Source organism: Phaenicophaeus curvirostris, chromosome 3 (genome assembly GCF_032191515.1).
Source record: "Phaenicophaeus curvirostris isolate KB17595 chromosome 3, BPBGC_Pcur_1.0, whole genome shotgun sequence".
In the NCBI taxonomy this organism is placed as follows: Eukaryota; Metazoa; Chordata; class Aves; order Cuculiformes; family Cuculidae; genus Phaenicophaeus; species Phaenicophaeus curvirostris.
In genome coordinates, this window is record NC_091394.1 from 21,218,557 (window position 1) to 21,795,272 (window position 576,716).

Here is a 576,716-nt window from a genome sequence, read left to right on the forward strand (position 1 = left end):
CAAACGAGCACCCAGTTGTGCTTTCCATCATGAGCTGTTGGCTTCTTTTATGTTACTTGGGCTGGTCGATGACACAAAATATTTTGATCTGTCCCTGTGATTACCAGAGAAAAACCAGCAACAGTACTGAAAGCAATGTAATGGATTGTTTCGATGACTTTCAAAATGCAGCAAAACCAGCAGCAGCAGTCGGCGAGGACTGGTGGTGGGGACAGCAAGTTCTGCAGCCAAGTGCTAGATTGAGGCAGACAGGGAAAACACATCCAGAGCAGGGAACTGAAGCTGGTGAAGGGGCTGGAGAACAAACCTTAGAAGAGGCGGCTGAGGGAACCGGGGTTGTTTAGCCTGGAGAAAAGGAGGCTGAGGGGAGACCTTATCACTGTCTATAACTACCTGAAGAGCAATTGTAGTGAGGTGAGTGTTGGTCTCTTCTCTCAAGCAACAAGAGGAAATGCCCTCAAGTTGTGCCAGGGGAGGTTCAGATTAGATATCAGGGAAAACTTCTTCACCAGAAGGGTTATCAAGCACTGGCACAGGCTGCTCAGGAAGGAGATTGAGTCCCCATTCCTGGAGGAATTTCAAGGATAATAGCCGAGGTGCTCTGAGATCTGGTTTAGTAGTGGCCTGGTACGGTTAGACTTGATGATGTCAAAGGTCTTTTCCAACCAAATGATTCCATGATTCTTTTTAAAGGCACCTCTGTGAAAAACTTCTGTCCTCTCTTTTTCATAGAATCACAGAATCTTAGAATAGTTTGGGTTGGAAGCGACGTTAAAGATCATCTAGTTCGACCTCCCCTGCCAGGGGCAGGAACACGTCGCACTAGATCAGGCTGCCCTGATCCTCCTCCTTCGAGTGGCAGGAGCCTCTGACACCTCGGGGGCAGCAGGGGCTCTTCCCGAGCACGACCCCTCGGGGAGGCAGCAGAGCCGCTGTGACCTCGCACCGAGGGAGGAGCGGGCTGGAGCCCGGGGCACTTTAAGCGCTTGGATCGGTCCCCGCCGCCCCCGGGGGACAGACAGACGGACTGGATGCTTTTAGGACCGTTCCAGCTGGGCCTCGGCGCAGCGGCGAGCTGGCAGCTGGTCTGCCCCGCAGCAGCTGCGAGCAAGGGCGAGAGTCAGTCGGAAGCTGTTAAAAAATGTAGAATCGTAGAATAGTTTGGGTTGGAAGGGACGTTAAAGATCATCTAGTTCCAACCCCCCTGCCATGGGCAGGGACACCTGCCACTAGATCAGGCTGCCTAAGGCCCCATCCAACCTGGCCTTGAACACCTCCAGGGATGGAGCATCCACAGCTTCCCTGGGAAACCTGTTCCAGTGCCTCACCACCCTCATTGGGAAAAAATTCTTCCTTATATCAAGCCTAATTCTGCCACTCTCCAGTTTATCCCCATTGCCCCTCGTCCTATCACCACAAGCCTTTATGAATAGTCTCTCTCCAGCTTTCCTGTAGCCCCTTTCACAGAATCACAGAATAACCAGGTTGGAAGAGACCCACCGGATCACCGAGTCCAACCGTTCCTACCAAACACTAAACCATATCCCTCAGCACCTCGTCCACCCGTGCCTTAAACACCTCCAGGGAAGGTGACTCAACCACCTCCCTGGGCAGCCTGTTCCAGTGCCCAATGACCCTTTCTGTAAAGAATTTTTTCCTAACGTCTAGCCTAAACCTCCCCTGGCGGTGCTTGAGGCCATTCCCTCTTGTCCTGTCCCCTGTCACTTGGGAGAAGAGGCCAGCACCCTCCTCTCTACAACGTCCTTTCAGGTAGTTGTAGAGAGCAATGAGGTCACCCCTCAGCCTCCTCTTCTCCAGGCTAAACAACCCCAGCTCTCTCAGCCGCTCCTCATAAGGCCTGTTCTCCAGCCCTTTCACCAGCTTTGTTGCTCTTCTCTGGACTCTCTCCAGAGCCTCAACATCCTTCTTGTGGTGAGGGGCCCAGAACTGAACACAGTATTCGAGGAGCGGTCTCACCAGTGCCGAGTACAGAGGGAGGATAACCTCCCTGGACCTGCTGGTCACGCCGTTTCTGATACAAGCCAAGATGCCATTGGCCTTCTTGGCCACCTGGGCACACTGCTGGCTCATATTCAGTCGGCTGTCAACCAACACCCCCAGGTCCCTCTCCTCCAGGCAGCTTTCTAGACAGACTTCTCCCAGTCTGTAGCACTGCATAGGGTTGTTGTGCCCCAAGTGAAGGACCCGGCATTTGGCCTTGTTAAACCTCATGCCATTGGACTCTGCCCAGCGGTCCAGCCTGTTCAGATCCCTTTGCAGAGCCTCCCGACCCTCCAGCAGATCGACACTTCCACCCAGCTTAGTGTCGTCCGCAAACTTGCTAAGGGTGCATTCGATGCCTTCATCCAGGTCATTGATGAAGACATTGAACAGGGCTGGACCCAGCACTGAGCCCTGGGGAACCCCACTTGTCACTGGCCTCCAGCTGGATTTCACACCATTTACCACCACTCTCTGGGCCCGGCCATCCAACCAGTTTTCCACCCAGGAGAGTGTGCGCCTGTCCAGCCCAGAGGCTGACAGTTTCTCAAGCAGAATGCTGTGGGAAACTGTGTCAAAGGCTCTGCTGAAGTCCAGGAAGACCACATCCACAGCCTTTCCCTCATCCAGTAGCCGGGTCACTTTGTCATAGAAGGCGATCAGGTTAGTCTGGCAAGACCTGCCTTTTGTGAACCCATGTTGACTGGGCCTGATCACCCGGTTCTCTTGCATGTGCTTCATGATAGCACTCAAGATCACCTGTTCCATGACTTTCAGGTACTGGAAGGTCGCTGTAAAACCTCCTCGAAGCTTTCCCTTCTCCAGGCTGAACAAGCCCAACTCTCTCAGCCTGTCCTCATACGGGAAGGTGCTCCACCCCTCTAATCATCTTCGCAGCCCTCCTCTGGACCCATTCCAAGAGCTCCATATCCTTCTTACGCTGAGGATTCCAGAACTGGACACAGTGCTCCGGATGGGCTCTCACAAGAGAGGAACAGAGGGGCAGAATCACCTCCCTCGACCTGCTGGCCACGCTGCTTTTGATGCAGCCCAGGATACGGTTGGCCTTCTGGGCAATTGCCCAGAAGGCCAACCGTATCCTGGGCTGCATCAAAAGAAGCGTGTGTGTATATATATATAAAAAATATATTTTTATATATATAATATTTATATATATAATATTTTTATATATATATAAAGTAAATAGATATAATAATAAAATATAAAATAATTTATAATAAATATAATATAATAAATGCAATATAATGAAGATACTATAATAAATATATATTTACAATACACCCCCACCCCCCCAGTGCTCCGGGGACCCCCGCGCCCCCCCCGGGCAGTCCCGCCGCAGCCAATGGGGAGCGCGCGCGGCGGCAGCGCTGACGTCACGCGGCCGCGCCCCCTGCCGGCCGGTGCCGGGAGCAGCCGGAGAGTCCCGAGCTCCCCGCCCCCCCGAGCCCTTGTTCCTCGGGCGGGGACTCGCCTCCTTTCCCGACTCCCCCTCCCTTTTCCACCCCTCCTCATCCTCCTCCCAGCTAAAATGGAGGGCGGCCGCGGGCACCGCGGAGGGTAGCGTAGCTGCTGCTTCTCCACGCAAAATAAGAGGGGAAAAAAAGAAGAAAAAAAAAAAAGGGAAAAAAAAAGGGGGTGGGGTGGGGGAAGGATAAGGAGAAAAAAAAAAAGGCGGAAAAAAAAAGGAAAAACCCAGGCTGGAAACGCTCTTTCTTTCTCCGCCCACCGGCTGCGCGGACCGCTGGCCCTCCCCATGCCGTCGTCGTCGTCGTCGCCCTCCTCCTCCTTCTCCTCCTCCTCCTCCTCCTCCCGCGATTGTCTGCGCCGGGGCTGCCGCCCGCCCTGCCTCCCTGCCTCCCCGCATGCACACGCCGCCTCCTAGGCGGCCGCGGGGGGTGGGCGCTCCCGGCGCTGCCGTCCCGCGCCCCGGTGGATGCCCGCGCGCTCGGCCGCCCAGCGCCGCCGCTCCCGCTCGGGGTGAAGCCGGGCGCCGCGGGGGGGCGGCGGGGCAGCTCGCCCGCAGCGGCCGCCGCCCGCAGCAGCCATGAGCGGCGCCGCCACCGCCGCCAGCGCGGCCGGCAGCGGCGCGGGGGAGGCGGCCGAGGAGGCGGCCAAGGACTCGGCGGACATCGCGGCGTTTTTCCGAGCCGGTGAGCGCGGCCCCGGCCCGGTGGGGAGGGAGGGAGGGAGAGAAGCGGCGGTCTTCGGTCCCGCGGCTGCCTGCTTTGTCGGGCGGCCCCGGGGGGCGATCGCCGCCGCGGGGAAGGAGCCTCGAGGGCAGAAGCGGGGCCTGAAAATGGTGGGGGGTGGGGGGTGGGCTGCGTGCCGCCCCGCGCCGGTGACAGGTGCGACGGTGCCCGCGATGCCGCCGCGTTACCGGCACCGAGCGGCACCGCCTGGTGCTTGGGCGGCCCCGGGCCCGCCGGGACGCGTGCGGAGGAGCCGGAGGGGCGGGGGCCGCGGGGTGCGCTGAGGGAGACCCCCCCCCCCGGGGATGGGGGGTGACACCGCTGTGTGCGGGGTGCGCTGTGGGTGCCCCCCGGGGATGGGGGGTGACACCGCTGTGTGCGGGGTGCGCTGTGGGTGCCCCCCGGGGATGGGGGGTGACACCGCTGTGTGCGGGGTGCGCTGTGGGTGCCCCCCGGGGATGGGGGGTGACACCGCTGTAAAAGACAACGCGTCTCCCGTCCTGGGGAGGCGGCAGCCTCGGAAGCGGGTGTTTATAGCTGGCGGGGGGGCACAAAACCGCAAGCCCACGCTAAAGGGGTGTCGGCGCCTCGGTCCGCGGGGCCCGGGCAGCAGCGGCTCCCGGGCTGGGAAGCCTGTTTGGGTGCGGAGGGAGCCTGTTGACAGGCTGCCGGGATGAAAAGATGGAGGCCGCCTTCTCCCTCGGTGTTTACCCTCGGCACGCAACCGGGCGGGGAGGGCAGCTGCCCTCCGCCACCGAGACGTCGCCCCCCCCGGGGGATGGCGGTGAGGATGGATGGAGAGGAGGAGGGAGGCAGGGCTGCCCGCGCCGCACGAATCGGCGGGGCCGGAGCCGTGCCGGGAGCCTGGGCGGCGGCGGCGGCCGAGCCTCCCTCCGGTGCCGGCCGCCCTCCCCCGAGCGGCGGCGGCGGCTCCTCCCTTCCCTCCGTCCTGCACCCCCCCCCCCGGGTACCCCCGGGCATCGCCCCCGGGCGGGGCGCTTCGCTCCCTTTGGATGCCTAAAAAGGAGCAGCGAGCGAGGAAAATGCAGACTCACCGCTGGAAAAAATGAGGGGGATTGCCGATTTCGCGTGTGAGAAATAATCGTGATGTCAGGAGTAATAATAAAAGCTGCGTTAATTGGGTTTTTAAGGGGAGTCCGTGAGGGAAGTGGGAAAAGGCGTAATCGGTGCTGCTCAGTGGGTGCTTGCTGTTGGATGTGTTTGATTTAATGAGGCTGAAGGAGGAGGTGTGATTTGCAGCAAGCATCCCCCAGGCAGGGCTCGGAGCTGCGTTTGCTTGGACAGACGGTCCGAACAGGGGCTGTGGCCCCTCGGAAGGGCCTGATGCGCCCTTGGCAAGCGGTTCTACAAATACGAAACTCCTTGTCGAGTCAAGACGCTGGCCTTGGTGGGTTTTGTTGTGGAAGAAGGACGGAGCTTTACCATTCTCGGGAAGGAATCCTGTTGAAAGCAAAATGACGGATTAACAGCGGTAGACTTACAGTTTGTCTGGTGTAGTAACAAATGGGTACGCATGTAGTAATCTTGTAGTTTTGGAAGACCCTGCCAGCTGTATTAATAATCAGCTTCCACATTTATGTGTGGGAAGAGGGATGACACAGAGTTGATAAGCTCGTAAGTGGTGCAGTGATGACTTCTGATACTGATAACTTCTGATAACAGGGAAGTTGCAGTGAGCTTAGTCTTGCAGCAACTGAAAATCTTAAAGCAGCAGAAGAACGTGTCAAATGCTTATCGAAAAACTCTTAGGGTGTATTTAACAACTGGCATTCTCATTTCTGTATTTACATGTGGAGGTTATATGGCTCAGCCTGGGCTGTGACATACGCTGGAAAATGTTCTGGCATCTCTGATGTGTGTTTGGTATTGGGAAGAGCACTTCAAACTCCGCCTCTGTACGTGATCCACTCTTTTATAAGGAAAGGTTCTATTAAGAGATCTCTGGTGCTTCCCTTTGTTTGAACAGGAGGTGCTTTTTTTTTTGCAGTGAAACACAATGGACACAGCGATCAATGAACAAGCGAAAAACTTCATTTGGTGTAGTAGGTGGGAGCAGACAAAATACTTTTCTCATTACTGTATTTACAATGAGAAATGCTTCCTTTTTCCTGTCACTTGCAGCGAATGTCAGCAAAGCTGTAGCTGTTACTTAAAGGAGAAAATGAATAAAAAGTTACAGTGTTTTCCAGGAGGAAAGCAACAACAACAATAAAAAAACCCTCCTGAACAATCAGTTCTAATATTAGGCTTGTTAAATTGGTCAGTTGAGCTGCCAGTGGGGATATTGGCTTTCCTCCTATCCTTTTGTAAGACAAATTCTGAAGTAGAACTCAAGTAGTGTAAAGAATGGACTTCCGTTACTTGGAAGGTGTTTTGTTAGGGTATTGAACAGCAGCTAAGTTCAAATCACTTGAAATGTGTGTTTCCAGTTTTCACTTTGGTTATGTAAATGTAAACTCTGAGTTGTTGTGGGAATAAGTTGCAACTGAAGTGTGAAGAAAGAAGCAGAATTAGAAGTGAGGTAGTAGTATGAAAACATAAAGATGGCGTGTCCTGAATTTAAATGAAGAATCTCTTTATCAGAATTAGAAGAAATTGAGGCAGCTTACTTTTCCTTATCTAGTTGGTATCTAAATCTCATTATTTAAAGTTGAAAAGACAAGAACACCTTGTTAGATCTGTTGCCTTCTTTGTCACAGGATTAAGAGTAAAACTACTAAGAAGCAGAATTGAGAGCGCCAAGCAAAGTGATTACATTTTTGATGGAGAAAACACAGCAGTTGTGGGAAAAGCCTTTCTGTCCTGTATATAATTTGGAGATTAGAGATGATTGTAAACTTACAGAGGGGATATGTTTTGAGCTGGAGGTGTATAGACAAGCATCTTCCCCCCCCCCCGCCCCCAACCTTACCAAAAAGTGCACTCATGTGACTTGAAAGGACTTAGAAAATCTCTTAGAATTATGGAAATTACTATCTGAAAACCCAGCAGCACGGGGAGGTAGTGGCTGTGTGGAGGGGTGTTCATACGTGTGTTGGGTATACGGGATCTGTTCTGTATGAAAAGGTATAAAGATAAAACTTTTCCAAATGTATTCTGTGTGTTCTGAAGGACTGAAAATGTCTAATATGAACAAAGTTGAATTAGAGGGACTATCATCAAGTCATGGCTTACAGGGCAGTAACCATATAGAGTTTTGGTTTGCTTGTTGTTCTCTTTGGTTGCTTAAATCTTAATCTTTGCAGCTTTAAGTACTCAGTACTTTGGGAAAGGGACTGTCAGCTGGCATCTTCAGGATGCGAGGATCAGGGCTGTCCGAGTTTAAATCATGATTTATAACAGTGTCGTGCAAACTAAAGAATTTTTGCTCTTTGAAGTTAATGAGTTTTGATTTTGAGCATAACGAATGAAATCTGAGTAAAAGAGATATTGATTCTACAGTTTGTAATTAAACTTGCCATTCTGGGTTGATGGGGAAATATACAAATACCAAAGGATGTAGGGAAAGCACTTGAGCCAGCTCCTGGCTAGGCAATATAGCAAGTGCATTTATAGATGACTCTGGTAAGTCTTAGTGGAAAAACCCCCACAAGTTATCAACTGAGTAACTCGTGACAGTTTTGTGGCAAAAGTGGATGTAGTTATTTTCTGTAAGATAGATTTGGTATGAATGGCTTCTGGAAACTTTGCAGTAGCTTCATTCATGTATGGACAAAGAATACATTTTTCGAAGACGATGAGGAAATTTGTGTTGTCACCACCTGTTAAAGAGACTACTTGCCACATTTCCAGAAGGAGCACAGTTTACATACTGGGCAAGGGGCAGGCGCCCTTTGGAGAGACAGAAATGTTTGAAAAACAGAGGGAAAACAAGAGGCCCTGGAAATTTGTCGCTAGGCTGAATAACTAGCCAAGCTTTGCCAGGTCAAATATAAATATAACTGCTAACCGTACTTCATTGCTCAATCTGGAAAACCTAAAAGGTGGAGGGTTTTCTGTCTGAAAATGAATGTATGGGAGTAGCAGCAGTCCTTTCTCGGGAACAGAAACAAGTCTTTAAGGTGAATGTGGGTCTGAAGGAGAAGAGTGTCCTGAAGTAGAGTTCAATGTGTTGCTTCTCCTGAGGTGAAGTCAGAGAACAGGCTGGTAGCCAGAATAGCTCTGGATAGCACCTGATTCTAACACTGTGTGCTTACACTCTCTGGTTTGTGTATGTACCTTAAGGTGAGCTTAATGATAAGAGAATTTAAAACTTTGTTTTGATTTATATGGAGGTACCAAAATGTCTATGTGACTATTTTAGGAAAATGAGATGTTGAACTCTATTGTGATTATAGGCATGTAATGAAGACTTCCACAAGTACTAGTGACTGGAGGCTTGGATCAGCCTGGGTTCAACCAAGTCTGGCTTGACCTAGTAGCCTAGACTGATAATTGAATGAGTAGCTGAGACCAAATAGGGAGTGCTAATGGGTATCATGAAAGCATGCTTTTTTGTTTTTCTTAAATAATTGTCATGTGGTTTGGTTCGTTTTTTTAAGCATGACTCAACTAATAATATTGTAAAAATTAAACCCAGAAGATTTATTCAGAAATTTGTTACTTCAAGTTTATACGGAGAACCTATGTTTTACTTTCTCCTGATCATATTGTTTTATATACTGTTGCCTTGCTGGCTTTATGTTAGTGTCCTGTGGTAGTGGTTGGGAAAGTTGACATCCTGCAACAGACACCATTAAAACTGCTACTGTAACAGAGAAAGTCTCCTGGAAAGAGGAGACGAGAAGAGAAAGGGAGTGGAATGTTTATATGGAAAAGAAAAAGCAACCATAATACTAAAAGGCAGATTTTTTTTTTCATGAATACTACTAATAAAAAACATGGCATCTTTTAGAATATAGGCAAAATAGATTTCATATTAGACATCAAATGTGAAAGACAAGCCCAGTTTTCAGCTTATTTTCAGGGAGCAGAACCTACAATGTGTAAAGCTGAGATAGTGTTCTAAGAAGGTTCATTCTTCTCTTGCTGATACACAGTACCTCACTTTGCCAGAAGGTAGTCAGAGCTGTGGTTGTGTGGCGTACTTGGCATAGCAGTTGGAGTAGCTACAGAGTAACGATAATTATCTAACGGAAATAATCTAACAGTGAAGCCAAAAGTGAAGTGTTGGCAGGCAACACTGGTGGTACCCAACATGGTATCGGTGTGCTGTCCTCTGCAAGTATTGATTCTTGGCTGTGTGGCTGTCAGGAGCTGAGGTGGTTTTGGGGGTTGTAAGGAGTGGTGAGCATACAGAGACTGTAAAATAGGAAACAAGTTGCTGTTCTTTCATTCTGCTTAGAATGGCAACAACACTTTCAACGTTTGTATTTAAAAATAAAAAAAAAATTAAAATGTCGTGTCTGCTTTTCAGGAATCTGTTACTTTGTCCTCTGAGTTCCTGTAGTCAGTGAGAAGGGTTGCAGCAGCATTGCTGTCATTTGTAGCAGTTGACCTAGGCTGAAAAAGAAGTGAGTCCTTTTTTGGAATTTTGAATCTGGTTCCAACAACATTCATTTTAATAAGATGATTGGAGGATATGTGTTTTGAAAAACAGTATAGAGAAATATCACAACTTGATGGTTGCTGATGTGTGTGATGGAGAACAAAAATAACTGCAGAAACAATGAAGTTATGTTGGAGGAGTTACTCTGGGAATAGTGTTGGATTGACACTGACTGGAAGAATGAAGACAAGGACATAGTGCTTCAGTGTGAAATGCAGCAGCTGTTGTGCAACTTGACTTAGTGTGTTACAGCCAGACTTCTCTGGGGATAGCAAAGGATAGAGAAACTTATTGGTTAGAGTGTGTTTGAAATAGTTGGAAGCAGAAATAATGAGTATTTCTAAGAGGGGACAGGGAAATACTTGTAACATCTGTGATAGCTGGCAGTTGATAAACTGAATGCACGCTTGGAGTGGAAGGTAAATGGGAGTTAGAGAAAAGCCAGACGCATTCTTGAGAGGAGTATGTTTGAGATGACATGAAGTACTGCAATGCTCAGAAAGGAGCTGATAAAAGTAGGAAGAGACTTGGTGCAGTTGAGGCTTTCATAGTGCGGAGCTTGGTCACTGTGTAGACAGGGTGGGTAGTAAACCTTTCTTGAAGTGGTTTCTTTCTGGTGAAACGTGTCCCATAGCAACACATCAGAAACAGGCATGAAATTTCAACCTGAAATACCACATGGCTTCCAAAAGCTTTTCCATGTAAAATGACAATGTAGGTGAATAAAATCCAAACAAAGACTGGAAAGACTTTCCCTACCTTAATATAAAGAGAAAATATTAATGTTGCTCTAAACAAACAAATAAATTATAGTGTCAACAAGTGGGCCTGTTTAGATGCAGTCTGTTAGGTTAGTGGTTAGGGTGAGACTGCACTGTGATTTTGGTCTGCAGCTTGAAGTAGGAGGTGAGATCACTGAAACAGCTGTGGTCAGCAAAAATGTTAAAATAGGAAAGATACATTGAAACTTTGGAAATGCACTGGTGGTTGAAAGTTGGTAATGATTTTAAAGGGAACAAAGAAAACTAATTTTTCTGTTTGTTGTTGGTGAGAGCCAAGTCTAATCTTAAAAAAACCCAACAATATTCCTGGGTAAAATATAAAAGAAAATGAAGGTCATAGCAGGCTATTTTAAGTCTAGTGACTAAGATGGTTGCATCTACTTGCTTAATTTGGAGGTGGATCTGTGTTTCACTTCAAATTTTCCTTGGTGCAGCACAATCAAAAAGTAGACTACTGGTGGAGTAATACCGATGATCTGCAAAGCTGAGTCATTTTCCTTCAGGAAGGATACTGCTGTTTTGAGAAAACAGATCACTTACCCAAGTAGTGAGGAGGAGGAATTGAAATGACAAGGAACAACTCAAGTGCTTTTAGCAGTAGACACTACAGTACATTAACGCATCCGATTTTTAGCCTCTAGAGTAGGTTGTTACATTTATATACAAAAGAGGAGGGTCATAAATGTCTTGTGTCCGCAAAATTTCGCTAAACAGTCTGAGTGGCAATACTCTGCTTTAGAGATACAAAGCCCTTTCCAGTGGCTTCTTTGCCAAACAAATGCCCTAACTTATCTGTTGATCCCAGACTCTTGTGGTTGCACAGAGGACGTGGAGGCAGCCAAATTGTCTTTGTGTATTTGCTTAAAAAATAACATTGTTTTCCAAGGTTTTTGAGTTCAGTCTTCTCAAATCAGTTAGTCAAGTTTATTTCATCTCCTGTGTCACTGTTACTGCTATGGAAGAATGGCACTAGCACTGGTTAATAAAAAAAGCACTGCACATATGTAACAGGTTTTCCTACTGAGCTGCGCTGAACTGAACTGTGCATCTTGCTGATACTGTAAATGAGATGTTTTGTAACCTGGCCCTTAAGAACTGAAATCAGTTTTGTGATTATGGTGGGTTTTTTGTTTGGTTGGTGTTTTTTTTTTCTTAAGAGGAAAAAAGAACTTTTATAGGAAGATGAGAAAATTTCTTAATTTTTTGTCACTTGGGGCCTATCATGATAAGGAAGCAAGATGTAAATGATCGCTAGGAAGAAAGGTGTAGGCTTACAGCACTCAAAATATGCTAGTAGTTTACTTTGCCTGCTATGTTTTATAGGATGGTATTTCAACAGAGCATTCAGATAATTCCTACACATCTGTATTAGAGTCAAGTTAACGTTACCAGCTTGTGTAACAGAGTCAGAACATGAGACTGAGATTCAGGAAGGTTTGTTTTACCAGTGTGCTTGGGTGTGCATGTAAGTAATGTCAAACTGAATATTCCATGTGGCTTAGAAAACTGAGTTTGCATGATTAATCTTTTTAACAAAAAGCTGGAGAAAGTATTCTGAGTGGCGGGTGTGGAATGGGGCTTTGTGAGTAATACTGATGCATTCTAGCCATCTGTGAAACTACCAGGGCTTAATTACTCATGTTTCCTTGTAGTCTTAGTGCGTGTATGAGCAGTAATCGTTATTCGTGAGGTGTCTGCAGACTGTATAAACATCCAGTAGTGATTTTTGTGGTTAGCTTTACGTAACCGTTAAGCAATTAAAGGCTGAGGGTCTGGGGTCATAGAGAAGTGAGATTTCACAAGTGTTAAAAATGAACAGGGAAATACACTGCAGCCAGTAGGGCTCAAAAGGACATGTGAAATACCTGTTTGTTTTTATGTAGTACGTACCTCACTTCTTGCACAAAATAGTGAATTGAAATTTGAAATCTATAGATGTTATACCAAATTCATGCATTTTTGTGTATCAGTGAAGCCTGCAGCCTTATGAGGTACTTTGTCAAGGCATTTGGTCAAAAGCTTTTCACTAAGCTTTGTAATGGTCACTGTAGCTGGTAAAGAATTTGAGGCCATCAAACAATGAGAAATGTTATTGCTTGCATTTCCTGAAGAAAGAAAAGTCTCAAGGCTGAAGTCTTGGGGACTGCTTGTTTTCAGAACGCAAACAGATGTTAAACACGGGGATGAGATGAAGTGGTGTTTCTTAAAACTCGGCCGAGATAATAAGGGGAGGATGCATCAAGAGCAGCAGGAGAATACATCAAGAACATTCCAGGAAGTGAGTTAGAATAAATGGAGTGTTTAAATACTTAGTATTACTTGGCTAACCTCTTATGCTACATGCTGGACTTTGCTATACCCATTGTGTAGACTTGGCTGTACACTATTGGATATACTTTTCTACTGGCATTAAGGGAGTAAGTCCTTGACTTTCCAAATGTTTATTGTGCCACTAGCTTTTGGACATGTTGGGTTATACAGGATTGAGTACAAGGATGATATAATTTTCTGAGATCGTAAAAATGCTCTGCCCTCTTCTAAAAAGTTTAGTCTAAGGTTGAAATGTCTTGGCCTTTGTATTTCTTCTGGAATTAGGGGATTAGAGGATATCTGAAGCTGAAGGTGCAGAAAAAAGGTAGACAGTTGTCAACAAATCAAGGTAAATTGAAATACAAATTGACCAGATTGTCTCATTCTACACAAAAGCTGGTTGTACATAGTGTGGTGAAGATCAGATGCAAGATGTCAAACTCCATCTTTAGAGGCCTCTTTCTGTCTGTTACCGTAGGGAAATAAAATAGGATATGATTTTTCTGCCAAAGAAACTGAACAGCTATGATTTATTTATTTTTTTTAAATTAAAGCTTTAATCTCTAAGCTTTTATCCTTGTCTTCATTTATTTGCTTTATTGATGCTAGTTAGCAAGTCCATTTTGTTTCCATATTGTACATCAGGCTGATCCTAGAAGAATGAAAACGGGAGTTAACTGCAGTAGCTTGTGCTCTTGCTTTGCTTCCCTTGAAGTCACACTTTGTGTGCCTCAAGTACTTGTCCTCTGCAGTTAAGAACAGTTCTTAGACTTGAATTTACTGTGGCTTGCAGAGTTCATAGAGGAAATCAGTACTGTGCTTTGCTTAACTGACAGGATTATGTGAGCCTAGCTTCTGTCAGGACAACAAAGGCAAGCCAAATTAAAATTTTTTAGGGCAGTGGCACCTTTTCAAGTGGAAAAATGAGGTCAGCCATAATGGCTTATCTGGTAACTTGTTGATTTGCTTGGTAAAGCTTTATATCAAATAAATAAATAAATAAATATTAAGAGCTTCTCCAGACCTAGGAAGTCTGTCTTTGGAAGGAAAACAAGGCTACTCACTTGTCTGTTTGTCTATTGAATTATCAGAGCAGCAGAGCGCAGTCAAGCCTGCTTAAAATAAAGTGATAAAATATGGGTTGGCTAGTGATGATGATCCCTGCAGAAGGTAGCCATGACATGCCGTTACCTGTCAGTGCAGAAAGCACAGTATCTTTTGTAGTGCAATGCAAGGACTGGAGTCAGATTTGCCTATCTTTAACTCGGAATGAGGATACTGCTCAGCCAACAATAACCACTTGGCGTGTGTGTGTGTTAACTTTTTTTAAGCTTGGAATCAGATGCATCCTTCCCTAGCCAAAGGGAAACATTTGAGAAGCTGTGACGCATTTACACAGATGAAGGAAGGAAATGTCCAAAAGAGTCAAAAGCTAAAAATAGGTCAGTTTACTGAGTTGAACTCTGGGTGGGAACTGAAGAACTAAATATAAATCTAAATTTGAACCTTTGTAACTTGCATAACCAAATAGTGTAACCCTTTCTGTTTTTTTTTTTTTTTCTTTTTGTGTTAAACTTTATAGTGGACAGCTTCAGGTGAAGACTTGTGTCAAGCCTTCCGAGGTAGCTTTCCGGTGCCTTAAATAGGCAGCACTGAGAAGTGTGACGGTATCTTGATGATTATTGGTATAGCACAGCTTAAATCCCTGCAGAAATAGATTGTGGGTTGGTTTGTTTGTTTTGAAGAGCTTCCCTGTTGAAATGATATCTCTTGACTCTACTGAACAGAAGTTTTAAGCCAGTAACTATTGGAACCAGTATCTGTGAGGTTAAAAAAAGATGAGTATTTTTTTTCCCCTCAGCTTCTTCAAGAAGCAATACATTTATTATTATTGCTCTGCCTGGCCTGTATGTAAAAAGGGGTGAAAAACTTAACATTTAAGAACTGATGTTTAGTTGTCTGAAAAGGTTTGCCTTCTGCCCTGCCACAACCCCCGGAATGGAAGCTATCAGCCTTCCATTGTAGTAAGGAGAAAATAAACTTGTTGGAATATTTGAAATCTGTGTAATGAAAAAAAAATGGAAAAACTCTTTATATGCAAGAGTGTTCTAAATTACAGTCATTAGACGATGATGTTAGTGCCCTGAAAATCAAGGTAAACATATTTTCTTTCTTTCTCCCTGGAGCAGCACTGCATATTTTTGGGGGAGCTGGGAGCAAGCCACACAGTGCTGCTAACTGAAAACTGGCCTTTATAAGCTCAGTGAAGTGGGACAACTGCAAGTGAATCCCTGTGGTTTAGTGTTTGCCAGCCACCAGTGAAGAGCAGTTCTTTCATGATACTGCACCCGTTTCTAAGCTTTGCATCAGAGAGATGCAAATATAGTTAATGCTTTGACTTTGTCAGAAGAAGCGAATGTTACTGTTAAAATTTACAAATACACTAAATGTAATAAGAAATTATGGGTAAAAATGGTAGCATTGATTAGATTAACTTCAAGCAGAAACTGCTCCACCTGCAACAATGGTGGGTTAGATTTTATGTTTAATACCTTCCATTTTCTTACTAGGTTGCTGTAGAATCTTTGCTTGGTAGCTATATAAATAGTTGTGCTCTTGTTTGCTTTTTGCTTTTGTTTGGTTTTCCAGAGGAGGCTGGGAATGTTTTTGCAAAGTTGTTTTGAACAAATTTGGTGTCTTTGATTACTAAAATAGTTTGTTCCCAGCAGCAATTTATCTGTTAAAGTTATGAACAGTTCGTAGCAAAATGACCTGACTACCTACAGTCATGGATATGGGCCGATTTAAACTTTGTATTTATGGATATTGTTATATAGTGAAGTGTGAGAACTTCTATTTTTAAAAATCTCATATTTCTAAAATATGGACAAATCCACTTAAAAAGCATGTTGCCGTACTCACTGTATACATCCATTGTTAGAAAGTTAAAGCTGTAAAAACCTTTTAGGAGACTAATTGGTTAGCTGGGCATCTACTTAAACTGTGATGTTTCTGCTTGTAGGCAAGTTCATGATCAGGAATCAGAGCAGGACGTGACCGCAGTTGATGTCTACTGAGGCAACAGAGTGGGTTCAAAGAGCAAACGGGTGCTGCTCCACATGTTGTAGATGGCCTCTAGGCAGTAAAAAGGAAGTGGCAGAGACCTGCCTTTTACTGTGGGAAGGTAAAGAATGGATATACCTTGCTACTAAGGCTGAGCACTTAATGAGCAACCTTTACATGATCTGGGATGCCTGAGCTCAGTTCCCTTCTGTGCATATGCTGCAGCTCTTGCATGCCTTGTTGTAACAGAGAATAAGAGGAAGGTTTTTTTGTGATGTTGAGCAGCCAATGTAGTATCTTAGGCTTTAATCTGTTTCTTTGTGCAGTGTTTTCAGTACTTGGGGAAGGAATCTCACTCCCATTTGACTCCTTTGCTAATACTTTCTGTTCTGGCTCCTATTCTAGCTACAAAGCTTCAGAGGTGGGAAATAAAACTGGCTGGTTTGGGTTCTCCAAGTTTAACGAGAGTTGCCTAACCACAGGAGAGATTAAGCGTTAAAGGAGGGATATACATCTTTTTCCAGAGTGGCTTTTTACTGTATTAATTGCTGCTCTCACTTGTGCGATCCCTTCTTTTGTTCCTTTCCCTCAATAAATAGGACAGAGGTCCAACAGACAATAAGCTTAATCACTAGGCCCCAGTGTTCATCTCCACAGGAGGTCCATTATGTGTACGGAGAGAAGCAGAGGTCCTATGGAAAAGCACTACATAGTTTGAGTGTTACAGCATGTGTGCTATGCTGACAAATAAGAGTTGCACAGGCAGACTTAATGCTGCATTACTTAGGTTTTCAGTGCTTTTTGTGGCTGCTTCAATCAAGCCTGGTCCTAGCTCAATTAAGTCATTGTTTAGCATTTATGTAAAGTTTTCATTAAATGCCTTAGTGGATGACAGTAGATGACATCGGTTTTACCAGACTGTATTGGATTACTGTGTTGCATCAGAGTTATTTTGGGAGTAGAAATGCATTAATTCACTATATAATATTAAGAAAGATAGATGCATAAGCAGCTTCATTACATAGCTGAGTTGAGGAAAACATATCTTCAAATGCAAATTGAGTACTTTATGGGAGACTTTTTTTTTTCTTCTTTAACAAAAAGACCGAGTACACATTACTGTTAAATTTCTTAGGGTTTGATTTATGTCACTTGAGCATCATGTTAAGTTTTGCTGTGGTAGTAAAAACTAAATGAAGCAAGATGTCAAATATCAAGGAGGAAAAAGGAATCAAAGGCTAAATTATCATTTCATAATCTTATATATAATTAAGATCAAAAAGACAAAGTGTGTTCGGAGGAGAGAAGCTTTCCACAGCATAATAGGCTAGGTTTCCTGTCCAAAACCTCCAGCAGAAGAGTAGATGACAGTGAAGGACTTAATTGGAAATACAATTGATAAGTGACATAATTTACTATTCAATTTTTTTTGCCAGCTATGTGGACTTTATTAAACATGGAAGTGGTAAAATTGCTGTTTTAATAACAAGCTTTCTGAACTGAACTGTCTTGTAACCTCTGAGGAAGTAGCTAGATAGAGATGAAGGGATGCTTCTTTTCAGAATAGGAGAGAATTATGTTGCTGTCTAAAAGCCACACTCCTCCTTTTTGTGGAATAGAAATTGGCTGAATATGTGAAATAGCTGTTTCCATAGCAAGCTGAATTTCTTAAAATAATGAAATGGATTCCGTATTGAAAAATGACTTGCAAGATAACTAATTGTTAGAGACAAACCAATCCCATATCTTCATAGTGGATTCAGGCGTCAAAGTTGACAAACATCCGGAAATATTAGACTTTTATATAAAACTTCAGTATTCACTGGTTTCCAGGTCCTCTAGTTGGAGATTGGTTATCTTAGCTTTTGAACAGCACACAGCATTAAGGGCCATATTACCATCCATGTTAAAACTAAGAAAGGATTAATTCTATTCAAGTGGCACGTTTCTCATCCAAGCACCCATTCCTGTTGAAGAAAATCTGAAAATAAGGCCAGAATCTGAGTCAGAATTTGTGTTTCTGTTGTGCTGTTGATGTTGCGGGAAAGAGAGGGAGAAGAGAGAAAAACAGTTGCTTATGCTGAGGACCAGTTGAGCAATTTCTAAGCAGTGAGGAAAGACTTCAGTGTGAATTTTTGAGCATGTGGTAGGTGAAGTAGATCTCTGGAGAATAAGCTCTGCTGTCCTTATCTTGGTTCTGCCCCAATATATTCAAGTTTGGCACCGATGTGTGAGGTAGTCTTTGAGAAGGCGGCAATACTTGGTGTAGGGGCAGTCAGGAACATATCTAAGATGGTGAAGGGTGGAAGAGAAAATAGAAGAAGGTAACTCACAGAATTCAGGGTTTGGGTCAGTTTGCCTATAGAAATATTGGAAATTGCTGCACTACCTACCTACTGCAAAAGCTGCTGTCTCTTTTGTGGATAAGATCTTAAAGCAATAGCAAAACAGATGTAATAGTTCTTCTGGTATACACGTGTAGATTAATAGATGCAAGGACAGCTGAATTTTCACAGGCTGTTTGGCAGAAAATGTACTGTTTCCCTGAAGCAACTACTAATCTCAAGGCCAAAAGGAAGGTTTTCTTGTTTGAAAGCAGAGCAGAAGAAGGGCAAGCCTATGCAGAAGAATGGGAGGGAGGTAATGGGCATCTGATACTGAAGATATAGGATTGCAAGTGCAGGGAGGTCATGAAGAGAACTGACCCATGAAAGGAACAGGGAGGTGGGTTGCCTTTTTATGTACTCTGCTGCTCAGATGTTTGCTTTACAGTGATAATATGATCAGATGGGAGAGACAAGCTGTTAATAGGCCCTGGCCTAGATAGGTCTAATGTTTCTTTATTCCCTGAAGAGCAAGAAACAGGAAAGGAACTTGCATAGAATTCCTTAATTTTGTACTGTAAGTTACAATCTTGATAATGTAACTCAAGAAAACGTTGCTGTTAACCTGGTTTTACTTCAAAATTACCTTTTCCCCATATCACTCTTCCTCAATTTCCTGCCACTTTCAGTAGAAATGAGTCGTTTGGGCTTCTGTGTAAAAAGCAGCTCAGTTGTATCAGGAGGTCACCCGCGCAGTCTTAGCTCCAGAAGGACCCCAGCCCATTAACAGGTTTGTTAGTCCTCTTATTCTAGCCTCTGATCTAGGAGGAGTACTACAGAAGATGTGTAAGGAGCTGTGCTGATCTCAAGAGATCTGTTGAGTCTTATCTCTAGGTAATCATCTTGTTGTGCTCAGATGAGGTTACTAATCACATCTTCTAATTAGTCAATGTCATAGCTGTACAAAAATAAAACTATTTGGAAGTGTTGATGGTTATTTTGCTGGCAGTCATCTCTGCTTAAGGAGGTTGACCAACACCTCCTGCATCAGCAAATGTATGCTCTTGAATAAAAAGGATCCGTGACTAATTTTAGGCTGACTCCTTCCTAGGGTATTTTTCTTCTTTGCAGTCAAAAGTTGTAATTGGGGAAATAGTGAGAGATGTGAAGCATAAATTGCCTTGAATTGAACCTATAAAGAGGCAGCTAAATTGCTTTCATTGTTGCCTTCTAGTAAAGTATGTTGAAGGAAAGGCTGACATTATTGATGCAAAGACAGATTTCCAAAGAGGGCAGTTAGTATAGCTGAAAAACTGAAGCAGAGTTAAGAAAAAAAGATCTAACTTGATTTTACTGCCTGGACTAACAGTAATTTCAAAGTTAACATATTCTGAGATGTTGCTTTGACAGCAATCTTGGATCTAATCCTGCAGTATGTAATTAGAATTGTCAGTCCCTGTGATATTTAAAATGCTTATAACTGACTTCGATTTAGCACAGAAAGTGAGTGTGGTCGAGCTATTTTTTCAAATAACATATACTTCAATAGTTGCTATCTGTGCATTTTATCTGGTGTTAACACAATGCAAGTGCCTAAAATTAGGGCTGTATTGCTGTAAGAAAGTAGCAAACCACAACCCGTGTATTTTGCTTATTGCCTTTAATTTAACTGTGGTGTTACTATTGGATGTCCTGCTTTTGTGGCTTATTTGGTCAGAGTTCTGAGTGCCTTGAAAGTATTTTGATCCATGTCTTGAAGATAAAATAAAAAAAACAGTACTGTGGTATTTCAGGCTGGTGGAGGAAATAGTCAGTTAGCCAAATGTATGAAATCACTAATTGGCTGATAGCTTAACAATGGTTCTTAATTAAAAGCATAAATTTTATAAAGGTAGCTATGTATTAATGAGGTAATTTTATGTTTTACTTTAAAATTTGCCTTGCTGAAGGGAGGCTTTGTGATGGCATTCTATGAAGGTAGGGGTGGAAAAAATGGTTTGTGGGATGGATAGACAGGTAGAAAAAGGATTGCGTTTATGTACAGCTGAAGAAAATAGACTTAAAAATGCTGTAACAGGAAAGCCATACTGATAAGAAGAAACAAAAGTCTGAGGGTAGTAATCCATAGCACATACAATGTACAGTTCTCCACAGGATCATAAAAGTCCTTAAGAGCCTAGCTTAAATATAAAATGTCAAAATAAATACTGCTGCCCCCCCTTGTGCTGCCAGTGATTTTCTCTGTGAATGTGTTATGGTCTGACTTATAATTTGTAGCTGTTTCTAAGGCTAGACATGGCATTTCAAGTTTTGCTGTCTGATAATAATGCACTCTCCCCACCCCCGACTCTTTGGATATCTGTGGTTGTTTACTTATTGTCCTGCTTCTTAGAGCTGGTTTGAAAGATTTTCCTGATGCCGTGGCTGTACACTGGACTTTGCTGTGCTTAGTACAGGGTCTGAGTGATGTTGAAGAACAAGAGCTGAATGTAGGCTATCCAACTTGTATTCCTGAGGAGAAAGAGGTCGTATGTGTGTTCTTTAAAATATTTTTAGTTACTACATCTCTGCCTTTCCCTTAAGCTTTCAGAGACATGTCTGAATATAGCCTCAATTAAATTCCTGTCCTTTAATGAAGGAAGTCCTTTGCTTAATGTGCAGCTGATAGGCTTGGAACATTAGGGCATCAGTCAGGATCCAAAATTAATTGCCACTTGGGACAGACAGTACCTCATGGGCATTAGGAAGAACATTATCTCTTTCAAAAGCCTTTTGAAATGGTTAGCTTTGAAAATTAGTTGCATCGTTATTACCTTAAAGAAAGCATTGTGAGTATTGAATCTTGCTTCTTGTTTTCGCTTTGTAAGAAGAGCACATCAATATTTGCCTATGGAAGGTGGCACAAGCTGGAAGAGGAGAGCTGTAACTTCCTTACTTACTGCCTTCTTGTGCTCTCATTCCCCTCCACCAACTCCCAAATGTAGGAGGAAAAAGCCCAAAGCTGGTGCAAAGGGAAGAGGGCATCTTGTTCCAAAACCAGTGACTAATGCATCAGTCAGTGGTAGAACAATATTGCTTTAAAGTGGCTACAGCCCTGTTCTTTCCTTTGTATTGAATTCCTTCCTGTTTAAGATCATTGTCTCTAAAATACACTTATATCAGCTTGAATGGTAGGAACTTTGTGCTTATTGCTGTGTTATTTGTATTAATTGGTTGGTGCAGCTGTTTCAAGTAGCAAAAGAAAAAGAGATAAGCAGACATTGGCTGTGGGATAGAAAGTCTATTTGCTACCAGAGCTCTTAAAGCATACCAGAAGGCAGAACTAGGGAGCTGAAGGTCATCTTGCCTTTGGGAGCTCAACAGGGGAGGAAGATGCAGCAGTGGGGCAAAACTGAGCTAGATGAGGGGATCCAAACACAGCTGTCAGCTAAATAGCCCAGATGAATCTCAAGTAGGTAACTGATAGGTCTTAAGGAACTCCCTTACTTGGCCCTTTCTGGCCCTTCATGTTGTATCAGTTAATATAGAAGATTAGGCACCATATTCTCAATTAAAGGAAACACCTACTTTTAAGTAATGCTTAAGCTAATATCCAGGCATTTCTGTGACTTGAACTTCAGAAGTAAAATTGGAGGTAGCTATGCTACATGTTCTCTCTGACTAATTTCTGTGAATTGTATTGGGCTGGTTATGAGCAAGCAGAGAAGGGAGAGCACTGCATTTTTTTTCAGTAATTGTATAATTAAATTCATTGATGGTAGGCCAAGAATACTGATCACAAGGGTTGGTGCCGAATCAGAAGGAATACTTTAAATGGTGCTCTGTTGAACACAGACATAATTGCCCTCTCTTTCCCCTTCTTGGCTTATTGGGTGGCTGAATTGCTCATTTCATACGTGACTCTGAGTGTGACTGGAGCTGTGAATCAGTGTTTGTTGGAGTTCTGCATCTGGCTTATGTTCTGACTTCCCTTTTATGAGCTGGAGAGGCTGTCTCTGTTATTACTAACTACGTAGTGAAAATCCTCTTAAACTTTCCTTGTTATGAGTGGGTGAAAATGTTTGGCAAACACATGATTCAATAATTGCTTATTTGCCTCACTGCTGCTTTTCAAAAGCTTCACCGTCCTTTTCTGTATTTGCACAGATAATCAATGTCTGTCCCCAAATGATAATTAACAGGGATGGATAACTTAAGGGCCTTCCTTTACAAAGTCATCCTGTGACCGTGCCTCTCTGAAATAGCTCTTGCTTATTTTGTTTCTGACTTGTCAGCAGCAGCAAGGCTTGCGTTGAAATTGCAATAGCTTATATTAGGAAAACTTGATGATTATTTTAGTTAAAGATTCCCTGGTTTGCCATGCTGCTGAAATGCCCAGAGCTCTGGGCGTGACAAAGACAATAAGTAAACTGAATGAAGGCTGTTAAAAGGGAAATAAACACTTGTCTCAGTGTGAGGAAAAACACTGTGTGTGACTTGACCTCGTACTTTTTCATAAAGAAGAGACTGGCTTTTTAATGGCTCTGTCCAAGATGTCGTAGAATCATAGAACAGTTTAGCTTGGAAGGGACCTTAATGATCATCCAGTTCCAACCTCTTTGCCATAGGCAGGGACACCTTTCACTAGATCAGGTTCCTCAAAGCCTCATCCAACCTGGCCTCCATTTTGTTCTGTTCTTGCTGGCTGAAGCTGAAAATTAACATGAGTGAAAAATGCTGTCATGATTACAGTTTTCCCTTGGGAACTATTTCAGTTGTGGCTTTCTCATAAGACAGATTGTGGCTTCTTTTCTGTTTCTGTGGCATGAAAATTCAGATTTGTGTAGCCTGGTTCTAAAGTTAGGAACATTCCAGATGCCAGTCTTGTAAGATACGACAAACAGCTCCCAGGTGTCTGCAATTTGAGGAAGTCCTTAGCTGAATCAGATTGTCCTCTTCATGTGACCCTTTGCCAAAAAAAATTGCAGTAGTACACGCACAAACTGTTTATGCAGTATGGTGAAGAGAAGACAAAGCAATCTAATGTACAAGATTTGTTTGGTTTAGGTTTCTGTAGTGGAAAGGCAGGCTTTCAAAACTGTTCTACTTTGTTTGCTATTCGGATCAGTAACATCTTATTCTGCTGGAGAACTGCAAGATAGACTTGAGCTGTTCACACTGTTCCAAACCAGTGGGGTTCACTGCCACTGGGTGGCTTGTTTAATTCCAGCACTTGGCTTCATCATCCACTGAAAAGCTACTTCTGATACTATAATTTACGCCACTGAAAACCCGCTTTTGCTACCACAATTTACATTAGCTGGATCATAATACAGTTAAAGCTTCGAACTACGTTGTTCCGTAGATTGGATGAGCCATGGATGCAGTACCTGTACCTGCCCAAATACTGAAGTACGTACACATTGTTTGGTTCTCAGTGATATGATCTAATGGCAAGAAAGCTTCTTCAGCATACAGAAGATGGGTAAAAAAGGTGACTCTACACTGCATTCTGTAGCCTGGGTCTACATGTGATCTATCTGGGTATGTAGAGCCTTCTAATGACAGCTCTTCCCATTAGAAATTTAGTTCAGATCAAAGTGTGCATTTGAAGTGCATCTTGGTTTTCCCATTTTGCAGTTCTTTGCTCTCTGTTTTGGAGCATCTTAGGTGCACAAATACGATTCCTTTCAGATGCAATTGAATTGGAAGACATGCTCTAGTTACAAATAGATGTTAAGTGCGCAGAACCAGACAACAGCCAGTCCAAAGTAAAACTTCCTGTAAAACTTCCTTCAAAGTATGTAGTTTGGCTGTTGAAGCCTCTGTACCAAGGTTTTGTGGTATCGCCCCTCGTCTGTTATGTTGAGTAACAAGCTAATGTAGACTCAACTGAACAGGACCAGTGGTTAAGTTCTAAGGCAGAAGATGCTCTAAGGAGGTAATAAAGACCTTGTATTGACAGTTGCTTTATGAATTGGATGATCACTCTGAAAAAGGGGATCATGCTTTAGAGCAAGGGCCATTAACTTTTCTGAATATCAAAATAGTCCTGGCCCTTGCAAGGACATGGAGAGCTGAAGGAAGGGAAGAGATGGCTGCTCAAGTTAGAGGTGTGAGGTGAGGGGCTTGGTGCTGCATGTGTCACACTAGCTGTGTTAGTTATGTGTGCTTTTGTGGCAAGGCCCTGAGGCTACCTGTCAGCACCACTCTAATGCACGTCCAAGTTTGTCTGGGACCTGTGCTTCATCTTTAGAAAAGCACAAGTTGGTCACTAATGCTCTAGAGAGGGACAGAAGTTCAAGGTTCCTCTTTACCTCGCGTGACTGGATGGAAAGTGTTTTCTTGTTGATGTGCCAGCACTCCTGCTTGTCTTTGCTGTTGGTGGCTCCTGGAGCAGGAGCATGTTGGGATAACTCCAGAAGAGAAGTAACATTGGAAGCTGTAGACAACGTTGAACATTTAGAAGAAAAATTCTGGTGTGGAGCTGTTGTACTTAATGAGGATGTGCTGAAGGGCTTAGTGAAGGTCACTGCTGGCAGTAAAGATTTGTTGAGATCCTGGCTCTTTAAGGGCTGTTGCCAACATAAAAAAGCTTCTAAGACCTCAATTCTTTTGGCTGCTGAGTGTATTTGCATTGCCCAGGAGGGGTGGCAGGAGAGTAGGGTGAAAATTTGAATTTTTCCAAGACCTACTGTGAGTCAGTTCATTTGCTTTTGCAGACTTGCCTGGAGAAACAGTAAGCTCTGGCAGATGAGTGAAACACCTTATTTTTTAATCTCGTGAGTTGTAAATTGGCATTATCACATGAAATTAGAAAACCTTTTTTACAAGTTAATTTAATCTTGAAGGCTTGAAATAGTGACTCTAAACCAGCCCTTCAGTCCCTCAAAGCTCTAAGTTTCACGTTTAGTACTGGTATAATAAGACAGCATTAAATTCATAAAATCATCAGTGTATTTGGCACCATCAGTAAGATTGTGTGCCCAGTCAGGACATAGACATTCTTGGCAATACATTTTTATCGTTCAAATTCATGTGTAGTATGTGTTCTTGTGTTGTGTTTAGTGCCTTAATAGTGGCAATATTTGCTGGAGGATGATGCAAACCTTGGTCCTCCAGCAATTCTTTTAGTCCCTGTACATTGATGCATCAACAACCAGCCAGCCACCGTCTGTTCACTATTGGACTTTAACCCTGACCTGTCAACTCAAAGCAGATCTGGTTGTACAGCTTCATTTCTTGAGAGAGATGCTAAAGTAATGAAGTGACTTAGTGGGTATTTGGTAAATACTTGTATTAATACACTTAACTTGAATTTTGGATGAGTGAGTATCACTAAATAGTGTTTGTTATAGAACGTTTATTATGTTTAAGATGACAGTATTAACAATGATTTTGTGGAATGAAAATTACATACCTTTTTCATCCCAGAATCAGAAGTGTCAAGGAACATATATGAAGTGAGGAAGGAAATCTTGTTTTAGGAGAGAATTCAATTTAACTTTGCTTTCCTTGGTTGCATTTACAGCTTGAGCAGTTGCTTGCAAACCTGTTGGCAGAACTCAACCTGGACTTCCCATGCATTGTCTTAACAGCACAGTTAGAGTTTGAGATGATGGGGAGTTTTGGGCATGTCTTTAAATTTTCCTTTCTCAGGGAAAGGAAAAGCTTGTGACTGTAAGTCAGTCTGTGACCGCTCAGGGCAAGTGCTTGTGTGGATAAAAATGCCTGGATCTCCTCCAGAAGGGAACAGACTCTCGCCCAGTCTGTTACTGCACATCTTTGATCAGAGAAAGTGAAATAGTATTTCTAAAGCCTGCTTAGATATCAGAGAAACCTTTGGCCTGAAAAGGGTACATCAGTCTGCAGTGTATTGTGGCTTCCTTGTGTGACTCCTGGTGTCCTAATCTTTGTTGCATTTTTCTCTGATGGATACTCCTGAGGAGTTGTAGCCATTTGCATGACTCTGTTAACAGACCATTTGTAAGATCAAAATTGTCAGGCATGATTGAAAATGCTCCCCACAGAGTCAGAATTGCTATATTTGGAGTTGTCTAGGAAGAAAAGAGAAGGAGTATTTTCTTCTTTCCTAATACAGCCTCTTTTTCCACACTGCCACTCCATTGAGGGCAGAAGTCTTATGGTGACAGAGCTGCAGAATTCTGCAGACATGTATGTTGGTATGAAGCAAGAGATCTTTGTCGAGGTCTTACTCAAGTATACAGAGCTCTGGTGGGAATGGCAGCCCAGCTAGGCTGTATTTGGCTTCTTCTCTAGTGTGAGTTCTGATACGAATTGCCAAGAATTGTGTTGTCTGTTTCAGAAGCATCCCTTATTTGGATTGTTTATTTGACTAACAAGCTTGTATGGATAGGAGAGACCACACGTTGCTTTCATGTTATAAATACTTCATGGAGAGGAGCAGTTGTTCCTCTGACTTTAATGCTGTAGCACAATCATGTTTCCCAGGTAATAGAAAAATAACTAAAGCAGTCTTTTGTTCGACATTTATTTTAGGTGATAAATTGTGGTCATGAGTTAGTCACAGAATACTACTTATTTTGTGTTATGGTGTTGGGCTGGTACCACAATAGCTGCTGTTAACTATGAAACTTGTTATAAGCAGCTGAAATTGCTGTCTGTAGTTTTTTGGAAATGTTTTCAGCTATAAGAACATGAAGTACAGTTATCCCTACAGGTCAAACTAAATATGCATCTGTCCTATTACCTTACCTCTGCTGGTGACCAAACTGAATGCCCAGGAAAGATCCCACAAGGATAGGATAAACCTCTATGGTTCTTCTCCATTGTGTTGCCCCAGCATGTAGCTGCGTCTTCCAAATCAGAATTCTGTATTTTCAGTGACCTGCAGAGTTTTGCTTTTCTGCTAACTTGTTCAGTGGGCCTTTGGGCTTGTTCACAGTTTTACATCTTGGAAATACAGTGGCAGACAATTTCATAGCTTAAACTATGCGTAGTGTGAGGGAATACTTCCTCAAGTTGTTTCCAACCTGCTACCTCTGGTTTGTTCTGCAGCTCTATCTCCTGTGTTGGAAGAGTTTGCAAAAAAGTTAATTTACCCTGTCCAAGCCACTCGTGATTTTATAAACCTTTTGCATGTTCCTCAGCTTTTCTATGCTGAAGACTCATACTCTAATTAGCAACGTTTTGTACAGTAGGATTGATTTTGTTTATCCCTGTTGCTCTTTGTTGAACTTTCTCTAGTTTTTCTATCTTATTTGGGGAGGTGGAACTAGATTGTGTTGAAAATGTGAGCACATAGCAACTTTGCACTTTGCCACTAATTCTGAACATTTAATCTTTCCGATTTGTTTTGTTTTGGTCTTGGTTTTTTATAGTTTTCTCCCTGTGTGCGTGCTTTTGTTTTTATCTGTGTTGACCATATCCTTGAAGATAAGGTGACCAAAATACTTAGTTAACTTGTAATTTAAGCTGAGTCTAATACCACATCAGAGCCAATATAGTTCAGGCATTAGGTGCTGAGTTGAACAACAATCCCATACAAGAAAGGTTTAGTATTTAAAAGCCAGTTGTCATGGAAGTAAGTTGACAGTGATTGTGACCTTGGATTGCCTGATAATGGGCAACAAGGCTCGGGTCTAATACAATCTTGCTATTAGTTTTTGATCTTTAAAAGTAAGGTGGCTTTTTTCTAGTCTCTTAAAATTCTGTCTTTTATAGTTGTTAACTCCAGTTTGAAGTAACTGACCTTGGGAAACTTTTGGAACTTGAGTATGAGTTTTTATTTGCAAAGGTATAGTGTGGCTTTTCATCCCTTTTGCGTAGTAGCTGTAACAGAATGCCTTGGTTAATGTGTCATTTAAGGGTATGCATGCTGTTGCATCTGTTGCTTGTTTTTTTAGCAGGACAATGATGCTGTTGGTGCATATAGTGTTAAGCGGCTGTAAGGTGTTATTTCATTGTAAAATAAACTTACTAGTTCATTGTGAAGGAAAATAAAGACAAAACCTTACATACAAAACCAGCTGCTGCTGTCTAACTTAGTTTGGACTAAAACTATTGTAATTTCTTCTTTGTGTTTGGACACAGAGTGAGGTGAAACCCTTGTGCCTGGTGGTACATGCATATACATGCATATACATATACATGCATATACATACCCTACCATTAATAATGACACTCAAATGGTTCTTGGAAGTGAGCTTGATATTTGAGTTCCGATATTGGTGCTCCATTTGGAAATTGTTTCCAGAAAGATTTACTGTGAAATCTTGCTGTGTATACTCACGGTACTGCAGGAAGTAGTTTGATTGTTGAAACTGAATGGAGTACTGACACACTTACACATATAAAACACATGGGTGAAAGTATAAGTAGTTGGTCCAATGAAGGATGCACTTTCAACTTGCAAGATTTTTTCCATTTTATTGTATTGTTTTCCCATTGAGAGAACTCCTTAGAGATCAAATACCAAACCTGCTTTAGGGAAATGTTTTCTCTTTGGGTGAAGTGCATGAAGCCAGTGGCCATGAGTGAGTGGGAGTGTACTTCATGCATATGTGATGATGCAGAGGAGAGCAACGCTAGCCACAGGAGGCTTGGAGGGGAGTCGTCATAAGGCTGTGCTGGCCATTCTGTGGTAGCTAAATCCAGTTATAAGAGAGCTTATGATCTGCTTGTTGGAAAAACAAAGAGCTGATGTTGCGTATGAATTCCACTTGCTCATAGTGGTTTATGTTACATTGATGTAAAAATAATTTCTTTCAAAAGTTTAATATACTAGAACACTTATTATACAACATTAGGACTTATATCACTTATTATTCACTTTTGGACAGATAATAATTCTTTTACAACAGTTGTATTAACCGGTTCTTATATGAGGAACTCAATATTTACAACAATAAGTAATGATAGATTATCATTATTCATCATTTTATAATGATTATAATAGTTTATAATAATGTAATTTCTAATTATTTCAATACATGTAATGGATTTATAATGATAAATTTTGGTCTTAAGTGCCCTTAAAATACAAGATGTTATAATAGAGCAGCAAAGGCACCTGTAATTTTCTACACTGCTCAAATTACTGTATCCTCTAGGCACTGTAACCTGTATTCAATTTACTTTTGAGAAATGAATTGTGAAGCCTAGCAATCAATTAAAATACCGATTAATTGAGTTTTAATAATCTGTAGTCTGTTTTTCTTACATAGAGGAGAAACCAAGAAATCTCTTACAAATTCTCATCTAAATCCATTTTTTTTAATCTACACCACCTGTATTTGGTGATAAAATGACAGTGCTTGATTAGCTGAAATTACATTAAATTCAAAGTGAAGTTGCTGCCTTTTTTTTAGTCAAGTACATTCACTAGCTTTGGAAAATGTTGTGTCTTTTAACTGTACAATACAAAGCAAATGAGTAAAATACACTTGTAAACTAGGGGCAATTTGTATTTAAAATTTCAGTTTGGGGGGTTGGTGGGGATAGGGATGTTCCTTTTTCACAGGAAATTACATGGACAGCATATATGGAATTACAGAATTGTAATGTTGTAAAAGAGTTTATAATGTATGCATAAAAGTACTGCATTATTTCATACTTACAAGTATCCTGGATGTAAGACACTGTGCCTTATGATTTATGAAGAAGATGCTAACAACTAACTGTTTCTACTTTTAAATACTTGTTCCCAAAGAACTTTGGAAAAAACCCATTATGTTCCTTCATCACACTGTGGTCCTTTTAAAATAAGCTTAATACTAATGGTGCTTTCTTGTTGCAGAGGAGTGTTTTTGTGTTAAGCTTGAGTGTGAATGAATGTAATTACACACAGGAAAGTGCCATCTCTTTGGACCGTGGAAACTGGAAAACCTATTGGACGCACAAATGTGAGTTGAGACATAGTCTAGATTAGTTCTAGATAGTCTAGGGCTTAATTCTCTTGAGGTTGCATTTCTTAAGAAATACTTGGTGCTGTTATTAGTTGGATTTCTGTGTTCCTCCTAATATTAGGATCCTAGAAAAATTTATGCCCCTGATAAAATGTGTATATACACAGAGAGAAGATTTTCATGTTAGGATGTACTTATATCCTGAATTTAACATAGATGAAGTAGCATTAGTTACCACAGTTATAAAGGTGTCTATTCTATCTATTTATTGAGACTTCTTTAAAGTGTTTGTTTCAATCTCCTAATATCTATAGCTGGGTTGGAATTAGCAAGGGTAAACTAAGTATTACTTTATTTCATATCTCCTTTGCTGAAGTTTTTATAAGAGGGGTTTAGCTAATTAAATATGCCAAATAGCTCAAAATAGTGCAAGTAGAGAAATGCTCAGTTAGAATAAATGGTACTAAGCATTCTGATTAAATGCTTTCAAAGTGAAGAGAGTGGTTTCCAAATCTTCCAGCATGAAAGTGCTTTTTAAGCAGTACAGCAATTGCTCGTATGAGTCATAGTTGTACATAAATTATCTGGGTTGAGGGGAGGGGATTTTTGGTTGGTTTTTTTTACCTTCAGATTTGCTGTATTACTGGGGTGGTGGTGGTATGTGATTTCTTTTACATTTTTTTGTTTTTTAAAATTTATAATAAGAGAGCCACAAGAAATTCCTCCTTAGTGGATGATGAGTCTTGTAAACCGCTCAGGAACATAAGGATGGATAAGAACTTCTGGTGGGTTGACCCTGGCTGAATGCCAGATGCCCACTGAACTGTCAGTTCTCCTGCTGAGTTGGACAAGGGGAAAAAAGATATAATGAAGGGCTTGTGTGTCAAGGTAAGGACAGGGAGAGATCACTCACAAATTACCATCACAGTCAAAACAGGCTCTACTTGGGCAAATTAGTTTAATTATTACCAACCAAATCAGGGTAGGATAATGAGAAATAAAACCTAATCTTAAAACACTTTCCCCTTACCCCTCCCTTCCTCCTAGACTCAACTTCACTCCCTATTTCCTCTACCTTTTCCCCCCAGAGCAGGTGGATGGGGTATGGGGGTTATGGTCAGGTCATCACACGTTGTTTCTGTTGCTCTATCCTCCTCATACTCTTCTGCTCTAGCACAGCATCCCTGCCACAGGAGACAGTTCTCCATGAGCTTCTCCAATGTGAGTCCTTCCCATGGGCTACAGTTTTTCACAAACCCCCTTCCAGGGGATGAGGTCCTTCAGGAACAGGCTGCTCCAGCATGGGTCCACCACGGGATCACAAGTCCTACCAGTAAACCTGCTCCAGTGTGGGCTCCTGTTCCCACGGGTGCACAGGTCCTTCCAGGAGCCTGCTCCAGTGTGGGCTTTCCACAGAGTCACAGGCTCCTTCAGGCCTCCGCTTGTTCCAGTGTGGGGTCTTCCACAGACTGCAGCTGGATACATGCTCCACCATTAACCTCCATGGGCTGCAGGGGTGCAGCCTGCCTCACCATGGTCTTCACCACAGGCTGCAGGGGAATCTCTGCTCCGGTGCCTGGAGGACTTCATCACCCTCCTTCTTCACTGACCTTGGTGTCTGCAGAGTTGTTTCTCTCACAGTTTCTCACTCCTTTCTTCTGACTGTTGCTGCATAGTTGTTTTATCCCCTTCATAAATATCACAGAGGTCCTACCACTATCACCAGTTGGCTCAGCCTTGACCAGTGGTTAGTCTGCCTTGGAACCATCTGGCATTGGTTCTGTTGGACATAGGGGAAACTTGTAGCAGCTTCTGGCAGGAGCCACACGTGTAGCAGCTTGCTATGCAAATGCAGTGCAACTTAATATATGTGTTGTTCAACAGAAACTTATTTTGGATGTTTTTTCACCAACTGATCTACAGATTAATCTTTATCTTCATAACATGCTGACGTCATCTCCGTCAGATTTGAGTTGTTTGTTGAACTTTCTAGCTGCCCCTAACTACTTTATGAAAATATAAGCTGTTTGTTTAAATTAAATTTCAAATACCTAAGGAAAGTAGTCATTTATTGACATAGTTGGGTATTCTTGAGGCAGTAGGCAGTCCTGTAATGATGTATTGGCTAGTTCTAACTGTTGAAATCAAGTCGAGTAACTAAAAGCTTGTTATTGATCAAGTACAATGTATGTAGACCAATTTGAATGCTATTTAATTAGAATAATGTCTGTACTGTCATTAAAGCACTGTCTATTAAAGGCAGGTGTCTTAAACGTGTGCCACCTCTCATGGCATGCATCTCTTCATGGCTGGGAGGAAAGAGCAGGCCTGTTGTCTTGCCCAAGCCTAGGAAAGTGGGAGTATAGCAGAGCTCTCAGAACAAGTCCAGAGGTTGAATGGTTTAGTGAAGTGAACTAAATGCTCCATTTTTAAATGTAGTCAGCCTTAAAATTGAGATCTAGGAAAAAAATGCATGTTTAAATGGTAGATCCCCGAAGAGGAGGGGAGCAAAACCTACTGGCATGAAGGCAGAGAACCACAGAGTTGAAATGCCAACATGCTCAGTTATGTAACAGACTTTTCACTTGTAATTTGCATGGGCATACCAAAAGCTTGCAGAAGATAAGCTTGGATAAGGACTTCTGTTTGTTTTTACCAACAAGTTATGGCCTAAAGATTCTTTGAATCAAGAAGTAGTGCTATTTTTTAATGTTAAAATGTTTTATGTTACAATGCAAGACCCCTTAAATTTGGTTTATAGATTTTTGGGTTTACATTAATCAAATTATATAAAGCCAGTTTTGCTACTATTTTTTTTATTAAACCTGTTGTAGTTTACATGTTCTGACGTAAGTTCACAGTACCTTTGTCACATTTTTAAAAAGAAAGGTTTTCTTTTGTGTCCTGGAATTATGAACTTGCCTTTTTTTGTCTTCCCAGATGTGAAAAACTAGGACATCCTTAGTACTTGTCCTTGATCTACTGCTTAGGGTGTTAGCAGTGGATGTAATAGTTGATTGTATTAATTGCACAGTGACTTAGTGTAGCCTGTCTGGCAACAGCCAGCACACAAATAACATTGCTGAGTGGGTAAGTTCTCATTTAATGGGAGAGTGACTTAATCCCCTCTCCCCACTGGCTTTAGGGCTTGGGTTTGTAGCAAAAATAGTTTTCTAGAGCTTTTGTACTAGGAAGAAGTACTGTTCTTACTAAGAGCTCAAACTGAAAAAGTAAATGTTTTGTAACGAGGTTTTAAAAGCTCTTGATAAGTTTAATGTTTTAAACATTGCAAGTTGTTTCTGGTACAAATAAGATAATTTTATCTTTATATACAACAATAAATGCCTGAAGATACAAAACACATAAGTGATTTTGAAGCTCACAAGAGAAATTGTATTAGTAAAAAAAAAAAAAAATTGCTTTCTAATTATTTCTTCTTGTTCAAGGGTCTGTATGTTGGCTTGGCTTAACTAAAATTTGTATTTTACTAAGAAGCTTATGTGTACTTAAATAAAACCGAACTGTCCATAGCTAAGAACGTCCGTAAATGGAATATAAATAAGTATGTGTTTCGATTACTTTTCTGAAGATTCAGTTTTAAGACAGACTGTATGAAAAATTGGAAGTGATGTAAAACACCCAACTAGGTGTTCTGGATTGCAGACGAGAATAATCGTCAGTGATTCCGTATATAGTAGTGAAAGCACCAAAACCCAGCAACTGGTGTGTAACCACTGTGTGATTTGACTGCCAAGCAGTCTAAGAGTTAATTTTCAGTACCCGCTATTTCATTGGAGTGTTTAGGATACATCTGAGCTTGAGTCAATAAAGACAAAAATGCTACAGGATAAATGCAGGTAAGAATGGTACGAGCTTTGGCTAAGGGACTGCTACAGCTGACTGAAGTAGCAGTGTTTTCAAGTTGAAAGGGAAAAACTGAATACGGACAAGAACAGAGAGAAGTAGAAGTAAGCCTTTTCCGGACTTGATGTTAAAGTATAAAGGGGACATGTTCGAAAAGGGATTGTATCTGAATTGAATCAGACTTGCTCTGTTCGCCAAGACTCTTTGGGGTTGAACAAAACTAGTTAAGAATTTTTGTTCATTATTGTTACAGAGTTTGCTGTTCTTTAGGGGCACTTGAAAGGTGGGGGGAAACCCAGGATACACTTAGAAGATACTGCAGTATGCTTTCCTCTTTAAATGGCAGATAGATTTAAAACAAATTGAAGGTTAAGTAGTTCACTAGGAATACCAGTTTATCATGTTCTTCAGAAAATGTCATGGTTGGAAGTTTTAGTTAAGATTCAAAATACTTACTGAAAACTCACTTAAAGCATAGAATGAGGGCTTATCTGCATCACTGAAAAATGTGGAAATTTGGAATGTCTTACCTTTTTTTTTCTTAATGTTAACAGTATGGACATTAAAGTTTTAAATCAGATTTGTGAGTGCTTGAATCCATGACTGAAAAAAATATTACGTGTAGAATTTCTGTAAAAGCTAATCAGTATTTTTATTTTTCTCCCCTAGGCGAATATAATGCAAGATTCTGCAAATTACTTTAATAGTTATGTATATATATTTATTTATTTTCCAGATTGTCTAGTGGTAAACTTTATGAAGACGTTTTTGCTTAGCTTAGGCTTAATTACATGAAGTTGACTGAATTTCTCTCCCTCCCATTTTTTCCTCCTTAGCATGTGCAATTGCTGCCTGAATATGGTATTAGTAGCTGCCGTAGAACAGTGCACTAACAGCCACTAAATGGTTAACATTGTTTTGAAAATGTTATTGAAATGGAACAGCAATTTCCTTAAGGTGAATTGTAATAACTGCACAGTTCACTTATTCTTTTGTTTGGTTTTAGTTTTCTTTTTCATGGGTATGGGGCAGAGATGCTTAGAAATTTCATTTCAGATAGACTTATTTCAAAGCCTAATTTTAAAAGATGAAATAAGTTAGGGGGGGACTGAGTGAGAGGCAAGATACCTGTGAAGTGGTAGAGGAGGTTGTTTAGTAGAAGGGAATTATGTTGTCCAGAAAACAGATTATGAAAAAGTGGTGAGCTTTGAAACTTGACTCACTGAAATACTTGAATTAACAAAGGCCTGTAGAAAACACTTAACTTGTTAAGCTTGGACGGGTGAATGGAGTGTCGTATTTTATGGTTGGGCCATGTCTTTATTTAAGAAAAGTAATAAACCTGAGAACAAACTAGATATACTGAGGTGCTTAGGAATATCTGTATCAACTAAGATGAAAGATGATTATGCATGATTTTAAGCATCAGAAATGAAAAGAAGCACATATACATATGTTGGGGTGTGTTTTGTTTTCTTTAATGGGAAGCATAACAGCTGAGTTATGAGTGTGAGAAGTTGTGGGTGCTTGCAGACATAATGATGAACTTAGGTTTATGACTTGTTTTCCTCAGAGTAGTAATCAAATACGTGCGGAAGGGATTTGCTTGAAGATTGTCTTAGCTTGTGGGACAGGATTTGCTTTGGGTGCGAAATGATGTGAAAGAATAGAGCACCCTGGAGGTGTTCAAGGTCAGGTTGGATGGGGTCTTGGGCAGCCTGATCTAGTGGGATATGTCCCAGCCCATCGCAGCGGGGTTGGAACCAGGTGATTTTTAAGGTCCCTTCTAACCCAAACTATTCTATAATTCTATGATTTAATATGAATCTAGCAATGTGAATTACCAGCTCAAATGTTGATTAACATAGATATCTTAGACTTTAAAATGGATTTTGAAAATAAATATATTTTTCTTTATAAATGGTGCGAAAAAAATGTTTCTTGTGGCAGCAGAGAAAAGTGTTGGAAAGGGATTTTACTGTAAACATGAAGCTGAACTTTTAGTAGAATCTGGATAGAATGTTTTTTGCTTTCAAAAGAAGATTAGGGTTAATCTCAACTAGCTGAAGTTGCTTGGGAAATAGTCTTTATTCAGTTTCAAATAGTTGGTAGGATGCATCATGGCAAAATTCAATATTCCTAAACACAGGAATAAAAAGAGACCAGATTGTAATCAAAAGTGGTTCACACAAATGAGATGTGTGAAAGGTGTACGAAGACATAAAAATTAATCAAATGTGCTCTGAAACAGCTTGGAAGCAGGTTCAGTTCTGTCTGGGAGATGGTTTAAAGCAGGATTGCTGCTTAACCACCTTAAAAACTTAGGGTCTTCTTTCAAATGTGGAATAAAAATAGTATTGGTGTGATTGTATCTGCATGCACATGGATATAAATTGAAAGGAACTGACAGAGTACAAATAGAGCTACCCTTGCAATGAAAGTTGTCTTAAATTCTTGCTAGCTGAAAGTGTAATGTAAAGGAAAAAAAAAAGTTGAACAACTTTGATTGCACAACCAAGACAACTAAAGCTCTATTTTTATTACAAAGTTTGGAGTATTGCATCATTCTGTAGTATATAATTTTCTGTCCCACCACAGGAAAACACTATTTAAAGAGTGCAGAACACCTGATTATAGTGGCTTTTTTGTTTTGTGGTATGGTTTGGGTTTTTTATTTGTGTGGATTTTTTTATCTTTTTATTTTTTGTTTTTAGTTAATATGCATATGCAAACATGAGTTAGGGTCAGGGCTATTAAGTATGTTGAAGTAACATGAAATTGAAACTGATTACCGCTTATGAATTTTAGTATGTTAAATATCATTTTTAGCAGCTCCAGACAACATAGAGGAAAAGGAGTCAAAGTTGTGTGAAAGCACTTTGGATGCTCTGAACAAAGAATAAGAAACACATGGAAAGGATTTTTATTGCCATTAGGAATTAGTACGTAAGATTTTATAGGTAAGATGGTGGCATTTTAATGAGTACTTTAATTAAAAAAAAATAAGTCCTGACCTTTCTCAAGCTGAGCCATATGGGCTTCATGATGCTGGAGTGTGGAAGGCCTGTCATTGACTTGCTAAACATTGGCAGGTTTTTTGGCAGCTGTTGGAAGGGGAAGGTAATAAGTAGAAATGTGTAGTGGTCTTTGCTAGTTCATAGCCAGAGAAGAATAAGAATATATGTATATTAAAAGAAAATGGTATAATTGCAGTTCACTAATAATTTCTCTGAGTTGCTCAGTCATGGCCACTTATTGTAGTATTAGCTATGAAATGGAAGTGCTGGGTATGTCAGAGTTGTCAGACTACTCAAGTTGAGCTGAGACAGTCATCTGGCATTTTATGAACTGCAGAAAGCAGGTGACGAGATGCTTCAAAGCGGTTACTAGTGCTCATAGGGATATTTTGATCACTTTTGCTTCTGCTTTGTAATTCAGTGGCTCAGATAAAATTAAGTTTTGAACCAGTACAATCCCCAGTTAAACACAGTTTCCAAGCCATGCCAGCTCTTTTCCATCAAACATCACTTGAGGGGGAGCATAACTGTGTTGCCAGGCATTCCTGTGGTTCTGTTCTTTTTCTTGTGATCAGCCATGGGTTCGATGCTTGGTGGTATTTTCTTCCACTTCAGAGTTTAGTAATTTCTAGGAAATGCAGAAGCTGCTCGGTGGTTCAGAAGGCTATAGGTTGGATGCTGTTGAGCTAGCAAAAACATGAGGAGGGGAAAAATGGGAGAGGAAGCGTGTTAAATTTTGAAATGAACATATAGATGTAAACATGAATGCATTTTGTGCAGCTCATAGGTATAAGGTATAAGGTATGTCCAGTCTGCCTATCATGTAATTTACTTGGGTTTTCAATTTGTAGCTTAAACATGCAGTTTTGTGGCAGACTGACCAGGAAAATATTGATGAGGTTGTGTCAGTTCAAATCACCTGTCCTGTTTTGTCAGGACTTAAAGTGTAATTTTGAGATTGTGCTGGAGCAGGGCAATAGTTTGCCTATGTACATGCATGACCTGCACTTTTGGAAGTGCTTCATGTTAATGTTACTCTTCAGAAATACACTTCGTATGCAGGCATGGCCAGTGCTGTAGAGGTGTTTTGGCCAAGTGTGGAAGAGTGGAGAGATGTCTCCAGATCCTCACAATTTTAAGAAGAAATGAAGCCTTGCAGGCTTTTAAACAAATTATTGGAACATTTGAAATTTTAACTTGCTTGAATTAATGATGAGTTCTTACTATTTAATGAGCTCTTCCTTATCTCTTTGGTTAAATATAAAATAAGGGAGGGGAGTTTAGGCATAGATAATTGTCTGTTCAGCACATGGAGGAATGAAAATGTAGACTTGACAAGAGGGTGTTAGACAAATTGTTTAAGAAATTGTTCTCAACTGAAAAGCAGAGGCCAGAATTTATCTTGGTGGGTACAACTTAATGCTTTTTTCCCTCATCTTATATAGAAATGCGTAACACTTGATAAAAATGACTGCATGAGTTTGCTTCATACAGGGGAAGTGAGTCTTGCTAAGGATGTTTTTTGGAGCCATTTTGCATATTAATAACAATGAGAGTTTTGTCTCCTGAATTCATTCAAGTTGGATTTGGTTGTGGCTTTTGGAATTTTTGCTAAGGGCTCCCATTGACCCAATAGAAGCTGCACAGACATCAGGCTTGTGAATTGAGGATACAAATGGAAGAATTTAATTTGACTATCAGTATCTACGTGTTAAGATGAACAGTGGAAAGGAAGAAGGTAGTTCACAGAATAACAGAGTAACCTGAGCTGGAAAGGACTCACAAGGACCATTGAGTCCGATTCCTGTCCCTGCATAGGACAGCCCCAAAATTTACACCATGCATTTGTGCACCTTGTCCAAACGCTTCTTGAATATTGTCAGGCTTGGTGGGATGACTACTTCCTTGGGGAGCCTGTTCTAGTGTTCCACTACCCTCTGAGTGAAGAAACCTTTTTTCTTAATATCAAACCTAAAGCTTCCCTGGCACATCTTCATGCCATTCCCTCAGGTCCTATCATTGGTCACCAGAGAGAAGAGATTAGTGCCTGCTCCTCCTCCTTCCCTCATGAGGAAGTAGTGAACTGCAATGAGGTCCCCCTTCAGTCTTCTCCAAGCTGAACAGACCAAGTGCCTTTAGCTGCTCCTCATACGACTTCCCCTCTAGACCTTTAACCAACTTAGTGGTGTTCCTCTGGACACTCACCAGTAGCTTGATATCCTTTTTATAGTGCTATGCCCAAAACTGCACACAGTACTCAAGGTGGGGCTGCACCAGTGCAGAGTACAGCAGATTGGAACAACATTTGCCAGATTCCAGTCAACTGGTACCTCTCCTTCTTCCCAAAAGCAGTGAAAAATCATTGAGAGAGGTCTCGCTATGACATCAGCCAGCTCTTTAAGTACCGTTGGATAAATTTCATCAGGCCCCACTGACTTACAGGGATCCAGCTGGAGCAGCAAATCCCGCACAAGGTTGGGGTTGATAGGGAGTCTATCATTTGCACAGTCTTGGTCCTCTAGCCCAGGGCTCTGGGCTATCGTTTTGGTTTAGACTATGGATTCCCTGTCACTTGTCACACAGTCTTTTACCCACTCCTTACTTCTGTTACTTACTGTTACTGTTGTGTCAACAGTAGCCTGAAGATTGTTGGCTGTAGCTGCTAGAGCTTTCCTAGTAAACCTGCTCGTGATTCAAAGCTGCTTGTTTTAATAGTACAAGTCGCTGGTATGTGTGATAAGTTGCATTCTATGGAGGCACTAATGAGTGCTTTCCAAGGGGATTTTGTATGACTAGAAGGGTTATTGTCTTGTGGGTTGTTGTTAAGCATGTGCTAATTGCACTATGGTACAGACTGGCTGCTGGGAGTACTGATGGTGAGCCCATGTTCTATCTGATAGAAAACACACTGGAGCTTTAGATGTTAAATAACCATAGCTAGTGGTTTCACAGGAAGAAAGGAGTGTGTGGGTTGTATAATGAATTATATGGTCAACTCAAAGTACCTTCCTTTGCTATATTGCCTTAGATGGTCAAATGCTTGAACAATTAAATGGCATTAGGTAGCCAGTGTTGCAAAATGATATTCAGTACATGTCATCCTTAATTTATTTCACCTGCATTGTCCTGTGGTAGTAGTCTAGTAATGAGACAAAAATATATGCCACAGTGACGCTCTGGAAGGGCTTGGCAGAGGATGGAGCGACCCCTGTAAATCAAGATTTGGGTGGGAGTAGTACAATGCTTACGCAATGCAGATGGCATTTTGCATCTAGCAACATTTTATTCGCTCTTGTTTATAAAACTTCTCAGCAACCACAGGCTTAGGGAGTATTGTGGGTCTTTGAAACCAGTTGGGATCCAACAGGGTTGAGGTTGAGTTCATACTAATTAGCAGAGTTTGTTCCTGTGCAGGTGGTGTCTTCAACTCAAGCTGCTTAGTTTAAGAGCACAGGGTTCACACCAAAGTTTGGCCTTGAATGAAATCTGTTGTGGTCTGTAAGCCTTCATTAGATAGATGTTTCATAACTTGAAAGGGCTAATATTTCCGGATCTAAGTTGACCGTTGAAATAACAGCACCATCTCCTCGATCATGCATATATTTAATCCATTATGGACCAGAGCTTGATCATGCTGGTTCAGAGCTGGTTCTCTTATCTATGACACAGTTCACTTGCAGTCCCCAATATACAGTGATATTTGTATATAGTGATACGAATTACTATCATTTTGAAGCTGCCAGTTGGTACAAAAACTGTTAGTGCAAGAGGAAATAAGGAAGCTGTCCTCCTTTGTCTTTACGATTGTTTGCTGTTATCAGAACCTATGAAGGTCTCCTAGAGGGTACTAAAGAGACCTTTGACCAAGTGACAAGCTGCAAAGCATTCTGTAGGTAGAAACTGCATGTTCTTTGGGAGGCAAAAGCCAGAAGATACTCGGTGGTTTAGTTTGTGGAAAGAAGTTTAGATCTTGTGTCTTTTATCTTAAAATCACTGTGTTTTGGAATGTGAAGTTTCAGTGCAAATCACAAGTTACTTGGATAAAATGTTAAATCTTACTGGCTGAGTGGACTTGAGGCGCATGACTTGCCATGGAAGTGTTGTTACATCAAACCTTGTGTTGCATGCTAGATGAAGGCACATAGGGATGCATCAGATCTGAGTTAACGGCAAACAGCATGTTAGAACTGCACAAAATGCTTTCCTAAATCCAAAGAGAAGGCTGTATTTAGCAGCAACAGGTCTACTGAATTTTATTAGATAATAGAAATATACCCTAGGCATTGGGGGGAGGGGAAAGCTATACATTTCTTAGCTACGAGTTCTCCATCTAAGATCCATATGTCAATGATAAGCACAGTCCAGGAACAGCTGTTAGTGTTCTGGCTGCAGATAGGATCTCTTGTCTCTTAATCCATTGTATATTTCAACCTGGAAAGTAGCTGAACTCTTTAATAGCTAGAAGGGCAGTATCTGGAGTGAAAATATGCCTTAGCTGTTTAGAAGCGCCAGTGCAGTGCTGGTACATGGGGAAATAATTTGCAGTGGTTCAGTGACAATTGGCGTATCAGTTTTTCTCATCTTGCAGTTGAAATTGTAACAAGGCAGAAAAACTGCTAGCAAGAGGGTAAAATTATTTATGTTTTTAGCATTAATTCTTGTTAAAGGGTAACAGGTCCTTCAAGGGGGGTAAAGGATCTAATTTCTTGATTTTGAAGGCGTGCAGAAAATAGATGTGTAGTCTTACTGATGCAGATGGTTTCATTACTTGGAATTGATTTTGATGGACTAGCAGCCTCTCTTGTTTGAGTGGGACTAAAGATTTGGCAGTGTGATCAAGAGAGAACTTTTTTACTTCTGGGCTTTGAGACGCCTTGCTCTATTAAATGGCTTGAATTACAGAGAAATGTAGGAAGAAGTTAGCCATGGATCTGTTCTTCCTTGCTAGGATAAGGTACCATTTTATCACACTTATAGGTATTTGGAACATACTACCAAGTTATTTGCTTGGTTAATTTGGTGAGTATCCTTCTTCCGGGCATGCTTACTTGAAGGAATTGCCACCACTCTTCATTTCAATGCCTTATTTTCCTTATTTCTGTTTTAACAGGGGAACTTTCATTTTTTTGGCTGAAGATATTTGATGTAGGAGAGTCCCCTTTATCCCCTGCTGTTTGGGTTTGTTTTAAGCTTTCTGGATTTATTCTTATAATTGGTTCAGGATAGTGATTTTAACTGGGACAAATTAGCCTTTTGTTGCATTGTACTGGCCAGATTCCTGAAGATCTTAAAAAGAAAGATTTTGTTTAAATAGATACACTTGCAAGGACCACGTGCGACTTGTTGAATTTCAGTGTAGGGTCCTCTTGTTCCCTCTAGTATGAGGAAAAAACAGCAGAAATAAGCACAAGGTAAGTTTTATATTTCTGTTAAGAAAACCTCAAACCCAACACCGTTATCAGTTGAATTTCTGGCATTACATTATGTTCCTAGAATGCACTACTGAAATGGAAATTTATGAATAAAATTAAGACCAGAGCTATAATTTATTGTAATAGAGGGGAAATCAGAATGTGTTATGCAAAGGGTATTTTTAGAATCAGTTGATCCTAAAAGCTGACAGCTTTTTCTACATCAGGGTTATTTTAGTCAAAAAAAGGAAGTAGTGTGTTTTGTTAGTAAAACAAACTTGGTATGTAACTCAGATTATTGCTCTTAGTGCAACAGAAGAAAGTACTCCTAAAATTCCTCCTTTCCCCCAATAGGGTGGTCTTCTCACAGACTTAATATTAAGTCGTAGTCTGAGAGATTTTTAGATTTGGTGTAAATGAGAACTTACTATGAAATGTTTTTACCCGGCCTTTCTGAAATAAAGTATTCGGGTCAAGTAGGATAATGCAAGTCTAACATCAATATTAGCATTCTTGGTACCTTGGAAGTACAGGAAAAATGAAGAAACACAATGATGCTTGCAAAATAGTGAAAATCACTCGTTTGTGAGCCTAGGACTAGCTAAAAATGTGGCAAAACCAAACCAAAAGCAAAACCACTTAGAGCAGCCACCACTTCACAATTTGACTCTTTCTGCCATCACTCGATACACTGCCAAGCAGCAAGAGTGCTGTGAAGAGCTGACTCAACAATTGCCATCTGTTCTCAACCCAACACCTTCAGTTTGGATGTGCCTCCTTCATGCTTGACCTCTTCTGCCTCTATCCTCCTGTACTTCCTCTCCCCTGCCTCACACCTCCACTGTTTCCATAGCATTCTTCCCTTGCCTGGATGGAGTCCAGGATCTGGACTGGATGGAGTTCCTTAGATGCCGCTAATTGTTTTCGTGGTGATGAACAGAAGTGCAGCAACTGGACGTGGCTGCACTGGTTGCAGGGGTGAACTGCCATCCAGTGCTGCATTATTCTCCCATCTCTTACTCCTGGCTCTCTTTCTGTGCTGGGGAAGGTTAATCTCTGCTGTGGCTTTCCTCTGTTTGTCAAACCATTCAGCAATTGATGGCCTCATTGCAGCAAATGAGATTAGATGCATAGGTAAAAGGACTGGAAGTATCTGCTAATTTTATACCGATTTGAGAGCTATAAAGAAACAAAAAAACCCGTTTGGCCCAAGATTTTATACTTTTCTTCTTCTTCCTGTTAGTCTGGAAAGAATATTACTTAAACTTCATTGCTCTAAGATTCTTAAAAGGTGTTGAAAAATACCATTCTAATTTCTCAGTAGTTCCAGATTTTAATTGTGCTGTCCTGAAGTTGAATGCTGCTCAGTTCCAGTGGGCCTCTTGTAGACAGGGTTTCTGATAAGTTTCCTTCAGGCTCTCATACCGTTCCATAGAGCTGTTTTTTCTATGCTTGCAGGGGAAAAAAAAAATAGAATTTTTACAATTATTGTTTGCTACCCGAGGAATAAATGGATTAATTACAAGTTGTTTTCTACTGGCTAGTAATTATTGCACCTTACACTAGTAATGTATAGTACCGAAAATTAAGCTATAAATCTTGTAAGTAGAATAATTTAAAATTATTTGCCAGGATGAGCTGCAACTACATTATATGCACTGTTTTTCTGCATATTGTTAAGTATTTATCCTAGCTGAAGTCACCTGCAGGGAAAATAATCCCAAAAGCCTCCTTTTGTGACACCAGTAGGAAAGCTGTTGGCAGGATTTGGTTAGCGTAGGAGATGAGAGTGGGGCCTCCACTAAACCAGCTCTTATAATTTAGGGTGGCAAGAAGTCTGAAAGCTGATTTGGCACTCAGCATAAAGAGCCTGCTGAGAAAGAGGATAAAAAGGATCTTCACCTTAGGCTGTAATTCAGTTTGCAGTTTGGAAACAGTGCCAGATTGAGCTTCCTGGATGCTCACACTGGTTCCTGTGCATACTGCATTGAACAAAACTGAGTCAGTATTAAGACCTTCCTTTTCCCCAGTTTTTTCAGCAGATTACTGTTTGACTGGATCAGTTCCCTGCTGTTTTTCATCATGCAGCTGCACAAATACTTCTGTTGGCACAACACTAGGAGCAGTTGTAGGGCAGGAATGAGCAGCTGGGGGCATGGGCTCTTTAGATCAGCTTAGGAACCCACCAGCCGCCATCAGCATCATCTGTCTGTTTAAGAAGAAAATTCTCATGATGGGACTTGTCTGAAAGCTTTTCTCCCAGCTCTAGGGGGCTATGTGAATAGTCTAGGGTTTTAGCTTGCAGAGGCTTCTAAAATGTCAATATATTTCAGCTGACTCCCATTTTAGGTGGAGGAGTCTGGACATCTGAGAATGCCGTACTGTGCCAGTGATGTTATTGTGCCTTGATAGCAGGGGTTGAAGTGCTCTCTGTGAACATTGCTGCAGCCCTCAAATGAAACTGTCTATGATGTGTAGAGGGTATATATAATTCAGTCTTGATCATCTACTGCAAAATGTCCACTAACTTTCTTAGTTCCTTTGTAGATAGAAGGGAACTTTGGCTTCATTGAGGTGTTCTCCTTTTGCTTATCTAGCTGAAAGCTGAATTGTGTGGACAGCTTAACTTGTCTGAGCACTGATGGGGAATAGAGGCTGTTCAGGACTGGAACGCCATTGAGTGGAGGAACTTGAAGATACCTTATTTCTTCTTGCTGTAGAAGCTCTTGTAACCCATGCTTGTAAGGGTGGGGTCTTCCTGGCTGAGTTTAGCTAAGCATGCTATCCATTACTCTATCAAATTATTCATTCCTTTAAGATTCATTCATGATTGATGTCACCAATAACTTTAGCAGTGACAACTGGCATTCATCTGTTTCAGCACTGTTGGTGTCCAAATGCTGTGTTGCCGTTTTGTTTCTTGAACACTCGTAGGGCATTAGGGTTTTCGCCCTTTTTCTGTTGGCGTATTCTTGCCTTTTGCTGTAACTAATGAGTGGAGATGCATCAAGGGATGAAGTCAGAACAGGCTGGTTTGTCAGTGGGCTAATCATGGAGAAAGTAGCATGAGAGGACAACACCGAGATATGGAAAATAATGTTAGGGCAACTGACGGTTTAGTATTACCAGGTTGAGAGGAAATGATATGTAGCATGGAATTGGAAGCAATGTGGCTACTCAGGTACCCAGTGAAAAGGCATATTGCAAAGAAAAGAGCTGTTTCCAGAAAGTTGCTTGTGATCTTCAAAACTTGAATGGCCTGTTTAATTGCCCGTTGATGGCTGAATTGTTGCATTGCTTTAGCTGATGCTAAGGAACTCCTTGTGACCCAGTAGCTGAAACACTTCTGCTTGCTCTCAAAGGGCATTAACTTTCTGGATGTAGGTTTTAGAAGGAATGTTCCATGTAAATTTTAAGTGGACTCTTGAATGGTATCCCTACAGTGATGCAATATGTATTTTAAGACACTGACTCACTTTTGAAATACTGCCAACATTCTGCAAAAAGGAAGATCTGAGTAATATTATCAGTTAGAAAATATGTCTACAGGGACAGTTAATAGCAGAGAAATTTTTTTCCCTGTAATATGTATCTCCACTAAGTAGAGTGTTGTCTGAGAATGAAGCTTTATCTACCAATATATTTAGCATTCTTAAAGAAGATGAGCAGATTTTTCTAGGTGATTTGGTTGTCTTGCCTTTTTTTTTCCTTAACATTTCAGGTTGTTTTAAAAAATTAGTTCTAGAAGTTGTTACTGAAAAAGTGTGGAAAACATACTTGAGAATTCTCATATATAAGTACGATCTAAGCAGACTGAAGAATTACAGATGAAAACTGATATGAAAACTCTTCCAGCAGGAGAAAAAAACTGCCAGGGAAGGTAGGTGACAGGATCTAACTGCAATACAAAATGCATACAGGACGAGTGGACTCCTCAGTGGTGCTGGAAAGCTGTTTGAGTAGGTATATGAAATGAAAAGCTTGTGTCAGTTAAGCTAAATGCTGAAATTTAGCTCAAATTTTGGATTTCTACCAACCTGAAATGGAAATGAAAGGACAGTTTTACTTATGGTATTTGTTCAGTGTTAAAGGAGAAAGCGTAACTAATGCTATTAACACATGTTGTTTTAGATGTGCATACTGTTTGAGTACTGGCCTTTTGCATTTAACTGAGCATTAACTTTTGCATTTAACTGAGGTGAAGCGGTTTTTAGCTCCCATGTCTCTTTATGTTCTTGAGTATTATGCAGAAAAAGTGCACCGTTTTGGCTTTGTGTCCTATCCATTGAATTATCCATGGACAATTCTTTTGACTGTGAAGTCTCATTTTCAATTCAGGGTGGGAAAGGGGGATGTTGGTCCCGTATGTAGTGAGCCAGAACTGTACTTTAGTTGTTATTAATAAAAAGAAGAGCTGTAACAGCCTTCTTCCCTCTGATCAGCTATTTTCATGTCTTCCTCATTTCATTTTGTTCTGTAAAACTACCTTAAAAATAATTCTAAATTAGTAAGCCTTCTTAGGCTGTAGATCAAAGAAAATGAGACAATAGCTGTTTATAATAATCAGACTGGTTAGACTGAAGATGATGGCTGCTGATGGGTAGGTATGCATTGGTCAAGACAATGAAAATTAGGGGACTGTGGGGGAAGCAAGGGTTTTCTTCTTCTTATTTTCCCTGCCTCTTTATCATACTGCAGTTTATAACCTCTGCAAGGTCCTTGAAATGAGACTAGTCTTCATGGAATTGTTGACATTTTGGCATTGAACTTGAACTCTTATATGGTGGTATGGAAAACTGAAAAATAATAGTCTGTGTGTCAAGGTTTCCTCCTTGCCCACAGATATGTTTGTAGGGAGGCAAATTGAAATCCTGAAATAACATGTGGACTGTGATATTCAACTTCTTCACCAAGATGCTGATTTGGCAATTTTGCCTTTTTATCAGTTTATATCTGTGTATCAGCCTCCTAAATAAAATTCTACAGAATTTTTGTTGTATTTTATATTTGTATTCTTATGTCATGTTAGGTTTGAGCCTATTATTGTGAAGGAAGCTCTGATTATGTTAGAAGAGTGACTCAACTTTCTTCAGCAGGTTAAATGATCTAGGAGCACTGTGAGAACTCGACAGGAGCCACAGGAACAAATAGTGTGAATGCTTTATATTGTCTGATACTAGTGGAAATTTGTCTCTTCTTTTGGGCAAGCTGATGATAATAAGGAAGGCTTCCAAGGAAAAACAGATCGCAACTTAATTGTTTATCTACTCCTTTGGTCACTTAAGTGCCAGTATATGGTTTAGTGGACTAAGCCTTGTTTTGTGCAAGCCCTTTTCCTTCAATGTGGGGACACGAACGAGATGCTCTGGAGTGTCAGAAAGAAATGAAAGCATCGTTCAGCTCGTGTCAGCATGGCTCTTGGTCTGTCTAAAAAGATTTGCTCTCTGCAGGTTTGCTTTACAGTGCATGCATCATTTCACAAATAGGTGCAACTGGCACAACTGCTAAAGGCATAATGTAGGCCAGTAGCTGAGGTGGGCTTAAAGGATAAACTTCCCTCTTGGCTCTTGACGTACTTGATACTGCCAGAATTGTATTTAAGTTATATTACAGGTTGTACTGTGTGATTAATTTGTGAGTGTGGAATGAATATGCATACTTGTCAAGTCCACCCCGTTTCTGGATGACTTAAAGTTCATAGTTCAGAGAAGAGCCTGTGCTTCTAAAAACAGAGAACCATTGTAAAGATTAGGAAATTACAACAGAACATAAAAGTTCAGTATTTGGCTTCATAAAGACATGGGAGAATATTGTAGATTCTAGTAGAATTCCCCTGCTTTAAAAAAAAGAAAAATAAACACCGCCACCAAAACCCAAAACAAAACCAACAGATCTCTACGCTGTGAACATGACATCAACTTGAATGTGGGCTAATGTTTGATAAGGCAGAGTACACCAAAGGCACTTTAGCTTGCAAGTTTTGTAATTTAACTAAAGATATGGTTAAATGCAATAAAAAATTTGCAGATATGTTTGCAGAGAATTTTTGCATGCTTGAAAAGCTTTCCTTGTGAAACTAGGAAAGAATTATGTAGTGCTTTTTAAGTGTACACAGAAATGTTAAGCATTAGTAATATACACTGATCTGACATGAACGTTTGGTGTTATCAATGTTGTGGTTGACATTTCATACTTCAGAATTAGTTTCCCAGTGTTCATATTAAGTATTCTGAATGCTATGTGTTTCAAGACATTAAAGAACTTTCTTATTGTAATTTGTACCTCTGGACCTGAACTGATATTCTCTGAGTAGCAGTTTGACACAAAAATTTGTTTTATCTTCATCTCTGTTACAAAGTATAAATTTTGCCAAGAGGGTTTCTGCAGAGGGTGAGGGAAGAGCGGGTAGCTTGTACATTGTTTTTTGGACTGCGTCTTATGCCCTTGCCACAAGCTAGAGGCTTTTAAGATGTTCCTGTTGGCTAATTATCTCTTCATCTGTTTAAAACAGTGAACAAACAAACCATGCTGATTTTTCTGAAACACCTCCAGAAACAATCTCTTATTGTAATTTAATCTGAAACTTCCAATAAAATAGTTAAAACATTAAACAGAAGAAGTTTTTAAGGCAGGGACATCACTGACAAATTCATTTGCAGTGTTATAAAAAGCACTGCCATTCTGGCTTTGCTTTTCTTGATTCTGCAGCATTACTGTAAAGTGTGGTCTGGTGGCTGATGTTAATTTCCAAAGTTATATGTATTTCATCTCTATGGGACAGAAATTAAGTGCCTTTTTTCTTTCCTACTAAAATCCTTTGTGAAGGTTAAATAATATCTGTATATGTATAGAATCATATATATATGTAATTAACTGACACTTAAACTTCAGAATGCTAGAAACACTAAATGCAAGAAACAAGGTTAGCACTTATAGGATTCTTACAGTTAAGGAACAATTTTTAGATAGGGTCCGATACTGAAGTTCAGATTTGTTTTAACTGGGCAGGATTCATATTTCCAGTTATGTAACTTCTGCAGGAGATGCATTTCAGTGGTAAATTGATTTTTTTCCTTTTAAATAAATGGAACAAATGTTTGTGATTGATTTGATGGGCTGAACTCCTTAATGTGCATCATTGTGGTTTTAATGGAAAGGAAATGAAATGAGGTTAGTATGCAAGTAGATTAGAAGGAAGGCTAGATGGTAGAAAAATTTCTGCTGAAGTAGAAGTTTCCAGATATCTAGAAGGTGGAATTACCTAGCCTGAAAAAACATTTGAGAAGTTCTTTATGCTTTAAAAAAGTACTATTTATTGCAGGCAAATTGTTGTCTGGGGCTGACCCGGTAGTTTGCTGTCAGTTCTCAAGGAATTCAACTAAGGTAGATTTTTAGTCACCTGTCCGATGAACATTAGAATCATAGAATCATAGAATAACCAGGTTGGAAGAGACCCACCGGATCATCGAGTCCAACCATTCCTATCAAACACTAACCCATGCCCCTTAGCACCTCGTCCACCCATGCCTTAAACACCTCCAGGGAAGGTGAATCAACCACCTCCCTGGGCAGCCTGTTCCAGTGCCCAGTGACCCTTTCTGTGAAGAATTTTTTCCTAATGTCCAGCCTGAACCTCCCCTGGCGGAGCTTGAGGCCATTCCCTCTTGTCCTGTCCCCTGTCACTTGGGAGAAGAGGACAGCCCCCTCCTCTCTACAACCTCCTTTCAGGTAGTTATAGAGAGCAGTGAGGTCTCCCCTCAGCCTCCTCTTCTCCAGGCTAAACAACCCCAGCTCTCTCAGCCGTTCCTCATAAGGCCTGTTCTCCAGATAAGGGTGTGGTGATTTGCTGGTTTGTCATTTTTATACTTTTCTTTGGACTTGAAATGGATCTGTTCATCTAATTATATAACTAGAGTGCAGATACCACCAGTTTGATGTGATTACGTCTGTTAAATCGACAGTTTACTGTGTAAAAGCTGCTGCAACGAGGCTATTGCAATAGGCAAGGTGAGGTCCCTTCATTTCCTTTTGGCCAAAGCCTACAGTTGCTGCATTGTAGGGGTTGCCACATGGTGGAAAAGGCTTCCTTTGAAAAACTAAACTGAGAAATTTTAGACTAAAACGATCTCTTGAGCGGGTGGAAAATCTTGAATAATGAAAGGAAGGCTATGTATATTCAGAGCTGCAGTAGTATTACTTCACTGACTTCCAAAAATTCAGATAAAATAAATTATTTTTCATCAGTGATTTGTTGGAAGAGATTTCAGCCTGAAGCCTGTTACCCTGTGTTCTCTGTGATAATCAAACTCGCCAGATATAAACGAACGGAGGTACTTGCTTATCTACAATGAGGAAGGATTTTCCCAATACTGAATATCTGTGTTTGAGAGACCTAAAGTCTTTCCCCCGTGCAGTTTGGTAGAGGGAGTATGGAGCTACTGGAATGAAGTGTACCTACACTGATCATAATCATATTAGCTTCAAGTGCTGTGTTAAGCAGAAGCATAAATGGCATAAACTTTCTGTGATACCTGCCCTGGTTGATGGGAATATAATTAGGAATGGCAGCTTGGGATCCAACTTGGGCTTCTACTGCTGTTTTACTTGTACACACAGTAGAAGCAATTATAATCAGAACCAAAGCGAATGCTCAGTTTAGCACCTGACTTCAGTTGTCTTTATTTAAAGAAGAAAGTAGTTTCACCTATTAGTCAAAATCTGACTTAGAAGCTGTTTAACGTCTCTTCCAGTCAGGGAAGATAGATGTGTTCCTAGAAAGATGACTTCTTGTGGGCTGTAGTTTGCAAGCATAGCATTTTTGATCTGAGCATCCGTTATATTTATTGTATTTCTCAACCTCCCAAGTAGAATGCCTTATTTGTCTAAAAGTTCCCTGCAATTCCCCGAACAGGCTATGATTGTATCTGTTGGATTTTTGGCTTGTTAAACTTAAAGGGCACAAACAACATTTCACGTTCCCTACTGCCCTGCATTTGTCAGTTTTCTTCGTCAGAGTGTTTGAAATTACAGAGAGCTGCTGTTCTCTCTGTTAACCTTTGGCAGAAGATTACTAAAGGGAGGTGGATGCAAATGGCTAAATTGTTGGGTTTGCTTCTACAGGAGTGAATAATCTTATGGTAATTTATGGTGTTTTATTACCACCTTATATATGATAGGTTGACCACCCATGTTTTTGAACTTGGTGATTCTGTGGTTAGCTCAAGATTTAATTGCTGAAAACGTTGCTATGATTTAATGGTTAAACCCCCAATCTTTAGATCTTCTTTGTATGTTTACAATACTAGTGATTCCTCTGTCACTTTTTTTTCGGGAATCATATCACAGGTGTGTGATATTGTTGGCATCTTTTCCTGTTTAACAACTTGCTTGGTATGGTCATTTGGATTTATAGCAGGAAGGTTAATAGTGTGATAAATAGATGGGATTTTCTGAGATGATTCACTTGAAGAGGAAAATAACTCGGAATTTTGGATGCTAATATGCAGTCCTAACAATGACTGTTAATATGTTAATTTAATTTTGTTTACATAAAGTAACTCAAAGTTTGGTTGCAGATAGTTGACTCAGAGACGTTACTCCAGCAGACTTAGGATTGAGTTAGTTCATCATCCTGAAAATAGCAGTATTACTTATCCTATAATTTCCTGTAATTGTTCCCCTTTGTAAGCATAAATTGAGATCTAGATGTTTTTCATTGAGCAAATAAGAACATAAGAGTAAGAAATAAATTTAGGAAATGTATCTCTAGGCACTCAGCAGTAACTGTACAAAGTTGATCTGTAAACTGGGGGTTTTGGAAGATGTTGTGAAAACTAAATGATAACTAGGAATGTCTCAGTGTGCAGTGAAATGGTCATGTTGTACCTTCTTCACCAGGTCCAATGATATACTAAACTTGAGGAGCTATCACGTGAAGCTCATGGTTATCAGGTTATCTTCAGGAAAAATGCCAGGTTCTAATACAAAGGAAGGCAAAACTTTAGCCACAGTTGAGATAAGAAATGAGAATCAAAAGCAACAAGAAGATCTCCTGTTGCTGCATTAACAGCAGAAGAATAAAAATGGAAAAAGCGTGTCTGCTGCTGGGTGGGATGGGTTCTTTACCTATGATGTACTCAGTGCCTTCTTTTCCATCAAGAACTACTAGGTTGTTGTACCTTCAGACAGGATTTGGGGAGGAGAGTAACAACCAGTAGTGGAAGAGGCTCAAGCTGGGGAGCTCCTCAAGTCTTCACCTATGCAGAGTCCGTGAGACCAGATGGCATGCATCTGAGGATGCCGAGAGATCTTCTTGACATTTTAATAGCTCCACTCTGTCATATTTGGAAGGTCATGGAGGTAGGAGGCGTTTCTTAGTGACTGGAGAATGGCAAATGCTCCACTCACCGTCAAGAATGGCAACTACAGGCTGGTCAACTTCACTTTGGCCTATGGAAAGATCATGAACCAAGTCCACTTGGAAGTCAGTTATGGGCATGTGAAGGTGCTGTTGTTGGTTGGGAATAGCCGTCATGGGTATACCAAAAGTGAATCATGTCTGACAAACCCAGTCGCCCTCTGTGATGAAGTCACTTTGTGTGTAAGTATGACAGAGAACAGTGCACATAATATACTTTAATTTCAGCAGAGCTTTTGATGTGTTCTCCCCACAGCAACAACCTTGTGTTCAAGTTGGGACACTTTGATCTAGATAGGTAGGCTGCCTCTTGAGAGAAAAACTGCCTAAGCCTTCAAGCTCAGAGGGTAGTGGTTAATGATTAATTTTGTACCTGTTGCACATGAATTTCCTCTGTTCTGAGCCCTTTGCTGTCTCACATGCTGATTGGCGACCTGGAGGATGAGATGGTGTACCCTCATTAAGTTTGTGAATGTCACCAAACTGGAGAGTATAGTTCATGCGCTTGATGGCAGACTGCCATTCAGAGAGGCTTAGGTTGAAGTTATGCACTGACCTTATGAAATCCAACAAGAACAAATGTGAGGTCCTGCACATGGAATCGACTAACTCCCTGCAATGATGAATTCTGGGGACTGAGTGGTTGATAGCAGTTCTGCATAGAATGCTATGGCCCTCCTGGTGGACTGTAGGCTCCACATAAGCCAGCGATGTGCTCCAGCAGCGAGGCAGAGTAACAATATCCTGGGCTATGTTAACAGGAGAATAGCCAGTAGGCCGAGATAATGAATTTTCACACTGTATTTGGTAACTGGAATATTGTGTGGAGTTTTGGACCAGTTCAAGACAAATGTTGGTAAACCTGAGCAGTTTCAGCTGGTGAGTCACCAACATTGTTGAGTTAGAGCTGTTGCTGTTTAAGAAGGGACTGAGGTAACTGGGCGTGTTCTACCTGGAGACAAAAATGCTTTATGGGACCTAATAGTAGCTTTCTGATACCTGAAAGGAGGAAACTGAGAAAATGAAGTCACCCTCTTTACTCTGTGTCTCGTACAAGGAGCAACAGACAACAGTCATGAACTGAAATGTGGCAGATTTTCACTGTGTAGGTAGTTGAGCCCTGGAAAAGATTTCCCAGAGAGGCTGTCGGATATGGACCTTGGAGGTTTCCAAGGCCCAGCTGGATTAGACCCTGAACAACCTGATCTGACCTCAGAGCTGATCCTGCTTTGGGCAGGAGGTTGTATTAGGAGGCTACCAAAGTTCCTTTCAATCTGAGCCATCCTGTATTTGAAGCCATCATCCAGGCAGCTCCCATTGATTTTATAGAACTTGGTCTCTCAAGATCCTGGTGACCTTGTAGTACTTACCTGAGAATTTGTGATTACTTGTTTCAAGTTACAGACTTCCCTTTACGTAAAGGGTGTAGGGAGATTCTCAATATCCACTAGCATCTTAAGACTTTAAAGTATCTGTAAAGTATGGTTGGTTAAGTATAAGTCTAAAGACAGCAGTAAGGACAACACTAAGTACTGGGTGATGCTGAAATGACTCAAATTCCTGCAGTTGGGTGAGTGAAGAAACTTTTATCAATCAGAAGACTAAGGCAGAATAGTAAACCCACTTCTACGTTGGCATCATAGTCATAGCTCCTGGTGAAAAAAAGCAATCTCGAAAAAGAAATGCAGCGTAATTTAGACAAGAAGCAGGTGGAGAGGAAATCATGGACTGTCTGTTATGTCAGAGTATTATTGTGTAGCAATGAAGAACTGTAGGTGAAGGCATAAATCTGAACAAGCGTCTTGTTACATTAAAAGCAAATGTCTTAACCCCACCCAGTTTACTTGCTTACAAGTCCTTATTATCCTGTGCATCTTACTGTGCAAACCTAAGCTATGAAAGTCTGACATGTAAACATTAGCTCTAAGGGCAGAATACTAAAGCTTCAGTTAGCGGTTGTGGCCAAGGGGTACTAAAAATCCCAAACTTCGGCATTATCACAACTCTGCTCAAATTCAGGTGGCTTTCTGCATGTAGGACTTCCTAGAGAAAATTTTACAAACTGCCTGTATGTTAACTGTGAGAAATGTTCCTATGATGAAGTGTGAGATGTTGTAGTACTATGACTTATAATTGATTTTCAGATATGCCAACAGTGAACTGTTATTTTTGAGCAAGAATGTACTGAGTATTAAATAAGATATAATATTAAAAACGACTTGGAGAATGAGAACTGCATCTATGACTAGTGAAAAGTTTACCCCTTATTCCCACATCCAAATATCTCTCAAAAGAATAACTTAGAAATGTAATTAGGAAAAACAGAGCTGTACTCCATGAATTTAATCATGCAACGATGCTTAAATTAAAAAAATAGATAATGAGTGTGGAGATGAGTTTGGATGACAGGATATGTTAAGTTAGGACAGTGTTGAGTTTGCAACTTTTTTCACTGGTGTGCTTTTGCTTTCTGTAGGTATGCAGGCTGCTAAAACACGGTGTGAGTTTGTGCCTCTCTGGGATGTCTGGGTGGACTGAGGAGTGGAGTGACTGCGGGTGGTGGCCCCTTGAGGTTACAGGCAGGTGCAGCTGGACTCAGTCCTCCCGGTCCCCATGGTGGGAGCACTGGGGCTGTGCTGGGCAGTTGCTGGGGAGAAGTCAACAGTTGCAGGCCCGCTCCAAATGTGCCTGCAGTTGCGAATGAAAGAGATCCCTGTGTAGCCCATATTTAGCTTTCAGTTAGGTAGTGTGTTTAGAGTGTGGGTTTTTTCCATTCTTTGACGGATAATCGCTTCTTTGATAGGTTTGCCCACGTGGTGTTGGCAAAGCCAGTGTGTAGTACTATATGGATACTTACTGGCCTGTCACACTGAGCTGCATTAATATTCGGCAGTAAACCCTGGCATCCTGTTATAAGTTGAATTGCTTACATAGTTGGCATAGTTTTACTGAAGTAATTGCTGATGTATGGAGCAGTGTTTTGTGGTAAAACACTCTTTCAAGTGCCTGAGTCATGTTAGAGGCATGTTGTCTGGAAATAGCTAAAAGAGATTCCTTGTTGGTTTCCTTTGTACTCATTTCCTGAAGAAGAACAGGGGGCTTAGTAATTTTCTTTCTGTGTAGCAGACTGAAATGGAATTGCTGTGGCCCTCAGTTAAGACAGGTCTTGTCCTAGGTCTGTCATGAGAGGTATCAGTGCTACAGATCAACATGCTTGTTGTGACACTGATCAAATGTTTTCCCACTCATATAGTCAGTGACTTGTCGGTGACCCACTTTCTGATACACACATTGAGGAGGTGTCCTGTTACATGGTGAGCAAAGGCAAAATAGTAGAAGAGAATCCTGTCTTTCTTCTTTTGCTTAATAAAAGCTTTTCTTAGTCAGATCACTTTTTTAATCAGCTAATCTGCTTTTAGCTGCTTTGAGAAAATTATGCTGCTTGGTTTGGAAGTCCTGGAAACAAAAGGCAAGGTCCATGAATTACTGGCAAACATGCAGAAATCTGGAAATTCTGTCTTGCTTCTAGTTTTGCTGTAAAAATTGTTAAGCAAGTCTGTGGAAGACCAGTGCAGTCAAGGAAGCTGGAATCTGTCAGCCCAAATGTTTCTGCCAGGCAGAACAGCAGTGAGTAATGTTCCAGATTACAGTGAGAGAGGAAAGACTGTCTTAATCTGAGGTCGTTGTCTTAAATGCCTTCGAGTTGTTTAAGCACCAGAGTGGCAATATCTAATTTAAAGCAAATAAGCATATTGCTTTTTCCTTGGTGTAAACTAGGTAACTCAGGTAATGCAGAGGCCAAATTTGAGTCCAGTTTTTCCTGAAGCATTAAGGCAACAGCCTGTGAATAAGGCTTAAGCTGTGGTTTGATAAGATGTGGCACTTCACCAGAGCTGTGGAGTAGAGACATTGAGTCAGTTGGCCTAGAAGTGCTCCTTTTATGACCTGGATTTCTTGTGCTAGACATGTGTGCCCTGTGTAACGCTGCCAATCAGCCATGAAAAATGGCAGTTAAATTGAAATTTTTATGTAGTTTTTAATATCTCATATTTGTCAATCCAACCTAAATGAGCCAGTTTCTTTTAACTGAGTGTAGTAATCTCTCATGCTCATCACTGACATTAAGAAGTTTAAATCCACAGGTCATGTTATTATTCAAGTATGCTGACTTTTTGATCAGAGGTGGTGAAATAATGGAGCATTAGATATCTTTAAGGTGAAATCAAGCAGAGTAGTATGTTCTTCTCTACTGTAATTTATCTTTGGTTTTATCATCTGGTGCTGTAGACAGGAGTTGTTACCCTACTAATGCTTTGTTCTTAATTAAGTATTTGATATAGAGTTACCTAAATCTTAGGTATGTGTTATATTGAAATGATAAATTTATCAGGCAGTTAATAATAGTTCAAGTTATTTGTTTATATCTACAGAGTAGTAACTAGACAGAATATTGGGGTGTTGTTAGGGTTTTATTTAGTTCTGTTTTGGAAAGGATATTCTAGTGCTTTAGAGACTGGGATATTGCATCAGTTTTAATTCTCTAAGGCAGTGTGTGTGTAGACTTTCATTTAGATAATGGAAATACCTTCAGGAGGATCAGCATTTCAGAAACTGGGATGTGGATGTTAAGGGATAATTGAAGGATCCTGTTTCATGTAAATGTAAGCACAGATTAAATTATTAAGGAAATGATTCTACATTTTGTTGTATATTTACGTAGGATCTCCTTACTAGCAATTTCTCATGTACACTGAAGCTTTTTATGTAACAAATGTTTATTGTTGTACCATGATGACTAGGAAATAGAATTCATAAAAACGGAGGATAGGATTAAGTTTACAGATGATCTGAATAAAAAAGTAAAATAATTGCAAATCCTTGAAGTTGACAGCTCTAAAGGGGGCAATAATAAATGAGAATGGCTGGTGAATGTCCTCCTAGTGTTCAACTTCCATGATTGAAACAGTAGGCTTGTGTAAGATGAGTGGGTAGAGAGAAGGTTGATTTTTGAGTTTGAATTACGTTGTATTGCATATTTCAAGTCTTCCCATTTGAGGCATACTGTATGAGAGTTGTTTAAGTCCAGACGCTCCAGTCGTGAGCTCTGTTACTTAGTTTTCTTGGAATGTCATTGCTTAAAGTACAAACACTAGAAAGTTCAGTTTTCTAAACTGAATTTTAAAATAAGGAATTAGAATCCTTATATATAATTATTTGCTTGTCATAGATAAATATGTAGAAGATTAATAGCTTAGTGTTCCTTCCTATTGTTGAGTTTTACCCCTACAAGATTTCTGGTGCATGACACCAAACTTATATGAAGCTAGGGAGGAGACTGTGTTTTTAAACTGTCCTCCGATCTGGGAACAGTTGCATCTGGGTATTACACAGGATTAAATAGCAATCATTGTCAAAGCCTATTTGGTGGTAAATCCAGGCAGAGCAACTGTTAAGCAAACTGACAGTCAAGCAAGCTGTACAGGCAGAAGATATGCATTGACAAAGATGACTTGGATTCCAAACATGTATTGTACCTCATTTCATCTGACTGCTCAAACAAGAGTAGTTAAAAAATATTTTTACTTGGAAACAGAACTTCGTGGACAAGATAGAAACCTAGCAGTTGTGGAAACTATGTTATGTTCACTGGGGTCTTGAACTCAAATCTGAGTTTTTGAAGCCAGAATTATTTTTTCCTGATAAAGGGATAAGGATTAATTCACTGTTCCCATACATCATTTAGTTAATCTATTCTGTTGGCTGCAGATACATTGAGCCTCTGGTTTATGAACAATGTGTTCTTATAAATGGGATGCAAAGCAAAAAACTGGTGTACTGATACTTCTGAATGGTAAGTTACTTGAATATGTATTGAACTTTGTCTTGTAATGGCATGCTACTGTATAATATTCAAAATTAAATTAAATGTGTAGCTATACACATTTAATAGAATCCTCTTTACTTGTATATTAGTTAATGACCTTGTACGATGGAGAAACAGAAAACATAGCTATGGTGGGTGAAGCTTGACAGTGCTTCTTGACAATGTGTCAAAGCAATTCTGTATTCTTTTAGTCTCCAAATAGATATGGGTAACACTTCATGTTTTAGCATGATGTAAGTGATAATGGCAGCTATGGTATTAAGTGTCAATCAAAATAGTGTGCTTGTAATATTAGTCATCTGCTGAAGGGAGCGTAAATGCAGATACTGAGCTCATTATGGAGAAGGAATGCCTGTGGTGTGTTCAGGGTGAATAGCACTTCCAAGTAAATGAAGATTCTGGAGATAAGGATGTACTCAGATAAGCTAATGGTCTCCTGTGTCAAAATTGCATTGCTCACCTGACAACTATTCATTCAGAGAAATCTTTGAGCCATTAGCAACACAATTGTTTTTTTGCTCTAAACCTGCTATTCTGGAGAGTGAAAATTCAGAGGATGGCATTGTAGCTGACTGGTGTAATGTTAGTAATTCTGGCTCTTGTAATTTGATTTGTCATCACCAGTGGGATTCCCACAAGTGCTCTTGTCTGCTTTAGGTTAGTTTTGTTGTAATGCAGGATTTCTGTGACACTTCCCTTAAATTTCTTCAACTCTGTTTGGAAATAAGAGGGACCATTGAAGATCTTTCCTAGTTTGAGTGTAGCTAGTTTATGACATAGAGTTAACTTTGCTTGGGCTTACACGCTCTCCTTTCAAGACTACTCTGCAAATGAAATTGTTGAACTGCTTTCTATGTAGTTTACAAATTGGTTAATTTAATTTGGGTTTGGGAAGAGAACTTGTAGAGTTTAACTCGGAGGTGAAATACTGATGGTTCCTTACACACTTTGTCTATGTGCTTGTTTAAACAGTAAATTGCATTTCTTTCATCTAAACAGATCTAATTTAAGATAACTTCTTCAGTCATCGATTACTTTGTCAGCCTTAGAAAGTTGTTTTTTCTGAGTTCAGTTGTGCTTCAAATTTTTTGTGTATCCAACAGATTTTCAAGACCATCACTGTGAAAGTATTTTGTCTTGGTTTTGCAAAATAGCGAAGCTTTTTGCTTTTGATAGAACAGTATTAGTAGGAACGATGCTTGTTGATGTCCCAGTGTCTTCATGTTGGTGGTGCACGTACTCGTGTGGATTGAGTGCCCTGATGTTGACAGATAACTGTCAGTCAGCTTTCTCTTGAGGAAATCAAAGATGAGTACTTCACCTTCTGTTGTTTTTAACAATATCCAAAATGTGCAAAATCAATTACAGACATTCAACTTCCACGTATAAGTTTCCATGCACTTGGCTTGAACAAAGAGTTGTTTTCTTTTGCCTTGTATTAGCTCAGTTGTCTGTCCTACTTTAAATTTGTATTTGGAAATCTGCATACTTACCTGCCTTGTGTTTTGGCTTGGTTTGTGAGGTGGGTCTCTTCCTGATAAAGCATAGTAGTTTTAATAGCATTTCCTTTTTGAGATCATGGAGAATTCTTTTTACATTGAAATTTTCCTGTATGTTGTTTTCTTTCCTCCCTAAAATTGAAACTTCCCTAAAATGTTTTTCTTCCAGATGACAAGTCCATTTTAACAGGGAGATCTGTTTCTTCAACTTCTTTTATTTTTAACCAGTTTGGTGATGGACAGCTATACTTGATAAACAAGATTTAATGCATGGTAGCCTCTGTTGAGGCTACTGACGTGGTGGTAGTTAATCAAACTAAGAATCCTCAGCCTACTTTTGATCATTACCGTCTAACTCTGGCTTAAGTAGGCACTTCCTATTCACTGAATTAAGCCCTTGATAATGCAGTTGCATGGAACTTGACAGAACCCATTTCTTGGCTTTTGCTGTGTGCTGCTGCATATGTGTACACATGTATACCCCCGCAATCGTTTAATGAGCTATCAACTGCACAGATGTCTGTACCAGAAAATTAAAATATTTTAGTTTCCTTTTGGTCTTTGATTAAGGCTTAATGTTTAGTAATGTAATATCTCGTTTTTGGAAAACTATTAAGTAACTGCAACTAACTTTCATCTAAATCTTTATGCTTAGTCCACTGGCTGCCCGTGCTTACTTCCTGCCTACCCAAACTGTATGTTACTGCATTAATACATTTGCTAGAAGATGTTGCAGTGTCTGCTATAATTAAGTATTTAATTTGGTTTTGATCAGTTGGTAGGTGCTGATAGACTAACAAATAGCAACACTGGGTTGAACTGGTAAAATGGAAGTAGGCTAGTTAAAATGGAAGACTTGCTCTATGTAGACACTCTTTAGCAATTCTTTCTTGCTGTAATTATAATCTAAGAGTGATTCAGTTTTTTGCATGTTGCAAGGCAAATATCCAGTGGAGGTAGAGGGCTATTGCTCAGAATCATCAGCTATTTCAAACCTTAGTTCAAAAAAACCTGAAATCACAATATACCTGTCACATTTAATTGGAAGTCTTTGTGGGGAATCAAAGTTTTCAATACTTTATCTTTAATGTGTAGTAGTATACTCTAAATTGGAAAGATTAAAAAAAAAAATCTAATAAGGTTAGGGAGCTTATATCCATGGAAATTCGTTGAGCCAAGAACTCGAAGAATGACAGCTCAACAGATCCAGACATAAGAAGTCACTTGAAAAGTGATTTTAATGGCAGTCAATTACCCAAAGAGGTCAAAAGCAGGCCTTGTGTAAGGATGGGATTATCTCACATCTACCAGTGACAGGCTGCTTTGGTAGGCAACTTAACCTTCGGATAGTGGACCTGAGAAGTATTTTGGACTCATTTTTAGTATTTTTTCATACATCCAAATAAATTTTAGCCTTGTTGATTTTGAGTCTTAAATTTACTTTCTTTATATAATGATTAATAACAAAGCTATCAAGAAGGCAACTAGAGATGCTGTGTTACGGTGCTGTGACTTGGATTCTTAGTGTTATATGTATTGTTATTTCAAGAATACATGACAAAGTAAGTCTTGTTATTTCAAGAATAAGTGACAAAGTAAGTCTTGTTAGTTCAAAATTTTGTTCTTTGAGTCTCTGGTACTTCATGTTTGTTTTCTCCACATATGGAGAGGGTAGTACAATTTTTAGTCTGCTTTAAATCAGGGCTGGTTTGGTGCTACTAACAGTATTAGCATTCTGACAGAAATATATCCTGATGTCTTGCTTGCAGTTTGTTCTTTGAAAAGTTATAAGCCATGGAGTTTTTGTCTGGTGCTCAGTTACCAAATTCAGAACTGAGTTGTCATTGGAAATATACTGATCTGAGCTAACTGGGATAAATTTGTATACAATTGAGTCGTATATGTAATAGTCTAAGTCTTGCTTCTGAACCTCGTTAGAACAGAAGTATACTGCGTCAAATCATCTGTTGCAGGAAGGGGTTTCCAGACATTCCAGACTGATGTACTTCTGAGTTCTGTTAAATAACTTCTGAAGAGGACTAGTCTTCTTGATACATATTGTGTTGTGTGAAGAGTAAATGGATAGTAGATAAAATGCTCCATCTTGTAGTTCAAGTAATGTCAATGAACTGACTCACCATTAGTATGAGCAAGGTTGATGAAATGGTAGTGGGGATAAAGTATAACATAAAAACTATGCATAAACGACTTAGGAGATTTGATAGACAGGAATATTCTTCCTACATGATACAGGTCATATACACTCAGTTAGGGAAGCATGAAGGGAGGTTGTTGTGATATATCAGCTATCAAAATGTTTGGGTAAGTCATTTATGGAGAAGTTGCAGTCCAAGTCTTGCAGTCTTCTGCCTGGATGCTCTGTAAAACAGTGTTGTACTCCACACATTTTCCCCTGTGCTGAGTCCAGAATACGCCCATTATCTATCTGTACACTTTCAAATACCCAGATGACTTGTGCTGAAAAAGAACATGACACTACTTCATGTTCAAGCTTTCAACAGCAGCCAGGCTAAAAAGACTTGGTAAACTTCTGACATGACTTGATTTCTCAGATTTTTTTTTTGTTTGTCTTTTAAATAATAGTAGATATTAGAACTTGAAAATTTGAATGGGATGTCAGGGTATTGGAGCTCAAGAGCAAATAAGAATGCTGCCACATGACTTTTCTGTAACAAAAGTGGCTCTATACCAAAAACACTTTAGTAGAGATTGCTTCTCATGTAATAATGTGTAAAAATAAAAATATTTGCCAAACTAAATATATCAGCTGTTGCTATGCGGTACTACTGCTATAAACTTGTGTTTCAACATGATGAGATGGTGTAAGAGGGATTGGGGGGCAGAATAAAATACAAGTGAAAACACCTAAAGAGAAATTTAATTTCACATTTGTTACTGTTCTACCCTGCAGTCTAATATTTCTAATTAAACTTGCTAGGTCATTTAAAAATACACCTTGGGACTGCTAATCGGTTTTGGAGTTTAAAATCTTCAGAGACAACTTGTGTATCTTGAATCGTGTCAGGAGCTGAAGAGGAGAAGGCAGAGGCATTGTTAAAATTTTACTTAGTGCTTTTAAAATGCATTGTAGACATTCGAAGTAAAGCATTCCAATGTAATTTGCTACTTTTTTATGAAACAAAAATGTTATCTCGTATTGTCTCAAAGAGCTTTTCCAGGGAAACATATGCACTTAGAATTTTGTGTAGGGTGAGTCAGTGTTGTAGAAGACCAACAAACTCATTTTAATTGAGCTTAAATTAGGCAGGTTTTGTGAACTACATTAAAATATTATAACTTACAGTGCTTGAATCATTGTCATTATCCTGATTTACAGGTGGTATCACATGGTATCTATACCGTACTACTTAATGCTTTGTAAGTCTGAGCATGTTCTTTAAAGGCATGGATCAGAGGTGTTATAACATGCCCACATGATGAATGCCCACAATTGAAATAAAATAATACATAAAACATTTGGTAGTGGTGGTATTTTGCCAATAGTGTTACAGAGGTGGATGGCTGGATAGTTTGGGCATATAAACTGTTTGTATTGCCCATGCTGTAGAAGGCTGAAGAATGAATAAAGCTGATGGGTAAATACTTGAAGCTTGTGTTACCAGAGAAGTAACAGGCTGCACTTCTTTAATTTTAATGACTGCAGCCCTATTGAGGTCTATAGACTTGATGTTAGATCTTCGAGCATGAGATAGTGGGAACTCACAAGTTTTTGTTAGGCTGGATTTGTTACGCGGGCAAGTAGTTGGAATTGGAAAGTTGCAGTCAAGTTTAAATAGCTTTTGTCTAGTTTGGTCTGTAAAATGAGCAAGGTTTCATGTTGTGTTTTTTTCAGAAATGAAGGAGCACTTGATTAGTACATTTGTGTACACACTTAAATTGTTCTTAAAGAAATTTGATACTTATTTTGTAGGTAACAATTGGTTTGAAGCTAATTTACTCATAACTTGAGAATAGGTGAGCTGGTTAGAAATTCTTCCCTGGTTTTAAGCGCTGAGTTTAGGAGCATGCTTCTGACAAGAGCAATGGAAGTGCACGTGCTGCCTTTATAGTAGTAAGTATCCATTTGCAGAAATGGATGAAAGTGAAGGCAAGATGTTAATCTTGTTTTCAGTACAGTGAAATAGAAGGAGCTGAGTAAGCGGAGTTCATGGAGAACATGCAGCCTTAATTTAGGTTAAATTTTTGTACTTCAGTAGCTGTATTAGAGCCACACTTAATGAGATTCAGGCTGCTTGCCTTTGTCATCTGACGGAAAAAAAGCTGCTAGAGCAAATTTGATAAATGAAGCGTGAAACCTCCCTCTCTTAGACATGACAATCTGCAGAATCCTTTCTGTTGATTCCCAAGTCAAAATCTGGTTGCAAAACAAAACGTGGTAAGACTCTTTTGTTTGTTTCTAAATGAGGAGGATTTTTGGCATCTTAGGGCAGGGAGAGTAAGATTTGCGTGACTTCAGATCGTTTGTATTTCTGCCTCCGTAAGGTTTGGGGGCTGGAGCAGGGATGCAGCGTGTGGCTCTGCTCCTCCGAGCTCAGCAATGGTTCAGCCCTGCACAAAGCTGGTGATGTAATGTGCGCTGCTGCTGCGAGTGCGGCACTCATGTGTGAGCCATGCTTTCATCGGCTTGCATGCAGATCAAGCTGTGCTGCACTGCTTCCCTACCACCAAGCCCGTGTGGGGCTCACTTGTGTCTCAGTAGAGTGATTGCTTGTCGCATTCCTCGCCTTCTATTGTCTTAAACCTGCATTTTTAATGAACACAGCATGTGTGTTAAGAATATGTACGCACCTGCTTAGAGTAATTCAAGCTATGATTTCAAACGTAATCCTTGAGCAAAGGAGATGGGCATTGGACATCTCTTTTGGCATTTCACGGTAATCTTGCTCTCTCTTTCAAAGGCAGGGAGGGAGGGAGGGGAGCAGGTTGCTGTTAGCAACCGCTCGCATATTAGAAGTAAAATACGCTTAATTCCCCTGTAGACTTCTGATCACTTTTTTTTTTTTTTTTAAGAATTGGTTGATTCTAACCAGTAACATGTTAATCAGAAATCACTCTTGTAAAAAGCTAAAAAAGGAGAGCAGGGAGAAGCTCTGATTTAAAACTTCATTTGCCCCCATCTAACAGTCCTGTGTATGAAGCTAAGGGCTGTATAGAACAAGCTGCAGATAATTCTTTCTCTCTGTTGTTTGAATCAGTATGAACTTGACTGTTTTTACGATGCAGGATAAAAAAAAAAATGTCTCCCCTGTCCTCCTTATGTTGATCTTTTGTACGTGCACTGTAATGTAGCAGAGAAGCTTGGATTCATCCTGTATTTCCTGTGTCTCAGGGCTCTTGGAGCTTGAGCTCCTTACAGCTGCAAACTAATAAAATGGGAATTTGAAGGAATAAGTGCTGTGCACAAATCAAGTTACTTGACATACATCTTGTTGCAAACTGCTAGTTTTGCTGTAGAAGGAATGTAAAATGTCATGCAAAAAAGGAAGGGGGGTGGGTGGAAGAGGAAGGAGTATTCAACAAAAAACGGTTGTTTAAGCACTAATGTCTCCAATTATGAGTGTAACCTAGTCTAATTTTCACGTATGGATTTCCACAATGAAGGTGGTGTGAAAATGTGTGTATATATATATTTTTTTTTTTAAAAAAAGGTGGAAAAGAAAATTAAATTAGAAAATAGAAGCAGTAAATGCCTAATCTTGGAGTCTAGGAATGATAGGAAGCCCAAAAGCAATAGTTTGTGCTATAGAAAGGCATTTCTTCTGTAGAATATGAATCTATTTTTTGGTATTTTTGATTGATTTCAGAGCTGATGGAAATAGTCCTTCCTGTTGTTGCACAGGATAAAACTATGCAGGACAATTTTCAGTGTGTTTTAGCTTGCTTATTTTTACTGCCCTTGCCATAGTGTTCATCAATTTCAGTGTGAAAAGAGATTTCTCCAGATGGTGGTTTGGAACAAGAGCCAAAGGACATGATCTAAAATGTTATGTTCCAGCTGTTGCTGCACAGAATTTAGAAGCTACTGCCTTTCACTTGATCTATCTTTTGAGCAGAAAAAGTAGAGATTGCTTACAGACCTTGTTTAAACAACTGCATGTTAAACCAATTTTCTTATAGGAGGCTGGGTACCCTCCCTATAGCCCTGACAGTGTAGACCCCTTAAGCTATGAGTGTCTGTAGCAATAGTCAACAGGGAAAGTATCCAACTGCACTAAGAGAAACGTGCTACTGCTGTATTGGAACACCACTGCAAAAAGGTTTGCCACCTCAGCAGTGCAGTGAATTGGGGTATTGCAGCGCTTAGAGATGGATGAACAGTTCCCACCAAAACAAATGAACTCCCAACAATGTCAGTAGGACAAGAGGTGCAGATTGAGCATCCTGAATGGATAGATAAATTTAAGAACACGGCTCTCCTTACCTCAGTTGAGGGTAACTAGTTGCTGGCTTCCACGTTTCATGGGATCAAAGGGGTAATTCAGGTTGGAAAGTATCTCACTACAAAATACAGATAATACTTAAGGTTCCTGTTGCCCGAGTACGTGGGAACTGCACATTTTTAGCAGAGTGACTTAGGATCTGGAGTTCTTTTCAATTTTTGTTCCTAAGGCATCTCTTCAGCAAGTGTTGTAGTACACACTGGGGTAACTAGTTTCTCAGTGCTTACTCATTCTTAACTGAGGAACAGATGACTATGTAAGCTTCTGAGAACAGGATGGTCACTCAGTCAGTGAATTTGGTCGTGCTTCATACTTGAGTATGTATTATCAGCTACACTTGTCGCCTTTTGTTCTCCCACTTCCCTTCTGTATGACATTGTGCTCCCCCCATAAAGTATAGTCAGGAGAGGTCTGTCTTGATGCCGGGCCGAAATACAGAGCTTATAAAAATGGTAGGAGAGAACCTCTTGCACTTAACAAAAATGATAAAAACTAAAGGTGGCATAAGCATCTATAAACCTTCCAGTAAATCTGATTTTCTTCCTGGGAGGCAGTTTTGGGGGTACCCACTTTGGTGAGGCCCTGGTTGCCTTGTGGTAGCGCTGCATACCAGCTTAGCATTGACGTGGTGCAGTTCTTGGCAGCAGGAAAGGAGAGTGCATAGGATGCAAAACAGTGCAGGAAGAGGAGGGACATTTCCATGAACTGTTGTGATTAAACGGAATGTTTGAAGGTGTAACATTCTCTGAGTGGATCTTGAGCTTTATCAGAGCTGAAGGATTCAAAAACATACTCATATCGTACTCCTGGAATTGCTCTAATTTGAGGACTGGGTTCTTAGTGTTAAGTAAATAGATATTAGGTACACCAAATATTAACGCTTTACTTAAGCGTATGAATATGGCTGTTGGAACAACATTGAAATCGTTCCCCTCCGGTTATATGCCTCTAAGCTGTGTCCTTGTTATAGACACCTGGAAGCTTCAGAATCTGGTCTGACAAGAAGTGAATGAATAAATGATGAATGCCAAAGCTACTAATGTAGCCCAGTGATCTGCAGGTAATTTAAAAAAAAACCCTGCTGATAGTTCCTTATTTTCTACCAAAAAAGAAAGATGTATGGTCTTAAAGATGCTCTGAAAGCCATATTTGACAGTTAGTGTTCCAGAGATGAATTGCCTTTATACCTTTTGAAACTGGTCATCTGCAAGCTCACAAAGCTTCAGGAAAGAGAAAAGAATTGCAGTCTTTGCCATAATTTTCCCGAATTCTCTTGCTTTGTTGCAATGTGAAAGATGGTGTGAGATTGCTGAGCAGCAATGAATATAGGCAACTTCTATAAAAGGAAGCGATAACAGTGCAGTTGGTGAATTGACAGCTCTGATAGCTCTATGAATCCTTTACTTGCATACAAAAGTATGAATTTTAGTTAAGTCTGCCATAAAATTGAAATTGGCACTTACAATACTTGAGTTAAAATCAAGAAAAGCTATCAGTACTCCCATACATGCATTAACTTTAGTTTTAACTTTATCTTTTGCTTCCCTTTGCTAACCCATTAGGTTGTATTTTCACTTAGCGTTGTTCTTTTGCCATTTTCTGCTTTATGTAAGTTCAGTTTTCTTTCTCACCTTTACCTCAGTAGTCTGATTTCACTTGTAAAACCAAGAACTTCTGGTGTTAAGCAATCATTTTTTCCAAGTCTGATCAAAGGGAAGAATCAAATGGTTCTACTGATTTATTAACCTGTACTGGTTTCTATGTAGTAACATCAGTGCAAAGATGTAGAAAGGCTTCACAGTGGCTGCTCGTAAATCTCCTCATATCTTGTTTAAAATTATTTTTCATTGAATAATACCATCTTGAGAAATTTATCCACTATTCTATTATTAAAACCTTTCCATGACAAAATGGAAACCTGCTTTGTGTTCTCTTTCTCTTTTTGGATGCTTGAAAAATATAGGAGGTAGTGTATAAACTACTTGCAACTGAGGTTTATCATATACAGTTGTTAACTGATAAGCAAAGTTGAATAGAATCATAGAACCATTATGGTTGGAAAAGAGCTCTAAGATCATCAAGTCCAGCCATTGACTGAACGCAACCATGCCTGCTAATCCATGTCCCAAAGTTCCATGTCTACACATTTTTTGAATGCTTCCAGGGATGGTTACTCTATTACTTCCCCGGGCAGCCTGTTCCAATGCTTTACCATTCTTTCAGTAGAGAATTTTTTTGTAATATCCACTATCCCAATGTAACTTGAGGCCGTTTCTTCTCATCCTATCACTAGTCAATCGGGAGAAGAGACCAACACCCACCTCACTACAGCCTCCTTTCAGGTGGCTGTAGAGAGCAATAAGGGCCCTCCTCAGGTTTCTTTTCTCCAGGCTGAACAATCCCAGTTCCCTCAGCTGCTCCTCATAAGACCTGTACTCCAGACCCTTCACCAGCCTCACTGCCCTCCTCTGGACACACTCTTTCAGCTCAATGTCTTTCTTGTAGTGAGGTGCCCAAAACCAAACATGATATTCGAGGTGTGACCTCACCAGCATCGAATCTAGAGGCATGAATTACTTCCCTGCTCGTGCTGGCTGCACCATTTTTGATACTAGCCTGGATGCTGTTGACCTTCTTGGCCACCTGCTGGTTTAAGTTCATATGGCTGTTGACCAACATCCCCAGGTCCTTTTCTGCTGGGCACTTGGCCTTGTTAAACTTCATACAATTTACCCTGGCCCATTGATCCAACCTGTTCACATCCCAAATAAATAATAAACCTATGGATTTCCAGGATTTAAAATCAATGTTATCATCTTTTGATATGGGGAAGGAAGAAAAAGGCAAATAATTAAACCTGAATCAGTCTAATCATGCACTAACTTCATTACATTTGAACTTCTTTATTCCTTCTTTTGGTGTTTGTTTTTGTTTTTACTGTTTTTACTTAATTAGCTAGAGGGCGATTTCTCTTGAAATGTGCCTAGGATGGCTTTACAATTAAAGGAAGGATTAACTCAGATTTCAGGGTTATGTAGCTGATATTGGTCATACTATGAAACAGAGGAAATCCTAAAGGCAGCAACATCTTTGATTCTTTTTGCTTCAGTGTTGACTGGCCACAGTTTTGTGCTTCTCTATTCCAGGGTAAAACTTAATCAACACAAAAAGACTAGTGGATGCAAGGATTTGTGCAGAATGAATTGCAGTTCCTGCTGCCTTACTCAGATGCAGAATATTGCTGCTTGGGTAGGAACTGGTCTCTTCACCACCCATTGAAGTTGTTTTATCTCTCATCTCCTAGCAAGTATTTTTTTACACTAATGACAAACTTAAACCAGTCCTTTTATTACCTAGCCCCCGATTGTCTGGACTGTAGCATTAATGCAGCAGTTCTGAATTCCTATCATCTCAGTCTCTATGTGAGACTTTTTCCTTCCTGTAGGACTTAGTGTAGTGCATGGATTTCTGAGCAGGTCCTTTGAAATTAAGCGAATGCTCTTTGGAAAATAACTTGCTGAAAGAGGCTTCTCTGGTATGGAATGAGATTTTTGTCAAAGAAGAGGTAGAGATTAGAAGGCTGGCACTGGATGGATCAGTGTGGCAGATGAGGCACTTGCTTACTGTCAGTGTTACAACACACTGATTCACTTTACTGAAGTCCAAAGAGAACATGAAGCCCTGATGTATTCTGGGTTGAATCTGGCTTCTTTTGTTTGCACCTATACAAAAGTGTTGGGTTTATGTTGCAAGTTGAGAAGCAGTTGTATTCTTAAAGGTGCGAGTTTTCAGGATGAGAGCGTTCCTTGTTGTGGTTTTTTTTCCTAGCCATGTTTCATAAAACTTTTAAGTTGTGTGTGACAGCAATGGTTGAGTGTTCATCAGCCTCTTAGCAAAGAGATGCTGCTCATAGCCTCAATTTCTGAGTCTCCTTCTGTAGAAATTTACATTTCTATAATTTGTTTGTTGCCATGACTGAACTATGCACAACACTTAAGATACCTTCAAAGATTTCTGTGTTCCTGGGGCAGTGATGCATATTTGGGGAAGCTGTTTCCAATGTTGTTTTCTATCACAATTCTGTAACCAAATTGTTAGTTTAAAAGATGTGTTTAAGGCAATTTTAATTTTACTCCCTTTAATTCTGTGGCTGACTAGTTACTGTTAATTACAGCACAATATCATTAACAGAGTTACTTTGTTTCCTGTGTCTGAAAGACCCTTCAGCCTTAGACTAGTACAGCATTTGTCTTGGGTGGTTGAAGTACCAGACAGAGTAACGGTTTTTGTTACTGCTCTACAGGTGACTTGCTTGTTGTATTTCATTGCCCCGGGGAAGTTTCAGCAAGTTGGGTACCCTGGGGAGATCAGAGTGGCAGAGTTATGGGAACTCCGCAGTTGCCTGGCTAAAGTGGCTCCTTTACACTGGGTCACTCTCCTGTCTTCAGGGCAGGTGGGCATGCAGCTCTGCAGCCAGATCTTCACCATGGGATTTGGGAACATTTACAGCCCAAGCAGGAGCGGGCTGTCCTGGCCAGTTGGGTAAAGGGCTCTTAGAACCCCTGTAGGGCTCATTCCTTTGCACAGGAGTGTTGTCCTTTCCATGGGTCTTTCAGCTTGATAAATTAATTTATTGCAACAAAATATCTTAGCTTCTCACACAGCCTGAGAAAAAGGATTAGTACAGACAGTTTGTGAGATTTTGCTGGCTGATAGTGTCTTCTCGTTCTGAAGTTGTGGGGGCAAAGAAGTGGTAGTGTGTTTGTGGGAAAGACTTCTTAAATTTCCAGTATGTTCATCTGTATGAAAACTTTAGGTGATTTTCTTTTGCTTTTTTCTTGTTTGTGTGTTTTAAAGATCTTAATTGTGTGATACAATGCTTCACTAGCTGCTCTGTAATAACAGACTCTTTATTAGAAGCTTGTATTACTGTTAACTTAGGGGATTGCATAATTATAAAAGTTTCATGGGCTTGGGGGCGGGATCTCTTAAATTGAAATGGACTACTTAGTTGTGTGTTACTTAATCTACTAAAGATGCATATTAATTACCATAATTTGAGTTTCCTCCCTCTTGACTGGGAAGAGAGTTTTTATGATGTATGAGACAACAGAAGGGCATATACTACCTATTAAAAATGTAGAACTGTAAAAGGATTATTCCCTTAGTACTTACTGAAAATACCAAGGGTGATTTTCCTGTTTAAGACTAAAATTATGTTTAAAAGATACTGGTGTAGGATTTATTATTTAAAAACATGGAGTTTTTATAAATAAAAATGTCTTAGTAGGTTAACCAAATAGTTAAAGGAACAGCATAATTATGTTCCATATAAGCCTATACTTCATGCTTTTAAAGGAGAAGCGTGTGCCATGGGAATGAAAGCCCATTTGCATGTTGTACTTGCCAATCTGTGCCGTGCAGGCTTGGGTTGTGTTCTTCCATTGAGCTCACTGTGCCAGGCGTGGGTCATCTGCTGGTACCTCTGCCTGCTCCATCGGTGGGGTGGGCTGCGCAGTGGGTGACGGGGTTGCGGGGACTGCGGCGGCAGCGCTGCAGCCAGGCTGCCAGGGAAGGGTGACATCATCTCCAGGAACATGTGATGCAGCCGGCTGGCGCGGAGGTTGCTGAGCTGTGTAGGGAGAGATTGGTGCAGATATTTATGGCATTTCATTTGGGTGCTGTAAATGCCTTGAATTTTTTTTTAAATGAAATCCTTATAATCACACATGTTTTGTGGTGTAGAGGCTTTAAAAAGGGGGACACACACGACCCACCCCAAGCCCTTAAAACCTGCTTATATTGCTGGGTTTTTTTTATTATTATTATTGTTGCATTAGAGATAAAATCAATACTTTCTTGCTATAGTCAACCCTCTTTGCTCCCCAGCATTCTTTTGTCAATTGTAAACCCCACAGTCTTTTCAGTTAAGCCTTAACACTGCAGAGCTGGAATAAAAGTAGGCTGTTTAGAGCAGCAGGAATATGGTAATCCAAGGCAGTGAGCCTTAAGGATATGCAGATCCAGAACACAAGCCAAATGCTAATGTGTTTGCTCTGGTGTTTACCTTGAGCAGCCCCTTAATAGTCAAAGAAATGCTAGCTAAATGTTTCTTGCTTCTTACATACCACAGGCAAAGTAAAATGTGCAGCTACTGCGCATCATCTGAGGTGAAGTAGTTTAAGGGCTTATAAGTCTGAGCAACCAAGTTGTGGTAACATCAGTGTCTTGGGTAATTTAGAGCTAAGATACACAGCAAAGTACAGCACTAGTTTCTGCATGCTTTTTAGGTGAGGAGAAAGTGTTTTCTACCTCTAAATTTACTGTAAAGAAAAGGAATCACCGTGGTTGATATGAAAGCTGAGTATGCTAAATTGCCATTAAATTTATGGGGAGTAGCTCAAAGCGTGCTGAAAAAAATTTAAATTTGGAAGTGTGCCTGTATGCCTTAACAGTCAACTGAAGCACAAATATTTTGAGGTTGGAAAAGGTATTTGCCTTCTTTTTGAATCAGTTATTTAAGCCCAAGGTTTTCTTAAACTCTTGCTGAAAGCTTTAGTCCCTGCTAAATGAAAACTTAAGAGGAAGCAAACTGCAGTCAAGTTCAGTAAAAGGCTGATAACCCATAGCGAGTACTCTGGAGGAAGGAATAATGCAAGAGGTTCCTTTAGAGCCATCTTAGACCACTAAGAGTATAAGCACAAATGTGAAAGAAATAGCTACATGCCTTCACTGCTTTGTTGGTCTAGAGTTTCTGTGTGAATGCAAAATATTGTCCATCATGTGGAACCCCTCCATGCAGCATGGGAGGAACTAGTTTTCCTAGTCTAGCCTTCCTCAGAATGTGAAAGTCCTAGTTTGGTTTATGATGTTCATGGAAAAACAGGCAACTAGCCAATGGCTGGAAGAGGATTTTTTAGCGCTCTTTTGTTTCTAATCTGTGGGTGCTGAGACAGTGTCCCAGTGGGGATGGGCTCTTTATCATGAGTGCTGTGATAGCATGAGGGGTAACGTTTTTAAGGTGAAAGAGGGTAGACTTAAATATTAAGAAGAATTTTTTTACTGTGAGGGTGGTGTGGCACTGGAACAGGTTGCCAATGGAAGTCATGGATGCCCCATCCCTCGAGGTGTTCAAAGCCAGGTTGGATGAGACTTTGAGCAGCCTGATCTGCTGGAGGTGTCTCTGCTCGTGGCTGGGGGATTTGAACTAGGTGATCTTTTAAGATCCCTTCTGACCCAAACTATTCTATGATTGCTGACAGATGTTTGTCTAAATGCATTTTTTTAAAAATCCCCAGTGGTGGATAGTCCATAGTCTTCCACAGAAAATCCCTTCACAATTATTTCCTTGACAAAACTTCCTGCCATCTGAAGTAAACCTCTCACTGCAATTCTAGCCAGCTACCTTTTGCTACCACTATACATTACAAGTGTTGAGGACTGCTGGTGTGTCTACCTCAGTTCATCAGGCTGAACAAAGTAATTTGGTTTAGTAGCTCTTGACATGTAAACACCTGGCCATCTTTGTCCTTTGGGTGTTCTGTTCGGTGTGTCCTGGGTCTGTTGTGAAGGGTAGTGTCCATAAGTACATACTGTAGAGGCACAGAAGGTTCAATATTGCTAGCTGGAATGGAAAACCTGTGCTGTAATTTACGTATATGTATCCTTATATACAAATCTTATGATACTTGCTTACATCAGTATGATAACTTCAGGTTCTAGCTCTGAGGCACACAACTCTTATGTTAAAGGTCAGAGCCTGAGACAAGAGGATAGGAGGCATCTGGGTATTTTTGAGGAGGAAGAGAAATTATAGCCTCCCTGCTGGGCAACAATGACAGCTTCTGCTGCTATCTCTACGAGGATTGTGGCCCTTGTGGACAGAACAACAACAATACATTTAAGAAAAGACTGCCACGTGTACATCAGACCTTGCTCTTTTAGGACTTCCCTAAAGCTATAAATAATTAAGAAATGACCTTTTTTTAATCTTCTAAATAGCTCAAACTGTTGCTTTTAAGGAACATGACTACTGTGTTTTACCAGGCTCTTGGGCTGTCTTACTTAACAGCACTTCTGGACTTGAACAGTGATTGAGAAGTGCTTCCCACTCATGCCAAAAGAGGTTCTTTTTTCAGAAATAAGGTGGTTTTTTTTTTAAAAAAGTACATGAGTCCAAAGAGACTGGGAAGGGTCATAGACAGTTTGTTTAAGTGTGTGTACAAAACCACACAATTTTTGTAAGATTAACAAGATTGTCCCAAAAGGGACCAGTTCTGTATTTTACAGGTCAACGTGGAATATAAGGTCATAAATAAAATGATTCCTAAATCTCCCATATTAGTCAAGGGAAAAGTTTAGAATCTAGCCACAGAAATGCAATGGAAGTAGAGAGGAGGGTCAAGCTGGTTATGTGCTACTTTGCAACATTGACTGTAATCATTCACCTTGGGGACCATTTCAAACACCATGGGTATAAGAAGTTACCCCGACAGAATGTGCTCTCTTGTTACAAAGTTCTGCTCTTGCTCGGCAGCAGAAGAACCATAGTTAATAGCTTTGTCTCCCAGTTGTGCTTACAGAAGTGATGTAAGGAAAATTGCGTGTAAATGCTGCTGGTTTTTTTTGGTGGGTCTTTTTGCCTGGTGTTTTTGGAGTATTTTGGAATTGGGGAGGGGGCTGTTGTTTGTTTTTTTGTTTTTTTTTGTACTGGTAATTGTTCTAAAGTTACCTACTCCTGTTAGCTTGGGATTTGGAATGACTAAAAGCAACAAGATCCAACTGATAGTTTTTACTTACTAGAATTAGCCTTCTTCATCAGTATTCTGTTTTCTACCAAGGCTTGCTAACAGACCATGCAGTTTGTTAGGCTAGTCAAAACAATGACTTGTTCAGTAATATAATTTAAAAAGTTTGGTTTGATTTTTTTGCAGTCTTTTACAGTAAGGTTATCTTAATTCATGTAATCATAACATTCAGAATGTTTTCCAAAGGTACGTGTTATACAGTGCATTCATTTAATGTAGAAGCCGATCTTATCTGAATTTCTGACTAATTACCATGTCTTTGCCTTTTCTCAGGGTTTCGCAAAAATGATGAAATGAAAGCTATGGAAGTATTGCCAATTTTAAAGGAAAAAGTTGCATACCTTTCAGGTACAGTTTTTTTCTTCTCTAGTGGAATGCATAACTGTGTTGTTAGTCAGATGTAAAATGGTATTTTAAATACTATAAATATGATTTAAAAAGTAATGGAAAGCTAGGGTAGCACGTGTTCCTGCTGGGTATCTGAAACAGAACATAAGCATTGTGAAATTATCTGTAATAAAGAAGGTGTTTGTGTTATGTTAATGTGGAACCTACTGCTTATTGTTGTCCCAGTTTTGTCCTGTCCCCCATGCATATCTAGCAGCATTATTTAGAACAACCTGCTGTACTATAGTCATATTTCTTCTCTTATTTTGGGTTCTTCTACTGGAGAGTTTTACGAGGATGGCTTTATTACTGGCCCACATGAAGCACCAGAGAAATATTTCTGTTGCAGAAGGGAAATTTCAGGGCATAGCCATTGAAACACAATATTTTCATGGGGACATGAGTTAGCTTCCAGGTTTAGATATCTCCAGCATACACCTTGAAGCCCAGTACAGGCTAGGGTTTGTGTGGCTAGGGAGCAGCCTTGCTGAAAGGAACATGAGGGTCCTGGTGGATAAAAAGCTGAACATGAGTCAGCAGCGTGCTGCTGCAGCAACACAGGCAAATTTGATCCTGGGCTGCATCCACAGGAGCACTACTAGCAAAGATCAAGACGTGACCATCCTGCTCTACTCAGTGCTTTTCAGGCTGCATCTGGAATACTGTGTTCGGTTCTTGTCCCTGTAGTTAGAAGGACTCAGGCACACGAGACAGGGTCCACGGGAGGACCATGAAGATGATCAAAGGACTGAAGAACCTGCTGTTAGGAAAGACTGAAGGAACAAGGCCTTTAGTCCCTGCGGAAGAGAAGGCTTGGGATACCTCATGACACTATTCCAGTACTTACAGGGCAGCTACAAGGAGGACAGAGGCTCTGTTTTCACGAGGACCCACATGGAGAAGACAAGGGGCAACAAGTAGAAATTACACTGGGAGAGGTTTCATCTCAATATAATAAAGAATTTTTTACAGTGATAACAATCATTCACTGGAGCAACCACCTCAGAGACCTGTTGGAGTCCTCATCACAAAGTTTTCAAGATGCAGTTGGACATGGGGCTAGGTAATCTCATCCAGGCTCCCTTTCCTATGGAAAGTTGGACCAGATAATCTTCCAGGGTCCCTTCCAACCTGTGCTGTTCTGCGATTGTTATGTGGTTCTATGAGAAATTTGAGTCTGAAGTCATCGCCGAAGGAGTTCCTGGGTATTCTGAGACCTGCAGCTCTACCAGGCTTTTGGGATCCTACTGCAGACTTTTTACCTGCATATTGCTCTTGATTCCAGCACCAGTCTATTTTTACAATAGATACCTCCCAAGCCATTCTTGAGATGATGTTTTGATCCAATCAGACATCTCAGTGTTTTAATCAAGTTAAAGCTCTTGGTAACAGATACCTCCCACAGAGGTACTGCTTTTACTCCAGCCGTACTATGATGGGATTAAACTGTATTTATAATAGTTTCTCTTTTTCCTCCAACAAGTATCTCTTCAGTCTGTGTTAAGCTGTAAATCTGTACTGCTTTGTTTCAGTGTTTGCTTTTAATTTATTCCTTTCATTTGTTTTCAGGCGGATATATTTAACAGACCTACTCAACATAATTGTTTTAAATTTGTATGGTCTTAATCACTTTGAAAAAAACTAGTTTAGTAGTTGTTTTCCCTCTGCCACAAATCACGCTAGGTCCATTGTAATTCACTCCTGCTTTCTCCTTGATCATCGTAATCCTGTTTAGCCCCCTTTATTGAGCTGTTAATGATGTGTTTTTATAAATGAGAAAAATGAGTGGATTATTCATAGTTTAGCCCATATGAAGATGTATTTTGATGGAAGAGAATTCTTTCTGCTTGCCTCTCTTATCTGTCGCACCAGCAAGGGTAGTGTGAAAAAAAAAACAAAACAAAAACCAACCGGGTGAATTTAGAACTAAATTTTGTACAACAAACAATGTAGAAATGAGATCTATGTTGTGGATGAGTCATCTGGACTTGTTAAAATCTGTGTGTTCCTTGCATATTGTGGAATATGTAGTGCAGCTGTGGTGGTCAAACTGTAAAAGAACAGTAAAGTTAATGATGGCACTTGGGGTGAGGAGGAGAGATGTAGTCTCTAAGAATTCAACCATGAAAGAGATCTTGAAAACATATATTTTTTTTTGTTAGGGCAGAAGGCAAAGAAGGTACAGAAGAAAAAATACTTCTGTGAAGTATTGTCACGTACATCTTGCTGTGTGTAGGTTGATAACTCCTGAGTCCCAAAGCTCACCAAACTAGCTAAAATTCTGGTATCTGTACATATTTATTCTGGAATAAATTCTGAATTGGAAATATAATGTCCTTCATGAAACCAGTCTGACAGACTGTAATGCTTTATCGTTGTGGTAGTTTGAACTAAATTAGAGTAAGTTTTGTGACTAACTCAGTTACTGTAAGTAACTTCATTTTTCTGAAAGCTAACTGCATGTTTTTGAGACTGTGTTTACCTCTAAAGTGGTAACACAGGGCATTGGTATGAAAAAAGGCCAATGCTTATACTTAAGTAAGGTCATCCTCAAGCTGGCAGAGAAGAGGTCGCACATGGTAGGAGAGGTGAATAGGGCAGATGACTCTAAACTGACCAACAGGGTATTCCATCCCATATATATCATACTCGATATAAAACTGAGAGATCACGAGGGTCTCGCTGTTTTCTGCCATGGCCCAATGTCCATTGAGGACCTTGTTTGTCTGGTTGCTCTTGATTCTCGATCTGTGTGTTCCTGAGTCCAGCTCCCTTCTAGCCATGGACCCATTCCCTCATGTCTGCTCTGCAGCATTTGTGGTGATGTGTAGTCATTGAGTGGTGGGGATGCTATTTCATATATTTGTATATATTTTATTACTTTCTAATTATTTTCATTATTATCATTATAATTTCATTAATGCTCTAGTTCTAGTTTCCAACCTGCAAGTCTTTTTCCTCTCATTTCCCTCTCTCCTTTCCCTGGAGGTCGGGGGTGGGGGGAGAAGGGATTTTGGAGGCTCAACTGCATGGTTTTAGCTGCCAAAATTTGTCCAGGTGGGGTTAAACTGTGACAGTCTTGTGTTGGTGAAAGTAACAGAATAACTTGATGTACAGAATGTAAATGCTTTGGTGTAGCTTCCCTGTGAATCTTCTATTGGTTTTCTAAAATCGCCAACAAAATGGCTCTCAATAAAAAACAGAAAACGAAAATGTATGGAGTCTAATATGCAATTTTTTGGTTCAGTTCTAAACCAAAGTCTGCTGAAGTGCAGATACTCTCGCATATCCACACATGGATACGTCAAGAGAAGCATTTTCTTACAAGGTGCAATTATCTTGATTTCATATGAGAAATAGCACTTCACAACTTGTTCAACTTTTCAAACTTGCCATAAAAGCCCACTGTTTAACTTTACCGAAGTACTTTGAGACTAGGTAGAAAGGCATTTCCTGAAAAAACTGCACTACTCAGCCTGTTGGATTTTAGTTCCATTTGGCGACCATTGACAAGGCTGCTGTTAATGATTTACACTAGGCAGAAGTGATTCATGTTGAGTGACTCATGTGAGTTGGTCAGCTACTCATATGACATATCTTGGTATAAACAAAGAGAATATCTCAATGCTGTGGGGGTTTTATATGAAAGGAAAGGGGTAAAAATGGAAGTCTCGCTGATGATAGTCATAGCTTAATATGTTTTTGTTAAACCAAGACAAACAGAGAGTTGACCTGAATAAAGAGAACATGCTTCGTAATATATCAGTGATAGCTGAGTGATCATAATATTGTGGAGTCTGGGATCCTGCTCAGAGTGCTGACAGTTAGTTCTAAGACAAAGGTTTTAGATTTCAGAAGAGAAAACCTCAGCTTGCTCAGAACTCAGTTAGGGTGGATTGTATGGGAAGTTTCCATAGAGTATAAAGGAGCTAGCAAGTGCTAGGAGTTTTTTGCTCAACTGGAAGCACAAAACCATTTCATTCCCTTTCAAGGCAGGGGAAGTAGGTGGGGCAAGAGACCCCCTGTGAGATTCTGAGTCTGCTCAAAACCAAAAAAGAAGTGTATCAGGGATGGGAAAGTGGACCAGTACCCACTGAGAACTACAAGAGCACTGCCACGGCTTGCAGAGATGCGGTTAGAAAAGCAAAAGCTCAGCTGGAATTGAAATTGACCAGAGGCATCAAAAACTACAAGAAAGGGTTGTTCGTGTACATAAACGGCAAGCAGCATCAGAAGGGAAATATTGGCCTGCTGTTAAACAGAAGTGAGTTAGTCACCAACAATGCTGAAAAGACAGATGTTCTCAAAACTTTCTTCGCCTCTGTCTTTACCCAGCTCTGACCCCACATCTTGGGAACAAAACACCAGCTTGATGCGAAATCAGACCCATCATCAGTGAAGGAAGAGTTCATATGCGAACTATTACAAGAGCTCAGCCGCTGACAACATCCCCCCAAGATCCATAATCTTTGAGAAGTTCTGGATATTGGGAGACTTCCCAGAAGACTGGAAGAAGACTAATGTCACCCCCATCTACAATGAATTCTCCTGGGGGCTGTCACAAGTCAAATAAAGCATGCGATTGGGAAAAGTCAGGACATATTCACCAAAGGCAAATTGTGCTTGACAAACCTAGTTGCCTTCTTTCTATAACAAAGCAACCTCCTTGGTTGATGTGGGGCAAGTGGTGGACACTGTCTACCTGGGTTTCTCAGGATCTTTTGATATGGCTTCCCACAGCCTGCTTTTAGATGAAGGGATGTGTTATGGTCTAGAGCAGTGGTCTTTGTGGTAGATGGGAAACTGGCTGACAGGTTGCACCCATACGGTGGTGGTAAATAGCTCTTTTTTGAACTGGCAAACTGTTGCAAGTGGGGTCCTCCAGGGATCAATAGTAGGCTCAATATCTTCATAAAGGATCAAGTGTACCCTGATGAAGTTTTGTGTCCATACCAAACTGAGTGGGGAAGTGGACACCTTGGAAGAAAGAGCCACACTGCAGGAAGACCTGGATAGGCTGGAAGAGTAGCCTAACAAGAACTTTATGAAATTCAACAAGGACAAGTGTAAGGTCTTGCACTTGGTAAAACATAATCCAGGCATCTATGGAAAGGGACCTGGGGGTCCTGATGGACAAGAAACTCAGTCTGAGCAAACCGTGTGCTGCTGGAGCGAAGAAAGCCAACAGGATGCTGGGTTGCATCAACAAAGGCATCACCGGCAGAGATACCACTCAGCTCTTGTCAGGCCACACCTGCAATATTGTGCTCAGTTTTGGTCTCCACTATGCAAAAAAGATGTAGACAGACTGGAGTGGATCCAAAGAAGAGCCACAAAGATGATCAAAGGGCTGGGAAACCTACCATTATGAGAAAAGGCTGAGAGAACTGGGTTTGTTCAGCCTTGAGAAAAGACGTCTTAGAGGAGACCTTATCACCATGTTCCAGTATATAAAGGGTGGCTGTGAAGAAGATGGAGACTCCCTTTTTATAACGAATCACATGGAAAAGAGAGGAGTAATGGGTGCAGGTTACTCCTGGGCACATTCTGATTAGATGCGAGAGGAGAATTTTTCACAGTGAGAACAATCAGCCATTGGAATCGTCTTCCCAGAGAGGTGGTGAATTCCCCTGCACTGGACAGTTCTAAGATTCAGCTGAACAGGGTGCTGGGTCATCTTGTCCAGGAATGTGCTTTTGCCAAGAAAGGTTGAACCAGATGTTCCTTGAGGTCTCTTCCAATATGGTGTTCTATGATCCTATGAAATACTAGTGTGAGACAGGAAATTCCCACCTGATGCCTCAGACATTGTTGCTTTTAGCATTCCTGTTTGTGTATGACACAGGAGCATTGAGATCAAAGGAAATGAGAATTATTTGTTGGAAAAGGCCTAAAAAAGCTTGCAATATAGCTGATGGAAAACAATTAAATCTTTGGTTCTTTTTTTGCGTAATGTTAACAATTTTGCTATCTGTCTTATGACTGGATAGTGAAATAGCTTTCACTAGAAATCAAGACTGTGTTAATTTCTTCAATACTCATCTATACCTGAAATTTGTCTCCAACATACAAAGCTTTCAGAATATGATTTATCAGAAATTTAAGCATTATACTGTAAGGATAGATTTTCTTTGCGGTGTATTTGGAGCTGGGAGCTAACTGATGTGGCATCCAAAATGACATAAAGAATACAAGTTTCTTTGTTCTGCCATGTTGGAGAATCACGTGATACAGGAGTTACTGTGTGGAAAAGGCCCAGAAGACTGATACAAGGTGACTGTGTGTAACAAGGCATTGATTTAAAATGCTTGGATAAAGATGATTCAGCATATGCTTTTCTCTGTTAGCTGCTGCTTTTGAAAGAAGTTCCACCCTGAGCGATCGAGCACTTCTTCTGAGGGCTTGGAATTAGTGGTGCTTGCTAGCTGAAATCTAAATTTTTTTAAATCTGTAGCTCATGGCAGAGGAGAGCATTAAGGGCTGCAGCAGACTTTCAGCCAGGTTTTGTAGCTTTGGAGCCCAGTGATCACTCTGGAGCTGAGCAGAGGCCTAGGCTGTTGGACTCCCAGTCTTGTCATTTACCCTGCCTTTTTCTTGGGGTTTCTATCTTGTTTTCATCCTTTCACTTGCTATGTAAAAATCCTCAAAGCTCTCTGGCAAGTGACTCAGGATGGTTAAGACCAGACTTTTCTCTCTCCATTAGAAAGAGACAACTCGCTTGTTTTGAATTTCATGTCCTGCTTGAGAGAATAATGGATTGTAAGAATATGAATTTCCTTTTAAGTTTATGTTTCTGGCATTAAAACTCAAAACTGCTTTTTTCCTTTTCTGAGTTTCATTTGGTGCCTCACCGGGAACGTATCCAGTGCAGACGGTCCCTGGAGACCTTGATGGTTAGGCTTAGTGTCTCTAGCAAGCATACACAGACTGTGTTGGGAAGAATAGTGATGAATTTTTGAGTGATTGGTTTTATTCATTTGCTTTTGGCCTTCCTTTCTAAGGGTTTTTTACAATCTTTATTCAGTAACATGGATTTGCAATGAGGAGCTGATTTATAATGAGAAATTTTCGGGACAGAGGATACTGTTTTTCTGTGTTTCCATGAGACAGGAGAAAACAGTCCATACATCTGTGTTGAGAGCATATATCTGTAATTTAGCTTGTACGAATGTGTCTGCTATTATGCAAGTTTTGATGAAGGCAGCCTACTGACTTGAATTTAGTGTTTAGTAATAGTAACATTTTGTTGTCATGAGCAAGAGGCTGGATATAAAATTACATTTTAATATTCAACTGTATTAAGTCTGTGCAATATAACAAGATGAATACTTGTAAGTGGAACCACTCAAAGTCAGATTTTTTGCCTACATAATGAGTGGATTCAGAATTTTCTTCTTTTGCATTGCTAACAGAATTAAAAACTGTAATCTGATGCTTCAGAATCAGCACATCAGAATAAAGTAAAAGTATAAATTAAATGGGCATCCACTCATCTTGGGTGTACCTTTGGTGTAAAATACTATACACCTAAACTCTATGCTAGTAGTAAACTGAATGTTGAGTATGCTCTGAACACTTGTCTACAAAGTAGTACAACTCTGTATTTAGTTTTATCTGTACAATTGCTGATTAAAAATTAAACACATAGCAAACACCATTGCTGGAGATGCCACACAGCCGGTGAAATTTGAATGTAACTGTAATGTGTAAATGGTTATTCTGTATTTTTTTTTTTTTTTTACAGAAACTTACTAATTGTAGGACTTGAGACAAACTGCTTATTGATACTCCCCAAATTCAATTTTAAATTGGTCTCCAGGTGACAATCTTGGCATTTAACTTGAAATCACTTCATTTTTTAAGTGGGTATTCGTGCAAGAGCGTAGGACTTAGGTTTGCTGAAAGCATTACGAAGAGTAGTTTTGCAAACCAGAATGGTGTTATTCTCTGGGCTTTTTTTAATATGATTGCTTTATGTTTGTTTTTTTTATTTTTTCAGGTGGCAGAGATAAGCGTGGAGGTCCCATTCTAACGTTTCCAGCTCGTAGTAATCATGATAGAATACGGCAAGAAGATCTTAGAAGACTAATTTCATACTTAGCATGTATTCCTAGGTAAGTGATCGTCACTTGATAAGCTCTGAAGCTATAAAACAAAATAAATCGATTATGTTACAGTACACCCACAAGCTAGAAGACTGAGCAGGTTAAGAAAATGAGCAAATTCATACCAAGTTCCGTCAGTTACTGTTTTCAGACTGCTTTTTTTTGGAAAAGACCTAAGTAATTACTCTGCCTTGTAAAAGGAAGGCTGTTTGCAGAACTGGTGTGCTTTTAGCTTGAAGTATTTTTTGTCTTGGGAATGGCACTGCCATTCCATGTTGCTGTCACTGTGTTGAAGATTGCAGATAGTACTCAAAGACTTTCAGTACATCAATAATTAGAGACAGGCTGGTCATCATTCACAGTATGTCTTCTGTGGACTGAGGTCAGCACAACACTCCTAACTGTTACTCGGTTTAAATGAGTTATAGTGTCCAGATATAGCACAGGAATAACCAGGAAAGACATATGTAAAATTGATTGTACTGGTATCAGGTAAACCCGTGGAAGGATTTGTGAAAGTATTGATATAATTGCATTATAAAATATTTAAGCTATAAAGTATAATATGTCATTTAAATAAATGGGCAGAAGTAAAATCGAGTGCTTGTGTGCTTGTGTAAATATTTATATAACGAGTTTGTTCTCATAAAATTTTTCCTAGTAGTAACTAAGCTGGGGACAAAATGGATGTGAAGAACCTGTTTTTGAATCCACCTCAGTAGGCAGCAACGTTTGGTGCAGATTGGAACAACTGTGCTCGATAATGTTTGCCTATGACCTCAAGGAGCAGTTGCCATTATAGTTGAAAAAAAAACCCTTGGACAACATCCCTGAATGCAATATCTTCTGTGTTTCTGTAATGTGTTAATTTGTAGGCACTCTTCTTTGCATCTGATGTAATCAGATGTTGATTTCAGATTTCAGATTCACAAAAGGGCTTTCATAAAAATACATCTAGTTAAGAGGGTGTATGGCCTTTCTTAAGAGCAGTTGTTGGTATTTCAATTATTCTGGTCATTATTTAACCTTAAAGTGTGGAAGTGTTAAGAATTCTTTTTTTGTTAACTGGTGGTTTTTGAGGAGAAAGAAGAAGTTGTCTTGAAATTTTTCTCTCTGAAATATTTTGATTTCATATTTGAATGTTTAACATGCATTCTAGCCCCCTGGAGCTTCAAGAGACTGGGGAAGTTAATAGATAAATACACATCAAAAAGCACCCAAGAGATTTTTTTAGAGTTAACGTGGCGAAATGCAGTGGTCCTCTAGCAAAAGACTCACCTTCATATTGATCATGTTTTAAGGACTGCTTATGTAACCCTTGTTAATTAAGATGTCTCAGTTTGTTTTGATAAACTCTTCTAAATGGTGCATTTAATTTTTCTTTTTTTTTTAATCCCACTTTAAAGAACTCCTATTCTAAGGAACCTGTATTGCCATTTCTTTCAGAAGCTCTCCTGCATCAGTCATAACTCATCTTTCTACAGTGTGGCCAATGAGATTGTGTGAAGTATGCCAGTGAAGCTTCCTTGCTTCTTGGACACTGAAAACCTTGCTATCTGAAAACCAGAATTGCATTTACATTAGTCACATCCCTGAAAGTGACTCGTACTGAAACAATGGACATTTGGTCCCTTTTTGTAGTCCATTGGCTATCATGCATTTGTTTTGAAATGTTTTCCCTTTCCATGTTAGCCATGTAACAAATTCTTGAGGAACAAAATCAAAATTGCTGGTGTTGGTGGTAATTGCTGCTTTCGATCAGTGGCAAGCACTAGGTGTACAAAAGGTATTTATGAAATGAAATTAAATCTGCCATTCTCAGAAGAGTTCCCAAAGAATTTGAGAGTAAGGTCTGTTGACTTTTGGACAACAAAATTGAGCTCTGATTTTGTAGAAACAGATTGATGCTGTTTTCTTCACAACTGTGAAATGCTTTCTTATCCATTAACTATCCACAAATCAATCCCGTTACAGAGGGAATTGTCAGTAAAGGGTTCCCCCACACACACTGGCTAACACTCTAACTCTCAGGTAATATGTGACTAGATCTGAGACAGTTTAAAAAAGCTGCAGAAACAGTAGGTAAGAACAATATCTTCTGTCTTTTAGAGGATCCCCATACTCATTAGAAGGGCATGAATATTGTCATCAGTAAAGTGTATGTATGTTTTGAAGAGTCAGTTGTAAATGAGTTACATATTGTTGCTTCAGTAAACGGTAAGTTTAATGTGCATGTAAAGTGAAGGAAAAACAAAATTGGAAGGTGAATACTCGTGAATATAAACAATGAAAATTAAAGAGGATATAAAAACAGATTATTGTATCAGCAACAGGTGTAAAGCTGTCACCCACAAGATGTTTGGCAGAGGGGTGAGAGAAAACCTGAGAGGCTCATGAGATCTACTGTACATGTCAGCTAGTCAACATGAGACTCTAGATGTGAGGGTTAGCTGAGTAGACCATGTACACCAGGCATTGTGGTGCAGTAGAGTGCTGTGTTTGAAGTTGTGATGCTTGCTTGGTAACCTTTTCTTCTTTCTTTTACAGTGAGGAAGTATGTAAACGAGGATTCACTGTCATTGTAGATATGCGTGGGTCAAAATGGGACTCTATAAAGCCTCTGCTGAAGATTTTACAGGAATCCTTTCCCTGTTGTATTCATGTTGCACTGATAATCAAGCCAGACAATTTCTGGCAGAAACAGAGGACTAACTTTGGCAGCTCTAAGTTTGAGTTTGAGGTAATTTTCCCTATGGCATGCAAACTTACATTTATTTCATAGTTTTAAGTATGCTCAGTACTGATCAGCGTCTTGAAAACTCTCAGATATATTATGTTCTAGATGAGTTGAGGGTTACATTAGGCCAGTAGTGCTGTATGGAATGCAGTTTTTTTCCTGTACTTAGGCTAGGTAGTTTTGTGTGTTGTCATTTATATTCTTTTCTGAGTGTGAGAAAGATGGAATTAGGGTTTTACCCCTAATGGTAAAAGTTAGATTTCATCTGCATCTGTGCAGAGGAAAGCAGCCAACTGAATGTTGCAGTTGCCCTCCTGCTGCTTTACAATACACATAATCAAAACTTAATCAAGACAGTATTGAAAGAGTGGTCGCTGTTTTCTCCTTAAGTGTGGCAAGGTAAGAAAGAAATAAAGTATTTCTTTCAATTGGGGAAGTACCTGCCAGACAAGAGTCTAATCAAAACTGATATTTGAAAAGGAGTGTATACGAAAAGTTAGGTCACGTGGACTTCATGAAACATTTTGTCAGCTCTTAAAAAGAGAAAACCAAAAACTTGAAACAAAATTTCAAATTCATTTCAGTAACAGCATTTGTTATTTTTCATTTTTATTTTTTAGACAAATATGGTGTCTCTGGAAGGCCTTACCAAAGTAGTTGATCCTTCTCAGCTAACCCCAGAATTTGATGGCTGTTTGGAGTACAACCATGAAGAATGGATAGAAATCAGAGTTGCCTTTGAGGACTACATTAGCAATGCAACCCATATGCTGTCCAGACTGGAGGAACTGCAAGATATATTGTCAAAAAAGGAAATGCCTCAGGACCTGGAAGGTGCTCGAAACATGATAGAGGAGCATTCACAACTGAAAAAGAAAGTCATTAAGGCCCCTATTGAGGACCTTGATGTGGAAGGACAAAAGCTGCTCCAGCGGATACAGAGCAGTGATAGCTTCCCCAAAAAGAACTCTGGGTCAGGGAATGCAGACTTACAGAACCTTTTACCCAAAGTATCCACCATGCTGGACAGGCTGCACTCAACACGGCAGCATCTGCATCAGATGTGGCATGTGCGGAAATTGAAATTGGACCAATGTTTTCAGCTCAGGCTGTTTGAGCAGGATGCTGAAAAGGTAAGGAATTGGGGAGAAGAGTATAAATTGGTGCTGCCATTGACAGCAATGAAGCTTGATGAATTTGAAAGAAGTACCAAGGATCACTGCAAACAGTAATTTTGTGTTTAGAGTTAATCACTAGCCTTTTAATGAGAAATAAAGAATTTCTTGATTGAGAGTGACTCTTAGTCTTCTGGAGTAAAGGGGATGGGGTAGTAATTCTAAGCTGCAAAGAACACAGGTAGCTCTCAGCAAAGAAAATTTAAAGTGGTAGTGACTTCAAAGCTTTTGCTTTGGTAAGTTTTTGTTTGACAGATGCTTTTGGATGCATCAGTTGAAGATGAATGCTGTATACTTTATAAATGCAGATGACTAAGGACTACATTGGTCTCCTTTTGAGCAACCCTTGGGATTTGAGTGACAGGCAGTTGACAAACTCTTGAAGAGTCTGACATGGGGATCTGCTTCATTGATGCTTGATTTAAAGTCCCAGGCTAAAAACTGGTGTATATCTTTTGACAGTGCATATGTCATTAACAGGGGACTGAGGAGTCTGGGAATGTTTCAGGCTAACCAGTCCCTTCAAATGAGTAAGATCTGTATAGGATGGTTTTGTAATCACTTGTTGTTGACTTGTTACCATGGAACAAATAACTTTAAGGAAAAGTGGGGAGTTTTTCTTCAGGAGAAGTAGTAACTAGACTCTGCAGTCAAATGGTAGGTGTGATCTTTGTCAGATTTCTTAAAATAATTTATGTTGAGAATGCCTGAACTGGGTGAGACCAAAGGTCCGTGTTAAACCAGTGGTCATAAACAGGTACAGCAGTGGTCATAAACAGGTACATGGAGAAGAGTGAAACTCTGCTGGATGAGGGAAAGGCTGTGGATGTGGTCTTCCTGGACTTCAGCAAAGCCTTTGACACAGTTTCTCACAGCATTCTGCTTCAGAAACTGTCAGCCTCTGGCCTGGACAGGCGCACACTCTCCTGGGTGGAAAACTGGTTGGATGGCCAGGCCCAGAGAGTGGTGGGAAATGGTGTGAAATCCAGCTGGAGGCCAGTGACAAGTGGGGTTCCCCAGGGCTCAGTGCTGGGTCCAGCCCTGTTCAATGTCTTCATCAATGATCTGGATGAAGGCATCGAGTGCAGCCTTAGCAAGTTTGCGGACGACACTAAGCTGGGTGGAAGTGTTGATCTGCTGGAGGGTCGGGAGGCTCTGCAAAGGGATCTGGACAGGCTGGACCGTTGGGCAGAGTCCAATGGCATGAGGTTTAACAAGGCCAAATGCCGGGTCCTGCACTTGGGGCACAACAACCCTATGCAGTGCTACAGACTGGGAGAAGTCTGTCTAGAAAGCTGCCTGGAGGAGAGGGACCTGGGCGTGTTGGTTGACAGCCGACTGAATATGAGCCAGCAGTGTGCCCAGGTGGCCAAGAAGGCCAATGGCATCTTGGCTTGTATCAGAAACAGCGTGACCAGCAGGTCCAGGGAGGTTATTCTCCCTCTGTACTCGGCACTGGTGAGACCGCTCCTCGAATACTGTGTTCAGCTCTGGGCCCCTCACCATAAGAAGGATGTTGAGGCTCTGGAGAGAGTCCAGAGAAGAGCAACAAAGCTGGTGAGGGGGCTGGAGAGCAGGCCTTATGAGGAGCAGCTGAGAGAGCTGGGGTTGTTTAGCCTGGAGAAGAGGAGGCTGAGGGGTGACCTCATTGCTCTCTACAACTACCTGAAAGGAGGTTGTAGAGAGGAGGGTGCTGGCCTCTTCTCCCAAGTGACAGGGGACAGGACAAGAGGGAATGGCCTCAAGCTCCGCCAGGGGAGATTTAGGCTGGACATTGGGAAAAAATTTTTCACAGAAAGGGTAATTGGGCACTGGCACAGGCTGCCCAGGGAGGTGGTTGATTCACCTTCCCTGGAGGTGTTTAAGGCACGGGTGGACGAGGTGCTGAGGGATATGGTTTAGTGTTTGATAAGAATGGTTGGACTCGATGATCCGGTGGGTCTCTTCCAACCTGGTTATTCTGTGATTCTGTGATTCTGTGAAACCAGAGCAAACATATAATACCTGCCCTTCCTCTTTTTACCCCTGTTTTCTTCCCCTGTGCTTTCTCTTACTCTGATCATTTCAGCTAATGGACTTTCTCAACACTACTGTTAAGGTTTTCTGCTGTGTTAAAAAAATGAATAATTTTTGAAAGTACCGTTTAAAGTAAAAGTTTACTGAATTGGGTATAACTGAAAATAGTAGGGGCATGTAAAGAATTGAAAAAAAGTCTGGTTAGGTGAATTTTGAGTTACAAAATTGTTTGGAGAATAGCAAGCACTTGGTGTAGTTTCACTTTTTCAGGCCTGGAATGTTTTTTTAGCAACCTTTCAGCCACTTAATTACATCATTAGTTACTCTTTAATACAGCGTGAACAAAATGTATTTTGATGCTCATATGGTATTGAAAGACACTTTCTTCATTTACCTATCTAAAAGCTGCCTACATAACTTGGGCTTTAAGAAATTCCTTGTGAATTGTTTGAGCCTGTGGCATTGATCTCTGTCCTGCCATGTGATTGTGTAAGCTCTTACCTGTGTTTTCTAGGTTCCTGATTCCAAGAAAAAGTCTATACTAAATTAGTGCTCTTTATTTCAAAATTGAGGGCAATGTTAGGCGCCTCAAGATGGGGTTGACAGCAGCTGGCATACCTGGGACTTTATTCTCTCATCAACCAGCAGAAAAAGATTAGAAAGAAGGTTTGTGTAGTATCCCATCTCACTTTTGGATTAAGGCCCTTGTGTTAGTCTACTTGCAGACTTTATTTCACCGCTCGTATCAGATTAGATTTCATAGGTCAGGGCTCCTTTATCAGTAGATGTCTATCTCTGTGATTTGGTTAGGTACAGGAAAGGGCTAGACCTTTGTTGGAAAAATAAATTGGTTTGGATGGGGAGGAATTAACATGTTCATTTTGGAGGACTTGCAAAACTATTTGCACAAGAAATCTGGGCTGGTTCAGGAGAAGAGAAGGCAGAAAAGGGGCAAGGTAGCAGGGAATCTGATTAGAATTGTTTGGTAGGTATCTGATGGCAGTGAGTTAGACTACCCAGAGAAAGCTGCTTATAAGCAGGACCTCTGTCTAGTTTGAATAGTGTTCTAACACATCTTCACTGTAGTCTAGATAAGAAACCAAGAGTATGTGATCAGCTATTTCAGTTGTTATGCTCTTTAACCTTTTCTTTGTTTCTTTACAGTCCTTACCATATTGTGATCTACTTATAATTTGATTTGTCAGGTACACGGGTGGAATAGTGGATTTGATAACATAGCTCTGTTAGCCAGCATATTTTAAAAGATCTTTAAATGAGTACTTATTGTTGATTGCTACCATTTTTTCTGAACAATCTTTTTCAGCTTATCCAGAGAGTAGATGGATCTTTTGAGCTGAGATATAGGAAAGATTTCAAACCATTGGGATCTGTGTGTTAAACTTAGCTTTTTGCTGTGTCGCTTGGTATTTGAACACTTGGTCTTCTGGTGCTGGTGATACTTGTATGCGTCCGTTGATGGTTGTTGTCAGATGAGGTCTTTCCTAAAATTTGTTTGAATATTAAAATAGTCTATATTTTAAAACAAAACAAAACAAAAACCCCAACAAACATATTTAAAAATTATCTTTAAACTTGTCTGGAAGAAGGTAATGTATGTGTCTGTCCTCAAGTATAGTTTTGGAAAATTCTTTAGCAATAGAAAAGTTGTTTTCAAGTCTGCTGTGAAATTAGGTACTAAAAATATTAAACTTGCTGCGAAGTACTTGAAAGCAAGAGTGAATTTATATTTGATTTCCATGAGTTGCCATTTTCATTCTGAACTACTAAGCTGCTGACATAATGCAATACTGATGCTAGAGAACATATCAGCTTGGTAACTCAGGGCTGTGCTCTAAGCCTGTTTGTTTGCTATGACTTCTTTGTAGTAGTGAAGTTTATGATTTTCTGAATATGACTTTACTGTGGCTTGTTGAGATAAACACCTATAGTAAAGATTTAACAGCCTCAGATGTTTGGTCCGAAGTCATATTTCAGCAATGATTTGGTTAAAATTTATGGTAACTTACAATGGAAAGAGTATCAATGTTGATTTTCACGGCCTTATACTCTGTCTTCTATGTTCACAAATTTCATGTATTACTTGTCTGAGATTTCTGCCATGACAAATCAGTGAATTTTTTTTTCCTCTTTTAATATTTTCTTCTAGATGTTTGACTGGATCACACACAACAAAGGTCTATTTCTGAACAGCTACACAGAGATTGGAACCAGTCACCCCCATGCAATGGAGCTTCAGACACAGCACAATCACTTTGCCATGAACTGTATGGTAAGAACAGGCCTCACTTCACGGCACTGACATGTTGTCTGTAAATCATATGCATAAATCATTCCTTCTATTGCAAATAGTGTAAATTTGTATTTGAGCATTGAAATCATAAAACACAAATGAAGAAAGTAAAGGGTAGCTAACTACTGCGGTCAACAGACAAAATTATTTTGACTTATGGCAGTATTCAACACAACCTCAGTGCTTCCTAAATAGTGTCTAAACTTCTAGAACTTGGGATATATGTTTTAATGCTGCTTTGAGTCTTTTAGGAAATTTAAGGGAACCGTGTAATACAGAGGTTAGTGCTATATATGGAAAGAAATAGCTCTCAGGATTTTCTGAATAGATTGCAACTCAAACTAAAAGTTCTGAGTAGCAATGATCAACAGCTGAGCTTGATATAATAATTTTCCTTGTTTTTAAGTGGACACACTTCTCATTTCTGACATAGTAGAATGGAACTAAACCAAATAATTTTTTTGTCAAATATGATCTTCGAATGAGCTATCAGTAGGCTGTAATTAAAATCTGGTATTTTAACAGCTGCTTGGTTTTGGTTTCATAAATTCCTGTTTGGAGGACTGGAGTTGTTTAAATAACTTAGGGAGTTTGGGCCTAAATCCAGTCCCTGGCTGTCAGGTCAATGAAGGAAGAACACTACCACTCTCATTAGAAATTAACATCCTTGGCAGTCCAAAGACGGGAGTTGCATTAAAATGTGGTCAAAACAATCAGCTCTTGCAAGAGGGTGGTTTTGAAGGACAGGACTACTAATAGTGGAAAGAGAGAGTGGCAAAGTAAGCTTAACTAGGTTATGTGTCTTGATGAAATTATGGAGGGACTAGCAAGGTAGCTCTTGTGTATGGTATTGCTAGAGTTGAGGTGATAGACGTGAGTAAAGAAGGCACATTTTCACCTTTTGCAACTCGGCTATGTTTGCAAAACTTAAAAAAAAATCAATATGAACTTTTTAGTAGAGTAAAGCAGATGCTGGAGAGCATTGTAATTAAGTTATGTATCATCATATATGGTTGCAGTTTTGACCATTATATTTGGAAAGATATAGTTTCACTCCATGAGCATGGGGAATTGCTTCTTTATGGAGTACCTCACTGCTGTTGCTCATTGCTCTGCATATGAAGTAGAGCAAAAACAAACTCACAGAAGGAAAGTAGGTGTCATTGGCACTAGATAACTTTTGGAACTTCTTTTGCCTTCCAGACAGTTCTTGGGCTTGTACTCTAAAAGTTTAATTCTTCTTCTGTAAGACTGTCCTGTTGTTAGTCACTGTAGTAATCTTTTCTTCAAATTGGGTGACATTTTTTTTTTTCCTGATTCCATGTTGTTCAACACTAGGAAGCACTTGAATGATGTAGTGTAATCCCTCCTGCTCTGTTTTTGCTGCTAATCTCTGTTTTATTTCTAGTAGTCATATGCATTAATTACAGAGGACTTTTTCTCAGCCTGTACAATGATTTCTGCATGGAGCAGCTTAAATTTGGGGCAAATTAAACAGCTCAAATATTCAAGAGGGGAAAACCAGGCTGCAACTTCCAGTGTGTTTCTGTGGCATAACCCCCAAGAAAAGTGATTCTTTGGCACAGAATAGAAAAATACAAATTTAAAATTATCAGTCCCTCATTTTGATGTATGCAATGTTCAGATTTTTTTTGTTAAATGGCAAAAGCCTCATGTGTGGATTAGGGGCGAAACTGGACTGAGTGTGACATGGAAAATGAGCTGTGCTGATAGGGTTTTGGCAGGCATTATTTTTCTTTAGATTCTAACTGGAAAAATATTGGGCAATCTTAACTCCTACAAGCATATTCAGCTTCTCTCTGACCACTCTTTATGTGCAGTCTGTTCTTAACAAACTACTGTTTGTTCACTGTCTCTGTCAGTAATCGGTGAATGCTCTAACACTAGAGATGGTATTTAACTTTAAACCGATCTACCACCGTCCAAATTTATTCAATTGTATGGGGTAGCGGAAGGAAGAATGGCAACTGTGTATTGGGTATATTATATATAGGAGGTTTGGAAGGTTTTTCATTGTGGCCCTAATTGGACCCTAATAGATCTTTCTTTCCAGGCAGTTTCCTTAGGCTTGCTTTAGGTGGGGAAGGGCAGTTCAAAGCATAAATGCTGCCCAAGCAGCTAAATGCAACCTCGTACACTTGCTCACAGCTTAACCCTGATAATTGATGTTGCAGCTGCTTTTCTCAACACATTGTGGTAGCTGTAGGGCACATGCTCCCTTCACAGCAGGTGCTACCCTCTGTCAATAGCTGGCTGTCCCATCTCCACTTCCTTCCCAAGGAGCAGCTTGGCTTTCTGTGAGGTTCAGCAGGGCAACTTTTGCAGCTGCTTATGCCAAACTTGGGTGATAAAGACAGACAGCCTTGGATGAGAAGCCAAAATTTTAATCTGGTATTCCAGTCGGAAATGAGCCACCTGGATATCAGCCATTGTGAGAGCTACTTAGTTCCCATCATGAACACGAGTTGGTTACATCGAGGGCAAAGAGGAATTGCTGAATATTTGGTTTTTCTCCTTGTAATGTGTTCCTTCCATTTTTAGGATCTAATTTTCAGTATTATAGCATGAAGTCATTGAAAGTTTAAACCAAACATTGTAAAACAAAAAGATAAGGAATTGCAGGAGGAAATGTAACTGTACGTCAGCAGTGTCATTAGCAAACGAGCTGTCTAGGAATCTTGTGTATTCAGTATGTAATAGGCTTCTGTGGTTACATTTCAAGGTAACAGGAATAAGTTCATGGAAGTCTTGAGCTTAATATGCAGTCTGGTTCTCACTGCAATGAAGTTATGCCAGAGAAAAGCTGTGTGAGTGCAGAGATGTGTATTGAAGACAGACATGTATTTGCTTACCATTGCTTAACATGCAGGTTTGTGGCTAAAAAAGAATGCTATTGGGAAAATAGTTTACATGTGCAGCTGTAGGTATGTGACCTTCTATTACTGAAGTCAAGAGGCTATGCACTGATAAATGTCAAGGGCCTGTCTTTACGGGGCAAGTAGATCCTGTATTTCCAAATTGTTATAGCCATAATGATTCTCTCCTCTAAAGATGAGAATGATTTTTTTCAGTACCATTTAAAAGGCCTGCTTTCACCAACAGTAAATTGCTGTTGTCAAGTCCTGAGATTTACTGGAGTTAAGCAATACTCAGTTTCAGCTTGAAGTCCTCTTTGGGTGACTAAACCAATGCTTCACTTCTCAAAACAACATTTTAGTACCTTTTAAGGGAGAAACTTTCAAATAAAGCATCACAGGAGCTGCAGATACAAAAAATGTCTGTCTAGTTTTGAACTGCAAAAACAAAGTACCCGTGATTATACGATTAGTCAGTCTTGCGTGCAAGAGCGGGAAAGACTCGTTCAGTGTCTGTCCACTCTTTTTTGGTCTGCTTCCTACACTTTCTGGAATGCAATGGAAACAAAAGCAGTTATATGAAATATGGATGAGGAGATGGATGATGTTATCTACCTGAATATTTTCTTCTACTCTTCTTGCTAGACTGAAATAAAGCTTACTTGTGCCCCTTACTGTACAGATGAGGGTCAAAATGGTTGGAAAGGGACATAGGCAAAAAGAAGCTTTTCTTGGAGAAAGCTGACTCTGGCTAGTATTAAAGGGCACGTTGTGACTACTTCTTGTCTCAAGACTGGTAGGACCACCGGTAGAAGCTGTGTTTCTTAGCCATAATCCAAAAAATCTTGTATCAACTGCAAACATATTCTGAAGTTGATTAATACTGTTTTTAGAACAGGCTGTTTGCAAATACTAGACCACTTTATCAAGCTAATAGATTGCTCAAGCAGGGCTTTCATTAAAAAAATAAACAAAAAGTTAAGTGGTAAAATCCATCAACTGTCCAACCAATCTAATGTCCTTAACAGAAAAGGTAAAAACTCAAAATGAAGACAGGACAGTAGAGTAGGTAAAATGTGATTCAGTCAGGTTTTTGGTTTTTTTTCTGGCCAGATTGAGAGGATGTTTTTTTGAGTGCATATCCATAAGGGAATCTTTCTTGTTCCAAAGCATTTAATGCTTAGACAGTGTCTGGATGCAACCAACCTGAGGAGGAGAGACTGAAAAGGCAAAATTAGTTCAGGCTATTTCCAGCTTCTAAGGAGCACTCTGAACTCAGGAAGGTGAAATAGAATAGGTTAGATCTGCAGCTCCTAAGAGGGAAGGTGCAAATAAACACATTTTTAAAAAACAATCAGCTGGTGAGGAGTTAATACAGAAACACGTACGTTCATGTCAATGGATCATGAACTAAAGGAACAGGCAGTGGTGTTACGGCAAGGAAGTAAGTCTTATTTCGCTCTTAATACTTATTGAGGGTACTGGACTTAAGATCTGTAAAGAAATGGCTCTCATTCAGTTAGTTCTGTTGGAGAACTCGGTCCAGTTTAGAGTCCCATGCTTAATGTTATAATGGAAACCATCCAGATGAAAATGACGTGGCTGTAAGGAGAGGTTGAAGGCACGGGCATTTACTATGAGAAAGTGAAGATAAGCAAAAACGTAAGAGAGGAAAGAAGGTGATGGTGTTGGACTATAGAGTCTTGCAGGTCCACTATGAAATATGTATGAGAGAGAGATAAACTTGAAGAAAGTTAGAGTGAAATTTTATTCATTCCAGTGTTGATAGCTGTGGTTAAATAGTTACCTGAGAGTATTTTGAGGATCCTTGTAGTTGGATGTTGCTGAATTTTATTTTTTTTTCCAAGGGAAGAGTTCAGGTGATACCTTTATTTGTTCTGTAGCCCTTATCTTTGAAGTTTGGATTCCCAAACTGAGAATTTTGCTGTTGCTGCAAGGGTGAGAATAGGAGAGAGGTTAAAAAACATGAAAATCCTTAAAGCAGGTGTTATTTCATACATTAGTTGTCCACATTGTCTTGGTAGCCATTGGTGTGTGAAGTGGCAGATGATTTGGAAATTCCATCGCTAAAATACTTTAATTACAGATGAATAGTTGAAATTCACTTCTGTATAGAGGTGCTAGTTATGATGCTTATGGGCCATGTCACTAGGGGTGGTAGATTCTAACACTAAATGCTTAATAGTCTTTGCACCGGAGAACTACTGTTTGAAATTTTAGAGCTACACAAACATTTTTTAAATGGCTCTGGGAAAACCAGGAAGTAAAATAGAACCTTCAGGGCATCTGGCAGCTTAATTTTGTATCGAGTATGATAGAAGTGCAGTTAAGCTGGCAGGCTGTCACCTATATTTTCCCGTGTGTACTTGCCTTTCAGGCACACACCAAAGAATGATATAGTACAGTACAGCTTGTGTTTGGCTACTAATCTATGTTGCCTTGCTGAGCAATAGTTTTTATATGTATTCTCCCTTTAGGGAATAATTCTCCAATGAGGACCTTTCCAGATATTGTAAGGTGGTTTTTTTCAGCTTCTGGCTAAAGGGCATTGTGAGAGAATTGTTCTAAGTACGTTTGTGTACTTACTGTACATATTCTAGTGACATAACTGGAATAGCTGCCTTTTTAATTTTGTTACATGAGTTGTGTAACACAGTTAAATAAATGCAGTATCACTTTAGCCTTTCACTTTTTAGACACTTGATACACATTTAGAAGCTGCAGATATTTCATGCAGGTTCATGGGATGTAAATGAGATGCCTGAATAAATCTTAGTTATTAACCTGATAGCTGTTGCTTCTTTAAATAAAACAGGAGTGTAAATCCATGCGATGAATAAGACATCAGTTCCTGGGGAATAAGCAGCAGCTTACGTGGAACAGTGCTTCTCAGCAGTGCAAAAAGAATGCATTTGTTATGTTATAATGCCAGTGGACCTGCCTGTCCTTTTAGAAAACAGAACAAAATCTGTTAACCCTCAAGGACCAGTTAAAGACAGTCCAATTGTAGTGAGTTTTTATTTGAGATTCTTTTCCTGCTAAACTAAATCTGTCATTGCATTCTAAAATAAACGTAAACCTTTAGTAAATATATCAGGTAGCAAGGGATGTAGTAGTGTGGGCCAGGGAAGGTTGAGTATGTTCATAGCACTACAGGGGGTATTCTTCCACACTTCTGAAGCCAGATTGCCATGGGAAAATGAATGCAGCTCAGTTTTCATTTGTTTAACTTCACATTTATTGTGGCTTTTCCTTCATATCTAATTGATGCTCCAGAATTTCCAATATTTCTTATTATGATACAAAACCAGTTCACGTGGCAGTGTAATACAGACTTTATTTTTCTCTCTTTTGAGACATTTTTTTCACACCCCTCTAAAGACCATTTAATGGCCTTCTCGATTAATTTAGCAGTGCTGTATTTATGCTTTATACACTTTAGTAGGCCTAAATGCTCTCCAGTCTTTTAAAATTTGTTGAAAATAGCATTTCTGTTCCTTTCCAGTTGTTTAGCTGTGCTTAAGAGAACATTGGTGTGTGGGATAATCTAAAAAATGAAAAGGTAATATTGGGCAGGAAGGAAAAATAGTCAACATGACACTGCTGTGCTCAGTTTATTAAGTGGACGAGTTGAGATATAGTCTGTGTCAGGTCTAATCCTGCTTGCATACATGTGTACAGTTACAAGTAGTAGAGACACGTGCCAATTACCCCTCGGATGAGTCAGCACAGTGAAACCTTGAGGAACTGTGACATGTACTCCAGCACTGAGCCCTGACCAGTGGCTTCACACCAACAAGTAGTGATTCTACCTCAGATGCTCAGCGTCTGTACAGTGTCGAGTGACCATGTGCCAGCATTCTCCCCTGCCCTCCCTTACTGCCAAGCGTATAGTCAGATTTTGGTACAGGCTTCCTGTCGTATCTCTTAACAGTATTATAGCCATACAGTTTTCTGCCCATTTTGAGATTTGTTGTTCTCTTACTTGGTGATCTGTGGCCTGACTGCTTGTTGCAGTCAGTTCTGCCCCCTCAGCTCACTGAACTCAGTTCCTCAACCCTTGATTGGGGAAGGTTGTGATGCTGCTGCAGCCAGATGCCTAACTGCTCTGTGGCATTTCCTGCGTGCTGGCATTCCAGAAAGCGCTATGTGAACAAAATGTTTTCTTCCCAACTGTTTGTTTTTGACAGTTTGACTGTACGGGTAAATCTCAAGGATGTAGGCAAGAATGAGTGCCGCTAACAGAAGTAGCTAATGGACGCAGAAGTTCGTGCTGCAATTCGTGCAGAAAGCGCCAGCAAATCTGGTCAGAAAAACAACCATGTGCTGGCCAATGGTGATGATACATCTTAGGGCACCATCCCCAGTTACTGTTGGACTGACAGTCCCTGACATCAGAGGCCTCAACCCAGAGGGAGCTCCAGAAGGAGAACACAGCTCTGCAGGTGAGGGGCTGCAGGGCATGCCTGTGGCCTCTTGCCAAGACCAGGACAGCGGGGGATGGTTTCCATGCCCACAGGAGGTGTGTGATTATTAAGGATCTGTGTCACCAAGTAAAGGACCTGCAGGAGGAGGTCAGCAGTCTGCACAGCATCAGACATAACGAGGAAGATATTGACTAGAACTTTTCCAACACCACGCAGCTTTAAGAGCTCAAACTACCAAATGTACTGAATGGAGGATGGTCAGGCAGAGTCTGCACTTGTCTCTTTGGGGAGTGGTGACTCCCATGATGATGAAGGTTGGAAGATAATGCTTCTGGCACTAGGAGAAAGGTTTCTACTCCCCCTGAAGATTTACAGGTTCACTGACCTCATGCCTGATAAGGAGTTAGAAGCTGTCAAATAACACATCCGTGCCGTTTGAGCCACACAGGAGCACCAAAAGGAAGAGGCAAGTGATAGTAATGGGAGACTACCTTCTGCCTGGGACAGAGACCCCCGTCTACCAACCTGACTCATTCTTTATGGAAGTTTGCTATTTTTCATGGACTTGGGATTGGGGTATTGTGGAAAGACTGCTAAAGCTTCTCCATCCTTCACACTATTGTCTCCTGCTGCTCTTCCATGTAAGCACCAGTAATACTAACAGGGGTGACCTGGAGAGTCTCAGTATGACTACACGGCTCCAGAGGCAACAGTTAAGGGCATGGGAGCCCAGGTGATTTTCATCTTAGTCCTGCTGGTGAGATGGATCCTGCAGGTCAGCAGCTGCTTACACAGCTGATGTTGTCAACAGGATTTTTGTTTCTGCAACCATGGGCCCCTCTCTGAGGATCAAAGATTGCTAGTTGACTAAGTGGGGCAAAAGTATCTTTGCCAGCAGGCCCGTCAATCTGATAAGAAGAGCTTTAGGGTAAGAATGATGGGATAGGTAGAAGAGGACAAACCAGTCAAGTGAGAAGTGGTGGACTGGATTGGCAGTAACGTGAACAACAGGGTTGCTGTAATGAACAAAACATGGCAGACCATGGGTTGCTCCAAGTGTACACACACACGTTTAGGACATGCCTACAGGACAGCATTATGTGAAAAGCTCTCATTCCTTTTCTGGGAAGTCACCATGACCAAGTTATTCTCTGAAGTACCTGTATGGCATACTTGTGTTGTACAAGGAGAAGCTGAGAGAGCTGGAATTGGTTACCCTGGATAAAGGGATGTTTAGGAGGGATCTTGCATATATAAAAATAGGAGGTGTACAAAAAACATGTAGACATTTGGACTCGATGACCTTAGGAGTCTTTTCCAACCTTAATGATTCTATGATCTGATGGGAGAGAGTAAAAGAGACAGAATCAGACTTTTCCCCATGATATCCAGTAACAGACCAAGAGGTAACAGGCACAAGTTGAAATACAGGAAATTCTGTTCAAACGTAAGAAACACTAGAACAAGTTGCCCAGAGAGATTGTGGTGTCTCTGTCCTTATAGAGTCTCCTAACTCCACTGGATGTGACTCTGAGCAATATGCTCTTATCGAACCTTCTTTGAGCAGGGGGGTTGAACTGGGTGATCTCTAACCTCAACAACTGAGTGATTCCAGGAACTTCTGGATGTATGAGAGTCAGACCAATTGAACAAAGTGTCAACTCAGCATTTTATACAGGTAGCTCTAGAAGAGCTGTTCATAAACCTTTTGGTGGTGAAGTTGTTCTCTTTTTTTTTTTCCTGCCTTTGCATGAATCAGAAACACTTGATTGCTTCCTTTGAAAAATATTGTTTACTCATGTAGAATCAGAACAGGAATGGGGTTTACATACTTTAGGCCAAAATGCTTAGGTGAACTAAAAGGAAAGAAAATTAGAGTGAATTAAGAGCCATCACTGAGAAATGCCAGTATACTAGAGAATTTTTGTTATCTTTGACCTTATTTGTCTGGTTTTCAGTGCTACCTCTAAGGCAATATAATGGCAGGAAAATCTAAAACCGCTGAACTTAGAACTCAAGAATTCTGTATTTTGTTACTTAAAAAGTAGAGGTACTTTCAGAAGTTGATGTTAAGATCTGTGGAGTGACGTTCCATACATGCGTATCATGGATAGATCAAGTGCTTACTAATTATACTGTGATTTTCTTAAATTGTGTGTGTGTGTGTGAATATCTTGTTGGCTTTAACATCTGTAAACATTCTCATTAAGGCTGTTGCAAAATATAGTTACTTTTCCTTTTCATTGGGTGTTCATGTAATATGTCTTTGCTCCGGTTGACTGTTAACGTTGGCTTGAGAGTCTCTGTTCATTTCAAGCTGAACTTCTCCTTTGCCAAAAATACAGATAGACTGCTACATTATACACCTTAATTCCAAAGTTATGCATTCACAAACACAGCAAATAAAACCAGTCTATTAAGCAGTACTGTATTAAATAAGAATTTTACAGAAGTACATCTCTGTATTGAAGTGGTCTGCCAACTTCCACTAATTTTTCTCTTCTTCTCCACAGAATGTGTATGTGAACATAAACCGCATCATGTCAGTAGCAAATCGCCTGGTCGAATCTGGCCATTATGCTTCACAGCAAATAAAACAGATTGCTAATCAGTTGGAACAAGAATGGAAGGCATTTGCTGCAGCCTTGGATGAACGTAGCACATTACTGGATATGTCCTCCATCTTCCATCAGAAAGCTGAACAGGTTAGTGACTGGCGAGTGTGCCAACAGAAGTTTCTGTGCTGGAATGGTGAGTTGTACTGTTTGCTTTTGATTTAGTCAAGAGTATAAGAGAGTCGACAATCAAGCCAGAGCATTTATTTCTGCTGATTTCAGCTAGTGCTCGAGTGAAAACATGTCTACCTTAGGACAGGCCACTGACCTTATATTCTCCACAAAATGCAAGATAAAACATAGCTAAATTAGATATACGAATGAAAATAAATGCTTAACTATTTGAAGCTTTTATGTTAAAAGGAGGGAAAAAAATAGTATAGTCAGCATCTGTGTAATGCTACATCCACAAATCATCACTTGATCTATTGTCCTCACCACTCCACCCCAGTCAGTCCTTGAGTCTTAAGATTTAACTTATAGCAATCACTTCTAGAAAAATAAATTGAACTGGCCTGGAAGTTGAGAAGTTAATTAGCTGTCTTCTGGATCTGAAATCATGGTGAGAAATGTTTACTTTGTATCCCATAAGAGATTCCTCCTGTATTAAACAAAAATTTTAGCTTTAGGCCTATACCATTTATTTTAATTAAGTCATTAACCGTGGGTAACTGCCAGAGAAGAGGTATATGCAGGGGAAATAGGAATAAATATCCCCAACTTAATAGTCTTGATGGTGAAAGCATGCTTTCTCCTCAAGGGAATTGAGTTCTGAAGGAGTCGCTATGCGTGTGCTATTGAGTCACCCATATTATAGACTGTCTGCTTTGTACACCTCTGGTGAATTTGGAGGGCAGAGATTCTTGGCTGGTTTTGGCTGACTGAAGCTCTGGTGTGCTTTATGGCAGTTGTAGATGCTTTTCTTTCCATTTGCCTTGCTAAATTGGACCCAAGAAAAGGTTTCATGTCTGATACAACTTCAATTTGGACTAAATGAAAGAACCACTTAGGAGTTAATAACTGCAGAAATGGAGAGAGACAACACACTTAAAGAATTTTTTCCCCCAATTTCTACTACACAGATATTCAGCTTCATAAATGTCCAGAAATTAGAAATGTGAATGTGTTAAGATGCAAATACACATTATTTTTCATTATGTTAGTGGTGACATTGTTTTAACTGTCCTTAGACAGACTAAGGTAAAGTATATAAACTAATGTTACCATAGTAAGTACTTTTAGCATATTTTACAGAAAAGCCACATGAGAAGATGAGGAAGGAATTGTTCTCTGGTGCAGAAGTTATTAACCAGCTTAAAGCATTTGATAGACACGGTGTAGTACATTATCAGTATTAATGCTTTTCTAATTGCTTAGGTTATTCAGGTTTGAATTCTACCCCAAGCAACTGCAATAAGGGTCAGTGTTACCTTCTTCACCACTAAAACTAAGTGTAAACTGGAGAAAAGAGAAGAGTGAGAGAATATAGTGCAGCATCTGCTTGGATTAATTTACTTACTCTTTAATTACTCCTTCTGCAGTTTTCATTTTATGATTAACTATGATGGATTGTCACAGCTGCTTTGTAAGATACCTGCCTGTGATATATTAGCTGTTTCATTAGCAGTGAAGAGTGAGTTTGGGCTGAGGGTTTGGAATGAGAGGAATGATCCCTTCAGAGACTGGTAATGCTTGACCTACATAAAAAGATTATTAAAAATAAGCAGCCAAAGAAATAGCACACCCTTCTTGAACGCATGTATTCCCTTGCAAGTGACAGGTAAATATTGCTGCCTACTGTCAGACACAATGAAAACTGCACCCAGCTAATCAATGTTTGCTGACTGGAGTGAGACGTATCTCTGTGGTCCCATACAGAGTTTCTTTTAATGTTCAGTGCTTAATGTTGGAGATTTTTAAAATTGCCCCTTGATGAAATGAGAATTAAATAAGTGTCTTACAATTAAGTACTCTTTTCTCCCAGCTTTCAAACAATCATCATAGAATCATAGAATGTTTTGGGCTGGAAGGGACCTTAAAGTTTATCCAGTTCCAACCCCTCTGCCGTGGGCTGGGACACCTTCCATTAGATCAGATTGCTCAAAGCCTCGTCCAGCCTGCTCTTGAACACCTTCAGAGATGATCTGTGCATTACTTTTTCCTCAAAAGACTATGTGTGCTCCAAGAATTATAATATAGATTATGAGAGAAATGGCTTGATCTCTTAAACCTTGTGAGACTTGAATTTATCATAAATAGAGGACAAATTTAGTTTACAAATGCCACATATGTTTGACTAGTAACAGCTATGAAAATTCGTAGAAAACAGATTCCGTTTTTCTCCTTCCTTTCCTAGCATAACAAGGGTATAAAATTCATGCCCCCTAGCTGTCAAAAATAAGTTGACAGAATTTCAGCTGTGCATACAGCTATGAAGGCAGTTTCTTGTCTGTCAAGACAGCTTAAGCTTCAAAGATAACTTAAATTGTCTGCAAAGATATTCCGTTGCAGTATCCTCAATTTCCCTTGAAAAACTTGACTTGAGCTGCTATGCTGATACAGCTGTGTGCTCAAAGTTCAGTGGTAGCCCTAAGAGACCCTTGCTTAAGTTGTAAATCCCTTACATGCTTGCTGCTGTAGTAGCTTGCCAAATGGATTTAGTGCTTCTCTGCATGTAAAAGTTAGAGCTTTGGGGACTGAGGTGTGAATTTGTTGTGCTCTAACACTGCTTTGCCTCCTTGATGATCTCTTTTCAGCAAAAGACCATTATGCAGTCTCAGTGAACAGTTCACCATTAATTAATTGTGTGTGTGCATGCATGCGCAAAGTAGCTTGCTTTTCTCTGAAAATTTAAAAATGTGAGGTGGTACCTCATGATACCGTGAGTGTCTGCACAGGGAGTTGATGGGTTAGAGCTGAGAGTCTGGACTGGAAAATTGTTGCGTGTTTTTTTTCGTTACGTATGCAAGAACTGTATTGGCTTTCATGCGTCTGGAATAATAGGTGCGTAGATGAAGTAAAGCTTTTCTTAACTAAAAAGATCAAGAAAAGGAGCAAGAGTTAACTTAAAGCATCAGTATTGCCAACAGTCTAATTGCTTCTGAAGGCTACCAGCATACGTCTAAGTCTGCCTTTCTAAGATTGACCTAAAGAGTTCTGTATAACTAAAAGCACAGGTGTAGGCTGACCTGAATATTTGTTTCAATTCTGATATAAACTTTGTTTTGGTTAGTTCAGAGAGAAATAAATTAAACATTTTTCCCTTAAAGATTTTTCAGTGACTGTCACACAGATGCCAGTCCTTTCGTGCATTAACAACTTGAGTGTACTTAGTGACAGAACCTGAAATTAAGCATATTTTTTTTCCCTATTGCAGTATATGAGCAACGTGGACTCATGGTGTAAAGCATGTGGTGAGGTGGAGCTTCCTTCAGAACTGCAAGATTTGGAAGATGCTATCCATCATCATCAAGGGATATATGAGCATATTACCTTGGCTTACTCAGAGGTAACTATCTTGTTTGTTTCCTTAAGTTGCTAACTTGCTGTAGTCTGCTGATCATGAACTGGCATAATTTGTTGCATAGTGCTTTAGTTGGAAACTCAAGTGCCAGGCTCCTTTTTTAGTAATAGTATGCCAGACTTCACTGCTATTGTTCAAAAGTTAAGTTTTAGGTCTTCCTCCTTGCCTTCTGAACGAAATCTAAAAGGCAAGATGGGACCATGTGCAGTACAAACAATCCATGCAGTGTACTAAGTATGTTATAATTTACATTTGCACGTTACTGTCTTTTAATTGCAGTATCATACTATTGTTCAAACATTTACCTGAAGGGAAGCTAGCTGGGTGTTCTTTGGGAGAGTATTCTGTTGGCATGGACTGCTTTAAGTGTGTTTTGAAAATCCATCTCTGAAACTGCCTCCCAAGAAAGGCCCAACTATCAAAGGATGTCACTTGACAAGCCAGAAGCCAGATACTTAGTTCTGCCAACCTCAAAGACAGTTAAATGAGCCAGCATGCCTGTGTAGTCAGTATTCGTAAGATTAGCATATCCTGTGCTGCCACTCTAACACAGCATGCTGCACACACTGAAGTAACAGTATTTCTCTATATTTCTAATAGTTGCATTTGCATCTTAAGATAAAATACTTACTCTTAAGGTGGTCTAGAAAGCAATGACTAAAGTATCTTTTTGGTTTTCCTCCAACTTTGACTTCTCTCATGTACTTTAGTTAGCTGAAGTGAAAAATCAAATGGGTACTGACTTCACTATTAGGTATCAGGTGTCTTCTGTATTTCCTGTTGAGCTTTTTTTGCTTTTTCGAGAGTTCGTATCACAGGGTAAAATTATTTTTGCTGTCAAATTGGGCTAGTGTTATTCTGGATTAAATACACGAATTGCTGTTCTTATGAAAGTTGCGTGAAATTATGTATTTGATTAAATTCTGGTAAAAAATCATCAGTGGACACAGGATAGCTTAGGCCGCAGCTTGCATCTTCTTTCAAAAGGAGAACGTGTGGGATTGGAGTAATGGTTGTGATTTATACATCACTTGAAAGATAAAACTGCTTTCTGATGAACCAGCTCTATTTTGGGCGACTGTATCATAAGTCTGGTCACGTTTCATTTAGCAGTAAAGGAGAATGAGATTAGTGCTGATCATCAGTCCTATTGTTAGTATAACAAAACTGGATTTTTTTATTACCTGCCATCTTGGGGTCTGCATAAACTTCATTACCACGAGTCAGATGTCCATAGTTCATGTGAGTCATTGCTCTTTTATGTATATGATACACACTGAGATCCCCATTCCTGATACATCCCATCTTGCTTTGGCAACTGATCTAATGACAAGTGTCATCCCTCAGTGCTGTTTAATGTCTTCAGCAATGATACAGACAGCAAGATCAAGTGCACCCTCAGCAAGTTTGCAGATGACAGCAAGCTGAGTGGTGCAGTTATCACGCCAGAAGGACAGGATGTCGTCCCTGACAAGCTGGAGAAGTGAGGCTGTGAGAACCTCACGAGGTTCAACAAGGCCAAGTGCAAGGTCCTACACCTGGGTCAGGGCAATCTGTGGTTTCAGTGCACGATGGGGGATGATATTATTGAGAGCAGCCCTGCAGGAAGAAGGACTTGGGAGTGCACATTGATGAGAAGCTCAGTGTGAGCTGGCAGTGTGTGCTTGCAGCCCAGACAACCAACCGTATCCTGGGCTGCGAACGTATGGATATGGAACTGTTGGAATCAGTCCAGAGGAGGGCTACCAAGATGATTAGAGGGCTGGAGCACCTCTGCTATGAAGACAGGCTGAGAAGAGTTGTGGTTGTTCAGCTTGGAGAATCAAAGGCTCTGAGGAAACCTTATAGCAGCCTTCTAGTACTTGAAGGGGGCTACAGGAAAGCTGGGGAGGGACTTTTTACAAGGACATGTAGTGATAGGATGAGGGGAAATAGCTGTAAACTGGAGAGGGACAGATTTAGGCCAGACATTAGGAAGAAATTCTTCATGATGAGAGTGGTGAGACACTGGCACAGGTTGCCCAGGGACATTGTGGATCCCCCTCCCTGAAGGTGTTTAAGGCCAGGTTGGATGGGGCCTTGAGCAGGCTGATCTAGTGGAAGGTGTCCATTCTATGATTCTGTGATTTTAATGACGTACTGAAGCACAGCTTCAGTGATAAAACTTCATGCAAGAGCGGTGGTCTAGGATGCATGTTCCATGAGAGTGCAGCAAGGAATAAGGAGGCCAGGGCTATTTGGATTAATGATTATAAAGCACTGAAGTTAAAATGGTGGGATTTTTTTGTTTTGTTTTGTGTTTTTTGTGGTTTTTTTTTCATCAGTGATGTGACTGAATTAGAACCTGCTGTTAAGTGTAAGTAAGTACTGTGGATTACCATGTTAAATACTGTTTGCTTCCTGGTGATGCATAAGTAATATAAATTAGATAGGTAGATTATAGCATTGCTCTGGCAAATACCTTGAAAATTTATTTAAAATTTCAAAGCTGTACCTTTTGACTTCGGGATAGTTAGACATCTTAACAAAATATTCATTGGTACAGCTGAAAGAAACCCCCAGACATTAGATGCTTTTTGTCTGAATTCATGTCATTACTTTTCTTCATCTGGTAAACCAATAGCTTTGTTTTCAGCAACCAGAATTGCTGCAGAAATAAAAGTTCTATGTGCATGCATAAGTCTTGTTCCTCCTCTGGACAGAAGGTTTTATTTTTCCTTATCTAAATGCGCATTCCTTCCTGAAGATTGATGGAGTTGTCTTTCTGTGTAAAGATGTTACAGAACTATTGCTTATCATTATTAGATGTATGAGTTCATTTCTGTTACAGCACGGAGCTCCTTTCATTTTGTGATGAATGAACAGTGGGGAGAGAGAGGAACACTAGAAATTACAACGCTTTGTCATTCATTTTCGATTACAGTGTCTTGACAACATGACTTGGTTGCAAAGTAGAAGACAGTAATTTTAAAAGAGAAAATGCTTTTAAGACTAGACAGTCTGATTTTACTGAGGGTAATTACTGTACAGTACTAGAAAAGTAACTTACTAGTTTACAGGCATAGATAACTGGTGTGCTTGAAAATCTAATAGCTGTGGTTTAAATGAGGTTGTGTATATAAATGAAGTTTGGTATCTCAGTGAAGTCTTAAGGTAGTTGTGCAGTGGGAAAGAAGAAAACTTTACTGTATTAAGTCCAAGGAGGAAACATGCATGATCATTTGTTTGTAAAGCTAATCAGATCAAGGAGCTGTCATATTTAATTGCTTGCCCCCGTCTCCTCTCACACCCTTTTCATGGATTCTAGATAGATAATTGGAAGGCTTGTAATAGGTAATTGTTTTGGATACAGAAAATAGCCCATATTTACAATAACTACTAAGGACTAAACTATTTTTCTGCCTGACTTGACTTTATAGGAGCTACTTTACCAAGTGAGCTTCATTCTCTGTGTTGATACTTATTCCTAAAATGAAAAAGCTTAAATTGGAAATGAGAAATAAAATCACTTGTAAACTTCTTTCATTCACACCTGTTTGACTACTGAATAGCAAATTTTAAATGTTCCTAGATTTAGTGAAAACTGTTGAAAATTGGTACTGGTGGAAGGGCTTCACAAATTATGTCGTTTTGACATGGTGTTGATTTGATGGCTTTGTACTGTTGTTTACGCTCCAGTCTTGCGGTTTCAAATTATTTTTTTCCTGCCTGTTAGAGGAACTATTAGAAAGTTCTTTACAGATAGCTGAATCTTAAAGATTCTCTCAGTTTCATGCTGAAAGTGACAGAATAGTTAAACAGCAATGAGAAGTGCTTTCAACAGCCTTGGCAAGTGCTAAAAAATAATAGTGACCAGATAAGATAGGATTCTTGCTTTTTGATTGGCATACAAGGTAAATCTGAGTATTTTTGATGTGGTTTGAATCAGAGAAGGCAGCAGTTAGGAATTAGGAATTACTAATGTTTCTTGTTAGCATCAGTAGTTAAACGCATTTTAATTTAATCATGTTTAAGATTGCTATAATAACAGCTTGCCTTTGTATTACCAGTAGCAGCAATAAGTTTTAAAACATGTCAAATCAAAGCATGTCCTAAGTTCATATCTGTTGGTCAAATTAATATTAACCTATAGAATGTAGTCTCCCTGTTCACCATCACAGCAAAATAAGATTTTCCAGGAAGGATAATTCTGGGCAAATGCTTAATTTTAGGTGCTTTGTTGACTAGAGAAAGAGCTGAAGAATTTTTATTCTAAGTTAGAATTTACCCATATTAAGGTAATTTACCTATTAAGTTAATAAAAAATTCCAAAGATGGGCTGTTATTTAGAAGAGTGTTACTTTTGAAATTGTCTTATATAGAGGGAGAATATACACTTATATATATATTTTTTTTTCTCTGTATAACAGCTGCATATAATCATATGTGGAATAAAAAATCTTCATCACTTTCTCCAACTTCTTAAAGACATCTAAAATGGGGAGTGAGGGTGGGAAATTAAATAGTAGTCAAATAAGCTTTTGGCAAGACAAATAATTGTTCTTCCTTTCTGGTGGCCAGGTGAGCCAAGATGGAAAGTCACTGCTTGACAAACTTCAGAGACCTTTGACTCCTGGGAGTTCCGATTCCCTCACCGCTTCTGCCAACTATTCGAAAGCAGTTCATCATGTTCTAGATGTCATCCACGAAGTACTGCACCACCAGCGCCAACTGGAAAATATTTGGCAGCATCGAAAGGTCCGCTTGCACCAGCGGCTTCAGCTATGTGTTTTTCAACAGGATGTTCAACAGGTAGGTTTTACTTCATGTTGTCTAATTGCTTTTATATACCATCAGCTTGTGGTTTGATGGTGGTTGCCTTGGCAGGTGGGTTTTCGTTGCCTAGCCCATGTTCTTACATTCAACAATTGAATAGTTGCATGGGATTGACTGATTCCAAGTTCTGTGTGTTATAGAATCATAGAATTGTAGAATGATTTGGGTTGGAAGGGACCTTAAAGATCATCCAGTTCCAACTTCCCTGCCACAGTCAGGGACACCTTCCATTAGGTCAGGTTGCTCAAAGCCTTACCCAGCCTGGTCTTGAACACCTCTAGGGATAGGTCATTCACTGCTTCTCTGGGCAGCTTGTTCCAGTGCCTCAGCACCCTCACAGTAAAAAATTTTTCCTAATCTAAATCTCCCCTCTTCCTGCTTAAAACTGTTACTCAGAGGATATTAGCTCCTTTATGACTTTCACATTCTAAGTAAAATTCTTGGCTTGAAGTTTGCAAAAGTCTTGTAGGAGTAATATGCAGAAAAATAACAGTGTTATTCTGTAACAAATTTTTAGATTCAAATCCTCAATGATACTTAATTGACTTGATTGGGTTTCTTTAAAATCTGATAGTGTACTGAAGAGGTATAAAAATTACAGATATGATTACTTTCTCACAATGTCACTATTATTGAATTAGTGTTTACTAGCTGCCATATTCTTATTATTCTGATGACATCCAGAAAAGTTAATAATTATGTACAAGTATTAATATCTCTGACATAATTTTAGCTTACAAATGTAAAGCTGTAAAGAATTCCTGTGCTGATAGATTTTTAATAAACAGAAAATATCTGCCTTACGCTGCAACTGGCAAAGACATTAGTGATTTATCCCTTCATAGCTCATCTTCATAAAAAAGTGAAGATCGCCAGTACATGCTGACTATGTTCTTTCATTTCAGTGTAAAGTTGTTCACAAATTGAGAAGTTCAGAGTGGGGTTTTGAGGCAGCCATTCGTATATTCTAGTTAAACTAATCTTGTTTCTTCCAAATTGGTTGCACATTAAGCCAAATTTCTTATACTCGCCTGTTTCAAGAAGATGCTCTTTGTGAGAAATTGGGAGTGAAATAACCTGGTTTCTATCACTTACAGTAGTTGACATAGATACTTAATTCGGGCAGGCAGTGAGGAAGCTAAGCAGCCTTGTTAGCTCAACTTTCTTCTACAGGCAGTGTCTGTCCCTGTAAGTTAAAGAGAACAGTTTAAAAAATACTTGAGCAGTAAATTGAGTGTAAAATTACTAAAACTTTATTGCTTGATTTTCAATGTAAAAAGAGGCATACATTGAAAGGCAGACAGTCATCCAACTTCTTAACAATCAGATGTGACTAAGGATGCAGAAAGGCACGATAAATGTTAGCTGACAAAAAAAAAAGTAAGATGAAGCAGGGTCAATGTTATGAATGGTCAGAAAGGTCATAGAGAACCAAACTGAAAACACTGTTGTGTCACTGTTGTGTAAATCCTGGAGGGCCTTCTTCAAGATTACTATATAAATAGTTGTTAGTCAGGAGAGTTTAGTGCTGGTACTTGCGTGAGTCGTCAGTGAAGGGCACTTGTCAAAATTGGTGAGACACAAGTCTAGAAAAAAATCACCTCTTAAAAGGCTACATATGGAATCTTCTGAAACTGAAATTAACACAGTGGTTTGCTTCTTATAGGGAAAAATGTAGGTCCTCTCAGTGGTGCCTACAAGTGTGCCCAGGTGGCCAAGAAGGCCAATGGCATCTTGGCTTATATCAGAAACGGCGTGGCCAGCAGGTCCAGGGAGGTTATTCTCCCTTTGTACTCAGCACTGGTGAGACCGCTCCTTGAATACTGTGTTCAGTTCTGGGCCCTCACTACAAGAAGGATATTGAGGCTCTGGAGTGAGTCCAGAGAAGAGCAACAAAGCTGGTGAGGGGGCTGGAGAACAAGTCTTACAAGGAGCGGCTGAGGGAACTGGGGTTGTTTAGCCTGGAGAAGAGGAGGCTGAGGGGAGACCTCATTGCTCTCTACAACTACCTGAAAGGAAGTTGTATAGGGGAGGGATCTGTCCTCTTCTCCCAAGTGACAGGTGACAGGACAAGGGGGAATGCCCTCAAGCTCCACCAGGGGTGGTTCAGGCTGGACATCAGAAAACAATTTTTCACCAAAGGGGTCACTGGGCACTGGCACAGGCTGCCCAGGGAGAGGCTGGAGCCACCATCTCCGAAGGTATTTAAAAGATGGGTGGATGAGGTGCTGAGGGGCATGGTTTAGTGTTTGATGGGAATGGTTGCACTCAATGGTCCAGTGGGTCTTTTCCAACCTTGTGGTTCTGTGAAGTGCTGATTGGATCCTGGAACTTTCTCTTCTTGTTTGAAGTCAATTCAAGTAGGGCCTACTTAGGCAGCCGAGGCCAAGTGACCTCCTGAGGTTATTTGCCAGATACATCATTCAAGTTTCAGGCTTGTAGGCCAGGGTGCAGGCAATTTATTTCCTGGAGGAAGGTGTTTGTTAAATGCTACAGAGAATCTTATTGTGCTGTTCCTACTCTTTGCCATTATTATCTTGGGAGTTGTAAGAAGTTTGTAGGAAATTCTTGTTTTCTTCTCTTCCCTAAGTCATGACTCTTGAAGTGGAGGTGTTAGCTCTGAGACTGCTATATTCTTTGAAGTTGGTAAATAACTCTTCATTAGACTCACTAATTGCAGAGTCACCACAAAATTCTTCAGCAAGAAACTAGATTTTCCTTCTCTGTCAGCCCTTGGAACTGGTACATTTAACATCCAATAGTCACAGGTTTGAAAATAACAAAGTAGACAGTTTTACTTATCTTTATAACTTCCAGTATCAAGAATGTGTTACCCATATCACACATGTGGATTGTGAGTATACCAGAAGTTTTCTGTATAAACAAATTGACTCAAGAATGTTAATCCATCTGGGCTTATTATTCGATACAGGCTTTACCTACTGGTTGGAGAAATTTCTTGCTGTTTGTCTCTGGTTTCTCTGTATGCTTTGCAAGGCAAATCTTGCATTAAGATACCAAGATATTCTCTTGAGAACTGGGGGATGCAGCCGTGTTCCTAATCCTTTCCCTTAATATCCAGTAGTAAGCACACATTGGAAGCTTCTGAGATGTTCCATGTGAAAGTATAGCTCTTTATGTTACTTCAACTTAACTTTGCTGATGCTGGTGTATTTTGGGCACTGCCTTGTGAATTACAAAGTGAATTGTGGTTAATGTTCCCTTTCATAATACAACTTTTCATACTTACATTTCAGTGCAGATCATGCTTGTAAGACAATGATAATTTAACATCCATACCAGACAAATTAATCTAATAGCCAAAAGCAATGCCTTAAAGATAAGGGCAAGTACATAATGTATTTCCCTGAAATAATCTCACTTCAGCAGATTGTAGCTCCCTCAGCTTCAAAAATTCATCGGAGGGGGAGGTGGGGAACCTGATCTTGAATAATGTTTATTTTTCCTTATAAAACAAAACCAAAACCACCTCATCAGGTCATCTGATTTCTCCGAGAAATATTAGCTCTTTAATTGAATGATCATTGACAATATTCAGTGCATGAAATGAGTTGGTTTTGAAATATTGGTTACATTTCTGTCCAAGACAATTCCGGTATGGTTTATGTAGAGCTCCAAAGCAACTTTGTAAAATACTTTAGTTTTTGTTTGCAGATTCTCTCAAGCTTCTTAGTCTTTGTTCAAACCTAAATAATTCAATTAAGATTATCTAGCATGATTTAGAAACTAGCATGAAAACCTTCTTTCATTATTGTCAGTAAAGTTAAATGGCTTTCGTTTTCCATGTCAGAGTAAACTAATGTGGTCTTCTTCTGCTGTTTATAGTTAAATTGTGCATAGTGGCAAACAACCAAGTGCCTTGCTAGTCAATCTGTAACTGTCCTTCAGCAGGAGTGTGTCATTTCCTCCTCTTCCCTCTGCTTGCAGAATTTTCTGCTGGATTAATGAAATAAATCGGTTAATGGAAGTGTTAAGTGAGTGATAGAGCTGAGTTGGAGGATGGAGTTGGCTGTCTTGAGCTGGTACTTCAGATTTTATTACTTACACCCTAGAAAACTGATTCTTTTTCTGGAAAAAAACCCACTTTCTTTGGGAAAGTGTTTCTAGTGGAGCTCTCCAAATCAACAAAAGAACAGTGATGCTAGCTGAATACACAAAGAATCACCTGCTAATCTCTTGGAGCATGTAGTAAGGAAATTAGTACATGAAATAGTAAAAATAGTAGATTTATAGGATTATAGCAAATCTGAAAGTTGAAATGTGAAAACCTATGTCTGTCTTAAACTGAATGGAATTCCAAGTTTGACCTGCAATAGCAGAAACGTGCCAGGAGATCTAGTTCCTGGCTAGTTTGTGTGTTAATGCCAAAAAAGAGGGTATTTATTTCAATTAAAAAAAAAGAAATCAGGTCATTGGTGTTCCACTCAATTATTGAAAATAGCCTTTCTAATGTAAAACACACTACTAAGGGTGTAATTTTATGCGTAAGAATTAATGAGTTTACTGAGGGTAAATTGTATGCTGGCTTTTCACTTAAGGAAAGGAGCTAGCTCTGGCAATTCTGGTATGAACCAATAAAGCAGTCTTGCAATAGCGTTGAGTTTTATGCTGCTACACCATGAAAGGTCAAAATTGAATGTAAATATAATGTTTCTGGTAGAGTGATACTGCTGCCACTCATATGGTGAAAGCTTTGTGGCCTGAAAAACTTTGCTGATGGCTTGCAAGCCAGAGATTAGTAAAACATACTTGTAGTAGGATTTTGTTTTGGTTTTGGTGTTTTTTTTCAAAACATGAGTTTATTAGGCCTTACTGACCGTGGGTGTCTTCTCTGTCCATTCTCGACAAATGTGCTTCTGCTTCTTCCTTGTTCTGCCTGCCTCAGAGACTTCATCTGAGCTTTTGCTGTAATAGTCACTTGTTTCAGACTTGATCGATGAAGGGTAGGCCAAAAATGCTTGTTACTTGCTCAGCATCAATGTAATACTAATTGCATAGGGTGATTCCCTTGTGGCTTTTGGAGGCAGTTCCAGTGTAAAATGGTTCTTCTCGGGAGAGAGTATTTCTGCATTTTAACTACCTGAAGATTAGAAATGCAGATTTGCATCTTCCCCTTCTGGATATTATGTCAGCACTAAATATGTGGTGAAGATCAGAAAAGAGAGCATGTGCCAAGTATGTAAAGAGGTGGGGAGTAAGGACTGGATAATAATGTGGGAAAGACTGGTGAAAGTGAACACGTGGAACTGTAAAAGATCTGATTGTTTATTTCGGCAAACTGCATATACAAAACATATTTTTCAGGCAAAGAATTTGTCAACATGAAGCTATCGTTCCATGGTAGGTTGTTCTATCATATATTCAATATTGATGCTAGAAAAATAAACATTTTTCTAGACCCTGTATTGGGCGTAAGGATGGTTCTGCTGAGACTGCCATTATAGCTTCATAAATTAATTGCATCATTAAAGCAACTTACTGTAGTGGAGGATACTACTATTCATCCTTTCAGTGAAAAGTAGTGAGCATCTTAAAGTCCTATGTATTACTGAACTTGGATTCCTTGTGCTTTCAGTATTAGTAGAAGTGTCCTTAGTGGGTTGGTATGATAGTTCCTGTAACTCTCAGCTCTCCCAGGAAGAGGAAGTAAATGCATCAGTTAAGGTTGCTGAATGGCTAATATCAGTGCCAGCTAGTGATATTGTTGTTTGGTTGAAGTAGTATGCAAAAACTTTGACTCTGCTTTTGAACGTTGTGCAATTCCCAGATAAGGAGTGCTTCCTCAGTTTGGTTAAGAATGAAGGTAAGAATGCTGAGCACTAAAAAGACTTGTATCCATACTAATTTCACTTAGAGGCAGCAATGTTTCTCTAGTTGATTGGTTTCTGTCATGATCTGTGTACTGGATTTCTGTGCCAATTCCTTCTCTTGAGAAATTACTGAGCATTATTCGGAGAAAAAAACATCCTCCCTGAGCTGCTTTCTGCTTTTCATCCCATGCTTTCTGGGACAGATTTTGCTGTTGATTTCATTTGTTAGCTTATAACTGTTAATAGTCTCCAGAGCCCAGTCTGATTCTCTCATCCAAAAATGACTCTTTTTAGCTCATTTTATAATGAGAAAAGCAGAGTAGTCTCCTGAAACTAGTCAAAAACATTGGTAATATAAACTGACAGATAACCAAGACCATGTTTGGCTCCTCACTCCACCTTCTCTGATCAATACTTCCCTTTGAAAGAAGCAAATGAAAATGTACCTTGACCTAAACTGCAATAATACTCTTTTGGCAATACTTACTAGGAAAAAACAATATTATGTAAGTTGAAGTACATGCCACAGAGATTTAGTGAAGTGTTAGTGATTTGAGATGGCTGTACTATGTGGTGTTACGGGATTGTTTGTTGTTTTGAAGATGTCCAGAAAGAGAGTTTGCAAACCAAAAGAAAGATTCTAACAGTCAAGATAAATGAAAAAATCACACCAGATGGTTTCATTTTGACTACTAAAGAAAAAAAAGTCTTTCTTTTTAGTTAGTTATGCTAAGTGGGAAATACTGTCAGTATAGGAAAAGGGGAAAGAAACCTCATCCAGTTTCAGGAATCAGAGTAATATACACTAATAGTTAAAGAGAGATGAGGTATAGGTTTCTGGTAGGTGTATTAAAACAAAATACTCAGGTTTAAGAGAAAAAGGAACACTGGAGCTACATCCTTGGTAAGTATTCTAAAATGCTACATAAATACTGTGCAAAACTGGTTAGCTGACTAAGGAAATCGGTTTTATGCAGTTAGTTGTCTTTAATTAGGAACAGCATTCTTGAACCTCTGAGTATCTTCCAAAGAATTAAATGCTGTATGCATGCTAGCTAATGAATGAATTAAGATACAGCTAAGATGTATTGGTCTGGAGACAGACCAGATGTTTTCATTCGTTCACTCATCAGAAACTTGGTATGTGTGCAGTAATCCTTTGTGTTAACTGGCAGGAGCTAATTACATGTACAATGTTTACTGTTTATAAAGCTGTCAGCCCAGTCATTGTGGTAGAAGCTTTAATGTCCTTAAAATGTCTTTTGTTCCTCACTTTTTCAGCTATAAAATTTACAATAAACAATTATATCTATCTTATGTTTTGAGGAGATGCTTCTTTAGAATTGGGGAAAAATTGTTTGTATGCTCTGAATGCAGAGATAGTCATTCATCTCACAATCTCAACTCAATTTGGTTGTATTAGTTAAAAATCTGCTACTAAATTTTTCTTCTGGATTTAATAATATATATCAGGAGAAGTTACTTCTCATCTAGCATGAAACTTCACTGTTATTCACCAGCATTGTTGGGGAATGTGCTGACTCTGTTAGTGTTACATTACAGAAAAACATCAGTTGAAGGCATAAACTGATTACAGAGAGACCCTCACAAGGGGTCCAGCCACTTGGATCAGATTACTATCAAACTGATGAATGTGTAGAAATAAGGCTGGCCTTGGCAGGCTTCGAAATAAACATATAATCTTAAATTGTACTATTTAGCTAGTTTGAGCTAGTTATTGCCTTGAGAAATGTTTATGAGATATAATTTATGTTCTCCAATGGCAATACTGTGTTTTAATAGTGTTCCTTATAAGTTGTACCTTTACAGCTTCTGTTTCTTAAATAGTTCTTTTTGTTGCAACATTCAGTACATCCACTCAGAGTTTCTGTGTATGTCTCTTCTATACTACAGGTGTTGGATTGGATTGAAAACCATGGAGAAGCTTTTCTTAGCAAACATACTGGAGTGGGAAAATCCCTGCATCGGGCTAGAGCTTTGCAGAAACGCCATGAAGACTTTGAAGAGGTTGCACAGGTAAAAACAATCACATGAAAGACTGTACATTTGTCATGGAAACTGATGAAAAAGATCGCCTCTGGCACCGAAGGGCTGGGCAGAGGGAACTTCACTGCAAAATACTCAGTTCCAAGAATAGACTATTTTGGTTTTGTTGCAAGCTTTGATTTCATTTCTCCTTTTCACTCCAGCTTTAGTACAAAAAAGACAAACTTCTGCAGTCCTGCAGAGAGTGGAAGCCTTGAAGCCCAACAAAGCTGCTATTGCTATTATTATTTGTTATTATTATTATTTTCAAAAGCATGCTTTCAAATGTTGAGTTGCAGAAGAATGAAACCTCTTCTTCTAAAGTAACTTAGTTCCATGGGATTCTAGGATTTAAATGTTTGTGCAGCCAGTGAGAGAAGATGGAGATGAATTGAAAGCCCTGCTTCCTGACTTTAAGCTTAGGGAATTCCCAAATCCCCACAACAGTCTGATGTGGAAGGCTGGGCAGGGGGAAGAAACTGTATGATCAGACCTGGCTTTGGGATTTTTTTTTTTTTAAGTACAATTGAGTTTGTATATACCCTTCTTTTCTGAATCACTGGTACCAACACTTTCCATAGGAAGGCAATAGTTTTAGCCTTAAGTGGATCTGATAATAAAACTTCAAAACACAGTTATGTGAAAGAGAGTCAAACTCAAAGAAACAGAGATACTAAGGAATACAGGGAGCTTGACATGACAGAAGTTCGTTTGAGTGTGAAGTGAATAAAACCCATGAGAAGCTGAAGGCTAGAGTCCTCCCCATTAGTAACATGCACTGTCTGTCCAGTCTTAGTCAATGGTAAGTGTAAAGTTCTCTAATATTCATCAAGAAAAATCTCATTAAAGTAGGGTTGATGCAGTGGTCCTTCAGTCAAAACAGAACACGGTATTAGAAAATTCTGCAGTGACGTGCAGGTGCTTAGCAGCAGCAACTACTATGGCAGATGCATTGGAAGTGTGTTTACAGATTGCCTATTTAATGGATGATTAAGCTTTTAATAAAATTTTTTTATACAGAGTCATAGAATCACTGAGATTGGAAAAGACCTCTAAAATCATCAAGTCCAGTTGTCAGCCCAGCACCACCATGCCTACTGAATCATGTCCCGAAGTGCTGTATGTTTTAAACACATCCAGGGATGATGACTCCACTACTTCCCTGAGTAGCCTGTTCCAATGCCAGTAAAGAATTTTTTTCTGATATCCAATCTGAACCTTCCCTTAACACAACCTGAGGCCTCTTCCTCTTGTCCTAGAGCAGTTCAGTGACTTAGGACTTGAAATAGCATCAGAAAGCTTCCTTAATATTGATTTCCTATAAAATTTTCCTTAATAATAAGTTTTTATTTTTATATACATGCATGCTCGATTTTTCCTATGCATGCATAATACTTCATTTTTAGTAAAATATGTAATATTTCCCATGTGGAAATACTTTTCTGGGTCAGATAAGCAAAAAAATCTATATGTAAGACACAATAAAACCTGAATGATCTCATACTTAATACCCTGTTATTTGCGCAAAGCAGAGAAAAATGATTGAGTAACCAAAGAGGATGAAATGTATTGAACACAGATTTGTTGTGGGATGTAAATTGTTAAAAACAGCATCTTGTTAATTCTCATCATACTTTAAAATAGAAGGTTGTAAAGCAAACACTTAGCAAAAACTTCTTAAAGCTTAATGTTACTAGAGTTTAAAATGATCTCTTTAGGGGATGGATGGAATTTCTGGTTTTGGAGGTATTGAAAACTTAGACTGGTCAAAGATCTTAAATATACTTCAGGGGACTATCTTACATTGACAGAAGGATGGACAAAATGATCTAATAAGTAATTTTTTTCATCTCTAGCTCTTGAATGCGTAGTGGCTGCCAAGAGAGGCACGCCCTTTGAGTTGTTTCTCTTACTTGCTCTAAAACTGAATGTAAGCAGGCCCCAGAAAGCATTCCTGTTGTTGGTATTGTAAGGAAGGTTATATTCAAGTGTAAGACAGCAATCTGCAGTCCTTGTGAAAGTAACTTTCAGCCGATTTATTCTCTCCCTACATTTCTGGTTTGTCCAGGTCTTTGTTCTGTTTTGGGTTTTGTTGGGTTTTGGTTTGGTTTTTTGTGTTTTGGTTTTCGTTTGTGTTCTGTTTGGTTTTTTTTAATAGGATCCTAGTCATAGTTAGGATTTTTCAGTCAGCTGTAGTTAGAAGTAGAGACGGAGCAGAATCAAGTGAACTGTCAGTGGCATGGCAATATTTTGTCAAATGAAGGGGCCAGCAGTCATGTTGAAATGTTCCTGATTGAAGGCTAACTCCTGATTTTGAGAGGACCAAAAATAATTATTTCTTCTTCCCTTTTGCTTTCTCCTTCCCTTTTGCTTTCTCCTTCATTCCTTTTGACTTGTGCATGAGGTGCGAGTTCCTCAGCAGCATTCAAATAAGCTGTATGTCAGATAGAAAAGATGCCAGTGGGCTGTGGGCTTATAAATTATTCACTTTAAAATTCGTGTGAAATGAAGGCTTGTTTCTCTTTGTTTGGCACTTTTTGTTACCACTACACAAACACTAGATAATCAAAACTCAGCCTACGAACCATCCTCCCTAAATTCTGATGTACTGACATTTGTGCTACATACATACTTCGACCACTGTTGTAAAATCGTGTTGCTCTTTTCATGTGCAGCCTGCCCCATTCACTTTGTGCTTACTGTTTTTTACTTTCCCCCACCTCCCTATGACCATCTTTGTATGCATGAAACCATTTAGTCAAAGTGACAAGACTCCAAATTTTTACGTAACTGATTCACTTACAGGCACATGGATAATCAGCCTAGAAGCACTGGATGCAGATCGATAGCGTGGTTGTACTTCCCCTTGCATTTTTGTATGAAATGCTAAGTCAGCCTCTCCTGTTTAATCTGTGATCAATATCTACATTTTGACAGTAGTCTATGCTCAGAAATCATGAAAGGTGTATGGCAGTAAGTAATTAGTGGGATATTTTTCCAGAGGTAATTTCTTTTCTCCGTGTGCAGACTGCATCTGAGTAAAGAACTCAAGTCATCTTGGTGCAAGTGACATGCAAGAAAAATTCTTCCAAACCTTTGTTTGAATACACCTGTCATTTCCCTGCTACCATTAGTTCCCACCTTCTTCAAGGTTCTAAAAAAAGGTTTTGTAATTGAGCTGAGCTAGTTCTGAACTTTACCCATGGGTGGCTGTAATCCATCAAGTAAAGGTCCGTGTCTTACAGTATGCTGCGGCCATCACCAGCTGCACAAAGAAAAGGAACTGTATGCTTAAAAATCTACCTTTACCCTACTAGTTGTCTGGGCCTATTTGATGTCTGGAAATGAAGGATGCATTGGAACCATGAATTTGACTTGCTACTTTTTGAATCCAGTTATGCCCTTGGAAGGTATTTCAGATCCTGTGGCAATGAGTTATGTTTAATTGCCCTTTAGATTAAAAGTATTTTTGCTTTTTCATTTCAAGTGTGTTGTCTGGTGCTTAAACATGATCGCATCCCTTGTACTTAATGAGTAATTGATCTTAACTTTCTCTACTTTAATGACTGTATAGCTCTATTAATTTTCCTGCATCCGTGTGTATCTCTTCCATATTTGCCCCTCTGTAGTGCAATAAACTCCATTTTGTATGAAATTCAGTCCATATCTCTACTCACTTCTGTTGCCGTATTTGTTGTTTTACTGTTGGCAGTACTCATTTCTGCACTAGTCTCTTAAACTTAACCTTTGACTTTTCTATGTGTAACTTCATATGCTGTATAAAAATACGGTGTTTGTTTTTTCTGAAAAATATGTAGGGAAGGTTTCTCAACAGGAAGACTAGGAGAGCAATGGGATGGATAAGTTGTTGGGGAAGATGCTGAACACTCCATTACAGCATTTTGGAGAAGAATGCATATTAAAGGCTCTAGTATAGTTGATTGCACCTTTGGGCACAGAGGGATGGACAAGAGGACTTCTTAAAGCTCTTTTAAGTTGATTCTTTTCAACTGGGATTTGGGGAGTGTGTACTAATGGAAAAAATCTGAGAAGATGCTAATCCATTTCAAAACTCTTACGTTTAATTTGTCACTGTGAAGAATCCTTTGGCAATTTAGGAAACTGACATAAGCAGCTTTAAAGGAGAGCTACTGCTCTTTCTGCCTTCTTTTTTCTGACTGGTGGCTGCCCCTTGGGGCCAACCTTTTCAAAATCTTCACCTTACTACTATTTTCCTTCAAGCATTATTTAGAAACAAACAGAGAGTTAGGAAAGGCAATAGATAGTACAACACGCCTATTTGTTGTGATTTTTATTCCAAGGGCAGTTATTGTCTACCAAGATATATATTCATATTATATTTCAGCTCTATTTGGAAGAGATATTTTAGCAGTTAAAGCTTGAGAATTTCAACTCCTTTTGAAGTAGCATCTAGGTTGTAATCATTTCTAAGTACAGGCAATTCACCATCTAGTTTACAGAAAGAGAGCTCTGATGTGCCTGGGCCTGTACTACGTGGAAGATACTTCAGGAATTCATGAACGATGCTTCACATGTGAGATAAAGTTTTCATTAAAATGGGGAACTTCTGTTTCAGCCATCTGTAGCTGGGTGTGGCTCTCTGGGCTGATGTAGTTGTTGTTTGAGGAGTGCCTTAAGGCTTTTCAGCCTTGACTCTTCAACATGTGTGGGTTGCGACCATGGAATTCAGAACACCAAAACACAGATCAGAGTGTGTTCTGGGCCAGCATGGCCTAAGCCAGTGATCTGGAATGCTGAATAATACTCTTCCCACTGAAAAGGGTAGCCTTATATTAGTCTCTGCAGGCTTTCCTAGGGAAACAGGAGAGGAGTTCTCTACCTTTTCACGCAATTAAAATGCTGAAGGTTAAAGAAGGGCTAAGATGCACATGGTCAAAATCAAGGAGGAGCATGGATTGAATTCCTTGCATAAATAGGTTATAGTAAATAAAGGGGGAGCTTCCGCTAAGTATGTGAAAGTTTTCTCTGAGTCATGTAGTTTGCCCTGGGCTTGCTTGGTAGTTTGTTTGAGACCCTGGAGGAGAGCTCTCGTTTCCTTCCCCTTAGCTGAGTTTTAGGGCTGGGCTTGGATTTAACATTTGTGGATATTATAATGTTAATTAGAGGTGTGATACTATATTTATAGTAAAGGGAAGTACATTTGCATAGGCTTAATTTATCTTGGCAAGCAGTGTTTTTACCTGATGTAACTGAGGTTTGGAGAAGGTAGAAGGGCAGAAGGGAAAAGAGAAGGGTGTTTGTTATTCTGTCAAAATGTGGGGTTTTTATAGTCTGGGGTTCAAACTTATCAGGAGTCCTGATATGAGGATGTAATCAAAGCTTCTTTAGCATAGACTTGGCTTGAATTAGTTTTTCTCAGAGATTAACATCCTTCTATGCTTTCTGATGAGTCCATTTTGAGAACTATTTTAAAGCATGAAAGCTCAAGATGAGGCTCAAAAAGAGCACCCAAATTATAGCAAATGTTTGGAATCATGCCTGTTTTGAATTAATGAGAAAGACACAGATGCTGGCTGCAAGGTCTACAAGTTGTTAAACATCTCTTTCTTCTGTGGACCATAGCACTCTGCACACTATAGCACACTCAGCACACCACATACCTCACTTTTTTTAATTGGTTGTTCTGCTTCATCCAAAGTCTCTTATAGAACTGCTGATCAGCGTTTATTAATCCCGTGATGTATTTGGACAATATTTCACTCAGACACTCAGCCGTAGCTGACTTCTAAATCTTCCTCTGTTGCTGCTGGTTCACAAATGATGATCCGTTTGACATGTGAATTTTGGGTACATTGCTCCTGTAAAGATGGAGAGAAATTCTCTCCCGTGCCTCATTACTTTTCACCTTCCTGCTGGATGCACAGATTTGATGTTAAGCACCTCTGCCAACAGCTAGGACTTTCTTACTTCTAATAATACACATTTTAAAAGTCTTCTGGCCATGACTCTGGTGATTTTTATAGTGTTGAAATAGGCCAGATCACAAGTAATTAGACATTTAGACTGATCTTTATTCTAGTTGAAAATATAAAATACTAATTCCAAGGAGTAATGAATAGGCTCTCAAGTCTGGAATAAAGGAGACATTTGAACAGACATAAATAAGGAGCTAAAGAATTCATTTCTTCACAGTTAAATGAAAATGTATCTAGAAATAGAAGAAAATCTTTAGTAAGATTATATTCTCCTATCTTTAAAAAAATGAACAAAGAAAAATATGTTCCAAGGGCCTTTTTGTCCTTTTGTTTTCATTAGTGGGGTGGCTTTAATCTATACTAAGTTTTCTTTCTTTTATTCCTGTGAAACCAACTTTTTTCTTCACAGAACACATACACTAATGCAGATAAGCTCCTAGAAGCAGCCGAACAGCTTGCTCAGACTGGAGAATGTGACCCAGAGGAAATTTATCAAGCTGCCCATCAGCTCGAAGACCGGATACAGGATTTTGTTAGACGTGTGGAGCAACGGAAGATCCTGCTGGACATGTCTGTGTCCTTTCACACTCATGTTAAAGAGGTAAAATTGCTGCTAAGTCATAGTCATTAAAACTAATATTATCCAATGTTACTTTAATTGTTAGAACCTTGCCATAGGAAGCCATAGGAAGTTTGTAATTCACTGCAAACTGAAGGCTGGAGTAGGGTGTTGTTTTCTTTAGGGATTTTTTAATTTATTATTTTATTATGTTCATTTGTTTTTACTTTTACAAGCAGCTTCTACCTTCTTTGCTGTGCAAGTACATACACTTGTTCGATCACAGAGAAGCGGGGAGCGTCAACTCAGAGGACTGACGCGTTAAAAGACGGCATGTTAGCTGGGAAGACACTGCACTTCTGTTGGTTGGGGTTTTTTGTTTGGCTGGGTTTGCTTAATCCAACCAGTTCTCCAGTGCAGTTGACTGAATTGTCGGACACATGGTTAGAGAATCACAGTTCAGGAGACTGAAACGCATGGCTGAAACACAGGGCTGCTTAAGGCAGCTCTCCTGCCCAGAGAGACTGTTTTCTTTTGCTGTTTTAGACATTGCATTTTCACCTTGTATACTGACAGTGTTCACAACTTAAAGAGCTAATCTGATAATGACAGTGGTTTGCCTAATGCTTGCAATTTTTACTCTTCTTCAAAGGTTGAACTGATGCACCAAGAAAAAGAAAATTTAGTCAAGCACACTTTATTTTCAACCAGATCGGTTTTCTGCTGATTCAAAACACAGATCATACGAATTTATAAGATCATGGGAGAGGGTGGAATAAGCTAGAGCAGGAATAAGGATTTCATTAAGGAATTATGGTTAAAGGTAGTGTGGTAAATTTCAACAACTGTCAATTACTTGTTGCCTGTTTAGAGCCAATGTTAAATTTTCTCATTGCTCAAACTAGGTGAAAACATGAAAGACTTCTGCACCGCAGCATGTCAGAGTGTGTGTCTCCCTTCCCTTCCCCCTACATCGAGAAATGTTCTGTTCAGTGGGGAAGTATAGTATTCAAAGCAGCTTCTTCAGCAAAACCTTGTGGAGGATAAGGGTGTGAGATTTTGTATATGAAACATCTGCTTTGCACTTGAAACAAATACACAAGGCAGTTGGTCTTTGAAGGAGGTCGGGATTGAATTACTTTTTAGCTCTAGACATGAGTACATAGCTCCCCCATCAGTTTTCTGTTAGATGCTTCCTTGCTGATACTCTCCCAGGACTCTGCTTGTTTAAACAAAACATAAATGCTGTATTGTAAGCTATTCTTAACGTGCAACTTTTTTGGTTTGCATTTCTCAGGTACATAGTGCTGTGTCCATTACTTGTTGTGAAGCTCAGGAGCAGTTTGCAGTCTCCAGTTACTGTTAGCATAGATTTTCAACGTGTTCATTGTTTTTGTAGATTTCTTCATTACCTGTTCTTCTTAGTACCAATAAGAGCAGCTGGAATGGTATTTAAATGGATACAGTTGGCTTTAGTGATGAACGATGAATACTGTAAAAGGATTTGCAAGGAAAGGACTTTAAAATAGCCTGAATACCGAAAGCAGACTAATCTGTGAGTCACTGTTCAGTAATTCTGGGAGTCTGATCCAGATGTGCTGGAATGTTGCCACTGCTCCCCTCGATAATAATGTTTTATTGAAAAAAACAAAGATATTCTGTATCCTGATTTATTTCTTTGGGAGAAATAAATTTGACTTTGGCAGAAAGGTACTGTGATGTACACATGTTGATTTTTTTGGTTTTGTCATGTGGCTGACCTCTATATCTAATAAAGCAAAGAAAATTTAAAAGAGTACTTATTTATGTAAGCAGGACTATATTTTTATGTATTTGTGTTCTACTTAAAAATATAGATGAGGGAGTGAGGCAGGTAGTTTTTTTACTGTACTGGTCCTTTGGTTAAGGTACAAAGAAATAGCAAGCTCAAAACTGACTTGCACTTTCTGTAGCCCAATCTGTTTTCAGGATCATGTTGTTTGTTATCAAACATGCATGTGGAGTGCTGAAAAGGCATCACAAAGCAGATGGAAGATCAAAATGCCCTAAAAGTGAAAGTCATCCCTGCATTGTTGGCAGGAAAATTGCATTTCTCCTGCAGGATGTGGGGACTTACTGAATAAAGTAGTGCATACCTGTAAGCATGCAATTTTTCTCTGCTATATGTTGGAGTGAAGAAATTAATGTCCATGCTTAGCTGGTAAAGAGAGGAGTTCAAGTAGCAGGATAACATGCTAGTTGTTGAAACAGAGAGATGTTTCAGTTGTTTAAAAAAAACCTCAAAACAAAACACCAACAACTTGTTTTCCCTCCAAATATTCAAGATTAATTTTGTTTCTTGTATCTTTTCTTTGTTTTCCTGGTCTACAAAATAGGCATGAAGAATAAAAACAGTGTGTGACAGTTTGGAAGGAGCCACAGAGCTCAGAAAAGCTGGTGATCTGAGTTATTGGCTGTTTTAAAGCTTGGAAATCTGGCTCTGATATCCATTCAATTCCTCGATTTTTGGAAGTAGGATGTTTTATCGTGTCTTATTCTTTTCCCCAGAAATACTTCATTTTGAATGAATGCCCCTCATCTGGATGAGAGCATTCCAATACTGCTTCAACCCTGTAGCTTTATATAACCTTTGTACTTGACAGAAGTTGCCTGCAACTTTTCCCACCTTCCTTGGGAAACATCAGGCCTGCAGTGTCTGCGCAGTACTGTTACTCTGTCCACACTTAATAAATAAGAAAAGGTTTTGCTTTCAGAAATGGCATGCTTGCCACTAAAGCAGTAGATCAGCTTGGCATATCCTGGAAATACCAGAGTTTTGCTGGACCTGTGCACAAAGCAGCTGTATATTATGTGTGTAACAGCCTATTATAATGTTCATTGGAAATACTGACAGGTTTTAATGTTTCCAGAAGTTTTATAGCTAGGTGGCTACAAGCTGGTAGAGCTTCCTGTGTCTTGCAAACATCAGAAAACAACATGAAAGTTCTCAGATGCTTCAGAGACTAACCTCAGTAGACCACATTTTTCATTGGATAAAAAAAGGATGTATTTAGGGAAGCCAGAAATATGTTGTTATGTAATGGTATCGGCATTACTTGTTTTGCTTAATAGTGATCAAAGAAAATTGGTTGGGTTTTGTATTTTTTAATATATATATTATGATTCCATGCTGTTGTGTTATTGCTAATGGTACATTTGTATGGTTGTGAATATTCATTTTTAGCTCCTATGCAAACAGTGAGGAATTTCACTCTGTAAGTCAGAGTTTTCCGTAAGTGATATACTGAAGTTAGGCCATACATTGGCAAGCTTTAGAAGTCTTCAGGACCATAAATATCCTTCTCAGAATCTGGCGTTGAAAATACTGTGTCCTGGCAGGTTTTCAGCCTGAGAATGGATAAAATGCAACTGGAATGGTTGACCACTGCAAAACAGCAAATCCTTTATGGCTTTTGTACTTTTTGACATTTAATAATATGGAGAGGGGCATGGTAAGAAAAGAATTGTGCAGATAAAAGGTATGTTTCCTAAATAAACAGTTATCATACAAGATTATGTGCAAAACAGAGGAACAAGAGTCATGGTAGTCTTTGCTGTGAAATCTGTCACCAAGTAGAGATGAACAAGATTTTGATGTGAATTTGAATTCTTCCATACGCATACATAGAGAACACACACTCTCTCTGAAAAAAGCTTCCTCAGCATCTATGAGTGGGAAGACTGAAAACCTGGCCAAGTCAGGTGTTTGTAGTAGTGCCGAAGTAGAGCAACAGATATTTTCCTAACTGGAGTGTGGGAACACAGATCAGGGCTTAATATGGAAGAGAATGATCTCTTAAGAGCCTGTTGGCTTTTTTGCATATAACCTTTTGTGTGCATTCTGACAAGTTCATTATAAAATAGCTTGGAGCGCTTTTTATGTGTACACAATATGCCTAATGGTGTTACTAGGTGTCTATTTTTTGTCTTACTCAAACTAAACTTTACACCAGAATAGGCTTAGGTTGAAACAAAGAAAAAGGAAGTGGGATTGGCTAAGATTTCAGATAGAAAACCTCACTGTTTCTGAACAAAAGTAATGAAACAGTGGTCTCTGCAAGCTGTTGAAGAAAGATGGAACTGTTTTGTACGTGCAAGTGCATGGGAAGGCCAAGGAGGCCTTGCTCTGGCCATAATGCTGCTGGTTCATCCTTACCTAACTATGAGGTGTATGTATTTGATTTGAAAAAATTTATTGATAATGGTCACACCCAGTCTCACAACTCACTGCCAGAAATATGCCCTCTTTTGAATTTTCTGTTATGGAAGGGTGTTCATCCACACAGCCTTTCGTCTGTTTCATTTCAGGGTGGTCCCTGAGGTGACCTGCTCTTCTTCTTGCCCGTCACTCTTGAGTATTTGACTCTTTTGTGCTGGTGATCTACAGCTTAAATGTCAATGTCATAAGAAAAGCTGCTCTCTCTTCTGCATGCCCGTCCCAGGCAGCAGGGCAGCTTTTGGATGCCCTCATTGAAGTGTGAAGGCTCTGTCCCTTGGGCTTTTGTGCATCTCTGATATTTTTATCATGTCATTATGGCATAGCAATACTCGGTGTGATGAGTCTGGCAAAATATATGAAGTCCAGTCCTTAGTCAGTACTTTGATATGCCATTCATCTTGAATATGAGAGTTGAGGAGGACAGTTTTCTTGTTCAGTTAAGAAATGGGATGAATGCTAATGGTTGATGTAATTTTAGGAAGGTGTGAGAAACTTGGTTTTGCTTCAAGGATGAATTTATTCCAAATAGGAAATTTATTCCATTGTAATTTTAGGATAGAGGTATTTGAAACTTTTAAAGATAATTAAAATATGCATGATTTAGTATCTTAAATGTCGGTGAAAGACACATTCCAGGGGATTTAACACCTTTTGAGTTTTGTTTTTAAAAAATGCAGGTTTTTTCCACTCTGTGTTCTGAGAGCCAAAGTTTACAGGCAGACACGCATGCATCAGGCCCCTTTTGTGCCCAGATATACTTGTTAGCGAACAGTCTTGCAACATTTGGCTCTGTACAAATAATAGCTCCTTCAGCAACTATGCCTCTGATGATACTCATACTGCAACACTGTTGGTGGGCAGGGGCAGAAAAGGGGAATTGGCAGGTTTTAAATGCAGAAACTGTGCGGCTTTCTTTGTCTTAACCTGCTGAAAAGACTGCTTGTGTATCCAAAAGTCATTATTATAAAAATGAAAAATAAAGTAGGTTCTGAAACAGTGAGAGATATTTTACCTTTATAAAATAACTCTTGTTATTTCCTGCACTATATTATCTACACTCAGGAAGGTATTTACTATAAAATAGTTTTTTTATAATGATATTCAACAAATTAGTTAAGGTCTTATTTAGTTGCAGTCTTTCAGGAGAGTGCAGAGATGGTACTTAAATGGATAGAGGCCCACACTGGAAACACTGAGATTTCCAGGATGTTGCAGACAATTAGAATAATGCCATCTCAATGACTAATGGCACGCTCCCAAGAACTTAGGAAAGAGGTAGCACAGGATGCAGGCTCATTCAAGCAGATGTTTCTTAGTCTGTGTTATATTTAGATCAAGGAAAAAAATCTGCTGGATGAAACATTTCCCTATCAGAGATTCAGAATTTGATTTCCCTTTCCAGTTTTAGTTCTGATAAGACGTGAAGAGCAGATGAAAAGAGAAGAGCCTCCTTCTGTGACTAGATTGAGTTATTTATACAGCTTTTTCACTGTACGTTCGAGCTGGCTTGCTGATGGATATGTTCTTACTAAGGTCACAGGTCTTGATCATTTGTGTAAGGATCTTCATGCTGCTTCTTTTACAGAGATTAGAAAAAAAAAACATGCCTGGAAGTTGATCAAAAGTTCACAATGAGAGAAAGTTGAGTTTGTTTTGTCGTCACCCTCCCACCCAGATTTTTTTTTGTTGCTTTTTTTATGAAATAATGCATGATCTCAGAAAATCATTGCGCTGTAAAATCTCTAGTTCTGCACTGCCGAATGGGTATGGGTAAGCTCCAGTCTCTGTTCATCCCCCACTGTGAACAGTTTGCTTTGCTGTGCAATCTTGTACTGTCTTTGTCCTTAATTTTGTATCCAAAACCAAGGTAATTTACGTAGTTTCCGGTATATCCAGTGCTCATTCTGGTTTTAAAGCTGTATACAAAGCAGCTGGCTATTGCTACCCATTATAAAATAAGCTTCTTCTAGCATATAGCATGATTTTCTATCCAGCTTTAATAATCTGGCAGTTTTGTTCATCTGTTTTGGCTTTATTCTAACATTTGTGTATAAACATGAAGATTATTTTGAGGTGAAGCTCTTTATCAGAAAGTTACTTAGTGGAAAAGTGTAAAAAGCTTATTTGGTAACATAGGAGAGCAGCTTTTGCTTTGGAAGTGTCACAGAGCTGTGTAGTCACTTTAGGAATGGCTTAAGTTCTTCCACTTTCAGTAGCGTATGAATCGCAGCTAGATAAGTAATGCATACTAATTACTGTCCTTCTCTTTCTACACATAAAATGTTTTTTTCTTCCCAAGCAGTGGGTTTGTAGTACATCACCAGCACAACACATAAAAGTTTCATTCTCTTGTCAGGTTCTCTCCACCCAGTTACAGAAGTGATGGAAAAATTTGTGAAGAATTGCAGAGTTGAGGTGTCCCCTGTACAAATGTGAGACAAAGATGTATAGAAAAAAATGAAGTGATTCTTAGACCTGACTTGAGCCACAGTGCAGGTGCTTGTAGGGGAGCCAAGAGGCAAATTTGATCAAGTCCGAGAGACTCAAAATCACTTTAATTACAGTTTGTCTGTAATAAATGTCTCTGAAAATTGGACCTTTTATAGATAGTGCAATAAGTGTGAGGTGGAGCTCTTCCAGCTAGCACCGAATACGTGAGATCTGTAGTCAACAACGAAGTGTTACTCTCAAATGAATGTATTTGCAGAGTCAAAAGCTGCATTGTTTGTATGAACTCACCAGCTCACTTGGAAGATCTCTAACACAGTGTCCTATTATTACAGTTCAGACAAACTTCGTAAGTTAAGAGAGGAATAAAAACATGTCTTTTGTGTGTTGAAGCCTAAGTAAAGTTTTCAGGTTGTATTGTGAGGCTTCTCACTCTTAAGTTTCATTTGTCTCAAAGTGAAATTTGTATTCCTAAGTATGGATTTGGAAAAAAAATAAATTTGGATGCTGCATTGGGTTATGCTGCAATGAATGTTGACGAGTGCTTATGACCCACTTGCTAAGTTTTGTTGATTTGTGCTCCTTTTAATAAGAAAGACTGCTGTGGCTTGAGCTTGTGGTGTTTACGGCCATGGAGTTGCATTCAAATCTGTGACAGGCATTTTCTTTATAAAGCGTATGAGTAGTCAGAATAACACAGTGTGTGTGAATTGGCAGTTCCATTTGAGAGGGGGAGTTAGTAGATTTGTAGAAGATAGTCTAGTTAAATATCATTAATTCTTCCCAGTTGTGAAAATTTAGCCGATGGCTGAGTTTGCTCAAAACCTACATGCTTTTGTAAGGCATGTAAGGCTCTAAGATATAAAAACTAGCATTTGGCTTTAAAATGAAGCTTCAAAGGAACCAATTAATCAAGAATTTTTATTGAATTTTCTATTTTAATGTAGCTCCAGTGGTAGTTAGGAAGCCTTCATGATCAGAACATTATACAAACAACAGCATGAACTGGATATTCTTGTAGAAAATGTTAAGCAAAGAAATAAAGAAAACATACATTTTTCTGTCTTTTGAAATTAAGCCAGTTTTTCTTACTGGTTTTTAACTATGTTAACCTTTTAATTAGGTTCAAAGTTAATAAAGCCTATTTGTATCTCTAAAACATGTTAAGGCAGAGATTAAAATGTAGTCAAAGGACCTTAACACTTTCAAACAGAACAGATTCAGGATAAAAGCCAAACTTTAGTCCATGGTGTTGGAGTTATGGGGTTTGAGATATGATGGAAAAACAAGAGAGGAGGGAGCCGGTTTGAATGGTTCCTCTGAGAGTAGGTGTTTCGTTGTGCTGTTAGTGCTGCTCACAGGGTTGCTGCACGAGTCAGCCATGCTCCCTGTCTTTGGGCAGCGTTTTTATCAGCTGCACAATAGATGGCTGATGGTTTGCTGATGAATAATTTTCACCCAGAGTTTAGAATGCAATGACATTCCTCATGAAATTGTGGAAAAGAATAATACAGTAGGGTTCAAGTGGCCAGTAGTGATACCTAGCTAGCATATGTCTGGGGACTTTTCTATAAGCTGCAAAGGAGGAGCAGTTCTGAACAGGGATACATGCACATGCTAAGGAGGGAGCAGAAACGTTTAATTAGCTGGTGGAATTACTTGTGATGATTTTTTTTTTGTAACGGTGTGCAACTGAGATAAAGAGGGTAAACACCATAGCTGTAGGGATCATGACAAAAAAATAACTTCTCACATCTGATTTCTCTCTGTATTTTGTTTTCTGAAATGCCCTTTTTCCTTTCTTTGGAAGGCCACTGAAAAGCATTATGTTATCTGTGTGCGTGTGTCAGCCTGGCAGTGTAAATTTGATGGTGGCTACAATACATCTCCCTTCCTTCCTTCCTTCCTTCCTCCCTTCTCTCAGGGAGTGTTACCATAGCATTTCCCTCGCAGAGACTGTCTTGCAGAGCCACAGATGGGGTACTCGCTATGAACTCTGTGCTGCTCAGTCGGGTACGCTCAGTACTGTACAAGGAGAATGAGAGAGAAAGGGTGACTTAGCAACAGAGATAAAGCTTTTCTGGTATTTTCAGCAAAAACCTGATTTGAAACAAAGACTCATTTTTATTAAATTGAGGATGGCATTTTTCTATGAAGAGCAACAAATCCTGTTTCTCCTCCCCCACTTCAGTGTGTTTTCTCTTGTCCAGGGAGTTTGATTTGGAATGATCACTGCCTGATCCTGGGGCTTACATTTCTTTTTTTCCCCTCCTCTCCTGTAGCTGTGGACATGGCTTGAAGAGTTACAGAAAGAACTGCTTGATGACGTCTATGCTGAGTCTGTGGAGGCTGTCCAAGATCTGATTAAACGTTTTGGTCAACAACAACAGACAACTCTGCAGGTTACAGTCAATGTCATAAAAGAAGGTGAAGATCTTATACAGCAGCTAAGGTAAAACAAGTTTTTATTTAAATCTCTTGTGGTGTGTGTGTCATACTCTGTGAAGATCTTTCTACTTTGAGGGTAGATGTGATGACTACAAGATACGACCTATAAATAAAACTTGTAAATATTAGGACTACAATGATGTTTCATGCTGTATTGATGGTCTCTAACCCTCTGTTTACAGGAAGTTAAGCCTATAAACACTACCTTCACAAGAAGGATATTTTGTTTACATAAGCTACCTTTGTGGTAGGAGCAGTCATATATCTTTGTAGTGTGACATACAGGGCTCCACAGTGTTTTGTGTTCTGAGCAGCAACCTGTTTATTAAGAGGTACTTGACATTGTTTTGCAGACTGATAAGTAACTTTATTTTAGTAAAAAACATCAGTTTGCAGTTAGCTTCATTTAGTAACAGTCTAAATAAATTTCAGCCTCAGATGCACTGGTACATGTCCACTTTGCTGCAGGAGCTGATGTTATCGTATCTGAATTTGCAGTTTTCATACTAAAGTAAAAGATGAAGTAATTTTTTTATTATTATCTAATTCTTATTTTCTTTTTTTTGTTGCCAAGAAGGTTCAGGAAAGCAAATAGTTATCATATGCCACTTCCTTTTCGCAATATAAGGGATTGTCTCTGTTTTTAAATTTTATCCTTCCTGTAAACATGTCCTTAAATGTTGAATTAGTCAAAAAATGAAAGTAATCCAATTTCCTAATGCTACTTCAAGCACTTAAACGTAATTTGGTCTTCTATTAACAAAGATGTACAGACTTAGCTTTCATGTAATATGACTTGCACTGACCTTATCTGAAACAGTTTTACATTTTGTGATCATGTACAGCATCCAAATCATACGGGTTTTTTTCATTAATACTCTTTTTTTTCTTCATCCCCTCTCCCCCCTTTTCCCTCTCCCTGCTTTGAGTAGGGATTCTGCCATTTCTAGTAACAAGACTCCTCATAACAGCTCCATCAACCACATAGAGACAGTCCTACAGCAGCTGGATGAGGCCCAGTCTCAAATGGAGGAGCTTTTCCAAGAACGCAAGATCAAGCTTGAGCTGTTTCTGCAACTCCGCATATTTGAAAGAGATGCAATAGATGTGAGTGTCTGCTCTTGAAGGTGCACAGCACTTGCTTCTCTTCTCGTCTAGGAACGTTTATACTGAGATGGTTGTGTGTATGCATTGGCATGTGGCTCAGATGACTTTTAGACTTAATTCTTACCTGAACTAAGGCTTTTTTCTTGTTTCTGAAAGTGTCAGGAAAGTGCAAAGCTGAGCTTTTTGATATTAATTCCTGCTCTGATTGTTTCCTAGTGCATCTTTAAGCAAATGTCTTGTATAACATAATGTACTGGTTTACTTTATCTGAATATCAAACTACCTTGACATGACTAGTATGATTACAGTTAAAATGAGTAAGACTTGCAAGATGGTTTAGTACAAACTTTCTAAACTGCTTCTTTGTAGTAACACCCCTCTGTCTTTTCCAATTCAAACGTGTTTTTTTAGCTGACAGCTACAAATGGTGTTTGGAATTATGTTCTAATATTCAGCAATGTTGTATGGCTATCTGTCTGGGGTTTTTTAAATAAGAATTTTTTCCACCTCTGAAAATAATGCAAAAGCAGTTGTAGAGCCACAGCTCTGCAAAACTTCAAAAAGTTTTGAGACTAACCAAATCCGGAGGAGGGTTACAATTTATCAGGTGGAAGATTTCTGTGTGCAGGGACACGCATACAAATGGACATGAAACTTCACATGAAGCTTAGGTTAACAGAATTGCATTATAAAACTTCAGCTAAGTTGACTATATGACATATGTAAAACCACTTGTGCCGTACACAGTGACTAACACTTGAGTTGGTGCCTCAAAAGCTTCAGGGTTATCCATTGGTAAGTGATCCTGTTTGAGTATATATCAAGACTCTTGAAACCAGGAGTTGCAGTCATAATTTTACCCCTTTGATTTTACATAGTAAAATCTCCAGCTGTTGGTTAGGTACAAATGGTGTAATGGCAAAGAGGTAGTCAGCAGAAGAGATAACTTCTCACATGTTTTTTTCTTAAAATCAGAATTAGATATCATTGCTCAAGTCTGATTTAGCTAAACGCAGTGTTAGGAGGAATGCAGGAAGAGACTGACACAGTTCCTTGGTCCATGCCCGTAGAGGAAGTGAGAGTGTGCGCTGTACAGTAATAACAACTCTGATGTACAGGAAGACTGAGAAGGTTCTCTATTCTGCAGTTCACACTGAGGAGGTGAAACTAGTCTGCAAGGAGTTTGCTACATTGATTATGAGAGAGTAGCTGTCTTGAGTATGCAAGGGAAAGATTTGTCTGAATTGCGATTGAATCATTAGTTGGATGGCTGGTATGAGGGACACGGGAGTTATCCCTTTATAGGGTTGTCAGCAATTTTAGTCTCTGCAGAAGTGATTTACAGTGCTCGTTGTTGTCTATATGGTGTTTTCAGAACAATTCTCTGGAGGAAATAGCAGCTGTAGGGGGCAAGGCTCGAAATTTAAAATTTATGAAAATTATTGTAAGAATTATGCTAGAGGCTTGAGTGAAAAACAGAATTAAAGGTGATTGTCTTTGCTGTAGGTTACCTAAACCAGTATTCTACAATAGCAGAAGGGTGTTTGTAGGAGCTGTATTTTGCAGATGTGTTCTAGTCCTTCAGTACAGGATAGATATTAGTAAATCTGTGTACATTGTTTGGGGATGGCCATAGGATTTTGCAGTGAAAAGCCACATATCCTAACCTGACAGCTCTTGCTTTTTCTGAAGCTGACACTTGGCATGCTCTACATTTTGGCATGTAAAATATAAAGCCAAGTACCAGTTACCTTGTTGAAAGAGTTGGTGTATTTTGGTTTTATGGCTTGGAAACAAAAATAGTGCTTTTTTAAGATCACCAAGGAGTCCTCCAGGGAACAAAATGACCCTGGCTGCAGAGCATCTTCAGCAAAACATTGATTGCTTTGCTGTCTCTGTAGCATGTCCTCTCCCTGCTTCCTCAGCGAAACACACTTCTCTTTTCCCTCTCCCTGAAGGCAGACATCTGTTTGGAAACTTCCGGGAAGAAAATGCAAGGACTAGTTTCAGGTCAGTTGTTTGAAAGTAGAAGCTCAGCTGAAGTAACATGATAATGAGGAGGAGCCAGATGCCAGCTAGGAACTTGCAGACCTTGTTTTGACCTCCTCCTTTGTCCTGGATTTTGTGTGATTGGCCCAGTCAATTAAGCCTTGGCTGTAGGGGAAGGTTCATTCAGGGGTGCATCCTTTGAGGACATTTTTTTCTGGAAGGCAAATAGTGTTTCTAGCTTCTTACTACTTGCTAAGTAACACCAGCTAAAATGGGACAAATGGTTACCCTAGCACTTCAGGATCATAAGATACAGCTGTGCTTCTGGGGACAGCAGAGAGCTTTGCTGGAAGGGTTAGTTCTCTTCTTGTCCTTACTCTTCCCTTATCGATCTTCCAATCGATGACAAAATACTCATTTTCTTTTAGTTGCTGTCATTTATCCTGCAGTGTCTTAGAGTCTCCTGTTCTTTTGGAATGGCTGTAACTGCAGCACTGTTTCTGTTTTGCCCCTTGCTCTTGGCATATAAACTCAACCTTTTCTGTCCTCGGTAGACTTTTAAGTGCCATTTGTTGTGAGCTATTCGAAGAACTCTGTTATAAACACCCCATATTAACTAAAGGCAAGAATGAGCAAACTGTACGTGAAGAGTCCCTTGCTAGGGCTATTAGCAGCATAAGGAAGACGTGTATGGATGTAGCCCATGGGAAGGTAGCTCTAGTGGCAAGGAAATGTCTGTGTCTCATCTGCATCTGTGCATTTTTGCTTGTCTGTAATTTAAATGCCTCTAGGCCTGTGTCAGGGCTCCACACAATGCATACCACACACTTTTCAACTCGCAGCTTTATCTTGACTCTATTTTTGGGCCATACTTACAAGATGCCTGTTAAGTCATACAGCTGAAAAGGCAAGGATGCAAAGTGCTAGATCACAGAGAGCTAACTCTTCTCCCTTTCCCATCATCTCTTTCTTTTTCCTCAGCGCATAATATTTTCCAGGTCCTGGTTAGCACTCAGTTGATACAAGGAATGTTAGTTAGACCCTTCTGAGAAGAGACCTGTGGTTCTTTATTTCTTTCCCACTCAGTGTGAAAGAGTCACCATCCCTTCTGCGTTACACCCTGCTTTGTGTTCTGTCAGTGTTACCTTTAAATTTGTTAAAACCTAGGAATGTGAGGCAGCTCAGACTCTGCATTAGGAACTTCCTGAACTCATGCTATGGTAAGTAGATACCCTGTGTTTGTTCTGGGTTGTCCATTTCCTGAGAGTGGTGTTAATTTGTGATTCAGTCACTTTAGACGTCTATTAGTCATTCATCTTTGTCCTGTTTGTTGAATGCTAATGATCTTGACAAAAAATTAAAAACAAAATAGGAGCCTGCTTGCCTTAAGTGTTGCTTGTAAAGCAGAACTTCAGGGGAGGCCCTGAAAAGTGTGGGCAGAGAGTGCTTAATGCATGTTATTTTAGTTTTAACTTTGCTCTCAGTGCATTTCAGATTTGCACAGTGGGTGCAATGGCTGAAAGAAATCACCTTGAGCCACCTAGTTACTGCCGAAAAAATGTAAGGATTACTGCCCTTATTAGGAACCCCAGCTGGAATGTGGGAGTGTTTTGCTGTTGTACAGAGTGTTTCAGACTGCTTTAAACAATGTGCAGGCCGTTATCTTCACTTCAGGGTTGCATAAAACAACATGGAAGAAGTTGTAATTCTTACTGGTTTTCATTGTTCTTTGGAGGCATTATTGCAGAGACCTCTTGGCTGAGTTGACACGTGGTGTTGACCTGTTCAAAATACCAGTTGTTCGTATCAGGTACAGTAAATTGCAGGACAGTCACAAAAGGATGTAGTGACTACTTAAACCATTCAGTTATTATAAAAACACTGACCCTTAGCCACAGCAATCTCCCATTACAAGCTTATGGTGTTTATTACTTTATTTCCACTCAGTTTGGTAGTCAGAGAGGTAAGGTTTTGGGGTCTGTTCTGAAAGGAGATGTTCTGGCTTTGTTTTTGTAACAGTGGCACATATGTGCCATGTTAAATCCTAACCCACTTTTCAAGGTTGTTTAGGAAGACGGTGAAAGATGATGTTTTGATGGTGGAGTTTCACAACCTTCTTGAACGTTCAGATTTTTCAGTTTAACTAAGTCTGACTACAGTTACTTCTTGAGAATCACTTACAAATGTTAACTGAACTGAATGAAATTAAGATGGTAAATCTGATTTGTGAGAACTTCTATAGTGCAGTGCGTGGTTTGAAGGAACAAATGTTAGTTGACCTCTGCTGCTTTTAGTAGTGAATGAACACAGAGTTTTAAAGTTAGGCTGGGAAGAGTAGTCCTGAGGTGCATGAGAGCAGAAAAGGTGGCTAGCTGGTAGTAATCAGTTTCTCAGGCTGGACTGTCAGGAAGACGTGAAATTTGTGAAAACCTTAGATTACTTAGGAGGAGATGAATAGCAGAGAGAAGTGATGAGACATGTTGGGCATGGAGCAAGTAATAGAGAAATAAAAGAAAGAAGGTTGGGAAGGCCTCAAGCTCTGCCAGGGGAGGTTTAGGCTGAACATTAGGAAAAAATTTTTCACAGAAAGGGTCATTGGGCACTGGAACAGGCTGCCCAGGGAGGTGGTTGAGGCACGGGTGGATGAGGCACTGAGGGGCATGCTTTAGTGTTTGATAGAAATGGTTGGACTCGATGATCCAGTGGGTCTCTTCCAACCTGGTGATTCTATGAAATGAAATGAAGGATTTTGTGGAAGAGGAAGTCTCTGTGTGTGGTGAAAGGGACAACCACTCACTATGCGTAGACTGTGTGATGTTTTAAAGCACGTGGAAGAAAGATGAGAGAAGCTTTAAGCAGTGGCTAATAGCCTTGTCCTGTATTTTTCCCTTGTCCATCAGCTTTTCTGGTTTGAGTGTTACCCCTGAAACATGAGTTTCTGCCTGTTTTCACTTGGGTAGAGCTAGCTGATCAGTGTTGGTGATTGCCCTAGTTGTTTGATATTTTTTATTATGGCACTATGAATACCTTGAATACTTAGTGAATCTAGTAACATTTTTGCAGAACACCTTTAAAATGGAAAATAAACTCACTGATGCTACAATTTAAAATATAGTTGCTTGATGTGTCTATTTTTTATGGTACCACGTGAGCAGAATGGAAACAAGCCTTCAAGAAAGACTGTAGCTGACTACAAAAACTTTACACAGATGATTTAACTTTGCTTTCTTCTCAGTGTTCCATGAGGCTTGTTTTCCTGGAATTTCTTTTATAGTTTAACTGTCTCAGTAAATTCACAGCTCTGATTAACCACTTGGCGTAAGTGTAGTGGCGTATTCCTTTTACTGACAACAAATGACTTTAGTTAAATATTTATGCAGTCAGCTAGTTTGTTGCTAATATCCCTTTAATCAGATACTCTTTTTGTTGTGTCTTGCTGCTTAAATAGATGTTATCCTGTCATTTAGCACTATTCACATCAGTTTGTCCTACTCCTGAAATCGTAGAACTTCGGAGCTAAGCCATACTTGGTTCTTGTTATGTACAATTTTGCTTTCCCAATGAACTGCCATAGTTTGTGGCAAAGCCGTGCTGAAAATTCTGAAAAAAATTCATTACCAGCTTGAAGGATTAAGTGTGTCATACAGACTTATTCAGAATAACTGATGTGTCAAACCTGTGTCATAAGAACTTAACCCACTTTGATCAATGATGATTATAAGTGTTATCTGTTAGATTTAAAACTAGTTTTTTTGTCCTAGTTATAAAGAATATTTTACATTTCTGCCAGGTTTTGGTATATGACTTGGAAAACACATTGGTGTGAACAAAGAGGACTTAGTGTTGCAACACATGTGTCAACAAATATAATACTTCCTTAGCTACCTTTCTTTGGAAATGTTATGACTAAGAGTGAAATCCAGAATTAAAGTCTAAATGGAAGTGTAGCTGAATGATTTCAGCAAATTCAACTCTGAAGTTACAGTAATACTGCAATAAAGTAGTATTTTTTGGCTTTGCTCCATTCGCTAAGTACCTTGCCATTTCTGACGAGTAGTGCTTCTCAGTTGTCCGGCAGAAGTCAGAGTTGCTCACAAAGCCTGATGCTTCCTGGTCACAGAAGAGTAGAGCTGTTTTTTTTGTAAAAGGGCATGAGAGTGGCATAAATGAAAGCTAAGATGGCTTTTGATGTATGCATCATTACTAGGTGCAGTCTGAAGAAGTGAAAATATAGTTTTACTTTAAAAGTGGAGATAAAAACATTTTAACTTTATCTGTTTCACAAGTTATATGTCAATGAAGGAGTACCTTAACAAGGCAAGGATCCTCATAGTATTGCAAGCACTGGTTGAAGGAGAGCTGTAGTGGTTCTCAAAGAGATTATTCTGGATTGTTTGCCAAAATTTAAAATTAATGCATACAATAGCCTGTCTAAACCACGGTGAACCTGATAAATGAAGTCAATCAACAATAAACGACACAAGTTCCTGACCTCCGTGCAACACTGGAAATAAGGGTGCGTTGTGCAATGGGTAACTGAACATTGTCTTCCTCCTTTTTCCCTCAGATAATTTCAGATCTTGAGTCTTGGAACGATGAGCTCTCTCAGCAGATGAATGACTTTGACACTGAAGATCTTACAATAGCAGAACAGAGGCTCCAGCACCATGCAGACAAAGCCCTCACCATGAATAACTTGACCTTTGATGTCATCCACCAAGGGCAGGATCTGCTGCAGTATGTCAATGAAGTGCAGGCATCTGGTAAGATGTCTTCTTCATGCTATTCCGGGGAGTGGCTCTTTAAAAATTGTGCAGTTGTTTCTCCATGGGATGCATGCAAATGACAGAGATGGTGGTTGACTGTATACTGGAGACTTGTAGACTTATTTTTTTCCCCTTTATACTCAAATGATTTGATAGTGTTCATAAGAATATACTGTTATTATAGCACATATTTTTTCTGTAAAAGGTGGCAACACCTGAAGATGTTTAGATGGTGAAGAAAGGGATTCAGCTCACGAAGTCAATAAAATCAGAGTAAATAGCAAGGAGTTAATTTTATAGCTAATCGCAACAATGCAATCAAGCTAAACTTTTCAGCTTTCAAGTTACGAAGTCTTCCTTTTTTGTTTCTTATGCTTCACTTGTTTTTAACTGTCTGCCATCACTTAGGAGGTTAAATCTCAGGCTTCTTTTCTTTTTAAAAAGCTATTATTGCATTTTTAAGGAGTGCAGAAAACCTATGCTTGCTTAAGCAAATGCTCCGAGGATTAAGTTGAGCTTTGGGAAGGAACTGGAAAAGTTAGTGTAAGACAGTAGGAGCAGGCTGTTTGTCTCTGGAAGACTTGTCCGTGACTTATAAATGCCTGACTGGTTACAGGTGTTGAGCTGCTTTGTGACAGAGACGTAGACATGGCAACTCGTGTCCAGGACCTGCTGGAGTTCCTCCACGAGAAGCAGCAGGAGCTGGACTTGGCCGCCGAGCAGCACCGCAAACACCTGGAGCAGTGCGTGCAGCTGCGCCACCTGCAGGCCGAGGTCAAGCAGGTACGATGGGTGCTGGGGGGCACCCCCAGAGCTGTTCCACACCTCCTGGGGAGCTCTGTGCCCATAAACAGAGGAGGAAAATTAATTTCTGCTGTGTAAAGCCTTGCATTTGGAGGAAGGAGGGACTCTGAGCATGTAAGAAACTTATATTCCCTGAATGAACGCTGGCCTAATACTTTTTGGTATATTATTTGAGACATCTGTGAATGATGATAACATAATATCAGCAGGGTTTACTTTCCAGGAGAAGGAAAACGAAGTTTTGCTTTTCTTGGCAATAAAGTGGCAAATTTTGAGGTCCTTTATCTGATAAACACATAAAACTTCGGTGAGTTTGAGATATTGTGGGTAAAAACACTGAAGTAGATGCAAGTTTGAAAAAGAAACAAAACACTAGAAAGGTAAGAGGTTTTGATCTTGCTCACACTTTGCAGCATCACAGAAGTCTACTGGACTCTGGTGTATTACTGTGTCCCATAATGGCTCCCAATGCAGCTTACTCTTTTTCTGTTTGTCATGAGCTCTTAAAAAAATTCATCTTCCTGAATGAGAACTCCCAAGTTGTGAAGTAATATGAAAGGGGTGCAGTTAGGATAGAGGAGGTGAATAGAAGGTTCCCAAAGTATTCACAGGCAGCAGTTGGTTACTCTTGTGTGATCTTAAATGAAAGGAATGCAAGGAACTGGTATTGCCTGCTGTCAGTGCAATCTGTGGTGTTAATCAAATATATGACCTTCTAGTTAAACTCTGTGCTCACCCTATTCAAGTACCTTTTATCCCTCTGAGCACTTGTTCATCTCCGTAGATACAAATTACATATTCCTCTTTCTACACAAGTAACGGTTTAGAAAAAGTTGATCAGGATAATTTCTGTACTCACTTGCGTGCTCTCTTGAGGATGAAGGAAATAAGTGAACATTTGCAAAGAAAAGAAGAAATGTGAATGCCAGCTGAGGCAGTCTCATCCCTTTGCGGTACACCAGTAGGTTAGGGTGGGATGAGTTAATAAGAAAAAGAAATAGTTAATTCCCATGATACTGAAACAGTCAATTATGGAACAGAATAAAGGACTTGGGTAATATTTTGAAGACGTGCTATTGCATATTCCCACAATAAAGTGTGTACCTTGCTCTATTAGTTTTGTTTGTATGCAAGTTAAATGTGACAAGAAAGAAACACATGTTTAAAACCTCTGTTTGCAGAACAAATGTTCAGTATTTTGATGGATAGAAACAAATAATGAGCATCATGGATTGCAGAGGAATACCCATCATACACATAGTGTGGGGTTTACAGGTCATTCTGTAAGACGTTTGTAAATCTCCCACCCACTGATAGCTCTGACTGAAAATGAAGCTCAAGTTTAGATTTTTAAGAAAGCAACAACTTCTTAGCAATTCATTGTACAGACAGAAGTGGGAAAAACCACATCACTAATGCAACCATATTGCAGTCTGGGTAAACATAAGACAAAAGATGAGATTGTGATGCAGATTTGAGGGAGTGGATGTTGTGTCAAGATGGCTAGACCTCAGTTGCTCCAAGCTGTTAAAGGTAGGCTAGAGTATACTTTGAATATAGACCACATATGTTTGTTTGTAAGGATTTGTGTTTTAAGAAGTCCTGTTCCTGGTTTCTGCCCATGTTCCATCTGTGGTTATGTTCATCGTGATTCACTTAGCAATAACCTGGCACAGTAGGATTAATGATAGTGTTGTATGTAGATCACTGAATGAAAGTATTTGCTGTTACAAGAGCAAACTGATTTGCTGCTTAATGGGCCAACTGTAATTTGATAGTTAATATATTTATTATCAGTGGTTAAAGGTCTAAAATTGGTTTGTTAGAAGAAGTTAGAGAAGGTGTGCTTAAACTGTTTATTTTTGAATGAACTGAGCCCAAAGGAATTCACCCTAGGATACCTAGAAAACTGCCTGAAATAATGGCAGAGACGTTAGTGTCTATCTTTTCTAAACTTCTGGAGGTTGGATGAGATCCTGGAGGCCCAGAGCTCAACATCTACTTCTGAAACATGGGAAAGGATTAGCTAAGTGAGGATTATAGGTCAGCTAGTTTAACATAATTCCCAGGAAAAATATTGAAACAAGTAGATAATTAAACCTGAACAGTGATGAGGAGGGTAGAAAAGACTAACATAGATTTGTTAATCATAGCTTTCCCCTTGATAAATCCTCTTTCTTCCTGACAATGCAACTGGTTTTCTGGGTAGAGGTGAAAAAGCAGAGGACATAGATTAAAAAAAAAGTAAAGCTTTTACAATAGTTTAGTTCAGTCTGTCTAGTCCTAGCTTACTATGAGAATGTCATGTGAGACTATATTACCAAGAATGATAACTTGCTGGAAAACCATACTCAAAACAAAAAGTTATTAGGAGACTCACTGGATTGGAAAACAGATTGCAAAATTTAAAAAAAAAAATAAATCTGTACAAGTCTGTTTGTATTTGGATACTGGTTCATGTTTTCGGTCAGAAAATCTACATGTTGGAGCAAAGATTATGCTTTTAAATTTCAAGATAAATGCAAAAGAAGCTGGAAAAGGGATTTAACTTCATCAGAAGGCACTGAATTACAGTTCAGAATAATCTTGATGTATGGGAGAATTGCACTGCAAGAACGATATAAATTTTATTAGTGACAAATACAGAGCATGATGTACTGACAGGAATAATCAGCTGAACAAATAGAGCACAGGGTTAATTACTGGCTGGGCAGTGGTCCCATAGAAAAGTTGTACAGATGACAGTGAATAACCTGAATTATGGCCAGATTTACTTAGTATTTGAAAGATTTTGATCAAAATGATGATTATCAACTAAAGAGAGCTTGCCAAAGAGCAGTGAGAAAAATTAGGTGGCTCACTTCACGTGGGAGAGGTTAAAGAGACTGAGGTCAACAAGAGAAGAGCAATCTAGAGGGCAGAGTTATGTAATGTCCTTGAGGGAAAAACAAAGCTGATGCTAAGTGGCAGAAAAATATATATATATATATGGGGTTTTGTCTGTCTTGGGCAGGAAAACCAAAATGAACTGAAATTAGTGAGACATGTGAGTGTTAGACATTAGAAAGAAGATTTATGGTGATAAAAATGTCTGGTGAGAGTGTGGGATGTCCATTCTTGGAGGTTTTGAGAAATGAACAGGCACAGATCTTTAGGGAGGAGCCTTAAGGTTGCATGTTCTTGCTGTTGATAAGGAATGCACTAGGAGGCTTCTCCCGACCTGAGGAGTCTTCTGGTTCCAGGGGACATGCAAAGAAAGCACACCCTGAAAACAAAAAATCTTCAAGCAATTAGAAGACACTCAGTGTTCACATTTTTCTCAACATTAATATCCAAAATTATTTCCTTACTTTTTACCAAGCTGCACATCCTCAATTTACATTCCTCACACTGGCTCTTAGGCTAATATTGCTTATAACTTATTCTCGTTTTCCAGGTGACAGAAATGGCATTCAGAACCACAGCCTTGTTCAGAGTATAAGCTGAAATCACAAGCACGTAGTAGTTAACTGAAAGGTAGCAGTTGTCAGCTAAGTGAAATTATAGTGAATGTCATTCACTGTGTTTATTCAATGCATAATTCACTGTAAACATGTAATTAATAAATTATTTAGTCATCAATTCCAGTACTACATGTGATCTGAAGTGGTTTTGTCCCTAGAAATGATGTTCTCTTGCTGGTTGGAAGTGTAATTGCACGTGTCATGTTCTTCTCTTTTGCTGCAGGTTTTGGGCTGGATCCGAAACGGGGAGTCGATGTTAAATGCTGGGCTTATCACTGCTAGCTCTTTGCAGGAGGCAGAACAGTTACAGAGGGAACATGAGCAGTTTCAACATGCAATAGAGGTAAAAGCACCATTTCAGTGACCATAGCCAAGAAGCCCTGTATTAGAGTTTCTGAGTCTCTGTAAATAGCACTGCAGTAAGGAGATGTATCTCTTCTGCCCTTTTTCATACTGTTAGGTGAATGCTACGGTATTTTGAGTTCAGGGTGTTACTGTACTGATTACATATAGCACACTTCTTTTTAAGAACTTTACTGTTGTTGAAATATTAATCAACATTATGATTATTTGGGAAAACTATTTTCAGAAATAGTCTGTTGTGTAATAGCTCTTCGTGTTTGTCTGCCACTCAGTGGAGTTTAAAGTTTCCCCCTCTTTGTGTTTTAAGGGGATTGGTTTGAGTTTTATTGTTTGTTTTGTTCTATTTTGGTTTGGTTTGTTGAGGGTACTGTATGCACCCTCATTTTGAGAGCTTTGGTAACTGTTAAGTATAAAAATCATGAGATCTCTAGGTGTTTGTCAACTTAAAGAAGAGTTTTTTGGATCGTTTGATATAGTCCAGATTTTAGGCAAGCATATGTTTATGCAAAGAACTACAGTTAAAAATTTCCTTACAATGAATGGAGAGTTGTTGTTTGTATTGTCCTGCATGCCTGCACCTTCATTTGCTCGCTGCTAATGTGCAAAAGACGGTGGTAAAGCTGTGAGGACAATAATGGTAATCAAGCAAAAATAAGATAAAATCATTCCATCTTTTTTCCTCACCATGAAGGAAAAGAAAATCAACCTGAAATTCCTAATTTTAACAAAGTGTTCTGCAATGTAGGTATGCCATGTGTGACTTAAAGCTATGCAGCGTCTGTAGCTTGTAAACTGGTAATCCTTGTTGATTTTATGATAAACTTCTACAGTATTTATTTCCTTTGTGTTTGCCTAAGTGAGTTCATGTAGTGACTAGTGTCAGGCAGTTACTTTTAATTAATGGGTGTTTGTGCATGTGTATAGAAGTGTCATTGACACAGTGGAAATGTGAGCCTTTGAGATCTTCAAGGAAATGAAGTGCTCCACTGAACTCCTGAATTTTCACCTTTTGTCAGAAAACGCATCAAAGTGCCCTGCAGGTTCAGCAGAAGGCAGAGGCAATGCTGCAGGCTAATCACTATGACATGGATATGATCCGGGAATGTGCAGAGAAGGTTGCTTCCCATTGGCAACAACTGATGCTAAAGATGGAGGACCGTCTCAAGCTTGTGAATGCATCTGTTGCCTTCTATAAAACTTCTGAACAGGTACAGAAATGCTATGTGTCAGCCTTGGTTAATTCTTCAGTGTGGCATAAAACAGCATTACCTAAAGAAAAGATTGAGTAGGTTAGCTTGTGTTTACTAATTTGATAACAACTGCAGTTATACAAAAAATGCAAAAAATCCTCTTACCAGCTGCCTTAAAAAAGAAACCATATTTTGCAGGCTTTCAGTGTATAAAATGGTCTTATATGACAAAGCCTTTTTACAAAAGCCTGTAGTAACAGGAGAGAAGTCAGTGGTTTCAAGTTGAAAGAAGGTAGATTTAGATCAGATGTTAGGAGGAAATTTTTTACCATGACAGTGGTGAGACCTTGGAACAGGTTACCCAGGGAAGCTATGGATGCCTCGTCCCTGGAAATACTCAAAGTCAGGTTGGAGAGGGCTTTGAGCAACCTGATCTCTAGTGAAAGATGTTTATAGATTATCTTTAAAGGTCCTTTCCAACCCAAACCATTCTATGATACGTAAGTAGTAGACAAATTGTGCTAACTACTAAGGGACTACAACGTAGCTGATGGGGCTATACTTGCTTCAATTGGCAAACTTCAGAAGAAGGCAGACTACCAAAGTGCAGTGGCTAGTAGTGAAGACTCAAATCTTCATCAGCCTCTTCTGTCACCTCTTCTGTTAATATTCCTCAGATTCTTATTTCTAATTGAGAAGACTCCTGTGAAATATTTTAAGGTACAACTGCTTAGTTGGTTTTCTGGTTGTTTCAAGAAGTTTTGCCTAAACAAGTTACATGGAGGATTTAATGGCAATACTTCAAATGGCTAATTCTGGTCTACGTGTGGGAGTCAGAGAAAAATCAGCTTTATGTGGTCTGCGGAAGAGATGGAGGGGGGTTGACAGGGTTGCTACCTCTGCAATCATTTCTTAAGCTCGTCCTGAACTATGGAGTCACGGAAGTGGAGAAAGATTAGCAAATTTAGGGATAGCCCTCTAAGCAATTCCACAAAAGCAGGCCAATGCTTGCAAGCCTGCAGCCAAAGATTTTTGCCTTCTCTTAAGTTACAGTCAGAATATGTCAGAAGCTAAGGTACTTGAAAGGGGTAGATTGGTTTTCTTTTTTTTTTTTTTTTTGGCTTGAATTTGGAATTTTTGTCTTACTGAATTATATTCGAGTTGGACATCTTCTTCCTGACAGGTATGCAGCGTCTTGGAAAGTCTGGAACAAGAATATAAGCGAGAAGAAGACTGGTGTGGGGGAGCAGACAAACTAGGTCCTAACTCTGAAACAGATCACGTTACTCCCATGATAAGCAAACACCTGGAGCAGAAGGAGGCGTTCCTAAAGGTAGGATTTGCCATTTTTTTTGTGGTCTTCTGTGTCTTGGAAACCATGCGGTCAAATGCTTACTCTTATCACGCTAGTATGTGGAAAGCAACAGTGCCCATTCAAAAGCTACAGGCTTGTCCCAAACTGCCAAGATGTGGGAAATGGCTCGTTAACTGTTTGTGACAGCAATTAGGAGAATACTGCCAAGTGCATAAAACTGCAGCCAGCTTTATAAATATATTTCCTGTTGAACTTCAATAGATGTCGGGTCTCCCACTGTGACTGAAAAGGAATCTGAAATCACTGCTTTGAGTAACCGTCATTCTAAAGAATGCTTAAAGACTGCTGCTTTGGAAGAGAAGTGACAGTTACATAGCACCATTGCTGCCTGTGCTTCAGAGAAGCTCTCAAATGTGCTTGGACTAAAGTAGAGTACTGAAGGAAGAAATTGCTAGACAAGCATCTGAGAGCAGTTGGGTTTGTGTAATATTCTGCAGATAAATGATAAGTTTTCATTCCAACTAATGTCCTAGTGAAGAAGGTTATTGAACATTCTGAGTAAATGTGTAAAGATGCTTGCAAAGCAGTGTAACTTAACCCTGTAACCAAAGGCTTTTTTCCAGCATTACCTTGAAAGTCATTGGAGCATAAAGCTTAATTTTGTTAGTAATGTTTTGTTGTCAGTGCACAGATGAAGACATTCAAAAGCGTGTTAGCATAGCTGTAAGTATATTGTCAAATAGATCTTTCTGCAGCTGGCATGTGAGTTTCCAGCCTTTGTATTAAAACAGTTTGAGAAATGACTTAGTGTCTCTGTTACTTGATCTAACTATGCTACCTTTATCTAATCTTTTAAAATAGCATTTCATGTTCTATTCATTAAAATAAGGCAGCAAACCTACATGTATACCTTGGTATACATTAAGGTGAAGGCAGCTGAGCAGAGTGTTGACAATAAGGCAGCAAGGACTGAAGGTTCTCAAGGCCTTGCCTTAGTATTTTAAGGGCACAGCTTAGTATTTCAGCTCTTTAGTTTCACTTTATCAGAATGTATACTTTTTGTTTAAATTAGTGGTGGATGTTTGGGAATATCCAGGTGATTACATACACATGTGCACTCTCTTTATGCAATAAATAACTTCAAGTGGCACATGGCACATACACAAAACAAAGTTCTCTGTGAGCTCTGAGTCATGCTGAAAGGTCTAAAGCAGGTAATTGTTTCTTGGTATTTTCAGATAAAAAGAAATAGTATTTTGTTTGGGGTTTTTTTTCTGCCCAATAAGTAAGGTTTAACTGTTATTTGTTGGGGAAAATTATTTTAGTTGGTTGGCTTACTTGTAGATGGATTTAATGAGCAATGCTTTATAAAACTGGAAATGGTAGGAAATGTACAAAAGTGAGTTGAGGAAGGATCTTCATCTCTTTCTGGATGTATATGTGTCCCTTTTCAAAGAAAGTAATACCACTGACTCTCTAGGCTTGCACGTTGGCTCGGAGGAATGCTGATGTTTTCCTGAAATACCTGCACAGGAACAGTGTAAACATGCCAGGGATGGTGACGCATATCAAAGCACCTGAACAACAAGTCAAAAGTAAGGGATTTCTTGTTCTTCTCCAAAAATGTGATCGTGTGTTGTGGTGTGTGTGATGGTGGGTGAGTGAAGCCAGCCCAAGTGGAAAGGGTCCTGTTTGGCTTAACAGGAAATAATTAAAATTGCTTGCACGCTTTGAAGGAGCTGCCAGTCATCAAATTGTCTTATACCCGAATAAAGTTGCTTTGAATTTATTTATCTGCTGCTTACACTTAATCTTCTTTATATTTGGACTCAAATGTACTGCTTTTGTTCGGAGAACGAGACAATAAACATCCACATGATAATGTTTGGCCTAAAGCCAAAGGGGGACTGATCACTATAAGCTTACTCTCTGTTAGTATGGTGTGTTCTATAAGTTCCTCGGGAGTGCCAGGGTGATACAAGATAATCACTTGAATAATGCCCTTTGGCCCTTCATGTAGTTATCGGTGTTAAGGAACTTCAAGTACAGGATAACTGACATTGCGTTTAAATTACATGTGTGGATAGGTAGTAGCTGAGGTGGGGCAGGAAAGAACTAGTAATACTCAGGGCTGACTTTTGCTACAATTAATTCAATGTAGTGCAGCTTTCAGTTGTAACCTGCTGTGGAGAATGGAGTAGAGAGAGAAATCTATAGGGTTTTCAGAGAAATAGGAGAGAAATTGGTAGGGTATGAATTAACTGATGGGTGAGGTAGGCAGAACAGAGATCTGAGAGAGATATTCAGAAATAAATACAGCATTTTGCTCATTATAATTGCCAGTTGTATTGTGTGTGATGCATTTTGAAGCTATGACTGAACACTCAGGCCATGCTACAGACTCAAAACCAGAGAAGTCTAGTTATGTACCTGGTATTTGCAGAGGATGGAGGCAAACTTGGAGAAATTGAGCAATAGGACCACAGGAAAAAGTTGCAGCAAGGAAGGTTCTGAATGGATATAAGCAGACCGTATTACAGCCAGAGTAAGAAAGCACCAAGTAGAGCAGGTGGCCCAGAGAGGCAGTGGCATCTCTTCCCTTGGGAGCTGGAGTTTTTAAAACAGATTTGAGCAAGCCCCTGAAAAACTTGGTCAGTTAGTCCTGCTTTAAGAAGGAGATTGGAACAGATGGCCTTCAGAGGCCACTTCCACTCTAAATTCTTTGATGACTCTGTCAGAAAAGGACATGCTTACTGCTTTACTTTACTACAAGGGGAAAATAGTTTTTTGTTAAACTTACCTATGTATCTGACAGTACTCAAATTGAAAATCTCTGTGTTAAATTTTTTTTTTGAGAGATAATAGGGTGTTGCACATACTTCTCACGCTAAGAAAATAATTGGATGGTGGCAGTTGAAACTTGGAGCATGTAGAACTAAGACCAAAAATTGCTTTTCCTCTGTTCCCAAGAGATCAACATTTATAGAACTGTGCAAGACAAAATCTCCGCACAAATGCTGGCAGCATCAATATCTAGAGAAGTATTGCTGATATTTGTCACTTAGCTTTTCTGTTAGTGGTAGACAAAGAAAACGAAACAGAAGCAAGCAGGAAGTCATAGCTATCACACTTACAAGAAGAAAAACATTAAGCTTTTAGACAAGTTTTTAAAACTTCAGTTTTGAAAACTATTTGTGTAGAATCAGTGATTATGAGACAGATAAATATTTTCAGTTAAGGAAAGAGTAGTAAATTCTCTGCTTATATCCTTAATAATTGTATGTCAGAACCATAGTGCTGTGCATATTCTGTGTAAATTTAAAAACCTGGATGAATGATATGTGTTTAAAAAGCAACAAAAGATTGCACACAAAAAAATCCCATGTAAGGGAAAATATCTTTTCTAAACAGAGAAAAAAATTACAGGGTGTTTATTTCATTTTGATTAAATAGAGGTTACATGTGTTCTGCTGGGCTGTTACATACTCATACTCAGGTGTATGCTTTAAACAGTGTGTCAGACTATGATCAGTGTATAGTATATAAATGAACACTTGAAACACTTGAGTCACACTTGAGTTTCTGCAGAACTGCTGCACATTCTTCAAAAACCTCACTCAGTGGCATACTTGATCTTTATTCCCAGCTGCACATTATGATATCTAAAAAAGCAACATCTTAATCTAGGCAAAGTTTAGCTAAGCATTTGCTTCATGGGAAACAGGAATCATAGTGGTACTGCACTTTGAGAGATGTCCCATCCCTTCATACCAGTGTAAATAATTTTCTTGTCCTGCAGTTAAGAATATCCAAATACTGAATTGGACTTGTGCCAAAGCTGAAATTTAGGAAGGAGCTGTGGCCTGAAACTGTACCGTGGCAGGTGGATTCAGCTGATGACAGTTGCTGTAAGGTCAGAAACAGAGCATCTTCATCTTTGCTGTATAGGCTGCAGCAGAACATAGTGCAGGAACTTGTCTAGTAGTGCTCATATATTTTGATAGATTGACAGGGAGTGCACAATGCACAGACACATCTGAAAGCTCTCCAAGCCTGATAGAGCCCAGAGAATAAGCTGGAAGTTTAGGAACCAATCTAGTATCCTAACAAATGTTGAATCAAAGAAAATAACAACAGGAACTATAGTTTAGAAGACTTGGGATAGAGCTGTTCATCCAAACCTGGTATTAAATGTTCATGTTCTGTAACTTCCATTATTTTATAGAATGTTATTTTTCTCTTCCTTGTCAGTCCAAGAAATTAATAGTAATAATACTAATGGTGCCCAGCCAAATGACTCTCACTGGCTAGCCATCTGTATCATATCCTGACAGAACAAATGCTGTTCCAAATTTACCTTGCTTACTCTTTGTCAGAACTGCTTCACTTGTATCACTATCAAGATGTCTCTTTTTATTTTTTGTGTCCAGTTGGGTGTACTGCATTGTATAATTATAGTGTGTGTGTCTGTCCCAATCTGGCATACGTTCTGAGCAAGCATTTTGGAGATGGCATAAGGCAAATATAAAACAGAGAAAGCATATATAAAGAAAGCAAATATATAACAAAGGTGAGACTCACAGCAGATCAGCTCCTGGCTGGCTAAGGGACAGATCTGTTGAGGTGTACTTGAGGGTTGCCTGCCCAGTAGGAAGAAAACCTTGGCCATAGTTACCAGATTCCACCCAAAAGCAAATCCTGAGTGACCTCAGTGCTTTGTGGCAATATGGTGCTTTCAAGCACAAGGATGTTGGCAGCAGTGCAGACAGGTTTTATTATGGAAAATAGCCAGCTGTGGATATGAGTAGAAAAGAAAGTGAATCATTATTGGGAAGAATGAGCCTTATTTGTGGTATCTTCTGCTTCTATTAAACCTCCCCTTGGGTTCTTTGCAGTTTCAACAGAATCACCTGGCAGAGACTTCAGATGTCCCCATTTCTGTGTATTTCAGCTTGCCATCTGGGTTTGCAGTAGCTAGAAAGTCTGGTAGAGCTACTGCTCTGGAAGATGCAGTGGGTAAAGTAGGTGTCAGAAGAAGTTGTGAGAGTTTCTTTCTTTGAAGGACAAAACACCAAACATTAAAGAAGCAGAGCTCAGATAAAATCTTCGGCATATTGTAAGCAGGTCTTTGACATCTAGGAAGGCGTTGTAAGCCAGACACGTGGAATTGCAGGTTAATGGTGGAATTTAGATGTGACTTCTTAATGGCAGGCAGTTTCTGATACTCAGGAATGGAGTAACGGATTGTGGAGTTAATTATTTTGATACAATTTGATTACCTGAAAATTCTCTGAAGTCTTAACTAACACTCATATTTCAACAAGTCAGCTTACTCACTTACACTGCTGTTGTGCTTTTGGTTTGTTTTTTTTTTGAAGAAGAGTTACAAATTTTTTGTGTTTTTTATTACTTGTTTTTCTATATTTTTAATGTCTGCATATGTTGCATTTGTTCTTGTAGTGACCTAGTATGTATTAAATTATTAAAATATTTTATAAAGTCCCATGTATTTAGAAAATGTTTTTATTATGATTGATATGAGATGTTAAGCATGTTGTGATTACTTGTACATGTTCATTCTTTCTGAAGAAACCCCACCAAGAACTATCTTTATCAGACTACATTTTCAATTCTTTTATAAGCAGCAGCAGCCCATGTATGAAAAATATTTGAGAGAAAAAAAGGTGCTGATAGTAAGTTTTAATGGCATCTAATGGTATGTATTGTAAATTCTACAACATAAAGTAATTTATTCTGCTGATTTTAATGTGATATTTCAGAATTTCTTGTCATAATGTCTGTTGGAACTGTTTTAATTTCTTCAGATATCTTGAATGAACTCTTCCAGAGGGAGAACCGTGTGCTGCATTATTGGACCATGCGTAAAAGACGTCTTGATCAATGCCAACAGTATGTGGTATTTGAAAGAAGTGCCAAACAGGTGAGGTTTTTATATAAAAATCCACTTGAGTGTGATTTGGGTTTGACATACACTGACTTGTCCCCTAATAACAAATTTGCCACTGACTTCGATATTTCAAATGGGTGGAAGATCAATGATTAAAATAGAAAGTAAGTGAAATTATTTGGGTTTCCTTTCATACAGAAAAACTAAATCTCTGGAGACAGGGTATGTTTTCTGCTGTAACTTAAAGGTAATGTTTTGCTTCTGCCAGGCTTGATCTGGTACTGGCAAATCACATTTCTGTAAGTTTGTGTTTGACAAATTGTTACACTTGTTAACTTTTAAACACACCCACCTAATTTCATCAGGGCAATAACAGGCAGCAGTATTTTTATGAGATGTTAGGGTGAAAAAATCTAATTAAGTTGATTGGCAGTTCGAGGAAACTAACAAGTTGGATAACTCATTACACAATAATAACAATGACTTTCAAAAGTTTTTGCAATTCTCTCTGTACTCGGTTTCATGATTTCTTGCACGGTAGATCCGCCTCTTTCTATTTTGTTGAATATTTCAGTCTGGAAAGAACTATTAAGTAGCCCACATACAAAAAAAAATCCACTTCACTAATCAAAACACAGGCTACAAATAAGTAGAAAAAACCCTACAAAACTACAAATAAGTAGAAGATTACAAGGCAAAATTAGTAATGGGAATGACATACAATTGTTTTTTACTACCTTTTTTTTTAACTGGATATAGGACAAAGAAAGGAAGCTGTCTGTTCCTGTTCTGCAGAAATGAACACAACGCCCATAGTGTGAAATGTAGTTAGATCAACTAAAGGACTCAAAAAAAAAAAAAAGAAAGGATTTTTTTTATTCCTTTCTGATAGACAGAAAGAAATAAAAATTCTTTCTCCTGAAAGAATTTCTGAAGTCTGTCTTTCATGCTTTTACAAAGAAAGTAATGCAATATAAACCTTTGAGTGAAGTTAAAGATGAATACCTCTTTAAAATGACACCCCTTCCCTGCCCCTCCACCCCACATTTCAGTAACCTTAACTACAACCTCTGCCAAACACATGACCTGCTTGCTTTTGTATAGAGATTACTGACTAACAGTCAGCCACTGGAGATAAAGATCTGTCAGCATTTTCATTGTAAATCCAGTTTTTCAAATTTCAGTCAAACCTATTGGTACTCCAGACTCATTAGCCAGAAAATGGAAATGTTGCTATCTTTGTTTAGATTTTTGTTTGGAAGCTGGAAGAAGCCATGCTTTGTGCTTTCACAACTTGGAGCAGATACCATAGGAGTTTGCAAGGAAAATGGCAGACTTACAAAGCATTACTGAATTAAGGGCTCATCTGGTCACTAAATTGATTTCTTCAGTTCTTTTATGGTGATGTGCATCTCTAACATAAAATCCCGATCCTTACATGAAACGGGAGCTGGTCTAAACCGTAGGAATGAACGTCGAGATGAGCTTTCTGTCATGTTGTGCCTCTAGAAAGCTGCCAAAAAAGTTATGAAAGAGCAACACTTGTTGAGAAGAAGTTGTTTTGCTTATCATTTACTCCAGCATTCTTTAATAAACCCACCAAAAAAAAAGCGGAGGTGGAAAAGTTGAAAGCGGGAAGTATCAAAATAAATGTTGTTTGTAACCTCAGTGACAGCCGTGCTGCTTGTCCATGTAAGTCTTCCCTTGCAAAGATTGACATTAGAATGATAAGGAGCATTCATTGGCTGGAATGCTCCTTTTCTTGATAGTAATCCGAGAGTTATTGGTTTGTTTCCATCAGCAGTGCTTGAAAAGCACAGACCCATCTCATCTACACTAGTATATGGCCAGGTAAATGGCACCCTAGCATTCACAGTCAGTGTTGAATTTTGAAGGCTTTTTACTTACTTTGGCTTTTATACCAAGAGGGAAAAGCAAGTTCTAAGTGGAAGGAAGAGAATCAAAGTTGTTCAGTCACAGCCTAGATGATGGTGGATTTATAATAGAGAAGATGCCTTTTCTGATTCAGTGTAAGGTTATGCTCTTGAAAAATACGTATCTACTATCCACCAAGATAAAACATTTCCTGTTCTAAGTAATGTCAATAGATAAAAGGATAAGCCAAAATTATGAGAGATAAAAGGAAGAATGAGGACCTGCTAGCAATCTGCTACGTTTTCTCTTAAGAGTATTAAATTTTTGTCTAGTGCTGCTAGCAATCTACTATGTTTTCTTTTAGGGTATTGAATTTTTGTGTATGGCTGCATATATTTACTGAAGACACAGAACATATACATACAATTACTAACAAGACAGTTCTAAGCAAGCTGTATTAAAGTCTTTGAGCATCTGATATTGATTCTGTCAGAACCAAGAAGTTTCTAAGTTCATGTGCCTGTAGTATCTTGTATTAAGAATTGCAGAACGACTTGATGATATCAGTCTTCAGTTACATTTTTTTATTTTTACTGTTTCGTAGCAGTTTGAGAGAACTCTTCCCCCCTGTTCCCCTTCATCCCCTAGTCAGAGAGTAGGATTCCTCGCATCCACAGTTATAACTAAAAGGGCAGCAAATATTAATGTTGATAAAACATAGGTAATAACCTGGATCAGCATGGCTTCTAATAGTTGAGAATAAGGTGCCAGGATGTGGAAGGGAGACAATTTTTGTTTGCAGTTCTTTATTCTTATGTTTTACTACCTATACATACATTAATTGATTTATCTGATACGTCTTGCCATTCCTCCTCTGCTGCAGCTTAAATTTCTAGGAGTGCATGTAACTACAGACCATACTTTATGAGGCTGGAACACATGTTAACTAAAGAGTGAAATGATAGTTAAACCTTATATGCTTGGAAAGTTTAGCCTACACGTTGACAGCCTTACGTATATTTTTACTAGTTGTAAAATGCATATTTCTGAGTACAACTGTCCCGTGTTGCAGCAGAAGAGTGATTTTTGCTCAGTTGAGCTGTACACTATCAAAACTGTAGACATAATCGGTTAGAATCTTTTAGTAGTGGACCTCTGTAGTACTGTAATGATGGGCTTCCCTGAAGTTCAGATTCATGTGTCAATTGTTTAATTCTTTAATCATTGCTTCATAGACTAAGAGAATTATTTCAGACTTACAAACTGCTTGATATTGTAGAGGTATTAGATAATTGCACTGAGTGAGATAGAGTAAAGTTTACGTGAAGCCGATCTGTGTTTGTGAAATACTGATTAGAGTGGCCAAAGTATATTGCCTTCTCTCTTTTCCTTCATTATTACTTTGTTTAGGCTCTGGAGTGGATTCATGACAATGGAGAGTTTTATTTATCCACACATACTTCCACTGGCTCAAGTATCCAGCACACTCAAGAGCTATTAAAAGAACATGAAGAATTTCAGATCACAGCAAAGGTAAAATAAAAAATAAAATTATATAAGATTTTAAAAAAACAAACCAAATTCTCTCTTCCCCCCAGAAAAAAACCTCAATGATGTGTCCATTGGGATTTGTTTACTTGCAGTGGCTTTTGCTCTGTATTTCTGCTGGGAACAGAATAAAACAGATGATAATCACTGTTACTGGAATTCCATCAGCCGTATGTGCTGTTGATCTCTTACGACATAATCATAATGAGATAGCTTAAATATGTTTTTTAAAAACCTACAAACCTTGCAGGACCTTTGGTTTCCACTTTTATATCCTCAAGTCTATGGAGTGCTGCGTTTCATTTAATATATGAAATACAACAAGGCATATTATTATTATTCAGCTGTGATTTAATTAGGAGATAATAGGAAAATTAAATCTTTGTTTGTTAGGTTATGCTTTTTATTGAAGTATTCTGTGATTTAGCTGTAACTCTTTGAGCCATGGCAGCATTTTATTATTCTATATCTCTGGAGGCCTTTGGGGAGATGCAGATGTCACTTGTGAAGCTTACCAGTTTTCACCTGTGAAAGACAGGCAACTAGTGCATCACTGAAGTACCTAAGCTTATGTAGCCTTGTCTGTCTATGTGTTTCATTTAACATGTGTTCAAACTATCACCTGTTTTCGCCTCTTGGCCATCCAGTCTTCGTAGAGAAATCATAGAGCCCAAGAAAGTAAGCAAGTTTTCACTTGTCTGAAGGACCACCTGAGAAGAGAGAGAGACTTAGAGATGGAATTGGTTGTGGGACATGTGGGAAAGGAATAAAGAGAGCACAGAAAGAACAGAATACAGAAAGAGCAGAGATCACTTTTGGTTTTCCTTCCTTTTGAGTTTTGCTTCAGCTTTTGTTTTGCTGGATCCCTTCCAGTGTGCAGAGCACCACTGCCCCCCTCGTTTCCTCTGTCAGTCAGCAGATGACGTGGGTGCCCCTTTTGAAAGGATGTTGGCTTGTGCCACTCCCTTGGTGTTTTACTACCTGTTGAGAAGATCTGTTAGCCCTTGCTAACTCCATAGCAAAAATAAATTCTTGGATAAGGGAAATTAAGTGAATTTTAAAAAAGAAAGAATAAACACTGTTGGTTTTCCAACTGACATAGATGAGTCAAGTTTTTGTTGACTGTTTTGCTTAACTCCCTGTTACCAAGGGCCCTGATGGTACACTTCACTTTGCCATGGCATCACAAAGAGAGGGAGAAAGGTGGAGATATAAACTCATCCATCATGGATGATTTATGATTTGTATGAAAGAAAGTGTATGGTCTTAGGGAGCTTGTTAACTGGAAAAGCACTTAGTTATAGATTTGGTGGTGGCTACTTGTTCTTTAAGTTTCCTTCAAACAACTGTGTGACAATAAAACATAATATAAAAAAAAATCTGAAGAATATAGTCTTAATCTGTCAAAGTCTAAATCACGTCACAAGACTTAACCTCCATCTCAACATTTCAGTGATATCTAAAGAAGGTGTAGATAATTTAGACTGTAGCCCAGGTCCAATACCAGTGCTTCAGTGGTAATGAACAAAATATCTTCCCTGGCTTCAAAATCCCTTTGTAATGATGGGAGGAGAATAGCCATGCTCTGAAAAGCTTACCTGGCAGAATTTCATTCTGGGTTAGACATGGAGCACATTTTTGAAAGAGAAATGAACAGCCTGCTTCTAGTCATGTGGTAATAAAACCCAAAGAAACCTACATTCATCTTGTGCTTTTTTTTTTTGATAAAGATATCTGTTTAAAGGAGTTCTGGGAAGAGAGAAAGAAGCTAGCTCCTTCTCCAATCGCACTTAGTAGCAGGTTAAGCAAAATGACCCCCTTCATGACAGGTAGAGCTAGTAACTGTTCGATATTTTCCTGTTTTCATAGCAAACCAAAGAGAGGGTGAAGTTGTTGATACAGCTGGCTGATGGCTTTTGTGAAAAAGGGCATGCTCATGCAACAGAGATTAAAAAATGTGTTACAGCGGTGGATAAGAGGTACAGAGACTTTTCCCTGCGCATGGAGAAATACAGGACCTCTTTAGAGAAAGCTTTGGGTATTTCCTCTGATTCCAATAAATCGGTAAGAGAAATTTGAGTGTGATGACAGGCAAACAAGCTTTGCTTGTATTTGATTTAGCCATTGTTTTCTCTTGTCTCCTTCCTTAATCCATTCTTCCTTTCTTTAATAAAGAGCAAAAGCTTGCAGCTGGATATAATCCCAGCCAGCGTTCCTGGGTCAGAGGTGAAACTGCGTGATGCTGCTCATGAGCTTAATGAAGAAAAACGAAAGTCTGCCCGCAGGAAAGAGTAATACATTTATTTATTTTTAATGACTGAGAATGCATAAATCAATCCTGATAATGAAACTACTGTCATGGCTTGTCTGGCAGCTTTGAAATTGAATAAATGGTGAAAAGAGAGTGATATTGCTCAATAGGAGCTATTGCCTTTTATTTATATGCTTGTTCTCACAGATAATTCTAGGATGTCAGGATTTTAAACTTCTAGAGCTGTGTTGGACTTATTTTAACATGCCTTTTCTTTTCTTTTTAGAAAAAAATATGAAATAAATGTGTGAAGGGAGGAGGGAGGACAACAGTTAAATGACTGTTGCAAGAGAAAAGTATTTGAGAAAAAAATCCATCTCCTTCCTTATTTCTTTTTGCACTGATTAGTAGGGCAGGGGTGTTGACCTTTTTATGATTCCTTCATATGTTGTCTCTCTTCACATTTCAGTTTTCAGATTTTTCTTGCAGCAGTGGAAAAAGAAAAAGCTTATGGGGAGAATGATGTATTCTGGTTATTATGCATTCATTATAATTTAACAGACTGAGATTTGATTATTCTTTCTATTGTCACCTAAGGTTTATTATGGCTGAGCTAATTCAGACTGAAAAGGCTTACGTAAGAGACCTCCGGGAATGCATGGATGTAAGTTTTCTTTTTTTACACTAATCTTTGGGGACAGGATTCAATCCATTGCTTTCTATTTCTTTCTGGTTTTAGCAGCCGGCCATGGTTGGTTTGCAGTCATAGGACCAAATGAAGTATCATTTCTGCTATTAAGAAAAAGCTTAGAATTACATCTGATAACTGCCACTTAGGAATTCATCCTGTACGTTTTGCTTTTGTCATTTGCTCCTTTCCCAATTCATAAACATGTGGAGTTTCTTGTTTTCGAGAGGAAAGAGAAAAAGGAGAAGTTAAGTTTATTTGCTTTGCAAGCAATATAGAAGAGCTTGTGTTAATTCTCTTATTATCTGTATCACGTGTTCTGCTGCTAGCTGACTTTTTGAATAGAAATGCAGAGAGATTCCATGGAAAAGTGCCCAGTAATTGTTGTGCTGAAGCAAGTGATGTTCATTGTTAGCTGTTGCACAAAGCATCTACTTCTAGGTTATAGACATGACCTTGATAAGGAATATCCTGAAGCATTAGAGTTTGTCAAGAACACTATGCCTTTTAAATGATGAAGTCTTACGGACTATGTTAAATTGTCGGTTTTAGAACTTGGATTTTATTGTCAAAATCGCAAGGTATATTTGACACAACAGATACTGTCATAATTGGAGATGATGATGTTGCGTGATATTTGCCTAATTTCTCTCCAGGAATGCATGCTTACAGATACCTGAGTGCTTCTCTTCAGAGTTTATCATGACTTTTCATGGATCTTTTTTGTTCTGGGCAGACATATCTATGGGAAATGACAAGTGGAGTTGAGGAGATCCCACCTGGTATTGTAAACAAAGAACACATTATCTTTGGAAACATGCAGGAAATCTATGAGTTCCACAATAAGTGAGTGACTTATCTTCCATTTCCATATTACTGTTAAATCCAAATGATGACCTGAGGGATTTCCTAATGAAAATGTTATGCATATAAATAATGAATGCTTTTCCATTAAAAAAAATCTAAAGGATTTCTTCTCACACATCTGGCATTGATAAATTGCTTTTTGCAGCCAGGTAGGTACACCATTAGAAACTATCTTTTTCAGTTGTGTAAATTTTTCAGCTTTTAAGGAATTATTTGGATACATTAAACTTTTGCTGTAGGTTTTCCAGTTGTTCTAAAGAGATGGAAATCACTTAAGTTGATAGAATACAGATATAGCACAAACATTGATTTAAGACTGTCATTCCTTCAGAACTCTAATTCCTGATTTCCAAATGTGATTGCTAGTGGGAAAGAGTATGACTTCCTGCTTACCATTGTTACGTTTACTTGAGTAAATGAAACTTGTCCACTACATTAGTTCTAAGTAGAATGGTTCATAGGCAAATCTGTATACAGAAGTCTTGCTCTGAATCCATGCTCTTTGTTAATTCATTGATGTTTAGGATTCTTCTAAGTAATAAAATATACCAAGCATATTCCAGAACCTGATTTTACAGTCCTTTGTGTGCTTTGTTTTAACTTGAGCATCCAAAAAGAAAGTCACCTCCTTTCTCTTGAGATGAAGGCTAAACTTTTCTTGAGAGTGAAACAGTAGGAAACCTTCATCATGGAGAACAACAGCAATTATGAAATTTTTGTGCACTGTTATATGTTAACTGCATGTCTGCTGCATCAATTTCTGATCCTTACATCAGAAGTTGTATTGAATTACATTTTATATTATTCTGTTCTGACACATTTTTATCCCTTCCTGTTATCTTTATTTCTTTAACTCATGCTCTTGGTATTAATTACAGCAAGTTTTCTTAACACCTTTATTGGTACATAGTAGATCAATATCAGCTGTTCTAATGAAAATGTTTCATGTGCCTTGTACTATTTATTTCTTTTCTACCCACAGTATATTCCTGAAGGAGCTGGAAAAATATGAACAGTTACCAGAAGATGTTGGGCACTGCTTTGTTACTTGGGTAATGAAGTCTGACTTATTTTTAGAAATAACAAGGGAGATAGGAAGCACGAAGGGATGGATTCTTATTCTCAAGTCCCTTTTTAATCTGTAACATTTCTAAAAGTACCTCTTCCTTCAAATTTGAGTAAAAATGTATTTATCTTTAACTGGGGGTGGGGAGATGGGATAGGGCACTGCTCTCAGATGCCAGTGCTTAACTGCTTTTGAACTTCATGCAAGTTGCCTAAGCCTGGATTCAGATTTGGTTTGGTATCTTTGTCTTAGATATGGATAATTTGCTTTTGCATACATTGCTATTTTTTTCAGTCTTACTTACCTGATGTATTTTCATATGCTGCCAGTTTGAATGGGAAATAAGTCTTTTGAGAGGGGAAAATATGCTCTCTTATATCAGAGACAGAAATTATGCTCTCTGATAACCTATGTAAATTTGTGTTTTGTTCTGCAGGCAGACAAATTCCAAATGTATGTTACTTACTGTAAAAATAAGCCAGATTCTACCCAGCTGATACTAGAACACGCAGGAGCGTATTTTGATGTGAGTACTTTGTGTCCATCTTAAAAGTATGTCTTGGGATTTGGAATCATGTACTTGCGGTTATGTTGAGTGCCTAAATTCTTAAAAAATTCAAGTTTCCTTGTACTAATGATGCAATTTAGTGTCAGCTTGAGCAAATTGACCCTATATCTCACATGGATACCTTATATTGTTTGGTTGGCCTCATAAAGCTGTCAAATCAAATGTAAAAAGTTACTATTGCAATATCAGAGCAGTTCAGAACTGGAAGCAAGTTCTGTCAGCAACAACTGAGACATGAATCTCCAGCTCTCACAGGCACATTCTGAAGATCTTAGTATCTTGATGTGCTTAGTTTGCATCGTATATAATAAAGATGGAACAGTTAAATTTTTGGAGCACCTTTAAATTGTAATTGTATGTATTGGTAATTCAGTTGACTGCCATTGTGCAGAGCTGCTAAACTGACCACCTTGCTTATTCAGTCACAAGGTTACTTGGTCTATGTGTAATATTTTGCTTAAGAAAACGACAAAAATGTAGCAGCTGTTAGAGGTTTCAGGGAGGAATTTTGGCCACACTGTGTGAGTTTTTGTTGAACAGGTATTTACAGATGATTTGATTGTAGTGCCTCTTTTTATTTCCTTCTCCACTGTGCTGAGCCAAGAGCTGTGTAGTGACACTACAAATTTTTTTAGAATTGTTTGTAGTAGAGGGAAAGACATAATAAAAACAAACAAACAGACAAAAAAATCCCTGAAGTTTTTGGAGTGTCATTGAGGAGGTGGGTAAACGTGGTAGGATAAAGCCTTTCTGTGAAGCCTCTGTTAAGTTTTCAGTGTTTGATGTAGAGCAGGTAAGTTACAGGAAAGCAGGCAGATATGTCCAAAGAATTGTTTTATATTAAAGTAGTATTTACTAAATGTTATTTCAAAGAGCTCTGATAAAACTGTGTTAGAAATATGTTAGGCTACTACCTCCTTTGATCCCTCAGACTTCAAGCAGCGTGTCCAGAGCTCTCCGTCTCCTAATCCACCTAAAGTGGGTTAAAAGTGTGAAGACCTAATTCTGTGCACAGGTAACTTCAAGAGCTTCCATTGTGCAGCACTGGACTGTTCGACAATGTTAAGTGTATCCCATCTTGGGAATTTCTGACATTGTAATCGTGGTTAGAAATCATATAGCTGTGGTGCATAACTTGCTGTTAGAAATTGTATGGTTAAAACTTATCTGATACTATCATAAATGGCAAACACAGGCCTGAAGTTCAACCACGATCAGTACTTGAAATCTGTAATTATAACATCTGATTATCATCTAATTCTGTTTTGCTCCTTTAGCTTTGTGGAGGTCATTCTTTTATTTTGTTTGTAAGTGGCTGTTACCAAGTGCTTGGTGGCCTCTTTCCTTTAGTTAGCAAATGTTACTCCCTGCTCCCTCTTGTGGGGGAAAATGCTTTGTGCGACTTTCAACAAACTAGCAAATGATGCTCAAAAACCCTCACCTCAGCTCCTGTGGTAGTCGTGGCTGCTCCTCAGAACACTGAAGTTTGTTTTCTTTTCTCTCTTGTGAGTAACAGAAGAAATACAGATTTTTCTTTTTCTTTTTTTGTTTTGTTTTGTTTTTATTTTAAAGGCATTGCCACATGTTTGATATGCCTAATCGTTGCTATTTGTATTTAGATTTGTTGAAATGCTTCACAGGTATCCTTGGAGGTAATAAACTTCAGTTTGTATAAAGTAAACAGGCAGATGCATAACATGACCATTTGCTGTGGCTGGATTATCTTGTCATCCTGTGGGTTTTTGTATTTCTCCTTAGTAAAATAGAACTTGTAGTTAAATTATTGCGTGGCCCTCAGATCAATCTGTATCCGAGTGTTGGTGATCACAGTCCTCAAATGTTTGCTTTTTTTCATGTAGGAGATACAACAACGACATGGACTGGCCAATTCTATCTCCTCTTACCTAATCAAACCTGTCCAAAGGATAACAAAATACCAGCTTCTTTTAAAGGTCAGTATTTGTTTGAAATTCTTCATCTGATTCTGCTGTCCTTAAGAAGGCAAAGCTCTTGCTAAAATCAGAAAGGTGTTTTTTCACTCTGCTCTCTAAGACTGTGGAATCCTGGGCAGCCTCAAATATTGCTGCAATGTTTTTTAGGAGACCACTGAAAATGAAAGAAAGTATAAATAAGCACCTTTTTGTCCGAACTCCTGTAAATCAAAACAGATACCTCTCTACTGATATTTACTTAGAAAATACAATTTGCATTTCCAGAATTAAAAAAGTAATTCATGTCCATATGGACAGGCACATTTTTGTAATGGTTTCTGCAATAAATTTTGGTGGGCCATTGGTTATGGCATTGTGTGTTATGTCATTAAGTAATGTAAAATGTATATATTTTTACATATTCATTTATACATGTACAAAAACTAACATATAAAATATCTATAAAATGTATCAATAGATGCATGTGTATATATATATATAGGTACACACAGAGTACCTATAGAGCTGTTGCACAGTTGTTGCTTGTAACGTTGCCTGGAAATGTCATGTAAATAGTAGCTGTTAAAATAAACAAAATTTTTGGAAACCTGTACTTAGAGCATTCACTCAGTGGCCAGACATCTTGTTGACTGGGCAGCAGCATATTTGAACTATGCTGGGTCTCTGTTAGGTGGCATTGCTTGTTTTGTAATAGCTGTAAAGCTCTGTAACTGATCTGTGCCTCCCCTTTTTACTTGAGAACTGCCATGGATGATTGTTTTTAAAATGACTGAAAACCATTGCAGGCTATTTCAGGTCAAGCTGTATGGAAACAAGTCCATGATTTTTAACTGAAACACGTTGTCTGATCTTCCCTTGCAGAAAAGCACAACTTATAACTCACAGAAATATTCTGAGCTGTGCTGTTTCAAAAATTTGGGGATATTGATCCTAACAATTATTTTTCTTAAATCTACATATCCCTTAGCCAGTACATTTTTGAAGTGATGGAATAAATCAGTTTAATCATTTTATGTAGAGCAGATGACTTTCCTGCATAGTAAAATGGATTTATTTAGTGATTGCTGGGTTTTCTTTATTGTTTTATTCTTTTTTTCCTTCCCTATAAGAAGAGAAATGTAAAACATGGAATGATGGAGAGCCCAAAACTTGAATGACAACTGAAACATTTTACAGTTCTAAAAGTCCTGTTTATTTTTCTAGAATTTTAAGTGTGATGTAGTGTTTTGCTGTGATGGTGGTTCTGGCAGTTAAATATGATGATAATAGTAGGAATCACCTGTCTTTCCTGTAAAAAGGGAAAGAGAATTTAACCTGAGGGTATGAATTAAGTGGGGCTTTTGAATAACAGAAGGAAGATAATATGCCCTTTAGATTAAGTAAGCTACATTTTATCTTTATACTGTTAAAAGGGTATGAGGCAATTTGAATATCCGCAATTTGATATCAGTATATATTATACTGATATCTGTGAGATGTTGAAGAGACAGGCAACTGCGTCGTCCTGAGTTCTACTACAATACTTCAGCATATTTCATTCTCTAACTTCTGTTCATTAGTTAATGCTTGTTCGTGTTTGGAAGTTTTGTCTGTAGGATGCTTTTAGCTGTGTGAACACAGAATGGAGTAATTAATGGAATACTTAAAATGAAGCAATGTAAATACTCTTATCAGCAGTAGTACAGAGCAGGTCTTTGTTGCAGTGGAGCAGTGACTGGCATGGGAGGCAAGGGGTCATTTTGTGTGTCCTGCTTCCCTCCACCTTCATGACTTGGCAGCAGTGTTGCTCTGGACCTTGATGTAGTACTGTATCTGATAGCTGTGCATGTGCTTATCAGAAAAAATACTGTCCTTAATGTAAATTTAAAACATTTTTTACTGATCAGATGATCTGTTTTAAATTAGAGATGGTTAACTGAAAGCTTGGGCTGCTCCTTGAAGAACAGATCATACAAAGTATGCTGCCATGTCATTGGCAGAGTAAGAAGTTCAAAAAGATTCTACATGCCAAAAATGACTCCTTGTTTGTTAGAATTATTATTTGGTTGTGTATCATATTAGTGTAAAAATACAAGATAGAGAAGCACTCATGTCTGCTTGTCTTTTGTAGGAGCTGCTCACATGCTGTGAAGAAGGTAAAGGTGAGATTAAGGATGGCCTGGAGGTGATGCTTAGTGTGCCAAAGCGAGCAAATGATGCCATGCACCTCAGCATGCTGGAAGGTAGGTTTCAAACTGGTTTTCCAATTCAGTCATATGCTGTAGATTAACTTTGTTTAATAACTTTCTATACTACTGTGTGTTGAGAAGATCTGAAGAATGTGAACATTTTCTTATCTCTGGGTTTGTATTCTATTTATCTTCTATTTTGAGGTATGTAAAATGCAGACTTATTCAGGAAAATGAATTGTGACGGGCGACTGGCACAGTTCTGTTAATTTCTTAACTATTCTTTCATCCTGATCTGTAGCTCTGCCACTGCAGATTTTAAAAATAGGTAGGCTAACAAAGTTTTCCACTACTTATGTAAAATGTAATTGGGTGAATGGTCAGATACGATAGCTTTGGCTACATTTTCCAACAATATCCTCAGCTTCATTATATGAGGTGCATAAGTGTATTAGAGGTGATTTTGATGAATTATGTATGAAATAATTGTCTCCAAGGAGTTCATCATTTTCACATCTGTTTGCTGTCTGGTCCTTAACAGACTTCTGGTTGAAATGAAATGTATCTTCTGACAGTAAAATGTCAGCGTAAAAAAATTTAGCCTGGGCCTTAGCCAGAACTGCATAATTGTGTTAACGGCACAGTGGAGGTTGGATGCAATTGTGTCTTATGTGCTTAGAACAACTTTCTGCCAAAATCTGTTGTGTAATTTACATGTTATCATGTATGATGGTGTCATCATACATTTAGTAATAAAAGTGCTTTGGCATTTACATTTGTTGAGATAAAAGCAGAACCACCTTACCTTGCAGTTGCTGAATAAAGACTTATAGGTGCTTTCCATCAATATTGTTTTTCCTCCTCTCTGCCTTCTAATATTAAAATGGAGCTTGTCATGGAAATTCCAGTATCACACCAGTTACTGTAAAACACATCTTGGTTTTACACTTGATCCTTGATCACATGAATCCTCAAAATCACCTTTCTTCCCTGATTTTCAACAATAGCGATGTTGGTCAGTTTGCAGGATCACTTCCAAATGGTTTGTTCAGGAGGGGATTTTAGTATAAATGCTGACTGGCTTTGGTGGTAACCTGTTAACACTGGGAATGTAATCCTGGAGAATATCCTAATCTTTTACAGAAGCTGGTTTTCTAACAAATCACACGTGTATTGTTGAGTCATCCCATGTTAGATAAACGCAGTGAATGAGCACATTTCCTCTTTATGTCTCTGGGGGATTTTGAATGAACATCCCTACACAACTTACCTCTGATGCTCTCCATGATGCCCTGTTTATAACAGTGAGAGCTGTTGTTTTCTCTAGGATGGTGCTTTTCTGTTCAGATGGTATTGGCAAGCAGTGTTTAACACACAGCTTAATACCACTTGTAAGAGTATGGTAGACTAATTTCTGTTATCCTGCAACTTTAAAGCTGTGTATTAAACTGGGAAAACACCATACCACTACAGTGGGAGTAAAACCGTTCATCTTTACGTTATGTCACGAGATAAGTAATCTAGCTGCTACTTCTTTATTGTGGGTCAATGCTGAAGTGAGTCAACGGCAGGCTGATCACATGGCAACAGCTACAAGTTGTCATCTTTTTTCATCTCCTATTGGAAAATGTTTACATACTTATTGTATACATGTTAGGGAAGGTGTACCACCAGAAAAGGTGGTATTTGGGAGCTTGCCAATGTCAGAACAACCTCATGAGCTGTCTGTGTCCTCACAAGATACTTACTTTGGACAGTGACAGAAAACTTGAAAGAGAAGTCGTTTTCATCATGGAAGAGGTCACCAGAGGCTGACATAGACAAATCTGGCGTTTGTTGGTAAAATACTACCAGAAGAGTTGATAAACTTCTAGACACTTAAATATCTAAATTTAGACATAGGCTTGAGTTACAGTTACATTTAGTATATAGCAGTGTTGCAACAAAATCTTCTTTTTAGTATTGCTTCCTTGGAATCCCATTTTTTCCAAGGTGGGGGGTGGGGTGAGGGGTAGAGGGGAAAATGGATTGCTTTGTAAACTGAAGCTGTGCTTTTAAATTTCCTCATATTATCAACTTCTCATGGTGAAACTTTCCTCTCCCTGGCTTTTTAGGCTTTGATGAAAATATAGAATCTCAGGGAGAGCTCATCCTTCAAGAATCCTTCCAAGTGTGGGACCCAAAAACTCTAATTCGAAAGGGAAGAGAGAGGCACCTTTTCCTTTTTGAGATGTCTCTGGTTTTCAGTAAAGAAGTAAAGGACTCCAGTGGAAGGAGCAAGTACATTTACAAGAGTAAACTGTTTGTAAGTATAAGAACAAGTGATCACATTTAGAATAGACTGTGACTAAGCTCAGATGATTTGAATGTGCCCAAGGAACTTGAACAACTATTATAGTGCACTGAAAGAAAAGCCTTGGAATGTGTAGCCTGAATCTTACAAGTCTGCTGCTTTGTCATGCTTTTGAGGAGAAAGAGTAGACTAAAAGCAACTACTGAAGGCTACGTGGCAATCTTGGTTTGTCAGGACAAAGGAAAATCAAGATTGAGCTGGACTAATTTTGTCTAAATTGTGTGTGATTGCTGATTCTTTAAGACTTACTTGTATAAAGTAGAAGTACGGAAGGAGTTGACAAGCTGCCTACATCTTGCTTGTTTACTGTCCTGTTGTAGTAATATTCAGCTTAAGGATTCATTTTGGTGGATATTCTACACTTATGCATCTGGAAAGGCAAGAACTCCTTGTCATGGGAAAGTTTGTTCCAGAATATCTGCTGAGACTAGTAGTCTTACAGTAATGGTTTGTAAATGAAATTATAGCTCCTGCAGTCTACTGAAGGGATATAAAGATGGAAATGTTTTTCTTCTCATTTAAAAAAAAATTTAAAAGTATCTGCTCTTGCTTTCCTCATCTGTAGCATGTCTGCTTTACAAAATGTGACCCAGGAATTCATATCCTTACCTTCCTGTCTCATTGGATGATTTGGGTGACAGCACTATTCACACTCAGTAAATTTTGGTAGTCAAGTGAGAAGACAGTCTCCCATGGTTTGTGCTGCACCTGTCAAAGGCAGAATTAGCTTTTCTACCAGAGAGTTTAGAACAAGTACTTGAAATTATTTTACTTCTCAGAGTCATGCTCTAAAAGACATTGTTCTTCTACTGAACCTATTGGGATATATGACTAAGTCTAGATGGTATGAATACTGAGCTTTTTCTCCCTGCTTTAGCTCCTTTTCCTTCTTTACCCTGTTTGACCTTTGTGTCCAAACTGGTAAAGCACGTTGGTTCAAAACCCCCCTTTTTTTTCTGTATCTTACTTTGCATATTCTGCTGCTTCATTTCTGACACTTGCTTTCCTTCCTGATATAAGGTAGCTAGCAGGTAACACAGCTGCAGCTGTTTTGTTGATCACACCTTTGTTTGGTGTTCTCAAGAACTTGAAATACAAAATCCCCTCTGATGTACTGGAGGCTAACATCAGCTGCCAAAGCATTATATGGCAGGGGAGACAGAACTGAAAAATCGGTCCTGTAAGCTTGTCAAGTCAGTTCCTCTGGCAGGAATTTAGTAATAGCCTTGGGTCCTAGCGAAGCTGCTGGAAATCTTGAAGACTCTCATTGTGCCTCGCTTTTAAAAATAAGCATTCTTTTCATCTTCATATTACATTTGGCAAAATATCCTGTAGTGCAGCTAGCAATTCTTATAGTTTGATCTTTAAAAAAGGCATTCATACAGATGTTGAAGGCATTTGTGTTGATTTGAGCTAACGATCTTTTTTACACATTATGCTGTCTCCTGCCTCTATAAGAGTGAAGTCCTTCTCTTTACTTTGGGCATGGTGACCATCATGGTTTCCCCAGCACAGGATACTCAATAGCATGACTTGTATTAGTGAAGAATGTGTTAGTGAACTGCTTTGGCAAGAGATAGAGTCCAAGAGCAAATGCCTCAGGAGGGCTATGGGAACAAGGCAAGCAGCTGTTACTTTGCCAGAATACTCTCCTAGTCACCAGTAACTGGCAGTTCAGGGGCTTCCTCACCTGAATGTGGTTTCTATGCGTTCAGTAACCTGCAACAAATTTATGTGAGCTTGTCCTTGGACCTCATGCAGGCTTTCAGTGTTTAGTGTCTTTTGCCAAGAGTTGTGTTCCTCAACTACATATTGGGCACAGGCCACCCTCCCAGTGTTGGGTTTTGAAGCTGACTCTCTCCCATTACTTCCACATGATAGCTACCACTATTGAGAGCTTTGGTGAACAATATATGTCTGCTTTGCCCCTTCTTACGATACAGACAACCACTGCATTGTCCTTCAGTTCCTTGTAAAATTAGTAATATTGACAAATGTGCCAAAACTTCTACATTTGCTAGGTTTTAAAAAATAAACATTAAAAATTGTGCTATCTTGCCCATTCAGACTTTGTATTGGGCAGTGTGATAGGGTATATTTTCTTTGAATTTCATAATGTAATGTTGGATTAAATATTTTGCAAGCTTTTTAATGCACGCAGGAGTTTTTGGCAAGTTAAGCTTAAAATACACCACAGGATTTTAGGTATTTCAGTGAAGAAGAGTCCATGTTCCAAAGAGACAACAAAGCTGAAAGTATAGATAAGTTGGGTTTAGATTCTTTTAAGGGAAAAAAAATCAAAACCGAACAAAACAAGTTGTTATCCAAGTGAGACAAGAAAAGAATTACCTTTACTCAGGTATTGTATATCAAACATCTCTTGTAATGAACTGTGTATATGCTAGTGATCATGCATAAGAGGGGAAAAATACAGCTTCTAATAATGTAAGAATGCTTAGCAGCTGCCTTTTGGGTTGAAGTTTCTTATAGTTTGAGCTGTATTTCTTAGTTTATAATTTTTTTTGGAGCAGAGCCTATATGAATTGTTTAACTGGATGACAATTCACATGACTGAGATGTTGTTCCAGTTGGAAAGTGAAAACATTTTGGATGATAATTAGCTATTAAGGTCTGACATTAGAACATTCCCAAAGACTGATTGTTAATGTAGTTATCCCACAAAATTCTCTGGGGAAACTGTGTTTCTGAATTATTTCATCTGTTTCAGAGGGAAGGAAGCACACTAGGAAAGGCTCCTTTGGCAGAAGAGAGATCATAGTTTTGGAAGATATCAGGAGAATATTTAAGCATGTCTTATCTGAGAGAAAACATAGAGGTCAATAAGTAGTGACTGTTCCCTGATGGAAATCAACAAGGAGAGAAGCCAACACTTGCTTTTACCAAGCACATTTTTTTTAAGTGTTATAAGACTTATATTGTCAAGTAAAAAATGCAAAATAAGCCATTTATTTTCAAATTGTAACTGCTGTTGTTTATTATATCTTTATAGGGAAAACTGTTTAGCTTGTGGTTTTTCTCTTTTGGAAGAATCCCCACCACTATCACCAGTATAAAGAATTCTCTCTAGCATATCATAGAATCATAGAATAACCAGGTTGGAAGAGACCCACCGGATCATCGAGTCCAACCATTCCTATCAAACACTAAACCATGCCCCTTAGCACCTCGTCCACCCGTGCCTTAAACACCTCCAGGGAAGGTGACTCAACCACCTCTCTGGGTAGCCTGTGCCAGTGCCCAATTACCCTTTCTGTGAAAATTTTTTTCCCAATGTCCAGCCTAAATCTCCCCTGGCGGAGCTTGAGGCCATTCCCTCTTGTCCTGTCCCCTGTCACTTGGGAGAAGAGGCCAGCACCTTCCTCTCTACAACCTCCTTTCAGGTAGTTGTAGAGAGCAATGAGGTCTCCCCTCAGCCTCCTCTTCTCCAGGCTAAACAACCCCAGCTCTCTCAGCCATTTCTCATAAGGCCTGTTCTCCAGCCCTTTCACCAGCTTTGTTGCTCTTCTCTGGACTTACTCCAGAGCCTCAACATCCTTCTTGTGGTGAGGGGCCCAGAACTGAACACAGGATTCGAGGAGCGGTCTCACCAGTGCCGAGTACAGAGGGAGAATAACCTCCCTGGACCTGCTGGCCACGCCATTTCTGATACAAGCCAAGATGCCATTGGCCTTCTTGGCCACCTGGGCCACTGCTGGCTCACGTTTGGTCAGCTGTCAACCAACACGCCCAGGTCCCTCTCCTCCAGGCAGCTTTCTAGCCAGACTTCTCCTAGTCTGTAGCACTGCATAGGGTTGTTGTGCCCCAAGTGCAGGACTTGGCACTTGGCCTTGTTAAACCTCAAATGATTTATGATTTAGCCTTAAGCCACTAAAAATCTCTTTAAATAGCAGAGCTCAGTTGCATAGAATTTTAGCATCCTTTTGTGTCCTCTAAGAAAAAAAATACTATGTTGTCTTGACAAATCTTTCTCAATTCCAGACTTCAGAACTGGGTGTCACAGAACACGTAGAAGGAGATCCCTGCAAGTTTGCTCTGTGGGTTGGAAGGACACCAACTTCAGACAACAAAATTGTTCTCAAGGTAATTTTAGCAGATGTGCTTGTACAGTCTATCCTAAGTCTTGCCGTTGCTGTTCATACTTGTTGGGAAGGCAAGAAGTGATGACTTCGAGAAGGACAGCTGCTGACAGATAATCTTCCTTTGTGTGTAAACGATGTGGTATATTATCTAATTCATGTGGCTTGACAGTAGAGGGGAATCTGTGTGGCCTACTGAACGACTAGTCAAAGTAGCTTTCATGAATCAGAGTAGGAAAAGGTTTGATTCCAAGGACTTCTCTAGCTTGAAGTCTTCACCTGCTAGCTGACCGAGCAATTGATATGCCAGAGACAAATTGTGACATCTGTGTTAGTTCTAAACTTAAATCATTGCTGCTTTTTGGTGACGCTGTTTTTCGTGGCTCACATTTTTATGCAGAAATTGAAACACTTCAGGTGATTTTATATCTTTCTGTGGTCTATAATTAATTCTGAAGGTACTTGCTTTTGGATAAGAGCACATGCAATGCTTGTAAACTCTGTGACTGGGGAAGTTATAGGTGTCAGTAGTGTTTTTTGCCTAGCTAGGAGAATAGCTAAATCCGTTTCTCCTGTCACTGGTATGTAACCTGGGATCTCCTGTTTCAACTGGAGAACTTTTTTGTAATGCCAGAAACAGCTAACAGGTAATTTGACATATTTTGAGGACTGTGTCAACTTTGAAACTTTTCTGTTGTATCTCCTAGCTGTGTTCAGCTTAAAAAAATTTATCTTCCCATTTATAGGTTAATATACCTACTATTAAAGTTGTTCGTGTTTTCACATATATTTTTATTGATCCCTCAATAATGCCACTTAAGAATGGCCACTCAAATTTACACATTGACACTCAAGTTTATATGTTTTCCTAGTGAATCACAGGCTAAGAAGAGCTCACATTAGTTTTCTAATAGCAGTCGATGAGTGCAAGGAAATTACTTTAAAGGTGTTCCTGTTCTCTTCTTTACTTAGAGCACAGGATATTGGAATAATGTATATGGTATATGAAGCTTTTCAACCATTTTGTTGATTTCTTTCTTTGTTTCTGAAGGTTAGAAACTGGCACTTCTTCAGCTCATTAGTATTGCAAGTAAATTCCAGGAAAACCTAAATAAAAGATTTAACAAAACTTTGTGTTTGGCTTCTTTTCCCAATTGTTTTTGTTTGTAAAGGAAAACAAAAGGTTTTTTTTCCTTACAGTTCGTCTGTTCCTGCAACTTTCTCCATCCTTTTAGACTCAGTTATTAAATATTTGAACTATATATATTCGAAGCCAATTCTTTCAAGAGACGGCAATTAAGAGAAGTAGGAAGTTATATATAGTAATTATTTTTAAATTGCAATAATGTTTATATTTAACAGCATTCCTAGTGTTGGGTTAAATTAGATTAAACAATCACATTATGGGTTAGGCACCTGGATATCAAGTCTTTTCCAGGGTATCTCAAAAAATATAGATGATATGTTGCAGGCAGGTATTAAAATACAATCCCTAAATTAGCTTTCTGCTTCCGCCTAAGTTTCAAAAGTGGGAAGAGGAATAATGAAATGTGTTATGGAAGTGTGTTTTGCAGTATAAGTTAATTTTTCTTTCAGTGTTAATAGGTTGTTATATAAAGTTAGAATTGACCTAAAACTTAGCAGGAGTTCAAAATGCTCAAGGTGTTACTACTGAAACTCTCTAAGTAAGTCAGTCTGCCCTGTCTGGCTTGAGATGCATGCAGGGCTTTAGCCTTCAAGTTATGGAATGGTTGGACTCGATGATCCAGTGGGTCTCTTCCAACCTGGTTATTCTATGATTATGAAAGAGGAATCTGAATCTAAAATAAAACACTTTTTAAAATGAACAATATTAATAATGTTGTGGAGCGTGAAGTAGTGTTGGCAATTAAAAATGAAGAAAACTAGCTTGAATTTATTTTCCTCTGTTCAATTTTCCAAAAATTATTCGAAAAATTATTCTTTATGCCTTCCCCTTTGTGTTTATTAACTGACTGTATATGGGAATCTTCTCAACTCTAACAGTCCATTGTGGGGGTTTTATTTCTTTTGCATATCAAAGGCATCCAGTATAGAGAATAAACAGGACTGGATCAAACACATCCGGGAAGTCATACAAGAAAGGACCATTCATCTGAAAGGAGCACTGAAAGAGCCGATCCACATCCCCAAAACTGCACCAACAACAAAACAGAAAGGAAGAAGGTAAGTACTATTTAAAATTATCAGAGATCTCTGAGTACACAACAACAGTCTTTCCTCTGTAGTGTTGAATTTCTAATGACTTTCAGTGAATTGAACAAAAGCAAGAGTTATTTTGGCTAGCCTTAGCTTATAAGTAATTTCCAGTTTCCTGCAGTGCTGAACTTGTTGAGATTTCTGCTCTGAACAGTCCCTGATTTGTGTACATTCACCCATTGCAGAAGAGATTAGGAACTGCAGTACAGAGTAGCTGTACATTTTAGATTTTTGCAATTCTCCATGTGTTAATTTGGTTTTTGGTTTCCTTTCATGGAGCTTAAAATGTGTGACTGAGTGTTCTGCTTGTTCACTTTGGCAAAGGGGCTGTTCAAGGTTCTTGCTGTAGTTCTGGCTGGTTGGTTGTTGCCTTAATTATACCTAATGTAGACCTTGAGCAAACAAATCTGTTCTCTGTGGAACAAAGTATTAAGTGCTGAAATATTTGATTTTTGCATCATTTAGTTTGTCCGGGTGGTGTCCATTGCCACAATGTCTAGGTCCCCCTTCTTTTGAGTTGCAAGTAAGGAACTAACATGTTACAAACGCAGTGCTAATATTGTAATGAAAACTGAATTATTTGCAGAGACGGTGAGGACCTGGACAGTCAGGGCGATGGTAGCAGCCAACCTGATACTATTTCAATTGCCTCACGAACCTCACAGAACACGCTAGACAGCGATAAGGTAAGTTTTCCTATGTGTTGCTCTGTTCTGAAAGCAAATGATCCATGTCTTAGTGTGAGTTACCACCCAAGATTAGTCCTTAGTACCTTCAGAGAGGAGGCAGTTAAAAATAACTGTGTGCAATAGAAATAATGTGATACCATGGAAAAGCAAGAGTGACTGTTTAAATCTAGTATGTCATAAAGGAATGATGTTTGTTTCAAACTGAAACCGTTTTGGTCCCCTTTCTTCTGCAGTTGGTTCAAAAAATTTATCCAGTTTAAAAAGAAAGTTATTTTCCACAAAATGTGATACACATGCACAGAATTTTTCTTGATGTCAGTCTCTGCCTTTCAGAAATCATACCATCTGCTTTTTGTATTAGCTTGAGGTTGGTGGTTGCCACGCGATTGCTTTTGTGAAGGACAAATGCTGTCCAATGTTCATGCATTGGAGAATAAGACTGTTCACAGTCTGCATGAAAGCTGATGGAAATCACCATATTAAACCATATTGCATCGCTGTATTAACCCACAACTATATCATGTGATACTTGTGCTGCTGTTTCTTCCATCTCTTTGTATAGATTCTGGCTGGGTTATCCTGTAAGGATAACTCAACCAGACTTTTTCACGGGTACAAGAAAGATAGGTACTAAGAGAGTAAAAATTCTTATGAAACGTGTGTGTTACTTTGGAATCAAAATAAAATTTCTGGCAAGTGAGAAGTTTTAGGGCCTTGGAGGTAAAGGAAGTAAAGACGGATAATAGAAGTTTGTCAAGCAGAAGAATGAATGAAAACCCAGAAGCTGTACAGCAAATAACATGAAAACTTACTTAGGGTTTTCTGGTCTATTACCTCATCATCATCTAGAAAGCAATTAGTTTTCTGTATTTTGCATGTCACTTTAAGTCTATGGGTTGATTTTTCTATGTAAGGAAGACAAAGACAGAAGAAGGGAAGTAAAAGGTGCTAAGGGTTTCTCTTCTATTTGTCAGAAATAGCCTATGTTTTGACCTTGTGCGCTTGTACTGAAGTTGGTCTGTAGTTTCAGTGGTGGCTTCTTCCAGGGATACCTGTGAGAAAAACGGTTGATTAGAGCAAAAAGAGCATAATCTTTCAGTGATTCTTGTTTTGCTGTTTTATTCTTTGCATTCTTACTTAGCTATTTAGTGATTTACAAAAACTGTGTTGTGTATATACCAGCAACCAGTTCATTTCTTATGGGTTCTTAAAAGTTTAGGTATTCTGTCACATTCACAGAATCACTAGGTTGGAAAAGACCCACAGGATATTCAAGTCCAACCATTCTTATCAACTACTAAACCGTGCCCCTCAGCACCTCATCCACCCGTCTTTTAAATACCTCCAGGGATGGTGACTCAACCACCTCCCTGGGCAGCCTGTTCCAGTGCCCAATTACCCTTTCCATGAAAAATTTTTTTCTGATGTCCAGCCTGAACCTTCCCTGGCGGAGCCTGAGCCCATTTCCTCTTGTCCTGTCCCCTGTCACTTGGGAGAAGAGGCCAACTCCTTCCTCTCCACAACCTCCTTTCAGGTAGTTGTAGAGAGCAGTGAGGTCTCCCTTCAACCTCTTCTGCTCCAGGCTAAACAACCCCAGCTCTCTCAGCCACTCCTCATTAGACTTGCTCTTCAGCCGCTTCACCAGCTTTGTTGCTCTTCTCTGGACTTGCTCCAGAGCCTCAACATCCTTCTTGTAGCGAAGGACCCAGAACTGAACAGTGCCAAGTACAGAGGGAGAATAACCTCCCTGGACCTGCTGGTCACGCCGTTTCTGATACAAGCCAAGATGCCATTGGCCTTCTTGGCCACCTGGGCCACTGCTGGCTCATGTTCAGTCGGCTGTCAACCAACACCCCCAGGTCCCTCTCCTCCAGGCAGCTTTCTAGCCAGACTTCTCCTAGTCTGTAGCACTGCACAGGGTTGTTGTGCCCCAAATGCAGGACTTGGCATTTGGCTTTGTTAAACCTCATGCCGTTGGTCTCAGCCCAGCAGTCCAGCCTGTTCAAAAACAAGACATGCTCTCTCTGATTTCCTTGATTATTGGCTGTGACGTCAAGCTGTATGCACACAGCCTGACTGGATTGTGCTTCAATTCAAATGGAGGTGATGCAATCCATGCCAGCCATGTATTGCCCCTCTTAAGTTGTTTTTGATGTTCTGTTTACTGGAGAATAGCATGAATTGTCTTCTGTTGCCCTTCATGTTAAAATTTCAAGCATTGTGAGATTTGCTGAGAAATCTGGCCAAGTGAAATGCCCTCAGGTTTTTCTTCCAGTCTGACATTAGGAGGAGTTTTGCCAACAACCAGTTTAACAGGAGTTACAAGCTAAAAGGAGGAGGAATGGAGATCTCTTTAAAATATTTTCATGATAAAATAAGTTTTCGATTTGGTTAGTAAGCATAGTGATGTTTTTCAAGTATTTCTGAGTTTTCATGTTAAGGAGATTCACTGGGATTTATTTGTTTTGTATTTTATGTCCAAGGAAGGAATTTACTGTTTGTGTGCTTTTTAAGAAATATGTTAATTAGCAAAGTAGATTTGTTTAATGTTTCTATTATATGTTTTGGTTTCAATTATTAAGGCACAGAAGGCAGAAGACCAATAAAATCTGTAGGATATCTCAATATTGTTGCTGAATCTGAAGTAATCTTGTACTTGGTATGTTGAAAAATCATTAGCTGCAGTCATTTGGGGTTTGAAAAAGACTCTCTTTGTCAGCCTAGTAGCTACAGTATGTCTTACAGGGATGGAGAAAACAGTTTTAGGGATTTTGGGTGTCAATATGGTTAGCCAGATGGAGCAATGGAACTTCTTGGCTGAATTTGGAGCATGTCCCAAAGTGAGCTGGAAGTCCAAATTCAGAAGCATTAAAAATACAAGTAATTTAAAATAGTATTAATGAAGTGATAAAAAATGTTTAGCACTGTATCAGTTATCGTACTATTGTTGAGCATTTTTCTGTTCATGTGTATTGTGATTAAGAAAGACAACAAATACCAAATATGTCATTCTAATCAACAGCCAGGTAAAAACATTTTATTAATTTCTCCAATTGTACATTCAGACAGTTTATTCTTTTAAAATAAATGTGTTGGTTAGAAGTACTAACTTGTTATACAGGGAGAATATCGGGAGCTAAATCCTTTATCCAAAAGTCAATACTTTTTCTCACCTTCTCTGAGATATACTTTGAAAAAGCTCTAAGTCCTTAGCCTTCGTAATAAGTGGTTGAGTATTGTCTAAATGAGCTTCTTTCCTTGCGTCCTGTTTTCTGACATAATTGGAAATGCCTTTAACAACAGAGCATAACTTCATGATTAGCTTTTTTCTCCTCCACCCTGGCTTTTTGGGCTAGAATTATAACTTCTTATTGTTGGCTCCACTGTTGCACAAAGCTTTTCAGTAATGATTGGGATGGTGCAATAGACCGTATGTTTATAAAGCTGACATCCTTCCCAGCTTCATGTCATCTGAAAACTATATTGGAAGGCAGAATGAGAATGCAGCATCATCTTGACAAATGAGAGAAATTAATTGCAAAATACCATCCAATTTAATTGGAAAACATTTGAGCTAATGTGAAGAGGTAGAAATAGTTAACTACTAATGAAAGCAGTGAGAGTATTGAACAGATTTTTCAGAGGATGATCTAGAAGCTACAGAGGTTCACAAGCTGTTTATTATTTTAGGAATGTGATGCAATTATGGGGGCGAGAGTTGGGGCGGGGGGGAGCAGCCCTATATTGGCTTGTAGAAATAGGATGCTGAGCTGCAGGACACAAAGTCCTAATTCTTTACTTAGCACTCATAACGTCTCTATTAGGTTCTACAGCCAGTTTGGAGTACAGAATTTTAGCAAATAAGTGGTCCATCAGAAGAATTCCGGGGGAAAGAAGGAAAAAAAAAAAGACTGATTAGAAACCTACCAAACTTAACTTAAAAAGCAACATCAAGAGTTGGGAAATAAGCCTAAAGAAGAAAAGCAGAAGGAAGAACTTCAGGTCTTCTAGTGTTCTAAAAAAGTTACTACACAGAACATAGCTTCACAAATGTGAACCCGTAGAACAGAGTAATTGTGAAGGCTGGAGAATCTCCAAATCTCCATAACTGCAGATCTTTGCAAACAGTTTGGATAAATGTTAATCAGGATTCACAAAGACGTAGTTGATCATGCTCTTAGAGAAACAAGTGGACTAGGTAACTTAAGATCACTTTCCAGCTTGCTTTTAATATCATGGGTTGTATCTTCATATTGCAAGATATGTTAAATACATCCATAGCACTGACTCGTCCTGAAACATTTCAAGGTAAAATGGAGTCCAGAGTGTAATATAAATTTTTTTCAGAGGGAGTTTTCTGCTTTATCAAATCTTCTCAGTTTTCTGAATGAGTTCCCTTCTCTGTAAATATTTTGCCCTTCACCTTTCACAGCTCACAGCATTCCTTCCACTCACCTTCTGTAGATGTATAGCCAGCATTTTAGGTAGCTAACAAATAAAAGAAATGAGACTTAGCCCATTCAGTCCACTTTTCAACAGTCCCCAGCCTCAGAACTCGATTTGATTCTAACATTGTCTTTTGAACTTGATCCAATGCAGAGGAAATTAAATGAGGACGCTGAAGGAAGCAATATAGATCTGATAGGTCTTTTCATGCTTGTATTAAGTGAGCTGTTAGAAACTTGAAATAATACAAACTACTATTTTAGTAGCTGAGAAGATAAGAGGCTTTTAGAACAAGAGCTGTCATAGGGTGTTTTCCTCAATGCTAGGAATCATGCTATCTGCTGTGGGTGGTCAGTGGAGCGCTATTTTATTTTTAAGAAATTTTCTTTTGTGCCCAGCTGGTAGCACTTTTTACTGCTGTCTATGTGAAGTTGTAGTTCATTCTCATGCTTCTTTGAGCTTGTGTGTAGTACTTTGGAAAACAGAGAAAGGATTGAAGCAGCAGGAGATACCCAAGTTCTTCCAGCTGAGAATGCTAAAGAGAAAAGGCTCCCATCAGTAGAAAAAAATGCTGGTAGAAAAACAGACGTGGCTCTGAGCATACGCTTCTTTTCAGAGTCAGAAACCAAGTTTAGGCAGCTGCCTGGTTGAAGCGAAATACTATTTATTTGAGACAGAACTTCTGTGTGCTTCCCATTTCTTTTCTCCCGCAGTGCACTTGTTTCCATTTTAAAAGGGGATTAAAGGTTTTCATGCTTGAATTAATTAAGAAATCTTATTAGCTGTTCTCTTTCCTCTCCCTGTTCCTTAGTGTAAAATTACCATGGGGCACTAAATTCAATTTGCAGTCCTCAGAGGAGGTTATATGGCCTGATGTAAAGGCCATTTCACGTGACAAAACTAGTCAGAGGTGATCTTCCCAGATACTGGTGGCAGATGCACTCTTGGTGTGGTGTCTGACTTCAGCAAACACAAGCTAAGAGTGCTGCCAGCCAGTGAGTGTGTTACTGTTTTTTTTTTTCTCTCTCCAAGCTGCAGTGATTAAAAGGCCCCAGAGAGATGAACATAGATGGCTAACATTAATTCCAGCAACAGCAAGACACTATGTCCCGTGATAAGCTGTTTAATTAAACCTTGCGCCTTTTTTTAATCTGCTGTTCTATTTCTGTCTGGCTTTTGTTTCTCATCTCATCTCCGTCTCTCCAGTTTCCATGTTTCAGACGTAGCCTCATTTATTTTTATCATGGATGATTAATTCAGTTTACATAAAGGGTTTCTTGAGAAGGATGGATAGAGTATATAAAGCCCTTGTTCAGCCTAAATTTGGATTTAGATGGTTTGTAACTCTTTTCTCTTTAGTGCAAGTCAGCCTCCTGGTTCTGTTGTGCCTCTTGCTCTTCCCTCCAGCTAGCCTCGAGAGCCTCGCCAAAGCTGTCCAACAACAGCTGTTGAGCAATGCTCTTAACCACAGACACTCCTTGCTGTCCAACTGCATTTAATCAGTGCAAAAGACAAAACTGGTTTCAGAAAGTGTGTTATGGAGAGAAAATGAGGAAAAAGAGGAAAGCAGTTTCCTAACCATTACTGTTGCAGGGAGAAAGAAAGGATGGGATGTTATTCCAAAGGATGGGAAAAATTGGTAAATGCTTTTTTGTGCATTCTCCATAATGACATAGATGTGTTTTAGGTAGAGAACATCTCTGGGTTTGGTGGCTTAGGCAGTTGTGGCGAAGTCCTACACTAAGTTGCATCTAACAGCATTAGTGTATATTTGATGACGGTGTGGAACTAACAATTGTGTGCAGGGACTGAATCATACTGAAGTATGATTGAATATTGAATTTCAGTGGAAACCAACTAGGATATCTGATTCCCACACAGTCTGAAAAGCTAAGATTTTTTTGCAGTTTGATAGTTTCTGACATAGCCACTGACAGCCTTTGTTAGCTTTTTTCTTTAGCTTAAAACTATATAAAATATTTAAGAATACTTAAAAACCATAAAATCTGAGATCATGCTCCTTTTTATTAGGGGAATGAGAAGAAAGAACATCTATATTAAAGCCAAAATCATGTGAGCATAGCACTGGTCACAAAGTATATTATAATCTCTATTTGTAGGAAGCGAAGGCTCAGGAAAGCAAGCAGAGCACCAAAGCTATGCTCCTGTAGGTATTTAGGAGAAAATACAAAGACTAGATGCAGTTTCTGGAAAGTGCCAGCTTGTTACTGTCTTGGTGCTTGTACTGTTGGGATATGGAGTCTCCTGAGAAAAATGTGGTCTGTATTGGACACCTTGTGAAGTCATACTTCATCAGTTTTTTTGTTACTCCCCATCAGGCATACAGATGGTTTCAATTGTTTCTGAGTTTGTCTGAAGAAGGCTATAACATAAATCAATACCAGAAAACAAGGGAAAGCTTTTTACTTTTTCCCCTTTGGCATAGTTTTGCATGGACTAAAAACTAATATAATATGGAAAGGAGTGTAAGGGAACAGAAAACTTTTTAGTGAGGGTGGAGGTAGCATGTTTTGAAGATGTACTCCCCCACCCCCCGTAATCTGGGTATTGGGGCTGTCTGGAGAGATGTAGTAGAAGCAATATGATTAATTTTTAGCCTGAATCTATATGGGTGCAACCTGATTTATCTTTCTTAAACATGATATATGAGTGTTTTCTGCCCTGCAAGCCTCTACATTCCCCCAAGAAAACGTTTTCTTCTTTGTATGCACACACGAGCAAGGGTAGCCAGTGGGATTAGGAGGCAGATACCATGGAAAAGCTCTAGTGTTACTGCAGACCATCTGCTAAGAGTTATGTCCTGTTGTTTGTTGCAGGCTTGAGGAAGAGAAGATTGGAGGAAGGGAAGGTTGGAAGTAACCCTTGAGTCTTCCGGGGGTTTTGTTGGTTTTGTCATTTGCTCTAAAATTCTTGCTGGATGACAAATAGTGTTATCCTAGAAAAGTTTATCTCTGGTGCTTCAGTTCCAGGCTTGTAATGAAAAATAATAAATAAGTAACAATGCAGTCTCTTATCTCCTTTTCCTAAGGTCATGGGGTGTCGCTGGCAGCTAGGTAAGGGCCTGAACATAACAGTCAAAAGTAATGTGGCAGGAACTGTGTAGTATGTTGGTGTAGCACATACTTCTAAGTCTGCTGCAGCTGGGATGCTCGCAGGGTGTTTGTCATCTTTTGTCAGTGTAAAGCATTGCAGGATTATCTCGCTGAATTGAAGGAGTTTACTGGCTTGGTCCAAAATTACTGAATTCACATAAGTTGCATGCTAGCTGAGATCCCATGTGAATATTGCACTGAAGCAGCCTGAGCTATGGGAATATCCACACATGAAAAGCTGAAGTAGCCTGAAATGCCATTGCTGTATGAGAAGTGAAGGAATTCCCAGGCTGTTCACTTATGTCAAATGGGTGCTCTGATGCTAAGCAATCTTGGGAACTTTGCAAATTTCTGATAATTTTCATTTCACATCAAAGCAGTTGAAACAATCAAAGAGAGGAAATTTACGCTTAGGCAAAGTAATTCTAATGAACTGTTTTGAAGAGGGGGAGGAAAACCCTGAGCTTGCATGCTTTTAGCTCAGGTTTGTGTGTTTTCATTTGGGGAATCAGCAAAAATGTGAAAGTTGAGAGCCTGTATAGGGTTTATGTCTAATTGTTAAGTATTTGGAACTCTTATGTGAAGAATTTGATGCTGATTTTTATAATTGTGTATGGTGTGTCCTGAGTGATTTTGTGATCTGTGTATGTAAATTGAGAGTGGGGTAGGAGTAAGACAATAAGCTCCCTCTTTCTGCCTTAAATCTGCAAGAAAACAATGCTTGTGAGTGACTGTATTTAATAATACCTGCTTTTTTGTTGCCAGTTCTAACCCATAAAATATATTCTAAGGTGACTGCTTCTTCAGTGTCTGGGGTAAGGAGCAGTCTAGCAAGAAAAACTGCTTAAATCCTCCGCCCAGCACTGTCACAACTGGTGTGCTTTGAACATAAGCAGAGACAAGCAGAGTTAGAAATCTGTTCTAGAACGCCAGACCTGCCTGATTTTTGAAGTGATCTCTTCTTGAAAGTGGAAAGTGGAAAGTCCCAGAAGCTTGCTATCTCATCCAAAATACAAATCTAGCCAGGAATCCTAAATAGGTAACGGTGCGTGACGGATGGTTTGATAACGAGCATTCATCTGGCTTCTCCTTCTTGTTTTTCCCCTCACAGTTGTCTGGTGGGTGCGAGTTGACGGTGGTAATCCATGATTTCACTGCCTGCAACAGTAATGAGCTGACAATCCGCCGTGGGCAGACAGTGGAGGTCCTGGAGAGGCCCCATGACAAGCCTGACTGGTGTCTGGTTCGAACTACAGATCGGTCCCCAGCTGCAGAAGGCCTGGTCCCCTGTGGGTCCCTCTGCATTGCTCACTCGCGCAGTAGTATGGAGATGGAGGGGATTTTTAACCACAAAGGTAAGGAATGATGGTAACAATGTCTCACTGTCAGCAGCGGGAGTTTTGGGTAATGGGGATTACTGTGGAAATGGGCACTTCAGTGTTCTTCTGGTTTCCAGTTTTTAATTAGATAAAACAGAGTTTTTAGCAACCTGTGGCCAGAGTGTCTATTCCAAAATAAGCAGTCAGCAGTTCTTAGTGTTAAGTGAAAATGTGGCTGAAGACTGGGAAGAGCTTTAAGCAAATTATGTCTGGTGAACAGAGTTATGTATCATGTTAGATCAAGCTGCTATGATAGGACTATCTATACCTGTTGTGTGGTGAAAGGGAACAGTGAAAAAAAACCTCCAGCTAGCAACACCGATGGCTCCTGAGAAACCCTGAAGCAAGAAGTTATGACAACGCCAGGCTCAGTGGTGCCCTGGCACGGGAATTGGATATTTGAACTACTATATTTTGCTTAACTGAGTTTTCCAGAGTATCAGTAGCCCATTGATCCCTTTTTCCACTGCAACTCTGAAATCTTAATTTGTTCTTTCAGATGCATACAAGAATGTGCTCCTGAAGGGTGCAACAGAGATCTGATAATGTTTGGAAGTTTTTAAGGTCTCAGTGTGCTCTGTAAAATTCCCAGGCTCACAGAGTAGGTAGTTATTAGAGAAAATACTTCCTTGCTTTATTTGAAACTATTTGAGTTTGCAGCTTGTGAGCAGAAATAAATTTGAATTAAAAAAAAAATCAGAAAAAACATTCATTAGAAGGTGTTTCATCACATGTTGGGGGAAAAAGTGCATTTCAGTAAGTCTGTTATTTCCAGTAACAAGATTAGCAGGAAAACTTGTTTTCCAAAACACAGAATTCTTTTTTTGGAGAGGTTTTCATAAATACGAGAACAAATTTCTCAATTATTCAGTCCATCCCATCTAGTACATTTATGTTTTCCTCCATTGTTTAGACACTATAAATATGCTTGGCTGAAAGAGGGGGGAGAGTTTGTGTTTCTTGCATTAGGAGGATGCACAGCAGGAGCTTCCTGAATGCAGGGTGATTGGGGGGAGGAGGAGAGGTGGGGGAGAGTCTGAAGGATTGAGCTGTATAGCTTGAATACTTTTTATGTCTGGTTGTTTCCTTTAACCATTTGAGTAGAGAAAGTTTGCAGTTGTTCTGATGCTAAAATTGGAAAATGTAAGTTAGGTATCACTGAAACATTTCCTCCTTTGACTAGGGGGTGAAATCATGGAATTGTGAACAGGATGTTTTAGTTTTTTTTACCAACACTCATCAAACTGATAAATCCTATTTCCTTTGGAGCTAAGGGACTTCACCTTTGAATGCAGAGAATTGTATTAGGAGAGGCAGATTGTACTGGACAATCTGTTATATGAAGAACATAGAGCCTGTCAGACTCCTGAGGGAGACACAGAGCTGTTTTTGTCTTTGAGAGGTTACTTCTATTAATCAAACCAGTGGACATAACCTGTATTGGTTTATTTCCATTATTTTCTGGGGGAAAATAGGGCAAAGCATTGTCAAGTTACTGTAACTTATTTTCGACATGTTGCTTCGAAATAAAAAGCATTAATTATGTTAATCATAGATACTTAAGAAGAGAAGGCCATTGCTAGAACGAGCATGCAGAGTTGAATGCAGCCTCAGACATGCCTTCTGTCCCTACCTCAGCCGTAGGCTTCCTGTGGGACGTTCTGGCATGACATCTAGACCTCAGCTGATAAGAAGCAGCTGTGAATTGTCAAATTGTTTATTTCCGCATTATTAGGTATATGGCTTTAGAAGCTGGATGGAATTGATTCATTTGTCAAGTGTCCTGTGCACATGACTCTAAATGAAATCAGAGTGAACTGTCTTGAATGTGCAAACTATTACATAACGTTAAGTAATCTAAAGAGAAAAAAAAAAAGGCAAAAAACCAAACAGCTTTATACTGGGTACCTGAAACTACTGGATACGTTTTAAGTGTGATCTCTAACTCAGCTTTCTGTTTCTTGAGGTTGATAGTGTTCATTTCACAGAAGGATTACAAATATTAAGCAATACTAGTGAAGTGCTTTGATTTTTATTTTTCCCCCTATAGTGAAAAGTAACTCAGACAATCCCACAAAGCAATTATTTGTTCTCAAGTGCTGCATCTGATTAAAGAGCTTTATATAAGACATTGGGGAATATGCTAGTCAGAAGAATGGAAAATCAATTAGATTATATTCTCAGAATTGTTCATTTGGGGCATTGAATGCGGCATGAATTGCCAAAAAAACCCCAAAATGAAACAGAAAACACAACCCTGATAACAAAGAACAAGTGAATGAGTTACATAAGTTAAGGCAGTCCATGTACTTGGATGGACAACTCTTAAATGTTGTATTTCCTAGATTTCTAGTGCTTTATTCTGCAATGTCAGTCTTTTCATTACAGATAAAGGTTTTTTCCCCCCTTTTTTTGACCATAATTCAGTAAAACTTTCAGAGATTTTAATGATTCAACAAAGTAGAATGTCACCCTCAGGAGTTTTTGGGTCTGAAAATGCAGGTGATATTTCAGCCTAAGTGTGAGCATCCGGTCTGAATAATTCTATACAGTTCATGGGCTAAACCATGTAGACACAAATCTGCAATTTGTACATGCCTGGCATTGCAAGCTGTTGTGAGATGCTCATGGAGAGAGAAGTTTTATGTAATTCCAAAGGAAAAAGGGATGTGATCACCATCAGAAGTGTCAGCCATCAAAGGTAATGGTTTTCTCATGTTGTTTTAGTCTCATGTTTTAGTCTCATGTTAGAACACAGCCCCAAAAATTACCCTCATTCCTTGCCTACAAGTGTAGGTGTTACTGTCCTCTAGGAATGTGTATTACTGTAAATATCTAATCATTAACAGTGGGTTAAAAAACTCAAAGTTTTTACAGTATCTTAACTACTATAAAATTTTAATGATTGAAGATAAGAAACATTTGGTACAGAGTATGGTGAAAGCATTATGTAGAAAAAAAGACATTCAATAGGTGGGTAGTCACTGGGGGGGTTGATTTCAGGTTCCAGACCTCTTACTCTGCTGGATATCAAATCTATTTTTGTAAGCTATTTGGGTTGTTTAATCAGTGTGACGTGCAGTTTACAGATGAGTACATTTTAAAAAATCTAAATCCCTTTTGTAATGGGGAAAAAGACAAACAAGTGGGTAGTGAAGAGGTTGAGTAACAGTTGGTGCACTCTACAAAAAATAAATTGCTAGCTTCGGAAGAACATATTTTTCACAAGTAATACATAAGGCAACAATTTATTTTGCAGTGATTCCCCACATGTTATTGGGCATGGGGGAGAAAGAATGTTCCTATTCTTTTATTTGCTGCTTCTCTCTTTTTAAACAAGGGTTTCTTTTCATTTTGTAGCAGATCCTTTCTATATGTGTAGTTTTCTTTCTTTTGTTTGCAGGGCATTTACACAGCCACAGAGCTTTGTGATAATGGCAGGGAACAGGATTCACTATAAAAAAAAAATTGAACTTGGAAGCTTAGAAAAATTGGCAGATGTTTAAAATTGTTTGTGAATATCTTGCCTGTTTAGATCACAATTCACTGTCTTTTTCAACATCCTGAGTACTAAAGTACTAAAGAATTTGTTGCTAGTCCATTATATCTCTCCTGTAAATGCTACTAATTGGAGAGCTACAAGGGCTACAACAAGCCTTTGCTCACAAGGCTTAGATTTACATATTTTCTTTGTAAGTTATGGCATTTTTCAGGACCACATCTTATCTGCCAATTCATCTTGCTATCAGTTTGGTTTAAAACTTGGCCATAGGGATCTTTTTGTTTACCTGAAAGTATGACGTCTGCCACTTTTATACATTCTTATAATGCAGGTATCTGTATGGATTTGTTCAGATCTGAAAGCAAGGTGATGTCTTAGTTACATTCTGACATACCATGCACCAGTGCAATACTCAATTCTGGCTTTTGATTTTACTCTCAGGATACTGTCCTGATTGGTGCTATGAATAGAAAAATGTTATTTCTGCAGTCTTTTTTAGTCTTTTTTCCTAACTGTAATATCTCTCAAAGAATCTACCATAATAAGGAAGATCAAACAGCTGACATTTTCCAAGACAAATGTTGATGAATTTGTTTAAAGAGCTGTGTAGTAAAGCCTTTTCTACACCTGCAAGGTGGCAGAGAGTGATGTAGGACAGATATTGGAGGTGTCAGAGCTATTCTTGAATTGGTATGGGGACTTGCTCTTCAGGAAAAGAAAAACTGCACAGTTGATCTAGCGATATTTCCACAGAAAAGAGATTGTATGTTTGAGGACACAGAAAGGGATAAAACAGTCTTAGATCTGTTACATTAAGCTTGTTGCACAACTGGAAACCTTCTTTTCAGAATATTCATTTTGGGTGAAAGGGGAAAGGGAGAGAGTAAAGGTAACACGTCTCGTATATGATCAAGAGCTTTCAAGTTATGATTGAGAAATGGGAGTGTTTCCATGTTGAGTACAAATAGGAAGAGGAAGCTCTCAGTAGCAGCAGCACAATTTGATCAATTAAAACGGGAATCCAGTTTGAATAATTGAAGATGGACTCCTTGTTTGTAGTGGAAGAAAAGAAGGATGCCTTGGGCAACAGTTTGTTTGCTTGCAAGCAGAGGGAGGCTATAGAAGGGGAGGATTTGCTGTTTTGAGACTGCAAGCAAAGCATGGGCCATTTGTAAGGAAAAAGGATCCCCACCCATGGCTCAGCGCCAAAACACTGCCTGTGAGAATGTCTGACAGCATTTGCAGCTGCAGGAAATGAGTTACAGCCCAGGCCAGCAGGGAAAGTAACCCCTAACAATGAGTAGGTATGATACTTGCTTTGCCTTGCTGCCTGCTGCCTTGAGGCCAGATGGCAAAAGGTGGAGACTGTAGTTTACAGGGCACTGTGCAAAAAGGGATATGCTTCTACTACACAGCAAGACACAATCACATGCAGAAAGTGATATCAAGGAATAGGTTGTAGTAGTACAAGACACTAAATGATAGTCTAAGAATTCTGTTTCTTGATGAATCAATCACCTCCCAAGAAAATTTCCAAATAACAGGCTACCCATCCAGATAATCAGCTGAGAGAAAGCTGTAGGAGAAGCTCACAGGAGGCAAAGCTGAGCAGTCAGTTGGATTTCACACTCCACTCATCTAAATTAGCAAAAAATTATAGATTGTCAGTTCAACTTAATTATCAGGCAGACTTGGCCTTGAACAGAAGTGAAGGCATTTTAATAGCTAAAGTTTAACTTCCCAATTATCAGTGGTTTTGAAAACCTAATAAATAATAAATGTCCTGTAATTAGAAACATTTTGCAAGAAGCAAATATAATAGCTGCAAAGATAGTTTGAATTTAGGTTTTGTATGTGTGTGGTTTTTCAAACTTGTTCTCATGCTTTGGTCCAGATAAATAAAATAGCTGCAGTAAAAATTAAAACAAGAATTCTCTATCATGACTTTCCCACCTTGTGGTTTTAGTTGAGTTTGCAGTTAAATGCATATTTTAAGCATAAGTAAACTTAAATAAAATGTCAGCAATTGACTGTGGTCCATTAGATCATAATCTTTGCATTGAGTTTTATAGCCAAACTATATCAGATGGTCACAGTTAACAGCCAGATTCTAAGTCAGCCTTGAATAAAGTCTATATAAATTGCTTCCTTGGCATTGTGCAGTCCTAAACTCCATAAGGAGATACAATGAATCTCACAATCTGAATTTCTAGGAGGGTTCTCTATAAATCAAGTTTATATGTGCTGTGAATTATCCTAGGGTTTCTGCATAATCTGCATCTAACTCCTGTGCTATTCTTTTTACCATAACCCAGTCCAGGAAGACCTGTCAGATATATCTGGTTTTCCCATGCTGACTCTATTTGTGGGCATAAGTATGTGGTTAATTTGTGTCTGGAATTTTTGAAATTTCGTAATGAAAGCCTTTTGCCCTGCTTGGGAGCTCAGTATTACATCTGAGAAAAGGAATAAATTTATAATATTGGCTTGAATATGTTTTCAGTCCCAGGCAGTTGCCAAATATATGTCTCCTACGTATTGTAGTTGGAAAGGAAATTGGTGTGTAAAAAGTATCTGCTTTGGAACCCTTGTATTTGCACAGCTGATCTTTGGGAGGTAGAAGGTGCATATAAACCAGGCATTCTGATGGCTTTAGATTTCCCAAGAGAGCTGTTATTTTGCTTGCAATTAGCCTTTCTCTGACAGCAGTTTCTTTTTCTCACTGGGGTTTTGAGGCAGAACAGAGTACAAACTAAAATCATATCCTGCATATGTTGTTCATATGTTGCAATAGAAGAAAAACATCCTGGAGTGGCATTTTTTTCTCCTTAATTGTCCCTCTTCAGGTGCAACAGACTGTTGAAAAGGTTGCTTCAGTGTTGGAAATAACTTCTTCAGGGTGTCGGTTAACTGTATTTTGCTTTGGTTTAAGTAAAACTGAGGAGTTGGTGCTCCGAAGAGCACCTGAAAGCAACCACAAAGCATTTTTTTTCATTTTCAATGAGTAAGTAGGTTGGCAGGGTGGTGAGGGATGGGGAGAGTGGGGCTAGGAACACATATATGGACAGTAGAGATCTAGAGACATGGAGTAGTCATAGCTGCATGTTAACTGCCTTGTTCATGATGAGCAACAAGGAGCTATTGGTGTATGTTTTTCTGCAGCTGGGGTGGCTGTTCATTCCAAGGACCGTATGGTGGGTAATTTTTACCTGTTATGTTTTTCCCTCTGTCACAGAACTGTGTAATATTGACAGTATCCAGAAAGTCTTCTGTTCTGTTTCTAACTCTAGTTATATGGCATCTTTGCTTCTATGGATAGTATTCTTAAACTTAGTATTGGGAGGAGTATTTATGTGTTTAGTTGAGGGAAGAAAACAGTTGAGGAGCAGACTAGAACAGATGTTCTTATGCACCTTTCAAGATGTCATCACATTACAATCATGCCATCATCTGTCATTGTTACTGCCTGCAGGTGGACGTAGCAGTATTTAGCCGCACACTGACTTACTCTAATGCTGATTTTGTGAGGAGGCTGCTGAAAGTGTGTCCTATTGTCTTCATTGCACTTTTAGTGCAATCAGATAATCAAATATTAGTCTTCGTTACATGTGCTAAACCAGAAATACCATATTTTTAGTGCAACCCTATCAGAAACTTTTTAACAAATGCCCTTGACATCTTAAATTCTTGGCATTGATTTCAAATCACCGCTTCCTTACACGGTGTCTTGTGACTGTTTTGAGTGCATATTCACTGATATGGGTCTATGTCCAGTTTGGATATGCTTCTGGTTTTTCCTAGCTTTGAGTTGAGTACAAATAGCAAGACATTTTTCTCAATCTGGGACAACTATTGAACTGAAACTAATAATTTTCTAAGATGGATGTTATGAAAATAAAGGATGCTATTCTTAAACCAAACTCTGTAAAGAAGGCCGTTAAGATAAGTGAATAGCACAATAAAACCATTTCATGATCCCAGGAAAAGTATTCATAACACTTTTCAGAAATTTGCAGTACACGTTTTCTAGCATTGGATGTATAATGATTAACTCCTAAAGCAATAGAAGACATTAATACAAAGTAACATGCAGGCATAGTAATAAAGGATGTCTCAGGGAAGCTTGTTATTAAGTTGTCCTTGATGATCAGAATCCTGTAGTAATTTTTCCTGTGATCGTAAACCAGCTGTGTCCAAGATCCTGTATGTTAATAATTTACAATGTAGCAGGAATAAAGTCCCTGTCACAAGAAGCTGTTAAAAATACACCAGGTTTTCAGGACTAGACTGGACAACACCCTATGTAATCCCGTCTGATCTCATACCTGACACATCCTTTTGAGGAGAAGATTGGACTGTGGATTTGTGAGGCCCTTTTCAATCTGGGTTGTGCTGTGATTCTACACTAAAGGTTAGAATTGCCAGTGTGGACTTGTTATGTTCTAAGGGTCTCCTGGAGTCTTGGACTCCCCTTAGTGTCTGTGGAGATAGCAGAAATGCTTAATATTTTGCCCCAAAAATGTATTCATTCCTTGTGCAAAAATGGAAAGGACTCATAAAAAGTATTTCTGCTTATAGAAAGAGCTAGTTATTCTTGTTGCATCATGCCAAGTGTGATCATAGCCTTATTGGACATGTGTTCATTTGTTAATGTAAGCTTTAAAGTATCAGTGATGTGGAGATTGCTCAATACCCTGTTTAGAGAAATCTAGTTGCATGTAAGAACTTGCAAATATACTTGAAGGAAGGAAGGCTGCTAGGGAGGCCACCTGCAACGAAGAACTGCTGAAGCTGAATGGTCACCTGTTGCTTTCTACAGAAAAGCTTAAGGGTCATGGAAGTAAATGGAGTCCTTGGGGTCTAAGTCGAAGCTGTTACTCTTCCCCCTATTAATAAGAGGAGAGGATACTTTCTTAGAACGTTGAATATGAGGAATTTGTAGTGATGAAAAAGATCCTGAAAGAAAATGAGAAACAAAGCAAGGCTCACTAACAAAATATGTATCAAGTGAAAGATTTTTTTAAAAAACATAAAAGACTGAAGACCGAGTGAGTGAGTGAGTGCGTGGATTGAAGTGTGCTTTATGTAGTGCTAAAAAGAAAAGCTTAGTTGGTGAAAATCAAATTGCTAACCACATATCTTAAAGTTTTTATGTTAGTAGCTAATCTTTATAAAGGGTTTATATATCACGGCCTGACTTGGTCGTTAGTCTGTCCTAGTGTGTTTTGTGCTAACTTTTCTCTTTGTCACAGGAATAACAAAGCACATGTACTCTAATTACTGCTTGATTCAGTAGAACAGTTTTAGGTGTGTTTATCCTTTCATTCCAAAGATGTGGCAGGTCTAAATGCAATACCAGAATCTATTTGGAAACTACTCCCCCTGTACTCAGCACCAGTGAGACCACACCTCAAATACTGTGTTCAGTTCTGAGCCTCTCACCACAAGAAGGATGTTGAGGCTCTGGAGCGAGTCCAGAGAAAAGCAACGAAGCTGGTGAAGGGGCTGGAAAACAAGCCTTACAAGGAGCAGCTGAGGGAACTGGGGTTGATGGTTTCATTTTGCTAAAGCGTCTTTTAACAAAGGAAGCTGTGAAAGTGTGTGTTTTCTGTTAAACACTAGTGTTTGAAATCGAGACGTCCTTCAATGGCCATGTGCCTTTTCTGGTTTTACAGAAGCAACAGGATGTTTGGTCATGGCTAGGCTCCCTCTGCCATACCTAGCAATGCTCTGTGGCTTAGCCTGGTCTATTAGATGAATGTACCTTCTGGTAGGCAGTGATGAGGAGACACAAAAGGAGGAGAGTTCTTGATGAAAACCCTTTGTAAGTAACTAAAATGCATTTGTGCAATTTGAACTTAGCAGAAGGGGAATAAGAAAAGAGTTTTGGTTGGTAATACCAACCAGCAGGTAACCCACGCAGGTTGCAGAAGCAATTTTTCCAGTTGGTGATGTATGGAACTTCAGCAACAGTATTTCTATAAGGGAGTATGTGTCCAATTTTAAAAGCATTTACTTTATTTTTAATGACCTAGTTTGGTTACTAGAAGTGTTCATTTTCCTTTTAAGTTACTTAAAAGAAATTTGTTTTAAATCAAGAACATAATTCAGTATTCTGAACACTTCTGATTAACATATTCTTACCTTTTCCTTTTGTCATTGCATGCATTTCCAGTTAAGATAAGTAGCTAAGGATTTATGTTTAAAAGGATCCCATCTCCTGTAGATGCAGTTAAAACCGGTTTGGAAAATTAAACCTTGTTTTGACCAGATTTGTTTTCATGCCACAGACTGGTTCCTTTGTTCTTTGGAGTGGGAAGGGAAGAGGAAGGGTGCTTTAAATATGGTTGAGGAGACTACTTCAGAAAATTCAAATGAAGAAATAAAGAATTATGAAGGCTAACTTGGATAATAATATCAAAAATGAGTGTTTCTTCAGTATGTCTCACTAGGACAGCAAGTATGTCTCCTTTGGAACACTTCTTGTGTTTTCTCCAATGCAGAGATGAAGCATAGCATATTTCTTCTTCCCTCTCACCCCTTGCTAAGTAGTGAATGCATGTGGAACAACATTCCTTGCACTCATCCACAAGATTTTGTTTGAATTATCTGAAGCTGGTTTGTTGTGGTTTTGCTGACAGTGGCTGGGATCCTTCAAGCTGATTTGGCTTGCTGCAGTGGTGACTGTGTGGAGGAGTCAGAATTTTCCCAAAGCTTTTCCAGATAAACAGAAGGCCAGGGACACCGAATGCCTCATCATTTCTTTGAAAGGCTGCTTCTTTCTTGGGAGTGGTATACAGGCTCCAACTGCTTGGCTACTGAACAGAATTAAAAATTCCAGAAAATAATAACCAAATTAATAAGATGGGAGAGAATTTACAAAGTCATATGCTTTTTGATATGCTTACTGTAGGCATGAGCAGGAGCTAGGGCATGTTCTGCAAAGCTGGAGAGAGGAGGGACTTGTTTAGATCCTGGCCTTGATGACTGAAAAGTTGGATAAATTATTAGTTTCCCAATTTTTCTTTAATTAAAGCTTGAATACTTAAGTGTTTTGGTATCAGTTGCTCTTGACAAATGCTTTACTCAAGATGTAGAAGGGAAGGTTATTAATCACGCAGCTGAAAATATCTCTTTACCCTCAGTTAGAAAGTAGTTTTCCCAGCTAATTAGATTGCCTGTATGTTTTATTAGAAATGGTTGGTTGTTTGGTCTTTATTATTTTGTTTTGTTTTAATGGAAACACCCCAGTATATTGAAAGGAGTTCTTGGAAATCTCAAATTAAGGATGTTCACACAATTCATTGCAGATTACAATTTCTGACTGATTCAATTTAAAGTGTCTCTGGCAGCTAGCAGCACTGGTAGCAAAGAACAGGAAACCACGCACTGAATGTAAGTCCAAAGAGCCACTGTTGTAATGATTCCGTTCCTTGCAGACTGGCAATGTTATCTGTGAAACTGAGGAGCAGAGAGGCTATTTTCTGGGAACAGGATGATCTTTGTGCATGGAGCTGAAGCAACCAGATCCTAGTGGTGCAGCTGTGCTCCAAGCAGTTTAACTGTGGACACATTGTACACTGAGGGAAAGGCAAAGTCAGGCTCCTCTCAGAATTTTAATCATAGTGTGGGACCTCACCTTTGAAGAATTGAACCTCAGATTTATTTATTGATGTGTTTTGCTGTTCTACAATTTCTTGGTTGTGTTGAGAGTATTACTAACTTGCCAAAGATAGAATCTGTTTGCAACGTCTACCTGACTTTTCTTTTTTTTTAATGGGAAATGCATATTGTAAATAATTCCTATTGTTTTGTGCAATGTTAACTTAGTTCAGGAATTCTAATAGTTAAGGATTTTTATCTAACTTTGGCTCCTAGGTTTGGGTGGTCTTTGGTCCTGCACAGTTTTGGAAAAGTCTGAATATTTTCTGTCCCACATACAGAAACATGACTCAAAATTGTAAGAACTGTGCACTTCTAAATGATGAAAGCATCTCACAGATAACTTCAAAAATGTTTTTAAAACAGTGACATTTGGATGCTAGCAGAACTGAATAAAGAATTCAGTCTTCTATTTCAGCTGTATTGTATACACTTCTCCACTTTTAAGATGAACGAGTATTTTAATACAAAGAATGTAATCCTGATTTCAAAATATATAAATTGCTTTTGTAAACTCAGTGTTTGGAATATGAGGGGGAAAATTCCTGAGAAGACATATTTAGATTTGCTTGAGAAACAGCACTGGATTTTGAATCTCGCTTTTTAATGCTGTAATCTTTTAAACTTTTTTTCTCATAGAAGGTGAATATTAAGGAAAAAAAGGTTGGCTCTTTGGCTTCTTTTTAAGGCTTTAAATCAACACAAATAGGTGTTTAAAAATGAAATTTCTGCATTTTATTAGCTTCCTTTCTTGTTTTACTTGTTTTCCCCAAGATGGTGCGGAATGTAATGGGGCCTTACTAAGATTAGGTTGGAATGCTCTTTATCCTTGTTTTAATATAAGTTACGTTGTAATTTCAATTACCATGCAAATGTCTTGGAGTATGAGAAATGCAGTCAGTTTAATACCAGTTGTCATCTTAAGAAGGGAATAAGAATGTTGCCATTTTTATGTGCAAGCCTAACAGTACCCACAGACGAAGTAGCACCACAGGCTGTTTAATACAGTGGCGACAGTGTTTGCAGATGCTGCAGGTAGAAGCTGGTACTTGTGAGAAGCTGAAGCTGTAGCAAGGTAAATTCATGTCTGTCAATGGCAGAGACTGATGAGTTGTTACTTCTGTGGTGAGGTGAGGTGTCAAAATGTTAATATCTTGAAATGGTTTCAGCAATCTGTCATTATTCATCAATGAGCCCTGAGATGAGTTGCAAGAAGCTGATGCCCATTCCTTCACTGCAGTAATAGACACGGACATGTAATGCTTCATCTGTGTGTATCACACAAAATATGTGCTGCCTTATCTACACAGGATATACAGTGCTATTCTTGTTGCTTTTTATAGTTCCTTTGTTTACTCATTGGGATGTAGTCTTTCTCACAAAATGCTGTCTTAAAAGTGAGAGGTCAATTTTGCCTGGAATTTTAAAATCTTCATAAAATAGCCTTTGACAAAAATTTCACCTAGACACTGACTTTGTCACATGTTTAAGTAACTGAAAAATGTCTTAAATTGCTGAGGATCTGAACGGTGTTTCATTAGTACTTTGTTTTCAAAAATGAGGCTAGTAACTGTCTATGCAATTACATAAAATGCATAGCTAAGAAAATTAATTTCTTCTTTACACAGGTAAGGTGATAGTCATTTAAGTGCTGCCAAATGGCATGGATCAGTAAATGAGCTTTTTTTTGCTAATTTGATCAAAGCGTGTTGTCGCATTGGGCTGGGGTCTATGTTATTTATACAGCAGATGAAGGGAAGGGGCAGTTCAGTGTTGCTGTGCAATCCAGCCTCTTTCTGCACTGTGCTTGTGCTCTGTGCCCAAGGTTTTGCCTAAGGATATTCTTCACGTAGACGTACTCTTGCCTGAAGAATTAGGATTACCTGACTAGTTCATTATTACAAAAAGTTGCTCGTGAGAGGAACTACAGGAAGAGTTGTTTAGCAGGCAGGGAGAGCTAATGCAGGGTGAGGCTCTGGAATACAGAAAACCTGATGGAGCTAAAGGACAAAGAGATCTTTGTGGTAGGTGCTGAAGTAAGCCATAGAAAGTCATTAATAGGCTGCTTGTTTAAGCTAAAAATTACGTATATTGTTACAGGTCACTATCTCAGATGGAAATTGAGGATTGTGATATATCTTCAGGTGTTTAAATGTAATCTAAGGTCGTAATGGTACTAAATAATGATCCATGCATGTTAAATTAAGATTTTTTTTTTGTGTGATATAGAATTCATCTCCCTTTTAATTCTGCTTTGGTAGGAGAAATTACGGCACTAAGCTTTCTGTCTTGGACTGTAAGAAAGATGTAGCTATTGTTTCAGTATATGCATTGAGGTGTTTTTCAATTAAATTTTTGACTAATACCCACAGTCACTCTGCAGTACATTTACATGGAGTCTACTATGTCCACCCCAGTGCTGCTGTAGCATGACTGCTTTTTGTATCGAAGATAACTGTGTATCCATGATCCTCTCTTCCTAACCATGTACCCTGTGTAATGTGCTTTTAAGTGGTGGTTCATGTGGTCATTCTCTCTCCCCCAGCAGTTTGACTTACCCATCAGATTTGTCTTCTGAGAAGAGAAAGGGCCAACCCAAAACCTAAAAATAATGGTGTTTGATTTGAGTAGGAATGAAAGAACTTTTTGCAATAGCAAACTGCAGATGATGTAGTTCCTAGAGCATTTAAAATATCTTCCTGCATTTATTATTGGTGTTATAAGGTCAGTCTACATGCAGTTAAAAAGCAAAACAAAACATAACTCCAAACCAATTTTATGTATAAATTTTGCTGTGTTTCATTCAGAAGCTCTCTTACATATGGAAATCAGTGTTTCAAAGTTATATTGATAACATCGCCAAGGTTTTCTAAATGCTAGTAAAAGATATGAGAGTTTAACTACAATAAGAATGGCTGGATATTCTTCAGTATGCTTGATGTGCGTGGGAACTGTTTGGGAGTAGAGGAAAAGGATTGTTTTATTTAGGTTTTTTTCTTACTCAACTAGAAACTGGAATCATTTTCAGATGTTCTGCAATTTCATGAAGAGTAAACTAGCCTTAGTGGAAGTCTCACCATAGGTGGCAAACTATAAAGATCACTTATCCTGAATAAAGAGGGTTTTTTCTTCTGCTGCTTCACCCCCTGCTTCTCCTTTGGAATTCAGTGTCATTTGAAAGTTGTCTTGGGTCAGAAGAAAAATGTTCAGGAGTCAAAATTAATGGTTTAAGTGCAGAAGGCTATGAAGGAGAAACTAATTTCAAATTTAGGGTGGCTTTCCTTAGAAACATGAAGAGGAAAACTAATCTCAGATGGAGGGTGAGCACAGCTCTTTAATAGTGCAAGTAGGTTAACTCTTGTGCACCCAGCTTGCATTAGTGATAAGCCTTCTTTAACTCTGGGATCCTGTATGCTATCAGCTCCACATAAAATTCCTATTTGTCCTTATGTTACATGCATTTGTCTGTGCTAATAACATTGGCAACTCTCTCTCTGCATTATTTTCTTCTTTACCAGTGCATGCTTATGTTTTTTATGTATTCTACATAAATTATGTATTTATAAATTACACTATGTATTTTACAGTACTATTTGTTCAGTGTCATTTTAGGACTCTTTTCATGACAATATCATGAAAGCATTTCATTTCTGATTTGGCAGAAAATCCTTGCTTAGATTTCATAGCTATTTATCTATCTAGTGAATTTAGCATTTTGTACTTCCTTTAAAATTAGATGATAATGTAGGTATTCAGGAGAAGAAACCAACCATCCTTTCTTGGTTTGTGAAGTGTTTAGCTAAAAAAAAGAATAAATAAATGATTATTTATGGATGAATGTAGTGTGGCATGCTAGGTGAAGAATGCACAGATAAACCAAAATGTATGTATTTTCAGTTTACTAAACAGGAAGACAGCTTGATGGACTAGAAATTTGTCTTGCCTATATGTGCTTAGAGGTGAAAATATCCGAAATGCAATTTAAATGAAGGCAAGATCTTAAATTAATTTATAAGGAGGTGTGGATTTTCTAGTGTTTGGACTTTTCTCACAAACACGTCTCAAGAAAAGATGAATGTAAGGGCAGAATCTGTTGTTTGGTACATATTTTGCCAAGGAAAATAGAAATTACAGGGTAATTGCTGCATGATTTAACTGACCGGAAAACATTTATCTTTTTTGTATTTATGGCTTTAGCTAAAGCATTAAAAACTAACTATGCACTGTAAAATAAAAAGAAGTATTAAAGGTTGGTTTTGTGCATACCAGTTACTAAAAAGTTTTGTTAGTGGTGCTAGGCCACATCTTTTCTGAAGGCTAAGAGGGAAAATAGCTGGTTTGTTGTAGTTTTTAAGATCATCTTGAGCCTCAATTAGGGTAGTTACGGTAGAGTGTAATCTGCTGCATCTGGCTATTCCCACATGTGAATTTAAAGACTGGAACTGTGCTCAGTGAGTCAGAGGAGAGCATCCCTAGAAGAGAGGAGCTGCTCTGACAGCAGGGAAGGCTAAACCAGACTGAGAAGATAACAGCAACTTCCTCTATCTGATGGCATTACTTGTAATGTTATCTGGGTGAACATCTTCAGGAGAAGCTGTAACAAATCTCTGGGGTGCGGGCAAGTGGATTGGTTGTAAGCTGTGTGTATCAGAACAGCTGACTCCTCACCATGCCAAACAGGATTAAACAGATTGACACTCTGGGATCGCTTCACTCAGTAAATCCTACCTGCTGCAGCGATGGGCAGCCAAGTGGCTGTAAATACTGGATCCTGGATTTAGGTACAAATATGTGCATTAGAGATATAATAGACTGGGAGAGGAGGGATGGTTGATTGTTTGGGGGATGTTTTCAAAGGAGTTTAGTAGGATCCTTTCTTTCCTCCCTCTCTCTCTGCCTCTAATATCCCCTCCCTCTGACCCCAGTGTAAAAATGCGGAGTATGACAGAAGGGATCTGTATGGGAAAGGGAGCAGTTATGGAATGAATCTGTTGTGTAAACTACTGGGATGCTGTACAGTAAGCTCTTTCAGAAAAAGCATGTTAAATGCATGTGCTTGTTTGTTGGGGTTTTTTTTCAGTTGAACCATGGAAATTGGAAACGGTAACTCTTGTTCGGTGAAATGTTACTAATGGTAGTAATTTGTTTTAAAAGCTTAGCAGAAATTTTTTGTAGAATGCTGCTGCTAAACCAAAAAAAATCATAAATTGTTTAATATCCATCACTTCTGTTAAATTACAGTTGAGAAGTAATGTTTTGGGGAATAGAGCTTGAAAAGAAAGGACAGTTGGGAAATAAAGTGGTTTGTGTGGAATTTATTTAGAGACATGATTGATTCTGAAATGTAATATGGAGGAAAGCCATGCTGTTTCAGTCTCAACTGGAGAAACATGTTCATGTTAAACTTAGTTGTTGCTGGATCTTCTCCCCTTCCTCTGTCATTTTAGCAGGAAACAATATTTGGACCGTTGCTGCTAAGCAAGTGTGATTCTCATATGTAACAGTCTGAAATGTCTGCAGGACAAAGCAGTGCTGACCTTCAGTGTCTAGAGCTGATGCAGCTGTAGGGATGCTTCTTTTACAGATGCAAGTTGTTTGCTGCTAGGTTCAAGTGTAACATGCCTGTTGCTGTATGCTTTGTGTGCACACTTAAAATAAGCAGCAAAAGGTAAGTTATAGTCTGTGTTATTTGACAATTTCTAAACTGCTATTACAGATGGACTGAGAGGAGAGGGAGGGTGGTAGAATGGTTGTAAACATGAAATCAAGGATGTAGTTGAAAGTTATCTCATGGGGGATGTCTGAAGATAGGGTCTCATGTCAGTGGGATGATCCTAACTCTCAGTAGTTCCTCTAAAGATAACGGGATGTCATAGTATCAGGCAGAGGGAGTTAATGTTAGCAGGGTATCGTCTCTGATCCCAGCAACAGATCAGAAAGCTGCTTTGTACCCACAGAGCTGCACAACCACTTCCTAAAACAACAATTATTCCAGATTTTGGAAGTACTCAAGTACAGAGTATCTTGGAAGGGGGTAGGGGTGAAAGGAGTCAATTGATAGGCAGAATGCTTTGCAATAAAACATTTACAGCAAGTGCTTACCCAGAGCTGTGACTACCTAGTCAGCTGGAGGTCCGTTAGTCGCCCAGCAAGAGTCTTTTCCCCTTTCTGTTGTTTTGCAGTCTGCTGTCTTTGCTAGAGCTCATTTGATTCATTTTTGAACTCTTGTTGCTGCAGTGGTTAGTCAGGCTCAGATCTATCTGTTTTCTACATGCAAAGATTTTTTAGGAATCGTGTTTTATAAAGTGCAGCATGTAGTCAATCCTGATCAGTGAGATGCTTTCCATTATTACCATAAATTAAGATCATAAACATGTACAAAGTCTTGTTTGGCAAGTGTGCATGATTTCATAAACATTCTTCATTGTTCTCTTTCTGTTTCTTAAAAACAGATGTCTGTGTGTATAGACTATGTAGTAAGGAGGCTCAATAGCCTTTATTAATAGGGGAACAAAGCTTACTTCCGTGCCCCAGTGTAACTATCTGTGCCATCTCTTGAACTGGGAAGAGTAAAAATTGTTTCTTTTTATTTCTGTCCACTGCTAACTTAAAGCTGGGAATCTGGGATTTAGGTGAAATATTCAGAATGTACCTTGATGCATTTTCTTCATAGAAGAAAAAGGTTGGGTTTTATATGCAATTAATAATTATGTACTCCTGCTTAATTAAATTATCTGATTTTTTTTTACCACATTCACAAAATCTGAAGGAAGAAAAATGCATTTAGATTTAGGGAGAAAGAGAATAGGGCTTTGAGTAATGAATTGGCAAGAAACTACTGAAATTAATAAGGAAGTATTGTATTTTTGCCTTTATCTGACATCAGTTTGGGAAAGCAGTGGTAATGGTAAGAAGAAACCAATTCTCATGATAATTCCACCCATCGCCTATACTCAAAAATGTTCTGCAGTTGAGACAAGTATGGATAAATATCAAAGTTGTTTATCTGGATTGAGAGAGTGTTGAGTGGTTTCAGGCTGGAACCGAATATTGGAAATAATATTTTTTTCAGTTACCTTATGAGTTAGAAGAAACAATAGGATGTATGTGTTTCAGTCCCTGAGTGGATCATGTGAGTCTGTATTTCACTTGGGAAATTTGAGAGGCATATCTCATGGATGAAGTCCAGGGAATAAATCTACAAAAATGGAATTTATTGTGAAGTTATCAACCATCTAGGGGCTGATTTGGAGGAAGAAAAGTGATTGTGGAAGTAGAGTGAGTTCTCATTTGGCTTTGAAGAGATTCATTTATTATATGTGCAATAGGTTGCTTTAAAGAATGTGTATGAATCAAACTAGCTTTCCTTTTCCTCTGTCATAACATTTTATGGTGTATGAAGCCTCAGAAATAATTCATCCACAAAACAGGATGCTTTTACTATAGAGTAATTGTTAGCAAATGGTGTCCAAGAGAGGATAAGAGGTCTCTAAGGTCTGGACTCAGAGGATGCAGTGGGAGAGTCCAGTATTACTAATAGGCTGGTGTAATTCTTGGCATAGATCCACCTCTACACTTTGAAAGCCTATTCTTTTAGAATACAGATGGAAGCTGTTAAGTATGTGCTGTGTGTGCTTTTCCATCTCCACCAAGACCATGCAACAAAAATCCTCCTGAAACTGAGCTCATGCAAATAGTTACATACACAAAGGTATGTCTTTCCTGACCTGCATGTCCTCCCTTACTGTTCCTGCAGCATGGCTTTTTCAAATCCTTAGGCTGCAAGGACTTGCAAGATAGTTGGCTGAAAGTGCTAATTCTCAGTTAGTAAAAACTGAACTACATGTCAGATACTGCCAGCTCATTTGCCCTGTGCTTCACATGTGATCCAGCTGCTTCTTTTGTGTCAACACTTGCAACCACACAGGCAACCAGAACAGGGAGTTGATCTAGCAGAAAATGCTATATTCCTCCTTCCTTCCCAAAAATAAAAGTTTTCAGGTGTAGGAGCTTAGGCAAGAGAGATACTGATATCCTTTCACAACTGTCATCTTTTGCTCATGCACTTGAAGATTTAAGGCTCAGCTTTTTTGCTCTGAGTGAGCTGATAAGATCCATGATTGACCGTATGTTCATCTGAACTGCTCTAATTTTTGTCTCTGTAATGCAGATGTATCTTTTCAGTCACTTGAAAATGCCGTAATTTCATTCATGTAGATTTTGGGCAGGTTACCTGCTTTGTGAAATAAGCCAAGACTGAGCAGTAGAGTGGATCAGATGTGTGTATGGAGTTAGCCCCAAGCAGCTTTCTGCCCCAATCCTTGGAAGCTTGCGCCCTCCACCGCAGTACTTTCTGCTCTGACCTTGTATAAGTACTGCATGAAAACAGAGAAATTTAAAATGAGTCTGTCAGCCCCAGCTCCTTCTCAAACCAGTTACTCAGCTCCTAGTTTTAAAGGTTTTTTGGAAGATGTAAAAGGAAAATATATGCTCTTCTGAAGGAAATGTAGTTGGTTTATAGCGCAAACTTCATGTAAAAAAAGACTGTAACTCTATTTCTGTAATAAGGAAAAAGCATTTATATGTAAGCATTTTGATTTTGCTAAGATGACTGTTTTCCTGTATATCACTAGTGAAGCATATTCAAAATTCTAAGTAGTGAAGAACTAGATTTAGCTTCAAAAAGATGATGGAAAAATTAATAGTCAAAACCAAGAAGCCTACCCACAGAGAGATGCCAGAAGGTATATTAATAAAACTTTGAAAAGAAGAATAGAGTTCAGTTTCATACCAATGCCTCTTTACTTGCTTGTCACATCTCTGAGAATACCTGTAACTAAACATCTGATGCGTACAGTTTTGTATCAGGGTCAGAAGTCTATATTGAATCAATGGGCTTAGACTGAGCAAAACAGAATTGCTTCAGCTCCTATTTCACCTTAATTTTCTCTCTTGCTGTTTTACAGCTTTATGCTAAACAAATTACTTCAGTGAGGCAGCAGCGTAAGAATGAGCTATCACCTTACATAATGAAAGTTTCCTCTAGGTGGTCATTGTGGGACTAGTCATGAACAATGTGTTCATAATCTGCCTTTGAACATGGCTCCAAGCAGCTGTAACAATCCATTGAATTTGCTTCTCTAGGCTTGAGCTGGCCCTCCTTTAGTGGAGGTAATGAGAAGAAAGGAATTTAGGTGGTATAAATATATTCTAGCCTGCTTTGAAAAGACATCGGTAATGTTAACAATCCTTTCCGCATAAAGATTTTTTTTCACAGAGAGTAGTAAAATCTGTTTATTAAATCACTTTTGTTTGTCTGTCTGCATTTGAACATGAGATTGGACACCTCCAGTCAACGTTCTTCAATGAGGAAAAAAAACACCTCCACCCAAGTTATCCAATACATGAGGTAGTTTGCCCAAAGAAGAGAGCTTAATAGAGATCAGCTGTCTAGATGTATTGTATGAAATGCTGTGGACTTAAAGAAAGGAGGAAATGTGGTTTCTGTACAAAAAGGAATTAAAGCTAATTAAATTCCATATCTTGTTTCTTCTAGGTAACTTATTTTCCCCCTAAATTCAGGTTTACAGTTGAGTCCTCAAATTTAAAAAGGTGATTTACTATAGCAGTAGTTATTGTGTAGCAGTTCTTATTGATACAGATTCCCTTTGTCTAATTAAAGCAAATAATAAGAATTATATTGCCTTTCAAAGTAAGTTTGTTTGCTCTTTTTCTTTCCTATGGTCCTATCACATCATTTTCCTGTACCCACTTAGGCAATATTAGATGGATGGGAGCTAGAGAATATTTTGAAGGATTGAGATTTAGATGACTGCATGGGCAAGTCTGTTCACTACATCACCTTCCTCCTGAGCCCTTCTTGGGAATAACTGGAGAAAATAAAACCAACAGAGAAATTGCATGACACAATGTAGCTTTTTTTTTAATTTGTGTATGATGTGGGCTCTGTCATGCCAAAGAAAATTCAGCGATGACTCTGTTATTCCCAAAGAGACTGTAATCGAGTTGATGAACATGCCAGTGATGGAATCTGGTTTTAGTATTCAGTGTGTTTTAATTGCACATTGAGATAAAGTGTCACATATTCCATTAATTCATAGTTTGCTTGTTTTAAAATGCACCTATACCGAGGAGTTATCTATCCCATTTTAACTCAGTCTTTATTCAGATTGATGAATTTGTGGAGGAGCGACTTCCTAATCCCTTAGTGTAATTCATCCTGAAAAGGAGTCTCTAGAGGAGTTTGGCATTATGACTCTCAAAAGCTATCTGCTAGTCAACCTTGACTGGAAGCCTGTAAAAAAAAAAAAAAAAGTTACATTTCCAGTGTGACTGACCTTTATTAAAATCATGTGTGCTTTCATTGCATTGCTCGGGTTACATTTCCATCTGAAGACAAAGTTTAAAACCAATTTGGTTTCCAATCATTATCATCTAAGTCTGCTCTTGATAATGTAGTTATTGAGGTGGGATTGAGCTCGAAGGAAGTTGTCTGTCATCACCTACAGTCATCTAGTTATGCAGTGTGGAAGCTGAAAGCAGTGGACTGGCTGCAAGGGCCTGACTCTGCTCATTAATACTCCAGGTAATGTGTGCACTGAAAAGGTCAACATTTTATGACACAAAGCAATGTTACTACAATTAGTTTCTATCACTATCACTTAATTGGATAAGTGTAAACATGTTTTTCATATATAGGAATTTTGGAAGACCTGTTTTTGTCTGTTTTAGCCTTTCCACCTTGCCTCCCAATTCCTTTAACTACTTAATTTATATTTTGAGGGATACAGCAGTATAACATTTGGAAGGAGAAAATGACCAAAGTTTATTATAATAGCCCCAAAGCTAAACTAAATGAGTACTTAAATAATTATATAAGCTTATGGCAGAGTTCCTAACTTGAGATTGATGTGTTTTTACAGCTGTTGCTAAAGCTGTGGCTTCAAACAATTGCTAGTTGTTCTAATGAGCTCTCCTGCTTTGAATCAAGAGGATGGAGGAAAAGAAAAAAAAAAGGACTGTTAAAATTGCCATTGGATTAGTATGTGTATTTAGGTTAACATCTAACTGCAGTAGGTGAAGAAGAGAGAAACAAGTATTTTTTTAGTACAAGTAGTCTAATAACTTGGGTTTTTTAAACAAATGAATGTTGATAAAGCCCTTTTTTTTGTATCATTTGTTCTTGTGACTCAATATTAGCATTGTGCTGTCTCTTTGTATTTATGAACTTTGCTAATACACTTGAAGATATGCTTAGCATATATTATTAGTTTCGACCCTTTGTATTTCAAAGTATGTTTATTGACTCTTGTCATATAATCTCTCAGCCTCCAAATATTCTGTAGTAAAACTTTCTCATATGTTGTAATTTTTTAAGGCATTGGGAAAAGAGACAGGAAAAAATGCATCTACTTTATCTTCTCATTTGTAAATACGTGGTAGAGGTTATACTTGCTCGAATTTTTTCCAGCTTCTGGATGAAATAAAAAAAAATTGGCTCAGCATTTTATGCTGAGTTTGTATATGATTGGGTTTTGTCTTCACAACTGTGAAACTTGTTTTTATCACTCAAATAAGTGTGGTGGAAGCTAATTTCATTCTTATCTGTGTATCTGTTCTCTGTTTAAGAAATGCTGGAAGTTGCCTGCAATAAACTAGCTAATATGTGACCTTTTTGCTGGAGTAGTGGGAAGTGTTTAAAAATCTGCATAGGATAAATTCCTTCCGTTGGGATGCTCAGTGCTGTTGAGTGTTTGCACAGGGAAGAATGGCTTGTGTTGCTTTAATTAACGTCTGAGATGGTGATTCTTCCTAATGGAATTTCTGCAGGCTTGCTTCTCTCCCTCATCTTTCCCCACATCTTTCTCTGCTTTCAGTAGAACGGAGGACTTGCTGAATGCGTCTTCCCCCCTCCTTTGGTTGACTGTTCTGTTATCTATATAGACATTTTTGTTTCATATCTCATCATATCTTCCTCTTCTGGACTGATGCACACAGCATATCAGGTACACTGCTGCGCTGCTTCAGAGCTGTATTTCTAGGGCTGATGTTTATTTTTATCCATTTCCCAGGGAAAAATTGGTTTGCAGCATAAATTAAAGTTTTTGATGATAAAACTCTCAAGCTCAGTAACAGATGAGCAAGAAAGGATTTTGCAGTTGCCCTAATTAAAATCTGAAACTGCTTATCACAGGCTTTGTTAATAGTGGTTCCCATTTGTAGTATGACGTACAGCTCTCCACCAAGAGCAGAGCCACATCTTTGCTGCTAACATCACACAGCATGGCTCTTCAAAAGTAGTTTGCATGCAGCATGCGTGAGAGAAATAGCTTGTCAACAGTCACAAAAACTCTGTCTAGTGTCTTAAGTGCCAGCACTGCCTATGAGGCCCAGGCCCAAAGCTTCTGCCTTCACTCTTTTCCTTCTTTGGCTCAGTCCTTGCTTCTCCCCACCACCTAACTGCTTGATTTTGTCAAAGGCAGGGAGTGCTGTTACATGGAGCAGTTGGAAGAAAGCTAATGCTGCCAACTCCCACTGCTTCGGGAGCTGTGTTGTGCCCTCAACCAGCTTCTTGTGCTGAGACCTTAAACTAATGATTAGCACCAGTAGTGGGGAGCAGGATAGAGTTGAGCAGTTGTGAGCAGCTTTTCTTGCAGCTCGCCCTAGCATGGATGCAACAGCCCTGGGCATGAAACACAGTTGTTCCTGGCATTTACTGCTCCTGTGTGTCCTTGATTCTGGAGGGAGGAGTGGATAGGCCATGCCTTCGTCTGATCATCTACTTTTGGTCATCCTAAAGAGCTATATATTGCTTATGATAGGCATCTGCCAAAATGGCATATAAATAAGACTTCTTAAAATGTACATGGCTGTAGTAAAGCTCCAAAGCACCCACACTTTCAAAAGGGATGATGTAGTTGAGACTTTGTGAAACACCTCAGTGAGAAATTGATCTTAAACACTACTCTACTTAAAGGAAATGGGGAAGTTACATTGCTTCTATGGGAAAATTTGCTTTCTAGTGTAGATGAGCAGTATTTCTCTTATTTTCTTTCTCCGTTTGCACTGAAGAACTTTCACAACTGTGTAATGAAAGAAAAGTATCACCTTCATTATCTTAATTACAAGTTATGTGTCACCCCCTATAAAGGAGTTAATTGTATGTATGTAACTTAAGTCTGTCAGTGAAAATCTTGCCTGTTGTAGCTCTGCAGAGCAAATAATGTTATGTGCTCCTCCATGGTGATGTAAAGTGATGTCGTGTATCATGAGGCACAGGTGAAGTTGAAGAGATAACTAACTTAGGGCCTCGATTGGCCCGAAGAAACTCACCAGAGATTGTGCATAGAAAGGAGAAAATTTTTGCTGAAAATTAGATCATGAACTGTTCATCAGCTCTTACATAAAAGCGCGCAAGCCTCTGCAGTTATTGGTTAGTAGAAATATACCCCCTTCCAGGAGGCGGAAATAATTATATTAAAATGATCAGGGCAATTGATTTGATGTGTAGAGAGGTAAAAGGTCGTGGCTTAGTGCACTGACATAGATTCAGAACTTGACTGACAGACAGTGCTAAATGACATAAATCTGTCTTTGGCTTGTCCTGTCAGGCACATGGATGTAGCTGTCTTGAAATCTGAGCAAACAGGTGGTCAAAAGAGTGGAGTCGAGATCAAGATGTTGCCTCTTAAAATATAAGCTGTGTACAGGGTAGCTGAGATCTAATATATTAAAAGCTTGTGGTTTTCACAAACTGTGATAATAAACTTCAGCAGTGTGAGTAACATTTTAATACTTCCTACTTGTGACATAAAATATATGTCATTCCAGAAATAAGACAGAATAGCAGCTTATTGCGAAGAATAGAATGTCCATTCTCCCCTTCTGTAGTGCAGTGCTGCCTTGCGCTTCTAATATACAGGTTCTTGGGTTGGTGTTTTGCATCCCTGTGGTCTGAATTCCAGGGCGCACAAACAGAACTACTGCAGTTAACCTGGGAAAGTTTTTTCTGGCACAATATCATGCCTTCTTCCCGCTTAAAAAAAAAAAGTGAAAACCAAAACTGTCTAGCGGTTTTAAGTGGAGGTTGTTTTTGGTCCAAGTTTTGTTCGTGTTTAGCTCCTAGATAGCAGTTGATAAGTTTACAGCTGTCTCTGTGTGCAAGCTGTAATACATGTGAAATCATTTAAAAGTTTAAATGTAAAACCTTTTACATCTACAGGGTAGGAAGGCAGGAGAGGATATTAAATAAAAAGAAATAAAATAGTAATAACGTAAGTATATTAAACCCTTCAGGCATATGTCACTAATCTTCGAACTCAAATGAACAGTGTATTCTTTTTGCCATAAATTATTTTATTCATTCCTTTCTCTAGTGCTGTTGCAAATATGTTTGTTGGATGACTTTTCTCCATTTCAGAAAGACCTTTGGAAGTTATGAAGATGACAATGTTTGTCTGGAGAGGATTGGGTTTTTTTATTGTAGACATGCTTGTAGGGCAGCTTAATATCTCATCAAGAGAAGCTGAATAGTTATCTAGCCTCAAGCTAAAAATTCCAGTCAATCTGATACTAACACAACCAGCTTTTGATGACTTGGAAGACTTAATTATTGACATACATTGAAATCCAAGTGCTCTGGACTAGTGTATGTCTCTGTCAAAACTAATACAGATGACTCATTAGTCAGGGAAGATATACTAAGGAGTTGAACTCTTTGTCTATTCATGCACTGAAAAAACTACAAGTTATATTTCAGCATAGTGTGTAACTTGAAATAAAAGGCAGGAAGGATTTGCTGACCAGGAATGAAGAGTGAGTGTGTTTGTTCCATTCCAAACACAAATGTGATTGGAAGATTTTTTTATATGTATTGAGTACTATCTTTCTGCATTTTATTTTTTATTATTTTTAAGAAACTAGTTTCATGAAAATTATTACATTATCTCTGTACCATTATGAAACTAATGCTTCCCAAAGGGCATGGTGGAAATTCCCCATTTGCAGGCTCAAACTGCTTTGTCTTTAAATGGTAACCATTTTTATGGTGGCTTGTTAAACACATCTAATGCCTTTTGGTGTGTATTTCAGTATTGCTTTAAAAAAATATGCAGTGAGGGTAGTCTAAAGAGGATACCCAGCAGGAAAGAAATAAAATTCCTGATCCGTACTAAAGTATCTGAATGGTCTTGAATATGGCAGATTGATAGCCTCTTACTTCAAAAGCAGTTCCCAGACAGAAGCTGTGCATGTTCGTGTCCATGAATGAAATAAACCTCACACTACTTTTTCAGGCTTTCCCCATCCCATCTAATAAAAAATGATGACCGTCTATGGGCTTTTGTCGTTAGATGCTTGTAAAATAGTTTTGTTTCCTTTGATGGCACATTGACTTGGCTTACGTTGGGACATGTGTGTAGGGATATCACTGAACAGTAGCTGTTTCCACTTTATATATTAAACTTGCAAATGCAACAGCATAGATCATGCTATCTGTTTTGAACAAACAAGCGGCTCTTCTCCCCAAACATTTGTTACATATCTGCATTAAATCTTATTGATCAGCTGATTAATTGTCCTATGTTGACTGCTCTGGTCCCTTAAGTCCATGGTCCTTAAACTCTGCAGTGACCGTATGACATGTCAATTGAGTTTACTAGGTTTGGTTTGCTTGGTTTTTCACTCCTTGCCCCATCTCTGTTTCATAGTCTGGAGGTCATAAAATGTTTTTGGTTTTGGATTTTTTTTTTTGCAGCATTTGCAGTTTAGGTGATGCAGAGGCAGCATCAAATATACCCAGTCTGATTCCCTAGGTAAAGCAGTCAGGCTTATTGTAGCCCTTTGCTTTCCTTGTAAACACTAAAACTCTGAAACTGGCAATGTGGAAATAGTTAATATAAAGTAGAGTCTTCCAAGTCATCAACTAGCATAACATGACTGATTTATTTTTTAGGGGGAAAAAAGCAGTTTATTAATCACAGATGTGCATGTTTCTAGTGCTAAGAAAGCTGGGAGTAGAATGAGAATTCCCATTTCCCTTCCAGTTTTAAAAATTTGCCTGTTTGTTGGAGGTAACTTTATCTTCCAGTTTGAGGGGGTCAGAACCCATGCTGCCTGCCCTTTTTCTTTAACTTCAAAAATATATTTATGGACTCTCAGTGAACTCTCTGACCTCACCACCAGAGCAACATATGTGGTTTTTACTTTGAGGGAAATGGGAGTTAAATGCCTTCTTTTCTTACTGTGGCTATGAATTATAAAACAAAGCCCATCCATTAGATTTTTTAAAATACTTTATTGAACTACAAAGCTGTCTATACTTAAGCAAATAGCAACTCTACTAAATTCAACGGTTCGTTGTTGGATTGGTGTTGCTTTGTGTGATAGTTACATGCGTGTTAGGGTTTTGCTCTCCAAGATGGCCATCTGTTGCATTTGTCTTTTTCTAAAGGGAATCTGACCCTCACTAGAAAGTTTACTGTACTTGAAACACAGTTGGGGTTAGCATCCCCCAAATTTATTCCATCTGTTTTGGCTCTAAAGGTCTGTGTTGTTCTTGGTTTAATTTTGAATAATCCTTTTTCCTCTTTGCATGTTTTAGTGATAAAATATTCTTGAGCAACCCTAGAAAAACAATTTACTATGTAGTCATAAAGGAAACAAAGCCAATTTAGTTTAAACAGTCCCAAGCATGGTAATCAATCAAACCAAGTCTGTATCCCTGATTATATAGTATATAGTGATAGGGCAAGGGGAAATTAGACACACCCGTGTGGCTGTTCTCATAGTGAGGTGAAATGTCTTTCTGTGCTCTTGAAAATGCCTGTATGGGATATTGATATCCCATAATGTTTGGATCTGGCAATGCCTCTATATAAATATGGGAACTTGAGCACCTAGGGTTTTTCATGACTTCTTTATTATTGTAACTGGTCTCCTGGGGAAGCGGATGAGAGTAAGAATTAGAGAATTTTAACTCAGTCAGCTGGGATGGGAAAATGGATGGCTAAGAGTCTCACTGGGAAAATACTGGCATGGAATATTTGTAGTCAGTATTAACACTGAGCTATGAGGTTGTAACGATGTTTCTGCAAATTTAAGGAGGGGTGGAAAATCAGGTCTGAACTCTGAAGAGGCTGCTGGGTTGGTATTCCATTCAGGTTAATGGTGGTAAAGTTAAACATCCCCTCCACCCTCCTATCATTTTAATGCCTTTTTAAATAAAATTTGATGTTTAAGCAGATGCTTTTATGGAAATGCATTATTTTCATTAATTTTAAGCTTTTCCTTTTCCTTCAATGCTTTCACGCTTTAAAGACCAAGGTGGAACAGCGCTATCGCTTTGGTGTGCTGCTTACACTTTGTTCACTTTTATGATTCCCTGAAGCCCTAATAGTAGTTCAATAAGTACTTCATGTTAAATTATGCAGAAGAGAAGATGAGAAGCAGTTACATGCTGCATGCCAAATGAAAACTAATGCTGTGTGGGAGGATATGGCTAAAGTACATACTGTGAAACATGTCTGGCTAACATTGTTTTGTCTCTTAGATCCTCTCCACTTGAGCAGAGTGTATGTATTTCTTCCTGCTCTCTTCCCTCCTTCTGCCCACAAACTCTGGTCCAGCTTGGGTTAAGAGGAGGAGTGGCAGAGCGAAAATGCAGACAGACATAAATACTTGTCTCCCACAGTTTCAGGGGCTCTGCATTGTACTATTAAGTTTAACAAGAAATTTGGTAGTCAGTAAGTGCTGATTGTCAGAAGGATGGGTGAGAATTTGAGGAGGTGAACCACAGGTTTTATAAGAAGAAAAATGGATTTATTGACTGCAGGCATGTGTCAGACTTAGGGATAGGCATGTTTATGTAAATCTTATGCAGTCACTTACTGCACCACCATACTGCCTTTTTTTTTTTTTAGAAAAGAGTAATCTTAAAGGAAAAAATGCAACAGATATAAAAATACAAAAAAGCACAGGGTGAACTTCTGTGAAGGCTTAATTGCTTTTTTTAATAAACAAGTGAAATATGCTCTTATTTTATTTGTGTGAAAGGACCTTGTATGAACCATTATTGGGATGAAAAATATATACAAATGAAAGCATAACTTGGCTGAGTGACTATAACATCTCCAGGCTTGTGAGTCTTGACAGCAAAGCATTTAGTTTGTGCTTTAAGAAACTTATTTACAAGAGCACCAGCACTGTTTTCTTTTCTGTGTTCCACTAGCAGAGTGCCAGAAGGTTATTTATTGAAATACCCATCAGCTGCTGTTTGCTATGATTTCTGAAACAAGGTACCTGATTAAAAAACAAAAGATGCATGTTACAATAAAGATAAAGTTGAGTTCGGTGAAAGAGCAGTCAAGCTAACCTCTTGCAGAGGTTTAATATGAGATTGTTTGGATTCCTGTGGAGAGCTTGCAGATGGTTGTGAGTTTTGTTTGGAGTTTTTTTAATTAGCAGACCTCTTTTTTTTTAAAAAAAAAAAAAAGTGAAAAATCTGTCACGTGGATGCTGATGGCTAGTAGGCTTGCTTTTCTTATATCTGTGTATATGAGCTGAGAACCCTTAAGCAGGAATCCAGTGGCCTTGAGGGATACTCAGAAGGCAGCTTGAAAACCATTGTTTTAGGTAATTAATTTCTTCCTTATGTTTCCTGCTTCAACAAGAAAATAGTGTGGTAATTCTGTAGCACTTATACCAAGATTTGGAGACAAAGCTGATGAGTGTAGCTCTGCATCTGCTTTTTGGTAGTACCCATTACTTTGAGCCTTGAAACGAGCTTAATGGCATCATAGGAAATCTCCTTACCTATGTGCAGCACGGCTACAGCTGTGGCTGAAAGATAATTCTGTAGATGAATCCTGATTGTGACTGGCTCACTTTAAAGTTTTATCAACTAGCTTGTTGGACTAAAAGTATGCTTTATAAAATTTGTTTCTCTTCAGCTTTATGGAGGCATGATAAATGTGGTGGTTAATAGCAATTATTAGGTATGCATTTGTACCGTATAAGCTGCAGGAGTTATTAGCATGTATCTAAACAGTCACGTGCCATTTGGGTTTTAGAGAACAGAGAAAAATATTGACAAACAACCTGATAGATCACAATTTTCATTTCCAAGGAAAGAATGCCCGTTTTGGAACAGCTTGAACAGTGAATGAAAAATTAAAAGTCCTAACTTATTATATTCACATTTTGTCTCTTTCTCCATCTCAGTTCAAAGCCATAATTTGCATTTAACATGCTATGAAAACAGAGCAGGCTCACATTCTTGTGTGTAGATCCAAGGCATTTGGGTGTTTACAATGAACTGTAATGCTACATCAGTGTGACTATATTATTGTTCTACAAAATTCAAACTACCTTTGGTCAGATTGGCTGTACATGTCTTAAGGAAAAGCTGCCAGAATAAGTGACCTGAACATCTATGTCAAGCTTCAAGAAGGAACACAGGCAGTGCATTTAATTCCCAGCAGTGGAAACATTCAACAGAAGATTACTTATGTCATCTTTATATAAACTGTCTATCTACAAAAGAGCACACATGGGCAAAAAAACCATATTTGACAACCCAGGAGAGTTTTGTTAATACCCTGGTGTTAGGTTGTATTCATAGGAGTGGTGTTACAAGAATGTGTCCCCCTAGAAAAGTGTGGTTTTAGGAAATTGGATTGGGGGGCAGGGGAAAGCATTGTGCTGCATGACAAAAAAAAAAGAAACGTAGTCTCACAATGGCTAACCAGTGAGCATTTATCACAAGGTTACAGTCCAGTTCAAGTGACAGGAGCCTAGGTGGGAAAGTAGTACACACATTTAGCTATTGCGTGAGAAAAGTGTATCCTTAGTTTGAGTACAGAACTTCAGGCATTACCATGTTGAGCAGTACTGTTCATCCTAAGATTTGAGCAGAAGTATTTTTTTAACATATATGTTCTGTGCCTTTTTAAAAAAACAAAAGTCCTTTTCTGGATTCTTCTTTACCAAGGATAGGAGAGAGCACTAGACAATAAATAATGAAAGTAACTGGAACATTTGTAATAAAATTTGGTGTTTGAAAAATAATTTACTTGTCTCATTAAGGCAATTATTTTTACTCTTCGTGTCCATGCTCTAAGCAATATACATTAAAAATAAAACAAGCATATTCTTCCATAAAGTTAGGTAACATATGGAAAGTATAGTCCACTATCAAATAAGTATCAGCAGTGCTGGGTATGAGTTACAAATGAGATTGTAGATATGCACAGTGAGTTAATGAATGCTTGCTTGTTCTAGGCATATAACTGGTGCTTATGTGTGGGTGGCCACATGCAGCATAAACACTGGTAGTTGTGGTGGTGTTAAAGGTCAGGTTACTTCGAGGTAATCTGGTCAATTCTCCTGTAAATTCAGTCCAATATTGATTGCTTCATAGATCATTTGCTTTGTTTTCTTACCAGAGTTTCAGCTTTAAAATGTTCCCCTCGTTCTTTTTCCAGATTCCCTTTCAGTCTCCAGCAATGACGCCAGTCCTCCTGCTTCAGTAACATCGCTTCAGCCCCACATGATAGGTGCACAGAGCTCCCCTGGCCCCAAGCGTCCTGGCAACACTTTGAGAAAATGGCTTACCAGTCCTGTGAGGCGTCTCAGCAGTGGAAAAGCAGACGGGCATGTCAAAAAACTGGCCCACAAGCATAAGAAGAGTAGAGAGGTTCGTAAAAGTGCTGATGCAGGCTCTCAGAAGGACTCCGATGATAGTGCAGCGACTCCACAAGATGAAACTGTTGAAGAGGTAAGTGTTCAGAGCAGCTTCCTGAGACTTTTTTTTATGTTTTTCCAAGAACTAAATGTTGTCACATTAAGTTCATCACCTCAGTTGACTGTCCAGCAGTTGAACAAAGTGACATGTGCCATATGCTCATTCTTAATGACTGTTGTACTGCACGTAAATACTTTGCCAGGCACAGTTTGTGACCTTCTGCACTGAGAGTGTTAGTAAAGCTAACAGTCTAGTTAGTTGGAAGGAAAAAAAGTTAGAATGTTCTCTAGTTGAAAAAGAGAAATAGGAGAGTAAAATAAAATGTTCTTTGGCTTTGCTCTCTTATCCCACTCAGGGAAGCAGCTTTGTGAGTAAAGGTGTTCTGGGAATCATCAAGTCATTTTGTATTTCTTTTCCTTTTTTGTTGTTGATGGGAAGATATCGGGGGAGCTGCTTAACTGCTGTATTTATACCTTGAGCAAGAGTTACAGCACATAAAAATTTCTGGTCCTTCAAATCAAATGCTAGTTACCATTAGACAAATAATAAATATGGCAGCCTTAATTGGAGGGAAGAAAACTGTGAACTATTCCAGATTTGCCACTGAGGATGCCTTCCACAAACTTGTGCCCACCCTTCCACAAACTTGTGCTCATCCTTCTAAGCCTGGAACTTATCTATGAGCACAGCCTGCCTCCAGTTAAGTACAGTCACATTGTCTGCTCTTGCAAACCTATAGTTCCAGATGAAATGAATGGTATCTTACTGCTTCCAAGGGCAGAGCTGCTTGCATGGTATACACTTCTTACCTTTTACCTGGCTTGAATTTGAGCAGTGATTTTGGTATTTATTGTACAGAAATTGGTCTCAGACACCAAATTAATTAGTACTTCTTTTTTTCTTGCTCTGGACGTATCCTGCTGCAAGCCTGGAACGTCAGTGAAGTTATACAGTAAATGTAGGGAGGGAAGAGACTGGAGACCTGGAAGCATGATGAATTGGGACATGTGGTTTTAGGAAGGAATATTGGTCTCTGTCCTTGAATGTCAGGCTGTGGAAAGAGACCCTTGTTACGCAGTTGTAGCACTGTTTTGGGAGCATCTGTTATTCTGCAGTTCTGCGAGTGAGGGAAAACCTAATAGGAAAAAAAAATAACAATCTGTGCTATCTACTTTTAAAGATAGTTAAATCATCCTGTGAACTCAGTTACATTAAACTGGCTAGTTGAAATCATAGTTCCTTGTATTGGAAGGACTGTCTTTCGATACAGCTATAAAAATCATACAAGCAGTCATCTCTCACTGCTTTAAAGGGGAAGGGGCAGAAAGGATAATAGACAAGTTACTTCATAGAATCATAGAATAACCAGGTTGGAGGAGACCCACCGGATTCTTCAATGTCCTTCAGAAGCCTTGCTATGAGGGTTGGTACATTTTGAGTTTCTAAGTTAGAGTTCTTTACAGAACTGGACTTGGAAAACAAACAAAACACTTTCACAAAACTTTCCTGTAGTAAATTTCAAGCTGAATGTTGTCTTCTCAGTATCTGAATCCATCTGGTTTTACCAAAACCTGAAAACTATCTTCGGCATCTGATTTTTTCTTTCTCTGCTGAGGAGCTGTGCTGTGTTTGTGGGCTCATTTTGACTTGTTGGGAGAGAGGTGAATCTACAGAAGAGACTTATTAAATACAAGCTTGTGATAACAAGCTTTGTGCTCTAGAGAAGGTAACAGAGCTTGATTTTACCAAGGTTTTTTTTGTCGTGATTTTATTTACAGAGAGGTCGGAATGAGGGGCTGAGCAGTGGAACTCTTTCCAAGTCATCCTCTTCAGGCATGCAGAGTTGCGGAGAGGAGGAAGGCGAAGAGGGAGCAGATGCTGTACCGCTTCCTCCTCCAATGGCAATTCAGCAGCACAGTCTTCTCCAGCCCGACTCACAGGATGACAAGGTAGGAGGAGAGAGCAGGGAAAGGCTTCGCATGTTGAAATAACCTCTGTTTGCACAAATCTTCCTTCTGTTTCCAAGCCTCTGAAAAGTACATCATACAGCTTTATGGTAGACAGAAGTAATCACTATGCCACTTTAGACAACATTAAAAGATTTTCCTGTGGAAGCAGTGTGAATTAAATGCTTCTCTATTTTAGAAACACAAGTGCAGAAATTTTTCTACTAGCACTTTAAATATGGAAATGGACCACTTCGTGTGTTTGCAGGCCTGTTCACATCTGTTTGAAGCCACATTTTATAATTGTACCTTTAAGTACTGAGGTTAAAATGCTATGTGCAAATAAAGTTTATCTGGAGAAATTAACAGTTGTACATAAACTTTTTAGATCATAGACTGTTCACAAAGCCTATTTTGGTATTCAGATCAAAATTTCTATGTACATGCCTTAGCAGAAGGAACTCTTCACATCAACTCTCCAAGCTGCTGCTTTTTTTACTTGGGTTTTTCCTTTTTTTTTTTTTTTTTTTTTAATTGCTTAAGAAAAAGGTGTATTAAGAAGTTAGTACCCAAACAAAGGTAATAATCCATCTGGATTTTGCAAACAAAGGTACATTAAAATTGAGGGTAAAAATTTTGCATCAGTAATGAAATTCTGGATGTAGATAGAAATAGCATCAAAGAGACCTTACTTGCATATAATCTATTTTCCTTAAATGTTATGCTGTTCATACATTGCAAGGGTCTATTCCCATTTTCAGCCTGGATCAGACATTTAGGGGACAAGTATCAATCCAGGAAACGGAGGTTTTTAGAATGGGAACAGTCTGGACTTGTGCACCAAATATGCGCTTTACTATTTTTTTCCCGTTTTGCTGCTTAAATCTTATAACCTTTGTAATCCTTGGCATTGAATATTGTTAGTTAATTTTGTGGCTGATTACTCAGTGTTCTCAGTGGTGCAGATGTTATTGATGACTTTGGCTGATCTTACTTATTTCTGGATTTTTTCTTCCTTTCAAAAACATTGCTTTTCAGTGGGGATCTTGCTCCTCCCTGAAGCTATCATTTGTAGGATCAAAATGGCTGGCTCCTGTGCTCTATATGCATTTTAATTCCTGCACTAATTCCTGAATTGAAAAACTGTGATATATGACTTGGGGAGTTAATATATTGAGAAATACTTGTGAAACAAAACAAGCAAAAATAGGCCTGCCTTTAGGCCTGAGACAATGTTTTATTGATAGAAAATAAGAATCTCTTAGAAATAGAATAAAAATAGTGTTGGTGAAAATACATTAACGTTCATGCTGATAAGCTGCCATATTTGCATGTCCCTTCAACAATACAAAAGAAGTTGATATGCCAGTCTTTTTAAAAGTCCTCCAGAGAAGAGACAATTTTGCTTATGTAGTATTCTTTACACCGCAAGAACAGTTATGTGAAGTGGTATGCTTATAAGTTTGTGTCCGCTTGCTTTTGTATTTCTGCTGCAAAATGAGACCCTTACCACAGCAGACAGAAAGGCATTGAGTAGCTTTCAATCCACAGCACGTTTTAATTTCACTTCTTGAGATGTTAACATGCACCCATTGCAGTAAAAACACGTTTGGACAGTTTTTGAAGTTGCTTAAACTGTATTCTAGAGAAGGCTTCTGAGAAGTTAAAATTTGGCAAAGTTGATATTAAAACATAACTTTTCAAAACATATAAATAGTCATTCTTCTGCAATGGGCTGTGTTTGTGCAATATTTGTTTTACTGCATGGTGAGAGGCATGAGCCCCCCTTCATGTGGCAGCCGGGGAGGTTCTGTGTGCCTCCCTGAAGTCCACATACCAAGATATATCACCAATTTCCAGTACCTTAAGCAAGTGCGTTATTGGAACGCAAAAGTGAGAAGCCAGAGCAAAGTTTTACCCAGCAGAAATTAGCTGGCTCTATTGATGGAGTTACTGATTAATAAAAGGCTTGCAAACAAATTCCTCGTTGTCTGCCTTCTGGGCGGGGTCCTTCACATTCCTGCCACACTCAGTGGTTTCTTGGGTTGCTTGGCTCCTCTGGATTCCAAGGAATGTCTCCTCCTTTCCGTGACCTCAGAGGCCTGGCTTTTGTCTGGGTCTCACTGCAAGCATTTCTGCCTCTCCCAGGGCTTCTGGTCCACACTCCATGCTGGAAGCTCGCAGCTCACTGGGTTTCTCCCTCTCTGCCCAGTGGGATCTGGGGGAATCTCACATCTGTGCATGTTCAGTTGTTCCCTCCACCTTCCCCCGTTTTCTGTGCAAGGGGTATATTCTGTTCCCAGAGAACGTCATCAGGAAGGTCAGCAGTCAGATTTCATCTATGCAGCTCCTTTTTCAGATATTATGTGATAAAATCATATGAACTGGAAACCAACTGGTTCTGAATTTATAACAAGTCCTAGTCCATATGCTCCCATAGAGCAATAACTGAGAGAAAGAACCTTGACTGGAGTCTGATTCCAACACTGGCAGCGTTTCTTAAGGCTAAGCTGAGCTCCATATCCAAAGTGAAAACCTGCATACAAGCACAGGTTTGGAAAACCTGCTCAGCAGTCAGATGTCAGGAGCATACATCTGTCTAAAAAACATGCTAGCTGTGGGAATGCTCAGGTTTTTGTGTGCATGCAAGCATCATGTGTTAGACCATTCTGTCACCACTAAGTGACAGAAACATTTTCTCCCATAAGACCTCATCTGCACAACATGCATTCTTCTGTTCAGTAGAATCATTGCACACTTCATGGATTTGCATTTGATGTCAGTTTACAAGTTGTTTGCATTTAATTTTTGGATAAGCAGTATTAATGTTAATATGAAACTAATTATTTTTGCTTTTTGCTTTCTCTTTTTGTAAACTCTGATGCAGCATTATGTTGACTTGTGTTCTGTCTCTGCTTTGGCTCAGTTCCCGTATCTTTCCATTTAAAGTTGTCTGCATTTCCTTTCCTTTCCCAACCCCTACTTTCCTTTCCGAACTACTTAAAATCTGTCTAAATCTGTATATTCTTTTTTTTATATATATTTTTTATGGGGAGCATTGTTACACCTATCCTTGCTTTTAGCAGAATCTCTTGTGTTAAGTCATTATACGTGCCATTTCCTTATCTAATTTGTTGAAAACATTTGCAGATGATATTCACTGTGCTGTTTGTAATACGAAGCAAGGTTCATAGCACACATCGTTTCCACTTTGCAGTTATTTAACAATAAATGCAATATGCAAACAACTCTGTTTGCAAATTACCAAGGCTGAATTTAATGGCCCTCTCCCAGAATCCTTTACTGTGAACATCTTTTACCTTGAGCTGTATCTATAAACTGGCATTTTAGAGCTTATGAGGCCAGAGATCATCTGTGCTTTACACATCCCACAGGGGAAAATGGATGGCACAAGGAATGGTGAGCTCATTTTACCCTATAAATCTGGGCAGTATACCCCAACTGCTTTAGAAAAGCAAATGCCCCCGAGTTACTGGTGTATTTTTTCTTAGCTTAATGATGCTACCTCCTTTATTTCAAGTCTTCTTGGTTCCTGTTACTGTTCTGTCGTTGTTGCTTTGTTTAATGAGCATTAAAATATGTTAATAAACCATTTGTTGTACACTGGACCAGCTCAGGCGATTTTTATAGCTGTTTGTCAGACATTGTGATAATTGGTAAGATGGAAGATATTTCCTTGACTTCTATTGCATGTAGGAACAGGAATTTTGATCCCAGCATTTAACTTCTATTGGGGTTATTTAAATTTCCAGTTCGAGTTGCCCAAGCTGGAAGGCATGATCTTAGTGTTCTACTACACTGACAGTCATTGTTGGGTACCTTTGACAGAGAACTGAAGGAGTTCTTTTGATCCTTAAGCGAGTATCAGGCTAACTCTGGCTTTCTTTTTCCTTTGTGTAATTGCACAGACGTCGTCTCGATTATTGGTACGGCCGACCAGCTCCGAGACACCCAGTGCTGCAGAACTAGTCAGTGCAATTGAAGAGCTCGTCAAAAGTAAAATGGTGAGACAAACTGATAGATGCATGTGATAAATGAAATAAGTAAAAGTGTAAAAGGATCATTTTGCATGTTAGTGCCTCCTTCTTTGCTTTTTTAATGTTTGCTGATGAATGAATCATGAGGAATTTGTGTCAGCTTTTTTAAATGTTTGTGTTTTAAAGTTTCTGTGTTTCTGAAGATGCTCATTGACCAAGAACAGGATGTATGGATAATTCCAGGAAGGCCCTCCTTCATATTCGAAGTCCAGCTTGACCCAGTCCTAGACAAACTGCTCTAGCTGACTGTATTTGAGCAGGGAGATTGGACTATATGGTCTCAAGAGGTCCCTCAGCAATTCTGTGATTTCCTGAAAAATTATAAGTGACACTTTTGCCACACAGACCCTGTTGGCATTAGTAGAAGTGCTGCTATGAAAACTACAGAGAAGTGCGGCATGGCTGCCCTGTGTTACCAGAGGCTGGTATTTCCCAGGCTCATTCTAAATTTTAAGAGCTTTGAATTTGAGAATGAGACATTTTAATTTCTATTTTGTATTTCCTTATTCAGAAAGACTTACACTTCATTTACGTTAGTGCACGAAATAATACTCTAAGAGAGTGCAGTTATTAACTTTTATTTTTACTTCTCTTGCACCAGAAGGTTAAGAAGTAATCTATGGGGAAATTCAGCACAGTCTTTTGTAAATGTTTGATAGTCCATGTGACTTTCAGGCAGCCTAACAATGGATATAACTTCATGATCCATGCATCATAGTCCCTGGTAGAGACGTTCTTATATCAAAATTTTACCCAAGCATCAGCTTCCACTGGTTTTTAGGCCAGTCATATCATTATTGGCTTTTTACTTTTTATAGGGAAAGAACAGCTGAACCCCACCCTGGTGAAGTAAATGTGTCTTGCATTAAAGGCTGTTTCACATGACAAGAAAATGTGACACATAACTATAGCCTGATCCAAGATTATGGGCTTGAATTAAAATAGTCCAACAAATACTTCATAGAAGTTTGTTTGTATTATTTCTCCTATGACTTCTCCGTATTTTATACAAATAGAAGTCTGTGGAGTCCATGCAAGGGAGACAGTGTATCTGGCAGTAGAGACAGGGTCTCTTTGTAAGGATCTGAACTTTCAGTAAGCTCAAAAGCAACATTGACAGTGTAGAAGTCATTATTCTATTCCGTGAACCAGTATTTTGTCCAGTTAGTATGATAAACAATATGTCTGACAAAGAATGCTGCTACTAAAGATGTCCTGTTTGTTATTGAAAGTAACTTGCCTGTGCCTGAACTAAAGTATGACAAATGTAATTTTATCTTTAGCAATAAGCACACATCTGTGTAGCTTCCACCATAGAAATAATTACATCGTGAGCAGAATAGTCTGACTTTTAGCCGTTGCTCAAACCAGCTGTATTCCTTTCTTTTCCTGTGGTGAAATGACTGACATATCTCAAATGTGCTTCTATAAGGTTAGGTTCTCTATTCTGGAAAGCCCAAGTTGTTGGCTGGTTTTCTGGAAGGTTGAGACCTCCTTCACTAAGATGCATTACAATAATTGATCTCCCACAGTCCCTATATACACCTGCATGTAAATGTGTCTTGTGAATAAAAGGGAAATAAATCATTGTTTCTGTCTGTCCTGAACGCCTGCTCAGGCCCTGGAGGACCGTCCAAGTTCCTTGTTGGTGGATCAAGGTGACAGCAGCAGTCCATCCTTCAATCCTTCAGATAACTCCCTTCTCTCCTCCTCATCACCTATAGATGAGATGGAAGAAAGGAAATCCAGCTCCTTAAAAAGACGACAGTAAGACCGCTTTTTCACTCAATTTTTTACAGTGTTTTGAAGAGAGAAACGTAATGTTTAAAGAATGTCCATTTTGAGCTGGCAGCAGAAGCCGTTAATCTGAAAGGGAGAAGATTTGTGTTAGATATCGAGCAGGTAGTCACATTATGCAAAGAAAAAATTTTCTCAAACATTAGCTGCAGTTTGAATTTCCTCAATTTTTTTTTATTTTAGTTATACTTGTATTTGACTTATGTCACGTATCAGTCTCAGGTATTCAGGAAGATGCTCGTTTTCAAATGCACAGAGGGCTCTTTGGCTTAAAAAATAGTGGTCATTCCTCTTGTTCTGTTTCACCACACGCTTAATTTCTTTCTGTGTAGTAAACTGTTACCATGGTGAACAAAAACATGGTTTCAAAACTATTTAAATCTGTGGGTAGATATAAAAGTTCATATACTCAAGAGTCTTCAGGCCAGAGACATAATAGCATTTTATTTTAAACAATAGTTAAATATTTAATTTTAATGACGTATGTAAGAAAACATCTGACTTAAGATAAACAAGAGCAAGCCTGATCCTGTTCCAGAGTCAAAGCAGCATATTGCTTAGAAAGAGTGTTCCTTAAATCTTCCATTTCAGTTCTTACCAGACACGACAGCAAATGTGTAAGAAGTTATATGCTATTAACCATATTTAAGAATCTGTTCCCTTTTTTAATGAAATCTGAGTTCACCATTTTCTTTCCATTGTAGCTATGTTTTACAGGAATTAGTGGAGACAGAACGAGATTACGTACGAGATCTGGGCTATGTAGTTGAGGTATGATATTTTTCATTCTCTTGATTTTTTTCCTTTTTATGTGTTTTTTTCAGATGTGGTATCAAACACCTGTGTAGCTTGAACCTCACTATTTTTTCAAAATAAAGCACAGGAAAATGTGAATGCTTGCATTCTGAGTTTTCCTTCCTGCAGACTTTTAACATACTAGAAATATTGTATCAAATCTCATTCCCTTCATTTTTCCTGTTACAGTGTTCACCTCGTTGTTCTTCTGTTCTTTCTAAGGTCGCTATTTCTGGCTTAATGGTGTCTTAGACTAGATAGTTCTATTTAGCACAACTAAATTTAAAAAAAAAATTGTAGCTCGGCATGTAGACCAACTATCCTGGATTTGAAAGACTTACTTTCTCTCCTACTGCTAGGCTTCTCTTAGACTTCCTAGTATTCCCTTCTCTAAAATGAAATAGCATCACATATCTCCCTACAGTCTTGGCTACCAACAGAATGCGTTTTGGAGAGTAGAAAACAATGAGCGTGATAGTGAATTTCAGCCTAACGAGGTTCAAGTCTTAAACTCTGATTTAAAAGGTGGGAGGGAAGGAAGAAAGAAAGGGAAGAACGACTGGAATTGTGATAGTCTTTTTAAAATATGTTAAAAGTGTATTAGAATGCTATATGAACAGAAGTATTTTTGTAATTTACCAAATAATTCCTGGTAAAAATGCTAGACATCAAAACATATAAACTTTGCAAGCTAAAACCAAATTTGGCTAATTAGATATATAAATATTGGGAAAAAATAGAAGGAATAGAATTGCATGAATATTACAGAAGTTTAAAGCACTGCCAGGTCTAACTATGTGATAGAATTGCACACCGAGATGTGTATATTTACACTGGGAGAGAGAAGATGGGATTATGGGAACGTGTAAAAAGAACTTTATTGCAGCCAGAATGCTTGCTAATAGAATTTATGATCAATTTTTTTGGTATTCAGTTTGCTCATATCACACGCACACTTTGTAGAGTTACTGTGGATGACTGAATTAAGTAACACTGATTAGAGGAGTGCAGAAGCAGAGGAGTGCAGAAGCCAGTTAAGTGGCTCTGACATGTGCTTGGTAACAGCCCAAGCTGGCAAAGTATTGCAGCTGCTTCAGTCAATAAGAAGGGCTGTAAAAGTTTCCTCTATGCTTTAAGCCTGTTCACACAGGCTATATTAGCTAGATTGTGTTCATCTTTATAGCACTGGTCACTGTTTTGTAGCCAGCCATAAGCCAATTTGTGATATTTTGTGTCTGTTCTGTGTTATGCAACAATTTTTTGGTTTGTTTTTGTGTCCCAAGCAAGCTGTTGTCATGGGCAATTTGGAAAGCTTCTGGGAAAAGGGAGATTAAAGGACAGCTCACTTATTTTAAGTTAAAATGTTCACAGTGAATTCCCTTGGACTGTTGCAGGGTTATATGGCGCTTATGAAGGAGGACGGTGTACCTGATGACATGAAAGGCAAAGACAAGATTGTATTTGGAAACATTCACCAGATTTATGACTGGCACAGAGAGTACGTATTAACCTGAAAACCATCTGCTGAACCAATTCTACATAAAAAATACTAGACTGACTTTATGAATTTCTTTTTTTCCTTAAATATTCAGATACCAGGTAGATACAGTTGGTCTTGTGCTCCGAGTTGTAGATACTGTAGATTCAGCTTACGGATATTGGTATGAAGATTTGCTTTAAACAATGATGCTTATATATAGCATGTGCTTCAACAGAGAAGCTATAGTGTGGGTAGTGTTATGTACAGAATTTCGTATGTTGTGTGAGACTTTGTTTTCAAAAATGTTTTCTCTGAGAGTACTATCTAAAGGATTTGCTGGGGCTTAGCATGGCAATATGAGTCCCTCAGGCATTCAGACTAGGAAGGAGAAAAGTTCTAATCAATATATGAAATTGAATAATTTTATTAATTAACACCAGTATTTTTTTTCATCTTGGCATGGATTCAGTGAGTCCTTTTGGAAATCTGTATTGAAGTATTACACTATTAACATTAATATCCAACGCTGCTGATAAGGGACACAAAATGGACCTTGCAGTAAGACCACTTCGTCTTGAGATTACATGTTGCTATAGTGTGTGCCATCACAAAAAAGTACTTATTCTGTTTATGTTCAGCTTCTTTTTAGGAGAGTTAGAGAAGTGCCTTGAAGATCCGGAAAAGCTGGGATCCTTGTTTGTTAAGCATGTAAGTGCAAATGTCTTCATTGGCAAACCCTTATTGCAGCTACCAATAAACATATTCAGTTATTAAGGATTTATCTGTGGTACAGCATGGTTAAAGTACTGTAAAATATTCTTCACTGTAACAGTGGATAGGTAACTTATAAAAGCTTATAAATATACTATAAGTAAATGCTCTGATATTTGTCCCCAGTATGGAGAGGTAATATGATGAGGGCCCCCTTTCTCGGTTCACTTCCAGTTCTCTGTAAGGGAATTGTCTTTCATACAGCACTTGCTTTATAATCCCAGGTATCCGTGCAGTACTATGGAGCACAGGGAATGGTAATAGGAGAGAAACTCATTCTTCTTTCCAATTTCAGTGCATTCTAGCTCTGCATCCTTTCCCTTTTTGAGAATCACAGTAGTGATTGAGATTCCTCTCTCTCTTCACTTGGGGAAGGAGCTGAGAGTGCCAGTAATTTATGATGTTTAATTTCGGTCCAACACAGTATCCTTTATAGTTTTACACAAGTCCGTTTTCCCACCTTTTATTAACTAAAAGGAATGGCCATGTGATACATGTGACTATAACACTTCAGGAGGAAATTGAATGAGCTAGTTACATAGAAGGTAAGTATCAAAATTCAGGACACATCGAACATGCCACCGATCGGTCATTTTGGTGTCTTTTTGTGTAGAAATACAATTTAATATCTATTTGAGGTGAGACCTCAAGATATTCTAAAACACACAAGACAGTGGAAGGGATACTTGCTTGCTGAATACTGTTATTTGCACAAGTGTGCAAAGACCGAAGACAGACTGAATTGAAGCAGATTTGATGGGTTTTAGATTTTTCACTGTAGTCTGTGTTTGAAGTCAATACTAGGATAGCAAAAGAGCACAGAACCAAACAGTAATGGAACAGTAATACTGGAAGCCAGGCCTAATTCCTGGGCTAATGATGAGGAATGAGTTCTTTCGTTTCTGAAGTATTATATTTAAAAAAAACAAAAACAAAACCAAAAAAACCCCAAAAAAAAGCAGGGGAGAAGAGAGAATTTTGACACTGGTAAAGTGGGATACCTGGAGGAAGTAACTCTCCTTGTTTCTGATTGCTGTTTTGCTTTCTACTGGTGTATTTGCAACTGAGTTGTCTTTGAAAGGCACCCTTACCACTCCAGATGGAAAGCCAAGCTGTGACGCTATTAATATACAGTGTACCCTCGCAAAATCCTGACTATCAGCTAGAACATGACAATTCAGTTCCTGCTCTTAATCTGTGTTCCGCGTCCTTTTCAATCTCCATGTTATTTCTTTCTTTTTGGCTTTCCATTCATCTTCACTGGTCAGTACTCCATATATCTTCGAGCAGCAAAGCCTTTAATGGCAAACCAATCCTAGCAAAATGATAAGAAAGATTTTAGAGTAGGTAATAGGCACATATGGTATGTCTGTGTTTCTTAAATAGCAAGATCAGTAATCAAGAATGAATCTTAAATGCTGAAGATGCACTCGCTCTCTTTTTCTTTGTTGCCTTGGTGCTAAAAGCACATGCGCAAAATACAGAATCAGAATTAAAAAATACTAGTACCACCGTTTCCAGGCTGCATCACCTATGTGCACACTCAAACTCTGATAGGACAGCTAATACTAAACAGAAGATTTCAGAGGTTTCTCCTATTCTGTACAGCTAAACAGGAGGAGAGCATTATTTTAACATATTATAATAATAATCAGATTGTCAAATAAAAAATACCGTATTTCAAGGGCTTCATCCATTGCTCTTGCTAAAAGAAAAAGATAACTATTTTCATGCTTAATTTTATTGTAGGACCTGCTGAGCTATCATCTCTAAACACTTGCTGTTCAGGAGTATTTGGAACTGTGGCAATTTTTTGACTTTCTGAAATCATCATGACATTCCCAAATAAACGAGTTTTCAGATCTGTAATCCCTGTATATATAGCTGTTTCTTTCTCTGTAAAGGGCCTTTTTAAGTTCATACTTTTGAATTGCTGTAGTTCTTAAAATAACACTCGCTTTTCAATCTGGCATGTTTTTTTCCTTGATGATTATATATCATTCTGTATCTTTGCTCTTCTAGGAGAGAAGGTTGCACATGTACATAGTTTACTGCCAAAACAAACCAAAGTCTGAGCACATTGTCTCAGAATACATTGATACATTTTTTGAGGTAAGTTCCTGAGGGAGGAAGTGAAGGGTGTGTACAGATCATAAGTATTATCAGATGTGTTGACCGAAACAAGGTGTCGGGGGGAAAGTCAGCACATATTAGTATTTTAAATTACTGTTTCTTGCCATTTCCATTCTGATCTCTCAAGTCTGATACAGACTCTTAGGCATGTATTAATCTTTTGGGGAGAAAACTAAAGTTTAGGTATAAGTTATGACTTAATTAGTAGAGTCTGATCCTTACTTGCCCTAGCCCAGGCAGTTAAAAGTGAGTATTATATTAAGTGGCAATTTTAAATGAGCACTGTTGAAAATAGACTATATACAACCTGTGACTGAAAATTTACATTTCACTATACAATCTTTTCAAAAAAAGATATGGAGGATTCTAGGAGAGGGGAATACCTTGGAAACAAAGCTGATACAGATAAAGGGAAGAACTCCAGCTTTTGCTGGCTGAAGATTGGATTCTGTTCTGATTTTTTCCCAGTTTCTGCTCTGATAGCAATTAATAGTGAGATATCCTGCTGTGTTTCTAACTCAAAACAAAACAAAGTTGTTTGTAACTGAATGAAGAAAAAAATGTTTGTTCTACCACCCTCAGGATCTAAAGCAACGCCTGGGCCACAGACTTCAGCTCACGGACTTGCTAATAAAACCTGTGCAGAGAATTATGAAATACCAGCTGTTACTAAAGGTAAAGTGATGTTGAGATGAATAATTTAATATATCTGTTAATGAATAAGTTATCTTTTTTAAATGTTGCTGGTGCTTTTCCACCCCCCTCCCAAACAGAACCCAGATTTGTAAGCAATTTTGTATAATTATTTTCTAAGCGCATTCAGATAATTATAAAAATTGCAGTAAATAGCTTGGACAGAATTTTGCTTTTTCTTTTAACAGTTGGAGACCAAGTGAACTCAAGTCAGTGACGTGGAAATGTTTAGAATTTGTACCAATGTCATATGAAGGGGAGAGGGATCTCTCAAGTGTTTTCAGATGTGATAGGACTTGTTGGGACTCATCCCAACTTTTCTATCTACATCTGCAACTGTTTTAATATCATATAAATGTTTACTGAAGAGCATCCTTATGTTACACAGAGGTCATTGACTTAAAACATGTTCTTCTATGAGCTAAATCCAAGTAGTGAATAAATCTTAAAGTATAAGAGCAGAAAGCAAGAAGCTTTAGAAACAAAATTTTTCAATGTGTTTCTGCAGTCTGTCATCCTCTGACAGAGGATAGCAAATTCAGGGTTTCTAAGATTTCTCTGTGCTGATTAATGAGAAAAGAAATAATATTATTGTTTTCTTCCTTTTTCAGGACTTCCTCAAATACTCTAAAAAAGCTAATCTTGACACCACGGAACTAGAGGTACTTGAGAAATTTTATCTCAGTGATTTGAACGCTCTTTACTGTGAACTTCTCTTGTTTTGACAGAGTCACTTTCTTTTTCTGATCTTCTTGAGAGTGTGATGATAAGTGTTTACTTTTTGCGTTTCTGTTCTAAAGCAGTCATAACACATTAAATAAAATTTTATGCTGCTAACTCATTCGCAAAATAAAGCTCTGACTTTTTATTTGTCTTGAACAGAGAGCTGTAGAGGTCATGTGTATAGTACCAAAACGGTGTAATGACATGATGAATGTTGGCCGCCTGCAAGGATTTGATGTAAGTTGGTTGGGGTTTTGCTTACAGTTTTTGTTAGGTTCTCTAGAAATTAACCATTAATGTTGTGGAGACTTCTTCCTGGAAAACTTTACTTGTTGTGTAAGTCATGCTAGGTGAGTCCTTCTGCAAAATATAGGAAGCGCTGGTCTTACTACAGTTCTCTTATTGACTAGTGACCTACAGAATATTGAAGTAATTGGTTATCAGCAGCTAAGCAGACCTGACTTAAGTAGCGTAGACACAGGAGGAGTTGCTAAGTAAAGTACTCCAGGCGACTGTGTCCCTTCTTTTTTTGGTAAGTCTTGAAGAGGTGGAAATTGGCTGTTGAAACCATATGCATCAGCCAGATCATAGCCACATAGTCTACTTGCAAAGCCCTTTCTGCTCTGTGACACAGATATGAACTTGAATTCTTCCCCTTCTTGGCACCCTGGAAGACATTGGGAAAATATATGAGTTACTGGTTAAGTTATTAAGAATAAAGAGATGAAAGCCTTAGTGTTACAAGCCTCAATCTGCAGTATGAATTTAAAAGGGTGGAGTGGATTTTTTGGGGTTGTTTTTTTTTTTTCTTGATAATGTTTGGGTTTTGAGAAAGGGCACAAGAATGTCTTACATAGAGGAAGATCAATGAATGTATAGTGGTCAGTGAGACTCAGAAACTGGGACATATAAAAAGGTATTTGGGCATGAGCACCTGCTCAAAAAGTTGATCGGGAAAGATATGAAGAACTGCACTAAATGTGTTTCCATTTGCCTCTGTGTTTAGGGTAAAATTGTAGCCCAGGGTAAGCTCCTGCTCCAGGACACGTTCTTGGTTACAGACCAAGACACAGGACTTCTGCCACGCTGCAAGGAGAGACGGGTCTTCCTGTTCGAGCAGATTGTCATTTTCAGTGAGCTGCTAGATAAAAAGAAAGGTTTCTCCATGCCCGGATTCTTGTTTAAAAACAGTATCAAGGTAACTGTTGTGTATGAGCCTTTGCGTCCCCTGTACAAACTCTGCTAAGGTAACAATTTCTGATTCAGTGTGGAGTCGCTGGTAACATCTAGATGTGCAGTCATAAAGCACCATGGGATGTCAGTCGTTTCCTGAATTGCTCCCTACCAAATTTGTGCTCACTCTGATGATAAATGGAAATCTTTCTATCCCAGTACTCTGATGGTTTTCGTGTGAAGCATACCAAAACAGGTGTTCTTGTACAAAGCTGGACAAGCATTGACAAAGAGTTCAGTTCTTTGGCTCTGTGGTGTGTGTATACCACACTGCAAAATCATTGCAAATAGAGACAGTAGCTCTGGTAAAGAGCTACTATCCCTTCTTTTGAGTTTCAGCTGAAATCAGCTCAAACGTGTAGGTAATGTTTGTAGGTAGTGCCTCCTTCTTAGACATGTGAGCTTTTCCTCAAACAAAAAGCATTTACCCCCACTTCAAGCTTTCCCTAAACCAAAAATTATTGTAATAGGGCCCACTAGCCCTCCTTGTAAAGTGTTTGGGTGGACGCTGCTTCCCTTAAGTCACTTTGGTGCTCTGCCTGCCATCTCAGCATCATGCTTAGCACTGACTGGACAGCCTCTTCCAAGGCATCTGCAGCAGAAGCCTTCAGAGTGTTGGCCAGTGGTAGAGTTCCATAGCAGTCTCAGTATTTCAGTATTTTAAATAACACAAAAGGAGATTGAGGAATGATGAAGAACATTGGGCCATACTGACTAGCTGGAAATGGTTCAGGCACAGTGTGTCAGTAAGCTGTACACTTACCCTTAGTTTAATGTAATCCTTCATTTCATGGTATTATGTTACTGAAATGAAAGAATGAAAGAATGATCATTATTTGAAGATCTGATTCTGAGCTCCTAAATAAGATATTTTAGAGGCATGCTTCTAATAAAATACATGAAGTAAATTGTCTTTTTTTCATGAAGGTGAGTTGCCTTTCCCTGGAGGAAAATGTGGACAGCGATCCATGTAAATTTGCACTAACATCAAGAACGGGCGATGTCACGGAGACCTTTATTTTGCATTCTGCCAGTCCAGGAGTCCGACAGTTGTGGATCCATGAAATTAACCAAATTTTGGAAAACCAGCGCAACTTTTTAAATGGTAAATTATTTCCTCTCACTGAAAGTTCATAATTGAGTGACTTCACTCTCATCTGTTGTTTCTTGGCTTTGAAATGTGTTGCAAGTTTTCTTTTTTCCTGAGATAATATGGAACAGTTGGGAGATATGTACCACATTTCTGCTTCAGAACAGATGCTAGCATTTATCATAAGCGTGGTAGTCTGAATTTACATGGTGTTCTCTTGGTGAAATTTTCCGAATGTTTTGTAGGAGTGAATCAAGATTGGCACTATCTGTTGAAGTGAAGAGCTTGTGTACCCCTTTTAAGCAAATTTAAGCCTTTTAAGGCTAAACCCAAGAGGAATTGTAAGCATCTATTCAGAATATGCTTTGCTTACATTATTTTGGTAGCCATTATTGTCACATCTTACTATGGCAACCACATTCAGATACTGCAGGAGAAAAGTAGAAGGCAGTAGTGTCTGCTGTGATACTTGCAGACACTTGTGTCTTGCTGTATTTTTTTATCCATCAGTTGCTGCCCCAATCTAGGGGTTTTTTTTAAAGAGTTGTAATGGATGGAACGATGAGCTGAGAAGTCTGAGTTGCATGTCCTTTTTCCCAGCTTGGCTGCTGACTGACAATGTGATCCTAAAAGAAAATGTTTCTCCCTGGTTTCAGATTTTTTTCGTCTTTACTAGAAGCGTACATAGCAGGTCATGAAGGTGTTGATGTAGAAAAAGGACTTGAGGTCTATGGCATGAACAACGTTGCGAAGGGAATTTGTCTTATTTGAACAGCACTACCCTTTTGGCAATAAACATGTATCTTTTAAACTCTTCCTGTTCTCTTTCCTGCCGTCCTTTCCCTGATCACGTCCCCTCCTGCTCCCATTGCAGCCTTGACGTCCCCAATCGAGTACCAGAGGAACCACAGCAGTGGTGGAGGCGGCAGCGGGAGCAGCAGTGGTAACAGCAGCGGCCCCAGCAGCTGTAGTGGCATCCCCAGCTCCAGCCGTAGCCGGCCATCCCGGATCCCCCAGCCTGTCAGACACCATTCCCCAGTCCTGGTCTCCTCTGCAGCCTCGGCCCAAGCAGAGGCAGACAAGATGTCAGGTATGTCCATTCACAATCTCTCCCTGCCACACTACAACACCTCCTTAGAAACTGGCCTGAGCCAGACAGACAGACACCCTCCCAATGCAGAACCGGATGGTCCTCAGAGAGAAGCTGAGCAGATTCCCAAGATGAAAGTTATTGAAAGTCCCAGGAAGACAGCAGGAAACATTTCTGGGTCAGCTGATGGAGCCCAGAAAGACTCACGCGGAAGCTCAGAGGACAGTCGATCAAGAAACAGCATAGGATCACTAACGCTTGGGAAGCCAAGGCCAGGAGCCATCTCACCAATCAACTCTCCTCACTCCACGACTTTCCCTTCTCCTTTTGGCAAAGAAACCTTTCCACCCAGCAGCCCCCTGCAGAAGGGCTCCTTTTGGAGCTCCATCCCAGCATCCCCTGCCAGCCGCCCTGGCTCCTTCACTTTCCCTGGGGACAATGACTCCCTCCAGCGGCAGGTCCACCGCCACTCTTCACACAGCAAGGACACAGACCGCATGAGCACATGCTCCTCGACCAGCGAGCAGTCAGTTCACTCCACCCAGAGTAATGGGGTAAGAGCGGAGCACCTCTGTCCTGCAAGCTCTTCTAAAACCTTCCCGTGCTCCCTTTCTGTGCCTTACCATCACTCTCCGTACTAACTTATGGCTCTCCGGCGCTATACTGCTCTGAAATAATCAACTGTTCAAATATCTTCTGCACATTAAAAAAACAAAACTGTCTACCTCTCTGTGTATGTATACATACAAACATGGGTATGTATACAGACATAAAAGCAACTGCTAACATTAGATGCAATTTCTGCCTCTGCTGAAAATATAGATCACTAGGCTGATACTTACTAACTTGCTGTCCTTGCTTTTTTCGTCTCTAATTTGAAGGCACATAATTAACATGCTGAAGCCTGAAGCGTGGCATCCAGAGCACCTCGGGGTATGCATTGCGGCCAGCACTTAAATCTGACTTTGAGATTTTGGCAGAGTGCCATGGGGCTTTTTTCCCTTTCATGCACAAATCCACCACCATTGTCCTGTTGAGTTTTAACGTCGTGGACGCATCTACAGTACGTTTCCTGGGCTGCTTGGTTTTTTGGTTTTTATTAATTTATTTTTCTGCCCCTGTCCTTTCAGCCTTAGTTGATGTACAACATTCTCTTTTTAAATACTGTGTCTGATCAAGGAAGCTTCCTGCAATCCACTCAAATAGACCAACAAAACCTAGCTAAAATAATCCTCCTTCTACTACAATCAAAACAAATAGTGGCTCCACTTGTCTTTTCTGCTTCGTAAGAAGAACTAGTTCAGGGCATCTGGAGATTCAACCATTTAGTATGTACTTGGTATGTTTGCACGGAAAGCTGGGATATCAACAAGATCCACATTCTCTGTAATAACATCTACCAGGAAATTGCAACACAGCAATCACAGGGGCATGTGCAAACATAAAGCAAAAGTTTCAAGGCACTTGCCATGGATGTGGTAGACAGGTTATGGTGCCTTTCTTTTTAAACTTGCATTTGATTTTTCTCTTACTAAGTGTTGTGTTCATGAATGTTTGTTTTTCCACTCTCTCACAAAGAGTATGCAATACCAATTTTGTAAATCACCTAACTTTTCGAACCTTTTTTAAATGCATGCATTCCTTTATAGAACTGTTTAACATATAGAGCTTTCTTGACTTCTAAGTTCTTACACTTACTTTTATAATAGCTTCGGAAGAAAAAATTATGCTTTGCATGTATTATGTTTTTATCCCAATTTTTCTTCAGCTTTTCATTTGATTTAGCTGTGTCTTGTGTTTATCTTCAGTCTATCAAAATGTGATGATAATATAATATCTGGGATAGTTTGAGTATTTTGCAATTACTGCACAGTATGTGAGTCAAAATGATAATACTTTTGCTATGCAGAGAAGACTCGCATAGTATTGATGTCGTTCCATTAAAAAAGAGAGACAAGACGGCACTGAATTTTCAAAACATTTGAATTTTGATACTATCTCAGCACCACTGCTTGTTTTTATCTTACTGTAAAATGTGATATCTGAATGCATGCCTTCTGCTTCACAACTATGGGGTTTTTTAGTTTAGTAATTGAGATGGATCATAATTCTTCATTTCTGACCTCAGTTCTAGGCCATGCTTTAGCAGGATTTCACACTACATTTAACAGGCTAGAGAAAGTTTGTTTTAATTTAACCATTTGTGTATGTATGTTTACATGCATGTATGGTTATGGTTGGTTACTTATGGAAAAGTTACTCCTAAAGACAAGAGAAAAAAATTGTTTTGCTAGTGTTTCAGGAATTTGGGAGGATTTTTTTATATTTTGATTGTAAAGCCTCCTCTAATCCCATAACTGATGTCAGCAATGACCAGCAGAACTTGCAATAGAAAGCATTGATTGTGCAAGAGTAATTACTTCCTTGCGAGGCAAACAGAAAGTGTGTCTTTCTGTGGTGATAATAAATTTTGATATGAACAGACTCACAAGAACATTTACCACTTAGCAGTTAACACACACTTGATTATTTAGCAGATTTTTCTGTCCTCATTAAAAATAAGAAATATTCAGAGTTTAATGTGATCCTTCAAGATTTAACTATTGAAAAGATACATTACATTACAGGAAGGTCAGTCGTCCGGTTCTAAAAGTTCTGCTGCATGCTAGGAAACAGTATGTTCAGGAGTAGTAGTGGGGGTTAAGATTTGGAGCTTAGGTTGGTTTTGTAACTTCAGCCTTCCCTTTGTCTTCCCTTCTAAGTCTAACGGGAGGAGTTGACAAAAGCAGCTTTCTCTGAACAGAGTCGTTTTTCATCTAGCTGAAATGAGCTAGCAAGTTGTGATCCTAATTTGCACAATGACTTAAAGCACAACTGGTTTTTTGGTTCTGCTATTCTCAGTTTGCCTGAATCGTGGAGAGCTAGTACAAAAGACATTGAAGACAGTCCTTTAAGCCAGACAAAATGACTTCTACTGGAAATACAGCATTGGGGTTTAACTTGAATATCCTTTGGCAGAGGTACAATCTGGAATGAGGTCTTTCTCTCCTAGTAGCATTTGCTTTGTCATCCTAATAATAAGGGAAAAGGACAGAATGGACTTGAATCACCCAGCTAGAATAAAATGTACAGACTTACTGGAGACCGAAGTTTTGATGGCTGAATGTGCTATCAATGAGTAATCTGGGACTGTTGCCTTCCAAATGTCTCGGTTTCTCAACCAAAGCACTTCTAGGGAAGCACAGGCACTGAAAGAGGGAATGACTTGTTCAAGGCCATTTGCAGATTGGAAGAGGACATGGTTTTCAGGGCTCCCAGTGTACCATGCTGTCCATTGACCCCTGCTGCATGTCCTCGACAATGACAGTTTTGAGGAAAAAAGTGTCACTATTTTAATCCTGTGTGTTAAGCTTTCCATTTACTGTTAGCACATACATAGTTCTAAGGTGGTTACACTATATAAGCCATAGTAGTTTCCAGTTACAGCTGGGCACTGATTTCATTTTTCAACCCAGCTACTACTAAGCAGTAGTGAGCCCTCACTGGTAGTGAACTGAAACAGTTTGAAGTAAGAATGGAGGTAAAATAGAGGCACGCGCATGTACACATGTAATGCCACATCATTATTAGGCCACTTTTTAAACTTATTTTAAGAAGGAAATAACTTATTTCAGGGAATAGGTTGCATAGTCTGATAATAGATTTCACACTTCCATTTATTAAACCCTGCATGAGAAACGCAGGCAAATGGACAAAATTAGTCTTACTTTTAAAAAATATTTACAGTGGATTTGTGTCCAGGAGAAGGCTTTTTGTTTTCAAAAGTAGCATGACTTTTGATGTACACCTGATTAGCCATAATTAGCTTTCTGCAGATGCTCAGTGAGGAAACAAACATCCACGGATGCTAGCTGAGAATGTATTATAAACAACTAATAACACTCAGCTATCATAGTCACTTACCAGTTAGGAATGAGATTTCCAGCTTTATTCTGATAGTTCAGTGAGCCTGTTTTGCCCAAGAAATGAACAATTTATTATTTCACTAATTTACCTTGTCTGATGTGTTTAAAGGAACAAACTTGATCATACAGATTCAAACAGGAACAAGCCTTGAGATTTTGAGAGACACCGTTGAAAGCCTATTTTGTTCTTTTGTACCTTGTCGTGTTTTGTATGCAGAAGGCTGGTGTCTGAGACCTGACAAATAATGCTAGGAAAGACTACGTGTATTTTTCTTTGTTGGAATTTCCAGTCTTTATGCAGTAAAGTCTTGACCTTCTATGGTTTTGAAACTGCACCTATAAGACCATGAAAAACTGTCATACATGCTGTACTGTAACTTCATTGTCTGCTAAAGATGCGAAGTTCAGTGTCAGGGCTTGAAAGGAAGACCAGTTGAGATCTATGTATAAACTGAGTCTTAGTTAAATGAAGTAACTGTGAGTAAAAGTAATGAGAACAAATTTATGCAGCTGCTCTATGAGAAAGTATTCAAAGATCAAATTAATTTGCACAAGATAAATAGACATAGGCACCTTTAAAAGAGAAATCATAGCTCTTTTCTTTGATTATAGCTTAAGTTATGTGGATTATGCAGGTAATGTAGCAGGCCAAGAACAGTCTGTCTTCTTCATGAACTTTAAACTTGATTCTTTTTTCTCCTCCTTTTTTTGCTTCCAATTGACACTTGCAGAGTGAAAGTAGCAGCAGTAGCAATATCTCCACCATGCTGGTGACACATGATTACACGGCAGTGAAGGAGGATGAGATAAATGTCTACCAAGGAGAGGTCGTGCAGATTCTAGCCAGCAACCAACAGAACATGTTTTTGGTGTTCAGAGCCGCCACTGATCAGTGCCCCGCAGCTGAGGGCTGGATTCCCGGCTATGTCTTGGGGCATACCAGTGCAGTCATCATTGACAACCCTGATGGAACCATCAAGTGAGTGCCTGGGTGTGTGTAAAAGGGGAGGAGGAAGAAAAACTTCCAGTTTACATAAGGCTTTGAAGCTTTTAAACCAAAAGTTGATGTGATCTTTGAGAAATAAATGAATGTCAAGCAGAAATAGTACCTGAGAGGTCCCTTAGCAAACTTCAAAACACAAGCTAGTAAGCAAGAGCCCAAAAGCACATATTCTTTATTAAACAGCTGTAGTAGCAAAATCTTTTAGGAAAAGCTGATGAAAGAATACCTTATCCGAGAGCAGCAGTAGGTACTGGTTTGTTTAATAGAATGAGTTATCAGGCTAGAAACCTTTGTTTAGGAATACAATCAGGGAATGTTTATTGCAAGTGAAACAAGATTTCATAGAATCATAGAATCACTAGGTTGGAAAGGACCCACTGGATCATGGAGTCCAACCATTCCTATCTGCCACTAAACCATGCCCCTCAGCACCTCATCCACCCATCTTTTAAACACCTCCAGGGAAGGTGACTCAACCACCTCCCTGGGCAGCCTGTTCCAGTGCCCAATGACCCTTTCTGTGAAAAATTTTTCCTGATGTCAAGCCGGAACCTCCCCTGGCGGAGCTTGAGCCCATTCCCCCATGTCCTGTCCCCTGTCATTTGAGAGAAGAGGCCAGCACCCTCCTCTCCACAACCTCCTTTCAGGTAGTTGTAGAGAGCAATAAGCTCACCCCTCAGCCTCCTCTTCTCTAGGCTAAACAACCCCAAATCTCTCAGCCACTTCTCGTAAGACTTGTTCTCCAGCCCCTTCACCAGCTCTTCTCTGGACTCACTCCAGAGCCTCAACATCCTTCTTGTGGTGAGGGGCCCAGAACTGAACACAGTGTTCAAGGAGCGGTCTCACCAGTGCCGAGTACAGAGGGAGAATAACCTCCCTGGACCTGCTGGTCACACCGTTTCTGATACAAGTCAAGATGCCATTGGCCTTCTTGGCCACCTGGGCACACTGCTGGCTCATGTTCAGTCGGCTGTCAACCAACACCCCCAGGTCTTTCTCCTCCAGGCAGCTCTCCAGCCAGACTTCTCCTAGTCTGTAGCACTGCACAGGGTTGTTGTGCCCCAAGTGCAGGACCCGGCATTTGGCCTTGTTAAACCTCATGCCGTTGGTCTCAGCCCAGTGGTCCAGCCTGTTCAGGTCCCTTTGTAGCCTTCATACCCTCCACCAGATCGACACTTCCACCCAGCTTAGTGTCATCCACAAACTTGCTAAGGATGCACTCAATGCCTTCATCCAGGTCATTGATAAGGACATTGAACATGGCTGGACCCAGCACTGAGCCCTGGGGAACCCCGCTTGTAACTGGCCTCCAGCTGGATTTCAGGGTTCCTATATCTCTATGTTGAAAATGAAACCTATTGAAAATGAATGGTTGTTCTAGGAAGATTTTTCTCAAAACTGCAATGGGAGACATTATATCAAAGGTCTTAGTGGTAAAGCTTTATGTAAAGCTTCTATAGGCTGTATTCAATACAGATTTCATACTGATCATTGCTCAGTTTGATTGACAGTTTGTAATTTCATATGGAAAGCTCACAGTTCGAGCAATGATTTTAAGAAATAGTGAACTACAGAGTAATCTTAGTAGCTTGCTTACAGATTTAACCAAAGGTAGCATCTCTTATGGAATACTTAATGTATTTCATTTTAGTGTACTTTAATACAATGAAATAACGTTTCTACATGCTTCCCCAATGCCATTTGAAACTAGAGAGTTTAACACGTAACCTGGAGTTGAAAAAATTGATCAAGGTTTAATGGTCTTTATTTAGGAAGTCAACGTCTTGGCACACAGCGCTCCGTTTAAGGAAGAAATCTGAGAAAAAAGATAAAGACGGCAAAAGGGAAGGCAAGCTAGAAAATGGTTACCGCAAATCCCGAGAAGGACTTGCCAACAAGGTTTCTGTAAAGGTATGTGTTAAACAGATGATGGACTTTCCAAAAGGACCTGTGTTTGGATTTCTTTAAAAGTAGCTTTTGTCAAAATTCATATGAAGGAATTGGAGGCAACAGTGGTTTTAATGGACAGGACCTGCCAAATCTCAAAACAGGAAGATATAATCTTTGAGTTTGCAAGTGTGATATAGCATAATGATACTGCACAAAGAACAGAGTGATCCAGAAATGTTTGTATTCAGATGTTTCTTGGATCTTTGTGGATACAGCTAACTTTGAACTATCCCTGTGCTTTGTTTTCTACCATTCTTTAACTTCTTATAATGCTATAACGACATTAATTCTTTAATTTCTCCTTTCCAGCTTCTCAGCCCCAATTACATTTATGATGGTAAGTTGGTTTAATTTTTGAAAGTCTCAATAAATATAATTAGATTAGAACATTATTCGCCTAGACTAAATTTGCATGACATGAATTACATCAGGAACTCAGTGTTTTCTATCAAAATATACATAGACTCTTTTTTGATAAGGGAGATAGTGAAATATGTCATATTAATTTTTTAAGATGCAAGGAACACATTTTTGTTCACAAGTCCAAAACAATATAAAATACAAAGACCATATGACTTGTTGTTCAGAAAGATTGGCAATCTTTGCTGCATTTGCATGGAGAATGTATGGAAGTTGGGCCTTGCTGAATTTGCAGAATAAAAGGATGAGGAGTTGGAGATCACCTGCTTCATTTTTAACCTTGCACCCTAGTGGAATGTTCAGGGCCTCTCGAGTGTAGAGGTTGGTCAGGACAAAGATAGCAACCCTCTGGCGTCAGGGCCAAACTGGGGGTTTTATCTTAAAATACACAATCAAACTTTTAGAGTTTCACCTGTATGCAAAAAGGGAAGCCACTGCAGTGCCTTAGTGGATGAGAGAGGTGTTCGGTGTTCCCTTTTGCAAACCTAGCTGAGCACGTCTCTAAAGACTTTTATCTGTAGGGTTTCCTCAGCTTGCCAGAAAGAGGGTATTTGGTTCACCATGGTAGGCTTCAGGGCTAACCATGGCATAGCAGTAGTGTTGTGTCCAACTCCATGCAGAGAAAAATGCACTAGCTCTGCAGAGCCCCTGCAAGTGGCCTAACCATGAATGGGCTCCAGTAGTAGAAAGATACATCTTGGAAATATTAAGTCCCATGCTCCTTTGTCTAGTAGAAAAGAGAGTGTAAGGAATAGAAAAATAAATTTATTAACTTCAGTTGACCTAATGCCATTAATTTTCTTTTTCCAGTTCCCCCAGAGTTTATAATACCATTGAGTGAGGTAACATGTGAGACAGGAGAGACCATCATGCTTAGGTGTAAAGTCTGTGGTCGCCCCAAGGCTTCAATTACTTGGAAAGGTCCTGATCATAACACACTGAGCAATGACGGTCATCACAGCATTTCATACAGGTACAGTAATTTGTGTAATGTTCAACAGGAACTGCTGAAACTTAGATTTTCTATTTGTACCCCTTGTGTAGGATAGCTTTTCACTTTGAGGTATAAAGAAAGTGTTGCCCTCAGACACAAATATTTCACAGCTGAGATTTTCTGGAAACGTTGTGTAATTTCTATGTATGGTTGGGGTACCCACATGTCACTTTCAGTTGTTTTTTAAAAACAAAAGAAAACTCAGCTGGTATTTCTGATTAGCTATTGCAGAAGCCATTGTGACTCTGTTACACTGACCTAGTGCTTGAACCGGAACAGTATGTTGACTGCTTTCAGATCATGCTACAATATTTTGCTAAGACAAAACTCTTGTTTTCTGCTGACACTGTCTTCATTGGTGAAGCATGGAAATGAACATTGTTGTCTGCTTTTAACTTGGCTATGATAGACCTTAGCAGACTAACTGGTGACTCAAACACCCAGTTAATAGGAGAAAGTGCTGTATTTTGGAGTGTGAAACTGTATGTTAGAAAAGATATGGGTTTTTTTTTAATTCAAATGCATTCTTTTATATACAGAAAATGTTGTTCAAAGAGTAACTTCACTGTGAAGAAATGTCTTATCTATGAATTAGGCTCTCTATTCAGAATGAGTTTTTCTTTAAAAAAACCACCTTATTTCTCATTATTAGATAGAAAAGTACGTCACCTAGAGGTTATGCAGTATAGCCCACCTTACCTTCATGGAATACTTCATACTGTTCTTTTTAACTTCCTGCTGCTGCTATTTTTTTAATGGGAGACAGAGGCACTGTGGCAGCACTGCTGCTGAGTCCAGGACCATTGTTAGAGATGAGTAAGAGTTCGATTCACTAGGCTTAATTCACTATGATCCATTACTGTTACAGAATTATATTCAGTAAATCACATTGGCTGTGGCTGATAGTTTTTTAGAAATAGTAGTATGAAATGTTCTTTGAGCTGGGAGGGGTCATCTTCCAGTGTTCCTAAAATTTGCATTCATTTTTTCCCCTGAAATTAAGTTGTGTGGTGGAGACCGTGACAAATAGTTTTTGACAAATCAGTCAATCAAATGAGTTGCAGTAACTGGGATGAATCCAAAGGAAAGTAATAAGAATGATAGAAAATCTTGAAAACATGCCTTATTGTGAAAGAATAACGCAACGTTAGAGTTGTTTTGAGCCTAGATGTGAAAAGCATGGGGAAGACTTGCCAAGTATTCACATGTACAAGAGACTGCTGCAAATAAAATTATCTGCTGTTCATGTCTGTGGCAGATGGTCAAAAAAGTACTAGAAATTAATCACACAGAGGAAGATTTAAGTAGACATTTAAAGGAAAGCTATGAAACAAAAAGGTTTTGTAAAGCAGTATGCAGAATCTTTCTCTTGTCGTCTCTCATAGCTTATTGCTTTCTCTGCCCTGGAGCTGAGGGAAAACTTAAGTCCTTTTTAGTTTCCTCCTATCATTCCCTCAGATTCTGACGTCTCTAAAGTTGTGGTGAGGTGCATCTTTTGCCTAGAAGGAGGAACCCTCTCTTAGAAGGGATGAATGCACCGGAAGTTCAAATGTTAGATCAGCTTCTGTATGCTGGGAATCATGGATTGAAACTAACCTTACAGAGAGAACAGTGGTTGTCTCAATACATACGTGATGGACACAAAGCTCTCAAATTCTGGTAAACACTTCTGAAATGGTAGGGTTCGAGTTAGTAAAGTTTGTCCAGAGAGAGATAGGGGCTGAAGAATAACAAACATTAACAGTGTCGATATAACTTTGTCTGATTTCCATAGCTTAAAGTCTGTAAGATGAATATAAAGTTAACAGATGCCATTGTGTTTCCCAGTGACTTAGGAGAGGCTTCACTGAAAATCACTGGCGTCACTGCAGAAGACGATGGTATCTATACGTGTATAGCTGCAAACGATATGGGTTCGGTTTCGTCTTCTGCCAGTCTACGAGTTTTAGGTAGGCCTGTCTCTGCATTTTTTAGTCAGCTTCCATTCAAAATGTCTGGTACCCTTAGTACAGTAAAAAGACAACCCCATCTCTTGGGCATCCCTGTGTTAAAGGGGTATTATAACAAACCTTTTCACCAGTGATATATTCTTTGTTTCAGCAGGAGTGGATGCACTTTTAGGATGTAACTAATTAGGAGTTCATACAGACAGTACACATACACAGTACTGCCAAAGGTTTACCTTGTCTGTCAATACTTGTTCAAACATACTATGATAAAGTAATATTTTACCATCATGATAAAATCATGATTATCGTGATAAAGTAATATTTTTTCATCTGCATCCTCGGTTTAGTCTCAATGAACGTTACTGTGCTAACATGCATGATTTCTAAGGTGTACAGATAAGAAAAGAGTAACATTGCTCTGTGTTTTAATGTTCTCCTTTATTTGAATTGTAAAGCCATAGTGTTTAAGAGAACATATAACTATTTCATGTCTGAATCTACACTTAAATTACGTTACAAAGATGAAGAACGCGTGTGTTTTGGAGGCAGACAACAAAGAAAAATATGTCTTTTACTTGATGTGTTTGATGGTATAGCAGTAAGTTTCAGTTTGTGTTTGTACATTCAGTTATTCTTCTCTTAAATGTTCAAGATCCTCCATTTTTAGAAATAGGATCTCGGCGAAGGAAGCTTTCTAGAGGGGAGTAAAAAGCTCTTGATGGACATGAATCAGTGTGAAACTCTGTACTTTAAGGAAGTAGTGTAATGAACATCCTTCCTCACTAACAGAGAAGCCCAAACCTGTGATTTGGCCAGAATCAGAGGCACAGAATTCTTGCAGATTAAACTACTCTTTCACCCAGAGTCCTTGATCCTAATGACCTTGCCCAAAACTAAACATTCACTTTTTCAGTTGAAACTAAACCAAAATTTGGTATGCCTTGGTTACTCTGCAACTAGACTCCAGAAGACAGGCAGCTTGATTTCCCCAGTCCATAAGAGCAAAATGGAACCTCTAAGGCTGTAGCACAAAGTAGGTTTTCAACATGACAACTATAAAGTCTTTCTCAGTCCTTTGGACTTGAAGGACTTGCCATTTCATTGTAGTCAATGCTAGCTCATTATCTTGTGCAAAGAGTAAAGAATACCCTTTATCTCCTGTTACTGTAGTGGTCTTTGTAAACCATCAGTGAAGTACTTGATTACAGAAGTAATTTTCATTCTGAGCAGCAAGAGGATGGGCAATATGAGGCCATGAGTTTCTTTTCAGTACAGATGCACTCAGCTTCAAAAGAGAGATGATAGGAGCCAGACTGAGGCCGGTTTCTTCTTGCAGTCTGTTCCCAAACTGAATATGAGGTCTAAATAATTTTTCTTCTACAACCATCTGAAATAAGACATTGATTATAATGTGAACAACTTAGTTCTGAGGAGGATTGAAGTATATTAAATTTTGGCCGTACTGTCCTTTCCTTTTTTCTTGTAGGTCCTGGAAGTGATGGGATCATGGTAATCTGGAAAGACAGCTTTGATTCTCTCTACAGTGAAGTGGCTGAGCTTGGCAGGTGCGTTCAGTATGCTGATCTCAAAAGCTGTCTATGTCAATATATTAATTTCTCTTTTGACAAATTAAATTCTCCTTGAAAATACTTGTCCTGGCCCCAAAAGGTTTGAATTATGTTGGATTAAATAGAAGTGAGGAAGTGAAAATTTTATCAGCACTAGATGGCGCTGCACAAACAGACTGTGTATAGGCTAAAGTAGTACCATAAATTAAAGGATTTTTTTTTTAAAGCATACCTTATAGTCACTGATGCTTCCTCTGTAGTGAAGTCTTTCTAAGCCTTTTTATTAGTATATGGAAATTGCAGTCAGAAAAAGTCTGAAAATGTGAAAAATAAGTCTTGTAGAATATACCTTTGTCTGACTTCATGATGACCTTTGAAAGCTGGATGCTGCTCTGCAAATGTGATAAAACAAATCCCTCTCGGGAGATAAATAATTTATACTTTCTGTAGAAGATGCATGCACTAACAACTCGTTGTTTATGTCCAGAAACTGCTCCCTTAACGTAGCTTATTAGAGATCTAATTTTAGATCTCTCCTAGAATATCTTTCCTTAGTGCATTTCTTGGCTAATTCCTTCCTTTCAATATTGTGTTCCAGGGGCAGATTTTCTGTCGTTAAGAAGTGTGACCAGAAGGGAACCAAGCGAGCAGTAGCCACTAAGTTTGTGAATAAGAAGTTGATGAAGCGAGACCAGGTTACCCATGAACTTGGAGTCATGCAGAATCTCCAGCATCCCCAGCTCATTGGCCTTCTTGATACCTTTGAGACCTCCACCAGCTACATACTAGTCTTGGAAATGTGTGTGGGCTCTAACGTTATCTGTAAAATGCAATCTCTACATATGACTTTCTGGGGCATTTATAGTGGTTTATGAATAAGTAACTTTAAGATTTCATAGAAGTTTGAAAACACCTAAGTAAAATATTGCAGTTGTCTAATGCTGTTATTAAAATGTTGTTTAATACTCAGAAGGAAACAAGTTGAGATGTTAAACTGATATGTGGATGATTATCTTAGTCTGAGAGTCTAGGAATTACTTTATATCAAGCGATTGCACAAGTAATTTAGGAAGTGTGGTGATCTGGTAACTCGATATCAAATCTCTAATTCTAGTCCTCTGTCTTCTAGGTGCTGCAGGCTACAGTTATTCTTGTTGTCTGTGGCCTATTAGGTTTTTCTCTCAGTTCTGATACATGGATTAATCTAAAATCTAACCCTTATAATTCTAATAGGGCTGACCAGGGTCGCCTTCTAGACTATGTTGTGCGATGGGGAAACCTCACAGAAGGGAAGATCAGACTCTACCTGGGAGAGATTCTGGAAGCTGTGCAGTATCTTCACAACTGCAGAATAGCACATTTGGACCTAAAGGTGAGAAGTGAATGGGATTCCTAGCAATGTGCCCTATTCCAGGCATAACAGCCTCTCTCTTCTGGGAAACCTGCAGCTGGGGACATAGAACTGTGAATTACTTTGAGACGATGGGAAGGGCTCCATTTGCAAATGCTTTAGATCAGTCATATCCAGCAAAGCAGAAACTTTTAATTCCTTGTACTTTCTCCTTAAAGCTTGCTGGTCCCGTGTGGTCCTTTGCACTGGAAATAACTGCTGACAGGAACAGTTTTGTTTTATTTTCATTTATTTATTTGTTTAGTTAGCTGGTTTCTGAGAAACTTGCAGCAGAAATCCATTTCTTCCTCAAGAAGTGTAGAGTTTGTTTTGAAAGAGACTGCTTTTCCTCTGTTCCTGCAAATCTGCTTCTCATCTTTGCACTTTGAGGGCTGTGATATCTATGTGAATGGTACCTATTTAGGCCTCTGTTCTACCCTTTGAATTTTACTTGAGCCATAAGGATTTGACGCATTCTAGTAGGAAAAGATATGCAAGAAGGTCTTAAAGTGAATGTTAATTGAAAATTTATTCTTTACACTTTTTTTCCCACCTATATTTGAATAATAGGGAATTTTAGCATTCACAAGTCATCTTTGTAGGCAAGGTCTCTGTAGCCAAAAGGGGTCGTGGTGAGAGAAAGCAGAAAGAGCCTGCGTCTTCCCTCCACTTACTTCTCTTTTCTAAGACCAACTAGTCTGATCTGTATATCATGTGACCCAACGCTTAATTTTTTTCTAGTGCTAGATGGAGTTCACCAGTACTTTTCCCAGTCTCAGGGTGCATATAGATGAACTAATTAAAAACTAGTTGTAGGTAAGTCAGTTTTACTTTGCTAAGGTCACAGTTACAGCACCAGTAGTTTCAGAAATTATACCATAAAAATAATTCTACTTTCAGCTCACCGACAGTTGGCCAGTTCACTTGAAACCACGAGGATCCAATAGGATCTTCTCCTTCTGTAGTGTCATAACAGTGCTTGACTACCGTCTGTACAGCTGTGTTACAATAAAGAATCACCAAGTAAAGCTGAATTCCATTGAAAGCGTCATGAAAATTGTAACAGAGTCTTCCAGTCTTTAAATGCAAGAGTTTTGTTGTCTCTCTGTCATAAAGCAAATAGGGTGAATAAAGCAACCTCTCTGGAATTGTAATTGCTGTTCTATAACCTTAAGTTGCCAAACACAGGTTCCTGTGAAACTTTGCAGAGCTTTTATTGTGAACATCTGCAGTATTATCTGGCAAAACTATATTTCCTGCAAAAATTATGATGCCAGCACATGAAATGCATTCATTGTCTGCTGTAGTTGGCAAGAAACAGCCTGCCGGTTGGTCTGGAGGAGCCTTGGTAGTACTGCCTAGGAAGTCTGAGAGCTGGCTTTCAACAGAAGTCCTTGTAGCTTGGAACTGTTTATTACATTCTCGGGCTGACAGCACTGACTGGGAAACACTTACATTGGAGCATTACATGTGTATTAGACTGACTTGAAAAAAGACATTTTAACTCTTGCTTTTATGTTTTCTAGCCTGAAAATATTTTGGTGGACCAGAGTTCCACAAAGCCAACGATAAAACTGGCTGACTTTGGAGACGCAGTCCAGCTCAACACCACATATTATATCCACCAGTTACTCGGAAACCCAGAGTTTGCAGCTCCTGAAATTATTCTTGGAAATCCTGTTTCCCTCACTTCAGATGTTTGGAGCATTGGAGTGCTCACATATGTCCTTCTTAGTGGCGTCTCTCCTTTCCTGGATGAAAGTGTAGAGGAAACTTGCCTGAATATTTGCCGCTTAGACTTTAGTTTCCCAGATGACTACTTCAAAGGAGTTAGCCAGAAGGCCAAAGATTTTGTATGCTTCCTACTTCAGGATGACCCAGCTAAGCGTCCCTCGGCTGCACTGGCCCTCCAGGAGCAATGGCTGCAGCTGGGGAATAGCAAAAGTGCTGACAGTATTGACATATCCAGACTGACTTCGTTCATTGAGCGGCGAAAACACCAGAATGATGTTCGACCCATCCGTAGCATTAAAAACTTCTTACAGAGCAGGCTCTTGCCAAGAGTTTGACCTTGCTTGAAGTTCTCTCTCATTCTCTTTCACCTGCCAATCAGACTGGAGACGGACTCCTCCTGCCAATCAATCAGACTGGAGATAGATTCCTCCTGCCAATCAATCAGACTGGAGATAGACTTCTCCTGCCAATCCGCTGTTGACTTGAATTTTGAGGAAAGCAAACCCCGAGACAGCTGCCTGCTAGCAAACGTTTGTGTGTAAACGCATTCCAGGGAGACCCGTGCAAGGTGGCGTGGGGGACTGGCGATGCAGACTTCACTGAGGTGAAGGACGATAGCACTGTACTCTGCAAAAAGCAGTCACAAGCGATACAGTACCAGTATTTTATTCAGGTTTCTGCAAAAAAAAAATAGTTTTTTTAATAAACAATAGTTGAATTTTGCAAGTGAACTTAACTACCGTTTTCAAGGAAGAAATGCCTATGTTCAAAGCACTGGTGTTAAACAAAAATTAAATCATGCCTGGAGAAGACTCACCAAAATGGCTGCCCATTGATATGGCCTCCATTTGTACCATCTGGTTTTCACTTGGTCCTAGAGCTTTCCAGTTGCCTCGCCTGTATGTATCTCACGTAGCAGTGCACTGAGATCAGACTCTGCTTTTAAGTGCATCCAACCTCAAAGTTTTTGCATACAAATAGAATGAATCGTTTTGCTCTGATAAAATGTAGGCCTTACTTGTATATAGACTGTTACCTGCCTTCGGTCTGTAATTTTTTCCCCCTCCCCTTCTCCTTTTTGTCCCCTCCTTCCTAAATGGTGGTAAACCACTGTGTGAGTCTTCAGTTTGGGTCAGTACTCACTGTCCCCTTAAAAAAGGACTTCGGGTTGGTTCCCAGCTTGCCGACCCGACTGTCAAGCAGTATACAGCAGGATGAAATACTGTAAATGCACTCATTTGGGATTTTGTTTTCTTTCATATCATGTGCAATGTTGTGGCTTTAACATTTTATGCAACTATTTATGAGGACCTCTGTTGTAACTGTAATAAATATATAGAAAAAGCACATAGTACGGCGAGCTTTATGATTTTGTTTGTGTGTTTCGGGGTTCTGGGTGGGCAAGGGTGAGTGTGTTGTACCACACTGTAATTATTAGTTTAAGATGAGGGTTAGCATAGAATTTAGTAAAGACTAGTCAGTTTTAAGGATTGAGGTTTTTTTGAAAGAAAGAGAGATTCAAATCCCAAATCTCAAACTGGTTAAGAAATAGGGTGACACTTTTTAAAGTTTGTTATTATATTAAAAATGCCAAAGTCTGACTTCCCCAAAATCAGTCTCAAGACTTGCTACTTTTTAGAACTTTCAGATCTGTGTTTACTTCTTTCCATGAAATGAACAAATGAATTTTGTGCTCTTTGGTGAAGAATACATTCAGAAAGTAGTGGTCAGATGAGGAGAATCTGACGCACAGTGTAATTGTCTTAGTAACTGTTTTTAAGGTTGAAGTAATATTAACGTGAGCTATTTAAAAAGACAGAAATGGTTTTCTGTGCATCACTGAGTTCCTATGGGTGTGTTGTCATCTATGTTTGTGTGAAATGCCATCTTTAAAGAAACCAAGCTGACAGCCCACAGTAGTTAGATATATGGGTCTTAAGCCATAACCTGGCTTGGGTTAGTTTTGAGCTTTGCAGCTTCCACTGTATTCTATTTATTCCTTTTTTGTTGTTTTTTTTTTGTTTTGTTTGGATTTTTTTTTTGTAAAGTTGTACAGAAACTTTTTAAAAGAAAACAACTGACTTTGAAACTGGATGTGTATTCGTACCAACCTCATATCATTATGTTTGTGTATTATTTTCCTTTATTGTTTTAGTTAAATTTTTGCTTTATTTTGCATGTATATTTCTTTGTACAGTGATGCTACATGTTTACACAGTATAACATGATGTAAATATTTTATTTTGCCATCAGTTATTTTGAAAAAAATTAAACATATTTGACACATTTGTCTGATCTCTTGCTTTAAGGAGTCTGCAGGTTTAGGTTTGGTTATATTTTAATTGGGTTCTGTATTTAAAAAAAAAAGGACTTTTTTTTGCCATGAAATTTTTTTAAATTGCAATGATGTATCTTTTTTTCATGCTTTACAAAATAATATTTGCCTTTGCTCTAAGTGTTGAATGCTTTGTAGTGTTGTGAGTGCTTTTATATAAAACGTGTAACTCTTAACTGTGGAAATTCATTATAGTCTTTCTTAGCTAGTAAATTTTGACCAGCAGTTTTCTACCAGATGTTCCCGGTTAAAGACCAAAGGATCATATTTCAGTTAATATTAAACTGGGAAACAGATTTCCCACATCCTTTTACACATTCTAGATTTGTTATGAAGAAAAGTTACTCTCAACTGTGAAGCAGTTACTCTCAACTCTCAACTGGGCTGAGTTACTCTCAACTGGGCTTTGCAACTGAACTCTTTTCACATTCTGTTTTCACGCTGAAAAGTTTTTCATTGTGTACATTCATCTCTCTCCCTTTTCTGCTATTACTAATAGATTTTCAATTCAAAATTAAGTGAAAGGACAGGGAACAATACAGTGTTTATGCTTGTGACTGCATTGTATACATATTTTTTTTCCAGTATTTGTTTCCTCTGTTAACTGTCGATGATGAAACAGTCTCTTTATTCTTCATGGTTTACTACTGAGAGAGACAATTTACAATGAGAGAATATTGAGGAAGGACATACTGCTGAGGATCTGCCACTGGAAGATTTTTCCATGACAGTGAAATAGATGGCAACATGTTCCATAGAAGGGCTTGTATCCTTGAGTTCTTTAAAGTTCTTCTTTCTTGACTGAAGACAAACTAAACTGGAGAGAAGTCACCCAAATGGTATAAAGAGAAATAGCGTACTTGTGGGTGATTTCAGTAGCAGAGATATGTTCTTCCACTCATGTGAACACAAGTGCATGGTTTCTGGCCCTCTCTATGGGCCCAGTTACTTGGGAAGGCTAACGTTTTTTAACCAAGTAGGAGTTTGCGCTGAAATCTGCTGTTCAGTGCAAGAACTTCCAGCTTGAATGATGGACTCCTCGACTTGGATATCTCTTCAAATGATCTGAAGACATGATGTCAGGTAAAGCCCCTTCGTTTTGCTAAACTGTGTAGTCAAGGGGTGCAAATGTCACTTGCGCTCAGTTGGACACAGTTCTTTTTGACTGTCCTGCACACGAGAAACCAGCACCGCAGACAGAAAGTGGAAACCAAAAGCATGCGTGAAAGCAGCTGATCTGAGATTTCTGATATGGGAGCATTGTAGAGTGTAGGGAATGGCCGTCAGTATCATAGCTGAAAGGGGAAAGAATAGCCAGGGAGGTTCAAGAAGAGAATATCTCTAAATGTTTCTTTTTGATAACATACCCCAATCAGTCCTTACTCACAGTTCAGGAAGAAGATAAGAGGTTACCCAACTTCAAAGTCAGCGCATGTGTCAATACTTTTCAAGCAGAATTTGAGAGTGCAGGTCTTCTCCATTGCACATTTAATGAACACAGCTTAACTCGAAAACCACTGTGCGACTGCTAAGCAAGTAGCCTGGCTAGATAATATTTCTGTGATCAAGGGACAAACTTACATTGTCGTACTCATGGACAGAGACATAACACATACCTCTCTGTGCTCATGAGGACTAGGATAGGAGAGCCTGATTTTCTCTTGTGTGAGCATAGAGGTCACTTGACTACAAGCCATCACTTCAGGGAAATGGGGGTCAAGTGGTAGCTGGAGTTACTTGAGGAGAGCAATCTGATATCCTGTTCCCATAGTAATGTCAGAAGAGCCATCACTAAGCCTCCTAATAAACTCCCATCAGCCAATCCATGCCTTCCAATGAAAGAAGCCATTATGAACCATAGTATTAGAGAAGAGCACCAAGTTTCTGGATTTCCCCACCAGTTGTGGGTTACAATCATGAAACATACTAGAAATACATCTGATGTTTCATACATGAAGTCTTTTAAGCCAAATCTAGGAAAGATGATACTTCTGATATTTTCATCGCTAATTGTCAAGAATGGCAATCTCAAAGCTGCTTTTTAAAATCAGTTTTCTTAGCATATACATTTGCCTCTTGACTGCTAGAGGGACTTTTCATCCCTGTTGTTTGAGGAAATGTGTAGATGAGGTACTGGAAACTGCATCAATTGCAGCAGATGAAGCTTTAAATTCCACCATTGTCTCTGTAGGTAATGTACTGTTTCTCATTGCTCCAAATTTCTGAGTTGGAAGGAAAATATCTTTTCTCTAGAGGATGAATCCTTAACACTGAAGCAACACTAATCTCAGCAAACTGAATTTCCAGCCCCTCAAAGACATTGTCCATTGCCATCCTAGTGTGTTCTCTTCTGTCATACTAAATGGTCTTCCTGACAAAATGATGGATTTGAATCTCATGGAAGAGAAGTCCGTTGAGGATTCTTAGTACCTAGTTATTGTTTCAGAATGCCGGTAAACCACCGATATCCAGAACTTTGTGTAGCAATGGGTTAAGCAGTTGAACTCTACTGACATCTTCTTTCTGTCCCTGAAGCTTTGTTTTTGGAAAAGACAATGAGCAGTTTGTCTCCCAAAACGTAGTGTCCCACCTTTGTTTTTACAGTCTCCTACATTTTCATTTGGTCATCTGTTTACCAAGCTATAGGGCACTAGGAAGCCATTTATTATATTAATTGCCTTTCTCTGAGCCGTCCTTAGTTCCAAACTGTGTATATTTTGTGATGGGAGGGAGCAAAGCTCACTCAATATTTGTGGCACAGGTGCATTGTGAGTGAACAGCTGCAGAATGGCACTTCATTCTCCATTCCTTTTCTAAAAATCCTGTGTGCTCACCTTGCTTTGACCTTTTTTGAACCAATACTTGGAATATCAAATCGTGAAATTGTGTTTCCAAGCTGAGCAGCAGTGATCAGTTTAGAGCCCGTGATCATACATGTAAAACTTGGATTTTCCTTTCAGCACATCCCACATGAACATTCATTTTCTCTTGTTGAATTTTCTCAGCCACTTTATTTCCCAGATGAAGCTGGTGTATTGCGTTTGCCTTAGGGAGAAATTGTTCTGATGGAACTGGGCTTGGAGATCTCTTATATTAAACAAATAGAAGCTGACTACTGCTGGTCCTCATTTTATTACTCAGATAGTTAGCCTAGCTTCCCCGAACTTTCTCAACAGTTTTCTTAACAGCTCCTGGAGTTGTGCAACTCATTTCCTCCCTCAGGATCAGAAGAAATTGAAACCTGCCTTGGACTTGATTAAGATGGAATTCTTCACTTTCACATTAAATTTCAAACACTGATTTTACTGAGGCTACACCCCCACTTCATCAAAAGGATTTACTTGGTTCTCAAGCAGGAGACTTCTTTCCACACTGAAATCATGCATCAGGAGTATCTCCAAAGGTTACTTGCAGAAATTTGATGTTAAGGTTTCTGAAGACTCACCTGGCAGTGGTCAGCACCAGGAATTCACCTAGCACATACCGAGATGAGTCTCTGTGAGGGGTTGTTGTCCCAGGGGTTACTCCCAAATACTGAGGAAGAGCTGGCAGCAGCTGCAAGTCTGCGCTGTTGTACCATTGAGAATCTGCCCAGTCACTTCTGGTTGAATAGCGATTTACAACATGTATCCTGACCGTTTTTACACATCTTGCCTGTGTGTTGCTGAAGACCACATGCTCCCTTGAGATGGATGATTCTTCAAGCTCTCGGTCTTTCCCTTGAGTGATGCCAAGACGCACTGAGTATTTGCAGAATTGTGTCATTTAATTTGCCATCTCTCAAGACTAATGGTGAGAAAGTACTTTAATTGGTGATGCAGTGTTCTCCTGTGACTTTAAGGGTTCTGGACTCTGCTTGCCAGGAAAACTCAAAGCTGGGAGCCTGCTAGTCCCAGTTACAGGAGTTAATGCATAAATTGCTTTGTTCTGGTTTTATTGCTGCTGTTGGGAGGTTTAAATGCTAGTGGACAATCCTGGTGGCCTCACACTGAGGAAAAAAATGTCATGATATACTGGGAAGTATTATGGGAAAGCTTTTAGTATGGGGTGTCCTGACGGTAACATGATCACCACAAAAATGTGCCTGAATGTAAAAACTATTTACTGCTCTTGGAGTTTGATGGAGGCCTAAACTTGTTCCTTCCAAAGATCTTCACAAAGCAAAGAAGGATGTAAATAAGGTGATGATTGCTGCTTTTATCCTGGCTATCGATTGTGGATGACAACTGGGAATCTTACCTTTTTTTTCAGACCTATTTGCAAAGAATATGAAAAATGCTGTTGTGCTCCATCCCACAGGCTGGGTGTTGAATGGTTCCCAAGTTTAATGTGGGTCTAGTCTTTAATTTTCTTTATTTGTACTAATTTTTCTAAGTGGACCTGATTTTTCACCTCATGTTTAGCCACCCATTTCCTTTTCAAGACTTCCTTCTGCTTAATAATCTGTTACTTTTAAATTAGAACTATGATGTTGTCTATTCAATGAAGTATGGATATAGTACAAATATTTGATACATGATAAAGTATAAGGTTGCAATAGGACTCAGCATCCCTACGGGGCGGGGGGGTCATCTGCTTGCTGTAAAAGGCTCTATTTTCTCTCATCCCAGTCTCTAGGGAATTTCTAGCTATGAAAATCCTAGCTGAATTCCTGTTACGTTGGTGATGATGAGATGAATGAAGAAATACCTGAGCTTGTAACAGCTTCACCTTTTGACAAACTTTTTTCTTCCATGCGCATGAGACAGATTCAGGTCTAATGTTCCTTCTAATATTTTCTTTGAAATAATTTTCAGGCTTTTTTAAGAGCTTATGATGGGCCAAGAGCTGTGTGTTGTTTCTGCCAGGAGTCTAGAAATTAATGTAATTATTTTCTTTTCCATCTGGCATATTTCTGTGATCAAGGAGTTTCTTCCTAACTCACACAAAACTTCAGCTTTTTCCTTTATTCTGTGAAGATCAAACCTTTCAAGGCAAACTTCATATATGGTGGTTCCCAAAACTAAATGATCTAATGGTGTGACCCTCAAGAAGTACTCTCACTGGCTAGCTGGTAATTTCCTGACAGGTAGTAAGACTGCCAAAGTAAATCCACTACTTTTGCTGAGAGCATTCTTCTCTGCAACTCGGGCAGTAGCAGTAAAAAAAATGTCCCTATCCTTGTGATTTGCAAAGTCATTGTTGGGGAGTTGAATTTGCACAAAGGCACTGCACTGTTTATCAGATTCTACGTATGATGCTTCTCTTGCTGCTCAGTAAAAGTCGGATGATACATGTTTGGTTACTCAATGAATATGTATGGTGTTGCCTGGGTTTGTCTAACAGTGTGGGGCACTCACAGGAGAATAGAGGCCATTCACTTACACACTTTAAAACACGTTCTCCAAATGTTGATTTTTCTCCAACTACCTTACTTCTAACAGATCACCAGATGTGAGGAAATGAAGAACACATCTGTACTGCTAAATTTGGCACATGCAGATAATGTTGTGCTGTAAGAAAGGGTGGCAGCTGCAGTGGAGCGTGTGCATGCGGCCAACACTGCAAAAAGATGTGTGTACGTGGGAAAGTGTATAGATATATTCAAGATATATTGACTGCACATAGAATTCTTTTTTTTTTCCTGAATTCAGGTCTTAAAAACTAATGTTATGCATAAAATGAGACTTGTCCTTCTTTCGCTTTCTCTGCAAGTAGAAATATAGCGGTGGTGAAAAAAGACATAGCTATTATTTATATGCACAAAGAAAGAAAGCCTGGTTTCCTAGGGCTTTGCCTCAGAGTTGAATTATATGATAGTTGTCGGAAAGAAATTAAAGCTTTTCCAAAATCTGAGTTATTCATTATACTCATGACATATCGGCATGACATAGTAAGAGCATGAACTTATTCTGCCTAATATCTTGGAGAAGCTTAGAATGCTACATCCAATTCAAGACAGTCAGCAATTTAAAAAGTACTCAGGGAGGCCAAGACAAATGGAAACTGGGAAGAAATAAGACTACAGAGAGAAACAAATGAAAGATAGCAGAAGAACACAGAAAGGAGATGACTACATGTCTTACTCGGATGCCAATAAGTCAGCCTCCTTAGGAGCAGGCACAGACAAGGCTGCACTTTTACCTGAGCATCTGATGCCTGCCACAGAGTCTGACCATGGGAAGAATGGTGCACATACAGAAATCATGGTGTGGCTGCCTGTGCATATTCTGCTTTTTGGCATGGAAATTTACAACAAATATCTAATTTACTTAATGTGTTTTTCTCCATACTGATGCAATGTGATTTGCTCCCTGTTTGTACTGGCTGTAAGTTGCCTGTTACTAGGTCACGACTAGCTTTAGGAAGCACACTGCAAACAAGCAGTTCAGCCACGAGAAAGACATTGCAGCCAATTTGCAAAATCTTTGGAGCAGAATGGGAGCAATGCTGAAAAGGATGGTAACCCCTGGAGAAAGAGAATTATTGGCTTGGAAATACGTTCAAGTATGCAAAATACTAATCAAGAGTTTTATGCTAAAAACTATTTCCAGCAATTTCTGATAAGCTAATGGGCCTACTGGGGGCAAGATAAAGGCATACTGAGTATAGACAGGATCCCTTCAAGATAATTCACTGTGCGAGTTAAAAGCATTCCCCTGTACTTATCTGATGCTTGTTTTGGAAGATAATATCCCAAAGAGACTGCAGAGATAAAGTTCAGAGAGAGGAAAATCTCTTTATTTGGTATTTAATAAAGATACTATAAGTATCTTTAAGCAAGAATGTTCTGGGATAGTCAGTACATGGCAGATAGGACTATGATTCCTTTTCATCCTCTGAAGGATTTATGGATGGGTTAGGATGCCATTTGTTTTTAAAACTGAACATCTGTTTCTGTTTGCATGCCATGACTTTTCTAGTTGTGCATGGTTAGGTAAGTAATGAAAGTACTTGATTAAAGTTGAATCTTCCTCTTGAGTCTGTAATGTTTGGTTTGACAAATAATCACAAAACATATTTTTCTCTGCTAGTCAGCTTTAAGAATTGAGAGGGGCAACCTTTTACAAGGTCTAAGCACCATCTGTCAGTTTAAAAAAATAAGGAGGAAATAGTGACGCTCTTTTCCATTAGTTGAGCTACGCACTGTTTCTTTACTGAAGTGCTCCACAGAAACTCTTTATCTCCTGTACAAATCTATTCCAAAATAACCTCAGTATTTTTTCCAGCAATCTCACTTTTCTAATCTATAATTTTTATCACACATCAGACCCTGTATTAGCACGCAACAATTGTGATAATCTATTTCTATTAGAAGTGTCTGGTTTTTACTTTTTTACACACACACAAAAAAAAAAAAAGTAGCATTAAAACTGCATGTGCATGCTGTGGAATCTAATAGTGTGAAGGCTGTAACTAAAGTTATAAAGTTTTTTTATCAGAGCCTTGGTATTACTACCCTATGTAATGCAAGGTTTCATTTTCCATGGTTAAGTTTGCTTGATGTCAAACACTGACTTTTTGCGCAAGTCAAGTGGAGAAGTATCAACTTTTACCATGTTACTTGAGCTTCCCTCTCTGTTGTATTATAGAGGTGCAAGAGAAAAGCTTTCCAGTTAGATAAAGGGGTATTAGATGAAGAATACATCTCTGTGTAAATGTTGGAAGTCTTCTGTAACAAAGGAATGTAAGGATGTATTGTCTTAACTATCAAAGGTTGTTGTATTTCTCTTTTATGCTGTGGTGCTGTCATGGGGCATCTGCCACTCAGCCTTATTTCAATTATTTCTTATCATCAGGGTGCTTTTATATTTTTAACATTTCAGAGTTTTTCCAGCCACTGGAAGTAAAAATTATGTTATTCATTTTAGAGAAGTGTTGCACTGAAAGACATTAACTTTAGCAGGGACTGCTGTTCTAGTCTTTCTGCTGGAGGACACAATCCCCAGAGCTCTCATTGCACCACACTGGGGGGATCCGCTGGAGCTCGTGTCCCAAGGTGTCTACTCGTTTCTCTAGGTTGTTCCCTTCTGTGCACACTTATGGCTTTCCTACACCACTCTGAGAGGGACAGAAAAAGGACCCTCTGCTAATTATGGAAGTTTCCCCTCCTGGAATGAAGGGGTGTAGAAACGCTAGTGTCAGGGGGGAAAGAGAAGAGGCACAAATGGCAAACCATGAGAGCTGTCTGGGGACTCGCGCTCTCCTGCTGACTGCCCATCCTTAGTCATGGTGATGGACACTGTATGGGTCAGAGGGATGTACTCGTGACAAGGGCACAGCTTCATGTCCAAAGTACCCTGTCCTAGAAACAAAGTGCTCAGGTGTTGAGAGTGATTTTGTTAGGAAGAACTCATACACATGGAGATCCATCACTTGAACAAGTTACGTATAAAAATCTGTATGTACTAATGCTGTCACATTACAGCGTTTTAAAGCACACTGCATGTCCTGGCCTCCTTTCCCAGCAGCCAAGCAGGCATTATATCCTAAATCTGTCATTGTGATGGACATATCTTGGCTTCCAGTTTCCAGCAGTCATGAAGCTCCTATATAAAAAGCCAAAACTGCTTTATCTGTTTGTGACAGTGTTTGGCTTAGCAAGACTATCACAGCAGTTAGGCAACAGAAGCAGGATGGTAGCAGAGGTCTCTGCTTAGGCTGCACTGTGAAATCTCATCCTTGTTTCTGATGAAGATGGCAGCAGGGTAGGACATAATTCCCTCAGCCACACTTAGGCTGCTTTTTTGATTGTTTTTGTTTTGATTAATTCCATGTTTTGATTAATTCCATGAACAAAACAAATCTCATGTTACATTTGGGGCGACAGGGGAAGCTTTCAAAAATTATAGGTACGTGCATGGAGTCACGGGGTGTTCAGTTTGCAAAACATACAATCATCTGCAGCTTCAACTTCAGCATTTTAGACCTTCTATTGGTTTCGCTACACAAATGTCTCAGCTTCTGTTGAATAACTCATTTGCAGCTGACATTGCCACCTAAAAGTAGTGGCTCATTTCTGGCTGAGCTCCATGTTGGACTTTATGAGAGCTCTCTGTATTTGTTTATTGAGAACAAATGATTTTATTACTGGGCGTAGCTCTTTATGAAGTCTGTGTCCTGGATACATTGCCAGTGGAAGGAAGTAAAGCTGTATGATATTTACCTTACCGTAATGCTGTTGTAATTATGCTGTTTGAGTCACGCTAGTTTATTTTGTGTCCGAGTAATACTTGAAGGTCAGTGGAGGAAGGACTGCTCCTATGTTCACTTGTAAAAAACACATGTAGCAAAGCATAAAGAATCTTCTGCTTGGGTTTTTTTCACTTGTAATACACAAGTGATAGCAGAGGCTATGGTTGTATATCTGACACTTACGTTAGATAATAAAATCCAGCAATGTTATGTTTCAATGACCTACAAAGTGTTTCAGCATTTTCTGGAATAACATACAGGCGATGGAGGAAGAGGCAGGACACCCTCATCTCACGTGACTTTTTGAAATGTATTGAAGGTAAGGTGGTTTTGGGGCATAAGACACCTGGTAGTGGAACAGAGTCCCAGAGCAAGGCTCCTCAATGCCTCAGAGCTGAGGGTCTATATTTAACAGCAGTAATGGTTGTACATTCTGTTCCTCATTGGTTTCCTGCTGTGCCTCCTGCACGTCAGATTCCTTCCCTCACAAAAATGGAAGTTTAGATGATCTCCCTTTCATTTCTCCTCCCAATTTGTCATGCATGTATGCTCTCAGTGCTAAAACACATTTATTAACATATGTAGGAACTCTTTGAGCTTTTCAAACAAAATCTGTGACATAAGGATCCAATTATGTGATTCTATAGTTAATGATCCTTTTAAATGTAAAATTCCCCATAAAAATTTGGTGGCAGCTTGAAGTATCTTCAAACTGTCATGCTACAGAAAGTAGTGTTATTCTAACGTAATGTAAATCCAAATTGTTCAGAGGATACAGTTAAATCTAGAAATAATTTTGAGAAAATAAAAACAGAATCCAAGACACAGTCCTTCTTTCAAACATAGGAGGAAGACTTCTACTTTATTCTTCCAGTGCTACTCAAAATCTACACCTTCCTTGTGTAAAATGGATACAAGAAGCTGAAATGAAGCACTGACTCCTGTAACTTGTAGCAATCATGCTTGGAGCTCAGCCTGCTGGGTACGGCCCAGACCTGTGCTGTGCTGCATGGGCTGATCTGTGCACACCCACAGGTGGCACCTGGGATCTCTGCATGTCTGAAACGTTGAGGGAATGACAATTCTTGCAGGGAAATCCTGTAAACATCCAATGCCACTGAAATAAAATGTGTATGTATATATTTGTGAAGAAGCCATATGGGACCAGCAAAGAAATTTCATTTTTTTTATGTTAACAATGTGGGCTCTTTTTAAAATAAAATGTAGGTGATTTATGTGCCAGAATAGTAGAAATCCTAATGCATGCAAGTCTAAATGGTAAAGTGTAGATCCATAAAAGTTTACAGAAAAAGAAATCACTGAATCCTTTGTGAAGAAGGTGCTGACATCCCTTGCAAGTAGAAGGATTCTGTCTTTAATGTCACTGACTGCAAAGGGAGAGCGCTGCTTATCATCAGAGCAGGGGCTGTATATTCAGCTGAAGAGTCTCCATCACCATGGTATTTTCAGCATCTCTCAATTTTAATAATCAAGCTTTGCTTTACAGATGGAGAAAGCTTCTTATTTTCTTTCCCCTTTTTTAACTGGTGGTAAAAGGACTTGCTGAAGACATGTAAGATGTTGGCAACTGCAGAAAGAATTTAATCCTCTGAATTCCTATCTTGTACCCTAATTAAAAGAAGTAAATGTCATCCTCCCTTCTGTGTTGTGAAATATATAGGCAAGTGTAGCCTATGTTAGCTTAGCAGTAGATAGTCTTGACCAGCTAAATGAAGAAACAAATATATTAATTTCAGCTCTCAGCATGGATGGTGATTCTGTTAGGAGATGGGGGAAAGAAAATGGCAAATAGAACCAGGATGTTTATCTTTGCAGTTCAGCATAAGCAAACTATTAGCTGCACAAAGGGTCTTTCAAAAAGGAACATCTCCTGTTACTGTTTCTTTTAATCTAAAAGTCATTTAGATCAATAAGCTCCATTATGAAATGGGGCACGTACATGCTCAAGCCCTTGTCTTGTCCTGACTTCTCCATCAACACTGTTGCTCCTTTGTGTATAGGCTCCTGCTTTCTCTTTCTGGCCTTGGTTTTTACATCTGTTTCATTTTCCTGTTTGTTGCTAAGTTTCCCTCTGAAGAAAGTTTGTTCTTTTCACTGATGGCACTTCATGTTTTGGGTTGTGGTGACTCCTTCCTCTGAAAAGAATGAGCTCTTTTCTTCCTCTTAGTGATCCTGTTTTGCTGTTTCAGTACAAAATAAGCCATCGCCAATGCCTGTTGCAGTTCTTAGCAGAGGCAGCAGAAGTGGCTCATTCCTCCTCTTTCAGAAGAGAAGCCCAGGGAAGGGGATGCTCTGATCTTCACTTCTGTAGTCTTGGTGAGTCACTCGCAGCATCCAGGTCTAAAATGCTTAGTTTGATTCGCTGCTACACACTTTTGGCAGCAAACTATAAATATTTAGTCACTGGTGCAAAGCCAGGCACAGACACTGGACAGAAAAAAAAAAGAAAAAAAAAAAGAAAAAAAAAAGAAAAAAAAAGAAAAAAAAAAGAAAAAAGAAAGAAAAAAAAAGAAAAAAAAAAGAAGCAAGTGGCTACGAATGCACCTGGTCTTCTTTCTTGTGGTAGTAATGTCTTATGTCCCAAAGGAGAAAAAAGCTGAATTCTGAGTATTTGCATGCTGATTTCTACAGAAAAAGAAGCCATAAAATGGACTCTTATTCTAAGTATGAAGTATGTGATTTACAAAAAACTGTCCAAAAGCAAGGGCCATCACAGATTTTCTAACAGAGGTTTCTTTTCCTGAAGATGCTGATCTCCTCAGGCACTATGAGGGAACTCTGCACTAACAACCTGTTCGATGCTTTCAAAATCATAATCTGTCCAGAAATTAGATTGTATTCATTGGCAGAAATTTGACAACAATAAGGATGATTGCTCCTAAAAGAGTGGTTTTCTCTCAGATGACAGACAAGACGGCAAGGCAAAAAATGACCACATGTAATTGGAGGTTGGGGATATTTGTCCTTATGTAACCTTAGTCTGCTTCCAATAGAAAGGGAGAAAGCCGAAAGGAACAAGTAGGCTCTAGACCTCAGTAACAGAGATGAAATTGCCTCCAGCCCTGGGACAAACTCAGGCAGTCGTCTCATCCCTAAAGCATTTATGCTTAAAGCTTTCAAATAGCTGGATGATGTTGTACAACACCATGTTTGGGTTTCTCAACTGCTGGTGAACACCAAGAACCTTCCTATCATTGGTGAGGTGGGCAAGAAATGCATTAAGCTGTGGTGAAATCAAATGCTGTATTAATTTTCTGCATCTCACAGAACCACAAGGGAATGTCACGGGTAGGAGAGGCTGTCTGATAACACCCACCACAGAAGTGTGTGGGTGGACAAAGGAAATTTCCTTGTCAGCTTGTGAATGTGATAAAAAGTGCAAATAGGCAGGCATGCAAACACTAGCTACTTAGTAAAACACAGCTATTCTTAGTTTGTAGACTATATCAGCCCAGATGGTCACTGCCTCTAGCACACCAACTCTTCATCTTCCATTTTAGGTTTATCTTTCTCTTCTCCTCATAACCTTGCATAAACCCCTTAGTTGTTTCTAATTAAAAAAAGGTGCGGGGGGGTGGGGATGGGGATTTGTCCTGTATTTTTTTGTAACTTAGTCCAGTTCCAAAGCTCAGCTGAGGCTTTCCTGCAAGGAACGGATGCAGAAGGTCCTGGTCTATCTTCATTTCCCTCTTGAAGCCCTTTTTTTGCCCATCACCTGTTCCTTTTGGAGCAAAGACAACATCACTTTCCAAAGCTCCAACAGGATCAGGATCCAAATTCCTAGATCCCTGCCACGCAGAGTATTCAGATGTCCCAGCACTTTTGCCGTGCCCTAAAGGCTCACAAGGCTATGGAAGAAACACAGTCCTCAGGCAAGCATTAATACCCCAGCACAGCAAGTGATATTCAGATATGCTTAGTTGGGAAATAGGTTATATGGATTAAAGAACGTGGAAACTGCAAGAAAAGAGGATGAGTAGGCAGTGTTAAACATCCAGAACTGTTTCTGGCCAGAGCAAACCAACCTACCAGACAAAAATGGAGTAAGAAGAACAATAAAGGAATATGCAATGAAAGGGAATTCAATGCAATGAAGACAGTTAATTTTCACTGCATAATTTAAATTAAATAGCTTGCTTCTTTGCTCTATTTAAAAAAAAAAAACCCACAAAAAAACCCAGTGCCAAGCAAGCAAGTAAAACATTGCACATACCCTCTTTTGTTTCTTTCTTCTCTCCTGTTAATCTTTTTCCATAATTCACCATGCAGATGCACTAGTCCTGTGGCGAGCCCACAGTTTTTTCCTCTCTCAGAACTATTTTGTTCTGCTAATGGAAACAGAACACAATCAAATATATACATAAATACACAGAAATGCATGCATATATATTTACACACACACTCTAAGCATTCACTTGCTGCCTTTGGATGCTCACTGGCACAGAGCATTAATAGCATGAAAGCATTCAAAGGCAGCAAGTGAACACTTAAAAGACAGAAAGTTCTTTATTGTTCCTCTCCTCCTTCCTCCGCAGTGATGAAATAAAAGGGTTTGCAGGCTTGCAGCTGCGAGGCCCAAGCCTTGGAGTGGAGCAGGGAGAGTAGATTTCACCTTCAACTCCTGACGTGCCAACAAACAAAAAGAATAATGTAATGTAAGTAACAGTTATTCCCCCAACCCCACATTTCCGAAGTTCCTTTATTGGTTTTAGCAAATACTCCTGATCCAAGAGTGATAAATGGGAAATAGCATTTTGAAAGTGATATAACAAAAATACTGTAAAAAAAGGGTGTAGAAAAGGAAATTGACGGTTCAATGAAAGGGAAAATGTGAGTCAATAGCCATACAAGTTCTAGCAATTTTTTCTAAAATCCCTCTGCAATGTGGAGCAACAGTCAACAGAAGAGGAATCTCACAGGGCGAATCATAGAATCATAGAATCATAGAATAGTTTGGGTTGGAAGGGACCTTAAAGATCATGTAGTTCCAAACCCCCCGCCATGGGCAGGAACACGTCCCTTGCTTCCATCTCTGAAATAAGAACTTGTGGGTATTGTCAGAGTGTGATACTGGATTTACTGAACTTGTAGGCTGTGATATTGAGATATATTTTCTAAAGGTGCAATTAAGCAGTAAGTAGCATTAGATGTAAAAAAAACACTGGTCTTGTGTAACTTAAAACAATGAGAGAGGAGGGGAAAGGCAAGAACCTCTTGAAGGACCTTTTGCCTACTTTTATTAAAAATCATGTATCTATGAAGTGATTTAATCGTATCTATATAAACTTTGCTTTTACATAGCATAATCTGTATTTAGAGAAGGGATGCTTGTGTGGACCACCTGTTTCCTCTTCACAGTCAGATTGTTTCTACAGAAAGTATACTGATTGCATGATAAGCAATGTTAAATGCTTAGCAATCAAACATGACATTGGAATTGAAAAGAAGAGGCTGTGACTCTGAGGACCACAACTAAGACAGAGACCACATATGGGTGGTACTTCAGAGTCTGAAAATTGTACTACAATATCCAGCACCCAAACGACTTGGGAGAAGTGGAGTGAGGTACCAGTGTGACCTTTATAAATAGCTGAGTTATGCTCAGTGTTTTTTTTTTCTTGTGGCTTGGATATGGAGAAGCATACACAGCCTGTGTGACTTCGAAAACTTTAACGGAAATGAAACAGGAAGCCAGATCCTCTCACAGCTTGTTGAACTGCGAAGACAAGCTGAGTCTGTAGAGACTCATTTGCTATACCCAGCAAAAGAAGCCAGGGGAGAGAAATCAAGCTGGGGGGATACTCTGGGGAGGAGATGCAGAAGCGACTTGACAGAAAGGCAAGTAAGAACAGAGACCAGTTCACTGACCAAGAAAAACGAAGCAGAATTAACCACTCGAAGAGAAGTGTTGGTAAGTTCATAGAGCTGTGGTCTGAATTTTGGCGTCTCACCAGGCTAGTGATCAGCAAGAGGAAGCTCCTGTACTGCAGATCATAGCTGCATGGGCACTACTTTTACCTATGCATTGGACTATACCTGACCTGATGGGAAAATTGTTCCCAACTTGAAAAGCTGCCCAGTTCTGCACATTGGTTTCTTGCTTTTACTTGGTTGGATGCTGTTGCCTTTGTCTCAGCAGACCCTTTTTGCATTCCTTTTGAATTGTTCATGTTCTTTGGACTGTTATAATCCTGCTGCTCCCCCAAAGATGGGAGCAAGAACACAGCACTTGCTTCTGCTGCTGACTTGTGGTTTAAACAGAAACAGTTAAAATGTCTTCATACTTGCTTAGCAAAGCATTCAGTACAAACTTTTTCTGTAATTTCTATGCAATCTCATGCGGGTACAAGTGGACAGAGGTAGTCACAGTCATGCCTGCAGCCTGGAGATGCTGTGACCTGCAGAAAAACCTCGAGGTCCATGTTACAGGCAAGTTAGTAATGCTCCCCTAAAAGAAATAGTTCTAAGTGGTAGAAGCGTGCCATCAGCACAAAGCCTTGTGAGTATCATTGTGTAGCCTGGAGAAAAGGAGGCTGAGGGGAGACCTTATCACTGCCTACAACTACCTGAAAAGAGGTTGTATAGAGGTGGGTGCTGGCCTCTTCTCCCAAGTGACAGGTGATAGGACAAGGCGGGGAACAGCCTTAAGCAGTGCCAGGGGAGCCTTAGACTGGACATCAGGAAAAGGTTTTCACTAAAAGGATCATCAGGCACTAGAACAGGCTGCCCAGGGAGGTGGTTGAGTCACCATCCCTAAAGGTACAGGTAGGTGAAGTACTTAAGGATATGGTTTAGTGGCAGATAGATACAGTTGGACTTGATGATCTCAGAGGTCTTTTCCAGCCTGGTGATTCTATGATTTTATAAACACAGGCAAAATGCCCCGACCAGGAAGTCTGAATGAAGAGAATTAAACTTAGGCTGCTTTCAGTCTCAGCTCCCAGGAGATCTCCCCTTGTCCCCCCAAAAGCTGCTGCCAGCTCAGAGGCTAAACAGGAGGCATTACTTCTGCAGAAAAATGTTGACTGCATACTCCACATAAGGCATTCTCTAGCTCCCAATATTATTTTCCAAGATATTTTGTGGAAGTTCACACTTTCTGAAGCCTTGCAGCAGCATATTTCCCTTTCTGGACGGTCCATAACATAAACTGGCTTCAGCAGCTAACCCTTTCTGCAGTTGACCCTGGCTCAGACCTAGACCTTGCTTCCTCTCCTTAGGATTATCCTAGCTCTTGTTCAGCTAACAGGAAGGGCATCAGCTCACCCCAAACAGTCCAACAGCGAGTGCAGGAGGCCTCTGTGAGCTGTGTTACAGCTCAGTCTCACCAGAGCTGTCTGTGTCCCAGGCCGAGGGGAGGCTTGCAGAGGAAGTCCAGTGTCAGTGACTTGCAAGGAGGAGAGACAGTATTCTCCTGCTGAAGCCCACAAAATGGAAAGAGTTGTAGAGAGCTCTCCATAAGTGGCTCAGGGAAGAGGTCTAGAATGAGCTTAAGGAAGACGAAAAGGCATATGGACAGTGTTAGTCAAAAAGAGGTTTCAAGTAAGTGATCTACATGTGATTGTTTACTCCTGGGCTTATTCCCAGCAAGATCACATGTAGAAGGGCATAGGCTGTTCTCTAGATTGCATAAAAGTGCTGAATAAATGCCCAAAGAAAAGAGGGGAGAGCTCTTGGGATGGACTCACTGATACTGGGATTGATCTGCTGTGTTTGTACTATGAGTGTTTGATTTCTGTTCCCTAGTGAGTCAGCAACCAGATAAACATCACTTTCAGGCCTGTCTGCACGAGAAAATCATCTAGTGCATCCTAAGATATTAACGCAGGTTAGAGAGGGCAGAAAGAGGCAAATTTGGATTTGGCTGGAAGGCTAGACCACCAAGCAGCACTGACACTGGCCTGGCCAAGGTGAGAAGGCAGCTGGAAGGGGAAGCTGAACTATGTGATTGCCACAGGCAAGATGTGGGTGAAAAACAAATCCTAGATACCTCAGAGTCTTCACGGATGGATGTCTCATAAGCTATAACCTAACAGCATCTCTTTCAGTTGTGCCTCCTGAGAGACAGCTACGTTGAACCAGAAGCTGCGTGTCCAGACAGAAAACACCAGCTAGCTGATGCTGCAGAGAGGCACAGAGCTGGCACTTAGAAAACTGCTTTTTCCAAAACGGATTTTTTGATGGAGCAGCACACAGTGCTACCCAGCTGACAGTTTTAGGCCTCTTAAGTCAACTATTTACTTTTGCTATTCTTAGCTGTTTTCTAAGCCTAGATTTTCTTTTACTTGGATAAGTGTGTTTGTGGCTCTCTGCGAGTGCACCAAAGTGAGCACTTGGCACACTGACATTTAACGGGTTTTGTCTGGTTTGTTTCTTGCCCAGATTAGCTGAGAGGGATGGAGAAACAATCTGATATTCATGCCAAACAGTACAGATCTCTTCACCATTTCATGAAAAGTGTTGGTTTTCTATCTCCAACCATTTTAATATGTCATGATCTTTCAGAAGGAAAAAACCCAAAACATATCTAAACAACAGCAAAACAACCAACCCTGAAAGTTGCTCTGTACTGGAGCAAACTGCTTATAAGTCTGTAAAAGATTTAATTCTGCGTCACTTGTTCAGACCATTACAATTCCCTTCTGTTTTTCCTGCAAAGCCCCTAGGAAGAGGGAAGAAAATTGTTCTTTAATGTGTAACCAGAAAAGAAATTATACTGGTGTATGCAAATGCTCTACATACGGCTGGGGCAAATTCCACCTGACAGACTGCTGTAAGGGGAGGTACCTGGCAAAGGTGAATTTCTTTCTGGATGAGTGTAGAATCGTAGAATAGTTCATAGAATAGTAGGATAGTTGGTGTCAGAAGGGACCTTAAAGATCATCTGCTTCCACCTCCCCTGCCATGAGCAGGGACACCTCCCACCAGCCCAGGCTGCCCAAGGCCCCATCCAACCTGGCCTTGAACACCTCCAGGGATGGGGCAGCCACAGCTTCCCTGGGCAACCTGTGCCAGGGCCTCACCACCCTCATGGTGAAGAAATCCTTCCTTATGTCTAGTCTAAATACTCCCCTCTAATTTCTAGCCATTCCCCTAGTTCTATCACTACAAGCCTTTGTGAAAAGTCCCTCCCAGGCTTTCTTGTAGATCCCCTTCAAGTACATCTTGCTAATGTCAAGGAAACAAACATTTAATAATGGGGGGGGGGAACAAACAACAACTTTGAAGTCGCTAAGTTGTGTTTATTTCATGGCTAGGTTTCAGATGGGATGCTGATGACACTGATCTCCGTTAAGGGAAGCGCTGCTATAAAATTTAGAACAACGTAGCGCGAGGCCGAGGCACAAGTTGTGTCTGGCGGGACGGAGCGGCTGCTGGGCAAACGGGGAAGCCCGCTGCCTCCCGCGGCTGCGGGCGCTGAGAGACGGGCGACGGAGCTTCGCCTTCCTCCTCCAACCCCCCCCACGCCGCCGGCACCGCCCCACGGCTCCCCGGGAGCTCCGGGGGCGCCTCCCCGCCCGGCAAAGGCCTCGCCGCCCCCGGGCGGTGCCGGGGAGGCCCGAGGAGGCGGTGAGGGGAGGGGGGAGCTGGGGCCGCGCAGCGCGGCGGACGGGACGGGGGCGGCCGGGGCAGCGGTGAGTTGAGCTGTTGCTTCTTTTTTCTTTCTTTTTTTTTTTTGTAAATTTGATTTTCCACTTGACTCTTTCGGGGCTGAGGGAGCTGGGGTTGTTTAGCCTGGAGAAGAGGAGGCTGAGGGGAGACCTCATTGCTCTCTACAACCACCTGAAAGGAGGTTGTAGAGAGGAGGGAGCTGGCCTCTTCTCCCGAGTGACAGGGGACAGGACAAGAGGGAATGGCCTCAAGCTGCACCAGGGGAGGTTCAGGCTGGACATCAGGAAAAATTTTTCACAGAAAGGGTCATTGGGCACTGGAACAGGCTGCCCAGGGAGGTGGTTGAGTCGCCTTCCCTGGAGGTGTTTAAAAGACGGGTGGACGAGGTGCTGAGGGGCACGGTTTAGTGTTTGATAGGCATGGTTGGGTGGGTCTTTTCCAACCTGGTGATTCTATAATTCTATGAAGTGCCGATACCCCGAAAGCTGCTCCAAAGGTCTCCGCGGCGGGACCGCCTCAGGTGTGCATCCCTCTGCATTCCTCCTGCATCTCCTCGCATCCCCCTTGCATTCCCCTGCATGCCCCCGCATCCCCCTTGCATCCCCCTGCATCCCCCTTGCATTACCCCGCATCCCCTATGCATCCCCTATGCATCCCCTATGCATCCCCCTGCATCCCCCCAGTATCCCCCTGCATCCCCCATGCATCCTCTATGCATCCCCCCGCATCCCCCATGCATCCCCCTTGCGTTACCCCGCATCCCCTATGCATCTCCCCAGCATCCCCCCAGCATCCCCCTTGCATCCCCCCGAGCCGCGATGGGAGGCGAGGCGGTGGGGGCGGCCCCGGCCCGGGACGCCTTCGGGAAGCGGCTGACGGGTCCTCCGGCCGGAATGAGGTGTGTTTGAGATGCGTTTGGCGTTTGTTTGGCAACTGGTGTGTTCTGAGCATGTAGTGATAGGATGAGGGCGATTGGCTTTGAATTGGAGGTGGGGAGATTTAGGCTACACGTTAGGAAGAAATTCTTCTCGATGAGGGTGGTGAAGCACTGGAACAGGTTGCCCAGGGAAGCTGTGGCAGCCCCATCCCTGGAGGTGTTTAAGGCCAGGTTGAATGGAGCTTTGGGCAGCCTGGTCTAATGGGAGGTGTCCCTGCTCATGGCAGGGGGTTTGGAACTGGATGATCTTTAAGGTCCCTTCCAACCCAAACTGTTCTATGAACACTCTGTGTGCCCTGAACATGAAGAATGTCATGGTTTTAGAACAAAGATGCTTGGCATTTTCACGGCAGATGTGCATTTAAGGTTCGGGGGTGTTTTGTTTGTGGGTTTGGGCTTTCTTTGGTTTGTTCATTTATTGTTATTTTGTACTGCGTGGAATCTGAATTTAAATGTTGCAGACTGGCTTCTGCTCCTGTCAGAAGGGTGAGGGTTTAGGAAAAAGAGGATCAGAAATGAGGATGTGATTCAGGAAGACTTGGGAAGATGGAGATTAGAAGCTCAAGGTGATCCAGAAGTGTATGCTTGCAGCTGTATCCTGGGCTGCATCAAAAGAAGCGTGACCAGCAGATCGAGGGAATTCTGCCCCTCTGTTCTCCTCTCCTGAGACCACACCTGGAATACTGTGTTCAATTCTGGAGTTCTCAGCACAGAAAGGACATGGATCTGTTAGAGCAAGTCCAGAGAGGGGCCACAAAGATGGGGCCACCTCCTATATGAGGACAGGCTGAGAGAGTTGGGCTTGTTCAGCTGAGGGAAGGGAAAGCTCTGGGGAGACCTTATAGCAGCCTTCAAGTACTTAAAGGGGGCTACAGGAAAGCTGGGGAGGGGCTCTTTATCAGAGAGGGTGTTGATAGGATGAGGGATAATGGTTTTAAGCTGAAAGAGGGTAGATTTATATTAGATATTGGGAACATTTTTTTCCTGTGAGGATGGGGAGGCAATGGAACAGGTTCTGTAGAGAAGTAGTGGATGCCCCATTCCTGGAGATGTTCAAGGCCAGGTTAGATGAGACTTTGAGCAACCTGATCTAGTGGAAGGTGTACCTGCCCATGGCAGGGGGGTTGGAACCAGGTGATCTTTAAGGTCCCTTCTAACCCAAACCATTCTATGATTCTACAACAAGCCTCCCTTCTGATCTGCTTGCCAGTTGCTCATGTCTCTTAGTGTTTTACATCTCTTAAGCCACTGTCAAGTGGTCTTTTAGACTGCAGATACCATGCCCTACCTGTTTGCTTTCCTGCTGTATGTTTTAGGGTGCCTTTCTGCTTTGATGGTTACTGGTCCAGCTCCCACTTCACGCTGCCTGTCATACTAATTGACTGGTTTGCATTTTGTAGGAGCTGTACAAACTGTATTCAGCTTATACTTTCATTTTCTGCCGTGGAGAAAGAACTAGAATTCTGTGGTATTTAGTACGTGAGTTTTAAGCCAGTGCAGTGCTAACCGTTCTAATGTGAATATATGCAAGGGCAGTTATTCCTGCTTCCATCCTTTGCCCCTCTCCAGTTTCTGCAAGTGATGAAACAAAGAGATAAAGTGCGTGAAACAAGAAGAAATAACCCATTTTGTTTTTAAGGTTCAGAAAACTTCTTGCTGATTACTGAAGTTTGCTCCTTTAAGAATTTTATTTCTTTACTGCTGGACAAATAATTTAATTAGAAATTGCAGGGGACACCATGTAGTAAGAGGAAAAGCTGCTATTCTGCATGTCTCTACAAAATACTACCAGGGTTGTTTAAGCAGCAGGTGAAGGGTGTTAGAATTGATTTTCAAGCACAAAAGCAGCATTAAAATGCTGTTCAACATATTTAATAAAATACTTCTATGGATAAGCATCTGCATTCAGATTTGGACTTAAGAAAAAAAAAAGATTTAATTTTCATAGTTCCGAGTTTATTTTTGCCATTGGGGTATAAGTTTTTTCATTTTGTTTAACTTGTTGGACCAAGTTGCCTGACTAGATGGTGTGGATTTCCCAGTCAGCATCAGGACTTCCTGTCCACCTTGTTTCTTAGATACAAGCTCTCAGGTTAAATCCTCATATCCTATCTGGCAAAGATATAACAACAAACAGAGTTTTTTCAGTAAGATCTGCAGTTGTTCTTAAACTTCATGTCTGAAAATTATTGACCTTGCATGACCCAAGCAAATGAGTTTGAGATTTCAGAAATACCTCTATCCTGTACCTCCTGACTCCATGCAGCTGGACTGTGGGAGTCACAGTGCCAGACTGAACTAGGGGAGATGAATATGGTGAGAATTTAGTTGTTTTGAAAACACGAGGAATTAACCAGTGCTCACAAGTCAAAAGGTTGTAGAATTTCACTGCTTTCATTACACTTGCATAACTAAATTTGTGGATTTCACTAGAATTGCATAAAGTTTATCTTAAAGAGCTTCTTAAGTTCCTCTTGGTTTACACTGTGAATTTTTTGTTGTTGTTTGTTATATTACCACTGAGCCACATTAGTCCTATTCTAATGGTGTGGCGGGTGGGGGTGGTATTAAGGCATCCTGACTTCTAAAGGAGTTATAGGACTCTTTAAAGCCAAATGCTAATCTGGAATCTGAGTTGCTGTCTGACATCCAACCCTGAATCACTTCAGGATTAGTTTTCTGCTCTGAGGGAGTTTGGGAAAGCATGGTGGACACGTGGCATCCTTTCTGCCCTCCTCGGTAGATACAGCTGGTGTGGTGCAGGAAGGTAGTAGTAGCAGGGAACTTTGCCCATCTGCTCTGTTGCTGGGATTCCTGGCATGGCAAATGTCATTTCCTCTATGCGTGGTTGCAGCACTGGAGATTAGACACATGACAGTGTTGTGCCTTCTGGAAAGACAGAAACAACTATTAATTTATTAACTAAAATGTCAGTATTTCATTATGGGAAATTATGAGGACTTGTGCACTCCAGCCACAGCAAAGTTAGTCAATGACAGTTTTAAGAGTGGAGTTTCTGTCTAAGGATCTTGTACCAGTTCTGAAGTGCTAAAGAGTATTTAGGTTGTGTATTAAAAATTTGATATGATGGAAAGTTGGTTGTTGGGTTTTTTTCCCCCCATGAACAGTATAACTCATGGTTGGGCTATCTGTTGCTTGATCGTATAAAATCATGCCAAAGTTTTGCTTCAGCATAAGTGAGGGAATAAAGGAGGTAAGTGTGTTACTGTCTACTTCTTGAGAAGGCTCTATGAAAACAAACACGTAAAATACTCCAAAATTGCTGCAAGCTACTTTATGATTTTTCTGATCAATTTTATGTCAGCAGCCTTTAGTTTCTTTGAAGCCTTGTTCTGTCTTTGTAGTTTCTTCCTGTTCTTTTCACTGCTGAGGAGCAACGCTGTCCAGTTTCGGCAGCCTCAGGATCCAGACCCCAGTGCTTGGGATTTCTCTGTAGCCTGTGCCGAGGTGCTGGAAGCTCTTGACCAAGAAAGGAAATGTGTCTCTAGCACCTGTCCCCATGTCCTCAGCAAGGTTAGATGCCACTTAGACCACGTACCCATACAGAGGGATGTGGCTAGCAAGGCACCTTCAATTGCCTAGACATTTTCTCAACAAGCCTTTCTCTGAGGAGGCTGTAGGCTGAGCAGAAGAGTTGTGTTGTCTTATTTGAACCACGTCACCTTGAGGTGGACGGCTAAATGCAGGATGATGTGGCTGTATATGCTCAGTCTCTAGTCCTGTTGCTAGCTCTGCATGTGGTCTTGGGCAAGACCCTATCTTAGATTTCTTGTCCATAATCCATTGCTGAGATTTTTCCAGTTTTTATGAGTGTTTGGCATTTATGTTTCCGTGATGGAGTGGTCAGAATGGTGCTATGAATGTGGGAAAGGTGTACCTTGGCACCAAACTGGTGTCTTGGTATGATGTGGTGTCCAAGGGACTTCGTCATCAGGTCTGCCCTAGCACCTCTGCAGTGACAAAACATCATGTTAAGGTGCTTGGCACTGCCCACAGGTCAGCTGCCACCAGGGAAATGCTGGCAAATTCTTAATTGCCAAGTTTGTGCAAAATCAGTCTTTCTGCAAACTTTCAGGTCTGTCTGTGTGACAAAGAGATGTCCCACCAGTTTCCTACAGTTTTTCTCGAGCACAGCTTCGCGCCGTTCATGTGCCTGTCGTGTTATCGGGGAGCAACCTGCAGATGTGTTCTCTGTTACTCAGTTCTGCTTTCATTTTGTGTCACTTCCTGTACACGAATTTTAGCTGTGAAATACTTGCCAAATGCTGAGGTCTTAAAACCAGGTGATTTCGTATTGTTGTAGATCCTAGAAAATGACACTGCTGGGTTCCAATACTTCATTTTCTTTAGTTTACAAGTGAAAATAAGTTGTGTCTCTGCCAAGCACCAGTCCCTTGAGAAGAGCTCGATATGCAGTGTTGCACCTAACCATAGTTTAAAGGGCTGCATCATTTGTATTGTGTGTAGACCTTGCCATGTAACTGTCCGGTTTTTGGGCAGTTCATGCATATGCAGAGGTGTCAGGGAATGGACCCTGTGACCAGTGTCTGGAGTGCTTTGGCATCCAAATATCTCTTACAACTAATTAATGCATTATGGTTCGTGCCAAAAATGCACTAGCAATAATAATGTGTTTTTACAAGCAGAAAACTTCTGCACAGAATATTTTGTGCTCTTGAATCGCATTTTAATGAAATGTTTGTAGTGTGATAGTCATAGCCAGCGAGTGACAGTAATTGAAATTTCAGTTATCTTGACGCAGTAAGTGTTGCCTTTCGGTGTACCTTCTTAACTTAATATTTTAGCCAATAAATGCACAATAATGCACTCTCAAAAAAAAATGGCGAAGGACTCTGTGTGTGAGGTAGATAAAAAACGCCAGATTGAACCTTTTTTGCTTTGAAAGACAGGGAGAGAGCAGTGTTTAAACACCCCAGCTGCTTCTATCCTAATAGCATTAGTTTGTCAGAATAAAGCTGAAAATTTGACTCCCATCAATCTGGACATTGAGAGGCGGAGGGAAAGAGATGCACAACCAATTTCTGTCATTTGCATTTGGAGTGATGGCTTCGAAATTTGGCTTTCTGTTTCCTTTCTGTCTTGGAAAGAGGAGTAGAGACAAGTAAAGGTCCTGAGTGGACAGATCACACAGTTGGAATAATCTCTGCACGTATCTGGTAGGAAGGCTGAGGTATGTCATCATCTGATGTACAATCAGGAGATTTTGGTTATTAATCCATGTGAAGAACACACAACTCTCTGTAGTGCTTCACTGTACAGACTGTCATGCTTCTGGAGAGGGCTGTGTTCTGAAGACAGATGTGAAATCTGTGTTGCGAGGGTGCAGCGATCAGGACCTGCGTGGAGATGGGAATGACAAGCTATGTGGATGCAAAGTGGTCAGAGGGGGCTGGCTTTCATGGCAGGGTCTTTGCAGGACCCCAATGGCAGATGTATGCACTGCCTCTAAGAATTAACAGCTGCGACTGACATTGCTTAGATGGTAAACATGCTCAGATTAGTTGATTTTTTTGTTTGTTTGTCGTGGGTTACCTGGTGCTACTGTTTTCCAGGCTGTCACTTGGCATAATTGTTTATCGACATGTAGAAACTTAAAATTCCTTCAACTGTCCTGCAGTGTGTGGCTACCAAGTTGATGGGTATTTCTTGCTGCTTTCTCCTCTGAGCTTCAGCACTTCAGCCGAGGACTTCTCAAGGTGTCAAACCACTGTTTAGGAATGAGCTAGCTGGTGAGGGGCTGGGGAGCCACCTGAGGCCTTCCATGGGTATTTTTGTCCCAGGAATGCTGCCAGTGGAGTCTCAGAAGTTTGTTTTCTTCTGTGCTGCTTGCATCAAGATCTTTACCATACGCATTTCTGTTGATACTCCTTCTTCCTCAATCCTAATATCTTCCCTGCTCCTCTGCTTTGCCACTTGCATCCCTCCTCCAGCTGCTGCTGTAGGTCGTACTGGAGTCACAGAGCCCACCAGTCCTTTCATTTGGGGCGACGGGCAGCAGGCTTGAGAAGGTCCTGCTCCTCCTGGGTGGCAGTGACCTTTGCACCTGCCCTGCAGGGATTTGGGCATGTGTCCAGGTGGGGACCTGTGAGCTTGTCCCCCCTCCACCCCTGGGGAGGGAGCAGACACTGCTTCACCTCTGCCTGGAGAGACCAGGAGTGCTGCCTGTGGTACCACCACCTAGTCTCGTTAGTACCTAATGACTGCAGATCCTTGTAGGCTTGGGCTGTAGGTACAAGACCTGTACTGTCTAGCAAATAGGATTTAAAAAGAGGAGAAGGAAAATAGTTCTTACTGCTAAGTAAGACTTCACATTTTTTTGCCCATAACCAAAGCTTTGTTTATCTAGACAAATCAACAGAAACTCCCGAGGTATTTATACCACTTAGCCTATCAGCTAAACTTACATGTAAGATGTTCAGGAGGAAAGCATTTCGTTTAGTCTGTCAGTTTGGAATTGGCATAGGAAGAAAAAACATATCAAAGGCATCTTGAGAGTTCTGTTTGCAAACAGATAAACCAGAAACAAATACAAGCGGCATTAGGGGTGACTCAACATGCAACTCAGCAGCAGATGTAATAAGAATTCTTAGAGCAGGCTTCTTTCAAATAGTGGATTTAGTACATTTTCATACATTCTGTTTGAAGTGTATGGGCATTAAATAGCAATTCTGAATTCAGATGGATTTTTAAGGAGATAATTCTTTTTTATGTCACAATATACTTTTCACTTATTGCTTTGGACTGTGAATTCTCTGAAGGCATCTCTCATGTTTTTCTCTTGCTTAAATGGTAGCATAGCTGAACATTAGTCATCTGAAGATCCTGGTTGAAGCACCCCATGCCTTAAAAAGGAAGCTGAATTATACAGGAGATCAAGAACTCAATTTTCCTTTTGTTCTTGTAGGCATTTGGAGAGGAAAATACTATGTGCAGGCTAAAGCATGTGTTACTATCTGGATTAGATAGATGAAATAATATTTTTTTTAAAGATAATTCTATTAGGGTATATTTTAAGTAATCACAAAGTAAGAACATGCCATGCTTGTTGCTACAGAGCAGGAGTTAAGTGTGTGTCACAATTGGGTAGATACATTAATAGCAGCACTTAGGGTCCTGTTGATGATCAGGCAATCCAAAGAAGGCTGCCAACCTTTCTGCTCTGTTTTTCCTGAAAGTCCTTTGCCGAAAGAAGACAAGGGATGAGAGAGCACTTGGGACTCCTACACAGGACAGCTGTGTAAATAAAGCCTTTCTTGCAAGTGATAGGTCTCAGCACTACCAAAACTATTCTGCTTTTTAGGTAATTGCATGGTTCTAATTACAGTTTGGGGCTGGGATTCTGGTTTGGAGTAGAGGTTGAGATCTGATCAGCACACATGGTTGAACTTTTGTAAGTCACTAATGATTACCATCTTTGCCTGTAAATGATTCTTTTTTCTTACACCAAGTAGACATCCTCATCTCTAGTTGTTATTTTAGGACAGGTGAAGAAAGTTTGCTTAACAAGTTGACATTGCTTTGCTCAGGAGAAGAAAGGTTTCATAATGAAATAGTTATTGAATTAAGCAGTACTTCCCACATGTCTTGGTATGTGTTTGATCTGTTTTCAGTAGTTTTTCAGAAATCAAAGTCTTGGTAATCACTTGGCACTACTTAAAAATACACTTTTCAGGTGTAATCTACTGTAGGTATTTGTGTAATTGATAGCGTTCTGTCTGTGTCTCCCCCTTGGTTCAGTCAGTTGAGGTGTGTGTGCTCATGTCTGCATCATGCTGATGCCTGTTCTCTAAGGATAATTTTGCTTGCTTTCCCTAAATAGAGTGACTTAGCTTATTTATAACATACCTCAGTGCTGATACTACATAGTTTGGAAAAAAGTGATGTGCGACCGTGAAGAGAGCTCTGCAGGTACACACTGAATGCAGGCAGACTTGGCCCTCCACGCCAAGCCTTGCATCTCTCAGTTGAGGGGTTTATCTTTCTAGCTCTGCATCCAAGACAGAAGGAAGGAGTACAGGTGAGCAGCAAAAGGGTTGGAGCAGAGAGATCCCAAATTCTGTCTCCCTCTTTGAAGGGGGAGATACCTGCTTTTCAGAAACTAGGAACATAGTGTTATGTGACAGGAGTATGAAACTGGTTCGCTTTATGGTAACATGTATTATGTCCTGCTTTCAGTACCAAAAAGACTGAATTTCCTGAAAAGAAGTCACACAGTCAGCTTTTAATTCTGAAGACACTCTGTTATCTTCCTGATGGCCTTTTTACAGGGAGGGAGGAAAAAAGTAAAAGGTTGAATGTGCCATCAGACATGCTGGAATATTGAACTGTGCTCCAGCGTTGCGTACAGTGCTGCCTGCTAGTTCCCAAGCTGATCTCTTACATTTTGCATATCATCAGGTAAGCATCTTTAAGGTGGCAGTCTCAAAAAAAGTTGTGAGGGAGTCAAATGCAAAGCTAATCCTTTAGATACTCTCCCTGAGTTATTCATGAAAGAAGCAGATTTTGCAGATGTCTCTTACTCATCTCTTTTCTGGCCTTTTTCGTTGTTGTTCTGTGTGTCTCTCCTACTGACTTTGTGTGTGGGGTAAAGCTTAAAGTCTAGTACTAGCAGGAAGTTGATGATGTGTCATGAAAAGAAAACATGGCGTGCTACTTGCTTTGTAAGATAAACACTGCTATCAGCTCCTACTTCAGTGCTGTTCAGCCTCTGTTCATCCAGATTTCTGTTAGAGGTCCCATGGCTCTGTTCTCCTGCTTGGGAGAAGAGTCAGGCCTCCCTGTCTTTGCAGTGATGCTCATGGTCAGTCTTCAGAAAGATGTGAGCGCAGCAGCTGCTCCTGAGGAGCAGGATTAATTATATTCCAGGGAATGGATTTGGTTTAAAAATCTGTGGGTTTATTTTACTCCTCCAACCAGTGTGTTATTAATTTAATTGCTCTTCAGTTTCTGAAGAATATTGGCAGGAGGCAGGTGGGAGGTGAAAAGATCTATTTTAAACTGCTCCCTTCTTTAATTCATCTATTGTTTGTGATGTATTTTTACCAGCAGCACTTTGCAATCCAACTGCCACTTCTAAATGTCATTTACTTAAATAATAAATGTAATTGCGTTTCTAAGTGTAACATAAGCATGAAAAGTAGTAGCAGCTGAATCATGAAGTGTTGTTTGAATAGCAGCTTTCCTGTGGCAGGAGGGAATGTTTATGAAGTTCAAGGTATGTTGTAATACGTGTAGCAAAAATACTCAAAAATTACTTGTTTGCGGGTTTTCCCACCTCCCGTCGGGCTTTATATTAAGGAAAGACCTACTTGTAGGTCTCTCATACTAATTAAAAATGGATGAACACTATTTGGTTAGCTCATGTTGTCTGACATCAATTTCTGTTTTGGATTGAAATCAAGAAGCCAGTGCTTCCTAGTGCTCCTTGAGGAAGAGTTGCTCATGCACCCGCTAACCATGTACCTTGAAAGGGGGTTTGTTGGGTTCCACTAGGTTTTTTGCAGGACTAATACAACCAAAAGCTTTTTCCAAAGTTTGTTTGATTCAACTTAAAAGCCCCTGTTGATGCAAACCTCTCATCTTTTCACCAGTAAAAGGGGCAAAGGAAGAAATTTTGCCTTCATGTATATTCGTGGTACTCAATAAAGCAAAGTCTGTCATTTGAACAGATTGAGCTGAACCACATTTGTAAGCCTTCACGTTCCATTCTAGATAGCAGCAGGTTCTGTTATTTACAGTCGGATGAGGGTTTTTGCAGTGCTGATGCCTTTATCCTAAAGAAGAGAGAGAAGATACAGTGGCTTGATTCTGCCAAGACTGTAGTCTGTTTATTAATTTTCAGTTGTTGTTCTCTAGGCTGCAGTTTGGGTGCTTGTTAAGATTGTGCCTGTTGGTGTCTGTCAGCAGTAAGTAAGTGTGTGTGTGCTGTAAGTGGGGGTGTCCCAGTCTTCCCATGAGCTCTGCCATTTTTTACCCTTACAGCTGATGATTTGCTCTCTGTTACTTGGCATCAGTAAGAAATGCTTCCTACCGCTTTAGATTTTTGGTCTTTTGGGTTCCGCATGAATGTGTGTCTTGCTTTTTCCTGCATGGTGTGTGCAGGTGTAACCTCTGCTTGTGCCAGGTATGCACACATCGGTGCAGCGTCCACGTAGAAGCTGACAGAAGACCTGTCCACTCTTTTATGTGAGAAGTGTTCCCAGCAATATGAGCTTTGGGAACTAGTACCCCCAAAAGATGACCTCATTAAAGTTTATTGACACCTTTTCATTTACAGCTTTTAACCTGCCTTGTGTTTGTGAGAGAGATGAGGTCTGGGTCTCGCCTCCAGGCAACTTGCTCATCACATCCTGTAATAAAACGTCTTCAAACAGCAGAATACTGGAAAAAGCCAAATATCAGCACTGCTCTGTATACATGCAAGAGTGCTTGTAAAAGCATATGTGCAAATGTTTATCTCGTTGCCAAGGCTGGGATTCATATGTAACTCTGTGGCTCAATAGTTGTCCACAGTGCATGGGCTTAACTGCCTTGGAAAACTTAAGCCCCGGTTAAATTTCCTGTTAAGGCCAGGAGGGGCAGAATTTCAACTGACCTAAAACTATGCTGAATGAGTAATTACTTTTTGGGATTTTCTGGAGAAAGATCTTTTCAGTCTTCTTTGGGAATAACCTTTATAAAAAGTTAAGTTCTCTTAAAGGTTTGTACTAAATCAAGAAATATTTTAATAATAGAACAGGTGCTGATTGTAAGCTCTGGGAATTTCTTATGCTCAAATTTCAGCCAGAGGATAAATTACTTGCTTAGGGAGCAGACACTGCCTTTGCCAATTATTCAGTCTCTAGGTCCTTTCTCAGTTCTAGTTTCTTATTAACAGAAGACAACCAAAACCTTCCATAATCCTGCCTGAAACTTGTCCTTCTTTATGTTTCTCAACAACAGTGAGAGCACATCCTCTTTGTGATGATCTCCTGAGCTTTCTGCCAAATGCCCCAGGGAGGGAGCTTTTTTCCAGGAGTTTTAAATTGACCCTAAACTTGTCTACATTGAGGTGAAAACATTCGTTTTGTTCCTCTGGCAGTCCTCTGATGCTTAGTGAGCTAATATTGCCTTTTATGGCCTGTTTGTAGACTACAACTCCCAGGAACCTCTGGTCTTTAAAACCCCGACTTGATGGCGAAGTAATGACAGTACAAGTCTCTGGATTAGCTCATCCTGAAGCATTTTTCAAATTTTTATTATTATTACTGTTGAACAGTTGCTTTGATATCCGTCTTCCTGTGATTCCATTTTAACTATATATCTATCCTTCGCTATGAAGAAAGCTTGGAAGTGTGGACCACAGGCACCCAAACCCCCAGAAACTTGAAAAACAAAGTATATAAACTATATATAAAGTATATAAAAATATACTTGCCTTTTACACTTCACATTTTGGAACTGTATCATACTTGGATGATCTTTTGTTTTGTAAGAAAACAAATAGAAACAAGTATTGCAAAACAGTGACAATATTTTTTCCTCTCTTTTTTTATCCCTGTTTTAGGAAGGCATGAGGTGCAGTCCTGGACAACAGCTACCAAGAAATCCGTGTGTCTCATGTGGCAAAAAGTGAAAGTGCAGCTAATGCAAAGCATGTCTTTCCTCGTTGCTGTTTTTTGGTATTGCAGAAGGCTATACAGGTTTTTAGCACAGCTACTGAAACGGTAGGTTTGCATTATGCGGACTTTAATCTATGACACTGTTGCTTATTTCAGTAAATACTGACCTTTGACAACTCCTCTTTGACACCTGTTTTATCATTTGGATTTCAGGTGGAGCAACTACCTTCAGAGAAAACTCATAAGTAATCTTTTTTTGTTGTCATTCCATATTCATTAATCTCCCCTGCAACTACCCTTTAGGTGCAGAACAGCAAAAGATAACTAATCTGTCAATTAATCTTGATGTAGGGAATCTCAGTGTGCTGACAGAGGTTGATCTACTTGGTTATAGTGCAAGAGAATGGAAAGGAGAGACAAAGCAGGCCAAACTCATGAGGGAGGTAAGAGTTAAATTCTAATCTCTGCATGGTGGGGGTGGGAGGAAGCAGTACCTGAGAAAGGAAGAACACTCTCATTGCAAGCAGCTGCTACAGCCAGCACAGCCTGCTGCATGGGCTGGTTAAAGGAAAAGCAAGAGAGAATCATGAATGTGATTGCAGTGGAGCAGTAGATCGGATTTTAGTCTTCTCCAAGATCCCCCCTGTAGCACAAACGACCTATGCAGTGGCAGGAAAAATAATCCCAAGTGCCACAGCCCAAATAACTGAGTCTTAGGCACTGTCTTCTGGGCAGCCTTTGATTTAAGGTAAAAACTCTTCCTCCACGGAGGAATGAAGCCCGCTCATTTCTCTGAAGGTCCGTGTGACAGTGCTTGGCACCCTCCTGAGCCACCCCTGAGACCTTCCATCCGGCTGCATCAGCTGCAGCTGGGGGCAGGCAGGGCGAGAGATCACATCTGACCTGTTCCAGGTTAGGTCGGTGCCCAGTGGGCAAGGAGCAGCGTGCTGGGTGGTGGCCATCCCCTGCTTTCATGCAGCATCTCTCTGCTTCAGGTCTGTGCCCTGGGTCATGCAGCACTGCCGTAGCACTTTCTGGTCAAGGCACTTAGCGCACCAGCATCTTCTCCTGTACAAGGCACTGCAAGAAGGATACATATACAGGTTAACTACACCTGGCAGCTACTGCTGCCTCATATCAGATGCAGTTCATTCTCAGCACCTCAGTCAGCTGCTGCGGGGAGGCTGGAGGCAGCCCTGGGCTGTGTGAGGAGGTGAGAGCCTCTGCTGCTTGTGGGCATCCCCTAATACTCAGTGCTGCTCTTTTCCAATTCTCTTCCTTTTCTTTCCTTCTATGATTTTTACTCCTTTACGTGTAAGGGGCTTTTTGTAGGTTTGGGGTTTTGTTTGGTTTTTTTAATTCTCTCTTGTATCTTTGAGCTGCTAGCTGTGACCATCTTAATAATTAGACTTATCCTTGGATTTTAATTTCTCTCACTTAGCATCTTTTTATCTGAAAAAGTTTCTCACAGTTTAGAACGTTTTCTTCATAACCATAAGTCGAGGTGACAGGGTTGTTCTGCAGCAGACTGGGCTTTGACTCATGATAGCTGAACTCATGAGCCAAGGACCTCCTAAATTCATCATTTACTACTGCTAGATACACTGTTTTTTGTCAGCTCGCTGACTTGTTTTTCAGTTGTGCACATTGTGGAATATGCTTACACCTGATAGGCAGAAACAGCAGCTTCACTTCCCAGAAAAGACATACATATTTGCACGTGCAGTGTGCTGTTGGCAGCTGTGTCTTGGTGGCTGTTAATGGAGGCAGTTTGGCAGGGGACATGGTGAGAGTAGTGGTACATTATGAAGGACCCTGACCAGTGCTTGAAGTAGGAGCAACACCACAGCATCCTAACTTGTGACAGGGATGGGCCTCCAGGAGCAACGTATTTTATGCCTTTCTTTTGACTATGTTAAGCCTTAGTCACCAAGATAGGCTCAAAGAACACGGGCTCGATCATTATTTTTCCCATAAAACTTCTAGCTAAAGTAGCTATACCAATGGTAGAGGAGTAGTATCTGTTAAAGCAAGCTCACACTCAAATCCAATCAGTCGGCTAACTGTGACCTTTTGTCCTGCTATCCTCATGGTCTGGCATTTCAGACCAGCACAGGACACATGCAACCCTGGGTCCATATTTTGCATAATCTAATGATGGTGGGAATACTGTCCCTGGTACGCTGAGGGAGATCAAAAAGACAGAGGGGGCAGGCAATACAGTAGTAATGGGAGACACCAAGTAGCTATCTGCACCGGCAACAGCTGTGGTGTTGAACATCAAGGTGGTGTCAATGATTGTTTCATGGAACAGCTTTTCAGCAAGCCTTTAGGAAAGGAAGAAACCATTGGCTTGGTCCTGAGTAGTGTTCAGGAACTGCCTCAAAATGTTGCTTTCTAGTTTCTGTTGTTCTCTGGAGCAGGAATCAGCACATACTTGTATTCAACATCCTTGCAAGAACAAGAAAGCAAAAAAAAATATTACAATTACATCCACCTTCAGAAAGTGAAAGTATTTATGGTCAGTGTATTTGACATATAGCTTTACGTTAAGGTATTGGAATCCCAGAATAAATGCATAACAGGAAGCACTTTAAGGGTAAATGGAAGCTGATAAGGTTAAACAGCAGCATGAGGGAGTTATGAGAAAAAAGAAGATACCTTCTTGAGGTATCTGAGGTTGTGTCCAAATGATGAACAGAGAAAGGATCCAACTTTTCCAAATTAAATGCAGGAATACAGCAATGATAAAAGTGCCCAGAACAACATATAGGGCCAAAAGTGATTTGGAGTAACAAGTAACAAAAGATGGCAAAACTTTTAATAAATTTGCAAATAAATACTGGGCAACAACATTTTCCTTTTGGAAATGCACGAGCCTTCTAGATGATGAGAGCTGAGAAGGGGAGTCCTTTATATAGAGCACCCAAACTGTTGGAGCAGCCTGTGTAGCTGTACATAGAATTCTCTTTCAACGTTATTTCTCTGCCAGTTTATTGATCTGAATTGTCTTGCCAAGGGCTCAAAGCAGTTTTTGCTGACCTCTTTTGCTTTGGTGACCATATGAATGTTTATGCTAGCAACAGTGGAGAGAGTTGCTGGGTTTGGAGAGAGTGCAGAATCTCTTGAGGGTCAGCGCCAGGTTAAGGTGTTTACAAAAACCATGGTGTTGGAACATTTCTGTATATATAAAACTTAAAAATATACTCTCTCTTTCCTCTAGCTCCCTCTTACGAATAGTTTGGAACTGGATTCCAATCAACATGGGTTTTATCCAAGGTCCAGAATTTTTATTGCTAAATGGGGTTTTTTTGGTCTTTTTCTAGGCATACGAAGAATTGTTTTGGAACTATCATATCAAATACCTGCGACAGGTCAGGAGAGACAACTATTGTGTACTAAGAGCGGTGCTTTTCCAGATATTCAGCCAAGGCATTCCTTTTCCACCATGGATGAAGGAGAGAGACATATTAAAGGTAAAATTAATTTCCTAAATGAACAGGATTTAGGTGATCCTGCAGTGCAGAAGGAAGCTTTGTTCAGTGTGAAAACTGACATGCCTGCTATGAAAGCTGAGGAGAATAATTATCAGAATTTAAAGAGAAGTTTTTCAAACTCTTTAAATTACACTTCATTGACAAAGTGTCCTTGGTGTAAATATACCGAAGCGAACATGTTGCTGGAGCAGCAGGAATCCTGTTGGGGCTCCAGGAGCTCTCGCAGGCGACAGCAGCGAGGAGGTGGGGGGCTATAGCTGCTGCCTGTGGAAACATGCATGCAAAATGGAAGATGTCTGTAATCCTAAAAACCTCATTGAATTTGGATCTGTCTAGCTTTTTCTATTTTTTTTCCCTCCATGTGTTATATACTTGACTGAGAGCGTATTTTCTTCCTTTTTCTTGGCTGATCCTCTTTTAAAAATTTCTTAAGGACATAGCAGTAAATGGTGTTTCCTTCTTAATATGTAAGTTGTTCTGAGGCCCATTTATATTTTTTGTTTGAATCGTACAACCAGAGAACAAACCCATAAATTAACCGTAGAATCATAAATTAAAATGTGTGTAGACAAGTTTATATAACTTTATGTATCTCTAGTTCTTGTTATGATTATGATCGCTACTTAATTACTGTTTGTTTTTTTCCCCAGCTCCCTGAAAAGCTTTTGTATTCTCAAGGCTGCAACTGGATTCAGCAATACAGTTTCGGGCCAGAAAGATACACAGGTCCCAATGCTTTTGGTAAATTGCGCAAATGTATGGAGACATTAAAGACCAATGTGAGTATTTAGGAAATGGTTTAGTGGAATAAAAGAAGAGGATTGAGACTGAGTCAGGAAACTGCTCCTGGTTACATATTTCTATGGCAGTCACCCTCTCTCCCAGGTTCAGAGAGCTGGGCTGCTAGGCAGGCCATCCCCTATCCTGCAGGTGAATCTGGGTTTTGGGATTCTACTAGGTTAAGTCCTTGGCATCTCCCTGCAAGTTAGGGAGGCTGTCCTCCCCACAGCTGTTACTGCATGGCTAGTTGGGTCTTGCCATCAAGTGGCTCCTGCAGTACCTCATAATTTTGATTAAAAATAACAACATGCTATATGAGGTCCTTCTGGAATTCCTCCCCAAATGGGAAGAAGCAAACACATAGTGCATTTTCTTTTCCAACCATTGACTTTCCTTTGCTCCTATCTCCATGAAATGATTTATTTATGCAGTTTTACTATAGTTTCTGTCTGTAGGCTGAAACACATGATTACAAAGACCTGTCAGCTTTACTGCCTCCTCTGCTCAGAACAGCCAGATTGCCCACATTCCCAACCAGGAGTAAACTCTTATCTATACATGCGGAACTTGGGGACTTAGAGTAGCCTCAAAGCCTTTTGAAAGCGAGATAAAATACTAACCTGAAAAATTCAACTGTACACCTTCCTTCAGCTCCTCTGAGATTTCTGCATATCTGCAGCAGTGTGAGCTCTGAACTGTTTCTACTTACTCTGCCACAAGCTGCATCCACACCTCCACCCTCTCTTCCCTGTCTTGTTCCTGCCGGGTGTTTGCTCTGTATGCAGTTCTGGTTCACAGTCATCAAGTAGATACTAGTATTTGCTGGACTCCAGGATTTTGGCCAAGATTAGATTGAAACTTTTTTCTGTAGCCATCCATTATCCAGTATATCAGACCTTAAACAGTCATCTGTAATTCTACGCTACACTGTAAAGTTCTGCATTGTCTTACCAGAGCCGCAACAGCTTATTTTACTGATACGCATTTAAGCTAGTTCCTTTTATGCAGCCCTATGTATATGAGCCACAACTCTGTAGTTTTAAATGCTATTATCATTGATAGTAATTGTTGCTGTTTTTTGAAAGAAAGGCAACCACAAATTGCCTGACTTAGCTCTAGAAACAAAGCATTGGAAGTAAAAAGAGGGAATTAAAATAGAGATCTGGTCCTTGTCTCTTGACTGCAAACTTGCTGTGCCACAGTGACAGCTGCCTGTCTTCGTGAGATGTGCTGCTGGTTCTTGTGTACAGTTACCATTCTGTTCTGGTAACTCTTCACATTCGCCAGTGTTAAGTTGTCTGGCTTTTGTTTTTATCTTGTGGTTCTTTGTAAGTCAGTGTTAGTTCCACAGCGTGAGGCATTTAAATTGGATGTTTGTACAGCAGCAAGTTTCAAGTCAGTAGAGTGAACTAATTCATACAATTAAAAAATTACTGCAGAGCTGCTGTATTATGCAGTGCGCTGTTGTTTGGCATGGTGTCTAGCTCCCAACTTAATTTTATTTTTTAAAAGATGTTGTTTGGTCAGTGTGTGAAAAATGCTAAAGAGCCAGCACTGAGAGTTAGGATTCTGTTGCATTTAACTATCTTCTTTACTTACTTCTTTCTTCAGCAGATACCTTAGGAAATGTTCTGTGTTTCCATGGGGTTTGCATAGCCAGATTTAGTAAATATTGCTTAGTCCCTGAGGCTTATAGATGTACATGTCTGCTCCAGGTATGGTTTTAAGGTACAAAGGGGAGGGGGAAGTGGGCACTGCCAAAGGTGTTTTAAGCCTTTCAAGGAATATTAGTCATACACCAGCACACTTTTTTTCAAGAGGCTTTTTATGCACCCCAAACTGGTGAGTCTGGGCCTCATTCCAGACTTGCCTCCATTGACCAAGCTGAAGCATAGCGCCTGATTGTTGAATAAGCTGGAGAAACTTGCACCTCTGCTGCCTTTCCCAGCTCCATCGTCTTGTGGGCCTCAGCCTGCAGATGCTGTTGTGCCTGGGCCATGGTTGGTTAGTAGGTGCTTTACACTCAGGACAGGCTTTTCACTTAGATAGGAGAGGTCCTCTAGCAAAGGGCCAGTAGTGTTTCATTGATTTCGTCTCATTTTTAACTTATAAGGAAGGTCTTAAGGAACGTGTAACGAGATGGGGGATCTGTTTCTCGATTTAGGATTCATGGGTAAATTAGATTTTTTGGTGCTGCATTTCACACTTCATGGCCACATCAACATATAGATGATACAAGAATAAAATTAACTGAAATTCGTTTGAATCCCAGTCATTGAGCACCATCTCTCACTGTGATCCCAAAAAACCTCTCAGTTCCAGATGACTCTCTTCAGTTGCTGTGTTCAGGACTGGATGTTTTAAGCTTTCTGATTTCATACCCAGGCCAGTATTGTCTCCCAGATGGCCCATTTTCTGGACGTGGCACTGGCTATTGACCCCTCTAAGAGCAACAGAGAGCTTGGGAGCTCTTCTTATCAACTGTGAGCAGAATAAGAAATTCCTAGCTCATTCATGTCCCATGCATGTCTCTGTCCTCTCCATTCTGGTGCACCTAACATCTTTCGACCTCATGAAGCAGAACGCACTAAAGACATACAAATGTGTACATTTCATAATGCTTCTGAATTGGTCAGAGCATCTAAAAACTCCAAGCTAACTCAAGGACAGAATTCGAGGATAACTTTAATATAAAGGGTACTATAGAGGAAAAATCACTGAATTTTTGGAGGCTGTAAGTTAAAAATAGGTCAGGAGTCATTACTTAATCTAACCTGTGCCTTTGGCCTGGTGTGTATGTCTGATGCACCACATGACTTTCCTGTAAGTTCCTGAGGTTCTTTCAGTGGTTATGCCCCTTTCAGAACTGACAGTGATGGAGAGTGGCTTTTGTACACAGGAATTAGATTTGATTTCTCGTAGACTATCATTAGTATTTAGATGCTTGTAGCTGCCTGTAGCAAATAGGTTCAGATGGATAAGTGGAAATTGAAATATTTATGGCTTTCACTGTGGACTCCAAAGAGCCATCTGGTTATTTGCACCACCATTTGGCAGCAATAATGGTGTAGTACAGACTGGTAATTGTTCCTGTTTTGGAATATTTCATATTAAACAGAATTATTAATAATTTTATTAATATTCTTCTTCGTGCTTTCCAGTGGACAGAAATAAGTACTACTAAAGATCATGAAGAAAGAGGAAACATGTGTAATACACTCTTTTCTGATGAGAGCAAGGAGCACAAATTGTATGAGGCCATAAAATTCATCATGCTGTACGAAGTCGTCGAAGCCTATGAACAGATAAAGAATAGGGAAGTACCCATACCCAACCTTTTTAGCCGCCTTCTTGCTCGTGATTCTTCATCTGACCCTTTGAGTTTCATGATGAATCATCTGAACTCCATAGGTGACTCTATTTGCCTAGACCAGGTAATGTTATAAATGAAAAATACATCACAAAACTTATTCCATCTGTGACGTGATTAGGTGAATATGTTGTACATCATCCATAGTAACGGGCTAATTTTTTTTTTTATTTGATATATGGGGAAGTGGACTGAGTATTTATCTTCCAGGAAAGAAAATGTAGTAAAATGAGGTGGGCAGTTTTCTTGCTGGGCAAGAAATAAATGGTGTAAGCTATCAATGATACATAGTTTAGAACAATGATACATATGATATATCAAATAATTTTAGATTGTGCATAATAAACTTGTTGTTTCACTTTTTCCTATCTGTTCTGCCATGCCAAACTCTCTATCATCACTGACTTTTCCCTCCTCTCTTTGGTTCCCACTAGATTTTTACGTCTTTTAAGTGTAGGTAATGAGAACTCCTTTAATTGTTCACCTTTGTATGTTATTTGTTTCAATTTTTTATTTAGCAAGGAGTTAAGTACTGACATCTAAGCTCCACACTGCCACTCTGCAAATAGTTTCACTTTCCAATGGGTGAAATGATTTTTTATAACAGCTTTCAATTATGAAGTCAACTGTAATGTGTTGCAGTCAACTTTAGGAGCTGTTCGATTGTAACTGGACAAGTTCTACTCTATCTGGCTATGCCCAAGGATGTGAGCTTTTTCCAAAGCATTTTTTTCAGATTAAACAATCCTTTGCAAGAAGTGTCAATGAAGATGCCAGTTTTCAGGTTTCATATACGTGAAGAACAAGGAATTTTTTTTCCTTTAACATTGTAATTTGTCTCATGTAGCGAGTGATCACAAGGTGGCAGGCTTCCCATTTTTCAAGGAGTATCAATCTTTTAATAATACCTGGTCCTTTCCTGCTCCCAGTAAGCTGTGTGAGCTGCTTTTGGGACCAGTTGGTGTATTATGACAGGTATTTCTGAAATGTCAGGTGTTAACCAGAATATCCTCTACATACAACAGAGCAATGGAAGGAGTGTTGGAATATTCAGAATACCCCAAAACATTTAATTTTCTTATTTCATTTATAAAAGGGCCCCTTTTAGTCCTTGTCTGCTGTTTTGAAGGCAGGTGACTTGCCTTCACATGGTTTATCATCGGTTTTGTTTTCTAAGTCTAAGAATAGATGTCTTACAGACTTTTTTTATCTTTAGGTTGAACTGTTTCTTCTTGGATACTTACTTGAAGTAAAGATAAGAGTTTACAGACTGCACAGATTTAACACTGAGGAATTTGAAGTAAACTATCCAGATGAATACCGAAGGGAATGGAATGAGATTTCTCTCCTGACTGAGGATGACCATTACTATCACATCCCCCTTTTCAGAACATGAAGGACCAAAGACTTTTTTTCCTTTGTATAATATAGTGAGTGACCAGTTCCAGTGAATTACATTTCTAATTGGCAGAAGTAAGATTTTGAGAATGCTTGTTAATGATTACAGAATGATTTATGGATTTATAGTGTAGATGTTTTGCTTTCCCATTACAGCTCAATTCACCGCCAGTCAACCACAGAAAACTGAAATATTTTGCTCTACTGCCTCAGGGAAAAGCTTCATATTTGATAGTTGTCAGACAAAAAAGATTGGACTGCATGGCAAAGAAGGCAAAGGCAACACTCAGTTTTCCATTGCTAGCCTAAGGGTTTGCTCTGACATCTCTGGATGGGTTAAACTTAAGTTCCTAAAGCAACTACTGACTTGACCTTGTCTGTCTCTAGCTAGGGAGGATCTATCACCGAGGAAGCAGACCCCTGAGGTGCTGCAATTTATAGTCCAGGCAATTAAACTTGCAATGAGTTGGGGCTACCTTCGATGGAAGGATCTAAACTGGGGCCTCTGCGTAGATGCTTCAAATCACATGTATCTTCCACCGTTGCTGGAATGCTTCCCTCCAGGGATGGGCAGAGCAATTGGCTGCAGGTTGTACTTACCCCAAACACGTGAAATTTAGCTGTCTGCACTCAGTGCTGGTATCTAAAGGATATACCAGGGGAAAAAAAACCAAACACACATACACACAAAAGAACACTCGCCGGATGAACAGATCTACCTTACAACCAAGAAAGGTACATAAGTTTTCCAAAACCTAAAAAGGGCAATATTAGTTAATAAGTAACATGCAGTGGAGTTTGACTTGGTAGCTATCAATGAATTTTTGTCAACTTGTAAAACCTTTGAGGGTGATTTCAGCAATACCTGCCAAGCGATACAAGATTTCTTTTGCAATTTATCTGAGAAAGCTGTGCACTGAACACATTCACAAACACTGGCTTTTCAGAAAATATTAACTTTCTATGCATTATGTGCATTTGGCAGTGCATGTACCTGTTATATCCTCCGTGTATATATTAAAACCTTTACATAATATTGCTATCCTTAGTTTAGACCTCAGTGTCTGAAGAAGTCTGTCTGGGATAGCTTGATGAGATTTACTTTATTAAATGAAACATTTTGTCCGATACTGTTTTCTAAAAGAATCAATTGTGTTTTAATTCTTTCCAAAATGAAGGGTCTTAATTTGAACAAGTAATTGGAAGGATATAGCAGATCTTACAAAATATTTATGAAAAGCTAAGTTTACAATCCCATGAGCATACAATAGTATTGAAAAAAAGGGGTTTTATTAAGAAGCAAAGCCTTTCCTTATGCTAGAGATATATGGACAGGCAGGTTGGGTTTTAACCCCTGCAGGACAAAATACAAGCCCTTATCAAAAATGTGAATAGAGCCTGCAGGAGCTAAAGCAGTTGCATGAGGTAACTAAATAGTAATGCTTGGAGTGCAGAGAGACTGCTCGGTTCCTTTGTGTAAAGGAAAGCAATTTTATTCATTATAGTCCTTTTATTTGTATGTATATGTATATATATTTATAAATACAAACACCTGAGTTCTGTATTATAACAGTTTTGTTTCCTGAAAGTTTTTCAGTTCAGTTTTGTTCAATAATTTGTGGCTTTTAATTAAGAAGGCTTGATATCTGTAATAATTCAATCTCATCAAAACCTGCGTATCAGATACTTATTTATTAAAAGATACTTTTCTTCATTGAACGAAGTAACTTACTTATTTCAGATTTGGTTCTGCTCTGCATGGGGAAATGCTATAATGTTTGAGAGTAGGGTATTGCTATCTATTTTGCATCAACAGTAACATTTACTGCTACCAATAAACTTGTCTGTATTTTATTTGTGTTTTGGTACAAGCAGACATACCAAAAGAATGATGTATTTTTATAGAAGGCTTTTTAATAGTTGGCATATTATGTATGAAAAGGAATACAAAAGCAATACAGCTGACAGTGTTAAATTTTCAAAATCTAAATTTTTGTAATCTTGAGCGTATTAATAGAAGGGGGTTAATAAAGATCCAACAGAGACAGTGGAAATTCTCTCATCAGTTTTTATGTTTGCATTAATCTCTCTTCTCTAGATGTCTCAAGTTAGGTGATATTAATTTTGTCCCAAATATCCAGAAAGGACGTGTTGAAACAGATCTGCTGGCTTATCAGATGTCAGAGATACTAGCTGAATCATGACAGGAACAAAAATGGGATGTGAAGAAAGAGGAACTTCCAATGAAGATAATTGTAAGTCTCAGAGATAAATGCGGAGAGGTGTCTACGCAGGATCTTAAGAAACTGAGACAAGTTTGGGGCTGCACTGAGTTTTAATCAGGTTGTTGAATAATGTATTTTACATATGTATAAAGCAAAAATAAATATTCTTTAACATATGAAGAAATCTATGTATATACGTAGTTATATGTGTATGTATATAAAAAGGAAAAATACATTATAAAAGAAAATAATCCTGAGGTGCATCTGGAACTAACTGGTACTATGGAAGTGACAGGTGCTGCAGCATTTTTTCCAGTGAGTGGCACAGACAAGTTGGCTGTACAAATCCAGAAGCACATCATTACCATTTTTTTTTGTTAAATATAGTGTTGTAGGCAGCTAAAGTTTCAAGTCAGGATGTGTTTATTATTTATTGCTGCTGGTTTAGCAAGAAAAAGAAAGCATACTGAAACCTCAGCAAAGGGTTTGGATTTTTCCCATAACTTGAAAATATTTGTTAAGAATGTAACAGAGCAGCTGAGGATATTTCTATCTTTTATTATAATGGGGAAAAAAACACCATGTTTTTTAACATAATATTTTTTTAAAATTATGTCTCAAATATATGAACCACAATCCATTTTTCATTTTAACTCCAAAGCAAAATACTGGCAATATCGAGTCTTCAGCCCTAATATTGGAATTGCTTCTTTACTAGCTTGTGGCTACTAAGTTGAAGTGAATTAAAAACTGCCCAGTGCAGTTGTTTGCTGGCAAGCCTACCTGCTTAGTCTCAGGGTATTGAGCTTAATACCTAGGTGACAGGTTTCAAAAGCAGTTTTTAATTTGCTTAAAGCACAGATTTAAGAAATATGTATGATTTCAAATGAGCTTAATTGTTCAGAAAAATAAAGATACGTCCATTCTTTTCAAAACACAGAAAATTCCTATGAAGGGGTTTGGTTTTGCCAGTAACTGGACTTCCTTGCCCCTCTGTACTTCAGCAGTATTAGATCAGTCTCACTCATAACCCTGTTACGTTAGTCCCGTTACAGCACTGATATTTTCTGGAGTATTCATTTTTCTGAAAAGCTCCTGATTCTAAAGTGGTCAAGTAGGGATTTTGGTGCCACAGAAGCTCCAGTCCTTTGGCTTTTGAGAGGTTTGGGGTGCTTGAAGTCCTCCGTGGGAGGAGATAAACTCCTTTCATTTTGGGCCTGATTTTGTGAGAGGGCGAAATATGGGTCTTTGAGGATCCCTTGAAATCATTTGGGAGATGAGCCTGATGTGGCAGCTGGGGCTGGAGGGGTGATGCTACCTGATTAAGAGGCATTCATTCCCGCTCACAACATCCTTTGTGGTGTTAGTCCAAAACAGATATTGGCCAGGGAATAGGCAGGATTGAAGAGGCTTTTTCAAAGATTTTCTGAAACTTTCTAAGGAAAGCCACACACCCCAAAGATACGAGGTGATAGACCTAGCAGGGACAACAGATGATAAATTGAGAAAACTGTCTCCCTGGGGCTTAGCTGATTTGCATCTCTTTTCATGAACCTTTGTGTCAGGTTTGCATCAGCCAGGGCTAGTGGGTGAGGAGGAGGGCTGGAGCATTGCTGGGACTGGTGGCACGAGCTTGTACATGTTGGTCAATGAGGGTGGGAGGGAAAAATGGTAAACATGAAAGAAGCAGGATGGATACTGGATGCTTTCATATCAGCATCTTCCAATTTTGCATAATTTAAAGGTTAATTCCTCGGAAGGATATTTAACCAAAACATCTTCCTCTTTAGTGAAGCATTTGGCCGTAGATTAACTCTTTATTGAAATGTAGAGGCAACTAATTTGAATGCACTTGTGCAAGTTTCTGTGTAGCAACTGCTGAAGTCAATAGCATATACAGCAGCTAGTAAATCCCTGTGTCCTTTAAGCAAAAGTTCTTATGTTCAGCTGAATGTTTTCCCCTTGGTAGGAATTATCAAGGTTTGTGATACTGCATCTTACGAATTTTGGAAATGATCAGCCTTTGAGTTTCAGATAAGTACGGCATTTAGCTCAGAGGGATTTCATACTCTTTTTACCTATGCAGTAGATGGCTTGCAAGCATCAGAAAATATATTTCAATAAGCTTGGTTCTCCTGCTGACTCTTCGTCACACTAGCCCAGGTGATAGTAGTGGGTTGGCCCTGGCCAACGGTCAAACACCTGCACATTCCCTTCCACCCCAGCAAGACAAGGCAGAAAATGGGAAGAACAGGAGCAAGAAAGCTTTCAGGCCAAGATAAAGACAAGATAATCACTTGCCACGTATTGTCATGGGCAAAACAGCTGCAGCTTGGGGAATTGAACTTAATGTGTTGCCAATTAGCATAAATATTTAATTATTGATTAGGATATTGGGAAACAAAAAAAGAAAAATATTAAAGCAATTAGAGACAAAACACTGCTCCTCCTTTCTCAGGCTCAGCTTCCCTCCAGTCTCCTCTCCTTCCCCTTGTTATCACCAGACGACATAGTTAGTTCCATCAGCAAAGCGACAAGCAGCACAGCAGGATTGTGGTCAGGATGTAGTGATTTCTCTCTGTCCCTCTTTGTTTCTCACTCTTTTCTTGTGCTTCAACATGAGTTTTTAACAGGTTGTAGTCTTCCTCTTAGAGGATGTACCTGTTCAAATGTCAACTTGGGATTAAGTAAGTTTTAAAACTGGTAAGTATAATTTTAATTAACACTTTCAGAAAAATCTGTTCCACTTTATGAGGTTTCTATCTGGGCCAAGGGTGGGGGGAGGAGCAGGAAGGAAGGGGAAGGGAAAAGTTAGTCTATGTTTTCATTGTCTTCCCTCTTTGCTTCTTTAATGTCCTATCACATGCACATATAGAATAGGCTATTTAAGTTGCAAGGGACACACTATGATCATCTAGTTCAACTGGTTGACCACTTCAGGGCTGACTAAGTTAAAGCATGTTAAGGGCATTGTCCAAATGCCTCTTCAACACTGACAGGCTTTGGGCTTTCACCACCTCTCTAGGAAGCCTCTTTGTTTCGACCACCCTCTCAGTAAAAAAATGCATTCTAGTGCCCAGTCTAAACTTCCCCTGGTGCAGATTTGAACCCTTCCCAGTCATCCTGGCATTGGATACCAGGGACAAGAGACCAGCACCTCCCTCTCTGCTTCCCCTCCTCAGGAAGCTGTAGAGAGCAATGAGGTTGCCCTTCAGCCTCCTTTTCTCCAAACTAGACAAGCCCTGTATTTGTACAGGATGTGGATTAGAATAGAGCAACGAGATCTACAGGAAGTGTGCTGGAAAATGAGCTGGAGGAGGAGAAAACCATCTTGGCTGAGCAGAGAGATCTGGGTGAACATCAGGAAAAAAAAGAAAGTGTATGAGCTTTGGAAGAAGGGACAAGCGTCTTGGGTGAACTACAGGGAGGAAGTGAGATCATGCAGACAGAAAATGAGAAGGGCTAAAGCCCAACTAGAACTTAGATTGCCCGATTCTGTGAAAGATAACAAAAAATCTTTCTACAAATATATCAACAATAAAAGGAGGGCCAAGGAGAATCGCCATCTTCTACTGGATGCAGGGGAGACTTCAGTGAAAAAGGATGAGGACAAAGCTGAGGTACTTAATGACATCTTTGCCTCAGTCTTTAATAGTAAAGTAAGATGTTCTCACTTTTTTTAAGCATGGCAGCAGTACATATACAACTAACTTATGTCCTTGTATGCTTTATGTCTCCAGATGATGCATGTTGCCATAGGACATTTCGTACATCCTATGTGATGGCCTCTTCTCCCAAGTGACAGGGGACAGGACAAGAGAGAATGGCCTCAAGCTCCACCAGGGGAGATTTAGGCTGGACATTAGGAAAATGTTTTTCACAGAAAGGGTCACTGGGCACTGGAACAGGCTGCCCAGAGAGGCGGTTGATTCACCTTCCCTGGAGGTGTTTAAGGCACAGGTGGAGGAGGTGCTAAGGGGCATGGTTTAGTGTTTGATAGGAATGGTTGGACTCGATGATCCGGTGGGTCTCTTCCAACCTGGTTATTCTATGATTCTATGATTCTATATAACTATCTGCAGAACTTTGGACCAGGTAAAATTAAGGTCAGCTAAATAGAAGCAGGATTTACATGTCCTTGGTGTGATAAGGCAAATTAAGGTTATAAATGTTGTTTAGCTTTTTCTATGATCTGAGATAGGGGATCACACTGTAGCTTTGTGTTTGGGTTTTTATGATTGACTGATTCCAATAAAGATATAAATATGCCTAAAATATAGAAATGATCTAGCACTGGTGGTCAGAAGACAAATACCCTAAAAATCAGACAGACAAATGAAGAACCCATAGTAAGAAACAGAAAAGAAAAGGATGTAAAAACAACAATAACAAAAGATGAGTTATCTGTTGCCAGAATGGAGTATTACCACAGATGCTAGTTTTTCCAAAGGCAAGGAGAAATGGAAGCCCACTATCACCACACCACTCATCTTCTCATTTTAGGCATACATGTTGTGCCCTGAAGAGGGATGAAGAGGATTTGCTTCTATGCTACAGAATCATCAGCCTCTTTTATGTCTTTGCACTCCCTACATTTTGAATATCAACAGGGTGCTGGGCCACTACACTGTTCAGGCTCAGTCTGGTGAATCAATCTTGAATTACAAACAGAGCCCTTGCATTGACCTGTGAGATTTAAGAAAGGAATAAAAATATTTAACTGGAAAAGCTTCTCAGCACATGTACCAAAAGGAAACTTTTCTCAGTCTTTGTACAAGACCTTGCAAGTTTTGCTCCAGAGCAATTAGTCAATAATGAAAACTGTAGACATGAGGTGCAACCAGACTGAGCTCCTTGTTGTGAGCTGGTATTGTCCAAGAGGTAGGTTGTTAATACTTAAGAATGGATTACCAAATGCTAAGAGCATCCAAGTCTGGCAACTCCCAATATTTGCAGATGATATCAGAAAAATAAAAAAGGCAAAAACATCCTGAAACTTCTTCCTGTCATGAGTTAACATGACATTATTCTACCTGGACAGGCATTGGACATTTGTTTTAGAATGTATCATAGAATCATAGAATCATAGAATAACCAGGTTGGAAGAGACCCACCAGATCATCGAGTCCAACCATTCCTATCAAACACTAAACCATGCCCCTCAGCACCTCCTCCACCCGTGCCTTAAACACCTCCAGGGAAGGTGAATCAACCGCCTCTCTGGGCAGCCTGTTCCAGTGCCCAGTGACCCTTTCTGTGAAAAATTTTTTCCTAATGTCCAGCCTAAATCTCCCCTGGTGGAGCTTCAGGCCATTCCCTCTTGTCCTGTCCCCTGTCACTTGGGAGAAGAGGCCAGCACCCTCCTCTCTACAGCCTCCTTTCAGGTAGTTATAGAGAGCAATGAGGTCTTCCCTCAGCCTCCTCTTCTCCAGGCTAAATAACCCCAGCTCCCTCAGCTGTTCCTCATAAGGCCTGTTCTCCAGCCCCTTCACCAGCTTTGTTGCTCTTCTCTGGACTAGCTCCAGAGCCTCAACATCCTTCTTGTGGTGAGGGGCCCAGAACTGAACACAGTATTTGAGGAGCGGTCTCACCAGTACAGAGGGAGAATAACCTCCCTGGACCTGCTGGTCACGCCATTTCTGATACAAGCCAAGATGCCTTCATGTGCTATGAATATTACTATTCATGTACTATGAATACAGGGTGCATGAAGTAATGGGATTTTTTGCCTTTAGAAATTGTCCACACACATATGCACATGTTGATGTACATACACCCAAAGTGAACACCTTATGGAGTGGTACATGTGGAGCAGTAATACAGGTGTGATATATGCCTGTCTTGCCTTTGGTTCCTCTCAGACAGCTGGCTGGAGCGGACTTTCCTTTACGCCTTGTGTAAGCAATGACTCACAGCTTGTTCTCTGTTTCTGTGAAATCTTTTCCTTCTGTTTAATTTCTTTTGTTCTATGTTGCTTATTCCAATAACTTAACAGCTTTTAAATTAAACTACCTTGCAGGGAATGTTTCCTTATTATTTGTGCATGGTAGGTGCCCCTCTTCTTCCCATGAAATGTTCAGTTCATAATAACTTCTAAACCTTAAGCAAGAGATGGAAGAGGACAATACTGTTTGCTAGGTATATATATACACACACTCAAAGCATTTATGATGAGCCCGGAATCCTGTCATTGCAAAAATCCACAAAAGCACAAAAACCATTAATGTTTGAGATATGAAAGGCTTTGGTTTTATGTGGAAAATAATAAGGCCTGCAGAAAATGTCAAATTAGGAAAAAGTGAGATCCACTGCCTAATGTAAATTGTGGCTGTAAGTACAATTTTTATTCAGATACTACACAGATCCTCTGGAGCTGAACAGGATACAGCATCTACAAAATACTTCATGTAAAGGACCTCAAGGTATTTCTCAGGACATCATCTCCTTTACTACTGATCATGTCTGTTCACTTGACATTTTCACGATAGAAGTCAAAGAAAATTCCCCTTTAAAGGAAACATTAGGATTTATTTTCCACCTTCCCCAGGACAGGATGAACAGCTTCAGAAAAGGAAAATATAAATCTTTTTTCTTGTCTTCTGTGCTGAGTTTCCAGGAAACTTACTTCTTAAATAGACTCCCCCCTCATAGAGAGAGAAGGCTTAAGGACCTTTCTCATCATAAAAGCTCTAAATTCAAGCAGGCTACTAATCCTCAGATCCAGCCATCAAATGGATCAGAACTGGGCAAGGCACAGTGCTTCCAATTCTGTCATGCTCATTGCCACTAGCTCTTCCCTGAAAACAAGCTTCAAAGGAAAGCTGAATGAGGGATATCTCAGTCACCGTTTTGTGCTCCAGAAATCTCAGATCAGCAGCTCACCAGAGAAGACTCTTGACAGGCTAAACCCATCCCCACAAACAGTATAATGTATAACTTTACATATGAATTGGTAGGACCACTCCGTTTTCCTTTCCAGGAAAGCGAAAAAACAACATGAATCCTTCACTTCTAGAGTTTCTCAATCTAACAGTGAAAACATCATGAACCTAGGTACAGCAGTAAGGCAAGCTTCTGTTTTAGCGGTACTGACATTGGTAGCAGAATTCACAGCTTCCCTAGACTGTGCTAATGAAGACTTTGTATCTGTTGTTAGGAAGCTGGCAGAAGCAGTGGGTTTGGTAACAAGGAAAAAAACCTGTGGCATTCTTGAGGATTTTTAGGCAGCCATGGAGACACCTGTCCTGAAGGCATTAAGGGAAATGGACTATAAGTCAGTCACTGAAGGACAACGGCAGTTCTTAGTCTCCTGATCCCAGTGAGAGAGATCATGAACAACAGATTTAGGGCCAGAGTAAATTCAGGCAATGATCATGTCTTTTTAAAATAACAGCTGAGACAGTTGCAAATCCTGATATTATAAGGCTGCCACATCAAAGAAGTTTATCCACTAAATCACACAAATAATACAGAAGATGACAGATGACAGAAAGTGATAACAATGATACTTCAGATTTTTATTCAGTATTACCCTGGCAAACACTCTCTAGATCATTGACATGTAGATTGTCATCATTGGCTCTGGTCCTCAATAGCAATCTGATATCATTAATTACTTGTAACTTTGTTTTTTATTTTTGCTGGATTGAGGCTGAGACATAACTCCTGTTAGATGAATTTGCAGATATGAATTTAATCCATGGCAACTCATTTCCAAATTATCTCAAGCCTCCCCATAGTCCTCTCTGCTTTCTTTATGGGACTTCAAATTTTCAAAGCTTCAGAGCTTTAAAATAGCACATCAGTCCTCTATAAGTATGGAAAACTAAGAGGCACTGAGCCACATTCAGAATGTTTACCTCTTAGCAAGGTCTTATGCTGCAAGAAACCTTGCCAAAGTCACATTATTCAATAATAGCTTTGCTCTGCTCACTCCATATTATTTGAATGCCTATGTATGACATTTGATTTGGGTGACTGTAATAAGTTGACTTCACTGTCTTCCCTGTTTATTTTACTCTCAAGAATTCTGAGCAATAGTGGAGCAAACCATGCTGCCAAAAAGAGTTACCCCAACACCTGCCATGAAAAGTGCCATAGCACATAAGGAAGATGTTAGACAAGACACAGGATTTAGCAATAGGGCAAAGCAGTGAGTAAAAAACATACACAGTTCCACTTCATATTAGATTGACTCTGAGTCAAAACAATGGAAGCAGATTAAAGCCTATGCAGAAGCACAGGTAAAATTTGCCTAGTTTTTTTTACTCAGTAATGTGAGAATTCCGTGCAATTTTTTGTTTGTTTGCATGGGATGCCAAATTGTATTCAGCTGACTTGACTAGGAAATGAGAAGGTATATGGTATTACTCCAGGTGGGAAACAAATGCAAATAAGAATCAGCTGGCTGTTTGTTTGCTACAGTTTGGCTCTAGCATTAAGGTTTGTTAAATACTTTTTTTAAAAAGCAAACTATTATAGCAGTAAGTAAGAAATTAACTGCAGATATTCTTGAATTTTCTTATATTGGAAACAGCTGTGTCCTGTTTGCAGCTGGCATAGAGTTTACTTTCTCCCCAGTAACTGCTGCACTTTGGATTTAGTGTGAGAATAATGTTGATAAGACACATTGGTTTGGTTGTTGCCACGTAAAATTTATGTTTGGCTGGGACAGAGTAAATTTGTTTCCCAGAAGCTGCTATTTTTCAGAGTTAGTAGGAGATGGTTGTTCTCAGGGTTGCATTTTACAACACTTCACTTGCTGTATACACTGTTTGCCACTGCTTACATGCAGTTTATCACCTCTGGACATTGGATTAAGGGTATCCCTTTGCTCTGCTGTGTGGCACCGGCTTATGGTATGATGAAATTAGTGGAAGCGGGACCGATTCGTATCTGTACTCAGTAGTGAGTGACTGGAAGCAGGCAGGCCGAGCAACAGTAGTGGCTTCCTATCTGTACTTTGGGAGTCATCTAGTGGGAACTATTAGTAATTTCACTTTTTCCTTTTTCTCCTTGAAGAGCCACTAGGGGGAAACGTCTTCCTTAATTTTCCTCTTCTCCAGGCTAAGTACATGTACAGTAGCTCTTGAGAATTTCCGATACCCTTGGGATGTTCAAACCAGCGTGGTCCTACTGAAAAAGTCTCCTGAATGTGTTTCAGGTCTTGCTTAGGGTTAAACATTGGTGCAGACAGAGGTGCTGTGAGGCTACTCCAACCCCAGTGACAGGTGCTGTGGCTGCCCCAAGCCCTGCAAAGTCCACTGTGGCTACTCCAACCCCTGCAGCAGGCACTGTGGTTACCCCAATCCTTGCAATGGGCAATGTGGCTACTCCAACCCCTGCAACAGGCACCCATTCCTATCAAACACTAAACCATGCCCCTCAGCACCTCGTCCACCCGTCTTTTAAACACCTCCAGGGAAGGCGACTCAACCACCTCCCTGGGCAGCCTGTTCCAGTGCCCAATGACCCTTTCTGTGAAAATTTTTTTCCGATGTCAAGCCTGAACCTCCCCTGGCAGAGGTTGAGGCCATTCCCTCTTGTGCTGTCCCCTGTCACTTGGGAGAAGAGGCCAGCACCCTCCTCTCTACAACCTCCTTTCAGGTAGTTATAGAGAGCAATGAGAGCAATGAGAGCAAAAAGAGAGACAAAGTAACGCTAGCACAAGTACAGGAGGAAAAGGCAGAGCCAGAGTTCATCACCCAATCCCCATGGTGGAGTGAGTTGCAAAATATGAAAAAGAAACTTATCAGCTGGGTGCTCTGGTGCTGGGCTAACAGGGCCAGTAGCCTGGAATTAGAAGTTAGGGAAGCCAGGCAGCTGGGATCCCTATCGATAGGGAAGGCGGTGTTGACAAAGTGATTGGAACAGAAACAGAAGCCCCCACCTTTTGGAGACGACTCCAAAATTATGTGCCACTCAAGCAAGTGAACCACCATGGAAAGAGGTATCCAGTACCTGAGGGAATTAGCTGTGTGGGAGCTGATTTACTATGATCTGGACAACCCATAGACACCCACAGATCCAGATAAAATCCCATGTACCTGACCCATATGGTGGAAGTTTGTACAGAGTTCACTACTGTCATATGTCAAATCATTGGCAGCAATAGCCTGGGGAGAAGGTAAAACACCAACAGTGGGTGATGTGGCTGGACAACTCTGGCGATACGAAGACAGTCTCTCTTCCCACTTATGGGCCTGCATCTTGTCTATGGAGAGACTGTCCAAAAAAATCTGAAAACTTCTTTGAAAAACTGTTCAAAAAACTGCAGGATAAGAAAGAGTAGAATCCTACTCAAAATATTAGGAGAGACACAACTCCCCACCTGCATGGATTGGTATCTCAGCTATGAGGAGAAAATGTTCTCCTGCAAAACCTGCTCAAAAGAGACAGCTGGGATAGAGGTCATTTTCTGCTGTTTTTTCTGATTTAGTGTGAGAAGAATGCTGATAATACACCAAAGTTTTTAGGTGTTGCTAAGAAATCCAAGATTTTTCAGTTTCCCATGTTTTGCTGGTGCACAGGTGCAGAGCCAGGACAGCTAACCCAAACTGGCCAGTGGGATATTCCTTACCATAACATCATGCTCAGTATAAAAATGGGAAATTGGCCAAGGGCAGGGAGGCAATCTGGGTTCTGCATCTGGTATTCCACTCATTGTGATCTCTGTGCTTGCTGTGATCTCCGTGCTTGCTGCTGTTGCTGCTCAGGAATGGGCTAACCATTGGGCAGTGAGGGGCTGTATATTGATATATTCTTACATATATTATTATTATTATTATCATATATCATGGTTGGACTCAATGATCCTGTGGGTCTTTTCCAACCTAGTGATTCTGTGATTATTCATTCTTCTTTTATTGTTCTACTAAGACTGTCTTTACCTCAACCCATGAGTCTTCCTTTTATTTTCTGACAGTCTTCCCCGTCCCATTGGGTGGGGAGGGGTGAGAGAGCAGCTGCTGGCTATGGTCTAAACTATGACAAGCGGCTGCAATTACATGTCCTAATAAAGGAAGGTATTTGGGAAACATTAAATACAGGTAAATACTATTTTTAAATGGTGGCAAGTAATTTGTAATCTAAATGCATACAGCTTTCCACATGAGATCTCCAGTAAAGAAATCCATAATTTCAAAAAATATTTAAATAAGGAATATACAAAGGTAAATCTGTCAAGATTTTGGAGGAACCATTAGCTAAAAAGAGGTAAACAAAAGGCACGCGAGGCAAAATATGCAGCCTTTTTTTCTTTAAGAATTTCCTTGCTAGGTCTCTTGTCTCTTTCAGTAATGCTAATCAGGACTTAGTTAACTTCTTTTCTCTTTTCTACACTGCTTCTGGAGATGGTTTGGAAAGAATCCAGTAATAAGAGGTTCCCATTCTGACTGGATTTTTTCCTTCTGCTATCACAGAGGTTTTTCTGTTTTATTTGTTTGATCTGGCTGTGGTTATCATCACTGCTTACTGTAAAATAGGCTTTTTTATGTTTCTGGTATATCTTTTTATGTTACATTCCTCACATCTGATTTTTGTGTGTGTGTGTGTGTGTGTAAAAGGAAGTGAGCTGCTGCCCCGAGACTTAAGCTTATTGTTAAAACTCACAAAAGCATCTCTGTTTTAGGGATCTCTATTTCAATTCATCATATCTTATGGATCAGCTCAGCCCTCCTATAGTGAGATTATTTTTTAAATGAAAATTTTCCTTATGTATTGAGAAGGTTTAAGAACCTTACCACAGTAAAGAGTTTATGGTGTACCTGAGACTTAAAGACTACATCTTGGTGGAAGTCAGAGTATCTGCCAGCTGCACTTTGAGAAGAAATAAGCTTGTATGATTCACAAAGCCCATTCTAGTTCCACAGGTGGCAGAGAGATAATGCACAAGGGCTTTAATAGCTCTGGTCTTCCTTGTTGAGGAAGAAAACTTAAAGGTCAAACCAGAAATGGAGAGATGCATCTTGTAAGAGAGCAAGAACCAAACATAGAACACAGGAGCTAGCTTCAGCAAGCAGGAGTCTGAGGAGGTAGTCAGCTGGAGAGCAGTTGCAGAACAGGAATAAAAATATTCCTTATTTCAAGCTGGTATTTGCAAGGGCAGCCACATCTAAGAAACTCCAAAGGTTTGTTCAAGGGGTAGACTTAACATCAGCTGAGAGAGATTTGTTTTAAATGAATGGGTTTAGTTCATTTGATTAACGAACTCAAAAAAAATCTTGAGGCTGATTTGTTAACTCAGTTTGAGTAAAAGGCCATTTTTTTCTTCTTTTAAAAAACAGTAAAGGGGACTCATAAATTTGAGCAATATAATAAAAGACACATAGCTTCATGACTTTTGATACTAAACCACAATTTTTACAGTGGAGCTTGCATAGTCGAGAGTTCTTTAGGATGTTTTATTAATTCAGTAACCCAACTGAAGGCTGCTTCTTTTGACATCTTGACCTTAATGGCACACCACATCATAAAGTACATCTGACTACAAAAGACAGCCTCTTGTTAACATTTGAAGCCAGGCTTACATGTTTGCCATCTGTACAACTGACAAGGGTGGCGTCCTTTGTGGGTGCACAGAAGAGCTTTTATCACATAACCTAGTGGATACAGACATGTGAGGCTCCTTAGGCAGAATGTTACAACTCATCACTCGACTTAATCTTGATCACTTGTCATGGCAACTCCAGCATTGTGAAGCAAAACCACTGTATGGTCTTTCATCTGCCTTATTGCTCCCAGGTGGTCAGGCAGATTCATGACCTGCTTCATCGAAGAGTAGGTCATAGAATTTCAAAGGAGAAGCTGGTGGCCTTGCTGCCAACTGCATGCTCTTCAACTGAAACCTGTGTTTAACTAACCCTGCTAGTAGCAGTGTTTCCCTGAAACAACTGCCTCGATTTGCAGGCCAAAAGTTGCTGCGTAACTCAGAGTCCAAGTACTCCCCTTCATCTTGTAATCCAGCTGATGGTCTGTTTCACAGTTGGGTTCAGGTACCTTCAGAAGTCTATTGATAGCAATGAATTCATTAAGCTTGACACTAACAGAAAGCCAGTCATGGCAAGTATTACTGTAATACAGCCTGACATAGGACATCATAGCAAGGTTTTTATTTAATAACTCTTGATAAAAGAAACATAAGTTGTTGTTTAGATTTCTGTTACAAGGAAACAATTCCAAAAGAGGAAGCATTGAATTTGCAAATGTCATTTCATAACTCGGGTACTGTTCGTGTATTTTGCAGTGTCGTTTTGCATTACACTATTTTGCTCATCATATAGACTTAGGTCTAGGTTGCAACTTTGCCTACGTTATAAAGCTCTACGACATTATTCTCCTCTGTATTTCTCTGAGGGGTTGTGATATAGTCAGCCAACACAACTCTCTCATAATTGCTGAGGGAATGGCAAATTTGGATAATTAAGAAACTAAAACAAAAAAAAGAACTGAATCTTAAAAAAGCAAGCAACTGCAATGATTCTTAAATCCTACTGAATCTAAATCAGTTTAATTACAAGAACATGGGAAATAGTTGGATATGATTCAAGTGGACTCACTGGCTGAACAGGACTAATTCTGAAATGGCCAGTGTGAAACAAAAATGAATTTTCAGACAAACCTCTCAGTCAAACAGTCGTGCAAACAAAGAATTTTTAAAGGACATGTTGTCAAGAGCAGTCGAGCACAGATTTAATACCCAAGAAGAGGAGTGATTCAAAACAATTTAAGGTAATGCTTTTTTTTTTTTTTCAGACACTCATGATGATACTTCCTTGTGTCTCAAGGATAAAAGAAACAGGAAAAAATTGTTTACAAAATTGGCCATCAGTTTTATGTGTCTTACAAGTTTCACCATGTTACAAATTACTTTGCATTGTTATTTTAACCTTTTATAGGTTTTACTACCTGACCTCCACTTTAAAAATGCTCTTCCTATATTGTTTGATACTCTAAATACACGGATTTTTTTTTAAATAATGTTAATTCAAATTCTTTTACTGCCAGCATATTTGTAGTTATTTCTCCCCAGTCCTGGCATCACTTGTATTACTCAGAGAAAGTGTATTCCTATGAGGGGAATTCCAGAAAGAAGACAAATACTCTTCCATTTTTAGGCCAAATTTCAAGGTGAACACCTTCCAAAATGCTCAGACTACAGTGGGCTTTTTTTCCCACTAGAGTACAGCTTTCCTACTTTTTCCTGTTCTCAGTATTTAATTTTAAGTAGTATTGAGTATGCTTCTCTGAGTAAAAAGTAATTTTGAAAGGCTTATTGTAAACTCTCTACATAGATTCCTATCCTGTCTGTTGTTTAATAAAGGTGCATCAGAACTTGGCAATGTATCTTTTGCTCCTGGAAAACTTCCAGGACCTACACACACCTTTACAGCACCAGGATTTCTAAGCACTTTCTATGGAGCATTCAACAACTGAGAAGCTACTCTTTTCTGTCCCCCATCCCCGTATTAAACAATACTTATTGTTGTTTATTGTTGTCTCCAAGCTTGGATTTTTTTACTTCACTTCACTCCTTTTATTTCTTTTATTTTCTTTGTTGGGCATGGACAGCTGGATTGAGTGCACCCTCAGCAAGTTTGCTGATGACACCGAGCTGTGTGGTGTGGTCGACACGCTAGAGGGAAGAGATGCCATCCAGACAGACCTTGGTAAGTTTGAGAGGTCAGCCTGTGCAAACTTCATGAGGTTCAACAAGGCCAAGTGCAAGGTCCTGTACCTGGAGCAGGCTGCGCAGGGAGGTGGTTGAGTCACCTTCCCTGGAGCTGTTTAAGGCACGGGTGGATGAGGTGCTGAGGGGCATGGTTTAGTGTTTGATAGGAATGGTTGGACTCGATGATCCGGTGGGTCTCTTGCAACCTGGTGATTCTATGATTCTATAAATACAGGCTGGGCAGATAATGGATGGAGAGTAATCATGAAGAAAAGGACTTGGGTGTGTTGGTAGGTGAGCTCAATGTGAGCTGGCAATACATACTTGCAGACCAGAAAGCCAACCATATCCTGGGCTGCAACAAAAGCAGCATGGCCAGCAAGGCAAGGGAGGTGATTCTGCCCCTCTATTCCTCTCTTGTGAGACCTCATCTGGAGTATTGGTTCCAGTTCTGGAATCCTCAGCACAGGAAGGATATGTGTCTGTTAGAGCAGAACTGAGGAGCGCCATTAAGATGATGATGGGGCTGGAGCACCTCCCATATGAGGACAGGCTGAGAGAGCTGGGGTCGTTCAGCCTGGAGAAGAGAAGACTGCGAGGAGACCTTATAGCAGCCTTTTGGTACTTAAAGGGTATGGAGGAGTTTTTGCAGGCCAAAGGACACAGGGAAGTGGAGTCTGTCCTTGAAAGACCTTGGCTGAGAGAAGGAGAAACAAAGGTACAAGAAGAAACGTGTGAACGGTTAATCTTAGCCAATCCTATGCCTAGGCACGGGAACAAGCAGCAAAACCCAATCATTGTAAAGAAAACAGAGCTTGGTTTTGCTAGTTAACATATATATAGGAGCCATTAAGTCTAAGGAAAGGTCTTCTGCTCATCAGGCAGAAGTCCAGCCTCCACCCCCTCAAATGGTGACCTGGATGTGATGAGCCGACGGGGCATCTGGATCTGCGGAACCAGCGCTCTGGGGGAGCTTCAGCTGAACAATTGTCTGGGCACTGGACTGAGCGGACCCTGCGCCCGAATCATCAATCCAGGTGAACAGCTGAAGATCTAGTAGTGGAGATGGGGGCCCAGATATCTGCAGAGGATAAAGCTGTTGTAAAGATGGTAATGCATATTTTAGCAAAACGAGGAGTTAGCAATGATAAAAATACCCTGCAGCTATTATTGAGATGGTTCAAAGATCATGCAGCTCTGGCAGAAGCCTCTCAAGCATTTGATCTCAAAAGCTGGGAAGATGCAGGGGACTTAATTTGGAAACGTGTCTCCCATGGGGATGATGTTGCTGTGTGTGTAGGAACCACGTGGCGCTTAGTATTAGAGACTTTAGAAATGTTGGAAGCGGAGGAGTCCTTAGCTGGGGCAGTAAAACATTAGATGGTGAAGGGATGCAAAACGATTATTCAAAAGAACAAGGAGGTCAGGAGATTTCTGAATTTTCTGAATTTTCTGATTTTCTTTTTCCTCAAGTTTGTTGGAAAACGAAGAGGAGAAATTAGTAGCGGAGGCAGAGAAGAAAAGTGTAGTGAGACCCAAGAGACCCCCTCCTAAACCTCCGAAAGCTGCTTGTGAAAACAGCGTTGTCCATCCATCTGCTCCCCTATTTGAGAAAGAGACAGAGTCACGGTATCATTCATCGCAAGATTATAGATGCAGATGGGATGATGTGTTCAAAAACCTTGCGGCTGAAGGGAAAAGAGTGCCTAAAGAGCCTTACCCAGCTCAGCTCCGCGAAAATGCACCTCAATGGGGAGCTTTCCAATGGCAGCTCATTAAGGAGGTCCAAAAAACAGTACGAGTGAATGGTTTAAGAGCTCCGTTTACACGATCGTTGCTGGAGAATGTGTTTTTAGGACAAGTCTTAGTCCCCTGGGACTGTAAACAGCTAGCGACTATGGTCTTAAGCCGGAAACAAAAGTTGTTATGGACATCAAAGTGGGAAGAGATCTGTAAGGAAATAGCGCTAGAGAATATCAGACAAGCATAAGGAGACCCCAGGTTTGCCATAACCATGGAACAATCAATGGGAAAAGGTCAGTGGTCAGACACGAATGTGCAAGCGCGTTTATATCCTGACATCTTACGGGATGCAGCCCAAGCAGCATACAGAGTCTTGTTGACAGTCCCGGAGACAGGTGAGCCTAAAAAATTGTTTACTAGCATTTGCCAAGGCGCGAATGAACCGTATACGACCTTTATTGATCGATTGTGTGATGCTATTGACAAACAGATAGGTAATGAAGCTGCAAAACAGGCTTTAATGATGAAACTTGCGGTGGAAAATGCCAATGAGGACTGTAAAGACATGCTATGCCTGCTGTGGGCTGCGACCTTAGTGCAAATGATAGAAGCGTGTAACAGAGTGGGCTCTATAAAACACCACACGCGAGCCATGGCAGAGGCAGTGTCCGCAGCTCAGGAGCCCGGAGAAGGGAGCGATCAGTGTCGTTGTTATACCTGCGGGGCTCCAGGTCATTTGAGCCATCAGTGCAAAAGCAAAGAGCGAGGGTCAGAACCGCCGGCGCAGTCACAAGCCCCTGGAATATGCCCGATATGCTGGCGAGGACCCCATTATGCGAATTAGTGTCGTTCCCAGTGAGACAAGGACGGGAAACCCTTATCACCTAGAAAGCAGCAGGGAAACGGGCTGCAGAGCGCGTCCCCGGAGCCGCCCCCAGACACAAATTGCTCCAGAACAAAGCCTGAGACTCCAGGGTGCCTGGCCCGCCTCCCAGCAAGGATAACTGGAAGTGCCCCAGTGGGTCTCTCCACAACAGAGACAGTGACTTTGTGGAACAGTGTACAACATGTTCCACTTGACACCCACGGGCCGCTAGGATTTGGATTAAGCGCGTTGTTGTTGGGGCGGTCAAGCACTGCATTACAGGGAATTTTGTATTGCCGGGGGTGACTGATGCAGGTTATGAAGGGCAAATTCAAGCCATGGTGTGGACACCCAGCCCTCCAGTAACTATTGAAAAGAGGAGCCAAATTGCCCAATTAATACCTTTCAAGGTGCAAATTTATCAAGCAGCAAATGTTCACAGGGGAGAGGGAGGTTTTGGTTCTACAGGGAGTGACAAAAACATTTTTTGGGAGGCACAAGTAACTGCTCAAAACCCAACAATCTTAGTAATATATCTGCAAAACCAGCAGTGATTGTTAATGAATACGTTGTTAGATACAGGTGCAGATGTCACAGTTATTTATTCAATATTTTGGCCGAAAACATGGGAACTGACTAACCCCAATGGAGGCCTCATAGGAGTTGGGAGTATATAAAAATCTATGCAAAGTGAATATCTAATTTGAATAAGCACAGAGGACGAGTTTACCTGTCAAATCAGGCCACACATTGCCCCCCTTCCTATGTATTTAATGGGAAGGGATGTTTTGGGACAAATGGGATGTACATTGGCTACTAATCAGAAAAATTTGTAGCGGTGGCCACTAAGGAGTGACCAGTACTCAAACTGAATTGGAAAACAGAAAGGCCAAAAATGAACCCGTCAATCTTGTAGTGGATTCACATTATGTTGTGGGGGTCATTCAACGTATAGAAAGATCAGCCTTGGGTCATATAGAGAATGAGATTTTATTTAATCAGTTTAAATGTTTGTTATGGTTATTAAAAACAAGATAATACATTTATTAAGTTGTTAATCTACACAGTCACACCAGTTTGCCTGGTGAGCTAACACGTGGCAATGCTATCGCTGACAAGTTAATGAACCCTGTGTGGGCAGCACCACTGCCAGACCATTTGCAGCAGGCACAACTCTTGCATGATTTTTATCATCAATCTGCTAAAACATTAGCAAAACAATTTGGAATCTCCAGAGGAGATGCAAAGGCAACCATTCAATGTTGTTCTGACTGTCAGCGCTCAGCGATAGGGCCCCTACCAGCTGTAAATCCATGAGGTCTAGGCCCTTTGCAAATATGGCAAACTGATGCGACTCACTTTAAGGTATTTGGAAAACAACAGTACATTCATGTTTCAATAGATATTTTTTGGCAAGCTGTATGGGCCACAGCTCTCACAGGAGAGACAAGTCGCCATGTTCAAACTCACTTGCAACAAGCTTTTGCCGTTTTAGGAATTCCACACAATTAAGAACTGATAATGGCCCAGGTTATGTTGTGCATAGCACACAACACTTTTTTTCAGCAGTGGGGAATTAGCCATCTTACCAGAATCCCCCACTCTTCCCCTGGTCAGGCTATCATTGAACGCACTTATTTGATATTGAAATCAATTCTAGAAAAACAAAAAGAGGGAGAAGTTGGGGAATCTCCACAAAATAGGCCCCATAAAGCATTGTATGTTACGAATTTTTTACAGTTAAGTGGGTCAGATACAGTACCACCAATTGTTAAACACTTCCATGCAATGACAGATGAAGTGAACATGATGATGTTCAGGTATTAGTCAAATCTATAGATACACCAAAACGGGAAGGCCCTTTCAAGTTATTAATGTGGGGAAGAAGTTATGCTTCTGTCGTTGCAGATAAAGAACCTCTATGGGTTCCAGCTAAGTGATTCCATATGTTGAGACAAGCAAAAGCAACCGACAGTGATGGGGGGGATGCCGACCTTGTGGACATTATTAGGTGCATTTTTTTTAGTTGAAAAACAAAAAGGGGGAATTGTGAAGGAGTTTTTGCAGGCTGAAGGAGAAGGGAAGTGGAGGCTATCCTTGAAGGATCTTGACTGAGAGAAGGAGAAAACAAAGTAACAAGAAGAAGCACGAAGACAGACGTGAACTGTCTTTGGTTAATCTTAGCCAATCATTTGTCTAGCTTAGGTGTGTAAAGAAAACAGCGGGTGTTTTACTAGTTATCGTAATTAAGCCTAATAAAAGTTCTTCTATTCATCAGACAGGAGTCCGGGCCTCAGTCCCCTCAAAAGGGAGCTACGGGAAAGCTGGGGAGGGGGTCTTAATCAGGCAGTGCAGTGATAGGACAGGGGAGATCAGTTTCGGGCTGAAAGAAGATTTAGATTAGATGTTGGGAAGAAATATTTTCCTGTGAGGTTGGTGGGGCACTGCGATAGATTTCCCAGAGGAGCCGTGGCTGTGCCATGCCTGGAGGTGTCCAAGGCCAGGTTGGATGGGGCTCTGAGCAGCTGATCCAGTGGGAGGTGCCCCCGACCACGGCAGGGGATGGAACCGGGTGGGCTGTAGGGTTCCTTCCACTCAACCCATTCTGCGATTCCGTGATTCTATGATTTAATGTCAATTCAAGTCTTGATGTTTACGCTGTACTGGGAGCTGCCCGTTTTACAAAACAAACAAAACCGCGAAACGCCCTCCCACCCACAGACCCCGCCGCCCCCCGGCGGCCTGAGCAGGGCAGCGACCCGCGCGAGGCCGAACCCACTGCGGGATCGGGGGGTGGGGGCGTCGGTTACGTGCCTCCCCTTTGCTCTGCCTTGGTATCGCCCACCCCAGGCTGAGGGGGTGGGTCAGCAGCGATAACCCCGCCCCTCGCCCTTCCCTCCGCTTCCAATGCGCGTGCGCTGGGGGCAAGGCGGGAGCGGGGAAGGAAGGAACCGAGCAAGCAGGCAAGGAAGGGGGCACGGAAGGAACCAAGCGAGCAAGGGAGGGGGGGGAGGAGGAAGAAGGAGGGAAGGGAGGAAGAAAGGAGGGAAGGGAGGAGGAAAAGGAGGGAAGGGAGGAGGAAAAGGAGGGAAGGGAGGAGGAAAAGGAGGGAAGGGAGGAGGAAAAGGAGGAGGGGAGGGAGGGAGGAAGGAAGAAGGAGGGAAGGGAGAAAGGGAGTAAGAAAGAGGGAGGGAGAAAGGGAGGAAGAAAGAGGGAAGGGAGAAAGGGAGGAAGAAAGAGGGAAGGGAGAAAGGGAGGAAGAAAGAGGGAAGGGAGAAAGGGAGGAAGAAAGAGGGAAGGGAGGGAGGAAGGAAGAAAGAGGGGAGGGAGGAAGAAAGAGGGAAGGGAGGGAGGAAGAAGGGAAGGGAGGAAAGAAGAAGGAGGGAGGGGAGGAAAGAAGAGGGAGGGGAGGAAAGAAGAAGGAGGGAGGGGAGGAAAGAAGAGGGAGGGGAGGAAAGAAGAAGGAGGGAGGGGAGGAAAGAAGAGGGAGGGGAGGAAAGAAGGAGGGAAGGGAGGAAAGAAGGAGGGAAGGGAGGAAAGAAGGAGGGAAGGGAGGAAAGAAGGAGGGAAGGGAGGAAAGAAGGAGGGAAGGGAGGAAAGAAGGAGGGAAGGGAGGAAAGAAGGAGGAGGGAAGGGAGGAAAGAAGGAGGAGGGAAGGGAGGAAAGAAGGAGGAGGGAAGGGAGGAAAGAAGGAGGGAAGGGAGGAAAGAAGAAGGAGGGAAGGGAGGAAAGAAGGAGGAGGGAAGGGAGGAAAGAAGGAGGGAAGGGAGGAAAGAAGGAGGCGGGAAGGGAGGAAAGAAGGAGGAGGGAAGGGGGAAAGAAGGAGGAGGGAAGGGGGGAAAGAAGGAGGAGGGAAGGGGGGAAAGAAGGAGGAGGGAAGGGGGGAAAGAAGGAGGAGGGAAGGGGGGAAAGAAGGAGGAGGGAAGGGGGGAAAGAAGGAGGAGGGAAGGGGGGAAAGAAGGAGGAGGGAAGGGGGAAAGAGGGAGGAGGGAAGGAAGGAGGGAGGAGGGAAGAGAGGGAGGGGGGAGGGAGGAGGGAAGCAGGCGCGGGTGCCGGTGTCCGGCGGTGCCGGAGAGGTGAGGGCCGTGCTCGGGGGCGCCCCGCACGGAGCCCCCGGCCCGAGGGGCGCGGCGCTCGTCCTGAGGTGCTGCTCTGCGGCTGAGCTTGGCCGAGGGAGAAGGGGCGGGGACACCTGGGGAAGTGGCGGCACTTGTGTGGTGACACTGGGTGCGCGGTAGGTGGGAGGCCTTAACCCGATCGTCCAGAGGGTAGGGGTGGCAGCCGCAAAGCAGCCCATCGTTTTCGGACGGTTATCCATCAGTTTATGGTGGATTTAAAGACAAATAAGCCTGGAGCACATCCTAAGCCTAAGCCTTTGGAAATTACTAGAATGGATTGTAGAAGGTTTTGTTTGTATTGGAAGGATCAAAACTTAGGGAGATTTTTCTTCATTAATAGCCTTGCTGCAACAGAAAGTTTCACAGAGCCCTGGGTGAGCTTGTAAGGATGCAGGACTGAAACTTATTCCGTTGGGTTTTCTATTAGTCCTCACTTTTTTTAAGTGATGATGTCTCTTGAGAACAGGAAACATTCAGTTGGGGCACTAATTCCAGCATGGGTTGTGTTTGAGGAACTGGCACAGATAAGCCTCAATAGGAAATAAAGCTGGTTTGCCAAGGAGATGGTTTTCAGAATAGCTTGGGTGTTATCTTACCAGGCTTTTTTGAATTTTGTTCCTGCCTTTGAATGATTTAAGTACATTCTGAACCCTGAGAATATAACGTTACTGTCAAAATCTTGTAATTTTCTTAAAATATATCTGTTTGTGAGACATGTTCTTTATGTTTCTCCATTCTTCAAAGCCAGGGTAATTTTCAAGGGTGGATGATAGAATCAACCAGCCTTTCTGCGAGTCCAGATCAGGCACAGAAAAAACAGAGAGTTGTTGTACAGCTGATGAAGCACAAAAAGGAAGTTGGTGTTCCTTCTAATGAACTTGTTTCAAGAAATGCAACTGCTGGCCAGAAAGAACAATCTACATCAGAAGTAAGAAAAGACTATGTATGCACAAGTGCTGGGAGACCTGAGAAGACAGAGGTAGTTAAATCAGTTGTGACACATCAGGATGCGTCTGGAAACTGTGAACTACACCTGCCTGTGTCTAGTAATTGTTCGGCAATGGAGTCATCGGAGGACAGGTGAGGATTTGTTTTCCCATATTAACAGCTTTCCTCTAGAAAAGAGAAAATTAAGTTCATGAAAGTTAAATTCAAAGTGACAACATTTCATATGTTATTGTCTTAGATTTGACTTAAACTTTGAAGGGCACCTTCACCCTTAAGATAAATTACATTTTTTTATTCTTTATTAGTGGCCTTTTTCCATCTAAGGGAGTAACTGGTGTGACATCGAGCTCTTAAGGGTAGGATGCAGAGTATGGGAAACTAAGAATTGAAAGCAGATTCTCTGGTAGCTTGGTTTTAACCTTGTGAACGCTTTGTTAGGTGCTGTGCTGACAGTTGTAGGCGGCTTTCTTTAAACCTAACATTTCAGCTTTTTCTGTTTTTGTTTCTCTGTAAACCTCCTGCTGTAGGCTGCAGGAAAAATTTAGTTGTTTGAGTCAGATTTGATGGTAGAAGCGTTTACAAGAATATTTGGTATCTGGAGGAAGCAGTAAATATGAAGGTTTTTAAAAAGGGATTCCAAACTTCTGAAAACAAAATTAATGTAAGCCACTAAGAGTGACCGTATGTGCATTTAAAAACCGGAGAAAGTCATTTCCAATTAATCCTCTTTCTGTAGGTTAACCAGTGGACTGGCTTTGATTTTAGATAACATCTAAAATCTACAGTAAGTGCTGATTTAGTAGAAAAAGTCTCTAAAAACAAGTACACATTTTCAAATCTAATATGTTAATATGAGTTTTACTATTAACACATTTAACAGTAATACACAGATTGATATAAATATCTATTAAGTGTATTTCATCTATTGGCAGATGTGTTTTATGTAAGGATGTCTATCCTTCTGAATTTTTAAATTGGCTGCTATATATACATTTACATGAACCGTTCAGAGCAACAAGTTTAGTTGGACATAAAAAAGTAAATATCCCTTCATAATAATAAACGGATGACTATAAGCATTCTTTTTGCTTTCATGTGGTATTTTCAGCACTAGGAGTTCTAGTCGTGCAAATCTGTTAGTATTAAAACTATATTTTTTGCCTATAGTCTTTTCCCGTCTCTCCAGCTTGGTTTTGTTTGCTGTCATCATAACTTGTTGGCGTTTATTTGTTTTCAGTGGTGTGGGGTGTTTTTTTGTTTGTTTTTAAAATGAAAAGACCAGGATGCTGCAAGTAAAATCATAGAATCATAGAATCATAGAATAGTTTGGGTTGGAAGGGACCATAATGATCATCTAGTTCCAACCCCCCTGCCATGGGCAGGGACATCCCACTAGATCTGACATCCTGTTTTTTACTTAGTGTCTTTGGTTCAGCAGAATCTGATTTACTAGTTTAACAATTGAAGTGTTTTTTAATACTTTTAAGTGTGTTCACACAGCACGATGCACTGCTTTTTTTTTTCACTTTTGTGCATGCATGTCTTCTTTTAATTATACTTTTACATCTGTGATTTTATTTTCACTATATTTTCTAATAAGAATGTGGAGATTAATGAGGAAAGTCTTTAGTTTCCACATTCTTGTTTTCACAGATTTACTCAACAGTTGCTATGCTGGAACAATGTCAAGATTCACTTTCACCTCTGAGAGTGCCTGGTGCAGGTGGATTACACCTCTTAGCTACTTGATTTCAAAACAACTCAGTTGTATTGCAGTACTTTGTTTACGCTGGATGTTAATCTGTCTGGTTCTGAATATGTTGGTTCTATGTTGTCGGCTCCCAGAAAGAAGATGGGGCAATATCTGCAGAAGGAACTTGATGCTGCTTACTCTACACCAAACTTATTTTTTTGGGTGACCTCAGTAGTTTACTAAGTTGAACACTTTTTGTGCATTATAACTCAAAAATATTTGAGGATGTATCCCAACATAACGCTTACCCCCACTCTGCCACATCCCATGGGATCCTTTGTAGAAGCAGGTTTGTTCTTGCTCAGAGAGGAAGGTTGTTGCTTTTAAATACTTAGCTTATAGGCCAAACCAGGCTAGAGATTGCTGCTGTCAGATGCAGAACGGATTATTTTTTTCATAGTATTTTCAAGGTTATTAAGTATTCTTGAAATTCTCTGTAGACCTTAATGGCCTTTAATCTCTGCTGAGAAATAAGATTATTCATGGAAATTAGAATTTGTTCAGTGCCTCACTGAAACAAGGGTAAGGACTTGGGATAAGTATTTATGTGATTTTTTTTTTTCTTTTCTCAGCAGGTAGTGCTGCTTTTATGGAGTAATGTGTTTGATATGTGCTGCATCTATTGCTTCTCTTTTAATTAAAAGAATTATCATAATGTGTACTATTATGTAGTATATTATGTAGTATTGTTATGAATCAGATTTCAAGCAGCTGCTTGAGCACCCAGAAAAACCACTTTGAAAGTTAAAGGTTTGACACTTGAGTAAAAACTAAACTGTTTCATGCGACTGCACAGAAGGTGGCAGTTTCCTGGTATTAACCTAAAATTGTCTTTATGCTATCCATTTTTTTTCCTGTTCTCAAGGGAAATGTATGCAAATGAATTACTTTTTGAAGTAAGGTGGTATGGCTATAAAGAAGATGAAATATGGAGCAATAATAATAATTCTTTCAGCTTTAATGACAGTAATCTAATTACTAGCTGGCTCCATTAAACCCTTCCTTGCAGTTGTCCTAACTGCACGTCTTCTCTCAGTAGTGTTTGATGGGGCAGGGTCACTGCCTTAATTTCTACCTGGTCTTTTGCAAGCATATTATGGTTTGGGTGTGGAGTTTTTTTGAGTAGCAGACTAGAACCTACTTATAGTAGCGGGCAATGATTAATAACCTTACAGCATATTTTTCTGCATAAATACTTTCTTCAAAATACAAACTTTCAATGTAACCTTCTTCCAGTGGTAAGCTTAAGTGATTTACTAATATGTTTGGTGGTGAATAGTTTTTTGGGGTTTTTTTTTAAGTATTTTATCTGTGAAACTGTGATTTTAAAGTTATATCAAAAATGCTACTCAATCGCATTTAAAGGAATGTGCAATTTACTGTCTGTTTTTTCAGCACTGTGTAGACATCCATTCTCAATGGTAACGTTCACACTCTAGCTTCGAGATCTCTTCTTGATAATGCTGGGCTATGCCTAGCTATCCTTTTAGACCATCATTTCCTTCTTCATGGTTGTAACTTGAATATCTGTTCAGAATGTCTGTATATGGGCTCAGATGGAGACATTTAACTCTTAAGACAAGGTACCCTGGCCAAGAAGTCCATATTATTTGAGGAAGAAACGTTTTGTCTCTATTTCAGTTAGCCTACAGGCTGCTGTTTGGATCTCACTTAGAAATTTAGAAATTGATTTTCATCGTGATATTCTGTCCCATATTCTGCTCATTACTAGGGATGCCCCTCAACCCGAGGGGAGCATAGAAACAAAGCTCTGGTGAGTAATGCTTTCTTAGGTGTGTGCGTAGGTTTTAGTATTCTTATACTTGGCAAATAAAGCATTTTGGCTTGTATCTTTGGAACGTGTAAAATTTACAAATAAAAAGGGACTTCGGTACTCTGCAGTCTCCATATAACCAGCAGAAGAGAAATGCAGGCAATGTTTCATTATTAATATAAGTGTCATAAATAAGGAAGGGGAACAGTTAAGAGGTTTTTTAATTGTTTTGACAACTCCTTTGGTTTTATGAAAATGTGTAAGATGGAAAGCAAATAAAGGCGAAAAAATGACTGGAAGAAGACTTAAGTACTTTTCTGTAGTTTTAAACTGGGGAAAAGGTAAATGACTAACATTTCTTTTGTTACATGAAGTATGTTGATTTTCATTGCAGTGAGGAGGACCTGTATCGTGATGCAGAAGAAATAGAGAGAGAGAAAATATTACGTAGTGAGATAAGCTTTTCAGGTACATTTGAACTTTGTGTGGCATTTCAAGTGCAGTATTAGAATTCATGGTAGCACTGATTTGTGATGATCTGACACCCCCATTTCCAAGGATTTTTGTGCACAGATGTTTCTGTGTGCAATAGAAGTTACTTGTGACCGAGTACATTGTATAGTTTTATTCATGAAACAATCAATTTTTATGTAAAACTAGTTGCTCTTAGTATATGTTTTCCACTGTGTTTATGCAGTTACGTTATGAGAGAATCCTTTGGAAAGCACTCATATACCCTGTGTTACAGGTGTGCTTGAAAATTACTGATTTATAGTCATTGTAGCAGTGTCTGTTGCTGGAATTCCTTGGTAACCTTAGTGTTACCTGTTTTGGAATCAAGAGTGTTGGGATTCCAAGAGAAAACTGTATTTCTTCTTTCTATCGTTGTTTTTGGCTTGTTCAGAAATACCTGTTATCTTTCTCTCTTATAGTTCTGCTGCTAAAAGAAGAGGAGAAACTTCTGTCAAATATTTTTCTGATTGCTAAGCAAAGACCACTTTACTAATTTATACTCTTTGCCAACTAATATTTTCTCTATTTTGTTGAACTAAATAATTTTATTCAGTTGTCATTTTCAGAGCAAGCTGATTTTTTCCCTCTGATACTAATAATTACTTAGTAGCTATAGGTTGTGATGCCAGTCACTTGACACCAATGTTAATTTGAAGTGATAGACTTTATTTAGAAATTCAGTACTTTTTCTGTGTTCTTCTGTTTTGTAGTTCTCAATATGTTACATATACTGTTTTGACAGAATATAAAGTAAGTGTTGCTCCTGAAATTGATATCATGGAGTATTGCAGAAAAGAATGGAGAGGAAATACACCCGTAGCTAAAAGGATGAGAAAGGTATCAGTTCTCTTTGTTTAATTTTGTTGGGCTTTTTGTTTGATTTATATGTTTATTAGGTGATTTGCTGCGGGAATAATCATTAACATATAAATGCTACAGCTGTGTTTTATGGAGTTGGTCTTAGAAGCAGCTGATAGCTAGAAGGTGGTTTTGTTCCTACTTGTTCCAAAGATGCTTGTTTTTTTTTTTTAGTAAGGCCACTTGTTGACAGTATAGGTGTTTGATTCATACTGTTCTTCATTACTGTTTTCAATTCCAAGTTTTAATGTCTGTGCATTGCTATAAAATGGTAATTTTGTGGGCTGTTGAAATGGGAAAGCACCAAACTTTCTGGCAGAAGACAAATAACTGAAGTTAGTGAGTTGCATGACTTTCAAGATGCGGAGCTTTAGGAAATAAGCTCAGCTTTTAAAAAACAAATCCTGAATTTTGGGTTTTTTTTATAGGCTTTGGACTAGTTTTTGTGTATTATATCTTGAGCTAGAATGGTAGAAAATAAAGCATGAGGTTGATGGTTATTTTGTTGTTTTGTTTTTTCAACACATTTTATATACATACCACTAAATTTCATAAACCTAAAAAAAATTTCTATAAATCAAAAGATCCTGTCTCACCCTCAAGAAATTCTTAAGAGAATTACAGATGCACTGGACATTGGCTCTTTCTCAGTTAGCTGAAGAGACATGCTGAGTTTCAGAAGTTACATTTCAGCATTGCTGCTTCTGCTAAAAGTGTATGTATGGGAACAGCAGGGAGGGAACAAATGTGCTGAGGCATGTGTCAAGATATTTCAAAACACAAATTTTCCCTGAGGGGAAAAAAAAAATTACATGTGAGACTTATTGGGTAAGTAGCATAAACTATTGCTGACAGTTCTTGTAACTGTGGCGTCCTTTTAAATTTAAGTCTTGTGTGTGTTTTGTATGTTTGAAATTTTTTTGAAGTCTGAGGTAGCTACCCACATTTCAGTGATTTATATGCTCTGTCATCAAATAAATGCCACAAACAATTTTCTACTTAGATTTCCTTTGGTTTCTTGTTTGTTGATCAGCAGAACTAAGGAAGTTTTTTTCAAAGTATAATGTATGATATGAAAGCATTTAAACTTCCAAAATGGGTAATGGGTCAAACCCTTTTTTTTTCTTTTTTTAAATAGCATTAGCATTTGTGTGCTTATATTCCAACATCTTTTATGATACCACTGCATGACCTTAAAACGTTTTATTAATGCTTTTATGTTAATTAGATTTTGTGGGGTTTTTTTCCCCCCTAGGGATATGAAGAAGTTGCTCAGAAGTTTGCATCTATCAGGAGAGTGCGAGGTGATAACTATTGTGCTCTCAGAGCAACTCTGTTCCAGGCACTAAGTCAAGCTACCCAGTTGCCAAGCTGGCTCCAGAGTGAGGATTTTACTATGGTACCTGTCAAACTCTGATGATCTGGCAGTAGAGGAATCTTGGTTCCAGTCTATTTGATAATTCTATGATCTCATTTCTTTATTGTGCGATATATGCTCACTTCACCATATCTCTTGAGATATGGAGATTGAGAAGTAGTAGAATTCAGTTTTGTTGTTCCTTTACAGTGATTCTTTCAACTTGGAACTGGATGCAGGTCCCTTTTAGTTTCGAATTTCTAATGTATAAATAGTGCTGACTTGTAGTGTAACTTGCCTGTCTTCATCTTGCCCTCTTGTTTTCTTCTTCCTGTACGTAACATGGCAGTAAGAGGTTCCCCGCAGCATGACTGGTAATAACAAAAAATACAGACTGCTTACTCTAAGCACATTGGAAAAAAAACCCGAATCACAAATCCAAGCTTTTTGAAATTATTATATGTATTCTTCTCTGCCATGTACGGTTTCTCTAGAAAGTGGATTAGCAAATTGGGTGCTGCAGGGGTTTCAGAGTGTATGTATTCCCCATGTCTTAAATGTTACTTAAAATAAGTGTAAGAGCAACTCCAGCCTAACATGACGAACAGTTCTTACTAAGCATTGGTGTTTAAGGAAATCAAGGTGTGTTATTAAGAGCAGAAGAAGAAAGGGGGAAGGCTTCTTGGGTGTTTCTCCTGTGTTCACTGGTACCGCCAAGTGAACTTTGTTGACACAAGACAAATTCTGGGGAAAGATTTGTGTGTATCTGCCAAATACTTGATTGCCATTAAAGAGAACACGTTACTAATTTGACGTCCTGATAAAATTGAGAGGTAATGGCTGATGGCATATGTGCTGCTCTAGCCAGAGATTTAGTTGATTTTGAGGCACAAGATGCTCTTCCAATTCTAGCAGTAAAATGGCTTAATAAATGAGTGTTAAAAAAGTAAAAAAAAGTGTCCTTAAGGAGAAGCATTAAAGCTCTTAAATGAGCAAGTGTAGCATGTGAGCAATAAAAGAGCCAATTTTGAAGCATCAACTAACCACTAGGTTGTTTTCTTCTTTATCAGAAAGCCAGTCCCATATTGTTCTAATTATGTACCCCGAAAAGAAAACACATTTTGTCTGTTCTGGGCTAAGAAATTTGCACTCCACCAAGACTTCTGGATTATCTGGTTGATGTCATCACATCTGTAACCTTCTTTTGGTTCAAGGGACACTTTCAACCTCCATTCACTGTCATGTGGTGCTGGAGAGAGTTTTTCTTAATTGAAAAAAAACCCAAAAACAAACATGAACAGCCGTGAGTAACTTAGAACAATTAATTTTTACTGTGCTTATATGTTGGTTAGATCTGGAAATAATAATAGACTGATACTCTGAGTGTTATCCAGCAAGTATTACATAGAACCAGTTGTGTTCACTTAAGGTCACCTGAGAACAACATCTGTTCAGAAGAAGGGATGAGGGTTTGTTTTAAGGTGAAAAATCTTAAAAAATAAAATAACAGTATGCAAGTTGGTGGCTTTTCTTTTCAAGACTTTTGACTTAAGCTGCCTTCTCTCAACTTCCAGCTTCCTGAAAACTTGCTGAGCAGATATGACTGGATCAAGCAGTGGCAGTTGAAAGAGAAATTGGGCAGGAAGATGGGAGAAATAAGTGATGAAATTAAAGAATGTTTAATACTTCTAAGGAAAAAGGTTGGAAAAATATTTTTTTATTCTTGATCACTTGCAAGTAAGAAAGATGCCGAAGGTTTTTGAATATAGTGAATTTAGCATAAAGATGCTTTTACCATTGAAAAAAGTCACTTTTCTGTATGCATACTGCAAAAAAACCAAGAAAAGAATATTTTAAGAAAGTTTAGAAGGCTGTGTTCAAGCAGCTTCTGAGGACAGGAGTGAAGTAGGCATTCTAAGTCACTAAAATGTAAAGAATATGATGGTTATAGGATTTATGATGCAGGAAACAAACAACTTATTATCTTAATATTGTCATGGCACAACAAGTAATTGTTTTGCTACCTTGCAGTGATTTCCAAGATCCCTTTTTTTTGCTTTGCCTAAGGACAGATTCTATGAAAATCAGACTCGGCTTGACCTTGATAAGAATACCGCTATGGAAATATTCTTGAATGCTTTTAAAAAGGCACAAACACCTTCATAAATGGAATTCTAAATGCCAGTGCTGTGTATCTGACAATTCACAAGTGAGGTTTTGCACAATGATGGCTATTGATGCATGCGTGTGTTATTTTCTTTTGTAGTGGAAGGATATAAGTGAAATTGAGGATCCTATTGAGAAACAAGACGCTTGTGATAAACTGTTTAAAAATGAAGAAGAGGAGTATAGTCTCTACGAAGCACTGAAATTTTTGATGCTTAACACTGCCATTAGATTATACAATGATGATAAAAATGGAAGGAGTGTTCCTGTCTTCTCATGGTTACTGTTTGCAAGGGATACATCTAGCAACCCTTGTCAGTTAATGCAAAATCATTTGAATCATATTGGTCACAGTGGAGGCCTTGAACAAGTAAGGAGAAATTGTTTTTACAGTGTTATTTTCCTGTTTTGGAGTTTTTAATTTCAAGTGGTTTAAGAAATCACCCAGCTTTTGTCTGCGCTTTGGTAAAAATAGAAAAACTGCATGCCTATAGTAAGAATCTATAAAGGCCTTTCTTTTAAACATTGTTTTTTGTGTGGCAGCTGACAGGTAGCATCATTCTTTGGAATTGTGGTATTCTATTAGTATAAACTTTTGTATTAGCCTTAATTGTTAGCTTTTATCATGTTATTTTTCTTTAAAGTGAATACTCAAATTATAAAGAGGAGGTCATGCATAGTACATATACTGCTTGAATTCTGATAAACTAATGACAATTACTGCCTTATGTGATGCAGAAGTGATATGCATATCATAAAAAAGCCCCAAAACAAGATGTAGTGGCTAATGAGCTGAAGAGTCTGTAAGATTTTAGAACGCCCATTCAAAAAAATTCCATTGAATATGTTACCAGTGTTGTCCAGCAATTAAATTCACTACTTAATTATAGACTCTAGAAACATGAAATTATTATGTTTTGTGTTTATTAGCTTAAAAATCTGACAACTAGTATAGCTTCAACAGATTGTGGGTACTGTTAAACCAGTTGATTCTTGCTGACTTTTTTGATGCCTAGTTTAGTCAGTAAGTAAGGTTGCATATTTTTGTGATGACTGGATTTATTTTTTTCAGTAAAATTGTGGATTGTTACTTAGAACAGGATATGCTTGCTACTGTAGTAGACAAGATAGAAGGCTCTCCATCTTCTTTCTCTTGAGTTTCTTCTGATAGCAACAGGATTTGTAAGGGCTTCTATCTGCTTTTTATTTGGCTAGAGAGTTCAGAGTACCCCCTAAGACAGAAAGGATCAGTGCCTGAAACCCATTCTTTTCTGGTGTACTGAATTAATGGGATGAATACTGATATGATAGAATGTATTTTGTACCTGTTCTTGGCAGTAGGGAAATGGGGTTCTCTCTATAATGTCGCTTTTCTTTAGAACTAATTCCATTGAGTCTGAAGAGCTCCATGTTAAAGGTGCGGAGATGTTTGTGTATGAAGTTAAGGGTGGCTTGAATGATTAGGAAGCTGAACTAGATGCTTATGTATGTGCATTCTCATTTACTTTTCTTCATATATTTTTCTTTGAAAAATTACATCTGGTAGGTATTAGTTTAGTGTTTTTATGTAAATATTTGTAAAAGATATGTTTAATCTTACACATTGTATTTCTGCTTTTTTCCAATGTAGGTGGAAATGTTTCTCCTTGCTTATGCTCTCCAGTATACCATCCAAGTGTATCGATTATATAAATATAGTACTGATGAATTTATCACACTTTATCCCAATGACCCGGAGGAGGATTGGCCTGTGGTGACGCTCATAACTGAAGATGACAGACATTATAATATTCCAGTCAGAATGTGCCAAGAGACTATGCTGTGAGCAAGTGATTGTTGGCAGTCGAACCCATGCTGCTTTTTGAGGTTTCTGGTGCTATTTTGAAATAGGAGGGTGATGATGAAATCTGCATTATTAGATGTACAACTTGAAATACATGTTTGAGAAGTTTTCATCTGAACTAAAATACCAAATTGTTAATAGCTTAAAGAGAAAAAATTTTGAAAGTATGCCTTCTGTTGCCCATTAAAAAAAACCAAACCCACAAAATTTCTACAATCCTAGTTTGAAGGGCTGACTCTGAATAGGAATGCAAAAACTATAGGTTTGCTTCTTTTAAAAAGATAGGTAGGGCTCTGTAGTAAGAAGTGACCTGACATTTCTGGAAAAGTAAGCTGGCAGTGTCCTTACTGATGTTTGTAAGGGTGCTTAGAAGCAATTTGTACAAATCTTGGGTCTCGGGGAGCAATGTAATTCTTTTGCAGTTGGAATTTAATGCCTGCCATGGTTTGTGCTATAAGAGAGATGTTATTTAAAGTTTTCTAATGCTTTGATTTTTTTTCCCAACATGAATATCTCTTATTTAGAAGCTAGTTGTCTATTATGCTGAAAATAGAGATGTTCCCCTTTCAGTCTCTTGAGGGAATCATGGCAAAGGGACTTGATAAAAAAAGAGCATAAAAGTTGTTTGTTAGGAGGTCACAAATTAAAAACCTACACGGAATTCCTCCTTCAGTTATGATAGGTGATATGAGATAACCATGTGCCCTCTAATGTCCATGTCTGTTCATGTTTGTGTTCCTGTAATGTTAATACTCAGTGGTAGCTGTGGATTTCAATTTGTCCAGGAACAGCAGGAGATGGAAGTAAACTTCTGGTGCAACTTCTCCACTCTTGGGAGGAGTATGTGGGGGGTTCTCTTTCTGCTTATAATTATTCATTGTACTTTAAATTGAAGGAATGCAGAAAATATGTCAGCACTCTTGGCATCTGATAGCTTAAAAATAATCAGATAATAAGATCTTCACCTTTAGCTTAAAGTGGAAGTATGCCCTCCCTACAAATGATTCTGGGAACAGGAGAGTGGAAGTTGGTTTAAGTGGAATACTTGACATACACAGATGGCTTGGTTTGTCTTAGAAAGCCTTCTTACATAAAAGTGATGCGATTATAAAAACTACTTTTCATTCAAATATTCTGGAGGAAATTGCATGCAAAACATCTGGCATGCAAAACTTCCAATTCTGTTTTCTTCTACTTGAAATTGATTTGTATAACTTTTCTTTTATTGTGTAAGGCAACTGCACAGTGGGAATGTGGATTCACTATGTTATAAAATGTTTTGGACGCATCTCTGTGAGGTCTTTTGCCTCACATTGTCTTTGCCTTTTGAAACTACTGTTTGAAACAACCGTTTGATATGTTACTGAAAATATCTGGCTACTACAATGGAATAAAAGTAATTCCATTCGCCTGACAATATTGTTTCTTGTTTTATGCAGTTTTCTCCTTAGCTTCATATTTTTACGTTTATAGTTTTGAAATCCTTGTTCAAGTTAGTTATTTCTTGAAAGCTGCAAAGGATGGTAATGTATGTAAAACAAGTAATTATTAGCTTGCTGTTTGCACATGTGGGACAAAAAAAAATTCCCTGAATTACTGCTATACGAGTATTGCTGAAGGGGAAAGAATAATAAATTAACTTTGGCAACTCCCTGAACTCTGATAGAAAAGTTGTAGTTACGAGTTAAGCAACTGAAATTATTTAAATCTTGATGTCTTCTATTTGAGATACTTGCGATTAAAACTTATGATCTCTTTGAAAAAGACATCTTAGTTATACATTCACAAAGCAAGTGTTCTGAATGTGTGACAAAAGCCTCTAAAGCAGAGGCTTTTTAAGGGCTGAGTTTACAACTGTTGGGTACATAAACAAGTCACAGAATTGGCTTGTACGTTGAACTGAGGACAACTGAGCACAAGGTGTGTGTAGACCTTAAGTCACATATTGTTCCTGCAGAGGTTGAGTTTCAAACAATAGAAAAGCTGATGTTGCTTTGTATTTCCCATCCAGTTTGAGATAAGCAATAATCTGTACTGTGGTGTGCAGTATATTGATTTAACTTAAATATAAAATTGGCGGCTGTCAGTTTTTCATCTGGACTTTATACAATGGCTTTTCTCTTGGGTCACCTTCCTGTATTCTACTGAATAAAATGGAAGAGTCATCAAATTACATGAAGTGGAAGCAGGGGATGGAAAAGGAAATGGACAGAGGTCAAATCAATTCTGTGCTCCACACTGATGTCCATGGCTCCTGCATATGAATAAATTCATCATAGCTGCTCTACTTCCAGATCAATGTACTAAAGGAAACAGATGCTTTACTCAACACCTGCCATACTTTCTTAGTACAGTATTAAAAATCTGAACTGTACCTATGTGAGCTCCTGGGAGTTAGTAGAGAATAGTTACAACAGGATGACTTCCTCTGTGTGCTTTTTTGTCGCTATGTTAATAGCATTGTTATGCCCAATATGTTTTTTAGAGAAGGAGGCACATGTTGACTGTGTTCTTCTGAATCGTTTTAGTGTGCTTCCAGGTACTAAATGGAAGCATCCCACTCTATCACAGTGCTTTATCCTGGAATATCTGATTACTTTTTAAAAAGTATTGTAATTTTTTTATTAAACACAATTGTGGTCTATGCAAAACTTTTGTTTTGCCTTTCTTTGGTCTCCTAGTAAGAAATGTGTAATAGAGCTAATGGACACTTCTCTTCTAGCTTCCTCTCTACTGCTGGAAGTGTGTAGGAATAGTTCTTTATGTGAAGGAAAACTAGAGGTCCAGATGGCTGAGAGGTACATTGCACTGTCCTAGATGGGAATAGTTGACTGGGCTGAGCTGGAGCTGCTGCAGGCAACAGCAAAGCTTAGGCTGGGTATGACTCTGAGAGGCTGGAACTGGCTTGATGGTGTCCCGTAGGACTTACCCCAGAACCTCGCTGCCCAGAGAGTTGTAGCTGCGTTTGATTCAGGACTGCAGTTTTATTCAGATGAGTCAAAGCTTGACCAAATCTTGCCCAAGTTAATTTTGTGTGGTGGTGACAGCCCTATAATCAAAAGCTAGTGTGGGTGAGGTGGAGAGCAAGATGGGAACTTCTATCAGCATGGCAGATGTCACGTATCCCCTTTTAGGTGTTAAAGCATGTAGGCAGAGGGAGCACTTGCATGGTATATCGAGTGCAGGGCTCGATTCATGGTCTCTAGTCCCTACTGTTTAACAATGTTGATTGTCCAGCCCCTGCATCTTATCTTCTGGATGCAAGTGCCATTTGTTCCCCCCGTACACTAGCTGTGAGGATAGGACTGAGAATGTTTGAAGATGGCGAAACGTACTTTCTGAATGCTCCCTTTTTTGGTAATGATGGAAGAAGACAGGCGACATGTTCTGGAAGCTTGCCGCTAGATAATTGTGCTTTGACATTGACTAATGTGCTTCAAGCCAGTCAGATTCAAACAATATTTCTGTTTATAAGCTTCTTGAGGAAGACAACATCAACCTCTGACAAATGGAAAAGAAACACTATTAATTCTACAGAGTTAAAAGTGAAAAGGGGAAGGCTTAGCATGGTGGAGGCCTCTCAAGGAAGATGACTCTCTAGTCCTTTGTCCCAGACAATTAGTTCTCTGCATGGGTGTTGATCAGTTGCTCTTATTTCAGTTCATGACTTCTATTCAAGTTGGTGGTATGCTAAAAAAAACACCCCAAGATTATCAAGCCATTGAAGAACTAGTCAGTCCTGACTAGAAATTGTTTTATCAGGGCTGTTGGATGAGCACTGTGGCATGCTGAAGGAGGAATGGCAAACCAAATGTGATCGCCAGCTGCCTCTTCCAGAGGATTGTTTCTCTAGTTTGGCCTTTTTTGGAATTATGAGGTTTTGAGTTATTTCTTTAAGCATTTGTCCGCCAGGTCTTTGATGTCATATATTTCCTTTGGGCTCTTGCAGCTACTGCAGGGACTGCAGCAGGTAGTCTCTGCACATGCTCTTCAGCATAAAGATTTGTCATTTGCTTGACTGGAAATGAAGGATGCGTCATTTTATACAAACAACGCTACTATGCAGGCTGAGTATGGAAGGTGCAATTTCCCCCCCTCCTTACTTCCCCAGAATCAAATAATTCTGCAAGCGTTTGTGTCTTACTGGGATGGTACAGAATTTAGACACTGTCCTTGTTAGATCTGTTGTGCACCCACCCATTAAAAAAAAGAAAAAGAAAAAAAGAAAAGCTGCTACAGTAATAATGAAATTAGTATCATCCTTCTCAGTCAGTCTTGTTACGAGAAATACTCACTTTACAGTCTGCGGCTATGCCTAGTGCATGCTCTTGGTGTTTTGGTGGCTTTGCCGGGGAGCCTGGGAGTTAATCTTTATCTGGAACTGAGCCCTAGCCCAGGGTCAGGTTGTTTGCTGGCAGCTGTCACTGCAGGTGAGGGGAGAGCACAGGCAGACAATCCAGGCTCAGCCGCTTCCCAGCCAGTGGCACTTGGAGAGTTTCCTTCCCAAGTTATGGTGAGGGGATCTGCTGGCTTGTCTCTCCACCTTAGTCCTCCAGCAAGCACAACACACCTTTAGGATACATAATCACCAGTCATACTGAGTTACTACATTCTGGCAACACCACTCTTCCTGCTGATCTAGTGGTCTCTAAAGATCATGGTTTAGCAGCATCAAGGCTTGTGTGAAGGTACATGTTTCTTAATAGTGCGTAGGTAGATGAAAGAGATTATTAAGATGTGTGAGACAATGTGAAATGAAGTGATAAGAGACCTGATGGTTTTTTCCCTTTAATTTTTTTAAATCTTTTTTACTATCAAATAGTTCATATGTTTGTATCTTGACTAATAATCTTCTAGTAGGGATTGAAATTTGTAGCAAGACCTCTGTTTGGTTTCTGAGATATCTGGTTTTGCTTATATACTTATCCAAACCTTCAGTTGATGTATTGACACATCTGAGTCTTCACAGTCAGTATACTTTCTGTAAGAAATAGCATCTTAACTGAGACATGCTGCACTGAGAAATGGTGAGGTTGGGTTCTCAAAATGTCCAAAAGCAAATTAAATTACTTTAAAAATGTATAAATCTATTAGTTTCCAACCACATTTGCATGTGTGCAGAGCATATTTTACTTGTATTGTCTTTATTATATAGGTAATAAAATAGCTTTATCCATAATATTTTATAAAGATCTAAAGTGCTTAGAAAAAAGAGAATAAACATTATAATAATCCTCTATTACCATATATACTGTTTTTTCTGAATTGATGAGATGACAAAAATAATTTCTAGCTGAGAGGAATGTATTCAGTAAAAGACATTACATCCATAGACTAGTAGATGTAACTATAAGAGGCTGTATTTTTAGAGGTGGAATGGTTGATGGACTGCTATTCTTTTCACGTTTCTGAATGTTTTCTGTATCATAAGATTATTTCTTAATCTTTCATGCTAAAAAAATAAATAATAAATTGTATTAAGCAAAGAAGATGTACAGACTGCAGGCTTGTGGGCCATGAGACAACAGGGGCTGTTTCATTTAAACTCTTTCTAGAGGCCCCTCCTTTCAGTGCATTTTTTTTTTTCCTTAGTATTGTGTAGCATTTTGGCCTTTGTTTTACAGCAGAAGATCTGGCTGTTTTGCTCTAAGAGTGGTTCTGCAGAGCTGAAAGTGCATGCTTCGGTGAGAGCCTGTTTCTTGCCACTTCTAGGCAGGTTTACTTCTTGCTGCCAAAGTTCAGCTTCTGTGCCAAGGTGCGATGAACTGCATCAAGAGAGCACTTGCATTTTGGAAGAGGGTGTTCCTTTCAGCAAAGCAGCAAGCAAGAGTTAAAAGCAATTTCTGTTCCCTCAAATGAGTTTGTCTTTTGAATTTATATTGTTGGGGTGAGGGGGGCAGACGAACCAGTAACAAAATTTCTTCTCCAGGGTCATCATTGAGCTGCTTATCTCATGAGGTTGAAAAGAAAGAGGGAAAGGGATTTTTACAGCTAAGAAAACCCCCAAACTTCAGGGAATTAGCAATTTATTTCCATTGCAGGAAATAGCACTTGCTCAATGGCAGGTGGTGCTGTCTCCTGCTCTGTGTCACAGACTCATCTTCCATCCAGGCCACCTAAGAAAGTCACCAGAAAACACCCAGCTGGAGCATCACTGCCTCCTGCACCTCCTGCAGGTGTTACAACAGGGGTCTGGCACACAGTGTTTATGTTCTAGCTTTATCTGACACTAATGTTACTTGTAGACTATCAAGTGCTTCCCTGTTCATATACTGATGAGCCCTCTGTAGAGCTCTCTTCTCATTTAGACGTGCTGGGTTTTGTCTCATCAAACCGTGCTACAAACAAACCCCTCTTTTAATTAATGAATATAATATGTTTGATTTCCTAGCAAGAAGATGGGAAGCAGCAACAGAGGTGTATGCTCACGGAAAATCTGAAGGAAGTAATGGTGTGAAATTTCCTTTGCAAAACTAAGATCGAAGGTGTAGGGGCCGCATTGTGAAGGTGGTCCTGTTGTACTGTGGGGCTATGTTGTCATTGATGGGGCTTGCCATCAAAACACATAGGTCTCCAAAGAAATGCTGCACAGGATGGTGTGTGCATAAACTGCCAGCTTGTGGTAGCTGGGCTTGACATGAACCAATCTGTTTTGGTTGTAGTTTTGGGAGCACTGGCTCCAGCTGGTGAGAAAACACTCCTCTGCTTATAAGACATGGGCAGATGCTGCACCTTTTAAGTCACCTAGAGGAAGGAGGCTTGCTTTTTCACAGCTACAGAATAGGCTGTGTAGAGAGTTAATTACTGCTTGACTTTCTTCTGGATAGTACCTTCCTCAGCAGCCACTGCTTGGCTTCAGTTTTCCTCCCTGCTGTGTCACAGGGACTGGGAGAATATTTGTCATCCATGGTTGCCTGACACCTCATGCGGAAGTGCTGTCTCAGGCAAGGCCAGCCAAAAGCTGATGGTGCCGCTTTTGCTGTTTTGTGCCACACCTCTGTTGATTTCAGGATTTTTTTCACTTGTCTGTGGTACTGAGCCATTTTCTGTTCCTTGGAAGCAGCACTTCCTCCAGCAGCACATATGCTACAGATCTCCAGCAGAACTGCGTTCTCTCACCTCTTTGTCCCCCCTTTTATGATTGATTATTAGACGTAAAAGCAAATGCTGTGCAGTACTGTCTGTGAGCGTGTTTTTCTGTCTGTGGCTGAAGACTCATTCATCTGAGGTCTATATGTACCCTTTGGGGAAATACACTGGCTTATATTTCAGTATATCGCATCGAGGGAAGAGCTAATTGTCTTCATTACTGGAGGAACAGTCAAAGGAGGGTCTGCTGATGGGAGAGAAGGAGGGACGGAGAGGAGACTTTCAAGACCGCAAGCGAAGAAGGTGAATTAATAATGCTATTTGCTATCATACTTCGTGTCTTGCTTTTTATCTGCTTAGAACCTGACCCCTTGTTGCTTAGGGAAAGAGAAATAAAGCCTGTGTGGTCCCGAAAAGGTAAAGATCATTTTGAGAAAGTCAGACTCACCGCATGTGACTGTTTACACTTTATGCTTAATCTGCTCAGTCTTGCTTTCCTCAATCTGATCAAAATGAAGCAGGATGGCAGTAATCCTCCTACCTGCTTTCAAACAGGCTCTGGACTTCCAAGGCATGGGGATGTTGGCTCAGTTGCCCCTGCTGTCATGCGTGGGGATGCAGGACTGGCCAGCACAAAGGCAGTAAGTATCTTTTCCTAAGTCCTATCCCAAGACTCTTTCTTTTCCCTACTTTTTTTTTTTTATCATGGCCTCCTGCCAGGCCAGTGCTCTTGGCAGGGAGAGGTGGACAAGGTCAGGCCATGCTTTTTGCAAGTGGCCATGGGAAGGCAGCGGTGGTGGCAGCAGCTAATGAACGTGTGCCTGTGTGTGACTGAGTTATTGCTTGCTGATGTAGATGCCCTAATTATATTCCTGGCTGTGCTCAGTGTTCCTGGTTTTGGGTAGGAATGTGACCAGACATGAGTTCGTACTTTCTCCAGCCGTGGGGACAGCAATCAGTGGCTGGAGAGCAGGAAGGAGGAGCAAGGTGTAGTGAGAGCTGCGGCCAGTTGAGGGGTCTCCAAAGGCCCTCTGCACCGAGGGCCAGGAGAAACCACGTTGCTGTACCAGCCCTGTCACAAAGAAGATGATGCACAGCCAATCCCTGCACTCCAGGGGGCAAGTGGGCGCAGATGCGAGGGGGCTGAGAGGGTCGTTGGGTAGCCCTAACCAGAGGTGACAGGATGAGGTGTGCAGGAATTGAAGGGCTCAGAAGGCATGAGGGACCCTAAGGGAGACCAGGCTTTAGGTATATGGCATGCTGGAGATCATGGGCTGCCTAAAATTTAAAATAGTGTGTGAGGCAGTCATTCTGTGGGCTGGAGAAGCTTCACTTCTCTCAGAAAGCATCATCTGAATCTGCAGTGGGCTGGCGTGGAGAGAACTAAGGCAGCAGAGTCCTGGAGGGTTGGTCACAGGTATGAGCAAAGCCCTATCATCATACCTCTTCAAGGCCTTTGTAGAAACACCAGCTGCTCAAGTGTCACAGCAGGAGAGACAGTTAAGACTGGTCCCATAGGGAGCTTTCTCACTGGCTCTGGGTGGCTTAGACTTGGTCATCCGAGAGTACCCAAGGGACATGTTGTTAAAAATCAAACACTAAACATTTTTGGTTAAGGAATGTTTTCACAGCTTCATAAGAACAGCTTTGGTGGCTTGCCAGATGGATGGATGAAGCATCTTCTCATGACATTTGAGTTTGCCCTGGCCTGATGAGAATAATGCTCTCCTTTTAAGTACAAAGTGTCTATTTAACTGGAAGTTTCAGATTTGGTGTGGAAAAAGCATTCTGACAATGGTATTTGGATATCAACAACACGTGGAAGCTTTGTAGAAATTAAAAGCTTGTCTTACATTGTTTTACGGATACCCTTGGATTTCACTAACTTCAAGTTAAGACCTTGTAGTTGGCAGCATCATGCTTATAATTCAAAAACAATTTGCGTGTTGGATTAGTTTCTCACCAGGAGCTATATTTGCTTGTTCCAAATGAGAAGAGTACTTCAGAACATGTCAGATTATCAGAATTAAGAAAACAGAAGCAATCAGAATCATGAATCATATGCAAATTGTTAGAAGTTTACTTAAAGTAATTAGAATATGAAAGCTGTAGGACAATACTGGAGCACAAATCCTCCCCAAAGAAAGCATAGATCATTCTTTTTAACAATGCAAAACCACACGTCTCTGTTAAATACATAAACAGCACTCAATTTTAATGCAACATGTACCTTTATACTTTTGACCTTGCAGTCACTTAAAAATGTACAAAGTTTTAACCTTCATTGGTTTCTTTAGAATTTAAAGAAAACCCACATGTCTAAAGCAAAACAAAATGGTCATTAAAAATATCTAACCGGTAGCTTTAGCATGTCAACAAATTACAGAAAGCAACATTTACTTTGAGAAAAATCAACTGGAATTCCACAAGTGTGTTGGAAAATGATTCATGAGGTAACATTTCATTTAAAATCTAGGATCCCTGTACTGTAGTCCCAAACTGTGCTCTGGCTTGACACCTACAGTCCTTGCAAAACTGACTTGTTTAAGTAGTCAAGGATGGCTATTAGACACACTGCTTTGCATAAAGACAGCTTTATCCTGAAAGGAAGAATCTGAATCTGATACGGGAAGATATTCTGAACAAAATTAAAAACAAGTGATACCTCTCGGGCGAAATATGCTTTTGGCCAGTTCTCAGATTGACCTTCAAATTACAGAAATTAATTGAAAAAATGAGGCTTTTTCTCTACAGAAAGCTGTTTAGAGAACTGACCTTAATCCCAGTGCAACTGCAGCATGCCCTGAAGCGTGTCCAGCTATTGCTTTTGCCTATTTTCAACACTGAAGAGTGACAAGCCTGCTGAGGACAGAACAAGATGTTGTCCTCTGGAATACTCCATGGCCAGAGTGTCAGGTGGGGAAAAATGAGGTCCTCAGGCAGCCTTTTCCCTTCTTTCCCAAGCAAGAGTCTTCAGATCTTGTGCTGCCCTTTTTTTAGGATGCTGCTTCCAGACACTACTCCCTCCTCCCAATTTTAAAAATATTTGCACAAAACTAAAAACAAGTCAATTTTAGAGAACCCAAAGGCACAATTAGAACATACAAATATGAATTCAGTATTCCTAGGCATTTCTGCGGCACTGTTCCCTGCAGTATCCAAGAGTATTTCACCAGCATTAGTGAATTTCATCCTTATAGCACCTCTCTGAGATTGGAGAACCTACTATCCTTGTAGTATTCCTCACACGATGTGGTCAAAACTATCTTGAGCCTCTGTTTAGGAACTACATCTCCTTTTAGAGACTTTCTGGGGATCATGTCTACACAATTTAGTGCTTCTCCATGACGATTTTGCGCTGTGAAGACAAAACAGCCCTTATCTTCTGCTGTGCCCTTTAGGTTTGGCTCAGTCTTTGTAGTTTCTTTCTAGGGTGACCTTGTGGCTGGCCCTGCTCAAGTATGCAAGGATGGAGTGAGCATGATGTGTGAAGATAGCTTCTTTCTCCATTGTGAAAGGCATGGCAAAGTTTGCTGTCTTTTGTGCTCCTAGAACTATAAAGTTTGTTTTTATCCAGTAACTAGTATCTAGTAACACTGCCCAATAACCTTTAAAGGTCAGTGAACCTCTCACTAAAGATGATAAATGAAGGAATCACGGTTCTTTCCGCCCACCAGTGTGGTCCTTGCAGAGTAATGCAGTGTGGAGTGATTGCAATAGACACTTCAACTCATCCATTTGTGGCCATATCCCTTTCTCTCTCCATATACACACACACTCACTCCTCCATATGCACTTGTTCACACGTGCTCCTCCTCAGGCATGCCCAGAAACTTTCCATCTGATACAGAGGGAGCAAGGCTTTCTCAAAGCTTGGGAATGCTGGAAGGCTGTGCTGCCCAAGCACCATCAAACTCATTTCAGCTATTCCACCATGCAGAGTTGAATTCTTGGTTTCTGGATTTCTGTAGCCTGTGGTAGTAAGGTGGTCTATCAGTGTTGCAGGCACAGGGGGCTCTGAAACTCCTAACCTCAAGCTCACCAGCAACAGGCAACGCCTCTTTTGCTTCTCCAACCTGGGGAAGATCACTGCTGCCAGCTCATTCCTAGCTGTAGAATGACAAGCCAACAAACCATATCTTTCTAAAGCAACTCTTACGCTTCCTGCCCCAAACCACCGTCTCTCTCAGCAGACAAACTCTGTGGTGCTCCAGCCATGCTCGTATCTCTGGCCACAAGCCCTCCATTGGCTCCTGGCTTCAAGAAACAAAGGCAGAAGCAGTAACACCAAAAGCTGATCTAAAATAACGGAGCAGTGACATGATGTTCTTAAAAATCAAAAACTGACATGATCTAAGCTTGATTATCTTTATGATGGTGGTGAGGGGTTCTGTCCAGTTTAAAAACTAAGGTTGAATTTCTCATTTTGTGCATTTGAAAAACACACAAGATATTGCAGGTATTTATTAAACCAAAAGTAACTGAAGTACTCTTTGAACTGTACTATTTAAAGAGTGTTTAGATTTATTTTAAAAAGCTCATTGATGGTATTAAGTAATGGTGTGTCATCTAAAAAAAATGCATATGTACCTTCAGCATTTTTTGGAGGTTTTCCTTTTGTAATTTTGTGGTGCTTGTAAACTCTGTGGATAAAATCAGTTGATATAAGTATCCAGTAAACTTATTCCCTGTAGTGTTGCAATTGTTTCATTATAGCTTAGGAAGGAATTTTTTTTTTTTGTTTATCATAGTAAGACATAAAGCAGAGCTATATTAGTGCTGCTTTGGAGAGCAAACTACAAAGTTGAGCAATGCATGTTAGTTCCAGGCTCTGCTGTTTTCTGCACGTGTACATAACCTTTAATTTTCCACCCAGTATTCTCATTAAAAGATAATTCAATTAAAATGATTTTATTCAATTCTACCATGTTTTTTGGCTGCTTTTCTGTTGTGTTTTTGCTGAATTATGGGTAAAGATGTTGCTCCAGTTTTAAAACACACCCATTCCTACGAGTGGATTTATATGCTCTCATTTCTAAACAGGCCAAGCTGTTTCATTACCTAAATGTATTTGCTTTGCATTACCTTGATTACAAGGGGGAGTTATCAGAAAGAGTAGCTTCTTTTTTAAATGCTGAATGACACACATGGAGAGAGATGGGAGGAAGCAGATAATGGATGCCATTGCTTGCTGGTTTTAGGCGGTGTTGCTTAGAGAGTTAATTGAAAAAGTGCAGTACAGTACTCAAATATTTCATCTGCACATACAATAGCTTTCTTTTTTTGCTTTGCCCTCCTTGTGGGCTCCCAGAGGGTGGGAGGCTACTTTACAGCTGGCTCTGCAATATGAAAACTTTGTCATCAGCAAAGGAATCTGTGCAGCTCTTGAGTTTTGTTTAGATGGTTACACAGAAGAACTCTAATAGGTACTGCCTCTCAATCCTGAACTGAAAGCCTAAAAATAGGCAAGTGGGCTCAAGTCCCTTAAGATGAAGGGACATCTTTAGGTTCCTTATGGAATCAGAGAACAATTTCAGTCAGGGGCAACTGCAGGCAGTCATCTCATCTAGTCCCTGCTGCTGCCCATGCAGGGCCACCTTAGACACTAGATCTGGCTGCTCATGTCCAGCTGAAGTTTAAATCTAATGGATTGTCCCTGTCAATCAGGCTCTTCGACTCATTAAGTTACACATTTAGTTGTGAAATATATGTGTCTTGTGTTTACCAAAGCCTTAAACTATTCTGCGCGGCTCTGGGGATTCAGTGCTAACCTTGCTAGAAAAGTTTGGGTTGTGGTCTTATGGATCATTAAAAAGTCACAAAGTGGCTAGAATTAAATAATGAACTTGAATTCATTCTTTTAACTCTTGATTTTAAGTAAAGACACCCCCAATTCCTTCTACCTCTTGACTCTCCTTTTCAGCTTAACAAATGAAAAGTAAAAAACAGTCCATCAAAGAAGAGTTTAGTTGTAAGCTACTTTTTAATCACAGCACTACTTGACATTCAGTCAGCATGACAATTACATTTTCTTTCTCAAAATGTCAACAGACAAAATAAGCCTAGCAGAAGCCTTCAGAATAAAGTAAGGAGACACCTGAAGATGCTGAACTAGGAATGACAGAAAAGAATGATGTGGTAAAACTAATAAACTGATTTGAACAGTGACAAGGCTTGGTAATACTAAGGAAAACTTTCCAGGTTACAAAGACAAAAGCGCTCCTGAAAAGATACCACAATTCTTCTGTTTTACTGAGAGAGTGGATATCTTGATTATGAAATGCTGAGACTGAAGCTTACGCTCTACCCGTACAATTAACTTGCACAAGCAGCAGCCAAAAAACCCTTCTGTGCGAGTACGTGCTTCAAGCTGAGCTTAAAGCTCAGTCTCTCTGCCCCCATGTTTTGTCTCTGGCCTTTTTGTTCAGAAGGTGTTAATTACTGATTAGTCTACCCAAGCTGTCCAGACCCAAGCGAGCACAGAGCCAGGGCTGCCCCTTCACCCTACATCCTTCCACAGCTTTGCAGGTCAGGACTATGCTTATACTGAGTTTGCTACTAAGCTCACAATTCTGCCTCATTTCATGACACTGTCAGGTTGCAACTGAGTATAGTGTGTTAAAGGGTGAGAATAAAATTGGAGCTCCTTTTCCCAGTGGGGCTCTGTTGTGAGCCCCCACAGCCTACTCTGCACTGCACCACCGCTATGAGGGAGCTTCAGTATTCTAGTAAACGCGAACATTTTATGATTAAGCTGGTATTTGGGAAATACTAATTTGATACCAAAATTTGGTAATTTTGCCTTTTGTTAAGTAACATTTATGTGATGTTTCCCCTATCCAGTCCTGCCAGTTACTCAGAAACAGCAAGCTATGTAGCGCCGCCTCTTTGCATGTCATAAAACCTGTATGTGGGTTTGTTTCTGCTTGAATAATCTTCTAAGATGTTTCATGCTCCTCTCTTTGATGGCTCCTCAACCTAAAAAACAAAATACTCAGAAGTGGTGTCTTATGGTTGCATTGCTCCTCACCCTGCAGTCCCTCTCCAGGGCAGATGAAAGAGAAATGGCAGCAGCCACTGCTCTGGTGTTTTTTTGCCCTCTGAGTCACTTATCTCCACACCATGTTGTTGTCTTTAGGATGGATATACAATACCCATACACTTCTCAACGTGTCCTCTTTCTCCTCCACTTTAACATACTGATCTAAACCATGCTTTAGCTTACTGGTATAAGGTCTGCTGAAAGGGTGTTCTATGTACTCTTTCATGTAGCTTTAAATTGCAATTTTAAAAAAAATGGCTTAGTATTATTCCCACATTATTATTCTGAATCATATTTAGACTTGAATCTTTGTTCCAATGAAATATATAAAAGCAGTAATAAAAATGCCTCACAATATTCTCATATACACATCCATATACATACACATGGCTTTCCAACACACAAACGGCTACTGCAACTACGCTCAGGTAACACGCAGCTGCACTCATATCTATGCTGAACGTGCCACAAACACAAAATCTCAGTGAGAGACAGAGCCAACACTGCCGCCTCACCATTCCCTGCACTCTTCTGCATTTTACCACGGATGCCTCCAGCAAGGCCAGGATGCTGGAACTGCAGGACACCCCATTCCTGTTGCCACCTTGCAGCCCAATGCAAAACTATGCCTGGCAACTCTGGGTGCCTGGGGCTGAAAGCATCCTTTCTCCCTTCTTTTTAAGCACGAGGCGCCATCCCACAAAAGAAGGCGCTCTCGCCTTCAAAAGGTTTCTGTTCATGCGTAGTGCCCTGCTCTGAATCAGCTGCATTCATCAGCTTGCCCTCCATCTGGAGCTGCTCCCTCTCTGCCTGCAGATTTGGCAAAACAGTGAGCAAGAGCCAGATATAAATCTCTCCCCACTCAAAGGAAATATTTAGCAGCAAAATGAGTAGAAAACAAAAGACTTCTCTGTTACTTACCCAATCCTCTCACTCAGGGTGGCTCTATCTAACAAGCAGGCAACTGAGCGCTCCTGCCCAGAATGGCTGTGCCAGGGGGACGGGGCTGTCCCACGCCTGGGAACCTGCTGCTGTGCCCCAATGGCCTCAAACACTGACTGGGAAGCGCAGAGCTTTTTCCATCAACTCCACTGCTTAGGGCAGTGAGGGGGAAGAAAATCCCAATGTTTCCTGTTAAGTCTGAAAAAGGAAAACTCAAGACACATTAACGCAATTTTATGTATGTATTAAAAGCCAGGGAACATTAATCCACAGCTTATCAGCGTTCTGCTTTTATTTCCTGCTGTGTGAACTATTCTGAAATTTAAGATGCAGGATGCAGATCAACTTTGCTCCTATTTTAATTGCAATTTTGATTGAATAAGTCAGTAATTCTCAAAAAAGTCTGGCAAGGCAAAGTCTCCACCGGAATTCATTGAGATGACTGCACTCTGGTGCTCTGATACAGAAACTTAACAGGTCCCTATTGTAAAACATTTGTCACTGAGATAGATAGCCACTTCCAAAGCAATAACACAAGAGAGGCAGCTAAGCCATTTTACTAGAACTCAGGAATGTCCTTTGGAGGAGGAAGAGGTTCAGAACAGGACATGCACCAGCATGTGCCTGAAAGAGCCAATGGAACCAGTAACGCTCTGACTGGGGCTTCAGCTGAGGAGGATGCCTGCCAGCTCCCAGCCTGTAAGCCATCAGATTAGCTGCTTCATCAGCCTAGCTCAATTGCCAGTGACTGGGAGCCAGAGCAATGAGGTTGCAGGTGGTCACCAAAGCTACTAACAACAGTGCCTAGAAGCAGATCCAGAGGCTGAGGAGCCAAGGTGCTCCTTGGGCTGAGCACCCTGCCTGCCTACGCAGCAAGTACCCATGCTCATTGCAGAAATGTCAGCCCAGTTTGTTAATTCAACAAAGCAAAGTAAAGAGATACATAACCCACAGGAAGCAGAAAAAGATGTGATGCGCGGGTCCTCACATCACTGCTTGAGTTCTTGCCCAAATCCCACATTCCAGCACTCATTCAGTATCTTGCAAAGTAAAGGACTATTAAGTACTAACCATGCATCTGAAAATTTGTCTTTTACAATACCATTATTTAGTTCTGTACGACCAATAATTCATTTTTTTTAATAGTTGCTCATCACCTATGTAAAACATAAGCTCCAGTGTTTCATGTATTTTTTCAATTTTTTACTTTTTGGTGCAATTATCACCTTGAAATCTACATTGGTAATGTTCAAAATTCTTCAAAAAACTTGCCATTTGAACTTCAGTCGTACCAAAAAAAATTATTACACAAAAATATTTTCTTGCTTTATGTCTGCAGTTCCTGAAAAACTGCATCTTGCGGACTTGGATACTGGAGAAACCAAAACTACATGAACAGAGAAGACTTCAAATGGCCACTGTGAGCTGTAACAGTGCATATACATATTATACACACGTGACTCTTTGAAAGTCTGTATTCATGAATGTGTACTGTCTACATACTGCGCCAATCTCATTTGTCTAAGGGTTTCTATTGAATTATTTTTTCTTTGAAACTACTGTCAGAAACTAGAACAACTTTGTGGTGGCACAGAAAATGTGCAGTTACTGGATTTAGTCTTGCCCCCCCTAGCGTCACCGCTCACTGATCATTAACTGATTTTGCAAATCTGCCATTCCACACAATAATGTCTACATTTTTTCTTATTGCATTTGTACATGTAACAACTCGGTACAAATGTTCACAATACGACGTAAAGTTCATTGATACAATGCCTTTCCTGATGGCCATAACTGGTTACTAGCCAACTCTGTAGTTTTTTAGAGACATTTTTAGCTGAACTTGGAAAAATAGGAAATGTATTGTAGCTTAAAATAAATGTACATAGTATACAATATATATATATTTATACATGTGTGTATGTCTACATACACATATATTGATATAACATTTAAAGTAATGTTTAGTTTTCATCAGTTCTCTGAGTGCTGGGACTACCTGGCAAATAAATCCAGAAACTGAATTTGTCCACAATTAAATAACCATTTCCACAACTTAGAAAAATATACTTTTACTAAATAAGATTTAAATTAATTGATTTATGGATCAAGCACGGAAGCTTCCAGACTCTGGCATGACTAAATCTGAAAGAACCCAAGCTACTATAAACCAGTAACAAACGCTGCCCCGCAGCCAAACACGGAAGAGCACAGAAACACAAGCTGCTACTGCAGCCATTATTAGTGAGCCCAAACCCTCTCTGGTTTGGTCATCTCTTACATTGGCTTCATTTCCACTCGATATAAGTTGCCCACTTGACCTCACGTTCTCGTATTAAAAGCTCACTTCAACCACAACAACAAAGCATCCGCTGCTTTCTTAAAGCACAGCACTTGCTGACTGATGTGAGAAGCTCCCCACTTCCACACAGCTTTTGCCTTGAGCGATGATACGTGATCAGGGTCCCTAATTAATGACATGGAGGACCATCAGGACTTCAGCTTCACCATACAGACTTAGATATACTGCATAGGTAAATACATCATGGCAAAACATACATATATGTGTGCATGTGTGCGTGTAAATATATATGTATTATATATATACACACACACGCATGTGTGAGTATGTGTACAACTCCATATAAAAAATTTCATGGATCTATGTGTAGTAATGTGATATACCATGGTATCCTGCATATGTTATCTGATTTTTTTAAAAAATATATAGGCACCAGAAATAAGTATATTGAGCAAATCACTCTTAAAAAATGAAAGTTAAATCAGTGGACAAGAACTTTGGTAAAGCTTGTCAATATTTATTTTTTTTATTCAAATACAGTCAAAGTCTACCAGTTGCCATCACCCTCTTCACAAGAGGAAAGTGCATGTTTTTTTTCTAAAGAAAAGTATAAGTAAGCTGGGGCTTAATGATTCAAGGAAATTCTGAACTAACTGTTTACATTTTTCAAAAGATTACTATCTTTCTCATGGAATGAAAGCTAGATAGAGTTCTTGTCCCATGTGTACTTTATTTATTCTCTGGATATATAAATATATATATGTATGTCTCTGTTTATGTACGTGTGTGTGTATATACACATCCACACACTTTTAACATGAGAGAGGAACCTGTTTTTCTCCACAATGCATGTGGAGACTTACACGCTCCTCCCTGTCTTGTACCCTGTGCAGTAAAAGCTCTAGTGATGAGGCCAAACAAAAAGACATAGTTCACCATAGTATATTAGTTTATGTAGCAAAGTCATTTTCAAGCAAGTAAAATAAAGCTCTGTATTCCAAACTTCTTTTCCTTTATATTTCTCATAAAGAAAAGGAAGCAAAAAGAAAGGAGGGAGGGAGTAGGATTATGGCAGTAGCATCGAACCAGTAGCACACGTGCGTGTGCAGATGTGAGTGTGCAAGTGCATGCACACACACACATGCACACAGAGAGCAGGGCTTTGGTTGACAAATGCAGATTGTCCAGAGAAGGTGGATGCATGAGCAAGGAAGACTCTACAGTGATGCAATTGTATCTTTTATGTTTGCATGGAGTGAGAAACAAATTCAATTGGAAAGAAAAATAAAAAAGCAAAGACCTCTTTTTAGGTCCCTCATCAGTGAGAGCATACTCAGTATGCTAGAGAATTTATCTGAAACCTTTTAATCAAGGCCTCTTTATTACAAAAATAAAAACGAACAAACAAAAAAGTATGAGAGACGACAAGATGCTGAAGTGTCACTCCAATCGTCCCTGCAGAGAACAATTGCATCCCCTTTATTATTCATTCTCTTCTCTCATTTCTACGATGTCTGTCATTTCCTCTGTGTGAGGCATGTCGGTCATTGCAGAGTCTTCACCTTCTGCAGCTGTTTCATTCTCATTCCGCTTCTTTTTCTAGGTTGAAACAAGCATTCAGAAACCTATCAGTAAGTGGTGCATGAATACAGTCCTACAAACTTCAGGCATTGGGAGAAGCTACGTACAAATAATGTTTTGGCTTTTTAGTATGTTATGAAGAGCTGGAATATTTGTGTCATATTCATGGCTTGTCTCTGATAAGTTGTCTTAACTTAGAATGTTTGCATAACCTTTCTTGGTCTTTTCTTTCTCCTTTCTAACTTAAGTGCAATAATAGAGCATTTTTTATGCTAAGCAACATCCAAAGCAGGCTTCAGCATGACTGGAGGGAAGAGAGAGAGTCTGGAATCTTTTACATCACAGACATATTATTTAAAAAAAACTGAAAAGCAAGCAAAATATGACAGCAGATAAGCTGCTCTAGGGGGAGAGAGAGAGGTGGCAATCTTATTTCTCAAATGTCAAACTTCAGTAATTCTACTAGATGTGAACATTCTGGCTTTTCTCGGTGTTGCTGATCCACTGTGATCCCCTGCCCCACCAGGGCCAACTGTACTGGACTATTTTTGGCTAGCAGGAGCAGAAGGGCATTCAAAAGTCCTGTGATTCATCCAGGATGTCCTGGATTAGTAAAGCTAAGAAGCATTCAGCTCAACTACAAAACAAGTTGAAGCATCTGTTCCTTATTATCCATTTCTCAGCAGGCTGACTAGTTTTACAGAAAACAGTTGTACAGCTGACAAAATTTCCCCACAGGTATTATTGATTCAGCTGAGTTGGGCATATTAGGGTTTCCAGATTTCAGAGGTGTCTACGCAACGCTGGATTCACAGCTCTCAAATGCCGCCCACTTATTACCACTGTAGGTGAAAGCAAATTGATATATACAGCTGCCAGTTAGCTCTGCCACTGTCACATTGTTTGTTGAGCTGATGCTGTCAACTACATAATAATTCTGGTAAGGGAATAAATTAGGTGGCACAGTTGTTACTACTACTACTACTACTACTACCTGTACTCATCACTGTAAAAAAATAAGCACCATGTCCCTTGGCCAGAAATGCTCTATTAGCTACGACTGTAACAAACAAACAAGGAGGAAGTTAGTTGAAACAGATATATGCTGTAAAACCACAGGCCAAGAACACCCATTTCTGTGCCTACATATTTTACTCTTTGGTGCTCAAGAAAAATATGAGACTAATGATGACAGAGATCAAGGTCTTCAGTTTTCTTATGCATCTTGTACAACTTGGTCTATTGCCATGGCCCGCAACTGTTAATCCATATCAAAACTGGTTTTAGCTCCAACATAAGGCTTTTAGATACTCCCATATTCTGTATTTTTTTGCTAAAACCAGAAACGGTAGGCATCTTCATTTGGCCTTTAGTAAGAAGTTTAATTAAAAAAAGGAAATGCATAGATTATATTTTCTGCTCCTATCCACAGAGTCCTTCTGCACCATGGAATTAGGTACACACCATGCCGTTTCTGCTTGGAGTTGGGCCTGGTGCCCTACACAGTCACTTGAACGTATAATTAGAAGGGAACAACACGCAGGTACTGTGAGGTACCCAGTCACCAAACCAATATTTATCCACGTAATTTAGTGGAATATTCTTTGAAATTCTTCATACACGCAGGACTGTAGCATGTGAAATATGTAAAAGTATGCCTACGAGATACCCTTGCCTGTTTAAGTATTCATAAGCTCTTATCTTCTACTGCTGCAAGGGCATATCTTGCTTTAAGTCACTTCTTCAGATGGCAAAAAAAAAAATGCAACTGTACTTTTAGTCCATTTTCAGCAGAGCTGATTTTATAAAAATAAAATAGAAAAAATATATAAAAATTATAAAATGTATTATATAAAATTATAAAAATATTTAATGCAACTCTTTATACATAATGCATAAATGTATGTATACTTTTATATATGAAAAATATATATCCATATATATATCCATATATATATCCACACCCAGATGGACATACATGTAATAAGCCATGTAGTTCGTATGTCTACATAAGGAAGCTATGTTGTACCGTAGTAGCAGATCTATAGGGCAAAACAGGTGGTGATAAGGACATGCCACCCATGATACATGTTTTGAAGAGCAAGAGTTTACTTCAGGCCAGTGAGTCCCATGGCCTGAATGCCCACTAGCAGTGGAGGGCACCTTTCAGTTTTATGTCAACCCCAAGAATTCCCAAGTTACACACTCTTGAGACTGCCTGGGGAAGCAAACCAAATTCAGTAAGTGGGGATGCTGGGGAGATACATTTCAAAAGTGTATTCTCATCCTGAACTATACAGTCCACTGTATTCATCAACTGCTTTCACCAGATCCCGCAGAGTCTAATTCTTACCTGTTTCCTATAGACGTAACAGGCTGCTATTGCAACCATGGTGGATTCTCCTAAAAAGCCAGCTAGAAGGGAGCCTACTCCAAGAGTGGCTCCATGAACTCTGTGGGCAGCATAAAAAGAAAGTAGTCATGGTTATGTGAGAACACGATTCATAATTATATTCCCACTGTCACATAGAATCAATCTGTTGTCAGAAATATTTCCTTCAAAGATATAATACAATGGCAAAGAAAATAACCAATCTTTTAAAGGACTGGTGTTTTTTTGTTTCTTAATTGCTTCACTGTTTAGTAAAAGAAACATATTCTGAATTAAATTATGGGCTAACAATGTGAGGTCTTGTACAAAGTGCTGCAGAATAGATTATTTAACTTATAAACAAGATATTCTTACATTAACTTTCTTAACAGTCCATTTAACAGATTAGAAATAAATTCTCCTTAGGACGTGTTTTTGCTCTCTGACATTTGCATATTTTTTCCAAGCGTCACCATTATCACTTTCTGCCTATAGCAAAGTCAAACTTGTAAATTTGTAAATGTTTCTTTTCCAGATATTGACAATACTGAAGCTTTATATCACAGTTAATATTAGGGGAAAATGTTCCGAGATAAGCATTCAGCTATCAAGTTACAGGAAAAAGGAATGAAGAAGAAAGCAAGGTCATCAGCTCTGTGGAGAGGAAAATGACTTACCCCAAGTAAGGCAGCACAATGAGACTAGCGATGAGGACGATAATCCGCAGCACTGAGCTGGGTGCCAACACAAATGTCTTCTTTAGAGTCATCAGCCAACCAGTCAAGTGAGCTCTGACAGTCACTGTTCATAAATAGAGGAAGGGGAGGGAATGTGGAGAAAGGGAGGCAAAAGTAGTAAAAAAAAAATACCAGTCGCCTCATATAGAGGTTTTGCATACAGAGAGCTCTGTTCAGAAATAACCACGGTGAAACTTGTTTCTAGTAACTTCGCACACTGGGAAACCCTACTAGAAACAAAGTAGATTTTGTGTCCAAATTGCTTTAGTATACTGTATTTTTCTGAAAAAAAACCCCAAACCCGAACCCAAAACAAAACCACAAAAACCCATTTATAGACAGCAATTCTTCCTATGAGCTGTGGGTCTATTCTGCTTCTTCATTAAAAAGCCTATCTCCTTCTCTAAAAAGAAATCATAACAAGCAAAATTTTCCATCTAGCTGCTGTGTGGTATGTGGTGTAACAGCTAGGGACAAAACAAGTTATCTACATGTACTATATTTGGAATTTATCTTTATTACAAAACTGTATTGTCATATAAGCAGAAAACACTATATGACGTAGCATTTGACTATGAAGGTTAGAAATCTTTTGAGGGGAAAAATTTTGATTATTGCTGGCAAGCATGTCTCTCTCTTGAGAAGGGGCATTACCTTTTCCTCTGTATCGTTTAAGCTCTGATGGTATCTGAAAATGCCACTGAGTCCGGCAGCAATAGGGCAGACTAATGGAGGTGATATTACTGTGGAGCTGATCCTAGATGATATTCCAAACAGTTTATTTGAGTCTTGGCAGGCATGTATCACTACTGCCATTCGCGTGCATGTTCTTGGTCAGCTGCAACAGACAGAATTCAGACTTCTGACAATGAGAAATCTGCCTTATTGTAACATCTGTGTCTTGCCTACTGATGCAAGTTGTCCTGGTCTACACCATCTTCAATTAAAAAAACATCTTATTTATGCTAGGCACGCACTTAGCCACTCCTGTATTAACATATACAGCCACGTCAGGCTCTATGACCACGCCTCAAGGTTGGTTTGCTTTCAAGGTTACAGATCATTATTTTCTTGGTTTTTTTTACCTGGAATTGGAAAGAAGGAGAAGATGCGCAAAGGAACAACACACAGCTCTGCAAAAGCGAAGTCTACTCCAATTATGTCAACTAGTATCTTCTCTGATACGTTTGGTGTCCAAAACATCACAAAACAGAGCTAGGAAGAACAAAATTAAGAAATGTTGATATTTCAGAAGGGAAGCACAACAAAACATAGAACGTTCTTGTCTAAAAGATTTGTTTACTCTATTGATGGGTATTTTTTGCATTAAAAAATGAGGGAAGAAGATGAATACAAAGTAATAAAAATACGCTTGCTTTTCTACAGCATTCAGGGATCTGAAGCATGCAACAATTAAAGTTTTAATCATCACTAACACAAGCATATTTTATGATTAATTTTAATCACTTCATTTAACTGTTCTCCTATATTTCTGCCTCTTAGCACACAGACTAAGGAAAGAAAATAACAAAACTTACATGTTAAGCAATAGTCCTGACTCAACAGTTTATGAAGCAGTCATAAAAAAAAATCACACTCATGTAAGCTTAACAGAATATTTGTTTGCTGGACTTGGATTCTACCAACTCAAATGTTATGGTTCAGCCCGAGTGTGACCAAGAAGAAATTGGAAGGAAGGTTTTACAAGATTCCTCAGTCACCCAAACCATCAACAATCCTTGTCTTTGATTTAAGCTGAGGATGCCGAACACTCCAAAAATGACATCCAACTTCATTGCACTCAATAAAGAGTGGAAAACAGATTTAAAATATTGGAAAATAAATAGTCACCAGGAAAATTCATAAACATAGAATGATTTTCCTTTACTTCAAGAAATGTACTCAAAACAATGGTTTTGCAAGACAAGGATTCAGGCTGGACTGAGAAAGCTTAGTAGCTGGTGGGTCCAGATTCCGTTCAAGGTGCTCACTGAAGAATGGTGCTGACAGCCCTTGCAGGACTTCTTTAAGAAGGGGTACCCAATATCCTTTCAAGTATAACTACTTTGTTATTCAATCTGCTTTTGTTATTAAAAAAGTGATTTCTTCCAATTGTTTTTGCAGTAAAGCACAAGTTAAGGAAGCAAGCTGACTGAACAGGGCAAAATCTGGAACCATAAATGCTCTGGCACTCCTCTGTCAGGTTACAAACCAGGGTATTAGATAAGTTATGCTCATGGGCTGTACAATCTGATGGCTCTGTATCTCTTATAATTTAGCCTACAAGCTGGCATCATAATATCTCGCTTTTCTCTTATTATCCATTTATCACATCCCTATATGTACAGATGGCTTCTAAAGCTAGTCTTTGAAGTCCTACCACTTCCAAGGCACCTGGGATTTCATTCTCATTCTTTGGCTGTGTGCCAGAGATTGTCCTTTCTGTTTAGCCTATGAGTACCCAGACTGCAGAAGTTTCCCAAAGTCCATGACCACGTGACCTGTGGGATATCTTGGATTCTGACAGCCTGTGTGATGAAGAAAACATTCCACCTTCCTGCAACAAAGCTCACCACTTTTTGAGGGTTTCTTCACCACTTCTTAGGGTAGGAACCACCATTTATTTTTCACAATTGAATGTTTTAATTTACTAATCTAATGCTGATTTGCAATGTATCTCCATCACCTACAGAATGAATAGTAAGTGGATGAAGGTTAGAGCAGAAGACAAATTAACTGAGCATGGAGTGCTTCAGTCAGCATTTCTCTCTCCCTGCCAACTACTTGGACAGAGTACAACTGAAGTAGAGGGGACAACCAAGAGCAAAGAAGGCTGTGTGTTTGAGAATTTAATTATTAAAAAGTAACTGTACAGTGACAGAGCAACTTCTTTCATTGTTGTACACAGTAGGCAGACTGCAGTGATTTATACTCTTACTGCAAATGACCTGTGAAACAACCACACAGGGCATATTTTGTCAAATCTCTCTTCAAAGTCCAATAAATAAAATAAGATGCAAAGCTGTCCAGTTTTCAATTACAATCTTCTGTTTTCATGAAATCAAAGACCTTTACATTGCTTGTACTGCACAGTGCCCTTAGCATCCTACTGAGCAGTATAGTTACTGCTGCTGCAAGATTCCATACATTCATACTAACATCAGTCTGTCCGCTGCTAGGAAAAGGCAAATACAGCAGCCTTTCCTTCCTCAACAGCTGTTTGAAAGAGTATTCTAACATGATTAGACAGGCAAGCAAGTAAGTGACCAAAAGCATTGGTTTTGATGCTGTTCTCTTTGAAGTTAAACTTTGTTTTGGGCCTTAATAAGAACAGACTCAATCTCCATCCAGCTACTAGGGGAGGAAGGTCAGTCTGCAAATCAGGAGTGATGACTTATACCCAGGTGGTATGCGGCCATTCCTCCTCAGCTGTTGCCAACTGCGGTGTTCCCCACTCCCCTGATCAGCAGAGAGTCAGTGCTGATAAATGGCTTCAGGGAATACTTTTTATATAGCCACTGGTGGGTGAAGACAGCAGTGACTGCTAAGCTCAAGAATAGGCAGTTTGAGGCGATGAGGCATAGCAGCAGAAGGACCTTCTATTTCTGCCCTGCATGTTTCCATCTTTTGGTTGCAATATTAGTAACTAGTTTCATTTTGCAAAGAGATTCCTCTACATCATCTTATGAGTAGACGATATTCTCATAGCCCACAGGGGTTAAGGTTGCAGGCAAAGAAATTAACACTTTGCATCATGCAAGCCCTCTGTAAATTAGCTTTTAAAGCATGGGAAGTTTCCACGTTATTTCAAAGACATGTTCAATATACAGTAGAAAAAGACAGACACTACTTCAGGAAAACAGTAACGCCAAACCTGCAAAGGCAGGAAAGTATCTCAGCTGCAGATTCTATTACAGATAAGGCATACTGAAACCAGGATGAAGTCTTAGGGTTTTTGTGACACTGAGACGTCTGTATTATATTTGTGATTACCTTGGTAAAGGGTGAAGACTGATCAGAAGGGAGACTGGAGAAGATGGTTAACAGATTAGATGATGTAAGTAATCCAGTGAAACAGGGAGTGTGGCACACACAATTAGAGCTGGGATCTATTTTAGGAAACAGATTTACCTATAGTATGTCTCCTATACTTCTTTTAGTTAAAAGAAGTTTGTTTCCCCCTCCCCCTTAAATCTTTCTGCGCATGTCTGCAAGGTTAAAAATAGAATAAATAGGCTTGGGTAGGGTTACAGTTGTACCATCATTTAATCTAATCAAAAGGTGAAGATGAAATGGCAAAAGCTTCCATGCAGGCTAGCAGCACACATGCATAATGGCACTGCAGCTTCAGGTTGCAACTGCATTTGGCTGCAACAGCTATAGAGAGTAAAGAACATTGTACTCAGCAACCCTGCTGAGGCTGAAGCATTTTAATACTTTTGAAGTTAGGACTTTTAATGCTTAGAGCATAAGGATTTTCCTTGTGGAATTCTAACAACACAGTTGATTTGATTTTCTGTTATCTTATGGTATGAGTGTAGTATGATTTAACGGATAGTTTTGTTAAAGCCTTTGATCATTTAAATGGAACTTCAGCTCATCAGTAATAAGTGCTTTAAAATTACAGGAAAAAATGATATAAACAGGAGAGTGGAACACTACATATAATCTGTAGGCCCGAGTAAAGATAGTACCATTTAATATGGTGGTGTTATCTCTGTATAAACAACCACAGTCCAAGCGTTTCTAGAAGTGTTTTAATAATTTGAACCGATCTGAAATGTTGTACTATTGGGTAATGTGTCTTTAAATGACCTATAGTGGGAAAATTTGGACTTCATTAAATATAAATAATTTACAGTGGCATGAGAAAATCAGCACTTTCATCTCACGCAGCATACAAAATTATCTAATATTACTGATAATTTTTGTTTGCAATCTGGTTGTGCATTAAAAAAGTAAAAAACCACCACTTGTGGCTCACACACACTTTGTACGTAGGTGTGCTAATTTCCGTGTGGAACATTGCTATTCTCAGCTAGCAAATTTAGTGTCTAGGCATCTTAAAAGGTTAAAATATCAAAAACTGCTCTCAAGCCTGAGAGAATGCACCACATCTTTGGTTGGGCAGGGAAAGTCCCAAACTGCTACTGTTCAGTGCTCTTTCATCTCTTTTCTTAAGTAGACTTCACACATTTGACTTCCACAAATGATTGTGACGGAAGACTGTTCGTGACAGTTTGTTTCAGATGCTCTGTGTGTGAGTTTGCACACTGGTAGTTCTTGAAAACTAACAGTCTTTTCATAGGCTCTGCGTCTCCTGGAAGCTATTTCCATTTATTCTGGTTGCTGACAGAAATCACTAAACCTCAGAGCCCCACTACATAATGCATTGTAAAACATTATGCTAGTAAATGCTATTGCCATGTGTATAGTACTCTACAGGGTGCTAGGCTGATTTGCTTTTAGGCACTTGTAGAAAGCTGACTTTTGGGACATTCATTGATAAATATAAGTCACAAAAGAGTATTCCAGTGATCTATGAACAACAATACAGCTTTTCTAGACTCCAGACCCAAGTTACAAGAAACACTGCCTAATGAGAAGTCGTGATATGGCTCTATGTTCCTCAGAAAGAAGGCAAGGAATCCAAAATGGATGTTTTTAAAAATAGGGTAAACCTATTCTAGCCTGGAATGAGACTCAAAAAACTAATTTTACCATGGGGAAAGGTAACATTAAGTTAAAGGTTCTTCTGTGATGAAATGCAGTTCACATTTTTCTCCTGCAAAACAACTCTCAGCAGATGTTTCCTGTCATTTGCTGAACTTTGTATATTTGCAGGAGTATGACTGTCCAGGAGAGGTGTTTCATCATCAAAATATTGTTCTATGTATGTATTGAAGATTACACCTTCAGTAATTTAATCCATGCCTTATTCATGACCTCTCCATGCTCATTTATGATACATGGTGCCCAGTGAGGGCAGAGGAAATCTACTTTACATCTTACTAAACACCTCAGCTTTGAATTGCTCCTCAGATCTTTGGGATAGCATCGCTTCTATTAATATGGAAGAATATAACTCGTATGATTTTGTCTTTTGAAGTTTGTAATAAACAAATAAAAAAGTAGCCAGAGTCTTACGTCGTCCGTTCTCCTGATATGTCAAACAACTCCATGGCATCCCTCTTTCTCACATAGGCAGAACTTCCATAATTCTGTTTCCTTTCAGAACTTGTATTACACTTACAAGATGAGCTAATCTCATATATATGTCTGTAAGTCGAAAGAATATCTTGTTCTAACTTGCATCAGTGCAATAAACTGAATTTGACTCCTCTGTTCAACATGCTATTTTGCAAGATGTTGGAAAAAAATACTGTTGAATTTGTTTGTGCTTTTCTTCTGCCTATTCCAAATCCATGCCTTCACTGACCTAGAAAATTTAGTTCTCTAAATAACTGTGTAGTACTGGGGCTTGTCACTCAAAAACTTACTCTAGCATCTTAATGTTAAAGGAAACTGCACTTCTGTGTTTTTATGAACAAGAATAAAAGCAACAACAGTTCTGAACTGTTAACTACTGGTACTGAAACTATAGAAAGTTATTCGTTATACCTTTTCTTCACACTACAGTTGCAGTATGTTTTCATGTTTAATACAGCTGCGCAACAGAAACTCCTAATACCTCCTGAAGCACTCATTTCAGCATGCAGTCTCTCAAGCAGTACAATATGGAAAATGTTCAACACAGTACTTATGAAGGAAGAAGATTCAACTACTCACCAATTTACACAAATAAAGCACTTTGTGTTTTATTGTGGACCAAGAAATCAAAACCTCAAGTTCTTATCATAAAAAAAAATATTCCTGTTGACAGGAAATCAATAGGAAGTTTAACGTGAAAATAATAAAGTGAAAAAATTGTTACTTTTAAAGACTCTGGGTAGGGGGGGGAGACTTACTAGTTTTGTGGTGGTTTGTTTTTTTTTTTTTTTAGATGTACTGCTAAAAAAATCATAAAGTTCTTTGGAAGCTGTGGAGGGATTACTGGGTAAGGTATGACACTAGAAGCCAGCACCACTGGCTTGCTGCAGAAGCTTCCTGCACGCAACTTGGCCAGCACCAGAACGGACCTGCAGAATCCTGTGCTATCTTAGCTGTAAATCATGCCAGAGAATGACCTTTGCACAGCCACCCCAGTTTTGAGGAGCTCTTGACACAGAGCTTTGAATAAATAAAGAAAAATATCTTGATCAGCCCAAATAGAGATGTTTAAGCCTCCCACAGTCTGATGCTCTGTTGAATTATATCTCAATGGGCAGAAAGCGGTTCCTTTTCTTGTGTGGGAAATGTAAGGTTTTCAAGACCAGACTGGCCAATGCCTGCAGGGAACCTGCCCTGAACTCACAGCTGACCCTGCTCTGAGCCCGTGGCTGAACCTAAGGCCCTCCCAACCTGAAAAATCCTGTGATCCTATGAAGCAAAAAGCACTGGATCTGTATGCAGTAAAAATGTCAGACTGTGGTTATATTTGGAAGCGGTTTATCATAATGCTGATGACTTGAATCACAAGGACATTCGCTTATAGCAATTACCCTCAGGCGCATGCAAGTCAGGATAGATTTCTGTGAACTTTGTGTTCGGTGAAGGGTGGTGTAAAGCTGAAAACAGCTGCCATAAAATTTGTCAAGCAGCAGGGGGAGCAGCAGAAACCAGAGCCTGCCTGTGGGAAAACTCCCTAACTTCACATCTTCTCCTGAAATAACCGGTTTCTACAGATCTAAGTCTCCTTCCAGTTTCTTCAGCCTTCCCTATAGTTCAGAGTGACAGAACACACCATTCTTCAGAAATATAGCTAGGCTCAGCAGCTGCACAACTCTCTGAAAGCACAAACATGACGCCACATCTACTTTCCACACAGCCGCTACTGAAAATACTTAGGTGGTATTTTTCAGGCTGAGTTGAGTCACTAAATTGTTTAAGATTGCCCTTGTATCTCCCCATTAAATTATGCTGCTTTATCTTTTACAGAAAGCAGCATATTTTACTGAGTACAATTTCACTTCTAAAAACCTTGAATAAACCAAAGCTAGCAGATTCCTAGGCTCTCTTCTGAAACTGTCAACTTCACAGCTTAGTAGTTTTCTTCTGTCCTAAGTTTTCTTCAGCCTTTGCTGCTTCCTATTGTGATTATGGAGTCTGAGCTGCAGTGACAATTTTTGACCCTTCCTCTTCTGCTCGCACCAGCTACTCATGCAGAATAGACCCTTTGTGTGAAACCTGAACAATCACGAAGGAGACATCAGTCTCCACCTCACTGGAGCGAACAAAAATCCCTTGTTCTGGGACAAAGGCTCAGTGCAATACCACGTATGTGACAAAGGCCCTCGTGAGGATTTTATGAAGTCAGCCTCTGGTGGTCCAGCATCTTCCTGAGCAGGCAGGAATGCTTCCACTCATGTCTGAAATGATTTTCACTGAAGCGGGAATTCAACCCGCACTTGAAAAGGTAAAAAGCTTCACGCGTGATTGTCTGCCAATATGTCATTTTCCAAATTGTTACTTTTGTGCCAGCAGCCTGAAGATAAAAAAAACAAGCTGGGAGTTCAGAGATGGGCAAAACCAAAGCAGTGAAAGCAAATTCATCCACTGGGTGGGTGGTATTACTGTCCACCCACCCAGAGGTGTCCTTGGCATCCATCTAGTATGTGACAGTAAAGTCAAAAGAAAGCAGTCTTATAAGTTAATGTTGATTTTTAAAATGTGGATATCCTAGATAAGAATTGTGACATCTCCTTAATACAGTATTAACACAGCCAATGAGGCTGTAGTGAAGCCATTGATGAAATAAGACTGGGGAGTGCGGGAGAAATCTGTCCCTCTTTTTATATTTCCTTTCTTTATATACTCATGAGAGATAATGACACTGAACTCATTCACTCAGGTAATTCCAGATACTGGCACTGTTGACAGCTGGTGTTGTGTCCTCTGAGAGGGACAGTTTCTTGCCACAACACTTCTTTCTGTGTTTTTTTACTCCCTCCAAGTCCTATTATCCTGTGACTCTAATAAAGCCCACTTGTAACCTTTGATAATAAAGGAATGCAGAAATGTAAAATAAAGACAGACAATAAAAGATAGGAAAAAAGAATGAACTCTGAAAACAAATTCAGTGACTTCTGTAACGGCTTAAACTTTCGGCTTCTTTTTGACCCATGCTACTGAATGTCTCAGGTATACATGGTGGCAGCAAAACTTGTTTCCTATGCATGTTTCCCTTCATTCACCTTTAAACTTGGGAGAAAAAAACCTCATGGAAAGGTAAATAATACTATACAGTACTCTGGTACTGAAGTTAAGATCTTCTTTGTTATAAAAAGGTACTCCTGAAAGCAAGCAACAAATACCAGGAATGGAGTGATACACTGCAGAAGATACTGTGAGTCTGAAGCTCTTCAGCACTATACAGGGGGAATTAATTACTCTCACGAGCAGAAAAGGAGAGCTGTAAGTTGAGGAGAATTGTAAGCATGACCTTGGACAGGGGAGGATGAACTACTGCTTTCATGGACGTGAAACAGACAAAGTACTATAAAGTATGACTGCTTTAAATGTGGTGGAAGGGGAATGAGGGTAGGCAATATTAATCTATGATTTGATTCTGTGTGATGCATTGAAAAGAATTAATTATTCAAACTGTAAAGCTCCATAGTCAGATTTAGCTTCCTTAAAAAACCAAAAAACATACAAAAAATCCTATAACCTCATCAAACTTTAGAAAACAACAAAGGCTTGCTCTAGTTAATACAGTAACACAAGCCACTTTAAGAAAGTTGGTTCTTAAGTAATCTTTCCTTTATGAATTCTAGTGCAGTGGCTGATAACTGATGCGCTGGAACCACAACACTGCAAAACTCTAGCTCATGTCGTTGGTGAGGCTTGTTAAAACACAAGCACCTCCAAAACTGAAAAGCATTATTGCCATCAGAAGTTATGAAGTTATATCCTGAATTCAAAATTTTGATTTCTACAGAGTAACTTGGCCTGTATAACGTTATAGCTTGAGCACATAAACACCGATAAACTCACAGGTTTCATTCTTTACATGAAAGAAATCATCATATGGTGTGGCTAAGCTGTTTCTTTTGGTAAAGGCAGAAATGCTACTGTAGCCAAATCCTTAACAGAGAAGAAATTAATGAGGTCTATAACTGGGTGTCGCATTGCATTCCCTTTTCGCAGGAAAGAAGTAGAGTATCTGAAAGCCCAAGGAAGTTAAAGTATAGCTTCTCCTTTTCAGACCCCGATGCTATTCCCTCAATCAGTTACAAATTCAGGAAAAAAAACAGGGCTTTGTTAAGTTCAGTCATTTGTAACTCCTTGTTCAGCTTCGGGGCTCTCCAACACAGCCACTGCACAAAGACTACAACTTTGGCTTTCTCTTTACCATTAAATGCTCTCATATTTCATCCCCCCCTTCCAGTCCTGTCCCCTTTCCCACTTCCCAGCCTGGCCCTGGTGGCCCATTTTCTGCATGTCTGCCATCAGAGGTGCGACTGAGAGAGCTGGGGTTGTTTAGCCTGGAGAAGAGGAGGCTGAGGGGTGACCTTATTGCTCTCTACAACCACCTGAAGGGAGGTTGTGGAGAGGAGGGAGCTGGCCTCTTCTCCCAAGTGACAGGGGACAGGACAAGAGGGAATGGCCTCAAGCTCCACCAGGGGAGGTTCAGGCTCGACATAAGGAAAAAATTCCTCACTGAAAGGGTCATTAGGCAATGGAATGGTCTGCCCAGGGAGGTGGTTGACTCGCCTTCCGTGGAGGTGTTTAAGGTGTGGGTGGACGAGGTGCTGAGGGGCATGGTTTAGAGATTGGTGGGAATGGTTGGACTCGATGATCCGGCGGGTCTCTTCCAACCTGGTGATTCTATGATTCTATGATCAAGTGGGAAGGTTCCAGCACTGCATGCAAGGGTAGGTGTAAAGCACAGAGAGGAAAGTCTAAATTAAGCACCTCACATATCACCACTTCGTTCTGAAAATGCTTTCTTCAGCTTCTGAACCAGCATTAGAACAGTGGAACATATATAGCTGTCAAAGCTATACGAGCTGAAATAACTGGGTGATTTTCTCCAGCAGCAACCCTACCTCAGTATGCAGAGGAAAACTGCCATCATTCAAAAGGAAACAGAAACAGTATTTTTTTCTTGTTCCCCTTTCCATCATCTGAATCACTTGAAACCATGGGGACGAAGTGGTAGATACTTGGCTAGAGATCTTTAAGTCAGAGTTAAGGAGGAATAATGGAGTAAAAGACCTGAAAATCGAAGTAAAATCTCTTGCATTGGTCAGAATTTGCAAACCACTTTGGTTTACTCTATGTTGATCTTTACCAAACTTAATCAAGTGTGTACATGGAAACCTTGTCACTCTTTTACTAAAATGCATGAAGTTAAGGGCATAAATTCTATTATTCCTACATTTCCTTGGTACGCAACAGTCTAATACTGATGTACCACATCGTGTCATCTTGTAGTGGTAACTGTCATAATTTTCTTTAGGAAAGGGAAAAAAAACCCCTATGGTTTTGTGAAAGTATGTTCACATACACTGCTTGTGGCTAATTTATTTTAAAATACTTCTTTGTACACCCTCTGGCTACAAGGAACCTGTCTAAGGCATCTAAAAATAAAAGTTAATTTCCTGTCACGTCCTGAATGCGATTTACTGTATCTCAGCCATGAAATAAGACTCTTCAGGTGTTTATAGTCTCCAAAGATGGAAAAAATGCAGAGCGCATGATACTTTTGTAGGTATTGCAACTCATTAAGTGCATTCATGGTGGTAAATGTCAGCCTGCCTGAGACTTCAAACACCAATCAGCTGAGACCCAGTGAGAGCTACATAGCACAGGGAACTGCTGTGCAGCTATTCCATGCCATGGACACTCCTCTTTCTGCCTTCAAAAGGTTCAATCAGTGAAACAAGAAAATGTTCCTTGATGTTTCTTAATATGCAAGCCTAATTCATATTAACCTGAATGCAAGCTAATGCTTAATAAGACATAAATCAGTCTTGCTGCAGAGATGTGAAGAATTCTTTAACTTCTGTCCTTTACCAACAGTTGCATTATGTCTCATTGTTTGGCAGAACAGTAGCTGAAAACACTGATTAAATCAGTGTACACAAGAGCTTTACTCAGGATACTATATCATGTGGAAAAATGAACTTATTGGTAAATGTAGACAGTGATACAAAATGGCATATTTATTAGACTAGAGATTGAAAACTTGAGAGCAAACGGGCCTACTGAAAACTGGATAATCTTTAGTGCCCCTCATGGGAAAAATCAGTTGCTGGACTGATGCCTGGGAAATAAGATTTGCTGAGCTCACTGACAGTTAAGCAACTATTGAGTATATTTGTATAGCATGAGGGAATACGTAAATAAAGCAATGTTATTGTGATAATATACTGAGTTGGTATGATTATTCGGTCTTACTTGTGCAGGCTCTAATTTTATATGCCAGAGCCTACATTCCACTGGCTGGTGAAGCCTTGCTTATCAACAGGACAGGAGACTCGGCACAGGGCACCCACTTGGCAGTTTCTCATTTGGCATAACCATATCCAAAGCAGAGTGCAAAAAAATGTTAGGCATCTGGAGTTGCCTTTTAAACAGACGAGGCTTTTCAGCCTGAATGAAACACAGCTGCTACTCTTCCACAGTGACTGGCTCTAGCTCTTATAGAATTAAGAAGCAGCAACTATCAAGTCCTGTATTCTGTACTTTATTCACAGAATCATACAATCATAGAATGGTTTGGGTTGGAAGCGACCTTAAAGATCATCCAGTTCCAACCTCCCTGCCATGGGCAGGGACACCTCCTACCAGACCAGGCTGCCCAAGCCCCATCCAACCTGGCCTTGAACACCTCCAGGGATGGGGCAGCCACAGCTTCCCTGGGCAACCTGTGCCAGTGCCTCATCACCCTTATCGTGAAGAACTAATGCCTGGTCTAAATCTACTCCCTTCCAATTTAAAGCCATTCCCCCTAGTCCCATCACTACAAGCCTTTGCAAAAAGTCCTTTCCCAGCTTTCTTGTAGGCCCCCTTCAGGTACTGGAAGGCCATTATAAGGTCTCCTTGGAGCCTTCTCTTCTCCAGGCTGAACAGCCCCAACTCTCTCAGCCTGTCCTCATAGCAGAGGTGCTACAACCCTCTGATCTTCTTCGTGGCCCACATTTGGACCCATTTCAATAGTTTCATATCCTTCTTATATTAAGTATTCCAGAACTGGACAGAATACTCTGGGAAGGGTCTCACAAGAGCAGAGTAGAGGGGCAGAATCACCTCCCTTGACCTGCTAGCCATGCTTCTTTTGATGCAGCCCAGGATACAGTTGCACGTTGCTGGCTCGTGTCAACCTTCTCAACAACCAGCACCCCCAAGTCCTTCTCTACAGGGCATCTCTCAATCACATCATCCCCCATCCTGTACTGAAAACGGAGACTGCCCTGACCCAGGTGTAGGACCTTGCACGTGGCCTTGTTGAACCTCATGAGGTTCTCACAGCCCCACTTCTCCAGCCTGTCCAGGTCCCTCTGGATGACATCCTGTCCTTCTAGTGTGGCAACTACACCACTCAGCTTGGTGTCATCTGCAAACTTGCTGAGAGTGCACTTGATCTTGCTGTCGATATCATTGATGAAGATATTAAACAGCAGTGGTCCCAGGACAGACCCCTGAGGGACACCACTTGTCACAGATCTCCATCTGGACATCAAGTAATTGGCCACTACTCTCTGAATGCAACCATCCAACCAATTTCTTATCCACCAAACAAACCACTCATCAAAATCATCTCTCTCCAATGTAGAGAGAAGGATGTTGTGGAGGACACCACATATATTCTTTCACATAAAGGTTTTTCGCTATTCAGCTGGCTTCCTTGTTCTTGATCAAGGTTTTCTTCCTATGTCCTAGAAGCTTGATGATTAATTATAGAGGATGACCAAGCTGATGATGACTGGAAATTAGGCAAATGATGCGACGGCTTGCAGTAAACTATCATCAAATTGAACATTCTTTCCTCCTCTCTCTTTCAGGCTGAAACTGCATTATTCCATCACATGGACCCAGCAAGAGAAACCCTATGATTCTGGAGTCCTCTCTGCTCTTTTAAGACTGTGATGGGTTCCCTCTACTGAATCTTGCAAGAGCAATTAAAGAGCCTACAATCCCCAGCAGTCTGTCACATTTTTCTCCCTATGGTTGGGGGGAAATAAGAGACGCACAGGCGAACATGTTAAATGCTGCAGCTTAAAACTTCTGATTGTTACAATATAAAATCCCCACTTATAGTTATATGTAACTATATTCTGCATCTATTATGTACTTAACAGATATATATTAATGATTAAATACACTATACATTAATGTATAAGATGATCATAACTGCTAACTGATTGCCGCTTATGCTACTGTGCTACAAGACGTAAGCACTAGCAAGGTGACACAATGCCTGTGTTTGGCATTTCCTAACAGGCTTATAAATTTCAGCAAATGTTGCAAACAGTAACTCCTTAAACTACACACACTCATCAGCAGGAACCCTTAGAAATCAATACTTTTTTTCTCCTGCAAAAGTTCAGATATGTATCTAAATTTTATATTCTATTTACAAAAAATGTAATGTTCTACTATATTACATATTACATATTATATATTATATAGAAAGTAATATTATAAGTACTAGAAACATTTTAAAGCTTTCACTAGACTCTTCAATTATGGATAAACCTGACTGTAAAGCAGGTGACATTTCGAGATGTATTGACAGATAGTTATTCAACTCTCAGGCCCAAACATATAAGTCAGTACACTTACCAGCTGCTTCCTCCCAGGTACATTAAATTCAAAGTTTCACTGAGATTTAAATCTAATACAGGTTATCCGGCACTTAAATTTGGTTACCATAACACAACTGATGTGTATCAATTTGTTCAGCTTAAATGCCTAGGCTTTTGCTTCAGTCAGGAGGCATTTTTTTTTAAACAAAAGTGATTTACAATTTTTACTAGTTTGTCTGTGGTTTGTAACAAGTAAACATGAAATTCGTAAGCCTTGCTTAAGCCACACACATACACACGAGTGTAAACATGAAAGTTTTTCCTCCAGTTTATCTTTCAGTCTCCTCTTGTAACAGAAAGGAATGAAAAATCAAAGGGCAAACTCGCACATCAGGATATTGTTTCTTAAGCAATGCCTGCTAATTAAATATAAGATAGCATTCCACATAACTAGTTTCTCCCCTTATTCAGTCTGTTTATTCATGAAAATGCTGCTTTCCCTGTTTGTCCATAACTATGTGTCCATTTGAAATAAAAAAAAAAAGCAGCACTGAAAAACCTTTTATAACAGCATTGATCTCTTATACTTAAAGCTGGAAACAGCTTTGAGCTGTTTCTAATAGAACACACATTGAAACTGAGAAGTATTGTTCAGCTCTCCTGCTGTACATTAACTTGGTGACAGACAGATGAACATGATGTGGTGTGCACAGCATGTCACCCTTGGCACCTTGAGCCTGTAGTATTGGTAAGGGATAACCTGTTGTAACACATAGACCACTCAAGAATATGGAGATACAGCTGGCCACATATCATGCTGACACTTCAGTTAATGGGAATCAAACAGCTAACAACAGCTGGTATTTGGAAGTGTGTCCCCAAAGCACTGTGGACTGTCCCAGCAGAGGCTGCTTGAAGAGGAAGCTCAACAGAATAGCGTAGTTCACTAACTGCTGCTGTAAGAACTGACTGCTCTGTTGCTGATATAAACAAGTACCCACTATTCTGGGTCATTTTCAGTGATGGTGAGCTAGGGAGATACCACAGTGTCTCTGAGAAATTGCGCTTTCTGAGCAGCAAGCTGTATGCTCCTCAAGCAGCGATCTTGCTTCTGCCACATAGAGCTGGCCATGCTTTTACTGCAATGACAGTGACTTAAATGAAGGTGCTTGCAGCTCTCACTAAGACATCACTTGCCTTCCAAGCCGACTCCAAGACATGAACCCATACCACCACTCCAAGTCCTCTCAGAGAGTTCAATGTCCCATTTTCCTTACTGCAGCTTGCACAATGGGTGGCCTGCTTTTAACTATTGGCACACAACTTCACTGTCTTGCACACAGATGTGTGCATGAGGGTACAATTGTGATCACCTTGTAGAGTGGGCAGTAGCAAGTATAGCAAGGAGCCTGTACCTTCCCAAAGGAGCTCCCTGCTCACCACTTTCACATGGCAGGCACTAACTAACCTGAAATCAACCTAGAAATACTTGCAGCTTAGAGGCAGATGATCAAATGCTACTCACATGGCTGCCAGCAGCTAACATTAGACAGGGAAAAGGATCATAACTGCTGCAACTTCTGAATCAAACTGTTTATTTCTTCAACATATTTATCTGGCAATGACAGCAAGTCCAGCATTTGGAGCACTATCTCTACTTAAACATAGAGAGAAGCATTTTTTCCCAAAGTGCTTAACGGCAATGAAGTAACAAATAATGGCAAGCTGCATTATGCATACTCTTTGAGCTGAGATTAAACTACCAAGAATGCCTAATTTTAAAAAATCAGAACCAGTCTCTGAATTGTATGGGCAAAATTCTTCAAACAAGTCTGTCCCCTCTACTATACAAATTTTGCATTCAGCTATATAGCCACAGGGCTCTTGGAAGGAGTCACTGCTAACCTACAACCAAATCCACATCAGTATGACTAATCACATCAGCTCTCTTACATATTGTGAGTCTAATGGGTTCTATTTACAGCCTTGCAGCTTGTCTATAGTTATTTTACTAAAAAATATAACTAATTCTTGTTTTTTAAGAAGCAGTTTTAATGCCAGCCTGATGCTTCAAAGCCGTGAGACAACACTTATGATCACACTTGGCAGAACACATTTGTATGCTGCCCAGTCAGACTGGGAAAGCTCAGGTGCAGACTTTCAGATCTCATGAAGATTTTAAATAAATGCGAAGTTATGTTTTCTAACAGAACTATGCCTTTTTTTTCACTCTGAACCAATAATACAACTGTCAACAAGGCTGAAAAAATGCTTCTGCTGTAGTAGGTTTACAGTACATTTTGTGGAAGGAGGTAGAGCATTTTTCTTCTAACTTTATGAAGCAGAAGAAAACAACAAGAAGAAGATAACTTCCTCACACAACTGGTGAAAGCGCCGACAAGGGAAGGTGCCCTCCCGGACCTGCTGTTTGTGAACCAAGAAGGCCTTGTGGGGGATGTGGCGGTTGGAGGACGACTGGGACAAAGCTATCATGAGATGTTAGAATTCTCAGTTCTGGGTGAGGTGAGGAGGGGGGTTAGCAGAACGGCCACCTTGCACTTCCAGAGGGCAGACTTTGGACTGTTCAGAAGGCTGGTTGATAAAGTCCCATGGGAGACAGTCCTTAAGGGCAAGGGAGCCCAAGACGACTGGATGCTCTTCAAAAAGGAAATCCTGTCAGTGCAGGAGCAAACTGTCCCCACGTGCTGGAAAATGAGCTGGTGGGGAAAAAATACTGGCTTGGTTGAGCAGGGAGATCTGGGTGGACATCAAAAAGAAGAGGAATGTCTATGAACTTTGGAAGAAGGGACAGGCGTCTTGGGTGGACTACAGGGTTGAAGTGAGATCATGCAGACAGAAAATGAGAAGTGCTAAAGCCCAACTAGAACTTAGATTGCCCAATTCTGTGAAAAATAATAATAAAAAAATCTTTCTACAAATATATCAACAATAAAAGGAGGGCCAAGGAGAATCTCCATCCTTTACTGGATGCAGGGGAGACTTCAGTGAAAAAGGATGAGGATAAAGCTGAGGTACTTAATGCCTTCTTTGCCCCTTCAGGAAAACAGAGCAATCACTGCTGGCCATGGCAGCTCAGCTACAGTGGCCACCTGACCTACCTGCCACAGATGCAAATTTGAAGTCCACTTCCTTAGAGTATGTGGCAGATAATAACTTGAGTCATACTGATATCTACTGAGCTTGGGTGCTGAAGCATTTGCTGGCTCAGGCCCTCAAATCAGCCCGAGTCTTTAGAGTTCCAGTGTCTATTTTTCTGCTCTGTCTGTTGACAAACTATCCTAACAGCCTATCACTAGTAGATGAAAATAGAAACAGGACAGGAAAAGCTATGAACTTCAAAAGTGTTTCTGATAGTTGAGTGTGGACAAATCTCTTATGCTGAGTTTATGAAAGAACTGCCCTTGAAAGTGCTATGGAGAAATTTTGGGAAAAAATCCTGTAAAGTTATAAAATAAAAGCCTACTGCAGTAATTAAAAATCACTCTGCAGAGTATGGTGACATTAATGTGAGAAGCTCATGGTCTATCAGAACTCAAGTAAGCTGAAAAATGCCCCAAAACGTTAAAAGAGTCCAGAGAAAAATGTTCAGAGAAAGCTTTGAGACTGAAGCAGTATACTCAGAACAATTTATTAAGAATAAAGCTTTCTGCTTCGTGGGTCACTAACAAAAATAACAGACTTCAAGGGAGGCTACAACTGTAGAGAACATAACTTTGGCTAGGCACAGCCCACAACAGAAAACCTCAAGGTGTGTGATGGTAGATAACACAGGAGCCACTGGAAGTCTCCAGACAAAGACCAATTCAGAGGCCTATTTCCTAAATGCAAGTGTGGCTGGCCTCAAAGCCACAGAAAAAAAAGTAAATGAACAGACAGAAGATATGCCATACTGGCTCATGCAATATTATCTTTAATAGTGGCCAGTCACAGATGTTTAGGGAAAAAGTATAGGAAACAAAAAGCAGAAGAAATCTTCTAATTCAACTACTGATGGGTTGAGTTGCCTCATTTTCAGCTGTGAAATCAGACAGACAGTACTGTATCCCACTTTCTCAGACTGGGACTAGGAGTTGGGGATGGTTACAAATACTATAAGCTTGTGTACTGTAAGATTTCTTTTGATGTAATTTACTTTACCTTCATGCATGGTCTATGTGCCACTCAAGTAAAAAAGGCTCTACATTAAAATGAAGGGGAGAGAGAAGTGACATCCCCCCTTCATTACTCAACAGTAAATTTCTGAATATGGTAAGAAGAAAGTCACAAAGCAGACAAATATCCCATGGCAGGTACGCAGCGCTGGGGATACAGACAAAAACCTGCCTGTGATATCAACAGATTCAGTTTTAGGACTCTGAGCAGCATTTTCCACTTCCTTTTCTAGTGTGAGGAAGGATTTTTAATTTGAGAAACTTATTTTCTAGGTTCCCCTTGGCTTTCGTCATGCTAGTGTAGGTCCCGAGGAGAGGAACAGTCATGGCTTTTAGGGCACTGATGGCCCTGCCTGTCCCTGCCCAGACCTTGGGGCTCCTCAACCCTGCCCATGGCCCAGGACCCCATGTCAGCCCCCAAGGACCATCAGCTCCTGGTCCAGTAGCACAGCAGAAGGGCCAAACTCCAGCTTCCCACAGCCCAGCTATGGGCCCTGCCAAGCCAGGCCACCTGCAGTTCCACGTCCTAGCCCAGCCCTGTTCCCATCCCCAGAAAGGTGCCCGATGCCAAGGGCCAGGGCTTCCCCAGTGCCCTCCTGGCTGCCCTGCTCCTGGCTAAAGTGGTGGGATGGGCTGTGGCTGCCAGGCACTGCTATGACTGACCTGGCAGTCCCGGCAGTGCCCTGACAGGAGCGAGCCCAGGACTGCTTAGGACACCGCGTGGATCTGCTAATGACTGTCACAGACAGAGGCATGGTTGCTAGTGCTGGTCCAAGTGGGAAGACAATGGCTCCAAGCACTAATGTAAATCTATCCTGTGTAGAAAAAGACTGTATTTACTCTGGTCATCTGCTCCATTATCTGCTATGGTCCCCACTACCTGTGCGAGTTTTGTTCTGCTACTGCCTATTTGTTGCTAAAAAAACTTGTGCAGAAACAGTGTTCCCAGGGAAGATGCACTGCATTGTATATGTGCAAGCTGATTGTTTTGAAATGCTATACGTTCAGCAAAACTTCTCCTTGAATGTCAGCCCTTGCAATCTTTCCCAGCACAGACAAGGCTTTGGATCCTGTTGTCAGTATCAGCACTGGCTTGGAGACTGCCCTTATTAGTTCACTTTGAGCATGAACAAACCAAGTGTGCAGGAAAGTATCCCCAGCATGGAAGACCAATGACACGTGAGGCAGCAGGAACATCCACTGCAGGTTCGACATGTGCTGCCTTTGCCACTGTTTGCAGCAAATGATGCTTGGGGACAGGCTGCCATCCCACTGCATGAGACAAATATAGTTTTTCATTTTCCTGGTGCGCTGGTTACCAGAAGCTTTGTTCATTATAAAAAAGAGAAAAAATAAAAGCAGATCTCTGATATCTCTTTGCATGTGGAGGCTGACATGAAATGTAGTGAGAAGAATTAAACACTAGCTGTAAGATATCTAGCCAGAGTTAATGATGGCTGACTTCCTTAGTATTCCAGTACTACGATCCCACTCTCTCCTCCACATAAAAGCAACAGAGCTTCATAAGAAAAGACAACTCACCTGTCTTAAACTGCTAGTGCTTTTAGCATCAGGTAGAGAAAATAATTTCCTGGTTGAGATGAAAGCCAGAGAGTTGAACAAAGGTTTCTTACCGTTAAGGACAATGCCATGCAAACGAATGTGAACTTCTTGATATGTGTTGCTGTGACGGTGCTGTTGGTGTTCACCAATTTATTGCTGGGGTTATTCTAGGGTGAGAGAAAGAGATAATGAGCATTAGTTTGGCTCCAGACTACTGTGAGGCTGACAGCACCAGGGTCATGTGTTGGATTCGACTGTCTGTGCGTGTGCATATCTGCCTTTGCTTGTTTGCTTTTTAACCTAGAGCCTTCTGAGTACTTTGTACCTTCACTGAGTATTTCTCACTTAAACTGACAGCAATCGCACCCCTGCTCACTGAGGGCTGAGCGATTTTCCTAATTTTCTGAGGAACTTAACAAACTCAGCTTTGAAAATGGGTGCCAGCTCTTTCTAAGAAAACTCTATGTCATTTTTTTACCTTAGTTTGAAGTTTATAGTATGTTTTCACAGGAAAAATAAGATTCCATTCCTTTTTACCACAGAGTGGTACCAAATCCATACGCCAATGCAAGCACCCTTACTGATCCAATTAGGCAAGTGGGTAATATAAACAAAGCTCCTGGAACAGCTGGCTCCATTAATGCAGTTAAATGAACAGAACATAATTAGATGTTCCACCTTTAACATGGGGGCTCTGTACTCACACGGCAGTGAAGTTTTACTTAAAACAACAACAAAAGCCCTCTTCCAAATGTCTAATATAGCAAATGAAGCTGAAGATTTAAAATTGCTCTCAGGGAACACATAAAATCAAACTAAATCATCTATGAAAGGAGGGGATGGGATATCAAAAGCAGGGCACCATTAGGAGCCCGGCAGCAATAGGCTGTTGGGTCACCTATTGCATTTGCTCCGGGGCTGCTTGAGATACACAAGTAAGTGCTTACGCTGGTAAAATCTGTACCACGAGTACAACATTTATTCATCCTTGATACAGCTCGGGTAGAACAGCAGTATCTGTCAAACAGTCAGCCTTTACTGGAGTTACAGGAACTTAGCAAACACATCTGGGGAGTCAGCAAACCCAACATGAGCTCTGTGAAGGGTACATCATTTCACATCCATTCAAGGAGTTGATGGAATTTTGTAGTTTAAAGCTTTTGTGGTGATCAGTGTACTGATGACAGTGGAATAGCACCATGCTCCTCCCTAAACTCCTGCTTGGAAGTTTATGTGCATGAAGATGCATACACATAGCCCAGAACATCTACATTCCCACACCTGCCCTTTTTGGGAACAAGTCATGAAAACTCTCTGTAAACCATTTTTTCATATGTCTATTCTTAGTTCTTGTGTTTCTGAAGAAATACTTTGTTACTGTTGGCTTTTGTGCATGAGTATAGGCCTTGCTTACATCACTCAACAGTGCTTAAATGTACTCTGCTGCATGGCTCAACTTTCTAACAAGACTAAAATACAAGAGAGGAAGGAATGCGCACCCAAATCCACCCATCCAAAAGGGCTGCCAAGCAAAAAGGCTCTTGTTCATTCCTACCACGCTGCTGCTAACTCTGCCCTTGCTCAACTCTGCCCTTTTCTCTGACTACTGATTGTGTACTCTTTATTCCTATTGCTTTCACATTATTTAGTTCTTGGATCAAAACGCTATGCAGATTATGGAGCAAAAAAGGTATCCATTCCTAACAGTTAATCAGATAAATAATGTTCACAAGTCTTCTCACAGTTTGTGCTGTTCTGAATCAGACGGCACTGACAGTAATAGCATTATCACTGTATAAAACAGCAGACAGTGAACAAAACTAGGATACGCCTGTTTTCTTTCAAAAAATGAGCTGTAACCCTTAACCTGAGTGTAACCAGTAGGCCACTAGGTTGCTCTGAACAAAGTCTCTCATAAAAGACCGAAGCTGGACCATGCATTTCTCTTACAAACACAAACAGAGGTAATGATTTCCCTGTGAAGACAAGAATCTGACTTCTCCAGTAGAGCTGCCAAGAAGGGGCATACTGTCCCAAACCCATCAGTCAGTTAAGGCAATGCAGCGTGCTCCTGGCAGCCATCAGCATTGCCAGATTTATGAGAAAAGAAAACGGCAGTTTACATGCCTGTAAACTCTTACAGAATCTGAAAAGCACAACAGAGGCTTTACAGTCTGGAAAGAAAAAAGTGCTTTTATCTGGACTCTTCTGAGAAAGCCTTAACTTAAGGAAACAAAGCTTTTGAAAGGCACAGTGACACATGAATGACATGTGACCGAGCGTAAATCAATTCTCACAGCCATCTAAAAAAACCCACTGCGGGTTTCTGGTTTGGTATTTATTGTCTGAAAGGTATGGTGGAGGCATTTTCTTTCATGATTGCCAGGATGAGATACACTTTACACTGCTGCTACCTCACTTAGCACATTTATGCCAAATTGCTCTTAAAATATGCAACTAAAATCCCCATTATATATACTTTTTGGCAATTAGATAAACCGTATCTATCTGTGCCTCACCCTAGCTTTTTCTTCCTCACCTTTGTTCCACAAGAGTTCTGTGAGAAACCTTTTAACTGAAATGCACGAACAGACAAATCACGGTGTAATCTTGTCACCACTGAAGTTGTCAGCACACCATCCACCAGCTAAATGAAACCTGAATTTCGGACTTTTATTCGCTGTTAATTATGCTTGACAACAGTGCACTTGAATGTGGCTCATAACAGACGAGGTTAGCCTCTGCATTTCCTGTCCCAAACTATTTTTGTCTTCCAGTTTATTGGTTTGTTTCTGCAATTGCTTTTCAGCAGCATGATCTCTGAGAGGGCCTGCATGTTGTATTTTATCTGACAGGTCAATTTAGCTGTACATAGGCAGGTTAGGAAGTTATACCTGATAGGACATTTCTTTGTTTTGATTTTAAATTCTCCTTGGAAATGCGGTGGATCATATCAAACAGGTCTTGCTTCAGTTCAGTACATGAGTGAGCTAGCAAACATTTTTTCCATCAGTATTTGGAACCAGAAAGTTCAGTTACTAATTAGTAAATACACCAAAAGGAGAGGATGTGGCATTTGAATTAGTGTGCCACAAGGCATGACTGTTTTTCACACAACATATGGGCTAGTGAGTACCAGTTCTAAAACAGAGCAAAGAAAGAATCTAAACAGAACTAATTTTGGTTATATATTTACTCCATGCTCAGTTGCAGGAGCAGGCCTTGCTTTCTTACGTAATTACATGATTTACAAGCAAAAATCTTCATAGTCTTGATCAGTTAAGTAAGTGGTAATAAAATAATGTCTGTTATCTGTGTTACTGTCAGGATATGAAACAACCTTTGCTAAATATTAACATAAACAAATGAATTTAAACCCATCTGAGAGATACTGCAGAATCTGGAGCAGAAATGTGAGCTTGCTTGCTTACTAATGGACACTTTGTGAGAAATTACTTCATTAGCTAAGTAGCTACATCATAGTGAGTGAGGATGCTTTTAATCTTTAAAAACAGAGCAGATTCAAAAGACATATTAATACCTTGTAACATAGAGCTAAGGTTAAAATTATAAATCAGACAGCAACTTGAAGCTACCAAAACCCAATTCATTTTAAACTAGGATTTTAAGAAAACCTTATCAGTGGGATGAGGAACAACAGGCATCAGAAGTAAAAGTAAGATAAGTAAGGCCATTAATATAGACCTATTTAATCTCTGGCTGGTTTATTCTTTAAAGAAACTGTTGCACTTGATTACAGAGCCATTATTTCTATTTGTTTGGCAGAAATTCCTCTTATGTCACTGAAGCCATATCTAAATTAAAATGTTGTAACAGCTAGAAAGAGGAGGATCACGCATGTGAAACCACACCAAAGGTATTATTTATCACACTCCTAATACGTGCACTCACCTTGTCAAAGGCAGGGTATACTGCTCTAATCTCTGTCAGCCAGCCATACGGCATGTGTCCCACAGGATAAGTAGCTGTCAGAATCGCAACTGCCTATGAAAAGAGACAGGGAAACACGAGCTTCAAATATTGAACAGAACAGTAAACTGACACAGGCTGCCATTTCCCACCAATATCACTACGTCGATATTGAAACAGTGAGAAACCAGGCAGGTGCCTGAAGCTCTCTGTTTCAGGAAGACTGTCAAGAGTGGCCATCACCTGGCCCAGCGGTTTAAGCTTACAAAAGCTTTCGTGCCATGAAGCAAAGTTACTTAGCTTTGTCATTTCACCATCACTCTGACACTTTGGGGTAACAGTCAGCTGACGTGTGCCCCTCAGCCAGCCGAATACCGCCCTCCCACACTGCTTCTGAGTTACTTTACCTACCCGAGCAGCCTTACAGCTCACAGTAGCATTCATATTTCATAACTTTAATTTACATACTTTTTACTTGCTTTTTGTAAGTAAAACAGTTTTAAGTAAGGCAGACAGACTACAGAGTAGTAGGCTTCAGCAGCTGATGGTGGACATCAAACTGACTACTCTGGGGCAGAAGGCACTTGTGAGACAAAAAAATCCCTTCTCTCCACTTACGTGCTCATCAACAAAAATCAGACAAAAAAAGCTCCAGATGACCATTTTTTTTTTATAAGAAACAACTCACTGCCTGTAATTTAAGACTAGGCCCTTTGGTGTGTCCACAAATAAAGTCCAAGAGGTACATCAAAGCCATAAAAACCCTCTCCCTCATATTACTGTATGAAAGATTTTGCTGATGTTTCTGATTTCTGAAGAAAAATGCCAAATATGTGTGTTTCATATCTTTAACATAGGAGGGGTGTTTAGGGAACTCTTCCTTAGCTGCCTGGAAAGCTACTGTCACTCCAAGTTTTCTAGCCCTCAGAGATAAGTGTGCATCTGTACTGAGAATTGACTGGCCCTCTAAACTCCAAAAGTTAGAATGTTTAGCTGCCTTTTGTCTGCAGATTCACATCTGTTACAATCCACCTAAATCCAGATTCATTTTACATCTGGCAATAGTAGCATTAAGAATAGAATCATAGAATCATAGAATACCAGGTTGGAAGAGACCCACCGGATCATCGAGTCCAACCATTCCTATCAAATACTAAACCATGCCCCTCAGCACCTCGTCCACCCATGCCTTAAACACCTCCAGGGAAGGTGAATCAACCACCTCCCTGGGCAGCCTGTTCCAGTGTCCAATGACCCTTTCTGTGAAGAATTTTTTCCTAATGTCCAGCCTAAACCTCCCCTGGCGGAGCTTGAGGCCATTCCCTCTTGTCCTGTCCCCCATCACTTGGGAGAAGAGGCCAGCACCCTCCTCTCTACAACCTCCTTTCAGGTAGTTGTAGAGAGCAATGAGGTCTCCCCTCAGCCTCCTCTTCTCCAGGCTAAACAACCCCAGCTCTCTCAGCCGCTCCTCATAAGGCCTGTTCTCCAGCCCCTTCACCAGCTTTGTTGCTCTTCTCTGGACTCGTTCCAGAGCCTCAACATCCTTCTTGTGGTGAGGGGCCCAGAAATGAACACAGTATTCAAGGAGCGGTCTCACCAGTGCCAAGTACAGAGGGAGAATAACCTCCCTGGACCTGCTGGTCACACCGTTTCTGATACAAGCCAAGATGCCATTGGCCTTCTTGGCCACCTGGGCACACTGCTGGCTCATGTTCAGTCGCTGTCAACCAACACCCCCAGGTCCCTCTCCTCCAGGCAGCTTTCTAGCCAGACTTCTCCTAGTCTGTAGCACTGCAATATACTTCTCTTAACTACTGCTGTTTCTGTTTCACTCCTAAGCTTCCAATGTACATTTTCTTGGTTATCTGAGCCCATTTTCCCATTATAAATGTAACTGCCTGGTTAAAAGATCTATACAGCACAGGACCATGTAGCAAGCTAATTTGTTCCCCACGCTGTTTAAAAAAGAGGGTGGGAAGGTAGTGATATCCAGAGGGGAAGGGAGTGGGATAGAGTCTTTCCTGCTAACAGTAGCTTCAATATTGTTTAATGTACCTTTAAAAAGTAATCAGTTCAAAGAAAACAAATTGGAATTTTAAGACAATACTCTTTTAAATTGCACCTGCCATTGTATTTTTAGCAGAATTTCCATCTGTATAAGACCTAACTAGGTTAAATCAAATAGGAATATAAAAGATATTTTGCTTATTTTCATGATGAAGTCCAAAAAGACCACAAAGACAGAATATCTTTTAAGGAAATGTTTGATTACCACATTTGGTATGCTAGATTCCTCTTGGATTAAATTATTGAAGTTTTCAGTAGTTGTTTTTCTTTCAGTATTTTTCCTCTACTGGTGGAATTCCAAAATATTGCGTGTGAAAGCCTTCCTAAACATCTAGACTCTGTATTGGACAGCTGAAAAAGTCCCCCATCAAAACCAACACCAAAAAAAGGTACTCCAACCATCATAACTGGGCTGGCAGTCCAAACAGAAGCAGTGGCAGCTCACCAATGCAAGTGCCTTGCTGTCCTCATGAACCTACTACAGCCTAGCTCTTCACAGGGACATCCTGCCCACACTGTAAGTTGCTGATATTATTGAACAGGGGACGTATAAAATTCCGGTGTATACTGATGCTCCAGACATTGATGTTACCTGTGAGGCCAGGACCTTTCTTTTGAGAGGCAATTATTTCAGAAATCAAAGTTGAAATGTGACCATTATTGTTAGTATACAAAGGCCAGCAAACAACTAGCTATGGCATGTATTTGGAGTCATCCTAATAGCAACAAAATGCAACTAGCTAGCCATGAAATGTGATGTACCTAAAATCAAGTCACCAAAAAATGCAAAGCTCATCTCTGCTAACCCGCTCTGGCTCCCTTTGTACTGAGGCTGCTATTAATACATAGACTGACCCCTGATTCACACACGTAGAAGCATTATGTTTCCTAAATTCTCTCTCCATGGTTGTTTATTTGCAGTCACTGGCCAGCTCCTGAGTGACTGAAATACACAGTAACACACACGCCAAATTACCAGTGCTGAGAGAATGTTTGTTAGGCATCAGCCGTTTGAATTTTCCTTTCCATTTACAAATCTTATAGCTTTGTTTTCCCTATAGAAAAAACATGAGAGGTTTGCTAATGAATACGTGGATCTAGACATTCTCCCACCGAAACTGGTAGCAAAGGTCCCCCAGACTTCTTAAGAGAATAGGTCAGCTCATGATAAACATGTGAAGGCTCTGCATCGCAATCAGAAGTCCAGCTCCCAACAGCTGTAAGAAACTACTGGAATAAACTGAAATTCCTCAAGAGAAACAAGGTGCATTCCATACTTCAACCAGGAGGCAGATTTTTTTTAATATGTTTCCTTATGCCTCTACCCTATTTTGTGTGATACACTGACTGCTAACAGTAGTTTCACATTGCTTTGTACAGCCATAAATATACATGGCAGGAAACAGGAACAGGAGACTACTGATGACTGTCCCAAAACCTCTGAGATTTGAATGCTGCAGAGCATTTATACCTATATGAAAACCTGCAGGAACGCTTCAGTGAAAAAATTCTGGTCTTGTCGAGGGTGAGGTCCCACTAGGCTTGGCAGAAATGCTCATGGTAAAAGTCAAGGAGTCTTCTTTTCAAGGATAAACACAGCACTAAGCAGAAATGTACTGAAGACAATTTCTTCTTATTAGCATGGTTGAGAAGAGAAGCACAGAACTAACTCTATATAAATGATCATTTGCAGTAATGGAGAACACTGACTTCCTTACCTCTGTGGCTGCAGAACTGCCACCTAGGTCCCGAGAGACAAAAAGGTTGACAATGGGCCTACTTATTCGCTGAGTTGCCAAAATTAATGCCAAAGGCCACCAGAAACTCAGCATCTTCCTTATTGTAGCCTCTCCCTGCAACACAGAGGAAAAAATTAAAAAAAAGAAGCAGGTTTGGAAAAAAAAGCCATGCAGGACTGAACCAAAAGCACTGAGAAAGGACTTTTGCTTTTCCCACCCATTATCAGTTTGATACATTAATTGTAATAGTTTTCAATATGAGGAACCTAAAATATTTTCACTCATGTTAGTAATACTGATGCAAAGGAGGCGTGTCATGGACCCCAATAAATAATACATAAGGTATCTATCTGCATAATTTGTTCCGGCTATCGGACAAAGATATGTGAAAACCTATATGACATTAGTGAAAAAGGATGGAACCCTCTTCCCTGTGAAATGAAGTGTCCACTTAGTCCATTCAGTGCTGTCTTACAGCTCAGTATAGAGGTGCTCAGTAAACAGCAAACCATGGGAAGCATTGCCTCCCGTACACCGTTGCTGGAATAGTTTCTATCATGCCTTTTAAAGTGCAAATGACTTTTCCTGCATGATGGAGAGAGGAGGTCCTTGGTGCACAGTGGTTTAATACAGTATTGTATAACACAAAAAGCAAGTTGAAAATTACTGAATTCAAAGAAGTGTGCAGTATTAAGACGTACCCCCATTTCAGGCCCACTTCTGTCAGGAATGACATCATGTATGTTCCTGTAGTATCCGAGGCATAATGTGGTACATCGGACAAGTGCTCCCATGTATAAGGACAAGATTGGGATCAAGAGAGGCTCCCTGCATTCCAAGTGACTGTGAAGCAAAATGGCTACAAAAACAACCTGCAGGGCAAACAAATAAATGTTCAGTAATTTGTCTGTGTGTTCTTTTAGGGCCAAGATATCTCCCGTCTGACTCCAAATATCTGAACCAACAACCAAATTGTTGTAGCTATATGACTTTGGGCTTGTGGCATTTAAGTTAGGAACCCTCCACCCCCCACATTTGTTCATCATTTGTTCATATGAATGGGAAGAATAAGAGTTAACATCATACAGGCTCTTTATTAAACAGTACTTGAACATATGGGCAGATGTCAAACTAGGAGCCATAAATAGAAGACGGTTAGCATAAAGGTCTGGCAAGGTCTAGCAGCAATCATGCGGCTGAGTGTCACCCTTCCCAGGAGAATGTGCTATTCTAATGTACACCGAGGCCGGAGACATACTTCTAGGGTCAGCTTCTAGGCTCTACTCTTTTTGGGGGGGAGGGCAGGATTTGGGTTGGCAGTGGCAATTAAAAAGCCAGACGTTTTAAAGTATTCACTTCAGCATTTAGAAGCAGGAAGACTTATGTCATCCTAAATTTCTACATTTTGAGTGAAATTTCAGTATTTCATCATTCTCACTTCAGCTAATGGAGTGCCACATTGATGTAAATGAAACAGAAACATTTGGGCAAATGAACAGCTCATAATTCAGTCTTGTAAATGTTCCATCCAGAAAATGCAAAGGAATCGATTAATATGATATTATTCTCTTTGTTAAGTACAGAGCTGAAGGTATGCCTGTTCTATTCCAAATGTGTTTGGATGGGGGGCACAACTGGAAAGCCAGTTTGGTGCTGTAAACAGCAGAATTAAGGACAACACCTCCAGGACATGCTGCTGTTCAAAGGAGCTACCAGAAATACAAACCACAAAATCGCTCAGGGGCAGGTTGTCTCCTTCATTGCTAGAGCTCAAGAAATACTTAAGAAAAATCACACTGTGCAAATGTTTATCAGGCATGCCACACTATTTACGAAGAGTTGCAAAATGCTCTTTTGAACTCTGCAAAAGAATTGTTTTCAGTAAATAGAAGCAATGTCAGTCACAAAAAGTGTGCATATGAGGATAACCAAGGAGAACTAGCTGCTGCCTGCACACCTATTGCTTGTGTAGGGAGAAGATGTAGGTCTAGAGTGTTGACAGAACCATAGAATGATAAAGTTGTTTGGTTGGAAAAGACCTTAGAAATCACTGAGTCCAACTGTACCTGTCCACTACCAAAACATATCCCTGAGCACCTCATCTATCCATCTTTTAAAGCACCTCCAGTGATGGTGACTGAATCACCTCCCTGGGCAGCCTGTGCCAGTGCCTGATAACCCTTTTGGTGAAGAAATCTTCTCAGATATCTAATCTGAACCCCCCCGGCGCAACTTGAGGCCATTTCGTCTTGTCCTATCACTTCTTACTTGGGAGAAGAGACCAACATCCCCCTTGCTACAACCTCTTTTCAGGCAGCTGTAGACAGTGATAAGGTCTCTCCTCAGCCTCCTTTTCTCTAGGCTAAATAATCCCAGTTCCCTCAGCTGCTCTTCACAAGACTTGCTCTCCAGCCCCTTCACCAGCTTTATTGCCCTTCTCTGGACACACTCCAGCACCTCAACGTCCTTCTTGCAGTGAGGAACTCAGAACAGAACACAGTATTTGAGGTGTGGCCTCACCAATATTGGATACAGGGGAAGGATGACTTCCCTGGTCCTACCGGCCACCTTGTTTCTGATATAGGCCAGGATGTTATCGGCTTTCTTGGACACCTGGGCACACTGCTGGCTCATATTCAACCGGCTTTCAACCATAACTCCCAGGTCCTTCTCTGACAGACTGTTTCCTAGCCACTCTTCACCAAGCCTACAGCATTTCATGGGGTTGCTGTGGTCCAAGTGCAGCACTCGGCACTTGGCCTTGTTGAACCTCATACCACTGGTCACAGTCCACTGATCCAGCCTGTTCACATCCCTCTGTAGAGCCTCCCCGCCCTCAAGCAGATCGATACTTCTGCGAATTTACTAAGGGTACACCCAATTCCTTCATCCAGATCATCAATAAAGGTATTCAACAGAACTGGACCCAGCCCTGAGCCCTGGGGGACACCACTTGAGACTGGTTTCCAACTGGATTTAACTCCATTTACTACCACTCTTTGGGGCTATCCATACAGCTACTTTTTTACCCAGCAAAGAGTATGCTTGTCCAGGCCAGTGGCAGCCAGTTTCTCAAGCAGAATACTGTGAGAAACGGTGTCAAAGGCTTTACTGAAGTCCAGGAAGACTACAACCACAGCCTTTCCCTTGTCCACTAAGTGGGTAACCTTGTCAAAGAAAGAGATCAGGTTAGTTTGGCAGGACCTGGGGGTATGGAGAGTTACAGCTTTTTGTCTTTAGGATTTGATCTTGCTCTATGCAATATCTTGTTGAGAGAAGATGACAGGTGTCTTATTCTTCAGAACACTGGCAGCCCACTCACCAACTACTGTGGAAAGGGCATGTATATCATGGCCAAAATAAGCATTTGTTTCTGGTTTTAGCTGTATATGACCTGACTTGCATCTAGGGACAGTAAACTTACAGGTCACCTCAGAACAAGAGCAGATCCTGAGGGGTAAGGTCATTTACAGTAATTGGTATTATCTTAAGGGATTTAGTGTAGTACTGCAGAGGGGCAGACTTGCCAGACACAGAATAGCAGCTGACTGAATGGTTCAACCTGGTTTGCTCATACGTAGCGGGAGGAAAATGCGATGGAAAATTGAACAAAGTGCTGTTGACTTAATACTTCCTTTGATGTACTGTTATTATCCTGTTTCTTAGCCAGTCATTACACCATTCAGCCGGTAATGGGGCAGTACAGCAACTGTTCTACAAGTGCCGGGACTCTCCATTTTGTACTATTTTTATATACGCTTTAAAAAGAGGGCTGTGTATTGGTTCTCAAATGCTACAGCACTGGCCATGAGCAATGTGTATGAATGTTACTTTTTAAATGTGTCTATTACAAAGCAACAAGATAGTTAACACCTCCCTCACAAACTGAAGTTCAAACACAACTTGGTCTTCTCTGCATCTCTCAGGGTCTATCATTGCATACCCATTCTGCTGCTCTTCTGAGCCTTCGTCTTTTGGATCACTGACAAGAACAGTGCCATACTGGCACTCAGAAGACGGCTTACATTACTGCATTTCACTGGGTTACACAGCATGTGCAAAACTGACAGGTGAACTGGAGAATCAAGCCTCCAATTCTCCACCTACAAACCTCAATCAGAATTCCAGTGCAGCTGTGTGAAGTGTGTGGGAGAATGCATGTGGGGAGAAAAGTCTCTTTCAATGCACTCTGTCAGCTTCAGGACTGGTAGCAGCCACCGATCTCTTCGCCTGACTTCTCTGTTTCCCAGGAGCACACACTATAAAATTTTTTTCTTAGCCATTCTGAAAGAGAGTTGTGGAGGTGCTGAAACAAATGGTCCTACTCCAAACAATTTCAGTTTCCTTCTCCTGTCGTTGTTTTGGGACTGACTTGATCCAGTGAAATGAGACTAGCCTAAACCACAACTGTCAGCAACCGTGACACCTGCCATACGATGCGGAAACAGCCAGAGTACAACACACAATATTATTTCCTCTGGTGTGTTCACAGCAGAGAGAGAAGGCAGTCTCTGCAAGAGTTCCTGCTTAGGAAAGCACCTAGTGTGTAACACAGTGGAAACATAGACTGCTAAGAGGAGTCATTACCTGAGCTATGACATCTGAGATGGAGGCACATCCCACTAGGAAACTGTACTTGTGTTTCAGTAGAATCCCAGCATGGGTCCATGCCTAAAAAAAATGCAGAGAAGAGTTCGGGTAGTGATTATCTGTGAGTGATTTCAGGTCCCAGAATGCTGTTTTCTGGTTCTTACTTTGTACAAAAAAACAACTTATAAGCTCTTTTCCACCAGCAGTACCTGGTGTGAACCTGGGCAAATGTTAAGCCACTAACACAGAGAAAGCACTGCTGGCACGCAGTTCCTCATTGCCAGGGCTGACAAGGAGAATGGGAATAATTTTATAGACTGTATAGAAATGAATAATCGGATCCAATAAGAAATTCTAATACGAAATTCTTCACAAAACAGATCCTGTACAGGATGGATCACCATACTAAATAATCTGATGGAAAAAGTGCTTATCTTTATTCACCAGCTGGATGCACCTCTGAAGTATAATATTCATTGGGCCGCTGAGTTATACTGAGTTCTGTCTGGAAAACAAAACTTAATGATCCGACTTCTTTTTATTGTTAGCTACTATTTCAAGCAGACAAAGTGATAGAGAAAGTGGTGGAGACATGCCACATTTTTATGCTGTGCAGGCCACATACAGTAAGATGATTTGGGGAGCAGCAGCTCAGCCCTCATGTGGCTCCCTTGCCCAAGCATTTGAGATATACTGGGCTTAGACACTCTTGCGAAGACTGATGGTAAGAAATACCTTTTTGACAAATTTGCTTTGATTAAATATTGAACTTATTCCTTGTGAGCTCCGCAAGAGGTCTGGGAATGCAGCTCTTTCCAGCTCTTTCCCTACAAACCGGAATGACAAGACACATGTAGGTAACCAGTACAGCTCATCATAAGACGATCAGCATGCACATACAGTAACTCCAACAAAGCTGGTGGGGTTTTTTACAATTGCCATGACCTCTGCGTGTTCAAAGTCCACCCAGATGCTTTTTCCTGGTAGCAGGAGATAACATGTCCAGGTATATTCACAGCTACTGCTTTCAAAGGGCACACCTTCCTTCTGCACACCTCCAGTTTCTCCAGTTTCCCATCAGGTAACAGACTTGGTGAACGAAGGTCACCAAGTGAAAAAATAACATCAATATTAAAATTCAGTTCTGAATCAGGCACTCACCATGGCATCCATAAAAGGGAAGGCAGCAAGATAAAGGAAGGCCCTCCGAGTTTTACTTCCCACTGATTCATCCACATGGTGCAGCTTATTAATAATGTAATACCCCAAATCACTATACGCTGTAGAGAGACAATAGAAAAAAATAACAAAGTTTACATATGGACTCTGGGTAAGACATTCAGACGTACCTGAAAGACTGTGACGCCTAGGAGCTCAGACATGCATCCACTTAGCAAACAGCTGCAAGGGCTTCAGGATATTACAGCCTCACCAGCTGCTGTTTAAGACTAAGGACTGATTTTCAAGTAACCTTTGGCAGAGGAGAGATAACAAATGGCTGTGTTGGGAGATGGGGATAGTAACTGCCACATCTGTTTGCTAAATGAACACACTGGTACTCCAGATAATCTACTGCTCTTTCATTAACTCAAGGCTCTTTGTTAGGAACGCCGTCTTCACCAGTTATTATGTATTTCATGGAACGTAGTACCTTACAAATGCTGAAACCATCTATTGTTACTGCGTTCTCAAGACATTACATGTAACGCTGCTCGAAGCTGTAAAAGAAGCACTCTGAATTGCAAAGGCGTGCAACAAATCACATTCATTACGTCTCTCTCTTGTACCGCCTAATGATCACCTCTGCTGGGATCTGTCAGGACACTGCCTAGCTCACTGTACTGTCTAGACCAGTTTTAGTTTCCTCCTTATCTAGAACCTGCATCTCAGGAACTGCAAGTCAGAAAAGGGCACTGCTGGAATTCAGGGGCTTGTCACTTCTGATTGCCAAAATATTTCACTGTCCTGTTTCAACATGAGATGGGAATTTTTAGTGTTGGGCAACACACCTCTTACCAGGTCTCTATTCCCAAGGTGTCACAAATGCAGGGACTCACCACATGTCTCTCTAAAGAACTGATTATATCTCCACTAGTAACTATCTTATCCAACTGTTTTAATAACCCAGGTCCTCCCTATGACTGGAGTCTCTGAACTACAGGGACTTAAATAATATGCACAGGTAAATAGCTGTTAACATTTTATAATCCATATTCTACACTGGCATATTATTGCATTATAAAGTCAACCATGTAACACAAGTAACGGCAGAATTACTTATGCTTGGGGAGTATTACTTCAGTTCTCTTCCACTTGTGTCTTTTCTAAGATAATTATTTCAAATATGAATATCTGTCTAATTTTCCATTCATCACAATTCTATTACAGACATTTCTATTGAGTGTTTCAGGAAAGGTATCCTTTTCATGCGTGTAGGTTGTAGGCTGCAAGATTGACAAGTGCTAACACTAGTTGTTCAATTCAAACTTTTTGGCCTAAAACTAACTTTCATAACTCATAAACAATGTTTGGAAGCAATTAAAGAGGAGTCTAAGTCATCATTGCTTTGTGATAGCTTAGGGATACAGCAATTAAATGGTTAACAGGACTGAAAACACTTTTTCAGTCCAAACAGGACAGAGTAAACAAGGTAGTAAAAAAGGTGGTATGACAGCACTGGGAACAGGCATAAGCCTCATTCCAGATAAGCAGGACTGCCTAAAGGATGCTAAAATGTTTAAAACTCCCCCTTTCCCTACGCTGGCCCTTATCTATATGTCTTTCATCTGACTGTGACAGATTCGCAGTCTCCCAGTTCACCCAGTAATCCCCAAGTTGCTTCTTTATCCTCCCAGTCTTCTTTCCCCTTCAACAGAATTAGGGAAAATCTTTAAAACAGGATTCCAACCTCTCCTAAGTACAGGGAGGCCAGTTTGGTTCTTCAAGTGTTGATGTGCTTGTTGCCGTACAGTCACACATCAAGCATAGCCTCTTTTTATCTTTGAATGAATACCCATACACCAAGTTTTGCTCAGTATTTTGAAAACTCTCTGTTACGCACGAATTTTTGCATAGTAAGTCCTTGTGGAAAGCTGCTTTTACAGCAGGGAAGTACATGGGTGTTTCTGAATCAACTTATTCAAATGAAGAAAAAGAAGTTTGGGAAGCATGTGAGGCCAGTTGGCTGTGAGGGTCAGATTCATTGAGCCGTCTCTTATCTCCCACTGACATTGCTTTACACTTCTGCACAAAACCCTTTAAAACTGCTGAAGAAACCACACCAGTATTATTTCTCACATGAGGACTGGCAGAATCCAAGTCCAGGTACTGAGGAATCTGCTCCTGTGAAGAGGACTCCACCAGCAGTGCAGTGCTGGGAAGACAGCACACCACAGATGTCACCCTCCATGCTTTCCACCCTCTGGGCTTCTCCTGCTTTAAAGCAGACCTTTAAACAGTTTAGAAATAGAGTAATAGGTAACTTTTTGGCTCCAAAAGCCATTGAGATGTTTATTTTTTTTTACTATCACAGAATAATTACAGGATTAGAAGGTACAGAGGCTGAACTACTCTCACTTCTAGGAACAGACAGTTCATTACAGGGTTGTAGTTTACTGGCAGGACACTCTGAAGGGACCATAGCCCACAGCTCCACATTTTTAAGATTTCTATGGATATCACTGCTGTGCTTTGTAAGTTATAAGATTCTTTTTTCTCCCTCTCATTGAAAAAAACTTCTAACTGCATTATTAATGTGATTTTGATTTTAAAGTAATAATGGCTAAACTTAAAAGACAGTTTTAAACCAGTCAGCTATTTTCTTCCTCATGTAAAAGCACACAGTCACTTTTGCTGATGTCAATCAATGTTTCCATGCTCAGAAAGAAGGACTAAGCAAGCTGGGATTTACTGACAAATATACAGGCATGTGTCTATGAGCTGTGAATAAAGCAACTGCTGATGCAATTAGAACTTAACCTTGGCCAACCTTACAAACTTATTATTAAGCACGGTACAAAATAATAACCGAGCTGAACAGAATTACATGAATCTAAAGCAGATGGCTCTTCCCATTCCTTGCATCATTTTAATCAAAACAGAGAAGTCCAACTCCAAGACAAGCTGCCTGTTTGCTCTCCTCTAATTTCTCATTTATTTTGATGTCTATGGATTAGTTTTGTAACAGCGTTTAAGCAGGAATTCTTGCTTTTGTCTTCTCCAGTTGAGTTTTAAGACATAGAAGCTTAAGAAATGAGACTAAAACACTGCTTATCTAACTAGGTTTCCTCTTCCCTACCCCGTTTTCTCTAACAAGCTGATTACTACCACATAAACTTCAGACATCCTTGAAACCACTGACCACACTCTTAACGATGCCAGTAGTCTCAAACAAATAGCTGTACTGTAGTCGCTCTGGAGCTGTCTACTACCCAACATGTTATACTTACATCATAAAGAAAACAAAAAGAAAGCCTCATAGGAAGTGATAGCATTTACTTCCAGACATAGAGCCACATACGTCAATATTAGCTTTACCGGAGGAAAAAAAGTCTGAAGGTGTTTTTGGGTTAAAGTGTGTTCTTCTCAGATGCATTCCATTTTTTATACTTGGTTTTAAAAATGAACTTGGAGATTTGATAAGTATAAAATCTATTCTGCTGCTTGTCAGAAAGGTGGTCACATGGCCAAAACAGGTGCTGGTCAGGATCTTGTTCTGCCAGGTGATGTGGGCAGAGAGGAAAATGACAATTTGAAAAGAAAAACCCCAACTTCCAAAACAACCGAATGACAAATCTTCATTTGAAGATCACACTGTGTATACAGATTTCTTTATGTCTTTGATTAGCTTGACTTAAAGCAGAAGCTTGTGTCCCCCTTGTGAAAGCCCAGATGATCAGAGTATTTTAGGCTTTGCAACTTTTTTACTCCTAGTAATAAACAAATTAGAACAAAAAATCAGCTTAGGAGCATCTTAATGCAGACTGATTATTGCAGTCATCTGTTTTCTGTGATCAGCTCTAGCTTCAAAATTACATTAGTTGATTTTCCTCAATCTACCAATGACCAATGGTCCCTGAAATATCTTTATGTAAGCCAATATGTCATAAGTTTTAAAATTAGCCTGTTTTGACAAAAAACCACCCCATTGCTATCCTAAAATACACAACTTCTTTGGTCATAGGCTTTCTTCCTTCTTCCCTAAATACTTTACTGATAAGAAACTGCCCTTGTCGTGGTAGAAGAGTTGGGATAGGTGGGGAAACATGTTCTTGCTTTAGCAACGGTCATCTGAAGATGATGAAAAACAAGCCTGGATTTTATCTTCATTTGTGTTCCTCTCCTATCATCTTTTTCGAGGGCAAAATGTTTAGTCCAAGCCAGAAGAGTGGGCATGTCAGAAGACTGAAAAAAATATCTCAGGTTGTCATAAGTCACTCTGTAACTCCTAGTCTCTAGAAAATTCCTGCGCTGTTGTGCTGGAAGTGGTGGTATTATATCTGTGTCTCACTTCTTATGCAGATCTTTCGTGTACATGCAGTGACCATGCATGTGGGAAATTAAAAACTATCAGTGAAATTCCTAGCAATGCTAAAGTTTTCCTCTGTGTTATCTATGTAAGGGGTGGCCCATGCCTTATAGCCTTTCACTAAGTAATAAATTGGCACAAAACCAATTACTTGTATCTCTTGACCATCCAGTCTGCTATAGGTTTGCCTACTTACTAAAGTTCCAATCCTTTTTTCCTGGTAATGACGAATGATCCATCATGTAGTTGTTAATGAGATATAGTGGGTATCGGTTAAGAATGTATACTTAAGCAAAGAGGATGATTTCCCAAAATAACTTCTGCCTTTTCATTTCCAGAACCTCAGAGAGCTGTGGAAAGTAATATTAATATATAAAAGGAAATAAGCTTTCTCAGTATGTTACTACTCAGCAAACTAGTGAAGGACTGAACAACGCTGTTTTACTGCCAAAGAAAATGCATGTCTTTCACGATATTGGTGTTAAAAGGATCCACTTAGTACAGAGGGCTTAAACACAACACCACAAAATGCCTTCTGATAGCATAATGTTATATAAATGAACACTGCCCTTTGTTAGGCAGACAGACTTAGAATCCCGAATCCCTTCTCTTTCTTACAGCCCAGAGTTCCCACCAAAACCCAGTATCTGAAATAATGAGATGCTTTACACCCTGGCTATGTACTGAACTTCCCACCAGGAAATCTAACTGCTGGCGGTAGCTGCCCCCAAAATAGTACAAGGGAAGGAAGGCAGCATACTATCTTCTATTTCCAGACTGCAACTAAAACAGAAAATGCAGGAATATTGTACTGGTCAAAGTTTGCAGCAAGCATTATAACTGGGATGAGAACATGATTTCAAATCCCTGTGGTCAAGTCAACTTGTTTCTTGGTTCTTACTGCTACCCATACAGAGGAGTGAAAGGAACTGCTGGGGTAGATTTTGTGGATGTTCATGGGAATGTGGTGTGGTGATGACTTAAGAGATCCAGAGCTTGCCAATGTGAGTAAGAGTGGTTTGACTTAGCCTGATGCTCCCACAGAGGATTGTGCTAGCCCTTGTTAGGGAACAGCAGTGTAGAGCTGGTGCTGAACCGATGATGCATGAGTCAGGTGGGTGAAACGGTCTGTTTTGATATTTTAAATAAGCAGACACTGCTGTTTGTGAAGAGCTGTATGTGCAGACTGCAAATAGTCTCTATCACAGTTGGAAATGTGGTGATTCATTGTGGTCACTGTGTTTTTTACCAACACTTGTTTTCCTCCTTCTGTCTTTCAGTATTCCTCCTTATTTCATTGGGCTTTTTGATCCCTGTTCCTTCCACGGCTTTGACAGTCCACAGCAGTCAGTCATGTCATCTTCCTTAGCCTCATACACATGTCACATGGAAGAAACTCAGTCCCCTGAGCACTATTTGTCTCTCTTTTTCATCTGCTGAGCATCAGTAACCTGGTTTTGTGTTTCCTATAGGTACACTGTGATAGGCTTGCAGCTGCTGAGGGAGTAGTTGCAGATCCTAGGAAGCTGCCTGTCTGTCACTGGACTCCTTCTCTTCCTCCTGCTAGGCAGGTTGTACATCTGTAGGTCAGAAAAGAATAATCAGGATTTGAAACATGTTCAAAGGAAACTTGGAACATAACACTTGGCAACATCACCCAGGCAATTGGTGCTAGAATCTGACTAACTTCATTCTCTTAGGCACTCTGCCAGTCTCTGCTGTGGCCTTTGCATATTTTCAGGCATAGACAAGTTAAAATACTGAAAAATATTTTGCAGTCTGCCACCATAAGCAGCTGAAAGATTGTGTGAAGCCCTTTAATTCAGCCCTCTTTTTTCTTTTTTTTTCCCCAGTATCTGCAGAGAGGGCATTTCAAAGGTTATGAACTCAGCAGGGCTCTATTTCCAGGCAAAGGCAAGAAACTATTCTGGCATGTTTTTCAAATGGCTGCTCCAAACACCTCCCTTCAATAAAGTCTCAAATGGAAAACCCAGCTATATCTTTCACCTGGAGATCCGATACATATACTTCAATATTTTTTTCCTAAAATCTATCATAGCTTAAAATAAAATGTTTGATGACTAGAAAATAATTCTTTATCCAGCCGGCAAAGCCAAAAACTTTGACCAGCACTGGCAGAAAACAAGCAACTAGAAGAGCGGCTCTGGGGGCTGAAGAAACATTCCAAGAAAAGAAACATGAGAGCCAAACATAAAAATGGCCCAAAGTTTATAACACTGACTCAATGAAGCAGCCTCAACTGTAAACATATTAAAGAAGTGACCAATGAATACTGATGAATTAAATTAACTTGAATGCATGGATTCAGTGTATAAAACCAGCAACAGCTTCTCCCTGGCACAGAGCTGCCATGGCTAGAAAGGTGTTAATGTAAGCATTTATTATGGCTGTAACACAGAGTAAAGATAAACAGCACAGAGCTGCCATTGCAGTGGTAAAATGAGAGACATTGTGGTCAAACAAACTGGAGTTCTTGGGAGGCACGTGAAGCTGTTGAATATAGCTGGCTTTTTGTTAAAGGATTAGATCAGGGGGCATTTATATTTACCAAATGGCTCTTACACCTACTCAGGCAGGAACTACAGGCTGACCAGCAGCACATGCCACTCTTGAGATACTAACAACCTGATAATGAATGGTGCTTCACTTCCAGGCCACTCCGCAATTCCACAGTAATTCCAGATAGTGCCATCACACTTCCCTCTTTCTGCAATGGAAATGGTCAGCCAACTCAATCCTACTACCTGACAACCAACACTTGCCTACACAGGCCGTTGCATTACCTCCCTCCTCCCATCCCTTACAGCTTCCAGCTTTTAGGATTGTACCTGATGAATGCAATGCACCCTCTGCTTCTTTCTCCAGTCTCTTATTCGTTGTTAGTCCAGAAGCTTCAGCTCTGTGTAACAAGCCAGAAGGCATGGGGAATCTGGTGCAGTTCTTGGAGAGGATGAAGTTGAAGTCTTCTAGGTCACACGGCTTTTTTTTTGCTGTGGTACCGGCTGATGCTTGGGTTGATATCACAGGTCTCCAGGCTCTCAGGAAGTGGCAAATCCTGTGGCTGCCTGCCTTTACTTTTTACATTCAGTTCATATCTGCTTGTGTATTTTCTTTGCTTCACAGTACACTCAACAAGCTGGTCTCAGTTTGGCATAAAGTGCTCTTAGTAACTACTTCTCTTACAGAGTAATGATTCAACAGAAGTGGATGATGACTAGTGCTAGTAAAGAGTAATACTTGGTATTTTAATGAGGATGCTGGCACCTACTTGCTTAGAGTTCTGTACAGTGAGATAAGTAGCAAAAGGAATAGGTGCAGAGGGAGCACACTGACAATGCCACCGAGTTCTAACAAACAGCCCTACCTAGCACACCTTGAAGCCCTGCTAAACCCACTGGGGCAGATACTACTTGGTGATCATCATTACCTAACAGTAAGACTGAGCTAAATTTATGCAGCCTTACAACCTTGCTGGAGTTATGCTAACACACCTGACTGCTCATCTCGAGCAGCATGTTGAGCTGCCAGGCAGGTAAGCCCTGGAGGTGGAATCTGCCACTTAACAAACTGTTTAAAAAAAGTAATAAAAATTGTGTGGATGGGCATGATACCAGCCCAAGAGATTTAATCTCTTTTGCATCTCCTGTTGCACTTACAAATGAAGTCTTCAGCCTACAGATTAATCAGTCTGAATAACAGGTGAGGTAATCAAATTAAAAGACGTATTAATTAGACATGAAGTGGCCTTACCTATTAAGGTATGAAATATAGCAGCTACAGCGCCAGCCACAACCATGCACAAAACTGCTTTGGTCCTGTCTCGCTTGCTGTTTACAAACACCAGACCCACATTTTTGAAGTCACTCATTGGACCTGTGAAGAACTTCATCAGGGAGTATGCCAGCCCATAGCTGGCCAGCATTTCCACAGCATCTTCCTTGACAGCAGCAATGCCCCTATTCAAGGCCTGTTCAAACAAAGAAAGAGAAAATAATGTAGCACACATGGAAACGTACCAAAAACAATCTTCTGCAGACAGTTTCTGAAGAAACAACAAAGGTCAGCTCTCATTGTTTTCACCGTGAGTGGGACCATTTTGCTCTGGGTTTAGGAGCAGTAACTTGTGACACAGGGAGCTTCATAATTTTATATGGACAGTAAGTTCAAGTCAAATAGACTTGAAAATAAATCATATTTTAGGAACTAAGGTAAATATCTATTCCTGAAGTATATAATGTAACTCCTGCTATACCTGAAGTCAATATTTTTTCTTTTTACAACCTGCTAATAATCCTGGATGATACAAGACCATTTAAAAGCCACTTTGAGGTCTTGGCCCTGAATTAAACAACACACAGGTAAAAACTCTAACATTATTATATGCTAAAATTTCAGCATCTACCTTTTTTTCAAGAGATTTTCACTACACCTCATGTAATTGTTATGAATAGCTGATGTTATCCTATGACACTTATTACGAAAACAGGCCAAATATGCACAAATAAACATATCTCTTCTCCTTTCATGTATTTCACAAGGTCCTGATATTCATGTATATCTCCTTGCAGCATGTTTAAAGAGAAATTCAGCACGTGTATTTCAAGACATATTCATGTTCAAATAGCCTCTTAATTCATTCTAGGTCTATATTTAGGAAAAGTCTGCCAATGAATCACTGAGAATTGAATGGATTATTTTTATAACTAAGGTGAACCACAGATAAAAATGTGTGTCACTGCTTTAGATTCCAGCTTGCACCAAAACACATTTAAAATCTTGAATAGAAATGACAGAATGATAAATTTTATCTGCAGTGTGACAGCATCAATCATCTGATACATTGAGAAAACTGTTAAAACAAGATTAGACTCAAAAAGCATGAGGGACGAAATAGGACTTGTTTTCACAAGTATTTAGTTCCTATTGGTTACAGCTGACGTGTACTGACAGGGACATGACAATGGGGCCAATCAGGAACATCTCTCCAACCTGCTCTCCAAACCTTAGTCTATCCACTTACACATCATAATCACACTTTTTCTGAAAGAACAAACCAGTCAGAGCATCATCAGCTAACTGTGTTGAAGTCCTTCCATTTCAAATGTAAGCAGTCTTTTTGTTGCAATAGTCAGATTTCTTTTCTTATAAGCAAGCAACTCCCATTGATTTCAAAAGAAAACACATCCCCATAGCAGAAATAAGCACTTTTCATGCTGTTCTTTTCCATGCTTTCTGAAAGATGTCCTTAGTATTTGAAACTCAAGCTGCATGATCAACACAGCAAAAAGCTGTAGAAAACAGCAACTTCTCCATTCCTGATATCTGCCAGAGCTCTTGCAACATGCTCTGACCTGAATACCTGATGTTCCAACTGTTTTCATCCGTCTTGCTCCAGTTTGTTCCTTCCTGAAAATATTAGATACTGAATATCTGCAGCTGCCATATACAACCTTTCCTGAGGTATAGATTATTCCATCCATTGCATCAGTAAGAGTTTAAATTAGATTTAATCTGCAGATGCCACATAGACTAGTGGTTGCATAAAACTGTAATCAAACAATTTATAGAAAGAAGTGTGGCCTCTGAAAGGAATAAACACATTTACCTGTCTTTTTTTGATGCTTGTGATGATGTCATATTTGATATCAAGGTGTATACAGAGTTACAATCATTTGTTTTAAAATTCCTGGAGATGCTAAATCTCCCTGTTGCAACTGCCAGTAATAGGAAAACAGACTGAGATTGTGCCACATAGCAGGCTCCTTGATCACAGCTTTTTCACCCTCTTTTCTTCTGCCAACACTGAAATACGTTTTTCAGCTTTAATTTAAAGAGAAATAGCTAACCCATTTCAGGTAATCTGAATCTCACCACATGTAAACAGCAGATTTTTTCCAGCACATTTTCACAAGCACAAGTGCTTCCTTCCTGGTTTGGACAACTACTGAATACCAGAATCTGTGGAGGATGGTGATCTACTTCTGACAAGGTCCATGGGATAAATCACACTCTTCCAAGAGGCATGGCACTATGATTCCCTTCACACAGGCAAATCTTTGCTGAGTGCAGTCCTCAAGCCAGTGAAACTAGCTCCATGTGACTTTGGCCCTGGGGTAAGTAAGTTTTCTCTCACCGCCCCTCAGGTTTTACAGGCTGAATTCTAATTTCTTTTGTATGAACAAATGACAGCCAAAGAGATACTTCTGAGTAATTTTCCCCAGAAACACAATGCCTTCCAGATAAGATAAAATGGAAAAACCCAAAAGGGACTTTTGTAAGGGGTATGTTGCCTTTAATTTATATTCGTGTGGAACAGTTGGCTGACATGATGAAATTCCCTAGAGGCTAGCCCTGAAAAAGCAATTCTCCTAAATTCTTCTTTGGAAAGATCCTTAGGAAATGAACAGTCAATAGGGCTGTGTACAGATGGTTTAGCTTTTCTAGCTTTCTTTTTCCTTTTTCACTTTAAGATGACAATGCAAAAGGTTATTCCTCCTCAAGTTCCAAACACTATACGAGAGCTTGTGTAGCTTTTCTACCACATACTCCTTATTACATTTTTGCTACTGAAGCTGCTGATGTTATATTCGATATCCTTAAATTCATAGGAAATCCCAGATACTTGATAAAGCTGCGAGCTGCTTTGGGGTGCAATATGAAAGACAGGCATTTCATCTTTCATGGCATGCCAGCCATACAGTTGGTAATCTTCCAGAAGTCTAATTTCCTGTTAGATTTCCAATTAAATTTCTCATAAAGCCAAGGCAAAGTATCCATTTTGTACACTTTTTGTGTCAACAAAAATCAATAACAAAACTTCATCGCTATCATTTGTGTTCCATGTTTGATTCGCACATCACAGAGCTCATCTCTACAAAGATTTGTGTAGCTTGTCAATGAAATCACACAGAACTAGGTAGTAGTAACAACAACACTACTTAATATGAGAAGTTAGCTTGATCATACATATTTCAGATGGCATCCTACATTAAACTGGCTTACACTAAACTTGAAGGGAGAACTAGGAAATTCAGATGCTGGAGAAAGACTATTGGGGATGGCACCTTCTCCTGAGTTTTCAATGAACAGCTGACCTTGTATGGTAGTAGGTGAAAATGTCACAGTAAATTGCTATTCAAGCGTGATTAAGGCAAAGCCACTGATATTGCTGACCCTTCTTTTAGCAATAACAGAAAAAGCACAGAATACTTCCAGGATGAGCATGACCTGTTAGGTACATGAACAGGTTAGTTAAAGTAAGTAATATTTCTAAAACACTTCTCAAAAAGGCAGGCATCAAGGACTATAGCTACTTCTATGCCATGTCTTCTGTAACACATTATGTTATTACCAGAAAGAGTGTATCTTTACTAGAGGGTACAGTAACAACTCCTTGAGCCATTTTTTTATCAATAATTGTGTGCTCTCTCTGATGTTCACTAAAATCAGAGAGGACTAGGCTTTTTAAATTCCCATCTAAAAGATTCTATCAAATTTCTAGGACATGCATAATGGATGGATCCAATAAACGTTTGCATGCAAAGGCAGTGATTTAAAAAGCAACAATTGTGAGTAAAATATCAAGGGTCTAGCTTGTTCCACTTTGCATAAGCTTTCAGCACTATTCACTAATGTTGGCAGAAAAGATTTGGTTCCAACCTACAGCTGTTGCAAAAAAATTTGAAGTATGTCTCTTAAACTGGTTCTACAGAGTTTGACTATTTCTTACATGATCCTCCAGCCACAGAGACTACTCGATGACTGATGTTTTATTTTGTACTTGGTTAGACATATAAAAGCATAAAAAAATCCACTGAGAAAGCCATGCCCATTGTATACATTTTCTTCTGCTTTTAAAAATGTTTTATTGCCTATATACTGCATAGAATTTCAGTAGTCTATATCTAACTAAAACGGCATATTTTCTGCTTCATTTGAAGTTAACTATTGACTATGCATTCAATACTTGACCAGTGCCTGCGTATCAAATAAAAGCAAGTAAAATGTAATTTTTGTCAGGCCTCAATTTTGCTTATCCTGGAAAAGCAGGCTGTGACCTATGGCTTGTTTGAACTTGGGATTCTGCCTGAGATGTCTTCAAGTCTGTTCTAGCTAGTTTTCTACCTAAGGGTGCTCAGTTTGGCAGTAACTTGGCCAGCTGTGTGCTGGGTTCAGCAAACATCTGTAACACATTCCCCCTCCCCCTACATCTTCCTTCCTACCTGCCCTCCCTAAGAAAATGGAAGAGAGCTGAAGTATCCAGTTAAAAAGCAAGGTGACGCACGGGACAGTCTCTCGCCTGTGTCAAATAATCTCTCTCCTGATGAATGTTGGTTGACTTTTCGTTTATTAAATGCTATCACATTGAAATCTTCTGTATCAAATGTACCAGCTGGCTCTGGCTGTTCTGCCTCCCCCTGTTACCACTGCAGGAACTGCACTGCCAGAAGGACAGCTGACAGATCCAACGCCCTGTAAGCACAGCAGAACCAGACTACTGTGCCAGTGCTACCTGAGCATTATCTCATCTGCACCTCCGCTTCTGGGCTGATGTCTTGTAAAGAAAGCCACTGGTAGGCAATTTGAGGGAAACAGCTAGTGCTCTGACATGTTGTGTAAAACTTCTGTGGATGTAGATGTGGGAGAAAATGGGGTAAAAATAGCAAGCAGACATTTATTCTGGCTTTTTGTTTCATTTTGCTTTGCAACCTTTTAACCCTAATTCAGCGTCTGTAACTTTGGGTAGTATCTGTTGTAGATCACGTGTCAGATGACTGAAATGCCATCTCAAATAATTTCCTATTAGCTCACTATTAAAATACTTGACTTCCCCCCGGTCCCTCATTAAAGCTGGCCCTGAAAGAACAGCTAGTCACCCTTGTCTCCAGCACTGCAAGTGCTCACATTAGTTCAACCCACTGAAACAATCCCAGTCTTCAGGAAGAGACAGTAGCCCTGACCCCCCATCTGAAAGGAAAAGAGATACCCATCCGAAGAGAGGGACACCTAGACATCTCCTTGATATACTCTGAAGAGCTTTAGGACTGCTCTGTAAATGAGAGCTGAGGTTCTTCTGTCTCTTACTGCTTCCTAATTCAAAAGAAACTGGATATTCAGAGCAGGTGTCACAGCTTTATCTTAAAAAAAAGTGTACCAAAATTTTAACCAAATTTATTCTGTCTGCTTAAGTAAGAACATGGCCCAGAAGAAAGTCCATATACCCAGTGAAGCAAAAACCAAGCCATGAAGACTAGAATGCAGGCAGTAACAATTTTTTCCCGATTCACTTTCCTAAGCAGCGATGAACACTTTTGCATGATTCCTACTCTTATCTGAAATGCCTGCTACTCTATGACAATGATCAGGCTCTCGCTTTAGTTGTTGACACTATCCACACGCTATGCAATGCCAAGGCTGCATGAAAGTCTGTTCTGGGAGAAGTTTAAATAAAGACTAAATGCAGAATAACATAATTTCCAAGCAGTCACAGCTTTCACTTGACCTGGGATACACCATGGAACAGCATTTTTTAACAGGCACAGGTAGCAGGTGCAAGAATAACTAGGGCAGCAGTGGCAACAGTGAAGTCAGTGAAAATGGCAAGTCCTTCCCATTGCAAGAGCTAATACAGAGGAGGATGTGTTGGAGAGCTGGAAGAGTAGCTAAGGCAAGCTACTGTAGGCTATGTATTGCCTGTGTGTAGATTTATGAACAATAAGCAGCAAGATAAGGCAGAGAATAATAAAAAAAACTCAGGAGACTGCAGAAGATAGTGGCACAGGACCACAAGAAAGAAACCAGACCCAGCGAAGCCAAATGTGCCCCATTTAAAACTACATTTGACAAAGTGCCAGAATATTTACAAAAGGAAGCAATCTTGAAGGGGTGAATCAAATAGAAACATATTCAAATCCTGCAGATGGTTGCATGGAGAACACCGATCCCAAGGTCAAGAGAACTATGAGCCATGACAGTGAAGAGTCCTTCAGGACCTGTTTCTTGGTTAGTGCCTATGGAATCAGCTGGCTGACACCTGTATGAAGGAGACTGCCTTTTCCACTGATGACTGTGGAGAAACTTGTTCCCTGAGGTGAGACCATTAATCATTTACTTCCTTTTGGCCTTTTTTTTTTTTTTGTAGGCAATTAGGGACACAGGAAAGAAGCAAAATCAACACGTCAGAGATATTCCCCTGGATTGTAATTTTCCTGGTATCCTCTGTCTGATGCTAACCAATTGTCCAAAAGTTGTTTAAAGTGAAACTTGCAAAGCAATGTGCTGTTCTCAGTGCAGTATGTGGGCTTTTCATTCAGGTTTTCCTAGAGCTCATCCACAAAGGTGAGATTCATTTGTGATTAAATTACAGAAGTATGGCTAACTCCAGGATGAGGTTATTTGTCTTCAGATCTTCTTCATGTGGAGACCAAAGACTAATTTTCTTTCAAGCGCTATTTCTGTTTCCAGGTCTGTAAGTACAGACAAGTAAAATCGAGACATAAATTGAGACACGTAAAACTAGGAGAAGGTCGGCTCTCTATCTCTTCAAAATGCTCTGTGGAATAGCTATCATTTCTTCACTAAATTCCATTTTGATTACTTTGAAATGCTAGAAAACACTGGGGAGGATACAAATGCATATCACATGTATCTAAACACAAAGAATATTTGCCTTAATCAAAAATGATACAGTATCTGCAGCAGTGCTCCTTCCTTTTTAATTTCTCACAGAAACAGGCTCTGTTCTCTTCCTTGCATCACACCCCCAAAGTAAAAAGTAAACTCATTTACTATCAGTTACATATTTCACACAATCACATTTTCTCATGTTTATAAATTAAATCTCTATGAGAGTTGTTATAAGACTTGTTTGTATGCATTCAACAAATTTAATCTGCACAGGTCCCATATCAGTCAGTATCTTGCAACTCTGGCATATTGCCTTTTTATTAGCAATACTCTGTGCAGCTCTCTCCTGCTGAAATGGAGATTGCCACTTTCTCCATGATCACACCTTCTCACTAGGCTCCAAAGTGCACAGACAGGTTGGCACTGAAAGCAGCACTTAGGGGCCAGCTCAGAGTGGTGCCCTGGGCTGAACATCTGGGAGATGTCATGGAGGAGACTCCAACCCTGTGCAATGACCCTGAGAGGCCATTCTCACCCTGAACCTTAATAAGTAACCAGGACTGGCATCTGAAGACCCTCAGCCATCTCCCTTGCACATTAAAACACACACTCCTACCAGTAAAGGCCACACGCCTATCATTGGCCGGAATTTCTATTTCCTACATTTCCCCTTCCTTTCCCAAAGGCTCTTTTGCTTCATCGCTCTGTACCATTACTTCTTGCTGCTGTATTTCATGAAAGATCTTGTCCTTGACAATAATTCACCTACATCTTCAGCTTATAGCAAGAAATTACTTAGGCGCACATGCCTTCCAATTTTCACCCTTCCTGTCCTGCTGTTACTGGCTTTTCCATAAATATAACTTGCCATACAGTAGAGGAGTGTTTCTCGGTAAGTTAATGTTGTATTCACTTTTTCTGTATTTCTAAGTTCATGTATTACATATGAAACTAGACTTTTGCTTTCTCATTGTTCCACACATTCCAACTGGTTCTTATATATGTATGTATTTTTTCACACATTTATGTGATACTCCCAATTACAAGATCCTGTACCTAGTGCAAGTCCACTTCTTCCCACTAAAAAAAGAACAAAATTTGTCAAGACAAAGACCCAAATTGGAAAAAAGAAAAGAAAATCCAAGCAAACATTTGAATGTATCGGCAAAAATACTTTTCTGCCAATTGCAGGAATAAGGAAAATTATAACCATTTCCCTTAAAATTTTCACATAAAGAAAAAACTAACACATGGAGAATTTAGTGAAAATATCTGAAATTTGACAGAGGCTACCCAAACAGACTTTAAAACAGACCAAAACTTGGCCAAGCATCTGCAAACTCGAAGTTGCACAGGTTCAGTAGAACTTGTTAAACTACTGTAAAAGCATAAAAAAAATCTATATTTCAGCTGTGCTGAGTGTGCCTCTGCAAATTAACATCAAAGCAGGGAAGATCAAGAGCCACAGAGCAAAGAATGTATAGATTCAACTCCTTAAGGTTGCAGGAGACAAGGAGCTTTACCATTAGCTCAAAGCAAAAGTGAAAGCATTCCTCTCTCCATCAGCTGAAGATGTAGTAACTTACAAAGACTTCTTTATCTCAGGAACTGTGAGTTGGTTTCTTGTTCTGTCTTGGCTCTTGTGGAAAGTACACTGAAGTCTGGATTTGTAAAATTTACTCTTATTGCTTCAGCTCTCTTACTTCACTTCCCACTCTTTTTTAGTGATCAAGAAAGATCTCATATCCTCCTACTTGGAAGACAAATAATTGGTATTTCTTCTCAATTATCTTTCCATGTAATGTAAGAGATGTAATAATAACACCCAGCAAACTCTGCAAGAGCTGACAATCGAATTCGAGGCTGTCAATACTGCAGCAAAGTGTTTTAGTACCACCACACGTACTATCCTAACCACTTCATGGCTGCTCTAGAGACTGCCCTGCTGCTGCTATCGTTTAGTTACGAATTTGCCACAGCCAAAACTGGGAGAGTATGCCATGCAAACAGTTATTTTGGGGTTTGGTGTAACAAAGAAGTGGAAGACTCCCAAGGTGGATGTCCTGCACAGGGAACCTTCTGTTAAAACAGCAGCTGATCCCTTTGGAAAACAAACCCTGGAGACACTTAGTTCAGTGGTAGACGTCCAGGCTGTTTTGATTGCAGAAGATGGTGACATTCAGCCTCAGCGACAATGTGCAGGACGGGACAAAAAGGTTTCAGATAATGGGGCTGTAAGGGAAGACACTCACTGTGCAAAAATACATGTTTTTCCTTAAATTACTTTCATATGTGACTAAAGCTTGAATTAGTTGAAAACCACAGAATTGAGGGAGGCTACCTTTTGGTGTCTGCCCTTTGCTCCCTCCTTGCTTCCCATAGTGTAGTTCACATTCATTGGCAGTCAGCAGCAGACTAAAGTAAAACATAGCTTGCAAACTGCAACCCCTTTGCTATCAGTGGAACTCCCTCAGTCATTCAGAGCTCCTTGGAAGTGTCATCACATATGTCTTCTAGGCAAAATATGTAAAGCAACTCAGTCTTTGCCCTTTAGTGAACATTACTTTTACACGATGAAAGGCTAAAGTAAATTAAAGCAAGTGTCTGCAGGTCTTGTTCATTCAGCTTGAGTAAATGTTCCCTCTCTCTCTCACTGCCGACAGGAGAGGTAAGGACCCTGCTGAGCAAATGCACAAAATTCTTGACTTGTCATGAGTCTGAGCTTAGGAAGAAGAAAAGCAAGTAATTGCAGTTTGGTCTTTCATCCTCCTCAGTACTGCTCTATGTCAAAAAAACCCAAGAACAAACTATAAAGCACATACCAAAGCCACTGTGATTACAAAAAAAATCCACATAACAATCACATAAGGCTTCGGTGCCTGATTTGAGAAGTGGGAGCTTGCCCAACTGTCCTTGGACATGTAGTACAGCCCTACCTTTACAGGCACTTAGGACAGCAATTATCTGCTGTCCATTAGCTTACCCTTAAAGAATTTGTCTCCCCATGTGGCCCAGCATAGACTTGTTACTTATGTTCTAGAGCTCTGCCCAATTTCAGCCAAGCAGAACATATTAGAGGTCTGTGATTTTCATCAGCTGTTGTGTCAGAAGTGAGAAGCAAGGCTGGATAAGGTCCATCATTAGGCAGCTGTTCCCTCCAGCATGCTGTCGGCTAAGCAAAGCACAGTCTGGGCTACACAAAGCAGAATTTGTTAGGTGAGAGTGCCTGTGACTGCAAGTGTAGAGCTGCCAGAGTAGCTCATGTCTTAATAGCTTATAGGTGACAAACAGACAGCACTCAGATCATCAGCCTAAATACAAACTTGGTGTTTCCGCCGCTGGAAACACCTATTGTAAACAAAGTCCATAACATCTGTAAGAAAATCTTCCATTTTACCTGTTTTTCTTTCCCTTCCATTCATATTCTTTGTAATAGCTTTATTGGGATGAGATTAAAGCTATTCAGTTGAATTGGAAACAAACTGGGGATAGTGAGAGTGATTTGCTTTCTCTAGGGCTGGTGTATTTATTGGAAAACATGCTTTGAAGCACTTCCAGTTATTACAGCACCTCCCAATACTCCCAACACCTGCAGAAAGCAACAGTCTCACTTAATTGCTAATTGTGTCTCTAGATTTTGACCTAATGTACCTGTTTAAAATAAATGAGAAGTGGGTGTTAAAGATGTGGTAGTGGAGGAAGACAGAAAGGAGAATGTGTAGTATTTCTGCAAAGTAAATTTTTTCTCTTAGAAAACCTAATCTTTTATGCCTCCAGTCTAAGTTTTGAGAACCTTTAACTCCTCTCCCAGTTCCTGCAAGGGGTGTTGACAGGACTGGCTAACATTGCCTTTTAAAAATAGCTTGACTGGCTTCCTCAGTATCCAATGACATGAAGCCAACAAGTCAACTCACAATGAAATTATCGCACGTGGGGTTTTTTTCAGGCAGTGGGTGCATGCAGCACAGATAACTGAGAAGACTCTCTTGAAATCACGCACTCTTTTTGAATCCCCCCCCCGCCATCTTCCACAAAGGGAAGAACAGTAATATTTTTACACAAGCAAGGCTGAACCTAGAAAAGCAGGACAGCGTGCGAGAACTTGATTACTGTTGCTCTCATGGCAGCTGGGAGCCCAATTGCTACCATTAGAATAAATGGCTTTCCATGATAATGGAGAAACAGGTAAAATACCAATTAATCTGAAACGCAATCATGCTAGATAAGCTCTGTACTTACTGGATTCGATAATAAAGGGGAAATGGAAAATGTATGAATGCTTCAAGCTTTACCTCTGTACCTTCTGGGAACACATAAGTTAGGAAGGGAGACAAAGCAGCTTTCTTTTTGAATATACTGGGACAGACAAACACTAGAGCCAGCAGTTCACTGGGAAAACCTCTAAATGCCTGGCAATAATTAATCCTGTTACATCTTCACTAAATACTTGGCTAATGCTTATACTCAAAATTCCTTAGGCAGCCTTCTCCTCAGGGAAGAAGAGGCTTGGAAACACTCATGGAGTTGCAGCAAGCCTTGAAGTTTTGAGTTTTCTGTCTGGCAGGTATGAATGTTAAACAGAAGCACATTCACAAGTGACTTTGTGACTGTTCTTGATTATGGCAAATATGTGGCATGAATTGATGCTTAATGTAATTTCAGAACTGTCTACCTCAATACACATAGTGGATGGGTTCCTCCACTAACTGAGAAACTGTACATGGTGTGACAGTAATTCTTAAATGGGTTCTGCTGTCTAACAGCATCTCTACAGACAACTTCAGCAACAGAGCACTCACCATCACAAGACATTTGATATACAAGCTCAATGCTGTCTTAGCCCTGTGTTTACACCAAACTAAACTCTAAGCTTAAAACTACCTTTAGTGACATCCTTCCTCATTCCTGCATTTCTTATGACCTGATGCAATGATCCCTTTTTATTAAAAGTGGGTTTTTTACCAGCAATGAACATTTATCTGCTAACACATATCCCTTAATTCCTCAACTTGAATTGCACAGCTAAAAATTATTAGCTCATTTTCATTTATTTTATACAAGCACAAGATGCTGCGTAGTTCAGTTCAGTAAAAACACTGATGGATTCCCAGAAGCTTAAGTGAAAAGTATCGTAGTGCAACAGGTAATTTTGCCTAGCCTAGAAGGTTCTCTGTCTCAGCCACTAGCTTTAAATAACGGATTGCCTTACTTCTGTATTTCAAAAGTGGTAAGAAATGCAGTAAAGACTGTCTACATACTATTCTTTAACAGTAGCACTCAAGATTTTGGAGAGATTTCAGTGGAAGAGCAGTCTCCTGTCACAGCCCCCCACACCCAGACCGGTCTTTTTTTTTTCTTAGTCATTTAATATCCTATTTCCACACAGTCAGAGCAGACACAATCTCTTTGCTTTCTTCTCAACACCTGTATTTTTTTTGTCCTCTTGCTGATGTGCATGGAAGTGCACAAGATGTAAAACATTAATTCAGCACAGCTAGAATTTATCTCTGAGCTGTTTTAATATGAAATGCAAAATTGACTTGGATGGGCATCCTGCCAAGATTCTTATCAAAAGAGAGAGAGGAGAGTTGAGGGTCACACTATTGTTGTTGTGGGGGATTGAAAAATTGAGCTAGCTTGTTTTGATAGTGCAGTATGGACTATAAGCTAGCTAGTGAATTCTTCACTACAATTCACTGTCTACAAGAACAATGGATTAAAATTTATCCTTTGCTGAAATCTTCAATGCCAGAGGATAAAATGCAACACAAGGTACAAGGCTGAAAAAAAAAAAGACAAGGGAAAAAGATAATAAAAGGACCAACATTACTATGGATAAGTTGATGGTCTCTGCGGCCTTAACAAAACCTGAAAACTTGCAGGGGGGTACACAATCCCAAACATGGCATATTTCTCTGACAATCTACCCAAACTGCCTGCAGTGTTGGCAAAACTATAGCACTTCTCAGAGGCTGGTGGGCTTACTTTGTTCAGGCTTGCAGGGCAGTCAGGCAAAAGTAAGCATCCGAAAACAGCTTCTGAAATGTGATGATGCTAAGACCATCAGCTTGGACTGCAGTGGGCATACCATCTTGTGCTAAACGTAATGCTGAAGCTCTTGTAGGTGTGGTGTGTAATACTAGAATACAAACATTGCACAAGCATGCATGAGGGCAACATCACACAGCTATCCTGACAGAACTCTTATTTTTTGACTTGCATGGCAGAAAAACTGAAATGAGGATAACCATAGACACCATGGAGCACTTCTGGGAAGTGCATGCCAGAAAGGCACGAAGAGTACCCAGTTTCCTGGTGTGGGTCAGCAACAAATTGGTCTGTGCTAGTCCTGACAAATAAATTCTTCCTAAGATCAGGGAAATGAGCTCTTGGAACAGACCTTGTAGAGTGGTAGTGGGAGCAAACACCTGAAATATTTTGAAATAGTCAACACTGGGTGATGTCTTATAATAAAAGCTGGGTGGTATGCTTGCAAAGAAAATTAAAGTTTCATTGAGATAATGCTGTGCGATGGTTTTATTCACTGCTCCCTCTGGTCATGTTCCTGCTGATAATCTAATATGTTCATTCTGAGCAAGGCAGAATAACAAACTTGTTCATACTACTCACAGGCCTCAATAGAAACTTTATAATGACCTAAAAGCAGGTTATATACTGCTGGAATGCAAGAAGTGCTCTAGCTTGGGAACCGCAGTCCAAGAGTTGTAGAAATATTGTGGGATGGACCTCCAAAGCACTGTCATTTGGAAGTGGTGATGCCAAAGAGACAGATGTTCAAAACCAGCTTAATAAACTGTAAAAGCGTGGATCTCTACCCCAGGTATTTAAACACTTAAGCAATGCTGCACAGCACACATCTTTTCTAATCTCTTTATTTGAAACTCTTTGTCCCAAAGAGTCAAAGTCACGACTGTGGTAAGAACAAAGTGAATGCAGGTGTCACAACACTTCTCTTGAACACGCTAACGTGAGGGTTAGATGATCCAAAAAAGAACCTTTCTGTCAGGTCACCCCACATTTTCTGAAGGCAGTGAATTTCCAAGAATTGGTTACTCCCGATAATAAAAGCATAGGGCAGGACTCAACCCCTAGTGAGCTCTGAATCCCAATCCCCAGGAAAATACACTGCTATTCATGTTGCTAGTGGGTTTGTCCCTTGTGAGTTGATCTTACAGCCACAGATTCAGCTTTTTTAGGTCATCAAGTATTTTACCAGAACAGTAGATTGTGTCACACAAAACAGCTTCTCACCATTGCTCACCCTTAGATACTTCAGACTTTATTCACACTTTCCTCCTCTCACTCTCTCCATCCTTGGCTGCGACCTGCCAGCTCTTGGTCCAGTGTGGGGCAGGTATGTACATATTCCCCTGTCTGGTGGCCAAGCCGGACCCTCGTGAGATCCAGCCATTCTTACGTCTTGGGTCTCTTCACACAGAGCTGAACTAGCTCTAAAAACACTGCAGATTACCTTCTGCTATGCCATGGAACAAGACCAAATTGCTGCAAACGTAAGGACTGTATTTTCATAAATTTAGAAGTAGAGGAGATATGTACATATTGTATCTCGTCATGTCTATTTCTTTTTCTATGGGGCAACTTTCTTATTACTCGTGTTCTCTTTCTGGAAGACCTTACTTTATATTTCAACCTCACTTTAGTGTTTGGGGAAAATCCTTTGTTGAGATTAAAGTGGAGGAGAACTGTTTGCTGTCACTGCACATTTAAGGTATAAGCATGACCAATTTGTTAACTCCAGGCAAGAGTGACAAAATCTTATTTTATAGTAGGAACTGAACTGCAATAATTCTGTAACTCAATTAACAGTCACTTGAGCAAATAAGAGTTAAAATCTGGGGGAAGAATTCCATGTCTTTTTTTAGCTATATGACTTATTTCACTCTGAACAAAAGACAGGCCCACTCAACTACGTATTCAAATACTATAAATTCTTTTTTGCAGCCAGTAACAAAGCTGCTGCTGTTGATCAAAAGGCTTTAAGGAAAATAAGGTATTTCTTTTTATTACAGAGCTTTCGTGGTGTTTTTCCTGCAGGAGACTATCTTGACTCCCTTTAATAAAGATGTCTTTGAGGAAGCAGATGCTTGTCACAGTGGTATCTAGTAGATTAAGACTTTTGTCCCTGAAACTGGGGGGATTTATAGCTGAAGAGTGTTGAATTCTAGGCATTGTAAAACTGAAAGGCAATTATCTTGAAACCCAAACAGCATAAAAAGTATAGTTTGAACCTCTTTTAGTCATGATATTTATTTGACTCCCAATTTGGGGATCAACTCTTGAGCCACAGTTTGGGCTAGCACAACTGTGTTCCCTCTCTGCTCTCAGACTTTTAGAGAAAGAGCTATAACAATAATGGATGTGTTGTTGATGACAGTAAAACCCAAAGTTTTCTGCTAAACCCCAGAGGACTATGTTGGGACAAGCCGGCACACTCTTGACGCTTCCGTAACCAGACTCACAATGCAAATGCTAAGCCTAGACCACATCCCAGCCTCAGCCTTTTGCAAGGCATTTCAGTGACAGAGAACTTCTCCTAACAGACTCAATGGAACAACAGCCTTTATTTCAAATTAGTGGAGAAGTTGAGGGTGTAGGAAGGAACATCCTACTTTCCCGACTTACTGCAGTCAGCACTCGTTTCTTGGGAATGGGAAGATACAGGGTAGTCACACATCAGGGGCCATCACACAACCGGTGAAAGAGCCGACAAGGGAAGGCGCCCTCCTGGACCTGCTGTTTGTGAACCAAGAAGGCCTTGTGGGGGATGTGATGGTTGGAGGACGACTGGGGCAAAGCGATCACGAGATGTTAGAATTCTCAGTTCTAGGTGAGGTGAGGAGGGGGGTTAGCAGAACAGCCACCTTAAACTTCCAGAGGGCAGACTTTGGACTGTTCAGAAGGCTGGTTGATAAAGTCCCATGGGAGACAGTCCTTAAGGGCAAGGGAGCCCAAGAGCTTCAAGAAGGAACTCTTGTCAGTGCAGGAGCAAACTGTTCCCATGTGTCAGAAAATGATCTGGCGGGGAAAAAATACTGGCTTGGTTGAGCAGGGAGATCTGGGTGGACATCAAAAAGAAGAGGAATGTCTATGAACTTTGGAAGAAGGGACAGGCATCTTGAGTGGACTACAGGGAGAAAGTGAGATCATGCAGAGGAAACATGAGAAGGGCTAAAGCCCAACTAGAGGTCAGACTGGCCAATTCGGTGAAAGATAATAAAAAATCTTTCTATAAATAGGTCAACAGTAAAAGGAGGTCCAGAGAGAATATTCAGTCTTTACTGGATGCAAAGGGAACAACTGTGACAAAGGATGAGGACAAGGCTGAGGTACTTAATGCCTTCTTTGCCTCAGTCTTTAACAGTAAGGAAAGTTGTTCCCTGTGTATACATCCCCAGGAGATAGAGGAGCAGAACAAAGCTCCCATGATCCAAGAGGAAGTGGTTAGATACTTGCTTGGCCAATTAGACATGCTCAGGTCTATGGGGCCAGAAGGAATCCACCCGAGGGTATTGAGGGAGCTGGCGAATGTGCTTGCCAAACTCCTTTTCATCATCTTCCAACAGTCCTGGCTGACTGGGGAAGTTCCACTTGACTGGAAGCTGGCTGATGTTATACCCATTTACAAGAAGGGTCGCAGGGAGGATCCAGGAAACTACACGCTTGTCAATCTGACCTCAGTGCCGGGAAAAGTCATGGAGCAGGTGATCTTGACTGCTATCATACATCACATGCAAGATAATTGGGTGATCAGGCCCAGTCAATACGGGTTCATGAAAAGCAGGTCTTGCTAAACTAATCTGATCACCTTCTATGACAAGGTGACCAGCCTACTGCATGAGGGAAAGGCTGTGGATGTGGTCTTCGTGGACTTCAGTAAAGCCTTTGACAGAGTTTCTCACAGCATTCTGCTTGAGAAACGGTCAGCCTCTGGCCTGGACAGGCGCACACTCTCCTGGGTGGAAAACTGGATGGATGACTGGGTCCAGAGAGTGGTGATAAATGGAGTTAACTCCGGCTGGAGGCCAGTTACAAGTGGGGTTCCCCAGGTCTCAGTGCTGGGTCCAGCCCTGTTCAACATCTTTATCAATGACGTGGATGAAGGTATCAAGTGCACCCTGAGCAAGTTTGCGAATGACACTAAGCTGGGTGGAAGTGTTGATCTGCTGGAGGGTCGGGAGGCTCTGCAAACGGATCTGAACAGGCTAGACTGCTGGGCTGAGACCAATGGCATGAGGTTTAACAAGGCCAAATGCCAGGTCCTGCACTTGGGGCACAACAACCCTGTGCAGTGCTACAGACTAGAAGAAGTCTGTCTAGAAGGCTGCCTGGAGGAGAAGGACCTGGGGGTGTTGGTTGACAGCCGACTGAATATGAGCCAGCAGTGTGCCCAGGTGGCCAAGAAGGCCAATGGCATCTTGGCTTGTATCAGAAACGGCGTGACCGGCAGCTCCAGGGAGGTTATTCTCCCTCTGTACTCGGCACTGGTGAGACCGCTCCTCGAATCCTGTGTTCAGTTCTGGGCCCCTCACCACAAGAAGGATGTTGAGGCTCTGGAGCAAGTCCAGAGAAGAGTGACGACGCTGGTGAAGGGACTGGAGAACAAGTCTTATGAGGAGCGGCTGAGGGAACCAGGGTTGTTTAGCCTAGAGAAGAGGAGGCTGAGGGGAGACCTCATTGCTCTCTACAATTACCTGAAAGGAGGTTGTAGAGAGAAGGGTGCTGACCTCTTCTCCCAAGTGACAGGTGACAGGACAAGGGGGAATGGCCTCAAGCTGCACCAGGGGAGGTTCAGACTAGATATCAGAAAGAAATTTTTCATGGAAAGGGTCATTGGGCACTGGAACAGGCTGCCCAGGGAGGTGGTTGAGTCACCATCCCTGGAGGTGTTTTGAAAGACAGGTAGATGAGGTGCTCAGGGACATGGTTTAGTGGCAGATAGGAATGGTTGGACTTGATGATCCAAGAGGCCTTTTCCAACCTGGTGATTCTATGATCATTTCTGCCTACGTTGGGAAAGCACAAGTTCTTTCAGCCAGCATAGGGGTAAGTGCCAGCTGATGGGTAGAAAGTGGTCTGGAGGTGTCAGTGGAGCTGTGTTAGATATCAAGCTATGTTGTCAGAAGCACCTCTGGGAAAGAAACAAGGGCTATAAAGTAAAAAACACAGAGAAAAAAATTAAAGGCCTTTGAAAAAGGCCACTACGGTTTTCATTACAATTTTATAATAGCCATAAGAACTTCTTAAGACAGGGCTCCAACCGGTAATATGATGATATTCTGAAACATAAGCTTCTGTTTTCAAACTTCTGTTTCATGAATGGTAAGTAAATGTACTCAAAATGGAACTGCACTTTCATGCAAGTGACAGGATCTGACCCAGTAGCCTCTGAACTCAGTACAACTCAAAAAGTGCTTTTTCCTTGAGGAATAACTTTCCGTGAGTGTTTTTGATTCCTCAGACAATAAACATGGAAGGATGTAATGAATTCTGATATTTCCCCCTCTCATCTTTGTCCAGTCTCACAAACTTAACCAGATGCAATTATATCAGCAATGGGAAGAATGAAGGGTACAGTTTTACATGAAATGATGATGCTAAGCTTGGCTTTACTGAATTTAATATTGCTTTTAATATTCCAAAAGTAATATCTTTCAAAGGGTACTACTGACTCAACTCTGCTACCTGTGTTCATGACAAAAATCACGTCTTGTTCTGTATGATTTGGACATGTTTCTCTTATAGCTGTTAGGTGAAGTTTCCGTCTTGAAGTTTCAGTTAATTAACAGCCTTTACTTTGTGTTCTAAATTCCTATGTTGGATATCCAAGAGCTGTTCACAAAGGTGCTCTTATCTTCCAGGTAAGTTTGTGTTTCAGAGCAATGTTTATTTGGAGTACTTCATAGTTTACACGATGCTATGATAAAAGAATTGTATAAATGCCATTTATTTCATTTTTAAAATACCAGTTCAGATTAGTATTGCTGTTCTTCTCTGGAGAACAGAAGAACTAAAGTGGCTTAAAGCACCCACAAACTCAAAAAGGCTTTGAACTGCATGACCGTATGCTGTGTGAAGCAAGACAAGGCACCACAGCCATGGCGGGGGGCTGTGCAGAGGCTGGTGAGTGAGCCACAGTCCCTTTGACTCTGGAAGCCCTTGCCAAGAAGCCTTCCAGCTTTCTGATTCCACACTGGGTTGCCTGCTTACAGGAAAATAATAAACTGCAAAATAAACCTACAGTGGACCTAGACAAAAATACTTTAATCATATTGGTACTAGAGGGCATTTCAGTAATTCACCTTTAAACAGAAGCCTTTTCCTTTTCCTGCTCCTAGAGAACCAGATGTAAACAGCATGATACATTTCTTAGTTATTTCAGTGCCAGCATTATGTCATGCCACAGAAGATTATGATATTCCATCAGGATAAAGCAGTTTGGAATAAATAAATTTAAAAAAAGGAATGCAAAATCCAGGTCAGTGCATGAATGGGTACTCCATTTTGAAGTCACACATACAGTCTAAGTCTTTATGCTTCATGAAATTAAAACCAGTTTTGGACCCTGAGGTCTACTGATTTGGTAACAAGCCAGTGAGTTCTTTGGGATGCTCAGCAATGGGAATCCAGCATGCTTACCGAGCTCACCCACTCACCAGGAAGCCTGGAACAGGAAAGCCATTTGTTGCTAGTAAGGAGGCAGCAAACTATATAGAAACATAAAGGCAGTCACACTGGCACTGGTACATGTAGAGTGGAGGGAGAGAACGGGTTTGGAAGGTACCATGAGAAAAGTCTTATTAGGCTTACAAAGGAAGGGACTTGAAGACTTTGGACCAAAAAAATACTTGCAAGGTATGGCTTTGGCAGACAGTCATTATCTTTCCTTTTTCCACTGCAGCAGATATCTCTACCTCCTCATCTCTATCAATACCAATAACAACAGTGGAGACTACAAAGTCAGCTGAGGGAAACAAAGCTGCACATCTATTGCATATACCCCTTTGAAAAGCTTACTTGGCTGTATACGTACATTTTATTTTTGAGGTGACGGTGGATTTCGTGGCGGAACACTACCAAGTCAGTGGGAAGCAGGACTGCTGGTTTCAGCTCACAAAAAATTCCCAGCTCAGAAAAAATTCTCTGCTGTGCATGCTTTTGTACAGGTCTGTGGGAGTACATCTGGCGCTGGTACTCCAGTGCATTCTGACCATGTTACATACTTTGCCCACATGAAGTAAACAACCAAGCTTGCATATTGCAGCAGTGAAAACAAAAAAAAACCCCAAAAAAACCAAAGGAGAAAATCTTCCAGCGGAGTTTGCATGAGAGAAAAAGTAACGATAAGCACTTCAGAAAACAGCCAATGATGTAGAACATTCTCCTATTATTATTATTACTTAAAATGGTTCAAACTTTAATAAACATCATTCCAAAATCAAAAGAATATCTCACCACTCAGCAAATACAGTGATGTTGAACACAGGCAAAGCTGAGGATTGAAGCTATACTTAGTAAGCTTTTAATGCAGGGTCCAGACAACAACAGCTACACAGTCTACGCTGCAAACCTTTAAAAGAACCAGTGCATGAAATTGCAGGGGGTTTAATTAATTTGTCATGCTGGTGTTTGTACAATCTGATTAGGTAACAGCATCTGATATGGTATCACATAGGAGAGGATTCATCAGACTGAATAATTACATGGATTAGAAGAGTACCTCTGAATTGCTTATGGGGCTGGCTCAAAGAGAAATGCAATCAGTAATGCTGCAAGGAGGTGCACTGGCCTCAAAGGAATTTTCTAGTGGGGCTTCTGAAGATCAAGCTGATATTTTTTAGCATTTTCATTAATTTTCATTCACTGCATCACAAAGACTGAATATGCAGATAACATATGCTAATGATGCAAATCTCGTAAGTGCAACCGGCATAGATGACTTTGAGGCTTGTGTAATAAAAATGGGATGAAAAAAGAGTAGAAAATGCCAAGCCAAACACTGGGAACTAATAACAAGAATTTCTGCCACGAGCCAGGAACTCATCAGTTAGCCTGGGTGTAGTAACATGCTGCCAAATGTCTGACCGGCAGAGCAATGCAGCCATGGAAAAAGGCAAATGCAATTGGAGAATGGGTCTGGTGAGGCATTTCTGGTAGAAACTGATAAATAATTTTGCCATTTTAAGGCCTTGTTAAGACGACAGCAGGAGTAACTCCACTCTGGATCAAGAAGGCTTTCAGAGCATCCCCAGTTCAGTGCAAGGTTACTAAGCTGATCCAGGGACAGAGGGAAACCTGATCAAGTGAGAGGAAACCAGAAGAGCTTGTTTTCCACAGCAAAGGGAAGGCTGAGAGGCTGTACTGTTTCGACCTAACCATGATGGAAAAAACAGTGAAGAAGAGTCATTTAATTCAGAAGACGGTGCTGGCATTAGAACAAATGAGTATAAACAGGACTTGGATACATTTCAGCTGTAGTTTAGAAGCAGCTCTCTAACCACTGAAACAGAAAACTGCTTTTCCTCCAAAAGTAACAAGGGTATGCCACATTATATGTGGCATAATCCCTCTCAGCAATATATAACTTGTGTACTTGAAGGTGGGGAAACATGACCTGGAAAGCCACAGGAGTGCCTAAATCATATTTTTTAATTGCTTCCACAGCCACTAATGCTACTTTGATCTCTCGTCCCATTTCACCCCTAGTTTCAGTACAACATGCAGCATGAGGATGAGAAAACACCCCTCGAAAGCCAGATTTCAACTGAGGGGGCCTCGGCTTCTTTTGTGGAGGATGCTTCCAAGGACAAATTCAGAGAGGGCTCTACCTTAGGTGCTCCAGGTCTCATCCCAGTAGGGTTTTCCCCTCCTTTTACTGCTGTTTTCTATCAAAAACCAGCAGGGGCAGCCTTTGGGACAGCCTTTTTCAGTGCTCCTGAAAGCTCCTCTTTCCCTGCACACTGCCTTCAGGTCACACCAGCCTGCCAATACCATTCAATACTGTTGCACTTACAGGTATCGTTTCCTTTTTTTCTTTAATTATGCTGCATTCAGCTTTTATTAGCCTTGCCCCAAGCTGTCTCCTTTAGCATCAGTTAAACGAACATTTTATCACCATCATTGTTTTTACTTGACTAGATATGCAAATAGAGCAGATGAATATGTATTAAAAGATAAACTGGAGAGAATTGCATGTGCACTCCAAGCCAAAATAATGAGAAATCCAATTAAGGACTTTTTGTTGTATTTTTTATAAGTGAAATATCATATGAGGGCTCTGCATTCAATAACATGTTCATGCTTGGAAGAGTACAGGCTATGAAGCTTATTTTAGTAAGAGTGTGATAAAATCTGTGTCCTTATTCCCCTGATGAAATCTTAGAAAGACTTTGGGTACAAGATGGGGAAAGGCATGAAAGCTCCAATACCAGCTAGGTATAGAAGCCAGCCCATATTCCTCAGAATAGTTTCAGGCTTTGCTCAAAATCACTCCATAGGCAAAGAACTAAAAAGAGCCTGGATGGTTTGATACCTCAGTCCACTGGAAAGAAATCCTTCCTCTTCCTCAGCATGATCTCCCCCCCATTTTTTCGATGACTCATTTTTGCTTCAACTTCTTTTGTTTGCATGACACTTCTTGATCTTCAAGGGCAATAGAGCCTGGCCACCTAAAACCACAGTCCCTTCCAATATATTTACCTGCTCTGAGTTATTACTTTCAGAAACACATTAATATATAACTTAGTTGAAATGCCCAGTCATCAGAGTGGCTGCATTTGTTTTCTGAAACAGCTGCAGAGGCTTCAGAGGTGAATCCCAAGCATCTCCTCTGACTTCAAAAACCCCTTCCAACAAGCTTCTGAATGAAGAAGACAGCAGGAGGAAGCTTCAAAGAGGATTCTTCATTGCTGTCTACTTTCTATAGGTATTTGCATCTGAAAATAAGGAAACTCTCCTCCTGAGGTTATAAGAGGGAGGAAAACTGAAATGGAAATGAAATAAATCTTTCTGTTTTGACTTGTGAGTAATAACTGCTGAAGCCAACTCTTCCAAACAAAACGCTCCACTGGTTTATGTGGCCAGGATGTTTTGCCACCAAAATCTAGGTGGAGTCAACTGAAATCTGTCCTGTGAGTTTTGTGGTACGTTAATGTGTTTTCTAAATTTAATATAGCCCACAGCAGAAGGCTTGAATTCCTGAAGATAGTAGCTCCTGCATTTTTTTTTCCTTTTTCTTTCTTGCCAAATAGCTGTAAATGGAAAGGTTTCTTACAGTTTTCACTTCTTGCTACCACAGGAGAGTCAATGAAGAAAAGTTTATTTACTTTGCCCCTTGGGAGTAGTGTTCATCTGCATGTCTGAGAGAGCGAATGATTGCTAAAGTGAGGATAAACATCCCATAAATGTCTAGAGGAAGGAGAAACAAACTTGGGTATCTTTTTGAGTAATTAAAAACTAGAAAGTATCACCTCAATTTTTTCAGTTCTTTGAAGAAATATGATGAGGAACATTCACTGGGGAATCATAAACTTTGTTCCCTTGCATTTGCTGCTGAAAAACTCATCAGTGCATGAACAGTTCAAAGAATGGCACTAAAAAGTGACAACAGGAAAGGCAGAGCTATGATTTGTCTGGCAGTGTATTTCCTGATGACTAAGTACTCGCAGCACACGAGTGGAAAAATCTGGTACTACACTTGAAGGCCAGAGGCCATAGTCCAAATAAACAATCTTCTATAACAAGGAAAAGGTCATCAAGACTAAGATTTCCTTTACCCTATGAAAGTGTCTTCAGTTTTTCATGGGCACGAGGGCAGCATGACTTCAAAGGCCAGACCTGAAAATCTGATACGGCCAATCTGGCAGAAGATGAATGAAAACATACCATTCTACTCCTTAGAGATATAAAGCCTAAATAGCTTTAAAAGTTATCTGATAGAGAGAAGACAGTATTCACTTCTTCTAAGTGAAGACAATATAATGATCTATGCAGTCACACTGGTTCCACAGAAAGAAATTGCTTCCCCCTTTGGCGAGAGAAATTCAGTGCTACATGTCTTCTGTTAAGAGGTGGCACCATAAGGTACTGATAGCCAAGAGACAAAGGATGACATTAATTTGAAAAAAAACTCCAACCTATTGTGGTAACTGAAAATACTGTTTCCAGTCTTGTCTGATGATGGAAAGGGGAAAAATACACTAAGGGCTGAGATGCACTGACTAAAATTTGAGTTTGTGACAGTGATGGTCCTATAATCAGAGATATATCTGAATAGTTTTGAGTGCATCAGAAGGCCTTTTCAACTGCTATACTTAAGAGTATATTTAAGCCCTCTCTTTCACTCTGCACATCAAACGAAGAAGAAAGCATGTGCTCTGATGCTGTTATTAACTCCATCAACTGGACATCAACTCTGAAAAGGCACTTTTCTCCTTCACAGGCTTCTTGTTCAGATAACTTCTTATGGAGGTTCTCAGCCATCTGACTGATTGACTTCAAAAGTGTCTAGCAGTGTTTAAGAAATCTGATTTAGTGAGTTTTAAGCTTACTCTTTTGATATGTTTCTTAGCAATGTGCTCAGATGGGATTTCCTACTAAGAATGTAATTAATCTTTTTTTCTTTCTTCTTATAGCTGAGATGCTTGTTAGAGGCAGATTGTTAATAACTTGGCAGTACTGTTACTTTCTTCTCCTAGTTCACTAGCTGATTCACCTGTCTTATTACAAGAAGACAAATCAAAGGTATAATGGTGTGATGTTAATTCTCTTCAGCGAGACAAGTGGAACACAGAGGCTGAAGGGAAGCAGCTTTGGGAAGTGGCAGCGATCCAGACATCTACTGCTGCTGCCTTTTTCAGACTTAAAGCTCTTGCCTTGGAAGAAGGCACTGCCCTAAGCAATCCCGCCAAAGCCACCATATGTGCTCCACAAAGTATTGTGCTGCCCATGTCTGCATGGTGGATATAAATTTTGCTCCTGAAAGGAATAAATCTTTCACAAGTAAAGGAAAGAGCAGATATGGTTTCTAAATGAATGATTCATTGTTGGAGGGCGCCGTCTTCATTTGCTGAAGTTGCTACGATACCACAGCAGCAATGCCAACTTGTCATAGCCCTTTAACACTCTCTGGAAGCTCAGCAAGCTGAAAAGGCATTGCTGAGAGAATTTACTTATTTTTAAACAAGATGTGTGTATTTACCACAAAACTACTTTCAATCTCCCACCTTTCTCCTTTGTCTGGCTTGAAATTAGTTGCAGCCTTTTTTTTAATTCCTGTGGAATCTGGAGGAATGAAGGGCATAAACAGGAAGGCAATGTACACTGAGAAAGATGGCAGGATGCCCCAAAACAGTAATTTAAAAAAACTTTCTTGCCGCGCCTGCCTAAACTTGGGTTTGGGCCTTTTTTGTTTGATAAAAAACAAAAATATTGTCAACAACTTTCCATCACATTGAAAGCATATGTGGCTTTGCTGACTCATATTTCTATAGGAAAAAAACAAGGGCATACAGTATACATAATTTGTGAGAAAGCACTGCAGGGCTATATAGCAATAAAGTCAAGATTTCTTTGTGGAATTCTCGTATTTGAAGCTATGACTGTCATAACACCTAATCTGTCTTTGAGCAGCATAAATATTGCATCTTATGCACACTTACACCTTCAATAGGGGTCCCACTGCAGGCTAACAGTACAAAACAGGGAGCTGGCACCAACTAAATACCAGATCACCTTCATAAGTAACAAAAATGGCTAGAGGAGATAGGAGCGAGGTTACAGGCAAGGAGAAAGAAATTAAGTACCAGAGTGCAAATCTGTGATACAGCAAACTGTGGGGAAAATATGGGACTAAGTTGCTACTGTTGCTGAAAGAAACTTGGCTCCTATTGTAAAAGAATCTGCAATTGTCCTGGGAAGATGAAAGCTCTGGAAGAGGACAGACTTATGTCACATCCTCCTCATGGGCTGCAGATTTTCAGAGAAAGTGAAATAACAAAATTAATTTAATAAACAAATAATGCCAGTGAGTAATTTCATAAGGATCACTAATGATCAAAAGATGACGGCTTCCAGGTAAAGATTACCTAAGCACACTTGTCTCTTGTGTGACAAACCCAATTTAACTTTCTGCAAAGGCCTGTAGTGGATGCTGCCACCTCCTTTCTTTCAAAGTTCTTATTAGTCCTCTTAACCTCAGAAAATAGAGAGTACTACAAAAGTGGAAGTCAGAGTGGACTTCTGCTAAAGGGTCTTCCGCCCCTCCCTACTCCTTGCCCTTGCCAAGTCACAAAGTACAAATAAAGCAAGCAGTATGGAAACCAGAATAGGAAAATTGCTTTTAGAAAACATATTAGACAGGAGAAGGGATGCCCAGCCTTTACTATTGAAAGGAATAGATTTCTATTAGAAAAACTGAATTTTTTAATTTATTTTTAAAGAAAGGACAAATTTCTTCCTGAATTAATGACTGAATTAGCATGAGAACTATCTCCAGGTGATTATTCACCAAACTGAGTACCTTTTGCTTAGACACTTAGGGTCATCACTCTTTCCTGCTCATGCCTGGTAAGCAGCATCTGCTTTTAAGAGACTGTGCTCCTTGACTGACAGCTATCTCGTATTTATGTTTCAATGTATGCTGAGAAATAACCCAGATTGGTTTTTACAGGAAGACAGAGCTCCTTTTTAGTATTTTTTTCCTTAAGTAAAATACACAAAAAAAAAAAAGTTGCCATTAAACATCTCTTCTTTGTATCACAATTAAAAAGTCTGACTAAGTTACAATAGTGGGCCTAGAAGCATATATATGAGGTTTTTCATATAAATGACTTCTCAAAAAGTAATTCACAGTGCCTGCTGCTTTCCAGTTGTTCTGTAAGACCATGTGTGTCAATTTCCATTAAGAGATGTTCAGTATGCTGACCAGTACTAGCTGATTACATGCAAACACCTATGAAGTTAATACTTACACTGTTAATATCCTCATAGTATTCCTGTCTTTAATTCCATGGGCTGTTCCTAAGCCTTACTCTTACTGTATTTTGTTCAAAAGAAGACACTTTTCTCCTTTTATTGCAGTTTCTTACCAGAGACTGATTGTTCAAAAATATATAGTTAAAGTGATACAAAATGATCCAGCTAAAATGTAACATTGTAATTATACTGAATACACGTACTTCAAAAGATACAGCTTAAATCTGAATATATGGAAACGGCTGATGGCTTGGCTTGTCACTTTGGAGCTTGCTTGCAAAGCTGAACGGGCAGATGTTTCATCCTTCGGCTGCAGGATGGTATTCTTTACAAGTCCTGTTACTTCTCAGTCTTTCCCCATTGGTATTGCAGTTTCTGAAGAAACTGGGCTACTGACTTCCTATTCATAGAATCATAGAATGATTCCTTTGGTGCTTGATAGTACCAGGAAAACAGGGAGGTTAAAAGAGCAATAATACTTGAAAGGGACTTAAAAGGATACTTAAAAGGACTTGAAAGGAAGCACCAGCAGTGTCAGGAGGAAAGCATGCTCTCTGAATGAACGCACTGCTTCCCTACAGCATCTCCAGACTTTGATTAGGATCAGCCCCGTGGAGACTCCTGGAAGGATCTTAAGGGCTAATTAGAAAAATGACATGAAATGATGAGAGTCTTCCCAGCCGGCCTTTATACTTTGCTTTTCTTCTGAGGAAAAAAAAAAAAAGCAAAAGGAGCGAATACTGTACAGAACAGTAACGAGAGAGATGGAGTTACATTTGTTATGGTTATTCTGTTGGATATGCAATTGCAGCCACAGGGCCTAAGCTGCATGAAAGGAGGCCACAGTATTAAAAAAGGGTCATTGCTAAGAAGTTATCCCTTGGAGTGTGTGTGAAAGGCTACGGGAAGATACTGACTCCAGCAAGGCTGTGCTGTTGCTACACCTTTTCTACTACAGCTGGGAGGGAAATGGTATGAATAATTCACCCAGGAGACTTGCTAGAATGAAGTAGGAAAAAAAGTGAATTTCCCTCCTCTGCCACCAGTATTCAAAAAGCTGTACCTTGCTTTGTCAGTAATCCTTACCAAAATCAATCTGCCTGCACCAGCAGCTGAAATAGAAATTACACTGTGAAAAAACAACAGCACCTTCCACGTGAGCTGCTCAGAGTGTGCAGCTTATACCTAAAGGTAGCTCTGCCTAGAAACAGCTACCGCTGTAATTTATTACGTTACATCTAGCTTAACAGGAACATCCTTTGATAAAAGTGGAAGTAAGAATCAATTTCCCTCGGTCTAGCATTTCTGTGCAGTCAGATCACGGCGGCTGGCTAATTAAACCTTGTTACTGGGGACATGACAAAGGAGGAGAGAAAATAAATCACAACAACTGTGACACAGCTGGCCGGGAGAAAAGAGCTGCAACTTTCATCCAAACATCTTAAATCATTTCTGCATACACTGCAATGGTGTAGAAGCCTAACGTTATATGAAAGTCACAGAGTAATATGCCAGTGGTGGTTGTCACAACTTAAAAAAGCTTTAGCACAATGAGTCCCCAGGCTACTGATTCAAACCCCAAATATCATAACGGGAACCATCATACAAGCTGAATTAGGTCCCATGTGCAAAAGAAGAGCTCTGTATCTAAGGACGGTTCCTGAACAGAAAGCAACATCTGCTTCCCTTAAATTTCATTTACTCTTTTAAAAGGTAAAGGACCTTGTAGCTCTTTCACTGATGAGGAAACTACATGTGTCAAATACAGGCCCACAGATAATACTGGTGTAATAGACAAGTGATGTGCCTATTTGTAGGGATGTGCACGTTCAGTCAGCTGTGGGAAGAAGCAGAGACTGTATTAAAAAGAAAGATCAGCAAGTGACAGCATCATGCCAAAGGATGAGCTGTTTAAAGCATAAAAACACACCCTGGAGTTTTAAGGACATAATCTGAAGTGAAGAAAGGGGGTCCTCTGTCTTGTTCAGTCATAGACTTACATGACCTAAATTATAATAATGTCTTTGCAATGTGTATTGGGAATTACAGTATGTAGAAATCACAGAGAGGAAAGTGCAATAGTAATATAGAAATAAAGAATACCTCATGCTGACCTTCACAGTGTGGATTTGGATATCCAACTTCTACATGTAAAAGCTGTGATTTTCAGAGAATGACAGCAGACTTTGCACACCTTCACGAGGAAAGATGACTCAATGCTGTTTATAAAAAAAAACCTATGCAAGCTGCTGCATAATACAAGTTTAACAAAACTGGTGTCCATCAAATCTGAATCCTAAAGATCTTTTTTGTTTGTTTGTTTTCTACTTTACAGAATAGGAGGAAACTAATGCTAAGCAGTACGAGAGCTTTTACACAAACAGGATGACCCTCCTCATCAACACCGGGCCATGTGAGCCCCAACATCCACTGTACTGGTACTAACAAAGACAGACAAAACTTTCCCAATGGACAAATTATTCCACAAACATCCCTCAACACGAACTTCTAACAAATGCTAGCAGCTGTCAAAAGGAGTTGCTAGACTACACAGACAACTGAGTGAACACTGATGGGCACTAGAGGGACACTGGCTGCTCTGGTATTAATAACGTAAATTTACTCTTTATTCATACCCCTTGAAATACTACTAACCTACCTTAGGGGATATTTAATGATATTTGAGGTGCGCGTGGAGATAAGCGTTCTATGCACAAAACATGCACCTAAGTTTCTGGGAAGCAATCTGTCTTATGTAAAGTTACTTAAAAGAGGAAAAGCTATATTTGGAATGCTGGCTTGCTTAAAACCAGCACTGACAGGAAATACAGCAAGTCTTGACCATTCAGGATTTGCAGGGTTGTTTTTTGGGGTTTTTTTTTGTGTTTCTTTTTTTTTTAATAACATTAAGTCATGCCCTTATATCTGTAAACCTTCCTATACACTCTGAGATGGCCAACCAAGTAATTTCTGTGATCTGCATATATTGATAATAAATTGCCATCAAACAAATCACACTAAATGATATGAGTTTTTTTCATGTAGACTGACTCAAACTGACAGTCTGGTCAGTGCTTTTCCTCAGTGCAATTAGAAGACAGGCGTTTTCTAAAAATCCTCCAGAGAATAAGGCACCCAGCTGCGCTAAGCTCTCAGCAACAGCAGGCAGCCCAAATCCCTCAGCTGATGCCAGGTTGGGGTATTTATTACCTTCCCAACCTTCTCCTTATCACTGTGGTTTGAACCCAGGTGGAGTGGGTTGTTTTCCTCCAGCATGCAGGAGCAGCAGGCTCCTTTTAGTCTCTCTTAAAAAGCCATCTCCTCACCTCAAATGCACTCCATCATCCAACAGCAGAAACCATCCCACATAATTGCACACCATTACTTTTGCCCATCTCCCCCTTCAGCTCCCAGTGTAAATCTTAAGTGATTTCCCATGGGAAGAGCAGAAAGCACACAGGCTAAAAACATGGCATACATACTCCAGAAAGTTCACAACAAGCAGCTACCTGATAGGAACAAGCTTAAAAATAAGCCAGGTCCCAAGGGAAGAAGCGACACCTCACAGTCTCTGTGTCACAAGAGCGTGGTCTGTACCAGAGGATTATGTTTTGCTGTGTACCCTATCGGGACAGCATGTGACGAGAAATCTCACAGTGAAATAAATGTCATGTCTTGCGCAATAGCTTTTTTTGGCAAATGGCAATATTTTATAGGAACAAACCTTGCTCTTTTCTTTAAAATACAGATTAAAAACTTCAGCATTGGTTGCAGAGATGCTGGAAGCTGCCCATCAGCAGGCTGGCCTCGCTGGCTGCACAGCCAGAGGTAAGGGAGCTACCTGACACAGCTTCTGCTGCGTCAGCCTCCCTGGCACTCCTCCTCCAAACCAGCGTCCACTTCAGTCAACAGCAACATTTCTTTGGCTTTAATTGATACTGGACAAGGTCTACTATCACTGAGTGAACTTGTTTGATTTCTTCTGCAGCAGCTTCTGCATTTGCAGAAAAAGTGATGGCAATAAACCTAAATTCAGGTGGAAAGAATACTAAGAAGTAACTATGGCTCTCATGCCCTGGTAGGCTGCAGGCTACAGGGAGCTGCCTCACCTGGAACCACCAGCAGGAAATTAGGGGCAGAAGCTGGCCCTCCAAACCTTTTTGCCCCTGTGAAATGCAGCCAAGCACAACAACCCTGCACATGCGGAGGAGGGAAGGAAGTGGTCTGAGTCAAAACACCATAACACGGATGCCAAAATCGGTTTTGGTCCAAACTGAGTCATGTGTATGGAGGTAAAAGAACAAGACTGGAAAAACACATTGCAGGGTGAAGCATCAATGAAATTCTACTAAATCTATCCTAACACACTCCTTAAGAACAGTAACTCAAAAGGACTGACTTTGGCCTGAGAAGCCTAAATAAATACAGACATATCTGAACGAAGAAATTAAAGCTACTGTCAAAGGTGTACCAACAAACTCTCTTTACTTTAAACTTGCTAATCCTTTCTTAAATCGACTGGACATGTAGTTAACCTACTAACATGGTTACATGCTCCTATGGTACTCCACTAAAACTTTTTTTTAAAAGTAACCTTTTTGAAATATTTTCATTAATAGAAATATCAGAATGTTTTAGGTCCTCTAAGGGGAATTTATGACTTGTTATTATGCAGCTTTAGTAATTTAAGTGTCAATGTAACAATCCAGGAATGGAAACAGTATGTTCCAGGAATGCTGCAGTGAATTAGTAATTGTGATATGCTTGTAGTTGCTGATTATTGCCATGAATTTTACCCAGACTAGTAAAGTGAATGTTTCTTTACCGATGAAAAGAAACTTGGGAATAGTATTCATTTTACTCAGTTCAAATCAACAGTGGCTTACAGTTTCCAAGAAGGTTTAGACTCTGTTTATCAGTAATTGCAGGGGTTCAGGGTATGGAGCAAAAGACTCTACTCCTAGAGCAGGGACAGGGCAAGAACCAGGTACTGCTCTACATGTAAATACAGGATCCTGTTACCAGGCACTGCTGTTGCAATGTCAACACAAATTCTGTCGCTAGGGGAAGAAGAGCCAGCAGTGCTAGAGAGGCAGTCAGCTGGACAGAAGGCAAGGCAGCAGAGCTATACGTACTGGGCAGGTTTTGCCTTTGCCAGAAAATGTTTGAATTATACTTGGGACATGCTGCAGAATAACAGATGTGAATTTGGATGTGTTTTTCCGACTGGCTGTCCTACTCAGCCTCTCTTCTTCTTTGATAATATTTGTTTCGAGGAAAGAATTTGTGTTTTGGAGGGGGTAACAAATATAGCATCAGTTTATTGAGAAGATGCTTCATTTCTTGCAGCTGAGAGATCAGATGCGCTGTCATCAGACACAATAAGAAAGCCTGCGAAAATGTTATGAGTCTGAGATAACAGATGCTTATGACAAAACAGAAAATGAATAAACAGAAGTTGAAAAGATTAAAGAGGAATAGGGTATGCAGTAAAGAGTGGTGAACTGCCAACTAGACTAAAGGAAAGAAAAAGGGAAGAGGAAAGCAAAGGCCTTAAGACTTTGCCAAGGAGCGGTGACTGTAGAGGACGAAATTAATTTTCCTGAAATAAAACGCATGTCCATAGTGAATTTAAGAGATTATACAGGAACTGAAGACATTTGACAAGTCAGATCTTGCAAATGAGCAGTTCAGACCACTGGGCAGCTAGCAGCTTGTCAAACAGTTGATACCCAAGCGACATCAGAAAAGTGGGAGAGAGGTGTGTGAAGGTGCTGAAGGAAGGTAAATAGAAGCACAGATGAGTAGGGTGTACCATGGGGAAAGCTGCATGGAGAAAGAAGAGATGACTTCAGTAAATTTCACTCTGGTTCATGGTAGACAAAATATGCATTTTGGCATCCTGGCCTGTGACACAAGAATGCGCTCACCTGAAACTGGATCATGCTTAGTGCCTTTTGCTACTCCCTCTGAGCCACACACTCAGACACACTTGAGTGGCACTGAGTGAATTCAAGCCTGACCATGAAATAATCTCTAGAGGCATGCACAAACCTGCTCTGAAGTCAGTGGAGCACTACAAGCGTCTGCCCAGATATATCATGTGCCAGGACCAGACTGACATCAACCATGAAAACAGTACTTACAGACTACTTGTAAGACACTGCTCAAGCACACAGTACATTTTGGTCTTCTTATTTTTAAATTAATAGACGGCAAATCTAAAAAAAAGTGTGTAGTTTATGGTTGCTGCACTATGTGGAGAAAGTTGTAGACTTAATGGAGTTGATTCTCCTTTTACAAGTATATATTATATAATTTTGACCTCATGGATGCTGTGAAAATCAACAGTGTGTTAGTTGCTAGCTGGAGAAAGAGACAGAAAATTACCTCTATAGTTGTTTTTAAATTTACAACAACAAAAAGATATTAAGATTACAGAGAATGCTTATTCCTGCATTGTGACATTATGAACCTTGCTTTCATTTTTTCCTCAGTATGAAAAGCAGTAATAATGAGTGAAGCTACTCCCATGCCCTTCTGGACTACTATGGAAGTGAAAAAGCTAACTGTAAATATTCATGCTTACAAATGATGGAGTCTGTATGTTTAACTCAACTTGTGCTGTCACTCAGAAACCATTTGGCAATCATACAAGCAGAAGATCTTGTCTTTCCCTTGTTTATCTAATACCCACTGCTCATTCAAATCATGTACAAAAATGTTTGGTAGGACTAGGAAACCACTTTTATCCCGATGCATACTTCCAATTGTAAGTATCAATAATGAGAACTTTTGTGTCCTTTAAAAGGACACAAAAAATGACAAATGATGTCTGGCTCATCTTAGAACTGGAGAGAGGCAAGGACTATATTCTTCCTTTACAATTTTTTTAGTCCTCCTCAAAGCTTTAGATGGGGACATGGCACATGACAACAAGGTCTACAAATTCAGCAACTATTAAGTAGGAAGTAAAGGGGTCGCACAGGAGAGAGTGTTTTCTCCTGCTTTTAAATGGAAAATACACAAGTTCTCCTGCAGCGAGAAACAGAATAATCAAGAAATAGTTGAGGCCACAGGAACTGTCCAGGAGAAAGGCAGAGAAAAACACTCCAGAAGTGGACATGGGGCAGGATGGACTTGATATATTTGGGAATTAAAGGAAGAAATTACATCTAATTTATTGGATTAGACTTTTCTGTAATATTAGGAGGTCTAACTGAATACTGTTATATTTCTACAATTGCAAGTGTTTTTCCTCACTTGAATGGAGATGCCCAATGTTATCAAATCTGCTGGTGACTTTGAGGCAGGAATCAAAACACCTCACAAATGAGAAAGCTTCCAGATTCTTGGAGCTGAAAGTCTTACGCTTATGCTGAATTACCGAGTTTTTAGAACCCTAAGATAATATGTAAAATTCCATAACCTTGTCTGACAGACACTAATTCAGCTGTAGGTCGTCCAAAGAGAAAAAGACAAACCAGGGTATTAGGAAAAACAGCCTAAGGCAAGATGGAATGAGAACTACGGTGAAATGGAAGAAATGCTGTAGATAATGTCTATCTCCTGAAACAAAACATCACAAGAGGGAGAAGAGGAGATAATCCTTAAATAATGTTAACACTGCATAAATTGTTATTTAAATACATAGGTTTACAGATTAACAAATACTAACCTAAAATCTGACTCTGAAGTATCAGCTATCACTGATAACATCAGCATGTGAAAGGTAGAAAAAAAAAAAGAATAAAAAGGCTTTCAAATTTGGATCTGCTTGCTGCTACTCCAGAGCTCCTGTTTGTCTAGTCAATTTCAGTATATTGAAATTTTTTATTAGATGATAATATAGACTTACATTTCCAGAGTTCTATGCTCACTAGAAAACTGTGTTTGGATGTGGGTATCTTTGTTTTCCCTTGGTCTGGGGTAGATCTAGAGGTGAACCTTCTTCCTTCTCCTCAGTAGCCCTGAGACACTTGTTTCACACAAATGCAGTCTGCTAACATATAACAAAGCTTAATTTCATGGCCCAAGTGCCCAGTCAGAGGAATTCCTATCCCTGTCCAACTCCACTCTCATGCCTTTATGTACATACATGCACAACCATCTGCATTTGCTGAAACACTAGACTTTCCATTTTCTATGCATTTGCCAGTTTATGGTTTGTAAGCACAGGAGCAGGTATGGCTGAGATATAGTGCAGAAATTTTGCAAAAGTTTCTGTCGCAGTTGCACAATAAAATAAACAGTATCAGACAAAACAAAAATTGCTGTTTGTATTTCCCAGCTTTAAAAATATTTCCTTTTGATCATTGTTTGCTAGGGAATTTGGGGACCTTTAGAGCATTCAGGGACCTTCACTGACATAGGTTTGCATTCTGTGTCTTCTTCTATTGAAAATGGTTGACAAGATAAGTTCTTTCTGATAACTGAGGGTCATCGAGGTTTAGTGACCTTCTATGGACCTTGCAACATCACTCCTTGAACCTGCATCCAAATATGTACTGTAGAGGTAATTAAGATATCAGAAGGAGAGACTGGGCTGACAAACAGAATGGAGTTTGCTGTACAATAAAGGTGCTTACACAGAGTTCACAATCTGCAAAGCACAGCTCACAAGTTGCAGTGTCCTCAGAAAGCCACAAGCAAGAAATCCTTTCTCCACTCTGCAGCAGCCAGCACTCAAGTTTGTCATGAGGAAAGCAGAGAAAGAGCAACGGTGCAACACCATGCTCACAAGCCACAGTCAGCCTCAGCAATGTGAACACCGATCTCTCTTTTTGGTGCCATAGGAAAGGGGGAAGGGAGGTATTTTTACTTCATGTATTACTTTACGAGTTTCCTCTTTAGTCTGAATGAGTCCCTCAACAGTAACACTGGGAGCTGCATGACAGCTTCAAAGCAACCTCATTGTACCAGGTCTAGAATGCTAGATGCGTTGTGATCTCTGTGGCATCAGATGCACAGCTCTCAGGCTCTGTGGGAGGTTCCATGATCCCTGCCCACCACAGGACCAGGTGTCTGCTACTGAGCTGTCACATCCACAGCAGAAGATATGGGCGGCAAATTTTCTGAATTTGCTTTGTTTCTTCAGCTCAAAAACACTGACTTGAATTTTGGCAAAAGGCAATTCTCACTGTTTCAGTGAAAAGCAGAAGTCTGGCTGTCACAAACTATGAAGTGAAACTTGAGGGAAAAAAGGAAGAAGCAAGACTCATCTCCTCGGGCACATTCCAAATATCTTGCTTATATTCTACCTTTTAAGGTCCACTTCTGCTGTCAGATACAGCGTCATTCTGCAGCCAGAAATATGAAATGGCCTAGAGTTCAAAGGGGAAATAAACCAATGCACGGATTTCATTTTATCACACATACGCAATGATTGGCTGAGTTTGCTTCTACCTAATGAGCCTGCAGCCAAAGAGCAGTATTTACATGCTAGTTCACATTTATTTTTAGATCAGATATGTGCTCATTGATCAGGGAGGAAGAAATTGAGAAAAGTAGCAAGTGACTCGCATCACACAACTGCACGTATTAGAACAGGTGGAATGGTGACAGTCAAATATCTAAAAGCAGAGCTCTTAATAGTGACAAGCACTTGACAGTGAATTCTAATTATAATTTTGTTATAGTACTCCTGTTCTTAACTTTTACTTCTTCAGCTGATGATCTAATAGGTAAACTATCTATTTAAGCAAAAATTAATTCTAACACTAATGAGCTTTTTTGTACACGGAAGTAACTGCAGGGGACTGTGCTGTCACTAAATCCTCTTGTTTGTCACTGCTCCCCAGTTCACGGATGCTCTAGGTTCTGGCTTGGTTTGCTGTACACTTACACTGAAGTTGCCAGAAGGAGCTTCGGGACACAGAGGAGAGCAAGAGTGACGGCAGTGTAAAACAGCTCCCAGTGACAGCTGGGGAAGGGAAGAAAGGAACCTAGGTGCTGTTTGAGTAAGAAGTCCTGAGATCTGGTGAGGGGGAAGTTGTTCCTTTGTGGAAGAAAGGGAATTGTCTTAGGATTGTGAGTTTCTCTGAGGTATGTATTTTATTCATTTTTTATCTTAAAGGATACTGACCACAGGGCTATTAAATACACCAGTGCTGACTCCTAAGCTGAGACTACAGCAGCTTTGTTGTGATGAGCGATACCCCAGTAAAGGAAGCAGCAAATAGCTGTCCATTCAGCATAACATCAGGTCAGCTCAGTATTTACAGAATTCATTACATATGTTTCCAAGAGAAGCATGCCTTGGATACACGTGATCAAGAGCATCTGCATAGAAATTGGAGGCAGATGTTTGCTAGCAGGTAGAGCGCAAACTTCAGAAGCAACTAGCCCCATTGAAAAGGAAGGTTTTCAGGTTTCTCGTGAAAACAATCTTTTTTGACTACTGCTGTAACAGCAAATAAAGGATTACAGTTGCAGTGTCAAATCAGAAAGAACATGAGAAGTAATAATTAGTACCTTCTGTGGTTCTTTTTAAACAGAAGATCCCAGGTGTTTGGATACTATGAAACTATGTTCTAGGTGATCTAGAATGAAACATGTCATTAAAATACAGAATACTGTAACTGAACTAGCAATGCTTAGTTAAACACAGAAGCTGTCATATCTTCAGAGTCTAAATTCTCTGTACAGAGATACGGTAAGTGAACCAAGATACCATAATGAAAAAAATCCCTTCCTCTGCATAAGCAGATTTAATTGTTATGTTCAGCTTTGCACTAATGTCTCCAAGTTTGCATTTTCACTACTTGATAGATACTGAAGTTCTACCGTATAAGAAAAAGATTGAAACACAGACTTCTTAAATGCAGGTGAATCTTCATTGCTGAGATTATTTTTTTTTAATCTTTTTTTTAAGATAATTTTTTAATTTTTTTTTTGTGCAGGGCTGTATTGTCTCAGCATCTGCTTAAATTTTTCTTAATTTGTTTTTTCTGAAACGTAATATTGCAACTGATGCTGTCTGCTTGCCACCGCTGGTTTACAGCCTTTCTGACTCTGAGCTGAGGTTTGTTCACAATCTGTTAGTGGATTTGGCCAGATTAATGCTGTTTTCTGTTCCTGCTATTAGTTTTGTAAGTATAATTGAGATGACAGAATATTGCAACATTGGTTTGTTATGCATCTTCAAAAAAGAAAAGGAGTGAAATGTATTTGCTATAGCTTCACAGAAGCCTGTTTCATGGCCCTAACTAGCCTCTCTCCTAGCCTCTTAAAAATGGGTATAGACAGCTGTATGTTTTGTTGCTTTTATGTAAGTAAAATAAACATTTATCTGTATAGGAAAATGTGCAAGACAGAACTATTCACATACTGTAGTTCTCAACCAAAAACAACACGCTTGCCTGAATCACTGCCTTAAATTCCATTTTCAGGGAATTAACAATATAAGAGATCGGATTTATCTCAGCTTTATCCCCACAAATCAATCTCACATTTCTGTATACTAAGAATCAGTTTTTGTTTGTTCATGTCTGAGCCTGCACTTCCCAGCAGCCACCGTGCCTCTATCTTACTATAATGATAATAATGACTTCTTTACAGTAGTTCTCTTCAGTTACAAATAAAGACCAGGCTACTGATGTAGTAAAAGAAAAGAACATCCTTTGCCTCATTTTGTTAGTTTCATTAAAATCTGTAAGATTTGGCTACTGCTTTCTGCAACTGACATCCTGCTGCCTCATTGGGATTATCTGGTAATAGGAAGTAAAGATGCCTTTTTGCACACTGCTGCTGTCTCTTCTTCTGTCAACAATGAGTGCAAGGTACCTTCTTTTTCATTGCTGACTTCCCAGCCTATGGCAAACGAGTCCTGGTGATACAGTTAGTACAAAACAAAGGTATGTCTGAGGCAGTAAAATGGGTGTTTCAACTACTGGCTTCTCTAGTCTTTCCTGTCTTCCTCTTCTGAAACACCATTAATATGCAATAAGCACTCAGCATTTATTTTAATTTTACATTATTGGAAACAAAAGAAGCTGAATCATGCTACATGAAGAAGCAGATACTCTTTACTTTTACAACAGTACTAACTTGTGACAGAATCTGCAGAACAGTTACAGCCAACAGCTTTGATGTTACAAGAAAAACTAAGGGCACAGAAGTTGTCATTGCCTGTAGGTGAAAAACTGGTGGACTTTCATCTTAAATCCACATTGGTCTGACGGGTTAAAAAGCTGCTGTTTGAATCCTTGCATTTGTTCCTCTCCTGACCTTTTCTTTTATTGTCTGAGTAAAGGGAGATTTGCTTATTGGCATATCCCAGGCTCTTGAGTTTTATTCTGCTTTTTATATAGTAAGTTCTTTGTCCACAAAGCAAAGAAATGTGATGACTATAGGTTTTGTTCCAAGATCCAGGCTGAGTTTTGGACCATTAAGACTCTTTCCAATTGTAAGATCTCGTTCCCTCAGGCTTTTTATGTAATGGGTGATAAAGGAGTTGGAAAGAAAATTTATTGCCTCTTTTTTTTAAAGGCTTTCCTTTTCATCCTTGACAGTGGTAACAGGACCTTTACCGCTGATGCTATTAGATTTCTCCTGAGTGTCTTATTCTTCGGTGTCATTAACAAGATAAGTTATCCTTTCCTAAATCTCCTCCTCCTGTTCACTTTCACGGGTCATGTTTTTGCATGACTTCAATGTTAATGTGCAGAAAGTTCCCACTGAGTGTATGGAAACTCTACAGTCAGATTTGGATTAGGAGGGCACTTACTTGTCATGGATCTTCAGGTATCTTTTCTGTGGGTATCAGATATTACAGACAGCCAAAAACTTGCAGTGAGCCAAAAAGAAATGGAGCTGCTTTTATGTCATGTGATATTGCTCTTTCTTTTTCCCAGACTTCTGTCTCTCTATTTGCAGTTTAGAAACCTACCATTGTGCTCCATATTCATATTCCCAGGGAAGATTATTTCTAATGAGCTCATAGTTTCATAATGACATTCAGCAACAGCTGATATCTCTCTTTCTCCACAGGCTGCAGCAATTTCTATTTCCAGACAGTCTTTATTCTGCTTAGTTAACAATGATGCAGCAAATTTCTAATTCATTACCATCAGTGAATGAAAAAGACCTGCCTTTTAAAAGACTAGGGGGAAAGAAAAATAAATCAGAATTTCCACATTCTAGGGACACGGCTACATGGGGCATAATGACTACTCAAGGAGCAAACATATGCAGGGAAATGCCAAATTGGCACTCATTTTCCTATGCATTAGTCTAGCAATGAAGAGTGATCATTAGAGATAAAAAGGGAATATCTACAGTGCAGAAAGATTTCAACCTTTGTGACTCTAGGATGTAAGTATAAAGTAAACAGATCTGCCATTTTATTTGTAGAAGAATGAACTCTACTCTGATTAAAAAAAATATAAAGGTCAACAGCCTTCATGTCTCATGAGGATACAAGCTGAATGCAGCTGGATGCAGGTACTTCTCCTGTGAGAGTCTGCATAACCGAGCACATCACAGGAATTCCTACTTGCTTCTGAGGCACTCAGGCATGGGGACAGCTGGAGACAAGAGCAATACTCTGCAATAGCTACTTTGTGCAACAGTAATTAATCCCAATGTATTCAGGGGACAGGAATCCTCTCTTTGCTTTGCCCAGCCCCATAGCACAGAGGCCGAAGTCCGCAACCAGTCCAACCATACAAATGTCCCTTCACGGCAACAGAAGTAGGGGACTGCAAAAAGGTCCTTGAGAAGAAGGGTGGCAGGAGGACTCACTCTCTGGGTGTACAGCAGTGGGTAGAGTGAGAAAAAAGAGTTAGACTACATGATCTTAAAGGTCTTTTCCAACCTAAATGACTCAATAACTCAAACTTTTGTGTCCCCCTCTCACTGGCATGGCTGAACAAGGAGTAGAACCAGATAATAGACACGGGTCAAAGAAGGTACGACAAACCTGGCGGACAGACTGTTTGTTTCCATCTACTACCCACAGAGTTATTAAACCATGCTTAACCAGTGCTTGGACATTCATGTGTATCTGCTGTAACTAGAGAAGCCTCCAAGTCAAATAAAACTCCCTTTTCCCCCAACCTTGATGCAGCCAGATGAAAATGCTCAGTCTCTCAAATGCAGAAGTAAACCTCTAATGTTTTATCATTTCCCTCCTTACAGGATGCATAGTTTTAGTCATACTATGAAATAATTTTAAAATCACATTTTTTATTAACAAAAGCAACACAATAGGGCTTCTTAGTCATTACAATTATGTAGAGGCCAACAAATTTAATGCCTTCACCTCTGAAATGCCATATTTCTGCATCTTACAAAACCTGTGATAGATTTTTTTTTCTTTTACTATCTCATTACTGTAATAATAGCTTTCAGAAGAACCAAAGAAGTGTAATTCAAATGGATGGAAATACAAAGACTGAGCTTTTCAAAGTGGCCAGTGTGATTTAAGATTCTCTCCCAGTATTATCAGTGCAGTCTGGATGTTTCCCTCTGTAGCCTACTTCTGGCACCCTTCTCTTTTACTAAGAGTATGCCACATCAGCAATGTTTTAAAGGATTTTCAGATGACAACACCAGCCTGCTATCTGGAATGCTGGGAGAAGACACAATAAATGAAAAAGTGGGAAATTATATCATCTTTGGAGATTGTTCTAATTAGGGGTCAAAGGCAATGGTAAAGCAAACACTGACGTTCGGCTTTGATTTATCATTAGCATGCAAAACAGAAAAAATGAACAGATAAGCTGTCCTGTGAACAGTGATAAAAGGGCATTGCCAAACCCTTCCAAATGTTGTTTACTGTGTTATCATTGAAAGCGCTTCTTTATAAACCTGAATATACATTGTGTTCTCTCATTATATTTTTCCTCATTCAGCTGAGCAACCTGCATCCCCAAGCTCATCCCTCTTCTGTATTGTCATCCCCCCACCCCAGCTCATTCTGCTGAAGCAAAAATGAACAGAGCTTCATTTGTTTGCTGGTGCCAGCAGCAGCAGCAATTTCAGCCCCACATAAGCAGCTGCCCTGCATCCGTGGCCCCAGCCAAGAGGACACCCGCGTGTTTTGGGAGTCATGCATCCCAATGAACTGCTAAAAAAAAAAGGAAGACTGGTTATAGAGATTAAAACCCAAGTAGTTTAGAATGAGGGCACATTCAGAGAGATAAAAAAATTTGGTATTAGAAGACAAAAGGATTCTAAATTAGGGCTTAAATGGCAATAGCAGTTTCTCTTAGGTAATCACTGGACAGCATAAGCTGAAGCCAGAGCATGTGCTTTCTTGCATCTCCACTCAGAGATCTCAGAGATTTTCATTTTTTTTCTCTATATATACGGTTCATGTAATAGGTGTATATATATGTGCATGCACATAAAAAAATAATAGTTGTCTGTAGCAAGTTCTGCTTTCTCTCTTTCTTCCCATCACACAGGGAAAGGAAACAATTTCTAAGGGTGTTCGCTTCGGTCCTTTGCTGTGCTCCAAGCACATATGTGATAACATGACCTTCATTAACTCAGTCTTAAAAGTTCAGCTTTCCTGCCCCAGCTGTTTACAGAGCCTCATTTGTCACTTAGCCTAAAGCCTTCTTCATTTCCAGCTTAAAGGTACTCAGTCTTTTTACAGTCATATGTTGCTACCCAGTCAGCTCTTGTTTGCAGGTAGGCTAACATCTTCCTTTATCTATGTACAGGCAGCAAACACAGTCGTGTCTTACACATTCTTTGTGGGACACAGACATCAAGGTCTTCCAGTTTCTCCTTCTCAGATAGGATGAAAAATGGAGAACTAATACCTGGGGTTTCTTTTCCTAATCTTTTGAATAAGCCTGAATTGACCTGTTTTAAGTACCTGTGGACAGAACTGTGCAAAGTATCCCAGGTAAAATCTCATGTGAGGCATGCATTGACTCTACTGGGAGACAGGTTATCAGATAAATCCTCCATGATCTCCAGTCTTCTCATCTTTACGTCACTCTCACGTATTCTTATTCTTCTTTTCCCCAAAGAACGGGAGCCCTTTGTGGTAATACTTCAGGCTGCTCGCACTGCCTATATAGGGGAACACCCATGCATATTTGTTAGGAGATGACTCTGTTTTCATAAACTTAAAGAAGTGCAATCTGAACGTGCTAAACAAGCCAAAAGCTATCTTCTACTAAAGCTGTTATTTCAGCAACTTGTTCATTCAGAATACTTTCTCCTCATTGCATGGTTTGATTCTCTGCATTATACCAGTTGGCTTGTTATTTGCTTACTTGCATCCACTCTGCTGCTGTATTTTTTCCTTCATTATCAACCTTTGTAGAAATGCTATCAGCAACTGTTGTAAGGTGGAGAGGTTTTAAAAAAGTCTTAAGATCAGCGTTGGCTCAGCACAAGTTTAATTTAGAACAAGTGATGGGTGTGACTCACACAGTGCTATTCATGCCATCCATCCTCAATTTGGAACAAGCCTACTAGTTTACTTATGACCTGAAAACGTCTGAAGCCAAATTATATATAGCATATAAAAATATTTATAATGTTAAGAACGGTTAGAAACATCTTCTAAGTCCCTCAAGATGAAATCGTGATGCATAGGTTTCTAATGAATAAGTTTCTGCCTGAAGCTGACACTGAACATCTACTTCACAACGTCTGGACCACTTTGCACAATGCATTCATGCCCATATACAAATGACTGAACTTGACATGCTTCTCCCAGCTTTCATCAAAAGGATTGCCTTTGAAAGAATATACAAAAGAGCAGAAGTACTCTCTGATTCAAAAGAGGCTTTGCTGAGATTAGATTTTCTTAGTGCTCCAACATCTTTATCTCTGACCTTGCAGGTAAGAAAACATTACTGGTCAGCTATAGCAATGAGACCTCTATGACAGGTTGAACAGGCATGTGTGGAATGCCAGCAATGCTATTCTCGTCTGTGATCCAGAAATTGGCTTTAAGACTTAGTGAGAATATAATCACCCTGACATTCATTTGCAACGTCTTAAATAAAGCCACCAGTGAGGTTAGCAGGCATTCACCACGTGTCACCTGACATCAGTATGCAGGGAGAAAAATTTCACTGCTTCTCCTACATAGCATTGTGCTGAGCAGGAATTCAAAGCCAGCCACTGGGGTGAGGTTGAGAGGGAGCCACTGGTCACCAGCAGTGGCAGAGCAGTCACAACCATGCCTTGCTAGCACTGCAACATGCCAGCTCATAGAGAAAAAATATCTGAGCCAGACTGACTCAGAGCTGGCCCTGATATGGTAGGATGTGAATGGAGAGTACAAATAGCCGAGCAGCATATTCCCTGGTACCACAAGTGCATGCCTGGAGGAATACGAAGTGGTGAGCACAGACCCTTTGCTAGATGCACTTTACATTTTCACAAAGCTCACATTCTTTACTTGAAGCCCAGCTGCCTCCTATAAGATAAATAGCTGTGCACGAGCTTAACTCAGGCCTAAATTTAAAGCCCACAAACACAAAAAAGATTTTGAGTTAAGCATTTCTCTGGCTGAATCAGGCTTCTTGTTTACAGGGAAGGAATCTGCCAGGGGTGAGTGGTGGGAACCTTGCTGTCATGATTACAGTGGGCTGTTTGCCTGCAAATGACAACAGGACGTGCTCTGGAAGCAGCTCCTGCACAGCCACGGAAAAGGAAAAGCAGAGAGGACAGATGGGAAGCAGATATTTAAAGACTACAGTCTACTCTGGAGAAAAAAAAAAGGTGGCAAATGGGTGGCAGGGATGAGAGTTGGGAGCTGTCCTGGGCCACAAACCACAACAGTGCAAGGGAGGTCCCAACCCAGGGATGAAACCAAAATATCCCCAGTTTTAAATAAACAGGTATAGACAAAAGTCCAGGAAGATTTGTTTAAAGATGAGACTGACAATGCTCATCAGTCCTTTTGGGTTTGGGTTGTCAAGCTGCAGGCAGTAGACTGTTGGTTATGGTGTTGCATCAGTGTGCTGCCACGCAGGGATTCAGTGGAAGGGGAAAAAAAAGGACTGAATAGTGCACAGCTCCCTGTTTTTAAGTCCTGTTTCCCTCCTTCTCAGTAGGACATTTTCTCTCTTTTAGAAAGGAATCACAAAACAAAGGGATATACACAGAAGATTTGAGGTTATTGAATCTTATCTGGCCACATAAAAAGAAGAAAACTGCAGAGGTTTTTGACGCTAAATATCATGAGACTATAGAGGCACTATTCTTTATGGAGAGCAAATAAGAGATGCTCATGCTTGCAGTTGCCTTTGAAACTAACTCCCAGAAGATGCAATAATAACCTCTTGCAAAACAGCTACAACTCCTTTTTTCTAACTGTTCCAAGCACTCTGTGCATCCCTCATTCCTGTGCTGTGTCAACAGCAAAGCGAAACAGTGCTAAGGGTCCCTAATGCTATAATCATGTTAAGGGCAAAAAAGAAATAAATAAAATACCCATTGTTCTTCCAGCTGTAGACATAACCACTTCCCTGTCTTGCCAATTTGCGTATTTCTTGCCATAGCATGCCATACCCAGAGTTCTCAAGAGATAAGGCAAACTCATCTATAAATCACCGTATTCGTAATCTAATGGTTTCAGGTGCTGTGACTATTTCTATATGCTCTTGAAAAAGGTCAAGGATATTAGTGAGTCATTTTTTTTCCACTGTTTATTTCTACAGTTCAGTGCAGGTTATCCTTTATCGCCAGCTGGATGAGTATTGCTTTAACATTTTTCTCAGTGCTGGTCACAAAGAACCCGATTGCCCTCTTATTAAGCTAAATTTACACTGGCATGCCTCCTTTGTCTACTTTAGACTTCCAGCAGGACGAGGGCGGAAAAAATACCTAGTTCATTTTTCAGCAAGATATCAGTGGTGAAATTACGGCCCCACAGCCGCTTTGTCTGTAAGCATCTCAGCCTTTCTAAGGCAGTGAAAAGCTTTCATGACCGGAGACAGGAATTTCTTGGACATTGGGACTTCTGGGATGTGCTGCTACTTCAGATTACTGCAAGCACAACCAAAGCCTTGGAGCTGAAGTCACAAATATGCAACTCAGTGTAAGGTTTCCCTGATGAAGTCCCGAGGCAATGATTGTGCCTTTGCTAGCTATTTTTTCCTTAGTGATGCAACCGCCCACGATGCGGTGGGAGCTTGCAGCTGACAAAAACGGCATGTCGTGATTTGGAAAAACTAGCTCAGAGCTATAAAGGCCTCTTCAGGACAGTGATACAAAGCTCACCAACAGGTCAAGGATACAATATGAAAATGTCAAGCAGGCTACCTGCTGTGATTTCTCATAAATTTATTAAAGAGAGAAACTCTGGCCTCTGCACAGTACTAGCAGAGAGAAACACACTACTTATATATTAGATCCCGAAAGCATTGCTGAAGAAAGCCCTTCCCAGGGCTATTACAATGCTGGAGCATGTCCTAACCAGCAGACCGTTGACTGCATCTCAGAAAGCTCATATAAGACCAAGACGGTGAATGCTGAAAGGTCGTCATGCTTTCATGCTTCGAAATAAAAAGCTCTGAAGCAAAATGACTGCACACGAGTTTATAAAGAACAGTGGCACAGTAATCAGGGGCACCCTCAAGGTCACATTTTGAAAAGATGAAATCCACGTAAAAAATAATTAATTCAAAAATAAAGTAGCATTTGCACGTGCTACCACCATAATAACATGTAACCATAGGCACAACAAACTTTAAGGGACACATCAGGTGCATGTACAGTCACCTAAATAGTCCCATGCACAGCTCTTGTCAATATTTCCTTAACTGGTTTGCCTTCTGTATAAGCCAGTAAGTAATCAAGACAGTACTTTAAGCACCACTCAGTGTATAATTCTCCTACAAAGGCAGTCTCCTATTCGTAATACAGAATGCACAAGTGCATGTGTACGTTGTGCATCTTTTGTATTAGAGAAATACTTGAAAATTGTGTTTACATGTGCCAAATAGAAAGTTTTTTGTGGACGACTATCTTTGGCACTTGAAAGACCTGAAAAATGTTTTCTGTTTTGGACTTCTTTTCTCCTTTGAAGCAAGTGCTTAAGATTGTGAAATCATTACGCCCCAACATAAACACAGCGGAAGCTGACAGTGCTGTCATAATAAATTTGGAGCCACACTTTACCAGTTGTCTCATAATACTGAAGTGCAGACCATAATGACCAGACATGTCCTTATGACTGTGCAAAACAAAGGAGAACAAGGGTTATTTTGACAGGCTTCAAAAAACTATGACCAAGGGAGGGCAAAAAAAAAAAAAAGTTAATGAAGAGGATGATATAAATACTCAGATTGGAAGATTTGTTCCCTATCACCGGTGAGGCAGCCCATAGGCTGTGCAAATAGGGAAAACCCAGCTGCCCTTGCAAGTGCCTCGCCTGGTACGTTCACTTCTGCCAGGCAGAGTCATTGGTCAGTTTGAACTCACCTCCTTAGCTGGCCTCTTGGGCTCAGGAGGCTGCAAATACTCCTAGCACTTGAAGTCATCTCCAAAATGCCACAGTGAGGGAGGAAGTGTGATGGACTGATGGAGTAAGTTACAAAAGCTAATAACAGGATGAGGGTGAAATGGATGGACTCCCTGGTAGCAATTAGGGTGAGTAGCTGCGCTGCAGGTTCCAATCTGGTGACAAAGCCATGTGGATATCTGCATAACTAAACCACTCCAGCACCCATAGGACAATCAAACCAAACAAAGGATTTGCAGAACTCAACTGGAAAGATGATTAGGGTGCATGCCTGGGCGTGCACTTTATGGCACTAAAGGACCTGAAATGTCCTCTGTGTTTGCCAGGTCTCCTCTCAGAGCAGCTATGCGTTCAGGCCCCTTAAAAAACTCACCAAGCCTCAAGCTTAAAAGCAGAGTTAAAATGTCCCTTGCTTCCACGCTGGGGACATCTCAACACTCCACTTCTCTCATATTGGAGAGGTCCTCATATTTTGATAAGCTCATATCACTTGGTTTTTTTTATCCTCAGCTCTGCTAGGGAGATCCCAGTACTATGTTTCTAAAATGAACAAGACTACGGTTTCACAATTAATACTTTACTAGCAAGGTAACTCCGTTTTCTCTCCCTGGCAAGTGGTCTCTGTACACTGAACCCAGGAGCTGTGTGGAAAAGAGAAGGCTATAAGACAATTGTTTAATACTAGAAATTCTGCACCTCTGAATTGCATTTTTTTGTATATTTTACATTAGTCTGTGCAATTTAATAGGAAAAGGCCATGCTAATTGCCCGTAACTACATTGCCCTTCTAGATTCCACTGCCTTTGAGGAGCATGTAGTTCCCAAGCTACTTGTCTCCCTCACCAAAAGATGTGGTCTTCGGGATTGACCCACCATGTACAGCACTTTGCATCAATCACAACTCTTTTTGCTTTCAGTGAGTCACTGAATTTGAGCCTACAGAAAACATCACCACCACCTAACGCTGTTTAAAGCACATCACTCTTTATGCCAACACATTTTAGAAAAAAGTAACATGTGAGAGGGAACAATTCCTAATCTTTACTTAGAAAATTATCTGAAAAACCTTTTCAGTTTAAATTGTGTTTGATCTCTTTTGCTGTTCCTGGCCACGCTCTCCTCCAAAGCAGTGACCTAAGCAACCGCATTTCCTCTCCTTCATGGTGACCACACCACAGTTCATATAACTCCAGACAGTTATCAAATTCCCTTTTGCCTGAGCTATAAATGCTTAATTTCTACAATCTTTCCTCTTATGTAACTCATATTTTTTTCCCCTTCACCAGAAGTGAAAATGTGAAGGGTCTTCCTGGCCACTAATGCTGCTAATTACTCATTTTCTTGTCAAATGGGCTAAACGTTTTTTAATTGCTCGCAGAGGAAACGTAATAATGGACTTGTGCAAGAGAGTGTCTTTCATCTGCAGGACAGCAGATTTGAGATTACATGCTGTCAAATAGTTGGAGCACATTGGGGTGCTGCAGCAAAGATAGTCTTTGCAATGAGCAGAGAACTGCTGGAGGTGGAACACAGCTACCTCACCTTAGCTGGCCATGGCCATGGGAACAGAAGCTGCAGCTCACTGGCAGAGAGACTGTACAAATAAGATATTAGTCACCGATAAGCAGTAGAATAAAAGAGGGGTAACATGATGTGAGTAGGAAGGAAACAGGAGAAAATCTAATAAAATCTAAATATAAAACCTGCCTTTTCAGGGAAGTAGATGTCAAAAGTTATCATTAAAAAAACAGGAGAAGAGCAGTGGTTGCAATGTGGTTGCGCCTCTTATACCTACACATGCAGCCCATCTGCCTCAATGTCTGATGGAGGAAAAAAACAATCCCGGCTGGCACGTGTCAAAGTTTTCTTCATTCAGTGTTAGTCAAAGCTGTGCAGCCACATAGACTGAAGGCCAGCACGTGAAAGCTCAGGCATGACCTGCATCTGACTTAATCCACTAATTTAAATAAGCAATTCAGGTAAGAAGGCAACAAGACAGAACATTTTCCTGTCAAAAGCTCAAAAGCCTTTCAAATGTATCTGTCAGCAGACTTACTAGCATGTGCTTTGTGTGGTGAGCTTGCAGCCCCTCAGAACCCTCTACCTTAGGGAATATACAGAAGGAGTTGGAGACAGGTAACTAAAAAACCGTAAACATTTACACGCTCTCCAGCTTGTACGTATGTGAATTTTCCCTACATCACCACTGGAAAAATTACTGGACTCTGAAAACCAAAAAAGGTTGGAAACAATTGCCTTAGTGATCCGCTAGCAATGCAAAAAAGCTACGTGAAGCACATCACTTCAAAGTAAGTTGCATCTTGCACTTCCCACATTGAAAGCTGAACTCTTGATGAATCACTACATCAGTAAAGCAAACTGGGCATTCTGGGTAACAGTGACCACTCTTTCTCCAACAGTAACACTTCTGCCACATCAGAAACTGTGATTAGAGCAAGAAAATCATCTGTGCCTTAAGAAGTAACAATGCTGTACTTCAGCCCTCTTTGGAACCCAATGCATGTTTACACCTAGAATTGTTCTTGGTTAATATTTCATGCAGGAACTTCTATTCTGCACAACATCAGAAAGTAACTAATCAAGAAAAACTGCATATGCAGAAAAACTCCAAAGCAGGGTAGCTTTAAAGCTAAAGTTCTGTCAAAAATCTAAAACAAAAGCAATATCATAGAGCAGAGAGAAGTTGGAAAATTGCAGAGCTTTGCTGTTTCAGACACGGAAGTTCATGGGTCATTTAGGTCTCTTGTTCTTATGGCAGTTCTTTATTAATTCTTCAGATAATGGTTATCTGAAAAGGCAGTGGCAATGTCTAAAACCATAGCTACAGCAATATTATGTCAATCAATAAAGCAAAAGGAAGCATAATCTGATGATCTAATCGCTTATTAACACTACTGTTTCTTTCTCCCCCAAATCCACAGGCTTCTAATTACAAATAGGATAGGATGCCAATAACTGGTTAGATCAGCTTCTTAAAATCTAAGATATTTAAAAATTTTCCATCTTATTTTAAGAAACACATGTTCTGATATGCCATTTAAACTGGAACTGAGCTCAGCAGTAATATATGTGTTATTTAAAAACATCACAGATTTCTGAAAGCAGCTACAAAGCAAAATCTGTTTGGAATTGCTCAGTTTTATGCACGGAGGTTTCTGCATGAGCTGGCAGATATATTTAAATTTTCTATTTATACACAACTTACATCCATGTTTTACAAACATGAAGGAATAAACTTTGTAACTGCCTTAAACACATCACTATTTTAGAACTGACAAAATCACCACAAAAAAGAGAGATAAATGCTTTGTCTAGGATCAAGATCGGAAGTCAATTAATAGCTAGAATCTGCACCTTCAGAGCTGGCGCCCTGCGTATATGCCTTTGCATATAAAAAGCCACTTATCTTCAAACAGTCATAAGATTGGTCATGTCACATAAGCCTTTATATGCAATTGAGTTCTCCTTGCAGCAGCAAAATGAGTGAAGATTAAAAAGAAATCAATTCAGACCAAATGAAATGTGAAGAGAAATCAGCTTTCTTGTTTGTTTGGGTTTTTTTTAAAAAAATGCAACCACAAGAAACAAACATGAAAACCCCTGAAACAGATCAAATGGTCAGTCCAACTCAAACTCAAAAGTTTTACTTTGGGGGTTTCTCTCCAGAATGCAGAATACAGTGGTTCAAACCCCTTTCAAAATTTCAGTTTTTACTATTAGGCTTGGGATATCAACACCTCTCCTTTCTAACGCTGTCTTAACATACTACTGGCGTACCCTCTATCTAAACTAAGCACCTCTATCTAAAACAAGCACCAGATGTGCTCAGCTACCACATGACTCTTTTTCAATGAATATGCAGTGATATTATGACTGGAGTCTCTCCAGAGAAAGCCTTCCACCCAAGAGACTAGGAACTTGGGACTGCTCAGCACCTGCTCTCTCTCTGCATTGGTTATTCTCTGGTAGGGAAAACTGTTTCCACGCCACGAACCTACATTTGATTTTCCAGCAACATGGTGGGAAAATATCATCTCAACTCACAGTTCTGGGATGAGTTAAACTACTTCAAAAATCAGTATGTGTCTGATTGATGCTGCAGAGGGTTGATTCTCCCTCCCTCTTTCTTTCCATCCCTTCCTGGAAAAAAAGGCTATCTCTGCAGCTATATAGATGGCCAACTACTTCAGATATGTTTAGTGAGTATCATCAAGTACAAATCTTGCCAGTTCCTAACAGTGAAGTGTAAGAAAGTCCAGAGAAGTCCTTACAGTCAAGCTGACACAGCTATGGCCGGTGGGAGGCATTGGGAGTGGGAAGCAGGGAACTGAGGGGGTTTGTAAAAGGAAGAGGAGGTTGGATGAAAAAAGAGAAGGTACTGACAAATGCGGCAAAACACAGATCTTAGCTCTAGATGATATATTATCCACTACAGCAACATGGAACACTGCAGAGTATGGACTTTTCATTTGTAGGTTTATTCTCACAGTTTCTGCCATCATCTGAAATCGTCAGCAGTGCTAGTCCCACTGCTCTTCATAACCTGTTTATTTCGTACTTTATGTGCTATCAAATGCAAATATATATTGGTTTAGCAGCTGGGAGTATGTGTCTGTTACCTTTAAGAACATTAATGCATTGCTGAGATCTGGCTTTTGTCTGCAAATGTCCATGAGATCTTTGCCTTCTTCCCAGATCTGTGTGCATTGCTTGCTTTGAAATTCCAGCAAATGCTCTGCATGAATGCAATGCCTGGTATCTAATGCCCACTGCAACCAACACAGACATATAAGCCTAATTAATCACTGATGTAGTCTCAAGAACTGTCCATGTGGTCTACAGGTCATTTAGCACTGGCTCGAAAAGTCCCACTGCCTGGCAGACAACTGCTTAGGAGCTAAGGCTGGCATGTAAAAGGAAGTAAAGCTGCCTTGCTCAGAAGAAGAAAGTCTCTGGAGTTTGTACTGAGGTACTTTGTAGATGTTTGCTTCTTCAACACTATTTCACCTGAATTTAATTTTAAAAGCTATACAGTTCACATTAGTTCAAAACAAATAGGGCACTTCTATCAACATACCGTACTAATAATGTGGTTGCCGTAATATAATACAGTCATGATCTACACCAGTTCTAAGACCTTGTTGGCTTTCTTGTTTATATGGTACTAAAGCCCTACAGGATTAAATGAGTTCCTGACCTCTCACGACAGCAATAACGTAAGTACTTTGCACTCATACAGCACCTTTCATCTTGGAGTGCTTCTGACACATGAATTTTCATTACATCCCTGTGACACACAGGTAGGCGTCTAGGCACACTTCAAAGGCAAGAGAACTCTGCCATGGAAAGGTCACACAACTTGGCCCAAACAGCTGGTGAACAGCTGGGAATGTGAACTCTCCCATTGCTTGTTCTGAATGTCCAGAAAATAACACTTACCTCAAAAGTGAGCTTCATAAAGCATTAATCAAAATGTTTAACCCCCTACTAAGTTTGCAAATGGCATGGGCAGACAACAAGCTCGCTAATTCTTTTTGATACATTATTCATGACTTGTTCTCCTTTTCTGGCAACACGTCTTGTACTTAAGAAAAAAACCCAAACCCATCCAAATAGAAGAAAAAAACCAATCTGTTTTTTGAAAAATTATTGCAAAATAATTTGGAATCCAAAGCGTTTAGCACTTCCCTTATGCCTCACCTGTTTGATCCCAACCACTATAACTATGCCTAATGTATGGCCATTTCTCTGCAGGGATGGAGCACCAGAGTGACCTCAGCAGAAAGTGGCAGCAGGACTCTGCCTGCTCGGTTATAGTTTCCAAGGACCAGCAATGTGCTGAACAACACTATGTCTGCATACCTAACAGTTACACTGGCAAACAAAACTGCCCAACCAACAGCTAGTGATAGCAACTGAAACTAGTGATTCATGGACTGTTTATATGATACCCAGAAAGGAAAAAAACTCCTACTGTTCTGGCTGGTAATTAAGAGACTACTGCAGACCGGCTTCAAGTTCAAAATACTGCTCTCTGCCTGGCCTTTGCCACCCTGTGAGCAGTGAAGGGAGTTACCAGCCATATTTGCAAATTTTATTTAACACTGTCTAGGGCTGATTCTGCACTTCTGAGAGAGTCAGTGAACTAGTGCACACCTCAGCTGCCCTCCTTTAAAATAATGCTAATGCAAATATACACATGCATCACAAATCAGGCCATCACAATACATGTGTGCAGCTCTAAAACCGTGTTAAAAAATGAAACAAAAAACCTGATGTGGGTGGTAATGGATTTTTGAGCACACAGGGTAACGGTGGTTTTGTTTGCTGGGTGAGCTGTTTGAGGTTGTGTTGTGCTCCATCACGTGGAAGCAGTTTATTTCTCTCCAAGCAACTACATTCAGCATCATTTTTCATGGGAGCTGCGATTTTTAATGCAAACTCTGCTCCCCAACAGCTGAGCTCTAAGTAAAAGACTGATTAATATGAATCTAAGGATAATAAGTCAAGAGTCCAATGCCCTCACCAGCAGAATGGAAAGGAGAATCTGTCTTTTGGTGCTATGTGTTAACTCTTGGTATGAAAATGCTCTGTTGTGTCTATTTGTGTGTGTGTCAACATTCCTAGAGAAATATAAATAAATACATGGATGCACACACCTGCACTCACACACATACACATATATTTGGGCAAAGAAGAAACATTGATTTAAAATATATAGGATTATTTTCCTCAAGGCCTTACTCCAAGAAGAAAAGTACTGCTGTACTGTAAAAAAATATATAAGGGGAATGGGTTGCAGAAAGAAATCATGGAAATAATAGGTCAGAAATAGTTTATTTCTCTAATATTCTGGCATTTGCACCAGGACTATGGTTTTTTTTGTGGGGAAAAAAAAAATCAGGTATTTGTCTAAGAAGATTTTATGGGGTGATCAAATGAATTTAGCTGACTAGATCGAAACAACTCTGCAATATAGCCTTATCCCAAAAGCACTGTCGGATTAGAGTCCAAGAGTCAACAAGATACTCTTCCCTGGCTATAGTGGTTCTGGAAGTGGCTGCAGGAGCTGAGTTTGCTAGTTGTAACGAGCACTGCTCAGCATTTTTCACTTCCTACAAACTAAACAGCCTTCTCATAGCAAACATCTAGTATGGGGCAATGGAGACAGCCATAAACTATGTTCTGCAAATATTCTCTAGCCTTACTGTAAACTTGCCTTAAAGTAGCAAGAAATCTAGAGACAGCCACATACCAAGATCTGGCAATTTCCTAGTGAAGTTTGCTATTGAGTAAAACTACTCAACACCCAGAAAAGCCTCTTAAGATGAAAATAAAAGGTGAGATTCTATTTGTGTCTCACTTTTCAATCTCAGGTATCAAATAGTATGAGGTTTTGTTAAAAAGGCTTCGCTTTGAACGTTCTACTTCCAAATACTCTTGGTATTTGAAAGAACAATGTATGAATAGGACACATCAAGAGAGTTTATGACTGAGGGCATTTCTTAAACATCTCCTCTTCCCTAATCAGGTGAAGTTCATTATGTCCCTCATTTTTTTTTAGTCTTCTCTTACTTCTGACCTGTAGTTCTCCTCTCTTTTACAGTATCATCCAGAGCAAGTAACATTACTTCATGCAAATATTACTTCCTTTATCATTCTTAGAAATCTTTTTTATCTGCAGCATACATTCACAGAAGGAGCTATGGCAGCCTTTTTAAAGCTATCTGTTGGCACACCCATTCTTTTACGTTGCTTCCATTCAGACCTGTTATTAAAGTTATTACAATTTTGGAGAGTAGAAAGGTGACTGGCTCAGCAAGTCAGTCTGTTTTCAAAAACCAAGCCCAACAATAATGCTGTACAAGTATATAAAAAACCTTCCTGTATTATATACAGGAAAACAAAATTCTTATCCTGTTGTATGAACAGCATCTCTTCAGACCTGGAATAACTTTGTCCCTGTCTCCGTTTCCTTATTCCCATGTGGGTAAGTCTCCCACTAGGCTGGTACAAAAAGCACCTTTCCAGTTCCCAAACTGGGGTTTTCTGCAGGAATCTCCCTGCTCACTAGATTCCTCCCTTTTCAATTAAGTACCTCCCCAGGCTGTCATCTGAGACAGGGAACAACTCTAACTCTCTCGAAGGGCCAATGCTACAACTTGTTTATCAAATAAAACATATTTTCTGAGTAACTGTCCCCCTAACGTTTCCAAAGTTGGTTAGGTAAGTGCTTACATGTATCATTTGCATGTTAACATCCCTCCTGTGACACTGGTACCCAGCCAGCCAGAAGGCCCGTCACTTATAGAACTGTAATCTCTTGTTTGCTAATTTTTGAAATCCTCCAGAGCACAGCGAAGTCAAGGAGATGCATTTTATGGGCTGACATGGATTTTGAATCAAGCCGACCTTGTATGAAGCAAACTGCATACATGCACCTGTTATACTAAAGTCTGCTGAGTGAACTACTTTCAGTTTAACTTCTGCTGTATGTTACCCACGCGGCACAGTTATAGCATATAAATCCCCTTTTCCCTCATCTTTTGTGTCTTTAATTACTTCCTCACCCCCGAGTACGATCTACAGAAGACTGACTTAGCCGGGAAGTTATGTGGTTGGTAGAAAAGGATGGAATCACATTTTTTAGCATCCGGGCTTATTTAAATTTAAAGGACTAGGAAGCAAAATGTGCCTAGCCCAGCCATGATAGATATATGATCAATTTTTGCTATTTTTTCCCACTGTAATATTTTTTTTTCCTTTCACTTTCTTTTTACAAGCGGGTGAAAGTACCCACTAATTTACCGGCATCTTTGATCAAGGAACATGGGAGCAAGTGCTTATTCTGCTTAGAAAACAAGAGCTTCTCAGCAAAACTTAGTGACTTAGGACAAGGATAAAAGCTATTTGAGACGCGATACTGACTGTGGCTGCCCAGACTAACGCTGGTGGGTATTAGTGGATATTGTCCTATTAAAAATGTGATAACAGGCCCCATATAGTGCAGCCTGACACAAGACCGGGGTCTTACCTGTCACAAATGCTGAAACAAGAGAGGAGCGATCTCCCTAACCACAGTGCTGTGCCAAACAATCACCCTGAGCCGCGAGCTCGGGCAAAAGAGCAGTGGGTGCATCAAGCACAAAACATGTTTTTACTGCAAATGCAGCAAGCGGTGTTTAGGAGGATGAAGCAGGACGGCTGCGTGTAAGGGAGACGGATGGGAAGTCAGGGGACACAGGGACATTCTCTTAGCGCTCAGGACAGGGGACAGCCTTAGGTCACCAACACCGCCAGCGAGTTTCAGCAGGGCTGGAGTGCACAGAGCTGCTCGGGGCTGAAGCGCTGTGGCAGCAGCTCCTCCTGCTGTGCCACGACCTTCTCAGCCTCCTGCCCTGCGCCCATCACCCGGCTCACAGAGCCCCAGCGGGGGAAGGGGCGCAGCCGGAGGTTCACCTGCCGGGATGCCGATGGGAGGCGGAGCGGCTCCCGGCCGGGATGCCTCCTTTATCCCGGGATGCCGCCCCCGCTCTTCGCCGATGGGATGCGGAGCGGCTCCCAGCCGGGATGCGGGCGGCGGGGAGGAGGGGACCGCGGCGCTGCGGCAGCGGGAGCGGGACGGAGCCCCCGGGGAACGGGATGGAGCCCCCCGGCAGCGGCAGCCGGGCCTCCCTTCCCTGTGCCCGGGATGCGCCTCCGGGTGCGCCGGGATGCGCCGAGCTGCGCGACAGAAGCACCTGAGCAGCCGTGACAGCTTGGGGGGGGGCGGGAAATAAACCCAAACCAGCCCCACGGAGAGCGCATTATGTAATTTCAGATTATATAATCCTAAAATACAAGGCGGAAGGGGGGGGAATAATAATAAACAAACAAACAAACAAAGAGCCGGAGCCGAAAGGCGCTGCGGCTCCCGGCGGGGCTGCCCGGGGCGCGCACCGAGGCGCCGCCGCTCCCGTTCGCCGCGATGCGCCGGGAGAGGACGGCGAGGCCGGGCTCGACCCGCCTCCCTTCCCCTTCTTTTTCCTTCCCTTTCCCTTCCTTTTCCTTCCCGTTCCCCGCGGAGGTCGCCCGAGGAAGGGAAGGAAGGAGGGAGGGAGGGAGGGAAGGCGCCGCCTTTCCTTACCTGCTCCCCGAAGTCGATGGCGATGTTGGTGATGCCGAGGGGGACGAGGAAGCGGATGAGGGGCCAATAGTTCGTGAGCGCCGGGAATTTCACCATAGTCCCAGCTGCGCGGTGACCCCCCGGCGCATCTGCCGCCGCGGGAGGACGGGAAGGATGAAAGGGCGAAGGAGGAGGGTGCGCGCCCGTCCCCGTGCGAGCAAGCGGGAGGCGGGGGCGGCGGGGGAGAAGGGCGAAGGAGCGCGGCGGCGGAGCCCCCCGAAGGATAAAGGCGGCGGGGAGCGGTCCTGCCTCGCCCGGCGCGGCTGCGGGCTGTGCCGCCGCCTTAGCAGGAGATCGAGTCCATCCCCGCCGCCCTCCTCCCACGCAACGACGAGCCGCCGCCGCCGGAAAAAGAAAGAGGAGGGACACCGCCGCCAGCCGCTCCTGCGGGCAGCGCTGCCATCCTCGGGGCGCGGGGGACAGGGGCGGATGGAGCCTTCCCCACCCCCCCCCCGCTTCCACCACACACCCCGCCCGCCTTCGCTCCCCGCTCGCCCCGCGGCCAAACGCCGCCTCCCTCCCTCCGTCCCTCCCTCCCGGCGTCCCTCCCGCCCGGGCACGTGGGCTCGGCACGGGCTGCGCGCGGGGACAGCGGCTCCGAGCGCCCCCAGGCTCGGCCTCCGCCCCGGGTGGCCTGGGGGGGTCGTGAAGGGACAGAATCATAGAATCATAGAATAACCAGGTTGGAAGAGAGCCACCGGATCATCGAGTCCAACCGTTCCTGTCAAACACTAAACCATGCCCCTTAGCACCTCGTCCACCCGTGCCTTAAACACCTCCAGGGAAGGTGACTCAACCACCTCCCTGGGCAGCCTGTGCCAGTGCCCAGTGACCCTTTCTGTGAAGAATTTTTTCCTAAAGTCCAGCCTGAACCTCCCCTGGCGGAGCTTGAGGCCATTCCCTCTTGTCCTGTCCCCTGTCACTTGGGAGAAGAGGCCAGCACCCTCCTCTCTACAACCTCCTTTCAGGTAGTTGTAGAGAGCAAAGAGGTCTCCCCTCAGCCTCCTCCAGGCTAAACAACCCCAGCTCTCTCAGCCGCTCCTCGTAAGACCTGCTCTCCAGCCCCCTCACCAGCTTTGTGAGGGGCGTCAGAGAGGGACCTCTCGTCAGAGAGGGACGAGTTCCTGAAGGAAAAGAGCTATGAGGTCGCCGGCGACCCGCTACTGAAGGGGATCCCCGAGCGCCTGCGGGGATGGGGACTCGACCGCCTCCCCGGGCAGCCGGTGCCGGTGCCCAAAGCCCCTGTCAGCCCGGGACAGGCGGAGAGAGACGGGCTTGTTCAGCCTGGAGAGGAGAAGGCTCCGAGGAGACCTTATAGCGACCCGCCAGTGTCTGAACGGGCCCTACAAGAAAGCTGGGGAAGGACCGTTTACAAAGGCTTGTGGTGACAGGACTAGGGGCAATGGGTGTAAACTGGAGGGGGACAGACTTAGACTAGACATTAGAAAGAAATTCTTCACTGTGAGAGCGGCGAGGCGCTGGCACAGGTTGCCCGGGGAAGCTGTTGCTGCCCCATCCCTGGAGGTGTTAAGGCCAGGTTGGCTGGGGCCTTGGGCAGCCTGGTCTAGTGGGATGTCCCTGCCCATGGCAGGGGGATTGGAACTGGATGATCTTTAAGGTCCCTTCAACCCCAAGTCATTCTATGATTCTATGAAAAAAAGTTTCCTGATGCCTAATCTGTACCTCCCCTGGCAAACTTGAGGCCATTTGCTCTCCTCCTAGGGGAGTGCTTGTGCAGCTCCAGAAAAGGTGGGGGCTCCTAATGAGGTGTTAGCCAAGCTGTCAGACCCACGGGTTTTCTTCTGGTTAAACACTGGAAATAAATAAATGGTGAAGATTTGCTAATTCAACCGCTTTGTTTTTCAGAGTCTCTGCCCGAGTCCTGGGTAAGGGAGGCATTGGTGGCCGCAAGTGTTAGGTGGTAGGATGTGAGAGAGAATGGCCTCAAGCTGTACCAGGGGAGGTTCAGATTGTGCATTAGGAAAAATTTCTTCACCAACGGGTTATCAGGCACTGGAATAGACTGCACAGTGAGGTATTTAAAAGACGGGTAGATGAAGTGCTTATGGATATGATTTAGTAGTGGACAGGTTCAGTTGGGCTTAATGATCTCAAAGGTCTTTTCCAACCTAGTGATTTTATGATTCTATGATTTTTACTGGCTGGGAGCACATGTGTGTTTCTGACCCACGGCCTTGGCAGGTGAAGAGGCTCTGTTAGCTGAAGGTGTGAGGGGAAGCAGAGAAAGTAACCTCCCTCTGAACTTCTTGTGGAAGTTCCTGAACCTTTTCAAACTCACAGCAGGAGTTTGGGCTTGAGTTCAGGGTTTCATTCAGGATTTCTCTGGGGCAGTTAGCTTTGTGGTTTCACCTTCACCTTGCCACCTTCAAGGAGGCTTGACAATTATTTTTGGAAAGTAGAGGTCATGTGAGGAATCATGATTCTGTGATTCCATCATAAGATACCTGTGTCTGATCCTCAGAGGAGTGATGGCCAGCAGAGGAGCGGTGGACTGCCTTCTTCATCCAGAGAATCCTGTACTAAAAGGTTGCTGTGACCAAGGGGTATTCCACGTATTTTGAAATGCCAGCAGGAGGTGAGCTCTGAAAATCCGTGACAGGCAGATGACAGGCTGTGGCATGTGGTTGGAGTGGGAGAGCCCCTGCCTCTCTCAATGATTTGCCAAAGTCAGCCCCAGCTGTTGCTGGAGGATTTTTCCCTCCTACAGTTGGGGTTTTTCTCACCTAAGCAGTGCTTAAGCTGGTAGGGCCTTCCTTGTGGGCACACAGAAGCAAACTCAAATGCTTATGAGAGTGTAAACCTGTCTTTGTCCTGTAGATCACTGAAAATGCCACAGCGTCCTGGGGACAACGGAGCAGAGAAATGCCAAGCAGGAGAGGGCAATAAAATCAGAAGAAGGAAGCAGGAGTTGTTTGTAGTTGCCTAAGTGTGTATTTGATAACAGCACCAAATCTTCATCATCCTAAGGAAGATGTAAACATCTCCAGATGGACCAGTGGTTGGTCCATTGGACGGCTTCAGACCACATCCATGATGGGAAATATTCAGCCTCCAACCAACAAGACTCTTATGTAGATGCAGGGGCCTTTCTCCAGCTGCCTTGTTCCACTTGTCTGCTTGCATTCAGCTGGATTACCTGCTGATTTAGGCATAGCTTGTGTGTATGCTGGTGTGCAAGTTGTAGAAGATCTGTATAGTAGATTCCTTTATTTGAGGCAAGACTCACAGCTTTGAGGATGAGTCTGGATATATTTCAAAGCATTAGTTTAGTATTAAATTCTGTCTTCCTGATACTGTATTTGCTATTAGGTAACATTAATGCCAGTAACTTATTTCTTCGTGGTAGTACTAGATTTTATTGGAAGTGACATAATTCCTCCCTGCCATGAGTCTGAGAACAATTTATAGCTGAAATTATGGAAGAATATTCTTTACAGCTCTTTGTTGTTGTTACATATTATCCCAGTAAAGTGTCCCTATTTTGTTTCAGTTTAGAGGGATTTTTGATTTCTTTTTTAGGGGAAAGAAACCTCTAGTGCTCTTCCCAAGTCAGAGAAAAGTAAAAGGCCCCAAAGCCACTTGAAATATATTACTTTTATTTTTTTAACTTACTGTTTGAGATTTTCAGATGAGCCATGTTTGAGGATCGCCTCCTCCCATTCCTGGCAAAACCAAGCCACCATAAAGTTTCCTGAATCAAAATACTTGGACACTGAGTGGGTGGTTCACAGTGCTGTCTATAAAGCATACATAGTAATTAATTACTTTGTCACAAAATTATGTTCAGTCCTGGAAATACTGAGCCACTTGAGTAGTTTAATGAACCGTAAGAGAAGCATATCCATTTCAGCGGTTGTTCTGTCTTCATAAGGTAGTTGATATTTTTTAACTTCAGTAGGTCATGAATCAGGCCCCTTACATCTGTAATTAATTTCCATCTGATCCGTCACTTGAGAGCTCTGATGAACTTTTTATCTTCCTGCTGCCTAATGCAATACTACAGTTTTATTTTAAGAGTAGTGTACATTTTACTTCATAATGTGTCCTGGATTGTCCTGGGAAAATGTTAACCTAACTGATGCTCTTTTGAGTCCCACATATTAAAAACATTAAACTTATTTAATAAACTGTTAGGCTATGTTTTAGGCTTGTCTGTCTGCTTCCCATTTGTTTCTTCTGTTTATGAGATGAATTTAATTCTTGTGTGCGTCTCTTTCAGCCCAGCTCATATTGCTCCTCAGATTCATTACAGAAATAAAATTGTGCTTGGAACCAAAGAACAAAGATGGTTTCTCACATCACGAAGTCAGTCATTTGCTCATCTGATGAGCTGAGGAAATAGGTCATTTTTGCTGTCTTGGGCAGAAAGCAGTGATTAGCAATCATTTCCTTTTGAGCATATTTTCTGTTACACTACATTTCTTACTCATATACCAAACACTGTCTGTTTGTTTAGTGGAATAAAAAAGACACAGAAAGGACAGTGGGAAATAATTAGACATAATCTCTCTGCTTTTGATAGAAAAATGATCTGGCCCAGAAGTCTCTTGAGTGGCGGCATCTCACTGGAGAAGTCTATATGAATCAAATACAGTGCTGTAATGTGTTACAGTATGAATGACAACATGCATGAGAAGACTCCCTTGTGCCTGGTAACGAAATGTGTCTGTAATAGCTGCTTAAGCAATAAGGTCAAAGTCTGAAGGTGTCCCCACTGACAGATCGTATCTGGGCAGTGCATGTTAGCTTTACTCGTGGTCAGAAATCCAACATGCTGATCAGCACGTGAACTTTAGCATGTGTTAGAGTCATTGTCCTGTCCTGAACTTAAAGCCAGCCCCTCACCTCAACTACACGGTGGTAATCATGAGAGGACGCAGCTATGGTATTGCCTTGCTTCAGAAAGATGCCTCTATTTCCTTGTCTAGGCTACTGTTAACTAGCTACTAAAGAAAATGGGTCTTTTGAAAAAAAAAAAAATAAAATCACTGTGCTTGGTCTTTCCATCCCCAGTTGGCTATTTAGCTGTTTCCCCTGCTTTTTTGAGCTGCTGGCTCTCTTCCAAACCTTATCTTCTCCCTAGGATTTTTTTTTTCTCTCAGTTTAGTGATTGGGAAGCACTCCTTCTGTAAGGATCTTAAACTAGTGAATAACAAAATCTGTGAGCCAGTCATTCCATAAGAGGACAGAGGAACTACATTTCCCAGCCTACAGGACAGCTAATGATTCTGGTCTCTGAATGGCCTTGGGCTGTGAGAGAACAAATGACAACTCTCTTTTCCTGTCTTTTGTCTGGCAAAGTGGAAGTCATACTCTGCTTCTGTCTTCAGTTATTCCTTCCCCTGCAACAGTTGCCTCTTGCAGACATAACTTTTGAGTTGGAACTGAGTCTGATGATTATTTCCAGCTCTTTATACAACAGTAATTAAAAAAATTAGATTGTCATTTGAAAATGTTGTCATGATACGACTGAATGTTACTGCAGGAATGCTCAGAATGTGAGTCTTGTGCACTTAATGGAAAAATACTCATTCCTATTTAGTACTGAGGAATAAAAAAATCAGCTACCCACTGATTTTTTTTGGGGACTGGCCAGACACAAAGTTTGGGTTTAAGGAACCTTTGCAGCCAAGCTGAAGGTCTCTGTCTTCCCTTGGGACTCTAGTTCTGCAGAAAGCCCATTCCTAGGAAAAGTGTAATCTTAGCCTCCTCTTTTCCTGCAGGGCAAAGAAGAGCTGTATACACAACATTTTTTCTTTATAGGTGTACACTAAGCCTGTATCGCTGCAACCACTGTTAGTTGTGTAGAAAGCCTTAATCTCAAAGGGCTGGTGGAACTCTCCTTATCTTACTCCTCATGCATCAACCTTAGGATCGCTACATTCTTGGGCTGTGTCTGGCCATGACTTCTATGCTATTGCAATCCATGACTGGAAAGACTACAGAAAGGCTGCAGGAGAAGTCTGTGTATTTATATTATGTTTTATTGTGTGAATGAGGAGAGCTGAACTGAAAGATCAGAAAATAGCTAAAGGAATTGGGGTTATCAATCAGACAAATGTCCGACTATTCCAATTCCAATCTAGGCCCAGCTCTGTGTAAAGAATAAAAATGGTCTTTACAATCATCCTGTGTTCTTTCCCTAAGGCCAGCCTGCTCCAGCTGCAGCTGGCTTGTCAAGTTAGATGATAAGGATGGTGCCTCTGCAGGAAGCCCATGTCTTTCTTTTTTTGGCTGGCACAAGTGCTCTGGCAGCTTCAAGCAAAACTATTTCCCAGCTGGTGAAGCAGGAGAAGCTTCCTATTAACACTTAATAGACCAAGATAAAAAGAATGTCAGGTTTCAGTGGCACAAGGAGGCCTGGGTCACTCAGAAGTGCCTGGCTCATTTTTCAAGTAAGAATCAAAGTGTTGTCTCTGATCACCTGCAGCATGTTCTGCCACAAGGCATCTATAGTGGTGTTAGCTCTTTACCCACCCATCTTCGCAATGGTGCCTGTTGTGTTTAGTTCTGGGCCCCTCACCACAAGAAGGATGTTGAGGCTCTGGAGCGAGTCCAGAGAAGAGCAACAAAGCTGGTGAAGGGGCTGGAGAACAGGCCTTATGAGGAATGGCTGAGAGAGCTGGGGTTGTTTAGCCTGGAGAAGAGGAGGCTGAGGGGAGACCTTATTGGTCTCTACAACTACCTGAAAGGAGGTTGTGGAGAGGAGGGTGCTCTCCTCTTCTCCCAAGTGACAGGACAGGACAAGGGGGAATGGCCTCAAGCTCTGCCAGGGGAAGTTTAGGCTGCACATTAGGAAAAAATTTTTCACAGAAAGGGTCATTGGGCACTGGAACAGGCTGCCCAGGGAGGTGGTTGAGTCACCCTCCCTGGAGGTGTTTAAGGCACGGGTGGATGAGGTCCTGAGGGGCATGGTTTAGTGTTTGATAGGAATGGTTGGACTCAATGATCTGGTGGGTCTTTTCCAACCTGGTGATTCTATGATTCTATGCTCCGCCACTCACTCAAGCTCACGGCCAGGAGAAATCCCAGCACAATTTGTGGTCCTGGAATGAAGAGCTTGATTTGTCTTTTGGGTTTGTGTTCAAGTCCAAAACTGTGTCTTCTTTTTCTGCGATGACATGAGGTATGCGACTGCAGCAGCTCCAAAAACAAGGGAGCTGGTGGGAGGAGCTGGTCTCAAGCTGCAGGCTGCTGGCGGAGATACACAGTGATGCCCAACTGCAGCTCCACTCACTAAGGTGATGCTGTACTGTTTCTTAGCAGATTAATCCCAACAGCTCCTTTTTCCGTGTTGGAGTTGCATGTGAATACTGCATTGCAGGAGGCTATCCGGACCAGGCTCTGCCCGAGTTAAAGATTTCTCTCTTTCAAGGCCTTGTTGTGTGGCATCTGCGATCCTATGCTGCAGAGGAGGTTGCATTGTCCTCACATCAGGCCGGAGGCTCCAGCATTGTTTCGTGATCAGAGGGAGAGAAGCTTTCTCATCATCAAAGCAAACATATACAAATGTTGCATTTTCTCAGCATGGGAGAAATTAAGTCTTTAAACACAGCACTTTTTTTTTGTGCTGTGCTGTGTTTTAAGCTCCTGCTTTATAAATTTAGGTTTTTTTAATGACTATAGCATACACATTCAAACAGCTTGAAAAAAATGCAAGCATTAATTTAAAATATTTTCCAGAACTTTTTTCTAGTTAATGATTTAAAATCTATTTATATTCTTAATGACCTTTGATTTGCCTGGAGTTCAGAATCAATTTTTTTATGTACATTTGACAACTTTGCCCCAAACAATAGAAAATATTAGGACTTTCTGCAGCCTGTTTTCACTAAAAAATCTACATGTAATATCGGTTGCTGTGCTATATGTGATATGTAATAATCACACAACATTACCAATATTGTAAAGTTGCAAAGGTCAATATTTATGGCTTTATGTATCATTAAAACAGTAATCAATATTAGACTTTAACTGTCTGCAGAGGTAATTGGTATAGTTGAACACCACTTAATTCCAACTTGGAGGAGGTGCTGGTAAATTTGTGTTTCAAACTCTCGTATTCTACGTCATTTCATCATGTTTAGCTACGTATGAGATCAGTTGTTGAAAATATGTTGGAACATTTCAGAAATATGCATTTATGGTCTTGCAATACTTCATCCTCTCAAGTTTTCTTTAGGAGCGGGTCAGTCTTTCCTAAATATGTGTCATGTCAAATATGGCTTCTGTGTTATGCTGCAATCATAAAAGTAGCCTTTGTAGAGCAAGTATAGTAATGAGTAATCTAACATATTTGTGAAAATATAGTAATATGCAAATACATAGGCAGTATTTATTACTGTTTGTATGACTAAAAATGCCATAGTGTAGTAGTAAATTTTCTTTTTAAAATGTACAGTACCAATTTTTGATGTCTTAAGACTCTGCTACTGTCTGGCCATCTTACTGTAATATTTGATAAAATTTGCTTATTTTAGAGAAACAAGATTTTGTTCCTAACTTCTTTTTACCTACTGGGAGCTTTTAGGAAATATTTGCTTTTTTTGAATGAGCATTCCATACTGTTATTATAAGGATGCTATTCAAGAGGGCACAAGGAAATGCTAAGATGCAGGGTAGCCAATTTATGAAACTATACAAAACCTGCTTTTCAGCACTTTAATCACCCTCTCTGCCTGCCAGACCCAAAGTGCTTTACAAATCTGAATGTTCTCATTATGTATGCTGCAGTACCAGAAGTAACAAGGGCAAGAACTGCACCTGTTTTACAGATGGGTGAAACAGAGGGAAGTGAATGGCTTGTTCAGGTGGTGCAGGGGGGACATGTATCCCTGATCTGTATCTGACCCTTTTGTGTCTTCTCATTTATTTGGGTTTTTCTGCTGAGCCTATTTGAATTAAGAAGAAGGAATTGTGTTACAGATAGGGAGTCTAATATGTCTAGTTAGCTTATAATTATTTAAAGAATAAGCAGAACCCGAAAGCCAAGTATAGTCTCTTACTTGTGTGTGGATAATATCTTTATCGAAGGTCTCAGACATTTATTGTTCTTTTATAGATAAAGTTTATCATTGTCTTTCCTTACAAAGAAGTAAAAGAAGAAAAAAAATCCCTGCTTTATCTGTAAGTTGAAAATATTTCCTCCACAGCCTGGATATTCTGCACGCTTGAAAAAAAAAAAAAAAAAGAAGCAGCCTGTGTAATTGATAAAAGAATGTAAGCTGCTCTCACAACCTAATTAGTATCATACATGACTTTTCACAATACTTACTTGTGAAAAATGCATTTGCCCTTAACCATCTCTCTCTCTCTCTGCTAAGTTTTCATATCTTCTAATAAGCAAAGGATAGATAGTGGATAATTGAAGGAAGTCTGTTCAATTTTCATTCCCTGGTTAGAGAGACAAAGTCAATATTGGCCTATCCAAACAAAGGCAGTTGGTGGTTTGATGAAAAATAAGTAGTAAAAATCTAAAAGCAATTCAACTCCAGCAATACAAACCCACCCCTTTTGTACTATTTATAACTACCCAAAAAGACAGGATGGTCAGGTCCTTGAAAAAGGATGTAGTGATACACAGATGAGGGATAGTTCAATTTGCATGAGCCTTTAATATTGAAATTGTCTGGTAGCCAATACATTTCAGCAGAAGTTCTTTCAGTGATACATTTTGTTATTTTGATCAAATGCATTCCCACATATAAAGACTAGTTTGAGATTTAAAAAAAATCTCAAGTATTTCTTGCATTGCATTCTAATCTGATATGAGAGCACCTGTAAGCCTGTTAAAGGACTGTAGAAATCTTTCATTTTACAGAGGATGCTGAATAACATAACCATTGGCATTTTTCCTTCTCCTAAAATTTTTGCTGTCATTGTTTTTCTCTAGTTTCAAGCCATTATTATGAAGGGACAGGAGAGAATAGGCACAGTACTAAGTGTTATTTGCATGTGGATGTGAAATAGCTTAGGTGGAATTCTCTCATTAACAGGATTCACATTCTTCCAAGAACATGGAGAATTAAATGTTTTGAGTGAGGTTATCAAACTTTTCTAGTATTTGCTTATTTTTTGGGTGCAGTGCAGTTTGCTAACCCCCCCTCAGACTCCATCTTTATACTTATTGTCTAAACCACATGCATTTGTACCTAGGTATGGCCAAAGTATTGCTTCTTGCATGAGGGTGGAAAGAGACTCATTAGCTGAACCACATTGTGCTAAGATAAGCTTAAAAAAGAGCAGTGTGGCATAGTCTTTTCTGCCTATGGGAATTCAGATCAACATGTAGTTGTCAATAGCTCAGTGGTGAAAGCTGGCTGTGCTGTGCTTCGTTGCTTCCCGGCAGCTACCGCGGGAGATTTAAACTGCGCCCCTGGGAGCACCGCGACCTGGAGCACGGCGAAGAGGAGCGTGGCAAAGAGGAGCGTGGCAAAGAGGTGCGGGGCAGTTTGAGCGGCAGTTCGAGCGGGCAGGGCGAGAAGGCAGGGCGCAGAAAGGACCTAGGGAATAGGCAGAAGACACCGAAGACCATGGTGGCCACCCGGCAGAAGATTAAAGCTGCTCCGTGTGCTGCAGCAGGCAGGGTGGATGCTGCCACCCAGACGGAGCCACAGTGGGTGCATGCAGCTACCCAGACGCTGGGCTGCAGGCAGTGCCCCCCTCCCACACCGGCTCGTGCCTCTGGTCCTGGCCCCACTTGTGAAAGCTGCACTCGAGTGGGGGAACTCCTTCACATGGTGAAGGAGCTAAGAGAGGAGGTGAAGAGACTGAGGACCATCAGGGAGTGTGAGAGGGAGATTGACCAGTGGAGCAGGGCCCTCTCACAACCTCAGCAGCCTGCTGGGGCTGGAGTGTCCGAACATCATCCACCTGCAAACTGCAGGGTTGGGGTTACAAGAGATGGGGAATGGCAGCAAGTTCCTGCCAGAGGAAGGAAACCTACTCCCCTCACCCAGACACCAAAGCCCCAGATCCCCCTGGTGAACAAGTATCAGGTGCTGCAGGTGGAATCCAGCCCTGAGGATGAGGATGGTGGCTCCCACAGCCTAGAATCCTTCCCTAGGCTGCACCATTCTCAGAAAAAGATAAAAACATCCTCCATCAAGAAGAAGAGGAGGGTGATTGTTGTAGGGGACTCCCTCCTAAAAGGAACGGAGGGACCCATTTGCAGACCGGACCCGCTCCACAGGGAGGTCTGCTGCTTACCGGGTGCATCAGGGAAGGAGGTAGCTAGAAAACTTCCTTCCCTGGTTCACGAGACAGACTACTATCCTTTGATAGTAGTCCAAACTGGTAATGATGACCTAACAAACAAAAAGGCCAAAGCCATCAAGAATGGCTTCAGGGCAATTGGGAAAGTGATGGAGGGCTCTGGGGCACAAGTAGTATTCTGCTCCATCCCAATGCTAAATAGAGAGGAGGGGGAAGCCAGGATGAAGAATTCGATTAATACCTGGCTCCGAGCCTGGTGCGAGGAGAGGGGCTTTGGCTTTTTTGATCATGGGGGGGCTCACGCACCCCCAGGCTTTCTCGCTAAGGGCGGGACACATGGGTCTCCTAGGGGGGCTAAAGCCCTTGCTAGAAACCTAGCCAAGCTCATAAATCGAGCTTTAAACTAGATGTGAAGGGGGAGGGGGTTGAGCCCAGGCTAGACAGGAATGAGCCTGGATGTGGGGAATTGGTGATTGGGAGAGGGTGCGCGGGCGAGGACCACCAGTACCTCACCGCACAAAAAGTGGGGGAGAACACACCTCGGGCTGTTAAGGGAGATGCAGGCACTCTGGTGTCAACTGATCCAGTTACCAGGCAGTTGGGAACGAGCCCTGTTCCCTCTAGGAGGGCTGAAGGCTCGGCAGCTCAGCTGAAGTGCATTTACACCAATGCACGCAGCATGGGAAATAAGAAGGAAGAGCTGGAAGCTGCCGTAGGGCAAGGGGCCTATGATGTCGTTGCCATCACGGAAATGTGGTGGGACGACTCATATAACTGGAGTACGGCTATGGTGGGGTATAAGCTTTTCAGGCGGGACAGGAAGGGTAGGAGAGGAGGTGGGGTAGCCCTCTTTGTAAGGGAGGACTTGGACATCACTGAGATGGATTGTGGAGATGAGGAGGTTGAGTGCCTGTGGGTCAAAATCAGAGGAGCCCACCAGAAGGTAGATTTTGTGATGGGAGTCTGTTACAGACCACCCAACCAAGGAGAAGCAGCTGATGAGCTCTTCTATAAACAGCTGCGGTCAATCTCTAGATTGATGCCTCTCGTTCTGGTGGGAGACTTCAATCTGCCTGATATCTGCTGGGTGTACAACACAGCAGAAAGGAAGCAGTCTAGGAGGTTCCTGGAGTGCGTGGGAGATAACTTCCTTGCACAGTTGGTGAATGAACCAACCAGGGAAGGTGCCCTCCTGGACCTCCTGTTGGTGAACAGAGAAGGCCTTGTAGGGGATGTGGCGGTAGGTGGACGCCTAGGACTAAGCGACCATGAGATTATAAAATTTTCTGTTCTAGGTGAAGTGAAGAGGGTGGTTAGCAAGACGGTAACATTAAATTTCCAGAGGGCAGACTTTGATCTCTTCAGCAGGCTGGTTGGTGAAGTCTCATGGGAGACAGTACTCAAGGGCAAGGGAGCCCAGGAGGGCTGGGAGCTCTTCAAAGGGGTGGTCCTAGCAGCTCAGGAGAAAGCCATCCCCGTGGTCCGGAAAAAAAGCCGGCAGGGGAGAAAGCCAGCTTGGTTGAATAGAGAGATCTTGAGGGATATCAAGAAGAAAAGAAATGTTTATGGCCTCTGGAAGAAGGGACAGGCCTCTTGGGTGGACTACAGGAGGGAAGTGAGATTGTGTAGGGAAAAAATCAGAAGGGCTAAGGCTCAGCTAGAAATTGGATTGGCCAAGTCAGTGAAAGATAACAAAAAATCTTTCTACAAATATATAAATAATAAAAGGCGGACTAGGGAGACCATACAGTCCCTATTGGACACAGAAGGGACAACAGTAACAGGGGATGAGGAAAAGGCTGAGGTACTTAATGCCTTCTTTGCCTCAGTCTTTAGTCGTAAGGAGGGTCGTTCCGCCTGTGTACAAACCCAGGAGCTAGAGGAGCATAATGAGGCTCCCATGATCCAAGAGGAGGTGGTCAGAGACTTGCTAGCCCGACTGGACAGTCACAAGTCTATGGGGCCGGACGGGATTCACCCTAGGGTACTGAAGGAGCTGGCGGATGTGCTGGCCAAACCCCTTTCCATCATCTTCCAACAGTCCTGGAAGACTGGGGAAGTCCCACTGGACTGGAGGCTGGCTGATGTTGTGCCCATCTACAAAAAGGGCCGCAGGGAGGACCCAGGAAACTACAGGCCTGTCAGTCTGACCTCAGTGCCAGGGAAAGTCATGGAACAGGTGATCTTGAGTGCTATCATGAAGCACATGCAAGAGAACCGGGTGATCAGGCCCAGTCAACATGGGTTCACAAAAGGCAGGTCTTGCCAGACTAACCTGATCGCCTTCTATGACAAAGTGACCCAGCTACTGGATGAGGGAAAGGCTGTGGATGTGGTCTTCCTGGACTTCAGCAAAGCCTTTGACACAGTTTCTCACAGCATTCTGCTTGAGAAACTGTCAGCCTCTGGGCTGGACAGGCGCACACTCTCCTGGGTGGAAAACTGGTTGGATGGCCGGGCCCAGAGAGTGGTGGTAAATGGTGTGAAATCCAGCTGGAGGCCAGTGACAAGTGGGGTTCCCCAGGGCTCAGTGCTGGGTCCAGCCCTGTTCAATGTCTTCATCAATGACCTGGATGAAGGCATCGAATGCACCCTTAGCAAGTTTGCGGACGACACTAAGCTGGGTGGAAGTGTCGATCTGCTGGAGGGTCGGGAGGCTCTGCAAAGGGATCTGAACAGGCTGGACCGCTGGGCAGAGTCCAATGGCATGAGGTTTAACAAGGCCAAATGCCGGGTCCTTCACTTGGGGCACAACAACCCTGTGCAGTGCTACAGACTGGGAAAAGTCTGTCTAGAAAGCTGCCTGGAGGAGAGGGACCTGGGGGTGTTGGTTGACAGCCGACTGAATATGAGCCAGCAGTGTGCCCAGGTGGCCAAGAAGGCCAATGGCATCTTGGCTTGTATCAGAAACGGCGTGACCAGCAGGTCCAGGGAGGTTATCCTCCCTCTGTACTCGGCACTGGTGAGACCGCTCCTCGAATACTGTGTTCAGTTCTGGGCCCCTCACCACAAGAAGGATGTTGAGGCTCTGGAGAGAGTACAGAGAAGAGCAACGAGGCTGGTGAAAGGGCTGGAGAACAGGCCTTATGAGGAGCGGCTGAGAGAGCTGGGGTTGTTTAGCCTGGAGAAGAGGAGGCTGAGGGGTGACCTCATTGCTCTCTACAACTACCTGAAAGGACATTGTAGAGAGGAGGGTGCTGGCCTCTTCTCCCAAGTGACAGGGGACAGGACAAGAGGGAATGGCCTCAAGCTCCGACAGGGGAGGTTTAGGCTAGACGTTAGGAAAAAATTCTTTACAGAAAGGGTCATTGGGCACTGGAACAGGCTGCCCAGGGAGGTAGTTGAGTCACCTTCCCTGGAGGTGTTTAAGGCACGGGTGGACGAGGTGCTGAGGGATATGGTTTAGTGTTTGGTAGGAACGGTTGGACTCGGTGATCCGGTGGGTCTCTTCCAACCTGGTTATTCTGTGATTCTGTGATTCTGCTTTAGGAGGTATTGGTCTAATGGGCTGTGAGCTTAAGGCGTGACACCAGGGTAAATCTTTGGTTTTCCTCAAAGGCTCTGCCCATTACAGGATGTAATGGTGTTGCTTCTTAGGGTCTGGGAGCTGAATCTGAGTAAGTGATGAGGCTTAAGGGCAGAAACTTTGAAAGGCTAACAGGGCAGGGCAGCAGTAGCATCTCATAGGGGTGTAGGAGAATTCAGTCATTTGTGGATATCTGTCTGAGAACATGTGAAAGCCTCTGCAGTGGGTCAGGCCTGATTTGGTGGGGAGTAACAGCTCAAGACTGCTATTTAAGATCAGTCTTGCTGAGAAGAATAGATATAAATTTGCTGAAGGAAGATGTGGTGTTTGCTGTAGTCTCCAGTTCAAAATGTCAGAGTTCTGTTGGTTATGGGAAGGGTTTATTTTTTTCCTTGATTGTTAAAGGACAGGAAAAGACTGCATGTAAAAGGTTACATGCTTTGAAATACAGATTCTGCGAGGGTGGTATCAGTGCTCAATCTCTTGATGAAAGAGCTGCAGGGTACTGCAGTGGTTCCAGTAAGGAATAGCCAGCAGTGACTGCAGCTAGCAAGGACGGCTCTTAGTCAATACAGGTAGCAGACATCCCAGGCACCACCATCTAGTGCCAGCATCATATGGAGGCTTCTCTTCCCAGGTGAACTAGATGGTGGAATCCTCAAACCCAAATATCCATCAAAGGCAACAGGATTACCTCCTCTTCACCTGATACCTGCTGAGTCCAGTCTCCCTCAGCAGAGTCTCACCAGAAGGAGAAATACCTTTCTTGCTACTCACCGTGGATGGAGGCAGACTAGATCAAGATTTTTGCCAAAGTAATCAGAAGGATGGCAGTCTCATGTGCTGTTATTTTTTCAGGGTTTTCCAAGTTTGTGCTTTCCCAATAAAATTTGGTTTTCTTGCAAGAAGGAAGATATTTGTAATTTTTTTTTTAGTACACAGGCAATAAAATTTCATTTATCAGAAGCTCTCATGAACCCCAGATGCCTAACTGCTCATCCTTGGAGAACTTTTTAGCAAAAAGTAGTTGAATGTAGTCAGATGGCTTAAAGAGTGTCAGGCATGGATAAATGGATGGACTGGCACAAAACAGAGTGGCAGACTGCCTCATGTGCTTAGGAAACACTTGTTCATGCTAAATATGGCCTGTAACAACTGTGCCTTGACCCTGGAAGTTTTATTGGTCCATAAAATGGAAAAATCCAGATAAAGTGTCTATTCTTTTTTTTTTCATTTTTATCAGATATTTATGTCTACTTATTAACTTATGCAAAAGCCATTGGAAAATTTAGGTTAGGTATTTGTAAAGATGTAATGGATCCTTATGACCTATTAATGCAGATAAAAGGCATATCGTATTACCTATTAGTGCAGATAAAAGGCATGTAGGAAAAAACCCAGAAACATTGTTTGGCTGACATGAATCCCTAGAAATACAAAGTTAGAATCAATGCTATTTGCCTGAAGAGTAATCTCCCTGTTAAGTTTAAGCATTGTTTGATTCACAGCATGCCAACTGCCCAAACAACTTCTTTTAACTCAGGGCTTTTGTTGTGGAGGATGTTACAAATGCTGTAAGGTAATTTGGCAGCCCCAGGTTCCTGATGTGTGATCTTCCAGCACTGTGTTGAGCTCCTGGAGGTTCACATATTCTTTGAGCAAACTGACAGGGTTCTGCTATGTGCACTGAAATAAAACTGCATGAATAAAACAGTTTTTAATGTAGTAGACTGCTGTGCTTATATGTTTTGAGAAATTTAGTTGAACCTTAATTATTTATATAGCTCCAGAATGCAAAGTGATTCGATTTTGCAAAAATAATTGCTTTTGTAGAGTGAGAGTGAACACATCATTGTGCTGCTAGGAAGTCTCTGTGACTAATCAAGACCTGTCACCAACAAGCCAGCAATTACTGCTTGTCTCCGCTGGGGGGGATCTTAGTTTTTATACTCACCTTAAAGTTTTAGGTTAGAAAAATCACTCTTTTTATGTTACTTTATCGTGCAGTTTTGTAGTGCATACAGCATTTTATTTATTCACTTATTAGTTACCATGCTACACTCATTTCTGTGTATGTGAATTAGCACAAGTGGAGGGAAGCAGTGCAGTGCTGTAGGATTCCTCTAGCACTCTGTGTTATTGTCCTGTTACTGGTGGGTTCTGTGGCATCAGAGGGAGTCAGCATGAGCAGAGTGAGTGTTTTTTTCAGGTAGGGTTTTTTTGCTTTTTTTTTTTGGTTTTTTTTTTGCATAGATTTGCTGGGCTTTGAGCATTTCTCCTGGACATGAAAATAAGGACTAAAATGGTCAAGGGGTGTTTTGCTCCATGAAACAGTAGTTCCTTACTATGTTTGATAACTAAAGTGACAGAAAAAGCCCTCTAATAGATTTGTGCTGAGATTCTAGGCTGATGAGAAGCAGTTACATGCAGTGTTACATTTGGAGTTGATCACTTGCTCATCGTAGTCAGATGCCCAGAATTTGCCTTTGGATTCTGGCTGATATGGTTCAGTGGAGGCTAGGTTAGCTACTGTCAGGAAATTTTGTAATCATGGGGTTTTGATATTCATGTTTGTATAAGAACACATCACTGAGGTCAGTGGAGATACAGGTGTGCAAATGCCCTGGAGAGACAGAGCTGAGATATTTTTTTCTGAGTTTTACTTCTTACAGACCCCATTACTGTCCTAATTAAATCGTTCTTCAGAAATCGATCTTTATTTTATTATTCTATGAAGCTGTACTTCACAAAAAGCATAACATAGATTTAAGATTTCAATTTCAAGAGAAAATTGATTGAATCTGATAACCAGTTCACTATTAACCAACTGCAAACACTTGATTTTGTTTTGAGTACAGAAGTGTTTACTAACATATACCAAACTGCGCCACCTGATGGGATTCCCACTTTTCCCAGATGTGGATGCAGAACTGGTTAGGTCATTGAGGGACACCAAGTTTCATGAAGGGGTCTTTATTAATGCTCCAGATGAAACTTGACTAAACCTTTATGTATATTTTTTCAATAGATCTGACACTTCCAGTCCTATCAAATTCATTGAACAAATCTTGTTACTTCTTCCTAAAAATCCATTATCCCTCATGCACATCTGGACATCTCTAGAATGCAGGAGTAAATAAACAAAATCTGGAATATTTTATTTTTGTTATTACTCATGTATTGAATTGAATTCCTTCTGAGAATTCTGGTATTTAAACAATAGCACAAATTAAATGTGTTTTCTGTTCAATTGTTAAATTACAAAATACAGATGAAGTTATTTACAAGTTTTCCCACAAGGGATGCTTTTGCTCTTTTAGTATTAAGTTACGGTTTGATTCTGATGTGATCAGCAGTTACTTAGGTTGCGTCAGCATCTTTACAGGACAACCAGGAACAAAGTATTTTAAAATTAACTTATCTTTTCGTTATTGAATTTACTCAGATCTAGTACAAATTTGATTTGTTGGAGGATAAATATATTTCTAGTTCAGTTTGCTAATGTAACGTATAGGAAGTCCTGGGATAACTGTTCTTGTTACGAATCTTCCAATTTTGGTTGCAGCCCCAGCTATGGTGGGGGGCTAGATCTCTTGTGGCTGTCTGGACCAAAGATGGTTATCTTTCCAGGATATCGGTAAAACACAGGAGGTGCAGTCTTTCTTGTCCATGGAATTGTTAATTCATGCAGGAAACACCATGGGCTGTTAAAACTGCTGTGAGGACATTTAGCCTGGAGTTGTCCTTCAAGTGCTGAATCTGTTTCAATTTTTTCTTCCATTTATTTGTTGCTGGCAAGGTGTCAGAAAGCACTGCATTTTTTGGCCACTTTTGCAGTAGAGCGGGCAATACCTTTTGTGGTATTTTGTGGAGTCCAGTGGACAGGACACAGAGGTGCTCTGCCAAGGTGAGGTCCTCTCTAGTTTCTGAAAATGGAAGTCTTTTTCATCGTCACAAAAGTAGCCCCCCAAACTGATAAGTTAGTGAAAATGTGGTCTGAGTGAGGTCTGTACGCATTTTGTTCTGTACAATGAGGGTCCATTGGTTCTGTTACCCACTGTTTCTCAGGGCAAGCCTGCCATGCTTCCAGAGCAAACAGGTATGGGATTTGGGGAAGAATATGCAATACCCACGTAAGGTTTAATGCAGATAAGTGCAATCCAACCTCAGATAAACAGCAAAGGGACGGAAGCAGCTAAATTTAGAGTTAGGTAGATGAGTGCAACTGCATACTTCATTGCTTGTTATATTTCAGCCGGAGGTCATCCTGCACACAGTGAGCATCAGCCAGTCAGACATAGTGTTCCTTTGCCACTTACAGTTTGTGCAGAAGCATTTTAGGTTTCTTGTTTGACTCATGAGGATATTAGGCTGCCTGTGTCCTTTTTCAGCACCTGGTTCTAGTTTGGTAGATTCTTTGTTGCAAGGTAGCATCCACCAAAAGTCATTTAAATAATTTCGCATCTCAAGATAAGTGAAAATAGTACCTTTTCCAGGTGCAATGTGAAATGCAATGCATTGGTTAGTGATGGACAGCCTGCAGCGGCACTGGCCCTCAGCCCAGGGAGTCAAACCTCCAGGAGAGGCTCCAGCACCGGACTCTGCCCTTGACACTGCCTTATCAAAAATAAATAATCTGAGATTTGCTAGTTACTGAACATACTTTGTGAATACCAACTAATTGAATAGAGATTTGAATATGATACTAACTTGTAATCTTTTGCAGGCCGCTGTTAATTCATCCTGTTTACACTTCCACACTTTAAGCAGGAGCACTTCTTATTAATCAATGCATCGATTTGGTGTTTTACCTAGGAAGGAAGTAAGGATTTGTGGCCTACGTGCTTTATGCATAATGATACCACTGCTGGGATCCCACAAGCCTGTGTTGGAAGTAATCTGGGAACTAGGGAAGCCTTGCAGTTAAACAGATCAACAGCGATTTCTTTTATTCAGTCTGGCAGCAGATGTCTGTAACTGATTCTGTGCTTTGCAAGATGGTACTTCATTGAATAAATGCACCTTCAAAGTTAATTAGTTGCATTTTATTTTGCAATTAATCTCTGTGATGACATCCTGCCAGTGGTGAAATGAGCTCAAAAAATAGCTCATTTGTGCTCTAGCTGGTGGATTTTATGACCATGTTAAAATCAACTTTTGAAAAAGGAATATAAAGGCTTTCTGTTTGATTGTGCTTTATTGGTTGGTGTTGACAGTATAAATGCTATTTAAAGCTTCTAGAGATTTTGACCAAGCTGGCAAGTTTCAGGTGTCTGTCAGCTGTCTTCACTTAATAATGTCTCCCGCTCTTATAGTGAAGCCATGAATGCAAGGAAGCCTCAAACTGTGATTATCACAAGAGTGACCATTGTTTCATGTACCACTTGTGATGGTATGGAGGAAAACTGTTCTTCAGAACAATCAGTGAAGTGCGCCATAGTGCTTATCTCTTTTTCTGTGAAACTATATAAAAAATCTGGGCTGCAGCAACCTGACTGAATGAAGTCAAGGTGCTCATTCATCTACCAGATACCATTTCTAACAAAAGTAACACAATGACTGTTTATTTCATAGCTGCCAAACTGCTTGGCAAGGGGTTAAATAGAAACACCTGTATATTCACAATGCTTTGGGCTACTTTTCTCAAGATGGGCACCCTGTTAGCTCAAGAAATGAGACAGATTAGTGACATCTGTTAGGAAATTCTCACCAATAAAACAGGGTGATTTGTGACTGTCTGCCCTAGATAATGACTGAAGACAGCATCCATTGAAATATTCAACAACAATGCAAAAGATGGCAAATACGTGGCAGTAATTATAAAAAAAAATGGTAGCCTTGTAAGGATTGCACTGTATGTTGCCTATCTCTAAGCAAAATAAAAAAATGCACTAATGCCATCTTTTTAGATGGAGGATGTATTACAAATCTACTGGGACAGGATAATTGGTTCATTTTCTTTAGAAGTCTGAAAAATAGCTTATAGTAATAATCATTATCAGCTGAATTGTTGAAAAATTGTGTTGTGCTTTTATCTGCAGCTTAAATCAGATGTGCTGTTTTATAGTTGTGAATTGTGGACTTCATGTATGCTGTCAACAAAGGCTTTTTGATACTGTAAGCCTGAGAGGTTATTCCTTGACAAAATGACATTATGTTGATGCAGGTAATGTCAAACAATAATTGTTTTGTATGTTTTATCTTCTGTCCCTTTATTCCAGCAGCAGGAAATACCGAGGTGAATAAATGCCTTACTGACAGAATAAGAGGATTTATAGAAAGTTGGCTCTTTACCTCTCTCAAGATCCTTCAAATATTCTGCTTAGAGAACTTCAGAATTATTCAGGTATTTTTTTGAAACATCACTATTCCAGTAGACATCTATGCCAAAATATCTCATGTGTGGCACTCACACTTAAAAGCAATTGGGAGGAGAATCTAGCCAGGACCTGGCTGGGGCATCAATGTTGTAGATCAGATTCTGTCGTCCTAGAGACCTCTCTTCGGATGAGAATTGTTCTAGCCTTTTCCTCAGATGGTGGAAAGTGATAGGCAGTTCCAAAATATGGCTGAGAGGGGCTTAATCACCTCTGTGATGGTCATGCTTCACCTTGATGATTATCTAGAGGTAAGGGAGTCTAGCCATGTTAATCATAAAGGATGCAGTCCCACCTTTCTGTTTGTGGTGGGACATTACATCTACTTTTCAAATTGGAAATTTCTTTTTAATTCTATTCTTAATTAGCATGTTCTTACTGTACTATGGGAGGAAAATTGGCTGGGGAGAGGGTGAGAATGGCACTACATATCTGCCAGTTCTATGAGGGAAATAAACTGGGCTCTCTGGTGAATCTCAGCAGGTTCTTGCTGCTTCTGGGAAGCATCCTCAGTCAAGTGGACAGCTTCTCAACACTTCATTTTTTAATGGGGTGGCCACATCCTCCCTATTTACCCCCCCCACTGCCTTTGTCCCTTCCAAAACTGCTGTGACAGTGTAACCCACAATTACCAGAAGCAAAGACCCATCATTACATTTCCATCAGACTGTGTAAATACTAATTTAAAACACAGGAAGTCCTTGCGTTTTTGCCTAACTACATTCTTTGGGAAGGAAACAGAAAAGCAGGGGTTAATATCTAGGTGACTGATACTACCATCTTGACAAGTTTGACTTCTGTAACAAAATGCACCATGACTGTGTCCTCCTGCCTCTCCTGACACAGTGAAGTAACTGTAAGGAAGATCAACTTTCTGTAAGAAATAACCGGGCATTTCTAAAACGAGCTGCAAATTTCGTTTTGTGATTTTAGTATTTTTTTTTAAAAGTGCATTTATAGATCCTAGGAGGTCAATTTCAGTTATGATTGCTATCTACACAATGCCTTTGATGCTCAGCAGTAAAACACTGGGTAGTCAACAACTTGCAGTTAAAGTGAATGCTTTCTCAATGAAGTTGAGGGTTCATTTCTCCATTATTTTTTTCTTACAAAAATCTTCCTTTACGGATCTGTCACTCATCAACATATGGCTATAATTAGCTGTTTCCTACTCAGAACTGATGGGTGGATTTGACCAAGCCTCAAGAAGCTTCCACCTTGTAACTAGAGACAGAATCTGGATTGATATGTGGCTATTACAGGATGCATACAGTTGTAAAAAAACTTATGGCAGATTAAATATACAAGCACAAACTACCGTGCTTCATTCCCTGTTCCACAGTGGCTAGAAAGAGCAATTCCCAAAGACACTGATCTTCAAGTATTGGACAATTTAAGCTGAAAAAGCAAAGCATGTATTTTAAATTCATTATTTTCTAACAGAGAAAGTGATTTTTTTTCTTGTTGATATATACAACAAGTTTTTTTAAATTCAATATATTTTTAAAATGATATTATTTTTAATTAAAAACAGTTAGGAATATTATCCATCTTGTCAAGTCTGTGAAATACTCAGCTACTTATTGCTTGTGGCTGTATGCTCCAGATGTAAGAGATCCATAACTTGCAATTGTAATGAAAGGATAATTGTATAAGGTGACAAACCAGGGGACCAGGTGGCACAGAGTAGTCTTTCCTGAGCTTGACTTCTGAGAAGGTTTTTTTTTCCTTTTTAATTATAATGTCTAGACTTACTATTGGCCTAAGCATATATGTTCTCTGAGAATCAAGAAAGATTTTTTTTGTTGTTTTTTCAGTGATGAATTTTCTCCAAGCCAGTAAGGAAAGCAGTCCAGACCAGAACAATAGAGTGGCTGGAGCAGCTGGTAGTGCTCTGTAATCTGAAAGTAGAATATTATTTTCCTTTGGAATGTAGGTGTGGGAGAAGGGTAAACTACTTTATTTTTCCATTGTGATAAATTTTCGGGAAGACCTGGGCTCCTGGAACTTCTTTTTTTCACAGTCACTTTTTGGATTTACGGTAAATTTAGCAATCAGGAAGTGGAGTCATCCTTCCTGACTTATGATGAAGTGCAAATATCAGCTCTTTATTCTCCTGAAGGTCATATGACATGAGAATTGCTATGAATGTTGGCTTCTCACATCCAAAAGAATAAACTGAGTGTTTTCAGCTGAAAGGCCATTAGGTTCACAAGATGCTTAAGCTAAATGTAGAGTAAAATATACTGCAGTGGTGTCTTTTTGCACAGTTGTATGTCTCACATGGTCTCTTAAATCTTTGAACGCAATAAATTTTATCAATTGTGAGAAGCATGACACTATTTGTTTTTCTTATGTGTATAGAAATTAATGCTTTTAGTTACACTCTCATTATTTTTTTAGGTTCAAACAAAGTTGCTAACTTGAAGAAAATGGAGGAAGCCTGATATGAAGATATGGTATCCCTGCAGGTTATGAGAGAGTCATAGTCAACACTGATATACCAGTATGAAAGAACTATCAAGAAACTTGCATATATGACAGTACTTCAGTAGTTCCTAATGTTCGGAATAATAAATAAGGGCAGTACATCTGATGAGATATGCTAGATAAATGTTGACCTCTTAATGGTTACTAGCGTACAACGTACTTAAGCTCAGAACCTGTGACCTCTTTGACAGCTAAACCTCTTCTAGGAGGATCAAATTTACAGCTTTCTTTAGAAGAGGCAGCAAAGTTCACTGGTAATTTGGTCACTATGTAAATGTCTGGCATTTCCTTCCATTCAAGGAAAATTGTATGGTGCACGTTTACTCTGAAGACAATCCATCAAGAGGCCTGTGTAAGCCAAGGAGTGTATGTTCATGTTGAATATTTCACCCATAATTCTTACTTTTTCATCCTGAAGCTTGCTTAAGAGTAGCACAAAATGGATATGTGTGGCTATGTGGGGGAGGGAAAGGCTTTCCTAGCTGAAGCCCACACGTCTGGAATTCTCTCTCCATACTCATCAACTGGCCGAGTAAATATCCTGTGTGGGATCCTTCACAGAAAAACTCAAAATCTCTTCCTTTTCTCTTTATCATGTTTTCTCTATAATTGTTGGTTTGTGTGCCTTTGATGTAAAGGGAATAGGGGACAGATTTTTGTGTTCAGAGTGTATTTCAGGTGCCACTCTGACATGCCCTAACATAATTGTTTTTATGTTATGTAGTTCAATTAGTTATTGATGAGATTCTAAACAGTAGCTACTGAGGAAAGAGGGATTCTCCAAGAAAATTTGCTGTTAACTCTTCGAAGGAGACTATAACACTCTAAGCATTCATTAAGTTTTGGATAGCCACCTCAGTGACCTCTCTTGAGTTCTAGTCACCTGAGGATATCTGAAGAGTGTCAGTTGGTCGTGTGATGTCCTCCACTTCTGCTGATGTAAACATGGCATTTGTGCATTCTGTTTCTAAACCCTGTCTTCCATGTATGTTGGCTTTGAAGAGGAATACAATGAGAAGAAAACCATATTCCTCTAATGTTTTCCAATCTGTTGTGCAAATGATAGTAAGACTTGGGGTTCAGCTACAGACTTGGGCTTGGATAGGTTGTTTTTCCTCTCGTAATTAAGTGGCAAGGTGAGTTTGTATTGCCAGAAGCATAGCTGCAACATGGGGAATGGACTCAGACAGACTAAGAGTTTTGTTTTGCAGACAGGCCAGACTTATTTTTGGTGGCTTTGGCTTGGTTGTGTTTCAGAAACCTCATTCCATAAGGGTTTCTCCTGCCTTCAAAACCTCAGTTTTTTAACAATAACAATAACAAATTATAAATGTCTCCGTCTGTAGAACTAACCTGATCGACTCGAAAGGCTTTTGTTACCCAAAACATGGGGAACAGTGTGCTTGAGTGCCCTGCAAGTGTTGTCCGGAAACACAACTTGAGGCTGTGTGGAGATTTCTGAACAGCAGAGTACCTATGGGTACAGAATTTCACAAAATAGCCACCTTTATAAGTAATGTAGAGGTAGGATTGATTGTAGGCTGGTTTCTAGTCTGCTTTTCTTGGTTTCCTTGCAGATGAATAGGTACCTTAAATATAAACCTAACATTTCACTAGACACAGGAGAAAGGCTGAAGAATAGGTGGTACCACCATCTGTATTTCCAAAACTAGTCCACAGTTAATTTTGTAATTCTCTAGTATCTTTCCTTGTTATCTGGCTAGTCAGAACCTGAGTTACATGGTATAAGGTTATATAAAACAGCTTATTTTCTCTTTTTCACGTTAGCCTGCAGTGAAATTGTATTTATTTACAAGGGAGGAAGAGAAGATGTTACATCCCTCCTGGGCTGACTTTAGGCATGTGACTAATGTACTTTATTGAACAGAACCCTTCCAGTGGCTTAAAACCCATCAATCTGATGTTCCCTTACAATGAAAAAAAATCCAAATTCTTTCATTTTGACTATGTTTGTTGTAGAAATGAAAACTGCAACATAGTAGTTGGTAGGGAAGGAAGAGAAACAACGTATATTTCGTATTAGATTAATAATTTTAAGAAAACAGCAAAAGTTACTTAATTCTTGAGCTCTGAATTGTATTCTACTGTCTAAAGGATCAGGAAGAAAATGCATAATTTTATTGAAAATGTAACTAAATCCAGCTGTTTATATACACATCTGGTTTATATACACATCTGGTTTATATACGTAATGTCACTAGAGTCTACAAGGACCATGTTATCCTGTTAGATTTTTTCCTCTGAACACAACCAAACAGCTCATGCTGAGTAAGATTGGGGCTTCCGTTCAAACAGCAGTGGTAAGACTGTGGGACTGGAATCTCCTGTATGCAGGGAAAATTTTAAGACTAATACACATAAAGTCTGTGGAAACAAAATACACTGGGCTCTTTGTGCTTTAGAAACATGCAATGATTTATTATTTTTTTTTTATTTGAGAGTTTCGTTGTGCTGCATTTGCAACTGTACCAAAGAATTTATATTAATTCTTAAAATGCGCCAAAATATTGACTAGGGAAAAATGTTCAGTGTCTGGGGAAAGTTTTTTCTTGTGATTCCACCTGGATGAGGTGTGCATTCAGCTTTTAACCAAATGATCACATTGTGGTAGCAACCTGTGAGTCCTTGTAGCCGGAGACATCTGTCAAAAGGAAACTGATTCTTTACTCAGGTTCTCGTTCCTTCAAGAATTCCCATCTGGGGCAAACACTGACAGGGAAAGTTAAAGCAGACTAGCATGAGTTTAAAGCTGTTGTAAAATGCAGTGCTTTTTATTTAACCAAATTAAGCCCTTGGATTGAAGTAGAAATTTACCAGTAAGAGAAGCTTCATAGTCTTGAGCCTATGTGAGGGCAAAGTGAAAACATCCTGCGTAATCTATTATATGTAACTTTTGTGCCCACTGGCCCATGATTTTTTGTGTGAAAGTGGCAGTTAAACTATTTGAAACATTACAGTATTGAAGTCATTGAGGTAGGAATATGAGTGTGAGTGAGGACTGTCCAGTCTTTTTCCATTCTTGTTTACAGTTCTAGTTTTGTTCCATGCATCAATGCTGTCTTTAATTAGATCACCACATCCTATTTTGCATTCTTGGGCAAGAATGAGGATGAGCCCTTTCAAGACTGCTGAGATCCCGAAGTGGTTAAATATCATTGTGTTTTACGTCAGTAATGAAAGCTGCATGCATTTACTCTGTATTATCACTGAATCACATGTTTTGTTCAGATATGTTGATAAATGATGTCTGCAGTAAAACACTTTTTATGCAGAAAAATGCCAGCAAGTCACCAAAAAATTAAAAATCCTTCATTGAAGGAAGGAGTTACTGAATAGCTGGACAAATTATGGGTCATGTCCCTGTAAGACATCTGAGAATATCGACAGACTTGACAATCTCCTCTCCTCATGCTTGCTTGGGGCCTGGGTGAGGAGGTGGCATGGTAGAGTAACGGGAAACAGTTACATCTCCCAGTAGCTGTTATTGGATAGGAGGGTGTTTGGCATACAGTGAGATGTTGAGTTGTTCCTGGGCAGTTCAGTGCTCATGGGAAGCTGGTGCATGACTGCCTGATGTTCTCTTATTCCCGTTCCCTTTGTAATTCCTGACTCCCTTAACAGCAAACTGTACCACAACTGCTGGCAGGATCTTTGTGAACATTTCTGTTGTGTGATTTGAACAGTGTCTGTTTGAAAAACATTAATTCTTGTATATACTTGCATGAGATGTGCCATGGGCGCTGTCCTAACTTCAGAGATGATTATCAAATAGAGAAATTAAAGTCAAGGCTCTCTGATAACTTGGAGTGTCTGGTCTGAGATGCCTAAAACCAGAATGTTAAGGAGCCCACATACACTATACGATATGTTTGAAGGATGTCTTCCCCTCTACAACTTCACTTGTAGCTCTGTATGACAAGCAGTTTCAACCAGACTGAAGGATCTCCCACGAGTGCCTGGAATTAACACCTTTAAAATTTCTGTCTTGTGTGAATGTCCTGCATCCCATGAGGACTGTGTCAGAGATGGCACATAATTTCCTTTTCCAGCACCAGCATTCAGTTCCCTGAAACAAGAACACTCAACTTTAGTGTGATTTTCCCTGCAACTGCATCTTCTGACTGCTCATCATTCTTATTTCCAGGGAACACGTAGAATCTCTAGATATGTCTGTGAAAGGTTCATTGCACATTGTGCAGATAAAGTCTTAGGGGAGATAAGAGTTTTATGGTTAAGTGATCTTCTCTGAATGCATGGATATAACTAAAACGAAGGCTTGTATTTTGTCTGGATTTCATGGTGTTTTTAAAAGGTGCATTCCTTTTACCCCTGTGACTGTAGTCCCATCCAGCAAACCCTCAGTCTTGGTGGAAAGCACCGAGTATGGTTTTCAAAAAGGGGTAGTTTTCATCTTCATTCTAAATCAGGAAGAAAGACTCTTCCTCCTTCTTAGAAATTATAGAATTGATTCCAATTCAATCTAAACTGCAGGTTGTGGAAGAACTGATACTGAAGATGTAGCTTGAGTCTTTTGGAAGCCGAGGGAAGTGTTAAAAGGGAGAAATGTTGACTTAATTACTTGCTGCATAGCATAGCTATTTGAGTTACAGTACCAGACCAAACTTGTCTCTTTTTAGAATCTAGAAAATGGTGGAGTCAAACCAAGAATTTCAAAGGATATTTCTCATAGTGCACCAGTAGCAGTATGAAAAAAAAGAACTGATAGCAGAACAGAAGGAGGTGAAAACTTACAGGTATCAAAATGAAATCTGAACAAGAGCTCCATATTTATACTAGCGATGAGTGGTATTAAGAAGTGTGTCCTAAAGATGTGCTTCTTGCAGTTCAATTACTTTACGTTCCTTTGGCAGAACGATGAATAAAACATCATTGTTTTGATGTTTAGAGACATATAGTCCTTTGTTTTCAGTTATTTTTTGAGCAAGAAGTTTCATTCTAAGTTTACTTGAGATCTAAAAGGTGATTTGACATGGATCAGTAGTGGAATTTTTCACTCTGCTGCTGGTTCTTGCCCAAATCAAACATTTCTTACTTGACTGATTACACAAGAGAGAGAAGATGTCTCTCCTTCATCAGCAAACAGAAGCCTTGTTTCTTTCACTCAGTGTGCTCTTCACTACCCCTGTTTTTCTTGCAATGTTTAAGTAATTGGTAATTATGTTGCCCCTGTCCCCTTTACCTCCCAAGATTCTTTCTGCTGTGGTCAGGTCTTTCCTGCCTCCTTTTGGAAACAGGACTATGAATGACTTCAACATATTGTGTAATACAGTTTAAATTAGTGCAGGGAAAGACTGTACAAAATAACTTTTTTTTTTTCTGTAAAAAGCTACGTAACCTGAGAGGAAAAAGAAATAGAGGTCATTGATCTAAAAAGCAGTATCTTTGCAAAACAATCTGTATAACTGCTTAAAAAACAATTAAGTAATTTTACCTTAAAATTAATACTTTGGTAGGTAGATTGGCTGCATATAGCATTTTTTTGGCAAATTTATGTTCGTTATCTTCCACTCTAGCTCAAAGTATGTTGTGAACAGATCTACATTTGCATACATCATCTGGGTAGAAGATTATGTATGAGTTCCCCCCTTGCCCCCCTCTGCCCCCTGAAAAGGAATGCATTTGTTTTAAAGTTGTAGCAAACAATAAAATGCACTTGTACAACTCTCATACAGGGACTGGAAAGCGCTTTCTTAAGTTGTCTGACAAGGCCCTCCATAAACTCCCTTTAATAGGCAGGCATTCCAATCTGCTCTTAGGAAAGAGTAAACCAATTCAAAAATTGGTTACTTCTGTGTGATTTCAATACGAGTCAGTGTGCTTCTTGAAAGCAAACTAAAATGTACTTCCAAAAATTATCATTGTTTTAGTTTTCAAGAATCTATTATACCTTTAAATTTACAAATAAATTCTCCTTATTTTAGGGTTAATCTAGTTTTCAGATTTATGTCCCTTACATGAAACTCCTATACAGATATTTTGTACAAGTCAAGGACTTTTGGCAGTTGTACTAGTAAGAAAGTGACTGATGGTTTGACATATTATGAAAATCTTATTCCTGGTTGTAAAAATCGATCCTTGAAGTGATGTAGAAGTAACTCTTCCTTCAGTGTTTTGGTAGCAACTGTTCAATAATTCTCCTTTAGAGTGAGAAAACTATTATTTGCATATAAGTTATTTATTTCCATTCTTATAATGCTATCCTCCTAACCTGTGAGGGAGATGTCTCTTCCTAAATTTTTGCGCACTTTTATAACAATGGAAGTGTAAAGCAACTTCTGCTGTAGCTTCATCTAAAACCAGCAGCATACCTGTTACTTTCCTTCAGCTTCTCCAAATTAGGTTAAATTCTGGATAATTCTCATCTGTCAACTTTCTTTTCCAGTGGAGTGGTTAGTAAAGTTACTTATTTTCATCCTTGTGCAGGGAGGAATTAATCCTAGGACTGGATTGGCCAACGATTTCGTAGACACTCTAGGAAGTTACCTTAATTGCATTATAGAAAATGGTCTTTGACTAAACCAGGGTTTGAGTGTGGAACTCGACATGAACAATTGTGACTTTTAGTGTCATGAGCTTCTAACGTTCGTTTTACTCAGTATTTCAGATTAGCCAAACATGCCTAATAAGTACAAATTAGACAAGTGATGAATCAGGTGAATGCTAAACTTGACAATATTCTCCCTAGGCACAGAAAGACAACAGAAGAAACAATGAAAATGTGCAGGCAAAGGCCTCTCAGTCCCCAGGTATTTTTTTTAACTCCCAAAAGAAAGTATTCTGGCAGGAGATTATATTTTTATTGTCTTTCTAGGAGTAGGCTTTGCAACTACTGGTCATCCTATCCTGTGCACACAGACTGTGTCAAGATAAGGGCTGCTCCCTAAGGTCTCTGGAGCTGGAGCTGGAAGACAAGGGCAATCCCTGGACTAGTAGGACAGAGGCCTCGCTAGCCAGGGCCCATTCTCTAGTATACACATCAGCCAAGCAGGACGTAGCTAGAGATAGTGACCACATCCTGCCAAGAGTTCAGGTCATGAGACAATATCATGGCTATAAGGCAGCTTGAAGGTCAAGCCAAGAAGTTCATCCATAGATCAGGGTTAGGATTAGGTCCAGTGATCACCCAGCAGGTCCATAACGATAAGGCTAGATTGAGTTCAAGCCAGGAAGCCAGTCTGTGGGTCAGGGCTTCCAGATATAGCCATGGAGACCAGCATTCCTCTACCATACCACAGGCAAAGGTAGATCAGTACTCTCCATGAGTCAGGTCAAAGCTGTCTGTAACCAGGTTCACATTTCTGTAGATGTGAGCTGAACAGTTTTATGGGTTTTTTTGTGCTTGAAATTGAAGCTTTATGTGAAAACCCATGTGACATTTTCTTTATGCTGACTGATCTGCTTATCCTTGTGTGATAATAGTCGTACAATGAGTTTAAAATACCGCTGGTGTTTGACTAATAGCATATATATTTCAATTTACATCCTACCTTCAGGATGCTGTACAGTTACGAACCTTGTAGAAACCTGTGAGTGAGCACTCAGTGGAGAACTAGTATAAAACACCTGTGTGAGGCTAGAAAAGGGAGTTGAAACAAGGGGGATGCAGGAGGCACTGAGACACTCCTAGGGGGAGAAGCAAATTTTGACAACTTGTCAGAGATTAGGTTTCTAACTCAATGAGGTACTTTGGTGGATAGCTTGTCTTTGACGTAAATGGAGAACCTACACGAATGTCTGAATTCTTTAACCAAATTAGAGTCAAAATTTTCTCTTTTCCATGCCGCTAAGTGTTAAGTTAGAATGATTCATTTTTTTATTTGTGAAGTTTTGCGGGTTTCTTGCTTTTAGCAAGTCGACTCTACAGTTGGACGAGTACCTGACTTGGCAAAGAGTTGCCAAGCATATCACGTTCATTTTTTCCCAGCTTCTTATTTTTTCTACCTCATATTCTGAAGTTCTCAAAGCATAACTGTCAATAGCAGGGATTCATGCTGGGAACATAGATTGAGAACCATTAATCTCTCTTTAAAATGTTATAAGATTGAACATAAATTGACTCTGTTCCTTTTGAACTGGGGTTTCCAAGGCCCTGTGATTATTTGTTGTGCTTGTAGGAACTGCATATAACAGCTATCTTCTGTCATCTTGGGTACCTAAAAAATGATGCCAGCTCTCTCATTACAGTGTTCTCCAAGGAACTGGAAAGTTGCTCTCCAGAAATAGTGCTGTAATTAGCCTGTTATCCTGCACTATCACCAATGACTAACTGTCTGAAACTTCTTCCCTGGAAAATAACGTTCCATAGACTTCAAAAGACTCATGCTATAAGGGTAGTACTATTCATGGTTCTCCTGACTTTAGCAGTTTCCAGAGCTCCCTCAATTCATTGGAGAAATAATGGAAAAAACCTGCAGTGTGAAACATTTCATGTGCAGGGCAACCTCCCTGACCCCGTGAATCACATGCAATGCAATGAAGTGTGCAGTGGCATTGACAGTACTTGGTTTAACTGTAGCTTGTGTCTTAATGTTTTACTGGCTTTTATCTTGGAATAATCTGACTGCATGCGCCTTCTCCAGAAGTGAGCTCTGCTCCCAGTGATGTCCTGTTACTTATGATATGCCCTTTCTGTTTTGTGTTAAAATCTGTGCCACGTTCCTTTGTTCCTGTTGGCTCTGGGCATCTGGCCCTGCATGTCAAACGGACTTAGCAGAGAGATAAAGTAACTTTTTTTGTGTTGTTGGGAGCAAACAGTTTAGGAAAGTCAGGTTTCAGTTCAGTGAATAGCTTCTGTAAAGGGAGGAAGTCAAGTACTTAATGTTCTCAGATTTGTTCTGTTGAAACGCAGTGATAGTTTTTGTTCGAAATGTCATGATAAAACTCTCGAAACTAGAAAAATTATTTCATTCTGAAAAAATGTGTACATAGGATGAGAAGTAAAAACAATTGGTAATATTTACATTAGTCTACTTTAAATCACTATTTCTTGCTTTAAAAATGCTGCCTAAAACCGTTCTGATTTGGATGCTGAAGGCATACTCACATTCTCTAAGTCTTGATATTTTCCACTTCATTACAAATAGCATAATTGTAGTGGGAAATGGCAGAGGTGCTTACTTCAAATAGCCTTTGTTTTTTCTTCCTTATTCAACATTCAGAATTGAATGAATCTCTTTGTTATTTTTTAAGCTTCTGGAACAGCTTTGTGTGTTTAAAAAGTTATTTGTACGTAAATGTTGATTTCTGCTCAATAACTCTTTCTCCTCTCCTCCTAACTATTATTTTCAAATTAATATAAAATAAGTAAAGCTGTCTGTGTTCCAGCAATGCTGCTGGACTGTGAAGTGGGTATATTTAGAGGAATTCTAGCCAGAAGCCACAGAACACACAAATACATTTTGGTTCACACTTATTCAATGTATGTTGTTTGCTTTTGAATGAAAGACTAGAACCTCACTAATGTCTTAGTTAAAGTCTTCATCCTGACTCTGTATTGATAGTTTGGAAATACTGGCCAACAGCTGCTTATTATTTCAAAGTTAAATAACTCACTTCGGGATTTTGTGTTTATAAAAAATCTTTCATTTTAGTAGGCAATCCATTTTGTAGTTCTCTAGCTTTCTCATCATAGTGTTTTACCATGTGACTGTAACCTTTTAAACTGTCATTCTCTGAACTTGAATGGGAGTCATGAAATACAGTAAATCTCAGATGTATACATTGCCAACTGCTTTGTATTGAAGCACTGCCCACCAGATTTGGACTATCAGTTTTACATGTAAGTATCAAAGCTCTGTCAGCTCTATCCTCAATGCATGTGATTGACAGGCACGATAGAGTTAGGTAGTGTATAACCCCTTTGCATATGCCAAGGAATGGTCTTACATGAGCTTCTCAGGAACTAAGGAATTTCAGTATTGGATTTTTTTTTTTTTACTGTGATGTTAAGAGAATAATGTGAATTGACAACACTGTTTTCTGTTGTGTGGGTTCTGTGCAATTATGTATGTAACAATATCTTTAAGAAGGTATGTCTCTGTGCATTATAAAGAGAGGTAACCTGTAAATGGTATGTTTTTCAAAGAACTTCTTTGTCTTGAAAAACTAAAAGAATACTTATTTCTTGGTGTGGTATTTATTCTAGATGAATAAATGGTTATCCCTTAAATTGTTGTCACTGTTAGTGAAGAAATTGGTATCTGCAGAAGCAGTACTTGGCACATTCACAAATTCTATTTATCAACAGTACAGTGTAAAGAAAATCCAATTTAATTTCAGCCGATGTGTAGTTCAGAATGAGAAACTGCAGAACATTTGCTCAAAATGATAGATAGCTTATTGCAGAATAAACACCTCTGATTCATTTTAGATATTTCATGTTTTTATATTTGGGCACAGAGGAACAGGTTTTTGCTGTGCCAAACTTTGTCACACTAAACAAGACACAGGTTTCTATGGTAGCTTACTCACGTATGGTGATGTATTGAAGTGGGATTTCAAGTGTGGTAACCTGACTTTTTTTTATTCACATGGTACATGAATCCAGCTAATCATTCCTTAAATAAGAGTACAGGTTTATTTTGCCTTCTTAACAACCTTTTTACACTGGAAGAGGTAACTTCAGTTTGGAGGTTGCTCTGACTCATAGGCTGATACTACTGGTTAAACTGAAAACTGGTAGCAGCCAAACCTTTGATAAATTGATTTCAATAGCGGTGTAGGAACCATGAAGCTATGTTCTGCTGTTTCAGCACAGGGTAGGGAGCACTTAATTGCTTGAATAGCTGCTTTGAAATCTGCAGCTGTCCAAATCTGTGTAGCCTTTACCTGAGCTATGTATCAATGCCTGTCCTAAATACCTGTGCTCTGCATATTGGTTACAAGTATTTACCTGTGTGTCTGCACAGCACAAGCACAGGTGACCAATGCAGAAGCCTTTTATTCAGTTTTCACTTGAGATTTCTCTAACTGAGCATCCATGGGGCAAATTGATACCACTTGAATCCCCTTCCATCTGTTACCTTGGTGCCTCTGTCCTGACAGAGATGATTGATAGCAGGATTGTGCTCTGGTTAGGTGCGTGGCAGTTGAGCTGACAAAGCAGTGGTTTACCCTCACTGACAGGGAAGCTCATTAGTCAAAATCATAGAATCATAGAATAACTAGGTTGGAAGAGACCCACCGGATCAAATCATAATGAGCTCCACTGAAGGAAGAGGATGACAGTAAATCAAAGTTTCTTGTGACATTTCTATCTAGAAGTCATCTTCTTCTATCTAGAAGTCATCATCTATCTACTTAGTCAATGTGTTAAAGAAGATAGGTTCTTTGTTTGTCTTAAAGACACATTTCAGATCACCTTTCCTCTTACAGTGATTTTCAGCATCATTAGAAGGGAAATGATGATGTTCTCTTTTGCCTTTTGTCCAGGGCACAGCAAACTACTTGCATAAAAAACAGTACATGTTTCTGTGGAAGTAGTGTATGCTAGGGCCCTATTCTTTTTAATGTGGTGGCCTTGTCTTTGGGTTCTGATAGTGATGTGCATTCTATCAGTTTGGAGTCATGTTGGGAGGCCAGTGTAGCAGTTAACATTTGAAAAATGAAAAAGGCAAATATCAGTATTTGTGACTAAAACAGAAGTCTCTGAATTTAATAGCTTTAGTGTCCATGCCTCTTCTCTATACTTATTTCCAGCCTAAAAATGAATGACAGGGGTTAATGAAATCCCTGTGAATAGGCTTTAGTAAGATCTAAAGCTACACGAACACTCCATTTGCCTGGGAATACCAGCCAAGGCCTTAGCTATGACTTCAAATGCATTTAGAAATACAAACATGAGTTTTATTGTGCAAGTCTTCTTTACCTGTCATACTAGCTGCCACAGCTGAGGAGAATCCCTAGGCAAACTAAGCATTGAGCATTTTCAAGGAGCACTCCCTCTGTGCCAAAGAAAATTGTAAAGGATCAAAATGTTCAAAAGAACAGGCTGAACCTGAATGTTTTTCAGAGCATTTTTGGTAGCTGAGATGAAACAGTTACATTCAATACAATTTGCTAAGGATGAATTCCAGTTTGGGAGATTGTAGGAAAAATTAGGAGTCAAGTGTAAATCCAATTAAAGTTCCTGAAGTTTGGTATGAAGATTAGTTTCATTTCAGACTGGTAGAAACCAATAGACTCTCACTGAGATTTCTCATTAGAGCAGCCAGTTATGCTGGTTCTTCACTAAGGCCCCCAACTTGTACTGTTGGTCAAGGCAGCAGAGTAACTTTGTCAGTTCACAGAGTGTGGGCAGGTACCATTCAGAGAGGATTTTCTCACCTGCCTTGCAGATTTGAGGATGTATGCTAAGAAATGAGGTTGCTGGTGTTTTAAACTTAGTGAATGATGTGCTGGTAATTAATTGTACTTAGAAATATGACCCAGCATCTCCTTGTTTTTCACTTCTTCAAGAGACAGTCATGAATCTAATCTTCCTTGGATTAAGGGGGGAAAAAACCACCTTGAAAAAAACAACAAAAATAGCTCTGTGAATGTTATTTCTGAAGAGAGAAGGAGAGAAAACAGACAGATGCACTTTTTTGACCCCCTCATTCTCTTCCCCCACGCTCTCCTCCCACAACAGCTTAGATCATTAAGCTCCTGTATAATTAAAACTTCATCCAAGTCACTCTAATTCTGTTTACTGGCCACAGTGAAGGATATAAATACCTAATCACTTCCTTACGGAGAGGCTGCTTCCTGCTGGTGGTTTGCAGTTGCAAAGGACTCAGTCCCTCAGCGAGCATCCTGTACAGCTGCTTGCCCTGTGTATAGGAACCTTACTCCAAAGTGGTCCCCTGCCATGGTGCATTTATTTCCACAGATTCCTCCTCCTGTTTTTTCAAAGGGAGTGATGTCACTTTCTGTAAACAAACAGCATAGAAAGGCTATTGTCAATGCACATAATAACTGGAATTAAATTTGCAGAATGAAATTAGAAGGGGAAGAAGAAACTGCCTTTTGAGGTTTCCCCAAGGGACTACTGTTCTAATGGGCAGCTGAAGCCACAGCACCGAAATGCCTTGCAGACAAATAGGTCCAGAGCGTAAATCCACTGTAGCCATAGCAATGGTCAGTTGATGGCAATATAATTAATACAAAAGGTTTTCTTCTTGACATGGAATGCCAAATATCCATTGGTAATCTTTGGAGCATGCAGAAATCAAACAAAGTGTTGCCTGCAGTAAGATTTCGTGGCTGTGCTAGCTCCGTCCAACACTCCTCTCCGTAGGAAGGTGTAACTGGGAGAGGGAAAGTGGAGAAGAGGGTCAACCTTCCTAATTGACATCATCATGGTCTTGTGAAGTTGTCATAAGTAGCAGGCTTGAAGTAAGTAGCTACCCTTGAGTTCTAGTAGGATTGGCGTGACTGACATTTTGGGGAGGACAACATTCTTTGAGACATCCTGTGAAGGAAGTCTCAAAATTAAATGGATGGTTTCCTTGGGACATGTTGCCTGCCTTGGGCTCTGTGTCTCCCAGAAGTTAGTCCATGAGCTATTGCTTCCTCTATGCAAGAAGAAAGGGCAAAATTGCAAACCAAGTGAAACTAAATACATGCACTGCAGTCAAAGCCCTTCGCCTTCACAGGCAGTTTTAGGAATACCCACAGTTTTACTGAGCATGTAGAGTAAATTATTTCTGTCTTCTCTTTCTCCTTATTTATGAAAGTGGAGTGCTGCAATAATCAGGTAAGGTTGGATTGTATTTTGCTGATGTTTTACCTATGCAACTGAGTAGAGTGCCTGGGGATGAAAGATACTACTACATGAACAAGAACTTTAAAGCTCTTCACTAATAATTTCCATGTAGTACTGACTAATCTAGCATCTAAGCTATGCTCTAAGAGTGACACAAGATGCATCAGTTCTTTCAAGATGTACGCAGACTTGTTGTGCTTCGGTGTTTGAAGTAAGTCTGCTTTTATTTGGAGTGTTTTTAATACTTCCGTAAGCTATGTCAGGATGAAAGCTAATAATTGTACACTTAGTCTGTGGCATTTGATAGGCACTGATATTCCCATTGCATCCTTTGTGGAAACATTGGCTTTTTGTAGTTTTATATACATGGGTTATTAAGTAACTTTAAAATTGTAGCTGTATTAACACTTTTTTCTTCCTGGTCTCCTCCTTCCTCTCCCCAGGAGATACCAACGAAACCAGAAAGGAAGAGTGACCTACTCCAGCTGTCAGCCATAAAAAAATAAGCCTGCTGAGCTGTGGTGTGGCTACAATTTTACCTACCTCAGCTTCGGTTTCAACCGGCCTTTCCTCATGATGTAATTGATCTCCAAATACTGAATCATTGGGTGTAGTAGTAACGCTCTGTCAACAGAGTGCTCTGTCAACAGTGTGTCATCTGAGTATTGCTAGTAAGTATGTGAAATATGTGTTATCTGGCCAATTTATCTAAATGTTTAGCATTGGAAAATGCATGTTTGTAGGGTGCAATGGATCTAAAGTAGAGATAAGGTCCACTATCCTAAGAAAGAGTTTAAGCCCTTCTAGTATGTTATCGTAGGACTCTATTACCTCTGTGAAGGGAGAACCACTAGTGGTTTAGTAAGATGATGCAAAGTAGACCAGAAGATAGAAAAAAGTGCTTTGATCTCTATGCACCAAGGAGAGACGTTATCACTAAAAAACACTCTGAGAAAGTTGGTAAGACTTCTACACAGATTCCATTTCATGTTTTCAATGTGAGCAAGGCCTGCTGTATATTAAATAAATATTAAAAATCAGAAACTTTATGTAGAATCCACAGTTTTGAAGCCAAATACTTGACTGAGCCTTAGGCATAGTGCCACAACTGTTATCTCCATTATTAACCATTGCACAGCTATCTGTGTAACGACAGTAGTTAGCTTTCTTGGTGCTTTTGTCTCTCATTTCAGAGTTTACAGGTTCTAGATTTAATTGTCTTAATTGTGTTATTTGATAGCAATAGGAGGCAAATTGGTTCTATATGAATAGTGAAATTTTACAAGCCACAAAAATGGGAAATGAAGAGTGAGAAGCTATTTTCTGAGCATTTTTAAAAATCTGTGCTTTCATTAAATTGAAGACATCATGTGCAACCTGTACAAAGAGTTGTAAACGCTGTTTTCGAGTCCTTAAGTGCTTTAGTATAAAATTCAGTGACTGAAGGAGGGAGATTTCAAGAGATGATATGGAGGTTTTGTGGGCTGAAACTGAACCTGAAATCTCTCTCCCTCCTTTTCATTAGCTTCTGTCTTAATTTAAAGTATGCTCTATATGTAATACTGTTTTGAAAAGGGGACGTGCTTGTAGGACTAATTTGCAAAAAGCTGATTTTGTTTTAATTACACATCTTAGCAAAATAAGAAGTTTCTTTTGAAGATGAAAGAGTGAACTCAGGCTAAACATACTGGCTGGAGTCTTAGCACAGGGAGCTGACTGGCATTTTTATTTGAGTGTTTTACTTGTTGTTTGTGTGGTTATCTGAGATTTATATGCTGTGATGAAAACACAGAAGTTAGTGGAATCAATCTGCAAACTGTATGGGTGCTTCAGCTGTGCTGCCTATCCAGTTGTTCTGACTGCCACTGTTTGTGCAGATCAGGCTAGTGTGATTATGATATGATGCAAAACCCGTGACAGTCATTGTGATGTTCTTTGCTCCATTCTCCATGCCAAGACTGGATAATTTAATTTGCATGTCAACCTATAGTTCTTGGCTAACTTCCAGACTCAGTATTATCTAATCTAAAAATTGCTGCTGTTCCAACATTTCAAGTCAAACAAAAAAAACCCAAAAAATAAACCAAAAAAACCCCAAAAAAACCCTCAAATGAACAAAGGAAAAATTCTCTCTAGTTGAGTGAATAATTGAAGATGGAGTTTGGTCCAGAGAGAGGGGTAGTTGAATCTAGGGAATACAGAGCATAAGAGTAAAATGCCAGCTGCTTCAATAATTGATAGTGCCTCAGCAACAGTCCTTTTGTTGCTGAGATAGAGGGGGATTTAAGGGAGCAGTGCTTTTTGCCTCACTCCTTGTATGCACTGCAGTGATTTATCCTTAAGGCAGCTGTCTGCATAACTGTGACATGAGAGAAGAAATCCCTGAAGGTGACTGCAATGGGAAAGGCAGCTTTTGGCTTATCTGTCTTTTGATTTGGAGGACAAGTGATGCACTCTAGTTCTTTTGCAGAGAGGAGAGTGCATATTTTCACTATATTTCTTTAGGCAAGTTGGTCTTTGACCTGCATATTAGAAGTAAAATTTACTAGGGAATCAAATTGTAAGTGTCACCTCCACTGCTTTCACTTGAGAAGACAGTGATGATTCGTCTTGTGAGGTCAGCAGGCATCACTATATAGCAGTTACTACTGTCTGTGTTTCTGTTGCAGGATCTTCCCTAGATCAGCCAAAATAATGATACTGAGAAATTGCTTCACTTCAATATATCTGAGACTGACAGTCTAGCTAGGATCTAAGAAACGTGGATTGCTGTGCTGTCACTTAAATCATGTAGTTTTATGGTCAAAAGCTGTGCTTTCTATTCTGATAGTGGGTTATTTCCTTATGTCTGACCTTTTAAAGAAGAGGTATGAAAAAGAGTCATATTTTTTCCCCATGCTCCTTGGTATTTCCTGATGGTGTCCACATGCATTAAGATAATATTTTGGTTTGTTTCCTTAAGCTGGAAAATTTGCTGTTCAAAGCTCGTAGGACCTGATGTTAGTTTGAATCATTTTAATAGCCATCTCTAGTGTGTGCCCCATGGCAATGAAGTCACGTAAGTCACCTGTGGCTACACTTGTCTCGATTCAAGTAGGTAACACTCTTTTTTTCTGTTTCCTGCATACAAGGAACAGTTTTATTTGTTCTGCAAGATCTTCTGCGTTAAACTCTGCTGGACCCCTGTTTTTGCAATGGTGCAGAGAAATAACATTGAACCTAACAGCAGACTGGAAAAAATAGAGGATTAAAACCCACAGCATACTGGCTAATAAGTGATAAATAACAATATGATGACTTTCCCAAAAGATTATACCCCATTTTTTAAAAACTCCTTTTAATACGGACCGTGCTAGAGCATCAATATTGTGCTCAACGTCAACTGCACTTTTGCTGGAGGCAGAAGTAGAGTCAGAGTGTGCATGAAGTTGCCTTTGAACTGTATGGTACTGTGCTTTTAAGAAAGTATGTGGGAAGGCAGTGATTGGCATAACATCTCTGATTATTTAACTGCAACAGATTAGACAGAGGAGAGATCGTTCCCTCTGGTGTACATCTAAAGATGTTAATATACATCTGTCTAATACCCAAAGAAGAAGTGTCCATGAGATTATTGCCATCAGGTTTCTTCAGAAAACCTTTTCAGAGCAATTGGTGCGTGAAAATTAAAACTTCTATCTAGTGGTCAAAAAGCTGCCTGTGTATTTAAGGCTTACTACATAACAGTGTAGGCTAACCGTCTCAGATCGAGATACAAGAATGGCGTGTTTCGTGTGTGAGGATGAGATAGCTTAAATCAGTTCATTAACTCACAGTGAGTGTTTATGATATATAATTTCTCTCTGTGATGGAAGACAAATTTCTTGAGTTTTCCCAGCATACGTTTCGAGTGCCTTCTAGGGCTGGTTCTGTCCCAGCTGTACTCCTCTGTGTGGGATGTTAGCTTTGCATTAACAGGGGGAACATCAATTCATTAGGATCTTAAGCTAATAACCTTATTTTATTACTGTTTAAAATACATATTTAAAAATCCAGTTTTGTGGCTTTCTAAGACAGAACTAGGACTTCCTAGCTATGCGATGATCAGATAAAAGTATCAAGCTTTCAAGCCTAGCCTGGAGCAGCTAATGTATTAATAATCACTGTTTGTATGACTCTACCTGTACCACTGTGATATATACAAGGCAAGGTGTTTTGATGGTAAAAATAATCAGTCAGCATCTAAAGTGCTGTCTACTTTTTTTACTCAAAGAAAGGAATGAAGCCCTTGAGTCAAAGCCTCTTTGTTGCTCTATTTATGCAGGAACACTCAGCTTCCAGAATGAACAGAAGTGGCCATAGCTTTCCTTATTCATCAATGTACTTACAAACTTAGCAGTGGTCAGGAGACCAGAGCTGTTTAATTAGGCTTTTTGTATATGTCTAGGGTTGAGCATACTTTACAGTAAGTAGTTTGATAACCAGGCTGTTGATCAAGATCACTATTACAGAAAAGCTACCCTTTTAATTGTTTTGCTGCTGATACCGTGATGTCCAGGGTGTCATAACCGGGCTAGTTGTAAAGAATTGCACAAGAACCTCGTGGTACTGGACAGTTCTTGGAATTCTGGGTAGGCAGGTACGAAGAGATGCTCAAGGGGCAGGTGCAGGGAGCAGCTCCCATCTTGCACACACAGCACTGTTTGTCTTCCCATATTTCTGAGGAACAGCACCCAAACATTGTTATAGTCACTTGTATTACTGTCAGCTCAATGCACAGTAATTGTTAGAGTTTGGAGCAGGCAGCTCTGGACCACTGCATAAATCCATGGTATGCCTACATCTGGCACATTGTGTACTGTTAGTGTATTGATTCTCCCCTGTTCTACTCTTTTCCACTTTATCTTCCTCAAAGTCTACCTCCAAAAGAGACAATAAAATTGAAGGAAAAAAAGGTTAGAGGTATGTAATATCTTCAGCTCGTCAGGCTAGAAGGGAGAGAGCTCATGAGAAGTAGACTACACATGTAATATTTCAAGTGTCACAGACAATGTGGGTTAGGTTTGATGGCTCAGTGACCTCTCTGATGCAGAAATTTGGGACACTGAGTGACGCTGGCAGTGCTCAGGTTCAAAACCATGTGTTAAGCAGTAGAAATACCTACCACAGGATGCTGTTGGTCCTAGATGTTTTCCATAGGTTCAAGGGGAGACTGAACAAGTTTGTGGAGGAGTACTTTGTCTTTTGTTATTAAATATTAGTTATCTGTTGCTCCAGAAGCTTATCTGAGCTGACAGTCATTGAAGACTGCATGCGTGTTGCAGATATGGATCTCTCTGTGCCTGCTCTGGTTGTCCACTTTTCCCTAGATGTGTGCCTTTTGACTCCTGTCAGTGTCAGGCTGGGACAGCTCCAGGTTTAGCCAGTGTGACTGCCCCTATCTTCTGAGAGGCCTCAGTACCTTAGCCTTGTGTTGTCAAGTGGTCCTAAAGTAGGTGGCATGTATTAGAGACCCTAGGTAAGAGCAACCACCAGTAAACCTAATCACGTCTGCTACTGAGTTAGCAGATGTGCGAGGAATTGAGTTGGCTTCCTGCTGGAGAAGTAACAAGTGGTGTAATACACTGTTCTCTGTTCCTGCCAGCTCCCTGCTTATTTAGAATGCAGTCTTCAAAGCAAGTCAGTACAACAGATGTACAGATCATTATTTTGTTCTTTAAGTAATCCAAGCAATACCCACTACTTCGCAGTAGGCAAGGCATGTGCCCCTAGGATTGTCTTCAATTAGATAGCCTTTATCTGCTGTTTCTGTTCAACCTTTCTGTGTATGAGTGTGTAAATATATACCTACACACATCATAGATACACACAACTTTTTTACCAGAACCCCATAGAACCACTAAACACAGAGTATCAATTAAGAAGTCCTTCTAAACTTCACTTTTTCTCATGTGCTAAGAAAATATCTTCAAATATTTGAATGCAGCCTGTTTGTCTTGCAGGCATAGCCAGGTTCACCAAGAAATGAAAACTTTTGGTGAGGTTCTATGTCAAATTTACGCAACCTGCTGTACAGGGGCATCCATGTGTGAAGACTGGTCCTCTAGCTGGCAGCTTAGGTGTATTCAGTAGTAGATGTGATTTTAATGTCAGACTATTCATTGCCTGAATAGTGGGTATTTAGCTTCAAAGCTCAGTGCACTGTTCTAAGCACTCTTCTTCAGAGACTGCAGCAGTAGATGTAGTCTGCAGCCCACTGGCTCAACAACAGACACAAACTAGTCTTTATAGCTTGACATTAAGATAAAACCAATGCACATAAAATATGCCTCAGTATTCATCAGATGGACAAGAAATTAGTCAGATTGTTTCTGTTTCCAGAGAAAACTTATATCTGTACAGGAGATACTTCACAAATGCACTCCGTGAAGATTTTCACATCCTCAGTAGGGAATAAAATACCCTCCAGTTCCATCACAGATGGAAGACAGCGTACTAACATAGCATGTGGGATGTGTGAATTTAAATTAAATAAAATAACATAAAATTGCTGTTGAAATGAATCTAGGTCTCACAGCTAAGTACCATAAATATATAACCAGTATTTTATTGCTTTTCTCTAAAAAAAATACTTAACTAATTTTTCATTGCAATTTTGAGTAAGTGGAAAAGCTCTGTGTCATAAAAACAAATATTATTTTTATGATGTCTGAGTATGAAAAAAGTTTTTTAACTAACAAAGTCGAGTTTTGCATTTTTATACAAGTAATAATTATGCAAAACTACATAAATTCCAACCCAGGTAAAACAAAGTCATGAGACACTTATCTTTAAGTTTAGTTCGCTTGATGGGTTGTCATTTTCAAACCCAGCAAGTGACATTACCATGGCCTCATGTGATCAAATGAATGAAATAATGTAGAGTTTGCATTTTCGTGCTAATGAGCTGTCACAAACAGTACCGAACCTTTGAAGGACAAGTTTTTCATTCATCTCAGTAAAATGTACCATAGAGCAAAGAGGTCAAAGAATGATGGAGTTAATACCACTATGGTGGTGGCACCATCCCTCAAGCAGAAAGATATATGGTGGAAATTGTCTTCTAGCTGATCTACCTCTGTTGATGACAGAAGTTTCTCTCCCCTTTTCTTTTCTCCAGTTTTTAGTCACTTCAAGTACACAGTCATAGCCACCTTTTTCTACTTTTATTTCCTTCATTTTCCCACATCACATAGAGTATTGGAAACACCATAACCCACCAAATGCTTAATTTTTAGTAAGATAGTTTCAGGTTCTCCCACCTATCTCCATACCTTTGTTTTCTTCATTATAAAGTAACACAGTAGTCTTTCATAACCCAAGGGAGGCTTCTTTTTTGTCCTTCCCATCCACCCTAGCAGTCAGGAAAGGAAAAATCGAGCTTTTCCTTTCCCTTCTGCTTTGTGACTGCCCCTCTTTACAGCACCAGCCATCACTTACTTGAGCTTTTCAGTACACCATATTTAGGCTGGGTCAGTACCATTTAACCTTTTCTTATAGAAAACGCCACTTTCTGTTTAAGATGCCAAACTCTACGGTCTGGTTTGTTGTGTAGCATAAACCCGGAGTCCTTTAAGTTTAGGGAAAACAGTACCTGTCTGCATAACATCACAGCTAAATTTCTGGTTGTTTCTAAGTCTCCATGTTACAGAGTTTCTCACTGGGAAGAGAAAGAAAATGTTTTCCTAGGAATCCCTTTTTTGCAGCTGGTTCTTGAGGATGGTAGGACCAAGCATCTGCAGTCCTGAAATAGCCATGTGGTAGTGAGTGCTGTGGCTACTGCCTTTCCAGATGGTCCGTACGAAATAGCCATAGTGTTTCTCTTTTTCTTAGGACTAATGTGGAATAATACTTAAAAACTATGATTTCTGTCTTCTTCTGGCATATTCCAAACATTTAGATTTTGAGCTGCCTGAAGGAAGCTTTTCTTTGGAACGATAAGTATAGGCTGCTCGACTTCTTACAGCTGAAAAAAAACTAGAGCTAAATATGTATTTGATAGGCAAAATCAGAACCAGTAATTTGGTTTAGTATCACGATGAAAAGGAATTACTGAGTATGCTTAGAGTACTGAAATTGGGGTTAGCTTCTGTAACTTCCCTAGTAAAGCCCCAAAACTCAGCATAAAAGTGTTAATTCTCAGGAATGGGCAGGTTGCTAATGAGCACTGCAAGCAGAGGAGGTGTCGTCCAGTCTTTATGCCATTGAGTGAAAACCAAGCGGGTTGAAATATATCCAGTCTGGAACATAATTTCAAATGTATCTTTCTCCTACAGAGATTTCTATGTAAGCTTTATGTTATATAGAATCATAGAATCACCAGATCGGAAAAGACCCACCAGATCACTGAGTCCAACCATTCCTATCAATCACTAAACCATGCCCCTCAGCACCTCACTGGCGTTTTCTTTGAAATAAGAATACATAAAGAGGGAGAAGTAAAGGCTGTTACCAAGTTTCTCACAGAAGCTGAAAAGGAGCTTGTTTGAGCACTCTGATAGCAGGGATGTTTGTTGGTAGCATGCCACGATGCACTTCCTCTTGTGCAGGTGAAGTTCTTGCTTTGTTTGTATTAATGTGTGCATGGTGAATAATGAGCAGTAAAATAATACTGAAAAAGAAAGCTGCACAGAATGCAAGTTAATTACATAGTTCATATTTGCTGTGTTTGCTTACATATGTGTATGTGAAGACAGAAAATCTTGAGAGAAGGTTATTAAGCTCCAGTGGATAATTATAGCTATTTAGGGCTTAAGCTTCTTGAGGCTGTTGATTCAACAGTTGATCTGTAAAGATCACACAATATCCAGGATACAGGTGGCAGGAAATGCTGAACTGAGGGTTATGCCAGCCTTTCTCTGGAGTTTTGGCATGGGAGGTTTGTCTGGGGGTTAAAGAACCTGAACCCCTACAGGTTCTGGAGCATAGAGCTTTCTTTAGAAGACAGGCCCTGGAATAAGGCATTTTAGAATGTTTATGTTTATTTTTCTTGTGTTCTAGGAATAGTCCCTGCAGAACAGAAGCTACTGTTGTATTGACATTGCTTGCTAAGGTATGCCAGTGCATGAGATCCTTAATTTTGAAGGAGTGCCTACTCTTATCCTGCAGTCTAGTCTAGTCTCCATTTAGAAGGCAGTCATTGACTTTACAGTCTCTGCTCTCAAGACTGTATTGTAAACTGAATAATAATAATAATAATAATAATAATGATAAACTTAAAAAGCATGTCACTTGATGGTGGAGGGTAGAGTTTAAGTCTGGCCATTACTAGGATCACTTCAAGATATAAGCCTGTGCCCTGCAACAGCAGCCCTGTACTTGTAAATCCATGATGCAAACCTGTGTGTGTAAATCTATAGCTCTTGCACTGAGAACTGTTCCCTTATACCAGCAGAGATTAACGTCCATGCTGGCTTGTGAGTTAGCTTAGACTTTCTTGGTCTCTTTGACTTTTCTCTTAGTAACCTTTTGTCTTGGTATGGGTCAGCTTTAGGTAAAACTAGGGTTAATCAGTTACTGGATACTTTAAATATTTCAGCTTTCTTCTTCAGCTGAAGTGTCCTGGAGTTGACTTCCCAAGTAAGAATGAAATAAACACTTCAGCGCTGCTGAGTTTCCTGTAAGGGGATGATTGGGACCTGTCTGCTCACTGAAGGTGCTTGTGGCATGTGGTATAGCATCCTGGCAGGGGCAGAAACGCAGCCTGGCATTGTTTGTCCTCTCCTGCTTGACCTCAACCACTGTTTACACTTATTTGAACCAGCACATGAGTGTCACTGAGGTTCAGGTTTTGTAAGAGCTGGGCACTTCAGCAGCTAGTCCTGTAATTTAGTCCTTGCCTGCAGGTAATAATGCCAGGGAGGTGGGAGTAGACTCCAACTACAGCCAGGCTTGTGTAATCTTGGCCTGAGGACACTCATGGCTTGGCCTTGTTGCATGCCTTCAGAGAGGATGGTGGTGATCTTTCTAAGTGTCCTTTGTAAGTCTCTGAATGCTCAGTATGAGCCAAGTACTGGGTAGAAAAGAGCTACTCTTTGTAACGATCCCTGTTTAGGGAAATAAAAAAATCTTAAATTCTCATTATCTTCCATTTGTGGTTGTTTGGGTTTGGTTTTTTTTTAAATAGTTATCCTAATACTCTACTAATCCTCCTGTGAAAAAGAACTGGTTTATCTTCAGTCCCAGCCTTTTTCTCCCTTCTTTTAATACTCAATATTTGGGTCCCAGCCCTTGGTCACTTTGAAAACCACTTCTTTCAATGTAATGTTACTTCAGCAATTGCTATATTATTCTTAATGCCTAATATTGGTGTTTCTGCCAGCTGTTTTCTCTGGCAGTAACTGGAGTAGCTTTTAAGCTAAAATGTCTGATAGTCTGATATGGTAGTTAATATTATTGTAGTTTTAGGATACAGGTAGCTTCCCTCCTCCTTCAGTCTTGCTATATATATTGGAAGATAATCAAGAGAAGTTTGTTTGTATTCTTTTAAAATTATTTTATCACTGATCACTGATAAGACTTGGGAAACTATGCACTCATCTATTACCTTTCTGTAGTACTGACATAGTCTAAAGTAAGCAGTAGAAGTAAAACATCATTGTTGAATAGAGTGCTTCACTGGATCTGTTTTCTTCTTCTTAAATACTGTTTTCTCTTTTTTTTTCTTCTTCGCTGAGTAATTCATTTCCAGAAAAAAAGTGTTGACTTTAATTTTATCTTCCTGTTGCCATGCTTTTTTGGCTTTTTTTTTTTTTTTTCCCCCTAATGAACCTGCATGAAGCACTGAGTGAGTGAAAAAATGTTTTGGTTCACAACCAGCCAGAGTGACCAATACTACTCATTTCTTGGTTTTTTCCAGAATTTTGTTTGGCAAGCAGGATGGGTGTCTGTGGGAGGAAAGAAAGTGAATTAAATTTGGGAAAATACAGGATGAAGCTTGAAAGGGTGTGTCCTCAAAGATGTGTGCACATCTGTCACACTTGCAGATTGGGTAATTGCATATTTAGTTTCCTGTCTGTATATGTGCGTGGGAGCAAATGTACGGTTTGTCTGCCATAAAGGAGATACATACACCAAAAGCATCATCACTTTCAGACTGTTTTGAACCTGATGCACTAGAAGAACTTACGTTAGGTGTAAACCACTATGGTGACTCAGATATTCAGTCCTGGTTTTACGTCTGTCTAGCAAATCCTGGTAATAATTGTGGTATTAAATACATTCTGGAATAAAAGAGCATCCATTAAGCAAGAATACCCTAGTGTCTCTTGAAGATCTTTTGTCCTCAGCCCCAGGAGAGCTTTGCTAACAGCAGCCTCACTCCACTGTGAATTATAACTAACAGTATCTCCTTGGTAGTGCCTGTGTCCTTCTTGTGGAAAAACTCCCCTACTGCTGTATTTTTCTTGTTGATACTGCCACTTGGACAGCTTGATATAACACTGGAAGCATAAGAGTTGAATGGAGGAAGAAAAAGAAGGCACTTGTGGGTCAACATTCACTGACAGCGAGGAAAGACATAGAAAAATGATGAGGTTTTCTTGTAAACAGTTTGCTTTGGTGGTTTAAAAAAAAAAAGATTTGATGTTGTTTTTCACATTTCTATTCTGTATCCCCAACCTCCTACCTGGTGATGCTAATCTTCCATTCGGAGTCCTTCTGGTTATAACCATGAAAAATAAGCTATTTCTGTTATGCCAATAAATATGCTTGCTTGCTAGTCCTAAAAAACAACTTCCTGCAATTATGATTGTGGTGACTGCACATAATGAATGATAGAGTTAGTGGTGAAAAGTTTTTGCTGTCATAACAATTTTAAAATGTAAAATTTCAAAATAAGTAACACAGTTTACAGTTTGCATTTCAGATACTTTAAAACGTGATACAGGTTAAAACATATTTCTGCCATGAAAATGGATGATATGGCTATTCAGTGGAATAACGTTGGGGTTTTTTGTTTGTTTGCTGTGTGTATTTGTTGTGCTTGGAAGGCATGGAGGACTGAAGTTAGCATCTTATTTCTCACTGTCTGCCAGGCTTTGAAATTAACATAGCAGTCAGTATCTTTGAACCCTAATGAAGGGTCGTTATTGTCAGAAATCCAGGTATAGCTAAATACCTGAATTAACATTAAAGTTCTCTTGCTTTTATTGTAAAGTTGAATTAGGATGTGCTTTCCACAGAACTTACTTGGCCACCTATGCATCCATTATCTTTCATCTTTTCCATTTGAAATAAAAATTTAGAAATGAGTGTTTTTATTCTAAGATACAAGCATCCTTCTCTGTTGGCTATGGAATTAAATTAATTAAACTCTCAGCTAGCACCCTGATACTTCTCTGAGGGCGGTGAAATATCTGAAAAACTAGAGAATTGCAGTTGTGAAAAATTGACCTTCTAGACATGTTTCCAAGCTTCTGAGGAGGCATTGGCAAGGCAATAGTGTGACTCTGGTATGCTTTAGTTTTGTTATTGTTTTTAGTAGAAACTCTTTAAGGATTGATGTGGAGTACTAGAACAGTGTACAAATAATGCAATTGTCACTAGTGCATGTATGTCTGTTGTCACCTGCTACATGCTTGTTAGATTTGATATGGGCTCTAGAGGGTTTTGACTTTGGGCTGGGTCCCTGTTCAGACTTGGAATACCTGTCTAGGGCTCTGCAACTCAAGGGCTAAAGCTCTACTACTCAAGATTACACACATACTGGTAAAACTCCAGTCTTACAAACAGATATTTTATTTCCCATAGGAAGTGATAGAATGCAAGAGAGGGGATGTTTTCTCTATGTTTTGTGTTTTTCTAAATAACTTTAATTTAAGCTGTTCAAGAAAGGGATAAGAAGTTACTTTGCCTAGAGCCTGCCTCATATTTTTCACTGATATTCTAGGATATGTTCAGTTCAGAGATGTGACCCTTTTGGCCCCTTTCTTTGGAAAAGCATGAGTAGCCAGTGCTTGCTACTACTGCAACTACTGAGATGTAGATCTCCATTTTAAGGTGAGGCCACTTCTTTGTCTGCCTTCTCCTTGAACTCAGTGTAACACGCTGGTGACAAAACAGTAGCTGTGAGTGAGTCTGCTTGTAGTTCTAGTGTTATATATAGGACTTCAGTACCTGTTTGTGTGTCTATAGATGCATAGTCCCTCTCCAGCTTTCTTGTCACTTGTCTATGTGAGCTCAGCTCTGAGAAACTTGAATCAGAGCTGAGAGATAATATTTCATCAGCCAAGTTGGATTTTTCGTCTTGTCTTCCCCCTTTCTCCCTCCTCCTTGGCTGCATTAGGCTGAGATCCAGCAGTGTCTCTTCTGATAGGTGCCTCACATGCATTTTCAATTTTTCCTCCAAGTCTAAACAGTCTTGCCTTGGCATATGACTCTTACTCATGTACGTCTGTACCATGACTTCAATTTCTTAGATTCCATAAAGAGAAGAGAATTGCTTTAAGTAAACAAACTGTCTTGTGCTATAGTTGGATGCTTCCCTCAAGTTCAGATTGTGGATTTCAACTTTGTCATCCTGTATACCATTTATTTCCAAGAGCATAGATGTGCAAGTGCTTTCTCTCTCTCCTGGGAAGAACAGGGCTGCCTCTGAATGCTCCATAGCTTAATTTTCCCAGAGTCGATCCACATGAGCTTTAAAACTATGTTTGTTCGGAGAATTGGCAACAGGAGAATGGAGGTGCAGTGGAAATCAGTAAAACTGTAGCATTTAACATGTGAAGTACACAGATGGAGGCTGGCCACTTAGCACTGTTTTCTTGCAGTTCTTGAGAATCAGTTGGGCTGTGGCAGTTTCACAGCATCCTTTTTTAAAAATCCTTGACTGTAGTGGAACCAAATTTCTTTGCTACAAAAACAATATGCCACTTTCTGTCTTCAGTTTAAAGGTGGGTTTTTTTCTTTTCCTTTTTTTCTTTTTTTTTTTTTTCTTTTCCCCATGACTGAATTTTCCATTCTCTTGCTCCTCTTTAAGCTTTGCAATTGTTACAGAAAGTGTCCCTCATCTCTGTTTCTTGAGCCCGATAAAGGTAGGAGGGAACCTGACTGGTGGATGAAAAAGCCAGGAGGACAAATATTTCTACCAGACAAGGCATTTGGTGAAGTTTAATAACCAGCTATTTGCTACAATTTATAAGGGCAGGGTTTGTCTTGGATGATGAGGGATTCTGTGTGTTCAGAATGACCGACTGGCATGCAGTAGGTGGATATATCCTACACATATTCTCACTGTATGGCCTTGAGCAGAAAAGTAAAAAAATAGTAAAATTAAAATATTTGATTATCAGTGGATTTCTGAGAAGCTAGGGAGTATTTTAATTTGTTAGGACCTTGGCAGAACTATGGTAGTATCTGGCTTGGAAAATGCCATGCCAGTTGCATCTCATGGAGTGGGGATAACAGCAAAGCATGAGCAGAGCTGCCACTGTTTAGTTTCTTCCACATTAAAAGAAGGAAGAAAACTGTATTTGAGGCTCCTTAATATCTTGCTGATGAATTTTGGTATGTGCTATGAACACTATGTGGTACCTAAGAAGAAAAAAAGTAGGCAGGGAATATTTTCTTCCCATTTTAAAATATTAAAATGATTCTCAGTCAGAATTCACTTCTGTCCTTAGGATAGCTGGTGTTTTGTTTTATGCTGCTCTGATTACTGGTAAGGAACAGAGGAGTTCTATTAGCTTCCTGGCATGCAGGATAGAAATTCTTTTTCTGCTGCGATATTGGAGAAAAACCATTGTAGTGTGTGAACACTTATCTGAAAACATAATGAGACTTCTTTCGGTCAAGCAGTTTTGAGGGCTGTCTTCACTCTCTACTTGCTTGGTTAAACAAGCAGTATTGGTAACTTGCCTGAGAGTAAAGTCAATGCTTTCAGTCGCCCTTCTTGATAAGCCTGCTGGTAGTGGCCATCCAAGTGGGTTAAACCGTCTGGGAAGTGTGTTAATCCAGAATTTTTTTAGGTATAGTATTAATTGTGCTTCTTCCCCAATGCAACAAAATGCAGAGCTGTATTCAACACCTTATAGCTGAGGCCAAAGCTTTTGAAGTAAAGTTTATAGTTAGTTGCTAATTTGAAGCGTGCCACTTAAAAAGTTTCAGATATCAGTGGATTTATTTTATCAGGTACCAGTAACTTATGTTGTAGTTGTTGTCTTTCAGCAAGCCTCATGGAGCATGTGAGCTACAGTGGGTGTTGGTACAGAGAAGAGGGTCTGGTTCAGCACAGCCATAGAAGAAGCTAGGATATACATGGTGGTCAGTGACTTCAGGAATAGAAACACTTCTCAGAGGTGATGTCATGGCTAGTTATTTTTACAGAGCAGATGGTTACAAGAACATCTAGAATGTACAGAGAATTCTAGATACATTCTGTATGTTGAGAGGCTGGGTCCTGTAGCCCAATAGAGGGGAGTCAGCCACAACTCCACGCCCCTGGTTCCAATGTGATTCCAGCCAGTGGTGTGGCTGAGTATGTGTTCTCTGTAGGCACGTGGGCATGCACACACACGCCCTGCTTGCATCACCCTGCATATGTACAACACACCTACCTGGCTGACCACACAGAACAACACAGGCAGGAACACAAATGTCACCAATGGTCTCATCCTGTCCTCCTCTCTGGCTAAACAAGATGATGATCACTTAGTGTGAAACATTAAAGCATAATTACATGTGTCTATCTCAATATACGTATACACACACATCATTAATTATATATTTTCAATACATTGATAATATGATGTATCATTAATACAATTAATATATGTTCATTGCTAGTAATTCTAGAACTTCTGCCAATAATTACTACTTATTATTACTAACTATAATTACATATATACTTATGCATATACACACATACATCCAATGTGGATCTTGCCAGCAACTGGGCTTAAGCATGCAGACTACTAGGTAGCTGCTTCTCGACCCCAGACTCCTAAGTTCCTGAGACCTGGATATACAAACCCACAGCTTCCACACCCCCTATCCGGCTGCTGGTCCAGACCTCTGTATGTGCAACCTACCAGTGGTCCTTCTGATAGCCAAGCCCTCATGGTTTTGCCTTTGGAGAGACACAGGCCCGCAAGGAGGGTGCTTGACCCCCAAGCCCTACAGCCTCACAATCAGCTGGCTTGGACCCCACTGATCCTTCCATAGCCGCTTCCTCCAGAGGTCTTGCTCTTGGAGACAGTCAGCACATTGGCTTCTAGGGTGCTTCACCTACCTATCAGCAAGTCACGCTTGATATTTGGTAGTGATCACATGCTCACTTGCAGACCCACACTCATGCCATTTGCTGGTAGCTGGAGCCCCAAACACATGCATCTGTGCACACACACGTGTGCATATGCATGCACCCGTCTACCCAGAATAGACAGTCACTTGCCTCAGAAAAACAGACCTTAATGAGAAGACATGACAGACTGTGCTGCTCAGGTGCAGGACAGGGGCCAGACAAGTACCTTGAGAAGCCACCTGCCCACATGTGATTGGCCCTTCTGATTCCCTTATCCCTCCACTTTTTTCCATGTTTATTCCCCTTCTGCCCCCCAAAGCCCCATAGTAAGACCTGTGCAAACCCCAAATGCCCTTCCCTTGTATCTCATAATGTGCCAATACCCCTAGACATAGTGCAAAAAATGCTCTGTAGGGGTGGTCCTGGCTTTGAATGAGAGGGTGCATTCTTCTTGCTTCTGTTGTAAGTCTTCTAGTCCAATCAGGTTAATTAAAAATAAATTTGCATTCAAGATCCACAAGGATGAGAGCACTTAGAAGGGCTGAAGGAGGAAAAAAAAATTACAAATAACCCTTTCAGGCTTCTCTCCCAAGTCTAAGAGGAGGATAGGGAAAAAAAAGAAAAAACGAATAAAAAAAGAGCTTTAGGAGTGGGGTTGGAGTGGTGGATGGGGGCTGGGAGGGTGGGGGAAGGGGCATATGGACATGTGGACGTGTGACCAGCTTAATTATATTCTCTTTTTTGTAAATACTGTAATAGTCTGTACACAAAAGAGATAACATTAAACACCACAAACTGAGTTTATCTGCAATGCCAGGAGACCTATGCAAGGACCAAGCCTGTCTATGTCCGAGCTCTTATCCTAGCTGACTAGTCCTATGCACTGCTGACAGTCCATGCCTGCTTCTCTCTCTGCCTGTTTTGTAGGGACTGAATCCCAGCAAGAATAAGACTATGATCGCTATTCTATTAGTTTTTCACAGCAAAATACAGAAATTTAGCTTCTTTTCTAAGTGTTTTTCTGGGTTAGTATCAATCCTGGCTATGTCATGAAGTGTACTTTATTTTAGAATTATTAAGATCCTCATCAACACTCCAAATCTTCCTATAACATTTAGGAGCAAATGCATATTACAAAAGTATTCCACTAAAAGAGTCTACACCAAGTTAATTTTTCTGTGGCTTTTTAGAAGTTTAGCAGATTGTTACATGTTTCTTAAATGGGTTTTCTGTAGTACTTCTGAGTGGGAAATGGAGGTGAGCAGTGAGGTAAAGAAGATAGGGAAAACAGGTGCTGATTTTTTCTTTTTTTTCTAGTAGGGAAAAAACAGATACAACACGTTTGGGGTTGGTTTATTGTTTATTTTTTTAGTGGTGTGTGTTTCAAGGTTTTTTTGGGGTAAAGTGCTAGGGACTTTTTTTTGGTTTCTTTGTTTGATTTGGGATATTTTGGAGAGCACATGAAGTGCAATAAATATTGATGTTTAAATAGGTTCTGTCATCTCTCATTACAGCTGTAGGCATGCAACTTTTTAATTACTTCAACACCAGTAACATCAGGAGATTGAGAAAATCTGATGTATTCAATTAGCAACTGCCTTTGAAAAGTTTGGCTTGTTACTCAGACACATTTAAACAGATACTTAAGTACCAGAAGCAGAAGGCTTGGCTTTGTCTCACAAAAAAAGAACTGCTTTGACCAGCAGATTGCCTTTCATCACATTTGTCTTCAACAACTTCACCAGAGAAGGAAGGAGACCTGTAGAAAAACAGCTGGCTTTAGTTACACAACTCTGATTCATCTCAAGGGCAAGTTTCCCTGCATTTTAACAAAGTATTTTCTCCTTTCTAATCCAGAATAAAAGAAGGATGCTATAAGATAATTAATTATGATGGTTTTCCTTTCCCCTTCACTTTGCTTATTGTATTTTCTGGCTTATGAAAAGAGATCTTTGGAATCTGTCTTTTTAAATTACTTTTGTAGAATTTATAGATTTTTTTTTCATCCAGGCAGTTTTTAAATAATGCTACCACACTTACCTATGATTATGAACCCTGGAAAGTCCTTCTACAACTCTTTCTGCCCCATCTATGGACTTCTATCATTTTTAAGAACTGAGACAATGTGTACAACCTAAGTTATCAAACACCCAAGGAATGATCTTCCCAGCAGAATGTGATTTATCCTGTTCAACATGTATGAAAATTTTCAAGGACAAAATTGTTCCCCCAAATAACCTGGAATAAACTGGGCAAAAGATAAAATGCAACTTGTTTGCCTAATTGTTTTTCTTCCTTATCTAATTGAATATGCAAATTGATAGGTGAGCAACACACTCAAGGGCTCACTTTTTTCACTCCTTTTGGAAAACAGGATCTGCATATATAAGCAGAAGACTATTACATTTGTTCTGTGCAGGATTTTTATTGGGAAGAAGTGAAAATATTTTATGGGAAGATCAGCTCAGGGTGAATTTGTCTCTCAAAAATCATAAAACTGTAAGACTATTCACTAGTGTTAGAAGAATGCTGTGAGGATATCAGCGCAACTTCCCTTTTCCTCACTCTCTGTTGTTGAAATATTAGTATGTACCTCATCAAGACTTAATCTTCTTTTCCATTGAAACAACTATTTCCAGTTACAGATATACTGGTGATAAACAAGTACACCACTAGGAAATGATTAAATTTATGTCTTTCAAAGGCAAGGATGACCCTTTAATGGGAAGAAGGCATGGCAGGAGGGGCAAGGGTTAGTGGGAAGGAAAGCAGTTGACGTTCAATAAGCATATATGTACTCATGTAGCCTGACTTAGTACAATATGCATCTATCGGGGTAAGTAAGGGACTAAGCGTTGAACACATCTTTGGCTCCTTTAGCTTATTCAAGGGCAGCTGTTGCCCTCTAGTGTTTTACCCTGCACATCTGCTTCCACTCTTTCCTCAGAGGTACGGGATAAATGTATCCCGATTAGGCTGTAGCAGGAGCATTAGGTGCACATTCCGTATCAATAGGTGTACAAGGGATCGCGAAAGTAATTTATTTGTACTACTCTTCTTCTTATGTTGTCGTGGATGTGATTATGTTAACAGAAACTGAGCATAAAGAAAAATACAAGGCATGCCATGTTTGCTGTAAGAAATTGTCAAAATGCTGTTAAAGGACTTAAGTAAATTTGAGGCAGCCAAGTGAGTGCAAGCTCTTAAATACAAACTTTCTTACAGGAATAGGTGAGTATGTACTGAAATGCACAGTAAATCTATGTGGGAAAGATTGCTAACTACATGTCTGATTTACTTGGGCTTCATGCTGGAAACAAAAGCCCACGTAAATCAGGCAGCTGCTTTGATTCCACTGAAACTTTTGCTGTGACTGGGAAGTTGAGGGCATTGCAAAGCCTTTCATTCTGCAGGATCAGTTTGGTTAGAGACACTTGAACCAAAGTTTTTCAGTATGCAGCTGAGTGACTTGGTCTGCATTTTGCTTGGCTTCTGTGTTCCCCTTTCAAAGGGAGGACATGGTGTGCAAATAGATTTACAAAATAAATGTTTTACAGGGATGGAATACTGGTATTGAACTCCAAAATGTACTCTATATTCAGAAATCAGGAGATATTTGAGTCACTGAAGTGGATTATGAGGTTAGGCCTAGGTCACAGCTGAGAATCAAAAATGTGTGAAGTTTTTTAGGGTGCTAGCAGAAATCCCAATGTATCATGCATATATCATGTGCTTTCTTCCCCACTCACAGTCATGTATTCATTTAAAAAATCTTGCTGAATCATAATCATGAAAAGGCCATGTGAGTTTGTGTGTAATAGGCTTTTTGTTGTGAACCACCAATAAGACGCCGTGCTGGACTCATGCAATGTCTCCTTGAGCCAAGAAGCTCTGCCCTGTTTCTCCTCAACCCGATTAATGCAGTGGTAACCAGGATAGTTACAAGGGGACTTGTGGTGTGCCTTTCTGGCCAAGCTGTACTCATTTGCTGATGCATGTTTTGACTCCGAAATCTCTGTTATTTGGATATAGATGAAATTTTGTAAGTTACCTTCACAGAATGCCACTTCTTTTTTCCTGTCTTGTGATTGAGGGCAGTGGAGATCATTAAGGTATGTCTGAAAGTGGCAGTTTAACACAAGCTGGTGCTTTTAACAGCTGACAAGGGCATCCAATTCAGGCACTTAACAGATTGTGATCAAACTTTACTTAGAAAAAGAAAACAAAATCAGTCCATTGCATGTCATTTCTACAGCATGATTTTAAATTATGGTATTAATGTCCTCCTGACTCCTTCTTTCTGTTGAAAAGGAGAGGTTAATAAAAAAATAAAAGGCTCTTAAACTGTAGTGCCAAGTCCTACCTGTGGCTACAGTTACTATTCATAGTGTTTAAAATAAGTCTTTTGATTTCTCTAACTGGATGTTAAACTTCCTTCAAAGACTTAGAGATGACAAAGATTCCTGTGCCTTAAAGAAAATGCATTCATCAAAGAGATGTGATCGGAATTTGTGACAGTCAGTCTAGACAGGCCCTCAGCTATTACTGTTTCAGTGACTGTGCTGATGAGGAAGAAGCAGAACTCATAGTAATAGTATTCAGTAGTGACCTCAAGGACGCTTTACAGTAACTCCTGAAGGGAGGCAGGTCTTGGGTAACTGCACAGATTTAGATGTGCAATGACCTCTTCGAAAGAGTGGAAAGAATGGTAAGTGTGAGGATGGGCTGCCTTTCCTAACCATGAAGGTTGCTCTGTGCCTAAGAGACTGCCCATCAGAGTTTTAACACCGCTGCTATAGCTTATAAATTGGTTTTTTATTGAACATATAATAAATCCGAAGTGGATGATGCAGATGTCTTGTGTGTTATCAAGTCTGGAGTTCAGGATGCAAAGTTGGTTTATAATTTCTGGCCCATATTCTCTTGACCCTTTGGGTAAGCTGGAAAATAGAGATTAGGTAAACTGGGAGACTTGAAGATCCCAGTGTGAGCAGAACATCAAATTCAGAACTAAAATGAACCTTTCCTCAAGCATAAGGGCCATTTCTTCATGAACGCTTCATGCTGTGTTGGTAGATCTTTACTTTTTAGTTCTTTCAACAATTTGTCTTCACGGATCAGATGAGTGAACATGATCTGCATCCGGTGCTATATGTAGGCTAAGGCCAACAGATTAATTTGCTTCTGTAGTGGGCAATCAAGCTACTAGTACAGAAAGTTTGGATAAAAGCCTTGGGAAGGTAGCAGTGGCAGAAACATGCAGTTATTCTTTATTTTCAGTGTATATTTGTGAGGAAAAGCCCTTGAAAGAAGTGAATTTGTAGCCTAGAGTGGCTTTTGTCATTCCTTGGGAGAAGTGTAGACAGCATTCTGAACGTTAACTGTAAAAAATAGTCTTGAAATTACTTGAGTTATTCATTGACTGCAGGAGATTAATGTTCAGAGTGTGTGCAAAATAGATACCTAATGAAATAATAAAATACTAAGGAATAAGTCCTCAGATTGTGATGATTCATTTTTCTTGCAGTGTTGGGGTGTGAGGCCCCCCTTTTTTTTTAATGGGGACAATGTTAATATGGTACTTGTAGATCAGGGAAAACTGTGTGTTATTTGTCTATGAGATGATGATATTATTAATGTTGTTGTTGTGTTATTGTTATTATTATTATTGTTGTTATTATTAGTAGTAGTATTATTTCAGTCCCTGGAGAATGAATCCCAAAACTGAACCAATAAAGACTTGGGGAAAAATCTACTTTCACTGATGCACTATTATATATCATATAGTTGCTGCCCTAGCAGAATTTATAGGGAAACTGAAATGAGCTGTTATGGTTTTGTTGGCATCACCTGTTTATGAGAAGTTGCACCAATAAGGAAACAAGACAATAAAGCTTCTGGCGTAATGTAGGATTCTTAAAAGTGCTGGAATTTATTTTCTCTGTTTTAGACTGTTTATACTGGTCTATAATGCTGGATAGGCTATTGGATTCCCTCTCCCTCATCTCACCCCCCTCAAGATCAACAGAGCATTGTCAGAATTTAATCTGGCTTTTGAGGCTTGCTAATACAGACAGCGCTGCCACTGATGCTTAGTGCAGGTACCAGAAGCTTGAAGGTGTGCGTGAGTTCCCAATTTGTAGCGAACTCAGTGCTGCACAGTTGTGGCAGTGTTGTTCGATGTCTAACGAGAACAGTGTCTTTCCTTTGACCAAGGTAAGCATTGTAGCTAGTATTGATGCAAATTATTAAAAAAACCAAACCAAACCAAACCAAAAGGAAACATAGGGTCATGACTACAAGAGTCAAAGGAGTGTTTTTATACTGCAACATCATCCAAACACTCATTTTGAAAGATAATTGCCAGCTGCCTATCTACCTGAACACAAGTGAAACTCTCAACTGATCCTTTTATAACAATGAAAAAGAATGTGTAGTGATGAATGCATGGGGTAAATGGGCAGGGAATCAAGGCAATGGCAGATCCTGCCTCCACATATTCCTTAGGTAGCAATCTGCAACAGGAGAATAACTTCAAGATGAGAGTTTCTGTCACATTAACTTAAATGCTCTTTTAAACTTAAAATTATTCTTACTAAAGCGTTTCTGCTACGGGCTTAACTTATCTTGAAAAAACTCATTATTCTGGACTTGTAAATAAGTTTTTTTGTCACAGGTGGTCTCTCTGCGTAAACAACAGATAACTACTTCACACATGACTCTCTAGAAATGCCTCTTCATACCTAATCCAGTACTGTAGCAATCTTTAACCTGTAATTGTGTTAAATTAAATGTTACTTTTGACTTGCAGCACAAGTGTCAAGTCACACTAGATTTTCTCTGTCTTAGAACAACATTGTATCTAAATAAATCTTTAATGTGTTATCCCTAGACTATTCTGGACACTAACTAATACATGAAGGAAAACAAGAAAGAAAATGTAAATTCTACTTAGACTCTATTGGGATGGAATTTTCTTCCAGGTGAAAAAAGACTAAAAGTGAAAGCCAACACAAGCTTTTTCCAAGGTCTGAATTTCTTGATGATTTTTTTTTCCTGCCTTGCCATCTGTAGAACTAGTGAGTCAACCAACAAGAAAACTCTTTCTAGTAGAACAGAAAACTTCTGGCCAGGAAAATATAAGTAGATTCTTAATTAACAAATAGGGTTACTGAATACTAGGTCCATGAAATGTGTATTTGCAATAAGTGGTTCATCACAGTTCAGTAGGGCTGTTCTCATCAATAATGGTTATTCACATGAAAACAGAGAGACTACTTGTCTGAGTATGACATGTGGTTCAGTTCTAATCCCAGCATTCCTGAAATCCTCTTCCTGAAGACAATTGTGGGCACCAAAATGCTTTTGGTTTATTCAAACGTAAAAGGTAGCTCACTCCATTGCAAGAGTAAATATTGCAAACTGTGTATGTGGACACTGGCATATGTTTGATGTTAATGAAAAATGCCTGACTGATGCCTGTTAATCAAGATGCCTTTTTCAGGGGGAAGAAGGGATGTTTTCAAAGTAGTTCATCTTCTCAAGAGGAACCCTGTGGTACAGGGGTCTGCTACCCTTCTCCTTTTTGGGTAGCATTTTATTCTTGGCCCCAAAAAGTTGACTGCACAAGATATGGCACAGAGGGGAAATTAACCATGCAGTAATGATTAGAAAACATGTCTATCTGCTGCGCTTCTCAACCTAGCGTGCTCCTTGCATTTAGCAGTGTAAGGACTTAGACAGCTATGAGTTCTAGCAGGGACTGCATTATTCTTTTTCTCAAAGGCAGTATCTTTTCCAACAGATGTTTGCATAGTTATTTTAGATTTTTTTGGAGACATCCTAGCTGCTTGCCAGTTCACAGAGGAACTATAACTGTCCATTCAGTCCCTTGTTCCCCAAGTGCACATAGAACAAGTTTTGTTTGGGAAGACAGTGCTGATTACAGTAACAGTTTGTATTCAGGCATTCATATGTTATTCTGAATATAACTCATTGATGTATAGATTTTACAGAAAAAGTCAGTCTAGATATAAACTCTACTAACTAAGCTTTTTTTATATTGATGGCTTTGTTGTTGGAGACTTTTCTTTCAAAATGGTTGGGCTGCACAGCCTTTGGAGAATGATGCAAGTAGATGTATAGAATTTCTAAAAGTAATTGGTTTGTGTAGTTTTTTTAAAATGGAACTTCTTTAGCAATGGAGTGTTGGTAATTGCAATGCTACTCAATGTAGTAATGTAGTTGCTCAGTAATACATTATATTGGAATGGTTGGACTCGATGATTCTGAAGGTCTTTTCCAACTTAGTGATTCTGTTATTCTGTGAAATAATGAGGCTTTTATTTTAGATAATGATACATTTATGGCAGTCTTGGTATAACGTGAACTGAAAACATATTTATGCGAAGAAACCATAGATTATGCCAAATAAATGCAACTGAAGTACATCCTTTGTTCTGATCTCATTTTTTTCAGTTTTTGATTTGAAATGCATGAATTTAATTACTTCAGATTGGGATATTTTTGTTAAAAATTAATTTTGGACATTTTAACAAGTGTAAAGCAAATAAAAGCAGCATGTGGTTTTAGAGGCAATGACAAGTTCTTCAAGTAGCATAGCTGCAGCATCCTTCCTATACAAAGTCATTAACATTTTCTTCTTTACAACTACAGAAATTTGCCCTGTGCTTTTTTAAAGAAAAAAGTTGGAAATGCACTTCAGTAGGTACATTGGGAATATGGAGCTGTCACAGGCATGAGCAATGTTTATAGAAATATGTATGTTTTCTCAATAGGCGGCTGTGCAAGTAGACAGGAGCTGCGTGAAAGCCCTTGGGAGGGAGGAGGAAAAAAGCGTGGGACAGGGGAGTTATAGGTAGGAGGTTAAGCTGGATTGTTTCCGTGTAAGCAAAGCACAATGCCTGGCTCTTGTCAAGGTTTGTCTCGTGGCTCACACAAATTTGAGTTATTATCCATGTGAATAAGCTAAATCGCGCTATTTCTTTCCTAGTCTTCAACAACAGCCTGACACGTAGTTTCAGTGGAATAATTTTACAGTTTCTCTGGAACACATTGATGTCTGGATATAAATTCAATACTGGACAAGTTACCTTACAGGGGAAAATCGTGTCTATTAGGGCAGGTTTGGAATTGATGAATGACATCACTCTGAGCAATTAGACTAGCTGCACAGCTGTGCTGATGTCATGCAACTGACTGCATTTAAATTTATGGTTGTGCTATTAAAGTGAGCATAATGGTAACAATGAAGACTATGGGAGGTGGCTAAAGGTCTTTCAGATAAAATGGTAAGAGAAGACATAGATGTTCATTGCACACTAATGCCTTGTGCTTTCCAAGGAACACAGCAATAGTTTTCCTCCCTTCCATATGACATTGTCTCCAGTGGTATGTTAAGTAGTACAAGGTACTTGTTGCTGTTTTGGTAGTAAGAATTACGAATGTATGCCTTCTTTCATCATTTCAAAATCACTGAAGTAGCTAAGGTCTAGTTCCTGTCAACTGACTGAGCTCCTTTGTTATGCAGGGGAAGTAATGAAACAAAAGAGTTCAACTAAAGTACTCACTATATTGCCTAATTTATGAAACTTGGCACCTTACACTGGGGAGAATGTGAGAAAAAATATAGATTGTCATGCACACAGCTGTGGGCTGGAGCAGTTGTTGAACTGAGGCTGAAGTGACATGAGTGAGTCTCAGAAGGACTGTAGTTCCCATGAACACGTATTTCAGCAGAGCAAGTCCTGTTTTCAACAGATTACGAAGTTGGGAAGAGCCAAATTACTTGGAATGTAATCTATTGCAGAAACTCCATGTGTATGTGTTCGTGTACTAGGTTTCATGTCACAAGAATGTTAATAAATTTGCTGTCTGCATTCCTCATATTTGGTGTTTCCTGCAGCAGCCTTGCCCAGATGGTTGAATTCTGCCTCTTGAGCCTTCACTGAAGGTATTGGTGTAGGAACCCCATGAAAGCAAGGGAGAACTTATTTATTCAATTTTTATGAGAGAAGGATGTGTCCAGTGTGTCACTCTCTAGCTGGTTTTTTAATGTAGGGATTTTTTTTTCTTTTTAAGAGCTAACTAGTCAGCTATTTAGACTGATGCTTTTGCACGGTGTTGCCACTCTTCTCTAGACAGATCTACAGAAATGACCAAATGCAGAAATACCAACATTGTTAGTAATTTTCCTTTCAAACTGAGTCTTCTTGATGTGCTACACAAGCTCCTTATCTTATCTTATCTTATCTTTCCTCTCCAAAAGAAACAATAAGTCTGTCAATAACTTTAACCATGTTTGAAACATGTTTTGAGAGGGCAGAGAAAATCCCTCTCTTTGGTACAAGAGAGAACATGACTTATGCTCAGCACAGAATGGGACTATCCAGTGAGTTGTGTAGGTTTCATGAATGATTATCCATGTTGTTTCAAGTGCAGAAATTGTAGGAGGAGCTCTGGGAGAGCTGATTGCTTGCAGTCCTGCTTACAGCAGAAAAGCTAACAATTTTGCCAGGAGGGAGGACAAACCTGATATCCACTGAAAAACCTAAAGAAATAAAAAAGGTTCTACTTTTATTCCATATATCTGTTGGCCACAATGTGACGTAGGTTCCCTTAAGAAGTTAAAGCTCTCCTAAGTCAAATGCTATTATGGGACTGTGTACAACATTTGGATTTACCTTGCAATTGTTTTGAGAATTTCAGGACTGTGCTGTAGTGCCCATGTATGTTGGCAGAGCTTTTTGACTTGACACGGTGTTCACACCTACCTTCCATGAGCTCCTGAGCTAGGAGCCTTGAAGATGGGTGATGCCCTTATATGGTTAGAACAACCCCAGAAGACTTTCTGCTGAGCAGAGCTGCCCCATGCAGAGGAGGATGCATTCCCTCAGTAGCCTAAAGAGAGACGCAACTCACTTGGGCGGCCTTTTCTTGAATTTGCTTGAGAACCATTTAAGACATGGTGAAGTACAGTGTTGTTCAGAAGGGGAGGGTGTGGGCTGCTTCTTCTGGTCATGATTAATAGAAGGTAATACTGCAGCTAGTGGCAGCAGGGAGAGAGGAGGAGCTGGGAAATCCTGAAAAGAACTGAATGGCCACTGGGACTATCTTTTCTATGCTACTGGATTTTTATCTCATGTGCCTCAATGCCATTTTAAAGATCTTATGTGCTGCAAGATGCTGTTGTGTAAAATAGTAGTCCTGCAATGGGACAGTTGACTGACTGACTCACTGCCAGACTGGTGCACTCATTTCAGCTGGTAGAAGAAGCTATGACAAATGTTAAAAAAAATTAACCAAAGTAGAAACTTTAGAAGTGTAAGCTTGGAAGCAGGTGGCAGTGGTGTTAAGAAACCTGGCTGATTTGAGAGAGCAGCCCACTGCTAATGTGGACTCTTGTATAGATTTCACAACCCTGCTTCATGATGCAAGGCATCAGTTCCTGGTAAAAATACAGATGTAGACTGGAAAGAAGCCTCTTAATGCTAGCTTTAAACACTGTTGCAGTGGTAGCAGTCACTTTACAGAGACAGATGCTGTGAACAGTTACTTGGCAGCAGTGAAGCATCTTGCACGATGTTGAGCAATGTCTGACTCAGCCCTTGGCATTCCAGACTTGAAGTGAAACTGCTGATGTTTGTGATGGACATAGCAAAAGATTGGTAGGCAAAACAGTCAACACATGAAATTTTCAGTCAGTGGTTACGAGAAGCATGTACCCAGCGTGTTTGCAACTTGTGGATCACAAACTCTTCCTTTCTGAAGAAACTCTATGGGTTGGAGTCTCCTAAGAACAACTTTTCTTTCTCCAGGGGGAGAGCAACTGCTTGTGAGGAGTTGTGGGTTGTTCCAGTCTATGCATGTGTAACGTGTAAACTTCTGTCAGACTATGGGCAACTTCTGTGCTTAGTCTTGCAGTGTATTTTTGGCTGGTTGTCATTTCAAATCGTGCTTCTGCTGATTTTTTTCAGTACACTGAAAGAGTTTTAAGGTTTTTTGTTTTGTTTTTTTTTTGGTCTCAAATCTGATTCAATATTAGAAATTCGTGTTTACCACTGTGTTCATCATAAACTGTGTAAGGACAGTTCTGACTTCAGAGGAAAGATGCCTCCAACACTTGTCAGCCAGTAAATCTGAATTTAGTTATGATGTGACAGCATGAATTTAAAAAGTTTGGGTTGTTTTCCCTGCACCTTTCCATTCAGTAGTGCATTTGAATTTGCTAACCAGATAAATTTTGCAACACTTTGGATGAGTCCCAAAAGTCCCACTTCTTGCTGCCTTAGCATATTCCTACCTCGTGAATGGTCACAGGGTTTGACTTCAATGTGCAGCTAGGAGAATCTAGACTGACTGCATGTTTTTTGCATCTGAATATGCAGTTCAGCAGAAAAAGGGCATTGATGCAATATTGACATTGTGATTTAAATTGTAGAAAGCCTCAGTGGTGCATTATGCTGAAACCATTTTCCTACATTCACTCATAAGAGGTGACAAGGACTCGTCTTGTTACTTGAAGTCCAGATGATTCCCAGGAATTTATTTTCTGTGGGAAACTTCAACCATATCTACTGCATAGCTAGTTTGTCAAGTATTTTTATCTCTTTGGCTATTCACCACGGTTTGAATGTTGTGAATTATCAGTTTTCTGAATTTAAAATACTTTCTACTGTCATGGTCACTGGTCTGTTCTTCTGGCCTTGCTCTTCAAAGACACTGCCACAGAACTCTGCCCATGGCTGTGTCCATATAACTGTTAGAAAATATTTGAAGCACAAACTGATATTTTTTATTTCGCTGCAAAGCCTGGAAGAGGCTGACTAATAGTTTTATATAATTTTTCTTGAAATTATCCAAAGGTTAAAAATATGCTTCCTGAATATTCTCTGGACCATTTCTTGTGGCCTCTCTCAACCTTCTTTTGTATTTTTTTAACAGGGGAAGGAAAAAGTGTAGTTCATTGCTAGGTCAAATGACGCAGTAGAAGTTGTCCTCTTTTTCTCTGGTTTATAGCCCATAGGAAAGTTTAGAGAATAGAACTCTGACCCTGTTTCCAATCCTATTGTCACCTTATAACTTTTTATTGGTCACTTGACTTTTCTTCCTCAATTTCCCTTTTGTGTTTGTAGTAATGCCTATCCTCCTTTCCATCGTTATTTGGAAGAGTACAGAAAGGAGCTGACTACATGGAAGTTGACTTCCGCAAATAATGGATTTCTAAACAAGTAAAATTGCATTTTTATTTTTTCTATTTTCTGATATAAAAAACTCTGTATGCTTTCAGAAGAAGACAGAGAAAGTATTCACTCATCTGTGTCTTATAAGAAATAAAACATATTTTCAAAACATAAGATGCAAGGAAAAATTAGGCCTCGAAATTTGTTTGCAGGAATGTTTGTTTTGGAGTTTACATTTTTCACAGATCCTATTATAATATTCTTGAAACACCAGTTTGTTCTGGGGACTTCCTTGTGTTTTCCGAGAACCAGTTTTACAGTGTTCCTAGTCTGCCTTGGACAGAACAGATTTTGTCCTTCATCTTGTAAACTGGGGGGAACCATATGACTAAGTCTATGATTGACTTTCAGATTTTGACATTACTGCTCCTAATGAAAGCTGAAAAAGGAAAGGATATGTCCTTAGTCCTTTGTACAACTTTTTGCATTTACTAACTCTGTGACAGAACGAGTTAAATATTCTTGCTATTTTGGTATTGTGTTGAGGTGGCAAAATATTTTGCCTTTGTTGAAAATGAAAAGAAGGGGTCACAAGGGAAACACTTGTAAAGAAAGTGCCTGAGCTTTGGAAGCCTCCCAGGCAGGGCAGGCAGGTACTAAACCAAAACCTAAGGTAGCTTGCTGTGTTAGACAAACTGCTGACAAATTCTTAAGTCAAACTAAGCAGCAGTAGGAATACGACAGTGGAAGAACTAATAGGAGTGATTAGTTAGACAACAGTGTCTTTTGCTGTGATTATTGTCATGCATGTTCTGTTAAAACTGCCAGTGAGGTTATGAAGCAAGTATATTGGTTAGGAATAGCTCTTGTTTAAGGTTTGCTAAAATGCAGCAAGTGGAATCACACAGTAATTTATTTCTACAAAATGAATGTTCATGATCTCGTACTAGACAGTGACCCCATGGCTGAAACTTTCCCTAAGTGTAGATATTTCATTTGCCAGGCATAATGGAGATGTTTGGAAAAGAGAAGTGCACAAGCAGTTCCTGAGTATGATTAGAAGTTTAAGTCGACTCTCTGAACAGTTAACCTTAGGAATGCAGAGTTAAAAGGCTAATTGCAGCTGAATTGGTGTCCTTCTGGTTTATGTGATAAACTAACGATTCTGGGATATGAATATTCCCTGTAGGCTTAAGAATTTAAATGTGTGATGAAAATTTATTCCATATATTCAGAATTATGTGTGTTTACAATATTGAAAGGGATTTGAAAGGGATTGAAAAGGATTCTGTGTCTGAAGAAGACAATATTTTCTTCAGGATAATTCTTTTGGAATAAGAGAAGCCTCTGGTATTAAGATATTTGTGAATATAAAACTCTTCTCAGAAAAAATTCTTCTATAGGAAATGCAGGCTTGAATCCCAGCTTTAGTTCTCAACTGTTTAATGAAACCCATGGTTCTGGGGCAGGCTTGTACTTGTTTTCTTACTATACTTATAACCTTACTTTGTCAGCCTAGGGCATATGAAACTTTTTTTAAAATAAAGCTACTATAAGTTAATTACTGTCTTAGATATTAATGTCCTCTGCAACTTCACAGAATCAAGGAATAGTTGAGGTTGGAGATCACAGGGTCCAAACCCGCTGTTCAAAGCAGCTTAATAAGATCAGATTGATACGTATATTGTCCAACTGGGTTTTAAACATCACCAAGAATGAAGACTCTACAATCTCTTGGGCAACCTGCACCAGTACTTGACCACCATCAATGTAAAGAAGTCCATTTGTTTATTTCATTTTTAAGTGGATTTTCTGGTATGAGAGTTCAAAAGTAATTAATAAGAAATTTGGACAAAATGTGGGAGTATTCAGTGAAAACTTTTATTCCTTGCTTAAACATGAGCTGTGAGTACTTGCTGTGCATGGGCAGCATGTATGCTTGCTTTGTATGTGAAAACAAGTGTTTTATCTGTACTACTCAACACAGCTTGATTACAAGGTTCTGGTGATGGGGGTGGAAAAAGAGCTTTTCTGACTCCACAGAAGCTTCCATGAGAGCTTGGAACTTAAGTCATAGACTGGTTTCTCTCCTTCATTATTGGCAGCCAGAGTGTCTATTTTTATAAACTGGAAAATATTCTGGGTTTCATTTGCTGAAAACAACTTCTTCCACACTTTTCACAAAAATATTTTGAATAAGAGGAGACTTAAGAAAGAACTGAGAAATGTTTTTGAGTTTTTTTTGTTTTTTTTTTTAGGCAAACTCTTTTGCTAAAAAACCCATAAGACAGTCTTATTTCCTGACCTACCTTAAGTAGATATGTACAAAGAAGGTAATTAACAAACCATTCTTATTAGTACATGCTGCTGCTTGACACTTGCAACTTCCCTGGTGTGTTAGATTTCCTTGAGAATCATGGCTTCTTTTGTTTCTTAAGCATCCTGTTTCTTGTTATGATTTTTTTTCATCTACAATGCCCCATATATAAGCAATCTAGACAAAACTCTGTGCCCTGAATGTAGTTACTGTAGGGACCTGTGTAGTCACTTGCAATACTTGTGACAAAATGACAGAATGTGCAACCAGACCAGTAGGTGAAACCAAACCATGCCAAATATTTCCTTTAGGAAAGTTCATTTTAAAGCTGTTTTAAAACAGTATCAGGCCATCTCAGCAAGCCACACTCTTTCCTAATGCAATTGTGAGAATTTTTTTTGATTAAATTGCTAATGGTTGTCTAGACGTTGTACTGGAATCTCCTGAATTATAGTCTAATTGAATGGAGGGAGTTTCTATGGTTCTAGACAGAAGTATTTGGCTTGAGTGTTTTCTCGTTGAAGATGTGCTTTGAAGAGCCTACAGTTCCTATAGGGATAGGAGAAGCTATCTGGTTTTGGAATTAGATACTGGATAGAGGAGAGGAATCGGAGTTATAAGAGTACAACATTTGTTTACCACTTCCAGGGATGACTGTGTTCTTCAAAAGAAGGGAAGACTGTACAAATATGCCTTGGCAATAAGTGAGAAAATCAGAGAAATGTTTATAATTTGCTGTTACTGTCCACAATTGCCCTGTTGCTTTTGCCTCAGCAGCATCCAAAGCTGTTTAATTTTAACCCTTTAATTTTTTAAGGCATAAACTGTAATGTTTGATAGAAACATTTTTAATTTTACTTTGCAGTTCAGAATGAACTACCCCCTGTGAGCTGTTATTCTTCATCTGCTTACATCACTGGGACCTCTTAGCAGTTAAGTTAGTTATCGCATCATCTGCTCTGTTTATGTCCTCACTATTGGCTTGTCGTGCAGATTTAAAAGTTAGGTCCTTGGAAGCAAGAGTACTGCAGGAGTCTTTACTCTGCTGGTGCACTATCAAGCACAGAGGATCCTGATTCTACCTGAGCACTCAAAATTCTACATATCAAGAGTAATTACTGAGATTATTCTTTTAAGAAGGGAGGTCCCCTTAACTAAATGAGAAGTTAACAATGTTGAATGTTTTCTTGATTTATGTCTTAAACGTGGAAATGTTGGCTGCTGGTTTTTGGTTTTTTTTTTGAGACTGGATGTGAAATTAAATACTATGTTAAGTATTAACAGATGCTAAATGGGTGGACAAAACAGTGAAGAAACCTCCCTTGTGGACACATGGTGGGATTTAAAACTCTAAATAAAGCTTTGTGTACACACCATGCTCTTGGAAAAATGGCTAGTTTTGCAGATGAAGTTGTTAATGTCTTTCCGGAACACTGTAGATCAGAAAAAGATTTCCTTGTAGGAAGAAAAAATTCCTGATATCTATTATCCTTTTCATGGAGGAAGGATGAAAACAGCTCTGGATATATGAATGACATCTTCATATTTGGTTTTTGTTTGCAGCATGAAGAAATAGAATCACAGAATCATTTAGGTTGGAAAAGATAAACAACTACATATGTGTGTTACTGAAGCATTCAAACATTTTCTTTTGTGTCAATGGGATCTATTTTGTTAGTATGACACTAAATAAGGACTACAGCTTTGTATGTTGATCAAGTAGTTTAGTGGTTGAAATTGGATTACTCTTAATCCAGTAGCTGTTCTACAAAATTATCTAATCTGTGTAATCATCTCTCTTTGTAACAATTTCTCAGGTTGGTTACCCATCTTTTGGAGGAAAAGATACATCCAATTACCAGAGCAGACTGAATCACAAAGCTGACTTCACTTCCGAAGTTTTAATGAGCTTTTAATTACTTTAAGCTTCATCTGACACCTTTTGCAGGTTCTAAAACATTAAATGGGTTCAAGTCTATGACTACAGTCAGTTGGAACATACAGTTTTGGGTTTCAATGTAGTACAGATGAAATCATAAATCCAACTTCTGTTGCTATATGTTTTCAAGCTGTCTATATTATTATTTTTTTTATCCTGCGAGTCAGGCAGATTTCTCCTCTGTTTCACGAGCAAGAAGGCGCATTGTGATGCTAAGATAAATCATGCTCTTGTACACCCTGTGAATGTGCATGTAGATATAAAAAATATAAAAACCATTTACCTTTGTAATTATGGAGTAAGATTTATTGATGCGATGTTAATGAAACTACATGGGAGTATAAACTATGATGCCATTGGTAAAGGTAGCAACTCCAGAGGATATACAATCACTTTCTTGTGCACTCAAAGATTCCCACTGAGATACAGGGCATCTCCTTCTAGTAAGTATACCAGGAAGGAACAAGTATCTGTAGCCCCCTGTAGGCTTCTGCATTTGAGGAAACAATGAAAGAGTGGGAACATCACTCCATTTAGAGAGTTAAAAGTAATTAGTCCATAGTATAGTACATAACTTATAACCCTGGTGTTAAGGGTACCCCAATACGCTATGGTATTTGAATTATAACCCATCCCCAAACACTAGTATCTCCATTTTATAAAACTTTTTTCCACCTGCACTCTTGTATAAAAATCTGTGTGTTCCTTTGAGGTCTTCTCTTGACTCTTACAACACTTGCCTTGCTGTCCTGCCTGAAATACTTAAGTGTCTGCATACTCTCTTGTGTACCGCGAATGAGCTCAAATTCAGCCCAGGGCCATTGCTTTTAAAAGTGAAATAGCTAAAAACTTTTCTGCTGCTTTCAATACGAATAGGAATATACCCGTTTCAGCTTTCACAGCCCTTCTGCATCACTTAGAACAGATATTTCAATATCTGTGTGGTTTTGCTTAGGCAGTTTCTCTCCCATAAGATCATGAGGACAGGCTGAGAGAGTTGGGCTTGTTTAGCCTAAAGAAGAGAAGGCTCTGGGGAGACCTTAAAGCAGCCTTCCAGTACTTAAAAGGGGGCTACAGGACAGCTGGGGAGGGACCCTTTGTCAGGGAATATAATAATAGCACAATGCATAATGGTTTTAAAGTGAAAGAAGGTAGATCTAGATTAGATTTTAGGAAGAAATTTTTTCCTAATGGTGGTCAGGGTGGTGAGGCACAGGAACAGGTTGCCTAGGGAAGTCATGGATGCTCCATCCCCAGAGGTGTTCGAGGCCGGTTTGGATAAAGCTGAGCAACCTGATCTAGTGGAAGATGTCCCTGCCCATGGTAGAGGTATGGGCTCTAGACTATCTTTATGGTCCCTTCCAACCCAAACTATTCTATGATTCCTTTAAGCCCTCAACCCTAACAAGGTGGGACTCCAGAGGAAGGATGCCAGTCTCCACATCTGCGGCTAGAGGGAGTTCCTGGGGCCAGGGCTGCTGATGGTCTTTTAAACTGTGGAAGATGCGTTACTAGCTGACAGCTGAGGAAAAAGATAAGCAGGCCACACACTTTCAGGGAGGACAAACAAGAGACTGATAGAGTATTCACAGAGTGATTGCAGAGATGAGAGCCCAAGCCTCACAATACAAGGAAGGAGGTACAGATAGACACCTCATTTGAATGAGTGAGTGGTGGGGAGGGACTCCCAAGGAGAGAGCGAGGAAGGGCTGGAAGCTTCTGGCTTTAGCTGCAGGAGAAAAATTCTTTCTTCTCTTTGATCTGAATTTACAAAATTGACACTGTGCCCAAATAGCACAGGAGAACAAACTCTGTTAAGGGTGACAATAGAGCCAGCTGGGCCTGCACAGAGCACTGGCACCAAGAGGGGTGGTGGGCACTACTGATTGGAGATACACTTTTTATTTGAGATAGAAACACCCAACTGCCAGTCAGGCATGGTCTCACGGGAGGTTTTTAGCTTACAGGGGCCCAGATCCAGGATGTTGTAGAGGACTGGGATGTCACTGACATAATTGAGCTACTGGAACAGCTTGCATGACTGTGCACAGCCTCTTCAGCAAGGATGACTGGGAAGAGAAGGAGTGGCAATTGCTTTAAATAAGGAGTGCTCCAAAAAAACGCATATAAGATCCTGATGTGAAAGATACGGCGGTTTGGGACACAGACCTGTACCTAATTGACATTGAGTACTGGCCTGTCAGACAAGTTTTTGTCCTTTGCTAATAACTGGATGCTTTGACTGCCAAATGTAATAATGGTAGTAAGACTCTGAGACCACAGAAATAACATAGTTGCTTATGAAAACACAGAAGCTGATGTGCCTCAGGTGCCACATTCAGATTCCTAACACTGTTGTGCTTTCCATCTACACCTTGCTCGTGCCGGTCTTTAGAGCTGTCTGTCTGCAGTGCTGTGAGGAGAATCCAATGGTAGGATTGGGAATTAAGTGCTGTTGACAGCAACACTTCCTGTGGGTTATCCAAAATAGAGACATTCTGATTTCACACTTTCTTGATTCTCCCTCTTTGTGAAGCAGAAAGGTGTTAGCCCAGCAGAGTCCTCTTACCAAGGCAATGTAGGAGTTGAAATTGGTGCAGAAGTCTTTCAGTTACTCCTTCTCTTTTCATTCCTACAGAGTTAGTGTAGGTGAATCTGCTTTGTGAGTTGGTGCTGGTAAAGTACATTTGGCTCTTAATGAATAGAGGTCATAGTGCCAAAGAGCCATCCTGCTTTACATTAGCTTTTTTCCCTCCACTCTTTCTGGAAAAAGGAGGAAATTTCCAAGCAAAGGGGATATTTGCAGAATGTTTTGTAGTTTATGCTATACCTTCCCTTCTGGAATATTATAGCAAATGTGTCTAGCAGGTGCAGACATTAAATCAAAAGGTAAAAATGTAAAGAAAAGCTCTAGTAACTAGTAAATATATATTTCAGTTTACTTAACACTGTATCAAATCACTGACAGCTGGAATGAGAAAGCCTTATAAGGACAAGATGTAATTTTCATGTCTGTCTCAGAGCTGAGGTTTGTTGTAGAAATGGGACCTACCATGTCTTACTTCAATCTTGCTTGCATTTAAAGGACCACAGCTTAATACTATAGGTTGGAAAAGCAAAGCACTACATTATATTTTTCTGGGAAAATCTAGTGATAGAGGATTTTGATACAGGATGCTGAAGGTATTTCAACAGAATTTTTTAAGATGACAAATTTATAATAGTCCTGCATTAAAGCTGAGGTGGAAAGATCTCTGAATAAGTTCATTTATTTGCATGATCAGCTAGACTGGAAACTTAGTAGGTTTTATAAATAGTAGAAGCATGAGAAAAACATCAGCTTTTGCTGTGCTATTTAACTGCAACTTTTTCTGCTTTTATAGATTGGTTTATATGTTGGTCTTGCCTTTGGAGTGCTTGGTATTCAAAGAAAATGAATCTTCAATGAAAAAATCCTTGGTATTATATGACAAAAATTGTCTTCAACAGCTGCTGTAGTTAAGAGTTTGAGAGATCCCTTTGCTTCTGACCTGCTGATGTACATATCCAAACTATTTATATTTATTTGCATTTGAAATTGCACTCAAATTTCATATCCTGTGAACAGAATGTGTTATGAAAATAAGACATTCTGAATCACTTTCTAAATGAAGGGAACTGAAGGGTGGCTTGGAAGTCTACTTCATTAGTAATAACTTGCCCCACAAATTATATTGATTCTTTTTTAAGGTATCCAAACCAGTAATTTTTATTCTGTGCCTCTAGTATTACTTCTCAAGGAGTAAGAACTGCAATCTCCTGAAATCTGAAAGGTGGAAGGATGATTTTCTTTACAAATTTGCAATAAAATAAAAACCGTTGCCTTAATACTCCTGTCATAATGCTGAAAAAGCTGTCGGTACAGGCATTCCTTTATTCCACAAAGCAAATGGTCAAGAATATTTAGGCAAGACTTAAAGCTGATTTTGGAACACAGATTAACTTTGTCTTTTATAGAAATAATTTTTATCAGTCGAAGGCTTGTGAGAAATCCTTTCAAATAGCTTTGATTTTTCTGAAACATTTTTGTAAGAAAGCTACCCCAAGAAGTTTAGTTTCTCTGTAAGTCACAGACCTTGTAAGTCCATTTCTTGAGGGACACAAATATAATTCCAATTATATCCTAAGAAAGTTCTCTCACCAAAGATGTGAGAAAAGGCTTCTAAGAAATAATACTGAAGTTTTAATAGTCTAATAATGAAGAGGTAAAAGCACTGTGAAAATGAAGACTGTTTCCTTACAGTAATGATAAAGTGCTTTAAAAACTGAGGACTGCAATTATTGCCGTATGACTGTCATCCATTTGTCTTGAACAGACCTTTAGCAAGCTACAAACTAATCTTCACCACTGATTGTGCACGTAATTGGCAACTCCGTAATTTACATTATATATTATCTATTTATATAGCTTCCATTCTCACCCCAGCTGGAGTTCACCTTTCATTTTAGAGGACATGAATTTTGGTTGTCAATACATATAGCAGATTTTATATATGTAAATGTAATTATAAGCATATGTATTGCTATCTGTGAGTGTAGTTGATAATCTACACCATTTAGTGATATGATCTGCTGTTCCGTCTGTTTTCATGACTGCTTGTTTAGAGGTGGACTTGTAGGAGACCTGCTTACTCAGGCACTGAGGGGCTTAGGAATCCAAATATCCACCGTTTAATTTTGCCTCTTTGTAATAATGACAATCTGATAAACAATCAACAGGTTCTCCCTGGGGGTGGTGAAGAGTCAAGGCAGGGAACCTGATCTATTTTTGTCCTGTGGATTTTGAAATAAGGCTGTTGAAAGCACCTCCTTTGACAAGAGTGACCAGCACAACTAATTATTTTCCCAGGAAGGAACACGGGAAATTCAGGATGCTGCTTTTAATGAAACAGACTTAAATAGTAAACTGTTAAGGTGATTAAGATAGAGTCAGATTTAATGACCTTCCTGGTCTTCTGTCTGTGGTGGTGAGAGAGAAACCTCATGAATGCAGAATAAAGATGCCATTCAAGTATCTTCTACCATGTTGAATAAAACTGAAATTTCTTATATCCAGGACTACCTAGGGTGTATCTACAGAAGGCTTCCTCACTGTCTCCCTGAAATAAAATTGCTGTCTAAACTAATTTTGGGTTTGGTTTGGGAATTTTTATTGGGTTTTTGTTTTTTTGTTTTGTTTTTTTTTTGCCTTCACTGAATTGGTACTTTCGACATTTCACTGGTGGAAAGCTGCCAAATACTGTATTGCCTACTGACTACCACAAGATGGCAATATTATTTCTGTGCTTAATGAGACAAGAGTATTTTTAACAAACAGCCTTTTATTAAAGAGAGAGGCTAATGGAGATGACTTCTTTCTTGGTAAAGGCTGGCATGTGTCAGGCTTACATTTCTTATTAGATCAATCACATTTTAAATAACATAGAAATTTTTTTTTTATCTGATTTGCAATCAAGTGCGTGGTCTCGGGCTATGCCATCCTGAGTTTGGTTTCATTCCATATCCTTTTTATAGAACTGACTTTGTACCTTTATAACAGCATAACATGAGGCATGTGCCCACTAAATGAAAAAAAAAAAAATCTGTCTGCCCGGTTTGGTCCATATTTCACGAATGTGACTAGACTTCTGTTCTGAATTAAATAGCCCTTTCTTCTGTCCTTGGACTAAGTATTTCTATGGTTATCTGGGTTGGCAGTCAGTGCTGGGGTGTGACTTCTAAGAATTTCAATGGCTGCAGGGTGCAAGAGTCATAACCTGTGAACCGTTCATAATTTTTTAATAGAGCAGTTTTTGACTGTATGCTGCAGAATTAACCATGATGTCACCTTGCCAAAGTCTAGTGCAGAAGTTCCAGGAGCAAATAAAGGAAATAAAATCTTACTGGCTATGCAGTTATCTTTGGACAGTCTCCAGGCTGAAGACATTTTTTCATTGTAAACTACTAGAGGTCTCAGTGTGAGACCATTTCTTTGGACCCACCACAGGGACCCCATGAGTGCCAAACCCAGAGGGGGAGGAGAATTATTGTCAAATACTCAAGGAAACCCAGCAAGTGTGGTCTCATCACCACATAAATCCCAACTGAAACCAGTTTTACTACACAGTTTCTTTGTCAGGGCCTCTCTTTAAAGCTCCAGTGTAAAAAATTTGAAGTCAGAACAAAAATGTGTGAAAGATTGCCTCAAGCAAGTGGATTTTCAAAATTTTTAGTGCAAGTGCAATACTTTCTTGTCAAATGGATGCTCATTTTGTAATTATCTTGCTTATTTTTTCATTTAAGAATAGCTAGTTTATTCTGCATTCTTTGAAGGGTCATGTATCAGTATGCATTTTGTTCACTAGTAGCTACTGGCACTGCAGGGTCTCACATAAAGAATGTCAGAGTTGCATGTGAAAGCAGAAAGAGGACCAAATTATTGATGAACTGGTTTGTTTTGTATGTGTTAAAAGGATCAGAAGAGCCTCTGAAACTCTGCCAGTATCTGCAATAAAGGCAGCATTCCTCCTCAGGAACTGACTCTAAAATAAGACCGAATGCCTTGCAATGGCCAGCAGGTGCTTACCAGCTTGACCCCAAGAGCACCAGAAAGTACACCCTTTGCCTGTGGGTCCAGGAGATTCATTCTTAAGCTTAGGCCCAGGCTCTTCTTTTCTGGATTGTGGTGGAGGTGTACATACAATAAGCACGTCCTCAAGCCTACCTCAAGCTTTGTCTCCTGGATGAATCTCAAGACCCATGTTGAAGCTTTGTCTCAGGCCCTGCCTCTTGCTACTCCTGCTAGACTGTCTGGATAGATCCTGAACCTGGTTCATCACTTCAGCATATCTGAGACTTTCGATGGAACCTGCTGTCAGATCCTGGCTCTGTTCCACCAGCTCAGATGCTGCAGGATTGCACCCTAACTGATGAAGAGGCTGCCCTGCCTGTGCTGTGGTCACTCCCTGCTCACCTGCCTCATGCAACAGCCCCGCTCTTGCTGTTTCTGCCAACTTTCTGCGGTCTCCATCTTTGTGTCATAGCACTTTGTAAGCTACTTAGCTTGGTAAAAACTTTTTCCAACAGTCTGTAACCAATAACAATACCTTTAAAATTGTTATTTCAGAGGGAAAACAACAAAGGAAGGGAAAGCAAATTTTCTACTTGCATGTTCTTTTGCTGATAGTAACAGCATCTAGGTCTGACCATTGCTGTTTCTTTGCTTAGCCATTGCAGAAGAAAAGATGTTTTATACTCCAAAGAGTGTGGGGTTCTTAAACTGGCAAATCGAAATGAAATAATGGTTCTTAGTTGTAAACCTGTCTTGCCTTCTAAACGTTTGCAAGATGAAGCTTTAATAAAGCAGGATACTTCTTAGTCCTGGCAATGTTATGTGCTTCAAAAAGAGCTTCTTCCACAGAACTTTATCTAGGTAGAAGGCAAAAGAAATGTTTACAGGCTTATTCTATTTCATGCAGACGTGAATCACAACCAATTGAAAGTCTCCTGCAGCTTAGCTGATTAACAACTCCAGTTCTGTATGTGATCTCATTAATGCAGGTTCTGTTTCTGATATCACTTCTTAGGTCTATGAAATGCAAGTTCCTTAGTTGCTTTTGCTTTGTTACATTTACAATGCCTCAGATGCTGAAGAAATGAATAACCAGGATGTCATCAGGGCAATGACATAGCTTAATCTGTAAACAACATGTTGGAGAATCTATCAAGTATGTGACTTGTCTTTGTTTTATTTTGCTGTTGGCAATGAAAACAAATTCTTCTGTGCTTCATCCATTAACTGTCAAATTGAAAAGAAGCAGCCTCCCACCCCCAATTTCAGACTGGCTTTAGGTATCTTTGTCTCTTCTCCTAATGTGTCATATCTGACTATTCCAAAGCATTAGTTTCATCCACCAGACTGGAGAAATTCAAGCATATTTGTAGACCTCCTTGCATCTTCCCAGTGCATTCCCAAGAGTTGCTCTTTAGAAGGTATAGAATAAATGATTGCATACATTCTTTTAAATAAAATAGGATTTTAAGTGATTTTTTTTTCCTATTCGTATTATGTATCTATTCAGTATACTCTACCCTTAGCAAATGCTATTTTCTCACTGTGCTTACTCTGAGGTATTCCAGATGTATTGTGCATAGAGCTAACTAAGTCAGTCTTTCAGTCAATGAGAGCATTATTGGTGAATCTAGGGGTGAAAATATGGTATGTATATGGGCTGGTACAATTCTCTCACTCCTTTTTGCTCTCTAAGTCTTTCTAATTTCTCCTTGAAAATAAGAGGAGAAAAGCTATTATTACAGCAGTGGTTAGCTTAAAAATAATTTGCAATCAGGTTTGAGTGATGCCATTTGTAGATTCTGCTCTTCTGTTGTTTTTCAGCTATGTTTTCTCCAGTGCCAGAAGCAGGAGAAAGAGAGATAATGGGTGCACTATGCTAGGATTCCTATTGAGTATTTAATAGCCTCTTCATTGGGAAGAAATAATTTTGCTTGCCTAAAAATTAGGACCAGTAGGATGCAGCAAAGGGAATCTGGTATAGTATCGCCAAAGGTATTTGCCAAGTTCCGCTGTAGACAAGCTGAGGAAAGAAAACGTGCAGGGAGAAAGTTGCACTTATTGGCTCTGTGCAAAAACTTTTCTAGCTGATCTAAAAGTGAAGAAAACTGCAGTGGTAAAAGTGGTAGGGCTGCTAGTGCAGTAGAAACAGCAGCAGTGCTCAATAGTGACTTTTGATTTTGTATTTGTAAAGGAGAGGACAGATATTTTGTGGTAACAGGCAACCTCCTGTTTTTCTCCTAAAATGGGAAAAGTGAGACGCTTAGGCTGATTGGAGACGGCTTATTGGTGCAAGCTGGAAAGGGAGCATTTTGCCCTGATGCTTTTGGGTTTTTAAAAAAATCCCCAATACCTTAGTGAAATGGATACTGCTGTGGCCAAAACTGCTTGCTTAGACACCTGCTTGTTGGTTTGGAGACAGAAATACTGGGGCCTTCCAGGCTACAGCAAACTTTACATGATCCTGTCCAGGTCCATAGAAGTCTCCTTGCACCTCTTAGCTGTCTACTCCTTGCTTTTTAGCTGTACCACAGGCCCCTTTGTAAGGAAAGTCCCACCTTCTGCTCCACTTCCCCCTGCTACTCTTTCCTCTAGCAGTCTGGAAACTTCCCTCCTCTGGGCTTGCATAGTTGCATCATAAAATTCTCACATGCAACTCCTGGATTTAGAAAACAGCCTTTCAACCTCAGAATCTTCCTAAGCAGAGCACCCCAGATAATTACCATCCTGTAAACAGCTTTGTTGAAAGAGGCCAAATAACTGGCGATGACCTTGAAGAACAGTTTGCTCTAACAGCGGCATCTAATGCCAATTAAAAGAAGTCATTAGAAAAGAGATTACCAGGAACAGGAAGATAAATCTTGTTAATCTCATAAAAGGTATGCATTTTAAAGCAGTGAATTTCTCTGTGTCCTTGGCTTGGTGTAGCACTTCTTTTCTCCTAAAGGAATTTAAATGAAAGAAGATCAGCCACATTTAAAACCACTTTACTTCTGACCTGTCTCCACATTACTGCAATTTACCTGTGATAACATTGAGGTTATGGATTCCTCCACTGTACTACAGTTCCTGATCTTCATGTACCTCTTAGAGCAGAATATCAGCAATGTAACAATTACAGCCACTGACAGCCTTTCATGAAGGGTTTTGATTGGGGCTTTTTTGTGGGATTTTTTGTTTGTTGGTTTGGTTTGGGGTTGTGTTTTTTCTTCTTTTTTGTGTTTTATTTTGTTGGGCGTTTTTTGTTGGTTTTTGTTTGGTTTTGGTTTTTTTAAGAGATGAGTGAATGAGTCTGACCCTGATAATCATCAGCTGGTGACTGCTTCAGTTGCTTTTAGGCTCCCCAAAGCAGTTAAAGGTGACTTATTAGCTATAAAGCAGATACACATCCTTGATAAATGGCTTTTTGTAGTATAAAGAGATATGATAGGAAGAAACAACTGGAAAATAAAGCCACACCACTGCAGACTGAAAAGACTTTATTTAATAGTGGAAAAAACTAACCTCTGGAAAAAGCAATAAAAGGATAGTGGTGGCTTCCATACAAGCAGATCTGTCCACTCAAGACTGGTTACTTGCCTGAAAGACAGGATTTTTCTGATATATCTAGAGCAAGCCTTAAGTCCCGTACTTAGACATTTTATTGTACCAGGCCTTTTTGGCCTAATATATGAACACTAATGTCTTGAGAAAAGTGTCTGCACAGTATTTCAGCTTCAGTTCTGCTTTTGATTCTGTTAATATTGCTTATGGCCCCTGAGCACAGTGCTGATGGAGAAAATTGGCCTGCCGTTTCCGAAATTTATGGCACTGGTTGAATTTTGAACTGACATTCAACATTCCAAACATGAAATTTGGAAAGGTGTGGGGTATTTTTCTGTAACATAGATTCTGTATTTGTTGGCTTCAAACATAACTGGAAGCAAATTACTGAAGCCAATGTTTCCTTGTTGTGTTTTCGATGAGGAAAAAGATGACAGTCATACATATTGGGATCAGGATATCATATGTTTTTTAAAGACCTTTAATAAGTAAAATGGTAAAAATGATCTAAAAAGTAAAAGCTTGGATGGTGAAAAAAAATTTCTGGCAATGCCAATGACTTAAACCAAACTGTCTCTGGAAAAAGTCTCCCACAAGCGGTTAGCATTGGGTTTTTGCAGCTGACAGGATGGTTTCTTTGTCTCCATTGGAGATCTCGCCTTCTTTTCCATTTCCCTCCCTCTCTTCCAACTCATACACACCTTTTCTTAGTTTTACTGGCATTTATCCAGTAGGCAGTTTGTATTATACTGCACACAAGCACTTCTTGCAGAAAGTAGCTGAAGGTACTGATGGTGTCATGTGCATTATTGTAGACTGTTTTCAACAGTTCTTTATTCCAGCAGACACTCCTGTCATGCTAGTGATGGTGGGAATAGTTTAGAAGTTATATTAAAAAATGAGTATTTATTATGTACAAATGACGATAATTATCTTCACTAGCTCCCACTGTTTCTCAGAAATTATGCAGCAGAAAAGTAGAAGCAGTCATCCATTGATACTTTTGGCTGCAAATCTAGAAATGATTTCACTTTGAAAAATACTAAAACTTGAAAGAGGAGCTGATGGAAACCAATAGTAACCCTCCAGCTTGGATAGCCTGAATTTGTAATACTAGTGAAATTTTCAATGATCAGTCTTAAACTAAATGGAGTCCCTGCATTATCTGAGGGTAAGTGCTTTTCTTTCTTATGAAATATATTTTTAGACAGGACTGAGTTGAAGTTGGCATCATTCCCTGTGCTCCCCATGATATCAAAGTGCGCCATATATTTTAACTTTTTAGTAGATTCTGCCAATGACAACAAAAGTTATAATTAATAGTCTCAGCAGTTTTGCTGCCAAGGGTTCTTGGCTACAATTCTTAGTTTGTTTTATGCTGCAGATGCATACCTCTGATACTTGTTAACATTATTTTTTCCTTGCCAATGATTAAAGACTACTGCTGTCCAAGGAACTAGTCCCATTTTAAAAATAAGAGAAAATAAAACATGATCATTAAAGAGTTAATTTGTTCATAAGCAAATATGTTTTCAGGCAATTAATTGTACTAAAGTAATTTTGACTGTAGAATTATACTGCAGGTGGCGGTGTTCTACAGTATTGAAAAATGACTCTACGCAATAAATGTGGGGGTTAGCAGGTTGAAATCTTATCTCTTTGCTCACAGGAGCATCATGAAATTAGTTGCCCTAATAATCTCATTCCTGTTAGACTGGTAAAATCTCTTCCAAGGTGATGATTTTTAATTATTCAAGTCTATATATATATACATTTCTAAATATATGATCTGATTTCTGACTGTAGAGGAAGCTTGGGAAGTGAAGCACTTCCATGGGACCTTTAGGAAAAGGTAATTTTTCTTGCCGAACATAGAGGTCCAGTCTCCTAAAGAGGGATTTTATTATACCCTGTTTGTGGAGTTAGACCACACACTCTGTTTTGTATTATTGACAACAGAAATTGGCTGATGAACTTGCTTCTGCTGAATTTAATGGTAGACAAGTGTTTTTCTACAATATAGAAATGCTTAATTTTTCCCCCCTGTTTTGATTTGACAGTAATTCTGCTACAGTAGCATAAGTTTGCTAATGGGGAGGCAAGACTCTAATGTCTTCTTCAGCCCTTTGCTTTTATTCCATAGAAGCTCTTGTTCTGTTTATGTTACTGTTTTTTGACTGAGACTCCTGTGGAAGGCTCTGTGTGGGTGGTCCAAACACCATATCTGATCAGGTGTGATGTGGTTTACCTAGGGCATCTGATTAATAAGCATGTCTGAGTGGGATTAATACTGCACTAGGTGTCTTGGATAAGCACAAATCTAAGGAATAGATTTAGGCTGTCATCTCATTGTCTAGTGCTTAGTCACTGAGCTGAGTGAAATTTCAAATGGAAACCTCAGAGTTAAAAAACTATCTGTAATTTGTTATGTCTCCTCCAGTGTTGTCATTTTCTTTGCTTTTTCAGAACCGTAATGATTTAAAGAGATCTAATTAAATATCCTAGTGCTACTGCAGCATTCTGTAAGTATTTGAGATGTTTAAGCAGGCAGTGCTGAAGTGTATGTGAAATTTAGCTTTGTCTCTTTTATAAACATGATTCTCCTCCCTCCTGTCTTTCCTTGTTCACCTGATAATATGCTGCTTTTTATAGTATCTAAATGTTTCTCATATGCCTTTAGCATTTGTTATACTCCTCTATACCTTGTCACTATTCCATTAGGAGAACCTGAAATGCTCATATAATTCAGTGGTCTTAGTTTGCTTTGCTCTTGTAATAATTTCTACCATATTTCCAGCTCTTAGGATGGTGATATTTCCTATTTTTAGAAACTTCGGTGCACTTAATTAGTCTTAGAGCTGTAATTTTAGCCATTTCTGAAAACCTTGTGTTCAAAGAGAGGAAATCTGCATGGCAATAAATTTCTGATATTAAAGTTTGTTAGATGCTCTAAACTGAACTTCTGCTTTCAGGACAAGATTTTGCATCTTATTTGAACTTCAGAAGTAACTTTTACTACTTCAAGGGTGCTATTTTGACTGTTTGGCAAGGTAGACTGAGAGTCAATGGCTTGTTCTTATCACTGCCATAAAGCTGATTCAGAGGAGCGGAGGAAAGATTGTCTCCTGTTTAGCAGTTGAAGACGGGGGGGTGGGTATTAATAAAAAAAATCCCTAGTTTTCTGACTTGCAGTGACAAGCAGACCACTTGTCCTGCTATAACAATTACTGCAACAAGTAATCTCACCTGTTCTGAAAGTAAAACATGATCTGTGGAACAACCAATCAGCTGTAAGGCCATAATAAGGAAAAGATTATTGATCTTGGTCTATTAAAATTTGTAAAGCTCGAGGATATGTGTTGCTTGCAACTTTTACCACATTTTCTCCTGCTTGCTCACGCTACTGGGCTTCCATTAGTAGATACTCAAGAACTAATGGGTCAGAGGGTCTGAAGCTCTGTCAGTGTAATGGTTAATATCATATCTTAGCACATTTACGCTGGCTCAAGTAAAACAGCAATAGAATTAGTAGTGTTTGGCAGTGTAGGTAGCCTGTGTCTTTGAAATTGTCATCTGAGCTTTCCAGGTGGAAGGCAAATTTCTATAGGCTATAGTGTATTTCCAAATTTTGGAACTGGGGGGGGTGAACAGAGGTTTGTGAGGGTCTATTTTATAATTGCTGTCTTTAAGTATGTATATATATTTAAATAAGATTTAAAGTCAATATAACTGCAAATGGAGTTGTGTTACTGGTATAATATGAGTGTAAGTTGTGGGAGGACATCAGGACATTGGCTACAGCCTAGGGTTAAGTTAGGCTTAAAAACATAACCACAGAAGACATCTAGGTAGAATAATGAAGAGGTTCCTGCTCTCGAATGGGTCCTGACCCTACAGGTCTAGGGAGGAGGAGCCTCTGCTGATAGGATGTCTAGGAGGACAGCCTCCCCTCATCAAGGCTTTCATGAAGACTTTCTTAGCCTCTGAGGCAGATATGGAAGAAGCTTCAGGACTGCTGAGCAGCAGAAAAGTTTCCTTTAATCTATGTCAAGAAACAATGATCAGGAATCTACTTATTTTCCATATAATACTTTGCTTAATAAAAAGCAGGCTTTTGATATCTTGACAGCTTTTCATTGCTAGAACATTATTTTGATCAAATAATCACTAAGAAAAACCTTAAATATTTTTTTTCCTTTCTCTGTTTGGATAATAGAAAAAAGTAGTGAGAGAGAGCAAACATATTAACTTGTGTCATAAAACACTGAAACCACTTGGAACTATAATCTTTATATATTCCTACAACTTCTTGCAATAATTCTTCTCCAGTTCAGTGGTTTACCTACAAATATGCATCCAGCAGGATTGTGCAACCCTGGGCAGGAGAGCTGGCAGCCAGAACATTTTGTGTACAGAAATCATTCTTTGTGTTTGTGTGGAAGAATTGATGGGATATGCTACGCTGTGAAAAGTAAAACTGGAAAATTAAAACCTGATGGTTTTTAAAGAGAAATATAATCTACTTGCTCATTAGATTTTATAAACAGGCAGACAGTAGGATCTTGTTTCTCCTGCTCATTGTTTCATTCTGTCATCCAGCAAGAGTTGATGTAGTCCACACAGTACTCCGTATCACTGCAACTATCTTATAAACCATGGTGGAAGTAACCATATTAAAAATCTCTCAAGTGTGTCTCACAAGATGCACTTGCTGTAGTGTATATAGACCTAAACTGTGCTCCTGAAAGCCTCAGTCTACAGCAGATACTATGCCAGCAGAGTTCAGAAGCAGGCAATCACTTTCTCATGCATGGGTTAGCACTTGTGTGGCAAATGTATTATTTTGTTTGTTACAAATTTTGTGTTAAATTTACAATTTGACTTTTCTCTCCCACAAAGAATCATGGAAATATTTGCCCTAAAAAGGATGTCTGGAGGTCACATGCTCCGACCTCCTGTCTAGAGCAGAGTGAACTCATATCAGGCTGCTGGCACATAAGTTTGAATGAAAAGACATTATTTAACTTCTCCAAGAAATGGTGTATGTAATCTTGGCTTTTGCAGCCATAATTATGGTTGTTCTGTGTTACCAGCTCTGAGTTGCTATAATGACAGCAAACTTAATTTGTCACTACACACAAGCAACGTTGCAGCTTTACAAAGTTGCAGCTATCATTTAAAAACAAACAAGCATCCCCACTGTAAAATAGCTTGGCTTTTGTTCTTTAAGTACACACTTTCTCTGAGGTGACACAACTTAAACTACATGTAGCAATGTATATCAGTGTGTGGTAGCACCTGACTGGCACAGTCTTCTTGGACAAAACCTATTCAATCTGATGTACAATTTGCAAACTTTTTCTGAAGTCAGCATAGGGAGAAAAAGATGCAAGTCTTATGTTGGAAAGCATGTTTATCTTTCTTGAGTATGAGATCTTCTTGTGACTTCTGACAGGCATGCATATGCTACCTACTCTGCTGATCTCAAAGAGGGAGACCCTGCCAGGCTATGTAATGCTGCTCTGTGCAACAGTCAAGTAGCTGATGCGGTGTGGCAAATGCAAATGAAAAAAGACCTAGGAAAGACTTAATTGAAGTAAGAGCTCCACTCATTATGTTTGAGGCTACACAGAGGGAGCCTGACACTGGATAAACTATTCAAACTGTTGGAAGAGAAAAATAAATTGCAGTCCTAGTCCCAAGTTGAGGTCATTTATTTAAACAGAAACACTTAGTGCTATAGTGCTTCATAATTTATATGACTGAGTATGCTTTACATAGCTGGACTTGTAATGTGATATTTATTCTTATGCATAACTTTATTATATTCTTAAAAGAAAACTGCTCCAAAGAGGTAAAATTAAGAAGTTCTCTTGTGGGAGGTGGTGGCACTCTTTACTCTAAGCAAGTAGACTGATTTCTTTTGCTGCTGTGCTTCCTGTGCATTTTGAAAGCTGTTGAGCTCAATAAGATGGGTATTGTATGTTAGTCCCTGTTTTGATCTAATACTGCAAAAGGCAGAACAAAATGTGGTTTGCTAGACGTGCCACAACCTGTGGAATGGTGCTGACAAAGCTTGGAGCTGCGCTTACTTTTGTGCAACATGGGCAAATTCCTCCTGTAACAACATCAAGTTGAGAGTAAACTTGTGGACTAAAGGTCTTTGCCATTCTTTTTTCATTTAAGTCTCTCAGTCTTGGGTTGAATTGCAACACAGATGAAACAACCATCCATAGCTACATTGACCTTTGGTAAAGGAAGTGGCTCATCTGAGTCCTGCTATTTATTTTTGTTACATGTTCAGCAACTGTTTGGCTCAAGCAGCACCATCAGTTTAAGTAAACTAGTGCAAAAGTTTTGGAATGTAATGAAGAGTGCTTTCTGGTGTGCTGGTGTGAGCAGAAGAAGGAACTACTTCAGACTCACCAGTTGTACTGCAAAAATGAATGTGTCAGGATTGTAGGTTATCAAAGCTGAATTGCAAATAGCTACTACAGACATTGTTGCAGTGTAGTCTGATCAGAAATGTTTGCTCTGCTAAGGCAGTTGTCTTGCTAGTGTTACTTGCAAAAACCTGAAAGCTACTTATGCTAATTAAGAACTATTTTATGCAGAGGACGGGACAAGTTCTTTGACTCCTGACATCTTTCAAGAGCTGTGTTTGAGAAAGAAAACCATAGCACTGCCCTGCAGGAGGAGATATGTTCCCTAGCTTCATTGGAGTGGGTTCCTGAAAAGTCATGATTTCCAGTTGCTTCCTGAGCTCCAAGCATAACCCTTTTCAGTATCTGCCAAGGACTGCATGTTCTTGAGATCAAGCCATATATTTGTAACATGGATCCAAATCCGTGTGGTCAGCCTGCTTCACAAAATCAATGTATTTGTTACTTTTTTAAAGCATGGCAAAGCTTTTTACTGTAACTTATTCCCAATTTGACATCTTCAAATCATATAGGCAGATCTGAAAATCTTGGCCCTATTGTTCCACCATAAAACTTTCCATGGAAGCTGCTCCTCTATCTCAATTGCAGCAACTTTAACTATGGCAGTTAAATACTCTTAATTTCAAAACTGTCATTACTTTTGGATCATCTAATCAATTCCTACATGATTATTTTCAGATACTCTGTCTTTCTGCAATGCCCTGCCTCTTTTCCTATACAACTTTTAACTTCTATGAAGATCAAGCACGTGAAAAACCGTGAAATTATTTACATAGCTCAAAAGGTGGTCATAATAAAGGACTATGTCATAATGCATATAAACAAAGACTCAGCACTTAAAGTGCCAAGAATAGGACGCTCTGAAAAATCTACCTTCTGAAAACATGGCATCCCAGACAAAACCTTTGAGAACCATTTTTTCGTATGGAATATGATCAAGCAATATAAAGCTATGTATTGGCTGAAGAAATGAATAAGCATAGCAGGAAGCTGGGAAGTTTGCAGAGGAAATACCCAAGTGAAGTGCTGCAAGAAAGTACCAACTGTCTTGATGGTGGCGTGCAGCATTGTCTGTAGGACATTCACTCTTAAATTCTTTATCTAGCTCTTTTTGATACCAAAGCAGAACTATATAGAGCTACATGATCTGTTCTGGCAGAACTAGCTTGATCCAACACAGGCTGAGACTCCTGAGCACTATTAAACGTCCATTATTGTGAATTCTGTTGTACAGGTGTTACAGGTGTGAGAAACGTAGCAGAAAAAAATATTGGTGTGAGTACAGAAATACCTGCATGATTAATCATCTTGTATTATGCAACACAGCAAAGTGGTGGTGTGTGAATAACAGTGTGTGGCACATGACTTGATCATTATCACCATCTCAACTGGTGCCACCATAGAACAGGCAGGACTTCTGGGGGAAAGTCCATGGAAAGATACCAAGAAAAGGGCAGGAGTATCCCACCCACTGTCACAAATTCCTGTCAGCAGTCAACGAGCTCACAATTGAGAACAGATGTTCGTGGCTTTGTATAGAACTAGTTTATACAGCTATCATAAAATTTTCACTGAAGGTGAGAAAGGAGAGAAGGAAAGAAGGATCCTGCAGAGCTGGCTATCATTTCACTGGTAGACCTTAAACAGACCTTTAGGGATGTGTTGTGAGGTTGCTGTGTATTTCAGACTTGGTCTTAAATTTCTTATCTCTTATTCTGTAAGGTGAATTTTGAAACAAGGAAGCTTCTCACAGTAATAAAATTCTTATTTTATCTGCTGTGTCACTTTGGAGAACACACGAAGAGGTTCTGACTTCTCAGAAGCTTGGATTTTTACATGTTTTGGTAGTAATTTTCTTGCAGTGTTTTATGATGGTGCAATGACAGAAATTGGTTGGTCTATCAGTACAAACTTTTAGGAATGAGAGCATATTCCATCAGCTGACTTGCATGAAATTCAAATGTTAATTTGCATTTTTCTAGAAGAGCACAGAATGGCAAAGTTGCTACTTGCAATTATCTGGAGAGAATACTTATTGCACTTGGTTAAATCCATTCATCAGCTGGGATAGAGTTCTAGGAATAGAAAGGAGGAAAATCTGAAGGCCAACACAGGAACATTTGTTTTCCTCTGTGCAATTCCTCCCACTTCTCTATTAAAGAAATTTGACATTTCAGTTCAGAATTAAATTTATCCCAGAGTTTTAACATCTGTATCACTGAACCACCTCATGTGATTGGAGCAAGGAGGCTGAACAGAAACCAAAACTGGTGCAATTTCATAGTGTTTCACACAATATGTTACTGGGACACAGAGAAAAAGCTGTATATTAATTGTATATCTTTGTTGTGGATATTAGACAATGTTCTTGCATAAAGCAATCAACAGTAATAGCTGACCATTGTTTTGGCATTTGTCAGCTTTATGACTATGTGAAAAAGAAGCATTGATTAAGGAAATAGCAAATTTATAGGCACTTTGTTCTGGGCTTTTTGTTCTTTTAAGAACCAAAATAGTCTGTTCTTGAATATGTGACTGTAGGGAATGATTATGCCCTGAACTGCACCAAGTGATCCAGTCCATCATTAATGAATTCCTAACTTCTGTGAACCAAGATAAGTTAAGAGTGTGTCATGGAGCAGATTGAATCAAAATACCATGACGTTAGAATGAATTGAAAACGTGATGTAAGTCTGCTTGTAAATGCATGTCAGCAGGATCTATGCATGGTTCATTGACAAATAATAAGATAATTTACCCAAGTTGTATATCATGCTACAGCATGGAATTTAGGTATTCTGCATCAAAAGCAAAATTTACAGGGAGGCAAAGATAAAAAACTACTGCTACCAAAGCACATGTTGGCAAGTCTCTCTTTAAGCAGTACCTATGTAATGATGTGCTTATGCTCTTCAAGGCTAGGACAAAAAAAGGAGGAGATGTACTTACCTTGAGTGGAACCAACTGGTTGTGCATATATACTGGGATCTGGAGTGGTCTCTGATTCTGTTCAATTCACTAAGGATATTTAGTTTTGCTGTCACTAGTAGGTTTTTTGCTTACATTTTATAAAGAGATATGCATAACCCTGACTGGTTTCTGGGTCAGAAAACTAATCCTTAAATGCACTGTGCTTTATATGGCAATTATATGTGGAAAAAAAATGCCAACGTTCTTGTAACAATTTTTTCCTTGATATATTTTGAAACTCCTTCTTTGTTGTGTGTCTGTCTTTAAATTTTAGCAGGGCAGCGAAGTGTGAAATTGAAATTCTGCAAGTGTTAAAAAAAAAACCTGAAAAATGAATATTTGCTTTTTGGTTCAGCTTTTGCCAAGCTTTTGTTTCAAAAAGCTTCTATGGATCTGCCAAGGGAGGCTGTCCCTGTGATGGAGATGTGGCTCACTACTCATATGTTCTGTGGGCATTCCTGTCACCTTCTTTTAATCCTGAAGTTTGTGTTCATTGGATATGACCTAGCTTGGTGTCTGGCAGGAATTTTCCCCCGTGTTTGACTCCTGATATAGCCCCATAATGCATGTCCTGTATTTAATTCTTAACTTAGTACTGCTTTCATACAATTACACATTTTTTTGTATTATAGTTGACTCTTAGTTGCTGAAGATTTTGTGATGCTGAAAAATCCCCCAGCGAGGGAAAGATCAGGTAACATGGGCATTTCAGTACAGAAGTGTACACGTTGGCAGGGGGCTGGTGGGTCTGGCTGTGCCTATTCTGATTTAGAATCATAGAATCATAGAATAGTTTGGGTTGGAAGGGTCCTTGAAGACCATATCTAGTTCCAACCCCCCCTGCCCAGCCCACTAGATCAGAGTTCTACAGGAGAAGCTGAATATGATGACTTCCCAGTCTTAGGGATGCTGGGTCGTCTCACATGTTGAATGGCAGTGTTATCTAGAAGGCAAGCTTGGGTACTGATCCTAGACTGCACCCAGTACGATGAATGCTTCCAAAGCACCAGGATGGGATAAAATTACCTGCCTGTTTTTGCTGGGGCTGAGCCATTTGGGGCCACTATCTTTAGCTAAGGCCCAGCTCTGCTTGGATTATCCTTGCATCATGCTGCTTCATGCTTCCATGGCAGGGAGGTTAAAGTTGTAACCCTAGAAAGCCCTCTCAGGTCTAGTGGGACATCAGCTCCCAAAATAATTTTGTTTCAACTATAGACATTATACACATGCTGACCTTTGGAGAAGGGTAATTGCTCACACATAGTGTTGTTATTTAGCTAATGAGTCTGTCTGTGCTCACCTTGGCTTTGCAGAGCACCAGTTCTGATGGGCAGTTTACAGGGAGAGTTGACAAGGAACATCTATTCATCGACCTTTTCTATTTCCATTATTTTCCCTTGGGAAACAGTTGTGGCTTGACTAACTTGTGGTTTCTAATTTTTGAGTACTTAAATAATGTATCTAGAACATCCTTTGCCTTCTTTCAGAGTCTTATGATTGCTAATGAAAATTGCGATGCTGTAGGTGCCAGGCAATACAATGATGTTTAGATAGATCTTGATTTTATTTTAGGTGGAGGGGGCAAAAATAGTAATGATAGTCATCATAATGATTGAAAGATTTACTGTTGCCTGATAAAGGTAAAGCAATAAAAGCAAAAAGGCCCCAAACCACAAACTAACCCCTTTGGTGTTCAAAAGATGAATTTTCCTCTTGTGATTTTACAATGCGCACAAAATGTGTGGCTCATTGTAATGATTTTTTAAAAACATATTGATAACTAGCTTTGATCATCAAAGAACAGAGTCACTAGGCAGTTACGAGAACTGAATGATCCTACTGTATTTGGTTTGAGGTTGTGGATGCATTTTTTCCTGTCATGGATAAAGACAAACCATTTACAGTGCAGCCATTAAGGGTTCACTTAACTGGCCACTGGATGCCAGTATTGCTCTGCAAAACCTGGTACTGGAAAGCTTGGCTTTCTGACTAATATTGCAATGACTGTTGCAATATCAGAAGTATTTTGTCACTTATTTTCTAACTGGGATAAAAAGTGCATAAAGTGCTAGATGAAACGTGCACTTTGTATTACTTTCTGGAGGGGCAGAATACATTGATTTATATTTGACCCTTATTGAAGTACATTAGATTTTAGTATCATCTATAGCAGCATAATTTGTAATGAAAATAACATTTTTTTTTGCAGGTAACTTCTTTCAAACTGTCATTAATCTGTTCTGCTGCTGGTCTTTGTTACCTTGAAATAGCTTGCAGAAGGAAACACTCTTTACTAACTCAGGACTGAAAATCCTGATACTATTCAAACAAATATGTAACATTTGCAGCAATTTTAGAAGGCCTGTGCAGGTGGACAGAACTCCAGGATGTGTAGGACTTCCAAATTTGAGGACAGTGGCTTCTGTCCGTATGTCTAGGAGTTTGTACTTGAAGACACGGGGGGAAGATGAGTTTATTCATTGCTTTAAGAGTGTTAAGGTATTTGTAAAGACATGCTTATAATCTTCTAATGGCTATCAGAGGCTGAAATGAGGGTTTGCGTCATTTGAGTTTGTTTTATTTTTTAAGAAATGCCTTCTACTGGCTTAGCCTCAGCAATGATGAAGTTGTCAACTTGGTCACTGTGGTCACAAAGATTAGCATGTAGAATACTCAAAATAGCATGCCAGTGTTCACCTCATGCTGTATGTTTGTTCAACAAGGAGACACTGGATTTGGCAAGTCTAACTGTCATACTGAAACACTTGAGTGGGCAAGCATGCTTTCCTTGTTTCATGTCAGTCCAAGATGCCATTTCATGTACTGGGGCTAGCATGAAAATTCATTACAACCCAGAGAAGTGGTTTCTGGGTAAGTGATCAATGGCTGAAATGGAAACAATGGGAACTTCATTGCTCAGCCTTAGTCTTACTGTGCTTTTACTTTGTTTCTAGAAAAAGTAACTGGTTTTCTCTTTAAGTATGCCTTAGAGATAACTGGAAGTAGCTCATTTCAGTGCTATGGGAGAGGAAAGTCACTTCTTTCAAGTGTTATTAGCTGATATGGAGAAATGATCAAAGATGTCCCTGTAAGATTCTTCTGTTGTAGGGAAAGTGGGAGGCTGTTTAACAGTAAGGTCCATTTGTTACAATTTAAAGGAGGGGATATAAAAAGGAGCTTGTGAGGCACTAGCTTAGCTTTAATCAGGATTATTGTGCTGCTTCACTGCTTGTCTTTAGTTTACAGAACGCTAGCAGGGATTCAGAGGTTGAACTAACTTGATGGCTCATACTCTGTGACCAAACGCATTGTCTGGCTCGTTAGCCAGATACTCTGACTTCTGCTCCTGCTAATCTTAACATATTGTGCTCATTATAACTCACTATGCGGGTCTGTAAGGGCCTTCCCCCTCTGGGATCTGTGGTTGCTGAGGTTCATGGCCAGCTTGGAGATGGTGTGGTGGAAGGCAGCCTCCTGGGTGTGATTGCACCTTGTTCTTAACTGCAGCCCTTGCAGTAGGAGTCACAAGTTCCCACCAGCTGGGCTGTGGTGACCAGTCTGTCTGGTTTCTGCTCATAGCAGGAGGCTGAGTTCAGAGTTGCTGGAGCCAGGAGCGGTGCAGGCAGAGTCCTGTTTAGGGCAAAGCAGCAGGAGGGCTCTGGGGACAGGATTTCATGAGCAGTGTGTTTTTCACAGGTGGTGCATGGAGCCTGAGCAGCCCATGGTGTGAAACAGGAGCGGTTCATAACTGTGACACCTCCTCATGAAAGCCTGGGATCCCTCACTTCCACGGAGAAACAGTCACTGGAGCATTTGCTGTGACCTCTAGTTCCTGTCTCAAGGAAGATCTAAAGAGCAAAGCAAAATAGCTAGGCAAGTTTTTCTCGTGTTTTGCAAGAAAACCAAAAAAGAGGGTAGGAATTGAAATTCACAGAAGAAAGGAGGGAGAAAGACAATTCTCTGCAGCCCAGGCGAAAGGTGCAATCAAATGTAGAAAAAGAGCTCTCTGGATTTGGAGACACTGACCTCTGGAGCTTGTGCAAAGGAAGTCCCATGAGGAGGAAGACATGAAAGCCCTGCAGAAATATGGATGTGTTTTTGTTGGGGTATTTTGCAATGTCCCTGATATTCAGAAGCATAAATTCAGAAGTAATATAATGATTTTCTGAAACCATTTAGAATTGAGATTGGTTCTCAACCTCTATGAATCTGAGGCAAGGTGAATATTCTACCCAGTGCTTATGTCCAAAATTTGTGCCACTTTTACCTGTTTGCTTTCAAATTAAATTTTATTTAAAAGTTTTAGAAGTTTTCCTTATTGTGTGTGATTGATTTATTTATTTTTAGAAATACTTTAGGAAGCAGAGAAGTTAAAAATCTATGAAGTACACAGAATGTACTGGAGAATATAGACATTCTTGTTTAGTTTTCTTCTTACTGTCATTTAAGATGTAGACAAAACTGAAAAAACAGAAAAATACAGCTTTAAAGAAAAAGAAAAAGCAGTCTTTTGGTTCTTGATGTATTTTTCCTTTTTCAAACTCTTTCTGTTCAAATAATTGTGTTCTTGTATGGCAATAGAATAAAGTGACCTTTTATTATCTGAGAAAAAATTTCTGTCATTGGTTTTGTTACTATCTGGGCTTTGACTGATACCAGAACAGGTTTTTAACTAAAGTGGTGCTCAGCACTGCTGAAGAATCATGATGCTGAACAGTAATGTCTGCTCAGAGCCTGAAGTCTCTGGGAAAATGCTTCCAATCAGAAAGTCAGGTACACAATCTAGTAGACCCTTTAGTTTCTGTGAGCTAGCTATAGGGACCTGGGGCATAGAATCGTAGAATGGTTTGTATTGGAAGGGATCTTAAAGATCATCTAGATCCAAACCCCTGCCATGGGCAGGGACACCTTCCACTAGATCAGATTGCTCAAAGCCCCATCCAACCTGACCTTAAACACTTCCAGGGATGGGGCCAACTGAACATGAGCCAGCAGTGTGCCCAGGTGGCCAAGAAGGCCAATGGCATCTTGGCTTGTATTAGAAACAGCGTGACCAGCAGGTCCAGGGAGGTTATTCTCCCTCTGTACTCGGCACTGGTGAGACCGCTCCTCGAATACTGTGTTCATTTCTGGGCCCCTCACCACAAGAAGGGTGTTGAGGCTCTGGAGCGAGTCCAGAGAAGAGCAACAAAGCTGGGGAGGGGGCTGGAGAACAGGCCTTATGAGGAGCGGCTGAGAGAGCTGGGGTTGTTTAGCCTGGAGAAGAGGAGGCTGAGGGGAGACCTCATTGCTCTCTACAACTACCTGAAAGGAGGTTGTAGAGAGGAGGATGCTGGCCTCTTCTCCCAAGTGACAGGTGACAGGACAAGAGGGAATGGCCTCAAGCTCCGCCAGGGGAGATTTAGGCTGGACATTAGGAAAAAACTTTTCACAGAAAGGGTCATTGGACACTGGAACAGGCTACCCAGGGAGGTGGTTGAGTCACCTTCCCTGGAGGTGTTTAAGGCACGGGTGGACGAGGTGCTAAGGGGCATGGTTTAGTGTTTGATAGGAATGGTTGGACTCGATGATCCAGTGGGTCTCTTCCAACCTGGTTATTCTATGATTCTATGATTCTCTGGGTAACCTGTTCCAGTGCCTCACCACCTTCACCACTATTAGGAAAAAATTTCATCCTAATAGCTAATCTAAATCTCTCCTCTTTCAGCTTAAAACCATTGCCCTTTGTCCTGTCACTGCACTCCCTGATAAAAGATCCCTCCCCAGCTTTCCTGTAGCCCCCTTTAAGTACTGGAAGGCTGCTATAATATCTCCCCAATCTTTTCTCTTCTCTAGGCTAAAGGAGCCCAACTCTCTCAGCCTGTCCTCATATGAGAGGTGCTTCAGCCCCCTGATCATCTTTGTGGCCTTCCTCTGGACTCACTTTAACAGCACCATGACCTTCTGTGCTGCACACTCCAGAGATGAAAGCATTACTCCAGGTGAGGTCCCACTAGATCTGCCTTCTGCTTCATGTGACTACTTGAACATTTGTTTTGGTTTTGCCTTATCAATTCTTTTATTCTTGGAACTTAAAACCACACCTAAAGGTAACTAAAATAGCCCAATGGATTTCCACACTGCTTTAAAGTGATGCTTAACCTTAAAGCAGGAAGAGTTATGTCTTAAGCCTTTACAACCCCTCAGCATTTCTTCCCTGGGAGGAAGTTCAGCACAAACCTTACACTCTTCACTTGTCCTGTCTTCTGTTTAATAACAGCTGCATCCATTGGCTCCTATTTCTCAGACATGTGAGTTGCTTTTTCAGGAAAAATAGACAATGGGCTGTCATTTTTTTCTTTCCCTACACCAATTTAATTATGTATGTTCTCCAGACAGTATCGCTGCTAGTTCAGCAAGGCACATGTGCATGTTGGAAAAGCTCTTGTAAAAGAAGAATGATTGAGATTTCAAATTTCTGCAGAAGGCAAGCACAATAAAATCCCTGCAATTGGCCCATGTTTGCTCTGCTGTTCTAAAACTATAAATATTTTATGGAAAAACTGGGATTTGTATGTGCATTCATCCTTTAGAAGAATAGGTCTTAATCCACTGAGGACTTGGCTTACTAAGGATGTGAATGCTCTGGCCTTTCTGCTTCCACTGTGTATGTCTTTCTGGAATATGGGATGACACTCACACTAGAGCTTCACTGAGGTCCAAGGCAGATGGGCAATTCAAGGGTTATTGCTCTGTCCCTAAGTAGACTGCTTAAAAATACCAAATATTAACATAGTTACTGCAGTATGTTTCTGATTAGAAAAAGGTCCATTTTGCATTCTTCATCCCAAATCCACATTTTGTAATGCCAAAAGAAGCAATGAATTGATCTTCCTTACACAGCAGAAATGCAAGAAAACCTAGTAATGTTGACAGGTTAGCATCCAAACTTTGACACAGAACCACTGTTACCAGTCATGTCATTACTGAACAACTGGTCTAGCTTTGTTTATCAAAGGATCCACTGGTTAAGAGCAAAGTCCATGCTATCATTTGAATGGTATAATCAGAATGTGCCTCCTTGCCTGGAAATATTGCAGTGGTTTACTTTTTAGGAAGGACTTTTCCTTTTGCTTTTGTCTCCCCACAAACTCTCCCCCCCAAAAAAGCAAAAAACTGAACCCCAAACAAACCCACAAAAACCCCCCACTTGGAATAACTTGAATGCAGGCAAACAGCTGACAGTCTTATTCTTCCATCAAAGCACAGAAAAATGCAGTCATCTGCCTTTCTGTGAATTGTAAGAGAAGGAAGGGAAAGCTATTCTAAACATCTGAGGAATGATGAAGTAAGGCAAGCTGTACACTCTGATTTTCTGTATCAGCTGCATAACTCATCCATCACTATTGCAGTTTGCAGCTGGGGATATTTCAGGGTTCTGCAATGAACTGTAGCAGGAGATGGAAAACATCCTGGTCAGTTGTCTGGCTAGCGTAGTTATGATTCCTTTGCTGTTACTTTATGTTGTAAATGCTCCTCTGTTGCTGTAAGAAAACTAGTATAATTTTAAACACAAAGTTTGAGTGACTTCTGACACTTGTAAAGGTCTAGACTGATGACCTGCCTTTCCAATTTTGGTTAGCTTTGTGTTTTAAAAGTTGTCAGGAGTGGCATATACACCATGACCTTCCTTACTGCATTTTCCTAACCATGTTCTTCAGCCTACGCACAGAGGGGAATTTGTAAGTAAAATATGAATGTGAGAAAAAAAGGATGATGCATTATTGCTGTCCCCTACTAAAATGGTCATGAGTAGTTCAAATAATCCAGCATTTTCATTTCTTCCTTGTTCTTCTCTTCTCTTTTGCCTCTATCCACTGCTTTGATTGTTTTTCTTCCTACCTCCTTCTCTTCCCCAAACCTTACCTCTCTGCTTAGTCTCCTTGCCCTGCCTGAACCTTTAATTTTTAGTTTCGAACTCCAGCCTTTCCTGGTTTATGTCCTAGCAGATTTTTCTACCATCAGCCTTCTGGATACTGTCAGAAGAAGAGTTTAGGTGTTGTTAGCTCCGGGATCTAGGAAGTGGTGTGACTATAATGGAGATAAATGAGCCCCCTCTCTCCCAGCAAAAGTATATGTGGTGACCTCCTTCCAAGCCACTAGTGTGCAGAAGCTTCATTGCAACACAACAGCAGTGTTTAGAATATATGATGTATGGTTTAAGTAGAGAAAGACAGCCTAAATGGAAAGAGTTCTTGGAAACCTTTCAAGCTAAGTTTCAAATTTCAGGGTTTTAGTTGAGCCTATCAATTTCTTCCCAAAAAATTCAGTGATTTAACATTTTAGTTACAGTTTGCATAGGATATTTTAAGTTTTGGTAGCTGTGTTTTACTGAAAAATCTGCTATGATGCTTTTTCAGCGAACCTTTCTATCCCTAAGCTACAGTAAATAAATGCTGTCACTATCAGACTTCTCGGCTGGTTTTTCTCATGAATTTCAAAGGATACTGAATAGGCTTCAGTGCAGTAACTTCACAATCTATGGGAGAACCTATTAGTGCTGTTTCCAGCAAAACAGGATCCTACTTTAATTGTAGGACTGTGTAAGGGATGAGCCCCAAGGAAAAACTGGACGGTGAGCACAGAGGCCCTACCTCGAGAGAAGTCTCAGCCACTCCTGGAACTGGGACAAGAGAAAGTTCCACAAGTCCTGGGACTGGGGCCTATAAACAGTGGCGCACACAAGCTTTGGGGGGCACTCTCCACACCAAACACCCCCTGCCACTGACAGGACTGACACTGGATCCAGGACTGGTGATCTTTTTATTCCCTCCTTTTCCTCTCTATACCTGTCTGTCTCTGTTTTTTTTTTTCTCTATCCCTCTTTTAAAGTTGTTAAGTAATGCAAGGCTTACCTTGATTTCCCATAAAGCTGCGTAGCTTAGATAGAAATATCTATTTGGTGGATGGCTGATGCGCACAGTGTATCTGCTGCATTTGAATCAGTTGTTGCTCATAGCCCATCTCTTCCACTGAAATTTCCTATTAATGTTGATTGTCTGAGTATGGGCCATGTCTGTTGGTCACCTTAATCGTCAATGAAGGGATCCACAAGTCTGACTTACCTCTCCCACATTCCTGCCACTAATTACTCTGAGCCAGAGCTGGGGTGGGACTCTGGCTTGGGCAGCAATCTGGGACATGACAGGCTGACACACCTTTAACACTCTCTACTATAAAAGATAGTTAATGTAGCTTTGGTCAATTTAAATTTAGCAAGTGTTTATTGGGATGGCCTCACTGTACTAGTGAGTGCAAAAGAAAGAGATTTTTTTTTTCCATCTTGAACATGAGGTATGCGCTGTACTCAATAACCTGTACATGTACCAAGTGGCTTGTTATCTTTCAACCAAGTCTCCTGTTCAGTCTAGCAGTTGTGTTACCAAGAGTATCTACTTTCCCTTTTTCCAAGCATTGTAGCTTAACCACAGAACAGATTGTTTTTCAAGAGTGTTAGTTCTTGTGTTACTCATAGCTACTAGTGATAAATTATCTTTCCCATGAAGACTGAGAGGGAAGGAAGTCAGCATAATTACTTGTGTCCCATGGTTCCTTGGTATCCTTAGAGCAGGCTAAGCTGAAGGAATGACCTGAGGGCTTAGAACTCTCATAGAAGGTCAGGTGGCAAACATGAAAATGAACTGTGTTTTCTCTTTGCATAAGATTACTTTTCCTTGACCAGGAAAGTCCATTTTATTTTAGGCATTTCATTTTTCTCTCTGTACTGTCAATGTAAGAAAAAATGTTCCTTTTTTAGAAAGTTTTTAGTTTTATTTTTCTTGGCTTAGTTTGAGGTTAGGTTTACAAAAACAATAAGCTGTGCGGTTTTTATGATAGCTATAAATATAGAATTGAGTATTCATAAATCTAAATAAGGCTGTAAAATACAACCTGATTGTAAAATACAATGTGATTTTAAAATAAAGAATGGAAGGGATCTTTTAATTTTAAGCATATGGTCTCTGTTTCACATGTGCTTACATCTCCTACTCCATAAAAAAGCTCAGCTGAGCCATTGCAAATGATTCAGGTCAACAGTTCCACCCTTTTGCACTAAATACCCTCAGTGTGACACACTGCAAAAAAGCTACCTACTTGGCAGCTGCTGCGTTGCAGTGTGCTCATGATAAACTCCCCAGTTTTGATTCAATGACTGTTGACAGACTGCTTTATAAAGTTTGCTGATAGTGATTTAATGCGTACCAGGATACTACATCCTAATGCAGCGGCAATAGGGAGGGGCTAGAGGACTTTACTGCTCTATGGTGCCACCTCATTGTGTGACTCCAAGGGTAGGGGCTATGTCACCAACGCCAAACAATTTTGTGTTCACTTTTAAGGTTTTCAATGTTAACTTTGGTACTGGTGACAGATCTATATCCCCCTCCAGCGTAGTGCATATTACTGGAAATATAAGTAGTTGATATTGAAGTCTAAATTTAGGGTTTGGAAACTTCTCCTGTGGGCCTGAGATGGGGGTTCTGTTGCCTACTAATGTTTTCTCTAGCATAAATAAATAAATACATAGATAAACACAAACAAACCAACCATAAATAAACCCACCGTTTGTTCTAGCATAAATGTGATATAATGGACTTAATTTCCTTCAACAGAATTTGGCATATGACATCTTATGTGTAGTGGCTTGTCACCTCTCATATGCAAGATATAATTCTTTGCAGTATTCTTTGAATGATTTTACAGCATGTCATATTATGGAGACTGGTATCCAGCTTGGATTTAAAGTTGCAAGTTGCTTTTATTCATTATAAAGTTCCATTCAATCATTTTGCCCTCCTGCTCTGAAATGCTAGTATGCTTTTAAGAATAGTCTAAACTTGTTTGATGGACTGCACCCTGATTATTCCAGTAGCTGCATAAAGCAGCTTCACAGCTAAGGTGAGAAGAGTCTTTCAAGCCTGCAGCAGATCTCATTAAAACCTAGTTACCTACAAAAGAAAACTGAGACTGTAGGCTACATACATGGTTATACTTGTGTTTTGAGAAGATATTACCCCAACATCGTAAAGATCAGATCAATCAAGTTTGTGTTTTTCTTCTATTTACTGTTAATGTTTAATTCCTGTTAAAGCTCTCTTGTGATTCTGTGACAACTCTTCCTTGGCAAAAAGCCAATGGGGTAAGCCTGCACTTCTTGGCAGACAGACTGTGTTGCATCCACAACTTAACACAGATGGATGTACGCAACAAAATTCTTATCCAAGAGCCATGATGGCTTTTGTCTCAACCTTTATAAACATCTACATGCCAAAAGGGCATAGATAGGGTGCAAACTTTTGGGCAAGTGTAAGAGGGTATGTTCACTTTCTACAGAGAGGCCTGAACCATGCCTCCTGCCAGCTCTGTCCTCAACCTATATTCTACACTGAATTTTCAGATTCAGGCTCCCTCTTGCTTGCAGTCACCCTGATTCTGAGTGTCTTGGATTTTCTGGCATACGGTGGATGGTGGCACAGTCACAAGAGGATATATGAAGTTTTTTCTGTAACCCCTGGTGGTTTGAACCTTTTGGTGTTGAATATTCATATTTTGAGGGAACTGAGCTCAGGACCTGAATCTGCTGGTTGGTGCCCTATGTCCCACGTTATTTTTGAAAAGCAGTCTGTCTTTAGGCCAAATAGCAAGGGAAGGATGTTAACCTGTGCTGCAGGTCTTGGGCACAGAAAGGTGTTTGGTGTGTGAACATAGGTGTCATACATGAGTACATGGCTTGGGGTTACAAAAGATCTTGCATGTAAAGCAGCCAATTAACAATGTGAAGCAGGATGATAAATCCCCAGACAGCCCCTGGCACGTGCTTTTTGCTGTGAATTTCTTCCCAAGGTGCGTGAGGCATGGCTGTTCTGCTCTGAAACTCAATTGCTTCAAAGGCATGATGATACTCAGTAGAGCTAATGCAAAGTCCCTTATCTTTCTCTATTTCATATCTTGTATCTCCTAATATTGGCACATTTTTGTAACACACCTACCTTGCTCACCTGGAGCTCTCTCTGAGAGCTCACCTGGAGTACTGCATCCATCTCTGGAGCCCTCAGCACAAGAAGGACATGGAGCTGTTGGAGTGGGAGGAGGAGACCATGAAGATGACCAAAGGGCTGGAGCTCCTCTCCTATGAGGACAGGCTGTGAGAGTTGGGGTTGTTCAGACTGAAGAAAAGAAGGCTCCAAGGCTACATTATAGTGGCCTTCCAGCACATCAAACAAGCCCATAGGAAAGATGGAGACAGAATTTTAACAATGCCTGCTGTGACAGGACAAGGAACAATGGTTTTAGACTAAGGGAGCGTAAATTTAGACTGAAGATGGTGAGAATCCCCAACTCATCCCCAAACCGGAACTCACCAGTGCTGCTGAAACAATTTGGCAGCAAACTCCTGCTTTCGGATCACTTTCCACCCTTCTGACAGCAGTGTGCTCTCTCTTTCCAAACCCATGAAAAAGACCTGTAATTTATTGGCAAGCACGTTAAATTATTTGTGTGTATGACTTGGAGAATTTGAAAGGTAGAGTTATAGATATGCATTATAGAGATGCATCAAGTGCACCCTGAGCAAGTTTGCGGACGACACTAAGCTGGGTGGAAGTGTCGATCTGCTGGAGGGTCGGGAGGCTCTGCAAAGGGATCTGAACAGGCTGGACCGCTGGGCAGAGTCCAATGGCATGAGGTTTAACAAGGACAAATGCCGGGTCCTGCACTTGGGGCACAACAACCCTATGCAGTGCTACAGACTAGGAGAAGTCTGTCTAGAAAGCTGCCTGGAGGAGAGGGACCCGGGGGTGTTGGTTGACAGCCGACTGAATATGAGCCAGCAGTGTGCCCAGGTGGCCAAGAAGGCCAATGGCATCTTGGCTTATATCAGAAACGGCGTGACCAGCAGGTCCAGGGAGGTTATCCTCCCTCTGTACTCGGCACTGGTGAGATCGCTCCTCGAATCCTGTGTTCAGTTCTGGGCCCCTCACCACAAGAAGGATGTTGAGGCTCTGGTGCGAGTCCAGAGAAGAGCAACAAAGCTGGTGAAAGGGCTGGAGAACAGGCCTTATGAGGAACGGCTGAGAGAGCTGGGGTTGTTTAGCCTGGAGAAGAGGAGGCTGAGGGGAGACCTCATTGCTCTCTACAACTACCTGAAAGGACGTTGTAGAGAGGAGGGTGCTGGCCTCTTCTCCCAAGTGACAGGGGACAGGACAAGAGGGAATGGCCTCAAGCTCCGCCAGGGGAGGTTTAGGCTAGACGTTAGGAAAAAATTCTTTACAGAAAGGGTCATTGGGCACTGGAACAGGCTGCCCAGGGAGGTGGTTGAGTCACCTTCCCTGGAGGTGTTTAAGGCACGGGTGGATGAGGTGCTGAGGGATATGGTTTAGTGTTTGATAGGAACGGTTGGACTCGGTGATCCGGTGGGTCTCTTCCAACCTGGTTATTCTGTGATTCTGTGATTCTGTGATATGCTATTACCCTCAGTGATAAGATTATACAAAATGCTCAGTATTTCCTGTTGTAATTTTTTTCTCTCAGTTATCTATAATTTTTTGCTAAGATTTAATTGATTGAACTGCAATTTTGCATTTTGGATATCCATCTCAAGTGAGCCTGGGGTTGCAAAAATGAGCTAAAATTTTAATGAAGACTGAACAATGCCAAAACCCAAAGGATACAATATCTTCTCCTTCCTTAAAGTTTAGCAGCCTTGTACTTCAAATAAATTACTTGATATTTAATCAGAGGCTACCTAGATACTAAGTATTCTTCTTCTCATCTAGCGAGGGTAAAAAGTCCCAACTTGGTTGAGATATGAGACCTTCAAAAATACTATTAAAATTGCAACTGAACCAAGAACAGACACTTGGAACAGTTAACTGATTATATTTCATATGTCCACAACATAGTTCGCTAGACTTTGAATTACTCCACTGTATGGAACACAATGAGAATATGAGCTCTGAGAGTTAACTGATGCTTACAGCATTGTTACGTTTGTTCTCAGTTTTTCCTCTGGAAGGTGGGGATAATTCCACCTCAGGGTATGGATACAAATTAATTTTCATGAACCACTTGAGTTCCAGTAATAGTATTCTCTCCTGTATTAGAAACAAATTTTAAATAATCAAACCCTGCAGTTAATACGGCCCAAGACAGTGCTTTAAACAGAAAAAAATAAAAAGTCATAATGTTGAATAACTGCTCTGTAATGGAATACTGGTTGCCCATGACTGCTCAGTGTGCATCCTGTGGAAAACACAGTCAGTGGGTGTAATGCAATACAGTACCATATACATAGATGTTTGTACAGAAAAAAAGTAAATTAAGATCTACTTTGCAATCACATTGCCAAATTAGAAGGTTTTTTGCATTTGCATATACATATATACACTGCTGAAATGGAGGCACATATCATTTCGAAGAGAAAAACTGCAAAGAGAAAGTAGACTTTTTTTTAAAAAGCCATATTATTGTTGTTTAAATTTGTCTCTAAAATTATTGTGCTAATCTTGAAACAAAATTCAACTGCAGGTTTATTTTCATCTTGTAATAAAACATGAACAATTTTTATAGCTGCTGGCAGGATCTGAATTTCAACCAATTGACAGATAAACCCAGGATAGACGCTCTTAATAATGATGAATTGAGCGCTCCGTTAATTAAAACACATACTTGTGCGCTCAGTAGACAAGCGGTGTTCAAAATACTCCTGCTGCTTTACATTGTCATGCATGCATGCTGACCGTGAACATTAATTAGCAATCTGTATTATAAGCAGGGTTCTGCTTTGGCTGTAGATCTAAGCTGCTATTCCTGGAATTTCTCTATTGCTTGTATTATTTTAAGCCTAAATTTAACATTTCTTTTTTTGTTAAAATTCATTTTAGTGTAACATCCAAACTGATAACAGTAACCAAGAGTGCGTCTCATTTTAGAGCTGGAGTTTTGACAATGTTTGTACTGGAAACAACCTTCTATTACTCTGGTTTATGTGTTACTGATCTTTGTTTTTCTTTTGTGGCTGGAACAAAAAGTTCGTGAATTGGTAAGGTTTGGGAACACCTGAGCCTTTTGCATTTTTGAGAGATAAACTTTTTAAAAAAAATTTTTTAAAGTTTTTTTTTTATTTCCACTGGTAATAACTCATCTAGAAATTTTAGTTTCATCTTGTCATTTCAGATTAAATTAATGAACATTTATCCATGTTGCTTTGAACTTCTGGGGAAGTTATTTTTAACAAGTAAAAGAAATTGCAATATGTTCTTAGATGCAACAGTGCATTTTCTTTTATTGAATATTTATTTCTTTAGTACTTTTCTGTCTCTTGTAACATTACTCAACATTCAGCCATTCAGTTAAACAATGTAAGATTAGATGCAGCTGGAACAGGAGCGAAAAAAGCTATAATATACTAATTTTATTTTTTACCTACTTCAGTATACACGTGCAATATTGCCAAACTTTTACTTGTATTTTTGTGCAGACTTGAAAATTGGAGTTCTCAAGAGACAGACCAAGAATCCTGGTAATGCATGATAAAGCATGGAATGTACCAGTGGGTGTCCAAGTCTTGGACACGGAGAAGCTATATGTTTCACTATATCAGCCTTTGCTGTAGTGGCAAAACCAACTGCTGTGGTCCTAGTTGCATCGTCAGGTCAGACAGGACTTTTCAAAATGTTTAAGTGCTTCCTCACTTTATAAAACAGACTTTTCAACCAGAAGCTAGAAACTATATTAAGTTTCATGCACTTTGTCTCCCATCTGGGTATATTTGAAACACCTGCATATCTGGTAAAGATTACAGATAATGTGTTAAGGTTTTACAATTTCTACATAAAGAAGTCATGAAGAATAGAGGAAGGCACTATGCTGCAACTAGGACTTAAAGCAGATAGTAAAACATTCCCATTTGTCATGGTTTAGCTCTGACCAGCAGCCATTTGCTCACTCCTTTCCAACACACACCCCTTCACCCCATGGGAGAGGGAGGAGAATCAGAAACAAAGAAGGTGAAAATCATGGGTTGGGATAAAAGCAGTGTAACAGAGTAGCAAAAGAGGAGCAAAAAATAGAGCAACAATAGCAATAAAAGAATAGAGAAGGTGAACGATACATGGTGAAAACTGCTAACTGCCCAGAAATCCAATGCTTGGTGTGCTCCTGAGCTGTGATTGCACTACCAAGCCATGAACCTTCCCCCTTATACACCGAGCATGGCAGCAGTGTAGTACCAAATAACCCATTGGCCAGCTTGGGTCAGCTACCCTGGCTGTGTCTGCTCCTAGCTTATTGTGAAAATTAACTCTACCCCATCTAAAACCAGAAAACACTTAGAGATTTTATTCCCATACTTTACAGGACTCCAGACAACTCATTTGAACCTGGCTTTGTTAGAGAAGTGTAAGAAATAGAGATACCACAGATCTCAGATGAATCTTTTTTATTGTGACTGTTGCGACTGGTTCCCTTACTTACTCATTGCTCTAAAATAACCAATGAGAGGACTATAAAACCCCATGCAGAATAAGAGACAGGATTTGGATTATTTAGGTTCAAAATATTCCTTTCATTTGTTTGTTTTGTTTCTTTTTTTCACCCAATTCTAATTGCATAGGTTGGTTTATTTTGTTCTCCAAACTGCTCTTCCAAAACTTGCTTTCTATTTATCTTTACCTCCCTACCCTCCCTCCTTTACTCGTTTCTTTCTCTTGCTTCAACTCTGGTTTTCATAGCCACTTACTTAACTATCACTTCTGTCTTTCTTAAATGCAGAATGTACTCATATAGTCTCTTCCATAAGAAACTAGAAGTGAAGGTTTACGTGATGTAATCTATAGGGTCTACTTATTTCTTACTAAGTGAAGGAGTTACAAATATAAATCAATAATTGATGTGAATAACTGCTGTTATGCAACTGCCTGTATCTTACAGAGAGCACAGTTTTCCTGCCTGGTTATCCTTTACAACTCTTATTCAGATGACTCTTGATATGCACAGAAAGATTCTGCTCAGATACTTTTCTTGGCCTAAGTAAATGGAGTTGTATGAAACACAAAGCAATAGTCCTTTTCAGGGCCTGTGATGGGTAAGGAAGCATGAATTTTATTGCTTACCTAAATCTGAAATCCTTGTCAGTAAGCCGCTGATCTGCTTTGATTTGTATGATGAAATAGAAGGATACTAAGCAAGCTTCCTGCTATATTTTTTGAACTGCCAGTGCTTTTGGTTTTTTTTGTAAAGCAAAAATAGCTTGTTTAATCCCATTCCATCAATGAAAACCAAATGAACGCTGTCTTTGTCTGTTCCACAGCCCCTGCTCAGAGTTAAGTTTCTATTGGAATTTCCTGGTTCCTGAATTCAGTTTTAGGTGGTGCTTTTGATATTAAGTGGATTTATCTTTAGAGATACCAGGACCTGGTGTGTCCAAGACCAATGAAGAACTGCTGTCAACAACAGTAGTGCAGGTGCCTTTTGAGAGACAGGTGTTACAAGTCGGTGTGAAATGCAGGGTATTTCAAGGGTAACAGAACACTGCCAACTAACTAGGTAGGAATAGCATGGAATTTTACATTGGGTTAATGCTTGCTGATAGTTGCTGGGATTGCTGGAAAAGAGGGATTTGGGGAAATGCATCTCCAATATTCTGGCAAGAACCACACGGAGTTGACTAACAGGAGCATGCAGACCCTAGGCAGTGATGGGCAGTTAAAATACAAATTGTCAGTGAAAAGAACCTGTATGTGGGTACTCACAGCTGGCAATAGGATATGCATAGCATAAAAATGTTTTTCCAAAACTAGATGAATAAAGTTGAGAGTGATCAGAGCAACACATTAAGAACAGGCTTGTATTGTTCTTGTCTAAGCTTCACTCAGTGCTCCCTCAAGACTGTTCTTTGGGCTTTATCTCAATATCCCAAAGACTTGACAACAGGAGAGGTCAGGTCTTTGAACAAAGCTGGTGTTTGATCTCTAGTGTCATTGATGGAGGCCTATGCCCTTGTTGCAATCCTCCTGATATTGTGTCTATTGGATTTTCTGCTCTGGTATCCCTTCATCTCCCCCAAGTTTGTTGGGATGTTCTTTATCCATATTATTTTCTACTCTGTTGCTGCTGCCACTAATGCCTGTTCGGTCCAGTTCCATGACAGCAAAGTATCTGTAACCACGTAGTCATGAACCCTGTAATCACAAAAGGGGCATCTTATTCTCCACAGAAGCCATCTGGAATTGGGTTGTCTCTGTTTCTTAGATAGCAAGAACACTTTTTTTCTCTTTCATTTTATTGTTGAGGATTTTAGATTCCCATGCTGTGCTATAAGCTTGTTATGAAATTCTGCAGAGGAATAGTTTCTGGTTCAGGATGTCCATAGACCTTCACTTCCCTGAAGGTTCCCAAAAGAGTAGGTCAGCATTAGACTTGGAGTTTTCCCTTGCCCTTGCCTTTTGCTTCTGAGTTTTTTTTTTCTTTGAGTCTAACCGTCCAGGAAAATTGCCGTGTTAGGAGTTGAAAGAGAAGTAACTTGTTAATGCCTAGCTTCCTGTTACTCAGTTGGAGCCTTTTTAGAAATGTTGTAGTTTTAATATACTTTGACAGATCTCTTTCAAAACTTCTTACCGATCTTATAAACAGTGATGAGGGATGAATATTTCTTGGGATCTACTGGGAATGTGGTTGGTGTTGAATGAAAAGGGAGGATTGAGAAAATTTTCATGTAGGAGACTATTATCTGCCTTGCATGCAGTCTTCTACCACTGTTCTGTAATATATAATTTGATACTAGAAAGTGAAATGCTAGACTGAAAATAACATGCAATAAAGAACAAAAAAAATATCAATGGGCTGAGGACATAGTAAATGCTTGACTCCGATGGTAGGTTTCATGCTTGTGTTGAATATTTGATTTTCATTTTTTTTCTGAGCTCAGTTCTTTAAATTTTCCCACAGTAATAACATGTTTTTATACAAGGAAAGAAACAGCCGGGGGTGGAGGCAAAATATGGTACTCCAGTGACAGTATACAAAAAAATTCAGCTGCTGTTATTTGGAGAGAGTGAATCAGTGAAATACCTTAGTGCTTACAATGCAATTTGATGTCATGTGACAGTTGAACTTTCACATTTAAAAAGACATAGAAATAGTTTTTCCTAGTATTCATTTCTGCTATTCTGTGAAGCAGTAAACCTGGTAATTCAACAGGTTTATTGGATGAGTTGAAGCCAAGAGAATGTTGATGGTCACATCTGGTGAGTCTGTCCAGGGTGCAGTTGGAGGGATTAGCAGCATGCCAGCAGTAACTTCTGAGGAAAAAAATGCTTAACATATACAAGATGAGATTTTATTACATTTCTATAGCACTGTTGAATGGTGTCTTGCATGTCATGACATAGCTGTAAAAAATATAACATGGCCCAAGTAACGCTGCATGAAAGGGCAGCTTCTGGCTCCTGGCAGGATTCACTGACTTCAGCTGTGCTCCACACAACCCCCCATCTGTCTGTATCAACTGGCTCATGGAAAGGGATTTAATATGCATGTTTCTCACTTGTATGTCTTCCGAGAACCCATAAAAAGGAGGAAGTTATTCAGAGGTACTCAAATACTGGCAAGATCATGATTTTCTTTATTTTGTGTTCTGCAATTCCCTGCAAACATCAAAGATGGCCACAAGAATCAGCACAAGGTTCAACAGGTTGTCAAAAATTGGATTTTGGTACTTGTCTTAAATGATGCTGATCTCAGTGTATTAAAAAAGAAATCAACCCTGCTGCTTCCTTCCAATAAAAGGAAGAACACAGGGGGCATGCACATTCTGTGCTGTTCTTCTGCTAATTAGTGGTTTGAAGGAACTGTACATGAAAAGCTCCCCACTGAGTTTACTGAATTTTATGTAACAGCCTTATTATCTGGTATTAGTGTTAAATGTCCATTTTCTCTCATGGCTCCATACTGGTAGATGAAAACTTACTGTTTGGGCTTCTTATATTGGCTTGATTGCACATAATGCTAAGGGAAGACAAAAATCTATTTTTAAATAAGCTCAGAGTAAGAAATATCTGTTCCAGTTGGAAAAGTGCTTGGGACAATTTTGGAATGTGTTGTTGTGGCTTTAACAATAGTTAAATATAACTACTGTGTAATATTTTAGCTGCCTGTGGGACTCTTCAACAGCAAAACCTATGATGTCATTTATCCCATCTTCCCTGCTGTTTCAGGGGAGGGAGGAAGGAGGTAGGTGGTTGAATTATGAGAACAGTCTCCAAGATACATTTTTGTTAGGGTTATAGCTTGAGGATATTTGAGAATTCCTTTGCTTTGATAAATAAGTGATTTGTTAATTGAATGGCATGACCAGAATATTTAGTGTGAAATAATGTAAATAATCAGTGCAAACATGTATCGCAATGTGATAGGAGGTCTGAAAAAGACGATGGATGCCTTTGTTTACTTCCTTTGGATTCTAGGGGAATTTTTGGCGGTAAGAATTTTGATGCAACAGAAGCTACAAATTATATATTTGATAAATCTGCTGCAGAAAGTTAACATTGATATCCTGCTGTGTTACTGCATTTTTGGTACATTTGTAATGTAAAAGTATTTAGGCACTGCCTTTAAGGAGGAACCTGAGGAAAAGGTAACTTGTGCTTGTTCTGACTTCTTGTTTTGATTTGTTAGTACTTACAACACTGATGAAGGGTTTCTTACTACAGGAAAGTCAGGAGCATTTTGCACTGTTGAGCACCTACTGCTTTTGTTCACAAAGATAATTACAGGTTTCAATCTACACTTCGGAGTTGTTAGCTTGGTTTTCTTGGGTACCAAGGGCCATGATAACTCATGCAGGTGAACATACATTTTCATCCTGACCTCGATTGTTGTCTTAGCAGACACTATGATGTGCCCTAACATTTTAAGTAGTTCAGGGTATGCACTTCACACTGAATTAATTCAAATCTGTTTCTTTGCTCATCTATGGACAATCTGTGTCTTGCCAACCCCCATTCTCAGGTGGTTTGTGATTACCTTTGTGGCCCATAAAGACAATGCTCCATACAGGCAATTCAGAGCCATCTCCTGCTGGGGTTTCACAGGCCTTTTCAGTTACGTCTGCTGCTGAGTGTATTTTCTGAGGGAAATCTTGAGCCCTATTGGGCTAGGAAAAAAAAATTAATTTCACTTCTAACCCGTTTTGAGAAGGGTCTTCCACTTCTAAAATATTTCCTCCCTATGTCCTATGCAATGCCTATATTGCTGTAGTTCAACAGCGTGTGTGTGCCCTCTGTGCCTGTTGTATGTACTTAACCTCTAGATAAAGGAGTTGGGGCAGTTCTTGACAATTTTTCCACTTTACATCTTCAAGTACCCTTCCAAATTGTCTCTATCTTTCTTCAAAGGCATCTCTTTAATCTCACCACTTGTGATGACTTTAGCCACTTCACCTTTTCTTTGTCTTGTCAGCTGCACTTGGGCTGAATGGGCCCCAGGCTTACTTCTAGTTTAGATGACAATGTGGCTCTCAGAATTGTTTTGGAATGTGATTTGTTCTCAGGTGATGTTCAATGTTACCACTGCATAAATGTATGTATTGTCACGAGTTATTACAGGAAGATTTCATTGTGAATAATTATATGCTTGGGAAATGCATTCTCTCTGTATGTTTGCAATATGCCCTTTTACTTCTTCCCTTCAATCTCTAAAACCTCTGGGAACTAGATACTGAGCAAAATGACGGGATATATGGACTGCTCTAAAGGGTACTTCTACATTTAAAAGTGTCATTGTTGACTTCTGGTGCACGTATAGGCTTCTGCAATGAATTTAAGAACACACTTAGCTCAGAGTCTGGGAAACAATTAGACTTTTGATGATGCAGTTATGAGGTCAGAAAGGAACCAAATATGGTCCTGAGATGGCTTTGCACTTCTGTTGTTTGAGAAGAAAACACTTCCTAAATAACCCTATCAGTGAGATCATGTTAGTCCCTTAACATAATTAATTACTTCTCGAAACTAAACCACAGTTAGTCATATCAACAAAATATAACTTATTTTTCTTTATAAATTCTTTTCCATCTTATAGGAAAGCCAGCTTATGTCTTACAACTGAGGTACTGAAACAACTTGACTTTTTAATTGTATTTTAAAAATGACATTTCAGATTCCTTTAACAGTGGAAATAGCAGCATCTCATAAAGGTTAATGCTTGTCAGTGTGTAAATGAAGTAGAGCTCCATTATTATACTATCTCTACTTATGAAAGGGGAAATAATTCACTGTGTTTCTCTCATACATTACCATCACTGTGAATACAGACCATAAATAGTCTCCATATGGCATCAGATTTTTTTCACCAATGTCCTGCAATCTGTAATTCATTTTTCCAGGTCATATCTATTTTAAAATTATATATAATTTTCATTATTACATCCATGGTATAGGTACTTCTTTAAATGAATGCATTAAAGTTAAATGGACCATAACCACTTCTGTAGATCCTTTTTCTAGCTACATGCCTGTTCACATTTTGACACTAAATAACAGTTTCTCAGACTGACAGAGGCTTTGACATTGTAAACTGTATATGTTACAGAGTTACAATATGAAAATCTGGGACTCTAGCCCCAAACAGTAGGCTGAAGTGTAAGGGAGAAATTAGTATGTAGGTGCAGAGAGGTTTTTCCTTAGCTGTGATCACTGTGTGATCTCTTAGTCTCAAAGCGAACAGAGTGCTCCCCACTGTCCTTTACTATTGAATTTTGGATGTAAGCAAGAGGAAAGCAAACCTTCAGATCTCCTTTTTGTTTCACATTTAAAAGTCATACAGTGCTGTCCGATGTGAAAAGCTTGGTCCCTTAGCTTTGAAGCTATCCAAAGCTTCCCCACAATCTGCTGTAATTTAAGACCATCAAAACAGAGATTTTAAGAGGCTATTTGTCTTTTAAAATATGTAACTATTTCTGTTCATCCTGCTTGAATTCAAAATCACTTAAGATGATTTCCTGAGAGTGTTTTTCAGAAATCTTCATGTCTTGATGAAGGCTACTCTGTATGCATAAAGCTGAGGCACAGTGGGTGCTGCTGTTTGCACACTTACCTCCCGTCTGCCTTCTCCCCCTTGCAGTGGCCTCTCCAGTGCTCTTAGCAAGCTGGAGAAAAGTAACTTAAGATGCTAGATTTCTTGACAATGCTTAATATTTCTTTCTCTGCAGGTGAATTTCTTCACATATAGGATGTTTTCTTGTACAAGTAATTTTGCAAGATCATTCAGATAAAGGGGGAGGAAACTAGTTAAACTAGTGAAATAAGGTGGGTCAGAGAAATAGCTCTGAAGACAGTGGAAAAGGATCGCCTTTTCCAGATTATCCCAAATGCTGAATGAGGGCTGCACTGCTGTTGCCAAGCTTTTGACATCTTTCAGAACTGTAATAAAGTTTAAACCCCTACTGGTATCACTTTTGTGAAAAAGTGCCAATGAAACGTGAGTTACCAACTCAAAATAATGGTATATTTAGAACCTGGGAGTCGAGTTAAATTAATGTCATGACTAAAAGACAAATATGATAATCTTTTCTGTTGCTCTTTTTTTTTTTTTTTATCAATTGAGGCACTTGTTGCTTAATTACATTTGACTTGTATGCATTAAATAACTTTGCAAGGTTAAATATGTTATTTTCTACTAAGTATCCGGACACTTTCCCACTTAAAACTAGTCAGTGTTCTCATAATAATCCTTTCCCCTCTCCCTTCTCTTCTTTCTCCCTCCCCCCCCTCTGCTATTCAAAATGCCCCTAGACTATTGTTCAGAGAGAAAAGGCATCTGTATCCACCAACATCAAGATTAAGCAAATAGCTTCCAGATGGAGCATCTCTCTTACAAGGAAAGGCAGAGAGAGTCTGTTTAGCTTGAAGAACAGAAGACTGAAAGGGGATCTTATCAACACTTATAGGTATCTGAAAGGCAGGTGTCAAGAGGATGGAGCCAGACTTTTTACAGCAGTCCCCAGTGACAGGGAAAGGGTCATTGGACACAAACTGTAGCACAAGAGGTTCCACCTGAATATGTGGAAAAACTTCTTTACTGTGACGGTGACAGAGCACTGGAACAGGCTGCTTAGAGGTATTGTGGAATCTCCTCTGGAAATATTCAAAGGTTGCCTGGACACATTCCTGTGCAGCCTGCCACAGATGAACCTGCTTTAGCAGGAGGATTGGACTAGATGATCTCCAGAGGTCCCTTCCAACTCCTGCCATTTTGTGATTTAAAGCCTTGGAATATTGGTGCTCAGCTGATAAATAAAAAGTTTCTAGCTTGGGGTTTCAGCCCAAATTCAGAAGACATAGCTTTTCCTTCTTATAGTTTTATTGCAAATTTTAATACAAGTGATGGAGGAGTACTAACAATCACAGAATAGCTGAGGCTGGAAAGGAACAACTACATCAACCAGTCCATCCTCCCTGCTCAGAGCAGTGCCAGCAAGGCCAATCCAATCTCCAGTTGAGATTTGGGTATCGGCAAGGATGGAGACTGCTGCAACAAAATGACCACATATAAGCACATGTACTGGGTTTACAGTGAGGATTTTATCCCTTGGCTCCTCGGGGAAAGCCTGATTAAGAAAGGATAAAATGCTGCTCACCAGCCAGGGCTGAGGAAAACCATGTGAGAAATAGCCCTATGAGCCCTGGTAGAAGAGCAGCAGGAGGGGCTCCAGGTGTCCTTGCAGAAACTCCCCTGCAGTCCCGGGAGAAGCTCCCCACCACGTGTTACTGTCTGTATTTAGTGAAATTATTTAAGTTTTTTTTTTCAGGTCTGTATAAGGCTTAGGTTGTCTTTAGACATAAACTCTAAAGATTCTTATTTTCTTTCTTCAGTAGATATTCTGTCTAAAAACTGAATATTTGGCCTACATACAACAGCTAAGACACAAGCTATGCCACTTGAATAGGTATGGACAGTAATTCCCAGTCTTACTTTGAGGTACCAGCTTCAGCGATATTTATGCTGCCGGATGACTGATCAGGCCAACCACACCTTTTCTCACTGTCTTTTGAAATGATGGCTGCTTATGTTTATATCATGCTGTCTAATTTTTTGCCTTTTCTGAGAAATTGGCTGAAAGATGAAAACAGTTGTGACAGGTGGAGGAGAAAAGGATTTATATTTAAAGACAGAGAACTTTTTGACTCTAAGGTATGCTTCTGGCAAAGTAAGTTAGATCAAATGCTGGTTTGTTTTCCTCCAGTAGGAGTACCTAGACATCTTACCATACTGTCAAACAATATGTGGAAGAAGCCTAATAAACATGGCAATACTTCAAATGTTTTGTTTTTTTTTAATAACAGTGTTAATTTTAGAAAACGTTTCAGGCCAGCTCTGAAGCAGGCACTATTGTGAAGAAATCATCAGTATAAATCATATTCTATAAGGGGAACAGAGAAATAAACATGATTTTTTAAAAACATGTGTTATATCTTTGTCATTTCCATGTCACCTATTGGAGTTTTAAAAAAGAAGATAGCTAATTATTACCAAAGTTCTGTGAAGAAAATCCCCAGTTTTGCAGGGCAGCATTCCCATTATTTAAGTTGGTGTTTTGCACTTAAGTCTTTGTGACAGCTGTGCTTTCCTTGCCACCCCATTTTCTGAATTTTAAGCAGCTGAAAGTCCTTTACAAACTGAGATGAAGCTGCCCAGCTGTGCAGATGTGATTGTGTCCTGTGATGTGGGAGCAGCAACGTACCATCTTTTCTCCTGCTTCAAGGCTCACTGATATATTTGGTGAATTGATGAACTGCATCTAGGCTATGTCATTGAGGAGCTGAAGAGGATGCATGCACTGTGTTTTTTGTGGTGAAATAAAACAGGTAAAGAATTGTTAGTTATATTTTTGCACTGTCAGTTACTGTGATAACAAAATATTTTTGTGAGCTTCCAAGCATGCTCTCATGTGTGTGTGTTTTTGCTTCCTTCTGGTTTTAACTACTTGCTTATAGCATGAGGTGGTTGGGGTCCTGGTCATCTCAGTTGTGGCATAATATGTACCTATTAGAACAAAGAAAAACCCTCAAAGCTTGAGATCAGTTTTGTATATAGTTCCTGCAGGTCCAGACATCATATTCTGTGCAGGATTTATGACCAGCAGTCTACCTAAAACATCACAGAACTTCTACCCTGTATTGTGAACTGTAATTGTCACTACATGCTCCACACTCGTACAGAATTAACAAACTTGGATATACAGCTGATAGAAAACACTTAGTTTCAAAAATATTTCAATCTGCCTGCAATACTGAATACAACAGAAGTTTTCAAAACAAGACACACGTGCAGCCTCCTTTGCATGGGGTGAATTGGGTGTGTGAAGCCCTTGGCACTGGGTTGGTATTTTTATGTGTTATTTTTTACACAACTTGATAGCCTCACTCAAGCAGTAAGGTAATCCAGTAGCAGATGTTGATTTCACTCCACATACAGTCATACCCTTGACAGGAAGTCAGGAAACCTGCACCTTACTTACGAGCTAAAATGCCTGCCCCGCATTGTTTGTTGCTCAAGGCAAGGAACATTAGTCGTCTTCCAGCTGGTTCATGTCCAAGTCCAATCCAGCTGCTACAGTCAAAAAATATTGGTATCCCGGTAAAGTAAAGGTAAAAGTGTTTCATAGTGAAAGTCAAAGAAGATTAAATGAGAAGATCCACAACACATTTTTTTTCTCTGTTAGAGAAGGACATGTTTTTTATTTTCCCCTAGGAAATCTCTTTGTAGATGGTTTTTCCTCATCTTCTGTTTTGTGATCTTGGTTGCATGAGAGATGCTATTTTATTCTTTTCTCAGTATCACTATTTTTTGCTGACAGTTAGGTGCGATTGCAAACAAGACAGTGCCCTCCCTGTACCTGCTCTAAATCTTGTGAAATTTAGTGACCTACGTGTGTAAGCAATTCTTCTTTCAGTTCAGAGATCTCACTCTCAGTGTTGTGGGGTAGGGCACTGATCCTGCTGCTCCGAGAGCAGTAATTTATAACTACATAACCTGACTTTGTGGCTCTGCTGAATCCTTTTTATCAGGAGGGCTGAACTTCTTTTGCCCTTTCTTTCACTCCGTAATAACACTGATGCTCTTGCTTGTGCTTCCACCTTCTTGCCTCTTTCTTCCTGCCAGTTCATTTTGGTCCTGTTGTCCCATTGTTCAGACTCAGGTATTGTCCTTTTCTGTAGTCCTAACTCCAATATCAGAACTCCCTCTTGTTCTCTTTCAGCTCCTAACTATGAGCCTCACATATGTAGAACAGATTAATTCTCATCCTTTAAAAAAAAAAGGAATATTTATTTTTTATTAAAATAACAAAAAATTAGAAAAAGCTCAGACAAGACTCCTTTTTGTTGCTGTTTCCATTATTTCCATTGCTCACCCACCACAAAGACATTGCTGCTTCTATTATTTTTTTTTCCTTCCCCACTTCTTCCTGTGTAGGATGCTAAGCACACAGGAAGGATGGAGAGGGAGAAATAATGATAGTATTAACTAGGATACAAACAGAATAAATTTCTGAGTACTGCTGGTACCTATCTTCCATGTGCTTGAGCGAGCGGGGCAAATGCTTTGCAGAAGTGATTGAAAAAAATCAGAGAGAATTAAATACACACAGATCGGAGTCTAAAAAATGTCTTATTGTGTCTCAACTTAAACTTGTAAGTAAGTTACCTTAAATTTAAGAAATCAAGAAGGAAACTTAGCAGGAACAATGAGGACTTTATATCTTCCCTCCCTTCTCCCTTCCTTTAGATTTGGCAGGAAAGCTTACCTTAACATTAACTAGCATGCAGGAATGGATTTCTCAAAATTTCTGCTGTTAGTAATCTTGGAGCCAAACTTTGAAAAGGCCTTGAACTTATGCATGCATACAATGTTCGTATTCACCCTCCTGATGTTTATCTTTTGAGTGTTTTAATGAGCCCACAGTGCAGACAAGATGCTGCTAGGAAAAAAGAAACAGTTGTATATGTGAACAACTTGGAAACTCATGCAGCTGCAAAGATCATTCTTTCTTAAGTGCCTCTGCTCAAATGAAACTGAAGAACTTAAAATATGTGGCCTTGAAGAATATTTTTGAAGCAGCTATTAAACTTGGATCCAGTTTGGTATACATAATTTTATACATACATAGCTTGATAGTTATCTGATGCAGGTTTATTGCCAGGGACACATTCCGTTATTCATAATTCACACTAGTATAAGCCTACAATGCCTACACTCGGATTTATGTTGCTGCAGTGCTAGAGAGCCCTTGTGATAGATGAGGAGTCTGTTTTGTTAGGCTCTGCGCAAATGTAGAACAAATAGACGTTTCCTACTCCCAAGACCAACCCAATACGATCTATATGGATGCTTGATAGGGTTTTTTTTCTTTTCTCTTTTATTTTTTTATCTTGGCTGCATCTCAGGCTTGAGAAGTTTTTTTAAAATATCAGCTAATTATAATGCTTTCATTTTACATTGATCACAATATGGTGTTAAAGAGGTCTTTCATATTGTAATCTCAAATTTTGTTCTTAGTAACTGAAGACTTTCACTGTATTTTAATCTCCATCCTCAAGAAAACTTGCAGAAAAATTCCATGTATTCAAAATGCTTAAGTGGTGATGCTGTTGTTCCTGTCTGTTAGTATGTGTAATAGTGTTGAATGACTGAAGAATGGAATGAGGGTTTTTTTTCCTTTTGTGATTAGATTGTTAGAACTTAAACATGATGTGTTCATCTGACTTAAAACTCACAGGTGAGCATACGGATAACTAGAAGGTGTCAGTGCTCATATCTACGGTACAATAAAAATGAAGAGTGAAGGGGCACTAATTACAACCTGTGGAGTACTTGAGTTAAGGAAAGAAGGAAGGTGCATACAGGGACAGTAACATTGCTCAAAAGCAGCAAGGTTCTTCATAAGACTTCACAACCTCTATGGGCAATCTGTTCCACTCTTTCACTACTTCCATATGCAGTTCACAGTTCTCTTGTTTCAGTTTATGCTCTTTGCTTCACAGCCTTGCGCTGTGCACCGCTGTGAACTGCCTGACTCCACCTTCTTGATAACCTCCTTTTACAGGTTGGAAAACTGCTACTAGGTCCTTCCCATGCCTTCTGTTCTTTAGACTGGAAAAGCCCTGGTCCCTCAGCCCTCCTCACAGGACAACATTCCACCCCCTAAACACCGTACTCACTTCAATTTATTGATGTTCATATTGTATTAGGGGCCCAAAATCAGACACAGCTCTCTAAATGAAAACTCTCTAGTACCGAGAAGAGGAAGACAACCCCTTGTTGTCCTGGCTCTGCCCCTGTAAATGCAGCCCTTGTTACCTCTGCCTTTGTTAGCAGTGTGCTGTTGGCTGTCTGTGCAGCTAGGGCACACTGCTGGCTCAAGCCCAGTTTGTGCCTGCCAAAGCCCCAGGTTCCTTCCCACAGAGCTGCTCCCAGCTGGGCAGGGACCAGCCTGAGTCCTTGCACCTATGTCTGCAGCATTTGACTGGTCCTTGTTTTAGTAGCTTAGCAGATAAATCAAATTTGAATAGTCTCTTAGTGCATTATTATTCATGTATCGTGATATCATTGCTGTATCATTCATGTAACATTCATTAATCACACCATCGTGACTGTATGTGTCTTAAAATGCTATATGAAACTACAGAGATTTGTACAGTGTCATCCTAGTCATGTTGTGTTTCTTAATTAGCATTAATCAATCCTTAAAATTTAGACCCAAGAGCTTAAAAACCTAAGTAGGAGTCATGAGAGTGAGATAGTGAGGTGAGATTGAATGTTGAAATGCAGTTTCAGATTGTAACTGACCATACCTAAGGTCCAGACAAATACAAATGATGCATTTGGAAATGCAAAAGAAGGTGGGGTTAAACCTTTGGCTAAGGTTCCCTTTTTGCTGATGCATTTTTAGCTGTTTAATTAAAGAGGATTTCCCTTGAACTTCATATATCAGTATGCATCAGTTTATTACTGCAGCCTAAGGTGCATCAAACCACAGAAAAGCAATGAAGGGAAAGATGGCAAAGTTCTGCACAACCTAGGGCAGACATGAATGTAGCTTTATTTCCTTCAAAACCTCTCACAGGACTTTTTTTTCCCTTTAATCAGTCTCCAGATCCTATTAAACAGGAACAAAAAGAGGAAGAGGAAGCACACGGTATCTGCTTTCTACAAAGCAGACTGTATTTATTTGTTTAAGTGAGACAGAATCTCAATGTCTTCAGTCTTTCTTAAAAGCTGATTTAAGCAAACTCTCCAGGCAGTTAGCCAGGCAGATCATGCATTTTTAGGCACTGACTCACACAGTGTCAAGACATATTAAACTGTGTGCCTAGAAATAATATATATGAGATTAAAAAAGAAGAATACTGAAAGATCACCTTGCCACGTTGTGGCTGGTTGTTTGAAGCAGGACAAAGAGAAATCACATTTTAAGCCATGAAATGGTGATGAAAAGTGCTTTGAAATGTTTAGCTAATACAGTATCTAGGGCTGAATGCTGTCTGATTGCTACTCCTCAAACACTTCACTGTTGTTCACCACCTGAATTTAATCTACAAAGAAGCTGATTCAGACCACCACCTTCCCAGAAAAAATGTAGTTTCTTAATTATTTACTTGTGGAGAAAAATTCTTTAAATGATTGTGATAGGAGTATGCTCTATGTTACCAGGATGGAACCAACTATATTTATTTCCCCCTTTGTTTCAATATGTCTGTGCAGCAGTACAAATTAAGCCTTTCATCCACAAAATACCATTTATGTGATGAAAAACTTATTTTGTTCTTAACCTCGAGTGCTGAGGTGGCAGCAGTGTTTTCCTCAGCTTTGAGAAAAGCAACAATTGTAGTTTTCATGACAAGATGAAATAAGTTTCCTTTTCCTTTGTACTCAGCACGTTGTCATTATTACCACAGCGCTCCCACCAGCTGATTATACGTTTTATCTAACAAACTGGGATTCTCCGGAGTTAGTCTCGGTAGATGGTGCTGTTGTGTCTTAAACCACCGCCCAGGACGCGATGCAAAAGCTGCCCTGGGCAGCAGAGGCACCGTGAAGATTCTGCCTCTGCGGTGACGACAGACAGTCTTAAAGAAGTTTTGCTTCATTAAGAAAGGGCAGAAATGCTTTGGCGAGGCTTTATGTGGCTGTAAAACCTGTGCTGAAAGTAAAAAACCCTACAAAGTAGGTGATACTGTTAAGGGTGAAATGGGCTCTGTGCTGGATGAATCAACTGCTCTATGGAGTCAGGAGAGAAAACTTTAGAAAACACTGAATCATTACTGCTTATGGCCTTTAATTGCACATACAAGGACACGACCGTGCCTTATCGATTATTGCACTTTTCCTCAGTCTATTTGAATGACAACTCTTGCACAGGTTAAATAAGAAAGTTGCACAGAAGGTTTCTGCTAGTAAGTGTGTGAAAAGAGCACTGTGCTGCACTCAGTAGCTACTTCAGTGTTCCTGACAGGCAGATAACGAAGCAGCAGATTTTCTTTCAGGCCTGAAAAAGAAGTCTGAAAGCATGGCTGAAAAGAGATTTTTTTTTTCTCCCTTAGCTTTTCTTAGAAGTATTTCTTCACTGGGATCGCCGGACTTCAATAATGCAACAGACTAGTGGCACAGTCAGAGCAGATCTGGTCAATTCTGTTATGTTCCCCGAAGCTATTTTTGGCTTTTGCGCAGTAGATAGCAATTCCTGGATCCCAGATCTGCTGAGCCAGCTGGGCTCTTACGGCCTGTTTACAGTTGGCAACTGTGCTGCTGAGAGACTGAAGACAGTAAGAAATACAGACTCTCTCGGAACAGTGGGAGGTAAGGCAGGCCTGAGACAGTGGTAAATTAGGGCAGCATTAACTATTCAGTCCAGGTCTGGACCAGTCTTAGCCATCTAAGTAGCCTACATGATGGATAAACTGAAGGGATTTGATCTGTTTAATGAGCAGCATTGTCTTTTTTAAACAAATAGATATAATTAAAGTAGCAGACTGCTGCCCAACAGCATGCTTCCAGATGGCAGCACAATCTTTAGGGGAGGATTTCCTTCTGTTTTTTGAAGGGAATCCAGCCAAAGAAGTTGAGTTACTGTGGAGACTTAAAGCAGGATGATTGGAGAGGTAAGTTGCCAGAGCTCAGGCCACAAACACAAAAGCATCCCTTTTGCTGAGACCCTCTTGGACACATCTTTTCTGTCCTGAGGAGGTGATAAAGTCAAGCTGAGCTGAGCTGGCTTAGATACCATTTTTATTCCTCAAAAACATGATAAGTTATTTTTACATCACATCTATGTGGATACCACCCCCTGTCATGAAATCCTTTCTTTGCTATGTGCTATTAAGCACACTCAATCCCTTCAACAATTTCTTAAGGCCAAAGGAGATGGTTGTGATTTAGAGAGAACACTTCACCAAAAACTGTGGACCTAACTGGTACCTCAAACCATAAGCAGAATTTGCTGTTGTGATGGATAAGAATTTACACTGGAGAAGTGATGACGTGAGATGATGTTTTGTTCTTATTTTATATTTAATGTATCTTTAACTCTTATAAAGCCACAAACAAATGTATAGATTGTAGCAGGACAAGTATATGGACATTCAGACGTGGTATTAATCTGAACACTTTATTTCTTAAGTAGCTTACATTTTTTTATGGAGAAAAGCTGCTTTACAACCCATTAAGATGAAGCTTAAGTTGTTTAATATTTAGATTCATTCCCTGTAGAGCAGTGCCTAAACTCTATTTAGTCTGAGAGAAATGCAAGAACACTCTAAGTATTTTGACTTAATTTGGATATTGCTAACAATAAGGCGCAGAGACTCTTGAAAATGAGTCCAAACAGTCAGCTGTTTACACAGTACTTGAGTCACTTTGTTGGACTGCCATGTCCTTATCTTCGCATGCACAAGATGATTCCAGCCTTCTCCAAAGTGGTCTTAAGGTCCTGGATCCCATACTCTAAGCTCTATAAAACACTAAACAGGCTTAATCAAGTGGCTGCTGAAATGACAATAGCCACAGACACTAAAGAATTTATAAATACATGATCAAATCTGAGTCTGACTGTAGCAAATCTCAAAGCCTCGAAATAGGCTCTGGGCTGAATGACATCCACAAGTCGCACAGGAAGACTGGTGACACAAAGCACAATTTGCAAGTAAACCAAGTTTCTAGTCTTAGAGCCATTGGTAAAGCTGGCAACCCTTATGTTTATCTGTCAATATTTTTTTTGGTAAAACTTAGTGTACCTCCCAAATATCTGAGACTGATCACCTCAGATAGGGAACCAGACTGTTCCACCTTTAAACAGTTACTTTCTGTGCTGCTTTTTTGGAGGGATGCTTTTATGCTTGGGTCCTTGTATGCTGTTCTAGCCCATAGCTGCACTTGTGATTGCTCTGATTGACCCTCTCAGCTACAGACACAGTAGCTGAGCAGAACAGCTTAAATCACTTGGGCTAATTTTCATTTTTGTTTGCAGTATGTAGGATGGACTTCTTCCTCCATTTAAATTTCTGCAGTTCTAGGCTGTTTCTGTAGAGTTCTGGGCTTTTTGATAGAAACTGTTAAATCATATGCTGGAACCTTCACTTAAAGTCCAGCCACGCGAAATGTCAGTTGAAGGCAATTTCATCCACAGCAGTTACTCTGCCTGGAGGCTATGATGCTGAAGAAACAATTGGGAAGAAGCAGGTACCTGCCTACAGGAGGTCATGCTCCCTTTAGGAGCCACCAGCTGGACTCTGGGAATGAATAGGTTTCTACTGTCAAATGCATTGTTTGCTTCACTGGGAGCAGTGGTGATCTGAGCTCCTCTCTTAGACTTTCCATAAGGTGCTTCACTCTAGTAAGAAGGCCCAGCTATTTCCGTGAAAGGAGTCCCAGCTATCCTATGACATGTTTTGTTTCCCGCATAAGGGAAAAAACCCAGGACTGGAATACTTTATTAATGCCTGCTCAGCCAGCTGATAACCTAGGAAGCATTTCCTTGGGATGTCATATTTGTCAGTTGTTCAGCATGTGTTGTGCTGTTGCTGCTGTGGTGAGAAGGCAGTGAATGTCTATGTTCCCCTTGAGAATGTCGCTCATGATGACTGCAGGCAGCACTGGAGACAGCAATTGGGCCTGCTCCTTGACTGTGCTTTGACTTACCTAGTAGGACTTGTGGTACAAATTATTATTTAAATGCCTAAGGAATTCTCATCTAAGGCAAACAGCATTGAGGTATTTTAGCCTTAATTTACTTCTAAACAATTTCACTGAATTTGGTATCCTGTCCCCCTTTTTTTAATGGCTCATGTGTATTAAAGAACGCGTATGTTTGCTGTCCCACACTAAAAAAATGGAGCCCCATAAATGGTTGAAGGCAATCCTCATTTGTGCTTCTACAATACGTTTGTACAAAGACAATGTACTTTTTCTTTTTCACCTACTCATACAATGAAAAGCTACAGATTTTCATCTTCCCTGTCTCCTGCCCCAAATACACTTTTGTCCCTTGTTCTTCTTACATCCCAGATCTGTTGTCTCATAGTCACAAACGCTTTTTCCATCTTTTTTCTGAGAGGAAAGATCAGTAAAGAGAGGGAGGAGAGAGGAAAAGTTATGGGGATACCTAAGAGGTTACTGTAATAGTACAGGGTGAGAATCTTCAAAAGTGTCTCAGACATACATATTCGTGCAGTACCCTCAGAAATCACTGATGTCTATAAACCTAAATATCTGTTCAATTCCTCATTATCTTGTTCATTTGTAAAAGCAACAGTCTAGCCACTACTTTATTTTTGCAGCCAATGTTCCAAAACCAGCCTTTTGAACTCAAATACCCCCATAAAACATGGATGGACCAAAGCTAGGTGTCTCTCTCGAGCAAGTTGAATCTGCTAGGGCTGTGGATAAAGTCATTGTTTCATTTCCATCTTCCTTTTATTTTTACCACAGGGAGGCAGCTGTGGAGTCTGCTTGGCGCTGCCATCCCTACAGCACAGGCTGGTGTTCTCAGATATGATCTCCTTAGTGCCCTGCAGGTGATTCAGTCGGGCGGCTGATCCATGACACAGTGGTGGGCAGGTGAGATGATTTACATCTGGCATAGAAAGGGAGGGTATGATGCAGGCCATATGTCACAGCTGTATAGAAGCAAGTGGGTGAGGGGCAGTGGTGGAAATTGAGAAATAAGCACTGAGTCAGCACTAGAGATGATTGAAATGTATCCAAAACATATCTCCAAAGATTTTGGTTGCATCTCCAATATTACTAATGATGAGGTTCAGATGTTTGAAGCTCCCTTGATTGGCAGCTGCAGCCTCAGAAAGGGGTGAGAGGAAACATTCTCATCTGTCAGAATACCATTATTTTCAATGGACTCTGACAGCTTTAAGGATTACATGTATAAAAATTAGTCAGGCAGAAGAGGAAGTAGACAGTAATTTTAATTTGCGGTGGCATAGGGGAAGATTTGTCATCCTGGAGTCTGAGGGGCACGATCACTGCTGCTGACATATGCTAAGCATATACTGTTCCTGAGTTCCTTCCATCCCTGCTTCCACTCCCTGTTG

The 576,716-nt window shown here is 40.0% G+C and overlaps 4 protein-coding genes across 9 annotated transcripts; 3 read left to right on the forward strand and 1 right to left on the reverse strand.

The window, feature by feature from the left end:
* The first annotated feature begins 4,034 nt into the window (after positions 1-4,034).
* On the forward strand, positions 4,035-253,298 carry TRIO (trio Rho guanine nucleotide exchange factor). 4 transcript variants are annotated; one of them, XM_069853494.1, is made up of 57 exons: positions 4,035-4,172; positions 75,781-75,855; positions 83,894-84,008; positions 86,547-86,739; positions 87,357-87,869; positions 92,095-92,217; positions 102,076-102,267; positions 105,554-105,685; positions 110,261-110,491; positions 118,261-118,383; positions 124,759-124,950; positions 133,897-134,066; positions 134,995-135,169; positions 141,726-141,921; positions 142,541-142,707; positions 146,455-146,574; positions 147,611-147,802; positions 148,968-149,117; positions 150,580-150,694; positions 154,925-155,040; positions 158,293-158,415; positions 160,300-160,494; positions 160,606-160,721; positions 161,279-161,345; positions 162,106-162,215; positions 163,219-163,288; positions 163,739-163,828; positions 165,730-165,822; positions 167,933-168,044; positions 170,105-170,295; positions 174,343-174,444; positions 176,503-176,645; positions 177,265-177,364; positions 186,038-186,281; positions 217,971-218,263; positions 220,009-220,179; positions 224,106-224,201; positions 225,853-226,001; positions 226,736-226,802; positions 228,221-228,324; positions 228,945-229,014; positions 231,100-231,189; positions 231,793-231,885; positions 232,515-232,565; positions 232,786-232,863; positions 233,633-233,824; positions 234,787-234,964; positions 235,824-236,593; positions 240,736-240,983; positions 242,780-242,918; positions 243,267-243,294; positions 244,188-244,350; positions 246,199-246,320; positions 247,807-247,885; positions 248,487-248,687; positions 249,122-249,260; positions 250,805-253,298. In XM_069853494.1, the coding sequence occupies exons 1-57, from the start codon at positions 4,067-4,069 to the stop codon at positions 251,345-251,347; spliced, it is 9,216 nt and encodes a 3,071-aa protein (XP_069709595.1). In that variant the 5' UTR covers positions 4,035-4,066; the 3' UTR covers positions 251,348-253,298. The 4 variants fall into 4 exon arrangements, with proteins under 4 accessions (XP_069709595.1, XP_069709597.1, XP_069709598.1 ...); XM_069853495.1 differs by lacking the exon at positions 4,035-4,172 and adding an exon at positions 58,614-58,686; XM_069853496.1 differs by lacking the exons at positions 242,780-242,918; positions 243,267-243,294; positions 244,188-244,350; ... (3 more) ...; positions 249,122-249,260; positions 250,805-253,298 and having other exon boundaries at positions 235,824-236,039; positions 240,736-240,872.
* Positions 253,299-268,256: 14,958 nt separating this feature from the next.
* OTULINL (OTU deubiquitinase with linear linkage specificity like) lies at positions 268,257-296,590 on the forward strand. 3 transcript variants are annotated; one of them, XM_069853489.1, is made up of 8 exons: positions 268,257-268,453; positions 284,679-284,838; positions 284,947-284,978; positions 285,085-285,176; positions 288,060-288,209; positions 288,881-289,009; positions 292,172-292,444; positions 293,597-296,590. In XM_069853489.1, exons 1-8 carry the CDS (start codon positions 268,357-268,359, stop codon positions 293,774-293,776), a joined length of 1,113 nt encoding a protein of 370 aa, XP_069709590.1. In that variant the 5' UTR covers positions 268,257-268,356; the 3' UTR covers positions 293,777-296,590. The 3 variants fall into 3 exon arrangements, with proteins under 3 accessions (XP_069709590.1, XP_069709591.1, XP_069709592.1); XM_069853490.1 differs by having other exon boundaries at positions 268,258-268,384; positions 284,683-284,838; XM_069853491.1 differs by lacking the exon at positions 268,257-268,453 and adding an exon at positions 280,417-280,433.
* A 20,735-nt stretch (positions 296,591-317,325) lies between these two features.
* Positions 317,326-331,178, forward strand: OTULIN (OTU deubiquitinase with linear linkage specificity). The gene is made up of 8 exons (XM_069853492.1): positions 317,326-317,355; positions 318,142-318,477; positions 322,267-322,340; positions 323,128-323,222; positions 324,499-324,642; positions 326,175-326,300; positions 326,867-327,136; positions 328,397-331,178. The coding sequence occupies exons 2-8, from the start codon at positions 318,164-318,166 to the stop codon at positions 328,589-328,591; spliced, it is 1,218 nt and encodes a 405-aa protein (XP_069709593.1). The 5' UTR covers positions 317,326-317,355; positions 318,142-318,163; the 3' UTR covers positions 328,592-331,178.
* Positions 331,179-339,100: 7,922 nt separating this feature from the next.
* Positions 339,101-450,842, reverse strand: ANKH (ANKH inorganic pyrophosphate transport regulator). The gene is made up of 12 exons (XM_069853502.1): positions 450,367-450,842; positions 392,888-393,104; positions 384,751-384,869; positions 383,587-383,670; positions 379,701-379,871; positions 378,979-379,113; positions 375,176-375,268; positions 371,335-371,430; positions 351,759-351,888; positions 350,614-350,737; positions 349,919-350,018; positions 339,101-347,583 (listed from the first exon to the last, which is right to left on the reverse strand). The coding sequence occupies exons 1-12, from the start codon at positions 450,460-450,462 to the stop codon at positions 347,467-347,469; spliced, it is 1,482 nt and encodes a 493-aa protein (XP_069709603.1). The 5' UTR covers positions 450,463-450,842; the 3' UTR covers positions 339,101-347,466.
* Positions 450,843-576,716: the final 125,874 nt, after the last annotated feature.

What these genes read in the sequence shown, in the direction of transcription:
- TRIO (XM_069853494.1), top strand. Translation starts at nt 4,067, where the DNA reads ATGAGCGGCGCCGCCACCGCCGCCAGCGCGGCCGGCAGCGGCGCGGGG. An exon ending in ATCTGGGCTATGTAGTTGAG is followed by an intron (nt 226,803 to 228,220) that starts GTATGATATTTT and finishes GGACTGTTGCAG; the next exon opens with GGTTATATGGCGCTTATGAA. An exon ending in ATTTATGACTGGCACAGAGA is followed by an intron (nt 228,325 to 228,944) that starts GTACGTATTAAC and finishes GTTTATGTTCAG; the next exon opens with CTTCTTTTTAGGAGAGTTAG.
- OTULINL (XM_069853489.1), top strand. Translation starts at nt 268,357, where the DNA reads ATGCAGAAGCGACTTGACAGAAAGGCAAGTAAGAACAGAGACCAGTTC. An exon ending in CCTTCAGAGAAAACTCATAA is followed by an intron (nt 284,979 to 285,084) that starts GTAATCTTTTTT and finishes ATCTTGATGTAG; the next exon opens with GGAATCTCAGTGTGCTGACA. An exon ending in AGGCCAAACTCATGAGGGAG is followed by an intron (nt 285,177 to 288,059) that starts GTAAGAGTTAAA and finishes GTCTTTTTCTAG; the next exon opens with GCATACGAAGAATTGTTTTG.
- OTULIN (XM_069853492.1), top strand. Translation starts at nt 318,164, where the DNA reads ATGATAGAATCAACCAGCCTTTCTGCGAGTCCAGATCAGGCACAGAAA. An exon ending in ATGGAGTCATCGGAGGACAG is followed by an intron (nt 318,478 to 322,266) that starts GTGAGGATTTGT and finishes TTTTCATTGCAG; the next exon opens with TGAGGAGGACCTGTATCGTG. An exon ending in TAATACTTCTAAGGAAAAAG is followed by an intron (nt 326,301 to 326,866) that starts GTTGGAAAAATA and finishes TTTCTTTTGTAG; the next exon opens with TGGAAGGATATAAGTGAAAT.
- ANKH (XM_069853502.1), bottom strand. Translation starts at nt 450,462, where the DNA reads ATGGTGAAATTCCCGGCGCTCACGAACTATTGGCCCCTCATCCGCTTC. An exon ending in CCATCGACTTCGGGGAGCAG is followed by an intron (nt 393,105 to 450,366) that starts GTAAGGAAAGGC and finishes TTGTTTGAACAG; the next exon opens with GCCTTGAATAGGGGCATTGC. An exon ending in GCATGGCATTGTCCTTAACG is followed by an intron (nt 351,889 to 371,334) that starts GTAAGAAACCTT and finishes TGTTCTTCCTAG; the next exon opens with CTCTGTTTTGTGATGTTTTG.